The 576,716-nt window shown below is 41.1% G+C and overlaps 8 protein-coding genes and 3 long non-coding RNA genes across 12 annotated transcripts in view; 7 read left to right on the top strand and 4 right to left on the bottom strand.

Moving 5' to 3' along the window:
• Positions 1–17,882, top strand: part of atp8a1 (ATPase phospholipid transporting 8A1) — a 265,900-nt gene extending 248,018 nt beyond the window's left edge. Inside the window, exons 34-37 of the mRNA XM_034181944.1 lie at positions 11,677–11,765; positions 12,765–12,857; positions 14,870–14,961; positions 16,981–17,882. Coding sequence (XP_034037835.1) covers positions 11,677–11,765; positions 12,765–12,857; positions 14,870–14,961; positions 16,981–17,078 — 372 coding nt within the window. The 3' untranslated portion in view covers positions 17,079–17,882. The remainder of the gene's footprint in view (positions 1–11,676; positions 11,766–12,764; positions 12,858–14,869; positions 14,962–16,980) is intronic.
• Positions 17,883–23,796: 5,914 nt separating this feature from the next.
• Positions 23,797–27,249, bottom strand: shisa3 (shisa family member 3). The gene is made up of 2 exons (XM_034181943.1): positions 26,908–27,249; positions 23,797–24,815 (listed from the first exon to the last, which is right to left on the bottom strand). The coding sequence occupies exons 1-2, from the start codon at positions 27,176–27,178 to the stop codon at positions 24,235–24,237; spliced, it is 852 nt and encodes a 283-aa protein (XP_034037834.1). The 5' UTR covers positions 27,179–27,249; the 3' UTR covers positions 23,797–24,234.
• A 27,411-nt stretch (positions 27,250–54,660) lies between these two features.
• LOC117520652 (BEN domain-containing protein 4) lies at positions 54,661–69,387 on the top strand. Its single transcript, XM_034181960.1, has 6 exons — positions 54,661–55,507; positions 63,277–63,879; positions 65,664–65,755; positions 66,341–66,367; positions 67,344–67,584; positions 68,981–69,387. The coding sequence occupies exons 1-6, from the start codon at positions 55,021–55,023 to the stop codon at positions 69,217–69,219; spliced, it is 1,689 nt and encodes a 562-aa protein (XP_034037851.1). The 5' UTR covers positions 54,661–55,020; the 3' UTR covers positions 69,220–69,387.
• A 6,779-nt stretch (positions 69,388–76,166) lies between these two features.
• Positions 76,167–115,195, top strand: LOC117520634 (rab11 family-interacting protein 1-like). Of its 2 annotated transcripts, none has more exons than XM_034181941.1 (6): positions 76,167–76,652; positions 97,983–98,512; positions 100,022–100,619; positions 101,277–103,736; positions 106,455–106,560; positions 113,992–115,195. In XM_034181941.1, exons 1-6 carry the CDS (start codon positions 76,267–76,269, stop codon positions 114,250–114,252), a joined length of 4,341 nt encoding a protein of 1,446 aa, XP_034037832.1. In that variant the 5' UTR covers positions 76,167–76,266; the 3' UTR covers positions 114,253–115,195. The 2 variants fall into 2 exon arrangements, with proteins under 2 accessions (XP_034037832.1, XP_034037831.1); XM_034181940.1 differs by having other exon boundaries at positions 106,419–106,560.
• A 1,655-nt stretch (positions 115,196–116,850) lies between these two features.
• Positions 116,851–143,025, top strand: sfxn5b (sideroflexin 5b). The gene is made up of 14 exons (XM_034181938.1): positions 116,851–117,007; positions 131,088–131,156; positions 131,257–131,334; positions 135,161–135,187; positions 135,280–135,334; positions 135,439–135,464; positions 135,624–135,677; positions 135,954–136,010; positions 137,840–137,905; positions 138,020–138,110; positions 138,292–138,407; positions 138,509–138,594; positions 142,342–142,459; positions 142,620–143,025. Exons 1-14 carry the CDS (start codon positions 116,951–116,953, stop codon positions 142,695–142,697), a joined length of 978 nt encoding a protein of 325 aa, XP_034037829.1. The 5' UTR covers positions 116,851–116,950; the 3' UTR covers positions 142,698–143,025.
• A 5,130-nt stretch (positions 143,026–148,155) lies between these two features.
• Positions 148,156–176,098, top strand: smyd5 (SMYD family member 5). Its single transcript, XM_034181937.1, has 13 exons — positions 148,156–148,306; positions 150,138–150,246; positions 150,510–150,649; positions 154,526–154,647; positions 154,744–154,813; positions 163,018–163,122; positions 163,219–163,281; positions 167,247–167,317; positions 167,414–167,520; positions 167,707–167,763; positions 167,866–167,960; positions 173,832–173,902; positions 175,723–176,098. The coding sequence occupies exons 1-13, from the start codon at positions 148,214–148,216 to the stop codon at positions 175,871–175,873; spliced, it is 1,254 nt and encodes a 417-aa protein (XP_034037828.1). The 5' UTR covers positions 148,156–148,213; the 3' UTR covers positions 175,874–176,098.
• Positions 175,716–264,196, bottom strand: LOC117520630. The gene is made up of 2 exons (XR_004563711.1): positions 264,060–264,196; positions 175,716–175,790 (listed from the first exon to the last, which is right to left on the bottom strand). It is a non-coding gene; the product is annotated as an uncharacterized LOC117520630 (long non-coding RNA).
• A 40-nt stretch (positions 264,197–264,236) lies between these two features.
• Positions 264,237–381,277, top strand: gfra4b (GDNF family receptor alpha 4b). Its single transcript, XM_034181936.1, has 8 exons — positions 264,237–264,548; positions 350,281–350,556; positions 350,880–350,960; positions 356,125–356,470; positions 361,435–361,544; positions 367,849–367,983; positions 375,622–375,788; positions 380,766–381,277. The coding sequence occupies exons 1-8, from the start codon at positions 264,506–264,508 to the stop codon at positions 380,907–380,909; spliced, it is 1,302 nt and encodes a 433-aa protein (XP_034037827.1). The 5' UTR covers positions 264,237–264,505; the 3' UTR covers positions 380,910–381,277.
• On the bottom strand, positions 372,491–385,058 carry LOC117520631. The gene is made up of 3 exons (XR_004563712.1): positions 384,939–385,058; positions 377,286–377,289; positions 372,491–372,501 (listed from the first exon to the last, which is right to left on the bottom strand). It is a non-coding gene; the product is annotated as an uncharacterized LOC117520631 (long non-coding RNA).
• Positions 385,059–501,572: 116,514 nt separating this feature from the next.
• Positions 501,573–565,021, top strand: LOC117520623 (sodium bicarbonate transporter-like protein 11). The gene is made up of 20 exons (XM_034181934.1): positions 501,573–501,731; positions 510,789–510,839; positions 513,748–513,840; positions 520,967–521,010; positions 522,810–523,029; positions 523,145–523,226; positions 524,635–524,758; positions 527,265–527,474; positions 535,936–536,020; positions 536,186–536,311; positions 536,511–536,624; positions 542,260–542,392; positions 542,664–542,737; positions 544,300–544,573; positions 545,311–545,417; positions 545,605–545,770; positions 546,893–547,066; positions 547,195–547,390; positions 564,507–564,676; positions 564,945–565,021. The coding sequence occupies exons 1-20, from the start codon at positions 501,695–501,697 to the stop codon at positions 565,009–565,011; spliced, it is 2,547 nt and encodes an 848-aa protein (XP_034037825.1). The 5' UTR covers positions 501,573–501,694; the 3' UTR covers positions 565,012–565,021.
• LOC117520624 lies at positions 557,775–575,712 on the bottom strand. The gene is made up of 3 exons (XR_004563708.1): positions 575,624–575,712; positions 574,013–574,015; positions 557,775–557,787 (listed from the first exon to the last, which is right to left on the bottom strand). It is a non-coding gene; the product is annotated as an uncharacterized LOC117520624 (long non-coding RNA).
• Positions 575,713–576,716: the final 1,004 nt, after the last annotated feature.

Genomic DNA, 576,716 nt, shown 5'->3' with positions numbered 1-576,716 from the left:
GCAGGCACTGTCATGTCCTTATCAACACCTCTGCCTCACGTACAGTATATCCTTCTCTCTCATCACTTCTTAACAACACTTTCTCTATTTCTGATATCGGCCGTAAGCTGCAGTGTAACACGCCTCGCTATGGCTGCTATCCAAGCACTTGTCATCAGCACATGGGTTTTAAACTCTGTAGCTGTTCGTCAAATTTAGCCACACTTTCTGCTAAATGATAAGAAATATTTTCTCAGAGGTTTGTGCGGTAGCAGACTATGAATTCACTCTGGCAACGCCTATGTCAAGTGTTGATCAAAATTCAAGTTGGAATGTAAACATCTTTCAGAGGAATAGATTGTTACTAGTGGGTGTTTAGGGGTATCTTCAGAAAATAATTCATATTCAGGGCTAGATTTATTTAGCTTAGGTGTGTCTGAGTTTTAACAAAGGGATGGCATGGAGGTGGCACATTTTGTGTGCTCAGATAATCTTATAGACTTTTAAAAATTTTGAATGAAGAACAGACTTTAAGTAATGAACATAAAATACAAATATAAAGGAATAACTTTATACAGCTGCTGTGATTCTGTAATTTCAGCAGTTGTAAAAGTAATTTCGTTTGGCATTATCCAGTTTGTTTAAGGGATTTTAGAGAAGACCACCTTTCAGTCCACATGTTGATTTGTCACGCGTTTTATGACGGATGCTCTTCCTGATGCAGCTCCAGAGATACAAAGAGAATTGAGCATCAGTGGCGCTGAACCAGGGGACCTTCTAATTAGGAACACACTTTATCTCAACAACAAAAATATTAAATAAACAACCTGTTCCATGAATGCAAGCTGCCAAATGTATGTTCTAAAATCTGTATTTTAAGCCCTACAACCACTACAGCAAATTGCTTTAAGGTCTCAACAGCAAACAAAAACATAGTTTATTTCACAATTTTACTGCATTGTGATAAATGGGCAATGGACTGCATTTATATGGTGCTTTTCCATCTGCTTCAGACGTTCACGGCTCTTTACAATTATGCGTCACATTCACACAAACACACTCACACATACCGATGTCAGGGTGATGCCATGCAAAGCGCTCACTACACACCGGGAACAACTTGGGGATTAAGGGCCTTGCCCAAGGGCCCTTAGTGATTTTCTGGTCAGGCTGGGATTTGAACTGAGGAACCTCTGGTCTGAAGCCCAACACTTAACCACTAGACCATCACCTCCCCACTGTGATCACACTTACTCCAACTGAGAAATGACCAGATTAATGTTGAATGGTTTGGAACTACCAAATTCTTTAGAAATCCAAATATAAATTGATCACTGGTAGGTTGAATCACCAGGGTGTGGGCGTTCGGCAGTGGAATTATGGTAGTGGGAGAAACCTTGTTTGATTTGGGCTATTTTTTTGTGTATTGGAACAGATGCTGTGCCTGCAGGCCTCAAACATTAAAGGGGTAGAGTGTAGCATTCATCTGAATTGGACTGGAACAAGCACCAAGACCCTGTCACTTGGAAATGATTCAAAACATTCATAAATTTAACCTTTGAAGGATCAAGTGATTGAATTATTGACCCCAGTTCATCACGGCTGCTGATTTATTGCCTCTGTTGGATCCTTGCGGTCTTCCTTCAAGACCCGCGAGCATGTCATTCGAGAGGTTTTGTTAAACACTTTTACCCAGATCGGCGCTGCCCTTCCCAGGGTAATAATTGACACCCACCATACTGCACGGTAACGGTAATAACCAGTCACAGTGTGGAGCACGGGTGAGAAGATCCACTTTAATCCGTTGCAAATACACCGTAAATCACAGGCGTGTCACCGCAGCTGTGAGACTGCTGAGTTATAAGTGTTTATGTAGAGTTCTTTTCCTCTGTTTTCCTTTTGGAAGTCCTGCTGCGACACACAGCACAGAGAGGAAGGACTCAACTGAGAAATTCATCTTTGTTTTTTGCACTTTGTTACGAGGCTAATTCCTGCACCACAGTGATGAGATTGTTATACCTTGTAGAGTTGTCATGTTTTACAAAAGCAGGGGGTTTTTTTGTGATTGCAGCATGTTCATCCTCGGCAAACCTGAAATGTGACAGGGTTTTTTTCCTCTTCTTAAGAGCAGAGGCTGATGAGTAATGGAGCCACATTAGGCCAAACATGGAGCTTCACCTTCAATTTCCCACCTCACTTTGAAGCCAGCATGCACAGTTTGTTCTGGTCAAAGCAACTGAATCCAGCCAATTGGAAAAAAACATGATAGATTCAGACCAGACTACTGACTGAGACTGGATTTGACTTGGTCAAACCCTTTTCCTTTGACGTCTTGCACAAAGGAGCTCTGTGCTATGAAATCACAAATGTCTGAATATTAGCATCTCTGGGATGTTTTACAAGCCAACGGAGGAGCCCGGTTTTCATCATAGAAAGGGTTCAGGATTTGTCTGCATGTGTGTGGTTACAGGGTTGTCTGTTTTTGAAACGTAGACTGTACTGTAGGCCGATGATGTGAGGAGTGAAGTTGTGAATTATAATTGCAGACACTAACATAATTCAAAATGCTTAGCTGAGTACTTGCAGAGTCTGTGGCTCTGTTGGATTTGGACGGCCAATATATAGACTGGGGTTTGATTTCAGGTGTGCGGTTCAGGCAACCTGTCTACGTCCTTGGACAAGATGATTCATCTGCTCTGTCTCAGTCCACCCAACTGTAAATGGGTACCAGCCTTAGCTGTGGGAAATAACCTGCGATGGACTGGAGTACAGTCCATACAACTCGTAGACTCTCATTTGCCTTTAGGTTACCGCATCCGAGGATAAGCAGCAGCCTGTTGGGCCTGTGTAGGTTTTACTTCTCTTCTTAATGCTTGAATAAGCTTGTTTCTTTCACATTCTATTTCCTAAACCTTTATAAAATGTAGGTATATTAACTGATTGTGAGTGAGCTTTTCCTGAAGACAATGTTTTTGCAAAAGTTATGCAACAAAGATGCTTGATGGAAGTGGCAGAAGCGTCACTGCTCCGATGATCATGTTCACACTGGAACAGGAAATGAGGGGTAGCGGGGGGTTTAGTGCCTTGCTTAAGGCCACTTCTTCACCCAGTTTAATTTAACAGGATTCAGATATGCAGCTTTCTAGATGTGAGCTGGCTTCTCTAATATTTTGTCAACGAGTGACCAGCAGCGGATTAATGCATGGACTCACCCAGGCTAAAATCTAGGAGTCCCAAATCACAGGGTGCCTCAAGAAGATATAATTGGGCTGCATCGAGAAAAGTGTGATTCATGGTTACTTTAATGTGACCAAATCAAATTGCGGCGTACTTAAAAATATTGATACGATTTTGTTCCTTTTGGATTTTGTGTGCATACATAATTTGTGTGGTAAACCAGTGGACAAGACCGTGTCCAGCCAGGCGAGTTTGAGTTTGATCTAAAAATACACCCAGGCCATTCTCAGCCCATCGAGCTCCCAGGGTGCCCCTGGAGTGAGACATCAGTGGATCGGTAACTGAGCCAAAGCCAATGAAGTTAAACACTTGTTGATTGTAACCAATCACCTCTGCATTTTGAAGCATTGGTTTCAAATTTTAAGACGAACAAAGAATGTAGAATCGGTGCTGTAGCTCTGTGCTTATTTTTGAAATTGGTCTTTTGTTCACATCACGTGCGGTGGTGTATTGGACAGAGTTATGTCATGTAAATATTGTTCATGGTCAAACATCTGAAAGACTTAAATGTTTTTTTTTTTTTTTTTTTGGGTTAAACTTTGATTTAATACCCTGAGAACATGTCCCCAGTTTATTTTCTGAAGACTGTCAAGACTAATGCCCCCATTAAACTTCATGATGTGCTGGCTTAAAATGAAAATAATTAAACTGACCCATAACAAAGAAAAACGGTCAATCTTTCAATCAGGGCTGCATAATTTGTAATTTGGCATGAAAACATCTCGTGCTTGAATGCAATTTTCCCTTCTACATTTTTCAGCCTCACAGAAATGTTGCATTCATTCCTGTCTCAAACCCTCGACAGAAAAAAAAGCAGTTTTGATTTCCTGTCATTTGAGGTTTCCATTTTCACTGCTGTTTTGTCTGACATCAAAGCCAATTTGCAGGTAATGGCGAACAGATTATCTAATTTGAGAAAACTTTGATGGAATTGACACTAATCTTTCTGTGCATCCTACCGCGCCGTCCTGCGTGTCACGTTACAGGAAGACCATCATCGAGGGGCCCCGGCAGTTTAAACAAGTGGCACATTACAATGCAGGTTTTGCACTTTGACACGTAATGACGGATGGTTTCAATGCAGCAGGCCAAACTAAACACTGTCCTCAGTCCCAACGCTGAAAGGTTTTGCCCCCACCGAGACGATCCACCATCTCTCATCAACTCTGAACCCAAAGCAGTCTCCTGACATGACCATCGCTTTGTGATGCTTAATGTAAATCTCAGCAGAAGATGTGTGTAACACACAACATTAGCTGCCGACAGTTGACAAGAGATGTTTGTTGACATGGCTGACTTCAGTTGTTTTTCTTGATAAATGGGTCTCATTGAAGATCGCAGCTGTCTCACACATTTACTAATGAACATTTTATTACATATTAAATATACAAATGTTAATGGTTTAATTCAGAAGTGTTTTGATAAAAGCAAATCTCTATCTCTCTATTTATATTCGGTCTTTAGCAGTCAAACTTTCTGAACAGTACTTTGCTCAAAGTTTAAATTTGACTCAGGTTTTTATGTAGTAAATTTGTTTTTACATTTCTTAACAGTTCTTTTAGTTTTAACAAGAGTAATGTCCACAGAGCCCATAACTCCACCAAGAGCCAACAATCCATTAAACCTGGATATTGAATGACTAACCTTGACCTATTTTAAGAGGTTAAAAAGTCACATTTTGTTTCATTCTGTTCTAGGTTTTTTTTTTTTTTTTTTGGTTTTTTTTTGAGGGGTGAGGTGACAGCCAATCAGAGTGGAGCAGCGCTGTGATGTCAGTGGCTGGTCTAGCTAGCTGCAAACTCAGTTTCATTTGTTTGTAAATATAACCTCTTTGTCATATATTATGTAAAAGCAAGCAAGATAAAACACTTCTGAAACTGTTTAACACTGTTTTTGGAACTTCATAATACCTCTGAAGTGATTTACAAGACATTTCACAGATGTTAGTTAGCATGGTGATGTCACAGGATGATCTAGCTAGCTGCAAACTCTATTTCGTTTGTGTGTAAATATAACCTCTTTGTCACATATTATGTAAAAGCTGGTGAAAATAAATGAATGCTCTTTTTGGAACCTGGTAACACCTCTGGAGTGATTTTCAAGACATTTTGCGGACATCAGCGTGCATGCCAATTTCTGCTAACTCAAAGCTAACTTCCGCTCTTGTCAAAAGCTCATGTATGTGACAATAGGATCGTAATAATAATTGTAAATTACAATAAATGTATAATTAATTATATACACACTTTGCACTGGGATACCAATTAAACAACTGCACATTATAAAGACGACAATGTTCATACAGCCGATGGTATTTTAGCATTGCATTATTTTTAAAGTTTACATTTGTATTCCTGCAAACATACAAAAATCAAATGTGTTTAAAAAAAATAGCATGTCCAGAATTGTATAACTTATCCAAAACCATACTCTGAAAGTCAACAGTTTGTGTTTTTGAGGAATTCAGTCTCTGAAGGCCCTGTAAGAGGTTTTTATTATTATTATTGAAAAATAATAGATGCAACAAAATGTGTCAAATACATCCAACTCTAAACTCATATATTGTTCAAAATATGTCAATAATTGCACTGGCTAGGGATTGTAATTGACATACATTAGTTCGCAGGGATTCACAAAGCTTTGTTTGTACAGTAGTGTTCAGAATAATAGTAGTGCTATGTGACTAAAAAGATTAATCCAGGTTTTGAGTAAATTTCTTATTGCTACATGGGAAACAAGGTACCAGTAGATTCTCACAAATCCAACAAGAAAAAGCATTCATGATATGCACACTCTTAAGGCTATGAAATTGGGCTATTAGTAAAAAAAAAAAAAGTAGAAAAGGGGGCGTTCACAATAATAGTAGCACCTGCTGTTGACGCTACAAACTCAAAACTATTATGTTCAAACTGCTTTTTTAGCAATCCTGTGAATCACTAAACTAGTATTTAGTTGTATAACCACAGTTTTTCATGATTTCTTCACATCTGCGAGGCATTAATTTTGTTGGTTTGGAACCAAGATTTTGCTTGTTTACTAGTGTGCTTGGGGTCATTGTCTTGTTGAAACACATATTTCAAGGGCATGTCCTCTTCAGCATAAGGCAACCTGACCTCTTCAATTATTTTGACATATCCAAACTGATCCATGATACCTGGTATGTGATATATAGACCAAACACCATAGTAGGAGAAACATGCCCATATCATGATGCTTGCACCACCATGCTTCACTGTCTTCAGTGTGAACTGTGGCTTGAATTCAGAGTTTGGGGGTCATCTCACAAACTGTCTGCAGCCCTTGGACCCAAAAAGAACAATTTTACTCTCATCAGTCCACAAAATATTCCTCAATTTCTCTTTAGGCCAGTTGATGTGTTCTTTGGCAAATTGAAACCTCTTCTGCCCGTCTTTTATTTAACAGAGGGACTTTGCGGGGGATTCTTTCAAATAAATTAGCTTCACACAGGCGTCTTCTAATTGTCACAGAACTTACAGGTAACTCCAGACTGTCTTTGATCATCCTGGAGCTGATCAGTGGGTGAGCCTTTGCCATTCTGGTTATTCTTCTATCCATTTTGATGGTTGTTTTCCATTTTCTTCCACGTGTCTCTATTTTTTTTTTGTCCATTTTAAGGCATCAGAGATCATTGTAGATGAACAGTCTATAATTTTTTGCACCTGCGTATGTTTTCCCCTCTCAAATCAACTTTTTAATCAAACTACGCTGTTCTTCTGAACAATGTCTTGAACGTCCCATTTTCCTCAGGCTTTCAAAGAGAAAAGCATGTTCAACAGGTGCTGGCTTCATCCTTAAATAGGGGACATCTGATCCACACCTGTTTGTTCAACAAAATTGACAAACTCACTGACTGACTGCCACACTACTATTACTGTGAACACCCCCTTTTCTACTTTTTTTTTTTTTTTACTAATAGCCCAATTTCATAGCCTTAAGAGTGTGCATATCATGAATGCTTGGTCTTGTTGGATTTGTGAGAATCTACTGAATCTACTGGTACCTTGTTTCCCATGTAATAGAAATATACTCAAAACCTGGATTTATCTTTTTAGTCACATAGCACTGCTATTCTGAACACTACTGTACATTTCACACAACACTGGTTTTATCTTTGCTTATTTATAATGCACAACCTTTATTTATAGTGCTGTGCCTTTTCTTTAAAAGTATTAAATTGAATCTGAGTTAATAAATTCACTTGTCATTAGTTTATCAGAATACTAACTTATTGTCTACATACTATCCACAAGCATTTTCTTACTGAGACCAATGTATTATATTGATTTTAAAAAAAAAGTTTCATAGGGAATCGCCAGCTTTTCAGTGCAATTATGTAGTTTGTTGTAAAATAGTTTGTCTAAGTATAGCTAATGTAGTCAAGCTAACGTGGCTAATGCTAGAAACGTTTGGCGAAGAAAAAAGCAAGAAAGAAAGAAAGAAAAAAGAAGAAAAGCTGAGAAAACCTATGGCACCCTGACAGTTGTCGGGTGGTAGCGGTCTACCCAGTGCAATGTGGTGCACATGTGGATGCTGTTGTGTCTGAATATATTACAAGAACAAAACATGATCTGTCAGTTTGAGATATTGATGCTTTCTGCCACCATCAAAAAAGCATTGCATGTGGTTCCTCCAACTTGAAGGACAGACGTGGGGATCTGAACCCAAACGTGTTTGCATTTAGGCAGATGAAAACGTTATGAGTGAGGTATTTAGAGTTGTTTCTTCAATAAGTGGTGTTTGTTTTCTATTTATTTTGATGTGGCACTATATTGACATTATGTCACTCAATTACGGGCCAGGTGCTATTACAACGACACGTGCAATACATTTTTTTAGGGTGCATTATTATATCTATTGATATACAGTTTTTTTGTTGTTGTTGTTTTTGTTTTTGTTGTTTTGTTTTTGCAGGATGAATATGTTAGTTTAAATGAGTCAACACCCCCGAGTCACACTAACTGCCAGAATGCTCGTAGCACGGGCCGAGGCGGAGGATTAGCAGTAATCTTCCATTCCAGCTTATTAATTAATCAAAAACCCAGACAGAGCTTTAATTCATTTGAAAGCTTGTCTCTTAGTCTTGTCCATCCAAATTGGAAGTCCCAAAAACCAGTTTTATTTGTTGTTATCTATCATCCTCCTGGTCGTTACTGTGAGTTTCTCTGTGAATTTTCAGACCTTTTGTCTGACTTAGTGCTTAGCTCAGATAAGATAATTATAGTGGGCGATTTTAACATCCACACAGATGCTGAGAATGACAGCCTCAACACTGCATTTAATCTATTATTAGACTCAATTGGCTTTGCTCAAAAGGTAAATGAGTCCACCCACCACTTTAATCATATCTTAGATCTTGTTCTGACTTATGGTATGGAAATTGAAGACTTAACAGTATTCCCTGAAAACTCCCTTCTGTCTGATCATTTCTTAATAACATTTACATTTACTCTGATGGACTACCCAGCAGTGGGGAATAAGTTTCATTACACTAGAAGTCTTTCAGAAAGCGCTGTAACTAGGTTTAAGGATATGATTCCTTCTTTATGTTCTCTAATGCCATATACCAACACAGTGCAGAGTAGCTACCTAAACTCTGTAAGTGAGATAGAGTATCTCGTCAGTAGTTTTACATCCTCATTGAAGACAACTTTGGATCCTGTTGCTCCTCTGAAAAAGAGAGCTTTAAATCAGAAGTGCCTGACTCCATGGTATAACTCACAAACTCGCAGCTTAAAGCAGATAACCCGTAAGTTGGAGAGGAAATGGCGTCTCACTAATTTAGAAGATCTTCACTTAACCTGGAAAAAGAGTCTGTTTCTCTATAAAAAAAAAAAAAGCCCTCTGTAAAGCTAGGACATCTTACTACTCATCACTAATGGAAGAAAATAAGAACAACCCCAGGTTTCTTTTCAGCACTGTAGCCAGGCTGACAGAGTCAGAGCTCTATTGAGCCGAGTATTCCTTTAACTTTAACTAGTAATTACTTCATGACTTTTTTTGCTAATAAAATTTTAACTATTAGAGAAAAAATTACTCATAACCATCCCAAAGACGTATCGTTATCTTTGGCTGCTTTCAGTGATGCCGGTATCTGGTTAGACTCTTTCTCTGATTGTTCTGTCTGAGTTATTTTCATTAGTTACTTCATCCAAACCATCAACATGTCTGTTAGACCCCATTCCTACCAGGCTGCTCAAGGAAGCCCTACCATTATTTAATGCTTCGATCATAAATATGATCAATCTATCTTTATTAGTTGGCTATGTACCACAGGCTTTTAAGGTGGCAGTAATTAAACCATTACTTAAAAAGCCATCACTTGACCCAGCTATCTTAGCTAACTATAGGCCAATCTCCAACCTTCCTTTTCTCTCAAAAATTCTTGAAAGGGTAGTTGTAAAACAGCTAACTGATCATCTGCAGAGGAATGGTCTATTTGAAGAGTTTGTCAGGTTTTAGAATTCATCATAGTACAGAAACAGCATTAGTGAAGGTTACAAATGATCTTATGGCCTCAGACAGTGGACTCATCTCTGTGCTTGTTCTGTTAGACCTCAGTGCTGCTTTTGATACTGTTGACCATAAAATTTTATTACAGAGATTAGAGCATGCCATAGGTATTAAAGGCACTGCGCTGCGGTGGTTTGAATCATATTTATCTAATAGATTACAATTTGTTCATGTAAATGGGGAATCTTCTTCACAGACTAAGGTTAATTATGGAGTTCCACAAGGTTCTGTGCTAGGACCAATTTTGTTCACTTTATACATGCTTCCCTTAGGCAGTATTATTAGACGGCATTGCTTAAATTTTCATTGTTACGCAGATGATACCCAGCTTTATCTATCCATGAAGCCAGAGGACACACACCAATTAGCTAAACTGCAGGATTGTCTTACAGACATAAAGACATGGATGACCTCTAATTTCCTGCTTTTAAACTCAGATAAAACTGAAGTTATTGTACTTGGCCCCACAAATCTTAGAAACAGAAAAAAACTTTCTCTAGGCTGGACTATTGTAATTCATTATTATCAGGTTGTCTTAAATGTTCCCTGAAAAGCCTTCAGTTAATTCAAAATGCTGCAGCTATAGTACTAACGGGGACTAGAAGGAGAGAGCATATCTCACCCATATTGGCCTCTCTTCATTGGCTTCCTGTTAATTCTAGAATAGAATTTAAAATTCTTCTTCTTACTTATAAGGTTTTGAATAATCAGGTCCCATCTTATCTTAGGGACCTCATAGTACCATATCACCCCAATAGAGCACTTCGCTCTCAGACTGCAGGCTTACTTGTAGTTCCTAGGGTTTGTAAGAGTAGAATGGGAGGCAGAGCCTTCAGCTTTCAGGCTCCTCTCCTGTGGAACCAGCTCCCAATTCGGATCAGGGAGACAGACACCCTCTCTACTTTTAAGATTAGGCTTAAAACTTTCCTTTTTGCTAAAGCTTATAGTTAGGGCTGGATCAGGTTACCCTGAACCATCCCTTAGTTATGCTGCTATAGACTTAGACTGCTGGGGGGTTCCCATGATGCACTGAGTGTTTCTTTCTCTTTTTGCTCTGTATGCACCACTCTGCATTTAATCATTAGTGATTGATCTCTGCTCAACCCCACAGCATGTCTTTTTCCTGGTTCTCTCCCTCAGCCCCAACCAGTCCCAGCAGAAGACTGCCCCTCCCTGAGCCTGGTTCTGCTGGAGGTTTCTTCCTGTTAAAAAGGAGTTTTTCCTTCCCACTGTCGCCAAGTGCTTGCTCACAGGGGGTCCTTTTGACCGTTGGGGTTTTTACGTAATTATTGTATGGCCTTGCCTTACAATATAAAGCGCCTTGGGGCAACTGTTTGTTGTGATTTGGCGCTATATAAATAAAATTGATTGATTGATTGATTGATTATATGTATGTATATTGCACTGAGGAGAGGGCCGTACCCCCAATTTCGTTGTGCTGGTGTACACTGTATAACTGTGCAATGACAATAAAGACTTTAAACTTAAACTAAAAAAAACTTAAAAGACAATAATGCTTTTTATGGTTTCCTTCAATGAGGTTAGGGTGCATTGTGTTTTCACCCAGTCTCTTGGGGCGGGGTGTTGGTAAAAATTTCATTTCCACACAATAAAGGACACTATGTTTGATTGACATAATTACTTGAGGGTGAATTGGGGGGGGGGGGGTTGCTTGAGGGTTGTTCCTTTTGAAAATGGCTGTTTTCTATTATCCAGTTTGGATTCTGACACCAGCTTGATTGGTGTCATGTGATTTTAATTTCTGTGCAATAAGTATAGAACACACAGACTTATCACCTCTTCCACACATTAACTTAACATACGAGAGGAGGCCATATGCCCCAATTCACGTTGCTCTCGTCTTTCAGGTGTTCTTTTAAAGAGATTGTTTTTCTATCAGTCAGTGGTTAATGTGTGTGTGTGTCTCAGGCGGACATGATGTTCAAATCGGGGGTCTTCTGGATGGGCCTGTTCTTCATCCCGGTCACCTCGCTGGTCTTTGACGTGGCCTACAAAGTGTGAGTCTCTGCTTGCTCATCACTTCGCTGCACATCATATCCAGGAAATTCCCTGAGAATCTCTCCTATTTCCTGAATAAGGTTCCTTCATGGGTTTGTACAGGATTGTAAGAGATAGGCTCCAATATTTGCCACTGGAATCTGTTCGTGAAACCTTTTTACACACTAAATTGATTTTAAGGCTGACTTAACACAGTGAAAAGCTTTGTTGAACCTAAGTTTCCATTGGGTTGCATGCCCACAGTTGTGGCAGAACTCTTAACTTTGTGAAACTAGTTAACTGTCAGTTGAAACACAGGTATTGTATTACATGATGTCAACCTGCTGCTGATGCAGTATCAATCATTTCAGCAGGACATCAGGTCAACAAAATAATCATTCAAAGAACAAATAAAAACAAACAAATGATCTCTCATGGTCAAAACATTGAGAATCAATTGTATGTCAAGATAGTTTCATACTAATGTCACAAGGTGGCAACAATGGCCAGTTGCACTCATGGATCAACAACACGTCGGAATTGAGGTTATCCAATGGGAAAGCAATACAGTATGGTACAAAATAAGGTGCAAAGATGCAAATACTTACATTGATACTTCCGACTTGAAAATGGTACAAAATAAGGTGCAAAGATGCAAATACTTACATTGATACTTCCGACTTGAAATAATCTAGTGAGTAAACGATACAGGAGGTAAAAAAAAAATTACCATTCCAGCAAGCTAACTGAAATATGGTGCATGACTTTGGTATTTGCAACTGTCAAGTAGCATTGAAATTAAGTTTCATGCAACTTGTAACTTACATCTATGTAGTTGCATGAAAGTTTAACCATATGAAGCTGAGCCGAGCTCACACAAGAGCCCTGATGGGATCTGTTGTTGAAGTGAAGTGTGGTGTTTATTTCTGCCCACAGCAGCAATCTTGCAGCTGGAATTTGTATTTCATGTTGGGTTTGTTGATTCATGTCTGTTTTTCCCCATTATTTTTAACCTCCAGTGTGAAGAAGTTGTGTTTTAAGACCCTGGTGGATGAGGTGCAGGAGCTGGAGGCCTTATCCAAAGATCCTGGAGCGGTGGTACAAGGAAAGAGGTACGTTTACAAAGTGATTCACGGCACCGCTAACTTTCCCATGGTTTTAGCTCAGCATAGTTTAAGTGATCAGTGGACCAAACAACTACTTATGAAAGTGAGCTCACAGGTGTTAAGGTTCCGTCTGCTCAAGCTGTAGATGTTGAGTCCATGATGTCAAACTACACTTTGAGGACAATGATGACCTCCAGTATTTTTCTACCTTTGATCTGCTGATGTTGATGATTTGCTGATTGGGGAGGTATTGTAAAGATGTGTAGTAAGATATCCTGCACTAATTTCACTGACTTCTTCCACCGCCACATGGTCAGTCCTTGTCAGGAGGTCCACCTAGTACTTTCTGATCTGAGCTGCTCTTTGGTGAGTTTTGGTTGCAGCTATAGATACAAATTTCCTTATAGGTGTAGAACCAGTAGGATAAAGAATTCCTTTGTTCAGTGATTTATTTATTTATTATCAACTTTGTGTCATCGTGTTTAGTTCTGTGTTGTCTGCAGCACTGAGGTCAACAGACTTAATTTAGTGTAGAGTCTTAGTTATGGTAGTAGTCTTAGTTATCTTACTTATCTTTATTTCTTTGGTGTATCACAGTATTACAGCTAATTTTGTTGCCGGTGATGTATTATGTATTGTATGGCAAGAGTCGGTGTCGAGTGCAGTGCGATCTTGGTGACAACGTGGAGTTTGACTCACCTGTCCAGGAGGTATCCAGCAAAACTTTCATGTGAAATATGTCCAGATTTTATTCTGAGTTCTTTCCAGTGAGATCTGTCATCACATCACTGCGTGTGGAGCTTTCGTTCTGCTTCAATCTAACATCATCAAACATCATCCAAAATGTCACCGCAGTAAATGTGTCATGGTGTCGTGTTGCTGTAATTTAATCCCCTTGAGGTCAAAACCCTAAATTTTGTTTTATCATATTTGCAAGTAAGATTGTGAATACTTTATTTGAATACTAAGGAACAAATTATAGTCGTGAAGAAGAAGGGAAAAAAATCTATATTAAATTAAGGGGGACTGTAAATTTAAGTACACAAAGTTGGTTTGAGGTCACCAGGCTGTGTCAGAGCAGGTGGAGATGGTAGGTTAGGTGGTCCATGAGGATCACTTTCAGACCACTAGTGTCTGTGGACCTACTCTCATTAACATGATTCACACAGTAGAAGGCAGCAACTTGATACTTACACCACAGGTAGCGCTTAGAGAGTTGGAGGCCTGGTCAGGTTTTAGTGTTGTTTTTTTATGCATATATTTGCATGTTAATGATGATGAATTCATTGATTATTATTTTAACGCTGTGCTCATATACCAGCGGCCATGTTTGTGTTGCTTGACCGGGTGAAAAAAATGTTTTTGACCCAAAATCCCAAACTGCTGAAAATTTCAGAACTGCTTTTGGCTCCATTACCAAGAATATTACAATATTATCTTCCAATTGTTTTTAAATTGCTGCAGTTTGACTATAATCACGTTATAAATGTAGTTGTCCATCTTTGGAGGGAGTTGTATGTCTCATTTTGGATCAACCGTCCTCTGATATTAAATCCATATATTATAAAAACAGATGACTGTGAGCAGGATTGCCGGCTCTCTGGGGTCCTGAGGACTGCAGCAGCCATTAGCGCCGAGCAGATTAGCATGAGCTCCCCAGTCGACTGAAATGGATCCTCCTATCCTGGATGCGGTCCCAGACACAGCAGGCTGCAGAAAACACACACATGCATGCCAACGGTTGCGGATGAACACACCCAGATGACCATTTTTGCACGTAGACTGTTACAGTCGCAAATCTGAAGCTGCACTCGCACAGAGAGGACACACACATTTGTTCACGTTGTATGAAATATTCCACACACACACTTGACACAAGTGCACACACACTTCCATTCCTCCATGTTTTGTTTTGTTTGTGTGAGCAGCTCCGTTCACTCTGCAGGTGCTGCAGCACACGTGCGATGTCATTAAATGTCACTTTGAGGCTCATTGTTTGTTTGTGTGTTTGTTTGTAGTCTGACGGAGAGGGCTCAGCTCCTGAAGAACGTCTTTAAGAAGAGCACGGTCAGTCTGTACCGCTCCGACTCCATGCAGCAGAACCTGCTCCGTAAGTGTCTCAGAGAGTCCCCAAACACACACATCACGCTTTCTTCATTTCTTTCTTTCTTTCTTCACCTCTGTTTTTAATTCCATTTTCTTTGTACTTGAAAACAGCAGGATGTCTACGTGGTCTTCATGCTGTCTGCAGCGCGCATCTCTCCCGCCTCTGATGAGGACATTACACAGACTAAAACATCAGGATGCAACACAAATATGAAAATAAATCAGTATGATCTTTTTGTAAAAATCCTTACTTTCCCAGCATCTCTGCGCGCTCGCACCTGTTAGCCGTCCGGTCTTGTATATCAGCTTCTGTCAGCTTCCTCCAAACTGGATTCTTCACTTGATTGTTTCCTCGTTTAAATCCCGATTAGAAGTTTATTTGAATTTTTTTTTTTTTTTTTTAATACCGGTGTTCTATTTTAGAGCAGTCTTTTGATATTACGGAAGAGCTGCAAGATCACAAGATGAAAAGCCGTCTTTTTTTCGCATTTTAATATTTTTTTACACTACAGCATTTTAACCGCAGCACTGAATGCTCCAAATCCAGAGACTGAACAACTTTTAACATTAATCTGAATAATTTTAATGCCAACTCATCGAGGAGAGCGTTGCTTTTCTCAGGCACTGAGCTTTTTTTTTTTTTTTCTCCTCGCTGAGTTTTCAAGTGGCCCCCCAAGGAGAGAACCAGCAGGCCAGTTGACCCCAGGAAATTTGAGTTTCAAACCGCTGCGTTAAGACAACAAACACAAATGCATGTGAGACATTTGGTTGTTTTTCTTACATTTAAAAAAACATAAGTGGGGGGCATTAGTGCTGAAAAGAGCTTTTTTGTTTTTGTTTTGTTTTTTTGTTTTGGGTTTTTTTTTTTTTGTTTTTTGTTTTTTTTTTTTTTTGTTTTTTTTGTTATTTTTAGACGTTCTAGTTTTGGTGTTTTGGTGTCTAGTTTTGGTGGAACCAAAACTCTGATGTCACTTTGGACCACGTTTTAAACCAGGCAGCGGTTTGTTTTGGTGTTTTTTTCTTCTTCTTGTTTTCTTTCCTTTCTCTGATCATTTTGTGTTTTTTGTTTGTCCCACAGGTGGGGATGAGTTTGTTGTTGTGTTATCCCTTTAGTTATTCGAGATTATAGTTCCTTTACTTCCTCAAACCTCTTTTCCTGCTTTTTTTTTTTTTTTTTTTTTTTTTGGGGGGGTGGTGGTTGTTTGTGGACTGGCTCCTCCCTCAACCCCTCCCCTGTGTGCCGTGCCTTCCGCTGAGCTCTGTAGCGAGATAACGATTGATGAAATGTTGCGCTGTTATTTCCCACAATGCTCTCCTCCTAGCGGGGTCCGCAGCTGGCCTCGAGGTACTGACTGAGTCATTTGACACCTGAAGGTGAGTCAGGGGTCAAAGGTCAGAACTCTACGTTCCGGCTTCAAAAGTAGACTACGTGGTACAGATGGGTCCATAGGTATTTAGACAGAAGGTGCAGGTTGTTTGGAGTTTTTGTGTGTGTGTGTGTGTGGTGTGTGTGTGTGTGTGTGTGTGTGTGTGTGTGTGTGTGTGTGTGTGTGTGTGTGTGTGTGTGTGTGTGTGTGTGTGTGTGTGTGTGTGTGTGTGTGTGTGATTTTGGATCTTACACCACCACAGTGGAGTTGAAACCATGTGTTTAGTTATATTAAAAATAAAATCATTTATTAGTTTGTATAATTATTTATGGCCTGTGAATAAAGGAGGGACGTCGCGTGTAAAGGGTAATTGTGATTTATTTATTTATTTATTTTTTTAACCTGAAAGTCTGCACTTTATTTAATTCTGTCTATAATTAAGTCTGCACTGTTTCACTTTAACTCCATTATGGTGATTCATAGAGACAAAATTACAAAAATTGTTGTGCTGTCCAAATACATTTGGACCCAGGGCATCTTTTATGTTTTTACCCATGTTTTTCATCATGACTCATTTAAATTTTGCGCTAAATTCACCTTTTTTTTTTTTTTCTTTTTTTTTGGCAACTTTAATTGCTTTCGTCCCTTTTTCGCAGATGGCTACGCCTTCTCTCAAGATGAGAACGGAGTTGTGTCACAGTCTGAGGTCATCAGGGCGTACGACACCACCAAACAGCGGACCACCGAGTGGTGAGCCCCAGCGCTCTCGGCCCAGCTGGCCTATCCAGAGCCGCAATGAATGTTTCTGGCGGCGCAACAATTTGACGTTAAGGTGGAGAAGCCAACGTGGTGCGAGCATGTGCCTCCAGCTTGAGGAGGAACCTTGGACTCGATAACAAGATGGAAAAAGAAGGAATCATGGAACCAAACATGTTGAGAAAGTGTTGACGATGCTGTATTTATGTGTCCGGCAGACATGACGAGCACTGTGCTTTTCTTAGCCGTCTGTGGTGTGAGATTATTTTTCACTTTTCTTACTCACTTTATTGAAGTCTGCTTCTTAGCACTGAGGACACAGAAAAGAAACTCCGAAACACTGTTGCTCTAAAATGTAAAAACACTGGACAGATTAATTTAGAAAAGGAAAAAAAATGTAATCTTATTCGCTCGAGGTTGCCAAAAAGCAGAAATACAGTAAAATACAATCTCCCAAATCCGGGTGAGTTTAGAAAATCCTACCATCAGATGTAATCACACTCCTGAGAATTCCAGCACTGAACGGACATTAACATTTTTATTTTAATATTTGCACTTGACGTAAACATGCATCTGTTTTGTCAGGGTTTAAATTTGCTCATGCCTTCATCATTATGTAAAAAAAAAAAAAAAAATCATATTTTTCGTAAATGGTGTAAATTTTGTGCCTGTTTTTTGTTTAGTTGCCTCCTGCAGTGTAGTCAGTTTTCTGTCACTCAAACACCTGCACTTCTCACGTCACTCGACCACAACGGTGCCTACGTAGTACTTTTTCCTCGTAGCTTAGCCAGCTAGCTTAGAGCAGCACTCCACGCGCTTTGTGCAGACTGAATCGTTGTCTCCCCCGCGCTGACACCGTTACACTTGTGCGGTGCAGCTACGACGAGTGCCTCCTCGGCGTGCGTCAAACCTAGATTTGTTCCTGCAGAATCTGACAGGGGGCTCTTTAGATTCTGTTTAATAGATTTTCCCCACGAAAATGGAGATTTTATCCTTCAAACATAAGTGCCATTAGCGTAGGGGATAAATGTCAGCCAGGAAACTCCACCACACTATCAAAACTACTTTGTCTCTATAGTTATTTTGTGGATTTGTATTTTTATATTGGAGATGTGTATGAATTTTGCATTGAGCAGCTTTTTAACGAAATGCCTGTTAACTTTTTGTTTATTTGTTTAACATTGAGGCCGGGAAAAAATAAGCAAACCGAGCTTTCTTAAATGTCTTGTTAACGTTGTTGTAGCTGGAGTTATTATTTATAAGTGACAGCTAATACGTGTGCGGTTGCGTTCTTCTCCCTATGGGAGATCAGGTCTGTGACGGTGCGCGAGTGCGTGTGTTTTATCGACCGCATGTGCATGTGCAGCGTGAATGTGCACTTTGCGTCGTCGCCTTCTGTGTGCACTGCATGTCTCTCTCTCTCTCTCTCTCTCTCTCTGTGTGTGTGTGTGTGTGTGTGTGTGTGTGTGTGTGTGTGTGTGTGTGTGTGTGTGTGTGTGTGTGTGTGTGTGTGTGTGTGTGTGTGTGTGCGTGCGTGCGTGCGAGAGACCAGGAGGTCCCGGCATGTCTTCGGTGTACTGCCCATGTGTGCGGGACAGGGCGTGCAGCGTGGCTACGTGTTTTCGGCTAAGTAGCCGTTGTAACTTTCCAGCAGTACATCTCTGGGTTCTGATGTATGATTTGAACACGTTTGTAACTTTTTCTTTTTCGCGTGGTGTAGTTTTGTCACAGGAAAAAAAGCTTTTGTTTTCTTTTTGGCTGAGTTTCTGTGGATGTTGTTGTTGTCGTCGCTGCCATGGTGAAAGGCTTTTGGACTGTTGCTTTTTTTTCTTCAACTTTAAAGACGTCTGTGAAAGTCGTGAGCTGCATGAATGGAAACCACGAACTGTTCTCTAACATGTTAACTGTACTACTTTGATGACTTTTCAAATGAAAGCACTGCACCTTTAACTTTCAGTTGTGACGTTTGTTTCTTTTCCTTGTTTTGTTCAAGTGATTGTTCTGCATGTTGGGACTGCAAACTTGTGTCGTCTCTTACTGCCATGAAGGACTACTGAAATAAACTCTACAAACATGGAGGAATCAAGCGAACGTCCCTGCTCATTATTTTTTGTCTTTTTACACATTTGTGGTGTCCTTTACGTGCATGTGTCGTAGCACATGCTGGACTATTGTTTTCCTGATTTGGGCCAAAGTTCGCAGTTGGACAAGTGGCTAAAATGAACAGAAACTGAAGGTTCCCGGTTCAAGACCACATGCAGCCGTTTCCCATGTGATGTGGAGTTCCATCAGGAAGGTCACACCTATGGGTATTAAACACTAAAATACATCACTTTTTTTTTTATTAATGTCATGACCTTTAACCTCGGGTGACCTTGAAAGCTCAACCTCAAGGTCTTTAGCTTTTAATTTGTGTTGCAAACAATAAGGATTAAAGGCGGTGGAAGAGGAGACGGTCAAACATCGAGGCCACACAGAAGCATATGATGGTATCACTGAATCACAAAGAATTCATTTGCGTGAACGGTGTCATGTAATGCGCGGGTGTTATGCTCTCCGAGGGCCTGATTTTGTTTTGCTACATGTAATCGTTAGGCAATCTCGAGCGTGTGTGGCAACAAACAGGACGTCCAGCGCAATGAGAACCCAAACAGGAAAAGGCAGGAAAAACATGAGTCTGCACGCAGGACAAACACACCACAATAAATACAAAACTTATTTTGTTAGGATGGAGATGCTTAGCTGACTGTATGTGAGACCAAAGTGCAGCTTGAGAGTAGGACATCTACCAGCAACCAACAATCTGCCAGGTCTGGATGGAGCCAAACCAACTTTAGACACAGTGGCATGAAAACGTTAATTTTGAAGTTGGGACAAAATTAAACTACTGAAAATCACTCATATTTAAGTGGGAGCTGATCATTTAGCACAGATGAAAGTGTTACATAATTTCGACGTTTGGCGTCTGACTATACTCAACATCGTTACCTCACTGTTACCAGGGTTGACTAATACACCGGAGGCTGACATTTTTATTCCACCAACAAAGTTTGAGGAGGTTATGTTTTCACCCATTTGGTTTTGTGAACAGCCTGTAACCCACAATTTTTCATATATCATTGTGTATTTTTTTTTTTTTTTTTTAAAGAGGATTCATATCCTGATGGCATGAACAGATTCAATTTTAAGGTCAAAGTCAGGAGAAAAACTTGAGAAATTGGAAAAATCTATCAACATTTAACCGATTTTTAAAAATTCAGAAACGTCGAGATCAAATTTCTTTTTGAGAACATTTTGTAGGTTGGTACTCTTTGTCGACTGACAAAGTTTGATCAGGATCTGATCCAGATTACAGATTTTGTGGCCGTTTAAATTTTACTTTGAAAGCCCCATTTAATGTATATTTTACATTATATCTTAATCAGACATGCCCCGGTCACTCTCATATTTGACACTGAGGTGCAGACTGGCAGTCACTATCACCTGACAAAGTTTGATCCAGATCTGGTCTGGATTGTGGATTTTGTGGACATTTGAATTTAATATTGAAAAGCCCATTGGGTCTACATTTTTACATTAATTCTCAATCTAAAGTGCCTCAGTCACTGTCATTTTTCTGTTTTGGAATTGCCTACAACACCAAAATTGGATGGAGGTTCCAATTTTATGTCTGTGTCTTCCAGTTATTAGTCAAAAACCAAGTGCCAAAAAGCAATGACAAAAAACACTGTGATTCAAGTGCATGAACTAAATACAACCCCTGGCAAAAATTATGGAATCACCGGCCTCGGAGGATGTTCATTCAGTTGTTTAATTTTGTAGAAAAAAAGCAGATCACAGACATGACACAAAACTAAAGTCATTTCAAATGGCAACTTTCTGGCTTTAAGAAACACTATAAGAAATCAAGAAAAAAAGATTGTGGCAGTCAGTAACGGTTACTTTTTTAGACCAAGCAGAGGAAAAAAATATGGAATCACTCAATTCTGAGGAAAAAATTATGGAATCACCCTGTAAATTTTCATCCCCAAAACTAACACCTGCATCATATCAGATCTGCTCGTTAGTCTGCATCTAAAAAGGAGTGAACACACCTTGGAGAGCTGTTGCACCAAGTGGACTGACATGAATCATGGCTCCAACATGAGAGATGTCAATTGAAACAAAGTAGAGGATTATCAAACTCTTAAAAGAGAGTAAATCATCACGCAATGTTGCAAAAGATGTTGGTTGTTCACAGTCAGCTATGTCTAAACTCTGGACCAAATACAAACAACATGGGAAAGTTGTTAAAGGCAAACATACTGGTAGACCAAGGAAGACATCAAAGCGTCAAGACAGAAAACTTAAAGCAATATGTCTCTAAAAATCGAAAAATGTACAACAAAACAAATGAGGAACGAATGGGAGGAAACTGGAGTCAACGTCTGTGACCGAACTAAGAAACCGCCTAATGGAAATGGGATTTACATACAGAAAAGCTAAACGAAAGGCATCATTAACACCTAAATAGAAAAAAACAAGGTTACAATGGGCTAAGGAAAAGCAATTGTGGACTGTGGATGACTGGATGAAAGTCATATTCAGTGATGAATCCCGAATCTGCATTGGGCAAGGTGATGATGCTGGAACTTTTGTTTGGTGCCTTTCCAATGAGATTTATAAAGATGACTGCCTGAAGAGAACATGTAAATTTCCACAGTCATTGATGATATGGGGCTGCATGTCAGGTAAAGGCACTGGGGAGATGGCTGTCATTACATCATCAATAAATGCACAAGTTTATGTTGATATTTTGGACAATTGAAAGGATGTTTGGGGATGATGAAATCATTTTTCAAGATGATAATGCATCTTGCCATAGAGCAAAAACTGCAAAAACATTCCTTGCAAAAAGACACATAGGGTCAATGTCATGGCATAGGGTCAATGTCAATGAGCAGATCTGTTTTGATGCAGGTGTTAATTTGGGGGATGAAAATTTACAGGGTGATTCCATAATTTTTTTTCTTCAGAATTGAGTGATTCCACATTTTTTTCCTCTGCTTGGTCTAAAAAAGTAACCGTTACTGACTGCCACAATCTTTTTTTCTTGATTTCTTATAGTGTTAAAGCCAGAAAGTTGCCATTTGAAATGACTTTAGTTTTGTGTCATGTCTGTGATCTGCGTTTTTTCTACAAAATTAAACAACTGAATGAACATCCTCTGAGGCCGGTGATTCCATAATTTTTGCCAGGGGTTGTACATACTCCTGACATTTGATCACATTTAATTTATCTTATGAGAAGCCACTTCTAATAGGATTTTGACCTTTTACAATGTAAAAAGTGGAATTGGAAACTTGTGTTAGTGGAGGTTTGTGCTGTTCGAGCGCAGTGCTCCACTTTAGCATCTGTGTATTATTTGTTATAGCACACATCGGCCTCGTCACTAAACCTGGAGTCAGAGTCCCCAGTGTTTGAGTCCAAGACACTAAAGAAGAGTTGGCGTAAAGTTCTTATTGCAGTATTAAACTAACAGCCATCAATACTTTATACCAAATTTTGGCCCGTTACCATTAAAAAAAAAAAAAAAAAAAACCTGTGTCCTTGTTTCCAACTTCTAAATGTGAATACAGTCCATCCTGGAGTCCAAGTCCAAGTCATCAGTATTTCAGTCGTAATCCCAGAAATAAACGACTGGTTCACATACTGGACTTGACTGCTTCAACTCAGGCCCACATCGTTATAGGACAATAGGACTACAAATTAAATCATCCTTTGTGCTTCTTTGTACGCGTGTCAACTATTCTATTAAAGTTAAGTGTTTCTGTTGATTTGACATAATTATCTGACCGGTATGACTCAAATATCTGTTTTATAACCTTTGCAACAAGTGTATTTTACGTTTGCTGTTGGTCTTCTGTGATGTCCGTACATCCGCTGTTTTTTTAAACAGACGTTTTTTCCCGCACGTGTGACTTATACTTGTTAAACTGCATTCCGTCACGCTGAGGAGCAGCAGCAGGTGTTCCACAACGTACTTTAATCGAGATACACGTCTGTTACTTAGTTCGACGTAGCCATATTCCTTGGATACACAATTTCCACATAATAGTGATTTAAATCATCTTTCTGTCTTCCAGCTCACGCTACAGCAGTGATTTAAGTTACAGACCGGGGGGGTGTTTTACTGTTTCAGTTTGCAGAAATGTCCGACAGATAAAATGTTTAAATTATGACGAGACGTGGTAGTGCCTCGTGAGTTCTGCCAAAGGATTTCATTAATATGGAACGTTTGTCATGTTGATGAACGTTGTCTGTGAAACATAACATCTGTTGGAACCTGTTAAATGTTGGACCGAGTGTGGACACATTATTGTTTTACTCAAATTCAGTGCTTTCATTTAGTCAACAACGACATGTTTTTTCCATATTTGCTGCTGCAGCCACAACCTGGATTTCTGTGGCGAGTTGTTTTTGACACCGTGACCGCTACATGCTGGTTGAACAATGACAATGACGGATCTCAGCGCCGTATTCCTGCCGGGAAGTCTGGCACAAGAATGAGTGACAGGTAGAGAGCTGGCGTGCACGCTCGGTCGCTCCAGTTTCCTTTTTTTTTTTCTTTTTTGGTTGTCAGAGATGGAGGGGGGACTGCACTTTGGACACTTTTTATTCGGGGGGGTGTCGAATGGCACATGTCATTGATATTTTAATCAGTGTGCAGAAAGTAGTGAGACAAAGATTTATTTGTCATAATTTTGGGAATCGCTGTGACAACCTCAATTTAATGCCTGAACAACAGGCTGTAAAAGCAGTCAGGCTCACATTTAATCCCACAAAAAAAATCTGTAATATCCTCTTTTCTTCAAGAGGTCACTGAGATTGTACAAAAAAAAAACAGTCCACATGTAAGTGTCATCTGTCAGTTTAAAAAAAAAAAAAACTTGAAGGTAAAGAGGCACAGTATTTTAAAAAATTAAAAAAAAAATTCAGAAGTGCATATGATTGAATATGGCTGTGCAATGGAAGAAAACGTCTTCAGGCACACTTCCCGTTGCTCTTGATGCCGTTCAGTCCAGCCGATGCCTTCCACCTCCGGCTGTGCTGCAGCTCATTTCTTCATCCTGCCTCCCATCATCTCCAAATCTTGTAATCCCTGCGTTTCCCCGTCAGCTTTGTCCAAAGTCTGCGAAGCCCTTGGCCGGTGTGAATGCTTCAGGCTGCAGTGGGAAGAAGTACTGCTGGGGCAGCAGGAAGCCGGCGCCCTGCTGGAGGTGAGGGGGCATGGAGGGCTGGTGGAGCTGCAGCTGTGTGTGGGTGTGGCTGGAGGGAGGGGGATGCTGGATGGGTCCTGCTGCGGGCGCTGGTGGTGATGTGTAGGGGGGAGGCGGCAGTGCAGTCTGGGTGGGGGTGCCAGCGGATGAGACTGTGACAGACACCAGGCAGCCGTGCTGCTGCTGCTGCTGACCTCCGAGAGAGAACCTCCGCACGGAGCCGCCGCCTCCTGCCGAGCTGGAGCTTGTGGTGGCCGTGCTGGACTGTCTCGATGGGGCGCGCAGGCTCGGCGGTGCCGCGGTGAGGATCATGGGAATGGTTTCACCTTGGCAGCTGCGCAGGGAGAAGCGCATGGGCTGCTGAGTGGGCTGTTTGGGCCTCAGGCACGTGCAGCAGTAGACGGCAACCAGCGAGCCGACAATCACAAAGGCGATGAAGATACTGCCAACCATCAAGAAGGGCACATAGACGGGCTCTGTGGGCAGAGGAGACGCCTTTAGAGTCAACTGTGCCTTAAAGATGCACTTTGTTCCTGAAAAGACCTCAGAGTTCTGGTGCTTCTGACTCTGAATCAATTCTGCATCTTTAACAGTCTGACAGATGCATTCCTGCAAAAAGACTTTTAGTGCAGCAGATAGCAGAATATTTACAGAGGAATCCTGCAAATGGTGATAGAAGCATCAACTTCAGCACAAATACACCTTAGACATTACTCTTTTGAAAAAAAAAAAAGGTCATTTGAATTAGGCAGCCAGGTAAGGGTCAAAATTAAAAGATGCTCCAATCATAATGAAAACTATACCATATTATTTGTTTGATCGGAGATTCCAAAAAGGTAGAGTTTGGACTATCTGTGTCTGAATGTTATGAGGTAAAAGCAGCAAGAATGGTGGCAAAGGTCAATTTCAGTTTGTACAGGGGTCAAAAGTTAAAGTTTCTCTAATTTTGAAAAGTGATGCAAATTATTGGTTGAGTTATTAGGGTTCTAAAAAGGAATAGTTTGCACCATGGGTCATGCTTAGTTATCATGTTACAGAGTAACATATGTCACATGTCGTAGAAGCCATTGGACGTCGACCTTTACTTTGGAGACCAAACACTCAACACAGTCAAAACTATTCCATTTATTAATCCTATTAGCTCAACCAATAATTTGAACCACATTTTACCACAATTGGAGCAACTTTAACCTTTGACCCCTGTACAAACTGAAACTGACCTTTGTCACCATTCTTGCTGTTTCTACCCCATAACTCCAGAACATTCAGTCACAGATAGTTCAAACTATACCTTTTTAGAATCTTTATGATCAGACAAATAATGCAGTATAGTTTCAACATGATTGGAGCATCTTTTAATTTTGACCCCTGTGTAAATCTTCAATTGACCCCTACCTGGCCACCTATTGAAAATTCAAATGGCCAATTGTTTTTTTTTTCTCTCATGAGAGCAGTGTCTATGGTGTATTTGTTCTGAATTTGTTGCTTCTCTCACCATTTGCAGGATTGTTTCAGTTATCTGCTGCACTATTTATAAAAACTGTTTTAATGCAATTAGCACATCTGTGATTGTTTGTTTGTCCAGTTACAGACACACACAGCTGCTCAGGAAATTAAAAGATGGCAAAAGTCTGGAGCTGAAGATTAAATATTAATATCTGGTTCACGTGATTAATGTTGATTAAATCCATTTTTGAAATAAGAATTGCCAAAATGAGCTCACTTTTCTGCCTTTGACAGTCCAACAATGTTTTTTTGTCTGTTGTTCCTGAATATTGTGATTTATTCCAAATGTGATCTGAAATGTGTTTTGTCATCAATGTGTTTCATCCTGAATTGTTTATTTCCCCCTTTGAATTGGTGACACTCATTAAAACTCCTCTAGTTTAAGTTCTGAGGCAGAAAAAGTGAAGCGAGATCCGAACAAATGAACAAACAGGTGTCAGACACCGGATATGTCACTTAATGCGAAAAGAAATGTTAACATTAAAAACACCTGTTAGTCAAATGATGGGCAGAAAAACCGGTGCAATAACTGAGTTAAGCTGTTTCATTTCTGAAAATAAGGTGACACTCAGAACTGCTGCTTATGTTCATCTTTATTCTGTCATTAGCATGTTTTAAAGCAGACACATGGAAATGTTCTACATTTTGCATCTCATATATAATTATGTCATGTCACACTGGCTGTAAATCTAATTACACTTTTAAATGAGCACTAATCACTTTTACAGGCAGGTGGTTCATTTTAAAGCCATTGCACGCATTTTAGTGTTTAGTTAATTTGGTTATTGAGAGCATTTTTGTTTTAGATCAGTTTTCAGTGTTTGCACGTTGAGATTATATTTATTTATTTATTTGAAATAAAAACGCCTTTTTTTTAATTTAATGCCATAAAATTCAAACAGTGTTCACGTTTGTTTTTGCAGAACGCCAAATTCGGTTTCATTCCGGTCCGGTGCCATCTCTCCGGACGGCTCCGATTGACCTGCCGCAGTGCCCCTGAGCAGGGCATCACCACCACCGCCGCCGACCTTTGACCTGGGTGATGTGCGCCTGTGGACTCACGCGCTGCGTACTCGGTGCTGTCCGCCTCGCGGTCGTTGGTGCAGCCGCCCTGATCCAGCCGCGCGTCCGCGGCCGCGCAGCAGTAGCGCAGAGCGCACGAGCCGCAGCACACGGTGGCGTCGGCGGTGTCGAAGTCCTCCGGACAGTGGAAACCCTCGTGGTAGTTCCCGCTGCTGTCCAGCCAGCCGTGGCAGTACTCCCCACGCGCGTCCGATATCCGCAGGTTCCAGGTCAGGTATCCGAGCAGCACGCAGCTCAGCAGGCGCGCCATGGCCCCGCGTCAGTCCGAGTCCGAGCCGCTCATGTCAGAGTGTCAACCCCTCCAAAAGAGTGCGCCGAAAGAGTCTCATTAAAGCCGCGTCCCCAAAACCAGCGGCACGTGCTCCGTCCTCAGCCCGTCAGCAAGCACGCGGGGGTGTGTGTGTGTGTGTGTGTGTGTGTGTGTGTGTGTGTTCACCGTACGCGAGTTACGACGTGTGCGTCCCCCTGATGGAGACCCGCCGCCTTTTTGTCTGACTGACGCGCGCGCAGGCTCGCGACGTGCGCATTCACGAGAGATGTTCCGCAGACGGACAACAGCGCCCAAAAGAGGCGCAGAAGTGACGTCACAGAGCGCACTTTACCTGAAACGATCACATGATCCAAAACATGAAAGCTGCTGATTAGATGATTAAATTTACTCATATAAGGGCAGTAATGTGAGAAAAACGTGTAGAAGATTTCAAATGAGTTGAAGAGTTTAAGATTAAATCAAGTGAGTTTATGTTGTTCAAAATAATGTTTGATTTACTCAAACTGAGTTGAACGGAATCACATGAACTGTCTTTTGTGATTTTGATTGATCAATTCAGTGTTATAACTTCACTATAGCTCACAAAAACATGACTTTACTTACATCTCTTCTGACAGGGGCGGATCTCAGTTTAGGTGAAGGGGATGGGGGGTGTTTTTGGCAAACTCCTATGCTGTTAAAAAAAAGTCTGGATTTACATAATTAAAATATGTACATTGCAACATCACAACAGAATTTTCTTATGTTTCTCAATTGGACGCATAAAAATATTCTGTTATTTGGATACATTCTGATCATGTGCCAACTGAGTACATATTTAAATCATGTTAAATTTTTTCAGTATAATTGGAGGGAAAAAAAATCCATAACCTTTTTCTTGCATCCTAAAGCAATCTGGTACACTAAATACTGACACTCAAATAATAATTTTTAAAACACATTTATGTGTGTGTGTGTGTGTATATATATATATATATATATATATATATATATATATATATATATATATACACACACACACACACACACACACACACACACACACACACACACACACTAGAAGTCTTTGAACGGTGCAGTAACTAATTCTGTGTGTAGCAGCATTTATCAGTCAGCCTTTGTTTATGCAAAACATTTCCCATATTTGATCACACCTTTGACAGTTGACATCATGCATCAGTGTGATGGTCAGGTGTCCACATGCGTTTGGCTATAATATTAAATATACAATTATTCAAGTTATTTTGTTATAAAGCATATTTTTAAAAAGAGAACTGTATTTTATGACATTTATATTATAAAGCACTGTTGATTCCAGTTGCAGGATGGAGAGGTTGCAGGGCAAATACATCCCTACGTGGACGCTTCGGGATGAAAGAATCTTGAAGGCGCAGTAAATCTTCAGGGAGCGGCTACATGTTTTAGGAAAAGCTAAAGATTTTCAATTCTTAAGGTTAACAGTAACAGCAATCACGGCAAGTCCATGTGACGTGTGTGTGTTTGTTCAAATATTTTTTGCTCGCAATTTAGTATTGCAGCTGAAGGGTTACATGTGCCCAGCAGGGGGCAGATTAGAGCTGCATAATCCTCTCCTGCTACCAGAGTATTTTTTTTTTTGTCTTATTGGTGCTCTTGCAGAAGATTTTCAGATATTTTCAGAGCAGCACAGTAAAAAACCTTTCCCTACATTTGTTTAGTTACATTTTGGGTTATTAGGGCCCAAGTAGGAAAAAGTCCTACGAGGACCCTACTGTAATTGCGCTGTTTATTATTATAATTATATTTATTATTATTATTATTATTATTTGCACTTTTAAAATCCAAATTTTGGCCCTTTCCCATGCTCAAAAACTCACCAAACATTGCAAAGTCCTCTGGTCAGATCCGAAATTCGATATTTTGGGGATCGCGCACATGGTCGCAGCGAAATAGCGCCCCCGAGAAATTTTCAAAAAACCATCCGCATAGGGTTTTTTTCGTCATAGCCTCACAAAATGCGGCACACATATTTGCCATGTTACGGCGCACAAAAAAGTCTCTTAACGTCATGGTGAAATGTCGACAGGAAGTCGGCCAGAAGAAGGACTTACATTTGAACGAACTCGTCCTAGGGATTTTATCCAATCGTCTTCATATTTGGTACACATCATCATGACACCATGCTGATCAAAAGTCTTCAAAAGAATTTCTGTAGGTCAAAAGGCATGGCTGCTAGGGTTCGTCAAACTTTGGCGAACTTTTCGGAGCACGCCGTTTCACTTCGAACAGCTGTCACGCCCACATACTTAATCGTAGATCCTTCAAACTTTCTGGACATGATGAAGGCTCGGCCCTGAACGTCTGCATATATTAACTTCCCACCTTTGCCATAGCGCCCCCCGGTGGTAATAGGAAATGTCGTATTTTTACTTTAACAGGTCCTGATATCACATAGTTAATCCAGTCAACTTCATTCCACTTCTAAAACATGCAGAACAAGTTGCTGAATGTAGGCGATGATCGCCTTGAAGTTATGAGTAACGGCGCCCGTGTGGCGGTGTGCCGAATATCAACCATTTGCCATGAAATTACGTTCTTTGTTTTGACGGCTTTAATTTTGTCATATCATCATGAAAATTGATACACATGTCAAACACGACAACCTCTTACAAGGGGGGGTCACTCATGGTCGGGGCAAAATGCCTCAATAGCGCCCCCTTGAAACTTTCAAAACCCCCTCCCCATAGGGTTTTTTTTTTTTTTATGGAGTAGGGAGATGAAAATTGGTACACTTGTGAATTGCATAGACGTACAAAAAAGTCTCTTGCACCATTGGTCTACTCCAAACAGGAAGTCGACCATTTTGAATTTTCCTGTCATTTTGGTGTGATTTCCACACGTATTTGAACAAACTCCTCCTAGGGATTTTGTCCAATGCACTTCAAATTTCCCTGTATGCACATGCCCACATCTGGTCACAAGGGGACACACTGGCCTGGGTAGGTGGCCGCGCCGAACGAGGGCCCGTATATGACTGGTTGCAGTCCTAGTTTTAATTATTACTTTGCTAAACATTTCATCTGTCAGTGTACAGAATGCACAAATTGAACACATTGTAAAAAACCTGTGAATTTACTTGATTTAAAATTGTACATGTGTACAAGTACAAGTAAATACACATTCTGATCATTTACAGCCGATGTCCATCATTAAATCAAGTAAATTCACTAGCTTTTTTTTTTCTCTGCAGATAATATCCAATAACATACAGTTTCTTTTCCCGTCATGTTTAATTTAGCTGTATGGTAGGTTTTGTTCATTTGGATTGCTTGTTTTTTGTCACTCTGAAACATACTTTTTTTAAAAATCAGTTTAAAACATAAATTAAATGCTCTGCCTAGATAGTTAATTCAAAATTTTTAATAAGATTATTTGTAAAGGTTTGCAATGCCGCTTGAGTAAAATGCATAAATGTCAAAAACTGTAAATCCTCAATTAAAGTATGTGATAAATACAAAATAGCTTATGTAAATATGTGTTTTTCATGACTGTTGACATTTACGTACGGTTTGGGGTCTAGAAACAATATTGATGAAGCACTTGCATGTCTTTTTATACGTCTGGGCAGCAAAAAGTGGTCTGACTGGCCTGTTGAAAACAGGCTGAAGAGGACAGACATGGCAACCAAGCAGCTTTCCTCTGCCTACTTTGTAAGATATTGATGTGGCGCCCCCTGGTGGTAGTAGAAAACTTTGGACTTGGTTGGTTTTACACTTGCAGCTAAATTGGAGAAGTGGTTTCTGCTGCTTTGTACCCAAAATTTAGAACCGTGAATCTCGATCTGATAGCGGTAACTTCAACTCAAACTTTTAAGCACCAGCTAAAAAAATGTACTTGTTTTTGTTCCAGAGATTAGTTTGCCCAGTGACATGTTGCTGCATCCCATCATTTACATCTGCAGTGGTGTCAGGAAGGCGATAAAATTTGTAAAAACATCAACATGCAGATCCAAACTAAATCTAAGCAGCCAACAAAAACTTGAATGATGTAGCTGCAACCATATGGGGATGATATCAGCACCGCTCCATCATTTAAACCAGGTTAACGTTTCTCCTGTAGGAAGAACATAACCAGAAACCAGAAGACTCACTGCCTTTTCATCAATCCAAAGGGATTATGTGATCAGAGGGTTGTAGGTTCAATCCATCAATAGGACGGACTGGGGAAAATGTGGGTGTGGGTTCAAAGAACAGCAATAATCTTAGCCACATTACCACTGCTAAGAGGGTTAATTGCTCCTAGTGTGCAACTTTTCCTTGTAAGTCTCTTTGAATATCAGCCTTACTGGAATGTGTTCACAAAAAATCCAATCCATTTAGCATTCGTCAAGTTAATTACCACATTTGAATTGCTATGGAATACAAATGAGACTATATATTTGTCAGTAAGTCATAATTTGACATTTGGGTCCAGCCACCAACTAAACCAGAGCTTGTCCTGCTTTTGTACCCATCTGGTTCCAAATAAACTCTACTGTTGAATTGTTTTTTTTGTTGTTGTTGTTGTTGGTTGTTTGTTTTTTGGTTTGGTTCATTTAGTTTGGTGCAAAAGCTTTTACATACTTCTGTCTCTCCACACTTCCTCATACAGCACCATAGCTCTTCTAAGGGCCCTGTCCCACTGGCGTTTAGGAGGATTTGCGCATGAAATGAGGAGACAAAAGCTGAGCGTCCGCAACAAAGGTGGGCGGAAATGACAAATGTCCCAAGGTGGATCAGCGAATACATGAGGAAGAAAAGCGGATATAACAGGGAACAGAAGTGAAGGCGACCGCGGAGGCGCCCCCATGAGGGGCACAGCGGCCATGATGCACTCGCTTCATCCGTTCCCACTCTGTCTACATGCGCGACATACCGTTTGCGACCGTGATGTGGCCATGCTGGGCACGCGTCATATCTGTTTTGCACGCTGTCCCGGTCCGCCGCCAAGCCGTGCCAACCCGTCGGTTGCGGATATCAGCGGATGACAGGGGATATGCAGCGCGTTGGTTGTGTATGTCCTGCGTATGTCTTCAGTATGTGTTCAGGTAGTGATACGGATGTCATCTGCAGCAGGATTTTTGAGCCGCTCAGAAATCCTGGCTGCGGACATGCGTGCCTCTGCAGATGATCACGGACGTGTTCGGATGGCGGCCGACTCATACAGGAATGTTACACAGTTATTGCGGTTGTTTGGCGGATGTGGGCCACTTTTGTGCGCATTCCATCCGCAAATCCTCCTAAACGCCAGTGGGACAGGGCCCTAAGCTATGTCTAAATCCACAAGTACACAATGCAACTCCTTGTGACCTTCTCTGTACTTCTCCATCAGCACTCTCAGAGCAAACACTGCATCTGCAGTACTCTTTCTCAGCATGAAACCAAGTTGCTGCTCACAGATCTTTTCTATGGCCTTGTCCACACGGAAACAACACTTTCCTGATATGATCTTTTCTTTGTCATTTTCAAAAAGTGCTCCATAAACAGCACAATTTCAATAAATATCTCCATCCACACAAAACCAGGTGAAACGACCTGAAAATGCTGTTATACATATGCCAGGGCTGTATGTGATGCTGTAATTGTTCCACAAAAAAACAGAAGACGTGGAGTATATGCATAACCAGTGTAAAGAGTTTATCAATGTAGCAGCAGAAGTGAGAACTTTATACAGTGGCAAACAGAGTCTATATAAAGTCTTTTAATCTGACCTGTTGTGTCCTTTCAGTCAGATTCATCATGATGAAAACTGTTATCCACATCAGACAGCCTTAATTTGGAAGATGAGATCTGGAAATACGAGGTCTATTAGAAAAGAAACCAACCTTTTTATTTTTTCAAAAGCTATATGGATTTGAAACACGTGTGATTGCGTCAGACAAGCTTGAACCCTCTTGCGCATGCGTGAGTTTTTCCACGCCTGTCGGTTGCGTCATTCGCCTGTGAGCAGGCTTTGAGTGAGGAGTGGTCCACCCCCTCGGCGGATTTTCATTGTCAGGAAATGGCGGAATGATTTGGGCTTTTTTTCCATCAGAATTTTTTCAGAAACTGTTAGAGACTGGCAGCTGGAAACCATTAGAAAAATTTATCTGGCTTTCGGTGAAAATTTTACGGGCTTCACAGAGAATAAGGACTGTTACTACAGCTTTAAGGACGGCTTTAAGGACACTCGGCACACCGCGCTCCGTGCCGCCATCGAGAGCCACAAACCACCGGATCATTTCTAAACGGATGGCTCTGTGGATCTGAGACTGTCGTGTGCACTTTCTCTGGTTATCACAAGAGCTGGACATCAGCCATTTTCCGGCAGATTTCACTTTTAACAAGAGATTTTGTCATGGAAAGCCGAGCGGAGGCTTTGCGCATCACGACCGATTTGCTGATGGAGCGAGACAAAACCACCTCCGTTTTGGTCTCACAGGACGGCTTTGAGATGGCGTCCAGTGATTATCCGAGAAATTGTGGATGTGCCTGGACATGCCAGAACATGTCCCGTGAGGCTTCATAACGGCGTTGCTGTGCGCCATGCGGCACCGCCGCGACGCGCGAAGCCTCCGCTCCTCTTTCCATGACAAAAACTCCTGTAACAGTGGAATGTGCCGTTCATTTCCAAACTGGACGCTGTGTTTTATCCAGGACATCATCTGACTAGCACAGTAATTGTGAAAAGACGTGGACATCAGCACTTTTTCGGCACACTGAGACAGACGTGCGGAGGAATTCCGCGCATCACGGCGGTGCCGCATGGCGCAAAGCAATGCCGTGATGAAGCCTCACAGGACATGTTCTGGCATGTCCAGGCACATCCACAATTTCTCGGATAATCACTCGATGGAAAAACCACCGACAGCTGTCTGAACGCCATCTCAAAGCCATCCTGTGAGACCAAAACGGAGGTGTTCCTTTGTCTCGCTCCATCGGCAAATCTGTCGTGACGCGCGAAGCCTCCGCTCAGCTTTCCATGACAAAATCTCTTGTTAAAAGTGAAATCTGCCGGAAAATGGCTGATGTCCAGCTCTTGTGATAACCAGAGAAAATGCACACGACGGTCTCGGATCCACAGAGCCATCCGTTTAGAAATGATCCGGTGGTTTGTGGCTCTCGATGGCGGCACAGGGGCGCAGCGTGCCGAGCGTCCTTAAAGCCGTCCTTAAAGCTGTAGTAACAGTCCTTATTCTCTGTGAAGCCCGTAAAATTTTCACCGAAAGCCAAATAAATTTTTCTAATGGTTTCCAGCTGCCAGTCTCTAACAGTTTCTGAAAAAATTCTGATGGAAAAAAAGCCCAAATCATTCCGCCATTTCCTGACAATGAAAATCCGCCGAGGGGGCTGGACCACTCCTCACTCAAAGCCTGCTCACAGGCGAATGATGCAACCGACAGGCGTGGAAAAACTCACGCATGCGCACGAGGGTTCAAGCTTGTCTGACGCAATCACACATGATTCAAATCCATATGGTTTTGAAAAAAATAATAAGGTCGGATACTTTTCTAATAGACCTCGTATGTTAATTCCTTATCATGGAAATTACTTGTGAATAAATGCAGCATTTTAAAAAGAAAAGTCTCATGTTGTTTGGTCTGGGTGCATTTCTCAGCCTGAGCCAATGGAAGCCACCACTTTGTCCCTCCACCAACAACGAGAAAAAAAAAAAAAAGCTGAAAGTCTTTTCTGCAATTATTTAATTAGTCACAACAATCCCTTTATTCACAATCAGCATTCACCACAGCCATCCTTTGTCTCTTCAGCATTCTGCTAGCGATGAAAATAAATGAATGTACCACAAAGCATTAAGAAGCCACAAAGACAAAAATAAGTATGTTAAAGTACCCTGCTAACAACAACATGTCATTCATTATGAGAAGCTGAGGTTAGTGAGGTTTCAGAAAAGTTCTGTATAGCTTGTCCACATGAAGACATTTTTTAGATTTATTCACTCTGGGACCTGTTTTCAAAAACGGAGTGGCTATACGCCCAACCGTTGGGTCAATAAAGTAAATTTGACCAATGCGCATGCTTGTAAGCTTACTTCCAGTTTCAACGCGGGAGGGAAAAAAGGCGGATATTTTCTCACCGGCTGTGGGAGGGTTCACAGCCTGCGGAGGAGCTGTGATCTAAAGTGGTTCTGTTTGGCTCATCACACCCAGGTAACAGTGTCAAACTAACACTATCTTACAGCCAACATGCAGCATTTTGTTCAAAAACTGTTTCGTCGTTGTTAACAGGTTTCCATTCAAAATGCTGTCTGTTTTCATCCATTGCGGTGTTTTCGCAGTAATTAAAGACGGCGCCATTAAATGTGTCAAACATATGCCGCAGTAAAGCCTTAAAAAGTGGTGTAAAAAACGTAGTTTAGATGCACAAAACGTGTCAAATACACAATCACGGTTGGGCGAATAAGATAAGACATTATATTTATCTGCCCAACGGTTGGGTGTATAGCCTTTGTCTTTCAAAAAGCAGTGGTTTTTGTCACAGAAATGCCAGTTCTGTGTGGGTGACACTCCTATGTGATACAAAACTTTTACAGATATGCCTAAACCCGTCTCTGTGTGGATGGGACTTATGCCTAGCTTCCACAACGGTGTCCCATAACTTCATGCTGTGGCTGATCAGCTTTATGACTCTGTAGTTACTGGGTCTTTGCACACCACCCTTGTTCTTAAAAATCTGAACCAGTACACCTTTTGTCCACTCCTCAGGCATCCTGTCACTTTTCAAGATTTTATTAAACAATCTGGTTAAAAACTCCACTGCCATCTCTCTTAAACTTTTCCATGCCACCACTGGGATGGACTGGACCAACTGCTTTTCCACTCTTCATCCTTTTCATAGCTGTCCTCACTTCAAATCCTTTGCAATTCCTGATTTACGTTCTCCATTTCATCCAGCCTTTTTCCTCTCTCTTGTTTTCTTCATTCATCAGCTCCTCAGAATATTCTCTCCACTGTCTGGTACACGTCAGGACAGGTCCTTATCTCCTTCCTTAGTTTTCAACTTCATCTACACCTCATGATATGTCCTTTCACCACTTCTTTCACCTGACCTCTCCTTGTACTTCTGTCTACTTTCATAATCTCTCTGATATTACAATTCTTTTTCACTAACCTTTCTCCTTACACTTTACTGAACATCTTCATTCCACCACAAGTCTCTTTGTCTGATTTCCACTCTCTTTTTAGCTGTTTCACTCAAAATATCTGCAGTAGTTGTCCAGATGCCCAAAATCACTTCACCTCCACCTGTTGCGCGTCACACCTCCTTCCTGAATTTCACACCAGTTTTACTCCTTCTGCTTCCACCATCTGATCCTTGGTCCACCTCTGTACACCTTCTTCCAGTCTTATAAATCACCTTGTGCTCCTACTTTTCAGAATAAGCATTCATGATAGCCATTTCCATCCTTTTTTCAAAAAATACCGGCATCTGCCCTTCCACATTCCTCTAAAGGGATACCCAATGAGTTCCTCATTGCCTCCAATTCCTTCACCGGTTTATTCCCTTTTGGTTTACTCCCATTTTGTCTACACTGAAATTCCCATTTCATCCTAGACAAAATTCCCCTTTGGTCTACTTCCATTTGGTCTACACCCATTTTGTGTACACTCATTTTGAACACTATTCACATATCGTCTACTCCTAGTTTGTCTACTACCCAAGAGTGTTGAACTTATGAATAAATCAAAGTGGAGTGAGATTGCCACATGAAATTTTGTAATTACGTTATTAGAGGTGTAAAATGATTTGCTAAGGTGTGATAATTATCAGTCACACCTATGCATTTAATCTAATTATTACTCAAAGCTTAATCAAAGGATGAAAGCTTTCCTTTGTTCTGCTTAGACACCTGACTACCAAAACAGATCAAGGTGAGTTGTTAGGTGCAAAGTCTAATTGGTAATCAAAGGATTGTAGAAGTTGTGGCGTCCAGTGTAGGAGTCGATGGTGCCCGTGATGGAGCTGCATGTGTAATCGAGCCATGGCCACCAGTGTGGAAATTATGTTTGGTGAAATGAAACACATTTTCCCCAGTCTAGCAGGGTGGCGTGCGCCGTTTAATGCTCATTAACATCTATGTTTTTCGGCTGCAATGTCATAGACACAAGAGAAGGAGAGTCAACACGGGAGTGTAAGTATAGTATGTTTTATTCAAAGATTCCCAAGCATTTATACACAGTTCAGTCCTTCTGACAAAGGAAACAAAACCTGCACTTTTAGACAAAGGTCGAGGAAATGTGAAAACAGTCAAAATCAGGTGTAGACAAAATGGGAAGTTACCCCTTCACCAACATGGTCATTGACGTATTCTCCAGTCACAACTCTTTTATCTTTGTGTACACTATCACCTCATCATATTGACATTATTAAACTGTCAAAATCTGAAAGTTGTTGCACTGTGATTTTTAGCTCTGTTGAGGAGGCTATTCGGTCATTAGCTTTTTCCACAGGTTTATGCAAAAATGAGCTGTTTTCATGAAACTTAGTGAAGTGGTGGAGCCTGCTACAAAAAAGAACCTATTACATGTCTTTAAACTGCAAAAAGGGCCTTTTTCCATAATAATATTTTATTTGCTTTTAACATAATAAAACAGACAAACATTAACAACACCACTGAGCAGACCAAATGTAAACCAAAACAAAAATGTATAGTTATAAGTTATACAATAGGTTACACTGGCATGTAGTGAATCACTTAGAAAATAAATAATAATAATAAAAAAGAAAAATAGACTTTTCAACCAGTGCCCTCATAAAATGAAAATTGAAATAAAAGTAAAATTTAGCCCAAAGCACCTGAACCTCTCATAATAGTAAGTCTCACATGAGACGGCAAATAATTTTTATAAGTGGCTGCCATGTTTCAGTGAATAGCTCACTGTTACCCTTCAATTTAGCACTAATTCTATCCAAAGGCAGCACAAATTTCTCGATACCACTCTGTAACTGTAGGAGGTGTGTCTTTAATCCAATTATTTAGTATACATTTCCTAGCCAGGGAAAGAAACTTTTTAATTAATTCAAAATGTGGGTATATATTTTTTTGTTGGTAAACCTAGTACAAATTGTCCCGCATCCTTATTAATTTTGCATTTCAAAATTGTACCAATTTCTTTAGTAATATAAGACCAAAACTTAGATATTTTGGGACAATTCCAAAAGCAGTGTATATAGGTAGCGGGTGACTGTAAACACTTAAGGCAGGCTGAAGATCTGTTAGGATCCATTTTGTTAAGAACATAAGGAGTCCTATGCTGCCTATGTAAAATTTTAAAATGCATTTCTCTGTATTTATTACTCACAAACACTGCTTGAGTACTTTTGATGGATTCTTGCCAATCATCTTCTGTAAATGTGCACTGGAGATCTTCCTCCCACCTTCCGACAACTTTCTCTATTCCATCTCTCTTAGCGCATTGTAAAGTGCTGTAGCAATGTGAAATAAAACCTTTTAACAGTTTAAATGTAATCATAAAAACCTCAATTGGATTTAATAAAGGAGTTTGCAATTTGCTTGTGTTAATAAAATGACGAAGCTGGTGGTGTCCAAGTGGTTAATGCGGTTGGTTTCAGTTCAGAAGGCTCCGGGTTCAATCCCACCCCTGCTACATTTCTCCATGTAATGTGGAATTGCATCAGGAAGGGCATCTGGCGTAAAACCTGTGCGAATTCAACATGCAGATCCACCTTGGATTTGCTGTGGCGACCCCGAGTGCAAACAAGGGAGCAGCCGAAGGGACTTACTAATAAAATGACGAAGTTGAAGAAAAGCAAAAAAGTATTCTTAGAGAGGCTAAAATGACTCTGTGCCTGAGCAAAACACTGCCTCCTTCATCATAAAGATCTTGGATAACACGAATTCCCTTTTTATACCAATCTGTAAACACTTTACTTTTGACACCAGGGGGGAACAACCTATTGTCCACAGTAGGCATAACAAAGGAAAAGTTGCTCCTGTTTCCCAAATGATCAGACATGTCCTTCCACATTTTCAGATAGTTTATCAAAATTGGATTAGACCGCATCTCTGGCTGAATTTTCTTGGCCAGAATTTCCCCTAAAAGATTGTATGGGGTACACATCCAGGATTCCAAAGGGTCCAAGAGTCCATTCAGATAAAACTGAAACCATTCCCGGATGACCCTGCCTTAACAAGCCCAGTTGTACAGAAGAATGTTAGGAAAACCCAAACCTCCTCTGTCTCTTGGACATTGTAAAACACGTATCCTTAATCTGGACTTCTTATCCTTCCAGATAAACTTACTCAAGTCTCTCTCAATCTCTTTAGCTTTTGTTCTTGACGAATAAACAGGTAACATTTGCAATGGGTACAAAAGTCTTGGAATTACATTCATTTTTAACAGGCTGATTCTACCCATCCATGATATTGGCAAATCCCTCCACCTGAGAAGCTCACTTTTAATATTTTTACACACATTCGGAAGATTCACTTTAAGAGTAGTTTCTATGCATGGGGAAACAAAAATTCCCAAGTATGTAAAACCTGAAATAGACCATGTAAATGGAAAATTAGGTAAAGAGGGAAGACCTCCATCATAACCAAGAGGTAGTGCCATTGATTTATCAAAGTTTATTTTATAGCCAGATAGTGATGAAAATAACTTAATAGTAGCCATGAGCTCTGGGATAGATTTCTCTGGATCAGAGATAAACAACAGCACATCATTAGCATAAAGTGCAATTTTATATATTTTATTGTTCATCTCAAATCCAGAAATATTTTCATGACATCTAATGGCCTGAGCCAGAGGCTCTATTGCCAGAGCGAATATTAATGGTGAAATTGGATCACCCTGACGAGTAGATCTGCCCAATTGAAAGGGTGAAGATTTAACTCCATTAACCAATACACAAGCCATTGGGGAAAAGTATAAAAGTTTTACCAAATTTATAAAGTTATTACCCAATCCAAAATTTGCATGACCATGAAAAGATAAGGCCACTCGACCCGGTCGAATGCCTTCTCTGCATCAAGAGAGACAATAATACCTTTTATATTATTATGTTTTGTGTATTGGATTAAATTAAGTAAAGTTCTCATGTTTGTGAAAGATGTCCTGTGTTTTATAAAACCTGTCTGATCTTTGTTGATTAATAAGGGAAGGAGAACCTCCAACCTCTTGGCCAATATTTTAGACAGAGTTTTACTATCAACATGTATTAAACTTATAGGACGATAGGAACTACACTTATCACTAGGTTTATCTTTCTTCAATATTACAGAGATATTTGCTGAATATAAAGAGGGGGGCACAGATCCCTGTTGCAAAGAGTGCAGATACATGCCCAGCAAGAGTTGGTTAACTAAATCATGGAAGGTTTTGTAGAACTCAGTGCTATATCCATCTGGCCCTGGGGCCTTTGAATTTGGCAGTGATTTTATGGCACTAGTAATTTCTTCTTTAGTAATTGGATCTCCTAAAGACAACCTATCTTCTTCTGAAAGGATAGGGAGGTTAAGGCCACTCAGAAAATCTTCAATTTGACTTTCGGAACTTTTCAATTCCGAGGTATACGAGGTCTGTCAATAAAGTAACGGTCCTTTTTATTTTTTTCAAAAACTATATGGATTTCATTCATATGTTTTTACGTAAGACATGCTTGAACCCTCGTGCGCATGCGTGAGTTTTTCCACGCCTGTCGGTGACGTCATTCGCCTGTGAGCACGCCTTGTGGAAGGAGTGGTCCCGCCCCCTCGCCGGACAAGTTTGGACATGCCTATCTCGGCTTTCAATGCTTACCAGTCCAGTAAGTGTCAGTGAAATTGTGGAGAGCTGGACATGTCCAAACTTGTCCTCTGACACTCCAAAACGGAGGTGTTCCTTTGTCTTGCTTCCAAAGCGAATCGGTCGTGACATGCGAAGCCTCCACGCGGCTTTCCATGACAAAATCTCTTGTTAAAAGTGAAATCTGACGGAAAATGGCTGATGTCCAGCTCTTGTGATAACCAGAGAAAGAGCACACGATAGTCTGGTATCCACAGAGCCATCCGTTTAGAAATGGTCTGGTGGCTTGTGCTGCGTCGTCGCAGCTCGGAGCATGGCGCACCGAGCGTCCTTAAAGGGGTCTTTAAAGCTGTAGTAACAGACCTTATTCTCTGTGAAGCCCATAAAATTTTCACCGAAAGCCAGATAAATTTTTCAAATGGTTTCCAGGTGCCTGTCTCTAACAGCTTCTGAAAAAATTCTGATGGAAAAAAGTCCTTTTCATTCCGCCATTTCCAGACAATGAAAATCCGATGAGGGGGCGGGACCACTCCTTCCCAAGGAGTGCTCACAGGCAAATGACGTCACCGACAGGTGTGGAAAAACTCACGCATGCGCACGAGGGTTCAAGCATGTCTGACGTAAAAACATATGAATGAAATCCATATAGTTTTTGAAAAAAATAAAAAGGACCATTACTTTATTGACAGACCTCGTATAAATTTGTGTAGAATGATTTCATAATATCAATCAGCTTTTTAGACTCATAGTGATTTTTACCATTTTCATCCTGGAGAGTAGAAATTGACCGTATTTCCCATCTACCAGCTGCTAAGCGAGCTAACAGATGGCCTGGTTTGTCTCCCATTTCAAATACTCTGTGTCTTGCATATAATAAACTTGTTTCAGCTTTTTGGGATAAAAGTTGATTAAGGGCCGAACGAGTTACATCCAGCTCTTTAGACAGACTGGGGGATGGATTTGTTTTCATTAATTGATCAAGTGCCTTGAGCTGCGTTTCTAATTCAAGTTGGGCTTTCAATGCTTCCCTCTTTCTGGCAGAGCTATAAGAAATTATACCACCCCTAACAAATGCTTTCAGTGTATCCCAGAGAATAGAGGCATTAGTGTCTTCATTATTATTAAAAGCAAGAAATTCTTTAATCTGTTTAGTTAGATGTGTTACAAAATCTGGTTGTTGCAACAATGACGTATTTAGACGCCATTGACGTGATGATGGTTGAGGAGAAGGGGTAGCAACCACCAAAGAAACTTCACCGTGGTCAGAGAGTAAGCGTGCTCCTATTTTACACTCCTCACTTCTGTCAAGCACCATTCTGGTAGAAAAAAATAATCAATTCTGGAGTGACTACGATGAGGGTTAGAATAGAAACTATAATCTCTTTCTGTTGGGTTAATCACTCTCCATGTATCCAGCAGCTGAAGATCAGCACAGAGCTGTTTGGTTGCATCCCTCATTTTGGAGCTAGTTGGTTTAGCTGAGGGGAACTGGTCTACCTCTGGGACCATCGGGCAGTTAAAGTCTCCTGTTAAGATACTGAAGGTTTGTGTCATATTTGTTATGTCTCGACGCGAGTTGAGGAGCGGACCTGCGTCTGACAGAACCCAGCGCTAAAAATAACCAGAAAGCGGTTCCAAAACAAAACAATTTATTTTTTACCCTCTTTGGTGCATAACAATGTGTACAAACTAAACAGCGTCTTTCTGGTGGAGTGACTGTTGGCACGCTCTCCAGCGCCCGTAAGGATCAAAGCCCGGCGCTCCTGGACCCACTACCACCGCCAAACACCCCCCAGGTGGACACGACAAACTGACTCTCTGTGAAGCAAAGAAGAGGTGAGGTAAGTCAGCAGTTACAACCATAACTTTCAAAAGACACACGCTATCAGCAACACATTCAGGTCTGTATCTTTTTTAACTTTATGCAAATGAGCAGCTTCTCACAACAGGTGGAGGATCACTTATCCTGCACGCCACAGCAGTGAGAAGCAAGCTGCACAATTCTCATCACAATTCAAGTATACTGTGTAACAAAACACCAAGTTACTATCAACAATTAGTCAAACACTTAATCACCTTTAATGTGCGCTGACAGCATGTGTCCTCACCCTTCCTTGCTTCACGGGCTCGATGTGTCAAACCCAGGCGCAGTCCTCAGCGTCTCACAAACGAACATCACAAGGTCGAGTTCCCGGCAGTTCTGCTTGAATCACACATGACTTAAATGCAGAACGCCATCCAATTATCTGCTTCAGCTGAAAGTCTTTAAGGTTGCATGTGAGCACCAGTCACAGGTGCTACACATGATGTTGATGAGGGTGAGGACTCTTCAGCCAGCACCTTCTCCACAGACAAATCAGTTTCCATGCCACCTGAAGAGCAAAGAAAAGAAAAGAACACCAAAATATCCAGCCACACCCCCCAACACACAACAATATTAGAAGCATCTGCCAGAAGTTTAGAATAAAAGTCTTTCTCATAAACATTGGGAGCATAAACACACCCTATAAAAATGTGTTCCCCATATAAATAACCTGTTATTAGCACATATCTACCCTGATTGTCTTATATGCATTTATCCAAAGTAAACGGAGTATTTTTATTAATAAGAATAGCCACTCCTCTCTTACTAGAGGAAAATGAAGAGTAAAAAATCTGCCCAACCCATTCTCGCTTTAATTTATCATGTTCCTTATCAGTAAGGTGGGTTTCTTGCAACAAAGCAATATTTGTTTTTTCGTTTTTTAGCCAGGTTAATAATTTTTTATGTTTAATTGCATTGTTGACACCTTTTACGTTGAAAGAAATATATTTAACCATACCCATTATTCTTCACAAAAATAAGTTTTCAAAATGTAAAACCAAGGTGCAGGGTTTATATCTAGACCAATATAAACCACATTAAAATACAACATAAAGAGTCTGCTCAGTGTAAAGAAATAACTTGAGTGCCACGAACATGCACTCCCAAACACAACATGACACACACACATATAACAAAAGGGAAAATAACGTCCCCTATTTCCAAAGTCATTAGGCTCCGAGATACCAAGAGATAACAGAGCGAACAGCAAGCGCAAGTACAGAATCTGCCCTCACCTGCGCCCACTCGCTCCCAGACCGACTCATCATGTGCAACTACTCACAGGAGTCCTCCTGCTCCAGCGCGTCCATGATGACTGCAGCCGCTGCCGCGCTGTCAAAAGAGTAGTCCTTGTTATGTGAACCTCATCTGGAACCTGATGTTTTTGGCGATAAGCCTCTGGCACACGGTGTTGAACGCTCTTCTTCGCTGGACAATACTTTGAGGAAAATCCTGATGAATGGTAATTGTAGCACCTTGCCACGTCAATTTACAACCAGCGCACAGTACTGGACACATCTGTCCAGTACAAGACGGCCTTTGGGGGCTTCAAAGTTGAGCAATTTGGGCAGCCGGGTTTCAAAAAAGGACAGGGTATTCCCCCTTTCAATTCCTTCTTTTACACCATAAATTCTGAGGTTGTCTCTGCGTCCTCTTGCCTCTTGGTTGTCCAGTTGTTCAGTCATGAGCGCTAATTTCTTTTCGGCATTCGCCAATCTCGCCTCCAGCTCCTCCACGCTCTCCTCTGTGACAGAAATGCGCTGCTCGACCGCATCCAAACGTAGAGATTCAGCATCCAGCTTAGCATTAATCGTGTCGAGCTTGTTGGAGACCTCCATCATTTTAATGTCTATAATAGCCGCAATCTTGTCGGTTATATTCTTTGATAAGGCAACCAAGTCATCCTGCGTGCATGGTTTAATGCTGCTATAGACTTAGACTGCTGGGGGGTTCCCATGATGCACTGAGTGTTTCTTTCTCTTTTTGCTCTGTATGCACCACTCTGCATTTAATCATTAGTGATTGATCTCTGCTCCCCTCCACAGCATGTCTTTTTCCTGGTTCTCTCCCTCAGCCCCAACCAGTCCCAGCAGAAGACTGCCCCTCCCTGAGCCTGGTTCTGCTGGAGGTTTCTTCCTGTTAAAAGGGAGTTTTTCCTTCCCACTGTCGCCAAGTGCTTGCTCACAGGAGGTCGTTTTGACCGTTGAGGTTTTTACGTAATTATTGTATGGCCTTGCCTTACAATATAAAACGCCTTGGGGCAACTGTTTGTTGTGATTTGGCGCTATATAAATAAAACTGATTGATTGATTGATTGATCCATGCTACCTGTCTTAGCCCGTGTAGCCTCGCCACCTTTGCCATCTTTGGACTCGGCCGCTTGGGGGTTGTTTTTCTGAGTATTTCTCCACTTGTCGATGCTCTTCAATGCCCCCTCTTTCGCAGACATGATTGCGGACGTTTATCTTTCGGCTGGACGTGCATATAGCTGCGAAGACAGCTTAAATGTATAACTTTATCGGTATGTCGGCCGGGAGCTATCTGGCTCTGCTGCTCTTAGTCTGACATCATCACCGGAAGTCAAAAAGGGGCTTTTTTAATTTCTCAGAAAACATTGGGTTTTTTAAATTAACAGCTGAATCACAATCAAGTTGACCAACTTGCAAGTGTTGATGTTATAACCCAATCTACAATAAACTGTTTGTTCAAAAGTATGGAGTTTGTTGTCATTTCCACTGTTGCCAAAAGATGCCCATAACTTCCAAATTTGATATAGATCGGATGAAAACTTTTCGAGTGACAGCGAATTATGTCCTTCTAATTTGGGGAATTTTACCGTTATGCTGGTGCATGCAAAATATTCATTTCAATTGATACAGCATTACTTGATATTTCATTTTTGTAATTACTTTTTTTCAGGTTCAGGAAGGCACAGCAACCAATCTGAACCATGATGACATATCTATATGAATATAGAACAATATTTAATTTCAGACTTTGTTTTTTCAGATAAACCTGTGGTGTTACAATTTTTTGTTTTGTAAGCACTTGTAAAGGTAAAGGCCTTGAAATAATAAAATATGTTCAAATAAACTGGTTATTGTTCATTTATATTGAGGAGTTACAGTTGTATTAACAGTATGTTGAATATCATTGAATTTGGATTGTTTGTTTTCCCAGAAATTTGAGTTTTGTGACCACACCGTTTGTTCACCAAAATCCTGTAGTGTCCGTACATAGCCCTGGAGAATCCTCTACCCAAAGGATGTCAGTGGATCAAATGGTATGTAACAGTAGTCTAGCTCAATCTTTATTCATAACAGAAAAATTGTTTTTCAATTCTCATTTGAAGTGAACATTTGGGCACTAACAGTTGAAACCGTAGTGTCCGTACATAGTGTAGTGTCTGTACATAGTATCATGTATTGTGCTAGTAAACAGCAAACCATTGATATTTCAGTAAATAAATTTTAGTAATACACAAATAAAAAAATAAAGCATGATTTTGAATAATTAGATTTTTTTGTGTAGTGTCCGTACATAGATAACTTCAGTACTGTTATATGGTAGCAGAGGTCGCATTAAACAATTTTGACAGAAGTTCTTTTGATATATGTATTAATATATGTATTACTATGTGTATTCCCACTTTGGGGATGGATGTTTCAAGTTAATCAATAAAGTTTTTTTCAGAAATGATGTCGTGTTCTATTTTTGATCATATAAAAAAAATACATTTTGAGCTGTTTCCATGTGAAATCACGAATAATTCCTTATATGCTGATTGCATTCCATACCAAGAACTATGGTCACATGTATCTCTGACAATAAAAACAAAGAACACTACAATCACAACCTAAAAACTGATAATATAGTCACGTACAAGAGAGCTATTACAATAGCATGTAGTGTCCGTACATAGCCAATTTCAGAATTTAACGTTTAGTTCAATGCGCTGTAATTTTGCAGTGAAGACAGTTACTTCAAAAATATTTTCAGGCATTGAGCTCTGGATACCATAGATTGTTTTAGAAGTATTTTCATCTTCATCTGAGGAACTTCATTTTTCACTTCTTGTACACCACAGTTGGTCAACTTGATTGTGATTCAGCCGTAAGCAATCAGGCATATTTATTGTGATAATATCTGAATATGCAGTATTAGTGCAGATCCAGATAAAAGTTTCAAACCAGTTAAAAAAACATTTATGAATGGGTTTGACTTTAATCCAATCAGTGTACGGTAACAGGGCTTGAAACACATTTCATATACGAGTGGACTGTTGGTCTTAGTGGACATCTGCACTCTCGGGGTGCCTGTTTTGTTTTTGTTTTTATTTATGAATTTTACTGTAGAGGGTTTTCACATGATGTCACAAACCCAGAAGTGGCGGTACACTGCTATCCATTCTGTTTATACCTGCATCTATTTTTAATGTTCAAATGCTGTCATGGTATATTATTATCGCATTGTCGGTTGCCACAATCATCTGACAGAGAGCCGACCTGCAATACTATAGACTGCTTAAGATGGTCAGGAATCAGGGAGATGTTTGTGGAAAAAACTGTGCAAGAATGTGAAAACTGATTTTCTACAATATGACCTCTTCAGTAATTATCTTATTGGATCCAAGACCATATTATTTTTAAATCTGTCCATTTAACATTAAAATCTGGATGACAAACGATGAATCAAACATTTTAAAGCTGTTTTAAATCTGTTGGAGCGCCAAGCTGTTATACAATTAATGAATGTTTATGAGTGCAATGGTAAGAATAGTTCATTCAGTTAAAGATGGAATGTTCCATTCAACAAGGCTCCGGGATTTCACACGATCTTCATCACCGATTAACTTCATTTTCATCTCATAGCGTGAGCCTGCTTCACTGCTGAGTCCATCTCTATATGTCACGACTGTTTCACAAAGTTTTGTAATGTTTTTGCAAACTTTTACCATTGGAGAGAGTCAAACGTATGCTTTCTCTAGCTACTGTTTATTCGCCGACAGGGATGCCGCCATGGATTTTGGGCCCCATGAAGAGAAATCATAGTGGGCGTCCCCATAGCTGGCCGCTAGGCCAATGGAAAATATTGATGCCATTGTACATAAAACTATGCATAATGATATTTTTGACTATCATTCCCATATTTGTGAAAAGAAAAATGTGATTTGACCATTACTTTGTAGGGGAAGCACTGAAAATACTAGACTGATGCTCTAGACGGAGAAAAATACATATATGAAGCTAGTTGTTGCTATTTAATCTTCTGATTAGCAGAAAATGTAAACATTTATCTGATCGGATTGAGAGCAGTCACCCAGTCTTTACGCATTAGAAATATCCTCTGTTCCTATAAGCAGGGGGATGAGAGTCCCAAACTAGAGGTGGGCGGATCAAACCTAATATCGATAATATTGATACCAACGCTGGTATTGATATTGAATGATCCTCGTGTAAAAAGATCGATACTCAAGCTTTTTGTCCTCCTGCACGCACTGACTGCTGTGCACGCAGATTCATCAAAGTCTACTCTTTGTCTGTAAGAGCAGCACTGCGCTTGGTCACACAAGACGGAGCAGCGCACCCTTGTATTGTGGTTTGTCAGCCCTCTACCTCAGGAGATTTTGTTTTAAGTTGTGTTGAGTGATATTTTTTAAACAAAACTGTTGCTTGTGATAATAAAGTATTTTGTTGCCACGTACAATGTTTGGCGAAATTCTGTCCTAGGTCTTTTGGATCCTTTGGATCTATGAAGCTTAAATATGAAAAAGTGTCAGTATTGATATTGCCGATACTGGGCCTGTATTTACTTGGTATCGGATCAATACCAAAATTCCCAGTATCGCCCACCTCTATCCCAAACTACTGACCACACAATGTATTTCGCTGATAGCTGATGCTTTTTAAACCATCAAAATCATTCTGGAATAAATACAGACTACAGGCTTATTTATTTATTTATTTATTTATTTCAGAAATTATTTTTATTCTTTAATGTTTATTCTCCATAATAAACAATTAATTCAACACACAGCTCCTCACCTCATTGGTTCCTGGGCTTGTTCAGGTGGGGTAGTGGGGGGTGGGGGGTGGGGGGGAGTTATGTAGAACAGAGTCATTTTTTGAGCAAGCTTGCTCAACATTTGCCTGCACTGGTTATTTAACTAAAACAACAATGAAATACATAAATCCAGACTTTTGTTAAGAAAAATAAGTTAACATGGGGAGAAAAGTGAGCTAGTTTATGGACAAAGTTAGGAACAGACAACAGGCTAACATTCCAGAACTTGGATTGAAAGCCACTTAGTGCTGCAGTATTTACGGCGAGGATCAGCCATAACGCCGTTGGTCACGACCACGAGATACGTGTTGGTTTACGTGTTGGCATCACAATTTTGGCTCTCTGTTGGGACTGTTTACACAGAGACTGCTACCTGCTGCTTTGGACTTGAATTAACAGAACTTTTTTACTTTTTACTTTTTTTTTACTTTTTTACTGTGCTCCAACGCCTAAGGAAGACCTCTAACGGTCGAAACATCGCGACGGAGCACTTTTATCAGCTAACTTTCATCAGCGTTGGCAAGCTAACTAGCTTGCTAACGCTTTCGTTTTTATTTTTTTTATTTTTTTTATTTTATTTTTTTTTCTCTTTTAGCACTGTTGTCCTGCATTATCTGTGCTGCTCCACAGCGTGTTTAGTTGATTTTTATTTTATTTTAGCACCGTTGTCGTGCGTTCGCTGTTGTCGTGCGTTGCCTGTGCTGCTTCATGGCCTGTTTGGTGCCTTGATTGGGGCACTCCTTCTGCTGAATCACCTTTAAATTATTTACACATTATTCACTTTGTGTGTTTTTAGGAATCCGCTAGGTTGCGTAGCTACTAGCTCTTAGCCGATTTAGCATGGCGGCTTCTCCTGTCTCTCCCGTACTTTTCTGCTCTGGGTGTGAAATGTTTAGTTATTCCTCGGCCTCCTTTAGCAGTAACGGTACTTGTAATAAGTGCAGCTTATTCGTAGCTTTGGAGGCCAGGCTGGGCGAATTGGAGACTCGGCTCCGCACCGTGGAAAATTCTACAGCTAGCCAGGCCCCTGTAGTCGGTGCGGACCAAGGTAGCTTAGCCGCCGCTAGTTCCCCCCTGGCAGATCCCGGGCAGTCGGGAAAGCAGGCTGACTGGGTGACTGTGAGGAGGAAGCGTAGCCCTAAACAGAAGCCCCGTGTACACCGTCAACCCGTTCACATCTCTAACCATTTTTCCCCACTCGACGATACACTCGCCGAGGATCAAACTCTGGTTATTGGCGACTCTGTTTTGAGAAATGTGAAGTTAGCGACACCAGCAACCATTGTCAATTGTCTTCCGGGGGCCAGAGCAGGCGACATCGAAGGACATTTGAAATTGCTGGCTAAGGCTAAGCGTAAATTTGGTAAGATTGTAATTCACGTCGGCAGTAATGACACTCGGTTACGCCAATCGGAGGTCACTAAAATTAACATTAAATCGGTGTGTAACTTTGCAAAAACAATGTCGGACTCTGTTGTTTTCTCTGGGCCCCTCCTCAATCAGACCGGGAGTGACATGTTTAGCCGCATGTTCTCCTTGAATTGCTGGCTGTCTGAGTGGTGTCCAAAAAATGAGGTGGGCTTCATTGATAATTGGCAAAGCTTCTGGGGAAAACCTGGTCTTGTTAGGAGAGACGGCATCCATCCCACTTTAGATGGAGCAGCTCTCATTTCTAGAAATCTGGCCAATTTTCTTGGATCCTCCAAACTGTGACTGTCCAGCGTTGGGACCAGGAAGCAGAGCTGTAGTCTTACACACCTCTCTGCAGCTTCTCTCCCCCTGCCATCCCCTCGTTGCCCCATCCCCGTAGAGACGGTGCCTGCTCCCAGACCACCAATAACCAGCAAAAATCTATTTAAGCATAAAAATTCAAAAAGAAAAAATAATATAGCACCTTCAATTGCACCACAGACTAAAACAGTTAAATGTGGTCTATTAAACATTAGGTCTCTCTCTTCTAAGTCCCTGTTGGTAAATGATATAATAATTGATCAACGTATTGATTTATTCTGCCTAACAGAAACCTGGTTACAGCAGGATGAATATGTTAGTTTAAATGAGTCAACACCCCCGAGTCACACTAACTGTCAGAATGCTCGTAGCACGGGCCGTGGCGGAGGATTAGCAGCAATCTTCCATTCCAGCTTATTAATTAATCAAAAACCTAGACAGAGCTTTAATTCATTTGAAAGCTTGTCTCTTAGTCTTGTCCATCCAAATTGGAAGTCCCAAAAACCAGTTTTATTTGTTATTATCTATCGTCCACCTGGTCGTTACTGTGAGTTTCTCTGTGAATTTTCAGACCTTTTGTCTGACTTAGTGCTTAGCTCAGATAAGATAATTATAGTGGGCGATTTTAATATCCACACAGATGCTGAGAATGACAGCCTCAACACTGCATTTAATCTATTATTAGACTCTATCGGCTTTGCTCAAAAAGTAAATGAGTCCACCCACCACTTTAATCATATCTTAGATCTTGTTCTGACTTATGGTATGGAAATAGAAGACTTAACAGTATTCCCTGAAAACTCCCTTCTGTCTGATCATTTTTTAATATTTACATTTACCCTGATGGACTACCCTGCAGTGGGGAATAAGTTTCATTACACTAGAAGTCTTTCAGAAAGCGCTGTAACTAGGTTTAAGGATATGATTCCTTCGTTATGTTCTCTAATGTCATATACCAACACAGAGCAGAGTAGCTACCTAAACTCTGTAAGGGAGTTAGAGTATCTCGTCAATAGTTTTACATCCTCTTTGAAGACAACTTTGGATGCTGTAGCTCCTCTGAAAAAGAGAGCTTTAAATCAGAAGTGTCTGACTCCGTGGTATAACTCACAAACTCGTAGCTTAAAGCAGATAACCCGTAAGTTGGAGAGGAAATGGCGTCTCACTAATTTAGAAGATCTTCACTTAGCCTGGGAAAAGAGTTTGTTGCTCTATAAAAAAGCCCTCCGTAAAGCTAGGACATCTTTCTACTCATCACTAATTGAAGAAAATAAGAATAACCTCAGGTTTCTTTTCAGCACTGTAGCCAGGCTGACAAAGAGTCAGAGCTCTATTGAGCTGAGTATTCCATTAACTTTAACTAGTAATGACTTCATGACTTTCTTTGCTAACAAAATTTTGACTATTAGAGAAAAAATTACTCAGAACCATCCCAAAGATGTATCGTTATCTTTGGCTGCTTTCAGTGATGCCGGTATTTGGTTAGACTCTTTCTCTCCGGTTGTTCTGTCTGAGTTATTTTCATTGGTTGCTTCGTCCAAACCATCGGCATGTTTATTGGACCCCATTCCTGCCAGGCTGCTCAAGGAAGTCCTACCATTATTTAATGCTTTAATCTTAAATATGATCAATCTATCTTTGTTAGTTGGTTATGTACCACAGGCCTTTAAGGTGGCAGTAATTAAACCATTACTTAAAAAGCCATCACTTGACCCAGCTATCTTAGCTAATTATAGGCCAATTTCCAACCTTCCTTTTCTCTCAAAGATTCTTGAGAGGGTAGTTGTAAAACAGCTAACTGATCACCTGCAGAGGAATGGTCTATTTGAAGAGTTTCAGTCAGGTTTTAGAATTCATCATAGTACAGAAACAGCATTAGTGAAGGTTACAAATGATCTTCTTATGGCTTCGGACAGTGGACTTATCTCTGTGCTTGTTCTGTTGGACCTCAGTGCTGCTTTTGATACTGTTGACCATAAAATTTTATTACAGAGATTAGAGCATGTCATCGGTATTAAAGGCACTGCGCTGCGGTGGTTTGAATCATATTTGTCTAATAGATTACAGTTTGTTCATGTAAATGGGGAATCTTCTTCACAGACTAAAGTTAATTATGGAGTTCCACAAGGTTCTGTGCTAGGACCAATTTTATTCACTTTATACATGCTTCCCTTAGGCAGTATTATTAGACGGTATTGCTTAAATTTTCATTGTTACGCAGATGATACCCAGCTTTATCTATCCATGAAGCCAGAGGATACACACCAATTAGCTAAACTGCAGGATTGTCTTACAGACATAAAGACATGGATGACCTCTAATTTCCTGCTTTTAAACTCAGATAAAACTGAAGTTATTGTACTTGGCCCCACAAATCTTAGAAGCATGGTGTCTAACCAGATCATTACTCTGGATGGCATTTCCCTGATCTCTAGTAATACTGTGAGAAATCTTGGAGTCATTTTTGATCAGGATATGTCATTCAAAGCGCATATTAAACAAATATGTAGGACTGCCTTTTTGCATTTACGCAATATCTCTAAAATCACAAAGGTCTTGTCTCAGAGTGATGCTGAAAAACTAATTCATGCATTTATTTCCTCTAGGCTGGACTACTGTAATTCATTATTATCAGGTTGTCCTAAAAGTTCCCTAAAAAGCCTTCAGTTGGTTCAGAATGCTGCAGCTAGAGTACTGACGGGGACTAGCAGGAGAGAGCATATCTCACCCGTGTTGGCCTCTCTTCATTGGCTTCCTGTTAATTCTAGAATAGAATTTAAAATTCTTCTTCTTACTTATAAGGTTTTGAATAATCAGGTCCCATCTTATCTTAGGGACCTCGTAGTACCATATTACCCCATTAGAGCGCTTCGCTCTCAGACTGCAGGCTTACTTGTAGTTCCTAGGGTTTGTAAGAGTAGAATGGGAGGCAGAGCCTTCAGCTTTCAGGCTCCTCTCCTGTGGAACCAGCTCCCAATTCAGATCAGGGAGACAGATACCCTCTCTACTTTTAAGATTAGGCTTAAAACTTTCCTTTTCGCTAAGGCTTATAGTTAGGGCTGGATCGGGTGACCCTGGACCATCCCTTGGTTATGCTGCTTTAGACGTAGATTGTGGGGGGGTTCCCATGATGCACTGTTTCTTTCTCTTTTTGCTCCGTATGCATCACTCTGCATTTAATCATTAGTGATCGATCTCTGCCCCCCTTCACAGCATGTCTTTTTCCTGGTTTTTTCCCTCAGCCCCAACCAGTCTCAGCAGAAGACTGCCCCTCCCTGAGCCTGGTTCTGCTGGAGGTTTCTTCCTGTTAAAAGGGAGTTTTTCCTTCCCACTGTTGCCAAGCGCTTGCTCATAGGGGGTCGTTTTGACCGTTGGGGTTTTTCATAATTATTGTATGGCCTTGCCTTACAATATGGAGCGCCTTGGGGCAACTGTTTGTTGTGATTTGGCGCTATATAAGAAAAAAGTTGATTGATTGATTGAACTTCCCATCACAGACCCACCTCACCTCTGAAAGAACTGGGTGATATTCTGGCGACCCTTCACTTCTTTCTCCTCCTGTCTAAGCTTTTTGTTTGTTTGTTTTTGCCCTCTGAGCACTGAGCTGTCTTGCTATCTGCTCTGCACTCTCTGTGTAAAATGTTTTTGCTGCAGTCTGAGGGAGCAGCAGGTGGACTGAACCATTTTACATAAATGGGGGAGGGGGGGTGAGTGTTGAGAAATGTTTCCAAAACAAATAAACTTAGTGTTAACAATACATTGTAAGTAAAATATTGTAAGTTTATAAATGAGTGTCATTATTTTGTCAGTATGATAATTGTATTAGGGGTCTCTCTGAGCGCACGGCAATCATGGGCCCCTAGAATTCTTCTCCTTATTCTCCCCTTTTCGGTGCCCCTGCTCACTGATGCCACCAACGTGGCCAAAACAGCTGGCGCGCCTCAACTTCTGACTTCAATGAAAACACTCTATTGTGATTTGCAACATGGGTCTTTTAAAATTCCTGTGTTAAAATGATCTGTGTGGGACTCTAAAGAAGTGATGTGATGGGACATCTTTAAAAGTAATATCATTTTGGAAACATGCACAGTTTTGAAACTGTGCGCGTGCACAGGAACCCCTCTTCAGAAAATCCTGGCTGCGCCCCTGTAAAATGGCCTTAACGTTTTGATCACTTTCCTCCTGCTGTTGTGTTCTTCCACAGCTCCCCGCTGTTGTGTGCGGATGAAGGTTACAAAGAAGTGTCGTCCCTCTGGAAGAATCTCACGCTCCCGACTGGGGATTGGAGCGGCGCCTTGTCAGTAAACTGGCCCACCCTTCCACAGTGTGCATGAGGGAATCTGAGCCAGACCGTGACGGATCTGATCGATCCCCCAGTCATCCATCCGACGCGGAGCAGTGATGGACGGAGAGATGCAGCCCGCGGATGAAGGGCCGTGCGCCCCGAAGATGTGCCGACAGCAGCGCGGTCCTTACAGCAGCCTGAAGAGCTTCGTCCACCGACGCTCCGCAGGCAGATCTCGCTTTGACAGGTCTGCTATGGTGGAGCTGCCTCTGTTCGGAGACGGTGGCGGACATCCGTTCACTTTCCATCCCGGACAGCCTCATCCGTTCCCCGCGCAGCAGCCGCCGCCGCCGCCGCCACGTCTGCAGCAGCTCCACCAGAGCAGCGCGTCCATCAGCAGCAGCAGCCAGCAGCAGCAGCACCGGCTCCCGGGTGACAGCAGGCCCAGCAGCGGGGTCCCCACGTCCACCTCGGCGGCTGCAGCATCACTTGGTGCCCAGCAGCAGCAGCAGCGGCGGCGCAGCAGCGGCGGCGGAGGCGCAACGGAACCCAGATTGTGTCCCGGACGATCCACCCCAGACTGCACGTCCGGTATCAGCTCAGGTGGGTTCAAACTTGCTGAGAGTTTGGCGAGTCAGTGTGCAGGTTCCATCACGTTATACAGTAATGTTGACATGGACGGGGGGGGGGCATTTAAACCAAGCCTCTCTTCTGTTTGGTGCACAACCCCAAATAAAGCGCGTAAAAGTCCTACCATGTGTTTGTACCTGTGTAAATAAAACAGGTGATCGAATTCACCATTTTCATAGAAGTAATCATAATTACTAACATTACAATCTGATTTACTACCAGTATGATTTCTAAGAAATCACCAACTGAAAATTGTAATTCGAAGTGGTGACAGCACTAAATGCTCCAGGTGGATGGCAGCAGATGTGTCTGCTCTGCAAATCAAACCAATTTTGTTGACAAATTAGCTCGTGTTTACTGTGCATCTGGAAAGTATTCACTTTTTCCACATTTTGTTATATTACAGCCTTATTTCAAAATGGAGAAAATTCATTTCCTCCCTCAAAATTCTACTCACAACACCCCATAGTGACATGAAAAAAGTTTCTTGGAGATTTTTGCAAATTTATTAAAAAGAAAAAACTAATATCACACGTACGTAAGTATTCACACCCTTTGCTCAATACTTTGTTGATGCACATTTGGCAGCAATTACAGCCTCAAGTCCTCTTGAATATGATGCCACATGCTTGGTGCACCTATCTTTGGGCAGTTTTGTCCATTCCTGCCAGGTGATTTAGTGGTTAGCACTGTTGCCTCACAGCAAGAAGGCCGTGTGATCGAGTCCCACCTGTAGCCTTTCTGTGTGGCGTTTGCATGCTCTCCCCATGTTTGTGTGACTTTCCTCCCGGTGCTCCGGTTTCCTCCCACATTTAAAAATATGCAGGTTAGGTGAATTGGAAACTTTTATAATTGGCCAGGTCTCCCTTGCAAAAGAGATCTCAGTGAGACTAACCTGGTTAAATAAAGGTTAAATTTAAAAAATCCTCTTTGCAGCACCTCTCAAGCTCCATCAGGTTGGATGGGGAGCGTCGGTGTACAGCCATTTTCTGATCTCTCCAGAGATGTTCAATCAGATTCAGGTCTGGGCTCTGGCTGGACCACTCAAGGACATTCACAGAGTTGTCCTGAAGCCACTCCTTTGATATCTTGGCTGTGTGCTTTGGGTCATTGTCCTGCTGAAAAATGAACAGTCGCCCCAGTCTGAGGTCAAGAGTGATATGGAGCAGGTTTTCATCCAGGATGTCTCTGTACATTGCTGCATTCATCTTTCCCTCAATCCTGACTAGTCTCCCAGTTCCTGCTGCTGAAAACCATCCCCACAGCATGATGCTGCCACCACCATGCTTCACTGTAGGGATGGTGCCTGGTTTCTTCCAAACATGACACCTGGCATTCATGCCGAAAAGTTCAATCTTCATGTCATTAGAACAGACAATTTTGTTTCTTATGGTCTGAGAGTCCTTCAGGTGCCTTTTGACAAACTCCAGGTGGGCTGCCATGTGCCTTTTACTAAGGAGTGGCTTCTGTCTCGTCACTCTACCATATAAGCCTGATTGGTGGATTGCTGCAGGTTGTCCTTCTGGAAGATTCTTCTCTCTCCACAGAGGAATGCTGGAGCTCTGACAGTGACCATCTGGGTCTTGATCACCTCCCTGACTAAAGCCTGTCTCCCGTGACCGCTCAGTTTAGACGGGTGAATCCAAACTTCTTCCATTGATGATTGAGGCCACTAAATTTACCCCACGTGGACTCCAATTAAGCTGTAGAAACAGCTCAAGGATGATCAGTGAAAACAGGATGCACTTGAGCTCAGTTTTGAGCTTCATGGCAAAGGCTGTGAATACTTATGTACACGTGATTCCTTAGTTTTTTATTTTTAACAAATTTGCAAAAATCTCAAACTTTTTCACATGATTATTATGGGGTATTGTGAGTAGAATTTTGAAAAAAAAAAAAAGAATGTCATCCATTTTGAATGAGGCTGTAACATAAAATGTGGAAAAACTGAAGTGCCGAGTATGTGACACAAACACAATGTGACAAAATATAATTGTAGAAAACTTTATTAAATTGTCCAAAAGTCTTGTCTATAAGTTTCTCACACCTACTTCAGAAGAGGTGGCAACCTCTCATCTCTCTTTGATTGTGTCTGTGGAAGTTACTTCTGGAAGGTGTGAAAAAAAATGGTATTTGATTTTAACTTGGCCACTTTGATCTAGGTATGAGCTAATTTGCCAGAAAATCAGTTTCTCTTGGTTCTGCAGAGCAGATACATCTACAGTCACACATCGTGAGTATTTAGTTCTGTTATCATCATTTAGAGTTACAGTTTTCAGTTGGTGGTTTCTTAGAAATCATACTAATAGAAAATCAGTTTGCAGTGTAAGCAATCATGATGTGAATATATTCCTTCTATAAAGAACGGTTTAATAAAATATTCTAAAACAGGTGTTATTAATTAATTTGCATGTTATTAATATTCTGCCAATTTGTCCCCTCATCATCACCAAAATTCTACATAGTTTTCCACTGACCTAATGTTTTTGCCATATTAATCATATATTCAGTAAATCCTTCTCATTATCAAACAACAGGTATAGATGGCAGTACATCAAATAAGTGGTGGCCTTTAAATGTAAGGTTATGCCAGGACGTCATATTTTTTAACCAAGGGCTTAGGTTTTCACACGTTTTAGACGTGCTAAACTTGGTGAAAGTAGGTTTTAGGTGGTATAAAACACAATCTTGACATTCCCAACAGATTTTACCCTCATCCAGATATCCTCAATTGTCATTTTGACTGGTTGCAACTGGATTATAAAGATTTGAAATGATTATTGAGGACATGTGATCGTGTAGGATCTAAAATGGAGTAGTCTGGTCCGATGAGACCAATTCTGGGTACTCGAAGCATGTTTACATATATCTCAAATAATGTACATTTCTCATTAGTTTGACTGTCATAATAACATACCTTCACATTTCTCTTGTGGCTAATCAAAATGCAATTGTATCTAAAATGCGAATGAAGTGAGAGTTTAGATTTGTTAAGATGTTTTGGCCGTCAGGAGGTCGGGTCCATAGTAACCACGCTAAAGATGAAAGCAATTCATTTAATCCTTGCCATTAGAAAATTAAACATTAGAAAGCTAATCCCCTAATCAGATGTTAATGTCTTTATTGCTAAAGCAAAGGCTGGATTTGCTGCTGATTATTGTTCCTTTTCAGAAAATCAAGTGTTCAGTCGGAGCTCGTTTACCCTGAATGGGCAAATATGTTTTTTTAATTGCATATAATTTTATGTAAAAATAGATAGCATTGTAATATTATAAACCTTTTGTCCTCCATTGATTCCCTATAATTAAGAGCCAGTGATGCTCTATTGTTTGCCTTGATTCTGACTTGCACATGCTCTTGTCACACTAAATCTACACATGGTTCAAGATGTACAATCCAGTCCTGCCCAATTCTTACTGACGATGACATATCTAAGTGCTTTTATTTGCAGCGTAATGTGCTTGTCATGGTGGAGACAATAAAAAATGGGATATTCTCCATTCAACGAGAAACCCAGACACCCCAGGATTCAGCAATCACTCCAGCAGACAATAACGCAAATTGCATTGAAAATCATTCCCATAGAGGTCTGATTAAAATAAATGGGCCTCATAAATTTGTCTCTGCTGAGCGTGTTTTTTTAATGACATTTTATGAGGCTCTCAGCTCAGTGTCACAGAGCGGGGGGTGGCGGCAAAGGCGAGTGATATCAGATACATCTCGATGGGTAAACAGAGACGGCACGCATATTAATAAATGTGACACATCTGTGCCAGGCCGATAGACATGTCTGAGCGAGTGGCAATGCAGCACAAATCTGCAGACAAATAATTTGGCGTGTTTGTGAGAGAGGGTTTAAGTCCTAATCATGACACGGAGGTATGTGTGAGATCGTCTCATTGAGACGTGCCTGGACTACCAGTGGAACTGGGGTCTGTTTGGAGAACAACCCTTGGTGCTGATTGCCTTTGCTCAGGTGTTTGGTCACTGCAGATATAGTAACTTGCAAATTTATTGACTTCTGTATAAATCAACATAATCAGGCTGACATTTATGCAGCGCAGTGTAGGGGAAGCTAGTGCCCATGAAAGGGTCCGCCTCTATAGCGACGGCCAAAAATCCAATAGACTGATCTCTGAACAGATCTGGGCAAAACAGTTAAAGGAGTTACCATCTTCAATTTTTATGCATTTCCAATATGTATCATGTATTATGACATCATACATTCATTAAGAATATGTACTGGACACTTCACACTTACATCCATAAGTATACAGACAGTGACCGTTTTTGTAATTTAGACTCTCAACACCACCACAGTGGAGTTGGAATGTATGTTTGTAGTGTAGACTTTCATCTTTGAGTTAATGAGTTTAACAAAAATATTGCATGAACCATTTAGGAATTGCAGCCTTTTTTTTCTTAATACCATCCCTCCATTTTCAGAGGCCATAAGTAATTGGACAAACCAGATACAAATACCTGTAATCATGTTTGCAGACGGGCAGCATGGTGGCTTAGTGGTTAGCACTGTTGCCTCACAGCGAGAAGGTCGTGGGTTCAATTCCGTGGTCTTTCTGTGTGGAGTTTGCATGTTCTTCCCGTGTGTGCGTGGGTTTCCTCCGGGTGCTCCGGTTTCCTCCCACACCCAAAGACATGCGGGTTAGGTGGATTGGACTCTTTACAATTGTCCTTAGGTGTGTGTGTGGGTGTGTCTGTGTTTGTTTGTCTGTTTGTGGACCTGCGACAGACTGGTGTCCTGTCCTGAGTGTACCCCGCCTCGCGCCCTATGACAGCTGGGATAGGCTCCAGCCCCCCGCGACCCTTAATTGAACTAAGCAGTAGAAGATGAATGAATGAATGTTTGCAGACATTTTTCTTTTGAAAAGTCAGGTGGTGGATACATGAACATTTCCAAGTCATGGCTGTACAGTGGATTAGTAGTTAGCACTGGTGCCTTACAGCAAGAAGGTTGTGAGATCGCGTCCCGCCCTTAATGTGTGGAGTTTGTGTTGTGTGTGTTGGATGTTCTCCCCATATCTGTGTGGGTTTCTTCCGGGCACCCCGGTTTCCTCCCACAATCAAAACATGCTGATTTTGGGTCTGCTCCTTTCTCTGCCCCTGACCAAGTCAGCGTCTCTACATCTGGAGTTGGTCCCCGGGTGTCAGACTGTGGCTGCTCACTGCTCCTAGTGTTTGTGTTGTGTCTAACTGTAATTAGGATGGTTAAATGCAGAGGACAAATTTTGTTGTATATATGTACAATGACAATGAAGGCTCTTCTTCTTCTTCTTCTCTGAATATATCTCACAATTTATATCAATCATTACAAAGTAAAAACAGTATGTTACTGTGTGGTAAATGTCTCCTGTGTTGGAAGTTATCAATAACTAAATGATCATGCAAAAGGAGTCTATTGAAAGAAACCAACACTCATGGCAAGTTTAAAGGAGTTATAGGCTTCTCTGGCTGTGATTACAGAAACTGGGGATAGTGTAACATTGTCTACTCCATCATACACATGTTCATTGGAACAGCGAAGGATTTTGTTTAAAAAGTTTGCTTGAAAGGCACATGGGAGACTCAGACCTCGATTTAATTTGTTTTATTGGCCTGTCAAAGTTTGTCCTGATATTAACTTTGTATCTGATGTATTTTCCAGAGTATAAGTTATGCTTTTTAAAAGTAGTTTAGGGGGCCCTGTGACTTGTACTCCAGTGCAACGTATATACCTAAAAATCACAACTGTGTTATTGATAACAGTAATTATAATCACTATATATACTCAACAAAAATATAAACGCAACACTTTTGGTTTTGCTCCCATTTTGTATGAGATTAACTCAACGATCTAAAACTTTTTCCACATACACAATATCACCATTTCCCTCAAATACTGTGCACAAACTAGTCTAAATCTGTGATATTGAGCACTTCTCCTTTGCTGAGATAATCCATCCCACCTCACAGGTGTGCCATATCAAGATGCTGATTAGACACCATGATTAGTGCACAGGTGTGCCTTAGACTGTCCACAATAAAAGGCCACTCTGAAAGGTGCAGTTTTGTTTTATTGGGGGGGATACCAGTCAGTATCTGGTGTGACCACCATTTGCCTCATGCAGTGCAACACATCTCCTTCGCATCATCCGTGAAGAGAACACCTCTCCAACGTGCCAAACGGCAGCAAATGTGAGCATTTGCCCACTCAAATCGGTTTACAACGACGAACTGGAGTCAGGTCGAGACCCGATGAGGACGACGAGCATGCAGATGAGCTTCCCTGAGACAGTTTCTGACAGTTTGTGCAGAAATTCTTTGGTTATGCAAACCGATTGTTCCAGTAGCTGTCCGAGTGGATGGTCTCAGATGATCTTGGAGGTGAACATGCTGGATGTGGAGGTCCTGGGCTGGTGTGGTTACACGTGGTCTGCGGTTGTGAGGCTGGTTGGATGTACTGCCAAATTCTCTGAAACGCCTTTGGAGACGGCTTATGGTAGAGAAATGAACATTCAATACACGAGCAACAGTTCTGGTTGACATTCCTGCTGTCAGCATGCCAATTGCACGCTCCCTCAAATCTTGCGACATCTGTGGCATTGTGCTGTGTGATAAAACTGCACCTTTCAGAGTAAGACTTTCTCAGGAATCAAAGCACTAAACAAAATCAACTGTTAAATGTTTTTTCCTCTTCAAGAGGCATTTTTTTGCTAGGTGTGACAAACTTCGAAAAATATGGTACTTCATTTTGTGTATGCGTGTGTTTTATATTAGAGTAGTTGTCTCCCTTGAGAACTGTTCTCAAGGGAGACTGAGTTAAGGGCCTCAACTCAGATTCAAGGATTCAGCCAAAAGAAAGATGAAATGGAAGGATATAGACTGGAATAAATGGCAAAATTATGCAACAGACAGACTGAAATGGAGGAGTGCAAAACATCCTGAGAGACTACAACCCCAATTCCAGTGAAGTTGGGATGTTGTGTAAAATGTAAATAAAAACAGAAGACAATGATTTGCAAATGCTCTTCTACCTATATTCAATTGAATACACCACAAAGACAAGATATTTAATGTTCAAAATGATAAACTTTATTGTTTTTGTGCAAATATTTGCTCATTTTGAAATGGATGCCTGCAACATGTTTCAAAAAAGCTGGGACAGTGGTTTGTTTACCACTGTGTTACATCACCTTTCCTTCTAGGTTGAAGAGGATTTGTAAATCATTGTATTCTGTTTTTATTTACATTTTACACAACGTCCCAACTTCATTGGAATTGGGGTTGTACATGGAACAGTCAACATGGGCTCGACAAACTGCACAGATATCGTAATGGGTGATGGGATGGGTCAGTAGTTATAGCAATGGCCTTTCTGTGCAGACGCCTGACTGGGACTGGCACCCGATGCACCCAACAGTAAACAGGGTACCTGATTAATAGTTGGGGAGTGTATAAGGCAGCGACTGGTCAACCCTAGCTCATCATGCCATGGCCCCACACGTGCAACTCTAGCTACCACATCGTTTACATTTATACTTTAACACACTGACTGAAAGCCCTTAATAATTAAAGTTATGATTATTAGTTGTATTAGTAGTTTTTTTTTTTTCTAGTGGGTGTAGGTAATAATGATATATGGTGGGAACCCAAAGCATTCAAGATGCTCATAAATAATGTACACCTGACCTGTACATGGTGTTGCAGAACTTTTTCATCTTATTTGTTCATTTCTTTTTTTGAAGAGAATCGTCTCATCTTGGATGCCTTCGCCCAACAATGTAGCAGAGTTCTCAACCTCTTAAACAATGGCCGACTCCTGGAGCCTTCGTCATCGTCCTCCTACTCCTCCTCCTCCTCGCTGACCTCTAGCATTAAGCTGGAAGATAGTCCAGGAGAAAATCACCAGCTTCAGAGCAGGCATTGCTCCTCTGTGGGAAAGACCAAACCAGAACAGAGCGCTTCCACCACAGAGCCCAAAGAGGAGGCCCATCAAAGCCATCTGAACCAACAACAGACCTCTGCTGTCCTCCGCATCTTCACAGATTCCCTACAGAACTACCTCCTCTCAGGGCCCCAACAGCAGCAGCCACATGTGGGTGATGGTTTGGAGGATGAGAAATGTTCATCGGTGGATCCTGGTTCAGGTATGTCTCCTCAACGGCACAACCTAGGGGGGTGGGGTTCCCCGACACCATCAGAGTCCTACGGCCACCCGTCATCCACACTGCCTGAGGAGGAAGAGGAGGAGGAGAGCTGCTGCCCGCGCTGCCTGGAGCTGGAGCAGGAGGTGCTGTCTCTGCAGCAGGAGAATGAGGAGCTCCGCAATAAGCTGGAGAATATCCCAGGTGCATTCATAAAAACTAGAACCTCCCAGAGTTTTGATCATTGTATTTGGAATGAGAGTTACAAATAAAGAAAAGTTGTCACTCAAAGTAAATTCAATTTTGCAAAGCTTTAGTTGGTGGTTTTCGATGCAATAACTGGGATTTTAAAAGAAATTTATCTTCCATTTTAATGTTAAATTGTCAAAGTATCTTGGATATTTTGACTGACCACTATTTTCTAAATTGTAAAAACACTTTTACCTGCTTTTCCTGCATGTCATTGGCTTAGTTCATTGTGGTTTGTCCTAAAAAAACAACTTTCTGATTTTGTTTTTGCTATCAATCTTTAGAGGGGTAATTCAATTTATTACACAATGAGTTGTTTCTATTCACTCTTCTGCTCTCCCCAAATCAGCATCTGCGCTCTTGTGTGGCCTTCCCCCACTTTACCCTAAACTACATACTGTAACTGTTCTACATGTTTACCTAAATTATTTACATATCAATAAACTGTGCAGTGTTTCAATTTGATCTAATAACTAATACTTAGAATTCAGTTATCTTATGGGTAGGAACATAAAGCTGTATATTCATACATAACATTGTTCTAAATTATGAAAATGTGCATACCTAAAGGCAAATTACATGTTTTTTTTTACATCAACATTAAAACATACAATTAAAAAATTATTCTCAGTTCAACCAACATGACTTACATTAAATAAAAATATTGATGATAATGATGATGATGATGATGATGATGATGAAAAATACTGCCAGAATCATTCCGTTGTGGCACATTTCCATTAAGTCATGGATATTCCATAACTTGGAAATGTTCAGTACACAATTTAGATTTTTACCTCTGCCGATGAAGTTGGACGGAGGTTATGTTTTCACCCCTGTTTGTTTATTTTTTTGTGAACAGCCTGCAACCCACAATTTTCATATATTGTTATGAAATTTTTTTGAGGATTCATGTCCTGATATGAAGCAAGAACTGATTCAGTTTTCAAGGTCAAAGGTCAAAGTCAGGAAAAATCTTTCATATTGGACAGTGTTGATGGTATCCTTTATTGACTGACAAAGTTTGATCTAGATCTGATCCAGATTACAGATTTTGTGGCCATTTAAATTTAACAATGACAACAATTTAATGTACAGTATATTTTACATTATACCTTAATCAAATGTGCCCCAATCACTCTCATATTTGAACATGAGGTGCAGACTGACACTCACTGTCACCTGACAAAGTTTTATCTGGAACTGATCCACATTGTGGATTTTGTGAACATTTGAATTTAATATTGAAAAGCCCATTTGATGTACATTTTGTATTATATCTCAAAGAAAAGTGCCTCAATCACTCTCATTTGTGACAATGAGGTGCAAACTGGGACTTTCAGTGAATAGATTAAGTTTGATCCACATCAGATCCGTATTGTTGATTTTTGCGGATATTTGATTTTAAAATTGAAACATTGAAAAGCCCTTTTGATGTATATTTTGTATTATAATTTAGCTTATGAAAAGCTACTTCTAATAGGATGTTGACCTTGAGAATTTTTTCCTAAGTAAAAATTTGAGGAATTGGAAACTAGTGTTGGCAGAGGTTTGCGATCTACGAGCGAGGTGCTGTAGTTATATAATTATTATAATTAGTTTTCCTTCCAAATCAAAATTTGCTGACAAATATGAGTATGTGCAAACCTTTGCATAACTGGAATTTAACCTGTGCATTCCTCCAGGTAATTTTTACAATGTGAATATTACTGCTCACATTAGGTTGTGTTTTCTCACAGTTCCCTGCCAAAATGTTCTTGATTATTTCAAGACAGTTCTTGAGTTTCACAGCCAGCTTGTGCAGCCGCTGTCGGAGGAGCAGCTCACAGAGGTGAGTGAGCATTCTGCATTTTCTGGAAAATGCACAAAGTTTCTGTTGTCAAATGTCTTCCTGTTGAAAGCTACACTGTGTAGGATTTAGGGGCTGGAATACAGAATTCATAACCATCTGTTCGTTAGTGTATAATTACCTGCAATAAAGAATGAAAGTGTTTTCATGGGCATAGAATGAGCCTTTCTCATATCTGCATGGGGCCGGGCCCCCTCATGGGGGCCACCATGGTGCATTGCCCTGTTAATACAGTAGCCTAAAATGGACATACTTACTCAGTCTTTCACATTTTGCCAGAAGACTGAAGAAAAAATAAGAGTAATCAGTGATTGCAAGTGCAGACTAACAACTCTGACAATGCTCATTTTTGTGAAATGAAGGATTATACATATTGATTATCTCAAGAAAAGGCAAAGAGCATGAACCCCCATCACCAAAGAAACTAAGCCATAAAGGGTAACAAAATCACCATCGTTGGTGGCATAATGCAATTTGCAATCTCACCACTAGATGGCACTAAACACACTGCAGCCTTAAATCAAGTAGCATACAGACATGGCATTAAAAACACCTCTGTCTTTACAGGAAGAAGACCGGCAAACAGTCTTTGAGGTTTGTTGCTTTTATTTTTCAAAATCTGTTATGGCTGACCTACTGTGTACATACTGTAGTACTGTGCAAAAGTTTTAGACATCACAGGGCTTCTGACCACTCAATGATATGTCAGAAAAAGTCCACATTTTAGCTTGTTTTCAAATACATACATACATACATACATACATACATACATAAGATTAAATATATAAAGCAAATGCTCAATAAATTATTTAATTGAAGAAGCTTTTATATTAAATGATAAATTAATAAAAAAAGATTTATTTGTAAATTTATACATGAGTCCATGAAGACAACAAATGAGAGATAATAATCAATGAATAAAGAAGTGATTGAGCAGGTTGCTCGATCACGGTATCTGTCTGTGTCCTTGGATAGATTTTAAGTTTTGCCAATGTTTTTGATTTTACAGTGTGTATGACACTCAACACACCTGACCTTGCAATTACAAAACTCTATGACAGTGTCATTGAAGGTCATACAATAATTAACACCTGGATCTGGATCCAGATTTGTCCAAAAATACAACAGATCCGTCCTCCTAAAATAACTGATATGTTCCAAATGTTTGCAAAAAATTGTAAATTTTTAATAACCTCTTTAAATAGGCAGCATGGTGGATTAGTGGTTAGCATTGTTGCCTCACAGCAAGAAGGCCATAGGATCAATTCCCACCTGTGGAGTTTGCATGTTCTCCCCGTGTTTGCGGGTTTCCTACAAGTGCTCAGGTTTCCTCCCACATTTAAAGACATGCAGGTTAAATGAATTGGAAACTTTATAATTGTCCAAGTCTCCCTTGCAAAAGAGATCTCAATCTCCATGGGACTAACCTGTTTAAATAAAGGTTAAATTAAATTTAATTAAATAATAACCGTGTCATCACGATCAAATAAAGATTTAAACCCTGTTACTGTGTGTCTGTGGACCTAAGCAAAGTCGCTGTAAGTTTTAATGTTTTTCTCTGTACTTCCAGGGAAGTAAGCAGCTCCTGGAGAACTATCCTTTGTTCATCACTAATAAGCAGTGGGATGAAGCTGTTAACTCCTCAAAGAAAGATGGCAGACGACTGCTGCGCTACCTGATTCGTTATGTCTTCACCACAGATGAGCTGAAATTTTCCTGTGGTTTAGGCAAACGGAAGCGTTCAGTCCACTCAGGAGACTCTGGTCTAGAGAGAAGACCACTTAACCCTGTGAAAGTTAGCTGCCTCAGAGGTACGTAACTATGAAAACATCTGTTAATTTAAATGATTACACATTATTGTAAGTTAAGACCTGCAGGACTGCCAAAGTTCTCTTGCGCTGAGAGGGCTTATGAAGAAGTATATAGAAGGTCAGAAGGACTTGTGTTGTGTGTTTGTGGATTTAGAGAAGGCTTATGATAGGGTGCCAAGAGAAGAGTTGTGGTACTCTGTGGAAGTTTGGACTGGCAGAGAAGTATGTGAGGGTGGTGCAGGACATCTACAAGGACATTTGGAATGACAGATGCATTCAAGGTAAATGGTAAATGGACTGCATTTATATAGTGCTTTTCCATCTGCATCAGACGCTCAAAGCGCTTTACAAATAATGCCTCACATTCACCCTGATGTGAGGGTGCTGCCATACAAGGTGCTCACTACACACCGGGAGCAATAGGGGATTAAAGACCTTGCCCAAGGGCCCTTAGTGATTTCTCAGTCAGGCTGGGATTTGAACCAAGGATCTTCTGGTCTTAAGCTCAATGCCTTAACCACTAGACTAGACCATCACCTCCCCTAGGTGGGGGTAGGATTACATCTGAGCCCTTTCCTATTTGCATTGGCTGATGAATGAGAACAGACAGGAGTCACCACAGACTATGATGTTTGCAGATGACATTGTTATCTGTAGTGACAGTAGGCGGCAGGTTGAGACTAGCTGGGAGAGGCGGAGGTATGCTCTAGAGAGAAGGTAAATGAAAATCATTTATAGCAAAATGGAGTACATGTGTATCGATGAGGAAGATACACATGATGGAATATTGCAGTGGCAAGGAGTAGAGGTGGTGAAGGTAGATGAATTTAAATACTTGGGGGTCAGCTATCCATTGTAATGGAGAGTATGGTAGGGAGGTGAAAAAGAGAATGTAATCAGGGTTGAGTGAGGGGAAAAAGGTGGCAGGAGTGATTTGTGATAGAAGAATATGTGCAAGAGTGAAAGGGAACGTTTACGAGACCAGCTATGTTGTACAGCTTAAAGGTCTGTGGCACTAACAAAAAGACAGTAGACAGAGCTTGAGGTGACAGAGTTGAAGATGCCGTGACTTTCATTGTGATTGATAGAAATAAACATTTCAGAGAGATGGCACAACTAAGACAGTTTGGAGACAAAGTTGGAGAGGTGAGACTGAGATTGATTTAGATGCAGAGGAGAAGGAAAGAGACGAATGATCTGTGGTGGTGATGCCGAAAAGAAGTTTACATTTTTGCAGATTTTTCAAAAGTGGAATATATTTTTGGTTTCCTGCAGCCATTGGCATCCATATTTTTTTGACTCTTCAGATACAATTTGGCCAAGTATTTCTCAACAGTGAACAGAATGACATGAAAAGACATTTCCTCAAAGCACTTAGCCTGTGTTTGCTCATCAGAGTTCATCCGGATGCACTGTGCCTCAAATCCAGACTGGTGGATGCCATCGGAGGAGCAGATCAACAAAGTCTTCAGCGATGCTGTAGGACACGCTCGCCAAGGCCGAGCGGTTGGCACCTTCCTATGCAGCAGTGGCAGTGGCAGCAGCACCAGCAGCCTCTATATGGACAACTTTGATGCACAGCTGTCACAGGATGACATGTATTTAAAAAGCTGCCAGAATGGCCAATCAGATTGAATTTGAGGGAGAAATAAATGTAGCAGTACAACATACCCCAAATTACTGACCTTATCTTGTCACTGTGCACAGTGAAAAAAACATTCCAGATGTTTATCCAGGGGTAGACATTAACTCTTGTCCAATGGCGTGAGTATCTCTTTAGGCAAATTTGGACAGCCAAGATTCATAAATTCATAAAGTGTTCAACTTTCACCGTGGTCAAAATATTTTAAAGCCAGTTGCACACATCACAATGACAATATGATCGTATTATAACATACCAATGTATTAAAGCAGCAATGCTAGTGTTTGGCCACACCATAGACCCCTCCTTACACCAAGACCTGTGCAAGAGGTTGTGGACCTTATTCACTGATGGGGTGACCATCTTGAGGTGTCATGGACTGGACACTCTCATATGTGAACTGGAAGGAGAAGTAGGTACCAGGCTTCCCAGAGTTATTTAAGGGTTGCTGGCCAAGTTGACCACTGTCATTAAAACAAAGGACACATCTACATCGGCACCCATCAAGTCACATATCCAATTCACTAAAACACTGTGGCATTTGGTGAGAGCTGAGTATGTCATGCACACATGAAGTGTAAATCTTTTATCAAGTGCAAATGTGTAGCATGCACGTAGGTAAACACTGCAATTCAACATGGACTTGTGTACAATCCTGCTGCAATGTGCAGTTGCATCATATCATCATGATGTGTGTGGCCCACTTGATTAGTCTGCTGATGGGCAAGTACACATTTGCTACTTGTTTCACTGTCATGGCAAACTTAAGAAAGTGCCTGGTCCTGGTGGAGTCTGGCTTTGAAGCCAGTTTGAAGTCCAGCTAGCGTATGGGAACCCCACCATGACACCGCTTGCCCAGGAGCCATTATTTATAAATCACAATCCTGTAGTTTATATTTTCTGAAAGTTATGGTTTAATGGTTTTTCCATATGCAATGGATTCATAAGCAGAGGTGAAGATTATCTATGAACTTTATGAAGGGAAATCTAGAGGGGGGATATTACTTTTTTTTTTAGTTCCAAGTCTCCTGGGCCAGTGGACAAAACACTGTCTGCCCCTGCTGATCAAACAAAACATACAGGTCGCATTCCTTCCCAACAGTTTTGTAGCTTTTTACCATTTTTTGTACATACAGTTTTCTTTTGAAGCACAGTCTTGAAGGATGTTTTATTTTAATGCAAATTTTAAGTCTTCCATTTTCTTACTTTTTGATCAGTAATCACAGGAGGTAATTTTCTGATTAATTTTGGCACAATACACATGCAGGCCATTGAATTACTGTGGAAAATACTGCGTAACAAGGTCAATACCTCCACCACTAACACTGCACGCCATCATCACGTGAATAATAAGGACATTAAATAGTCCTGCGAATTTTACATTATTGGCTAAGTACCGTACCTTTAATTGACAGCCCCTCTACAGGTAGTAGAGCAGGTGGATCAGTGGAATAAAGAGTACGTCTACCACCTGTAGACCTGGGCTCAACTGTTGGTCACCCTACCTGTCTTTGTTCTTGGAAAAGACACTTTCTTGGCATTTTCTCAGTCCATGCAACTGAAAATGAGCACCAGCCTTGGCAGGGGAACTAACCTGCTATAGACTGGCATCTCATCCAGGAGGAGTTTCTAATTTGCTTCCCCCTGCAAAATCCGGGCATAAGCACTGGTAACAATGGGCCTCAGGGCGGAAAGGAGTTTCTTCTGCTACAGGAGTGCCTCTAACAAAAGGTTGTGTTGTGAATTCTTGTAATTGCATCTAATTTCCACTCTCCTTTTAAAACACTTCTTGTTGAGTTTCATTTGTGTAATTTTGAAGCATCTTTCTATTGCTACTTCTCTCTAAAAGTTCTTGTCTTCTCCAATACTCATTGGGAAGGTTTACAACAGCATGTTAAGCAGTCGGGATGAGAGTTGTTTCCAGATTTGAGGGTTTGGTACTGTGCTTAAAACCAATGGCTTTCTTCCTCTAAATTCACAAACTTGCTGACCCAAGTGAAGAGGGTCAAACATCTTGAGGTCTTGTTCACAAGTGAAGAAAATTTGTGGCGGGGAATCAACAGGTGGTTTGAAGCTGAATCACACGTTATCCAAGCATTGCTTCTCACTGTTGTAGTGAAGAAGGACTTGAGCCAGGAGACAAAGTTTTCATTTTACTTTTTGATTCACATTCCAACCCTCGCCTATCATCATCAACTTTGGGTACTGACTAAAATAAAAAGATGGTGGATACAATCGGCCAAAATGACTTTTCTTCACATGGGTGGTGGGTCTCAGTCTTCAGGACAGGTGAGAAGCTCTGGAGAAGCTCTTAATTTGAGCTGTGGCTTTTTTCACCATGTGGTACACTTGCACTCTTGCCTCAAAGCATGAAGGTCTGGAGCTAAATTGCCCAGTACCTTTCTATGTGGAGCATTGGTATGTTCCTCTTGTGTCCACGTGTTTCCTCCAGGGACTTTTGTTTGTGTCCTACCATCAGAAAGCATGCACATTAGGTAAAATGCTCCTTTGACTGCCATTGACCAGGGCAGTGTTTGTAACCTTGAGTTGTTCCCTGGCTGTTGGATTATAGCTACCCACTGCTCTTCATGGTTGGACTGTAATTTATTGTTGGGTTATATTTAATTTTGTTAATTTTTGCACAGAAAAGAGCCAGTTGAGGTGATTTGCTCATCTGAGTAGGATCACTCATTATTACTTTATTTTGGAAGTTTTCCAGGCATGTCCACATGGGTCTAGGACAAACCCAAAAGCTACTGGATGAATTATATGTGGACAAAGACTGGGCTTGTTGCCACACTAAGTTTAGCCTGAATGAGGAGAGAAATGGATGAATGGAAACACGATGAAAATCCTTGGAGAATTCCTTGCATCTAAAAGGAATTCCTAGTTATGAATCATGTATTTGGCGTATTTATTACAGGTACTAAAAGGAATATTTACAAGAAAACAAATGGAACAGACATGAAGAAAAACAGCTTTATGGTCACGTCTCAATTCATTCATTCATTCATTCCTTTTTTCCAAACTGGCTTAGTCCTGTTAAGGGTCACCGTAGTGGCTGGGGCCTATCTCAGTGGTCTCATGTTTCTAATATTACATCTAAACATTAGTTGTATCATAAATTCATTCAAGAGAGCCTTAAACCTGAATCAGGACCTACAACATGGGTCACACAGAATTTTTTTTCCCTAACTGGAACAATGCAGCCCCCTCCCACCCCCATTCTTGTTAATGAGACACTTCTATTCATAATCAGTTAGTACTGATTTAATTGAAAACAATCAAATTTTTTGTTCAAAAACTATTTTCTTTATGCAGTTCTTATGTGCACTTTGAAATGTGTCATTTTAGCCAAAGCAGTCCCACAGTAAGGAGAAAAAAAAAATTCTGATGAGTATCAAAACATTTATGACTTAAATTTGTTATGCACCGAATGGTTTCATAACACTATTCTCTACATTTGAATGTATCAAAGTTATTATGTCATTTTGCCAAGTTCCTTTTGGGGGACATTTGACAGTGTTGTGTTAATGTGTATTATAAAGTACAGTATTGTGTAAGGTGTTTTTGAAGTACTGTGTCTCTTCTGAAAAGCCAAGTAGTCAAGTGCCACAGAAACCTTACTTTGAATTCTGTTGTGTATTGTTCTGAATGTGAGCATTTATTTGTAATCACTCTGCATTTTGACTGTCATATTCTTTACCTTCGAAGTGGCTGTATAAACACTGTGAAACATCACTGATTTTTATAAATTAAATAGCTTTTGTTGTTTTTTAATTCATGATGAATAAAAATTGAAGCTGAACCTTTGCACTTTGCTGTACTTTTCTATATTAACTTCCCTACATGCCTGTACAGTACCTACATATCAGTTACTGCATTATAATAACTCTCACAATTGTAATAATTATTGCAACAGCAGATGGACACAAATGCACAGCTAACTTGATCACTATTGTAATAAATGTTGTTATAGTAATGTAATGCCCATCTACAGAGTCTTAGATAATCAGTTTCCTCATATGTAATACAACTGTGGGCAAAAATAACCACTATTGTAATAGTTATTGCAATACCTTAGTGTAATAATCCTGTACAATAACATTGCACAGGGTTGATATAAACCAGTTTATATAACAGCTGAGTAGATCCTTGTCATTTGACTGGTGCTTTGTATGTCACATGACATGGATTAATTGTCCCATTTGTGTTGCATTGCATTTAGAGTGCAAATTTGGTTCCATACATTTGGTACCATTGCACTCTGCACATGTGCACACGCACACACATGCACGTGCACATGCACACACATGCACGTGCACACACACTCGTGCACATGCACGCACATGTGCTCGTGCACACACATGCGCGTATGCACGCACAAACAAAACAAATCCACTGCACTGTCTGGAACTGGAAGAAAGAATGAAAAGCTGGACTAATTCTGACATGATTTTTTTTTTGCTGCACTGAGGATTTACAGTCTTTTTTTGGTAGTACATGCATGCGCACAAGTGCCGACCCAGTTGCGTGTGTGCGCGACAACGACATGATGATTTGATTGAGCTAACTGGCACTGCTAATTCTTGTAACACACACACACACAAAATCCACTCCGCTGTAAGCCATCTGGATGCATAAAGAGCTGTTCAGATGAAAAGCTGATGTGATTTTTGGCTGGACTGAGGAACTACACAGTCTTTTTTTTTCTTTTTGTTTTTTATGGAAGTCCAAAGTCAGTGCACAGCATCACTGGACTACACGTCACAATTTGGACTTTAGCACCAGTGGAACGCCAAAATGTAAGTCCCTTTTCTGTTGTTTATAAATGAATAAAATATCAAATGACAAGGATCTATTTTAGCCATTATATAAAACGAATACTGAATGTTTTACATTCTTTCAATGGAATGAATATTTAATTCAGTAAAAGCTGGAACATACCATTCAACGAGGCAAATGAAATATTCGTACCATTGAACTAACATTTTTACTCATATCTTTTATACCATTAATGTAATAAGAACAAAAAAGTAGGCCACCAGGATTGGCTCGTTGATTGCTTCTTAATTCAATTTTTTTTTTTTCATAAAAATGGGGGGATTTGTTGCAAATTAAGCAGTTGTCAAAGGTGAGCACAGCAATCACAGGCTTGATTGCTCACACTTTTTTTTTAATATGATAGGTTGTAAAAAACAAACAAACTTACCTTTTCAACAGTGTTCATCCTTATGGTAAAGTTAAATTTGCAGCATCTGTCTGTCAATTGCGACACTGCAAGTCTATTTTTCTCAAGTTGGAAAAATGCAATTGAAAATGCAAATTCACATTAAAATGCATTATAAACATACAGATTTACATAAGTAATGAAAATTCTTTGATATTTTGCACATTGATAGTAACCTAAGTGTCAAAGTGCATGCTGGCCTGAGCTAAAAGTTACAGTGTTTTGCATCTAAAGTCACATATTCACACGTGTGTGTGTGTGTGTATATATATATATATATATATATATATATATATATATATATATATATATATATATATATATGAAAACCAGCTGAATTTCTCGAATGGATATATATATATATATATATATATATATGAAAACCAGCTGAATTTCTCGAATGGTGTCCACTCAGATGTGCCTTACAGTTTCTGAAAAAATTTTGATCAAGCAAAGCGGCAGTCTCTGAGCCATTCCTAAACAATGAAAAATAGACGGGAGGAGTGGACCACTCCTCACTCAAAGCCTGCCCACAGGCGAATGACGCAGCCGACAGGCGTGACCAAACTCTCGCATGCCCACAGGGTTTAAGCTTGTCTGATGTAATCACATGTGATTCAAATCCATATAGTTTTTGAAAAAAATAAAAAGATCAGATACTTTTCTAATAGACCTCGTATATATATATATGTAGAGAGAGAGAGAGAGAGAGGCTTGTGTGTGTCCACTAGGTGGAAGTACTGCTCCATTTCAAGAACCTTGAGTATAACACACAAGGGTACACAATTAGAGGTGGGCGATACCGGGAATTTTGGTATTGATCGGATACCAAGTGAATACAGGCCCAGTATCGCTGATATCGATACTGATACTTTTTCATATTTAAGCTTCATAGAGCCAAAAGACCTAGGATAGAATTTCGCCAAACATTGTACGTGACAACAAAATACTTTATTATCACAATAAACATTTTTGTTTAAAAAAATATCACTCAACACAACTTAAAATCTCCTGAGGTAGACGGCTGACAAACCACAATACAAGGGTGCGCTGCTCCGTGTTGTGTGACACAGAGCAGCGCTGATCTTACAGAGAGTAGACTTTGATGAATCTGCGTGTGCAGCAGTCAGTGCGTGCAGGAGAGAAAAAAAGCTTGAGTATCGATCTTTTTACATGAGAATCGTTCAATATCAATACAGCGTTGGTATCGATATTAGCATCGATCCGCCCACCTCTAGATACAATGAAAAACCAATTGCTTATAGTAGTGTGTTGTTGATATACATATATATTTAAATTTGCAACCTCATTGATTACAGACATTCTTATATATGATAAAATTTTGTTCCGTCTTAATATTTGCACCATCTTTAGTCTATGAATTACAGATGTTACTGTTATTTAAATTCACATGCTGTCTTCAATATGGACGTCTGGTCTGGGGTGAAAACATTTTGTCTTCTTTGTGTGTTTCTCTTTAACTCTGCGCCACATGTCTGACTGCATGCGGCCCTGCTGCTCTCGGAAGGCGGGTCGTGAGCACAATGAGCAGATTTGGGACAGAAAACTCATGATGCAGCGTTATGATGTAGCCAGCGCGGATCGAGACTGATTTTCTCTCACTAACTCGCCTTGCATCTTACGGGATTTTGGGAATGGCGGCAGCCGCTTGCCTAAAAAGTGACCTGGGATAAACCCAGCGGGGCTCGGAGGAGTGGAGATATTCTGCACCACTGGGTTTTTGCGCAGTGGGGAGAGGGGATGACACCGGATTTTCCAGTCGACTGATTATTGTACCAGCGGCTGCAAGATGATGTCTCTGATCGACCTGGACGACGACCAGCGGTGGGTGCCCACTCACGTCAATGTCACCGTCCTCCGCGCGCGGGGGCTGCGGACCAAGGGCAAGCACGGCAACCGCTACCTGTACACCATCATCCAGGTGGGGAAGGAGAAGTACACCACCGGGCTGGTGGAGAAGGCGGAGGTGCCCGAGTGGAACGAGGAGTGCTGCTTTGAGCTGCTCCCGGGCATCCTGGAGGAGGAGGGCGGCGGGAGGAGCGCCTACCCGCCGGCCAGTGGAGACCTGGTCCTCACGGTCATGCACCGAGTCCTCATCGGACTCGACGTGTTCCTGGGTCAGACCATCATTCCTCTGAATAAAATATTCCAGGAGGGAATGTGTCCTCGAGATGAGTAAGTGTTTGGATTGTAATTGTCTCGTTTTCTGTCATATTTTTGAGATATTCTCTTCTGAGGAGGATGGCACATGGGCTATGTTCACATTTTTAGTTGAAGTGACCTGAATAAGATTTTATTTTTTAGTTTGAGCACGTTTCAGCCGTCAGATGGCATTCTGTGGAAGCGTATTGCATTCACTTCATAAATTTATTTTTTGGGTTGTTATTCGGAGTAATTATTTGTGTTTTTCTGAGTAATTTATTTTTTTGTCTGTTTTTTGGAATAATTATTTCTGTTTTTCTGAGTAATTAATTTCATGGTTGGTTTTTCAGAGTATTTTTTCCTGATTTTCTGAATTTTTTTTCTTCTGGTTTTTGGACCATTTTTTTTTCTGAGTTTAGAGAGCATTTGAAGACACATTTATTCATTGAGAGCTTGATTTGGTAACAAACATGACATTGTTCAGTTTGACCAAGTTTTACTTTGATCTGGGTTTAAGACACTGGGAGATTGTCCTGTTTTTAAGTCATATAGATGGTATTATCATTAGTTTGTCGACTCTGCGCAGGCACCTGAGGACTTTGCGGCTGTTCAGAAGGAAAGCCCATTCAGATCTGCTAGACATAGCAGCTTTTCTCCAGGATCAATTGGACAGATACGGTATGCTTTATGGATGCAGGATGATGCATTTGAAATGCATTCAGACTGGCTATGTGGTGACTCAAGAGACGGCCAGGATACTGCTGTAAATATTGGCTCCTCACAGTTTGCAGCAACAGAAAAAATAGTAAAAAAAAAACAAAAAAAAAAAAACAGAAAAAAATAGTCAAAAAACAAACCTAAAAATAAATTACTCAGAAAAACAAACCAAAAAATAAATTACTCAGAAACCAAACCAAAAAATATATTACTCAGAAAAACAAATAATTATAAAAAACCCACAAAAAAATAAATTATTCAGAAAAACAAATAATTACTCCGAAAAACAAACCAAAAAATAAATTTATCAAGTAAATGCAACACGCTTCCGTAGCATTCAGTGGTTTACTAAAAATGACATTTTTCAACCTTGTCAAGACAAAAATTAAATTAGTTGATACAGTACTGATTTAGAATGCAACAAAAGTCATGGGCTAAGTGGTTATACAATGTAATGGCATGATGCAAGATAAAAAACATTCAGTAAATAGCTTGTTGCCACTGAAAAGGCAAGAATGTCATTAGAGGTTTCTGGTGGTGATTGTTCCTACAGAGGTAAACATGCACTTGTTTAGCTCACTAAATGTAAATTTAAAAAAGCCTCATTGCTGTCCTGCAGTGCTTCTCTCTTACAGAGCCCTTATGTATTTATTATTATCATTATTATTATGTACTGGAAAATAAATTGCAAATATTTTCTAAATTATTCTGTTGATCACTAAGGAAAGAAAAATAAGTCAAACCCTAATTTTTTTAATCAAAATTTTAGAGTGCCTAAATGTACGAGGTCTGTTAGAAAACTATCCGACCTTTTTATTTTTTTAAAAACTACGAGGTCTGTGAGAAAACTATCTGACCTTTTTATTTTTTTCAAAAACTATATGGATTTGAATCATGGCTTGCATCAGACAAGCTTGAACCTTCGTGCACATGTGTGAGTTTTTTCACACCTGTCGGTTGCGTCATTCGCCTGTGGGCAGGCTTTGAGTGAGCACTGGTCCACCCCCCTCGTCGGATTTTTATTGTCAGTGAAATGGCTGAGAGGATGCTGCTTTGCTCCATGAACTTTTTTTCAGAAACTGTTAGAGACAGCCAGTTGGAAACCATTCGAAAGATTCAGATGGATTTCGGTGAAGATTCTGTCGGCGTCACGAGGATTAAGGACCATTAAAACTGGATTAAAAACGGCCCACGGGGGGACTTCCGGAAATGGCGGCCGTGTAGAAAGACGCACTCTACCTCGCTCCGCTGCAACTTACAAAATTTGAGTTGATTACACCCCTGTTCCTGCTCAATTTTTGCTCAAAAGTTTTTTTGGGATATGTCCAAACCAAACAAAACACCAGGAGGGAAGACTGAGGCTCCGAAGCAAACGAAGCTGTCTGACTACAAACTTCGCAGTGAAACTCCCAAAACTAGCAGCATGGCTACACTCGACGCTAGTAGGGAGCCTCTGGACAAAGCTAACCAGATACTGGCCGCATTGAGTAGTATGCAAGCAGAGTTTTGTACGATGAAGACAGAATTTGCTTCAATGAAAACCAACTTTACTACAAAACTCGATGATATGGCCATGACGCTACAAGACATGAAACGGGAGCTAAAGGATAGCGACGAGCGAGTATCACGTGCAGAGGAACGCATATCCAGCACTGAGGATGAGGTGACTAGCCTACAAGCTAAAGTGTGCTTGCTTCTAGCTAAAAACAAAACGATGGAGGACAAACTTGTGGACCTAGAGTCGAGATCTCGCCTAAATAACTTAAGATTGGTCAATTTGAAGGAAGGGGCAGAAGGTTCAGATGCATGTAGATTCTTGGAGAAGTGGATAACCGAATTGCTTGGTGAAAGACTGTGGGGACCTGTAGTTTTGGAGAGAGCGCACAGACTCGGACAGAGGAAGGACAACGTGTCAAGACCGAGAGTGATGATTATGAAGCTTCTCGACTATAAAGACAGACAAGAGATCCTACGGGCTACACGGGACAAGGACATATCCTATGGAGACCAGAAAGTCCGCTTCTATCCGGACTTGGCCACGGGGATCCAGTTGCAGAGGAAAAAATTTGACCCAGTGCGCGAGGAGGAGCTGCGGAAGCTGGGTCTTCGACATGGAGTAGCGTATACTGCAAAGCTCCTAGTGACTTACAAAGGTACAACCCAGGTATTTAAAACACCAGCAGAGGCTCAGGTATTTGTTAAGAAAGTCCAGAATGCTATGAATCACGAAGATCACTAAGGTTCAGTTTAATAAATGGACATGGGCTACGCGGACTTGAAATGTCTGAATATATAATGTTTAACCTGGTAATTTCGTAACGCAGATCTGTTTACAATATAATGTTATATAAGTTCAATGTATTTTTCATTTTAAGCAATTGTGATATGATGTGATTCTGAGAGCCTTTTGTGAACAGGGGTTGAACCTTAATTGCAGATTAGCAGCAGCAGCAAAATGCTTAGTTAGCAGGAGTGGTTTGACTTATCCTCATAGGTGTGGATTGGTCCTTGGCATTAACGGGAGACAAAATGAGGGTGGGTGGGGTTCCTCTAAGATGGGGCAAGGGTGAGAGGTGTTTATGGGGCAATTTATGTTGTTCTTGTTGGATGTTGGTTCAATCATCCGTTTTGGTGGTGCACATAAATATTTGTCTCATCTTATTAAGCAATCTGACAATTGTTTTAATGTACTTATGTCTCAGGGAGTAAATCTTAATTTTATTTCATGGAACTGCAGGGGCTTACAGCGCCTCCAGAAAGTCAAACAAGTTATGAACAAATTGAAAGAGCTAGACTCCAAAATCATGTTTCTGCAGGAAACTCATCTTGTTGATGATGATATTCTTAAGGTGAGGAGGAGGTGGAGGGGCAGTGTGTTTACGGCACCATTTACGTCTCAATCTAGGGGGGTGATGATATTAGTTCATGAGTCAGTCCCCTTAAAAATTAAAAATATTATCAAAGACAAAAGGGGAAGATATTTGATTGTTCAAGGCACACTTTTATCAGAAAATCTCAATTTAACTAATATTTATGGTCCTAATGTGGATGACAGTAATTTTTATAGTGATCTTTTTCTTACTCTTTCTACCTTTCAGGGCTCTCACATAATTGGAGCAGATTGGAACGTTGCATTATCCCCACATCTGGATCGGTCAACTGGTTTAGATCAATCACATAATAACTGTAGAATCACAATCCTTAGATTTATGAAAGAACTTCAGCTGGTAGATATATGGAGGGAAAGGAATTTGAATGCTAAAACATACTCTTGTTACTCTGGTACATTTAAAACTTACTCAAGAATATACTTTTTCCTAGTATCTACAACATTACAATTCAAAATTCAAGATTGCTCTTAGGACAACATTGTGATTTCAGATCACGCTCCATGCCGCTTGGTTTATAAGGATACTAAACTAAGAAGAGACCCTCCAAGGTGGCAGTTTCAGCATAAATGGTTGCAGGATAAAGATTTGTTAAAGTATTTAGAGAAACACATTGATGATTTTTTCAAATCAATACAATGCAAACATCACTGTGTATGAAATGGGAAGCATTTAAGGCATTCCTCAGAGGCCATATAATTAGCTATATAGGATCCAAATCCCCCCCCAAAAATACAGAAATTAGGTTACAGTTGGAAAATAAAAGCGCTCTATTGGGGTGATATGGTACTATGATGTCCCTAAGATAAGATGGGACCTAATTATTCAAAACCTTATACGTAAGAAGAAGAATTTTAAATTCTATTCTAGAATTAACAGGAAGCCAATGAAGAGAGGCCAATATGGGTGAGATATGCTCTCTCCTTCTAGTCCCTGTCAGTACTCTAGCTGCAGCATTTTGAATTAACTGAAGGCTTTTCAGGGAACTTTTAGGACAACCTGATAATAATGAATTACAATAGTCCAGCCTAGAGGAAATAAATGCATGAATTAGTTTTTCAGCATCACTCTGAGACAAGACCTTTCTAATTTTAGAGATATTGCGCAAATGCAAAAAAGCAGTCCTACATATTTGTTTAATATGCGCATTGAAGGACATATCCTGATCAAAAATGACTCCAAGATTTCTCACAGTATTACTAGAGGTCAGGGTAATGCCATCCAGCGTAAGGATCTGGTTAGACACCATGTTTCTAAGATTTGTGGGGCCAAGTACAATAACTTCAGTTTGATCTGAGTTTAAAAGCAGGAAATTAGAGGTCATCCATGTCTTTATGTCTGTAAGACATCCTGCAGTTTAGCTAATTGGTGTGTGTCCTCTGGCTTCATGGATAGATAAAGCTGGGTATCATCTGCGTAACAATGAAAATTTAAGCAATGCTGTCTAATAATACTGCCTAAGGGAAGCATGTATAAAGTGAATAAAATTGGTCCTAGCACAGAACCTTGTGGAACTCCATAATTAACCTTAGTCTGTGAAGAAGATTCCCCATTTACATGAACAAATTGTAATCTATTAGATAAATATGATTCAAACCACCGCAGCGCAGTGCCTTTAATACCTATGGCATGCTCTAATCTCTGTAATAAAATTTTATGGTCACAGTATCAAAGCAGCACCGAGGTCTAACAGAACAAGCACAGAGATGAGTCCACTGTCTGAGGCCATAAGAGATCATTTGTAACCTTCACTAATGCTGTTTCTGTACTATGATGAATTCTAAACCTGACTGAAACTCTTCAAATAGACCATTCCTCTGCAGATGATCAGTTAGCTGTTTTACAACTACCCTTTCAAGAATTTTGAGAGAAAAGGAAGGTTGGAGATTGGCCTATAATTAGCTAAGATAGCTGGGTCAAGTGATGGCTTTTTAAGTAATGGTTTAATTACTGCCACCTTAAAAGCCTGTGGTACATAGCCAACTAATAAAGATAGATTGATCATATTTAAGATCGAAGCATTAATTAATGGTAGGGCTTCCTTGAGCAGCCTGGTAGGAATGAGGTCTAATAGACATGTTGATGGTTTGGAGGAAGTAACTAATGAAAATAACTCAGACAGAACAATCGGAGAGAAAGAGTCTAACCAAATACTGGCATCACTGAAGGCAGCCAAAGAGAACGATATGTCTTTGGGATGGTTATGAGTAATTTTTTCTCTAATAGTTAAAATTTTATTAACAAAGAAGTCATGAAGTCATTACTAGTTAAAGTTAAAGGAATACTCAGCTCAGTAGAGCTCTGACTCTTTGGCAGCCTGGCTACAGTGCTGAAAAGAAACCTGGGGTTGTTCTTATTTTCTTCAATTAGTGATGAGTAGTAAGATGTCCTAGCTTTACGGAGGGCTTTTTTATAGAGCAACAGACTCTTTTTCCAGGCTAAGTGAAGATCTTCTAAATTAGTGAGACGCCATTTCCTCTCCAACTTACGGGTTATCTGCTTTAAAGCTGCGAGTTTTGTGAGTTATACCACGGAGTCAGGCACTTCTGATTTAAGGATCTCTTTTTCAGAGGAGCTACAGCATCCAAAGTTGTCCTCAATGAGGATATAAAACTATTGATGAGATAATGTATCTCACTCACAGAGTTTAGGTAGCTACTCTGCCCTGTGTTGGTATATGGCATTGGAGAACATAAAGAAGGAATCATATCCTTAAACCTAGTTACAGCGCTTTCTGAAAGACCTCTACTGTAATGAAACTTATTCCCCACTGCTGGGTAGTCCATCAGAGTAAATGTAAATGTTATTAAGAAATGATCAGACAGAAGGGGGTTTTCAGGGAATACTGTTAAGTCTTCAATTTCCATACCATAAGTCAGAACAAGATGTAAGGTATGATTAAAGTGGTGGGTGGACTCATTTACATTTTGAGCAAAGCCATTCGAGTCTAACAATAGATTAAATGCAGTGTTGCGGCTGTCATTCTCAGCATCTGTGTGGATGTTAAAATCGCCCACTATAATTATCTTATCTGAGCTAAGCACTAAGTCAGACAAAAGGTCCGAAAATTCACAGAGAAACTCACAGTAACGACCAGGTGGACGATAGATAACAACAAATAAAACTGTTTTTTTGGACTTCCAATTTGGATGGACAAGACTAAGAGTCAAGCTTTCAAATGAATTAAAGCTCTGTCTGGGTTTTTGATTAATTAATAAGCTGGAGTGGAAGATTGCTGCTAATCCTCCGCCTCGGCCCGTGCTACGAGCGTGCTGGCAGTTAGTGTGACTTGGGGGTGTTGAGTCATTTAAACTAACATATTCATCCTGCTGTAACCAGGTTTCTGTAAGGCAGAATAAATCAATATGTTGATCAATTATTATATCATTTACTAACAGGGACTTAGAAGAGAGAGATATAATGTTTAATAGACCACATTTAACTGTTTTAGTCTGTGGTGCAGTTGAAGGTGCTATATTATTTTTTCTTTTTGAATTTTTATGCTTAAATAGATTTTTGCTGGTTATTGGTGATCTGGGAGCAGGCACCGTCTCTACGGGGATGGGGTAATGAGGGGATGGCAGGGGGAGAGAAGCTGCAGAGAGGTGTGTAAGACTACAACTCTGCTTCCTGGTCCCAACCTTGGATAGTCACAGTTTGGAGGATTTAAGAAAATTGGCCAGATTTCTAGAAATGAGAGCTGCTCCATCCAAAGTGGGATGGATGCCGTCTCTCCTAACAAGACCAGGTTTTCCCCAGAAGCTTTGCCAATTATCTATGAAGCCCACCTCATTTTTTGGACACCACTCAGACAGCCAGCAATTCAGGGAGAACATGCGGCTAAACTTGTCACTCCCGGTCCGATTGGGGAGGGGCCCAGAGAAAACTACAGAGTCCGACATTGTTTTTGCAAAGTTACACACTGATTCAATGTTAATTTTAGTGACCTCCGATTGGCGTAACCGGGTGTCATTACTGCCGAAGTGAATTACAATCTTACCAAATTTACGCTTAGCCTTAGCCAGCAGTTTCAAATTTCCTTCAATGTCGCCTGCTCTGGCCCCCGGAAGACAATTGACCATGGTTGCTGGTGTCGCTAACTTCATATTTCTCAAAACAGAGTCGCCAATAATCAGAGTTTGTTCCTCGGCGGGTGTGTCGCCGAGTGGGGAAAAATGGTTAGAGATGTGAACGGGTTGGCGGTGTACACGGGGCTTCTTTTTAGGACTACGCTTCCTCCTCACAGTCACCCAGTCGGCCTGCTTTCCTGGCTGCTCGGGATCGGCCGGAGGGGAACTAACGGCGGCTAAGCTACCTTAGTCCGCACTGACTACAGGGGCCTGGCTAGCTGTAAGATTTTCCAAGGTGCGGAGCCGAGTCTCCAATTCGCCCAGCCTGGCCTCCAAAGCTACGAATAAGCTACACTTATTACAAGTACCATTACTGCTAAAGGAGGCCGCGGAATAACTAAACATTTCACACCCAGAGCAGAAAAGTGCGGGAGAGACAGGAGAAGCCGCCATGCTAAACCGGCTAAGAGCTAGTAGCTGCACTAAGCTAGCGGATTCCTAAAAACACACAAAGTGAATAATGTGTAAATAATTTAGAGGTGATTCAGCAGAGGGAGTGCTTTAGTTAATGCACGTGAAGATTACACTGTGAAACAAATCGTTATCTAGTTAACTAGATCAATCTAACTGCGCAGATTAAACAGCTAACAGATACAGCAAAACACTGCTGTGTGTTGTGTGGGCCGCCAGAAGAGGGGGTACTGCTGGCCCACCACCAGAGGGCGCCCTGCCTGAAATGCGGGCTTCAGGTACGAGAGGGCGCTGCCGCCACGGACACAACCGGGAGTGACAGCTGTCACACATCAACTCATGACAGCTGTCACCCATCTTCATTTCATCACTCCATAAAAGCCGGACGTCATCTCCACCTCGCTGCCGAGATATCATCTACCTGTGAAGGTACTTTTCTCTGCTGACCTAAATCATTGAATAATAACCTGAACTTCTTTGCAGCCGTATTCCTGTGGCGTTTCATTATCTGTGGATTGGCGTTTGGTGTGAACAGCGACGGCTTCGCTTCACACCCAAACCAGAAAAGTGGTTAGACAGGAGCTGCACGAGTGTGTGATTAGAGGTGGAGGTGACTTTCCACCTTCTGACTGTTTTTGTTACTGGGTGTGCACACACCCACATCTCACTGTTTGTGCTCCTCGCCAGCAGTACCAGATCCGACAGTCAGGTACGGTGATCACCTGGGAATTCGGGACTTGGCGGCTCCAGTATTCTCCGGGTTCTGTGGCGGTGGAAATCGTGTGGTTCCGGCTCTTCTCAGGACAGACGTCTTCTATCCTCGAGCCTGCCCACACGTCACCTTGGTGTATTGACTGCTATCAGATTCTGTGATTGTCTGTATAATCGTTGTGCACATTCACAACATTAAATTGTTACCTTTTGGCTCATCTATTGACCGTTCATTTGCGCCCCCTGTTGTGGGTCTGTGTCACTACACATTCCCCAACAGGATATCTCGGCCAACGTCATGGATCCCGAGGGGCGTCAACCATCTGTTGGACAACCAATGGAAGAGCAGGGTGCACAGGAGTCGGCTGGAGGCGTGATTGGTGAGTTGCAGCATATCGTCACCGCCTTTACCGCTGGGATGGACCTGATGACCGAGCAAAACATCATCCTTAATCGCAGGATGGAGGCTCTCACCGTGCAGGTGGAAGCGCGCGCTCAGGGCGCTGCTGCAGCTCCTCCTCCTGCCGACCCGGTGCCGAATACAGACATTCCACTGGTCATTCAACGACCCCCCCCACCATCTCCTGAAGCATACATAAGCCCCCCAGAGCCGTACGGAGGTTGTGTGGAGACGTGCACGGACTTTCTTATGCAGTGTTCGCTCGTCTTTGCACAGCGTCCCGTGATGTACGCATCTGACGCCAGTAAGGTGGTTTACGTGATTAATTTGCTTCGAGGTGAGGCACGCGCTTGGGCTACAGCGTTTTGGGAACAAAGTTCACGGCTCCTTGCCTCTTATACTGGGTTTGTGAGGGAGCTCAGAACTGTTTTTGATCACCCTAACAGAGGCGAAACCGCGTCTACCGTGCTGCTTTCAATGAGACATGGGCGCCGGAGGGCAGCCGAATATGCAGTCGACTTCCGCATCACGGCTGCAAGATCCGGCTGGAATATGACTGCGCTCCTCGCCGCCTTCATAAACGGACTGTCGTCGGTCCTGAAGGAGCACCTGGTGGCTAAGGAGGAACCGCGGGATTTGGCTGAGCTTATCGATTTGGTTATACGATTGGACAGTTGGTTAGAAGAACGCCGACGGGAGCGAGGCGAAGGGCGTGGTCAGGCACAATCCGTCCCTCTTCCTCCCGGGTCCGAAAGAGAGCCGTCTTCCCCACGCTCCACAGCCACAGCGCTCCGTGTGGCTACAGCTCCCCCTGCTGACGATGCTAGGGACACGAGCAAGGCCACATTCAGACAGAGGAGGCTGGTCCGCAGGGAGTGCTTTGTCTGCGGCTCGAGTGAGCATCAGCAGAGAGTCTGCCCCAAACGGTCAAAACACAAACGCCCGCCCTTAGAGACTGGGCTGAGGGGGGGTCAAAACATTCACGTGGGTCATACACATCTTTCAACACGACTCCCAGTTACAATCCTGAGCGGGGATTTAACCCTTCAAGCCCCAGCACTGGTGAACACGGGGTCAGAAGGGAATCTGCTGGATAGCAGATGGGTAGGGCTCCCTCTGGTGGCGCTTTCTTCGCCAGTGAAGGTGCGAGCACTAGATGGCACTCTTCTCCCTTTTATCACACACAAGACACTACCTGTAACCCTGGTAGTGTCTGGGAATCACCGGGAGGAGATTGAGTTTTTTGTAACTCCTTCTACCTCCCGCGTGATTTTGGGCTTCCCATGGATGATTAAACACAATCCCCGGATTGATTGGCCATCTGGGGTTGTGGCTCAGTGGAGCGAAACCTGCCACCGGAATTGTTTAGGATCCTCGGTTCCTCCCGGTGTAAATGCTAATGAGGAGGTTAAAGTCCCTCCCAATCTGACGGCGGTGCCGGTTGAGTACCACGATCTTGCTGACGTCTTCAGCAAGGATCTGGCGCTCACCCTTCCCCCGCACCGTCCGTACGATTGTGCCATTGATTTGGTCCCGGGTGTTGAGTTCCCGTCCAGCAGGCTATACAATCTCTCACGTCCTGAGCGCGAGTCAATGGAGACCTACATCCGGGACTCATTAGCTGCCGGGTTGATCCGGAATTCCACCTCCCCGATGGGTGCAGGTTTCTTTTTTGTGGGTAAGAAGGACGGCGGACTCCGTCCATGCATTGATTACTGAGGGCTGAACGACATAACGGTTCGTAATTGATACCCTTTACCCCTGTTGGATTCAGTGTTCACGCCCCTGCATGGAGCCCAAATTTTCACCAAACTGGACCTTAGGAATGAGTACCACCTGGTTCGGATCCGGAAGGGAGACGAATGGAAGACGGCATTCAACACCCCATTAGGTCATTTTGAGTACCTGGTCATGCCGTTCGGCCTCACTAACGCCCCCGCGACGTTCCAAGCATTGATAAACGACGTCTTGCGGGACTTCCTGCACCGATTCGTCTTCGTATATCTGGATGACATACTCATCTTTTCCCCGGACCCTGAGACTCATGTCCAGCATGTACGTCAGGTCCTGCAGCGGTTGTTGGAGAACCGGCTGTTTGTGAAGGGTGAGAAGTGTGAGTTTCACCGCACCTCTTTGTCCTTCCTGGGGTTCATCATCTCCTCCAACTCCGTCGCCCCTGATCCGGCCAAGGTTGCGGCGGTGAGAGATTGGCCCCAACCAACAAGCCGTAGGAAGCTGCAACAGTTCCTCGGCTTTGCAAATTTCTACAGGAGGTTCATTAAGGGCTACAGTCAGGTAGTTAGCCCCCTGACCTCTCCAAAAGTCCCCTTCACCTGGTCGGATCGGTGCGAAGCCGCGTTCAAGGAGTTGAAACGCCGGTTCTTGTCTGCACCAGTTCTGGTGCAGCCCGACCCTAGCCGCAAGTTCGTGGTTGAAGTGGACGCCTCTGACTCAGGGATAGGAGCCGTGCTATCCCAGAGCAGAGAGACCGATAAGGTTCTTCACCCGTGTGCCTACTTTTCTCGCAGGTTGACCCCAGCTGAACGGAACTATGACGTCGGCAATCGAGAACTCCTTGCGGTGAAAGAGGCTCTTGAGGAGTGGAGACACCTGTTGGAGGGAGCGTCTGTGCCATTCACGGTTTTCACTGACCATCAGAACCTGGAGTATATCAGGACCGCCAAGCGGCTGAACCCCAGGCAAGCCCGCTGGTCACTGTTCTTCGGGCGTTTTGACTTCCGAATCACCTACCGCCCCGGGACCAAGAACCAGAGATCGGATGCCTTGTCCCAGGTGCATGAAGATGAGGTCAAGACTGAGCTGTCGGATCCACCGGAGCCCATCATTCCGGAGTCCACTATCGTGGCCACCCTCACCTGGGACGTGGAGAAGACCGTCCGGGAGGCCCTGGCACGGAGCCCGGACCCCGGAACTGGACCAAAGAACCATTTATACGTCCCACCAGAGGCCAGAGCTGCAGTCTTGGACTTCTGTCACGGGTCCAAGCTCTCCTGTCATCCAGGGGTGCGTAGGACCGTGGCAGTTGTCCGGCAGCGCTTCTGGTGGGCGTCTATGGAGGCTGACGTCCGGGAGTATGTCCAGGCCTGCACCACCTGTGCCAGGGGCAAGGCAGACCACTCCAAGACACAAGGACTTCTGCAACCTCTTCCGGTGCCTCGTCGCCCCTGGTCTCACATTGGCCTGGACTTTGTCACGGGCCTCCCGCCGTCCCAGGGCATGATGACCATCTTCACGATAGTGGACCGTTTCTCCAAGGCGGCCCACTTCGTGGCCCTCCCGAAGCTCCCTACGGCCCAGGAGACAGCAGACCTCCTGGTCCACCACGTCGTACGTCTGCATGGGATACCAACTGACATTGTCTCGGACCGTGGTCCTCAGTTCTCCTCACAGGTTTGGAGGAGTTTCTGCAGAGAACTGGGGGCCAACGTGAGCCTCTCGTCCGGGTATCACCCTCAGACAAATGGACAGGCAGAGCGGTCCAACCAAGAACTTGAACAGGCCCTCCGCTGTGTTACATCCGCGCACCCGTCGGCCTGGAGTCACCATCTGGCCTGGATCGAGTACGCCCATAACAGCCAGGTGTCCTCTGCCACTGGCCTCTCCCCGTTTGAGGTGTGTCTGGGGTACCAGCCCCCATTGTTCCCCGTGGTGGAGGGAGAGGTCGGTGTGCCCTCGGTCCAGGCCCACCTGCGAAGATGCGTCGGGTGTGGCGCACCGCCCGTTCTGCCTTGTTGAAGGCCCGGACGAGGGCTAAGGCCCATGCAGACCGCCGGCGTTCCCTGGCCCCTGCTTACCAGCCCGGGCAGGAGGTATGGCTTTCAACGAAGGACATCCCCTTACAAGTGGACTCCCCAAAGTTGAAGGAACGATACATCGGGCCGTTTAGGATCCTTAAAGTGCTCAGCCCGGCCGCAGTGAAGCTACAGCTGCCGGCTTCACTGCGGATCCACCCGGTCTTTCATGTCTCCCTCATCAAGCCATACCACACCTCAACCCTCTGCACTTCTGGACCGGTGCCGCCTCCTGCCCAGATCATCGATGGGGAGCCTGCATGGACGGTTTGCAGGCTCCTGGATGTCCGTTGGAAGGGCAGGAGGCGCCCGTTGAGGGGGGGGGGTCCTGTTATGTGGGCCGCCAGAAGAGGGGGTACTGCTGGCCCACCACCAGAGGGCGCCCTGCCTGAAGTGCGGGCTTCAGGCACGGACACAACCGGGAGTGACAGCTGTCACACATCAACTCATGACAGCTGTCACCCATCTTCATTTCACCACTCCATAAAAGCCGGACGTCATCTCCACCTCGCTGCCGAGATATCATCTACCTGTGAAGGTACTTTTCTCTGCTGACCTAAATCATTGAATAATAACCTGAACTTCTTTGCAGCCGTATTCCTGTGGCTTTTCATTATCTGTGGATTGGCGTTTGGTGTGAACAGCGACGGCTTCGCTTCACACCCAAACCAGATAAGTGGTTAGACAGGAGCTGCACGAGTGTGTGATTAGAGGTGGAGGTGACTTTCCACCTTCTGACTGTTTTTGTTACTGGGTGTGCACACACCCACATCTCACTGTTTGTGCTCCTCGCCAGCAGTACCAGATCCGACAGTCGGGGACGGTGATCACCTGGGAATTCGGGACTTGGCGGCTCCAGTATTCTCCGGGTTCTGTGGCGGTGGAAATCGTGTGGTTCCGGCTCTTCTCAGGACAGACGTCTTCTATCCTCGAGCCTGCCCACACGTCACCTTCGTGTATTGACTGCTATCAGATTCTGTGATTGTCTGTATAATCGTTGTGTACATTCACAACATTAAATTGTTACCTTTTGGCTCATCTATTGACTGTTCATTTGCGCCCCCTGTTGTGGGTCCGTGTCACTACACTTTCCCCAACACTGTGCTCCGGAACAGGAAATGATACAATACCGCAGTGAGAGCCAACCACCAGCAGAGAGTATTAGATATGTTTAAGGAAGTATTCCAATCAAACTCTTTCCCTCCCTCAATGAATACAGCTATGATTACTCTTTTAAAAAAGCAGGTAAACCCCCAAATAAGTGTGGAAATTTAAGACCTATAAGCTTATTAAATTCTGATATAAAAATAATTACTAAAGTTTCCACAATGTGAGGAGATTACTGAATATACTTCACTATAACAAAGATGCAGCAGATACTGCTCTTCTATCTATTGATGCTGAAAAGGCATTCGATAGAGTGGAGTGGGTGTATCTTTTTCAAGTGCTGCAAAAATTTGGATGTGGGGATAATTTTGTAAAGTGGATCAAATTATTGTATAAAAATCCTTCTGCTGAAATAATTAGTAATAGGAATATTTCTAAACCAATAATGATCAGCAGAGGCTGTAGACAGGGGTGTCCACTTTCACCCCTGCTGTTCATTCTTGCAATTGAACCACTGGCAATTGCAATAAGATCACACACTCAAGTTGCTGGGATTTCATTGGGACCAATAGAACATAAAATCTCTTTATTCGCCGACGATGTTATCGTTTTTTTTTTTTTTTGGTAAAGTTGCAACAATCAATACCAATCCTTTTGGAAATAATTATGTCATTTAGTAATATTTCAGGTTATAAAATTAACCGAAACAAGTCTTCTATACTGTTACTGAATGCTTATGAGAGAGCCAACCCACTTCCAGAAGTATTACAATTTAATGTAACAACGCAGTTTGAGTATTTAGGAATACAAATTTTACCAGACCTAAAACATTTAGTTGAGACTAATTACAATCTTGTATTGACTGATGTAAATAAGTCAATTGAGAGATGGATGCCGTTAATAACATCTTTGATTGGAAGAATTAATGTGCTGAAAATGAATATACTCCCTAAGCTACTTTATTTATTTCAAAATCTTCCTCTACCACCTCCTCCTGACCTCTTTTCACAAATTTAAAAAATTATAATAAGGTTTATATGGAATAACAGAAAGTCCAGACTGCGTTTGTCCTTGCTATATCTTCCCTATGACCGTGGAGGCTTGAAATGCCCAAATTTTCAGTTGTATTATTGGGCCACACAGTTGAGGTGTATGATGTTCTACTACACAAACCATCACCCACATTGGGTAGATATGGAAAGTCAAGGATTAAATCTGACACTCCCCTCTTACTTATATTCAAATACAATGACACAACTATTAAAACAAATAAAAAAAAAATCCAATTCTTCGAAACACAGTTAAAGTGTGGCGAGATGTACAAATGTTTGTGAGAGAATCAACCAATTTATCTCAATTTAGTCCAATATGGGGCAATCAACTATTTATACCAGGCAGAGCAGACTCAACATTTAAATCATGGAAGGACAAAGGACTTGCAACAATTCAAGATCTCTACAAGCCAAAATCTGATACATTAATGAGCTTCATGGAACTACAATATAGATTTCATATAAGTAATAAACATTTCTTTAAATATCTCCAGCTCAGAAGCTTCATAAGATCAAGTCAAGAAAATGCAACAACCAAACCTATCAAATCCGTTTTGGAAGAAACAATAGTAAAAGACAGTCAGAAAAAATGATTAATATCTAAATTGTACACTTTGCTAATTTCTGAAGCAGATGAAAGTTCACGTGGTAGACTTGATGCTTGGAGGGAAGATCTGTCTCTACAGATATCTGAGGAAGACTGGCAATCCGCATGTGTTTTAGCACAAACCCGATCTATCAATATACGGCTGCGACTAATTCAATACAAATGGTTAATGCGAATCTATATCACGCCAGTAGATCTTAACGGGTACAGCAAAAATATTTCTGATGTGTGCTCAAAATGTGCAGACCATAGAGGAACGTTAGTCCATTACATGTGGCATTGTAGTCATATTGCACTGTTCTGGGGTGAGATAAGAGATGTCCTGGGAAAAATAATTTCTAAGCAAATAATATTAGATCCCAAATTATTTTTAATGGGTGTATATCCAGAAAAACACAAATACACTAAAAATGAACGGATATTTATAGACTTAAGTGTTTTGATTGCTAAAAAAATGCATATCACTGCTTTGGAAAAGAACTCATAGACCAACTGTCACTCAGTGGATACGACAGATGCTTTCAACCCTTCCCTTAGAAAAAATTTTATACACTCTCAAGGGCAAACAGGAGATTTTTGAAAATGTTTGGAATCCTTTCATATTGTATGTTAAAGATTTAAAACTACTGGAGGATGATTCAAAGGACTAAAAGAGACTGTAACCCTGGGATGTATAAAGTTTTGCAAAATTGTTTTGTTAAAACACATTATTGTCAGTAAATGCAATAGATTGCATAGACTTGATATATGCACCATGTTCGTTGTTTGTTTTGTGATTGTTAAAGTATGTACAAAAAAGTCCCTTCAGCTGCTCCCTTGTTTGCACTCGGGGTCGCCACAGCAAATCCAAGGTGGATCTGCATGTTGATTTGGCACAGGTTTTACGCTGGATGCCCTTCCTGACGCAACTCCACATTACTTGGAGAAATGTGGAAAATATTAATAAAAATATTTTGGCAAAAAAAAACGGCCCACGGCGGCGGAGGGCGCACCGCGCCCCGAGCGGCCATCAACAGGCTGGAACGAGCAGATCACTTCCAAATTTAAGGCTCTGTTGATGCAGGACGTCGTGTGACTAGCAGAGAAGTTTCAGAAGAGGTCGGGATCAGCACTTTATCGGCACATTCCACTGTTGGAGATTTTGTAATGAAAGACGTGCGGACAGATTCGCGCGTCGGGACGCAGCCGCTCACAGCCGCTGGACAAACAACACCTCCGTGTTGGAAGTCTCACAGGACAAGTTGGAACATGCCCAGCTGTTAAACAATTTCTCGGATACTCACTCGACTGAAAAGCCACCGAAAGCCGTCTGAATCTTCTGAATGGTTTCCAACACAGAGGTGTTGCTTTTGTTGCGCGCAATTAGCGGCTCTGTGCCGACGTGTGAAATCCTCCACACGTCTTTCATTACAAAATCTCCTGTAACAGTGGAATGTGCCGCAAAAGTGCTATGTCCAGCTCTCCTGCCATTTCTGTGGTAGTCACACGATGTCCCGGAACAACACAGCGTTCAGTTTAGAAATGATCTGGTCGTTCCAGCCTGTCGATGGCCGCTCGGTGCGCCGCTCTGGGCCGTCTTTAAAAAGGTTTTAACACTCCTTAATCCGTGTGACACCGACAGAATCTTCACCGAAATCCATCTGAATCTTTCGAATGGTTTCCAACTGGCTGTCTCTAACCGTTTCTGAAAAAAATTCATGGAGCAAAGTGGCAGTCTCTCAGCCATTTCCCTGACAATAAAAATCCGACGAGGGAGGTGGACCAGTGCTCACTCAAAGCCTGCCCACAGGCGAATGACGCAACCGACAGGCGTGAAAAAACTCACGCATGCGCACGAATGTTCAAGCTTGTCTGATGCAAGCGCACATGATTCAAATCTATATAGTTTTTGAAAAAAATAAAAAGGTCAGATAGTTTTCTCACAGACCTCGTATTTATTTATTCAGCAGCACAGTGCTTATTTTTATACAAGATGAATGTCAAATGATCTCAGTTTTTAATTTGAATAATCTGTAATCTCATATGAATAAAATTCAGTGCTTAGTCAGTTAAAGCAGTACAGCCTTTCAGATTTCACAAAATTACCCAAATTTATTTTCTACCGAAATCCAAGCATTATGATGTTGCTTTACTTTTTGTAAAATGTTGCAAAATTACAGCTCATTTTAATAAAGAGAACATATGTATCTGGAGTGAATTCCATGGCAAATATTGTTTTTTCTTTCTAACTCCACCATGCACACGAACTGCGGGAAGAAGCGCGTTTGTGCATGCTTGAGGTTTTGAGATTACCTGTGATCTGACCCACTTGCTTGATACATGTTTCTTGGTCATGCACGCTAACATCCGTAAGATATCTTATAAATCACTTCAGAGGTGTTATCTGGTTTCAAAAACAGTATCTTTAGATTTAGAAGTGTTTATTTCTCGCGACAGAATGTATGAGAAACACATTAGATTAATATACAACCCCTGGCAAAAATTATGGAATCACCGGCCTCGGAGGATGTTCATTCAGTTGTTTAATTTTGTAGAAAAAAGCAGATCACAGACATGACACAAAACTAAAGTCATTTCAAATGGCAACTTTCTGGCTTTAAGAAACACTATAAGAAATCAGGAAAACAATTGTGTCAGTCAGTAACGGTTACTTTTTTAGACCAAGCAGAGGGGAAAAAAAAATATGGAATCACTCAATTCTAAGGAAAAAATTATGGACTCATGAAAAACAAAAGAACGCTCCAACACATCACTAATATTTTGTTGCACCACCTCTGGCTTTTATAACAGCTTGCAGTCTCTGAGGCATGGACTTAATGAGTGACAAACAGTACTCTTCATCAATCTGGCTCCAACTTTCTCTGATTGCTGTTGCCAGATCAGCTTTGCAGGTTGGAGCCTTGTCATGGACCATTTTCTTCAACTTCCACCAAAGATTTTCAATTGGATTAAGATCCGGACTATTTGCAGGCCATGACATTGACCCTATGTGTCTTTTTGCAAGGAATGTTTTCACAGTTTTCGCTCTATGGCAAGATGCATTATCATCTTGAAAAATGATTTCATCATCCCCAAACATCCTTTCAATTGATGGGATAAGAAAAGCGTCCAAAATATCAATGTAACTTGTGCATTTATTGATGATGTAATGACAGCCATCTCCCCAGTGCCTTTACCTGACATGCAGCCCCATATCATCAATGACTGTGGAAATTTACATGTTCTCTTCAGGCAGTCATCTTTATAAATCTCACTGGAACGGCACCAAACAAAAGTTCCAGCATCATCACCTTGCCCAATGCAGATTCGAGATTCATCACTGAATATGACTTTCATCCAGTCATCCACAGTCCACGATTGCTTTTCCTTAGCCCATTGTAACCTTGTTTTTTTCTGTTTAGGTGTTAATGATGGCTTTCGTTTAGCTTTTCTGTATGTAAATCCCATTTCCTTTAGGCGGTTTCTTACAGTTCGGTCACAGACGTTGACTCCAGTTTCCTCCAGTTTGTTCCTCATTTGTTTTGTTGTGCATTTTCGATTTTTGAGACATATTGCTTTAAGTTTTCTGTCTTGACGCTTTGATGTCTTCCTTGGTCTACCAGTATGTTTGCCTTTAACAACCTTCCCATGTTGTTTGTATTTGGTCCAGAGTTTAGACACAGCTGACTGTGAACAACTAACATCTTTTGCAACATTGCGTGATGATTTACCCTCTTTTAAGAGTTTGATAATCCTCTCCTTTGTTTCAATTGACATCTCTCGTGTTGGAGCCATGATTCATGTCAGTCCACTTGGTGCAACAGCTCTCCAAGGTGTGATCACTCCTTTTTAGATGCAGACTAACAAGGAGATCTGATTTGATGCAGGTGTTAGTTTTGGGGATGAAAATTTACAGGGTGATTCCATAATTTATTCCTCAGAATTGAGTGAGTCCATATTTTTTTCCCTCTGCTTGGTCTAAAAAAGTAACCGTTACTGACTGCCACAATTTTTTTCTTGATTTCTTATAGTGTTTCTTAAAACCAGAAAGTTGCCATTTGAAATGACTTTAGTTTTGTGTCATGTCTGTGATCTGCTTTTTTCTACAAAATTAAACAACTGAATGAACATCCTCTGAGGCCGGTGATTCCATAAGTATTGCCAGGGGTTGTAGAAATAAGATTTTTCTGAGCATTTTCTGCCATCTGGGTTTATTTTGTTTGAGTGAGCAGCCAGCTGACATCACACTGCCTTTCTTTACTGTGATTGGTTGATTGGCTATGCCCTTCTGGCATCCTCGTGCAGATTGAGGGAAGCACCCATGTGATCTACAACATCGCTATCAAATGTAGGTAATAGCGCCTGATCGCTTGCATTTCTACCCACCAGGGGTTGAAATTGTAAATCCTTTCCAGAGAGAAAGAAATGTGATCACATTAGTAACATCATATTGTGACTCACTTTTTAAATGCTAAGGAATACAATCGTGGTGCCAAAGAAAATGCTTTTTTGTTACTTAAACTTTAAAAACACCCAAAGGCCATACAGCTTTAATGACTTCTGCCCAATAACAGGGGAGGTGCAGAGCTTTATCTGAAGACAACCTTAAAAAGTGGATGGATTTCCTTTCAATTTTGAGTGTGTATTTGTCATCAACAGAGTAGTTGATTACTTTTTTGTTTTGTTTTTTTGGCGATTTGCACATGCTTGAAGAAAATGACCTTTTATTTATTCAGCATTGTCCCTTTATGAGTTCACAAATATCTGATGGGGTTAAAAAGCGGAATTTAAGCCTTTGGTGGTTGTCAGATGGGGAAGGTAAGTGCTCTGAGTGCCCTCCTGTTTGAAACGGTATTTAATTTTACATCTTTATACAGTCGTTATAAACTGATATATTGTGAAACTTTGAGCTGCTGTTGGGGAATAATGATAAATACTCCCTTTGAGTCTAATTGTGTCTTTTGTCTTATCACATTATGTGACGTCACACGTGATGTAACAGCAGTAATTTGGAAATCGTATTTGGACAAAAGCAAAAAGTAAAGCAGTGCAGCCCATGTGGTTTGAATTGTGGGCTCTCCACCCTGCCTATTAGTTCACCGAATTCCTGCTGCTGGTTTTGCTTCTGTAACATTTTCTCAGGGCCATCTGCAAAAGACTTTGGAGGCTTCAGGAGCAGTGGGAGATTTTTATTGCCTAGTTTTTTTTTTTATGGTGTCCATGCAACATACAGTACAAAGCACCTGGTGTATTTATTTGGGTGGACCTCCAGGAATGTGTGATTTTCTGCTTGGAGGCCATAAAAGAGTTTGTAGTCAGAGTGAACAGATTTTGAACACCATCCCCCCGAACAGTTTTTCTCATTATGTAATGTGTGGGAAGGATTGCCAAAATGAGGTTTGTGGGTTTTGTTTTTGCTTGGAATTGACAGATAACACATGCAAAGCCTGTTCTGCGCTTGTGTTGAAGCAGACTGCATTATACTTCAAGTGTCCTGATAATTGGCTGGAGTTGTGTAAAGCAGTTATTCTTTTTCTTTGCATCTGCAGATGGTTCAAGCTCAACTCCAAAGTGGGACGAAAGGAGAAGGAACGCGGCGAATTGCAGGTGACAGTTCAGTTCACTCGCAACAACATGACAGCCAGCATGTTTGACCTCACCATGAAAGATAAGCCGCGCTCTGCCTTTGGCAAGCTCAAAGACCGGGTCACAGGGAGGAAGAGGGGCGATGTGGAGTCTTCCTCAGCCATTGTCCCAGGCCGCTATGCAGCCTTGTCTGGGACCCTTGGACAGCCATTTGGAGGGGAAGTTGGAGGGGTCATGGAATCACGTGATGTGGAGATATCAGAGGAGAAGAGGAGTAAGATGAAAGACCTCTTCAAAGGAAGGCTACGCAAATCGTCTGATACCAGGTCATGCTCATCACTAGCTTCAGACAGTAGTATGTCTTCTATGGCCAGTGACAATCCTTTACCTCCTCCTACTCTGGACCTGCTTTCAGACCCTCCCAGCTCCCCCATCTACACCAGCAAAGTCAGAATGGACACCCACTATGGAGAAACAGATCTGGCTAAAAAAGGTAGGTGCTGAATACCCAACCTGGTCTCACGGCAAGTCGTGATTCAGCAGCACGAAATATACATTAATCTATTGGTTCGTGATATTGTGACGAAAAGTGCCTCATTTTTGTCACGGCAGCATAAATTCATTCTAATTCATTCTGTGATGGCTGCATGAAATTAAAAGTGAAGCGGGGGGGTCGGGTGATTATGGTTAGGGTGGGGGGAAAGAGTAAGATTAGGTTAAGGTTAGGGTTGGGGGTAGGAGTAGGGTTAGGAACAGTGAGTTAAAAAACCCCGTCACGAAAATTTGACTCATTTTGTCATGGGAGCACGAAAAAAACGTGAGACTGGGCTGGAATACCTCCTTCAAAGAGATTGAGTTTTCTGCAGTTGGCTAGTTAGGCGGGTAATTAAAACTACTTCAAGACTGTTAATTCAGTTTTCTAATGATGCATTGTTTACAATTGAATGAATCATATCAAATAAATTTTCTTACATCAACATACGATCTAGGGCAGCATGGTGGCCAAGCGGTTAGTGCAATTGTTTCCAAAGCAAAACCTCCCTCTTTCTCATTTCCGCTGTCATTAAAATATACGGAAATGTGTTTTTTTGATATACAAGTCACACCAAACTGTAAGTTGAACCCCAAGGAACGCCTTGGGGTTCCCCCGGAGGAGCTGGGGGAGGTGTGTGTAGATCGGGAGGTCTGGGCGGCTTTGCTTGAGCTGCTGCCCCCGCGACCCGACTCCGGATAAAGCGGAAGAAAATGGATGGATGGATGGAAGTCACACTAAACTATAAGTGTCAGGACCTTATAGTGTCAGGACAGGTAGAAAGCCACAAATGTCAACAATGGGCATGTAGAGACAAACACCAAAACAAAAGTGAAGTTTTGGGCTACTGGAGAACCTAAGCTTCTCCTCAAGCCCATATTGAATGTTGTACAAGGCTAGAACACATTTCTGCGTATCCTGGAGCTAATTAGCAGGACCTAGGAGAGCTACAGCTGCCATCATTTGCCTCAAGTAATCAGGTACTTTGGTCTATTTATGTCTCAGTATAGGTATTGAACTGTTTTAATCCATCTGCTCAAAGTGGGTTGTACATCCGTAGCGCAACACCATGTCAGTGCAATAATAGTCCACTGGACCATGAGATCATCTGATGCTTTGTAATGTTGATCAAGCATCAAACATGACCATACAGTATTTTTTAAGTCAGATATTTTACCAAAAGTCAAAGTAAGTTTCTTAAGGTTTCTCCCTTGTTTCATTTGGGGTCACCACAGCAGACCCAAGGAGGACCTGCATGTTGATTTGATGCAACTCCATATGACATGGAGAATGGGCAGGGGGGTCTTGAACTGGGAACTTTTCTCCCTAGAAACAAGCCCTCTAACCGCATGGTCGCCACCCCCTTTACCAGCTGTTAATCAGATACCATTTTCTGATTTTTATGGACTGTACACTTTGACAAAAGGAACAGTTTGATTTTTATTTTTATTTTTTTTCTTTCCCCAACAGCTCTAACGAGCCAGCACACCACAAAGGTTCTGACACACAAGCGAGCCTTCAGCGATGAAGCAAGTAAGATCGTGACATCTGTGCCCCGACCACTGGAATCTGTCAAGGGACAGACAATGACTCAGTCCAAATCTTCTTTGTGTATAAATGGGAGCCACATCTACAACTCTGAGCCCTCAACTCCCAAGAACTCAGGAGCTTTCTCATCCAAGCTCATCCTGCTTGAGAAATGTTCCCCACTCTCCCGTTCCCTGCAGAACCTCACAAAGCGTGGCGACGACAAAGCTTGCTTTGCAGAGGGCCGACGCTGGTCCTTTGACAAGACAAAGAAAGAAGAAAAGGAGGAAAAGGAAGGTCAGGCATCATCTCCCTCAGTTGAGAGGGCTCAGGCAGCCGGTCCCCCCATGCAGGCGGCGATGCCAGCACCCTCCTCTGTTGCTCTTTCACCCGACAAAGGCAGGAAGCTAAGAAAGGGATTATTCTCTGGAGGAAGAAGTGACTCTCTCCCAGCAAAGTCAGACCTAAATCAGACAGCTTCTGCATCTGAAGGCAGGCTCAGAGGTTGGTTTGGTTCCAGTGACTCCCAGAACAAGCCAAGGTGAGTTAGGAGTCATTTGTAGACTCCTCTCAAGGCTGAGTGGTGTTTGATCAACGTTCAGTACCTTCTAGACAGGAACCTGAGCTCAGTCTTTCTTCTGCATCCTGCTCATTTTAAAATAAAATTGATTTATTCCATGCTTTGCTGCATCATCATGATCATCTGAAACAATTTTTCCACAGCACTTTACAACTTGCACATCGGTTTTTCACGGTCCATGTGTGTCTGTTTTTGTGTGTCAAACATGGTATGTACAGTGGTGTTGGAAATTTTGTTTTTGCTGTTTCTTTACATACAAAAGGCTGTGATGCAGACGTATCCATGCTGGTATGAGCTCACTTAACAGCAGCGGAGAAAGTCCTGAGTGGCAAAATCCTACAATACCATTGCTTATTTCGTTCTGCAGCTTAATTATTTTGCAACTTTGTTTATCTTTTTTAATTTAAATTGTGTTCTTGTTTCCATATTTCTTTTATTTGGCCAGTTCTCCCCACCCCTTTACTGCTATTTACAAACGGAAATTAATTACTTTATTTAACAGCAAATTATCCCACGTTGCTATGGAATATCAACTGTGGCTGTTTTATTATTTTCCTGATTTGGTCACCTGGCACATCATTAACTAAGAGGACTACTTGTGCCCTATTTCCTCCACAGGCTGGAAGTTTCTCCTAAGGTAGAAAGCAGCTCAGATGTGCCCCCTCCCATCCCTCCTCACTCCCCTGTCCTGCCTCAATGCTCCTCTCCCTCTGCCTTCCACACTGGTCATGTATCACCCCAAAACGGGAATCACACTAATCCCTTCACTCCCTCTTCCTCTCCGTCTTCAAACTCCATCTCTCCTTCCAACCCTTTCTTCCCTCATATGCAGCACAACCCCTTCTTTGAGGAACTCATAGCTGAAGAGTCACAGAGGTCTCCTCCTTTTACATCTTGTTCCCCTTCTGGTTCATCCCCCTTTTCTTACCCTACTCCGCCCTCGCACCCGTGCATGCCCAGCTCTGGTCATGATGTCAATGCAAAGAGTTTGGCTTGCATAAAGCGTGAACGCCCCAGGCCAGTAGCTCGGCAAATATCTCTTCCAGCATTATTACGCAGACAAGCCACACCAGCCCACCCGACCCACACCACTACTCGCTCTTTTTCAGAGAGTGCAGGAGAAGGGGATGACTCCTTTGTTGCCTTTGCCTCTAGCAGGCTCCACACTCCTCAAGGGACTGTTTCAAACAAACAACCTAGATCAGGCTCAGTGTCATCTCACAGACTTAGTAGCTACACAAATAGCCTACTACAGGAGCTGCAGAAATCTGAACAAGAACCTCCACCTTTACCTCCAAGGAGACTTTTAAAAAGTACGGTGAATGAGATCTATTCTGATGGTTGGCTACACAGAGGTCAGGAGCTCGCCGTCCACAAAGAAGCATGCCTTCTCTCACAGACTGGTGCAGCTTCACTGCAACATGGTAGAAACATGTGCAGTGTATCTCCAGAACTTCAATCCAGCAGCGAGACTTCAGATTCGCCCAGCATTTGCTCGGAATCTCACAAGAGCCTTACTTCACCGGAATGCATTTCTGAAGAAAAGCTGAAGAAGTTCAAATACGAACCTTTGGAAGATGTAACTGACTGCTGGGGTGGGATGTTGTTTGAAGAAGACTTATATGGACGTATTGGCAGAGTAAACTATGGACAACCCAAAGTAAAGGTGGACCTTTTATCCACAAACACTAAGGAACGTGCTGTAAATAAGAACATACATAAGAACTGTGATAGTTCTCAAAAAGCTGATATGACAGGACTGAAAATGCTTCTTAGTAGTGATATATCTGTTTCAGATCTTTTGAGCATGTCTTTTGAGACTCGACCCAAGTCTGACGGAATGACTTTAGGTGGTACTCCTGCCAAGCTAGAGCAGACAACTGAGACCAACTGCGTAAATAATAATGTGTCTTCCACACTAACTGTGGACAATCTGAACACAAACATCAGTAATTTAGACTTTAGTTTTATCGACTCCGAAGGTTCCTCTCAGTCAGAAGTTGATGACGCTCTTAAAGGTTTTAATGCTTTAGAGGGTTCACGAATCGCAGTTCTCCCGGAGGAGAAAGTGCCCACATCAGATGACATGTCCTCTTCAATGGATGGATATATACCTGAGAAGACCTCTGCTTTTAAACAAACCACTTCATCAGATAATCTGTGCAGAGACTCTTCAGTTTACCAAGACAACTGCCGAGATTGTCAACATAAAGTGAATAATGTGGAACCACTTGATAACTCTGAGGTGAACAGGAATGATGATGTTCCTTTGTTCTCACAAACACCTAATGGACCAAATATTGAAAGTGGATCTAGAGAATGTAGAACAGGAGGGGCTGTAAAGCCACAAGGTGACTTTGACAATAATAGCAATCCAGATGTTCAGCTAGCCATAGCGAACCAGACTGAGTCATTATCAAAGGTGGTTAGTGCACGTTTGAGACCAAAAGCAATGATTCGGGGAAACTGCAGTAACGGTTCAAACAAGAAGAGCAGAAGTGACAAAATTGAAGAGGCTGAATTTGATCAGTTGAGGTCCCTGGTTCAAAATACTTCAGAAGTCAGTGAAGGACCACAAATCAGTCAATCAGCGCTTTCTACCCTAATGGCATTAGATAAGCAGGAATACTCTCTGGTTGATAACATCCATGTTTTCTCATCATTAGAAGCAGATGCACATACTAAACTCACAGAAAATCTTGTAACAGAGAAACTCCCTGAGGACAATTTTGAAGGCCTCCATGCAAAAGTGGCCCCAAACGTAAGAACTCCGTCAAAGATTGAACAATCTTTGCAAGTGCCTAAACCTTCTTCCGCCATCCCATCTGTACTCTCCCTGCCAGCTGACTGTGATGCTCAGGCTAAGGTCCACCTTACCGCTGTACGTTGCCACCCTGCACATCCCTCAAGCATGGGGCTCAGTGCTGAAGCCAGCCCAACTCTGTCTGTGCTCCCCTACACCTCCTCTTCCTCCTACTCTACCACCTCCACCTCTGACCAGCTCCTGGTCGATGCACGGCACTCACTTTTGCCTGAGGAGACACAGCCAGCTAACAACCTGCCCCTTCAGGAGAGCAGGTGAGACTCCTCACACGAAAATCCTCTGTAGAATGTGGGTTTTGTAAGGTGATAATGACCTGTGTTGATTTTGTTGGTCTGATATCTTGAATGTTTGCCTGGCTTGTCTGATCTTTCTGCGTTTTTAAATTCAACCTGGACATCCAAAGTGGTTGGATGATACCTGCCGCATTGTTCTTGGCTTTGCTTCACATTTTTGTTACTCATCTCATATTTTCATTTTTATAATTTTACCTTTTTCTTAACATGTGTTCTGCCTAAATCTGTTTCATTTCTGCAGCCATTTTGGGCACATGAAAATAAAATATTTATTCCTGCCAGTAGTAGGGCCATCATAGGACTTCTACTTTTACAGGTGCAAAGCCAAAAGGGGGCATAGGTTACATTATGGTGAAAGTTCTGTTTATTTGTTTGATCACTCCATCCAAAATGCTAGAATTCCAGAATTATTCAGTTCTGTAAAGTTACGATTAGAACAAAAGTATTGTGATAGTTTGGTTGATTTGACATTTGGCCTTGACCTCTGCTGCACATGCAGAGTGGTTTGAATTTAGCTGGATTCCCATATACTATGTTTATCGTCTGTCTGCAGTCCATTGAATAGTCACCACTCAAGTCAGTGTTTTCTTAATGCGTCCCAGTTGCGGCACTGCATACCTCTATGTACCACAAAGGCAGCATGTCTATTTTTGGTGGATGTCGGAGCTGAAACGCAACTGGATGGCCAATCAGATTGTCAGTAATCACATCGTCACACCCTCTCATCATGAGTATTAACAGCACAGTGCACTTACTCATTCTAGATGTAAAAAAAAAAAAAAAAAAAAAAATCTCCAAAAATATAGCTGGGACACAGCTCAACCCAGGCTCAATCTGGTGGTTGAAAAGCTGCAACAAATGACCAAAAACGCACCAAAGACATGACAGATACATGAAGCAACGCAAATGTACTATGTGGAAATCCGGTGTCGCCGACCGAACGCTCCCCCCTAAAAATCAGTCCGCCCTGCCTTCACTGTGCATGCGTCATTACCCGTGGTTCACCGATTATCACCTTGTTTCTTCTTAACACTGCACTCCAGTCATCATCTGTCTCAGCGACAGATATCTGAAGCTTTTGTACAACAATCATTTCCACATAAATTCAGCATTATTTCATCATAAAAGACGGAGGAAGCGATCAGAGCGCCGCGGCTACATGAACTGCTAGCTGCTCCATTCACTGTGCGTCCGTCATTTCAAAACATCACAGATTATTGCCTCATTTCTGCTTAAAATGGCCTTGTTTCTGCTTAAAACTGACTTTAGAGTGATTTAAGAGGTTTTACCTTATCATCTGATGTTAATAATCCCATTAATCCATTTGATAGCTTTGGGTGACGAGACTGTCTCAGATGAGCTGCTGAGATCCGAAATGATGAATGTGGAGGCAGAGCAGACCAATTTTTTTGGCCTAATTTTGGGGGAGGAGATGGGTGTCAGGCTCGTTCCTCGGGCACTCAGAGTTGCACTGAAGAACCAGACAACTAAATAATTCAGAAAACCCACATCTGGCCTTCCCCTGCCAGGAAATATAGACAGTTAATTGCTTCAGACCTGTTCTTAGGATCTTGAAACATTTATATCCGTCTAAGCATTTTCTTCCAAGCATGCATTGGGCGAGAGGAAGGGTAGACAAAAGTTGATACGCAGTCTGAAAACCAGCCGTTATGACTGCTGCTAATTGGCAGACGAGAGTATAGTGTGTTGATCTGGCCTGTGTTTCTGGTGGAAAGTGTCCACTTGCCTTAGAGTCCACTAGTCCTAAGGTCCGCTAGCCCTAGTGTCCACTACCCTTAGGGTCCACTAGTCCTAGGGTCCACTAGTCCTAACCTCTTTATGTTATTTGATGGAGTATATTACAACCCCAATCTGATTTTAAAGTTCACAAATAAATGTAATACTTTCAAATAGCTAACAAACTGGATCCAGTTTTGTTCAGTTTACAAAAATAAAACACATGATTCTGTTGACGTAACCATTAATCACCTTTAACCCCTTCTAAGCCTGTATATCCTACTTTTCCCACTTTTTATTTGTGAGATACTGACAATCCAAAATGAGACGGGTGGTAGGGGATTAATTGTACTTTGTCTGTAAATCTGTTGAATTTAAAATCAACAAATAATGGTAATTCACCATAATGAAATGTTTTTTTTAAATTGTCACACTTCTGTAACATTTCTTAACGTACTTAAGTGCAACATATACCCTACCATACATGTAAAAACAACTTAAACATGCTCTTCTTAATACTTGGACCCACTGGAATGTTCCCGTTTCTGGTTATGCACGTCAAAGCTCAAAAGTGCTTTATGGATTATGATGACGTATTGTTGACATGTGGTCTCTGGGTAAAGGAACACAAACAAAGTTTAGTGCTAATGCAAAACTACCTCAAAGTATGTACTGGTAGTTTATGCTCTTTTTTTAAGTTTGTTTCACATGGCAGTGGAGTTTTTCTTTGATCTCATTCTATAATATTTTTCCTTACAATATTAGTGATGGCAGTAAGCCATAATTCTTAATATCCTTTGTTGGTGAGGGTTGTTATCACTGCAAAAGGTTTATACTCTTTGGCTGCATATTGCAGTAAACATGTGTCTTTATTGAAATGCTAGTGCTGAGCTGTTTGCATTGCAGAACTCATCCAGTCAAGCCATTAACCTCTGTTGGTAGCCAATCGGAGAAGAAGGAAAGTCGTTCTGTTCTGGAGAAACTCAAGTCTACAATTCACCCTGGACGCTGCACTCAGCAGCCTGCAGCTGAGCCTGACAAGAGTCAGGTAATGTGACAAAAAAACACTACATTTATGACGCCTTCATGATGAAATTTTTAATGTTTCTTAATCCCCAAAGGGCCATTTCACTAATCTTATATATGAGATGCTTTAAATCTGGTAAAACTGGTAAAAATTTAGCAAAATGTTATTTGATTTCTATATGCTTAGGGGGTAAGCGGGGTCAGCATTTTCACTGGAAGTCGGTATGGTGAGCTCCATAATGACCTAAATCATCCGTTGAGTGGCGCAGAACCTGAGTCCTACTCCCACCTCCACGTTGGTGCCCCCTGGATTCCAACCAAAAGGAGTGGACGACTGCGGGTGCTTGGCGCAGTATAACCAGGCTTGCTCCAGGCGGGTGGGGCTCGTTAGCCATGGTCAGCTGCTCACCTACAAGAGGGAAACTCCGATAATAAACCCACGGGTGGGAGGGGCTCGTCAGCCATGGTCGGCAACCCACCTAGGAGACGGACACTCTGACGTCAAACCTGCAACCTGAGAACCTCACTGTCACCGTCCCAGCCTGCTAGGCCATTGCAGATTAACCTCGTGTTTATAGGGTGGGGCCAGTTTGCACGCACTGTACTTCACCTTAAAACTCCCCAGTGCAGGCCTAAGGACCCATCTACATTCACATTCTCCGACCGACAAACCAAAAGCCCTGCAGTGATGGGAAGTGGCATCATCAGGAGGAAGATGCCACTGGAAGCCGTAGTCTCAATCCTGCATGCAGGTGGCTCAGGATTTTGGTCGCCTGGTAGTCGACGACACCACTCGGCAGCATCCTGAGTGACCAGGCAGCCTTTTTTAGGGAGAACACTGCCTGCTCCACATGGAGAGGGGCGTGGAAAAGGTCACCTAAACAAAGTTTGTCTCCTCTACACCCAGTTGGCTACCCCTGGTCAACGGGCATCTTCACAGCGGTCGAACAAACATGAAATCAAATTCTAAGAAAAACAAGCAGAACTTGAAAGTAGCCTGCTGGAATATCAGGACTATGCTTGACAAGGCTGACAGCAGCCGCCCGGAACGCCATTCTGCTCTTAAAGCACATGAACTCTTTTGCCTCAACATCGACATAGCAGCTCTCAGCGAGTTCCGCTTCACTGATGAAGGCAGCCTCAAAGAGCAGGGTGCCAGCTACACCTTCTACTGGTCCGGGAAACCATCACCTGAAAGGCGCATGTCTAGTGTAGGACTCATGGTGAGGAACTCCATCACCTCCAAATTGGAAACACTGCTGACTGGCCACTCAGACCGCATCATGTCCATGAATCTATCACTGGATAGTAAGCATCATCTTACGCTCTTCAGTGTCTGTGCCCCGACCCTTCTGACAGATCCTGCGGATATAGACAGTTTCTGTTCCGATCTGCGCAAATTAGTGAACAACACGCCACATGCGACAAGGTCGCAATCCTTGGCGACTTCAACGCATGAGTGGGTAGGGACTCCAATGCCTGGAAAGGAGTCCTCGGAAGACATGGCATTGGAAACTGTAATGACAACGGGTGCCTTCTGCTCGAGTTCTGCACAGAGTACCAACTTGTCATCACCAACACCATCTTCCAACAGAAAGACCGTCTGAAAACAACCTGGATGCACCCCCAGTCCAGACATCGGCGCCTACTTGACTATGTGCTCGTGCGCCAACGGGACGTGAGAGATGTCCTACATACGAGAGTGATGCCCAGTGCAGAATGCCACACTGACCATCGTCTCATCCGCTGCAAGCTCAAACTGCAGTTCAAGCCTAAACCCATCAAGAAGGGCAACTCTGTAAAGCAATTTGACATTGGCAAACTGTGCTGGGGGTTGGTGAAAACCAAGTTCCAAGAAGACCTGCAGCAAAAGCTCATATCTGCCTGCACTGACATCCCCATCCCAGACACTCTGTGGGAGAACCTGAAAACAGCCATACTGACAACGTCCGAAGAAGTCCTTGGGCACACAAAGAAGAAAAACCAGGACTGGTTTGGTGGAAATGACAAGGAAATCCAGGACTTACTAGCAAAGAAGAGGGCAGCTCATCAGGCACACCTCGCACAACCAACTTGTCCTGTGAAGACAGCCACTTTTTGACACGCATGTAATACCCTATAGCGCAAACCTAGAGAGTTACAGAACGAATGGTGGGATCGCCTGGCAAGGAGAACTCAGCTGTGCGCGGACTTTGGCGACTACAGAGGCTTCTACGAAGCGCTAAAAGCAGTGTATGGCCCCATCCATCGGGTTCAGAGTCCCCTGTGTAGTTCAGATGGACAGGACCTCCTCACCGAAAAGTCATGCATCCTTGCCCGCTGGTCCGAGCATTTTCAAATCCTCTTCAGCGCAAACCGCACCATCCAAGATACTGCCCTTCTTCGAATTCCTCAACTACCACTCAAAGAGGAGCTTGATGATCCACCCACCATTAAGGAGTCAACAGAAGCTATCGAACAGCTGAAGATTTGCAAAGCAGCTGGTGTCAATGGCATTCCACCTGAAATCTGGATACACGGTGGACCTGCTCTGCACAACATGCTACACAAGCTTTTTGTGTGCTGCTGGGAGCAGGGCAAGCTGCCACAAGATCTTTGTGATGCCATCATCATTACCCTGTACAAGAACAAGGGTGAAAAGTCTGACTGCTCAGATTACCGGGGAATCACCCTACTTTCCATCGCTGGCAAAGTATTTGCCAGAATCCTCCTCATCAGGCTCGTACCGTCCATTGCCAAAGAAAACCTGCCAGAGAGCCAGTGTGGCTTCAGAGCTAACAGAGGCACAACAGACATGGTGTTTGTTCTCCGTGAACTCCAGGAGAAGTGCCGTGAGCAAAATAAGGGACTTTATGCTACCTTTGTCGACCTCACAAAAGCATTTGACACAGTGAGCAGGACAGGGTTGTGGCTTATCCTGGAACGCTCCGTTGCCCCCTTGAATTTCTACAGATGATGATCCAGCTGCGTGAAAACCAGCGTGGCCAGATTCAACTCAACGGAGACCTGTTGGAGCCTTTCCCCATCTCCAACGGCATGAAGCAGGGTTGCATCTTGGCACCGACTCTCTTCAGCATCTTCTTCAGTATGATGCTCAAGCCAGCTACAGAAGACCTGGATGATGAGGATGGGATGTACGTCAGGTACTATCTGGATGGCAGCCTCTTCAACCTTCGGCGCCTCCAAGCCCACTCTAAGACACAGGAGAGACTGATCCAGGACCTCCTCTTTGCGGATGACGCTGCCCTCGTCACCCACACAGAACAAGCTCTGCAGTGCATCACGTCCTGCTTTGCGGACGCCTCGCGGCTCTTTGGCCTCGAGGTCAGCCGCAAGAAGACGGAGGTTCTTCATCAGCCCACCCCACAGGACAAATACCACCAGCCCCTACATAATTATTGGCGATACAGAGCTGATATCAACTCAGCAATTCACTTACCTGGGCTGCACCATCTCATCTGATGCAAAGATCGATAAAGAAATTGACATCAGACTCTCTAAAGCCAACAGCTCCTTTGGCAGATTGTACAAAGGAGTTTTGAACAACAAAAACTTGAAGAGTAAGACGAAGATACTGGGCTGTTGTTCTCACCACCTTTCTCTACGGCTCAGATACCTGGGTGACCTATCGCAGTCACATCTGTCTCCTTGAGCGCTTCCACCGGCGCTGTCGCCGCTCCATCCTCAACATTCACTGGAGTGACTTCATCACAAACATTGAATTTATGGAGCAGGCTGAGATCCCTAGCATCGAAGCAATGCTACTGAAATATCAGCTCCGATGAGTAGGTCATGTCTCCAGAATGGAGGACCATCACCTACTGAAGATTGTACTGTATGGCGAACTCTCCACCGGCCATAGAGAGAGGTGCCCCCAAGAAACGATACAAGGACTGCCTCAAGAAGTGCCTCACCGCATGCCATGTTGACTACCAGTGTTGGTCAAACCTGGCTGCAGACCGTGGTGCCTGGCGCCACACGATCCACCAAGCTGTCACTGAATTTGAAGAGGAGAGGAGGAATGCACTCAAGATCAAGCGTCAGAGAAGGAAGGCCCACGCCACCTCTGCCGCCACACCGGATGTGATCTTCACCTGCAGACACTGCCCGTAGATCTACCTTTCCCGTATCGGACTGGTCAGCCACGAGCGTGCCTGCAGAAGACTACGTGGACAGCCTTCATGATCGTCGTTTGCGAAGCCAAGCCTTGATGAGGGGCTTAGATGAAAAATACACAATTTTTCAAAATATAGAAATATACAGTAATGTACACAAGTATTTGGAGTGTGAGCAATTTTGGTATTTTTACCACAGTGGAGTTGAAATGAAGCAATCAAGATCTGCTTGTAGTGCACCTTGGGGCAACTGTTTGTTGTGATTTGACGCTATATAAATAAAATTGATTTGATTTTATTTGATTTAGTGTCAACATTCAGCTGTAATTCAAGGGGTTTAAAAAATGCATTTACAATTTAGGAATGATTGTAATTAGAGAAGCCATCAAGGCAACCATGATAAAGGTGCCTTGACACTTGCATGAATTTGAGTCCCGCACTACCACACAGTTTAGCGTGTCAATGAGTAAACTGTTGTAAACTGTCTGTGAACTGTGCGCAACTGCGTGTCAGTGCACAGAGAAAATTTTGAAATGTTCAAAAATTCTGGCACACGTAAAGTTTGTGCCACTTGTGTGAACTAGCCACTTGCATGCGTGAACTAACATTATGCAACTATTTGCAAGCACTGCGTGTCACTGCATGTCGATGCGTGTCATTGCACGCAGTGCTTTGCACAGTTTATGCCCAGTATACAACAGTTTACGACAGGTTCACTCATTGGCATGTAAGATTGTGTGCCGGTGCGGGGATTAAATTCATGGAAGTGTCAAGTTGGCTTTTCAAGCGTACGACCTAATGACACACACTGGCATGACGAATTGCGCAGCAGTGTGGAGCCAAAATTCGTACAAGTGTCAAGGTGGCTTAACTCTGAAAGAGTAATCAACTTTTGTGTTGGAGAAATTGGGTATTGTGCAACTTTTGTCTGTTGCATACAGTGTATGGTTGCATCACCCGTTGCAGCTTCAGAGTGGAATATCACATACACAATGGCAAAGACATGGTATTTTAGCTTGTTTGCCAGAAAGCACATGGGAGACATGAGCCTAAATTTCATAGACTTTTGATTTCAAATTTATTTAGTTTATATAGCTCCAAATCGCAGCAAAGCTGCCTCAAGGCGCTTCTCACAAGTAAGGTCTAACCTTACCAGCCCTGAGAGCAAGTGGTAAGGAAAAACGCCCTCTGATGATATTAAGGAAGAAACCTCAAGCAGACCAGAATTTTTGAATTATACTTTCTTGAATAAAAATCCTTCTCTGTTTCGCTCCATAAAACGGTAACTGGTGATGCAACAGACACAAGTTGCACTGTGAAAAAATGGTAGGCATGTGCACATCCAATATATTAGGCCAGGTGCAGGATAATCAGGAATTGTAGACAGAAAAAAGAGGGAAAATCCGCACACTGGTTTAAAGCTCCCAAAATCTTTTTATTGACTAACAAAAGCAACGTTTCGACCGCAAGGTACAGTTTCTTCAGTTACAGCCACAGAAGCCTGTAACTCTGTCAGAGTTGCCATGGGTGTCTTGGTGGCTTCCCTCACTTTTCTGATCCATTCATTCAGTTTTTGAGCCTCCTCCAGACATACTTACCACACAATACCATACTGTTCACATTTAATAATGATTTATGTAAATGGAGGTCTAATAGCCCAGTCACACGGCACTTAACGAAGGGCAACGAAGCCCTGACACAACAAGAAATCTGGACTTTCGTTGCCTTTCGTTGGCATCGCTTCATTCCTGCAGCTGGCAGTTCGTCAGGATTTTTAAACTGTTGAAACATTTGAACGAAGGGCAACGAAAACCTCAATTCGTCCGTGTTTCGTTTTGCTGTCGTTCTTGACTTTTTTTAATCCTATGTTTAGTTTTTGTAACGTTATTGTTTAATTTGACTTCGTTGGAGCAGCTGAGTGTTTTCACACAGTGTAGAAGCTGGTCTGTGAGCGCTGAGGCTGCTGCTGTGTTGGTGTACCGTCGGAAATTACAGGGCAAACTCAGCCTGTTTGCTTGGATTTTTTTTATCTGGGTGGAGAGTCAGGTTCAGTGGGCTCAGGCACCTTATATAGGGAAAAATTCATCTTTTGTGTGGATACAATTACCCTAATTAGTTTGCCACAAGCAACTGCTGAATTTGAAACAACAAAAAAGATGTGTAATTTCCGACGGTACTTGAATGCAGCATTAGCGGCAGCAGCAGCTGCTGCGTGTGCTTATTATTTTTTATTAAATATAACAATATGAATGTAGGAATGACAATCCAGCCCTTATGTACATGTGGCAATGGGTAGATAATTAAAATGACTATATAAAGAACTGTTCTGGAAGACAGAATTCACGTTGTGGATCAGCTGCAGCTGGTGGAAATAACTGCACATGTGAGTCAATGCGCGCATTCACACGCACTGATCAATTTACTGCTCTGATATATTCAATCATCTTTACACTTATGCTTATTCCCTCTTTTGACAGTTTTCTGTTCTAAATCAATATATATGGCTTAGTAACATAATATGGTGATAGATCAGCGACCATGGCACACCATTTATTTATTTTTTAAATTGGAGCCAGACAGAGCGCGCAGCGTGTCGACAGACAGTGTGGATTCTGATGATGAAGGAGATGATCCCTCTTTTATTCTGGATGAGGAACCAAAGCAGGTGGTCCACTGACGTGCACATAGATCTCCACAGCTTCTGTTTGCAGTTTCTCCAGGACTCAGGCGCTATGAGCTCCGTCCCAGCGCCGAGTTCTGGAACTCAGAGATGCAGACACACACTGCTCCAGCTGTGGCTCCAGGCGCATTTCGTTTAAAGCGTCGAGATCGTTAGCTTCGGTTTTGTTAATTTCCTCTTTTGTCCCTTTTCCGCTCTTGCTTCGCAGGCTGTTCGGTGATAAAGCTCTTTCGTCCACCTTTTCTCAACAAATAGTGACTTTTTTTACTTTTTCCCTTCGTTCAGGCATCGTCGTGTGCCGTGTGACTGGGCCATAAAACATGCGGTGACTTGAGAATGTTCATGTATCCAAACTATCTGTAAAAGTGATGATTTGTATTTACAATTATCCTCACATTTAGTTTGTCTGATTACAGTACTTATGGGCTCTAAAAATGGAGGGACGGTGTATAAAAATGGGTGTAATTCCCAAATGTTTAATGCAATATTTTTGTTAAAAACCTTGAACCTCTACACTACAACCACATCTTGTCTTGTTATCAAACGTCCCAAATTACAGGCTCATATGTGAAATAGAAAAAGGTGAACTTCTTAGAATTTAGGCTTCTACACCTTTTAATATGTACGTCTGTACTCTACATTTTGGTGATCTTGGCAGGAGGTGACAGTGGACAACTCTGAGCAGTACCAGCACCTGACCAACATGGAGCTGATCTCCCTGCTGCTGCAGCAGGAGATGGACATGCAGAAACAGCGAGCAGCCTCAGAGCGACAGGAGGCGCAGCTGGAGAAATGTGAGGCAGAGCTGAAAAAGGTCAAGTTACAGGTTCGAGACCTTGAGGACTACATTGATAATCTTTTGCTGCGGATCATGGAGCAGACGCCCACGCTGCTTCAGGTTCGCTCCAGACATAAGTGACCACAGCACCGAAGTGCAGACAGTGTATCACAGATGCTGATTAAATACACTAATGAAGACTGGAAATGAGATAGTCAGACCCTGATCTCACTGTCACTGAGGTCTCCTCACTGCTAATACTGCCCTCTTAATCAAGACACATTTATTACCCATCATGCATGCTGGTTACAATCCCAGTTAAGCATGAATACGAGCAGCACAAAGTCGTAAGAGAAAAGCTTGTATCAAAGCGGATACAGGTGGTCATTTTAGCTGTGCTTACTAGATTAAGTCAGTTATTAGACATTTAAACTGCTGATCAACTGCTTTTGCATAAAATACAGGTAAATGTAGTCTGTTTGTGGGGGTGGGAAGGGATGCAGTTAATGCATTCTTCAGGGTTTATAGGCTCCAGAATGCAGATTTTGGATATAAAGCAGTTGAATTGCAACATATAATATCAAGATTTTCTTCCAGTTGCACAAAATGTGAGGCGGACAAAAGGGGACAAAACATGACTTTGATACATGTGTTGAAATTGAATGCGTCACAAGAAATAATGCTGCTCTGCATAAGGGAACACTACAAAGTAGTTGTTTCTGCATTAACGTTGCTGTATTATAAGCTAACAGCCTTTATGACCCACAAAAAAGAAACACTTGAAGAGGAAAAAGTCTTAATTCTTCAAATAATGTGTTCTTTAAATAGATGTTTTAGATTACAGGATGATAAAGATGTGGATGGTTTAATATAATTTCTTGTGTGTGTGTGTGTCTGATGTTTATGTTAAAATGACAGTGTTATAAAGCATTACTGTGTTAAATGAGGTTTTTTGTTTTTTATAAATCATGTAACGGTTATATGTTCTCTAATGTCCTTCCACATAGCGCTGTTGGAGCTTGTTGCTATGCTTTACATGACCGCAGTACTGTACTAGGAGAAAATAAAGCGCACACAATGAAAGAGTGAACGTGTCCCGTGGGCTTGTCAGTGACCTGACCTGTGTGATCCCTCAGTCAGCTCAGGTTTTGGAGGAGTACCTCACGTTGTTGCATCCACCACACCGTAAAACCCCCATAACTCCTGGATAGAAACCCCCACAGGGAGACAACCCCCCCCTCACAAAAGTAGCATCTATCTTACAGCCACGTGATAAATGGGCATGTCATTGGGCTTCTGCAGTTGCTGGGGTTCTCAGTGCTGAGGCACCTGCAGGCCACATTGCCACAGTGTCGGAGCTGACGTTACGTTAAAATGCAAGTAGAGCACCTCATGCGAGGCTCCCCAAGCCACCGTGATACCATGCTATTCCAGGCATAGCCAAGGATCCCCTGGAAGACATAGTACTAAAGACATCCAGGTCTCACAGCCACTCACAGGAAGCATCATGACCCCAAAGATTTGAATCTTGGTTTTCCTGCAGAGGTATCGGCACAACCAAACAACCTCATGACTCCATAAGCTCTTTGCAGGCATCTCTCGATCTCCAAGGCTGCAGACACCTGAAATCTCTCAACAAGTTTGTCACTTTAACCACATGCAGATAACTCCAGGAAGTGATTGGAAGCCTGGATCTGAATGTGTTGCAGCAACATTTATTTTGTCCACTAGAGAGCACTCCTTACTCCCAGTATTCCATCAGCCCCTGTCCAAATTGGTGGAAAACCTTATCTGCACAGTTTTTGAATTTGCAGATACACTTCACAGTAATAACATTAATAATTACATGCAGAATTATTTTTGCACCAGGCATCTGCACCAAGTAAAATGACCATGTTTTAATGCAAAACGACTAAAGGCTTTTAAAATCAATCAATCAATCAATCAACTTTTTTCTTGTATAGCGCCAAATCACAACAAACAGTTGCCCCATAGCAAAAGAAATGGGGAAAAATATGTTGTGGTAAAACTGGCAGATAATTATTTTGTCCCTTTGTAGAGAATTAAGCACAACAAAAGCAATGGAAGACATAGGTATTAGATATACAAGTTAGTGTAATACTATATTGTCTATATACTATAATGATATTTGTCCCTTTTTTGGAATGCAGTTTGAAATATCTGATGTGAAAGCATTTTATGAATGTAGTTATAAATACTACCTTTTTAATGTAATAACTTATTAAGAATAATATGCTATATTTTTAACCTATATTACATTATTGCCATCTATCAACAGCTAAATGTGTAACATTTATAAATAAATATAACTAAAATGTGCAAACACTTCTCTGAAGAATGCAGTTTATTTTAGGCTTTACTGTGTTTTAGGTGGTGTCCTGGAGTTTATTACAAAGTGAAGTTTTATTGAATCAGGTTTTTACATTTTTCAACCGTCTACTCGTGGGTTTGCTTCCTTTGTCAACCAATATAGCAGTTTTTTTTTTTTTTTTTTATTAAAAATGTTAGCTTTGTTGTTATGGAGTTTTAGCCTTTCAAATATATAAGCTTTGTTGTTTTTAATTTCTCCAGGCCACACCTCTTCACTTTGTGTGCCACGCGCCGTATCTTCGCCGAGAGCAATCCGAACAGTTATGTAACAGCTTTCGCCTAATCGATTAATTGGGATGTGTAGTCATGCGCTTCAAATTCTCCAGCGTTCACGCCTGCGAGAAAACTGCACCTCCCGGCAGGCCTTGCGGCTCCTCGCTTCACGAGTTTCACGGTGACTAGTTGGCTGTAGTTGATTCACTTAATTAATAAATAAATAGTTGGTGTCATGGCGGAATCCGCAGCTTGTCCTGCTTTCCAGCTCGGAAGACCCCGATACGATCAGGTAGGCAATCTCCATTCTCCGTTAAACTCGCATTTTTTCCACATTTTGCTTCAGAAGGCTGTAAAATGCTTCATCCTCGGATCCGCTCCGGATGCTGTCACTTTTTTGTTCGTCGCCAAACTTGCCGCTGCTGTATGAACCATTTTTAATCTCACCTGTTTTCAGCTGGTAACGAACTTGTGGCTGTGATGATATGACTTTTACTGTTTTATTGACTTTTTTTTTAAACCCAGATATATAGGTTTTATTTTTAGTCTGTGTAGGGGCGTAGCCTGCAGGGGGCTTAAAGGTACCCCAGCACCACTGGGAATTAAAATCAGCGTTTCAAGCTGTCAGGTACATGCTTGAAATGAAACATTGGCATATGGCAATCAGTTGATCTAGGGGTCATATTAGGTATCTTTTAGGTAGGCTAATACGCTTTCTTAAAACGTAAGCAAGTAAACACCCCGGTGGTTAGAAATATTTCCGTGCAACTCTATTGTATTTAATGTTCCTGTGTCAGCTGTGAGTTCATGGACAGTCGGACTCAACAGATGCCTTTAAATTGTGACCATCGAGTTGTTAGATATATTTGTGTGTTTATCTATTATTTTGTTTTCTATTACTTTACTTAAATTAGTATATTCTTAATTTGATATACTTTTACTCTATTTGTTTTAATGTGCATGTCAAACTGGGTTGAACCGTTTTTTTTCACTTAGAATGAAGAGATTCAAGTTACAATATAAATCATATGTCCCGTTATTGCACAGGTTATGGGAGGAAGGGGGACCATCCCTGAATGCCCACGGGGAGCAATAAGGGAAGGATTTTGCGAAATAAGGTCCGCTTTTGTCATGCCCAAGTTTTTCTTTATAAAAACTGTTTTAGTCCATTGTTTGTGGTTCTGAATGGATAAATCTCCTCTTGCAGAAGTTTTTCAGAATCCTGGTCTGTTTTTCACTGTGACTTTGAATAAATTTAAAAGTGTGAAATACAACCCCAATTCCAATGAAGTTGGGACGTTGTGTAAAATGTAAATAAAAACAGATTACAGTGACTTGCAAATCCTCTTCAACCTATATTCAATTGGATACACCACAAAGACAAAATATTTAATGTTCAAACTGATAAACTTTGTTTTTGTGCTCATATTTGCTCATTTTGAAATAGATGCATGCAACACATTTCAGAAAAGCTGAGACAGTGGTATATTTACCACTGGGTTACATCACCTTTCCTTCTAACAACACTAAATAAGCGTTTGGGAACTGAGGACACTAATTGTTGAAGCTTTGTAGGTGGAATTTTTTCCTATTCTTGCTTGATGTACGACTTCAGTTGTTCAACAGTCCGGGGTCTCTGTTGTCGTATTTTGTGCTTCATAATGAGCCACACATTTTCAATGAGCAACAGGTTTGGACTGCAGGCAGGCCAATCTAGTACCTGCACTCTTTTACTATGAAGCCACGCTGTTGTAACACGTGCAGAATGTGGCTTGGCATTGTCTTGCTGAAATAAGCACGGACGTCCCTGAAAAAGACGTTGATTGGATGGCAGCATGTGTTGCTCCAAAACCTGGATGTACCTTTCAGCATTGATGGTGCCATCACAGATGTGTAAGTTGCCCATGCCATGGACACTAACACAGCCCTATACCATCACAGATGCTGGCTTTTGAACTTTGCACTGGTAACAGTCTGGATGGTCTTATTCCTCTTTCGTCCAGAGGACACGACGTCCATGATTTCCAAAAACAATTTGAAATGTGGACTCATCAGACTACAGCACACTTTTCCACTTTGCGTCTGTCCATTTTAAATGAGGTTGGACCCAGAGAAAGCGGGGGCGTTTTTACTGGATGTTGATGTATGGCTTTCGCTTTGCATGGTAGTTTTAACTTGCACTTGTAGATGTAGCGACGAACTGTGTTAACTGACAATGGTTTTCTGAAGTGTTCCTGAGCCCACGCAGTAAGATCCTTTACACAATGATGTTGGTTTTTAATGCAGTGCCGCCTGAGGGATCAAAGGTCACGGGCATCCAATGTTGGTTTTCGGCCTTGCCGCTTACATGCAGCAAGTTCTCCAGATGCTCTGAATCTTCTGATTATATTATGACTGTAAATGGTGGAATCCCTAAATTCCTTGCAATTGAATGTTGAGAAACATGGTTCTTAAACTGTTGGACTTTTCACGCAGTTGTTCACAAAGTGGTGATCCTCGCCCCATCTTTGCTTGTGAACAGCTGAGCCTTTTGGGGATGTTCCTTTTATACCCAATCATGACACTCACAGTTAGTGTCCTCCGTTCCCAAACGCTTTATCAGTTTGAACATTAAGTATGTTGTCTTTGTGGTGTATTCAATTGAATATAGGTTGAAGAGGATTTGCAAATCATTGTATTCTGTTTTTATTTACATTTAACACAGTGTCCCAACTTTTTGGAATTGGGGTTGTAGTTTGACTTTGTACTTTGTGAGGGACAGTATTACAGTAAGAACCGGGGAGGATTAACAACGTGCTCTCTGGAAATTGATGCAGTTGTTGCATGACAAAACATTTAAGCATTCAGGTTGCTTTGTTTTACATCGTAGGGTATTCATTTAGGGTGTTGTGCCGAGATGACATGTTGCGTTTTTGGCAACCAAAACAATGTTTTCTTATGAGATCGCCATTTGTACGTGACGGCTCTGTCAGGGTGACGATGTAGGCGCTCTCAGTTGAACAGCATCTGATGTTCAGATTAAGGACTCATTGGCTTCCCTCTGTACCTCAGAATTGATACACTAGCTTGAATGTACACTCTTGTGTTAGAGGGCGGAGTTAAAATAAGGCTGAACAATTGAGACTAGCTCCCTTCTTCCCTTACTAAGCCCCACCCACTTTCAAACTGTCTAATCAAATTAGGGCCAAGTTGAATTGTACAAAATCTCATTTGACCTGGTATTGTGTCACATCATAGAAAAAATTAAAACTGTTATTATTATTATTCTTATTATTATTATTAGTTGTAGTAGTTGTAGTGCAGTTGTTATTATTCTGTAACTACTCAGGTATAATTTTACTTTTTTTAATATTGTGGTCCAGTCCAGATCCCATGTACCACTGTGAGGTCTCTGAGGGATGCAGTCTGCAGATTTGTGACTATGATTGCAGACTGGCATCTTACACCAATTACTCAGTTTTCTATCTCTATTATAGAATTTGCGATGGTCAGCCCTGAAAGACAGCATGACTTTTGCGTTAACGCACATGAAATGGGAACCTGTTTAAAGCCCTCTTTTAAATAACTGACACATTTTCACAAGTGAAATCTGAAAATCTGTGGAGAATCATTTACCTGATGAAGGTGCCACGTTGAGCAAAGTCCACCGTCAGGTAGTGGAAATAAGTTACTAAATATTTTTATGATTTTGAACTGTCAGTGGAAACAAATTTGCAAAAGAACAAACTGTTAAAAAAACAACAACAAGAAGTTGTAGTATCTTAAAATTTAAATTTTTGAACAAATCTGTACTGAAATTGTTACAAATTGTGCTTGTTAAAACACGGTGTTGAAGTGCATTTTGGCCATGTTTACACTGCCAATACAAATTGTATTTATTGCAAATCTGCTTCAAACCAGATCTCACTGATTGACTGCCCAAATTATATATAGCAAGTCAACAGCGAACTGTGCTTGTTTCTGTCTGAAATGGTTATGTGGAGCCCACACAGTAAAATCAGCAGTGTTAAATGAACTCTGACCAGAGTAGGGCCATATCCTTGGGCCATTACTCCCGTCACATTAACTCTTGCACTGTAAATAATTTCTCTGAATTTTATTTAACAAATGACATTACCACTAGTCTTTCCACTGCACATCAGCTCCTCTCTAGTCCAGAGGAGTTGATGCTTCTTTTCAATAATTCCTGTGTTGCCATCTTAGACACTGTGGCCCCTCTTAAATTCAGACGTGCCAATTTCAAATCCCAACAGTGGCTTGATGAATCTACCCCGCCTCCTCAGGCAGGTTTGCCGTAGAGCTGAGCGGAAATGGAAGAAAGACCACCTTATGGTGTCCCTAGAAATTTTCAGAACTTCTCTGTTAGATTTTCAGTCTGCTGCTAAGAAAGCTAGAGCTAAGCATTATTCTGACATCATAGAAAAACACTCCCACCGGCCAAAAATTTTGTTTAATTGCATCAATTCCATTGTTAACCCCCAGGGGTCCCCAGAGGTCAAGGCATCCACTGATCTCTGTGACAAATTTCTGAAGTTTTTTATTGAGAAAATTAACCACATTAGGGCACAGTTTTCTCCTGCTGTATCTGAAACCCTCCCACACTTCTTCAGTGCTACACCTATCTTTGACCACTTTGAAGCAGTTTCATACACTGAATTGTGGGATATTGTTAAACACATGAAAACTTCAACAGCTCCTCATGACCCTATCCCCTCCCGAATTATCAAAGATGCATTTGATGTCATTGGTCCAGGCATTCAAATCATCTTAAATTCCTGCCTTGCTAATTCTTTTGTTCCCACCTGTTTTAAGCCTGCGGTAGTTCAGCCTCTGCTTAAAAAACATAACCTTGACCCAAAGTGTTTAAAAATTTTTAGGCCCATTTCCAAACTACCATTCATTTCCAAAATTATGGACAAAGTTGTGTTAACACAGCTGCTTTCCTTTCTTAATTCAGCAGAGATCCTGGAGCCATTTCAATCTGGCTTTAAGGCCCGCCATAGCACTGAGACAGCCTTGTTAAAAGTAACAAATGACCTGCTGCTCACTCTCGACTTTGGTGACAATGCTATCCTTATCCTGTTGGATTTGAGTGCAGCATTTGACACTGTAGACCACACAACCTTGCTGAACCGGCTTGAACAGTGGGTTGGGATTAAGTGTTCTGCACTAAAATGGTTCCATTCATACCTCCAGCAAAGAACCTTTTTTGTGTCTATAGGCCAGTACTCCTCACTCCCTGCCCCTGTGTCTTGTGGGGTCCCTCAGGGGTCCATCCTGGGTCCTGTTCTTTTCTGTTTATATATGCTTCCATTGGGGAAGATAATTAGAAAATTTAATATTTCATTCCACTTTTATGCTGACGATTCTCAGTTGTATCTTCCACTCAAATCTGGAAATTCCCTGCAGCCTCTCCTGGATTGTCTGAAAGAAATTAAAATCTGGATGGCCAATAACTTCCTCCGGTTAAATGAGGATAAAACTGAGGTTATAATTTTTTGGCCCCCCAAAATCCATTAACTCCATCTCCAGGAATGTTGGCTCCCTCACTCCATTTGTCAAAACTTATGCAAGAAATTGTAATTCTAGACTCCCAACTCAATCTTGACAAACACATCTCTTCTGTTGTTAAAACTAGCTTTTATCAATTAAGAATTATTGCAAAACTCAAATCTGTTCTGTGTTACAGTGACCTGGAAAAAGTTATCCATGCCTTTATAACGTCACGTCTAGACTATTGTAACTCTCTTTACTTTGGTCTCCCTCAAACACTGGCGTCACGGCTTCAAATGGTCCAAAATGCTGCTGCTAGGTTGCTTACAAACAGGAAAAAACATGAACATATTTCACCTGTCCTAGCCACATTACACTGGCTTCCTGTCCAGTACAGGATCCAATTTAAATTACTGTTAATGGTTTTTAAAGCTCTTCATGGCCTGGCCCCTAACTACATAGCTACTGCCATTCATCCTGCTGTTGCTCCCAGGTCTCTGAGATCTTCCAGTAAAGGTCTCCTTCATGTCCCCTGAACTCGTCTCAAGTTAAAAGGGGACAGAGCTTTTGCAGTCGCTGGTCCCCAACTGTGGAACCATCTGCCTACTGATATCAGAGATACCCCATCTATTACAGTTTTTAAATCCAAGCTCAAGACATACCTTTTACACTAGCATTCCCTACTAATTAACCGTTAACTGGCTATGCCATGTCTTGTCATGTCAATGATTGTTGTGTTTGTATCTTGCTGCTGATGTTGTAATCAGTTTTGTTTCTTTGAATATTTCTTGCTTATTTATTTATTTATTTATTTGTAACTATGTACAGCACTTTGGTCAGTGTAAACTGTGTTTAAATGTGCTTTAGAAATAAATTTTACTTACTTTTACTATATGTACACTGGCAGTGTTCATTTAACACTGTCAGTGTTAGTTTTACACTGGTGATTTTACTGTGCAAATAGCCAACAGGCACTTTATGTATTTCCTTTTGTGTCCACCGTTTATTCTTCCCCTCCATGCTTCGTAGCCATTTTTTTTTTCAACTTTTTTTGCCACTTATTCCAACACCACAGGTAAGGTGCCTCAAATCAACTTCCATCTCTCTGGAACTACGTCATTGTTGATCGTGTTGCGCTGCGAGTGATGCAGAGGACACTTTGAAATTCTGTTTGAGTGACTGAGACGTTCAGATTGAAACAGGTTTGCAAAAATGGGATTTGAATGGCATTTCAAATCACCTCCGTATTTGCAATCTGCTTTGGAAAAATCAGATTGCATGTGGTTTTTCACTGACCAGACTGCCAAAAAATAAAGAGATAAAATCTGGATATACTAAAAATCCGATTTTGAGTGGTAATTTGAACAAGGCCTTTGTCGCCCCATTTGAATTACTAATTTTTATTTTGTGTGTGTGTTTGAAGGGTTCATGCCGAAAAATGCAATTTTAAAATGGAGATTTAAAGGAAAATGCAGATTGCCGTAAATAAAATTAAAATTGTGTGTTCAAATTCTTTGCTATTTTAATATTTTGCACACTGATAGTTACCTAAGCAGCCAAGGACATTTTGACCTTAGCTAAAAATTTCCAGTTTTGGATATATACCCATACATAAACACACACACAACATGAAAAACACGATACAGTGTACACGATAGTGTGTGTTAATAGAATATTTTTATTCATTGATCAGATTTGGATAAAAATACTGTCCGTACTTCACAACATTTAAAGTAGTTATTGCTGATTTTGCATTTAAGACCTCTTTAAGATATTAAAATTAAATTGAATTGTTGGTTGGAGTAAAAATAACCCACATTAAATTTGTAGAACTGTTGTTTTTGTTCCACTTCAGCCTATGTCAATTATTTTTTTACATTTCAAAGTGGCCTGATATGTATGAAAAATACAGTTCCTGTCTTAGATACCATGAAATTGTAGGAATGGAGTAAAGAGGGGTGTCAAAAAATGGTCTCATTCTGTTCTCCCTCTCCCAAACAAAAATGCTTTTATAGTTTGTGTTTTTTCTGCAACCTGCAGTTCACTTTGGGCTGGTAAAGGTGCTGTAATTCTTTCACTTTCTTGCGTCACAATGTTTAAAATGAGGCCAGTCCTGGTATCAGCATAAATCTTCCTGTGTTTGTGTGCTTTCTGCCTCTCTGTCTCTCTGCTAGCCTTGTTGTGTCCTCTCCAGGGAGCTGAAGCTCATGAATAATTAAAGCAGGCTCCTCGCCTGGATCCTGGAAAAGCGGAACTGCAGCACATGTGGCCTGTCAGATCAAACGCATGATGGAGGAATGATGGTGGCAGAAAAGCCAAAGATGTGCTGTAGATTGGTGCGTCATCTTTTCTCCGACCAGAATGGATGACAGTTTCCTGTTCGCTCAGTTAGGGACTTGTGCAGAACCGATAATTAAAACAGAGATGTGTTGGTTCCACTCTTCTTGTTCTGCGGTGTCTGCCTTTCATAAGTGAGAACTGTCCAAGGAATCCACTCTGAATCTGATTGTCGCTGCCATGTTTGTACCAATCTGGTTTGCTGCCAGAGGGGCTCCTGGCACAAACAGGGCCTTCTCAGGATGTTGGCACACACTCTTAACCATTGATATGCTGATGGAGAAAACTGGGAACTCAAGCAGCACTTCAAAAGCCTAAAAAGCAGTGAAAAATGGTCTCATTGGAAAAACTGGATTGTAAATATAAATTAAAACTCCTTTCTGTTACGGAGGTGGTTACAATTGAACCAGCGATGATGGAGCTTGATTTCCTCAAAGGATTGCTGTATTAGTTTGCCCGTTTCAGATACGGGAACCTATTGTGACAATCTAAGGTGCACATTCTCAGGGCTGTCTCACATGACCAATTTTCTTTTTTTGTTTTTTCTTTTTTTTCTTTTCGCCTTGATCTTAAAATTGAGGAAATCACACCACATTAAAAAAAAAAAAAAATTGTAGCCAAAATTATAGATCCTTGTCATTTGATTGGTGGGTTGTATGTCATGCGACATTCATTATTTGCCCAAAATAGGGCACAAAGGAGTTGAATTCAATCACTTCACCCATTTTGCCCCACTGGCAGCAGTTGTTGCCAAAGTGTATAACTGTCATTTTGAACTCACAATAAAAAATCTCAAAGGTACAAATGCAACTTTTTCACAACTCCAAAAAAAAAAAAAATCTGGGCATAAACGGGTTAATTAGTCACGGATGGTTTTGGGAATGTCATACATCATCCCCTGTGAGAGCGGAGATGAGAGGGTTTCTAGTGAGTTAATGGATCTGCAAGTCATACAGCCACCAAAGCTCCCTGAAGTGAAGCAAGGTGACATTTTTATATATATATATATATATATATATATATATATATATATATATATATATATATATATAGTGTTTACTTTTGTTTAGTTTAATTGTTGTTTTCATTTTAGTTTTGTGGTGTATACAAGCAGAGTATATGCGTGCCTTGAGCCCACCTACAGTAGTGTTCAGAATAATAGTAGTGCTATGTGACTAAAAAGATTAATCCAGGTTTTGAGTATATTTCTTATTGTTACATGGGAAACAAGGTACCAATAGATTCAGTAGGTTCTCGCAAATCCAACAAGACCAAGCATTCATGATATGCACACTCTTAAGGCTATGAAATTGGGCTATTAGTTAAAAAAGTAGAAAAGGGGGTGTTCACAATAATAGTAGTGTGGCATTCAGTCAGTGAGTTTGTCAATTTTGTGGAACGAACAGGTGTGAAACTGGTGTCCCCTATTTAAGGATGAAGCCAGCACCTGTTGAACATGTTCATCTACAATAATCTCCAATGCTTTAAAATGGACAAAAAAAAAAAAAAAAAACAGAGCGTGGAAGAAAATGGAAAACAACCATCAAAATGGATAGAAGAATAACCAGAATGGCAAAGGCTCACCCATTGATCAGCTCCAGGATGATCAAAGACAGTCTGGAGTTACTTGTAAGTGCTGTGACAGTTAGAAGACGCCTGTATGAAGCTAATTTATTTGCAAGAATCCCCCGCAAAGTCCCTCTGTTAAATAAAAGACAAGTGCAGAAGAGGTTACAATTTGCCAAAGAACACATCAGCTGGCCTAAAGAGAAATGGAGGAATATTTTGTGGACTGATTAGAGTAAAACTATTCTTTTTAGGTCCAAGAGACAATCCCCAAACTCTGAATTCAAGCCACAGTTCACAGTGAAGCATGGTGGTGCAAGCGTCATGATATGGGCATGTTTCTCCTACTATGGTGTTGGGCCTATATATCGCATATACCAGGTATCATGGATCAGTTTGGATATGTCAAAATACTTGAAGAGGTCATGTTGCCTTATGCTGAAGAGGACATGCCCTTGAAATGGGTTCAACAAGACAATGACCCCAAGCACACTAGTATGCCTCACAGATGTGAAGAAATCATGAAAAACTGTGGTTGTACAACTAAATACTACTTTAGTGATTCACAGGATTGCTAAAAAAGCAGTTTGAACATAATAGTTTTGAGTTTGTAGCGTCAACAGCAGATGCTACTATTATTGTGAACACCCCCTTTTCTACTTTTTTTTTTTTACTAATAGCCCAATTTCATAGCCTTAAGAGTGTGCATATCATGAATGCTTGGTCTTGTTGGATTTGTGAGAATCTACTGGTACCTTGTTTCCCATGTCACAATAAGAAATATACTCAAAACCTGGATTAATCTTTTTAGTCACATAGCACTACTATTATTCTGAACACTACTGTATGTAAGGTATGTTATATCTCAATACTGTGCTGGATAAATGGCAGGAATCCTGCGAATGACTCTAGACAAGGTTTTTGGTGGTCTAAGGAACAATTTGCTTTATGTTGCCTCACAATAGCAATGCTCCAACTTGGCGCCACTCCACACCTTTCAAGTCGAATGTTCCCATGAGTGCATAATGCACTCAGTATTTAGAGAACGTGGGTGGTGAGCTTGAAAGTGACAACTATGCCATTTGGAAACTAGCAAAGATACACTGGGTGTCGGGTGGAAAATAAGGCACACAGTTTTGGAACTTGTGTGAGGTGTAAAGAAACCTGAGATGTGGAACAAACACTACTTGGTAGAAATCCTGTTGGAATTTCAAGCCTCGGTCCCACCGAATAATGAAGGCCGAAGAAGGAGCCACGCATGGGTGTGGTGTGATTATTTGAAGAATGACCCACGTTTTCATCTATCACGTATCCACTATGAAGGTGCCTCTCTGTACCCTACATGTGCCACGTAGCAGCCTCTAGTGAGCCACGACCACCTGTCATTACAGCCTCGAATGGCTCACATCAGCCACACTAAGCCACGTAGTGCCATGATAGCGTATGATAACGTTTAGGCATGAGTTTGGTCCAAACCTCCAGCCCTCCCACACCTGGTCCATTCAAAGTGTGGGTTTTCAATTCACAGATTCACAGCAGCATTTAAAGATGTCCCTTCTTTTTTTTTTTTTTAAACACAGTCCAAAAATAGACACTCCATCACAGTTCCGCAGTTGTGCGCTGTGCGCCAGGCTGCTGTCCACCTGTAATGCACCAGACCAGCTAGACCCGAACCACGGGTTCCTGAGAGCCGCCTCTGTGCTCCTCGCTGGCGCCGCGGCTCTCTGGCTTTTTTTTTTTTTTTTTTTTTTTTTTTTTTTTTTTTTTTGCGGCTTTAAACACACAAAACTTTGTCCGTTTATTTCTGCAAAATCGCTCTTTTGCGCGCGCGCGCTGCTGTTGTCCTTTCATGGACAGCCGCCTCTCTGCTCTTTCTGGCTTCCTTTCCGTCCGTGGCTTGCTGGCTTTATTTTTTCCCTGGCTTTAAGCACAATCATTTTTACAACGTGAATCCACTTTTGACTGTGTTCATCCATTTATTTCTGCAAAGCACTCTTTTGCGCACTGTGCCGTTCTGCATACAGTATGAGGTGGCCCTTTTATTATATGCACCTGTGGATCATTTTCTATATATATATATTTCTTCCACAGCTTACAAGTCACCATGATACAACTTTTAACTTTGTTATGTCTTCAAAATTGCTCTTTTGCGCGCTCTCCACCTGTGTTGCTGCACAGCTCCTGCTCTTAGCTGCTCCACTGGTGTTATCTTCCATGGCTTTAAACACGCATCCACTTTCACGCAGTCACCCAAATTTTAACATTGTGTTCGTCCAATATTGACTGAACTGTCACTCTTTTGTGAGCTGGCGTTCTGCCTAAATGCTCGTTTGAAGTGTGATGATGAGTCACTGCCTCAGTGCGCACACACAGAACGAAGGAGCTCATGTGATCCATTAATTCCAGAAGTGATTAGAGGTATTTTCGGCATCCAAGGTTTGACAGAAAATGATTAATCCGCTACAAAATAATTATTTTATATAGAGTCCAGCACAGAGCCGGTATAATTGTGTGCGCAAGAGCCGCTCCAAAAATAGCCTCTCAGGTCCTGCCTCAGTGCGCACACACAGCGGAGCTCATGTGAGGCATTAACAAGATATTAAATTAACATACTTTTACATACAACAGACATCAACATACAGACATACTTTTACAGCTAGGAACTGTTTTATCAAGCTATAAAAAACATTAAAAATAACTACCTTAAGCTGTTCAAAATACATCCCACATGGAGCAGGAAAGAGAGGAAAAAGTGTCCAGATGAAACAGTCCTCTGTGATGCCAGAAGTGATTAGAAGTGTTTTCAACATCCAAAGTTTGGCAGAAAATGATTAATCCACTACAAAATATATAGAGTCCAGCGCACAGAGCAGGTGCAATTGTGTGCGCAAGAGGAGGAGCCGCTCCAAAAATAGACTCTCAGGTCCTGCAGAGGTGCCAGGCGCACGGATAATGGAGTTTTTGCAGACTCGTAAGCACCACGCAAATGCCTCTAAGCCGTTGCAGTAACTCGAACACAAACTGCGCCACGCTGTTGTTGTTAAATTTTGAACATCTTGAAATTAGCGCCATGCTCAGAGAGGAGCCTCGTTAACTAAAGATAATGTCTCTAAGAGCCACTCTGAGCCACTAAAATGGCACGATAGCTCACGAAACAAAAAAAAAAAAAACAGGGTGCGTGGCTCCTTCTTCACTCGGTGGGACCAAGGGTTTGAGACAGGTAAATAAGATCAACTTCATTCATCCTGAAGGTAATTATTTTGCCAGAGTGCTAAAACAGTAAACAGTAGGGGAAACCGGGGCGTGGTGAATCAAGGGGCACAGTGAATCAGTAACTATAGCTGCAAAACTACATATATATTTGCAGCAGTTATGCCATATTATTTTTATGCCTAAAGACATCCCCCTTATTGTTTTTTTTTTTTTGTTTTTTTTTTTGGATACCTTAAGGGTAAAACTAAGTGGCAAGTGAAGTCCATTTTTTTCCTATCAAAAGTAAATTTTGTGGATGTCAGTGTCTTTGTATTTATTTCTCACAACAGAGGAAAGGTGGCCCAAAAATTATTAGTTAGAAGACTACCCTGTCCAACTGATGAGCATGTGTTATGTCTTCTCCAGACTCTGACTCGTGTGTCACATGTACCCGGGGCACAGTGAGTCAGTCTAAAAAGTGATTTACTAACCCCATTATCAAGTGGATGAAAAATATTACTTGTTGAAGCTTATACATTTATTTTTCCATTAATTATTTCTGTAATTTGTGTATATAAACAACTGTTTCACGTTTGAACAGAAATTCTGACAGTTGTATTTATAATAGTTTCTAAAGGACTTATATCACTATATAAGACATTCACACATTACATAGCTGGTTTGCTGGATAGTTTGTATATTCATCAGCATATATTTAATAATTTTTAAGAAATCTTTATAATTGTGTTTTTTCATTATATTCGAAGTTGATTCACTGTGCCCCATGAATTAGTGTCCGGGGCACAGTGAATCAAAAAATTTAAAATCACTTTTAAACACCTGTAAATTACACTTGGAGAAATAAATAACACAGCCTTATAAACAATAACTTGCTGTATTAAATCCTCAATAGAATTACCTAAACCTATGCATAATGTGTTTATGCTGCCACAAAACATTTCTGATCCACTGTGTCCCGGTTTCCTCTAAACGTTTTTTTTTTTTTTTTTTTTACAATAAGTACAGCAAATTTATGCCAAATGACTGGAAGATATTTGCACACGATGTCTGACAATATTGCACATAACTCATCATGTATTCATCCTGCAGAAGGGGGAGGAGTTATACAGTCTGATTGCCACAGGTAGGAAAGACCTTCTGTGGTGCACCTCGGTGGTCTCAGTCTATGGCTAAAGGTGCTCTGACAGGATGTCAGTGTGGCATGCAGGGCATGGGAGGTGTTGTCCAGGATGCTGAGCAGCTTCCTCAGCATCCTCCTCTCTGACACCTCCACCATAGACTCTACCTTATATCTGATCCAAAATGCCATAGACAACATTTGCTACAAATAGAGATGTCATGTTGGCCAGTATCCGCAATGTGAACTCTGTGCACATCTGTCCTAAACAGTTAAACAAAAAACTCTAATAACACAGATTCATAAAGAAGTGGATTACAGTTCTAATAAATACAGTTTTGTCCCATTGTTTGATTATTCTTGTGTTCATGGTAGTGTTCACAAGACTGGAATTTCCAGCTTTGGAAAATATTGATATTCAATACCATTTTTTGATATCACATGGAAAACCTAACCCAACAAATAGCGCATAAAAACTTTAGCTTGTTAACAAATCATTTGACAAGGATGTCGTATGATAAAGAGCTGTGGCTGAACAGCAGAATAACGAAACATTTTGAGCAATTAAACCTTTCACAGACACAGGGATTGCTGGACAACTGTCAAATCTCATTAACAGTGAACTTTAATGTTCTTTATTTTCTAGAGTTCATTCCTCGGGCGTCTGAGACACTTTGTAGACATCATTGACCCCAGCACTCTGTTTGTGTCTGAGGTAAATCTTTTCCAGTATAGTATGTGTGACTGAAATTTAAACCAGTCTACACACTTACTTATTAAAGTACTTTGCTTAACTAATTTTCTCCTGCATGCAGAAGCATTTAAAAGACTGCATCAAACTTCTTGATGATTACAAATGTGGCACACTTCCATCTGGAGTGTCTGATCATCAGGTGAGGTTGTATGCTGCAACAGAACATAGAAACATCCATTATCAAAAGAAAGCCGGCCATACACTATACAATCATGTGACGCAACTCCACATTGCGCCAGGATAGCAGAGAAATGCAGGCCATATTGCAGCATGCATGGAGTAACTCTATTTCAGTTGTGCGTGTTTGGAGATGTGAGTGCAGGGCAGCATCAAGTTTATTCAAAAATCATTCAGTATGCCTGATGCCATATTTCCTGTATTACATCATAACATGTATTGCATGCTGTTACATACATGTTATTACAGGCAGACGTGCACAAACCTGGTGTACGGTAGTGTTCAGAATAATAGTAATGCTATGTGACTAAAAAAATTAATCCAGGTTTTCAGTATATTTCTTATTGTTACATGGGAAACAAGATACCAGTAGATTCTCACAAATCCAACAAGACCAAGCATTCATGATATGCACACTCTTAAGGCTATGAAATTGGGCTATTAGTAAAAAAAAAAAAAGTAGAAAAGGGGGTGTTCACAATAATAGTAGTGTGGCATTTAGTCAGTGAGTTCGTCAGTTTTGTGGAACAAACAGGTGTGAATCAGGTGTCCCCCATTTAAGGATGAAGCCAGCACCTGTTGAACATGCTTTTCTCTTTGAAAGCCTGAGGAAAATGGGACGTTCAAGACATTGTTCAGAAGAACAGCGTAGTTTGATTAAAAAGTTGATTGGAGAGGGGAAAACATACGCAGGTGCAAAAAATGATAGGCTGTTCATCTACAATGATCTGCAATGCTTTAAAAAGGACAAAAAAAAAAAGACGCGTGGAAGAAAATGGAAACCAACCATCAAAATGGATAGAAGAATAACCAGAATGGCAAAGGCTCACCCATTGATCAGTTCCAGGATGATCAAAGACAGTCTGGAGTTACCTGTAAGTGCTGTGACAGTTAGAAGATGCCTGTGTGAAGCCAATTTATTTGCAAGAATCCCCCGCAAAGTGCCTCTGTTAAATAAAAGACGTGCAGAAGAGGTTACAATTTGCCAAATAACACATCAACTGGCCTAAAGAGAAATGGAGAAATATTTTGTGGACTGATGAGAGTAAAATTGTTCTTTTTGGGTCCAAGGGCCGCAGACAGTTTGTGAGACGACCCCCAAACTCTGAATTCAGTTCACAGTGAAGACAGTGAAGCATGGTGGTGCAAGCATCATGATATGGGCATGTTTCTCCTACTATGGTGTTGGGCCTATATATCGCATACCAGGTATCATGGATCAGTTTGGATATGTCAAAATACTTGAAGAGGTCATGTTGCCTTATGCTGAAGAGGACATGCCCTTGAAATGGGTGTTTCAACAAGACAGTGACCCCAAGCACACTAGTAAACAAGCAAATCTTGGTTCCAAACCAACAAAATTAATGCCTCACAGATGTGAAGAAATCATGAAAAACTGTGGTTATACAACTAAATACTAGTTTAGTGATTCACAGGATTGCTAAAAAAGCAGTTTGAACATAATAGTTTTGAGTTTGTAGCGTCAACAGCAGATGCTACTATTACTGTGACCACCCCCTTTTCTACTTTTTTTTTTTTACTAATAGCCCAATTTCATAGCCTTAAGAGTGTGCATATCATGAATGCTTGGTCTTGTTGGATTTCTGAGAATCTACTGGTACCTTGTTTCCCATGTAACAGTCAGAAATATACTCAAAACCTGGATTAATCTTTTTAGTCACATAGCACTACTATTATTCTGAAAACTACTGTACATGCATGTACATGCCCACAAGCATCCAAATGCATACACACAGACACTTCACTGTTCCATTTGAGGTCACGGTAGCACACCTATTGACACACTCACCCATCGCCAGATACTGTCTCTAGCTGTTGCTTGCTTGTGGGTCTTTCTGCCCTAAGTTTTGTCTTAAGCAAGTGAATTGTATGGTCGATCGGGTTGAGATCTGCAGAATATTCCACTTCTTTGCCTTAAAAAAACTCCTGGATTGCTCTTGCAGTATGTTTTCGGTCATTATTCCTCTGTACTGTGAAGCACTGTCCAATCATCTTTGCTGCATTTGGCTGAATCTGAGCAGAAAGTATATCCCTACATTTCAGAATTCATCCAGCTGCTTCGGTCTTCTGTCACATCATCAATAAACACTAGTGACCCGGTGCCATGCACGCCCTTGCCATCACACTGCTTCCACCATGTTTTATAGAAGATGTGGTGTGCTTTGAATCATGACCTGTTTCAAGCCGTCTCCATACTTTGTTCTTCCCATCATTCTGGTACAGATTGATCGATTCATCTATCCAAAGAATGCTGTTCCAGAACTGAGCCAGCTTCTTTAGCTTTTTTTTTTTTTTTTGTTAAAGTATAACTGGCTTTTCTATTTTTAGGTCTGATTAATGGTTTACTCCTTGTGGTGAACCCTTTGTATTTTTGCTCGTGAAGTCTTCTGTTTATGCTGGACTTACGTAGATACTGATGCACCTACTTCCTGGGGGGTGTTCTTCACTTGGCTGGATGTTGTGAAGGGATTTTTCTTCAGCATGGAAAGGATCCTGCAATCATCCATCGCTGTTATCTTCCGTGGACATCCAGGCCTTTTTTGAGTTTCCAAGCACATCAGCGCGCTCTTCTTTTCTCAGAATGGACCAAACTGTTGATTTGACCACTCCTAACATTTCCGCTATCACTCTGATGGATTTCTTCTTTTTTTCAGCCTAAGGATAGTCGGTTTCACTTCCATTGAGAGCTCCTTTGAACACATGTTGTTGGTTCACAGCAGTAGCTACTGCATGCAAATGCCATCAATTCCATTCCTTTTACCTGATTAATTGATGCTTTAATTAGGGATATACACACAGCCCATGAAATGGCTTTTAATTGTCCAGTTATCTTTGGTTCCTTGAAAAAGAGGCAGCTGCATATTAAAGAGCTGTAATTCTTAAACTCTTCCCCCAATTTGGATGTGAATACCCTCGAATTAAAGGTGAGCGCCTGAACTTTAAGCCATCTTTGATTATATAATAGCATCTTGTTTGGTAAACATCTATGTTTTTGGTAAAACAGCTAAAATGACAAAAGTTGTCAGTGTCCAAATATATATGGACCTGACTGTATGTTTTGCTTGGTGAAACCCTGAATGGGAGCTCCCAAAAGAATGAAATAAGAAAGATGGATGTGCAGCTTGGAAGGACCTGACTTTCAACATGTAGTCATGAAGCTGTCCAGGACACGGCTATGAAGCACTGGAGTGGCCATAGAGAGAGAAAAACAATGTTTTTTTTTTTATAGCGCTCAAAATGCTATTGTGCATGTCTTGTGAAACATAATTTGGTACCACAGTTGGAGTAAATCATTTTGGCAGTACATGCAGCCATGCCATTCAGACCTACAAGTGGGGAAAGGCTGTACATAACTATCAGCAAATGAAAGTCTATTTTGTGCTGTATAACCTCAATTATGTGTTACTTGCTCTTCAATCTTAGTGCACTCAGCACAGTGCACAATGGATGCCTGTGTGCATGAATAAACAAACAAAGGGAACTAATCAAATTGCAGAAACTCGTATCTTGTGCACACATATTAGCATTTTGAACGCTCAGTCACTCCGGAGCTCTGCATGGACCACAAATGGGACCAACCTGTCCTGCACTCCTAGTAAACTCAAATGCCGTAACGCTCACGATGTACTTCTGCAGTATACGTCAGCGTAATATTGATAGCATTATGATGCAGCTGTATTGCGTCATGTCATTATATAGTGCACGGCCAGCTTTCAGAATAAGTAACGTGTGCAAATTATAGCCACTGTGTTTGTTTTCTCATGCAGCTGTGGGAAGCCCAAAAGATCAGGCAGGTAAGTGATTCCAAATAAGTCATCATTCAGCCCGGTTAGCTGTACTTCCATACACATGAACGTGTCAGCTCGGTCATGCTCTCTACACGCAGGCCATCATTCACCCTGACACAGGAGAGAAGATCTTCATGCCATTTCGAATGTCAGGTATGACCTCAGATGAAGATCTTTGCTGATGAGTTTCTCCATGTTGTCATTTTTATTATTTATTTTATTTGTTTCACACTAAAAATCATTTTTCCACTGTGCAGGTTATGTACCATTTGGAACACCAATTGTAAGTTTCATTCAGAAGTCAGGCATTTTTATGCATTTCATGAAACTGACTTGCCTCTGCAGAGATGCGTTTCACACTCATGTCTGGGGGTAGATGAAATGCCAGTTTGGACTTATTTTTTCTTCTAAAAATAAGCCCTTATTCTCTGCTTTTATGTAGGTTATTGGTCTTCTTCTCCCAAATCAGACTGTGGTGTCCACCATTATATGGCAGGTATTGTAAATTACAACCATAATTTCAAATGGCTGCGTACAATCTCCATTTCAAAGTCCAACTAGCACATTAATGTTGTGTATTTGAAATACCTTTCTGTTTGGTTCGTATTTTGATTCACCATTTTCCTACAACTAACCCGCAAGGCTGAAAATAACTGCAAAATAAATATGTAAATTAGAATACAATTTACATATTATTTTGCACATTTTTGCTATATACAGCTGTCTTTATTATTTCTGTGTATTACATCCTTAATTTCTTTGGTTCCTGTAGTGGCTGAACCAGAGTCACAATGCCTGTGTGAACTATGCTAACCGCAATGCAACCAAGGTAGGAAGTGTTTTCTGTGCGGTTCCGCAGCTTGATGACCTCACATATTGAACTTAAAAGTGTATTTGTTTTTTTTTTAAATGCTGTTTTAACACGGGTACACATGAACAGTAAAAGCTGCACAGGTTTGTGGTAAAGTGTGCAGGAAGTGATGATGGGTAAAGTAAATATGTTTGGGGTAGAAAATATCCTCAAAGGGAAACTTGCCTTCAGTTAATTATTAAAATTATTCCAAAGCATCTGCCTCTTGAATAGCCACAAATGGGGAACTGTAGTCTCGTTTGAGGGTGGGCGCTAAAGGGGTTAAATGAAAGAACATAATTCTATTTCCGGGGACAGACAAGGGCTGTCCCCATCAGAAACACAGCACTTTCTCTGTGGTTTTGGGCAAATTACATGGCAAACAAAGTGAATATGCAAAGAAAACGTGACAATGCGGTGGAAAGCGGACATGTGTTGGGGTTTGTTTGACTCGGAGCTCAAACATATCGAGGCAGTTGTGCAGGTGAGAGAACGCAGCTACTCTGTCAAGGTGTGTAGGCTAAAACTTACCAACACAACCTCTCCCATTTGCCTTGTCTTTCCTTCTCCAAAAAACCCCTGCACTTTTTGTGACTGCTTTGCATCCAAAAACAAAACGGCACACCATTTTTCCGTTAGAAGTGATGCTGTGTTTGTGCAGGCTGTCCCCGGAAGTGGTCAAATCCCGCAATATCACATAGGGGTTCAAACAAGACTGGGGTTCCCTATAGCGTTTGTTTTATTGCTGTGTGGGCGTGCCATTGGCTGTGTCTCACTGATTAATCAGGAGTCCAGATTTGGACTTGTTGCGTAAGTCACAACAGTCTAACATTGGCCATTTCAGGGTCAAACTGTGCATATCACAGGAGAATTTCTGCATGCACAGTCTAAGAATATTAGAACTTAAAGGATTTGTACCATGAAACCCAAACCATATGTAACTATAAGACAGTAGATTAGACAGACTGGTCAGTGCTTCTCAGCGCTCAGTACAGCGCATATAGAGTAAACAAAACGCAGTTTATTTATTTTGCATTATTGAAGATTTTACTCTTAAGCTAGGTATATTTATTCCTTCATCTACGGCTGTAAGCAACAGATTTGTGTCCCACTGCAGCCTGTACTCAAGGTTCTTGAAATGGAGCAATATCTCCACCTGGTGGACACTTACCATTAATGCAGGTACAATTTCTTTACCTGGTTATTCCATTTGAGAGGAAGCCAGTGCACCTGAGGAGAACCACACAAACTCGGGGAGAACATGCACACTCCACACAGCAACGACCAGATGGGACGCAATCCCAAGACCTTCTCACTATGAGGCAACAGTACTAACCACTAAGCCACCATGCTGAGTGCTACCTGTATTTTTGGTGTTTTTTTTATTTGCAGTGCAAGTCCTCCAGACAGAAACCATTCTTCACGTTGCGTTGTGTTTTTGCATGTGTTGTGTAAATTTGCAGCAGACATGGTATCAAATTCTGTAAATTGTTACTTATGTTTTTAGGTCATGTTTGTGGTGTTCCCAATGTTTGTTCTGTGTTTTGTCAGTTTGTAAGAGTTTTTTTGTGAAACCTGCCATTGCAGAATTGATGCAGGTGCTTTTTGTGTTTGTCAGTGTGAAGTTTTTTTTCCCCGTATTTGCTGTTGTTGTATGTGTTGTGACCTCTATAGGCCACCGTAGGTAAAAGCCAATTTTCCACATCATGATGCCTTTAAGGCATTATAGTACAGACATTATAGTAAGCAGGAGTAGCTCACATTAAACCAATCATAAAACTAGAGATTTATTTGTTGTTCCTATCCAGCCGACGCCTACGTCAAAGTTTCTTCAAGGCTACGTTGGAGCTGTGACAAGTGCTGTATCCATTGCAGTGAGTGTGTTGTTTCAGAATCACACTGAAAAACACATATTATGAGACATAATTCACAGCTGGCCAAAGCGCCAACCTTTATTTCTGCATATTTATTTGCGTCGCATTTTTTAGGTGGGACTGAATGTGCTGATTGGGAAATCCAACAAGTTGAGTCCTGCTAGCCGAATGATAATACAGAGATTTGTCCCGTTTCCAGCTGTTGGTAAGTTTTCATGTGACTGTATAAATAGTGTAAGTGTGACGGAAAAAAGTCACTGTGTCGCCCTCTGTTGGCTGGAGACTTTTTATTGAAGTAAAGTTAGGTTTATTCAAAAATTTACTTACTGTATTGTGCCTTTAGCGTCTCTCATCTCATAAACTGCCTTTTTTTTGTCAACTCTGAGCGAGTGCAAATATCTGTAACGTGGGCTTGATGAGGCACAGCGAGTGGTCCGAGGGCATCGATGTTCTGGACGATGACGGGAATGTGGTGGGATCCTCCAAAATCGCAGCAAGACATGTGAACCAACTTACTGTGTCTCATTCAGTTTTTATTTTTAATAGTTTGAGAAAATACGTCACTTCTTTAAAAACTTCTCTTCCTATTTTGCCCCCCACCAGGCAATCATGGAGACTGCCTTTACACGTGTGGTCCTCCCGATGCCAATTTTCATCCTGCCTCCCATCATTATGTCCTACCTCGAGAGGTGTGTACACACACACAGCCTGCTGAGCGGACTGCAGCTGTAATCCAGTTTTACTAAAACCTGCACTGGTGAAATCTTCCAAAGCAGACACACACACACACACCAGAAGTTACAACCAGTCCCAATCCAGGATTGGACAGAACAAACACATTTCCGCAAACCCTTTGGGGAACTTCCCACTAGTCCTAGGGTCCATTAGTCCTAGTATTAAGGGGAGCATAGACAACAGTATAATTAAAGGTAATTAATGGTGTATGTCAATGGAATCATATGTTTTCTTTTTGTAAATTGAACAAAACTTGATTGTTAGCTATTTGAAAGAATTACATTTATTTGTGAACATTAAAATAATTTTGGGGTTGTAATATACACCATCAATAAAAACAGGTTAGGACCAGTGGACCCTCAGATTAGTGGACCCTGTCTGGTTCAGTGTTGTATAGTAACAAAGTAGAAATACTTCGCTACTGTACTTAAGTATGTTTTGGGAGACTTTTTATTTTATTTGAGTTTTTTTAATTCAACTTAATTTCACTTTTACTTCACTACATTTCCGACCTTAATTGCATACTTCTACTCTGATACTTTTTCTATTCGCCATGCCATTACTCTTTACAAAAAACACACACGAAAAAAGTTGTGTTTTCACCCAGAGACACCACTGATTACTAGTGACTGCAACGAAGTCAAGCCGATTTGTCATGAGGCATGTCCGGTAGGCTTTTTTGCAGTTGCGCACTTGGGGGGTGTTTGTCAGGAAAATGATCATTTCTCTACATTGATTACAGACCTGCAGCGGGTCTGTAATCAACTTTTCTGTAGCGCGGCTTTGCTTTGAACCTTGAACCAATCGAAGCAGTGATTCGCAGGTTGAAGCAGTGCTTCGATCTACGATTCGTGGATTGATTGTTTTATTTTGCTTTTTCTTAATTTTTCCCCACTAAAACCCTGAAGAGCATATGTCCGTGAGTAATATTTTTTATGTTAAACCGACCTGTTATGGTCTTCTGAAACAGTTGATAGATGTATTTTATAACTTAAAAACGGGACCAATGCTAACGCGTTAGCATGTCTATGGCGTTTTCAATGTTAAAGTTAGCATTAAGCTGTTTGCATCAGCATGTTTGTGTTGATTTGCTTTCTGTATAATTAATGGCACAGCGTTCGTTGATGTAAGAGTCAAATTGTTATTTTTTTAATTTCTTTCTATTCATATATTATAGCAACAACAATAATAGTTTACATAATAGACAATAATAGTCAATAATAATAATAGACTAATAATGTTACAATACAATTTTAGAGAAAGAGACAAAAAAAACCTAATGAAACAAAACACAACAGAAAAGATAAAACCATGTAACAATGAAAATAAATAAATACACATAGAAATAAATAGCTGTTTCCTGTGAACACCTAGTGAGTAGCCTACTCTCATTTAGGTTTTGAAACCTTGTTTCAGAAGTGGTTTTGTGTGATGTGCACAATTTTCAGTATTTTGACTAATACTACCAGTCATTTAGAAGCCTAGTAATATAAAAAAATCAGTCCGTTTTTGATTATTAACATTTACTTGTACTTTTACTTTCAATACTTGAGTACATTTAGTTGTACATTACTTGTCATACTTAAGTACAATAATTACTAGATACTTTAAGACTTTTACTTGAGTAGCATTTCAATCAGTGACTTGAACTTCTACCAAAGTCATTTTTTTTAATGGGTGTCTGTACGTTTACTTAAGTGTGATTTTCCGGTACTTTATACAACACTGGTCTGGTTAGCAGTTATGTTAGCTACTGACATCTTCGGGCTTGTTTACTATCTCGGCTCCAACCGTTTTTGCACAGCAGACATGTTGTTTTGTAGCAGATGCTGCAACTCCAGATGCACATGGAAAAAGAGTCACAGGTGGCCTGAACCTTCATGCGTGCTAACTTCTGTACTGTTAACACCAGGAGATAAACCATCTATTTGTTTGGGAACTTTTACTTTTTGATCCACAAACTGATGTTGGTGAAACGTGTCCATTATGTTCCTTTAGCAAAAAATTTCATTCACATTCAGAAAACAGATTTGTATCAGTGAAATGTATATTTGAGGGTGTTGTATTGCTGCATTGTAAGAAATAATTCTGTTCATGAGTATACTGTGGTGAGGCACGTGCTCTGTGTGAGTTAGAGGCGGGATGGAATGAAAACCTAAAATATTTAACAGCATTATAAATAACCATCGTCTTAAAATACCTGAAAACCTTAAAGAGAGAGAAGGGGGGGGGGGGACCCCGTTCAAAAATAACTCATGAATGTTCATTTTTTTATTAGTGTAATTTACATATAATATTAATACAAATGAGTGATAAATTAGGATTTATTATTTTGCTCCTGTGGTTCTGTTACAAAAGGAGCAAGACACAATTATCATTATATAAATAAACAGATAAAAAAGGAAAAAGGAATCAATCAGAAATTAGAATGACTTTTTCCTGTAGGAACCTTCTAGAAAACCTATATGATATCTATCGGAAATTGGAATTACTTTTTCCTATAGGAGTCTTGAAGGATATCTAACAGAAATTGGAACCACATTATCTTGTAAGAATCTTACACAAATCACATAGGCTGTCTATCAGAAATGGGAAAGACTTTTTCCTATAGGAATCCTGTAAGATATATTATAGGAATCTTATAGGAATCCTATAAGATATATTATAGGAATCCTATAAGATATGTCAGAAATTTGGAATAAGATAGAAATGATCCAAAAATATAAAAGTATCCAGTTTGGTGACCTCAGAGTTGTATCTCTGCTTCTTGCGGATGATGTGGTTCTGTTGGCTTCATCACACAGTGACCTCCGATGCACACTGAGCACGTTTGCGGCTGAGTGTGAAGCAAGTGGGATGAGAATCAGCACCTTCTAATCTGAGACCGTGGTCCTCCGTCAGAAAATTGGTGGATTTTCCCATCTGCTTTAAGGGAGAGTTATTGCCCCAAGTGGAGGAGTTTAAGTATCTAACGAGTGGGGGTAAGCTGGAATGTGAGATCAATAGATGGATTGGGGTAGCGTCTGAAACCTTACACACACGGTACTGGACTGTCGTGATGAAGAAGCTGAACCGGAAGACGAGGGTCTCGTTTACGCTCCTATATCCTTACCTATTGTCATGAACTTTGGGTAATGACTGAAAGAATAAGTTTGCGGATACAAGTGGCAGAAATGAGATTCCTCCGTCGGGTATTTAGGCTTACACTCCTGGACAGGGTGAGAAGCTTGAGGGACTCAGAGTAGAGCCAGTGCTTCTTCACAATGAAGGGAGCCAATTGAGGTGGTTTTGGCATCTGGTGAGGATGCCCACTGATCGTCTTCCAGGTCCAACTGGGAGGAGGCCCCGGGAAGACCTAGGACATGCTGGAAAGATTGTTTCCCAGGTGGCTCGGGAATGCCTTGGGATCCCCATGGAAATGTTACAGGACTTGGCCAAGGATAAGGAATTGTGATATGAGCTGCTTGCTTTGCTACCACCGTGACCTGGACCTGGATCCCAAATATTAAAAAATATCCTCATAGGGTTCCTTTAGGATTTCAAGCACAGATCTTTGACTTATTGAGAAACACAGCTCTCACAAATCAGCTTGTGCAGTGTTGTTCAGATCCAAAAATAACCCGTCACATCACAGCAGGCTTCTGGAATCGATCCAGGGAGCAGCCTCACATATTCATTTGTCGGTCTCTTGTCCTCTGCAGACTGCGATTTCTGCAGAGCAATCGCAGATTGCTGCTGCCCATCCACAGCATCATGTGCTTGGTTACCTTTGGCCTGTCATTGCCTCTGGCCATCAGCCTGTTCCCCCAGATGTCTCAGGTACGATCCTGTCGGCCTGATTGTAAGTCAGCAGCTGAGGTGGAATTCAGATGATACACTGCTTCACACTCACAGCTGCCGTGCTCGAGTTCATCTTATTTCAAATATCAAAACATGTTATACTCAGAGATATTCTTACTTCCAGTTTGTATTTTCACAGATCGAGGTGTCCCGTCTTGAACCGGAGATTGCCATGGCAACACATTGCAAGGTGGTGACCTACAATAAAGGTTTATGATGAAGGGTTCAGAGTGGGAGAGAACTCTCAGGCTCCTCCTGTTGGCAGGTTTGGGAACTTTCTGATGGATTATCAAAGCAGATGGATTATCATGTACTAACCTGGAATCTTTCCCAGCTTCAGTGAACTTCAATGAAGTTCTAAAATAGCACAGAGGCTTTGTATACAGATTAAAATGATATACTGCCTGTTTTAATCAGATGTAAAGTGTGAAACATATTTAACAAATATCATGATGTTGTTCTGACACATTTCCTGAGACTGTCGGCTTCGCTTATGTGGTTCCAAACACACCACAGAGAAATGACACTAACCAGGCTGCACTGTTAATCTTGTGTGTGTGTATAAAATGTGGACATACTGATGATCACCTGTATTTTACCATCACATGACTTCATGGGAAAAAGTGGAGACTGTACTGTAGATTTATATATGTGTTTATAATCTCTTTAAACTGCTAAGTGTCAGGTATTTTAATCCTAATAATGTGAAGCTGCATTCTGCCATTTTGGCCTTTTTGTGTGTTTTTTTTTTTTTTTTTTTTTAGGTAGCCAAGTAAATGGACTTACTCATTGTGACTTAATATTTTGTTTGTGTACAATTTAATGACTCACTAAGCTGCTAAACAATGTGAAAGATATACTGAAATTACTCATAATAATTTTTATGCACTCTATTTTGCACAGATTATTTTTTTCTGTTTCCAACAGTTAATATACAGTAATGAAACATGAACAAACAGTGTATAAAGCGTTCACATTAACAAATGTATTAATTCAATTATTTTATTTACAGTGGGTCCAAAAAGTATTTAGTCAGGCCCTGATTGTGCAAGTTCTCCTACTTAGAAAGATGAGAGAGGTCTGTAATTTTCATCATAGGTACACTTCAACATTGAGAGACAAAATGAGGAAAAAAATCCAGGAAATCACATTGTAGGATTTTTTAAAGAATTTATTTGTAAATTATGGTGGAAAATAAGTATTTGGTCACCCTCAAACAAGCAAGATTTCTGGCTCTCACAGACCTGTAACTTCTTCTTTAAGAAGCTCTTCTGTCCTCCACCTGTTAACTGTATTAATGGCACCTGTTTGAACTCCTTATCTGTATAAAAGACACCTATCCACAGCCTCAAACAGTCAGACTCCAAACTCAACCATGGCCAAGACCAAAGAGCTGTTGAAGGACACCAGAAAGGAAATTGTAGATGTGCACCAGGCTGGGAAGAGTGAATCTACAATAGTCAAGCAGGTTGGTGTGAATAAATCAACTGGGAGCAATTGTAAGAAAAATGGAAGACATACAAGACCACTGATAATCTCCCTCGATCTGGGGCTCCACGCTAGATGTCATCCCGTGGGGTCTAAATGATCATGAGAACGGTGAACAAAAATCCCAGAACTACACAGAGGGACCTGATGAATGACCTGCAGAGAGCTGGGACCAAAGTAACAAAGGCTACACACTGCTCAGAGAGGGACTCAAATCCTGCAGTGCCAGGCATGTCCCCCTGCTTAAACCAGGACATGTCCAAGCCCATCTGAAGTTTGCTAGAGAGCATATGGACAATCCAGAAGAGGATTGGGAGAATGTGGTCAGATGAAACCAAAATAGAACTTTTAAGTATAAACTCAACTAGTCATGTTTGGAGGAAGACAAATGCTGAGTTGCATTCCAAGAACACCATACCTAATGTGAAGCATGGTGGTGGAAACATCATGCTTTGGGTTTTTCTGCAAAGGTGACAGGACAACTGATCTGTGTTAAGGGAAGAATGAACGTGGCCAAGTTTCGTGAGATTTTAAGCCAAAACCTTCCTTCAGTGAGCGCGTTGAAGATGCAACGTGGCTGGGTCTCCAGCATGACAGTGATCCCAAACACACCGCTTGGACAACAAAAGTGGCTCCGTAAAAAGCATTTCAAGGTCCTGGAGTGGCTGAGCCAGTCTCCAGATGTCAACCCCATAGAAAATTTGTTGAGGGAGTTGAAAGTCCGTGTTGCCCAGCGACAGCCCCAAAACATCACTGCTCTAGAGGAGATCGGCATGGAGGAATGGGCCAAAATACCAGCTACAGTGACTGTGCAAACCTGGTGAAGACTTACAGGAAACGTTTGACCTCTGTCATTACCAACAAAGATTGTTACAAAGTATTGAGTTGAACTTTTGTTATTAACCAAATACTTATTTTCCACCATAATTTACAAATAAATTATTTAAAAATCCTACAATGTGATTTCCTGGATTTTTTTTTTTTTTTTTTTTTTTTTTTTTTCTTTTTCTCATTTGGTCTCTCATAGTTGAAGTGACGAAAATTACAGACCTCTCTCATCTTCCTAAGTAAGAGAGCTTGTACAATTAGGGGCTGTCTAAATTTTTTTTTTTTTTTTTGGCCCCACTGTATGTAGCCAAATCACAACAAAGCTGCCTCAAGGCACTTCACATGGGTGAGGTCTAATCTTACCAACCCCCCTGAGCAAGCATAGACAACAGTCGTAAGGCAAAACTACAGGTGGCTCCAGACTTCCCAGTCCCAAGTCTCAGTAGCGGTACCTCAGACAGGTGAAAAAAAGAATCATTTGGCCAGAACTAATAGCATCTAAAGCATTAGTTTCGCTAGCAGTAAATCAACAAAGAGTGAACTATTGTGGTTGCCGGCCCCTCACCCTATGTTTCATTAACAGATCCAGAATTTAGATATGAGGCTGCGCCATTTTTAATGACACATTTTTAAAAGGAGAAGAAAAATGGTTCGACACTATACTCATATGTTAGCCACATGAAAGGGAAGACAGGTGTGTCTTTAGACTTGAATGACTCCAGAGAATTAGTGTTTTATCTGAGCAAGCAGATTGTTTCATAGAACAGGTGCACGATAAGAGAAAGCTTTGTGGCTTGCTGACTTCTTTTTAACTTTAGGGACGCATAGTAAACCTGCGTCCTCAGAACACAGGACGGTACATAAGGTTTAATTAGATCGGCCAGGGTCACGAGTCTGAATGATTTTGTAAGTTAGTAATAAAACCTAAAATCAGACCTCGCAGAACGAAGAAGCCAGTGAAGGGAGGCCAAAATTGGGGTAATGAAGTCAAACTTTCTGCTTCTCGTGAAAGTTTTAGCAGCAGCATTTTGAATAAGTTGGAGACCTCTAATGCTGCACTGGGGTAAACCAGAGAATAGGACATTGCAATAATCCAGTCTGTCCACATATATGTAAAATGTCTCAGATCAGGTTTATGTTTACATAATTCTACACAGGCTGAAGGTAGTAAACATGGAAGTTTTTTTTTTAATATGTTACAGAATCAGCTGATGGGGCATCCCAAATTATAGTATTAGCTGATGTAGTACCAGGCACTGAATTTGCAAAACATGATGGGTACATCTTTATGGGTACATCTACAGAAACGGATCAGTCTCGATATGAAAAATCACCTTAGTGGTTACCTGCTCAATGGCCTGCTGTGGAAACCCAATGTTACCCTCCCTGTAGAACTCTAACCATGTTTGCAGACAAGATGGTGACGCCTTCTGCAGTAGGGTGAAATCCATTCAGCGTCAGCAAGCCAATGCAATCCCAGAATGAGGGCCAGTTATCAATAAATCTAAATCCTTGTGTAGCAGGGTGAAGCCCAGAGTGAAAAGATGCTCCTACTAGCTTGGCTAGAGGGGAATTCCCCTTAGGCTGACCTTGTCTTGGTCTTGAGTCAGAGCAATCTTGTGTTTGAATCCCACCACCACCACTGCCACAAAGATATGTCCTCCAGCTACACTTGCTGTCTACAGAACTTCCCCAGCCACCTATTTAATGGTGTTGGCCTGCTGTAAACCTCATCACCACCCAGAGAGGGGAGTGGACCGGAGAGAGTTAATCAATGCAGAGATGACTTTCTGGCAAAGTCACAAGTCCTCTGTGTCCATCTTTGTGACCTCAGACTGACACATCCTACCATCGTTGGTGCCGACATGAAAAACAACCTTGGTGTATCTGAGGTCATGTTCCTCATTTTGTCTATCCTTGTGTGATGTCAGCACCCAAGATGAGCTGTGTCGGTTGATCGGACCCATATATTTAACGTCAGCTGGCATCTGCAGTCTATCTTTGCGGCTGATGGAGTCCCCATCAATAACACATAGTGTTTGGCGGTGGAGGTTTCCCATAAACTGGGCAGACGATCAACAAGCATCGCCAAGGCAGTATAAATGACTGTGAATTGGGTGCCACAATTATACACTGAGCTTTTCAGGCATTTTTCCACCTCAGTGCAGTTTGGAAACCGTTGTCTTTTGCTGACTTCGTTAAGATAATGTGTACTTTTTATTAATGAATGTAAATAAGTGCCTTGGTTAATTTATATGTTAATTATTAAGAAATTGTAAAACTACTGAAAACTATCAATAAATGATTATTAAACACCTTAACACTTAAGGTTTGGTTCATGCTTATTATGCATTAGCTAAGATAAATACTGTTAAGTGGTTATATAACAGCTGAGTGGACCCTCGTCATTTGATTGATGGCTTGTATGTCACATGACATGGATTATTTGTACTATTTGCCCTTGTGTTTTATTTACCGTGCAACAGTTATTTTTTGGTGTGCAATTTTGGTGCTATATGAAATGTGCTATTGCACACTCCGACCACCACGTGTGCTCACACTACCGGGGCCGGCATTTATCAAAACATGGCAGAGTTTGTTTTCCTGGCAGAGGATGATTTGAAAGAGCTTTAATAATGTTTAATTAATAATGCTTTAATTAATGTTAACTAACACTAAGTGATTACTAAGTATTTATTAGTGTGGCAACTAGCACATTAATAAATGATTACTAAGTATTTATTAGCGTGTCAACTAACACATTACTAAATGATTAGTAAGTATTTATTAATGTATTTATTAAACTAATAAGTGTTATTATCACTTCCCCAGTGAACGGCACCACTGGAGGAGGTGGGAATTATTTCCTTTGCTCAGAGGCACTTCAGTAGTGGAAATGAGGGTGGGAGATCATGGTGTGCTTTCTTCTTCCTCAGTAGGTGGAGAATTCAAACCAACAACCCTCCAGTCACAGTCCCATTCCTCATAATTATACGGGTCATCAGTTCACCAAAATAGGTGACTGTTAGAGCTAAAAAAAAAATATATTAATATTAATAAATATTAAAAAATTCTTAAAGAACTGAGTGAAAAAACTTGAGTGCAGATGAAGAGTTTGTTGTCTTTATTTTATGACCCTGTCACAGAAGGATCAGTTTCTTATAAATACAAATGTTTATAATTATTTTAAATGCATTAAAATATTAGAGGTGTATATTACTGGTGTTGCAGACAGTTTTTAAACCAGTCTGGTTTATTTCTACTCATAAACAGATTTTTAATGGTCATTTTTCGTGATTGAACTTTGAGGCAGCTGCAGGCTGCTATGCCGTATTCCGCCACCAGGTGGCGGTGCTGCCTGCGCGAGGAAAAGACGTCAGCGCTTGGAGAATTGAAAGGTGAAAGGTCGTATGGAAGATGGCGGCTCTCGTGGATGACATGTTTACTCTTTGCGTGGATCGTGAAAAAGCTGCCGGCAGCGTGGAAGTCAGATTTATCGACAGTGTAAAGGTAAAGAGATGGAATTTAATCACATCATTCTGTTACCGAGAGCAGAGCGTTGAAAGAAGCAAACATGCTGCTGTCACAAAGTTTTCACAAAGTCTGAATTAAATGCCCACAAAGTTACAGCTTACACTAACATAAGTTTGTTGATAGATTATTTATCAAACAAACGTGCAGTTTTTTTTGTTCCGACTCCTCAAAAGTTGAGATTTATGTTTTTGTCAGTTTATTATTATTATTTTAGCAAAATGTCAGTTTAAAAGGTAATTTTGCTCCTGATCTCTAACATTTTAGGTTAGGTTCTTAATATTCAATACGAAAGTAAATGATAGGGGGCTGATTATTTTTTTACAATTAAATATTTAAGAAAATTTATAAAGTTGTTGGAGGAGGTCATTTTCAAAAATTCATAATGCTGCCAAAAACATCAAATTTCTTAATATTTTAAAGTATAATGTAGGATGTATCCTTTATCAACAGGCAAAGTTTGATCTGAATCTGAGAGGCAAATTTAAAAATTATTAAATCACATCAAAACATACATTGTTTATCTGATTATAGAGATTCCAGTAAGGTATAGTTTGGACTTTTAGTCCCCTTAAGTGGTGCTGAAAACTGGTGTCGCAGACCAAATGCCCCCCCCCCCCCCCCCCCCCCCCCCCTTAAAAATTGGTGCGCCCTGCCTTCACTGTGCATTTGTCATTTGGGACTGACTCTCTACACCCAAAACGATCAAAGGGAATAATGTGATTATTAACCATCAGATGACAAGGTAAAACCTCTTAAATCATTCTAAAGTCAGTTTTAAGCAGAAACGAGGTGATAATCAGTGATTCCTACTGACGCTTTGAAATTACGGAGGCACAGTGAATGCAAAAGCAGCTCGTCTGGCTGCTGCGCTCTGATCGCTTCCTCCGTCTTTTATTATGAAATAATGCTGAGTTTATGTGGAAATGATTGTTGTACCAAAGCTTCAGATATCTGTTGCTGAGATAGATGATGACTGGAGTGCAGTTTTAAGCAGAATTGAGGTGATAATTGGTGAACTGCGGATTGACATTCAGAAATGCCACATGCTCGGTGAAGGCAGGGCGGACCGATTTTTAGAGGGAGACCATTCGGTCAGTGACACCGGCTTGTCCCATGGACTGTCAACTCATTTTGACCAAACAAGCAGAAACTAAAAATATTCTTGTTCAAAGTTAAACATCCGCTTTATACAAACTCACCATTAGTTTACAGTCAAGAACATACAGTAAGCATTTGGGCTTTTTTTCTTTTTTATATATAAATAATTTTGCCTGTTCTGGACCACCGCACTCGTGTGTGTGTGGGGGGGGGGGGGGGGTGCGATTTTCGCAGCTTATTGTCTAGGTTCTTGAAAGATAAGCGAACGTAAGCAGCGCAAAATATTTTAATGTTTAGTTGAAGTTGCAATTGATAGTAATTGCTGTAGGTTTTAAAGTGAGGCCATAAATTGAGTTGTAACAAATCAGCATCTATACTCAGTTGTCAAAGAACAAAGTGATGTCTTCAAATAAACAAATACATTTGATTTATAGAGATAAAAAAAACAACTCGTCAAGCCAGGCATTTTTACTTGAGAGGTTATCAAAAAGATGATCAGGTTTAGTGTAATGCTAATAAACACAGTGTTGTGCTCGTGTAATAGACGAGCACCAACTTGATCAAATGTCAATTATCTAAAAGGAGTGATGGGAAATTGAAAGTGCCTTTTGAGTGCGTTTCCTCTGCTGTACTTCTGCCTTCACAATCCAACAGATCACTTTCAGTCAAGCTGAAGAAATTGTTTTTTAAATTCCCCCCCATGTTTCAGGGCCACGGCGTTTTTGCCAGAAAAGCCATGAAGAAAGGAGACACAATTTTCATTGAGCGTCCCCTCATCTCTGCCCAGTTCCTGTGGAACGCTTTGTACAAATATAAAGGTAACGTGATACCTCATGTGATGGCTGTCGTTTGTATTACGATTAAGAAAGAAAACTTTACTTATCAGTGTTATTGACTTTTACACAAAGAAGTTTTGAATTTCATTAGTGTCGTTGTACACCAGTTATTAAGACATGACATATTCCATCTTACTTTAACTTATCAAATAGCACGACAGCTACTACATTTCATTGATTATTTTGGTCATTTTTACTTCATCAAAAATGTGTGAAATACATTAAAAATAACGCTGTTCTCTCAGCCTGTGAATACTGTTTACGAGCTTTGGAGACTGCAGAGGAGAACGCGAGGAGACTCAGCGGCCTCCCCGGGCTCAGCCTGCCTCACCCCGAGCTGTGCCACGTTCGACCTGAATTGCACCAGCCCTGCCCTCAGTGCCAGGTGAGTCCACTCAGTTAGTCAGCTTGCCTGACCCTCCAGAGGACCCAAAACCTGCTGAGCTTTATCTCCCCACGTTGCTGCTGATAGATGTAACAAATGATCATTCAATATTTAGGGGTCAGAATTATCAGGCTCTATCTGTATAATCACTAATATAGCAGAATGCTATCATACCCTCGGGCGTATCAGTGTTGGTCGCTCATCTTCTGCATTTGTACATATTAATGAGACAAATTTAATTGCATAGAAAGTTTGCTTTGAGTTAGAGAAAGTTAACATGCAAGCTAACGTCCACAAAATGTCTTGTAAATGACACCAGAGGTGTTATTAGGTTACAAGAACAGCATTTTCAATTTTAGGAGTGTTTATTTCTCACTAGCTTTTACATAAAAAAGTAAGTCCCTTCGGCTGCTCCCTTGTTTGCATTCGGGGTCGCCACAGCAAATCCAAGGTGGATCTGCATGTTGAATTGGCACAGGTTTTACGCCGGATGCCCTTCCTGACGCAACTCCACATTACATGGAGAAATGTGGCAGGGGTCGGATTTGAACCCGGAACCTTCTGCACTGAAACCAAGTGCATTAACCACTTGGCTACCACCCTGTTAGCAAGTAGCTAAAGTAGGAAGTGATGTCACCATGCTAACCTCTGTAAAATGTCTTATAAATAAGTTCAGAGGTGTTATTAGGTTCCAAAAACAGCATTTTCAGTTTTAGAAGTACTTATTTCTCACTAGCTTTTATATAATATATGAGAAACGTATATAAACACACAAAACAAAGCACTTTTGAAGAGACCAGTGACTGACGTCACGGTGCAGCTCTACTCTGATTGGCTGTCAACCGCTTCACTCAAACACAAAACGGATCAGATTATAATAGAATGTGACTTTTTAAACCTCTTAAAATGCATCAAGGTTAGCCATCTTTGAACTTGTCCAACGTTTGTGTCCCAAGAATGTTCCCTGTGAATTTCAGTACTCTGGCGATAATAGGACTGGACGCATGCTAAGCACGGACAGACAGATGGACGAAAAGCCTTTGCAATACCCGATGGCTATATTTTTGCTTCGGCTAAAAATGGGTATACGAGGTCTATTAGGTAATAAACCAACCCTTTTATTTATTTTTTTTTTAAGTATATGGATTTGAATGACGTGAGATTACTACACCAGTCATGCTTGAACCCTTGTGCGCATGCGTGAGTTTTTTCACGCGTGTCGGTGATGTCATTTCCCTGTGGGCAGGCCTTGAGTGAGATGTGGTCCCGCCCTCTCGGCTGAATTCCTTTGTTTCACACGCTGCTCGAGACGGCACGCGTTGCTTTATCAAAAAAATTTTCTGGACCTGTGAGGAATATCCGAGTGGACACTATTCGAGAAATTAAGCTGGTTTTCGGTGAAAAGTTTAACGGCTGATGAGAGATTATGTGGTGTTTCTGTCGGTGTAAGGACTTCCCACGGACCGGGACGTCGCGCAGCGCTTCCAGGCGCTGTCGTCGGCTTGTTTCAAGCTGAAAACATCCTAATTTAAGGCTTAATTCACCCAGGACATCGTGAGAGAGCAGAGAAGATTCAGAAGAGGCCAGCATGAGGACTTTATGCGGACATTCCACTGTTTAAGGACATTTTTTAATGAAAGACGTGCGCGCAAATTCGACTCGGCGAATCTGTGTGCGCCGCGACAGGAAAAACATCTCCGTGTTGAAAAACATTTGTAAAATTCAGGCGGCTTTTGATGGCTTTCAACAAGTGAGTAACTGAGAAATTGTTTAACAGCTTGGGCATGTTCCAACTTGCCGTTAAGGTTTCCAACGGAGGTGTTTTTCCTGTCGCGACCCCCCGCGGTCGGGTCCGGCCCGACATGCGACTCTGCCCGCACGTTCTTTCATTACAAAATGTCCGTTAACAATGGAATGTCCGAATAAACTCCTCATGCCGACTTCTTTTGAAAGTTCTCTGTTCTCTGACGACTTACTGGGTCAACAGAGCCTGAAATGTGGAAGTTTTCAACTTGAAACGGCGAGACGCTGCCGCCTCGAAGCGCAGATCGCCGTCAGGCGCCGTGGGCTGTCCTTACGGCGACACTACCAGACCAAAATCTCTCATCAGCCGTTAAAATTTTTACCGAAAACCAGCTGAATTTATCGAATGGTGTCCACTCAGTTGTGCCTTACAGTTTTGAAAAAATTTTGATCAAACAAAGCAGCAGTCTCTGAGCCATTCCTAAACAATGAAAAAAACGACGAGAGGGTGGGCGACTCCTCACTCAAAGACTGCCCACAGGCGAATGACGTAACCGACAGGCGTGAAAAAACTCTCGCATGCCCACGAGGGTTCAAGCATGTCTGATGTAATCACACGTGATTCAAATCCATATGGTTTTTGAAAAAAATAATAAGGTCGGATACTTTTCTAATAGACCTCGTAGTTTAAAAAAAAGTTGTTTTTTTTTTTTTTGGTTTGGTTTTTTTTTTTTAGAAGTTTTGTCTTCTGTATTATTATTATTATTATTATTATTTTTTTTTTATTAAAAAAGTTTCTTTCAAAATAGTTTCAGGGTACTAAAGATTTATGATAATCTGGTACAAAGGCACACGCGCACAGTGAAGGCCTTACCACATGCTAACGTTAGCTCATCCGCATCACATTATGTGATACTAGCTGGTTCGAAGAGATGATGTCATTTTCAAGAGAAGAATGGTAAAATGTGTCATGAATCACTGTTTTAAGTCGCTGAGGTTTTCAGCCACAGTCTGAAACAAAACTAATTAAACCTTTCTGTTGGTCAACTGCATTAAAACCCCCAAATAAACCACATTTCATGTAATGCATTTCCACATGCAGTTTGCAAATTGTGCTGAAAACGACTTCAAGCCGCTGACATCGGATTCATCAGCGCACATTTTCATATCTGCAAATACTGATAATTAATCTTTTAAGCTTTTGTCATCTGAGACATCTGTTTTTCCAGATACAATCATACATCCCTACCAGAATGTGCCATGCAAATGTATTATTTATTCTTGTTTATTCCTTTGTTTTTGCAGAAAGTTCCCTCCTATAATGATTCGGTCAACGCGGCTTTTTTTGTAACTATGATGTAGAAAACATTCTCCTTTCATTCTTGTAAACAAAAGTACTTTTCTGGAAATGTTTGGAAGTAATTCTGTTAATTATTTAACATTTTATTTTTGTTTTGATCGTGTTTCTTGTTTGAATCTTTGCTATTAATCTTCAACTTCAGCTATTTGCTGTCAAACACTTTTTACATGTAGTGCCATCTGCATCGTATTAGAGTTTACACTTGAAGGTGTAAATGCAAAACGTGACGAGACGACGGGGACATCACTCGAGTTCAACAAAATCAAAACGGTGTCACGAGGATGTGACTGAACATTCACACCATGAAGCGTTATTAAACACCGATGCTGCTTTTTAAGACAGTAGTAAGAGCTAATTTAGTTTCTTGAGTCTTTAATTTAAAAAAGTACCAAATTTCAAACATACGTGTCCTGACATTTATTCACACAATAACGCCCATTCAGACAGTTTGGAAATGTTTTGCGTCTTCAAGAGTGATATGTTTTTCAGCCTGAGATGTGAAGTCGCCTCCTTCAGCTATCAATCATTTTAGCCTTTTGAAGCAAGAGCAAACCTTACAGTTAACTTAAATCACTGCGGCCTCACTTAGTGCCTGTTGCTAGGTAACAAAGAACACTGTTTTCCGCGAGGTGGTTATGAAAAAATGTGTTGGACGGAGACACACTCCGCACGATTTAAAGTGTATTCTTTTCCTTTGTGTGCTTGAATCCTCCTTTTTATTCCTTGTATCCTTAAATGATTTGTGATTGCTTCCAATCCGGTGCCCCCTATAGGTTATGTACTGTAGCAGCGAATGCCGACAAGCGGCAGCGGATCAGTACCATCGGGTTCTGTGTCTGGGTCCATCCCAGGAAGATCCCGATCATCCCATCAACAAGCTGAAAGATGCATGGAGGTGAGCCAACATTTCTCAGACTTGTTTTTTTTTTCGGGGGGGTTGCGTATGCGCGGACACCATATGTTCTGATCATTTCCTTTGTTTTATGTTCAGGAGTATGCACTATCCCCCAGAAACGTCCAGCGTCATGCTTTTGGCCAAAATGGTGGCTGTTGTCAAGCAGGTGATTCTCACATACAGCACTTTGTCAGCAATTTGTGTTCTTAACCACAAATTTAAAAGCTCAGTTAATTAATACCGTTGTGCACAAATCTATAAAAATCCACTACTCTGAATTAGGCCATTAGAAAGAATGCAGACATGATCCAAAGCACTGCACATGCTGCATATATCTTTGGTGATATCTTTCTTCGTAATATCTTTATTAAAACAAGCAACAGTGACCTCAGTGGCCACCAGACCGAGGCTCTGGAATTGAAAGAAACAAACAAGCTTATTTCAAGCTCTGTGTAATTTCCATCATGTATGTAATAAGATTATTCCCTGCAAAAGCCCAGACATGTCCAGCAGGTGGCAGTCAGGTCTATGGTAATGCTACATAAATAACAAAGTTACTTTTTTCTCTCTCTCTGTTGATCTGTTGCTCAAAGCTTAATTTGTCCCCATTATGTGCCATTTTAATTTGGAGATGTGCAAGATGATGGCAGTTATTATGTTATTATGGCATTGCAAACATAACCTAAACAAATATTTACCCTTCACACCTCACTTTGTCTTTTTAAAAAAGCTATATTGCAACAATAACTTTATTGTTAAATAATAATAAAAATTATCTTCACATGTAAGACATAGTAAGTCATAGATAGTCCCACCTCAGGTCAGTAGATAGTTTAAGCATACAGATAACAGTTTGTAAAAAATACAAATAAATGCCTTGGCATCTACACCTGTGAAACATTTTATTCCAATGCTTCTGCCGTCTCTGTTATGTCAGAACATGCCTAATATTTATATATATATTTTTTAATAAAATCACTAAATGGTTTCCGTATTTTCCATCCATTTTTTTCCCCTCCAGTTCATAGCAATCACTTGTTTTGTTTGCACAGTAACACTTGACAGCAATAGTGCATTCTTTCCCCTGTCAGTTTAAAAATCTCCATTAAAAAAGAGCCCCAGAGGAATATTCACTCACATAACTTCTGACATCACGCTTTCTCCCAACTGTTCCATTACTTTTAAAATCAAACTTTCAATCAATCAATCAATCAATCAACTTTTTTCTTGTATAGCGCCAAATCACAACAAACAGTTGCCCCAAGGCGCTCCACATTGCAAGGCAAGGCCATACAATAATTATGAAACACAGTCTACGTCTAAAGCAACATAACCAAGGGATGGTCCAGGGTCACCCGATCCAGCCCTAACTATAAGCCTTAGCGAAAAGGAAAGTTTTAAGCCTAATCTTAAAAGTAGAGAGGGTATCTGTCTCCCTGATCTGAATTGGGAGCTGGTTCCACAGGAGAGGAGCCTGAAAGCTGAAGGCTCTGCCTCCCATTCTACTCTTACAAACCCTAGGAACTACAAGTAAGCCCGCAGTCTGAGAGCGAAGCGCTCTAATGGGGTAATATGGTACTACGAGGTCCCTAAGATAAGATGGGACCTGATTATTCAAAACCTTATAAGTAAGAAGAAGAATTTTAAATTCTATTCTAGCATTAACAGGAAGCCAATGAAGGGAGGCCAACACGGGTGAGATATGCTCTCTCCTGCTAGTCCCCGTCAGTACTCTAGCTGCAGCATTCTGAACCAACTGAAGGCTTTTTAGGGAACTTTTAGGACAACCTGATAATAATGAATTACAATAGTCCAGCCTAGAGGAAATAAATGCATGAATTAGTTTTTCAGCATCACTCTGAGACAAGACCTTTCTGATTTTAGAGATATTGCGTAAATGCAAAAAGGCAGTCCTACATATTTGTTTAATATGCGCTTTGAATGACATATCCTGATCAAAAATAACTCCAAGATTTCTCACAGTATTACTAGAGATCAGGGAAATGCCATCCAGAGTAACGATCTGGTTAGACACCATGCTTCTAAGATTTGTGGGGCCAAGTACAATAACTTCAGTTTTATCTGAGTTTAAAAGCAGGAAATTAGAGGTCATCCATGTCTTTATGTCTGTAAGACAATCCTGCAGTTTAGCTAATTGGTGCGTATCCTCTGGCTTCATGGATAGATAAAGCTGGATATCATCTGCGTAACAATGAAAATTTAAGCAATACCGTCTAATAATACTGCCCAAGGGAAGCATGTATAAAGTGAATAAAATTGGTCCTAGCACAGAACCTTGTGGAACTCCATAATTAACTTTAGTCTGTGAAGAAGATTCCCCATTTACATGAACAAACTGTAATCTATTAGACAAATATGATTCAAACCACCGCAGCGCAATGCCTTTAATACCTATGACATGCTCTAATCTCTGTAATAAAATTTTATGGTCAACAGTATCAAAAGCAGCACTGAGGTCCAACAGAACAAGCACAGAGATAAGTCCACTGTCCGAAGCCATAAGAAGATCATTTGTAACCTTCACTAATGCTGTTTCTGTACTATGATGAATTCTAAAACCTGACTGAAACTCTTCAAATAGACCATTCCTCTGCAGGTGATCAGTTAGCTGTTTTACAACTACCCTCTCAAGAATCTTTGAGAGAAAAGGAAGGTTGGAAATTGGCCTATAATTAGCTAAGATAGCTGGGTCAAGTGATGGCTTTTTAAGTAATGGTTTAATTACTGCCACCTTAAAGGCCTGTGGTACATAACCAACTAACAAAGATAGATTGATCATATTTAAGATTGAAGCATTAAATAATGGTAGGACTTCCTTGAGCAGCCTGGCAGGAATGGGGTCTAATAAGCATGTTGATGGTTTGGATGAAGTAACTAATGAAAATAACTCAGACAGAACAATCGGAGAGAAAGAGTCTAACCAAATACCGGCATCACTGAAAGCAGCCAAAGATAACGATACATCTTTGGGATGGTTATGAGTAATTTTTTCTCTAATAGTCAAAATTTTGTTAGCAAAGAAAGTCATGAAGTCATTACTAGTTAAAGTTAATGGAATACTCAGCTCAATAGAGCTCTGACTCTTTGTCAGCCTGGCTACAGTGCTGAAAAGAAACCTGGGGTTGTTCTTATTTTCTTCAATTAGTGATGAGTAGAAAGATGTCCTAGCTTCACGAAGGGCTTTCTTATAGAGCAACAAACTCTTTTTCCAGGCTAAGTGAAGATCTTCTAAATTAGTGAGACGCCATTTCCTCTCCAACTTACGGGTTATCAGCTTTAAGCTACGAGTTTGTGAGTTATACCACGGAGTCAGACACTTCTGATTTAAAGCTCTCTTTTTCAGAGGAGCTACAGCATCCAAAGTTGTCTTCAATGAGGATGTAAAACTATTGACAAGATACTCTAACTCCCTTACAGAGTTTAGGTAGCTACTCTGCTCTGTGTTGGTATATGACATTAGAGAACATAAAGAAGGAATCATATCCTTAAACCTAGTTACAGCGCTTTCTGAAAGACTTCTAGTGTAATGAAACTTATTCCCCACTGCAGGGTAGTCCATCAGGGTAAATGTAAATGTTATTAAAAAATGATCAGACAAAAGGGAGTTTTCAGGGAATACTGTTAAGTCTTCTATTTCCATACCATAAGTCAGAACAAGATCTAAAATATGATTAAAGTGGTGGGTGGACTCATTTACTTTTTGAGCAAAGCCGATAGAGTCTAATAATAGATTAAATGCAGTGTTGAGGCTGTCATTCTCAGCATCTGTGTGGATGTTAAAATCGCCCACTATAATTATCTTATCTGAGCTAAGCACTAAGTCAGACAAAAGGTCTGAAAATTCACAGAGAAACTCACAGTAACGACCAGGTGGACGATAGATAATAACAAATAAAACTGGTTTTTGGGACTTCCAATTTGGATGGACAAGACTAAGAGACAAGCTTTCAAATGAATTAAAGCTCTGTCTAGGTTTTTGATTAATTAATAAGCTGGAATGGAAGATTGCTGCTAATCCTCCGCCCCGGCCCGTGCTACGAGCATTCTGACAGTTAGTGTGACTCGGGGGTGTTGACTCATTTAAACTAACATATTCATCCTGCTGTAACCAAGTTTCTGTTAGGCAGAATAAATCAATACGTTGATCAATTATTATATCATTTACCAACAGGGACTTAGAAGAAAGAGACCTAATGTTTAATAGACCACATTTAACTGTTTTAGTCTGTGGTGCAATTGAAGGTGCTATATTATTTTTTCTTTTTGAATTTTTATGCTTAAATAGATTTTTGCTGGTTATTGGTGGTCTGGGAGCAGGCACCGTCTCTACGGGGATGGGGTAATAGGGGGATGGCAGGGGGAGAGAAGCTGCAGAGAGGTGTATAAGACCACAGCTCTGCCTCCTGGTCCCAACGCTAGACAGTCACAGTTTGGAGGATCCCAAAAAATTGGCCAGATTTCTAGAAATGAGAGCTGCTCCCTCTAAAGTGGGATGGATGCCGTCTCTCCTAACAAGACCAGGTTTTCCCAGAAGCTTTGCCAATTATCGATGAAGCCCACCTCATTTTTTGGACACCACTCAGACAGCCAGCAATTCAAGGAGAACATGCGGCTAAACATGTCACTCCCGGTCTGATTGGGGAGGGGCCCAGAGAAAACAACAGAGTCCGACATTGTTTTTGCAAAGTTACACACCGATTCAATGTTAATTTTAGTGACCTCCGATTGGCGTAACCGAGTGTCATTACTGCCGACGTGAATTACAATCTTACCAAATTTACGCTTAGCCTTAGCCAGCAATTTCAAATGTCCTTCGATGTCGCCTGCTCTGGCCCCCGGAAGACAATTGACAATGGTTGCTGGTGTCGCTAACTTCACATTTCTCAAAACAGAGTCGCCAATAACCAGAGTTTGATCCTCGGCGAGTGTATCGTCGAGTGGGGAAAAACGGTTAGAGATGTGAACGGGTTGACGGTGTACACGGGGCTTCTGTTTAGGGCTACGCTTTCTCCTCACAGTCACCCAGTCAGCCTGCCTTCCCGACTGCACGGGGTCTGCCAGGGGGGAACTAACGGCGGCTAAGCTACTTTGGTCCGCACCGACTACAGGGGCCTGGCTAGCTGTAGAATTTTCCACGGTGCGGAGCCGAGCCTCCAATTCGCCCAGCCTGGCCTCCAAAGCTACGAATAAGCTGCACTTATTACAAGTACCGTTACTGCTAAAAGAGGCCGAGGAATAACTAAACATTTCACACCCAGAGCAGAAAAGTACGGGAGAGACAGGAGAAGCCGCCATGCTAAAACGGCTAAGAGCTAGTAGCTACGCTAAGCTAGCGGATTCCCAAACAGGGAATCCGACACTAGACAGGCTGTGGAGCAGCACAGGTAACGCACGACAACAGTGCTAAAATAAAATAAAAATCCACTAGACAGGCTGTGGAGCAGCACAGGTAACGCACAACAACAGTGCTAAAAAATAAAATAAAATAAAAATCCACAGGACAGGCTGTGGAGCAGCACAGGTAACGCACGACAACAGTGCTAAAAAATAAAATAAAAATCCACTGGACAGGCTGTGGAGCAGCACAGGCAACGCACGACAACAGTGCTAAAACAAAATAAAAATCCACTGGACAGGCTGTGGAGCAGCACAGGTAACGCACGACAACAGTGCTAAATCAAAATCCACTGGACAGGCTGTGGAGCAGCACAGGTAACGCACGACAACAGTGCTAAAACAAAATAAAAATCCACTAGACAGGCTGTGGAGCAGCACAGGTAACGCACAACAACAGTGCTAAAAAATAAAATAAAATAAAAATAAAAATCCACTGGACAGGCTGTGGAGCAGCACAGGTAACGCACAACAACAGTGCTAAAAATAAAATAAAAATAAAAATCCACTGGACAGGCTGTGGAGCAGCACAGGCAACGCACGACAACAGTGCTAAAACAAAATAAAAATCCACTAGACAGGCTGTGGAGCAGCACAGGTAACGCACGACAACAGCGCTAAATAAAAATCCACTGGACAGGCTGTGGAGCAGCACAGGTAACGCACGACAACAGCGCCAAAAAAAAAATAAAATCAAAATCCACTGGACAGGCTGTGGAGCAGCACAGGTAACGCACGACAACAGTGGTAAAAAATAAAATAAAAATCCACTGGACAGGCTGTGGAGCAGCACAGGTAACGCACGACAACAGTGCTAAAAAATAAAATAAAAATCCACTGGACAGGCTGTGGAGCAGCACAGGTAACGCACGACAACAGTGCTAAAAAAAAAAAAAAAAAAATAAAATAAAATAAAAATCCACTGGACAGGCTGCGGAGCAGCACAGGTAACACACGACAACAGTGGTAAAAAATAAAATAAAAATCCACTAGACAGGCTGTGGAGCAGCACAGGTAACACACGACAACAGTGCTAAAAAAAAAATAAAATAAAAATCAAAATCCACTGGACAGGCTGTGGAGCAGCACTTTGTGGCGTTTAATACACCTTGAAATTAAAAATTGTCCTGATGACTCACTCACTCACTCACCCACCCACGGTAAGAGCATGAGATCTGAAAATTTGTCCTACAGTGAAACAGAAGGTGAACATTTGATCGATAATCTAGATTGTCCCTTTTATAACAGCCAACATTTAACCTCCAGTGTCTGAAATTTTTTTTTTGTTTGCTCGGCTCCATCTATATGGAACATGTTGCAAAAAGACTGGAAATTAAAGAAATTTATTTCATTGATTTTCTTTAAGTCCAGACTGAGAGCACTTGAAATGACATTAAATTGCAACTGTTTTTCTTAAATGTATGTTATTTTAATTGTGTGAACATAATTTTAATTGTTGTGTATCTTTTGCTGCCTCTTGGCCAGGTCTCCCTTGCAAAAGAGGTTTTTAATCTCAGTGGGACTTTCCTCGTTAAATAAAGGTTAAAAATCTTTAATGACAGCTCTAATCTGAACCCTCGTTTGAAACATGATTGGGATTTATTAGGCAGTCAGTCCATCACAACTGTTCCACATGCAGAATGTTGCACCCATGTTGTGAATGAACACAACATCGACACGACGGGGCTGAAAACAAGGATTATAGGACGCCGTTTTTTAAATGGCAACATGTGACCTCACACAAAGGGCGACTGAGAACGACCTCAGAATATCTGATTACTGTTGGTGCAAACACTGGCAGGAAGTTAATTTGCACCAACAGATTTTATATATATATATATATATATATACACACACACACACGAGGTCTGTTAGAAACGTATTTTAACCTTTTTATTTTTTTCAAAAACCTGATGGATTTGAGACACGTGTGTTTGCATGAGCAAACCTTGAACCTTCGTGCGCATGCGTGAACTTTTTCACGCCTGTCGATTGCATCATTTCCTGGTTAGCAGCCTTTGTGTGAGGTGTGTGTCGTGCGCTCGGCGTTTTTTCATTCCAAGGAAAAAGACGGAACGACTGGAGCAGCGCCGGATCAAATTTTGCCAGAAACTGGGCGACAGCCAGGTGGAAGATTCAGATGGCTTTCGGTGACGATCATATAGGCATCACACAGATTAAGAAGTGGTACAATCAGTTTAAAGACGGCTGCACAACGGTGGAGAGCGAGCCACGCTCTGGTCGGCCATCAACATGCTGAAATGACCAGATCATTTCCAAAGTGAACGCTGTGGTGATGCGGGACCGTCGTGTGACTATCCAAGAAATTGCGGAAGAGGTGGACATCAGCACTTTTTCAGCACATCCCACTGTGACAGAAGATTTGGCCATGAAAAGAGTGGCGGTGAAAATCATGCCGATGGCTTCGGCACGAAGCTGCCGACGGGGGAGCAAAAGCGCCTTTGTGTTAAAGTCTCACAGGACATGCTGTGACATGCCCACCTCTTCCACAATTTCTCGGATAGTCACATGACTGAAAAGTCACCGAAAGCCGTCTGAATCATCCGAATGGTTTCCACCTGGCTGTTGCCCAGTTTCTGGCAAAATTTGATGCGGCGCTGCTCCAGTCGTTCCGTCTTTTTCCTTGAAACGAAAATCTGCCGAGCGCACTGCACACGTCCCACACAAAGGCTGCTTACCAGGAAATGACGCAATCGACAGGCGTGAAAATGTTCACGCATGCGCACGAAGGTTTAAGGTTTGTTCATGCAAACACGTGATTCAAATTCATCAGGTTTTTGAAAAAAATAAAAAGGTCCGATACTTTTCTAACAGACCTCGTATATATCATGAAAATACATGAAGCATTAAAACATCATCAGGCCTGTTTGTCCGATGTTTCACGTTAATGGCAGTCCTTATATTTACTGACACGGTGTGTTGCTTCACATCCAGGCTAAAGACAAAGCTCACTGGCAGAAGATGTTTTCACACTTCTGCAGCAGGACGGCCAACGAGGAAGAAGAGCTGGTCCACAAGCTTCTGGGGGAGCAGTTCAGAGTAAGTTTGCATTGCATTCGTTTAAGTGAAAACTGTGAGGGTGAACAGGACTTAATGTGTGAACCAGTAACATTCTGTTGCTTTATGTTTCTACAGGCACAGCTGGCTCTGCTGCACAGCCTTTTCACAGCAGCACTTTTTGATGATCACCTCAGTCGGGTAAGTATGACACTGTCTGCACGTTCTTCTTCAGTCTTTTGGTTTTGCTGCCATACAGCTGCCCATCATATCCTGCTGGGTACTGGAATGCACAATCAAAAATCTGTCCGGATGGCAGCTGTAGCTGGCTATGCCCAATCAACTGCAGGCGGCAAACCAGAGTCGGTACAGTGCATCTGGAAAGTATTCACAACGCTTCACTTTTTCCATCTTTTGTTATTTTACAGCCTTATTCCAAAATTTATGAAATTCATTTTTCCCCTCAAAATTCTACACACAATACCCCATAATGACAATGTGAAAAACGCTTTTTTTTGAATTTTTTTTGCAAATTTATTAAAAATAAAAAAACTAAGAAATCACATGTACATAAATATTCACAGCCTTTGCCATGAAGCTCAAAATTGAGCTCAGGTGCATCGTGTTTCTACTGATGATCCTTGAGATGTTTCTACAGTTTATTTGGAGTCCAAATAAACTGTTTATTTGGAGTAAATTTAGTTGATGGGACACGATTTGGAAGGGCACACACCTCTCCACATATAAGGTTCCACAGGTGACAGTGCATGTCAGAGCACAAACCAAATATGAAGTCAAAGGAATTATCTGTAGACCTCCAAGACAGGATTGTCTCAAGGCACAAATCTGGGGAAGGGTGCAGAAATATTTCTACTGCTTTGAAGGTCTCAATGAGCACAGTGGCCTCCATCATCCATAAAAGGAAGAATTTCGAATCCACCAGGACTCTTCCTAGAGCTGTCCACCAGTCTAAGCGTAGCAATCAGGGAGAAGGGCCTTAGTCAGGGAGGTGACCAAGAACCCGATGTTCACTCTGTCAGAGCTCCAGCATTCCTACATGGAGAGAGGAGAAGCATGGTTGGTTGTCCTTCCAGAAGGACAACCATCTTTGCAACAATGAACCAGTCAGGCCTGTATGGTAGAGTGGCCAGAAGGAAGCCACTGCTTAGTAAAAGGCACATGGCAGCCCACCTGGAGTTTGCCAAAAGGCACCTGAAGGACTCTCAGACCAGGAGAAGCAAAATTCTCTGATTGAACTCTTTGGCATCATGTTTGGAGGAACTCAGGCACCATCCCTACAGTGAAGCACGGTGGTGGCAGCATCATGCTGTGGTCATGTTTTTTAGTGGCAGGAACTGGGAGACTAGTCAGGATTGAGAGAAAAATAAATGCAGCAATGTACAGAGACATGATGGATGAAAACCTGCTCCAGAGCGCTCTTGGCCTCAGACTGGGGCAACTGTTCATCTTTCAGCAGGACAATGACCCTACGCACACAGCCAAGATATCAAAGGAGTGGCTTCAGGACAACTCTGTGAATGTCTTTGAGTGGCCCAGCCAGAGCCCAGACCTGAATCCGATTGAACATCTCTGGAGAGATCTGAAAATGGCTGTGCACCGATGCTCCCCATCCAACCTGATGGAGCATGAGGGGTGCTGCAAAGAGGAATAAGCAAAACTGCCCAAAGATAGGTGCACCAAACCTGTGGCATCATATTCAAGAAACTTGAGGCTGTAATTGCTGCCAAAGATGCATCAACAAAGAATTGAGCAAAGAGTGTGAATACTTACATACATGTGATTTTTTTTTTTTTTTTTTTTTAAACAAATTTGCAAAAATGTAAAAGAAAAAAGACATTTTTCATGTTGCCATTATGGGGTGTTGTGAGTCGAATTTTGAAGGAAAAAATGGATTTCATCCATTTTTAAATAAGGCTGTAACATAAAATGTGGAAAAAGTAAAGTGCTGTGAATACTTTGTGGTTGCACCATATGATCACAGCTTTTTCTGGGAAAATGGCTCATGTCGGCCTATCATGAGGATGTGGCATCACTGAATGTTGGCACATCTGTATAAATATTAGAAACAAATAACATTAATAAAACACTAAATCATCACATCCAGCTGGCTTTAGAAGTCACAGTTAGTGGTTGTGATATAAGACGTACAGTAAGAGATTTGATATGAGTATAAAAGTAGCTTTTTTTGAATGTTCGGCTTGTGCTGAATCAGACACAGTGACAGGAAAAAAAAACCCTGCAGACAACTCTGCAGAGTTGTGTTAAACTATATGATAGGTTTTCTTATTGTAGTGAAGTATCCTAGGTGTGGTCTGCAAGAAATCTGACACCTGGGAATTTAAATTATTTTTTTAATTCAACAATGCAACAAAATTTTATCCAAGTCTACACATGAATGGTCAAAAATCATACTTGGTTTTGAACCAAGAAAACAGTTTCTGTTGCCTGCGTCCACTGTTTCCTTTTTCCTTCAGTACTGCTGTAAGTGATACAGTCCTGCAGGGGCTGGCTGAGTCATGTCTATTGACTTGTTTGACCTGTTCTCACTGTGGACCTGAGTCGAGCAACTCTCAAACCTTTCAGCTCTGCCTCTGAGACCCAAAACAGCTGATGAACACATACGAGGTCTCTTAGATAATAAACCGACCCTTTTATTTATTTTTTTTTTTAACTATATGGATTTGAATGACATGCGATTACACCAATCATACTTGAACCCTCGTGCGCATGCGTGAGTTTTTTCACGCGTGTCGGTGACGTCATTTCCCTGTGGGCAGGCCTTGAGTGAGATGTGGTCCCGCCCTCTCGGCTGAATTCCTTTGTTTCACACCCTGCTCGAGACGGCGCGCGTTGCTTTATCAAAATTTTTTCTGGACCTGTGAGGAATATCCGAGTGGACACTATTCGAGAAATTAAGCTGGTTTTCTGTGAAAAGTTTAACGGCTGATGAGAGATTATGGGGTGTTTCTGTCGGTGTAAGGACTTCCCACGGAGCGGGACGTCCTGCAGCGCTTCCAGGCGCTGTCGTCGGCCTCTTTCGAGCTTAAAACATCCTAATTTAAGGCTTAATTCACCCAGGACATCGTGAGAGAACAGAGAAGATTTAGAAGAGGCCGGCATGAGGAATTTATGCGGACATTCCACTGTTTAAGGACATTTTTTTAATGAAAGACGTACGCGCAAATTCGCCGAGTCGTTTCCGTGACGACTCGGCAAATCTGTGTGCGCTGCGACAGGAAAAACACCTCCGTGTTGAAAACCATTTGTAGAATTCAGGCGGCTTTTAATGGCTTTCAACAAGTGAGTAACTGAGAAATTGTTTAACAGCTTGGGCATGTTCCAACTTGCCCATTAAGATTTCCAACGGAGGTATTTTTCCTGCCGCGACCCCCCGCAGTCGGGTCCAGCCCGACATGCGACTCTGCCCGCACGTTCTTTCATTACAAAATGACCGTTAACAATGGAATGTCCGAATAAACTCCTCATGCCGACTTCTTCTGAAAGTTCTCTGTTCTCTGACGACTTACTGCGTCAACAGAGCCTGAAATGTGGAAGTTTTCAACTTGAAACGGCGAGACGCTGCCGCCTCGAAGCGCAGATCGCCGTCAGGCGCCGTGGACCGTCCTTAAAGCGACACTACCAGACCAAAATCTCTCATCAGCCGTTAAAATTTTTACCGAAAACCAGCTGAATTTATCGAATGGTGTCCACTCAGTTGTGCCTTACAGTTTTGAAAAAACTTTTATCAAACAAAGCAACAGTCTCTGAGCCATTCCTAAACAATGAAAAAAATCGACGAGCGGGTGGACGACTCCTCACTCAAAGACTGCCCACAGGCGAATGACGTAACCGACAGGCGTGAAAAAACTCTCGCATGCCCACGAGGGTTCAAGCATGTCTGATGTAATCACACGTGATTCAAATCCATATGGTTTTTGAAAAAAATAATAAGGTCGGATACTTTTTCTAATAGACCTCGTATTTTGGCCATATTTTCAGTTTCCTGGGGTCCTGAACGTGTACGAGCTAGAAAACGTTTGTCTTGTAGGAAAGTCGTTGTGCTGTAAAGTGTTTTTACAAAGTTTATGTAACATCAGGTGCATCTGGATTATCGATTTCAATTAAAGAAACATGTTGGTTTGCAGTGGTTTGTTCCTGAGGGGTTTCGCTCTCTGTTCGCGCTCGTGGGGACTAACGGACAAGGCATCGGCACCAGGTAAAGACTCTCGTCTCCTTCTCACTAAGAACCCTGATCTCAGTTTGGAACACACTGTTCTGGCTCTACATGCTGTAATTTGTTCTTCAATTCCAGCTCGTTAAGTCAGTGGGTTCATGCCTGTGATGCACTAGAGCTTCCCAGCCAGCAGAGGGAGCAGTTGGACTCGTTTATTGACCAGCTGTACAAGGACATTGAGAAAGGTCTTTTTTTTTTTCCTCTCTCTCTCTTTTTTAATACATTACACTTTTTGCAGTGCTCTTATTGTGCTTTGCTCTTGTTTGTGTTCTGTAAATTTGACCCAGTGACATTGCCGGAATAATTATATAAGCGGTGCAGCACCTCTCCATAAAGGTTAGAAATTAGCATAATTTGTCTTTTCTCTGCAGAAACGGGAGACTTTCTGAACTGTGAGGGTTCTGGACTTTTTCTGCTTCAAAGCTCGTGTAAGTATGAGCGTCACGGTGTCTGTTTAAAGGCACAGTCGCCTTCCCGATGAGGCATTCATCTCTGTCTGCTTTGTCCTGTCACCTCTTGGGCCTCTGCAGGTAACCACAGCTGCATACCCAACGCAGAGGCATCTTTCCCCAACAACAACTTCCTGCTTCACCTCAGTGCCCTTAGTGACATCAGCCCCGGACAGGTGAGCTGACGTATTTGGACTGACCAATTCTGGTCTCTGATAGAGATGGAACACTGTGATGTCAGTGTTAGAAGGCGGCAGCTTTGGTTCGCTGAGCTGGATCTGGACTGAGACAGTCAGATCCATGTTTGGTCTGGATTAGGACTGTCTTTGAAGTCCTAAGTCTACTTGTCCAGATGTTTAACACTTCAGTTTATTTGAACGAATTTCCCTTAGTTCTGATCATGTGGTGTCCTTGGCGGACGTATTAAAATCAGCGGCGTCAAAACTACTTGACGGATTCTCACCAAATTTGCAACACAGATAGATATTAGTGCAGGGAAGACTCTACTGAATTTTGGAGGTGATCCGGTTTGCACGCTCCCTCAAAACTTGCAGCATCTGTGGAATTGTGCTGTGTGATAAACCTGAACATTTCAGAATGACCTTTTATTGTGGCCAGCCTGAGGCATACCTGTGCAATAATCATGCTGTCTAATCAGCATCTTGATATGCCACACCTGTGAGGTGGGATGGATTATCTCAGCAAAGAAGTGCTCACTAACACAGATTTAGACAGATTTGTGAACAATATTTGAGAGAAATAGGTCTTATGTGTATATAGACAATGTTTTACATCTTTGAGTTCAGCTCATGAAAAATGAGAGCAAAAACAAAAGTGTTGTTTATATTTTAGTTCAGTGCATAATGGACCAGTTGTCTGCCTGGGAGGTTGCCGTCCAGTACCCAAGACAGTTTACCTGTTGTCATGGATGTGGTGATGTGCAGCACCAGTGCACATTCCAAGACTTGACTTGACACTAATTAACTCGAAGTGCACTCAAGCAAGCACATGTCTCCAACCAAAGTCCAACAGTTGATTCCTTGGCCTCTGATGACCTTTGATCCTGATTGCACATCTTTGATTTTGATGTGTAATCCCTTTTGCTGAACATTGAACTTGATCTTTGAACATTTCCGATCATGCTTTCCTCTCCATTTTGTCTGTAGCAGGATGGTGGTAATCAGGATCATGGTCAAACATCAAAAGCAGGATTAGCGTCAAAGGAATCAAGATTTTTTCATACATTTCAGAGGGCTCTCTATTGTTAAAAATATTGAAATATCTCAGTAAAAAGAAATTTAAAACATAAGTCAAAGTTCAATCAGCAAATTTAAAAACACACAAAACCTATAAATATAAATAGCTTGAGATAAAATTGTTAGAAACAGGAAATTTTTTAAAGATGAACTTTAAAAGATTTGACAGGAGTGGACCTTCTGATATCAGTCAGTGTATGATGGGCAAAGGCTTTACAATATGCTGGCCTCTTCTTTACCCTGGTTGCTCAAAGAAAGCTTGCATCCTGAGAGCGCGAGAGACAGGTAGGCACAAGATCATTTAGGGCCTTAAAGGTCAGCAACAGAAGCCTAAAGTCTGCTCTTAAAGCCTTAGAATGCCATTGAAAGGAAGAAAAGCAGGTGCCATATGACCACATTTCCTGGTTTTAGTCTAACTTTAACAGCAGTATTTGATACTTAGCAAGATAAAATGAGTAATTTTAACCTCCTCTGTAATATGCAGGTCAAAAGACAGGGCCGGATCAAAGGTCACACCAAGATCTTAACCATTTCACTGATGTATCACACAGTCAGCCAGCGAGAATGTCAACTGCTAGTAGAGATGTCTCTGTTTAGCAGAACCAAAAATGAACATCGCAGTCTAACGCCACAAAATAAGAGGGCCGACCCCTCCACCAAATCTCACTAAAACCTGTTCTTGTCCTTTGGAGGTATCCTGCTGACAGACAAACTGCAGCAAAACCAATACCTCCTTCAGGGCAGTAATAATCAAAAATCACAGTTTAACTGTAACATCTGTCATCCACACATCGAACGTCAGCCGCTGCTGCAAAAAACTGAAGGACCGTACGCACCTCTAGAAGAACCTTTCTGTTTGGTGACAAAGTGAACCTGTTGTGGTACTTTTTGCTATTACAGCACAACAGCGGTATTACTAAACTGACTCTGCTCTCACACCCCCACCCACACATAGCGTCATGGCCAAAATAAATCGCTAAAATGTAAAAGCTCTTTTCAAATGCAGCAGGACTTTGGACACGGTGCAACTGAGAAATTAAGCTCTAATAGATGCCACCTGTGGTTCTGCCACACACTGATCTTTTAACTGCTGCTGTGATTGACTGATCATTTCCAAGACTCTGAGAAGAATTTTGAAACTGCACAGTGAACCGCGGTAACTGGATTACATGGAATAAATGAGGCATTTCAAAATCGGTCCTTTGTATAATGTCCAGATTGGCTCAATGTGCATGGAGTATTTTAGTTGTGTGCATACAGATCTTGAGCAACGTGACCATGATTAGAAATGTCATTTACATGGTGGGAAAAGAAGAAGACTGAAAGGAATGATTTCTTTGTCAATTAAAAATATAAATATGTCTCGTTGGCTGCCAAGACAGCGAATTATTCTGATTTTAATTAATATCAATCAACACAATCCTAGATTCTTGTTCAGGACTGTGACAAATAACCCGGGACTACTAGTCTGCAAGATGAGTTATTCTGGTATTTGATTTATTTGTTTGTAAATGGGATAAAATGGAGGATACTGGGAACAAAATACTCCATCCTTCCTTAGTTAATCTCTGAACTGCTGTAGGAATATCAAATCAGTTTGATTCAAGACCAGTTCTGACTGGCTATTAAATATACTACTTGAATTGTTGATCCATTGACAATCTATTTCTGCCATTTATTGGGACTTTCTGTATTGAATATTATGAGGTTTTTCCTTAACATTGCAGTTTGTCCTTCTTTCTTTAAAATGACCATGATCAAATCAAAATCAAATCAATTTTATTTATATAGCGCCATATCACAACAAACAGCTGCCCCAAGGCGCTTTATATTGTAAGGCAAGGCCATACAATAATTACGGAAAAACCCCAACGGTCAAAACGACCACCTGTGAGCAAGCACTTGGCGACAGTGGGAAGGAAAAACTCCCTTTTAACAGGAAGAAACCTCCAGCAGAACCAGGCTCAGGGAGGGGCAGTCTTCGGCTGGGACTGGTTGGGGCTGAGGGAGAGAACCAGGAAAAAGACATGCTGTGGAAGAGAGCAGAGATCAATCACTAATGATTAAATGCAGAGTGTTGCATACAGAGCAAAATGAGAAAGAAACACTCAGTGCATCATGGGAACCCCCCAGCAGTCTAAGTCTATAGCAGCATAACTAAGGGATGGTTCAGGGTCACCTGATCCAGCCCTAACTATAAGCTTTAGCAAAAAGGAAAGTTTTAAGCCTAATCTTAAAAGTAGAGAGGGTGTCTGTCTCCCTGATCTGAATTGGGAGCTGGTTCCACAGGAGAGGAGCCTGAAAGCTGAAGGCTCTGCCTCCCATTCTACTCTTACAAACCCTAGGAACTACAAGTAAGCCTGCAGTCTGAGAGCGAAGCGCTCTATCGGGGTGAAATGGTACTATGAGGTCCCTAAGATAAGATGGGACCTGATTATTCAAAACCTTATAAGTAAGAAGAAGAATTTTAAATTCTATTCTAGAATTAACAGGAAGCCAATGAAGAGAGGCCAATATGGGTGAGATATGCTCTCTCCTTCTAGTCCCTGTCAGTACTCTAGCTGCAGCATTTTGAATTAACTGAAGGCTTTTCAGGGAACTTTTAGGACAACCTGATAATAATGAATTACAGTAGTCCAGCCTAGAGGAAATAAATGCATGAATTAGTTTTTCAGCATCACTCTGAGACAAGACCTTTCTAATTTTAGAGATATTGCGCAAATGCAAAAAAGCAGTCCTACATATTTGTTTAATATGCGCATTGAATGACATATCCTGATCAAAAATGACTCCAAGATTTCTCACAGTATTACTAGAGGTCAGGGTAATGCCATCCAGAGTAAGGATCTGGTTAGACACCATGTTTCTACGATTTGTGGGGCCAAGTACAATAACTTCAGTTTTATCTGAATTTAAAAGCAGGAAATTAGAGGTCATCCATGTCTTTATGTCTGTAAGACAATCCTGCAGTTTAGCTAATTGGTGTGTGTCCTCTGGCTTCATGGATAGATAAAGCTGGGTATCATCTGCGTAACAATGAAAATTTAAGCAGTGCTGTCTAATAATACTGCCTAAGGGAAACATGTATAAAGTGAATAAAATTGGTCCTAGCACAGAACAATTAACCTTAGTCTGTGAAGAAGATTCCCCATTTACATAAACAAATTGTAATCTATTAGATAAATATGATTCAAACCACTGCAGCGCAGTGCCTTTAATACCTATGGCATGCTCTAATCTCTGTAATAAAATTTTATGGTCAACAGTATCAAAAGCAGCACTGAGGATGATAACACGTATTCTTGAGAAACCTAGGTTTGGATTTGTGAATTACAAACCTATTTAATTTCTCATGTGGTGTCCATTACATATTACATATTTGTCAGCCAAAAATCTTTTTCAACCTCTACAGTCAGCATTTAGGCAACACCATTCCATGGAAACTGTACTTGTTGAACAATCTGTTGACTATGCTTGGAGACGCCACTTCACTGCTAATGCTAATCAAGCCAACTGCTGCATTTGTTACAGTTAATTTTTCTATAATGTTGGACAAAACTGAAAATTATTTTGGCAGTTTTCCTGAAGTATTATCATGAGTTAGTTCTTACCTGTCAGGTTGACCACAGCATATTTTTTGTAATGCTGAACTTTCCATAGTTAGGTATAGGGTGCCTCAAGAGTTGGTTCCAGTTCCTGTGTTAGTCTTTTCTGTAGCACCTCATAGTTGGATTGTATTTAGCTTTGGGATTAATGGTCAATGTTGTGGTGATATGTGGCTGTACATTGATTAAAGGTAATATTTCTTTTCTTCTAGCAAAGTAAAAAGTTGGATGTCAGCTCATGTTCTACTTCTGAAGTCAGAGATTAATGAAATAATTGTTGGCTTTGCTAGAAAGAGGTGCAGTGAAATAATTAAATGTGAAATAATTAAAAATCCTGAAACTATTTTTTTTTTATCAGTCTCTGTCTACTGACATGCACAGTAGAGAAATGACAAGAAATCTATATCTTCACTATCAGTTTGCAATAAGACCAGTCTTGTTGATGCTGGCTCATGCAGAGACTCCAATTGAGGCTTTTATGTCTTCCAGAATTGATTACAGTAATGTTTTCTTTTCTGCCATTCCACAAAGTTGTACAAGCAGCAGCCTTGGCAGCCATCACATGTTGGCTCTGGAAATGAAAGAATCTGAAAAGCTCATTTCAAGTTCCATGTAATTTCAAAACTACACGTTGTCAGAGACAGACAGAAAAGTAAAAAGTATCCGCTTTGGCTACATTTTTACAAAAATCCTCTTCCTGCATTTGTGGCAGGTATGATTGAGTTTTAGAATGGAACACTTTGAGACAATAGGAAAATAACATTTTATCTCTCACTGACAACCACACCTGCTCCTAATCCATCATCCATCCATTGTGGTGTGTGAAAGATCACCAACTTTGAAAGAATTTTTAAACACTCTTAACATGGAGACAGTGTGTGTGTGTGTGTGTGTGTGTGTGTGTGTGTGTGTGTGTGTGTGTGTGTGTGTGTGTGTGTGTGTGTGTGTGTGTGTGTGTGTGTGTGCTGTAAATTATTCTTAATTTTTCTATGAGACTGAATTATCAATGACACTTTGTATGAGAGTTAATGAGGAAAACACATTGAAATATTTCCTTCATCTGGTGGAAAAAAAGCGAGTTTGTAAGGTGTTTTTTATGGTTAATATTCAAACTTATCAGCTCAGTACTTTCATTTGTGGATCATGAAGTTCTGCAGACTGTTTTATTTGTGTGTTCAATCTTCAGGAGATCTGCATCAGTTATTTGGACTGCTGTCAGCGTGACCGAAGTCGCCACAGCAGACACAAAATTCTGAGGTAAACACCTGTGAGCCTCTGGATAAATCCCTCAGTTGAGGAATGTCATACAGTGAAAACTTCCATCTAGATCAATAAAAACCCTTCCAAGCAGTAATGGGCGGTCTTGGCACTGGAGGTCTTATGGTTACTGATGCACTGAGTGTCACACTGATATCACTGCTGTCGACCCATCATTGATTAACAGCACAGCTTTTGAAAGTCTGAGGTGCAGAACAATTCTACATCCTGTGCTGATGCCAGCTTCCTGAAGGTTTGGCCCCCATGCTGATGTACGTACAGTTTTAATGTCAGTATTAAATGTTTGTTCTGGAGTGCAGGATGCCTTAAATAGCAAAGTCTAACATACAGTAGTGCTATATGACTAAAAAGATAAATCCAGGTTTTGAGTATATTTCTTATTGTTACATGGGAAACAAGGTACCAGTAGATTCTCACAAATCCAACAAGACCAAGCATTCATGATATGCACACTCTTAAGGCTATGAAATTGGGCTATTAGTAAAAAAAAGTAGAAAAGGGGGTGTTCACAATAATAGTAGCATCTGCTGTTGACGCTACATACTCAAAACTCTTATGTTCAAACTGCTTTTTTAGCAATCTTGTGAATCACTAAACTAGTATTTAGTTGTATAACCACAGTTTTTCATGATTTCTTGACATCTGCGAGGCATTAATTTTGTTGGTTTGGAACCAAGATTTTGCTCGTTTACTAGTGTGCTTGGGGTCATTGTCTTGTTGAAACGCCCATTTCAAAGGCATGTCCTCTTCAGCATAAGGCAACATGACCTCTTCAAGTATTCTGACATATACAAACTGATTCATGATACCTGGTATGCGATATATAGGCCCAACACCATAGTAGGAGAAACAGGCCCATATCATGATGCTTGCACCACCATGCTTCACTGTCTTCACTGTGAACTGTGGCTTGAATTTAGAGTTTGGGGGTCATCTCACAAACTGTCTGTGGCCCTTGGACCCAAAAAGAACAATTTTACTCTCATCAGTCCACAAAATATTCCTCCATTTCTCTTTAGGCCAGTTGATGTGTTCTTTGGCAAATTGTAACATCTTCTGCACGTCTTTTATTTAACAGAGGGACTTTGCGGGGGATTCTTGCAAACAAATTAGCTTCACACAGGCGTCTTCTAACTGTCACAGCACTTACAGGTAACTCCAGACTGTCTTTGATCATCCTGGAGTTGATCAGTGGGTGAGCCTTTGCCATTCTGGTTATTCTTCTCTCCATTTTGATGGTTGTTTTCCGTTTTCTTCCATGCGTCTGTTTTTTTTTTTTTTGTCCATTTTAAAGCATTGCAGATCATTGTAGATGAACAGCCTATAATTTTTTGCACCTGCATATAAGTTTTCCCCTCTCCAATCAACTTTTTAATCAAATCACACTGTTCTTCTGAACAATGTCTTGAACATCTCATTTTCCTCAGGCTTTCAAAGAGAAAAGCATGTTCAACAGGTGCTGGCTTCATCCTTACATAGGGGACACCTTATTCACACCTGTTTGTTCCACAAAATTGACAAACTCCACACTAATGCCACACTACTATTATTGTGAACACCTCCTTTTCTACGTTTTTTTTTACTAATAGCCCAATTTCATAGCCTTAAGAGTGTGCATATCATGAATGCTTGGTCTTGTTGGATTTGTGAGAATCTACTGGTACCTTGTTTCCCACGTAACAATAAGAAATATACTCAAAACCTGGATTAATCTTTTTAGTCACATAGCATTACTATTATTCTGAACACTACTGTACTTGTCTGAAGTGCAGCAGTGAGACTTAGTGTTTTCTTTCCAGGGAGAACTACCTGTTTGTCTGCTCGTGTCCAAAGTGCAACTCCCAGATGGACGATCCGGACGTGACGTCTGAGGAGGAAGAGGAAGAAGAGTGTGAGGCAGAAGGTGAAACTGAGGGAGACGAGATGGAAGATGAGATGACGGATGTCTGATGAGAGACTTACCACATAACTCGCATTACTGGCTTATTCAGGAGCTATGTGGAAAAAAGAAAACCTTCAGTTATTCTTTGGGTAGAAACCTTTCCTTCAGTGTTATAGATTTAAGTTTGCACTGCGGTCAGAAGATATTAAATGGTGAGTTTTGTCATCATTTCAGCTCGACTTCAGTGCTGCAGATTTTTCACTGAAATAATGACAAACTGAAGCACAGACCGTCACTTTTGTGTGAATTATTGGGTGAAGAACAGAAGACGTATCGGCGTTTTTAACCGGAAAAAAAAAAAAACTAGAAAAAAGGGCTAGTCAGGTCCATATGTATTTGGACAGGTAACCTTTTTTTTTTTTTTTTTTCTCCCCCATTTTGCCTCTGTGTCAACATAATGGGGTTAAAATGGAACAGTCAAGATGTGTGTGTCAGCTTTGATTCAATAAGTCCTGTACATGCTCTGGCGCTCTTCTTGCTGGTGCTTAGACCTGAATTTAATGCCGGGTTACTCCACTAGTCAAGGCCAGTTACCACAGGGTGGACAGGGACAATGCAGATAAAATGTCTTGTGCAGTGACACAGGCCGACGGCAACCAGGAATCAAACCCAGGTCTCCATTGTTGGTAGTCCAGTTCCTTACCCAACTTACCTACCTACGCTAAGTTGTTTAATTAATGCAGTTCTTCAGTGTCCATAACTAATTGGACAAACTAAATATTGTATTTTGTTTAGAAAGAAAAATCTCTTTTTTTCCCCCCTTTAGTTTTCTTTACACAAGTTAGGGGATGGATACTGAATGGGTCTTGGACTTCACTGGCATTAATCTTTAAGAAACAAAGTTTGGGATTGTATGGTAGAGGTGTCTGGAGTGGACAATTCTCAGAAACCATTGGTGCAAGAAGGAGACAAAGGAAAGCCATCAAGATACCAGCGAAGGACATATAGGTTTCTGTGGCTGTAGGTGGAGAGACAGCATAGTGCAACCTTTATGTGTTGCATCACCAGTTATGCAACATGATGGTATGTTGCTGTTGACATTTAAACATTTCTGTGCACTCCACCACGTTCTTTGTAGCACTGCTCTGATGGAAGCACAGAAGATGACTTACTATATTTTCTGCACTAATGTGTATATGTTGCGGACATGAATGAGCAAAGCTCTTCAGCATCTCACCATGTCATTTAGGTTCTTCAGACTTTTTATGAGTAAATGCTTCAGGGGAGCATTAGCATGGCTAAAACTTTACAGTTTGTGGGGGGGGGGGGGCTCTGCATTTTTCTTTTTTCTTTTTTTTTTGCCTTTCAGCTTCTGGGAGGGGCTCCACCCCACAGACACCCTTAATTATAGCCCTCTCAACCCCCTGCCACTTTAAGCATTTTTTAAAAATGTAGATGTAAATTAATATTCAGAGTTTTCAGGTAGCAAATCTCTAAAACCCCTTTCACACCGGGGGTGCTCCCGGTTGCTCCCAGTTGCGCCGTGCGTCATTATTTTTTTGGCGTCCTGTGCCCCACGCAGAAAGGAAGTGGTTCCAGCGCAAGTCGGGGCAAAGAGGTGTAACTCGGGGCAAAGAGGCGTTACCTGGAGTGACTCAAAGCAAGTTTATGATTCCTGCTGTGTTCCGTTGTTCCCGTGGTATCACGCAGGATTGTTGTTATACCGTGTACTTGCAGTAAAAACCACATGCTGAAGAAAAAAAAAATGCAGAATGATTGCCAGAAATATCCAGTAAAAAGTCCGGACATCTCTAGTCCACTCATGGATGTTTGTTCATGCGCGCACATGTGAACAATTAAAAGAAAAAAAAAAAGTCTGGCTGCAGGCATTAGTTCCTTGTTCTCTGCTCAAACTCTCACATCACAGTTAAAAAAAGGACAAAAAGGACATAAGTCCTGAGACAGGGCATGTCAACATCAAGTAGAACTCCAGACATCTCCACATTTGCTTGACAGTTCGCGCGTGCGCACGCATCTCATGGTCAAAGGAGGAAAGAAAAGAAAAAAATTGTCTGCAGGCAGTTAGTTTCTTTCTCTCCTCAAACTCTCTTATCACAGTTAAAAAAGGACAAAAAAGGACATAAGTCCTGAGACAGGACATGTCAACATCAAGTAGAACTCCAGACATCTCCACATTTGGTTAAGGACGGCACACGCGCATCTTGCGGTCAAGGGAGGAGAGATAAACTATAACAGAACTCAGAGCGCAGCCCTGCAGCTCTGCACAACAAGTAGAAGAGAAGTCAGAGTGCACAGTCTGCAGCCAAACTGTGCACTCTGACTTCTCTGTGCAGAGAACCTGCAGACTGTGTTCTCACCTCCTCTCTGCCCCCTGCTGCGCGCACCTGACGCAGAAATTCCTGCGTCGTCATGACGCCACAGGGAGCAACTGGGAGCAGCCCCGGTGTGAAAGGGGCTTAAAACATGATAATACCTGTAAATAATAATCAGTTTTACTGCCAGTTTTCTTAAGAGAATTTGGGATGGAAACATTAATATTTAAGTCACTGAATATGTCTTGGACTTCATTAATTATTAAGAAATACAAAAGTTCCATCCATCCATTTTCTTCCGCTTTATCCGGAGTCGGGTCGCGGGGGCAGCAGCTCAAGCAAAGCTGCCCAGACCTCCTGATCCACACACACCTCCTCCAGCTCCTCCGGGGGAACCCCAAGGCGTTCCCAAGCCAGCCGAGAGATGTAGTCCCTCCAGCGTGTCCTGGGTCTTCCCCGGGGCCTCCTTCCAATGGGACGTGCCCGGAACACCTCTCCAGCGAGGCGTCCAGGGGGTGTCCGGAAAAGATGCCCGAGCCGCCTCAACTGACTCCTTTTGACGTGGAGGAGCAGCGGTTCGACTCCGAGCTCCTCCCGAGTGACCGAGCTCCTCACCCTATCTCTAAGGGAGCGCCCAGCCACCCTGCGGAGGAAACTCATCTCGGCCGCTTGTACTCACGATCTCATTCTTTCGGTCATGAGCCAAATCTCATGACCATAGGTGAGGATCGGAACGTAGATCGATCGATAAATCGAGAGCTTTGCCCCCCTAACTCAGCTCTCTCTTCACCACGACGGTCCGATACAGCGACCGCATCACTGCAGATGCTGCACCGATCCGTCTATCGATCTAAAGCTCCATCCGTCCCTCACTCGTGAACAAGACCCCGAGATACTTAAACTCCTCCACTTGAGGCAAGGACACTCCACTGACCTGAAGAGGGCAAAGCACCTTTTCCCGGTCGAGAACCATGGCCTCGGATTTGGAGGCGCTGATTTTCATCCTGGACACTTCACACTTGGCTGCAAACCGCCCCAGTGCACGCTGAAGGTCCTGATTTGACGAAGCCGACAGAACCACATCATCTGCAAACAGCAGAGACGAGATTCTGTGGTTCCCAGACCAAACTCCCTCTACACCCTGGCTGCACCTAGAAATTCTGTCCATAAAAATAATGAACAGAACCGGTGACAAAGGGCAGCCCTGGCGGAGGCCAACGTGCACTGGAAACAGGTTTGATTTACTACCGGCAATGCGAACCAAGCTCCTGCTGCAGTCGTACAGGGACCGAATAGCCCTTAACAAAGGACCCCAGACCCCGTACTCCCGGAGCACTCCCCACAGGGTGCCCCGAGGGACACGGTCGAACGCGTTCTCCAGATCCATAGAACACATGTGGACTGGTTGGGTGAACTCCCATGAATCCTCGAGCACCTGATGGAGCATGTAGAGCTGGTCCAGTGTGCCGCGACCAGGACGAAAACCACACTGCTCCTCCTGAATCTGAGGTTCGACCATTGGTCGAATTCTCCTCTCCAGTACTCTGGAATAGACCTTACCGGGGAGGCTGAGGAGTGTGATCCCCCTATAGTTGGAACACGCCCTCCAGTCCCCCTTCTTAAACAGAGGGACCACCACCCCGGTCTGCCAATCCAGAGGCACTGTCCCCGATCGCCACGTGATGTTGCAGAGGCGTGTCAGCCAAGACAGTCCCACAACATCCAGAGACTTAAGGTACTCAGGACAGATTTCATCCACCCCAGGAGCCTTGCCACCGAGGAGCTTTCTAACCACCTCGGTGACTTCGGCCTGGGGAATGGATGAGTAATGGAATACAAAATACATGAAATACAAAAGTTGCTTTCACCAAAACATCAAATCTAGGCTTGCATCACAGATTTACTTTCTGACAAATTGTAGCTAAACATTCAGGTATTTTTTTAAAGAAAATCCTCCTCTACACTACTTCATCGGAAAGCGGAATTTTATATTTTTAATTAATTTATATCAAGTTGTAGACATTTGCTTTCACTTTGAGTTTAAGGAAGATAACTTTAGATTTATTTATTTATTTGTATTTGAAATGGCATAAACAAATTAAAATGTGTGAAATACCAGTGTACAGTTCAGAAACACTCCATAGCATGTGCATTTTTAAGTGAAATGCATCATCCTGGTGTCACTCAGAGAGCAAAATTGAGAGGTTATTCAAGTCCCTTCAGACAGCAAAGTTAGAGGTTATTTAATCAACAGCTGCCTGCTCGTTTAAAACTGGAGACACGCATATGTAAGGCAACCCGAATTAAAGGAGAAATGCAGCTTTAACAACCTGAACCTCATTTCTGGCATAAAATATGGTTGTTTACTTACCAATAAAAAAACTTTGGTGTCATTATTAGTCCATGGTTCAAAGGACATGTTCAGTTCAAATCTGAGACAAATATTTTTCTTTTACTACTTGGAACTTTTTCTGATTAGAACTTTTGATGGTACACAGCACCAACTACTGGACAGGAGGAACCTAGCAGTCAGTATAACTCACTGATTTCAAAATGCAGCTCTTTTCAACCAGACCTGAGGTGCCGTGACATGTCAATCATCTGTGTCCAAACAGATTTCAGGGGAGTCCAGCGCAACCCTGCCCTCCACTCTAGCTCCACCCAGGCCAGGAAGTGTTCAACATTTGACATTTCCTGTTTCACTGTGCACTCAAAATTTGGCACTTCCTGTTTCAGTGTGAACTTGCCACTGAGTTCCTGCGAGAAGTCCTGTTACTTAAAACAAAAAACAAAAAAACGGCATTATCATCCATGGCCACAAGATCGCACCATGTACATGTGTGACAAGCTGCTCCTATATGCTGAATAAAGCTGGGCAGACACTGTACGATATTTTCAATCATTGTACTTGGCTCCAGCTCAAACTGTGCAACAAAACCACAGGGTGTAAAAGTTCAGAGCTCACGATTTATGTTCTCACAATGTACGGCCCGATGCTCTGATGCGATCTGACTGCTCACATTGTACGTTCAAAAACCACACGTCGGACTTGTGTTTCCAGAAGCAAAATTTAAACAGAAGCTTTTTTTTTTTCTTTTTCTTTCAAACTTTATTTACATTTCTTATTTTTACAAAAACTCGATGGGAGACATCAAAGTTTTAACAAAAAAAATAAACAGAAAATACAAGACTTTAAATGAGTTGAAGAATAATGGGGAAAAAAGAAACAAGCTGCTCTCCAAAAGTGATGATCACTGTTTATGCTCTCTCCAGTGTTTGCACAGGCACAGCGCAAGAGACGCTTGTAGCACTGCTTCAGCAGCACGGAACCCTCACGACGGCTGACCAGAATATCAGACATGTTTGATTTTCATCCGACCATACGATTGTCGATCGGGAGGTGGTCGTGAGATGTTAAACCCAGCTTGTTACCCCATGTATACTACACAATGCAGGACGCGCGATTAAGCTGAAACTCAGTGCGATCCCAAAAAATTCTCGCACGAGTGAAAAGTTGGCTGAAAAAGGGCCAAAACTCAGCCAGTTTAAGGTACTATGAGTCACAGACCAGAGCGGAAGGCGGCGGGGGGGCAGTGGCTTATTGGGTATCATTATTGCCTCCCAGCAAGAAGGTTGTGGGATTACTTCGTGCCTGGGCCTTACTGTGTGGGAATTTGCATGTTCTCCCTGTGTTCTTATGGGTTCCCTCTAGGTGCTCTGGCATCCTCCCACTTCCAAAAACATGCAGGTTAGGTGAATTGGTAACTTTAAAATGATCCAAGGTGTGCCTATGGTTGTGAATGTGTGTCTGTGTGGTCCTGTGATGGATTGGCATCCTGTCCATGGTGTATGCTGCCTCTCTGTGATTGCTGGGATAGGCTCCAGTGCCCCATGACTCTTAATAGAAGGAAGTGGGCATGGAAAATGAATGAATGAGAGGGTTGTTTTCGAGCACAGGTAACATCATGCTGTCATACTAAAAGCTGACACTGAAATAACGAGGGAATATAACCTTCACAATAGTTGGAACCACACTTGCAAAGGCAGGGCAGCGAGGCGAAGCTATGGTGAGGCAATTAGCATTTGCAAATGTTTTTACACAAGTTTTCAAACTGATGTTTTCATTTGTTTAGTGGCCAAAAGAAGCAGTTCACCCTGACTTCTTTGTGCCTCATACAGTAACGCTAGTTAGCCCATTAACTTCTGCACGCTAATGCAGTATTTACAGTATAAATAAATAATGTACCAACTTTTCAAATGTTTAACTACATTGCACGTGTACCTCATCTGTAGTTGTGTTCAGTGACTTAAGCAGCTCTGGTTTCTTGTCTCGTATACTAACATTAATTAGCCCATAAGTGTCTGTTCACTGACAGTGTTTACATTCTAAATAAATAATGCGGTAAGCTTTCAAATGCTTAATTACATTGCATGTTTACGTCACATACGATCATCTGTTAAATAACGACAAGAAGCAGTTGACTTGAGTTTTGTGCCCATTAGCTTCTACACACACACACACAGACACAGAGTGCTTACATTATAAATTAATAATAATGTGCCAGTTAAATTGAAATGAAGCATTTCCACCTTTTAAAAATAACTGCAAGTTATATATAGTGGAGCAGATATGCGCAATATTTGATGTGAATTGTGACTTTGATTATAAAAGCATGAATTTTGGCACACAAAGCATACCAAACAGATCATTTTTGGCTATACACACACTCACGAGCGCCACTAGCTTAGCTTATGACAAGCTAAAAGTGGATGCTCTCCTTATGGTCAAACAACTTTCCAGTTTCTGGGTATTCTGTGTTAGTACGTGCCCACAGCCGATGTGCTTGATGAATTCCTGCTCAAAAAGTAGTTCCCAGATAATTGTAATATATTCCTGTGAGATAATGAGTATATCTCATCTAAATCAATTCTAAAATTTACCAGTAATAAAATTATAAAGATAACTTAAGTTTTAAGAGTGGCTGTAATAAATATTTAAGAGTTTATGAGCAACTTCATCTGTTATTGCTCAAGCACATCGTAAATACTGACACAGTGGAGTATGATGCAGAAGAGATCAGAAAGATACAGTTGGAATGGCTTGATTACCATTTGCAGTTGGTGATGGAAGATTTGGGTGTTAACTTCGTGTTAAAGTCAGAACAAGAAGCTGAACTGCTCGTCAGAGTGTGGCGAAACTAGTCTGGCGAGTTCAGTCTGTGGGCGCAAGCTATCCCACAATTCCAAAATAGCAGAGATGTTGGTCCAATGAGAGCGGCACCCTGAGCAGAGTGTTGACTATAGGGGCATCGCAGAGCCATTTTCCAAGATGGCTGCCACAGGTTGTTTTATCAGTTGCTCAGGCTCTAGACCATCAAAGCTCTTGATTTCAGTGACTAATCCTACATATTCAAGGATGATGAATGCAGTAGTACTATTTACTACATGCTAGCACCTATGTAACAACATATGGCGGGCATTCAGGTAATTAAATAATTGTAAACCCATTAAAACATAATATTGGTGATATTATACATGTTTTCAAAGTGTGCCTGAGAGTACAACACAGTACTCTGTGTTCTCAATGTTTCATTATTATGTCAGTGTTTCAGTAATTGCTATTTACAAGAATTATCCAGTAGAGGGAGCTCTAAAAATAGTCTGACCTGCAGCAGCTTTTGTCATCCACTATTTTCTGCAGCAAGACTTGTTGGCACAGATTTGATTGCTGCAAGAAAAGTATGAGCAGTTTTTCTCAATACTCAATAATGAACATGTGAACGTTTTTAATTAAATGCATTTATATGAGCACTGTTTATTATTCCTCATTATTAAGCAAGCTAGCTAGCTAACATCAGCAATCTAGCTGGGTAGCAAGCATTTATGAAGGGGCTGTGAGTACGTACGCACCATATTTAAAACTGATTTGAACATGTTATTTCATTGGTCAAAACATCGGTATGGGTTGCCACGGACTTGACACAGAGTGCCTTCTGGTGGCCATTTTTGGCCGATGAAAACATTGCCGAACTCAATACAAATACATGTAATTTGGTCACTTTTCAAAGGGGTCAGACTCGTCATTAAAGTCAATTTAATGTACAATGGTTCATTTCAGGTCAGCTTGGTATATCAGTCTCATCCTTCCAGGCAATGAGAGCTGTTAGCTGGCTGTTAGAAGCAAGCTAGTGTATATTTAACTCTTTTGACTGGAACCAAATGTTATACTGGCAGAGTATATTTTACTCTGCAAAATTTAATGTGTACCTTCCTGGCAGTTTCAACTGATGCTGGATTGGTGGTGCTAAAGCTAGTACATACTGTTCTTTAAGTAGGCTAGTGAATTGTGAGACAATGGCCAAACTATTCAATTCCATAAATGTGTTCTGTCAGGAAGATAGAGATGAGATACTGAAATGTCCAGTTAGTTCAACACGTGGCAGAGATGGAGCAGGATACAAGACCATAGCTGAACTTCTTGTATCACCAGATGCTACCAGGGCCTGCGGGGAACTCCTCTGCTGTGGATACAAGAAGGGATGCAGTGGAAAGTGCAAATGTTTCAAGGCAGAGCTTAAGTGCATTGTGCTTTCCCGCTGTGGTGCCTTGTGTTTTCAGAACTAACATTGCATTTAACTATAACTATAACCTCTTTTTTTGTTGTCACTCTGCCACTGCAGTTATTTTCAGAGCTAGCTTTGCATTTCAGCATTCACTGTAACTGTGTGACCTCTTTTTTGTTGTCATTAATAACAAACAAAAAAACCTATTACATTTCATTTATTTAGATTAAAGCTTTTAAAGATACACTAATCCTAATTCAAACGTTTGACCTAATGGTGGCGCTAGAGGGAAGGTCTTAGGGTCTCCAAAATTAATAGACTTCATCCTCAGGGGGCCATGAATGTTTCCAGAAAATTTGAAAAGAATTGGATGAAAGCTCTTGCAGTTAAGAAAAACTGTAACATCAGATGGTGTTCCATTTCTCTGTGACAGGCCTATTGCATTTTGGCTGGAGCTCTCGTGTCTGAAAGAGGTTGGTTATTACAACCCCAATTCCAATAAAGTTGGGACGTTGTGTGAAATGTAAATAAAAACAATACAATGTTTTGCAAATCCTCTTCAACCTATATTCAATTGAATGCACCACAAAGACAAGATATTTAATGTTCAAACTGACAAACTTTATTGTTTTTGTGCAAATATTTGCTCATTTTGAAATGGATGCCTGCAACATGTTTCAAAAAAGCTGGGACAGTGGTATGTTTACCACTGTGCTACATCACCTTTCCTTCTAACAACACTCAATAAGCATTTGGGAACTGAGGACACTAATTGTTGAAGCTTTGTAGATGGAATTCTTTCCCATTCTTGCTTGATGTACGACTTCAGCCTGAAGTCGTACATCAAGCGAGGCTAAAGGTGTCTAAATGCTTCACCTACTGTAGTTAATGAAATCATGTGATTCAGGTCCACTGGCTCTTGTTCTCTGTTATTAATTAATCTGGGCTATTTGTTGATGCTTTTTTTATGTGCAGACAGACATCAATTATATCTGAAAGTCAGATTTACATGAGTTAATCTGCAAAGGTCTCTCTCACCTCAGATCATTTATAGCCATTAATGGTTTTGACATTAAGTACGCAGGCTTTCACAGAATTTTATCCAACATGGGTGTTTGGGCGCATTGCTGTTTTTGATAAAAGAAAAAGACTAATTTGGCCTTAAGTGGTCATAGTGTTCCATCGGCATGTTAACCAGGATTTTAAGTCAAATTGGAAGATCAGTAATTTACACTCGCTGGCTTTGCTTTATGCTGAGATGTTCCGTGATATCTTTACTGAAAAAGAAATTCTTGCTTGCTGAGTTGGAGACACAGCTGTAGATTATTTTGTGGAAACAATAGTGACCATAGTGTCCAAAAGGACCCTACAATTAGCACGGTTGCTGACAAAGACCTGTGCTGATATACGTACAACTGCATGCAAATTAAAGGCCAGCTTTACATGCACCAGCCTGAACATATCCAGCCACTGTGCTGACATTCATAAAATAAAAGAATAACTACAAATTATGTCAAAACATGCAACTTTACCAAAAGTAGGTGGTTCATGCGTCCTAATCTGTGAGCAGCTGTTCTACTTTGTGTGCACCTGATCCCATTAGATCTGAGAGGCAAAGCAGAGTAGGTCCTGATTAGTACTTGGCTCGGAAGACCAGGGGCTGTGAACTGGACTTGTGTCAAGAACGGCATCTGCTGTAAAACCTGTGCCAAATCATGACGCAAATCTGCCCTGGATCCTGCTGTGGTGACCCTAAAGAACTGGTGGCAGTCCTCAACTGTATTTCCCCAAATCCAAAATTTCAAAGCTGACTATGCTGTAGCTTTTAAGGCATTACTGAAGGAAATGTGCAGTTACTCCCTGACTTACTGACTGCATTATTGTTGCCTTGCAAATGGCACAATGGGGTAAAACCCATACAGAATGATTTGATTTTAAAGTAGCTGGACGTATCATACGCGGTGGAACTTGGAAGCAAATTTCACGTGGCAGTCAAAGATGAGGGGAGTTTTCTATAAAATAGTGCATTCTAATGTTTTATTTCTGTGTCTCATATATGTTTAATCATTCATGTAGAATTTATCAACTGCATCAGCATTTACGTATTTGTAACAAGAAAGACACAAAAATGTGATTTACTGTAAGTTGGTTTGAGGAAGCCCAGGGCCCCCGTCTGAAGCCAGGCCTGGATGGAGGGCCCATCAGCATGTGCCTGGTGGCCATTCTTGCCACGGAGCCTGGCCAGGCACAGTGAAGGCAAAGTGGACTTTCCATCTCCACCTTGTGGGCTCACCACTTGCAAGAGGGGCTGCTGGGGTCGGGTGCACTGTCCCACAGGTGGCAGTGAAAGTCGAGGGCCTTGACGGACCAGACCCAGGCAGCAGAGGCTAGCTCTGGGGGGTGTGGAACATTACCTCGCTGTGGGGGAAGGAGCCGGAGCTTGTGCAGGAGATGGCACACTACCAGTTAGATCTGGTGGGTCCTGCCTCCATGCACAGCCTTGGCTGCGGAACCACTTTCCTTTATAGGGGTTGGACCTTATTCTTCTCTGGAGTTGCCCAGGGTGTGAGGTGCCAGGCGGGTGTGGAGATGCTCACTAGTCCACAGCTGAACACTGCTACGTTGGGGTTTAGCCCAGGAGATGAGAGAGTCTCCTTCCTGTGCCTTCGGGACACCGGGGGGGCTCAGACTCCGAACATCAGTTTGGAGAATTTGGCCTTCTTGGAGTCCCTGACTGGAGAGTTCGGAGTGACCATGGATAAGGATTTTCCGTCAGCACCAGGGTGCTTCTGGCAGACTGTGAGACACCTCATGAGATGAAAACAGGGAACCATCTGAGCTGTCTGCAGTAAGGATGGGACTCTGTTGACCTCAACCCAGGAGGTAATCTGGCACTGGAAGGAATGCTATGAGGAAGTCCTGCATCAGACTGGAGCACCCTCTGCAGTAGAGGCAGAGCTGGAAGATGATGGGGGGACTCATCAGCAATTTACCTGGTGGAAGTCACTGAAGTAGTCAAACAACTCCACAGGGGCAAAGCTGAACCCAATTACAATTACCAATAATTGCACCAGTTACAGGGGCATCATACTACTCAACGGGTGCTGGAAAGGAGGGTTCAGCTGATTGACAAATCTCAGACTGAAGAGACACAATGTGGGTTCCATCCTGGCTGTGGAACAACAGACCAGGTCTTCGCTCTCACAAGGATCCTGGAGGGGGCCTGGGAGTATGTCCATCCAGTCTACATGTGTTTTGTGGACTTGGAGAAGGCGTTTGGCCGGGTAACCCAGGAGATTCTGTGGAAGGTGCTGCGGGAGTATGGAGTGAGGGGGTCCCTTTCTCAGGGCCATCCAATCTCTGTACACACAAAGTGAGAGCTGTGTTTGGGGTCTTGGACTCGTTTGTGTAGGGGTTGGCCTCTGCCAGGGCTGCGCCTTGTCACCTTGTTTGTGATATTCATTGACAGGATATTGAGGTGTAGTTGGGGGGAGGAGGGTCTCCTCACTGCTTTTTGCAGATAATGTGGTCCCGTTAGCATCATCAGACTGTGACCTCCAGCCCTCACTGGGTCGGTTTGCAGCCACGTGTGAAGCAGCTGGGATGAGGATCAGCACCTCTAAATCTGAGGCCATGGTCCTCACAGGAAACTGATGGATTGCCTACTCCGGGTAGGGAATGATATCATGCCCAAAATTAAGGAGTTCAGGTACCTCTGGATTCTCTCTATTGTACTGACGAAAAGGGAGCTGTGCCAAAAGGCAAAGCTCTCAATCTACTGGTCAGTCTTTATTCCTCTTCTCACCTATGGTCATGAGGGTTGGGTCATGATTGAAAGAACTAGATCACGGGTACCAGCAGCCGAAATAGGTGTCTTCAGGACGGTAGCTGGTGTCTCCCTTAGAGATATGGTGAGGAGCTTGATCATCCATGATGGGCTCGATTAGAGCAGCTGCTCCTTAGTGTTAAAAGGAGACATCTCCTTACGGAGGTGTTCCAGGCACATCCAGCTGGAAGGAGATCCTGGGGAAGACCCACAACTACGTGGATAGATTATATCCACAATGGCCTGGGAATCCCTCGGTATCCCCCAGTCAGAGGTGCTTAATGTGGCTCGGGAAAGGGGAGTTTGGGGTCCCCTGCTAGAGATGTTGCCCCTGTGACCTGATCCTGGATAAGCAATTGAAGATATATGTATCTATAAGTTGGGTTCTTTGCATTAATATTAAAATGTATAATCACCATTTAGTCCATTTAGTCATTTGTTACATATTCATATAGCATTATGACATTTTTAAAGATGATTTATATCCTGATAGGCAAGAACTGATTTAATTTTCACAGTCAAAGTCTGGAAAAATTGGAAAGATCTCTATCCTTTGCATTGAACCAATTTTCAAAAATTCATAACTCTGCCAAAAAAGATGGAATTGCTTTCATATTTAAGAGTGTTACGTAGGATGGTATCCTTTATCGACTGACATTGACACTGACATTTGATTCAGCTCTGATCCGGATTACCGATTTTGTGGCCATTTAAATTTAACATTGAAAACCCAATTTAATGTAAATTTTACATTATATTTTAATCAAACATGCCCACATCACTCTCGTATTTGAAAGTGAGGTGCAGATTGGCACTTATTGCCTGACAAAGTTTGATCCAGATATGATTCGGATTGTGGATTTTGTGGACATTTGAATACAACATTAAAAAGCCCATTTGGTGAACATTTTGCATTTTATCTCAGTCAAAAGTGCCTCAGTCTTCTAATATGTAAAGCTGACTGTGTGTGTCTGTGTTTGTGTGTTTGCTATGCACAGCCACAGTAATTAAGCAATCGACACCAAACTTGCTATGATGAATGGGAGCACCAAAGGGGAGGTCACTGGGGCACTTAGGTTGAAAGCGTAGGTACACAAACACACGCACACACACACAGCCTTATATATTAGATCACGACCGGCTCACTGTTTCGCAGTTCACGTGGTACTCAGGTCAGGTAGCAAGCATCACACGTTACTTATTACATAGTAATAAATTAATAAAATATCAAATGACAAGGATTTATTTTTGCCGTTATGTAAAACAAATAATGAATGAATAATAATAATGAATTTATCAGTTTATCTTTATCAAAGATAACTTTTCAGTTATCTGATTATCTGTTATCGAAGTAAATTTTTTGGTTATCTGTGCCCACCACTGTTGGGGACCCGTCTCCTCGAAGTTTCACTTCACAGTTATTGCTTTCACCACTTGTCTTTCGTTTTTGTCCGTCTTCGTGTTGTTTTGGTGGTCGGTCCCTCCTGATAGAAGTTGTCAGTCGGCTTTGAGTAGCATGTTGTAGGCTGATCGAGATAAATAAATGGTAGATAAATGATAAATGGTTCTGCCAGTGTGGCATTTAGCATTACTGTATATGCAGACAGGGGAAAAATAAAAAAATAAATATATATATATATATATATATATATATATATACACTCAACAAAAATATAAACGCAACACTTGGTTTTGCTCCCATTTTGTATGAGATGAACTCAAAGATCTAAAACTTTTTCCACATACACAATATCGCCATTTCCCTCAAATATTGTTCACAAACCAGTCTAAATCTGTGATAGTGAGCACTTCTCCTTTGCTGAGATAATCCATCCCACCTCACAGGTGTGCCATATCAAGATGCTGATTAGACACCATGATTAGTGCACAGGTGTGCCTTAGACTGCCCACAATAAAAGGCCACTCTGAAAGGTGCAGTCTTATCACACAGCACAATGCCACAGATGTCGCAAGATTTGAGGGAGTGTGCAGTTGGCATGCTGACAGCAGGAATGTCAACCAGAGCTGTTGCTCGTGTATTGAATGTTCATTTCTCTACCATAAGCCATCTCCAAAGGCATTTCAGAGAATTTGGCAGTACATCCAACCAGCCTCACAACCGCAGACCACATGTAACCACACCAGCCCAGGACCTCCACATCCAGCATGTTCACTTCCAAGATCGTCTGAGACCAGCCACTCGGACAGCTGCTGAAACAATCGGTTTGCATAACCAAAGAATTTCTGCACAAACTGTCAGAAACCGTCTCAGGGAAGCTCATTTACATGCTCGGTGTCCTCATCGGGGTCTCGACCTGACTCCAGTTCGTCGTCACAACTTCGCACAGCCATTGAAGAGGAGTGGACCAACATTCCACAGGCTACAATTGACAACCTGATCAACTCTATGCGAAGGAGATGTGTTGCACTGCATGAGGCAAATGGTGGTCACACCAGATACTGACTGGGATCCCCCCCCCCCCCCAGTAAAACAAAACTGTACCTTTCAGAGTGGCCTTTTATTGTGGGCAGTCTAAGACACACCTGTGCACCAATCATGGTGTCTAATCAGCATCTTGATATGGCACACCTGTGAGGTGGGATGAATTATCTCAGCAAAGGAGAAGTGCTCACTATCACAGATTTAGACTGGTTTGTGAACAATATTTGAGGGAAATGGTGATATTGTGTATGTGGAAAAAGTTTTAGATCTTTGAGTTCATCTCATACAAAATGGGAGCAAAACCAAAAGTGTTGAGTATATAAAAATGTGATTTTTTTCCTGACTTTGCCCTTTGCCCTATGACCTTGACGATTGAAACACTTATTGTCTATCAGGATGTGAATCTTCAATAAAAGGTTTCTTAACAATATATGAAAAATTGTGGACTCCAGGTTGTTCACAAACAGACAACCAAACAAACAAACAGGGGTGAAAACAGAACCTCCTCCAACTTCATTGGTGGAGGTAATAACAACAGATATCCACACATTTGTAAATCATTCGTTATTCTGTTATAGCCACAGAACCCGCATGTTTATGGCTGTAATTTAGTCTCAAAAGACACACACACCAAAATGTGCTTGGAACATTTGACTGGTGCTGGTTTGTATATGTGAAGGGGGAAACTGGTGTACAATACTGTTTCAAAATCAGCTCCTGTGTCGTGATTCTGATCTAAAAACAAACTTCACAGGAGGTTTTGTGAATAAATACTTGAAAGATATATTATAAATAAAAGATAAAAAATAAATAGATTAGATAAGATTAAGGAGATAATTAGTTAAAACATTAATAGAAGATTCAAGAGTCCAAAGTGTTTATTGTCGTATTCATTAAGAAGAAAGAAGTTTCTCTGAGCAATGAAATTCTCACTTTGCTGTCCACACTGTTGCCGAGTTATACAGTTGTATGCAAAAGTTTGGGCACCCCTGATAATTTTCATGATTTGCCTTTATAAATCATTGGTTGTCTGGATCAGAAATTTCAGTTAAATATATCATATAGCAGACGAACACACTGATATTTGAGAAGTGAAATGAAGTTTCTAGTATTTAGAGAAAGTGTGCAATAATTATTTGAACAAAATTAGGCAGGTGCATAAATTTTGGCACCCTAGTCATTTTACTGATTAGAATACGAGTACATTTAGCACTAATTACTGGAAGACAAAATTGGTTTGGTAAGCTCACTGTCCCTTGACCACCTTACGTAGTGCAATAGATAACAGAATATTTGCAGAGGAATCCTTCAAATCCGGTTACAAGCACCAACGTTTGACTGTGTATACCTTTTGGTAGATATTTTAGAAAAATAACGTTAGCCATTTGAATTTTCAATAGGGAACCAAGTAGGGGTCAATTGAAGAACTGCATATGGGTAAAAAAAAATGTTCCAATCATATTGAAAACTATACCACATTATGTATCCGATGACAAAGATTCCAAAAAGGTATAGTTTGGACTATCTGTGACTAATGTTCTGGAGTTATGGGGTAAAAACAGCAAGAATGGTGATAAAGGTCACTTTCAGTTTGTACAGCGGTCAAAAGTTAAAGTTTCTCCAATTATGGTAAAACATGATGCAAATTATTGGTTGAGTTAGTAGGATTTTAAAAAGGAAAAGTTTGCACCATGTGTCATGCTTAGTTAGCATGTTACGGGGTAACATATGTCACATGTCATAGAATCCAATGGATGTCGACGTTGTTTGACCTTTACTTTGGAGACCAAACATTCAACACAGTAAGAACTTTTCCATTTGTTAATCCTATTAGTTCAACCAATAATTTGCACCAGGTTTTACCAAAACTGGAGCAACTTTAACTTTTGACCCCTGTACAAACTGAAACTGACCTTTATCACCATTCTTGCTGTTTTCACCCCATAACTCCAGAAGATTCAGTTATAGATAGTCCAAACTATACCTTTTTGGAATCATTGTCATCAGATGTGGTATCACTTTCAATATGATTGGAACATTTTTAATTTTGACCCTGTGCAATTCTTCAATTGACCCCTACTTAGCCCCCTATTGAAAATGCAAATGGGTAAAGTTATTTTTCTACAATATGTACCAAAAGGTATACACAGTCAAATTTTGGTGCTTGTAACCGGCAGTGGTGGGCACAGATAACCAAAAAATTAACTTTGATAACAGATAATCACATAACTGAAAAGTTATCTTTGATAAAGATAAACCGATAAACCACCCAAAAATGTATTGGAAGTTACAGATAACAATAAATTCCAGTATTGTTTCTGGTATATTTGCAACTACTAATAAACTAAATTTGAGTATTAACACCACGGTCGCTTCTGGAAACATGCACACGTTTTATGATGTTGTAAAACGTGCACTCAGTAATGTCTTGACACATAAATGTTGGCTTTACACTGTGAGAGTTTTGGCCCGTTTTCAGATGATTTTTCATTCATGTGAGAATTTTTTGGACCGAGTTTCAGGTTAATCGTGCGTCCTGCATCGTGTAGTATACATGGAGTAACAAGCTGCGTTTAACATCTCACGACCACCTCCTGATTGCCGTTCGTATGGTCGAATGAAAATCAAACCTGTTTGATATTATTCTGGTTGGCCGTCGTGAGGTTATCCTGCTGCTGAGGGGCTACAAGTGTCCAACCGCTCGCACTGTGCCTGTGCAAACACCGCAAAGCTGTCTTGTAATGTTTGTTTTTTTTTGTCATTTTGTTTTTAAACTTTGATGTCTCCCATCGAGAGTTTTTGTAAATTAAGTTTGAAAAAACTTAAGTTGTGATTAAAAATATCATACAGTGTCTGCTCATCTTCAGGACGAATACTGCCATGAACTGGTAACCGGATATGAACGATTCTTACAGTTATCTGCTGTACTATAAGGCATTCATGTAGAGGAACAAGTACAACATTCTGGAATGGCCATCTCAGTCCCCAGACTTGAATATTATTGAAAATCTGTGGTGTGATTTTAAGCGGGCTGTCCATGCTCGGAAACCAACAAACATGAGATGTTTTGTAAAGAAGAATGACCCAGAATACCTTCAACCAGAATCCAGACTCTCATTGGAAACTATAGGAAGAATTTAGAGGCTTTTATTTCTGCAAAAGGAAGATCTAATAAATATTGATGTTTTTTCTGTTGGGGTGCCCAAATTTATGCACTTCCCTAATTTTGTTTAAAGAATTATTCCACACTTTCTGTAAATCCTATAAACTTCATTTCACTTCTCAAATATCAGTGTGTTCATCTGCTATATGATATATTTAACTGAAATTGCTGATCAAACAACCAGTGATTTATAAAGGAAAATCACGGACATCATCAGGGGGGCCCAGACTTTTACATACAACTGTATATAAATAGAAAGAAACAGAATGGAAAAAATACATTAAGTAAAAAATACAATGGCAAAAATATCTGATACCTATATAAAAGTGTCTGATACCTACAATGGAATGTGTAACAGTTGTGCGAAATGCAAGTGTGTACAAAGTGTGCAGTGATCAGGTAGTCCACGGTTGTGACTCCTATCAGCTGTTCAGGAATCTGATGGCAGAGGGGAAGAAAGAGTTTTTTCAGTCTTGGCGTTCTGTATTTCACACTTCTGTACCTCCAGCCTGAGGGTAGGAGTGTGAACAGGCCGTGTTGTAGGTGGGTGGGGTCTTTGAGCATGGAGGCAGCTCTTCTGTGGACTCTGCAGTGGTAGATGTTCTGCTGAGAGGGCAGTGGAGTCCTGGTGATCCTCTCAGCAGTCTTAACTACTCTCTGCAGGCGACTATGTTCTGCAACAATAGTGCTGCTGCACCACGCTGTGATGCAGTTGGTTAAGATGCTCTCAACAACGCAGCTGTAGAAGTTGCTGAGGATCTTGGGCAACATGCCATACTTCCTTAGCTTCCACAGAAAATACAACCGTTGTTGGACCTTCTTAACCAGCTGTGAGGTGTTCAGTGTCCAGATGACGTCCTCACTGATCTGGACACCCAGGTATTTAAAGCTGACCACTCACTCCACTTCAAGCTCCTGGATAAACAGTGGTTGATGAGGTCTTCTCTCCTTCCTCATGTCCACTATCATCTTCTTCATCTTGCATGTGCTGAGGGTAAGGTTGTTGTCCTCACACCATGACACTAAACCAGCGACCTCCCTCCTGTAGGCCGCTTCGTCACCTCCAGTGATGCGACCAGTCACTGCAGTGTCATCCACGAACTTCAGGATGATGTTGTCCTTGTGGGAGGTAACAGAAATGAGTGAACAGGGTGTCAAGGATGGGGCTGAAGACACATCCCTGAGGGGTGCCCGTGTTGGTGATGATGCTGGCTGAAGTCCTATTGCCAACCCTGGCAGACTGGGGCATGCCAGTCAAAAAGTCTAGGAGTTAGTCACAGAGGATGGCGTCCAGGCCAAGTGTGAGCAGTTTCTGGGGGATGATCGTATCGAAGCCTGAGTTGTAGTCAGCAAAGAGTATCCTGATGTACTACCCCAATTCTAATGAAATTGGGACGTTGTGTGAAATGTAAATAAAAACAGAATACAATGATTTGCAAATCCTCTTCAACCTATATTCAATTGAATGCACCACAAAGACAAGATATTTAATGTACAAACTGATAGACTTTTTTGTTTTTGTGAGTCCACATTTCAAATTGTTTTTGGAAATCATGGACATCGTGTCCTCCGGACAAAAGTGGAAAAACACCATCCAGATTGTTACCAGCGCAAAGTTCAAAAGCATCTGTGATGGTATGGGGGTGTATTAATGCCCAAGGCATGGGCAACTTACATCTGTGATGGCACCATCAATGCTGAAAGGTACATCCAGATTTTGGAGGAACACGTGCTGCCATCCAAGCAACATCTTTTTCAGGAGCGTCCCTGCTTATTTCAGCAAGACACTGCCAAGCCACATTCTGCACGTGTTACAACAGCGTGGCTTCATAGTAAAAGAGTGCAAGTATTAGACTGGCCTGCCTGCAGTCCAGACCTCTCACCCATTGAAAATGTGTGGCACATTATGAAGCGCAAAATACGACAACGGAGATCCCGGATTGTTGAACAATTGAAGTCGTACAGCAAGCAAAAATGGGAAAGAATTCCACCTACAAAGGTTCAACAATTAGTGTCCTCAATTCCCAAACGCTTATTGAGTGTTGTTAGAAGGAAAGGTGATGTAACACAGTGGTAAACATACCACTGTCCCAGCTTTTTTGGAACGTGTTGCAGGCATCCATTTCAAAATGAGCAAATATTTGCACAAAAACAATAAAGTTTATCAGTTCGAACCTTAAATATCTTGTCTTTGTGGTGCATTCAATTGAATATAGGTTGAAGAGGATTTGCAAATCATTGTATTCTGTTTTTATTTACATTTCACACAACGTCCCAACTTCATTGGAATTGGGGTTGTAGAAGTGTTTGCTTTCCAGGTGAGAGAGGGAATAGAGCAGTGCAGCAATAATGGCATCTGAGGTGTACCTGTTGGGCTGGTATGCATATTGCAGAGGGTCCAGTATGTCTGCTATGTGGCTCTGAATGTGAGCCAGCACCATTCTCAAAACACTTTGCGATGATTGGAGTGAGTGCTACTGACCCTACTGACCTGTGACCCTATGCAACTTTGATCAAAGTGATCAAACCAACACTAATCAACTTGAATACCATGGCACAATGTGTCAGAAAGAGCATCTGGCGTAAAAAAAAAAGAAAAAAGTCAACACAACCATGCAGAGTGCAAATTGAATCTTCATATCGGCTCAGTCAAGGTCAAAATTAATGACCACCACTGTATGGCCCAACAGGGTGCCGGCAGAAACTGGGCTACTGTTGGCCAAAGAAGAGGAAGAGAAGAACGTATCCAGAGAGAGCAGGAGAGGAGAATAACTACATAGAAGGGTAGAAGTGACAGTTGGGACTTTGAATGTTGGAATGTTTGTGCATGTAGACCTCTGTGTTCCACAGCACAATCACTTCAAGCAGTAGTTTTACACTGATTTGAACTGCTCGAGAACTTTCCCACCCCACCATTGACTATCAACTTCTGGAACTGTGCCAGAACGGCTGCAGGAGCTTTGCATCAGGAGTGTGAACTTCAGTGTCAGGGCTCCCTGTAGGGGTCGAGCATAGACCTCCATGTCCCCCAGCACAATCACCTCAAGTAGGAGGTCAAAGTTGACCAGAGACTGGTTTGAGAGCCAAGGGAGCTGGATGTCATGTGAGCATTTGAGAAAGTACGGGAGGGCTGTATGAGGGACAGTTATTGATATGCAGAGAAAGAGTCTTTTATTCTTGAAAACCAAGTAAAATGGTTCGTATGATTTCAAAGACTGCAGTGATGTGAAAGTGGCTGCATGACTGCATTTTCTGTATTCTGTAGATAGAGGAGGATTTAAGATCAAAGAGTTAAAAAGAATCAGATGCACTGCAATATTTGTTTGTTTGTTCCCCTCCTCGCTGTTTGATTTCCACCAAATTTGGTGTATGGATGAAGGTTGACTCCAGATTTGCGCTTAAAGGATGTATTTCAGCAAAAGTCGTGTCAAAGGACAACATTTTGATTTAGGCTAATTTAGGCAAACATAACGTATGGAGGCTGGCTCTCGAACTGCCAACACAAAGTCAAATTTGCCAAAAGTCAGTTATTGGGGTCAGGGTGATGAAGGTAAATGGTCAAAATTTTGAATTTCACCAACTGTGAACATACAGTAGTGTTCAGAATAATAGTAGTGCTATGTGACTAAAAAGATTAATCCAGGTTTTGAGTATATTTCTTATTGTTACATGGGAAACAAGGTACCAGTAGATTCTCACAAATCCAACAAGACCAAGCATTCATGATATGCACACTCTTAAGGCTATGAAATTGGGCTATTAGTAAAAAAAATAAGTAGAAAAGGGGGTGTTCACAATAATAGTAGCATCTGCTGTTGACGCCACAAACTCAAAACTACTATGTTCAAACTGCTTTTTTAGCAATCCTGTGAATCACTAAACTAGTATTTAGTTGTATAACCACAGTTTTTCATGATTTCTTGACATCTGCGAGGCATTAATTTTGTTGGTTTGGAACCAAGATTTTGCTCCTTTACTAGTGTGCTTGGGGTCATTGTCTTGTTGAAATGCCCATTTCAAGGGCATGTCCTCTTCAGCATAAGGCAACATGACCTCTTCAAGTATTTTGACATATCCAAACTGATCCATGATACCTGGTATGCGATATATAGGCCAAACACCATAGTAGGAGAAACATACCCATATCATGATGCTTGCACTGCCATGCTTCACTGTCTTCACTGTGAACTGTGGCTTGAATTCAGAGTTTGGGGGTTGTCTCACAAACTGTCTGCGGCCCTTGGACCCAAAAAGAACAATTTTACTCTCATCAGTCCACAAAATATTCCTCCATTTCTCTTTAGGGCAGTTGATGTGTTCTTTGGCAAATTGTATCCTCTTCTGCACATGTCTTTTATTTAACAGAGGGATTTTGCGGGGGATTCTTGCAAATAAATTAGCTTCACACAGGTGTCTTCTGTCACAGCACTTACAGATAACTCCAGACTGTCTTTGATCATCCTGGAGCTGATCAATGGGTGAGCCTTTGCCATTCTGGTTATTCTTCTATCCATTTTGATGGTTGTTTTCCATTTTCTTCCACGCGTCTGTTTTTTTTTTTTTTTTTTGTCCATGTTAAAGCATTGGAGATCATTGGAGATGAACAGCCTATAATTTTTTGCACCTGCGTATAAGTTTTCCCCCCTCGAATCAACTTTTTAATCAAACTACGCTGCTCTTCTGAACAATGTCTTGAACGTCCCATTTTCCTGAGGCTTTCAAAGAGAAAAGCATGTTCAACAGGTGCTGGCTTCATCCTTAAATAGGGGACACCTGATTCACACCTGTTTGTTCCACAAAATTGACGAACTCACTGAGTGAATGCCACACTACTATTATTGTGAACACCCCCTTTTCTACTTTTTTTTTTTTACTAACAGCCCAATTTCATAGCCTTAAGAGTGTGCATATCATGAATGCTTGGTCTTGTTGGATTTGTGAGAATCTACTGAATATACTGGTACCTTGTTTCCCATGTAACAATAAGAAATATACTCAAAACCTGGATTAATCTTTTTAGTCACATAGCACTACTATTATTCTGAACACTACTGTATATAGGTGGAAGTCTGAATTGCTTAGGCAGATCAAATTAGCCAAGATTCAGTCATTGGGGTCCAGGACATGTCAGTGTATTTGTTGACCTACTTATTCCAGGTACTTTGCTCAGTTTCAACCAAACGTTGTATATGGCTGAGGGCAATTTATCCATCAGGGATTAAATGTGGACAGTTTTTGTTGATGACTGCTTATGCCAAAGTTGTTAACTCTCACATTTCTTGATTATTGTTGGAAAACTATGAAACAGAGACTGGTTTTTATAACCGAGCAGTGTGGCTGGGTTTGAAATGGGCCCATATGGAAACAATCCGCAGCCTATCAGTCCTGTCGAGATTGGTTACCACGATGAATACCACTGGTGCCTTGGAGGGCTGCTTCAGACCCCATGTGATGAATGACAGCTTCATGTGAAGGCAGCCAATCTCAAGTAATGCGGTTGCACTTGAGCTCACCCTGCGTTTAAATAAACCCCAAAGAAACACAATTTGAGGATATAAACGTGGCAGCAGAGTGACCCTCAGCTCTCAGCCACTTTTGGGATTTCTTATGAAAATTTTTCTGAAATTATCTTCAAATCTCTTCTATCTGCTGGGAGAATGACTGAAGACCCCTTTTTAGCAAAATATAAATCTTTCAGCATGGGCTGAGTCTATGGAACAGAACATGAAAAATTGAGTTGTGAATCATCCAAACTGAGGATTGAGCATCACAAATGTTACAGTAAAACCAACAGAAATATGCCACATTCAATTGCAGCAGTGGTGTGTGAATACAGTAAAACTTGCCTAAATTGTCTTCATATAAACCAGATAATCAACTTTACAACACAGAGTCTAAAAACTACGAAGACGCTTAAATGACCTGCAATTCTTGGAGAGAAATTGCATGTACCATATCGTTGGTTTGAAGACTGTATAAAGAAGTGGAGCTCGTTGAGGGACAAATTAATCCAGAAAAAGCTACTGTTCCTGCTATATATTGCATTAAGACGCCCATCAGCGTGGCAGAGAACTTCAAAAGGGTCACATGCATGTCAACATGGCCACAGAGTTGTAGAAGCATAAGTCAGGCTTTATGATTTTAAGGTACCGACTTCACCAAATGTAATCCTTTTAATGCACATAATGCCCGGTGCTTATTTAAGGTGGGCCTTCATTATTTTCAGACAGTGTTATTACCCAGTCATTAAATGAGGCAGGTCCCGATTCAAGATCAGGCATTTAATCAAGGAAATATGTAAGCCTAATGGGTGCTGGGGACTCTCTGTAGATTGTTTGGTGCCTCCTGACTGTAACTAACCCATGACATACATATAACAGATTTTGTCCATTTTATACATATAGCAGATTTCAATTTTAATGGACAAAAATTCGCTAGGCCACCTGAATCCATTATATGTGAGTTTTACTGTAGTTAGTTTTTCTATGCTATTAATAGCCATGTTTGAAGGTTAAAACTGACATATGGATAAGTATTTTCTTGCGGCAAACTCAGAATTGTGCAAAAATTGATGAATTGTCTGTGAACCATCAACATATTTGTCACATAATTTTGTTTTCAAAGTATTACTACCTCAAGGTTTCTGGTCACAAGTTAAAACATCCAGCTTTTGAAAATTTGAGGTCAAAATGAGCCATTCTGAGACCTTCAAGAAGCCTCAAATGGGCAAGTTATCACAGACACCTAACATTACAGAACTCTGTAACATATGAGACTACACGTTTCGCAATCAGAATGGTGACATGAAATACCAAAGTGGAGCAGAAAAACAACAGAGCGTGGTATCTGCGTGAAATAGGACATGATACATGCATTGTTACTGCCATTTTGTCACTTTTTAGTATTTTGGAAAAAAATGCGCTGTTTATTACAAACCGGCTTGCTATTCCCTGGCATCAATGTTTACGTATTCCGGAAGAATCGATTGCCAAAGGGAAGGCTGTATGCTAGGAATAACGCTTAAAAAAACAAAAATCTGCATTTCGGCAAGGGGGCGCAGCGCCCTTATTTCCCGGTTTAGAGAAACCCCTTGACCTGTGGCTGACCCCATCAAGGCAGTTGTGGAATCCATCATAGTGTGTGCCACATTTGGTCCAAATGAGTCTGGACATCACGTACCTTGACCTTTGCAAAAAGGAATCTTTAAGGTTAATTTTGGTGTAAACTTTTTTTTTGAAAACAATGCCATCAAGTGGGCTCAGAAAAAAACAGCAAATGCGTCATGGACCTTATGTGGCCATCACTAGCCAAGGGCCCAAGGGAAATGCCACAAAAATGTCATTTCCTCCTTTTCAGTTTTATTCTTGAGATAACAGTTACAAGCAACCCAACATGAATGTAAGTGCATTCGGCTTCAACCTAGTTTTACTTGGTGTCGCCACAGCAGATCCACATGTTGATTTGGCACAGATTTTACACTGGATACCCTTCCTGATGCAACTCCACATTGCTTGGAGAATGGGCGAGGGTACTCGGTGGCCTTGAACTTTAACCGCTGGGCCACCACCTCTAATTGCAACACAATATGCATGCTAATTGTAAATTTTAGGGTAAAACCTACAGTTAACATGGCACTGTGGTCCTTTGAGATGGCTTTATGTGGTTCTTTATCTTCTAAGAGATCTCCATGATTTGTGCTTCTCAAACCTCAGGGAAGAATAAAAAAATGAAATCACTGTGCTACACAAAGAGGTCAACTGTGATCAACTAAACTCTGAACTGAACTGAAGGTCAACAGCGACGTTCTCGCTGAAACTGAACACGCTGTGACTCTGCTACAAATGAGGCATTTGAAACACTTCAGTTGTTCAGCTTTGTCCCTTTTCTATCTTACTTTCCCATCTCCTACAGGGAATTCAGCACATCCTTGTTGGATGACTCTCACACTTTCGTCTGCTCCAGATGCAGAGCAGTAACAATACCCAATTATATGGCGGTTATTCCAGCTAGTCAGAATTTTAACCATGCTAGCAACAGAGCACAGCTCAATAAGACACATTTCAGTGTCAAGAGCATCTCTTACATCTTATGGGCAGCAGCTTAACCCTTGTCATCGTGCAAAAGGTCACATTCATGATGCAATTACAAGAGACGGCTCCCACATGGATGGATGAGACAATTCTGTTATTCATTTGTTCCCTGCTGCTTTCACAACTGATGACTGAGATCAAAACATCTCAGATCATATACAGAGAAATTTAAGATTCCCCCTGTGACTGGGAGACCCATGAAGAACACCTGTCCAGAACATGATGGCCTTTCCACAGAATGTGACGGAACAACCGTATCACCAACATATATGATGAGTTGACCTCCAAAATCCTCAAACACAAAAAAATGTCTTCAACGATGCAGAGAGAGACTACACAGACCTTAAACCCAACCTAACCTATAACCCTAAATATAACCTTTTAAGGTTAGAATTTTCACCTTAGTGTAACTCTCATCAACCTTTTACCCTAAATATAACCTTAATGCTACCTCCAACGTTACCCTTCATCTAACCGTCATCTTCACCTAATCCCAATGTCAACCTACAATCCTAAATATAACCTTAATTTAAAACTACCTCCTATTGTTACCCTGAACCTAATCCTCATTTCCACCCAATTCTAACCTCAACCTGTAACCCTCAATATAACCTTAATCTAACCTTCATCTTCACCTAACCCTAACCTCAACCTGTAACCCTAAATATAACCTTAACTTAATACTACCCCCGTCTTTACCCTGAATACAACCCTCATCTCTGCCCAATTCTAACTTCAACCTGTAACCCTCAATATAACAATCTAACCTTCATCTTCACCTAACCCTAACCTCAACCGGTAACCCTAAATATAACCTTAACTTAATACTACCCCCGTCTTTATCTTTAATACAACCTTAATCTCTACCCAATTCTAACTTCAACCTGTAACCCTCAATATAACCTTAAGCTAACCTTCATCTTCACCTAACCCTAACATCAATCTGTAACCCTAAATATAACCTGAATTTAACCCTCATGTCCACATAACCCTAATCTCAACCTGAAATGAGGTTACAGACTAGAGTTTGATCTGCTTTCTTGTAAGAAAATCTTTTTCTGTAACAATCCCACAACCATAACCTAAATTTCACCTCACTATCTATGCAGTATCCTGTGTGTATGTATATATATATATATATATATATATATATATATATATATATATATATATATATATATTTGAATTTTAAATTTTTAAATTTTTGCTTTTTTGGCCATTTTTAAGGGAATATGAATGACAACACAAAAGCTTTTTTTTCACTCATGGTTAGTGGTTGGGTGAAGCCATTTATTGTCAAACAACTGTGTTTCCTCTTTTTAAATCAAACTGGGATGGAGTTCGGCGAGTGATTATCTGAGATCTTCCAAAATTTCCACTGATTACACATAAAAGAACCACACACACACACACAAATCTTTTGTTTATCCACAGAAGCTTTCATCCGTCTTGTGCTGTTACATTCACAAATATCCTCATTTATGATTCCTGACTAAACCAGTTGATTAGTAAACACCTTAATCAATACTAAAACATTTACTCTGACCTTTTCAGTATTTTTTCCACTGGTGTTTGCCATCTAATAATTTGGTGTTATCAGACTTCCACTGCAGATCATTAATCCCCGTGTGGAAGCAGGGCTTCTTTTATTGGACAACACATAGCCACAGTTGTCGATATCGTCTAAATCACTCAGAAACACGGCCTTGTTTATGCTGTTGTTTTCCAGACATCAACAGTGCCACCGTCTCAGACTCCAAAAAGTTTCACGATTAGAGGTGTGAAATCCAGGCGGACAGAACATTGGATGCACTGCAAGTTAGAAATGTGATGAGGGCCTCTGTGACGAGGAATCTGCTCATCGATTCCCAAACCTAACAGCACCATTCCAGCGCGGCTCCTTCGGAGACATACAGCGTTTTGTTAAGCCTGTTCAGGGTGACGTAGGCTGATAAAGATAAAAAATACAGAAGTTAAATGTACAAAAAAAGAGAGCTCTTGTTTGTAGATTTAACAGTTCTTTTAATGTGAGTCAGCCGTGGTTCATTCACTGTAAATCCATATACATATTATGTCTGTAATGTTATCTACTGTGCTGCTGTATGTTTTACAGGAATTCCCTGGTAACCACAGCTGCCAGCGTTTTCCTGTAAAAACAAGTCATTTTTTACAGTGTAGCAATGCCCCGACGATCGAGCAGATAATGTGCCTTGTGCCTATTTTGCCAGTGGACAATTTATGTATTCCATCGGTGATGCTGAACATCTGAGCAAGAATACTGTATGTCGTATGATTCACAAGGTAGTACTTGCTCTATCTAAACTGTTGGATGCATTTGTCATTTTCCCTGGCCATTTATCCGCAATGCAAATCAAAGAAGGGTTTTATGCAATCGCGGGTAATTACTAATATCAAAATAGGTCTAATGCATGTCCATTAATTAGGTGAAGTGGGGCTTATCAACCTATGAATATAAACCTACCGTTCTGAAGGATGTTTTTATATTTCATCTTCACCTGCTGCCAGGTGCGTTTGGCACTGCTATTGCATTTGAAATATTGACAGGATTAGGAATAGCAATCATACAGTCAAGGTAGCCTATTTAGGAAACATTAAATTAACCTAACATTTATTAGTAGGCCTATGCCCACTTCTGAATCGTGTTGCATCTGGACGTAATTCATGAAAGAAGGTCATTCTTTTACACATATTAGACATTCCACAGGTTAATCATCTGTAACAAATTTGGGGAACAATTGAGTTGTACGTACGCATTTACCCAATCAGCAATACGTTGCCCACAAGCCTGTCTTGCTTTATTGGCAGACGATGTGTTCGATTTCCCCCTTAACATTAATTTAAATTCCTCGTAGCTCCGCATAATAATCGTGCATTCTTCTTCGGTAAAGTAAGGTGACCGCGCCATCATTGAAAAATGGTGATGTGTGCTACAACCTGCCCCTTTTATGTGAACGCGCACAAACTCCAATTAGGTTAACACAGGTTCAACAAATTAACATCTTATTCAGCATTGTAGTACCGATTAACACCACTTGAGAAAACCAGGTTTTGTAAACCCCGGTTTAAGAGGTTGACCCTGGGTTACATCTGAGTAAGTTAACCCCGCTTCGTAGTACAGGCCCCAGTTGTTTTCACTGTGTTTTTTACAATAACACTACCTCTAACCTTAGTGACATGAAATTTGGGGTTCCACAGGGGTCCGTCTTAGGCCCCCTGCTTTTCTCCCTTTATAGCACCCCTTGGGCACATATTGTGGCATTTTGGGACTACCTTTCATTGCTATGCTGATGATACTCAGTTATACATGGTAGTCTCATCTACATAAAATCCTTAAAAGATTGCCTTGCATCAGTGAAAAGCTGGATGTCTAGAAACTTCCTACTTTTAAACTCTGATAAGACTGAAATGATGGTTCTTGGTCCAGTGAAACATTGGCATCAATTGACTTAGTAACACTTAGCCTAGGCTCCTTTGTCATACATCACACTGACAAAGTGAGGAACCTTGAGGTAATTTTTAATCCTATGTTGTCCTTTGACCTCCACATTAGAGATATTACAAGGACTGCTTTCGTCCACTTGCAAAATACAGTGAAGATTCATCCCATCCTTTCTATAATCCACTGGCTGACGGGGTCTCCGTGGCCATAAGATGTCCCCTAAATTTGTCTTCATATCTTTAAACTAGACCATTAGACATATCAAAAACAGCTGGTTAGACTTTTGCTATCCTGGCAGCAAGCGAGAAAATTACGTAATTAGCCATGCCCACTTTCGGCTTCTGTAGCTGTATTATTCAGGGGTAAGGGAAACATAAATTGGAATATCTTGAGATTTACACTCAACAAAAATATAAACACAACACTTTTGGTTTAAACCCATTTTGTATGAGATGAACTCAAAAGATCTAAAACTTTTTCCACATACACAATATCACCATTTCCCTCAAATATTGTTCACAAACCAGTCTAAATCTGTAATAGTGAGCACTTCTCCTTTGCTGAGATAATCATCCCACCTTACAGGTGTGCCATATCAAGATGCTGATTAGACACCATGATTAGTGCACAGGTGTGCCTTAGACTGCCCACAATAAAAGGCCACTCTGAAAGGTGCAGTTTTATCACACAGCACAATGCCACAGATGTTGCAAGATTTGAGGGAGCGTGCAATTGGCATGCTGACAGCAGGAATGTCAACCAGAGCTGTTGCTCGTGTATTGAATGTTCATTTCTCTACCATAAGCCGTCTCCAAAGGCGTTTCAGAGAATTTGGCAGTACATCCAACCAGCCTCACAACCGCAGACCACGTGTAACCACACCAGCCCAGGACCTCCACATCCAGCATGTTCACCTCCAAGATTCTCTGAGACCAGCCACTCGGACAGCTGTTGAAACAATCGGTTTGCATAACCAAAGAATTTCTGCACAAACTGTCAGAAACCGTCTCAGGGAAGCTCATCTGCATGCTCGTCGTCCTCATCGGGGTCTCCACCTGACTCGTAACCGACTTGAGTGGGCAAATGCTCACATTCGCTGGCGTTTGGCACGTTGGAGAGGTGTTCTCTTCACGGATGAATCCCGGTTCACACTGTTCAGGGCAGATGGCAGACAGCGTGTGTGGCATCGTGTGGGTGAGCGGTTTTCTGATGTCAATGTTGTGGATCAACTGGCCCATGGTGGCGGTGGGGTTATGGTATGGGCAGGCGTCTGTTATGGACGAAGAACACAGGTGCATTTTATTGATGGCATTTTGAATGCACAGAGATACCGTGACGAGATCCTGAGGCCCATTGTTGTGCCATACATCCAAGAACATCACCTCATGTTGCAGCAGGATAATGCACGGCCCCATGTTGCAAGGATCTGTACACAATTCTTGGAAGCTGAAAATGTCCCAGTTCTTGCATGGCCGGCATACTCACCGGACATGTCACCCATTGAGCATGTTTGGGATGCTCTGGACCGGCGTATACGACAGCGTGTACCAGTTCCTGCCAATATCCAGCAACTTCGCACAGCCATTGAAGAGGAGTGGACCAACATTCCACAGGCCACAATTGACAACCTGATGCACTGCATGAGGCAAATGGTGGTCACACCAGATACTGACTGGTATCCCCCCCCAATAAAACAAAACTGCACCTTTCAGAGTGGCCTTTTATTGTGGGCAGTCTAAGGCACACCTGTGCACTAATCATGGTGTCTAATCAGCATCTTGGTATGGCACACCTGTGAGATGGGATGGATTATCTCAGCAAAGGAGAAGTGCTCACTATCACAGATTTAGACTGGTTTGTGAACAATATTTGAGGGAAATGGTGATATTGTGTATGTGGAAAAAGTTTTAGATCTTTGAGTTCATCTCATACAAAATGGGAGCAAAACCAAAAGTGTTGCGTTTATATTTGTTGAGTGTACAAATCACATAACAACCAAATGTACCTCAAAGTGTTTGTATTTGAGTCCTCTTATAATTGTGCTGTTTATTATGCAAATATATATGCAAATTAGGCCACCTAGGGTCAAAAGGTCACAAGAAAGTGGCACAATGTAAGTATCGGTAGTGATACAAAGGGAAAAGTGTTGCTTTACTCCGTGTACTTGGAGAAGTTACCTCCTAACTGTTTATGTTTGATTTTAGAAAAAGCGTGTTAAAAGCTTTTAGGCTCATTTGTGTTATATAACACAAAGTGAACAATAATCTAAATGTTAACACACCCAAGGTGTGATCCATATGGCCTCAGTAAAATAGGTATATGATTTTATGCTAGTTTCTTCAGCATATTTTTTAATTAATTCAAGAATGTAACTGTTGCGCTTGTTCATCTAAGTTGTCAGTTTAACAAGAGATGAACAGATTTAAGTTGCCAGTCTTACATCTGCTCATGAACATTAACTCTTTAACCCCTTGCGCCTCTTTCCATGTTGCCAACAATCAAAAGCATACATGTAATAATAACGTTTCATAGATTTCTCCTGATTGATGATCATGTTTCATGAATGGCTTGATATAGAGCAAGTGTAGACAAGAACGCGGTAAAGCTCAGCAATATACAGTACCCAAGCTGTTCATCAGATTGTACCAGAGGGGTTTCGACATTGCTCAGGTTCATCAACTGGCTAGGCGCTTTTGCATTTGCAGAAGCCGAAAGTGGGCGTGGCTGATCATGTAATTTTCTCACTTGCTGCCGGGGTAGCAAAAGTCTAACCAGCTGTTTTTGATATGTCTAATGGTCTAGTTTACAGATATGAAGAAAATATGGGATCCCCCTCAGCCAATGGGCTACTATGGCTGATGCTGAGACCCTGATTCATGCATTTGTTTCTTCTAGACTGAACTACTGCAATGTTCTATTTTCTGGTTTACCGCAGTCCAGCATTAGGGGTATCCAATTGGTTCAAAATACTGCTGCCAGACTTTTGACAGGAAGCAGAAAGTTTGAGCACATTAAGCCTGGTTCACACTGCAGGATCTTAAAATTATCTTTAGGTTTCCAAAACCTGAGAGACAACACACGTGAAGATAAAAAATCATGGATCTAACAGGTTTGGTTGTACAGTGTGTGGTGTTCAGCCACACGGTAAGGACAACACCACACACAAACAGATTTCACACATGAACATTCACAGCTCAGACAGGAAATTCTGCAAAATCTCTCGAGAATAAACGTGACTTCAGAGTAAACTAACGTAGGTACTTTGTGGACTATTTAAAACAGGGAAAAAAAACGATACAAAAAGAAAAAGAAAAGGTGTTCTTTAAAGGAGTGGATACAGCGCGACCACCGGACTTTTTGGTAAGTCAGAACAGCTGTTTTGATTTTATTTTTCGCTCCGTACATCTGTCACCTCGCTTTCTGATTGGCTGCACGTCACATTCAGCAGGCTGCGTGCTTGTTTTGGTCGGAGGACACAACACACGCTGCGATATCAGGCCAAAAAAAATCCAACATGTTGAATATCCTCAATTTGCGATCAGAGCACTCCTGACGGCCTTCCGAGCAGATCAGAGTGCTCTTAACACACCACACACCAGAGGAATATCTGATAAGATTATCTTTAGCATCATCACGATTGTCGTGCGTCCTTAAGATTGTCGGAAGGGGAAGATCGGGTCCGATATCGGCCTAATTATCCTGCCGTGTGAACCCGGCCTTACACCCATTTTGGCTTCTCTTCACTGGCTTCCTGTCCCTGTGAGATCAGATTTAAGGTTCTGTTACTAACCTTTAAAATTATTAACGGACCACCATAATTGACCCTATGTACCGGCCTGGGCTCTGTGTTCTCAGGGTGCAGGACTACTTTGTGTCCCTAGGGTGAATAAAAAGTCTGCGGGTCATAGAGCTTTCTCTTATTGTGCACCTGTTCTGTGGAATGATCTCCCTGCATCAATAAAACAGTCAAATTCTGTAGAGACTTTGAAGTCCAGACTTAAGATGCACTTATTTTCCCTTTCGTATGGCTACCATACTGGCATAGTATGTTACTATGCTTTTTTACCCTTTTAAATTCATTTTATTAGGAAACAGTGTGAGCCACAGCCTCAATTTTATCTAAATTCTGGGTCTTTTAGTGAAGCTTATGGCTAGTGGCCGGCGATAACCTTAGTATTTCTTTGGTCAAAGAAGGGTTACACAGAGGTCAAAATTTAAAAATGCTCCCATCATGTTGAAAAATATACCACATTATTTGTCTGATCATAACAATTCCAAAAAGATATAGTTTGGAGTAACTGAATGATACGGAGTTACGGGGGTAAAAACTGCAAAAATTATGACAAAGTTCAGCTTCAGTTTGTACAGGGGTCAAAAGTTAAAGTTGCTCCAATTTCAGTAAAAAAATTATAAAATTATTGGTTGAAATTAAAGGATTAACTGACTGTGTTGAATGTTTGGTCTCCAAAGTAAAAGTCAAATATGGTCGATGTACATTGGATTCTATAACGTGAAACATGTTACTCCATAATGTGATAACTAAGCATGACACATGGTGAAAACCATTTCTTTTTACAACCCTATTAACTCAACCAATAATGTGCATCATTTCTTACAAAAATTGAAGGCCATGGTGCACTGAGGCTAGATTCTAAGTGTCACTTAGTCCCCTTGAGTGGCACAGAAAACCTGCTTGGCCCATGGACTAATACATTTAGGTTATCATCAGAGAATTAGACATGCAGACATATATCTTGCTAGCTAGTAAGATGACAGTTTTCTAAATCCAGATGTTATATGTATGTTTTTTAAACATCACATTACAGGACATTTTACCGATGAACATTTTATTGAAGCAGTTAAAATGTTGATTCTGTTATAAAATGCAGTAGATACTGTTATTGTTTGAAGATGCAAAAAGTGGCGGAGCACAGAAATGATCTAAATGCAAAATGGGGTATTTTAGTCTGAATTGTTTTTAAAAAATTGCTGAAAATGATCAGAATGAAGAATCAGACTTTATTTTTAACACTACAAACTTTTCTTTGGGGGGGGCAATCTGCGGAGGCATGCACTTCTAATTTGCTATTAAATGGCGATGAACAGAAAAACCTTGAAGCACGTCTGTGATGACGGTCCCTCTTTATCAAGAAATTGGAAGAACTGTGTCACAGATTTCACAACACTGCAGCATTTGTTCGCTCGTAACGGGATGCGTTTTGTAGTGTAGAAGAAAATGGGCTAAAACAAAGGCTTCTCTCATAATACTGGTGGTGTGTTGGTGTGGCTGGGAGAGTCTTCAGACACCAGAGGGAAACACAGCAGACCTTCAAAGAGCCGGTGTGGTGGGGAGAGCTGGCACACAGTTGGTCTGAACAGCTTGCAGTTGCAGTTAAAAAGGCCGACACACATAAATGCAACATCGCCAGCCATTATCCAGGAGCTTGCAACAGACTAGCGGATACCATGCGTAGCGACATAAAATGCTATATAGGTGGCTCCAGCTTTGAGTTTGATGGGGTTGTAACCTCCCCCTGCCAATCTTCTACAAGAAATTCAAGAGCGACGCCACAAACCCAACACAAAACCTGAAAATTGTCATTATAAATCCTGTTTTCAGCCTCAAGTTGTAACATGTTCTGACTGATGTAGTTCTATAGACTCCCCCCACCCCCAGTTACCATAGTGCCTACCATAAAATGTTTACATGCTGCACATGGAACTGAGCAAATTCACACTTCTCACTCAACAGATGCATTCATGCTGGCATGATAAAGAACAGATCAATTCATTAAAAAAACTGTTCTGCATGTAATTTTTTTTTTTTTTTACAAATTTTACACATTTTCATTGATGTCATAAAGTTGTTATTGGTTGCTGTTGGTTTATTGTTGTTAGTTGTGTCCGTGGTGTGTTTGTTGTATGTGTGAACTGACTACATACAACCCCTGGCAATAATTATGGAATCACCGGCCTCGGAGGATGTTCATTCCGTTGTTTAATTTTGTAGAAAAAAAAGCAGATCACAGACATGACACAAAACTAAAGTCATTTCAAATGGCAACTTTCTGGCTTTAAGAAACACTATAAGAAATCAGGAAAAAAAAATTGTGTCAGTCAGTAACGGTTACTTTTTAGACCAAGCAGAGGGAAAAAAATATGGAATCACTCAATTCTGAGGAAAAAATTATGGAATCATGAAAAACAAAAGAACGCTCCAACACATCACTAGTATTTTGTTGCACCACTTCTGGCTTTTATAACAGCTTGCAGTCTCTGAGGCATGGACTTAATGAGTGACAAACAGTACTCTTCATCAATCTGGCTCCAACTTTCTCTGATTGCTGTTGCCACATCAGCTTTGCAGGTTGGAGCCTTGTCATGGACCATTTTCTTCAACTTCCACCAAAGATTTTCAATTGGATTAAGATCCGGACTATTTGCAGGCCATGACATTGACCCTATGTGTCTTTTTGCAAGGAATGTTTTCACAGTTTTTGCTCTATGGCAAGATGCATTATCATCTTGAAAAATGATTTCATCATCCCCAAACATCCTTTCAATTGATGGGATAAGAAAAGTGTACAAAATATCAACGTAAACTTTTATTGATGATGTAATGACAGCCATCTCCCCAGTGCCTTTAACTGACATGCAGCCCCATATCATCCTCCTTTTTAGATGCAGACTAACGAGCAGATCTGATTTGATGCACGTGTTAGTTTTGAGGATGAAAATTTACAGGGTGATTCCATAATTTATTCCTCAGAATTGAGTGAGTCCATATTTTTTTCCTCTGCTTGGTCTAAAAAAGTAACCGTTACTGACTGCCACAATTTTTTTTCCTGATTTCTTATAGTGTTTCTTAAAGCCAGAAAGTTGCCATTTGAAATGACTTTAGTTTTGTGTCATGTCTGTGATCTGCTTTTTTTCTACAAAATTAAACAACTGAATGAACATCCTCCGAGGCCGGTGATTCCATAATTTTTGCCAGGGGTTGTACATGCACTTGTTCGTTAGTTTACATGAATCCTTTACAACCGCTGGCTGCTTTTGAGTGAATTCCCCCTAAATGACATAACGACAGATTACTCCTGCCTGCGCACATTATAATGGAATACTTTGCACCAACTGACAGAAAAATGTGTTGACATCAAGTTTAGGCATTCTGAGATTCAACAATTATGACAAAAACATGAAGTTTTATTTCAAGTTATACATTCAAAGTGTTTTTTTTTTTTTTTAAAACATGGGATTAACTTTTTATGTTAAAGTCTGCAGAAAGATTTGGAATTATTCAACAAGTCAAGTTTGGGAGCATGGCACCACGGAACCATGTTGGGACCTGGATTTTAAAAAATACACGTGCCATCATTGTTCCATTTTTTCCCAACATGACATACATGAGAAACACTTTTTTCCCCACACACTGCAAAATAAAATAAATAGATAAAATATATTTGTCTTCAGCTTCACGTTTTCCTCATTCCACACAGCTGTTCATCTCATGAAAAGACCAATCATTTTCCATATATATATTTTACATGCTCTGCTAATAGACTCTTAAATTACACTAAATCAAATCAAATCAATTTTATTTATATAGTGCCAAATCACAACAACAGTTGCCCCAAGGCGCTTTATATTGCAAGGCAAAAGCAATACAATAATCACAGAAAAACCCCAACGGTCAAAACGACCCCCTATGAGCAAGCACTTGGCGACAGTGGGAAGGAAAAGCTCCCTTTTAACAGGAAGAAACCTCCAGCAGAACCAGGCTCAGGGAGGGGCAGTCTTCTGCTGGGACTGGTTGGGGCTGAGGGGAGAGAATCAGGAAAAAGACATGCTGTGGAAGACAGCAGAGATCAATCACTAATGATTAAATGCAGAGTGGTGCATAAAGAGCAAAAAGAGAAAGAAACACTCAGTGCATCATGGGAACCCCCCAGCAGTCTTAAGTCTATAGCAGCATAACTAAGGGATGGTTCAGGGTCACCTGATCCAGCCCTAATTTTTTAATTTTAAAGTTTTAAGCCTAATCTTAAAAGTAGAGAGGGTGTCTGTCTCCCTGATCCGAATTGGGAGCTGGTTCCACAGGAGAGGAGCCTGAAAGCTGAAGGCTCTGCCTCCCATTCTACTCTTAAAAACCCTAGGAACTACAAGTAAGCCTGCAGTCTGAGAGCGAAGCGCTCTATTGGGGTGATATGGTACTAAGAGGTCCCTAAGATAAGATGGGACCTGATTATTCAAAACCTTATAAGTAAGAAGAAGAATTTTAAATTCTATTCTAGAATTAACAGGAAAGGACTTTACAGGAAAGGACACTAAAGGACTTTAAAATTTAAAGCACTTGAAGAAGTGGTTTTCAGGAAGTGAGGGAGCTGGAGTCTGGAGGCTATTTTGTGCTTGCATTTGATTTATTTTTTTTTTTTCTGGAGAAGACAAGTTTAATATAAATGGCCATATATTGCCATTTTATTGAGACATACATCCATAGTTAAAATGTTTGCAGATGACACCAAGATATATCATAGAATTCGGACCCCATGAGATTGTATTTTATTACAAGATGATCTAAACGAGTTGACTTGCTGGTCTAACCAATGGTTACTGAAGTTCAATGCTGCTATGTTCGTGGTTCTTAAGATTAAACATAGTTTAGAATATATTTATATGTTAAATGGTGTAGTCCTTGAACAGAAAAGATTTAGGCATCTTAGTGTCAGATTCCTTAAAACCAGAAAAACACATTATGGAAATCGTAAAAAGGCAAACCAGAGAAATGGCCTTATTCACAGATGTTTCACAAACATTATTACAGAAAAAGTCTGTATATTGTATAAAAGTTGAGTCAAACCAATTTAAGAATACAGGTCTCCAGCATGGAACCCATGGCAAATCAAAGATATATTTTCACTAGAATCAGTACAGAGAATGTGCTTCAAATATTGTATGGATAAACCTGAACTGGTATCAGTTAGAGAATGTAGAAGGACACAGGATCTATTAGAGACATACAAGTTCACTCACGGTTTATATAAACCAGACACCAGTCAATTTTTTGGCTCAGCCAGAGAGGCAACTTAGAGGAAATACATATAAGTTAGCAAAGCAATGCTCTAGGATAAATATTAGGAAAAATGTTTTTCTAATAGAGTAACTAATGACTGGAATAGCCTGACTGATGACATAGTATGCGCACCGACTCTCTCTACCTTCAAAGAGCATCTGAGATCCCTACCATCCTGGCGAGAGGGATAACCCAACCAAGTATACCAAGTACGTAGTGATTATACAACACAAACACATCTTAGAGAGTCCCCCGCCCCTCAGTCACTTTGATTTTAAAGGTCTAAAATGGCATGTTTGCGACAGCTTCTGTCGCCATACACACACCCCGCCCCAACCAGCACCATGAATGTCACCACCTAGTCTCACCAAGAACAAAAACCCCTCTGAGAGCGACACTGCTGTGTGATGTTACACACATGCACACAAGAAGCCACTGAATTATAGATGCAGAAACAGGAAATTCCTCTCTTCACCCTCTGTCAGTCAGGCTTCGACCTTGCGCTAAATCAATTAGTAGTGCTCGAGGCAAACAGCAGACCTACCCGGAGAATGTGTGAATGCAACCTTAATTCATGAGGGCCTCTTGGACCTCTCTCTGCAGGCTCTACCTGACCGGTGGCCACAGCTCCTGTTCATGCAGAAAGAACACAAGGTCCAAGATGTAGACCTAGACAGAGTTACATTGTTTTGGGTCCTCCGCCGTGCGGCTCCACAAAGATTCCCCTCCTGTGTGGTCACAGTCCACCGGCTGACAACTGACATAATTTCTACATGAGTTACATACTGTGTGCCCTTTGACTATAACGGCTTTTTGTCCTCTATAGTGATGCTTGGCAAATTCTGATGTGAAAATTGTGTTTATACTCCGATAGCTGTCGCTGTGTATTCATGGCTATTGTTAAATCTTACAATGCAATCACAGTGTTTTGCATTATTATTACTTATTATAGCTTATTTTGCAGTATATTCAGATATTGGTGGGTGGGGTGAATTAGAAAATGTGTGTTTGAAGATATTTCATTACTTTTTTATACACATGATAAAAAAAGGTCTTTTGGTTTTTATTTTTAATCCTGAAAGTTTAAGAATAAAAAGTGGATCGGTGGCGTCACACTTGTCAAAAATGTCACAGTGACACTATGCCATGTCATGATATAACACAGTTATATGGACTCAGTGTTTATCACTATTATTACCTACCATCAAGCCAATCATGTTTAAGATGTAATAACTGGTGCAGTGTGACATCAGATGAAATTAATATTCCATGCAAGGGATCACAGAGGTCTACTCAGTAATTTAGAGTATGATGGTGCTGTACCTTTGTGGAGAGTACGGTGATACATGGGAGGAAGGCAGGGGGAAGCTCTAGCATTTTGCTGATGCTTAAAATGTAGCAACTGGGGCAGTGTGACATCAAATGAAATCAACAGTCTATTTAATTGATCTTGTCATCTGGACTATCCAATCTTTGGTTCTGCACAGGACAACGGGCCATCACGATACAAATACCAAACTGTGGGATGTGTATCATTTAAAAAACCTTGAGGTGTGAAACACTGACTATGAATTACAGTATATGTTCCATGCCTATATATGTTTTTAATGAGATTAAACAAAATACATTGTAGAAATGTCAGGCAAAATATTCAGCATGTGTAAACTATAACTCATCAAGCCAGTTGTTTCACATTTAAAGTGTCATGGTTCACGTTTTGGCTCCTGTCATGTTTCTCTATCTTTATTTTATTTCATTGTCTCTTTGAGTTTATTCCAATATAGTTTTTCTTCCATGTTATTTATTTATTTATTTTTTAAATACAGTACAGTAGGGCTCTTATTTTGATGATCTCCCTGTCTTAGTTTTGACTTCCAGGTTGTTGACTTCCACGTTCACACGTTTGCATCTTCTGGATTAACATGATTTGCATCCTTCATGAACTCTGGAAAAAAGGCTCCTAGTTGCCAGATTATATTATGTTCCACTCTGCTTACTCACGTTTCAACTCTCTGCATTTTCTGCTTTTGCTGTCATATGGGACTTCTGTTTTTGCCTCATGTCTTGTAGGGGAAACCGGGGCATGGTGAATCAAAGGGCACAGTGAACCAGTAGCTATAGCTGTAAAACTACACATATATTTGCAGCAGTTATGCCATATAGTTTTTATGCATAAAGACATCCATCCTCTTTATAAATTAGTGTTTTGTTTCTGGATACATTAAGGGTAAAACTAAGTGGCAAGTGAAGTCAGTTTTTTCCTATCAAAAGTAAATTTTGTGGATGTCAGTAGAGGTGGGCGATAACGGGAATTTTGGTATTGATCCGATACCAAGTAAATACAGGCCCAGTATCAACGATATTGATACCGATACTTTTTCATATTTATGCTTCATAATTCCAAAGGATTCAAAAGACCTAGGATAGAATTTCGCCAAACATTGTACGTGACAACAAAATACTTTATTATCACAATCAACATTTTTGTTTAAAAAATATCACTCAACACAACTTAAAACAAAATCTCCTGAGGTAGAGGGCTGACTCGAGGACAGCGCTGAGTGGGCAGGCCAGGCTGAGCCTACCTGCATGGCTGTTGGCTGGTGCCACAGAGCAACGTGACGGCGCAACAACAAAAGACCAGAGGGGGGAGGGTGCGCTGCTCCTTGTTGTGTGACACAGTGCAGCACTGCTTTTACAGACAGAGAATAGACTTTGATGAATCTACGTGTGCAGCAGTCAGTGTGTGTGGGAAAGAAAAAAGCTTGAGTATCGATCTTTTTACACAAGGATCGTTCAATATTAATACCAGCGTTGGTATCGATATTATCGATATTAGGATCGATCCGCCCACCTCTAGATGTCGGTGTCATTTTGCTTATTTCTCACAACAGAGGAAAGGTGGCCCAAAAATTATTATTAATTAGAAGACTACCCTGTCCAGCTGATGAGAATGTGTTATGTCTTCTCCAGACTATCAGCTATTTGATAACATGACTCATGTGTGTCACATGCACCCGGGGCACAGTGAATCAGTTTAAAAAGTGATTTACTAAGCCCCAGTATCAAGTGGATGACAAATATTACTTGTTGAAGCTTATACATTTATTTTTCCATGAATTATTTCTATAATTTGTGTATATAAACAAATGTTTTCATGTCTGAACAGAAATTATGACAGTTGTATTTATAATAGTTTCTAAAGGACTTATATCACTATATAAGACACTCACACATTACATAGCTGGTTTGCCGGATTATAGTTTGTATATGCATCAGCATACATTTAATAATTTTGAAGAAATCTTTATAATCCTGTGTTTTTTCATTATATTCTAAGTTGATTCACTGTGCCCCATGAATTAGTGTACACTGAATCAAAATTTTTAAAATCAATCTTAAACACCTGTAAATTACACTTGGGGAGAAATAAATAACACAGCCTTATAAACAATAACTTGCTGTATTAAATCCACAACAGAATGACCTAAACCTATGCATAATGTGTTTATGCTGCCACAAAACACATTTCTGATCCACTGTGCCCCGGCTTCCCCTAATCTAGTTGCAGTATTTTTGAACTCCACATTATTATACCTTGTAGCTAGGGTGTCACGGATTGCAAAACCCACAGTTCAGATAGTTTTCGGATCAGCAAAAAAACAAACAAACAAACAACAACAAAAACAACAAAAAACAAAACAAACAAATGTGAAACAAAAAAAAACAAAACAAAAACACTGACAAATTCTACTTTGCTTTCCACTTAAAAAAAGAATTTGAACTTCTGCATATGATCCTGAAAGAAAAATGAAATGAAAATGAAAATAATAACAATATTTAAAAATAAAATACTTAATTTCCGTCTTAAACTGTAATATGAATGTTATCCCTGACAAAAAATAGTTGGTCAAAAACATGAAAAGTAAAAAAAAGAAAAAAGAAACGGAACAAAGAAGATCTAGGTTTCTAACATGAAATACTTTTTTTAAAAAAAGATGATGCCTCCATTGTCTGGTGAGAGGGGAACAATAATACTTTTATTTATAACCCTTTCAGGATAAATGCATTAGTCCTTCCCTCTGATCCAAATTCATTTAGGCCAGTGGGCCTGCAGAGCAGATGCTTGAAAAAAGTTGGGAATACTTGTTATTTTCTGGAGCTGTGGACTTTCAGCAAGCTCGGCTGTGCACCTGCTTCAGTAGGCTCACTGCACAGGGAAGAGATGGCAAACACTATATCCTTAACCCCTTTCATTTTTGAAAGTGCTGCGCGTGCAGCAAGCAGAGCATGTGGCTGTTTGTAACAGGCTGCATTCATGTAGTTGCTTTCACCTCCACTCACAACAATTTTACTGTGACAATTATCACTTTAAAAACAAGTCATCATGACAGAAAATCACACTTATGTAAACTTTGCAATTATTCCACGGTTCACATGCATTCCAAACCGTGGGGGGCGGTCCGTACGGATCAGCTATGATGCGTTACACCACTACTCCCAGCCATTCTGGATTCCTGGTTACTCATGCTGTATGAACTCTGTGATATGAGATTTTCTGGTTGCTGAAATTATACAGAATGTTTTTTGGACAAGTCTCCAGCTCAACCCTTTGAAAGGCTGCTATCACTAACTGAACTTTGGTTACTAAACATTGCCTGACTCAAGATTAGATTTTTTTTGTCTCTCCTGGAGATAAGATGAAGATAATTTGGGACTGATTATTCGTGCACTGAACCTGAGCCTTCCCCTCAGAGGAGCTGAGATTTATTTGGACTGATTAAATGTGCACCAAACCTGAGCCTGAGTTTTTGACCATCGCTTCCTGTCTGTCACATATCCTGCAGTTGCTGCTACTTTTTTGTTTTTGTTTTGTTCGAACCATCAGAAGGTGGGGTTCAGTGCATTGGGACCCTTGCCGTGATTCATTACACAAGTGATATTATTGCATCATTTTAATTTTGTTTCAGCTTTTCATTCTTTACCAGCATGAGGGGAGCTGTCAGGATTATATCATTTGATTCGTACCACGGCTATCAAACCCTGATTCATCCCAAACCATGAGGGAGGTGTACCGTTACACCTCGAGTATTTGCCAAACAGTGGGATACTCTGTGCACCACACTGTCAGCACGTGTACCAGCAGATAGAAGAAGAAACGTTATGCTTCCCATATGAAATCCATCCATCCATGCTGCTACGATTAAAAATTTATGCCAAAAAAAAAAAAAAGAGGCAAAACAGCGCACTTTAGTTCCGCTTATTTCATCGACTTATCTGCAGATCTTTCATACACTTTCTTGGCGTTTCCGTTTGGGGAACCTAACACTTCTTGGAGGTTTCAGCTCTTCAGTGTTAACAGCAGGATCAATGCAGCATCTGTGCGTTTCTCCCCACGAGGCAGTGGGATGTAATCCTCCTCCAGCAGAGAGGATTCTGAATCCTCCCATTCACTCTCGCTCCCCAGAGGACACGGGGGCACATTTCCCATGGACCTGAATAACTCTGCATACTATTTGTGCAACGCATCGCCGGACAGACTGTACCATAAGCCATCCCGCTGCATACGGTTCAGATTACCCTGTCATGTCGTGCACGGTGGATGCATTTCTTGAAATAGTGATACTGAAATATTCACATCTTATGACCCTCGGTGAAAAACAAATCGAGACACAGAAGCGCTTCCTCCCTGTAGCTTTTCACGCAAGGACATTTGTGTCATTCACATTGGGGAAATAGACTCCAGCTCGTAGGAGCTCAGACAAACTGCTGTGCTTTTCGGTATTAAAGCGGGAACGCCGACGCCTTCGCGCTGATTTCCCTTGGTCATATTTCACTGAATAACATCAATATGAATCCGAGATGAGCGAGTCATCTGAGATTTAACTTTGTACCTGGAATAAACAGAGAGGTGTCGGGGTAAATAAACCCAAACCCTTTTTAGTTTAATGCTTCATCAAAAAAGCAAAGATGCCAGACACATTTCATCCACACTCAAACATTAACCCATGTTAAATGTACCTTGAATTTAATCTGCATTTGAAATTAGCCCATACTTTAATTTCTCTTGCAGCATTTCTTCTGACCTGGTACAGTCAGCAAGCTTCTTTTAATTCTCAACAGCATAATGAGAGCAATTTCCACACAAGTTAATGGTTATTACATAATTATCTCAATCAGCTTTGATTGTACCTCCACTTTATCACCACTTCCACTAAGCAGCTCTACGGCTCGCTGCAGTGAAGGTGAAAAGAACTCCACAAATCTTTTAAATCTGTGCATTTGCTAATTTGGAATATTTTATGGCAGGATCGTGACAATTTGCCTCCACAATAATCAACTCAGTGATGTCAGAGTTGGTCAAATTTAGCAGCACAAAAGAGGCCCGCTCATGAGAGCACGACACCCAGTGGCAGCACACTGACCTCCAGACATACGCAAGCTTCAAGCCGACCAAAAACACTTAAGTGTTGTTAAATACAGACAATTGGGTAGCGCAGTCTCATTTGAGGGCGAGCGCTAAAGGGTTTTAAAAAAAGGGTTTAGGGGAGGTGATAGTCTAGTGGTTAAGCGTTGGGCTTTGGACCAGAGGATCCTGGGTTCAAATCCCAGCCTGACCTGGAAAATCACTTAGGACGCTTGGGCAAGGTCGTTAATCGCCTAGTTGCTCTCGGTGTGTCGTGGGCGCCTTGTGTGGCAGCAGCCTCACATCAGGGTGAATGTGAGCCATTGATGTGTAAAGCGCTTTGAGCATCTGATGCAGATGGAAAAACGCTATATAAATGCAGTCCATTTACCATTTCCATTTAACAACAAAAAAACCCTGCATTTTTCATGACTGCTTTGATGATTGCAGCCAAAATCAAAACAGTACACCATTTTTCCCGTGTGAAGTGATGCTGTGTTTATGTTGCGCAAAGGCAGGCTGTCGCCGGAAGTGGTCAAATCCCGCGATACCACACAGGGGTTCAAATGAGACTGCACTGCCCTACTCATGCAATGCAGGTGTCACTTCTTACATAACTAGCTGTCCCAGAAGGAACTTAGAAGTGAAGAAAAATGGACCCTGATGCTCACTGGCCCTGGTGATTATTCCTGGATTTCATAGAGTGAAGTGGATGTCTCCCACTACCGCTGGACAGTATGCCAGTTCATCGCAAGTTACTTTCCCATCTAAGGCTGGTACCCATTTACAGCTTTCAGGAGGAGGAGGTCCTCTGGGTGGTCCATGTCATGTGGACTTTGGCATGGATGTGCATTTTCTGCATCCTTGTCCATTTGAGTCTCACTGTCTTTGGTTTGGTGGTCCTTGCCCAGCACAGAGTATAGGCACAGGGGTACTTTACGCTCAGACGTGTGACACCTGTAGCATGTGGGCCCATACAGTTGTAGCACTGGGGTCTCTCCTAGACCTGCTGGCGCCTCTTGTAAGTCTGGAGTTGGGTGGGGGTCTGAGGGGCTTGTGTGCCTTTTGACCCTAGTAGTGGGCCATAGGGTCTTGGTGTCACACATAGATTCCTTTCCTGTAGCAAATGTTTGGTGTTTCTGGGATTCTGGGGCTCCTTCAGGTCTATGAGGTATCATACCCTGCATGTTGTTGCAGTTTTCGGGGTGTCTACTTGGCCACTCTATGACAAGATGGCTTTCTTCTTCTTTGTTTCACTACAGGCACTGTTTTGTGATCTGACCTTAACATTCAGCACTAACCATGCTTATCTGTTTCCAGTTGCCAGATAATTGCATAAGGACATACATCCAAATCAGAAAAAAGTTGGGACAGTATGAAAAATAATAATAAAAAATTGTTATGTTTAGTTTGATGTCTAATTCATTGCAGGCAGCATAACCAAAGATATTTAATCCTGCAAATTCCTGCATTTCAGACTTGCAAAACATTGCAAAAAAACTTGTGATGGGGCAATTTAGGAGCTAGTAATGAGGTTAAACAATTAAATAATGTTATTTCAAACAGGTGATTGTAATTATGATTGGGCTCAAAAGCAGTGTCCACAAAAGTCTGAGTATTTGAGGGTCAAAGATGGGCAGACGATCTCCAGTTTGTCAACAAATGTGTGAATAAATTATTGAAATGTTCAAAAACAAACCAGCACTGCATCAAGAACCATCATTCATCAATAGCTGATATAACCAGATAGGCAAGGGATTAGTTTAGGAAACCACTGTCAAGCCCCACAGTGTGAAGTTACATTCACAAATTCCACTTCACTGTGCAAAAAGAAGCCTTACGTTCAACTTGTACAGAAGAGGTGTTCGCTTCTCTGGGCTTGGAGACATCTGGATTGGACCATCACAAAAAGAAATGGATACTGTGTGCTCTGGACAAAAGATGAAAAGGACCATCCGACTTTTATCTGCAATACGTCCAATAGTCAGGGTCTGCCATGATATGGCATTGTGTCAGTGCCCTTGGGAAAAGTAATTTACACTTCTGTGATGACAACATTAATGCAGACAAATATAATGAGATTTAAGAGCTACAAATGCTGCCTTCAAGGTGACACCTTTTTCGGGGATGTTTATGCATTTTTCAACAAGACACCGCAAAGCCAGATTTTACACACATTACAAATGTATGCTGCGGGAGAAGAAAACAGGGTTACTAGAAATGAAAAAAGAAAAGAGAGTGTCCCCAATCGAGAATGTGGGGAGAACAATGAACCTGTACTGTTTCACACCTTAAGACTCGCTTGCAGGAGGAATGGGACAAAATAACACCTGAAACACTTCATTGCTTGGTGTCCTCAATCCCAAAACATTTTTCAACGTTGTGAGAAAGAATTGCAACATTACAAATTAATCTATGCTTAAGCATCCCAACTTTTCTTTGGAATGTGTTTCATACTGTCTGCAATGAAATAAAAATGTAATGTAAGGATGTCTGCATTTTTCAAAAATTTCCATTTTAAGTATGCCCCAACTTTTTTCTGATTTAGCGTTATATACAGTTGTCAAAGCGCAGTGGCGCAGTGGTAGGGCCACTGATGAGCAGCAAGGAGGTTCCTGGTTCAAGACCACTTGTGCCCAAATCTCTGTTTATATCTGGATTTACATCAGGAAGTGAATTTGGTGTAAAAAGTGCACAAAGACAACATGTATATCCATGCAGGATCCACTGTGGAGACACTAAGCATAAATAAAGTTCAAGTTGTATGTGACTGTTGAGAAAGATGCAGCTCTGGCTGACTGCATGGAATCTACACCACTTTAGGTTGCTTAGTTAAGTCACTGTTTGTGGTTTTGGTTTTTCTGTCTCACCACTGATTACATGGGCTTGAAACAATATTGTATGTCAGAGATTAAAAAAAAAAACTTTTTGTTTAAGTTTTGTAACTGTGACTAAAAAGCTATGAATAAAAGGTGAAACATTTTATAAAGCCAATGTGAAGGTCATTGATATGGGAATGGACCCAAGTTACAACACTTTTTTTTTTTGTTCAAAATTCCCTGCACTAACCTTTACAGTAGCTGTATACTAATCAATAATAATAATGAAAAAAATAGTGAATAAGCATATAACTGCACAGTAACAATAAATAGTCTGGAGGTAACAGGAATCCCATAAAAGTGCTTGATGGGAAACTAAAAAAAATGAACAAATTCAGATGATAAATAAGGTTCTGAATTCAGAGCCAAGAGTATTGTACTGCAGTGATTCTGGGTTTAAGCACTAAAAGCAACAAGCACGAGAATGGAGGAACAGTGTTCGAAGCAGTTATTTATTAAAGTAGGACGGGATGACACAGTCAGCATTATGTGCATGTTATGTGAGAGGTTTTTACAATGACATAAATGCTCCAAAAAGTGTAAAGTTCAAACTACTCAGTGGCAGAATGATTCTCGAGATAATGATAAATTTGAAGACTGCGTTATATTACAGTCACGATGCAATGTTAATACATGCAGTAAAAGTGACATTTAAACAATAAATTTACATGGAACTTAATGCAGAAAGGGCAGGTTTATACAATGAAATTATGAAAGATTAATCTCATTTATACATGGAAACCAGGGGTGCATTAATGCCACTGGAGGCCCCTGAGCTACGGAGATTCAGAAGCCCCCCCCAACCCAAACCTGCCACAGCATGTATTTTGAAACAAACATTTCAAAAAGTCTACTTATCTTTATGTGGAATAAAATGGAATCAGACAAGGAAAAAGTATTGAACACCGCTTACTGAAATTTATTGAGTACTTTGTACAAAAGCCTTTTGGTAATGACAGCTTCAAGATGGAGAAACTAGTCACATGCATCGCTTAGGTGTGATTTTTGGTCCATTCTTCCACACAAACATTCTTAAACCTTAAAGGCTCCACATGCTTCTTCTATGAACTCTGATCTTTAGTTCTTTCCAAAGATTTTAGTGGATTCAAGTGGTCTTTGGCTCTTCAACAAATGTTCTGATAATTCTTCTCAGTCCTCTATCAGAAATCTTGCAAGGAGCACCTTGCCGTGGTCAGTTTATGGTGAAATAATGTGTTTTACTCTGGATTATGGCCCCTGACAGTGGTCACTGGAACATTCAGAAGTGTAGAAATCCTCCTGTAACCAATACTATTAGTATTGCAACATAATGTTGCAAGATCTTGAGAGAACTTTTGCTTTAACCATCATGAGATGTTTCTTGTGTGACACCTTGGTAATGAGAAACCTTTATATAGGCCATATATATATATATATATATATATATATATATATATATATATATATATATATATATGTATGTATGTATGTATGTATGTATGTGTGTGTGTGTGTGTTTGTGGCCTATATAGGATTGGACAGCTGATATTAATTTGCACTGACAAAGGACATGAGTGCTTTCTAATTACTGAGATTTCAGCTGATGTCTTGACTTTTTATGCCGTTGTGATCCTCCCTTCCTTCAGGTGTTCAACACGTTATCCCTGTATCATTTCACATTATTGCAAATTACTTAATTATGAACTCTATGGTTTGATTTCGTAGTATGTGTGGATTATGTGGGTTGTTACTGACATCTGGTGAAAATTTCACATAAACAGCACCTTTAGAAATATATTCAGTGAGAAATATGGTGACGTATTCAGTACCTATTTTACCCTCTATATTTGAGAAACACAGTTAAGTTAGAATATAATCTTAATTAAAATGGGATCTTTTGTCAATATACACATGGACTACTAGGGATCAATCAAAGATCACTCTTTGAGAAAGGATGGGTAAAAAAGGGTTAAAAAAAAGGCATTCATGGACTACTAGGGATCGATCAAGGACCACTCTTTGAAAAAGGATGGGTTAAATAAAGGCATTCATGGACTACTAGGGGTCGATCAAGGACCACTCTTTGAAAAAGGATGGGTTAAATAAAGGCATTCATGGACTACTAGGGGTCTATCAAGGACCACTCTTTGAGAAAGGATGGGTTAAATAAAGGCATTCATGGACTACTAGGGGTCGATCAAGGACCACTCTTTGAGAAAGGATGGGTTAAATAAAGGCATTCATGGACTACTAGGGGTCGATCAGGACCACTCTTTGAGAAAGGATGGGTTAAATAAAGGCATTCATGGACTACTAGGGGTCGATCAAGGACCACTCATTGAGAAAGGATGGGTTAAATAAAGGCATTCATGGACTACTAGGGGTCGATCAAGGACCACTCTTTGAAAAAGGATGGGTTAAATAAAGGCATTCATGGACTACTAGGGGTCTATCAAGGACCACTCTTTGAGAAAGGATGGGTTAAATGAAGACATTCATGGACTACTAGGGGTCGATCAAGGACCACTCTTTGAAAAAGGATGGTTAAAATAAAGGCATTCATGGACTACTAGGAATCGATCAAGGACCACTCTTTGAAAAAGGATGGGTTAAATAAAGGCATTCATGGACTACTAGGGGTCTATCAAGGACCACTCTTTGAGAAAGGATGGGTTAAATAAGGCATTCATGGACTACTAGGGGTCGATCAAGGACCACTCTTTGAAAAAGGATGGGTTAAATAAAGGCATTCATGGACTACTAGGGGTCGATCAAGGACCACTCTTTGAGAAAGGATGGGTTAAATAAAGGCATTCATGGACTACTAGGGGTCGATCAAGGACCACTCTTTGAAAAAGGATGGGTTAAATAAAGGCATTCATGGACTACTAGGGGTCGATCAAGGACCACTCTTTGAGAAAGATGGGTTTAAATAAAGGCATTCATGGACTACTAGGGGTCGATCAACGACCACTCTTTGAGAAAGTATGGGTTAAAAATGGTGACAAAGATCAATTTCAGTTTGTACAGGGATTATAAATTACAGTAACTCTTCTGAATGCTTCGTCAGCGTAACAGGCAAACAAGGTCAAAGTCCATTGGATTCCATAAGATATAACAGAAATGGCCGCATGATGTTGTTGTTGTTGTTGTTGTTGTTGTCCTTTCGGCTGCTCCCGTTTTTTGTTCAGTGTCGCCACAGCAGATACAGCCAGGTCCGCATTGGTATTTGGCTCAAGTTTTACGCCGGATGCCCTTCCTGACGCAACTCCAGTGTAACCTGGAGAAACACACAGCTGCTGGTGTTCCAAAGAGGTCTCCCATCCAAGTACTAACCAGGCCCCACACTGCTTAGCTTCTGAGATCTGACGGGATCAGGCTAATACAGAGCAGACCGGCTGCGGCCACATGACGTGACAACTAAGAATAACAGGTGATGTAAACTATTCCTTTTTAAATTACTCAAACAATAATTTGCAATACTTTTTAACACTGTAGAACAGTGCAATATTCATAGAAACCTCAGGCCAGTATACCGAGGAAAGTGTAAATTCTACGCTTGCTGAAGTTGCTGTCATGAACCAAAAACAGCGTACAAATATGTGCATATGTTTGGTGCTTCTCTGCCAAAAAGGTACACATTTTAGTGTCTTCAAACTGTGTTTTTTAAATCAGACATCTTTAAACAACATTTTCAAAAAGATGCTCCTGCATTTTTTCATATTACATTACTACATTCAAGCAACATAAATGCTGGTGCACGTACAGAACTTGAACCTTTTGAAACACGTGACGCAATGAAGCTGCAACAAGTGTTGCAAAGGTGTCTAAATATTCCAAAACAGTGTTTTGAGTTTGCTGTCCCTAATTTGCAATCCACAACAACATGCTCTATCCATTCTTTAATTCTGATTTCACTTTCGTGTTCTGTTGTATATTTCATCCCATATTTGCTCAGGTTGTAGGCATCATGTTTCTCTTTGCGGGTTCTAGCTTAATTTAGCAGATGCTCACGGCTTGCACAGTGTTCATATATTTTCAACCACAGCTGTTCCTATCCGTTATCCACTAACATCCAGCTGTGGCAGACACATCTACTGGATGTTACACATGCGAAACAAAGTTACTTTTTTGCTTGAGCTGTTGCATCAAAGTTCACCACCATTGCATCACTCCATCCTCATTCTGTGTGCTTTTAATTTGGTGAGTTACAAGATAATAGCATTTATTGTTTTGACTTTTTGTTGACACAAACTGTCTAGGAAGGATTAATTGTATTTAATTATTTAATGATGTAAAATATTACAACCATAGATACAGATTCTCAATGCAGAAAGAGAAACTAAAACGGCAAGCTTCTTACATTAACGACAAAGAAATCCCTTTAAGACACATTCAGCTTGCACTCAGTTCCTGAGATATCAGGTTTATTGCACTAAAAGAAAAATAAAACTATTTTTCAAAGACAGCTGGCACATCTCCCTGTGATTTTTTGCTGTCACGGTCTACATGCACGACCAAGCAGATGATTTTATGAGGAAACTCCTCAGACAGACGCAGGCCTCATTACAACTGCAAATTAATTTGCTGCTGAAGACAGACACCCCGACTCCAACTGCTTACTTTCAAGTCTATTAAATGAAGAGACAAGGTAAATGCTACTTCAGCTTCTTTGAGGACAAATGAAAATTGCGATGACTTCAAAGTGTTTGGGATGGAATACATTTGGGAAATTGTGTGAAATGTTCCATGAAAACAATAATCAAAGAAATGTGCACGTGTGCACATCTGTATTCTGGTACACGTTTATGCATTCACATTTATGTAAGTCATTATACGCAAAAAGTTTGAGTGAAAATAAAACAACGCTTCTATTGAAGCAAAAAGAAGTATGTTCTACTATATAGGCCCTGAGGCCCATTGGTAACAGTGTTACTGCTGGATTCCTTAGTGTGAAGAGCATGAGGGTCTACAATCCTCTCTTCCTAATGGAGGGATCCTACTTCCCCACCAAGTAAGTAAGCAAGCTCTATATAGGCCCCAATTGTTGTGGGTGGTCCCCGAGTCTGAGTTTTGGGTACCATTTTGTGTATATCCTTTATTTGTGTTCTGTTGGTGTGTAGTTCTGTCTGTGTTCTTTAGTTTGTATTCTGTTGTATTCACTCCCCTGTCCTTGTCGGCCATTGTTAGTCTTGTTTGTGGTCTGTCTCCTGTCAGTGTATGTGGTCTGTTAGTGTTGGTTCTCGTCATCTGTCCTCTGTCCTTGTTTTTGTGGGTTTTGTCAGTATGTCTTCTATATATGTTCTTTGGTTTATCTTGGTCAGTCTTCCTGGTTGGCACTGTGTTCACTTTTGAGATCCATATTACTTTTCTGCATTTGTCTTCTTGGTTTGTTATTTGATTATTGTTTGAGTTGTGTATCATTTATCGTTTTATCTTTTAGTTCAACTAACTCCTGGACTTTGGTTAAGTTTTGTATCACTTTGTGTTTGTTAGTTTCGGTATTTTATCCACGTGTATCCTTAGTTCCGGTTTTCCTCATTTTGCACCTGTCACATGTTTGTCTAACTACTATCTGTGTATTTAATCCTGCACCCTGTCCTTGGTTTTTGTTGGTTCTTACATTTCTGTATCTTGTTCGTTTTGGGTCCTGGCCACACTATTGTTGTTCCCTCATCATTGCTTGGACAATGTTTTCACATGGGTGTTCTGCTGTATCTGTTAGCTGTTTGAACTGAGCTGTTTGAGTTCTTTGAATTAACAGTCTTTTTCAAGACTTTTTTACTTTTTTTTTTTTTTACTTTTTCACCGTGCTCCAACGCCTAAAGAAGACCTCTAATCGGTCGAAACATCGCGACGGAGCACTTTTATCAGCTAACTTTCATCAGCGTTGGCAAGCTAACTAGCTTGCTAACGCTTTCGTTTTTATTTTTATTTCATTTTTTAGCACTGTTGTCGTGCTGCTCCACAGCCTGCCTAGTGGATTTTTATTTTATTTTAGCACTGTTGTCGTGTGTTACTTGTGCTGCTCCACAGCCTGCCTAGTGGATTTTTATTTTATTTTAGCACTGTTGTCGTGCGTTACCTGTGCTGCTCCACAGCCTGTCCAGTGGATTTTATTTTATTTTAGCACTGTTGTCGTGTGTTACTTGTGCTGCTCCACAGCCTGCCTAGTGGATTTTTATTTTATTTTAGCACTGTTGTCGTGCGTTACCTGTGCTGCTCCACAGCCTGTCTAGTGGATTTTTATTTTATTTTTTACCACCGTTGTCGTGCGTTACCTGTGCTGCTCCACAGCCTGTCTAGTGGATTTTTATTTTATTTTTTACCACCGTTGTCGTGCGTTACCTGTGCTGCTCCAGAGCCTGTCTAGTGGATTTTTATTTTATTTTTTACCACCGTTGTCGTGCGTTACCTGTTGCTGCTCCACAGCCTGTCTAGTGGATTTTTATTTTATTTTTTACCACCGTTGTCGTGCGTTACCTGTGCTGCTCCACAGCCTGTCTAGTGGATTTTTATTTTATTTTTTACCACCGTTGTCGTGCGTTACCTGTGCTGCTCCACAGCCTGTCTAGTGGATTTTTATTTTATTTTTTACCACCGTTGTCGTGCGTTACCTGTGCTGCTCCACAGCCTGTCTAGTGGATTTTTATTGTTTTTTGCCACCGTTGTCGTGCGTTGCCTGTGCTGCTCCGCAGCCTGTCTAGTGGATTTTATTTTATTTTTGACCGCCGTTGTCGTGCGTTACCTGTGCTGCTCCACAGCCTGTCTAGTGGATTTTTATTTTATTTTTTACCACCGTTGTCGTGCGTTACCTGTGCTGTTCCACGGCCTGTCTAGTGGATTTTTATTTTATTTTTATTTTTTTTTTTACCACCATTGTCGTGCGTTACCTGTGCTGCTCCGCAGCCTGTCTAGTGGATTTTTATTTTATTTTTTACCACCGTTGTCGTGCGTTGACCTGTGCTGTTCCACCGGCCTATCTACGTGGATTTTTATTTTATTTTTATTTATTTATTTTTTTTTACCACCATTGTCGTGCGTTACCTGTGTGCTCCGCAGCTGTCATAGTGGATTTTCTATTTTATTTTTTGCCGCCGTTGTCGTGCGTTACCTGTGCTGCTCCACAGCCTGTCTAGTGGATTTTTATTTTATTTTTTACCCCGTTTGTCGTGCGTTACCTGTGCTGTTCCACGGCCTGTCTAGTGGATTTTTATTTTATTTTTTTTTTTTTTTTACCAACCGTTGCGTGTGTTACCTGTGCTGCTCCGCAGCCTGTCTAGTGGATTTTTATTTTATTTTCTACCACTGTTGTCGTGCGTTACCTGTGCTGTTCCACGGCCTGTCTAGTGGATTTTATTTTATTTATTTTTTTTTTTTACCACTGTTGTCGTGTGTTACCTGTGCTGCTCCACAGCCTGTCTAGTGGATTTTTATTTTATTTTTTTTTTTTTTTTACCACCGTGTCGTGTGTTGCCTGTGCTGCTCCGCAGCTGTCTAGTGGATTTTTATTTTATTTTCTACCACTGTTGTCGTGTGTTACCTGTGCTGCTCCACAGCCTGTCTAGTGGATTTTATTTTATTTTTGCACCGTTGTCGTGCGTTCGCTGTTGCCGTGCGTTACTTGTGCTGCTTCATGGCCTGTCTGGTTGCCTTAAACTAAAGCACTACTTCTGCTGAATCACCTCTAAATTATTTACACATTATTCACTTTGAGTGTTTTAGAAATCCACTAGGTTGCGTAGCTACTAGCTTGTTAGCCGACTTTAGCATGGCGGCTTCTCCTGTCTCTCCCGCACTTTTCGCTCTGGTTGTGAACTGTTTAGCTGTCCTTCGGCCTCCTTTAGCAGTAACGGTACTTGTAATAAGTGCAGCTTATTCGTAGCTTTGGAGGCCAGGCTGGGCGAATTGGAGACTCGGCTCCGCACCGTGGGGAAATTCTACAGCTAGACAGGCCCCTGTGGTCGGTTGCGGACCAAGGTGGCTAGCCACCGTTAGTTCCCCCCTGGCGGCCCGGGCAGTCGGGAAAGCAGGCGACTGGGTGACTGTGAGGAGGAAGCGTATAGCCCTAAACAGAAGCCCGTGTACACCGTCAACCCGTGCACATCTCTAACGTTTTTCCCCCACTCGACGATCCACTCGCGAGGATCAAACTTGGTTATTGGCGACTCTGTTTTGAGAACATGTGAAGTTAGCGGACACCAGCAACCATTGTCAATTGTCTTCCGGGGGGCCAGAGCAGGCGACATTGAAGGAAATTTGAAATTGCTGGCTAAGCTAAGCGTAAATTTGGTAAGATGTAATCACGTCGGCAGTAATGACACTCGTTACGCCAATCGGAGGTCACCTAAAATTAACAGTTAAATCGGTGTGTAACTTTGCAAAAAACAATGTCGGACTCTGTTGTTTTCTATGGGCCCCTCCCCCAATCAGACCGGGAGTGACATGTTAGCCGCATGTTCTCCTTGAATTGCTGGCTGTCTGACGTGGTGTCCAAAAATGAGGTGGGCTCATTGCTAATTGGCAAAGCTTCTGGGGAAAACCTGGTCTTGTTAGGAGAGACGGCATCCATCCCACTTTAGATGGAGCAGCTCTCATTTCTAGAAATCTGGCAATTTTCTTGGATCCTCCAAACTGTGACTGTCTTAGCGTTGGGACCCAGGAGGCAGAAGCTGTGGTCTTATTCACCTCTCTGCAGCTTCTCTCCCCCGCCATCCCTCATTACCCCCATCCCTGTAGAGAGGGTGCCCTGCTTACAGACCACCAATAACCAGCAAAATCTATTAAGCAAAAAAATTCAAAAAGAAAAAATAATATAGCACCTTCAACTGCACACAGACTAAAACAGTTAAATGTGGTCTATTAAACATTAGGTCTCTCTCTTCTAAGTCCCTGTTGGTAAATGATATAATAATTGATCAACGTATTGATTTATTCTGCCTAACAGAAACCTGGTTACAGCAGGATGAATATGTTAGTTTAAATGAGTCAACACCCCCGAGTCACACTAACTGTCAGAATGCTCGTAGTACGGGCCGGGGCGGAGGATAGCAGCAATCTTCCATTCCAGCTTATTAATTAATCAAAAAACCTAGACAGAGCTTTAATTCATTTGAAAGCTTGTCTCTTAGTCTTTTCCATCCAAATTGGAAGTCCAAAAAACCAGTTTTATTTGTTATTATCTATCGTCCACCTGGTCGTTACTGTGAGTTTCTCTGTGAATTTTCAGACCTTCTGTCTGACTTAGTGCTTAGCTCAGATAAGATACTTATAGTGGGCGATTTTAACATCCAAACAGATGCTGAGATGACAGCCTCAACACTGAATTTAATCTATTATCTGACTCTATTGGCTTGCTCAAAAGTAAAGAGTCCAACCACCACTTTAATCATATCTTAGATCTTGTTTTGACTTATGGTATGGAAATAGAAGACTTAACAGTATTCCCTGAAAACTCCCTTCTGTCTGATCACTTTTTTTAATAACATTTACCATTTTACCTGATGGACTACCCTGCAGTGGGGAATAAGTTTCATACACTAGAAGTCTTTCAGAAAGCGCTGTAACTAGGTTAAGGATATGATTCCCTTCTTTATGTTCTCTATTGTTCATATACCAACACAGAGCAGAGTAGCTACCTAACTCTGTAAGGGAGTTAGAGTATCTCGTCAATAGTTTTACATCCTCATTGAAGAAAACTTTGGATGCTGTAGCTCTCTGAAAAAGAGAGCTTTTAAATCAAGAAGTCGTCTGACTCCGTGGTATAAACTCACAAACTCGTCGCTTAAAGCAGATACCCGTAAGTTGGAGAGGAAATGGCGTCTCACTAATTTAGAAGCTCTCATTAGCCTGGAAAAAGAGTTTGTTGCTCTATAAAAACGCCCTCCGTAAAGCTAGGACATCTTCTACTTCATCACTAATTGAAAGAAAATAAGAACAACCCCAGGTTTCTCTTTCAGCACTGTAGCCAGGGCTGACAACGAGTCAGAGCTCTATTGAGCTGAGTATCCATTAACTTTAAATAGTAATGACTTCAGACCTTTCTTTGCTAACAAAATTTTGACTATTAGAGAAAAAAATACTCATCACCATCCCAACGATGTATAGTTATCTTTGGCTGCTTTCAGTGATGCCGGTATTTGGTTGAGACATGTTTCTCTTCGATTGTTCTGTCTGAGTTATTTCATTAGTACTTCATCCAAAACCATCAACATGTTTGTTAGGACCCCATTCCTGCCAGGCTGCTCAAGGAAGTCCTACCATATTTAATGCTTCAATCTTAAATATGATCAACTTATCTTTGTTAGTTGGCTATGTACCACAGGCTTTTAAGGTGGCCAGTAATTAAACATTACTTAAAAAGCCATCTTCTTGACCCAGTATTTTAGCTAATTATAGGCCAATCTCCAACCTTCCTTTTCTCTCAAAGATTCTTGAGGGGTAGTTGTAAAACAGCTAACTGATCACCTGCAGAGGAATGGTCTATTTGAAGAGGTTCAGTCAGGTTTTAGAATTCATCATAGTACAGAAACAGCATTAGTGAAGGTTACAAATGATCTTCTTATGGCTTCGGACAGTGGACTTATCTCTGTGCTTGTTCTGTTGGACTCAGTGCTGCTTTTGATACTGTTGACCATAAAATTTTATACAGAGATTAGAGCATGTCATAGGTATTAAAGGCACTGCGCTGCGGTGGTTTGAATCATATTTGTCTAATAGATTACAGTTTGTTCATGTAAATGGGGAATCTCTTCACAGACTAAAGTTAATTATGGAGTTCCACAAGGTTCTGTGCTAGGACCAATTTTATTCACTTTATACATGCTTCCCTTAGGCAGTATATTAGACGGTATTGCTTAAATTTTCATTGTTACGCAGATGATACCCAGCTTTATCTATCCATGAAGCCAGAGGACACACACCAATTAGCTAAACTGCAGGATTGTCTTACAGACATAAAGACATGGATGACCTCTAATTTCCTGCTTTTAAACTCAGATAAAACTGAAGTTATTGTACTTGGCCCCACAAATCTAGAAGCATGGTGGTCTAACCAGATCTTTACTCTGGATGGCATTTCCCTGACCTCTAGTAATACTGTGAGAAATCTTGGAGTCATTTTTGATCAGGATATGTCATTCAAAGCGCATATTAAACAAATATGTAGGACTGCTTTTTGCATTTACGCAATATCTCTAAAATCAGAAAGGTCTTGTCTCAGAGTGATGCTGAAAAACTAATTCATGCATTTTATTCCTCTAGGCTGGACTATTGTAATTCTTTTATTATCGGTTGTCCTAAAAGTTCCCTAAAAAGCCTTCAGTTAATTCAAAATGCTGCAGCATAGAGTACTGACGGGGACTAGCAGGAGAGAGCATATCCACCCGTGTTGGCCTCTCTTCATTGGCTTCCTGTTAATTCTAGAATAGAATTTAAAATTCTTCTTCTTACTTATAAGGTTTTGAATAATCAGGTCCCATCTTATCTCAGGGACCTCGTAGTACCATATCACCCTAATAGAGCGCTTCGCTCTCAGACTGCAGGCTTACTTGTAGTTCCTAGGGTTTGTAAGAGTAGAATGGGAGGCAGAGCCTTCAGCTTTCAGGCTCCTCTCCTGTGGAACCAGCTCCCAATTCAGATCAGGGAGACAGATACCCTCTCTACTTTTAAGATTAGGCTTAAAACTTTCCTTTTCGCTAAGGCTTATAGTTAGGGCTGGATCGGGTGACCCTGGACTATCCCTTGTTATGCTGCTTTAGACGTAGACTGTGGGGGGGTTCCCATGATGCACTGTTTCTTTCTCTTTTTGCTCTGTATGCATCACTCCGCATTTAATCATTAGTGATCGATCTCTGCCCCCCTCCACAGCATGTCTTTTTCCTGGTTCTTTCCCTCAGCCCCAACCAGTCTCAGCAGAAGACTGCCCCTCCCTGAGCCTGGTTCTGCTGGAGGTTTCTTCCTGTTAAGAGGGAGTTTTTCCTTCCCACTGTTGCCAAGTGCTTGCTCACAGGGGGTCGTTTTGACCGTTGGGGTTTTTCATGATTGTTGTATGGCCTTGCCTTACAATATAAAGCGCCTTGGGGCAACTGTTTGTTGTGATTTGGCGCTATATAAAAAAAAAGTTGATTGATTGATATTTGGATTTTTCATACTCACATGATTGCTGGTGTGGTGCTTGTGAACTTGTACAATAAATCACCTATTGCTTCACCTTACTTCCTGTTTTTGGCTGCCTGTGTATTGGGTTCACTTCATAACTTTGACAGCTAACGTAACACAGAGGCCCATTGGTGCCAGTGTTATTACTGGATTGGATCTTCAGAGTCCGTAGTGTGAAGTGGATTATGGTCTATGACTCCCTCCGGCCAGAACACCAGTCCATCACAGGTTACTTCCCCAACCAAGGGCAGTACCCATTTACAGCTGGGTGAACTGGGATAATTCTGATGAAGTTTCTTGTGCAAGGACACTGGGAATCAAACTCAGTTTTCCATACCATAGAAAATCCCTTCTCTGGTGCTGAGCTACCTGCTCTTCACATTGAATGTAAATGTGAGATAAATGTCCAAGTAAACTTTCAACTTTGCTCCTCCTACACTAACACCTAAGCACCTAAGCTAAGCATCAAATAGGTTTGGAAAACAGAAGTGCTTCTCTCTTTCCTAACCTTTGCCCTCTGCAGATTTTGCCTTGTTATTTGGATAATTGTTATCCTCATGGGAATCGTGCACACCGCCGGTGTGGACTACATCAATAAATATGTCAGGGTCAGGTCAGTCTTTAACACGCCTCATAAAAACGACATGCCACATCACTCAACAACCTGCGCTTGTGTCACTGTGACCATTCTGTGCAGAACAGTCCAACATAAATCAAAAGTCAGCTGTTAATATTTTAATCTGTACTTTTAGCTTTTATCAGCAACACTGCTACCTAATGAGGTTTTTGTTCTTGCAAATACAATATTTAGTGTACTTTTGATCTACACTATTGCATAAAATTGTGTTAATTGACAGAAGCCATTGCAGATGCGTGACTCAACATGAGTTGGATGCAAAAAGATTCTGCTGCTTCAACAAAGTAGTGTGTGCAACATTTGGTTCAAATCAAGTTGAAAATTCCATTTCTTTATCTTTACCTTGGCCAAAATGAAATTTTTAAAGGCAATATCAAGGCCAACCTTAACTGACATGGCATGTCAGACATGATCTCAAACCTAATGATTGACCTTTGATAAATTTGATCTTGCCTCAGAGTGAAAAACTTAAATTTTGACATTTGACCCCAATTGCCTTGGTTTCTGCCACATCTCTTTTCATTCAATTCTTCATATTAGGTTTGGTGGAAATGTGTATGTAAAAATGATTTTGATGTTTGACCCCATTGACCTTACATTTAAGGACAATTCTGAGGTTGTCTGTCATCTTTACGAGGTCTATTAGAAAATTATCCGACCTTATTATTTTTTTCAAAAACCATATGGATTTGAATCACGTGTGATTGCGTCAGACAAGCTTGAACCCTCGTGTGCATGCGTGAGTTTTTCCATGCCTGTCAGTTGCGTCATTCGCCTGTGAGCAGGCTTTGAGTCAGGAGTGGTCCACCCCCTCGGCGGATTTTCATTGTCAGGAAATGGCGATGATTTGGGCTTTTTTTCCATCAGAATTTTTTCAGAAACTGTTAGAGACTGGCAGCTGGAAACCATTCGAAAAATTTATCTGGCTTTCGGTGAAAATTTTACAGGCTTCACAGAGAATAAGGACTGTTACTACAGCTTTAAGGACGACTTTAAGGACGCTCAGCACGCCGCACTCTGTGCTGCCATCGAGAGCCACAAGCCACCGGATCATTTCTAAACGGATGGCTCTGTGGAGCCGGGACCATCGTGTGCACTTTCTCTGGTTATCACAAGAGCTGGACATCAACCATTTTCCGGCAGATTTCACTTTTAACAAGAGATTTTGTCATGGAAAGCCGAGCGGAGGCTTCGCTTTGCTGATGGAGCGAGACAAAGGAACACCTCCGTTTTGGTCTCACAGGACGGCTTTGAGATGGCGGTCAGACAGCTGTCGGTGGTTTTTCCATCGAGTGATTATCCGAGAAATTGTGGATGTGTCTGGACATGCCAGAACATGTCCCGTGAGGCTTCATCACGGCGTTGCTGTGCGCCATGCGGCACCGCCACAACGTGCGAAGCCTCCGCTCCTCTTTCCATGACAAAAACTCCTGTAACAGTGGAATGTGCCGTTCATTTCCAAACTGGACGGTGTGTTTTATCCGGGACGTCGTCTGACTAGCACAGGAATTGTGAAAAGACGTGGACATCAGCACTTTTTCGGCACACTGAGACAGACGTGCGGAGGAATTCCGTGCGTAAAATTTTCACCGAAAGCCAGATAAATTTTTCTAATGGTTTCCAGCTGCCAGTCTCTAACAGTTTCTGAAAAAATTCTGATGGAAAAAAAGCCCAGATCATTCCACCATTTCCTGACAATGAAAATCCGCCAAGGGGCTGGACCACTCCTCACACAAAGCCTGCTCACAGGCGAATGACGCAACCGACATGCGTGGAAAAACTCATGCATGCGCACGAGGGTTCAAGCTTGTCTGACGCAATCACACGTGATTCAAATCCATATGGTTTTTGAAAAAAATAATAAGGTCGGATACTTTTCTAATAGACCTCGTATATCAAGTTTGGTGGAAATCGGCCAAAGAACCTGGAAGGAGTAGGCAAACAGGACATTTTGACCCTAATGATCTTGACTTTTGCCAAAACAAACCCATTTGGGGGACATTCTGGGGTCAACCTACATGCAGATGGTAAGTTTGGTGGAAAATGGCTCAAGGACCTCAGAGGAGTAGTGGAATACACAAACATTTCTTGAATTACAGTATGATTTATTGCAGTTTTGTTACTGTATGTGTCTGGTTCTTTCATTTCTTATTCTATCTAGTAATTTGAAAAGACCATTCCTGCATTTACTCAAAACAGATTCTTCTTTTGCACTCCCTTCACTGCCCAGGTCGTGACCCCATTCATCATTGGTGGCCTAACCACACTCTTCTAAAATTGACCTTTAATCCTTGCATTCATTCTTCAGTCACACAACACATGTTGCTCTGCCAATCATCCATTCAAGTCAATTTCAAATTTATTTTATAGTGCCAAATAGTGCCAATAGTGTCAAATCACAACAAAGCTGCCTCAAGGCGCTTCATATGAGTAAGGTCTAACCTTACCAACCCCCCTGAGCAAGCACACAGATGACAGTGGTAAGGAAAAACTCCCTCTGGTGATAATGGCGAAGAAACCTCAAGCGGACCAGACCCTGAGGGGTGACCACTGCTTAGGACATTCTAACAGTTACAAGGTTTTTACAGATTGTACAAGAGTTTATTTACAAACAGGAGAAACAGAAGAGCAACAAAAACAAAGTCCTTAATTGAAAATAAAGTTGAGTCCATTGGGGATCTCTAATACATAGGCTTCCATGTCCAGTACTGGTAGGCTACAGGACATGACCTCAGGTCAGTGGTGCCACAGGCGTGACATTCCGAGGTCAGTTCAGTGCCATGCGTTGCGGGGCCAGGATCAGTCATTGTGTTATCAGTACCCTGGACAGACAGAAAAAGAGCGGACTCAGTTGCCCAGACGTAACTGCACCTGAGGCATTAATTCACCAGCAGTAAATCAACAGGGAAGCAAAGAGTTTGCTCAGGTGATCGCTGGCAGCTAGCCCTGTGCTTCACTAACAGACCCAGAATTTAGATGTAGTGAGGCAGAGACCTGTTCTGTTGCTAATAATATGAATTAAAAGGAGAGGCAGCACAGTTCCATACTACACTGGTACACTAGCCATACGAGAGGGAGAATAGATGCGTCTTGAGTTTGGACTTGAATGTCTCTATGGAATCGGACTGTTTTTATCTCTGCTGGGAGATCATTCCACAAGGCAGGCATACAATAAGAGAAGGCTTGGTGGCTTGCTGATTTTTTTTTAACCCTGCACCTTGAGAACACAGAGAATGAGCTGGTATGTAGAGTGTAATTAGGTCAGATAGGGAGGTGCTAATCCATGAATAATTTAATAAGTTAATAGCAGAACCTCATAATCAGACCTCACAGAGACAGGAAGAAAATAAAGGGAGGCCAAAATCAGTGTAATGTGGTCAAACTTTCTGTTTCTAGTCAAAATTGTGGCAGCAGCATTTTGAAGGTTTGTGACAGGTTAATAATTTTCAATATAAGTAGGCCCAAGTGTAGGCCACAGGTCCTTAAACAGTTTTGTTGGTATAGGGTCAAAAGGACGTGCATTTAGTAGAAATGACAAGTTTCATCAGTGCACCCAGTGAGATAATATCAAATTCAGTAAATCTAGGTGAGGTGTCAGCGATGGGTGGCACCCACATCAGTAACAGGGTGCAATTGTGAGACTAAGGCATGCTGGGAAATATTATACCTAATGCCATCTATTTTCTTTTTGAAGTAATCTAAGAAATCTTGAGAAATAAATGGAGAGCGACTTATAGGTGGTTGTCCTTGAATGTGTTGGCACTGTGTCCTCATACTAGAGTAGTAGGCCTGTTTTGTAGCCAGTACTGCATGCTTATAGTCCAGAATAGCATTGTGCCATGAAAGGTGGAATGCTTCTAGTTTTGAGCTACGCCATTTTTGTAATAGACATCTAGACTTATGCTTGAGGCCACACAATGAACCATGGAGAGTATGTTTTGGGGGAGCGTGGTTTTAGTGTTGGTGAAGCGATCATGTCCGATATGCTCGTGAATACTAAGCTGTCCACAACACTCTCTACTGAATGATCATATTCCAAAACTGATGCTAAGATATCAGGCACTCTAGCTCCAAGTTCATTTGGAGTTGAGAAATTGATGCATCGCTGTGATGATAAATAAATGTCTCACCCCAGTGGACGAGGCAATGAGACTGTAAACTTAATAAGTGAGTGATCGGAAACCACCGACACAAGAGACACAATGTCAATATTTGAGACAGTAATATCATGCGCTAGACCCAAATCCAATGTGTTTCAACTAATGTGAGTTGAACCCTGAATGCATTGCTGGAATCCTAATGCATCTATCATGTCCATGAATGATTTGCAGAGGGGGTGAGAAGACTTTATTATATGAGTGTTGAAGTCACCAACAATCAGAATGTTATCTATATGGGTTGCCAAATGAGAGATGAACTCAACAAATTCATCTAAGAATTCAGATTTATGAATAACACCTCCACCTTGCTTTGTATCGCGAGTGATGTGACTACATGTGTACGCCGGTGGGCAGGCATCATTTAAGAGGAGGACAACGGTAGGTTTCAGCCAGGTTTCACATCAATCGATCATATCTAGGCGGTGTTCCATAATTAGATCATTTATCAACAGTGATTTTGAGGACAGTGACCTTATGTTAATGAGACCAAAACTAAGGACTTCACTAGGGTTGGCATTTTGACTGTTTGGATTCAGGGATGGTCCAACAGTAATATATGTAAGATGCATTAGAATAGGTTTCGTTTTGTGAAGTTCCACACAGCTGACATCTGCCACAGCCACTGAAACAAAGCTGAGTATTTTAAAAATGCAAATGAAAACGTGCTGACCCTACACACATATTTGCATCAGTGAATATGACATAACGCGGTCGACCAGTCATGGGAGTAAATTAAATGAGCTCGACTGAAATATTCAGAGAATCACGTCTGAGAAATTTAATCTTTGAACAGAATGTACACAGAGAGGTTTTCAAAGTCTGCACCACTTCCCACGAACATCTGGTCACAGCTTCTAGTTGAAGTAGAGGTGTGTGGTGAACGCGGCATAAATTCACGAGTGTGCACACACCCACGCACACTTTGGTGTGTCCTCTTGCTCACAGAATCCCAGGAGATGACTTATGGATCCTAAAACATTGAGCTGTTGATCCAGGTGCCATCTGATTATTTTGGCCACTAGGAGTGTCAGGAAATCAGTGATAGATGATCTGGGATAACCTTATCACCTCCTCAAGCCTACCGCTGAGACAGATAACCCCTGCTGAAAAGCAAAAAAAAAAAAAGACTTTATGAATTTAACATCTGCCACAGCCAAAGAAACATGAGCTTCCTGCTCCTTTTCTCTGTCATTACTAATGTTTGATTACATGAGCATTAAAGGCTGAACACTGAAGTATGGTTTGAATTACCATGGAAAGGAGAGGGGCACAAGGGGGTCTGATCCCTCAAATGACAACTTGGACCTCCCCAAAAGAGGTAAAAACACTGTTTTTTGGGGGGGAGGGGGCGGGGGTGTGAAAACAACTGCATATCTTTCTTACCTGTAATTAGAAATATTCAACTATATTTCCCATATTCATGCCGAGAAGAACGTTGGAGCATACCATTTCTTGTCTGCCTGTCTGATTCCCACCTCCAGTCAACAGACAGTTCATGTAAGTAGCCATCTTGTTTGCTTAATACACTGTAGTTGCTTACGTCCACAGGTTTTGAATTAGATTGTGTCAAGTGTCTATGGATGAATGGTAAAGTTACCTACTTTGTAACTTTTGCCTTAAAGCTACAATGTGTAGGATTTAGTGTCATCTAATGGTCAGGTTGTAGATTGTATTATGCCATCACTGGTACAATATCGTTTCCTTTCACGTTTTCGCTTTTTTTGTTTGGCAACAGAGATTCATCATCAGTGCCTTCGCCTGTGATAAGCAATATGTATGAACCCAGTTTCAAACAAACAAGGGTTCTAAAACTTGTTAGCCTGTACAAGAAACCAGTACACAGTGTACAGAGGACCAACCACTGAAGGTTTTTTTTCTTCTTCAGTCTTCCGGACATACAGGGTGGAGAAGGGTGTCAGCAGTGATTTGTGACTGAATCCCCCCCCAGTCATTTCCCCCCTGGACATTTCCCCCTAGGTAACCCCCCCCAGCCCTTTTCCCAGCTATGTTGTACATCTTAGACTGAGGCACTAACAAAAAGACAGGAGACAGAACTGAAGACGGTGCAAATTGCTTTGACAACAAGGATGGACAGGATTAGGAATTAACATATCAGAGGGACAGCGCAGGTGGGACGGTTTGGAGACAAAGCCAGAGAGGTGAGATTGAGATGATTTGGACATGTGCAGAGGAGGGACCCAGGGTATATAGGGGAGAAGGATGCTGAGGATGGAGCCACCAGGCAGGAGAAGACAGAGGCTTAAGAGGAGGTTTATGGATGTGCTGAGGGACAACATGCAGGTGGTTGGTGTGACAGAGGAAGATATAGAAGACAGGGTGAGATGGAAAGGATTGATCTGCTGTGGCGACACCTAACGGGAGCAGCCAAAAGAAAAAGAAGTTGTCTTGTGGCCATACAGCAAAATGCAAAAGATGGATTAAGTATGTCCTTTATGGACTATCAACATTGCTGTGCAACATGGCAGCCACACTAAGGGGAGCCCACTCCCATGAAAGACACATTTTAACCTCATGAAGACAGATTGATTCATTGTCCCAGGGAATTATACACCAATGAACAGATGGTTAGGAATGCTATATAGTATTTCTGCTAATAAACACCCCTAAATCATGTGGCTTTAACTTAGTTTATACCATGGTCAGTGAGAATTCCATGTCTAACTGGCGTGCATTATTTTCGTGTATACGCACACGTAGCTTGGTGAGATAAGTCACTGTAATATCACTCCACTCTGGTCGTCAACACAGCAACACTCAGTTGGTGCAGATCAGCTGTGTTTTGACAGGTGAATGACAGAAATGCAATAAAACATGGATTCCCAAGTGAATTTTAATATTTTTGGCCAAAATAAAATGTTTGAGGAATGGAAAAAGGAGGAGAGCAAAGGAGAAGAACAGTAAAAGGAACGGCGTAAAGATTTAACATCAGACGAACTGGACAAGATTAAAGATGGGAAAGAAGAAGAGAACACAAAACAAGTTAACTTAAATAAATATTTATGTTAGCTCACTGTGTGGGACCATGGTATAAGTGGATTAAACAACTCGAAGCCGTGCATTATACGGTTTGAATGCACTTCGCAGTGTTTTAGACTCCGCGTCGTGCATTCAAACCGTGTAATGCACGGCTTCGAGTTGTTTAATCCTTACTTAACCAACCAACTTTAGCTAGCTAAAGCTAATGTTTGCCTTACCTTAGCCAAGTAATGTTGCCAAGGTAGGGTTCACATTCTACCTTGAGGTGTCATGAAGTGTTTAAAAGAGTATTTTGTGCTTGTAAAACAAGTCAGGGTTATTTATGTTTAGCCATGAAAGTTCAAGTGAGGGGAGTTAAAACAAAAGCCCCAACCACCTTTGCACCTGTGCTGGTGTTGCAGCATGTGGTGCCATCTCTTCAGCACTTGCTCTGTGATTAAATCAGCAATGTCCGCCCTGCCTTTCCCTCTCAGTGTTTGTGTCTGTGCAGTCCAAATTGGGTTTAAGACACAAACAGTAGCATAACCTTCCACGCAGTATGTATGAGACACCATCTGTTGTAGTGAGAAATAACCAAGTCACCGTCTGTGTGATTGCCCGCCACGCAGTCTGGCACTGTGTGAGCGCCACTTTATTTACATGGCTGTGAAATACGCCTCTTAGTTCACTGCAGCTCCGTCAATCCAAACTTCCACAGATATCTGACCCAAACAGCTTCTTTGTCAAATACTGCACATAACGAGGTTGATTTTGATATTTTAGAGAACGACATCTGTTAATACTGGCACCCGTGAAGCAATAAAGTCTTATTGAACAGCAATGATACTGCTGTGACATCGGTGATTGGCAGCACAAACAGCATCACTGTGACCTCATGAAATGGGAGGCGCTGGAAGTTTGGTGGCAGATCAACTGCGATGTCACTTAGCCAAATCGGACATCCAGGTCAAAGTCATGTTACTGAGCACTGCAACACAGCTGCTACACTTGTGTTGAGCGGTAACACAATGGATCCTGCTGGTCATTGTCGTGTGAGTAAAACATTTTAAGCTTATTGAGAAGAAATAAACGTGCACAAATGTTGCTGTATCCCTAGTTGTACCGTAAAGGAAGAGAGAAACTTGGATCCGGAGGTCTGTTTGCTATCAGTTCGTAGAAATCACAGAAGTGGTTGTATATCATAGCAAAGTCTGGTTGGCAAAAACGAACCAGATCTAGGTCTGTGGAAGGTATTCTGTCAGATGTAATGTTTTTAGAAAATATTCAATATTTTGGAGTGATAATCTTGCGTATGCAAATGTTTTTCAAGGGTTTTTAACTACGTGTTTGGCTTTGTGTCCAACGGCATAAAGTCATACGGCTCGCTTTTCCAAAAAAGGGAGAGACAGGCGTTAATATTTCCAGCCGCCCCGCCCAATGTACAAAATTCAAGTCATAAATTTGCAAAAAAAAACAAAACAAAACAGAAAAATAGTGGAGTTTAAAGAGGGGGTCACATTGGCAAAAAACTACATTGTTTCACTTGACAACACCACAAACATTTTCTGATGTATGGCTGAAAAACCTATACACATACAATCCTTTCCCATGCACGTCTCACTTACAATTTTGAAATTTATTACTATACAAATAATGAATGTTTATGAGTTCAATGGTATGAATATTTCATGAGGTGAAAGTACGTTCCATCTTTCACCTCATGCAATATTCGTTCCATTGAAAGAATGGAAAAACATTAATTATTTGTTTTATATAATATATTTTATATATAACAGAAAATAGATCCTTGCCATTTGATATTTTATTAATTTATAAACAACAGAAAAGGGACTTACGTTTTGGTGTGCGTCACTGGTGCTTGACAGTCCAACACAAACTTTAAATAGGATTCCAAAATTGTTCTCAGTCAACTTGCAAAAATCAATTCTGACGATGTAACCCGTGATGCCGTGCACTGACTTTGTGTACAGACTGCTGTCTGCTTTCCTCACTCCAGTGAAAAATAGCATAAGAAATTTGTCCAGCTCTTCATCCTAATAGCTCTTCATGCCTCCAGACAACTTACGGCGTAGTGGATTTGTTTTTTTTTTTGTGTTAGAAGAATTAGCACGGTCAATTAGCTCCTTCAAATTGTCGCCAGTCAACAAAACAAACGCCACCATGTTTAGCTAAACACCGCCCCCACTAGTGTGGCCGGTGGTCGCAGTATGCAATGGTACAAAACGTATGGAACCAAATTTGCAGGGTAAATGGAACCAATTTGCAACCAAATGCAATGCAAAACAAATGGGACAAATAATGACATACAAACACATGACATACAAACCACCAATCAAATGACAAGGATCCACTCAGCTGTTATATAAAGATGAATAGATCTTGGCAGTCTGAATTCCTGCCCATTCTTTTGGGCTGTTATCCGCATATTCCGCAAAAAATGAGGTGGACTTCATAGATAATTGGCAAAGCTTCTGGGGAAAACCTGGTCTTGTTAGGAGAGACGGCATCCATCCCACTTTGGATGGAGCAGCTCTCATTTCTAGAAATCTGGCCAATTTTATTAAACCCTCCAAACCGTGACTATCCAGGGTTGGGACCAGGAAGCAGAGTTGTAGTCTTACACACCTCTCTGCAGCTTCTCTCCCCCTGCCATCCCCCCAATACCCCATCCCCGTAGAGATGGTGCCTGCTCCCAGACCACCAACAACCAGTAAAAATCTATTTAAGCATGAAAAATTCAAAAAGAAAAAATAATATAGCACCTTCAACTGCACCACAGACTAAAACAGTTAAATGTGGTCTATTAAACATTAGGTCTCTCTCTTCTAAGTCCCTGTTAGTAAATGATATAATAATTGATCAACATATTGATTTATTCTGCCTTACAGAAACCTGCTTACAGCAGGATGAATATGTTATTTTAAATGAGTCAACACCCCCGAGTCACACTAACTGTCAGAATGCTCGTAGCACGGGCCGAGGGAGAGGATTAGCAGCAATCTTCCACTCCAGCTTATTAATTAATCAAAACCCAGACAGAGCTTTAATTAATTTGAAAGCTTGACTCTTAGTCTTGTCCATCCAAATTGGAAGTCCCAAAAACCAGTTTTATTTGTTGTTATCTATCATCCACCTGGTTGTTACTGTGAGTTTCTCTGTGAATTTTCAGACCTTTTGTCTGACTTAGTGCTTAGCTCAGATAAGATAATTATAGTGGGCGATTTTAACATCCACATAGATGCTGACAATGACAGCCTCAACACTGCATTTAATCTATTATTAGACTCAAATGGCTTTGCTCAAAATGTATATGAGTCCACCCACCTTTAACCATACTTTAGATCTTGTTCTGACTTATGGTATGGAAATTGAAGACTTAACAGTATTCCCTGAAAACCCCCTTCTGTCTGATCATTTCTTAATAACATTTACATTTACTTTAATGGACTACCCAGCAGTGGGGAATAAGTGTCATTACAGTAGATGTCTTTCGGAAAGCGCTGTAACTAGGTTTAAGGATATGATTCCTTCTTTGTTATGTTCTCCAATGCCATATACCAACACAGTGCAGAGTAGCTACCTAAACTCTGTGAGTGAGATAGATTATCTCGTCAATAGTTTTACATCCTCATTGACCACAACTTTGGATGCTGTAGCTCCTCTGAAAAAGAGAGCCTTAAATCAGAAGTGCCTGACTCCGTGGTATAACTCACAAACATGCAGCTTAAAGCAGATAACCTGTAAGATGGAGAGGAAATGGCGTCTCACTAATTTAGAAGATCTTCACTTAGCCTGGAAAAAGAGTCTGTTGCTCTATAAAAAAAGTCCTCCGTAAAGCTAGGACATCTTACTACTCATCACTAATTGAAGAAAATAAGAACAACCCCAGGTTTCTTTTCAGCACTGTAGCCAGGCTGACAAAGAGTCAGAGCTCTATTGAGCCAAGTATTCCTTTAACTTTAACTAGTAATGACTTCATGACTTTCTTTGCTAATAAAATTTTAACTATTAGAGAAAAAATGACTCATAACCATCCCAAAGACATATCGTTATCTTTGGCTGCTTTCAGTAATGCTGGTATTTGGTTAGACTCTTTCTCTCTGATTGTTCTGTCTGAGTTATTTTCATTAGTTACTTCCTCCAAACCGTCAACATGTCTATTAGACCCCATTCCTACAAGGCTGCTCAAGGAAGCCCTACCATTAATTAATGCTTCGATCTTAAATATGATCAATCTGTCTTTATTATTTGGCTATGTACCACAGGCTTTTAAGGTGGCAGTAATTAAACCATTACTTAAAAAGCCATCACTTGACCCAGCTATCTTAGCTAATTATAGGTCAATCTCCAACCTTCCTTTTCTCTCAAAAATTCTTGAAAGGGTAGTTGTAAAACAGCTAACTGATAATCTGCAGAGGAATGGTCTATTTGAAGAGTTTCAGTCAGGTTTTAGAATTCATCATAGTACAGAAACAGCATTCGTGAAGGTTACAAATGATCTTCTTATGGCCTCAGACAGTGGACTCATCTCTGTGCTTGTCCTGTTAGACCTCAGTGCTGCTTTTGATACTGTTGACCATAAAATTTTATTACAGAGATTAGAGCATGCCATAGGTATTAAAGGCACTGCGCTGCGGTGGTTTGAATCATATTTATCTAATAGATTACAATTTGTTCATGTAAATGGGGAGTCTTCTTCACAGACTAAGGTTAATTATGGAGTTCCACAAGGTTCTGTGCTAGGACCAATTTTATTCACTTTATACATGCTTCCCTTAGGCAGTATTATTAGAAAGCATTGCTTAAATTTTCATTGTTACGCAGATGATACCCAGCTTTATCTATCCATGAAGCCAGAGGACACACACCATTTAGTTAAACTGCAGGAATGTCTTACAGACATAAAGACATGGATGACCTCTAATTTCCTGCTTTTAAATTCAGATAAAACTGAAGTTATTGTACTTGGCCCCACAAATCTTAGAAACATGGTGTCTAACCAGATCCTTACTCTGGATGGCATTACCCTGACCTCTAGTAATACTGTGAGAAATCTTGGAGTCATTTTTGATCAGGATAGGTCCTTCAATGCGCATATTAAGCAAATATGTAGGACTGCTTTTTTGCATTTGCGCAATATCTCTAAAATTAGAAAGGTCTTGTCTCAGGGTGATGCTGAAAAACTAATTCATGCATTTATTTCCTCTAGGCTGGACTAATGTAATTCATTATCAGGTTGTCCTAAAAGTTCCCTGAAAAGCCTTCAGTTAATTCAAAATGCTGCAGCTAGAGTACTGACGGGGACTAGAAGGAGAGAGCATATTTCACCCATACTGGCCTCTCTTCATTGGCTTCCTGTTAATTCTAGAACAGAATTTAAAATTCTTCTTCTTACTTATAAGGTTTTGAATAATCAGGTCCCATCTTATCTTAGGGACCTCATAGTACCATATCACCTCAACAGAGCGCTTCGCTCTCAGACTGCAGGCTTACTTGTAGTTCCTAGGGTTTGTAAGAGTAGAATGGGACGCAGAGCCTTCAGCTTTCAGGCTCCTCTCCTGTGGAACCAGCTCCCAATTCGGATCAGGGAGACAGACACCCTCTCTACTTTTAAGATTAGGCTTAAAAGCTTCCTTTTTGCTAAAGCTTATAGTTAGGGCTGGATCAGGTGACCCTGAACCATTCCTTAGTTATGCTGCTATAGACTTAGACTGCTGGGAGGTTCCCATGATGCACTGACTGTTTCTTTCTCTTTTCGCTCTGTATGCACCACTCTGCATTTAATCATTAGTGATTGATCTCTGCTCTCTTCCACAGCATGTCTTTTTCCTGGTTCTCTCCCTCAGCCCCAACCAGTCCCAGCAGAAGACTGCCCCTCCCTGAGCCTGGTTCTGCTGGAGGTTTCTTCCTGTTAAGTGCTTGCTCACAGGGGGTCGTTTTGACCATTGCGGTTTTTCTGTAATTACTGTATGGCTTTTGCCTTACAATATAAAGCGCCTTGGGGCAACTGTTTGTTGTGATTTGGCGCTATATAAATAAAATTGATTTGATTTGATATTGGCAGGTGTCTTGTCATGTCCAGCCCAGTTATTTCCAGTTTTGCTTTGTACCACACAAGACTCTCTGATTGTCTCACCATACTCAAAACCAAAAATCACAATGCTTCAATGTCCAATGTTACGATTGTAAATGTTTATAGGACCCTGATGTTATAGAATGACAAAACATTAGTAAAATGTAAGTATGCTTGGCAATACATGCAACAGCATGTTTTTAGACAAGTTAAATGCTAAAAAAACAAATCTAGCATCGAGAGTCATTGTAGTGACTAGGATGGGCTAGCTAGCTAGTTAGCTACTACAGTCACTCTACAAAAAAAAAAAAAACAAACAAAAAAACTGCTAAAATCATGTGAAGATGTTTCTTATCTTACAGTTAACTGTAAATTATATAAATCTGTTTGGGAAGAATTTATACTTTGATCAGGCTTGTTTGTTTTCATTTTTAAATAAAATTCTTGTGTGATACCGAGTTCATATGAGAGTCACTGCCATTTTTAACATTGTCTACTGTCACCTCAAAGTTAAGCAGTAGTTAACCTGTTTTTCATTACTTGCAAAGAAAAATTGTGTGATAATGTTCACCGTAGTTTAACTCACAGCCAGTAATTTGCACCGATTATTTGAGGAAATATGTCCCCTCCGTGTGGAACTCTGGTTACACCAAATTGCAATGAGATTAATTGCTGTTTGTCCAAACATGCTGTAATCAGTGCACAAGGGTGATCAGATTTAAAAACACTTTAAAGATTCAAGATTATATCAATGATACAGGTGTAGAAAAGTACTTTTTGTAAGTTGTTTCCATCTGAGTCATAGGAACCCACTCACATGCTGGGGGTTCCAAAGGGTTCACAGAACAACTAAGACTCTGTTTGCAATCAAGCACAGGCATGACATCACTATCCTGGGAGCAGGATATACGACCTCCTTCTTGCAAACGTTTGGAAGTGCAGAATGAAATCCCAAAGCATATGTCACAAGACTACTTATTGCTCTGCTGCAATGCAAAATCTCACTGCTTACACGTCTCATGGCAACGGAAAAGTTCAAACTAAAAGTAGCATTTCCAAATTTGTTACAGACATATAAATTGTGTGTCTTTAAATTAACTGTTGCGTTCATGAACAGATGTCTCAGTGTGATGGTACCGCTGCAAATAATGCATTTAAAAACTGTCTTTGCAGGGATTAGTTGTCATAGTCGCTCTGTGGGTGTCAGATGATTGACAGTAAGCAGGACGCACTATAATCGCCTGATACAAACTTTCTGAAGTTGAGGAAATGCAATAATATTAAAATTAAGGCTGCATGTTGTCTTTGTAGAAATATCTAGCGTTTTCCATCCTGCACAGGAATTAATGACAAGTAATTGCTTCTTTTGAAGGAAGGAGAGCAAGTGGCTGTATCTTAATATACCAATAAGTAAATAAAAGGAACAATTAAGCAAACTGGCAACATATTGAAAACAGATGTTTAAAAAAATGGAAAAGTCATTACATAAAGAAGTCATATACCCATCATTCTTCCATCCTATTAGTCTTCTTATTAGATGCCATGTTTATTTATGCAAAGTACAACTGAATCAGTTGATAGTCTATTCATTTTACTCATCTCTGTTGCATATGTGTGTCAGTTTATAATGTGAGCTGGGAAGTAGACACCTGGAGTCAGGAAGATTTGTTCATATGCTCGACGTGACTAGTAGATTAAATGTATCTATTAATTTTTTTGTACTGATATTCCAACTATCCATTTTCCATTGTTTATCTGAAGCTATGCTGTATTGGCCCTTCCCCCAGTGACAACCTTCACCTCCTCCTGGGGGTAATTCCAATGTGTTGATTGCCAAATGGGGTATTTATAATCAATTCAGTGTGTTCTGGGTCTACCCCGGGGGTTCCTTCCTAGTTCGCCAAGCCTGTAAAAGGGGGAATCCATCCAGCACTGCTCTCTAAGCAGATGCCTCAACTTATCTGTGAACTGCAATGCAACTCAGATGGGAACAATGGGCCTTATGGTAAAAAATACTTAATACGTATGTAGCTACGTACAAGTGATGCACCAATGTTTATATATATATATATATATATATATATATATATATATATATATATATATATATATATATATATATATATATTTGTCATTGGTATGAACACAATTTACAAGTAGTCCAGACCTGTCCTGAGAGTTGTGTATGTTTAGTCTGCTGTCATCTAAACCTAGTTTTTTTTCAGTAACTGATTGTATATTTTATTGCTTTGAAGCAATTTTAGTTTGAAATGCCAACATAAATTACCCCTCATAATTATGTTGATATTACCTTCTTTAATTCTACAATTTGAATTGTAATTTAACGCTGAATTTAATTAGTAGCCAAAATCATTGATTTAAATTTTATCTTCATGCTATTGTATAACAATACAAAATCAATGAGTATCTCAAACTGCAAAACAGCTTGTGGCACTTGTTCTTTCGTCCATCTATGTGATGGAGACTTGCACTTCACTCTGTCCTGTTGCCATCATCGATGACCTTGGCGTGGCAAGACATTTTTATAAGTGTTTTTCATGCAAAGAATATGTCAGTTTGTCTGGTGGGCCAAAAGAAAGAGACTGTGGACCAAACACGACCCGTGGGCCCACACTGGGAAGCAGCGGCTGAAGTAAAGATAAATATTCTTCAGCTATAAAAACCTTCCCACTGCACAATGTTGTATGGATTTTCCAATAAGCAATTAAGCAATAATAGTTTATTTCATTATGTAGTAAATTTGTATGTATTATCACAGACTCTTTCTCCCACGCAGCACATTCATTGTGTACTTTGCTCAGTCATCTCCCTCAGAAAAAGTGGTTTCATTCTCTGATTTAGTCCACTTATGTACAGAAGCTGTCTGTTTCACTGACTGATGAGCACAGCTGCAACTAATCCATCATCAAGGCAGCATCCGCTAACCATCCAACAGGTGGCAGACATGTCTATGAGTTATTACATAGTTGTTTTTGTTTTGTTTTTTTGGTTAATCCAGTGCATCAATGCTCACAATATGCAAAAGTATTTGTTCTTTTTATATGTACTTTTAATTCAGTGAGTTTCAAGATGAAATTATTTATTATTTTTGAGTTATTGTGTTAAAGTGTAGGATAACTGACTGCTCAGTGTCACAACCCAGTCTCACAAGTTTTTTTGTGCTTTCGTCACGAAATGAGTCAAATTTTCTTGACTTTTTTTAATCTTACTGTTACTAACCCTACCCGTCCCCCTAACTATCACCTAACCCTTCCCTTAACCCTAACCATAACTCCACCAGACCCCCCGCATCGCTTTTAATTTTGTGCACTCCTCACGGAATGTATTAGAATAAATTTGTGCTGCCGTTAGGAAAATTTGGCACTTTTTGTGACAATATCATGAACCTATAGATTAATGTATATTCTGAGATGCTGAATCAAGACATGCTGTGAGATATAATAGCATCATCACCACAGTGAATCTGGTGTGGATGGTGAATTTATGGTGAATGACCGCCCTGACACAACTCCAGAGGCAAATGAAGAAAGAACCTATGTGCCATGTTTTGATGGTGGGAAACAAATCAACATGATGAGAACAAGCAAACACCACACAGAAAGGAACTGAGCTTTTGTGAGCCTGAACCGAGGACCTTCTTACAGTTAATACATTCACTATGCAGGGCAGGATTCATGGGGAATACGGACCTTTTTTGCCTTCCAAAGGTAGTCCAGAAGGAATATATTTGGGAACCACTGAAAAAATTATTGTGAGCTCATATAATTCCCAACTATTTTTCATCCAAGAGATCTAATCAAGCATACTACTGTATACAGGAACACCTGTGTACCTGTACCATGGATGTGTCCAGCTATGCAAACCTACCAAAACCAAACCAAACTTTCCTCAATTAACAAAAGTTGAGATAAATTAATATGCAACAATCTACTTCAAAATATTTGAGGCCAACATGCTTTGATTTGTCATGCAGACACTGGAAGTCAACATTTGGCAGTAATTGTAGCTGTTAAATGATTCCAGCAAATATTTATAGAGCTACTTTTCATCGGCCAGAACTGCTGCAGTGACATTGCAATGATTATGGTCACAATGACAAATCCTTCATTAATGGCGTGTCCATACCACTTGAGCTGACATAGATAGGAAATCAATGTATTTTTGCCTGCAGCCAGAACTGATAGCTGCCCATCATCTGTCCTTAATCACAACCTCCGTGTTAGTTAAAAAAAAAAAAGACACAAGATACTTGGATCTATTGACAGGACGGTCACACTCAGAGTGAAAACACACTTTATGAGGGAGGATATGAGCTCAGTAAAAAGACTGAACTATAGCATGTTATTTACAACAGGATCCACAGCTGATTTGGAACATGTGCTCGGCAGTAAGTCGGACTCATTTCCGGTGGGGGTTGGCCTCCGCCAGGGCTGCGCCTTGTCACCAATCCTGTTTGTGACATTCATGGACAGGATATCGAGGAGTAGTCAGGGGGAGGAGGGTTTCTGGTTTGGTGGGCTCAGGGTCTCATCACTGCTTTTTGCAGATGATGTGGTCCTGTTGGCTTCATCGACCGGTGACCTCCAACACTCACTGGTTCGGTTCGCAGCCGAGTGTGAAGCAGCTGGGATGAGGATCAGCACATCTAAATCTGACTTCATGGTTCTCAGCAGGAACCCGATGGACTGCCTACTCCGAGTAGGGAATGGGGTTTTGCCCCAAGTGAAGGTGTTCAAGTACCTCGGGGTCTTGTTCACAAGTGAGAGGACAATGGAGCGTGAGATTGGCCGGAGAATCGGCGCAGCAGGGGCAGTATTGCATTCACTCTGCCATACTGTTGTGACAAAAAGGGAGCTGAACAAAAAGGCGAAGCTCTCAATCTACTGGTCAATCTTTGTTCCTACTCTCACCTATTGTCATGAGGGTTGGGTCATGAACAAAGATCGCGGGTACAAGTGGGTGAAATGGACATAGGGTGAGAAGTTCGGTCATCCATGGGGAGCTCGGAGAAGAGCCACTGCTCCTTTGCATTGAAATGGGCCAACAGAGGTGGTTCGGACATCTGGAAAGGATGCCCCCTGGGTGCCTCCCTAGGGAGGTGTTCCTGGCACGTCCATCTGGAAGGAGATCCCGGGGAAGACCCAGGACTAGGTGGAGAGATTATATCTCCACAATGGCCTGGGAACACCTTGGGATCCCCCAGTCAGAGGTGGTCAATGTGGCCTGGGAAAGGGAAGTCTGGGTTCCCCTGCTAGAGCTGTTGCCCCCGCTACCCAATCCTGGATAAGTGGTTGATTATGAGATGAGATGGAAAGACAAAACATTTGAAACCCTCTATCCTTTTGGACTTTTAAATGGCTTCGGAGAAAATAAGAATTTTCCGTCTTGTGCATACTAAACCATGAACTGCACTTGTTTGTTTTTGCCAAATTTAATGTGATTTGATTTACACATGCATCTACATGCTGCAAAAATGTATCTTAGTGAAAGATCCCAACGGCACTGAGAATCTTTTTAAAGATTCATAAAGCATTTTCCAAGCTCATCTCCCCAAATTTAAGTACTCTGAGTCCCAAAAGAGATGGTAATGTATGACTTCAAACATTCTCACTGCAAGCTTGTTAGGAAGTTAAAATGATAATTGCCGAGGCATAAACTGTTCATCTTATAGTTACAGAATTTCAAGGTCTGAGAAAAATTAAAAAGTTATAGAAGCTTGACACAGCTTTGGTGCTGCAAACCTTTGTATCGATGTTGCCAGCAAATGTAAGTCTCGTGGAACACTGTATTGAGGCAGCTGTGAAAGGCAGGAAAGATAATACCAGCAGGCAGAAACAGCTCATCAGAGGTCTTCATTACGTCTTTAGTACACAGCTGGATCATCCTTTTGGACCCCTGGGTTGCTTCAAGCTTGATCTAACATGGTGACCCTTTGTTATCTGCTCCTCGCCAGCTTTGTTTGTGTGGATCATCTAGAAACTCCATTTACTGTTGCTGTTTTTCAGACACACTAAAGTCAACGTGCTCCAAATGCACATTGAGGGCCACTGATGTCCTCTTTGAACAAGAGGGGGGTCGTGAACCATAAAGTGAACAGATGGTGTGAAAGCTGAATACTTAACACTGTAGAATCAATAACTGTTTCAAAACAGTGAACAGCTCCGAAAATAGAGCTGTGCAGCTCCAGCAGTCAGTAAAAACCAGGACCTGGATTCACCTCGCTGTGAAAGACAAATGCTTTGTTTTCATATGGGACAAAATAAAAACCACTAATCGTCGTGGTTGAATACAACAGTGTAGTTTTGTATGCCAAATATTTTTCAAAGCCTTTCCAATCAACAGGCACAACATGTACTCTGGTCAATTCAGAAAAGAAAAAATAAGTTGTTAAAATGACATGGTGTAGTTCTGGTTTACCACCTAAAGCTATGTGGCTTTGGAAGGAATCAAAAAATGGTGTTTGAGCTTTATACTATAATCAGTAAGAGTTGTTTCTTCTCTGTGAGTTTGTAAAATGAGGTCTCAGAAAACTCAAATTAAAATATGTTTGCCGTGAAGTGCTACAGGACATCCTGTCCCCACGTCAGCCTAAAACTGCAAGACGTAACATACAATTTCCGCACATCGCCACACAAACCACACTACAGAATGGAACCACCTTGAGTACTGAATGGCACAACCCAATCTCACGGCAAATTCATGATGTCGTCAAGAAAAATGCTTTTCTATTAGTTCATGAAACTGTCATGAAATTGACGAGGTTTCTGTGATGGTATCATGATATTTGGTGTGACACGGGGAGAGGGGCCATTGGGGTTATGGTTAGGGTTCAGGATAGAATTAAACAATCAATCAATCAATCAATCAATTTTTTTATATAGCGCCAAATCACAACAAACAGTTGCCCCAAGGCGCTTTATATTGTAAGGCAAGGCCATACAATAATTATGTAAAACCCCAACGGTCAAAACGACCCCCTGTGAGCAAGCACTTGGCTACAGTGGGAAGGAAAAACTCCCTTTTAACAGGAAGAAACCTCCAGCAGAACCAGGCTCAGGGAGGGGCAGTCTTCTGCTGGGACTGAAATTAATGACCGAAAGGTGACTACATCACAAAAATTTAATACATTTTGTGACAGTATCCCAAAAAAAAGTGAGACTGGGCTGGAATGACAACCGATCATGCAGCCAACTAGTCCATCCCCCACCTCTTGAAAGTAGCCATCTATTGGCCTCACCCAGGTGGACCATAGGCATCCACTTGGCCTACTGCAGCTGCCGGGGTCTTCAACACTGAGGTGGCTGCGTGCTGGATCATGCTCAGAGAAATGTGCCACAAGACAAAAACTTCATAACTGGCATTCCCTCACAATGCAAGTGATAGTCCTCACCTAAGCCTCCCTATGTTTCCCTTCCTTTGACACAAAGTCAGTCCAGCAGTATCCAAGGATCCTCTGCAGATACCCAATACAAAGGCAATGACATCCAGTCATCACCTTAGGTCACTGGTTAGCGTCCAAGTCTCACAATTATACAGGAAGAGAGGAAGCACCAGGACCCTAATGATTAAGAATGATACCTTTGTTCTCCTGCAAAGGTATCAGCATTGCCAGAGACCACTTTCTGTCCAGTAACTTCCTGACTCCATGTGTTACACAGATGAAAGAGCAGGACCCCAAAATACAGACAACCACACACAGACTAAGTGAAAGAAGTGATTTTATTAACTAAACAAGAAAAATCAAAGTCCAAAAACTAGGGATTTGTCCAAAAAGTCTAAAGTTTATCACAGGTGTGGGCAGAAGGCTGGGTGCTGCCGGCACAGGAGGTGTGCCAATGAATTACCAAGGACTGTATGAATGAGACGGCCTTTTAAACTGTACTGGAGGAGATGATTGATTACAGGTGCGAGAGGCAAGCAGGTTAGCCACACCCAGCCTAAGACTCACAAGACAAAGACAAAAAGCTGACACCATACCATGAGCTCTTCCTCTGTGTTTCTCAAGCTCAAAAGCTTAGGACCCAGACAGTAAAAAGTACTTCAAATATACCCTCTCTTTTAGCAAGGATGACTTTCTTCCTTTGCTGCCACAGGAAAACTCCACATAACAAGCAACAGTTAAGTCTGAGGTCAGCTAACTTAAAATGTATGTATATATGCTCCTAAAAGCAATAACATACAAAAGAATACAACCCCAATTCCAATGAAGTTGGGACATTGTGTGAAATGTAAATAAAAACAGAATACAATGATTTGCAAATCCTCTTCAGCCTATATTCAATTGAATACACCACAAAGACAAGATATTGAATGTTCAAACGGATAAACTTTATTGTTTTTGTGCAAATATTTGCTCATTTTGAAATGGATGCCTGTAACACGTTTCAAAAAAGCTGGGACAGTGGTATGTTTATCACTGTGTTACATCACCTTTCCTTCTAACAACACTCAATAAGCATTTGGGAACTGAGGACACTAATTGTGAGTGTGGATTCACAAACAAAGCTGGGGTGAGGATCACCACTTTGTGAAGAACTGCATGAAAAAATAGTCCAACATTTTAAGAACAATGTTTCTCAACAATGAATTGCAAGGAATTTAGGGATTCTATCATCTACAGTCCATAATATAATCAGAAGATTCAGAGAATCTGGAGAACTTTCTACACATAAGCGGCAAGGCCGAAAACCAACATTGAATGTCCGTGATCTTCGATCCCTCAGGTGGCACTGCATTAAAAACCTGACATCATTGTGTAAAGGATCTAACCACGTGGGCTCAGGAACACTTCAGAAAACCACTGTCAGTTAACACAGTTTGTCGCTACATGTACAAGTGCAAGTTAAAATTCTACCATGCAAAGCGAAAGCCATACATCAACAACATCCAGAAACTCCGCCGCCTTCTCTGGGCCCGAGTTCATTTGGAATGGACAGACGCAAAGTGGAAAAGTGTGCTGTGGTCTGATAAGTCCACATTTCAAATTGTTTTTGGAAATCATGGACGTCGTGTCCTCCAGATAAAAGAGAAGAAAGTCCATCCAGATTGTTACCAGTGCAAAGCCAGCATCTGTGATGGTATGGGGGGTGCGTTAGTGCCCATGGCATGGGCAACTTACACATCTGTGATGGCACCATCAATGCTGAAAGGTACATCCAGGTTTTGGAGCAACACATGCAGCCATCCAAGCAACGTCTTTTTCAGGGATGTCCCTGCTTATTTCAGCAAGACAATGCCAAGCCACATTCTGCACGTGTTAAAACAGCGTGGCTTCGTAGTAAAAAAGTGTGGGTACTAGACTGGCCTGCCTGCAGTCCAGACCTGTCACCCATTGAAAATGTGTGGTGCATTATGAAGCGCAAAATACGACAACGGAGACCCCGGACTGTTGAACAACTGAAGTCGTACATCAAGCAAGAATGGGAAAGAATTCCACCTAGAAAGCTTCAACAATTAGTGTTCTCAGTTCCCAAACGCTTATTGAGTGTTGTTAGAAGGAAAGGTGATGTAACACAGTGGTAAACATACCACTGTCCCAGCTTTTATGAAACGTGTTGCAGGCATCCATTTCAAAATGTGCAAATATTTGCACAGAAACAATCACGTTTATCAGTTTGAACATTAAATATCTTGTCTTTGTGGTATATTCAGTTGAATATAGGTTGAAGAGGATTTGCAAATCATTGTTTTCTGTTTTTTTTTTACACAAAGTCCCAACTTCATTGGAATTGGGGTTGTAGGATAGAATAACTTTAACTATAGCAGCTGACATACTGCACATTTGCTGAACTGCAGTGGCCCAAAGTACCAGTAGTAGTAATAGAAAGTATGTAGAGAGTATGTACATACACAGGTGTAGTTGAGATCCAACCATCTTCAAATGTCTTATATTACTGATCATCAGCAATCAGTGTCAGTGTTTAGAAGAGTTCAGTCCTCACATGTCCCAGGGGTACAAGCTGTGCTTAAATCTGTAATACGATGGACCTGAAGTGTCTACTAGAGGGTTGTGGGTCAAACCTATGATGTCCAGACTGTGACAGGTCTTTCAAGATGTTAGTTGCTGTACTGTGGCAGCCAGAGCTGAGCAGGTCCTCCAAAGAGCACCATAAGTAGATAATGATTTTCTTGAAGGTATTGACGACAGTCTGAAGGGCTCTCCTGTTCGGTGTCATACCACACCAACACACAGAACATCAGTACATGATCAATGAAGCAGTAGGAGAAAAACACCAGCAGCTTCTCTGTGCAACAAACCATATAACAAGTAGAACAGTGTATGGACATCAACCTTCATTCTATTTAAGGCTATCAAATGTTTTTTTTTTTTTTTTGATGTAGTGACAGTGCATCCAGAACGTATTCACAGCACTTCACTTTTTCCACATTTTGTTATGTGACTTATTCCAAAATGGAGTAAATTATTTTTTTCCCTCAAAAATCTACATGCAATACCCCATAATGACAATATGAAAAAAGTTGTTTTTCTGATTTTTTTGCAAATTTATTAAAATTAAAATAAAATAAAAAAAAACAAGGAATTGCATGTACATAAGTGTTCACAGCCTTTGCCATGAAGCTCAAAATTGAGCTCAGGTGCATCCTGTTTCTACTGATCATTCTTGAGATGTTTTAACAGCTTAAATGGAGTCCACCTTGGATAAATTCAGTTGATTGGACATGATTTGGAAAGACACACAGCTGTCTACATATAAGGTCCCACAGTTGACAGTGCATGTCAGAGCACAAACCAATCATGAAGTCAAAGGAATTGTCTGTAGACGTCTGAGACAGAACTGTCTTGAGGTACAAATCTGGGGAAGGGTACAGAAATATTTTTGCTGCTTTGAAGGTCCCAATGAGCACAGTGGCCTCCATCATCTGTAAAAGGAAGAAGTCTGGATCCACCAGAACTCTTCCCAGAGCTGGCCGCCCGTCTAAACTGAGTAATCAGGATAGAAAGACCTTAGTCAGGGAGGTGACCAAGAACTCTGTCAGAGCTCCAGCATTCCTCTATGGAGAGAGGAGAACCTTCCAGAAGGACAACCATCTCTGCAGAAATCCACCAATCAGGCCTATATGGTAGAGTGGCCAGATATAAGCCACTCCTTAGTTAAAGGCACATGGCTGCCCACCTGGAGTTTGCCAAAAGGCACCTGAAGGACTCTCAGACCATGAACAACAAAATTCTCTGGTCTGATGAGATATGCCAGATGTCATGTTTGGAGGAAACCAGGCACCATCCCTATAGTGAAGCATGGTGGTGACAGCATCATGCTGTGGGGATGTTTTTCAGTAACAGGAACTGGGAGACTCGTCAGGATTGAGGGAAAGATGGATGCAGCAATGTACAGAGACATCCTGGATGAAAACCTGCTCCAGAGCACTCTTGATCTCAGACGGGTGAGACGGTTCATCTTTCAGCAGGACAATGACCCTAAGCACACAGTCAAGATATCAAAGGAGTGGCTTCAGGATGACTCTGAGAATGTCCTTGAGTGGTCCAGCCAGAGCCCAGACCTGAATCAGATTGAACATCTCTGGAGAGATCTGAAAATGGCTGTGCACCGATGCTCCCCATCCAAAGGTGCTGCAAAGACGAATGGGCAAAACTGCTCAATGACAGGTGCGCCAAGCTTGTGGCATTGTATTCAAGAAGACTTGAGGCTGTAATTGCTGTCAAAGGTGCATCAAAAAAGTACTGAGCAAACAGTGTGAATACTTATGTACGTGTGATTTCTTAGTTTTTATTTTTAATGAATTTGCAAAAGTAAAAAAAACAAACAAACAACTTTTTACATGTTGTCATTATGGCCATTGTGAGTAGAATTTTGAAGGAAAAAGAATTTTAACCATTTTGGAATAAGGCTGTAACATAACAAAAATATAAAAAAACAGAAGCGTGGTGAAAACTTTCCAGATTCACTGTATTCTGCAGAGCAGTTACCCAGCGTCCAGACAATTTGTGATCAGTTCTTGGAAGAACCTTAACTTGCTAGTTTCAAATAAAACACCCACATCCCATTCTGTCTAATGATACCCAAAATATTTGTTTGGACAGAGTCAAATGACTGGAAGAGAAAATTACCCACAACATTTGGTATTCAAAATGTGGTCGTGTCCCACCGGTGGGACTTTAAGCCTCCTCTGGTGGTAATCTGGCAGCAGTCAAATCTAACTTCTTATAATTATTCAAACAATAGATTTTTATTTTGAAATGGCTCAACATTTCTGAACAGGTGCTTTTAACTATAACTTAAAAAGAACAATGAAAACAAACGTGCATCTTGTGTCACACCCACAGGAACAATCGCGCTGATATGCTCCCAAATTCCAGCTCAGAACTGAATGTAATGGGGAAAAAATAAAAAAATTGCATCTTCTTTTTGTTCTTAATGCCAGTGGGTACACTGATCGTTTGGCTTGATCAACGGTGGTATTTAGTAAAAACAAACAAACAAACAAACAAAAAATTAAGACTAACTTTTCGCGAGGCCCGTCCATAAAACAAGGCCTTCAACTCATCACTTGCCAACAAAAGGTTGCCTTCTTTTTTTTTTAGTTTTAGCTCCTGTTTTTCTTTGTTCTCTGCTACAGAAACTCACTTCATGATAAAAGAAAACTCATGACCAGAATTTGACATAGAGCCAACAACTGAGGACATAAGGACAAAGAGCAAGTCATATGAATAGACAACTCTTTACCTCACAAACCATTCCTGTATATATTAAATAAAAAAAAAACCTAAAACCTTCTGAAGCAAAAAGTGTCTAATACAGCAGTGGCTTCAATCTCTTGGCCCTTTCCAATCTCCTCTTCACTGTAATAAAGCTGCTCCTCTCATCCGTTTCTCCAACTGTTTTTCAGTCAGCATCTCTATCCAGTGTCTCACCCCCCCCCCCCCCCCCCACACACCCATCAAACAAACAAACAAACAAACAAACAAACAAACATGGTCACTTGAAATTTAGAGTATAAATGAAAGCTACACTGCAGCCACAGGCTCGGGTAAAAGCAATATTACGGGAGCAGCATTAAAAATGTGACTTATTACCGTAATATTTGGAAAAGTCTGCCTGGGGACTTCACAGGAAAGACAATGGTTTAGTGTAATGTCTCGTATATCAGTGAACACCTTTTATAGTTGCCTCTCCCAACTTCCACATGATCCCTGGCTCAGTAAAGACGTAGTTACATTTTTTTTTTTTAATTTTGATTGCCAAGCTTTATCTTTTTACTATTCTTCTTTTATGACATCACAAAGATCTGATGCACTATTCATTGTTTTAGCCATGATGTTTGGCCCTTATTATCACAGGGTTGTGTTCTTTGAGTGTTCAGGTACTTTAAACTGTAATGGCTGGAAGAAATTTAAGGGACATGGGAAAAATGTGTGAAGTCAAACCAAACCCACATCCATGCATATGTGAAAGAAGTATGACAAAAACATGTTTCTATGCACATTATAGAAAGTTAAATATTGCTAATAGCACGTCCTGTCCAAGTTGTTTAATCAAATCTAATGTGATTGATTCACAGAGTCCCACATGTATAGAAACTGCATAATAAAATCAGTCCAGACACTGAAATCAGTTTAAGAGGGAACTGACAGAACTCTGCAAAAGTTTTATACACCATGGAATTTTGACTATATAATGTGTGACTTGCTTTGTATTAATCACTGTTTCAACAGAAAATTAAATCTGAAATGTCCAAACATTTCTTTTCCAGTATATTTATCTAGTTCCAAAGCCACCTTCTCTACTTGTTTTTTTTTTTCTGTATTTTCCATGTTTTTGCCTAAATCTTGCACACAGCACTGTACAACAGGACAGAAGCTACAAATGCTGATGCTGCACAGTCTATGAATATGCTGTGCAGGACTTCATCGGCCCCCCAGCCACCACTTTGAGACCACTGCTTTAGCACAGCACTGATAATGTTTAATAAGAAGGAAAACCCGTCCATGCAGTGAATATTCTCACAGTGAACAACTTGATCACACCTGCAGAATCCAGCCGGTGCCATTACTTTATTGGTGCGCACAGACTCCGGTGCCTTCCTGCACTTACTGCCTCCACTCTTCCTCCCTCAGCGCTTCTTCCCGACAGCACTCAGCATCTCTCCTCCAGCGATCTTCTTACCCCCACCGCCAGTACTGGAGCGCACTGGGCAACTTTTCCAGTCTCCCGCATGGCTCTGGCTTTGCGCTGACATATCACCTTGAAGATAAAAGATGGAATTCTAAGAATTATATAAATGCATTGATTTAGTTTAATTACAGCAGCCACATCACGTGCACAGACGGATTTTTCGGACTTGCCAGAGCTTCTTGTCCTTGTAAATAATGATCTCCCCGTGCGTAACAGGACAACCGCTCGGCGCGTAAGTGAACAGCTGTAGTTGCGCCGTTTTTGCAGACGTCCTCATTTCGTGCAGAAATGGATCTGTGGGGAATTTGGCTGTTTCATCTCATAACTTTGGGTGAGTAACGACTTTTGTTGTTGTTTGTTTAAATGAATATGTCAAATTATAGAACGCCTATCTTCGTTCAGCACATGGAGCAAAACCCCCAAATTGTCCCAAGATTGACTTTAACCCCCCCCCCCCCCAACCTTTTAGTGCGTGAGGAGTGGCAATGTGCTACATTACAAATTGACAAAATTATGCACTCGTTGCTTCAACGAGGGTTTCTGTGCGTTTTTGACAGCGATTCTGCAGCGCCATATGGTGCGCTGTGCTCTTGAGGATGTGTGCGTGTGCGCGCGTGCTTCTGCACAATCTCGTGATTACATTTTGTTCTGTGCAACATACTGTGCACAGAAAAAAATTGTGTGATGTGTGTTGTACTGCAGCATGTAGAAAGGTCCAAGTTTCTTTTTTTTAACAGTAATTTTAATCAAACACCTTTCACACAGTCATTTTGTCTTTAAATTTGGCGCACCGGCGCTGCGCGTTATCAGCCGCCGACTGACTTTTTCTTCGGAAACGCGTTGCTGCTGCAACCTTTCCAAAAGTGACAGGTCTCAGCAGTCCATCAGTCACCGCAGTGAGCCTCACTCCATCTACCTGATCTCCATGTAATTCAATGATGCTGGATTATTGATTCTTGCGGCCGCACAGAGAGGAGAGAGCGCTGCGCACCGTGCGCGTGCTCTGCTCGCCGTGTTCGCCACTATTCAAACGTGTCAGGCTTGTTGGCACAGTGTTATTGACTCTTGACTCTTAGTCTTGTCCATCCAAATTGGAAGTCCCAAAAAACAGTTTTATTTGTTATTATCTATCGTCCACCTGGTCGTTACTGTGAGTTTCTCTGTGAATTTTCAGACCTTTTGTCTGACTTAGTGCTTAGCTCAGATAAGATCATTATAGTGGGCGATTTTAACATCCACACAGATGCTGAGAATGACAGCATCAACACTGCATTTAATCTATTATTAGAGTCAATTGGCTTTGCTCAAAATGTAAATGATCACAATCTTATCTTAGATCTTGTTCTGACTTATGGTATAGTTGTAAGGGTAGTTGTAAAACAGCTAACTGATCATCTGCAGAGGAATGGTCTATTTGAAGAGTTTCAGTCAGATTTTAGAATTCTTCATAGTACAGAAACAGCATTAGTGAAGGTTACAAATGATCTTCTTATGGCCTCAGACAGTGGACTCATCTCGGTGCTTGTTCTGTTAGACCTCAGTGCTGCTTTTGATACTGTTGACCATAAAATTTTATTACAGAGATTAGAGCATGCCAGGTATGCTAGGTATTAAAGGCACTGCGCTGCGGTGGTTTGAATCATATTTATCTAATAGATTACAATTTGTTCATGTAAATGGGGAATCTTCTTCACAGACTAAGGTTAATTATGGCGTTCCACAAGGTTCTGTGCTAGGACCAATTTTATTCACTTTATACATGCTTCCCTTAGGCAGTATTATTAGACGGCATTGCTTAAATTTTCATTGTTACGCAGATGATACCCAGCTTTATCTATCCATGAAGCCAGAGGACACACACCAATTAGTTAAACTGCAGGATTGTCTCACAGACATAAAGACATGGATGACCTCTAATTTCCTGCTTTTAAACTCAGATAAAACTGAAGTTATTGTACTTGGCCCCACAAATCTTAGAAACATGGTGTCTAACCAGATCCTTACTCTGGATGGCATTACCCTGACCTCTAGTAATACTGTGAGAAATCTTGGAGTCATTTTTGATCAGGATATGTCATTCAATGTGCATATTAAACAAATATGTAGGACTGCTTTTTTGCTTTTACGCAATATCTCTAAAATTAGAAAGGTCTTGTCTCAGAGTGATGCTGAAAAACTAATTCATGCATTTATTTCCTCTAGGCTGGACTATTGTAATTCATTATTATCAGGTTGTCCTAAAAGTTCCCTGAAAAGCCTTCAGTTAATTCAAAATGCTGCAGCTAGAGTACTAACGGGGACTAGAAGGAGAGAGCATATCTCACCCATATTGGCCTCTCTTCATTGGCTTCCTGTTAATCCAAGTACTTGCTCACAGGGGGTCGTTTTGACCATTGGGGTTTTTACGTAATTATTGTATGGCCTTGCCTTACAATATAAAGTGCCTTGGGGCAACTGTTTGTTGTGATTTGGCGCTATATAAATAAAATTGATTGATTGATTGATTGATTATTATGCTTACTGGTGGCCTTTTGATTGGCAGCTTTCAGTGTTAACAGCAGCCAGCAATAGGAACAGTCTGCTGAATTCTGTGTTCATCTTTGGAGGTTTTTATGAAAGAGCTGAGAGGAGATGAGTTATAAAACGTTTTGCTTCATAAATCAGCCTGTCTAGATGAAACAACCCTTCATGGTCACATTCATTTGGTGTGATATGCTTGGAGATGGATGGAGGTGTCTCAGTGCCACACGGGTTCAAGTCAGTGCAGAGGTTTTGCATTTATCTTTGGATTTATGTCACAAAAGCACGGATGCATTTATGTTAAAATCCACCAATAAGATTTTCTCTTAAGACAGAAATGATGTTTTTTGGAGAGTTTAGATATCTGAGGTTCACCATTATCCAAGTCAAAACTCACAAAGGTCAAACTACAGGTTATTTGGATGATTCAACCTAATTATGTGGCGTTGCCAAACCTGATACCTGTGAGCCAACACAAAGTGAGATCGAAAATATGCTGCTCCTCTTTAAACAAACTCAAACAGGGTTTTCATCCACCATAGAAACAAAAAAGCTCCTTCAGCTGACGTTGACCAAGACAGTATCTCAGTGTCTCTCAACCTGGAGTTTGTCCTGGACGCTGGGTGGTGCAGGGTTGCTGAAGTTGGTTAGTGAGATGAGATGGTATTACTTTGAGTCCCACTGCGCTGTAAGGTGTATTTGAAGATTAACTGTAATTACATTACAGTAAATACATTGTAAATACATTAATTTTGTTGTATGTAATGTGCAAAGACAATAGAGGCATTGCTGTGCTTAGAATGAGTTCCTTGGTGCTTGGCAACAGTTTCAGGCAGATTTTGTTCATTCTTTGCCGTAGAACAGGATGTTGGAAATGGAAAATGGGTGACCAATATCAAGACCTGGACAGCACCAGCACTAATGGGCCAGTGATAATTTCTGTAATTTTGTCCCTGTGCACCACCACAAGATGTAATTGTAATGTAAACTTTCATCTTTAATTCAACAAAAATATGCCATTAACCATTGAGGAATTCCAGCCATTTTTATACACGGTCCCAAACATTTACAGAAGCCTTAAGTATTTAATACATGAACCTTATAAGGTTTTGAATAATCAGGTCCCATCTTATCTTAGGGACCTCATAGTACCATATCACCCCAATAGAGCGCTTCGCTCTCAGACTGCAGGCTTACTTGTAGTTCCTAGGGTTTGTAAGAGTAGAATGGGAGGCAGAGCCTTCAGCTTTCAGGCTCCTCTCCTGTGGAACCAGCTTCCAATTCGGATCAGGGAGACAGACACCCTCTCTACTTTTAAGATTAGGCTTAAAACTTTCCTTTTTGCTAAAGCTTATAGTTAGGGCTGGATCAGGTGACTCTGAACCATCCCTTAGTTATGTTGCTATAGACTTAGACTGCTGGGGGGTTCCCATGATGCACTGAGTGTTTCTTTCTCTTTTTGCTCTGTATGCACCACTCTGCATTTAATCATTAGTGATTGATCTCTGCTCTCTTCCACAGCATGTCTTTTTCCTGGTTCTCTCCCTCAGCCCCAACCAGTCCCAGCAGAAGACTGCCCCTCCCTGAGCCTGGTTCTGCTGGCGGTTTCTTCCTGTTAAAAGGGAGTTTTTCCTTCCCACTGTCGCCAAGTGCTTGTTCACAGGGGGTCGTTTTGACCGTTGGGGTTTTTCTGTAATTACTGTATGGCTTTTGCCTTACAATATAAAGCGCCTTGGGGCAACTGTTTGTTGTGATTTGGCGCTATATAAATAAAATTGATTTGATTTGATTCACAAGTCTCTGTATGTTTTGAGCTTCATTTACATCAGTCATGAAGAAATACAAACAATATAGCAAGTAAACTTGTCTGGAGTAGACAGTTGTCAAAAACTGAGTGAGTGCAAGAAAGACAGATGAGGGAAGCCACCAAGACACAGAGGCAACGCTGAAGGAGTTACGGGCTTCTGTGGCTGTGTGGAATAGAACATAGAACAAATAGACGAGAACAAATATGGTAAAACTAAATCTTTATTTACAGGACAGTGGTGTAAATAGAGAACTACCAAATCTTTATTTGCATATGGTGCAAATAAGGGGATATTAAAGTTTAATTTGCAGCACGGTAGTAGATGAGTCTCATACAAATTAAATTTTGTGTAGATGAGGGTGGGGTAGCACAGTGGCTCAGTGGTTAGCACTGTTGCTTCAAAGCGAGAAGGTCATGGGTTCCATTCCCGCCTGTGGCCTTTCTGTGTGGAGTTTGCGTATTCTCCACGTGTTTGCGTGGGTTTCCTTCGGGTGCTCCGGTGTCCTCCCACATCCAAAGACATGCGGGTTAGGTGTATTGGAATCTTTAAATTGTCTGTAGGTGAGCGAGTGGGTGTGAATGTGTTTGTTTGTCTGTTTGTGGCCCTGTGACAGACTGGCGTCCTGTCCTGGGTGTACCCCACCTCGCGCTGTATGACTGCTGGGATAGACTCCAGCCCCCCGCGACCCTTGATTGGACTAAGCGGTTGAAGATGAGTGAGTGTGTGTGTGTGTGTGTGTGTAGATAAGGGTGGTGCAAATAGGAGTGTACTAAATCCTAATTTACACCTCAGTGGTGCAAATAGCCTTTTCCGTCTGCACGTCTGCTCCAGCTGCACATGGAATAAATAGCCCAGTCTCACGTTTTTTATTCATCCTCCCATCATGAAATGATTCAAATTTTCGTGATGGGGTTTTTGTTTCTTTAATTTACCATTACTAACCCTACTCCTACCCCCAACCCTAACCTTAACCATAACCTAACCCTACTCCTTCCCCTAACCCTAACCACCCCGACGCCCCGCTGCACTTTTAATTACGTGCACCCGTCACGGAATTACAATAAATTCGTGCTCCCATCATGAAAATTTTACACTTTTCGTGACAATATGACGAACCAATGGATTAATGTATATTTTGTGCTGCTGAGACTGGGTTGGAATAAACGCTTCTGCAGACTCCTGGCCCAAACAGAACACACAGTCTTGTTCGCCTCATCCATCACCCTTCTATACCGTTTTGCTGCTTGTCGACCTTTCATTTCCTGGACTTTCCGTGCGTGCAGAGCTGATTTAGCCGGGAAGTTTGTAGCTTGTTTTGAAATGCTGCTCCAAATTCCCTTTCGTCCATAAAGCCACATTTGCGCTGCAGAAAAGACAGATTTCTGAATGAAAATAAGGTCAATTTTTTAGCATTGCCTCACTCTTGTTCTTCTATGGCATTTCTTCTTCTTTGGTGTTTAACGGCAGTTGGCATCCTTATTGTTGCATTGCTGCCACCTTCTGCATCAGTCTGTTATAGCAGCACTAAATCTTCTCAATGAGTCCAGATTTTTTTTATGTAATTCAACCTTATTTTTATGTATTTCTATTTATATTGTAGTACGATACTTGCAAACAAAATAAACCAAATCAAATCAAATATTCAGCAACTTGGAAATCTTCATGTATCCATCCCCTGACTTGTCTAAGGAAAACCGGCTATAAAAGTGATGATTTATTCTATTTAATCTTCACATTTTGTTTGCCCAATTATGGCTAATGTGATATTTTTGTCCAACCCCTTGAGTTAAAGATGAAAATTTACACTACAAGAACATCTTAACTGTTCCATTTCAACTCCATTGTGGTGGTGTAAAGAGGCATGGTACATGGTACATGGATGATTGTATCATCCATGTACCACTTAACAGTTGTGAGAATCCGCACGGTAGCTCTACAAAAACGTGACATTTGAACGCTCGCTGGTTTGATGACTGCATCCTCATTGTGTTGCTCTGAGCCGGCACAGTGATGGAGTTCAGTCCAGGGCCGGAGGTCCCGAGGAGTATATTATTTTTGCAGACGGTCATTTTAACCGTATGGAGCTTTCATTCAAAGTGCCTCAACTGTTCTGAAAAATTAAACGAATCTCAGGATAGCAGTGTGCTGTCCAAGCTTTGATCTTATCTGCATGACAAATGTGCACACATGCTCACGGTGACAGAACAACACAGACACAAAAGTGCACAAACCTAAACACAACTCAGGAATATTTTTGTTCACAATGCAATGAATGTTGTCCAAATTTGTGTCTTGTATCCATGTCTGACACACACACACACACACACACACACACACACACACACACACACACACACACACACACACACACACACACACACACACACACACACACACACACACACACACACAGAGCTGATTTTATGTGAAATATTTGTCAAGACAGTTATTTTTTTTTCAGATACATTTTAATATTCTCAGCATCCAAAATTGGTAAAATATTTTACTTCCATCCATCCATCCATTTTCTTCCGCTTTATCCGGAGTCGGGTCACGGGGGCAGCAGCTCAAGCAAAGCCGCCCAGACCTCCCGATCCACACACACCTCCCCCAGCTCCTCCGGGGGAACCCCAAGGCGTTCCCAAGCCAGCCAAGAGACGTAGTCCCTCCAGCGTGTCCTGGGTCTTCCCGGGGGCCTCCTCCCAATGAGACGTGCCCGGAACACCTCTCCAGCGAGGCGTCCAGGGCGCATACAGAAAAGATGCCCGAGCCACCTCAACTGACTCCTTTCGACGTGGAGGAGCAGTGGCTCGACTCCGAGCTCCTCCCGAGTGACCGAGCTCCTCACCCTATCTCTAAGGGAGCACCCAGCCACCCTGCAGAGGAAACTCATCTCGGCCGCTTGTACTCGCGATCTCGTTCTTTCGGTCATGAGCTAAATCTCATGACCATAGGTGAGGATCGGAACGTAGATCGATCGGTAAATTGAGAGCTTTGCCCCCCTACTCAGCTCTCTCTTCACCACGACGGTCTGATACAGCGACCGCATCACTGCAGATGCTGCACCGATCCGTCTATCGATCTCACGCTCCATCCGTCCCAGAGACGAGATTCTGTGGTTCCCAAACCAGACCCCCTCTACACCCTGGCTGCGCCTAGAAATTCTGTCCATAAAAATAATGAACAGAACCGGTGACAAAGGGCAGCCCTGGCGGAGGCCAACGTGCACTGGAAACAGGTTTGACTTACTACCAGCAATGCGAACCAAGCTCCTGCTGCGGTCGTACAGGGACCGGATAGCCCTTAGCAAAGGACCCCGGACCCCGTACTCCTGGAGCACTCCCCACAGGGTGCCCCGAGGGACACAGTCGAACGCCTTCTCCAGATCCACAAAACACATGTGGACTGGTTGGGCGAACTCCCTTGAACCCTCGAGCACACGATGGAGCGTGTTGAGCTGGTCCAGTGTGCCGCGACCAGGACGAAAACCACACTGCTCCTCCTGAATCCGAGGTTTGACCATTGGTCGAATTCTCCTCTCCAGTACTCTGGAATAGACCTTACCGGGTAGGCTGAGGAGTGTGATCCCCCTATTTTAGTTGGTGTGTTCCAACTAAAATATTTTACTTGATTACTGAAATTCTATTTATTGATCAAATTAAGTGTCATCTGATGATCAGGTAATCTGCTTTGTTTCCTTAAATTGTGTATCTGTCGATGATGTCAGTTGGTAACAGATCACTGAGCTTGTAATAACGACCAGTTATTTTCCATTTCCCAAAGTACTGTGGATTAATTCTGGTTTTTAATTTCGCACTGATGATCCATCTCACAAACAACTCTGACCACATCCATGTTCCTGGGTACTAATTACATCAGTCTGCAGTTGTGTATGATGGGAATTTTTTCAGTGTTGTGTGTCCATCAATAAGGCCAGGTGTGAAGAGTTTTGATCTGATTTGGGCCAGACCTGGTGGAATGAATCAGGGTCAGCACAGGCCAAAGTGATTTCATTCTGAGAACAGTTGACTTAAGTCAAGGTTACAGGCCAAGTTCAAAATCTGACACCTGCTAATAATGTATGGGTGATATTTAGAATGGCTATTTTGAAGAAATGGTAAAGATACATTCGTGGTTATTATTAAAATACAAATATGAAGTGATAAATCACCTTTCTACTGATCATATAACCTTTGACCTAGAGTGACCTTGAAAGGTCGAACTCATTTAGAATTGCCATTTTGAGAAATTGGTTTAAGACTGACTTATGGACACAAAGAAATACTCATGTTAAGCCGTATATTGCCTACTTGTCGCATGACCTTTGACATTAGGTGACCTTGAGAAGTCAAACAAAGTCATAGCTGTTTAAAATGGCCTTCACATCGAACACACAAATGCGGCACACATCGCTCTAACAAACAGTATTTTCAATGAGAAGCGGCACACACATTCCTGTTCCTAGTGGTTGGATTGTGTCTAACTGTAATTAGGATGGGTTAAATGCAGTGGACAGCTTACATTATATATATGTACAATGACAATAAAGGCTCTTCTTTTTCTTATTCTAATCCAACTTTCACTGCTGCACGCTGTGACGTGGCTTTGCACGTCCAATACAAATGTGGCAGAAAACAGTGCAGAAATGTGTGCCAGAGGGACATCACAGCTGCTAATTTATACACAGCAGTTTTCTAATACCCTGTCATACGAATTACATGAATGCTGGATGAATTGACATTCAAACGACATTTGTGTGATTTGTGCTGCATTCAAATTGCACTCCTGACTTGACCTATATTATATTCCACATTATGGCATTTTATCAAATTCTTATGAAGGAATCCACCAAATGGCTGCTGAGAACTTCGATCAAAGATTTAATAAATGTATGGATTTATGTCATTAAATGGCCAATTCAGGTTTGAGTTTTGACAGGGATCAGACCAGGATTTGGTACTAATATGAATATGAAGCTAGTCCACTGAGCAGTCATTGACTGGACATCACAAATTTCCCCCCCTATGGTGTTTTACCCCAATGGGGCATAGCGTCAAGTACAGTCAGAAAACACACAGAGTGATAATTGGCAACAACATTATTACTGCTGCCAACATACTGTCAGAATTGTGACTTCTCTCAGAATATAGCCTGTATGCACTTGTGTGGGGAATGTAAAGAGAGATAAAAAGCAAAACAATCATTAAACATTAAAGAAAGGCTTGAAGGTAAGTCGGAAGTAATAATGATCGTCAGTCCAGTGACGGACAGAGGAAGACTGTTAGTATTCAAACTTTTATCCCCATCAGTAACAGCGTAAAGCAAGCATGCTTAAAGAAAAGTGAGAAAAAGGAAGACTCACAAAGTTAAAGAACTTGAAGAAAGAAAATATTTGCATTTCGATTTGGATCACTACTAAAAACTGAACTGAAGTGCTATAAATTTAAAATATAAGATGTGATCTCTGATGGTACCAACATTCTTAATTATCTATTGCTTTATTCATTTGTTTTTTTTTTTTTTTTTTGCGCTTGTGTAATATTTGAAGCTCTGTTCCTGAGTGAGAAGCTTGTTGTAACTGCAGCAGTGCCCGGCTTCAGGCTATGAACACGCTATATTTTTTTATTTAATGGTTTTGACATTGTGGGATATGACCTGTGTCTTTAATGGAGACAGATAAGTACTGCCAAGCGTTCTATTACTGAGCATATTGGCTGGGCTCTTGTAAGGGATTTGTCATGAATCCCATTTGAAGCAGGTATTAGCCATGGTCAATAGATAGTCTGTCAGAGGCTCATATAGGACGTGGAAGTAAGCCCTTCCAGTACCACTAAAACATCATTATCATTGGTGAAAGGGTGGATTATGGGAGTTTTAATCGAATACAAATAATATTTTAGCATGCATGATGCACTATAATGAAAATGTATTCAACCCACGTTTGACACTTCATACTCAGTGTGATAAACATACATTCTAATGCACGTTCAGACCCTGTGCTCTACACTTGTTTTTACAGGAAAACACTGGCAGCTGTGGTTACCAGGGAATTCCTGTAAAAAATACAGCAGCACAGTAGATAACTTTACAGACATAATATGTAAATGGATTTACAGTGAATGAACCACGGCTGACTCACATTAAAAAACTGTTAAATCTACAAAAAAGAGAGCCTGAGTATCATATCACATTAAAATTAAAAGAAACAAAGCATGCAAGGATTATGACCCGAATTTGCACCGTTTCATCACTCATGTTAAAGTTAGGCTACAGCATAAACTTGTAAAGTGACTTACATATAATTCTTGTATTTTTAAAATCAACTGACTAAAACTATAGGTTTTACAATGTTTGCATGTCAATTTACCACAATTGTTTTGTAATGAGTATTACAGTATTTCTCAATTGTTGTACATCAAAGAAAACCATTCTGTTTAATAGTTTACAAAAGTCCACTGTGATTGAAACAAAAAATATGTGTTTTTGGGTTTCCAATACTTTTCTGTAGTGATTTTACATTGTTTTTATGTAAATTTCAGACCATTTTTTTTTTTACAGTGTAGCCTTTCAATATGAAATTCAAAAACAGTGCAATCCCAGTTCATTCGCTTGTGTTTTAATATGATTCAATACCAGAGGGGGCAAAATTCTTTTTGAAGCATTTTGAATCAGTTGATGATGTACTGAGGTCCAAATTAGCACAATACATGATGTCTTCCTTTTGATACACACTCTAGAACAATGTTCAGAACAGGGTTCATAACATTTCGTAGCAGTGTTTCAAGTTAGGAACAATTCAGTTAAATTCTATTTACTGATATAGCTCCATATCACAACAAAGCTGCCTCAAGGTGGTTCACATGGGTAAGGTCTACCCTTTTCACCCAAACACCACCAAAAAAAAAAAAGAAGCAGCAAAAACAGGGTTCAAAACATTCTGGAGCAGTGTTTCGAGTAAGCTTCACTAATTTACAGTACTGATGAAAAGTTTCAGGACCATCCCCAGCCGTACATTCTATCTATTGTTATTTCAAATTTTACTTTCCCATTCTGTTGTATAGTTGGTCTTGTTTTGACCCATGTAGTGAGTATCTCATTTATCTCCATGGTTGCTACCTTGTCAGCTGAGCAGAGCAGAACGACAAGCACTAGATGTGCACAGTGTTCAGGAGACAGATTAACTATCGGACTTTCGACCATAGCTGTGGGGAATTTCTGATGATTTATCAAACATCCAACATGTGGCAGATCCTGCATAGGCAAAACGAAGCTGGTCTTGAGATCAATTTGGTGGATCAAAGTTCATAAGCTAGAACAGATAAAACTGCCTGTTCTCATTATATGTTCTTTTAATTTGGTGAGTAAGAACATTTATTGTTTTTGAGTTCTTGTCCACAATCTGGCTGAGATGAACTCGCTCGCTTGCTCACTAACTCACCTACATTTTTACTGGCTAAACCATTTTACAGCAGTTGACTCAAAATGTGGCATGAACTTGTCTAGATTCATTGTTTCGTCTATATTAAAGTACAGCAACAGCAAACTAGGGTGTGTTATGTTGCATAACACACAAATGTGCTGCTGGTGATGCCTGCTTGCGTCGTGCCCACGCATCTCAGTTTGATGACATGTATCAACCATTTCTGGACAATCATGAACGTCCTGAGTGGTGGATATGAGGCTGCCTCCACTTGTGCACATTCCCAGGCTGACTGTGTAAAACAGCTTTTGGCCAGTTTGAGTATCTCTGATCCAAATCTAGTAAATGCTGCTGTATAGGAACTGAGATAAAGAACCAAACAGTTGAAAGTATTTCAAATGTGAAGCTGTGGCTTATGCAGCAATAATACTATCATCACTGAACACATTTTACACAGAACCATGATGATGTGTGAGTATCATCTACCTTTGACTGCTTCTTATATTAAAATGTAGTGTAGCCAGCTGCTATATTATCGGCATGACCCACCCTGCTCAGAGTGCCGCTCTCACTGGACCGACATCTCTGCTATTATGGAATTGTGGGATAGCTCACGCCCACAGATTGAGCTCACCGGACTACTTTCGCCACCCTGCTCAGCGTGCCGCTCTCGTTGGAGCAACAACACACAGAATGTGTCTCTTCTCAGATAGATCTCTTTCAGTGCAGCTTCTTGTTCTGACTTTAACACGAAGTTAACACCCAAGTTTTTCATCACCAACTGTAAATGGTAATCAAGCCTTTCCAATCGTATCTTTCTGAACTCTTCTGCATCAAACTACATTGTGTCAGTGTTTACAATGTGCTTGAGCAATAACAGGTGAAGTTGCTCATAAACTTTAAGTTTCAAAATATTTATTACAGCCACTCTGAAAACTTCAGTAATCTTTATAATTTTATTACTGGTATCTTTTGAATTCATGTAGATGAGATATACTCATTATCAATTATCTGGGAATTACTTTTTGCACAGGAATTCATAAAGCACATCGGCCGCGAGCATGTACTAACACAGAATACTCAGAAACTGGACAGTTGTTCGGCCAGTTGTTCGGCCATAACGAGAACATCCACTTTTAGCTTGTCATAAGCTAAGCTAGTGGCGCTCGTGAGAGTGTGGGCATGACCAGAGACAGTGGCTGCAAAATAACTTTTACAAGATGGCAGACACAGTAAAGTTTTCAAAATAAAACCAACTCTGTAATGAGTACATGTGGGCCCCTTCAAATATTATTAAATCAACTCTCTCATAGTATTAAATCATGTCTATCATCGTGTCAAATCAAGATGATCAAATCTAATACTGCTCACTCTACCACTGAGCTGATTTAACACTATATCAGATTTAACACCATTCAGAATGAGACCATATGTGCTCACCACAGGGTCTATTTTACTCAGATTTACTGTGTGCATCTATGACGTGTACTTTGTCAACTTGTAATGTTAAAAGCACAATTCCCAATGAATACATCTATTATAGACAGAAAGGGAGGTGATGGTCTTGTGGTTAAGCAATAGGCTTGAGACAGAGGATCCTCCGTTCAAACCCTGGGCAGGATAGGAAAATCACTGAGGGACCTTGGGCGAGCTCCTTAATCCCCAAGTTGCTCCTGGTGTGTAGTGAGCGCCTTGCATCGCAGCACTCTGAATGGGTGAATGCAAGGCATTGTTGTAAAGAGCTTTGAGCTTCTGATTCAGTTGGAAAAGCACTAAGCACATAAATGTAATCCATTTATTAAAAAGTATGTTAAATTTATTTTTTACGATTAAAATTAAATTATTTTTTAATTATTAAATGGAATTTCCACTTAGGAGATACGGTGTAAGGTGAAAAGAGAAGTGGCAAAAGTGAAGGAAAAGGCATATTGCAAACTGTACAAGAAGTTGTAGTAAGGAAGGAGAAAAAGACTTGTACCGATTGGCCAGATAAAGGGACAGAGCTGGAAAGGATGTGTAACAGTTTAGGGTGGTAAAAGATGCACATGGTAATGTGCTGACAAGTGAGGCGTGTGTGTTGAATATTTTGAGGAGCTGATGAATGAAGAAAATGAGAGAGAGAAAAGGCTGGATGATGTGGTGAGAGTAAATCAGGAAGTACAAGAGATTAGGAAGGAAGAAGTGAGGGCAGATATGAAGAGGATGAAGAGTGGAAAGGCAGCTGTTCCAGATGACATTCAAGTGGAGGCATGGAAATGTCTAGGAAAGATGGCAGTGGAGTTTCTAACCAGATTTTTTTAATAAAATCTTGGAAAGTGAAAGGATGCCCGAGGAGTGGAGACGAAGTGTGTTGGTTCCTATTTTTAAGAACAAGGGTGATGTGCAGAGCTGCAGTAACTATAAAGGCATAAAGTTGATCAGCCACAGCATGAAGTGAGGGGAAAGAGTAGTAGAAGCTAGGCTTAGAAAACAGGTGAAGATCTGTGAGCAGCAACATGGTTTCGTGCCAAGAAAGAGCACTACAGATGCAGTGTTTGCTCTGAGAATACTGTTGGAGAAGTACAGAGAAGGCCAGAAAGAGTTACATTGTGTGTTTGCGGACTTAGAAAAAGCTTATGACAGGGTGCCAAGAGAAGAGCTGTGGTACTGTATGAGGAAGTTGGAGTGGCAGAAAAGTATGTTAGGGTAGTGCAGGACATGTACAAGAATAGTGTGACAGCGGTGAGATGCGCAGTAGGAATGACAGGGTCATTCAAGGTGGAGGTGGGATTACACCAAGGATCAGCTCTGAGTCCTTTCTTGTTCACAGTGGTGGTGGACAGATTGACGGATGAGATCAGACAGGAGTCTCCATGGACTATGATGTTTGCAGATGACATTGTGATCTGTAGTGAGAGTAGAGAGCAAGTTGAGTCTAGACTGGAGAGGTGGAGATATGCTTTGGAGAGAAGGGGAATGAAAGTCAGTAGCAGCAAGACTGAATGAGAGGGAGCCCAGTGGAATAGTGTGGTTACAAGGAGTAGAAGTGGTGAAAGTACCTGAGTTTAAATACTTGGGGTCAACTGTCCAAAGTAATGGAGAGTGTGGTAGAGAGCTGAAGAAGAGAGTGCAGGCAGGGTGGAGTGGGTGGAGAAAGGTGGCAGGAGTGATTTGTGACTGAATAATATCAGCAAGAGTGAAGAGGAAATTTTACAAGACAGTAGTGAGACCAGCTATGTTGTGCGGCTTAGAGACGGTGGCACAAACAAAAAGACAGGAGGCGGAGCTGGAGGTGGCAGAGCTAAAGATGTTGCAATTTTCTTTGGGAGTGACGAGAATGGACACGAATAGGAATGAACATATCAGTAGGACAGCTCAGGTGGGACAGTTTAGAGACAAAGTCAGAGAGGCGAGATTGAGATGGTTTGGACATGTGCAGAGGAGGGACCCAGGGTATATAGAGAGAAGGACGCTGAGGATGGAGCCACCAGGCAGGAGAAGAGGGAGGCCAAAGAGGTGGTTTATGGATGTGCTGAGGGAGAACATGCAGGTGGTTGGTGTGACAGAGGAAGATACAGAAGACAGGGTGAGATGGAAATGATTGATCCACTATGGCGACCCCTAATGGGAACAGCCGAAGGAGAAAGACATGGAATTTTCACTTCCATTTGATGCATATCCCCAAAGTGCTTTAAAATCCCCTTCAAACTGTTTAATTTGAAGTGGCAAATTGAAAATATGCGTAAAGAAAATGCTTGTATGTATTTTTAAAAAACTCTCAAATACCTCAAAAATGTTTTTATGGTTGAATGAGGTAATTTTTCAGGTGATTCGAAAAAGCCATATTTCTAAAAACTGGAATAGAAACACTTTTGTCACTATTACAGATCACATGATGTATAGAAAGAGTCACACAATGTTCTCAAATACGTGACATGGTTCATGTGGATAAAGGAGGAGATGAGACCCTGTTAAACATTATAAGAGATGTTGTCATGGCAATATTGGATTAAAAACAAAGAAATGCATATATTTAGTGGGACATACCCTTCTGTCACCATGACTATGGGAAATACAGTTCTCGCAAAACCCTCACTAGAATGATCGTTATTGCAAGAGGACAAAACCCAGCAGTCGCATTCCGTCACTCAATGAAAACACTGTCTTTCCACTATTGCTTTTTGTCACTATTTTGAATTAATGAATGAATTTATTTGGCATACACACATATTTAACAATAAAATCTCGTAAAACAAAAACAAAAAACTCAAGCAGTTTCCCAGTTTGTGCAGCCGAAAGGATGTAGGCAGAAGCAAAAGCTTATAAAACAACCACCCCTATTACCATTTACTACACACACACACACACACACACACACACACACACACACACACACACACACACACACACACACACACACACACACACACACACACACACACACACACACACACACACACACACACACACACATATGATATGATATGATATATACTCATAACAACAAATACCAAAAAGGAAAGTATGGTATTAGAGGATTGGGACATGATTGGATACATCTGTAATTTATCCAATAGTAAAGTGTGATCTACAGTATCAAATTCTTTCTGTAAATCGAAGAAAACCCCCGCAGTGTATTGCTTGTTCTCAATTGCATTTGTATTTTGTTCAACAAAATCAGTTAAAGTCAGTGAAGTAGTCTAAATCCATATTGCTGTTCACTGAGTATATGATGTTTAGTTATGAAATTGTTTTGAAAATGAAAAGAGAGCCAGCGACGTGCCCATTGATTAGGGCCTAATGAATGTGGTTGAAAAATAAATGAGTCTGGGTTTAAAGCCCTTAATCCATTACTGTAGTCGAATTCCGGTTATATCTCTGTTCCCTTGTGAGTGAAAGTGTTTGCATTGTGAGATTTATGAGATTAAGAGAATTCTGTTCGGGAAGAAAAAAAAAATGACTCAAACGGACTGCCATCTGTGTTATTTATGTTCAGGTTGTAGGAGACTGAGTGGGTTTTTTTTTTTTTTGTTTTAACCACCTGTGTGTGGAGTGTCGAAGCTTTTGCCTGCTTTTGTTTTCCTGGATACAAGCTTGGAGATCAAATTTTCTGCCAGGGCAACTAAAAAAATGGCTGCACGTATGTATCCTCAGATTTGATAGATGGGTAGATATGAATGTCTTGAGAAATGGAGGTTGCAGGTCAACGATGAGGCATTCAGATTTCACAGCGGAACAGGAGGCTGAGATTTCTGTCTGAGATCGAGAATCATATTTCCATAAAAGAAGCTACGTGTATTTGGATGGAGCAATCTTTCCACCGTATTTTGAATGTTTATAGGGCTGTTACATTTTAGGTAGAAAAATAGAGATGTAACAGCATGAACATTTTACATCATATTATGACCAAAATTAGTTACCGTATTATTGCAGTGTCATTAAAATGCGTTCAAATGTTTAAACAGGACTGACACACAAACTGAAATCGTCTTACCGAGTTTTAAAGAATATATGAGGTATCTATGTGTTAACAGCCAAGTGGCTTCTGTGTGCATGTGTGCATGCGTGTGTAAGGCTTCGATCATGGAGAAAGTGGGGAGAGCTGACGTTTTCAGTTTGGTATGCTTATGAATTTTGGATCAAGGATGAACACCGCAAAAACGGAAAGTTGATAGGACAAATATTTTTGAAGAAATTAGGGATATTACGTAACAACAGTGAACAATGGAAATTGATAATTAAATTCTGGACTCAGACATCATTCCAGCAGGGGGCAGTAAATCATCTGTATATTCTAATCCAATTACATTTTTTTCTGCAAATCTGATTGGTTAATTGCATGAGATTTCAGACCATATAATATTGGGGTAATGGTGGCAAAATATTCAACTGTTTCACAGTTTGGGACTCCGGCGAGGGCGGTCGCATCTCCTCCTCTCTCCTCTATCTCTGCTCCAACCTTCAAGTCCCCTACTTCACCAGACTGTGAATTCTTCAAACTATATTGGATTAACCATGGAATTGATCAGCTGGTCTCTGGTCACCATTTTTTCAACAAGGAAATCAGGGCCGGGGGACCCTGCATGGCCAGATGGAACCTACCCTGCGGGCTATGTTCTTGACTCTTGGGAGACAAGGCGTGTCGCATGCTTTGTGCCACTCACTGTGGAGGACGTCAAGGATTTATTTATATTTGGTTTCATTGTAGGAGGACTGGTACTTATTGGTTTATGTGCTGCCCTGACCTACCGGAGAATTGGCAAGACGGTTGCCACCAGAACCACGACCCCTCACCTGTCCGTCATGATTAATGAGTTGGGCAAGGCGATACATTCTCAGATTGCTCTGGAACTCAGATGCAAATTGGATAACATCTCGGAGTAAATGCACGCCTTGCAAATGAAGATGTCGGAGACCAGGGAATATTCATAATTGGATCTGGTTGTTCATGTGAAGCTGTAAAGGTGTTTTTCACTGCTCAACCATAAACATGGCAGGCTTATCAGCCTCTGAAGGACAAAATGCCCCATTGTTTTCCTCCAGAAGAATTTCTATGGCCTTGGTGAACTATTCGTTTGCCTTCTTTCTGATCTTCTAAAACTCCAGCACACACGCACAGCTGAGAGTGAGAGAAAGTTGCGTACCAACACCGCCACCTAAATGGGTGAATTTAAACTGCCATGCAAAAGTATTGATGTGGATTCTGATTGTCGGGGCGCGGAACTGTCGATTTATGTGAGGACATTCTGGACTTACATGCTATTCCAACAGGGGGGCGGTAAATCATCTATATATTAAAAGCAAAGTGGTGTCTGTGTACATGTATGTGTGTGTTCTTGATTTTATTTATTAAGTTCAATGTAAGTACATAATATAATTGTAAATACATTAAAAATACATGGATGACACAAGAAAGTGAAAACACTTATTTCCATTGTGGTCCATTTAAAAATCAAATTACAAAATAGAAGTAATAATAATAATAATAATAATAATATAATAATGGAGATAATAATGTATAATAATAATAGTGTGTGTATGATAACAAGAACCTAAATGTATAAATATGTTAAGACAGTAAATTAATATAAAAATATGTAATTAACAAGAAATAAAAGGGTTCTGTTCTTCCTCTAAAAACTTGAGGTTGAGGTCTAAGGTTCTAAAAACATTCTGGACTCGCACGCCATTCCAACTCATTATAGAAACTTTGCATATTTTATTACCACCCTTGAAAAATGTCATGTTCCCAGGACTCTATGTTCCCAGAGTCCACTTTAACCCTGCTATTATGTTCAGGTCAGGACACGTTTTAAATTTTAATATTTTCCGAACCTAACCCTACCTTTTCCAGGTACCCATCATATGCCTGGTATCATAGGAACCTGGTGCCATAGAACCCTAGAACCGATGGCCAAAGGAGCCTAGGAACATAGGAACTTTTGTCACGTCCCATTACCTACCATATTAATGTGAGGAACATAGGTTCCTTCTGGTTGACTCCACAGCAACTAGCAGTCTCTGCTAGAAGCCTCTGAAAGAGTGCTAGCAGGGTGCTCGACCCACAGGCACACTAACTGTTACCCACAATGACCACACCCCTAATTATTCATAACTTTATGGCTTAAAATAGATTTAACAGATTAGATACACAAATTCACCTCTGTATAGTTGTTATACCCAACTCCACCTGCAGGTGGATCACAGACTTCCTGACGGACCGGAGTCAGTGTGTGAGGCTGGGAAAAAATGTCTTGAACACTCGGGCTCTCAGCACAGGATCTCCACAGGGCTGTGTCCTTTCCCCTCTGCTCTTCTCCCTCTACACTAACTGCTGCAACTCCAGCCACGACTCTGTAAAGCTCATCAAGTTTGCGGACAACACCACCCTCATCGGACTGATTTCGGATGGGGATGAGTCTGCCTACAGGAGGGAGGTGGACCGGCTGGTGACCTGGTGCAGCAGCAACAACTTGGAGCTCAACGCCCAGAAAACAGTGGAGATGATCGTGGACTTCAGGAAAGCCACAGCCCCCCCGCCCTCCCTCGCCCTCACCAACAGCCCCATCACCACTGTGGTCTGTCACCGCTTCCTCGGCACCACCATCACCCAGGACCTCAAGTGGGAGTCAACCATCAGCTCCCTCATCAAGAAGGCCCAGCAGAGGATGTACTTCCTGTGGCAGCTGAAGAAGGCCAAGCTGCCTGTCCAGCTGATGGTGCAGTTCTACACGGCCATCATCGAGTCCATCCTCTGCTCCTCCATCACAGTGTGGTACGTCGGGGCCACAGCCAGGGACAGACACAGATTGCAGCGCATTGTGGCCTCTGCTGAGAAGGTGATCGGCTGTAGCCTTCCATCTCTCCGTGACCTGCACGTCTCCAGGACTCTGGGCCGAGCAGGTCGGATCACAGCCGACCCTTCTCACCCTCCACACGGTCTGTTCAAACCACTTCCCTCGGGCAGGAGGCTACGGTCCATCCGGACCAGAACCTCCCGCCATAAGAACAGTTTCTTCCCCTCTGCCGTTAGACTCATGAACACCTCATAACTCAGTCACCTTAAGCTTAACTCTGTCACTTTATCATTTTATCACGGGTCACTTTAGACAGTGTACTTTGGTTTTTAATTGCACTCCTCCCACTGCACTGTTTTTTTCTGTTTCTCTGTTTTTCTGTTGCACACAGCCTTTCATATTTCATATTTCTTTTTTTATCTTATATTTTATCTTATTTTGACATATGTTATATTTTATCTTAGCATTTTATCTCTTCTTAATGTTGCACCATTGTATCGAAGCAAATTCCTAGTCTGTGAATCTTGTTCACTGGCAATGGCAATAAACTTCTTCTGATTCTGATTCTGATTCTTATACACGACTGAACTAGGCATACAGACCCAAAGTTTTTTTTTCGTACCTGGTTGTAAACATGATTATTTACACTGTAAAGTTGTGCATTTTAACATGGAGATCAGTGGAGAGGAAATTTCTTTTGGAGCCAGCCTCAAGTGGACATTTATGGAACTGTAGGTTTTGGCACTTCTGTTGTAACTTCATTTTTCAGTGCTGGACGTTGCTGCTTTGTAAAAGCCCAAAAACTGCCCAAACATTTTCACGTCAAGATATGTAATTACTCCTCTAAGAACAAAAATACTAAAAGTGTTTTTCATGCTTCAGTAACATACATATTCAAAGAAACACTTTCTTTTTGAAGAAAAACCAAAACTGATCTTAACGTTTACAAGCAGAGCGTCTAAATGTTACAGTATTTCTGCATAGTTTGGGCTTAGGATCAAACTACAAGTGGTGACTGTGTTTATAATAAGCCAGTTAGGTGAATCAGTGAAAGGCCCTGAGGATGAAGCCATACAGAGGCCTCTAAGGGCCAAACAGAGACTCATTAGCATAGAGCCTGTCGGTGGTTATCCAGAAAGCATGTTCCAGACAAGCAGGCACAGCCTCATTGTGACACCATTTGTAACTGAGAGCTTAAGCTCCACTTCTGCCCTTTTTATAATATTTCTGGGACACTGCTGAATCTATCTGGGATGAGTAAAGTTTTATGAAGATGGATAGAAGCGAATCTTGAAGGAGTCCATGCGACATGCAGGTCCAAGGACATTTTTTTCCAGTCTCCCGCCTCTAGTTATCTGAGTGTGAAATGAGTATTTTCACTGCATGTAAGGCCTCCAATGTGGTCTTTGAGAGAGTTTAGGTCATTTTTCAAAAAGTTTAAGTCTGCATACTCGATGACTTCTGGAGAGAAATAATTCTTTAAAAAATAATAACTCCAGCAGATGTGGAATCCTTTATTTAAAATGTGTAAATAGCATCACTCCGTTCATTTTCAGTTAATGAACTTCTTTTTGATTAATGCATATTGATTTATTCTCTGCTTTCTCATTACGTTAATTGTAAAGAGTGCAGACAGTGGAGTGACTTTTTAATGAAGCATTCATCTGTTTGGGTTCTCTTCCAAATGCAAATTACAACCACTGATTTTCATCCTCTTTTTAGCTTCCAGTTTCCATTTAGACAAAGTGCTCCAGCTTTTAGGGGCTTATTATGGCACACATAAAAGTATTGTCCAAGAAAGCCATATTATTTGTGTGTAATGTTTTGCTCTATTAAGTTTTCACACAGTTTTTTAAGCTCAATGATGAAAACCCCTCCAAAAAAACAGAGCTGAAAATGTGCAAAAGTGACGTGATGGATGCGGCTGCATTTTATTATTGTGTTGCAAACTTTATAGGAGGCAGGATGAATGAATGAGCAGGTGAATTATTTGACATCTTTGCATTTGCTACATACAGTATTACTATTATATAATTTACATGGCAGATGGGCCAGAACTTTGTAGTATTTAATTACCGTTTTATTGTTTGTTTACACGCACAGGCAAGTGAATTACGCTGCAGCTCGGCCAGCAAATGGAACAGTTTCTTATCAGCATTCCCAGATGAGGCCATATACCAGCTGAACAATAGCATCAAACAGTTTTTCACTGAAATTAATTTGACTTCTTTTATGCCCTGAAGAGCTCTTCAGTTAATCAAATCAGTGGAATCAGTTTGAGGCCTTGACATGACTTACATATAAAAGAAAGGCTGGTGAATACAGTACTTGTGCAGGGAATCAATTGAATTATTGTCTCGAATGAGAAATATGAAATGTAGCAAATCACACAGTGGCACTATGATCGCATCTTACCGGCATCCGTGGATACTCGCGGGATGTGAGTCATCCCGTACCATGTGTACGTGTTGACTACAGCCTACTGGGGATGACAGACATTTGAGCCAAGGTCAGTGGAAACAATGCAGTGTTTACTTAAAGGACATGGCTACAATGACATTTATGTATGCATTGCAACATTACTCTTTTGTAAGAGGTTTTGTTTAATAAACAAAAAAATCTCATGCTGCATTCACATGTTGGTGGTAGCAAAACCATCACACTGGCCATGATAGCAGAATTCCTGTCATCTGCCCTGACAGACTGTAGGTGACGACATGAGGCAGCATCATTTTCAATGCTAAGAAAACAGATAATAAGAGAGACTCAATAGGTTAGTCAGAAGGGCTGGCTCTGTCCTGGAATGCACTCTGGGCCTCATAGAGGTGGTGGGTGAGAGGAGGATGTTAGCTAAGTTGACATCAATTATGGACAACCCCTCTCACCCCTTGTATGAGACTGTGGGAGCCTTAAGCATCTCCTTCAGTAATAGATTGTTGCACCGTTGGTGCAAAACAGAATGCCTCCACTGGTCCTTTATTCCAACTTTTTTTAGTCAGACTGTATAATACATCAAAATGTTTCTAGCACCATAATCACCTGCTGATTTTGCAGTATCAACTGCGTCTACGGTCACTTTTTTGTGCTTTATTACATGCACAACTGCAATTTATCCTGTGCAATAATTTTACCATATCTATGCATATTTTTACTCATTATATTCTATTTTTCACGTAATCTGTTCACATCAGTTTTTATGCACCCACCAGCAAATATCACAATTAGGGAATAACCCTGTTGTGTCTGATGATTTGCAGATGTTAATGCTGGATTTTACGGTTGCAAATTGAGTAAAACGGATAGTTAGGGCCCTGTCCCACTGGTGTTTAGGAGGATCTGCGCATGAAATGAGGAGACAAAAGCCGAGCGTCCGCAACAAAGGTGGGCGGAAATGACAAATGTCCCGGGGTGGATCAGCGAATACATGAGGAAGATAGCGGATATAACAGGGAACAGAAGCGAAGGCGACCGCGGAGGCGCCCCCATGAGGGGCACAGCGGCTGTGATGCACTCACTCCATCCGTGCCCACTCTGTCTGCATGCGCAACATACCATTTGCGACCGTGATGTGGCCGTGCTGGGCACGCGTCGTATCTGTTTTGCACACTGTCCCAGTCCGCCGCCAAGCCTCGCCAACCCGTCGGTTACGGATATCAACGGATGACAGGGGATATGCGGCACGCATGGTTGTGTATGTCTTGCGTATGTCTTCAGTATGTGTTCAGGCAGTGATGCGGATCTCATCCGCAGCTGGATTTTTGAGCCGCTCAAAAATCCTGGCTGCGGACATGCGTGCCTCTGCAGATGATCACGGACATGTTCGGATGGTGGCCGACTCATACAGGAATGTTACACGGTTATTGCGGTTGTTTGGCGGATGTGGGCCGCTTTTGTGCACATTCCATCCGCAAATCCTCCTAAACTCCAGTGGGACAGGGCCCTTACTTACTGTTATCATTGTAATCCAGTTCCATCGTTTGCATGGTTTATTTTTCTGTAAAAAAAAAAACACTTTCCAAATCGTTGTGAAAGGGTGAGGTCGGCTCGTCAAAGCTTACTGTAGCAACAGCGTCTTCATGCCAAACTGGAAATTCTGTGAGCAGACCCACAAATTTCTCCATCTCCTCAGCTGCATTGAGTAATTCTGTATCAGAAGCCACATCAATACTTTTGTATGATAGATTGAATTCACCCATTTTGGCATCATCGTCGCTCTGTCAGTTCTTCTCACTCTCAACTGACCACGCCGTTATTGACATCTGTGCAGCAACACAGTCAGGGCTCTGAGTAATACATCAAATGTGAAACGGTCGAATATTCTGCCACCATTTTATGGTCTGAAATCTCACATGATTAACCAAACAGATTTGTGGAACAAATGTAATTGGATTAGAATACTCTTTAGTCACCTTTCTTTAATGGAAATATTTTTCTTTTTCTTTACTAACGTATGACTCTTGCTGTTGCAACAAGTGATTTTCCCTGCTGTGGATCAGTAAAGTTGATCAGATCTTTCTTAATAATCTCCTTAATTGAAAGATACAACAGAATTTTAGTGTTTTCCACAGAGTCATATTAAAACAGGAAGGTTTGGCTTTGATGGCAGCTTAAAAAGTTCACTTTTTTATGAGTTTACAGATGAATTCCTCTCTGTAACATCACACAAATTATTCAGGTTTACTATATTTAAACCAGGTGACTGTATTTAAACAGTCCATCTCTCGCTTTCTGTCTTTTCACCTTGTTTCTGTGTAGGCTCTCAGTTGTCCAGGTGGTTTCCATAGTAGAGAAGCTTGAATCTTCGACTGGACTGGGTTGCTTGACGCGAGGACGTTTTGCTTCAAATCGCAGAAGCTTCCTCAGCTAAAATTCTTGCTCTGGTAGTCTGACTTCTGTCTTGACTCTTGTAGAGAAGAATGAAGAAGAATGAGAAGAATGAGAATTTCTTCTCTACAAGAGTCAAGACAGAAGTCAGACTACCAGAGCAAGAATTTTAGCTGAGGAAGCTTCTGCGATTTGAAGCGAAACGTCCTCACGTCAAGCAACCCAGTCCAGTCGAAGATTCAAGCTTCTCTACTATGTCTTTTCACCTTGTTAAAGATAAAACAACATTCAATTTGTCCTTGACATTGCGGCAAGCGGAAATAGTAGAAAATTTGTAACTTTTGATGGTTTGTACTCTAATGGTGCATAGTTGACGCACTCACAGCCAAAAGTGGTGGAATGTTTCTGTTAACCTCTCATTGAAAGAAATGGGCCATGCGGTTATCACGTGCCACTTACAGCCAACATGTGAATGCAGCATAACAATGTAAAATTGTTGATCTTGTTGTAGAAATTGTGTTGAAATTTTGAATATTGGAGGAAATCATGTATTGTAGCCACAGAACATAAAACCAAAGATAACAGAGCTGTGTGGATATGAACACAGATAATCACTACATGGTGTTACTGGGTTAGAAGTAGTACTGCAGTACATTGTTAATACTACTGGGTTATATCATAGTTGCTCAGCATGTCCACTAGAAAGACTGCTGTGTTTCCTTCGACCCAGAGGGGATAATCCAGGGCTTTAGGTTTGGAGGTGCTGATCCTCATCCCACATGCCTGCCCAGTACACATCGGAGTTCCCTGTTCGATGAAGCCGGTATAACCAAATCGTCCAAGAAGAGCAGAGATGTAGCTCTGAGGTCACCAAACTGGACACCCTCCAAACTGTAAGTGTGCTGGCTTCCTTTTGTAGGCAAAGGCATCCGGGAGCATGCATGCCTAATGCATATGCAAAAATATGTTTGTTTGTTTTTTTTCTGGGGTGACCTGCGCTGCGCCCTTTTTGAAAACAGATACACAGGGTATTGGATGGGTTGTGATCTGAAGCCTGATGGCTAGAAATTCTGTCAAGCTGCTTTAAAATACAATGAAAAGCAAACCAATAAAAAAAGCAGATCACATAAAACATGACCATTAAAAACAAGACAGAACACTGAACAACAAAACATTTCCATGAAAAAAACACAACTCAGTTTAGAAAACTGAAATTAAAGTTTCCCCACCATCACAGGTTGGAAGAGGACAAATATTCTGAATACACAACAGTGGTTCATTTGCATGTATTTCTAAACATACTTTTAAATCCAGACCTAAAAATAGTGGACTCAATATTTCTGAAGAAGACTGTTTGCACCTGAGACTCTTCAATGCTGTTTGTTTTTTTGTTGCTTTGACACAGGCCAGTCTTTGTGTCATTTGAGCAATTTGACCTCATGCTTCGGTTTTTGCTCTGACAGAAACTGCCAACTGTGTGACTTAAAATACACCAGCATTGTGTCCCTTCAACTAATTATGATAAATTAACTGACTTCCACAGAAGGTGTGAAAACAGGAAGTGTAAAACTCTCAATGTGACATTTCAGTTTGGTACTTAATGAAATTGAGGGAATAATGGAGCATTCTACTTTTGTCACTGTGGGGTATTAAAGGTTGCATAGTAAGAACAAGAATATTTATTTAAATCATCAGACTGCAAGATGAAAAGTGCCAAAGTGAAATAAATCTAACTGTAAAAAAAAGAGACTTCGTAAGGCTCGGTAGAACTTTCATTTAAAGTATGAATTCTGAACTAAATTGGTGTTGGATTAAATTGATGAAATCTTCCTGTTAATCGAGGCCACTGTTTTAGCCACCATCTCCTTATCAATGCTGGGGAAGATTGAGTCCCCAGCATAGATTTGATACAATATCCATTTTCCACCATCCAAAACATTCTTTTCTTTCTTTTTTTTGCTAAAATGTATTTGTGAGTACAGTGTGCTGACTCATTAGCCTTGAACCTCCAACTTCTTTTACACGTGACACGTAACACAAAATGAAAGGTCTTGAATCCAAGCTTTTCTTCTGTGTATGTATCTTTACTAAAACTTAAAATCATACAAAACAAACGAATTGCTGAGTAAGTAGCGTGACGGTCAAAAGACTGTGATGCTCGTAGGCTCGAGGCTTCTGCCGTCTCTCATGCGTCGTCACGCTTTTACTAAACTCGGCAGCCAATCAAATTCCATCACATTAGAGCAATTATGTTTCTAAGTTCTTACATAAATTTTCCCAAATTAACAAAAAATTCTATTACAAATATTAATGGAGTATTAAATCTAAATATACAAATATGCATTTTCAATTAAACATATCTATACTTATGGTGAGTAGCTGTGGTCTCTTTGTATTTCTGACAATAACGGGAATGTGAAATCTCAAAAAATTCCATAGCTCAGATCAGATCTGTGGACCTCACCGCCTTTGGTCCTGGATAGCAACTACCGAGGTGAACAAGTGGTCCATCCCAACTCTCGAAAGCATCTGTCACAGCAATATGAAGCCTGGGTGTCTCCTTGGACTTTTTTTTTGCTGGGGTTCTCAACACTGAGGTACCTGCTTGCTACACACCGCATGTCCAAAATAATGCAGGTGATGCTCCCTAACAATGTAAGTGATGCTCCTCATGAGTCTCTCTAAGTAACTGTTCACTTGACACAAAGTCATTCCAGCAGTACCTAAGAATTCTCCAAAGGCACCCAGTACCAAAGACCTCCAGTCGTATTCTTTGGCCACTGGTTAATGTCCAAATCTCACAACAATACAGTGAGACAGGAGGCACCAGTACCCTCAAGAGTTATTGGACCTTCGTTCTCTTTCAAAGGTATTGACATTGCCAAACTTCAACTGTCCAGTGATCTCAGGCCTCCATAAGATCTTCCCAGGTGTTTCTCAATCACAAAGGATGAAGACTTAAAATATGAAGGTCACTGCAAGATAAGGAACTACACCTAAATTTGTTGTTCTGTAGGCTACCAATGAAGTATAGTCATGTTGTGGGTCCATGAAGTAACAGAAGATAAAAATGTACAAAATCAACACATTCTCACACAGTGACCCCAAGTGCATACTTGGCTGGATATGTATTATACAGGATACATACTGCTGATCTCACATGAAGATATCAGCATCTATAGCATTATTAAATATTTACAGATCATACTGTATTTCTGTAAATGGAATGAACCAATATTTACACTGGGTAATGGTACATAAAAATGGCAAGTTTGACTACTGTGTGGCTGTTTTAAAGAAAACTAGGATGACCAAACATTGTGTTTTCACGTCCTGTCCTGGCCGTCCTGGGTTTTTTTTTTTTTTTTTTTAGAAAGTGATGAAAATGTCCTGGTTTTCATTTTTTGTCATCTTTGAGTAAACTTCGACTATCATTTGAGTATCTCATTACTGGGCCAAGTGTTCTGGTTTTCGGTCAAAATATAGTCACCCTACAGAAAATGCTAACCCATTATTCTATATGGTAACACTAACTGCGGTTTGTGTGTACCCTATATGTGAGTAACACAGTTATCAAGTGTTACCATCATCCATGGATAGCGTGATCACATATGACAACCTTAACTGTGGTTAGAACATACAGTTAATGCAGTTAACGCTAAGTGTTATAGTCAACAGTTACCATCGTCCATGGAGTGATTACATAGGGTAACTGTGGTTAGCATACAGGGTTAACACTAAAAGAGTTTAGGGTTTTCTTTAACGGGCCCCACACTGTTCATCATCATGTTAATTTAGTTATTGTTGATTTACAGAAATCTTTGAGTACATCTAAGTTGCTACTACTGACTAACCAGGAGCTGAACAGGAACAATGTGTATCCATCCATTTAAGACTCATAAGTGTTAACTGGTTAATGTACTTTGGTTAAAATCTGATAAATGAAACGGACTCTACAGAATCAGTGTTCATTCAGCATTCAATACATTTTAGTGTTCTGGACATGTTGTTCCACCAAAGGCTCTCCTGAAGTGATTAGTTGAGTTACGTTGTATTGTATAACCTTGTAATGTGGAGATGATAGAGGTCTGAGTGAGTGCTGCCCAACTCCTCCAGTGTTCCAGAAAAGGAAACACACCATTACCAAAGCAGTAGACAGGAACTGGCTGGAGGGCACCTGTCTCTGTGAGCGGCGGTAGATTTACAACATCTGCTCTGTGCAGCAGAGGATGCCACCTCTGCTCCCCTGCTGCTTGATTAATAATTTTAGACATATTGGCAATGATGCAGCCCACAAATTAGAAAATTATGTGCAGCGTGCATACAACACCATGATTTCACTTTGAACTCTGAGGATGTTAAACTGCAGAATAGCACTTCAAAATCTTTTTTTTTTTTTGCACCCACATTTTTATTTTTATTTATAATTTGCCATAGGAATAAATAGGAATATACCCCTACCATAGTAGTATCAAAGTAATAAACCGCATTATGTTGAAGCTATCACAGCTATCTATTATAAACAATCTCTTTTAATATATCTGTTTATCTATCCATTGATATCTGTAGTTCACATCTGAACATGGTCCATGTTACTGATATGAAGCCTCTCTATCAGTTTAAAAGTAAAATAGTCCAACAAATTAAAGTTGACTCATGGCCTCTGCTAACCATGCCAAAATGGAAAACTGTTTCTTTCCTTCTTTTATGCATGGTAAAATAACAATAGTAATATGCTAGTGACAACAATAACAACAACAATAGTAGTAATAACAAAAATAAAACTTAAAATTTCTTGCTCAAGGATATTTGGCCTGTGTGAGTCAACAGTTTTTCTCATGAAATATGTGATTATAACAGTCTCGCAGGCACACTTCTGTATCTAAATTTGGACATGTGATTCTGATAGTCTTAGAATAGAATGAGTTCATTTTGCAAGGTCATAGCTCAAGTTTCAAGGTTAAGATCACGCAAAAAATGAAAATCGACTAATCAGCCATAATTTCGGAACTACTCACCATAAAACGTCCAATTTTAGCTCATATTGTTCCTCTTAAGGAGACGCTTTCTCACTACCTTGGCCTTTTAACCTTCAAAAGTTCAGCCAAGGTCAAGGTTGACCCAAAAAATTAATATTCTGTATTTAAATCAGATGGGTGGAAGTGATGGGTGGAAGTGGTGTATTTGGTCTTAGAATACAGTGAGTTCACTTTTCCAGGTCACATTTCAAATTTCAAGGTCAAGGTGAATGAATGAATGAATTTATTCGGCCCACACAAGTCCAGAACATAAAATGTATACATATGTATATAAAATATACATATATCCACCATAACTAATAAAAGTATACATTGATCTATGAATTAGAATAAAAAACACAAATATGCAAGCAGCAGTGCACCAAAAAACAAACAAACAAACAAACAAAAAAACAAAATCAATAAACCTAATTTGACATGCTATAGCAAGTAATCAAATAATTTTTATAGAGCCTTTTAAAAATCAACCAAAGTACAAATTATTAAATTATCATAATCAGTTGATTTTTCCCCTTTAGAATGTAAATAATTTCATATTCATCAGTTTCTCTGATGAATATTGAAACTGAAAGTTTATTCCTTGTTGTCCTGATATCCCAAGTACTCATGTTAGAAGGTACAATTGAATTTGCTAAATTTTTCCCCACATTGGCAAAATAATCATTAAAACGATCTACTATAGTTTTCTTTTCCTTAACAACTCTATCAGAATTTGAGTAAAAATATGCTGGGTAATCTTTGATGACTTTTTTTTGATGATTTCATTTAAGGGCTTCTATAAGGTCACACAAAACATAAAAAAATGCAAAATTGATTTGGATGACTTGAATATCACCATTCTGAAGTGACATTTTGGTTAATGTTTAGTTGGAATTTTCAAGTGGAACCACTTGTAGGAGATTATTGGCTTAATGCCCAAATTTATTCAGAAATGTTTGATCCAACTTGAATTTAGCATTCTGAAGTGCCATTTTGGTCAATAATCACTTAGAATTTTCAAGTAAAACCACTTGCAGGAGATTGCTGGCATCATGCCAAAACTATTCAGAAAATGTTTGCTAAGACTTGAATTTTAGAATTCCAAAGCCCCATTTTGGTCAATGTTTAGTTGGAATTTGTAAGTGGAACCACTTGCAGTACATTGTTGGCTTCACGACAGAACTCAGAAATGTTTGAACTGACTTGAATTTTACCATTTTGAAGTTCCAGTTCGGCCAACGCTTATTTCATAGTGTGACATCAAAAGTAAGTACTCTGTTGGCAGAGGTACTTGCATTCTCTGAGTGCATCTCTAGTTATCACTGTTATTGAAATACAGACTTCTTGAAGGACACTGACATACAGAGGTAGTCAGAGATTAACAACCTTTTGGTTTAAGGACTTCAAGGACAACCTATTCTCAGGACCCTGGTCATAGTTGCCAAAACCGGACTTCTACTCTTTGTATTTATTTGATGCAATTTTGCTTATTCAATTAATGGGTTTGCAGTTTAAATTTTATCTGTAAGCCTGCAATAGGATCTACTCCCACCATCAACCTTAAGCAGTAGGAAATGGACAACAGTGATGAGAACTGCCACCGCTGTTATTTAGCATATAATTATGAGAAACCACTTTAATATTTTTAAACTGCCCATAATGGATGTCACCTAACCTGGTGTTGCTGCTTCATTATGGAGACTGTCTCACTTTGCAGCACATTCATGTCTATTTAGCGCTCTAAATGAGCATGTTCGAAGCTTACACACTTGTTAAATCCACACCACGTCTCATGTCTCACTAATGGTTGAGGTTGGCCTAATTTTTGGAGACCTTTTGACTCTGCAAGATCAAATCTATTCCTTTTGCCGTGCCCTGTTCATCTCTAATTAATTGGATCAACAGAGTGCCACTAACTATTTGACAACCGCTGTGTGAGTGATAATCCTAAACTAGAATCACAAGATCGTGGATTTGTCCTCAGAGAGAAACGCTCCATAATAAGCCAATGCATCCTGGGAGATTCAGCACAGGTTCTGCGAATAAGAAGGAGGACTCTTTGGAGTGAGTTTTGCACTGATGCAAACATTAGTCTCCAATGAGATGGTGAGATCTGAATCTTCTTTCCAAAGGCGGGCAGCAATCATTTCTGCAGTGTATTTTTTTTAAGTCATGTTCACCACTTGCCTAAAGCTAATGTAGCACTTCCAGTGGGCGTTTATGTGTCTGGCCTGGACAGTCTCCTGCTGTCTGCAGCTACATGTGTAAAAGGTTTAATTCTGAGCAATTCTGAACTGGTTTCTCTGGATATTGTTCAGAGTTCATGTGAGAACAACAGCTCATGATACTTCATCATTTCAGCCATGGTCCCTCCAGGGGAAACACACAGAGTACCTCTGGTGTAGATCTGGTACTACTCCCTAAGTACGGCGCCAGTCCCTGCGATGGTAAAGGACCTGAGTGTCCGGTGACACCTGGGTAGTATCTTTTTCCAAATGACCCTGCTTATTATCATTAAAAATGTTCAGTGAAGACCACTGGGAACGCTCAGCAGCATTGCTGTTGCAGTGCTGAGCAATCACAACCCAAACTCTGCCTCTACTGGTGGTTGGCTCTCACTGCGGTATTGTTATCACTTCCTGTTCCGGAGCACAGCGGTTGTTTTTCTGTATCTGTTAGCTGTTTAATCTGCACAGTTAGATTGATCTAGTTATCTAGATTACGATTTGTTCCCAGTGTAATCTTACGTGCCTTAACCTAAGCACCTCCTTCTGCTGAATCACCTCTATAATCTTTACACATTATTCACTTTGCGTGTTTTTAGGAATCGCTAGCTTAGCGTTCGCTACTAGCTCTTAGCCGATTTTAGCATGGCGGCTTCCCCTGTCTCTCCCGCACCTTTTCTGCTCCTGGGTGTGAACTGTTTAGTTATTCCTCGGCCTCCTTTAGCAGTAATGGTACTTGTAATAAGGTGTAGCTTATTGTAGCTTTGGAGGCCAGGCTGGTGCGAATTGGAGACTCGGCTCCGCACGGTGGAAAATTCTACAGCTAGCCAGGCCCCTGTAGTCGGTGCGGACCCAAGGTAGCTTAGCCGCCGTTAGTTACCCCCTGGCAGATCCGAGCAGCCGGGGAAAGCAGGCCGACTGGGTGACTGTGAGGAGGAAGCGTAGCCCTAACAGAAGCCCGTGTACACCGCCAACCCGTTCACATCTCTAACCGTTTTTTCCCCACTCGACGACACACCCGCCGAGGATCAAACTCTGGTTATTGGCGACTCTGTTTTGAGAAATGTGAAGTTAGCGACACCAGCACCATAGTCAATTGTCTTCCGGGGGCCAGAGCAGGCGACATTGAAGGAAATTTGAAACTGCTGGCTAAGGCTAAGCGTAAATTTGGTAAGATTGTAATTCACGTCGGCAGTAATGACACCCGGTTACGCCAATCGGAGGTCACTAAATTAACATTAAATCGGTGTGTAACTTTGCAAAAACAATGTCAGACTCTGTAGTTTTTCTCTGGGCCCCTCCCCAATCGGACCGGGAGTGACATGTTTAGCCGCATGTTCTCCTTGAATTGCTGGCTGTCTGAGTGGTGTCCAAAAAATGAGGTGGGCTTCATAGATAATTGGCAAAGCTTCTGGGGAAAACCTGGTCTTGTTAGGAGAGACGGCATCCATCCCACTTTGGATGGAGCAGCTCTCATTTCTAGAAATCCGGCCAATTTTCTTAACTCCTCCAAACCGGACTATCCAGGGTTGGGACCAGGAAGCAGAGTTGTAGTCTTACACACCTCTCTGCAGCTTCTCTCCCCCTGCCATCCCCTCATTACCCCCCATCCCCCGTAGAGACGGTGCCTGCTCCCAGACTACCAATAACCAGCAAAAATCTATTTAAGCATAAAAATTAAAAAAGAAAAATAATATAGCACCTTCAACTGCACCACAGACTAAAACAGTTAAATGTGGTCTGTTAAACATTAGGTCTCTCTCTTCTAAGTCCCTGTTAGTAAATGATATAATAATTGAACAACATATTGATTTATTCTGCCTTACAGAAACCTGGTTACAGCAGGATGAATATGTTAGTTTAAATGAGTCAACACCCCCGAGTCACACTAACTGTCAGAATGCTCATAGCACGGGCCGGGCGGAGGATTAGCAGCAATCTTCCATTCCAGCTTATTAATTAATCAAAAACCAGACAGAGCTTTAATTCATTTGAAAGCTGTCTCTTAGTCTTGTCCATCCAAATGGAAGTCCCAAAAACCAGTTTTATTTGTTATTATCTATCGTCCACCTGGTCGTTACTGTGAGTTTCTCTGTGAATTTTCAGACCTTTTGTCTGACTTAGTGCTTAGCTCAGATAAGATAATTATAGTGGGCGATTTTAACATCCACACAGATGCTGAGAATGACAGCCTCAACACTGCATTTAATCTATTATTAGACTCTATTGGCTTTGCTCAAAAGTAAATGAGTCCACCCACCACTTTAATCATATCTTAGATCTTGTTCTGACTTATGGTATGGAAATAGAAGACTTAACAGTATTCCCTGAAAACTCCCTTCTGTCTGATCATTTCTTAATAACATTTACATTTACTCTGATGGACTACCCAGCAGTGGGGAATAAGTTTCATTACACTAGAAGTCTTTCAGAAAGCGCTTGTAACTAGGTTTAAGGATATGATTCCTTCTTTATGTTCTCTAATGCCATATACCAACACAGTGCAGAGTAGCTACCTAAACTCTGTAAGGGAGATAGAGTATCTCGTCAATAGTTTTACATCCTCATTGAAGACACTTTGGATGCTGTAGCTCCTCTGAAAAAGAGAGCTTTAAATCAGAAGTGTCTGACTCCGTGGTATAACTCACAAACTCGTAGCTTAAAGCAGATAACCCGTAAGTTGAGAGGGAAATGGCGTCTCACTAATTTAGAAGATCTTCACTTAGCCTGGAAAAAGAGTCTGTTGCTCTATAAAAAAGCCCTCTGTAAAGCTAGGACATCTTTCTACTCATCACTAATTGAAGAAAATAAGAACAACCCCAGGTTTCTTTTCAGCACTGTAGCCAGGCTGACAAAGAGTCAGAGCTCTATTGAGCTGAGTATTCCATTAACTTTAACTAGTAATGACTTCATGACTTTCTTTGCTAACAAAATTTTAACTATTAGAGAAAAAATTACTCATAACCATCCCAAAGACGTATCGTTATCTTTGGCTGCTTTCAGTGATGCCGGTATTTGGTTAGACTCTTTCTCTCCGATTGTTCTGTCTGAGTTATTTTCATTAGTTACTTCATCCAAACCATCAACATGTTTATTAGACCCCATTCCTACCAGGCTGCTCAAGGAAGCCCTTCGATCTTAAATATGATCAATCTATCTTTGTTAGTTGGCTATGTCACCACAGGCTTTTAAGGTGGCAGTAATTAAACCATTACTTAAAAAGCCATCACTTGACCCAGCTATCTTAGCTAATTATAGGCCAATCTCCAACCTTCCTTTTCTCTCAAAAATTCTTGAAAGGGTAGTTGTAAAACAGCTAACTGATCATCTGCAGAGGAATGGTCTATTTGAAGAGTTTCAGTCAGGTTTTAGAATTCATCATAGTACAGAAACAGCATTAGTGAAGGTTACAAATGATCTTCTTATGGCCTCGGACAGTGGACTCATCTCTGTGCTTGTTTCTGTTAGACCTCAGTGCTGCTTTTGATACTGTTGACCATAAAATTTTATTACAGAGATTAGAGCATGCCATAGGTATTAAAGGCACTGCGCTGCGGGTGGTTTGAATCATATTTGTCTAATAGATTACAATTTGTTCATGTAAATGGGGAATCTTCTTCACAGACTAAAGTTAATTATGGAGTTCCACAAGGTTCTGTGCTAGGACAATTTTATTCACTTTATACATGCTTCCCTTAGGCAGTATTATTAGACGGTATTTGCTTAAATTTTCATTGTTACGCAGATGATACCCAGCTTATCTATCCATGAAGCCAGAGGACACACACCAATTAGCTAAACTGCAGGATTGTCTTACAGACATAAAGACATGGATGACCTCTAATTTCCTGCTTTTAAACTCAGATAAAACTGAAGTTATTGTACTTGGCCCCACAAATCTTAGAAACATGGTGTCTAACCAGATCCTTACTCTGGATGGCATTACCCTGACCTCTAGTAATACTGTGAGAAATCTTGGAGTCATTTTTGATCAGGATATGTCATTCAAAGCGCATATTAAACAAATATGTAGGACTGCTTTTTTGCATTACGCAATATCTCTAAAATCAGAAAGGTCTTGTCTCAGAGTGATGCTGAAAAACTAATTCATGCATGTATTCCTCTAGGCTGGACTATTGTAATTCATTATTATCAGGTTGTCCTAAAAGTTCCCTAAAAGCCTTCAGTTAATTCAAAATGCTGCAGCTAGAGTACTGACGGGGACTAGAAGGAGAGAGCATATCTCACCCATATTGGCCTCTCTTCATTGGCTTCCTGTTAATTCTAGAATAGAATTTAAAATTCTTCTTCTACTTATAAGGTTTTGAATAATCAGGTCCCATCTTATCTTAGGGACCTCGTAGTACCATATCACCCCAATAGAGCGCTTCGCTCTCAGACTGCAGGCTTACTTGTAGTTCCTAGGGTTTGTAAGAGTAGAATGGGAGGCAGAGCCTTCAGCTTTCAGGCTCCTCTCCTGTGGAACCAGCTCCCAGTTCAGATCAGGGAGACAGACACCCTCTCTACTTTTAAGATTAGGCTTAAAACTTTCCTTTTTGCTAAAGCTTATAGTTAGGGCTGGATCAGGTGACCCTGAACCATCCCTTAGTTATGCTGCTATAGACGTAGACTGCTGGGGGGTTCCCATGATGCACTGTTTCTTTCTCTTTTTGCTCTGTATGCACCACTCTGCATTTAATCATTAGTGATCGATCTCTGCTCCCCTCCACAGCATGTCTTTTTCCTGGTTCTCTCCCTCAGCCCCAACCAGTCCCAGCAGAAGACTGCCCCTCCCTGAGCCTGGTTCTGCTGGCGGTTTCTTCCTGTTAAAAGGGAGTTTTTCCTTCCCACTGTAGCCAAGTGCTTGCTCACAGGGGGTCGTTTTGACCGTTGGGGTTTTACATAATTATTGTATGGCCTTGCCTTACACTATAAAGCGCCTTGGGGCAACTGTTTGTTGTGATTTGGCGCTATATAAAAAAATTGATTGATTGATTGATTGAATTGATTGATCCATTGCCCCTGCAGGTCTCACGGTCTGCATTATGATGAGCCTCAGCTTGATATCTCTTACAACATCACACATTCAGCCTGTGAAAGAGAAATCAAGCCTTTGAGCTGTGGTGAGGGGTCGAGGAGGGCACTTTCATGGCAGGCTCCTGGAACAAACTGCTGCTTAATGTTCCCTGCCTCAGTAATTTTGTGTATGATCTTTGAACTTGGGTCCGACACCTGTCTGAGGGTACAGAAACAACATATGGCGATGACATGCCAAACTAATGTGTGTATAAAAGCTGATGCTGCCCTTGTCTGAACACTGCACAACTTTATGCCTACCTGAGAAAACAGGTCTTTACACAGCACAGTATATTCAAGGATTCAAGGATTCTTTATTGCCATACCATATATGATTCCACATGACATGATACAAAATTAGGTTTCAAAAGCTCCCAGGGGGTTAAATAAACTAAAACGAGACTAGGGGATATAACTAAATTAGAGCAAGAAAACAAAACAAAATGAAAAGCAACACAGCTGCAAGGAGCAGCGTGACAGAATTATTGTCCAAAAAAAAAAAAAAAAAAAAAAAAAAAAATACAGTTGTGCAAATCAGTTGTTGTGTGCAGAAGTCCAGTTCTTGTGCAAAGTACTGATGTGCAAAAGACCAAGGTGTTGTGCAACCAGTGGTGGGTACAGCTAACCAAAAAGTTAGCTTCGATAACCGTTAATCTGCTAACTGAAAAGTTAACTTTTATAAAGCTAAACCAATAAACCCTCAAAAAATTTAGCGGAAGTTACAGCTAAAAGTGAAACCGATAACTTTTAGTATTGATTCCAGTACACTGGCAGCTACTGATACTTCTGAGTAAATTCAAAGGCAATCACAAACAACAAGCCAGCGCTTCTGTCTAAGAACAACCTTCTCTCAGCAAAAGAGACCTGGTGACCAGAGAGGAAAAAAAAGGGAGAGAAAAAAGAACATTTATTTTCACAGCCATACAGTCTTGCAGACATGTCACAGGACATGCACAGCAAGGCAGTATTGACTTATGGTTAAAATTTTAAACAAAGTAATTCCGGACAAGTTATCGAAATTAATGTCACCTCTGTCGTTTTTACAAAGTTAAAATATCAACTATATGTTTTAGTTTTAAAGTAATGCACTAACTTTGAAGGTTTGAGCATTTACAGACACACATGCCAAAAGGCATTATGTGAAAATGAGCTTCCTGTCCTCAGTGGTTGGTCAGTTATATATACGGTATATGTAAAACAAAAACACACAAGTTACTGTAACGAGTGTTGGTTTTTACAAATAAAACTGTATCTGTAAATGTCATTTTTTTCAATTGTAAAAAAAAGGCAATTTGAAAACTGAAAATTCTGTTTGTTAAGTGTGATTAAGCACATTAGTGAATGTGTGACAATTGGTATTCACACTTCCATCCAGTAGGCAGTGTTCATGGCAGTGTGAATACCAATTGCCATACATTCACTTTGCCAAATCTGTAAATGCTCAAACCTTTAAAATTAGTGTGTGTGTTTGTGTGTGTATGGAGAATGTCTCAAAACTGCATTGCACAGCTCAAGTGTGGGAATATTTTGGTTGAAGCCTAATGAGAGAGGAATGCCAATTAAATCAAAGGAAGCAGTGAGTCAACATTGTTTATTGTGAAAAAAAAAAATAGAACCTGAGAATAGAAGTAAGTCATGTTCAGGCCCTGATGCCCATTGGTGCCATTGCTTATCCATGGATTCTGCAGTGGAAAGCGGATAAGAGTCTACAAATCCCCCTGGACAGGATGCCAGTCCATCATGGGTTACTTTGCCAGCTATGGCCAGTACCCATTTACAGGTGTGTGAACCAAGACAATGTAGATGACGTGTCTTGTCCAAGGAGACAGACAGGCAGCGCAATCAGGAATGAAACACAGACAGCACTAGATATTTTTTTTTTAGTTACTTTGTTTATTTAAGTTCATTTTTTTAAGCAGACCCCAAATGCATATTTCATTTGTTGTTTTTCATTGTGTGGCTTTATTTTACTCAATTTATTTATTTTGGATTGTTAATTTCTTCTTTTTTTTTGCTGTTTATCTGGGCCCGGGTTGCAGTGGCAGTCGGCCAAGCAGCTCATTCAACACTTCCCTTTCCTCAGCCAAATCCTCCAACTATTGCTGAGGAATCCTGAGGTATTCCCAAGCCAAATGGGAAATATTCCTCCAGCATGTCCTGGGTTTTCCCAGGTCCTCCTCCCAGTTTGACATGCCTGGAAGACATCCCTAGTGAGGCGACTAGAGGGCATCCTCACCAAATGCTCGAACCACCTCAGCTGGCTCCTTTCAATGCGAAGAAGCAGCAGCTCTACTCCAAGTAACATTTGGATGGTAATTTTTTTTATTTGATTTTATTTTGTAAACCTTCAAATTCTCATGTGTGACTACTTTCAAAAAATTTAGAATTGGTTCCAGCTGAAACCAATTCCAAATTTTTTAATCTATATGAACAGGAATCCTATGTCTTAGACGTTATTCAATCAATTCAATCAATTTTTTTATATAGCGCCAAATCACAACAAACAGTTGCCCCAAGGCGCTTTATATTGTAAGGCAAGGCCATACAATAATTATGTAAAACCCCAACGGTCAAAACGACCCCCTGTGAGCAAGCACTTGGCTACAGTGGGAAGGAAAAACTCCCTTTTAACAGGAAGAAACCTCCAGCAGAACCAGGCTCAGGGAGGGGCAGTCTTCTGCTGGGACTGGTTGGGGCTGAGGGAGAGAACCAGGAAAAAGACATGCTGTGGAGGGGAGCAGAGATCGATCACTAATGATTAAATGCAGAGTGGTGCATACAGAGCAAAAAGAGAAAGAAACAGTGCATCATGGGAACCCCCCAGCAGTCTACGTCTATAGCAGCATAACTAAGGGATGGTTCAGGGTCACCTGATCCAGCCCTAACTATAAGCTTTAGCAAAAAGGAAAGTTTTAAGCCTAATCTTAAAAGTAGAGAGGGTGTCTGTCTCCCTGATCTGAATTGGGAGCTGGTTCCACAGGAGAGGAGCCTGGAAAGCTGAAGGCTCTGCCTCCCATTCTACTCTTACAAACCCTAGGAACTACAAGTAAGCCTGCAGTCTGAGAGCGAAGCGCTCTATTGGGGTGATATGGTACTACGAGGTCCCTAAGATAAGATGGGACCTGATTATTCAAAACCTTATAAGTAAGAAGAAGAATTTTAAATTCTATTCTAGAATTAACAGGAAGCCAATGAAGAGAGGCCAATATGGGTGAGATATGCTCTCTCCTTCTAGTCCCCGTCAGTACTCTAGCTGCAGCATTTTGAATTAACTGAAGGCTTTTTAGGGAACTTTTAGGACAACCTGATAATAATGAATTACAATAGTCCAGCCTAGAGGAAATAAATGCATGAATTAGTTTTTCAGCATCACTCTGAGACAAGACCTTTCTGATTTGAGAGATATTGCGTAAATGCAAAAAAGCAGTCCTACATATTTGTTTAATATACGCTTTGAATGACATATCCTGATCAAAAATGACTCCAAGATTTCTCACAGTATTACTAGAGGTCAGGGTAATGCCATCCAGAGTAAGGATCTGGTTAGACACCATGTTTCTAAGATTTGTGGGGCCAAGTACAATAACTTCAGTTTATCTGAGTTTAAAAGCAGGAAATTAGAGGTCATCCATGTCTTTATGTCTGTAAGACAATCCTGCAGTTTAGCTAATTGGTGTGTGTCCTCTGGCTTCATGGATAGATAAAACTGGGTATCATCTGCGTAACAATGAAAATTTAAGCAATACCGTCTAATAATACTGCCTAAGGGAAGCATGTATAAAGTGAATAAATTGGTCCTAGCACAGAACCTTGTGGAACTCCATAATTAACTTTAGTCTGTGAAGAAGATTCCCCATTTACATGAACAAATTGTAATCTATTAGACAAATATGATTCAAACCACCGCAGCGCAGTGCCTTTAATACCTATGGCATGCTCTAATCTCTGTAATAAAATGTTATGGTCAACAGTATCAAAAGCAGCACTGAGGTCTAACAGAACAAGCACAGAGATGAGTCCACTGTCCGAGGCCATAAGAAGATCATTTGTAACCTTCACTAATGCTGTTTCTGTACTATGATGAATTCTAAAACCTGACTGAAACTCTTCAAATAGACCATTCCTCTGCAGATGATCAGTTAGCTGTTTTACAACTACCCTTTCAAGAATTTTTGAGAGAAAAGGAAGGTTGGAGATTGGCCTATAATTAGCTAAGATAGCTGGGTCAAGTGATGGCTTTTTAAGTAATGGTTTAATTACTGCCACCTTAAAAGCCTGTGGTACATAGCCAAATAATAAGATAGATTGATCATATTTAAGATCGAAGCATTAAATAATGGTAGGGCTTCCTTGAGCAGCCTGGTAGGAATGGGGTCTAATAAACATGTTGATGGTTTGGATGAAGTAACTAATGAAAATAACTCAGACAGAACAATCGGAGAGAAAGAGTCTAACCAATACCGGCATCACTGAAAGCAGCCAAGATAACGATACGTCTTTGGGATGGTTATGAGTAATTTTTTCTCTAATAGTTAAAATTTTGTTAGCAAAGAAAGTCATGAAGTCATTACTAGTTAAAGTTAATGGAATACTGAGCTCAATAGAGCTCTGACTCTTTGTCAGCCTGGCTACAGTGCTGAAAAGAAACCTGGGATTGTTCTTATTTTCTTCAATTAGTGATGAGTAGAAAGATGTCCTACCTTTACGGAGGGCTTTTTTATAGAGCAACAGACTCTTTTTCCAGGCTAAGTGAAGATCTTCTAAATTAGTGAGACGCCATTTCCTCTCCAACTTACGGGTTATCTGCTTTAAGCTACGAGTTTGTGAGTTATACCACGGAGTCAGGCACTTCTGATTTAAAGCTCTCTTTTTTAGAGGAGCTACAGCATCCAAAGTTGTCTTCAATGAGGATGTAAAACTACTGATGTAAAACTATATGTAAAACTACTCTATCTCACTTACAGAGTTTAGGTAGCTACTCTGCACTGTGTTGGTATATGGCATTAGGGAACATAAAGAAGGAATCATATCCTTAAACCTAGTTACAGCGCTTTCTGAAAGACTTCTAGTGTAATGAAACTTATTCCCCACTGCTGGGTAGTCCATCAGAGTAAATGTAAATGTTATTAAGAAATGATCAGACAGAAGGGAGTTTTCAGGGAATACTGTTAAGTCTTCTATTTCCATACCATAAGTCAGAACAAGATCTAAGATATGATTAAAGTGGTGGGTGGACTCATTTACTTTTTGAGCAAAGCCAATAGAGTCTAATAATAGATTAAATGCAGTGTTGAGGCTGTCATTCTCAGCATCTGTGTGGATGTTAAAATCGCCCACTATAATTATCTTATCTGAGCTAAGCACTAAGTCAGACAAAAGGTCTGAAAATTCACAGAGAAACTCACAGTAACGACCAGGTGGACGATAGATAATAACAAATAAAACTGGTTTTTGGGACTTCCAATTTGGATGGACAAGACTAAGAGTCAAGCTTTCAAATGAATTAAAGCTCTGTCTGGGTTTTGATTAATTAATAAGCTGGAATGGAAGATTGCTGCTAATCCTCCGCCCCGGCCCGTGCTACGAGCATTCTGACAGTTAGTGTGACTCGGGGGTGTTGACTCATTTAAACTAACATATTCATCCTGCTGTAACCAGGTTTCTGTAAGGCAGAATAAATCAATATGTTGATCAATTATTATATCATTTACCAACAGGGACTTAGAAAAGAGAGACCTAATGTTTAATAGACCACATTTAACTGTTTTAGTCTGTGGTGCAGTTGAAGGTGCTATATTATTTTTTCTTTTTGAATTTTTATGCTTAAATAGATTTTTGCTGGTTATTGGTAGTCTGGGAGCAGGCACCGTCTCTACGGGGATGGGGTAATGAGGGGATGGCAGGGGGAGAGAAGCTGCAGAGAGGTGTGTAAGACTACAACTCTGCTTCCTGGTCCCAACCCTGGATAGTCACGGTTTGGAGGATTTAAGAAAATTGGCCAGATTTCTAGAAATGAGAGCTGCTCCATCCAAAGTGGGATGGATGCCGTCTCTCCTAACAAGACCAGGTTTTCCCCAGAAGCTTTGCCAATTATCTATGAAGCCCACCTCATTTTTTGGACACCACTCAGACAGCCAGCAATTCAAGGAGAACATGCGGCTAAACATGTCACTCCCGGTCCGATTGGGGAGGGGCCCAGAGAAAACTACAGAGTCTGACATTGTTTTTGCAAAGTTACACACCGATTTAATGTTAATTTTAGTGACCTCCGATTGACGTAACCGGGTGTCATTACTGCCGACGTGAATTACAATCTTACCAAATTTACGCTTAGCCTTAGCCAGCAGTTTCAAATTTCCTTCAATGTCACCTGCTCTGGCCCCCAGAAGACAATTGACTATGGTTGCTGGTGTCGCTAAGTTCACATTTCGCAAAACAGAGTCGCCAATAACCAGAGTTTGATCCTCGGCAGGTGTGTCGCCAAGTGGGGAAAACGGTTAGAGATGTGAACGGGTTGGCGGTGTACACGGGGCTTCTGTTTAGAACTATGCTTCCTTCCTGCTCGGGATCTGCCAGGGGGTAACTAACGGCGGCTAAGCTACCTTGGTCCGCACCGACTACAGGGGCCTGGCTAGCTGTAGAATTTTCCACGGTGCGGAGCCGAGTCTCCAATTCGCCCAGCCTGGCCTCCAAAGCTATGAATAAGCTACACTTATTACAAGTACCATTACTGCTAAAGGAGGCCGAGGAATAACTAAACATTTCACACCCAGAGCAGAAAAGTGCGGGAGAGACAGGAGAAGCCGCCATGCTAAATCGGCTAAGAGCTAGTAGCTACGCTAAGCTAGCGGATTCCTAAAAACACGCAAAGTGAATAATGTGTAAATAATTTAGAGGTGATTCAGCAGAAGGAGTGCTTTAGTTAAGGCACGTAAAGATTACACTGGGAAACAAATCGTAATCTAGATAACTAGATCAATCTAACTGCACAGATTAAACAGCTAACAGATACAGAAAAACACCGCTGTGCTCCGGAACAGGAAGTGATACAATACCGCAGTGAGAGCCAACCACCAGTAGAGGCAAGCAAAGTAACAGGCTCTGTTCCTCTTATCAGTAGCCAGTATGTTTTTCTGACAGTTTCACATCGAATAAACTCATGTGGCCTGAAGTCAGATGTGAAGTCATGTGGTCAAACTCTGTTGAGCAACAAGGATCACAGCTATACTGGCACCTATATTTTTGCCCAAACACATATTTGATCAGGAATTGAGAATCAATCAAAAACAAAAACAAAAAAACAAAACAAAAACAAACAAACAAAAAACAAACACTTGGACAAGATCAGGACTACGAGACTCAATAATGGCATCAATATCAATAAAATCTTATCAATTCCCATCTGTACTAATGGGTCATTGCTTTTTCAAAGGGGGCACTTGGATTATCATTGGCATAAACAATAACATGGTTTATTGCATATTTGTTGGGAGCTATCACTGCTGCTCTATCAACAAATGAAGTAATTTGGCTGAGAAACCCCATCTCAAGATTTCTGTGTCATTGTCGATGTGCACCATAACGCTACAGAGGCATTCTGGGAGTCTGAGTAAGACAGGGACTGTGCAGTCAGTCTGATCAGAAAAAGTGTCCATCAATCATTGTTGTGAAAGACAGTGCACCTCCCCCCACCTATAATGAATTTCTGACTGACAGCCACAGCTGGTGGGTGTTATGGTGTTTCTATGACATCACACAGCTGACAGAAGGTTACCCCCATCAATATGTTAAGGCGACACTACCTGCAGCTCTACCTCTAGAAAGAAAGAAAGAAAGAATGTTACTATTTCCTGACTCACCAAATTAATTGGACATATAGTGGAGACAAACCCTTCCACATATGGTGAAGTTTAATGCACCAGATTAATCGAAAAGGTAACCTTGTTTTGCTTATGTACATACTATCCCATAGAGATGTCTACCAGCTGCTGGAACGTCACTCCTTGATGACTGTATTATAGAAAACTACAAACACCTGAGGTCAAATTTACGTCATTTACGTCAAATTCATGTCATTTGGCTCATTGGTGTGTTCCGTCCTCTGGTGCCCGCCTTCACATCAGTGTTAGCCAACAACTTAAGTTAGCAACCGCTATTATGATCAACACTCGTCATCTGTCACTTATGGAGGGTTGGTGTAATTTCTCGCTCAAGACGTTTTCTCCTAAGGCTATATTCCCTTGTGGAGACACACTTTTTAATTCTATGTGGCTTTGCAGTGGAACCGTGAGCAGCACAAATGTCTCTCCTAAAAGAGAATTGTCATAAATGGACAATCTCTGCTTCTTCAAGCACAGCACTGCAATGCATCATCAAGGGATACCGTCGGATTGCATGAAATACTGAGTTATCATTATGTGGTAGAACTGCAACGGCAAAGAATTAACTTGAATGTCAAACCATCAGAACATTCTCACATCAACCATCTGCCCAGATTGATATTTGGAATATAAAAGTACTGAAATTGTGATGGTTGTTCACACAGATTAATTTAGCTATGCCAATTCACCTCTGCTGCTAAATCAACCAAAAGCACATCCAAAATGTCTGACTTATGGCAGCGACATGGCTCTTGTGGACTCCATAGAGTGGCATGAGTTACAGATACACCACTAACTGCTGATCCAGATCAGATTATTTACAGTCACTGTCTTCTTATAAAATTAGAAAAGCATATTCTTTAGAAAATGAATGCTAGCAACATATTGTGTATGACAGGTCTCCATATTAGGGTCAAATATTAATAAGGCATTCAGATGATTCACCACTGGAAGTTCATTTTTGACTTTGGTTGTCATCATCATCATCATGTGATACGATTGACATCAGAGGACTGATGCATTTGTTAGCCCTAAAGCCCCGTTTACACAGTGCCGGTAAGAGCTCCCAGAAGCGTCCCGGAAGAGTTTTTGGCTCCTCCAGGCCGTCTTAGGGATCACATGCCGTTGTTAACGCCGGTGCTAGGGGGCGTGGGTTAGTTCCGGCTTTACCGGGAATCGTCAAAAAAATTATTCAACATGTTGAATAATTCTGGGAGCGCTCCCAGAGAAGACCGGAGAATTCGCGTGACGACGGAGACAACGCGAACAACGCCGTTTGATAATTTTTAATCGCCGTTTCATCCTTTCTCTTCCTGTAGTGCCACAGTTTACACTGCCGTTATTCGGCAGCCGGCGTTGTATCCATAATCAACAGCGTATAGAACGGCGACAGAGGCAGTCAAAACGGCAGCGCTAGCGGACAGTACGCCGTTCTCTACGCCACCTCCCGGTTAAAACGGCGTTCCAGTATAAAAAGTATAAAAAGAAGAAACAGAAGAAGAAGAAGAAGAAGAAACAGAAGAAGAAGAAACAGATAATAATAATAATAAAAAAAATATGATCCTGGAGTAACGCAGGATTTACCCTGTTTGCCTGGGTAAAAACCTGGGTATTAACCAGCGGTAAAAAGTATAAAAAGAAGAAGAAGAAGAAACAGAAGAAGAAGAAGAAACAGAAGAAGAAACAGATAATAATAATAATAAAAAATATGATCCTGGAGTAACGCAGGATTTATCCTGTTTGCCTGGTTAAAAACCTGGGTATTAACCAGTGGTATACAGGGCTTTATCAGCGTCAGCAGAACACCGCCGTTCTCACCTGCGTCTTAACCTGCGATTGTAAGGGATAGAACTGGGTATTAACCCCCGTTGCCTGACATGTGCCGGATGCTACAGCGTCAAAACATCGCTTTATTTGGCGGATTTAGCGGCATTTTATCCACCTATTTGCAGATAGTACAGCGGTCAAAACGCCAGCAAAGTGCTCCACCCCTTTCCACCGCGAAAACAGCCGGAACTACCGCAAACTTCGGTCTATGTACTACCCGCCGACTAAACCGTCTATGTATAAACGGGGCTTAAGACAGCATAGGTCCATAAAGAAAACCACATTTCAAGATCTTTACTTGTTCCTCAGATATGGCCATTAATTGGAGAATATCCCCCTTGTGTCTGATGAATTGCGGGCGTTCATGCTGGTTATACGGTCGGAAATTGAGCGAGCCTGTAAACCGGATATTTGCAACCGTAATCCAGCATGAACATCTGCAAATCATCAGACACAAGGGGGTTATTCACATTCTAATCCAATTCCATCATTTGCATGGTTTATTTTTCTGTAGGTAATTTGGTCGGCGAGGCTTACCGTCGAGGCAGCGCCGTTCCAACAGCGGCCAGGGTGCGGAGTAATCCATCAAATGTGAAACGGAAATTCTGTATCAGAATCCACATTAGTACTTTTGTATGGTAGCTTAAATTCACACATTTCAGCAGCGTCGTCAGTACGCGACTTTCTCTCGCTCTCAGCTAACAGCGACATTACTGACATCTGCGTAGCAGCGCGCACAGCTGGTCAGAGCACAGAGTAATACATTAAATGTGAAATGGTCAAATATTTTGCGATCTTACACCTGATATTATACGGTCTGAAATCTCACACAATTAACCAATCAGATTTGCGGAAAAAATGTAATTAGATTAGAATGTGTTTTACACAGTGACTTATGATCTGATCTTAACCTCATACTTATGACTGCCATTACCTGTGTTGGGAGAGGACAGTCCATTGACTTTCTAAAGTTTGATTGAAATTGCTCGTTGCATTTTGAAGATATCATTGTGGACAGATTACGATGACTTCTGGTTTGACCTTGACGTGACCCATGTGAGGTGACAGCCCACTGAGTTTATGCACCAAGTTTGATTGAAGTTAATCTTTGGGTTTTGAAGAGATCACCATGGACAGTTCACTAAGCCACCGGACAGCACGGTGGATTAGTGGTTAGCACCGTTGCCTCACAGCAAGAAAGTCATGGGTTCGATTCCCACCCGTTGCCTTTCTGTGTGGAGTTTGCATGATCTCACCGTGTTTGCATGGGTTTCCTCTGGGCGCTCTGGTTTCCTCACACATTTAAAGACATACAGGTTAGGTGATTTAGAAACTTTATAACTGTCAAGGTCTCCCTTGCAAAAGAGATCTTGATCTCAATGGGACTAACCTGGTTAAATGAAGGTTAAATTAAAACCGCTAGATACAGTGCATCAGGAAAGTAATCACAATGAACTCTGATTTGATGTACAACTTTAATATCACCTGTGTTGCAGTAAGATGCTTCACTGTGTTTATTCACCAAGTTTGACTAAAAGTGCTCATTACCTCCACCAAGGACGTTGGAGGAGGTTCTGTTTGTTTGTGAACAGCCTAGAGCCCACATATTACTATGAAATTTTTACTGAAGATTCAGTAAAGAAGTGATTCAGTTTTCAAGGTCATAGGTCACATGGCAAAGTCAGAAAAAATCTCGGGAAATTGGAAAAATCCCTATCTTTAACACTGAAGGAATTTTCAAAAATTTCTAACTCTGTCAAAAAAAAAAAAGATCAAATTTATTTCATATTTGAAAGTGTTATGTAGGATGGTATCCTTTATCAGCTGACAAAGATTGATCCAGATCTGATCCAGATTACAGATTTTGAGCCATTTAAATTTAATGCTGAAAACCCTATTTAATGTATATTTTACATTATGTCCTAACCAAACATGCCCCAATCACTCTCATATTTGAATGTGAGGTGCAGGTTGGCACTCACTATCACCTGACAAAGTTTGATCCGGATCTGATCTGTATTATGGATTTTGTGAACATTTGAATTTAATATTGAAAAGCCCATTTGGTGCACATTTTGTATTATATCTCAATCAAAAGTGCCTCAATCACTCTCATTTGTGATAATGAGGTGCAAACTGGCACTCTCAATGAATAGACTAAGTTTGATCCACATCTGATCTGTACTGCAGATTTAGCAGGGTTTTTTTTTAACATGAAAAGCCCTTTTGATCTATATTTTGGTATTATATTTTATCTTCTGAAAAGGTACTTCTGAAAAGGAACTTTGACCTTAAAAATTTCTTCCAAGGTAAAAATTTGTGGAATTGTAATATACTGTTGGCGGAGGTTTGCGCTCTATAAGCGTGGTGCTCTATTTGCATTTTGAAGATCTTGCCGCGGACAGTCAACGATGACCTCTAATTTGACCTTGAACATGTCTTGACCTCTTGTTGATGGTCTACTAACTGTCCAGTGAGCTTTATTGAGATTGCTCTTTGTGTTTTGAAGATATCCCCACAGACAGGCATGAATATTGCAATACTTTCTTTCCACTGAAAATATTTAATCTTGCCACTAAACAAAATATTTTCAGACCCTGGCATACTACCTCAGACAGCCTGTTAGCTTGTCCTGGCAGAAAGGATCACGTTATAGAAATATTGGACGATATATTCAGCATTCTCCTCATCTTTGTGATCCATTTGTCATTGTTACTTATGAGTTGTGCCCATCAAGAGAAGAAATTATGTTATTAAAATTCAGCATGGGCCTGCAATGAAAAACACAGCAAACATGCAAATGACACTTCACACCGCAACACGGCACTCACTAGAGCGTAGGAGAGAACCAGAGTCAGAAATGTACAAAATTTTATTGGGCGCACGCCTCCACTTTTGGCTGTTCAAAGTTTATTTGACACACTCTCATTAAGTACACAGCAGCCATTAAGGTGAGTTTTTGTAACATTCACAATAATATGACAAGAATTTTTTCCAACTTGTAAAGTCAAGTTAACTGTGTCATATTTGTATGCAGCATTTCTTCACTGTGCACAATGACAGCCAAGGCACTCCTACTATTAGCTGTCTGGGTAATAGGTCTGCAGCATTCCAAAAAGGACACTTTCACCGAATACTGCAATATTCTAAAAAGTGGCACAGATATGAACAAAACCTTTTTTAAAATGAAAACTTTTATTTGAATTTTTTTTTTTTTTGCCTTAGTTATCCATCTTTTGTTTTGTTACTCTTTATAAGATAAATTTGTGTGTTTGTTTCAAGCGTGTTTTGTCATTGTCTTTTCATTCTCCGTCTTGATAGAATGCTTAAAGCAGATAGCCACCCCACTCACTCTGGCTTGCTTGAGGTTTCTGGTTGTTAAAGGTGCTTTAATTTGTCATTGTAATCTGGACCTCACTCTGTAGACCAGGGGTGGGCAATGAGGGCCAAGACACTGCAGGTTTTCCTTGCAACCAGTCACCTCAGCAGGTGTGTTTGCTGATGAGCTTCTCCCCTAAATGTAAACACCTGATTATCAATGAAATCCCTGCTGAGGTGACTGGTAGAAAGGGAAACCTGTGGTGTCTTGGCCCTCGTTGCCCACCCCTGGTCTATAGAGTGAGGTCCAGATTACAATGGCAAATTAAAGCACCTTTAACAACCAGAAACCTCAAGTAAAGCTGGGCAGACACTGTACAATATTTTCAATCATTGTACTTGGCTCCAGCTCAAACTGTGCGACAAAAAGTTCAGAGCGCACGATTTATGTTCTCACACTGTATGGCCCGACGCTCTCATGCGATCTGACTGCTCACATTGTAAGTTCAAAAAACCACACGTCAGTCTCGTGTTTCCAGAAGCAAAACGTACACAGAAGCTTTTTTTTCTTTTTCTTTTTTCAAACTTTATTTACATTTCTTATTTTTACAAAAACTCTTGATGGGAGACATAAAAGTAAAAAAAAAATACAAAACTTTAAATGAGTTGAAGAATAATGGGGGGAAAAAGAAACAGAAGCTGCTGTCCCAAAGAGATGATCACTGTTTATGCTCTCTCCGGTGTTTGCACATGCACAGTGCAAGAGACGCTTGTAGCGCTGCTTCAACCATGGCTTCAACAGTGCGGAACCCTCACGATGGCTGACCAGAATATCAAACAGGTTTGATTTTCATCCGACCATACGATTGCCGATCGGGAGGTGGTTGTGAGAGGTTAAATGCAGCTTGTTACTTCATGTACGAGGTCTGTTAGAACAGTATCCGACATTTTAATTTTTTTCAAAAGCCATATGGACTTGAATCACATGTGACTGCATCAGCAGGCTTTATGTGAGCAGTGGTCCACCCCTCTCATCGTTTTTTTATTGCGAATAAATGTCTGAACGATTTGGAGCTTTGCTGCATCAATTTTTTTCCAGAAACTGTGAGAGACCTCCAGGTGGACACCGTTCGGAAAATTAATATGGCTTTCAGGGACGATTTTGTGGGGATTACACAGATTAAGGAGTGTTACTGCCGCTTTAAGGACGGCCCACAGCATCTGAGAGTGCGCCACGCTCCGAGCGCCGATTGACAGGCTGACACCCCGCTGAAACAACCAGATCATTTCCAGCGTGAAGGCTTTGTTGATCCGGGACGTCGTCTGACTTTCACAAAAAGGCAGGAGACGTGGACATCAGCACTTTGGCACATTCCACTGTTACAGGAGTTTTTTTCATGGAAAGAGAAGCGGAGGGATGTGCCAACGTGCCGCTCATGGCGCGGCACAAAACCACCTCCGTGTTGGTCTCACAGGACGGCTTTCAGATGGCTCAGACGGTTTTCGGTGGCTTTTCAGTCGTGTGAATATCCGAGAAATTGTGGATGAGCCTGGACATGCCAGGACATGTCCTGTGAGGCTTCATCACGGCGTTGCTTTGCACCATGCGGCTCCACCGCGACACAAGGAACTCCTCCGCACGTCTGTCTCAATGTGCCGAAAAAGTGCTGAAGTCCACGTCTTCCACAATTCCTGTGCTAGTCAGATGACATACCGGATCAAGACAGCGTCCAGTTTAGAAATGAACGGCACATTCCACTGTTACAGGAGTTTTTTTTAATGGAAAGAAAAGCGGAGGAGTTCCACGCGTCGCGGTAGAGCCGCAGGGCACAAAGCAACGCCGTAATGAAGCCTCACAGGACATGTTCTGGCATGTCCAGCTCATGCTCAATTTCTCGAATAATCACACAACTGAAAAGCAACCAGAAGCCGTCTGAAAGCCACCTGAAAGCCGTCCTGTGAGACCAACATGGAGGTGGTTTTGTCCCGCGCCATGAACGGCACGGTGGCGCAATCCTCCGCTTTTCTTTCCATGAAAAAAAACTCCTGTAACAGTGGAATGTGCCGAAAAAGTGCTGATGTCCACGTCTCCTGCCTTTTTGTGAAAGTCAGACGATGTCCCGGATCAACAAAGCCTTCACGTTGGAAATGATCTGGTTGTTTCAGCGGGGTGTGAGCCTGTCGATCAGCGCTCGGAGCGTGGCGCGCTCTCAGACGCTGTGGGCGGTCTTTAAACTGGCCGGAGCACTCCTTAATCTGTGTAATCCCCATAAAATCGTCCCTCAAAGCCATTTGAATTTTCCGAATGGTGTCTACCTGGAGGTCTCTCACAGTTTCTGGAAAAAATTGATGCAGCAAAGCTCCAAATCGTTCAGACATTTATTCGCAATAAAAAAATGACGAGAGGGTGGACCACTGCTCACACAAAGCCTGCTCACAGGCGAATGATGCAACCGACAGGCGTGAAAAAACTCACGCATGTGCACGAAGGTTCAAGCTTGGCTCATGCAATCACACGTGATTCAAATCCATATGGTTTTTGAAAAAAATAAAAAGGTCGGATACTTTTCTAACAGACCTCGTATACTACATGATGCAGGACGCGCGATTAAGCTGAAACTCAGCGCGATCCAAAAAATTCTCGCACGAGTGAAAAATCAGCTGAAAAAGGGCCAAAGCTTACACAGTGTAAGCCCAACTTAAGCCAGAATGAGTGGGATGGTCATCTGCTTTGACCAACTTCATGGCACATGATTGCCCACCCCTTCTATAGACTCTTACTACATGATGTCATAAATCAAGAAATGGTCATATTGGAGACACCCATTATTCATAGTAAATAAAACAATAGTGTGGGGGAAAAAAAGAAGTGTGGATCAGTGATGGACACTAGTGCCACACTTTCACTGGTATGGTCCGACATGATCGTGGCTGGAGGAGCGGTGCTCAGTACCAGTGTAACTGAGATGGCAGAGGCCAGACGAGTGGCAATGGCTGGCGGTGAAGCGGAGATGATTGCAGCCAGTGAAGAGGCACTGGCTAGCAGTGGACCCAAGACATTCGAGGCTAGAGGAGCAGTGCTGGCAAGCGGTGGAGTCAAAATGGTTGAGACTGGTTAGCAGAGACTGGTCTGGCTCAGTCTATCTGGCTTCAGCCCCATCGATTGGTCTCCTTCATTACTGAAGCAATGATAGAAGTAATTTTAGAAGATTTAAATAATGGTTTGAAGTTGTCCATTCGGCTGCTCTCGTTTTGTTTGGGTTGCCACAGTGGATAGAGCCAGAGCCGCATTGGTATTTGGCACAAGTTTGACACAGGATGCCCTTCGTGACGCAACTCCAGTGTTACCTGGAAAAACACACATAGCCGCTGGTGTTCCAAAGAGGTCTCTCATCCAAATGCTAACCAGATGCCGCACTGCTTAGCTTCAGAGATCTGATGGGATCAGCTTTACATGGAGCAGACCTGCTGAATTTAAATAATGCTTTAATCAATAAAAATATGTAAATATATTGTACTTGCATTGACCTATACATTGTATATACATTGCTGGAGACAGCCAGTGGGATGCCCACGCTTGACCTGTCTGCAACAGATAGATGATTACTTCAAGAGGTGGAGACATACTGGTTGTTTGCCTGGATGGTTGCCATGCAGGACCCAAGGTGGTTCCATGTTGTTGTGAATGCGATGAAGTGCTGCCCCAACACATGCTCCAAGACTTAACACATTGTGGGTGTTTCCAGTTATGGCGGACCTCCGGGTTTGCCGGTCAGAGTGTAAACAGTCTACAGTAAATGTACAGCGCTTTGAGGTGACTTTGTAATTTGGCACTGCAATAAATTTAATTATCTTCTCCTAGGAGGTTATGTTTATGCAAATAATGTCCTTCTGGTTTAGCATTGCTACAACAGCCGGCAGCTGCATTGATTTATGCCAGTGCTTTGCCCCGCTGTGTTAGAATGATGTCTTACATTTTCTTCAGACGTGAGACAGGAAACCTGCCAGTTTGGAGATCTACTGTCTGTGAGCTCTGACAGAATGTCTGACTGCCTCTGATCACTGTTCAAGGCACTTTTTGCTTGCTACTAATTATATATTACAAGTGGAGTGTGGTTTTATTCCACTACATCATTTATCTACAACCTTTATGGATCAATGGAAATACAACATCTTGCAGATTTGAGTACACGTGTGCATATCTCAGTGTTCAGCTGGTTTGAATTTTGGCACACGGACCAAACCATCAAAATGTGGTCAGCCAGTGACATGAGCATCTACTGATTAAAAAGTCTTTGGAAACAAAATGTTGGGGGAAATCATTGAGTTGTGCAGTAAAACTCTCAACGCAGGAGTACTGCCACTATTTTCATATTTATGTAACATTTCCATTCAGACCAAGTGAGGATCTAAAAGAAATGCTGCATTGTTCCATGTAAGTTTGTCAGTATCTGAGAACAATTCAGGGAAACATCCCACAGAATCTGTGCCAGACCAAAACGCCAAGTCAGATTTTCAGGTTTAAGTAATAAAAATCATAGAGGGCACAACCCACATACACACACTTCTTCAGCTATGATTCCAGCACTTGAGAAGCGGAGTGAGCAATCAGAGTCTGGGTTTGCAATTGTCATGCATCATGACTAAGATCCAGACTTCCTGGACTCAACCATCAGAAGTGCATATGTACAGTATGTGGTGAAAGCGTTGAAATTGTAAAGACAGTCATTTATCTCGACTATGGAATTCATGTCTGTCAGTTCTGGCCCAAGCAGAGGGTCACCCCTTTGGGTCTGGTCTGCTTGAGGTTTCTTCCTCAGAGGGAGTTTTTCCTTTCCTTTACCACTGTTGCTCTGGGGGTTAGTAAGGTTAGATCTTACTTGTGTGAAGCATGTCGAGGCAACTCTGTTGTGATTTGGCACGATATAAATGAAAATAAATTGAAACTGAAATTGAAAATGTCTCTGGGTTAGCCTTTGAGATCAGGAGATGCTAAGAAAGAGCTTATGGAATCATGAGGTTACTGGACATAGATGTTTGGTGATCCTGATATCTTTGCAGGAGCCAAGGGGTCCATGTTTTACAGTCCTGGTGCTACCTGGGTTCCTTCATGGTTGTGATACTTGGATACTAACCAGTGACTGAATGCAATGATTAGATTCTTTGGTACTAAGGATCCTTAGGCACCACTGGAATGACTTTGTGTCAAATGAATGGTAACTTAAAGTGTAGGTGACACGATATTTAATTTTTTTTTTGAGTATTTAAGACAAAAATTAAACAACAGTTTGAAATTTATCCTTTCCTGGTGCACAGTTACTGAAGAGAGAAATATTCTGATTTTGAACTGTGCGCCACTAAAAACCAGCAACTTCCTGGTGAGTTCCCACATTGGAGAAGAAAGAGGAAGTGATCACAGTGTCAGAACCATTACCTTAATAGCCCCATTAATTTATGGATTAATTTATGGGTTTTACCAGGCTACTGACAGCCCGTTTCCACAGAGTGGTTTGGGTTGGAGCTGCACCGTGTTTTTCGGTGTCAGAACAGTTAATTCTCCCAGCAGAATCCTTTTGATTAGCAAGTGGAACACTAATATTGATGAGCGCGCATGCACAGTGTCGTGCGGATTCTCCACTCCACACGGAGGAAAAACTGACTGTTTTCACAATTTTTTTTTTTATTGTTTTGTGGCTCATGGGAATTTCATCGCATGCAGACTGAGACGTTAGGAGCAGATGAGGGACTGTGAGTCTTTTAACTTGCAGCACAAAGCAGCTTGTGATGGAACAAGAGGATCCATTCACAGCAGAGACTCTAACCATCAGCTTCAGATGCAATGAACAGATTACACCTGTAGTTGACCATGCCGGTCGCGGATCAGTGCAGCAGAGACTCGAACCATCATGGACTTTTCTTCAGCCAAGACAACAATTAAATTATTTTCAGACGTTTTATCAGACTGAAGATGATCTCACTGAAACGGACAGGTAAGACTATATTATTTTCTCCTTGTGTGAATGGTTTTAATATTTAATAATAACATGTTATGCTACTAACATACAGTACACTAACTGTATTCAAGAAGGAAACATTTATTTAAAAAAACAGTTGATATTTTCAGTCCCTCGTGACATTTTTCAGATTTGAATGTACCTTTTGCTCAGAAAAAGAAATCAAATAAAAAAATCCACACCATCACTTTTTTCTGATGTCACAGATAGTAAAACAAGTTTTTTTTTTGTTTTCTAATCAGTTGATTAGACCAAACAGCTGGCAAAAAAAGATATCATCTCCACCGGCATGCTGAAATGGCCTGCATTATTTATTTATTTATTTTTAATAATCACCATTCTGTTTTCTGAACTCTGCCAATATCGTCACTGTTGTCAGACTGAATGTTTTCCTCCAAGGTTTCTTCTCCCCCATTGTCAGCTAAATAAGGCACAAAACCATAAGGCTGTGTCCTCCACAGCCTCTTCAGACACACGTTCATACTGGACTTAAAAAAAGCTCCACACTAGAAAAAAAATCATCCAAAACCAGCTCGACCTCCACTGTGATTACAGTTGATTTGCGCTTGAATCAGTAGGGCCCGTTCTTGTGATGACGTACCAACAATATGGCTGTGGCTGAGGGCTGAAATAGAGTGCAGGCTTCAGACAGCTGTTGTTTAGTGTTCAGGATTTTTTAAAATATCAACATTTCATCATTTTTAGTGATTATTTGTGCACATTTTTTGGTGTCACCTACAATTTAAGGAGCCTCAGAAGAAGAGGATCACTTGAATTGAATTGTGAGGGAACCATAGCTACGACATTCTGACCATGTGGCACATTTCGCTGAGCATGATCCAGCATATAGATGCCTCAGTGTTAAGAACCCCAATGACTATAGAAGGGTGAGGGGATGCCCATGTTTCACCAGGCCGCAGCAGACAGATGGTTACTTTTGAGAGATGCAGATAGACCAGTTGCGGACCCAGCGCCACGAGGGGGCGTTTGGGGGCGCGCCCCCTCACGTCATCAACCTCGCCCCCTCGGATGTAAGAGTTATCAAAAATAAAAATAAAAAAGGAAGAAAAAGAAATACTGGAAAATATAGTGTCTTGCAGTTTCGCAGATTTTTTTAGTCCAATTTTGCATGCTTTTTTTTTTTCAGCGCATTGTGCGCTGCGTCCTCATCAAGCAGGCCGGTGTTCTGTCGAGATGACGGGACACCTGTTGTGGCACCGCGAAGGGAGAGTATGCGCATTGTGTTCTGCGTGTCTGTTTATAAGAATCTTCTCACCCAGAAGAAAAAAAAGCAGCAACAACTACCCATAACTGTGTTCTTCACTCGGAAAAAGTATCATTAGCATAGCAGTGAAAGATAACCCCAAAACGCCACAATATGTGCCCAAGGGGTGCTATATAAAGGGAGAAAAGCAGGGGGCCTAAGACGGACCCCTGTGGAACCCCAAATTTCATGTCACTATGGTTAGAGGTAGTGTTATTGTACAAAACAGTGAGAACGACTGGTCAGGTATGACGTCAACCATGCAAGGGCACTCCCAGTAATCCCAAAATGATTCTCCAGCCTATTGAGTACAATATGATGATCCATGGTATCAAACGCACCACAAAGATCTAGCAGCAGCAGAACCGTAGTGGTGTCCGAATCCATTACAAGCAGAAGATTATTCATCACTTTAGTGAGAGCTGTCTCTGCAGAATGATATTTTCTAAAAGCAGACTGCAGTGGCTCAAAAATATTATTCTCAGTACGGTGGTCCATAAGTTGCCGTGAAGCCATCTTTTACAGAATTTTAGAGAAGAATGATAGATTTTCATATAGTTCATATAGTATTTCTATAGTTTTTCAATAAACTAGGGTCAAGATTAGATTTCTTAAGTAATGGTTTAATCACTGCAGATTTTAAACATTTAGGAACTGATCCAGAAGTTAATGAGAGATTAATAATTTCCAGCACAGTTGGCCCAAGAGTGGGCTACAGGTCCTTAGACAGTTTTGTTGGTATAGGATCAAATAAGCAGTATCCACGTTTTGTCAGCATGCCTAATGAGATACTATCAAATTCTGTAAAACTAGATAATACCTCAGTGATGGCACCCACCTCAATAGCAGGGTGTAGTGCCTGGGTTAAGGCATGCTGGGATATGTTTAACCTAATGCCTTCTATTTTCTTCTCAAAGTAATCCAAGAAATCTTGTGCTGTAAAAAGAAAGCAACTTACAGGTAGTTGTCCATGAATAAGTGTTGCCACCATGTCAAATAAGAACTTTGAGTTATGCTTGTTTTTGCTGATCAAATCAAAGTAATCAAATCAAAGGTCCGCTTTGTAGCCAATAATGCATGCTTATAGTCTAAGACAGCATCGCGCCACACAAGGTGGAATACTTCTAATTTTTAACTACGCCATTTCCGTTCTAGATCTCTAGTCTTATGCTTGAGGTCATGCAAGTAAACATTTAACCAAGATGACTGTGTTTTGGGGGGCGTGGTTTTAATGAAGGTGGCGCAGTCATGTTGAGTGTAGTTTTGAGAGCTAAGTTTAAACTGTCCACATGACTGTCTACTGACTGGGCATCTTCCAAATGTGAAGCTAAGATATCAGGCAGTCTGGCTTCGTTCAGCCGTAGTTGAGGAGTCGATGTGTCGCTGCAGTGATAAATAAGGTTGTTGTTCCACTAAACACGGCAGCGAAACTGTAAACCAAATAAGTGAATGATCAGAGATCACTGATGCAAGAGGAATGATATTCATGACAGAAATACCACGTGCGAGAACCAAATCCAGGGTATTTCCTTTCATGTGCGCTGAATCCTGAATGCATTGCTGAAATCCTAATGCATCCACAATTTATATAAATGATTTGCAGAGGGTATCAGAAGGCTTATTTATATGAATGTTGAAGTCACCAATAATCAGAATGTTTTCTGCACTACTTGACAAGTTAGAAAGGAACTCACCAAATTCCTCTAAGAATTCAGGGTATGGGCCAGGGGGCCTATATACAGCGACAAAGTAATACGGCTGAATTTTATTCTTCTCACCTTGGCAATATATAGCAGCGTGGGCAGAGCGGAGAATCAGATGTTCAAATGAGTTATATTTGTGACACCCAACAGCTAAATAGCTAAACCTAGATTTATACATAAGAGCAACACACCGCCTTGCTTTGCATCACGAGGGACGTGACTAAATATGTATGCTGTGGGCAGGCCTCATTTAAGGGAAGGATAGGTGTAGGTTTAAGCCAGGTTTCACATAACCCAATCATATCTAAGTGATGATCCATAATTAGATCATTAATCAACAATGCTTTTGAGGAAAGTGGTCTTATGTTAATGAGACCCAGACTAAGGACCTCAGTGGGGCTGACAGCTGGACTCTTTGGATTTAGGGGTGGGTCCAGATGAGCATATATAAAATGCCTGGAAGTAGGTTTAGGTTTGATTCCACGTAGGATGTAGGTAGCAGACACAAAATATTTGATATTGCAGGAACAGCCAACTGGCCATCCTCAATTTCAATGTGAACCAATGGTGTAATGGGTATTAAGTTTGCAAACCATATCCCTCTATGATTTTTCTGGACACATCTCAACATGATGAATTTTCCTCCCTGGCACATCAACTGCACTAACTTCACCATTAAGGTAATGGATTCCACATCCACATTTGTCATAAGCCTTGCAGAGTCTCTAATCACCTGCTCTGTGGCCTGCTGTAAAGTCCTAATGTTACCCTCCCTGTAGAGCCCTATCTATGTTCGCAGACAAGATGGCAGTGCCTTCGCCAGTCGGATGAAGGCTGTCCAGCATCAGCAAGCCACAGTGGCCCCAGAACGAAGGCCATTTATCAATAAAACTAAACCCATGATAATAACACTTAAATTTAACTAAGGACAAGTTAAGCATTAGTTTGTCAGCCACACAGAAAAATAAATAAATAAATAAATCTGTTGTGCAAAATATGAAATAAATTAAATCTTCAGACATTTCAGTGTACTATCTTTTGTCAAATAAAACCTCAGAAATTTGGATTTAAAACTAATGCCATGCCAGGCCTTGCGTTAAAATTAACAAATATAATGCTTCTGAAGACTTTTTAGGAACCTGAAGACACTGAGGAATGCAGAGGATACTTTGAGGTCAACAGACACCTGGGAAGAGCTCAAGGAGCCACCATGTTCTTGGCAATGCCAACACTTTTGCAAGACTATGAAGGTCCAAGTCTTTTCAGGTCTTGTTGCTTCCTATTTTACTAGTTGTGAGATTTGGCCATTAACCAGTGACCTAAGGCAAAGGCTAGATGTCTTTGGTACTTTGTGTCATAGAACTTTGGGTACCACTGAAATGACTTTGTGTCAAGTGACACAAACATGAGAAGCATCAAGAGGAGCTGTGACAGTTTGGTCATTTGGCACATTTCTTTGAGTATGATCCAGCACGTAGGTGTCTCAGTCCTGAGGACCCCATCATCTGGAGAAGGTCAGGCAGATGTGGTGATGGACCGGTTGTCTGCCTGGGTGGTTGGTTTCCAGGACTCGGGGTAGTTCATGGTGTGCTGGATGTGGTGACGCTCAAAGGCCTGAACTGCGGAGACTCAGCGTACAGACTCAAGCCTTTATTTACAACACTGGCACAAACTAAAATGCAACTAGAGTGACATGTTATCAATCAGTCAGTTCTTGGATCAGGATCACATAAGTTGCCACTGAAAGCTCCAGTAAAGAATATGGTTTCCAACAGAGTCCCTGTATGTAATGGCCAATAAATAATGGGATTAAGTTTTGCTGTTATTAAACTCCTTCACTTACTGTCCTAAGTAGAGAAGTGGAAGTATCTCAGGGGTTTGCTTGCAAGTGGGGGTGAGATGGAGCAGGTGATCGACAGATGGACTGGGGCTGCGTCTGAGATCCTGGAGACACTGTACTGAACTGTCATGGTGAATAAATAGTAGAACCAGATGGCGAGGCTCTTGATTTACTAGTCGATTTATGCTCCTGTCCTCACCTATGGCCATGAGCTTTATGTATTGACTAAAAGAACAATGTCTCCAATACAAGCAAGGGCAATAAGGTTCATCAGGGATCTAGGCTTACACTCTGGGACAAGGTGAGAAGCTTGAATATCCAGGAGAAGCTTAGTAGGCTTAGTAGGTTCGGGCATCTGGCAAGGATGCCCTCGGTTGTTTCCCAAGGTATGTCTTCTAGGCAGGTTCCACTGGGAAAAGTCCACAGGGAAGACCCAGGATATGCTCAAGGAATTATATTTCAAAGCTGGTTTGGGAATGCCACAGAATCCACCAGGAAATGTTAGAGGACTTGGCCATGGATAGGGCAGTGTGGGATCAGCTGCTTGGTCGACTGTCACCACGATCCATTCCCCAAAACACTTTGGTGAAAATGAAAGAAGAAATTAATTGTAATTGCTCACGTGCGTAATACGCATGTACAAAATAACTCTGAAACAGATAATCAGATTTTCACCAGATTTGGTAGGAATATTTCTTGGGTGAGAGTTTCCAGATGGTTCTGAAGGAGATTGGTCAAAAGTCAGATCCATCAAAAATTTTGTCCAAAAACATGTTTTTCAGGTTATCACTGCAACCAATAGGGCTATAGTATGTCAAGCTTATATGAGAAAATTATTCAGCATCAAAGAGCATGAGTGAAGTTATATCATCAATAATATGTCATGAAATAGCATTATAATTGTCTTGGGTAATGGCACAACAAATAAGGGTACAGAGTTGATCCAAAGCATATTTAAATATGCCAATATTTGTCATTATGCAATATTAAGTGATGTTGTGATGACATCATTATAAAGTCACATGTCATTATGTTCTGCAAATCATTTACTATGTTCAGGTGCAGAGTACACACAGTCCCTCGAGTGACTTTCACATGTTTACAGGGAACATGACATGAAAGCACACAAATAAAATCCATCTGTGAAAAACTGAAAAATAGTGATGCAGAGGGGAGGGTCCACTGGTCCTAACATCTTTATATTATTTGATGGTGTATATTACAACCTGAAACTGATTTTAAAGTTGACCCTAACCCTAACTAGGACTAGTGGACCCTAGTACTAGGACTAGTGGACTCTAGGAGTAGTGGGAAGTTCCCAATGTGGCGAACAAGCTTCTGTGTGTATAGCACATCAGGTTAACTACAACATGAGAACGTGGCAGTGTGAATCCAGTGCCTTCTGTGCACAGGCACAAATTAGTCAGAATTAAAGATATAACAGATATACGAGGTCTATTAGAAAAGAAACCGACAGTTTTATAAAAAAAAACTATATGGATTTGAATCACGTGCGATTACACCAGACATGCTTGAACCCTCGTGCGCATGCGTGAGTTTTTTCACGCGTGTCGGTGATGTCATTCGCCTGTGGGCAGGCTTTGAGTGAGCACTGGTCCAGCCCTCTCAGCTGAAATCCTTTGAGACGCTGCTGGAGACGGCGCGCGTTGCTTTATCAAACTTTTTGCAGGGCCTGTGAGGGATATCCGAGTGGACACTATTCAAGAAATTCTGCTGGTTTTCGGTGAAAAGTTTAACGGCTGATGAGAGGTTGTGGAGTTTCTTTCGCTTTAAGGACAGCTCACAAAGCGGATCGGCGCTGCGCGGTCGGAGGTGGCGTCCGTCTGGCTGTTTCAAGCTGAAAACTTCCTAATTTAAGGCTCTGTTCACCCAGGACATCGTCAGAGAACAGAGAAGTTTCAGAAGAAGTCGGCATGAGGAGTTTATGCGGACATTCCACTGTTAAAGGAGATTTTGTAATGAAAGAACGTGCGGGCAAATTCGCCGAGTCGGTTCCGTGATGACGCCGCGACAGGAAAAACACCTCCGTGTTGAAAACCATTTGTAAAATTCAGGCGGCTTTTGATGGCTTTCAACAAGTGAGTATCTGAGAAATTGTTTAACAGCTTGGGCATGTTCCAACTTGCCCGTTAAGGTTTCCAATGGAGGTGTTTTTCCTGTCGCGACCCCCCGCAGTCAGGTCCGGCCCGACATGCGAATCTGCCTTCATGTTCTTTCATTACGAAATCTCCTTTAACAGTGGAATGTCCGCATAAACTCCTCATGCCGACTTCTTCTGAAACTTCTCTGTTCTCTGACGATGACCTGGGTGAATAGAGCCTGAAATGTGGAAGTTTTCAGCTTGAAACAGCGAGACAACGCCGCCTCGGAGCGCAGATCGCCGTCAGGCGCCGTGGGCCGTCCTTAAAGCGACACTTACAGACTAAAATCTCTCATTAGCCGTTAAAATTTTTACCGAAAAAACCAGCTGAATTTATCGAATGGTGTCCACTCAGTTGTGCCTTACAGTTTTTGAAAAAATTTTTATCAAACAAAGCAGCAGTCTCTGAGCCATTCCTAAACAATGAAAAAATCGACGAGAGGGTGGGCCACTCCTCACTCAAAGACTGCCCACAGGCGAATGACGTAACCGACAGGCGTGAAAAAACTCTCGCATGCCCACGAGGGTTCAAGCATGTCTGATGTAATCACACGTGATTCAAATCCATATGGTTTTTGAAAAAAATAATAAGGTCGGATACTTTTCTAACAGACCTCGTAAAACCATGATTTAATTATGGCTTATAAATGCCATGTGCTAATTTCTAATAAGTGCAGATTTCTTTTATCAAAAGCTGAAAATACCACTGCTAAATTATGAATATATGACAGAATGGAAGAGTTTTTGAAGAGGCTTACAAAATGTAGTTGCTCATAATTATACAGTAGATTTCTTGGCATATTGTCCTGAATGACTAAGTGGTTCTTTGTTCAAAACTTTGAGATTAAATTACTGTGCCTTTTTCTAGGTCTCTATAGAGTATTTGTTTGATGTCTGGAATAAAGTACGAGTAGAGCTGACACTGCTTTATTTTAAATATAGTTGGATATACTGCCAAATGCAATCTACTCCTGCTTTGATGTTTATAATTGCAAACTGTGTTCCATTAAAAGCAAATAGTGTTTTATGCACTTGCAGCCTGACGAACTGTAACAAGAAAATGTGGTTTGCAGCCTTACAAAGAAGCATTAAACACTCATTCAGAATGTTATATTCACGAATGTCAACAACTTAAATGATTAGCTTCGAGGCACTGCCAGTGGTAAGAATTTTTCTCTCAAAGAGAACAATTTTAAATAAAGGAGAATAAATATAGTTAAAGCTACAGTGTGTAGGATTTAGTGCCATCTAGTGGCGAGGTTGCAGATTGAATTATCAATCAATCAATCAATCAATTTTTTTATATAGCGCCAAATCACAACAAACAGTTGCCCCAAGGCGCTTTATATTGTAAGGCAAGGCCATACAATAATTATGTAAAACCCCAACGGTCAAAACGACCCCCTGTGAGCAAGCACTTGGCTACAGTGGGAAGGAAAAACTCCCTTTTAACAGGAAGAAACCTCCAGCAGAACCAGGCTCAGGGAGGGGCAGTCTTCTGCTGGGACTGGTTGGGGCTGAGGGAGAGAACCAGGAAAAAGACATGCTGTGGAGGGGAGCAGAGATCGATCACTAATGATTAAATGCAGAGTGGTGCATACAGAGCAAAAAGAGAAAGAAATTAAATAAATTAAATTAAATAATTATGCAAAGTTTCTATAATGATTTGGAATGCCATGTGAGTCTAGAATGCAATTATTAATGGCCATTGTTCACTGTTGTTAGCCAATATCTGCAGTTACTCCAAAAATATTAGTCCTAGCAACGTTTTAGCAGTGTTCATCCTTGACGCAAAATACATAAACATACCAAACAGCAAATGTCCACTCTCCCCAGTTTATCCGTGATCAAAGCCATACACATACACTCATGTACACAGAGGCAACTTGACTTTTAATATATAGATCATTAATGTTTAATACAATATATAAGAAACTTTTGTCCCTCATTACAGTTGGAGCTGTGTGAAGATTGGGTGGATGAACAGAGGATTCAGTTCAGTTTAAACACGGTTTGAATAATAATTAGAATAACAATAATAAAAACAAACAAACAAGAAAACCATGACTAGTAAATAATTCACACACTCCCTCTATGTGCATATAATGCAGAGCACACAACAGTATAAAAGGCAACAGTTTTTACCTTATTGTTAATAGTGTTGCAAAGTGAGGCGTTTCAGTGTGGATCTGACCCTCACTTTAATTTCCATGAATAAATGCTGGTCAGTGAACATTCTTCACACACTGCAGTGGAAGCAGCTGGTGATATGCATCGACTGGTGTCATACCAGTTGATACACTTCTATCTTTTTGCTTGCTGCATGAGTCATACAGTAGTGTTCAGAATAATAGTAGTGCTATGTGACTAAAAAAAATTAATTAAAAAGATTAATCCAGGTTTTGAGTATATTTCTTATTGTTACATGGGAAACAAGGTACCAGTAGATTCAGTAGATTCTCACAAATCCGACAAGACCAAGCATTCATGATATGCACACTCTTAAGGCTATGAAATTGGTCTATTAGTAAAAAAAAAAGTAGAAAAGGGGGTGTTCACAATAATAGTAGCATCTGCTGTTGACGCTACAAACTCAAAACTATTATGTTCAAACTGCTTTTTTTTTAGCAATCCTGTGAATCACTAAACTAGTATTTAGTTGTATAACCACAGTTTTTCATGATTTCTTCACATCTGCGAGGCATTAATTTTGTTGGTTTGGAACCAAGATTTTGCTCGTGTACTAGTGTGCTTGGGGTCATTGTCTTGTTGAAACACCCATTTCAAGGGCATGTCCTCTTCAGCATAAGGCAACATGACCTCTTCAAGTATTTTGACATAACCAAACTCATCCATGATACAGTAGTGTTCAGAATAATAGTAGTGCTATGTGACTAAGAATAGTAATCCAGGTTTTGAGTATATTTCTTATTGTTACATGGGAAACAAGGTACCAGTAGATTCAGTAGATTCTCACAAATCCAACAAGATCAAGCATTCATGATATGCACACTCTTAAGGCTGTGAAATTGGGCTATTAGTAAAAAAAAAAGTAGAAAAGGAGGTGTTCACAATAATAGTAGTGTGGCATTCAGTCAGTGAGTTCGTCAATTCAGGTTCTGTTGTCTTTGATCATCCTGGAGGTGATCAATGGGTGAGCCTTTGCCATTCTGGTTATTCTTCTATCCATTTTGATGGTTGTTTTCCATTTTCTTCCACGCGTCTCTAGTTTTTTTTGTCCATTTTAAAGCATTGGAGATCATTGTAGATGAACAGCCTATAATTTTTTGCACCTGCGTATAAGTTTTCCCCTCTCCAATCAACTTTTTAATCAAACTACGCTGTTCTTCTGAACAATGTCTTGAATGTCCCATTTTCCTCAGGCTTTCAAAGAGAAAGCATGTTCAACAGGTGCTGGCTTCATCCTTAAATAGGGGACACCTGATTCACACCTGTTTGTTCCACAAAATTGACGAACTCACTGACTGAATGCCACACTACTATTATTGTGAACACCCCTTTTTCTACTTTTTTTTACTAATAGCCCAATTTCATAGCCTTAAGAGTGTGCATATCATGAATGCTTGGTCTTGTTGGATTTGTGAGAATCTATTGAATCTACTGGTACCTTGTTTCCCATGTAACAATAAGAAATATACTCTAAACCTGGATTAATCTTTTTAGTCACATAGCATTACTATTATTCTGAACACTACTGTATGAGGTCTGTTAGAAAAGTAACGGACCTTTTTATTTTTTGCAAAAACTTTATGGATTTGAATCACGTGTGATTCCATCAGCCAAGCTTGAACCTTCGTGCGCATGCGTGAGTTTTTTCACACCTGTCGGCTGCGTCATTCACCTGTGAGCACGCTTTGTGGGGGGAGTGGTCCAGCCCCCCCTGCGGTTGTAATGCTCCTTAATTTCTGTGATGCCCATAAGATCTTCACCAAAAACCATCTGAATTTTCCGAATGGTTTCCACCTGGCTGTCTCTCACAGTTTCTGGAAAGATTTGATGCATTGCTGCTCCAGCTGTTCAGACATTTTCCTCACAATGAAAATCCGTGGAGGGGGGTGGACCAGTGCTCACACAAAGCCTGCTCACAGGCGAATGACGCAACCGACAGGCGTGAAAAAACTCACGCATACGCATGAAGGCTTTTCTAACAGACCTCGTATATGCAAAATTGTTCCTTTGCCACAAAACCTGTCACTTCTCAGTGTGCCCTCTGAATCACTAGAACTCGGCACACTGTGCCTTTAGGCAATGACAGATTCCACTCTCATTGGTTGAATTTACTGTTTGTCCACAACACGCCCCTGAATAATGTACGGTAGAGACGTAACCTGTGTCCTTTGAGCACAGCGCCCTAGTATGCAGAGGAATTTCACTCTGTGTAAATAACAATGCGACGGATACTGCTCACAAGCATTTGTACCATATGTTTTTCACCATGTGTATAATGCCGTCAAGATAGGGCCCAATCTCCACAACCCAGTGGAATAAACAATGGATGGAGCAAAGAGAAAGTCAGGGGGGAAATATCAATACAGTAAGACAGAAATGTTAAAGAATTAAATCCAGGACAAAGAGCGATAAGGAAAAGAATAGAACAGGAAGGATAGAACAAAAAAGAACACCACACTGTGAGCTTCATCTGTTCTGTGCTTGTTCAACTACACAAACAGCATCCCACATGAAAGGAAGCAAAAGACTGCGACATTATGTTTAACGGTTGTCATTGTACTGTCCGCCCCTGTAGAAAGTCAAACTGATTTCTTCATGGAAAAAAAAAGTGCTGAAAATGTTCACATCTTGCTGTGGAAGGTAAACATTAGTGAAAAATAACAGTTGGTGCCAACCTTGGTGCCAGATACAATCTATTTCCTGTTGCTGCTTCAGACTTAAAAGGAGAGCAATAAGTGACCAATCTGAAAAGTGGTGAACTGAAACTGCAGAAGGAGATCTGTTAAGGCTATAAGAGAGTGAATTAGGAAGCAATCAAGATTATGTGCATCTTTTAAAATTCTCTTTTGGACAATCCAGAATAAATAAAAGCATCCAAATCCAATCACAAAGAGCTGTTGTCAAACAGATCTGTCGCCAGTGTACATTAGGCTTAAGCATACTTTGATTTTAAGAGTCATCAGCTGCAGAGTCACAGTGGGTTTGTTTTAGCTCTCAGAGAAGAAATGCTGCAGATAAATATTCACCTCCACAAAGGAGGTTATGTTTTCACACATCTTTGTTTGGTAGTGTGATTACTGGCATAAGCATGAAGGTGCTAAGTGAGGCGGCAGATAGGTAGGAATAACACTGATAAGGATGCAGTTGCCTTGTTTAGGTGAGTATTTCCAGGTAAACAACACAATTTGTTGGCTGGTGGAAACCTGACCTTTGACACCAATGACCTTGACTCTCCCCTAATTTCTGATCTTGGGCTGACTGAAATCCACCTCTGTCTGGTTTCGCCCAAAATGGGTTGGAAATGCAAGGTTCTTAATCCTCAAATTGGGGGATTATGTGAGTGTGTGCATATGTGTGTGAATGTGAGTTATTGTTAAGCAGTTTTTGAGCACCTGATTCAGATGGAAAAGCAGTCCTCTTTCCATTTATTTTGAAAATCAAATTCCTTTACCTCAGTTATATATAAATGATCTCATATGTAATAAATGAAGCAAGGCATCTCTGGTAAATTATAGACCTGTGAGCCTCACACAGATTGTATCTAAGACCCTGGAGACCATAAAAAGAGATGATTAAGAATGATGATGATTAAAAATGATTGAGATGATGATTAAGATGATGATTAAGAATTTAAAGAAACATAAACTTATCAATGGATCACAACATGGGTTTACTAAAGGGAGTTCATGCCTAAAATTTACCTTTTTAGAAGATTTTACTAAATCAATTCCATTCCATATACCTCGATTTTGCAAAGGCATTTTTAGTCTAGGCCATAGCTTAGACATGTATGCACACCATTTAGGAGAGGATAACTCAGCTGTTTGTAGACAATTATGACCCCAATGAACTACTTGGGATTTGTGCCAAAATCTCTAACCACGACAAACAGGCCAAAAATGACCATGCCCCTTTTGTCCCGAGTGCTACTTCAAAATATGCTATTTTTTCTAAACTGCAGCAGCTACAGATTTTCCAAGATACTAAATATGTTCAGAATGACGAGTACATGTTTAGAAGGACCACACAAAGGAGTCAAATGCCACTCGTGATAAATCGGAGCCACCTCAAAAGCCTCATGCAACTTTCGCGACACCTATTTGCGCACATCAGTGGCCAAAAAAAAGCGAGTGCCCTGTGAGTGCTTATTCGACTCCTCTCTCGGCAGGTGTCAGCAAACCTCCAGGTGTTGCACACGAACATCCAACACCGCTCGCTGGACACTTAGAAAAGGCGGGGCTATTCACGCTCTCAGCACGACAGCAGGCAACCACATTCGACCTGTCTGTGAAAAGTGTCTAAGTACCTCACGAGTGTGGCTTAACCTAGCAATACACATGGGCGTAACTGTGCCAAACACTCCCCCCCCCCCCCCCCCCCCACACACACACACATACGGCTTGTGGAGTGCGTCCCCCTCTTTCCCCCACAGACTGTTGTGTGGGCCGCCAGAAGAGGTACTGCTGGCCCACCACCAAAGGGCGCCCTGCCTGAAGTGCGGGCTTCAGGCACAAGAGGGCGCTGCCGCCACGGACACAGCCGGGAGTGATAGCTGTCACTCATTAATTCCTGACAGCTGTCACACATTCTTCATCATCACACTCCATAAAGACCAGACGTCATCTCCACCTCGTTGCCGGGATATCGTACTTCATTGTAGGTAATATCCTCAGCCTTTTTGTGTTTATCTGTACATTGTGAGTGTTTGCAGGCGTACCGGTTCCTTGTTTTGTGGAAGCTGAGTGAGTGCAGGACGGCACTCTTTTTCTCTGAGGGATCACTGCAAACACATGAGCATATTGAGTGAGAGGTGGAGGTGGCATTCCCACCGTTATTGTTACTGGGTGTACACACACCCACACTTGACTGTCTTTGTTCTCGCCAGCAGTACCAGATCCGACAGTCGGGGACGGTGATCACCTGGGAATTCGGGACTTGGCGGCTCCAGTATTCTCTGGGTTCGGTGGCGGAGGAAATCGTGTGGTTCCGGTTCATCTCAGGACAGACGTCTTCTATCCTCGAGCCTGCCCACACGTCACCTTTGTGATTTGACTGTAATTATATTCTGAGGTTGTCTGTATATTCGTTGTGCACGTTTCACAACATTAAATTGTTACTTTTTGGCTCATCTATTGGCCGTTCATTTGCGCCCCCTGTTGTGGGTCCGTGTCACTACACTTTCACAACAGGATATCTCGGCCAGCGTCATGGACTCCGAGGGGCGTCACCCGGTTGTTGAACGACCAATGGGAGAGCAGGGAGCGCAGGCGTCTGCAGGAGACGTGATTGGTGAGCTGCAGCACATTCTCACCGCCTTTACGGCTCGGTTGGATCAAATGACCGAGCAAAACATCCTCCTGAACCGCAGAGTGGAGGCTCTCTCCGCACAGATGGCGGCGAGCGCTCAGGGCGCTGCTGCAGCTCGTCCTCCTGCCGACCCTGTGCAGGATATAAATGTTCCAGTGGTGGTTCAACAACCCCTCCCACCATCCCCTGAAGCATACATAAGCCCTCCTGAGCTGTACGGAGGTTGTGTGGAGACGTGCGCGGACTTTCTTATGCAGTGTTCGCTCGTCTTCGCACAACGTCCCGTCATGTACGCGTCAGATGCTAGTAAAATAGCTTATGTGATTGCTCTGCTTCGGGGTAAAGCACGCGCCTGGGCTACGGCGCTCTGGGAACAGAACTCACGGTTGTTATCAGCATACACTGGGTTTGTGGGGGAGTTCAGAACTGTGTTTGATCACCCTAACAGAGGAGAGACCGCTTCAACAGTGCTGCTATCAATGAGACAGGGACGCGAGAGCGCAGCCGCTTATGCAGTCGACTTCCGCATCGTGGCTGCGAGGTCCAGCTGGAATAACGTTGCACTTCGCGCCGCCTTCATAAACGGACTGTCGTTGATTCTGAAGGAGCAGCTGGTAGCTAAGGAGGAACCGCGGGATTTAGATGGGCTTATCGATCTCGTTATACGGTTAGACAATCGGTTGGAGGAACGCCGTCGGGAGCGAGGCGAAGGACGTGACCGGATACGCGCCGCCCCTCTCCCTTCCGGGTTCGAAAAGGTGCCACCCTCCCCACGCTCCACAGCCACAGCGCTCCGTGGGGCAACAGCTCCCCCTGCTGACGTTGTTAGAGAAACGCACAGGGCCAAAATGAGGAGGCTGATCCGTGGAGAGTGTTTTCTCTGCAGCTCAACTGAGCACACACAGAAAAACTGCCCCAAACGGCCAAAACAACAACACTCGCCCTTAGAGACTGGGCTAAGGGGGGGTCATAACATTCAAGTGAGACACACACAGATTGCCACACGACTCCCAGTTACAATCCTGAGCAGGGATTTAACCCTTCAAGCCCCAGCACTGGTGGACACGGGGTCAGAAGGGAGTCTGCTAGACAGCAGATGGGCAAGGGAGGTAGGGCTCCCTCTGGTGGCGCTTCCTTCGCCAGTGCAGGTGCGAGCACTAGATGGCACCCTCCTCCCTTTAATCACACACAAGACACAACCAGTAACTCTGGTGGTGTCTGGAAACCATCGGGAGGAGATTGAGTTTTTTGTAACTCCTTCTACCTCCCGTGTGATTTTGGGCTTCCCATGGATGTTGAAGCACAATCCCCGGATTGATTGGCCGTCTGGGGTGGTGGTTCAGTGGAGCGAAACCTGCCATCGGGTGTGTTTAGGATCCTCGGTTCCCCCCGGTTTACAGGCTAAGGAGGAGGTCAAAGTCCCTCCCAATCTGACGGCAGTGCCGGTTGAGTACCACGATCTTGCTGACATCTTCAGCAAGGATCTGGCACTCACCCTTCCCCCGCACCGTCCGTACGATTGTGCCATTGATTTGGTTCCAGGCGCTGAGTTTCCGTCCAGCAGGCTGTACAACCTCTCACGAGCTGAGCGCGAATCAATGGAGACCTACATCCGGGACTCATTAGCTGCCGGGCTGATCCGGAACTCCACCTCCCCGATGGGGGCAGGTTTCTTTTTTGTGGGCAAGAAAGATGGCGGACTCCGTCCATGCATTGATTTCAGGGGGCTGAATGAGATTACGGTTCGCAACCGATACCCGATGCCATTGTTGGATTCCGTGTTCACCCCCCTGCATGGAGCCAAAATCTTTACTAAGCTGGATCTTAGAAATGCGTATCACCTGGTTCGGATCCGGAAGGGAGACGAATGGAAGACGGCATTTAACACCCCATTAGGTCACTTTGAGTACCTGGTCATGCCGTTCGGCCTCACCAACGCCCCCGCGACGTTCCAAGCCTTGGTTAACGACGTCTTGCGGGACTTCCTGCACCGATTCGTCTTCGTATATCTGGACGATATTCTCATCTTTTCTCCGGACCCTGAGACCCATGTCCAGCATGTACATCACATCCTGCAGCGGTTATTAGAGAACTGACTGTTTGTGAAGGGCGAGAAGTGCGAGTTTCACCGCACGTCTTTGTCCTTCCTGGGGTTTATCATCTCCTCTAACTCCGTCGCCCCTGATCCGGCCAAGGTTGCGGCGGTGAGAGATTGGCCCCAACCAACAAGCCGTAGGAAGCTGCAACAGTTCCTCGGCTTCGCTAATTTCTATAGGAGGTTCATTAAGGGCTACAGTCAGGTAGTTAGCCCCCTGACCTCTCCAAAAGTCCCCTTCACCTGGTCGGATCGGTGCGAAGCCGCGTTCAAGGAGTTGAAACGACGGTTCTCTACTGCGCCAGTTTTGGTGCAGCCCGACCCTAGCCGCCAGTTCGTGGTTGAAGTGGACGCCTCTGACTCAGGGATAGGAGCCGTGCTATCCCAGAGCGGAGAGACCGATAAGGTTCTTCACCCGTGTGCCTACTTTTCTCGCAGGTTGACCCCAGCTGAACGGAACTATGACGTCGGCAATCGAGAACTCCTTGCAGTGAAAGAGGCTCTTGAGGAGTGGAGACACCTGTTGGAGGGAGCGTCTGTGCCATTCATGGTTTTCACTGACCATCGGAACCTGGAGTATATCAGGACCGCCAAGCGGCTGAACCCCAGGCAAGCCCGCTGGTCACTGTTCTTCGGACGTTTTGACTTCCGGATCACCTATCGCCCCGGGACCAAGAACCAGAGATCGGATGCCTTGTCCCGGGTACACGAAGACGAAGTCAAAACGGTGCTGTCGGATCCACCGGTGCCCATCATCCCGGAGTCCACTATCGTGGCCACCCTCACCTGGGACGTGGAGAAGACTGTCCGGGAGGCCCTGGCATGGAGCCCGGACCCCGGAACCGGTCCGAAGAACCGTTTGTACGTCCCACCAGAGGCCAGAGCTGCAGTCTTGGACTTCTGTCATGGTTCCAAGCTCTCCTGTCATCCAGGGGTGCGAAGGACCGTGGCAGTTGTCCGGCAGCGCTTCTGGTGGGCGTCTATGGAGGCCGACGTCCGGGAATATATCCAGGCCTGCACCACCTGTGCCAGGGGCAAGGCAGACCATAAAAGGTCCCAAGGACTTCTTCAGCCATTACCCGTGCCTCATCGCCCCTGGTCCCACATCGGCCTGGATTTTGTCACGGGCCTCCCGCCGTCCCAGGGCAACACCACCATCTTCACGATAGTGGACCGATTCTCCAAGGCGGCCCACTTCGTGGCCCTCCCGAAGCTCCCAACAGCCCAGGAGACAGCAGACCTCCTGGTCCACCACGTCGTCCGTCTGCATGGGATACCCACCGACATCGTCTCAGATCGTGGTCCCCAGTTCTCCTCACACGTCTGGAGGAGCTTCTGCAGGGAACTGGGGGCCACCGTGAGCCTCTCGTCCGGGTACCATCCACAGACGAACGGACAGGCAGAGCGGGCCAACCAAGAACTGGAACAGACCCTCCGCTGCGTAACATCCGCGCACCCGACGGCCTGGAGTAACCATCTGGCCTGGATCGAGTATGCGCATAACAGCCAGGTGTCTTCTGCCACCGGCCTCTCCCCATTTGAGGTGTGTTTGGGGTACCAGCCCCCATTATTTCCCGTGGTGGAGGGAGAGGTCGGTGTGCCCTCGGTCCGGGCCCACCTTCGGAGGTGCCGTCAGCTGTGGCGCACCGCCCGTTCTGCCTTGTTGAAGGCCCGGACGAGGGCCAAGACCCATGCAGACCGCCGGCGGTCCCCGGCCCCTGCATACCAGCCCGGGCAGGAGGTGTGGTTGTCGACGAAGGACATCCCTCTACAAGTACAGTCACCAAAACTGATGGACAGGTTCATTGGACCCTTCAAAATCCTCAAGGTCCTCAGCCCTGCTGCAGTGAAGCTCCAGCTCCCGGCTTCACTGCGGATCCACCCGGTGTTCCATGTTTCCAGGATCAAGCCTCACCACACCTCACCCCTCTGTGCTCCCGGTCCGGCGCCGCCTCCTGCCCGGATCATTGACGGGGAGCCGGCTTGGACTGTGCGCCGGCTCCTGGACGTCCGTCGAATGGGCCGGGGGTTCCAATATCTGGTGGACTGGGAAGGGTATGGACCCGAAGAACGCTCCTGGGTGAAGAGGAGCTTCATCCTGGATCCAGCCCTCCTGGCCGACTTCTACCGCCAACACCCCGACAAACCTGGTCGGGCGCCAGGAGGCGCCCGTTGAGGGGGGGGTCCTGTTGTGTGGGCCGCCAGAAGAGGTACTGCTGGCCCACCACCAAAGGGCGCCCTGCCTGAAGTGTGGGCTTCAGGCACGAGAGGGCGCTGCCGCCATGGACACAGCCGGGAGTGACAGCTGTCACTCATTAATTCCTGACAGCTGTCACACATTCTTCATCATCACACTCCATAAAGACCAGACGTCATCTCCACCTCGTTGCCGAGATATCGTACTTCATTGTAGGTAATATCCTCAGCCTTTTTGTGTTTATCTGTAATCTGTACATTGTGAGTGTTTGCAGGCGTACCGGTTCCTTGTTTTGTGGAAGCTGAGTGAGTGCAGGACGGCACTCTTTTTCTCTGAGGGATCACTGCAAACACATCAGCATATTGAGTGAGAGGTGGAGGTGGCATTCCCACCGTTATTGTTACTGGGTGTACACACACCCACACTTGACTGTCTTTGTTCTCACCAGCAGTACCAGATCCGACAGTCGGGGACGGTGATCACCTGGGAATTCGGGACTTGGCGGCTCCAGTATTCTCTGGGTTTGGTGGTGGAGGAAATCGTGTGGTTCCGGTTCATCTCAGGACAGACGTCTTCTATCCTCGAGCCTGCCCACACGTCACCTTTGTGATTTGACTGTAATTATATTCTGAGGTTGTCTGTATATTCGTTGTGCACGTTTCACAACATTAAATTGTTACTTTTTGGCTCATCTATTGGCCGTTCATTTGCGCCCCCTGTTCTGGGTCCGTGTCACTACACTTTCACAACACACACACCGTGAATCCAACATTGTCAGCTGTGGCTGAGAGACCCGGAGTCCGGTCGCTGTCCAGCGCAGTGTACTGCTGGAACAGCTGACGGCTGTGTACTGCAGTTCATCTGGTGAGCATGCAATGCACATGTGTGCGGCCGCTCACGCCCTCATCACATGATGCTAATTACTTACCGACATGATCTTATGAGGCCAGCGTTTAAGCGTGTGGCACAGTGTGAAATTAAGGAACCAGCTGAGCAGGCTGATGTCACTTCCACCACGTAAATTGTAGTTTACATGACAGACAGAAAGAGTGGAGATTAAATAATACAAATAAGGGTGAAGGTGTGAACTCATTCATTGGTGATCGCTTTGCTCTTACTCTTTGCTGTGGACATACAGTGCATGTCAGCTGACCACAGACTGTCAGCTGGGCGTGACCATGCACGCAAGGTGTTACATTACAAACGCAGACATCAGACAGATGCAGGACAAACACATAATAATACACACATTAAATTAAAATCACAGAACAAAGCAACAGAGAGTGAGTCTTTTTTTCTGTGAGCTGTTGAGGTCCGCAGACAGAAGTGGGCATGTCCCCCTGCGACATGCAGCTGGCCAGATGTCTGTGCTCGCAAGTCATAACTCAGGAACACCTGTACTGGCTTGTAGGATATGAAGACACATAACTACAGCCTGAAGCGTGGACGTCGGCATGCTGTCCTCGTGTGGAAATAAATTAAAACACATATTGCTTTAGCTGACCGCTGCGTCAGCGCACCACAATGCTGGTGAATGTTGTGCCATGCAGAAAATCACCCCACAGGACACCCCAGTGAGGTGCGTGTCACTGTGGCATTTCCCCATATTGTAATAATTAAAACACATATTACATTTGCAGCGGATCACCGCACGCTGGGCACACCATGCCGGCTGATGTGTTTACGACGTGAGAGCCCGACTCCTCATGAGACGGAAGCCCGGCTGATGTCTTCATGAGACGAGCATGTCAGGTAATTCATGTAAAACATAAAAGGGAGAGCAGTAATCCACGTCATGTCATTACTTCCTGGTGTACGTCTCGGCGGATGCTAAATCTGCTTTTTATAACAGGAATTAAGTATTAAAAATTGTGGTGTGTTTTTATTATTTTTTTTCTCCCCTGCTGTTTGCGCAACTTTCCACGTGCTCGCACTGTGTTCGCGAGCGTGAACATGAGCGTGCACAAAATCGTTTCCGTGGTATCGTGCATGCCTGTCCGACCGTGTGTCCCTCCCGACAGCAGGTGGAATATTTCACGGTTCCCCATTTTGTTTTTGGTTTGCTGATTTTCTTCCGGTTTCTGCGTCATTCATGTTATGTGTGAAGGGGCTCTAAGAAAACATTACGTTAAATGACCTACTTGCAGTCTGGAATCGCCACATATTTAGTAACTTAAAGTTCCTATTGGCTATTGGGAAATTTCCCTGATAATTTTTACAACATTTAAGATCTCTAGATCCTGCTGTCTGCTAAAGAAACAAGTTTTGTTTGTGTTTTTCACTTTAAATCAATATTCCATTGATAACAGCATGACTAAAAATAACGTTGACATGACTGAAAGATTTCAGAGAAGGTTAGCAAAATGATTCATGGATTGTATCACCTTCCATACAAAGTGTGATGAAAAAGTACTGGATTATCCACTTCACAAGCAAGGAGGCAACGAGCATATCTTTTAAGATTAAAACAAAAGGCAGAGCAGGTAGATCTAGAGCATGTCTTTAAGTTGTCAGACATTAACTATCAGACGAGAGTTCATCATATGTAATTCAATAAGGATAGAACCCACTTGGACATAGGAAGTACTTTTTTCCACAGACAGTAGCTAATTTGTGGAACAACTTTCCAGCCCATGCATCCTGTGCAGATACAGTAGGACAGTTCAAGAAGGCTGTTGATGCAAACGCCGTCATCAACGGAGGGGCTGATATGGACCACTGAGGTCTCTTACCTCCTCAAACTAGTCTCATAGTTCAGGTGAATTGAGGTGAAAATCTTGACCTTTGCTACAATTAACCTTCTCATGGAAATGCCAGAGTCGTCCTTCCACAGACCAAGTTTGGTAGAAACAGACCTAGGAGGAGAAGACAAACAAACAGACCTTGACTCCAGTGATTGACTTTTGATACATTTGTGCTTGCTTTGGCAATTCCAGAACCTGTTTACATTTGTGTGTCAAGTTTGGTGTACATCTGAACAAAAGTCACAATTTTGACCCTTGATGCAATTAACTAGGCTACACAGTACAAGGATTGACCTTTGGTCAGTTTGACTCTGTTTGATTCTGGAACGGGCTAACATTTGTGTGGCAATTTTGTTGCAAATAAGAGTGAAAGTCATAATTTGACCATTGGCCCTAAGGATTTTAAGCTTTGTCAAAATTAACCCTTTAAGGGCAGTTCTGCATTTGACCTTCATCCAAACACCATGTTTGGTGGAAATCGGCGGAAGGATCTGGGAAGAGTATGGGAACAAACTTTGCACAAATTATGCAGTGATTTAAATAAAATACATAATTTCACAAACATTGAGGTGTGTGATTCCAGAGTAGAATAGATGCTGTTATATTTTGGAGTGGAGCTGCAAAAAAGGTTCACAAACAGGACATGCTTTAAAATGTCTCGACGAAGAGGCGGGGCCTATCACTGCATTGACCTTTTACACATTTAGGGTTTTTATATGGATAAAAGGAAGAAATTAGCACTTTTTAAAACTGTTTTGTTTGTTAGGTTGTTGGTAATGAACAGAGTTTTAAAAAGTTGTATTAAAATGTTAAACATTCCAGGAAGTACATAACATTGCATTCTGAAGCGACCCTACAGAAGCGGGCAGCATCAGGAGAAGGAAAAAGTAAATAAAATAATAATAAACAAATAAATAAAAAAGCAAACAACAACACTAAAATAATAACTGTATATGACTGCAATGCTACAATATTTCTGGAGATACAGTGTTTTCCAGGAGTTACAGTTTTCCTTTTCTGTTTAGATTTTTACATTTTTAATTTATGTAAATGTAGCCAAAAGAAATTGAAGAACTAAATGAAACTGAGGTTTCTCATTTTAAAAAGACCTCAGCAACTACCTCCAAAGAAATGAATGAAATCTTAAATAAATAAACAACAACTAAGTAATACACCCCATCAAAAAGCTGTATAAAGGGCCCCAAAGCTGAACTAACATTCAAATGGCAAAAGATGGTGATTTGTGAAAGGTCTAAGAAGTTTCAAGCTGAATTATTTGTGTTAAGTGGGAAGGAAAAAAGCAGTTTAACTTCTCAATAACCACCCCCCTCCCCCGGGAAAAAAACAAAACAAAACAAAGCAAACAATACTGCCTTAAATTAACTGCAGTTAATTAAGTCGAATAATTTTACTCAAAAAGAGTATGTTCAGGAAGTCAAATACTGAACCGAATATTGTCACAGGAACAACACAGAGCAACACAAAGGGAGGCAAGCAAACAGAAAACCACTTAGCTGTTCTGATTGGAGTAAATGACAGAAACAGAAAGGCACCCTGATCACACGCATGATAAGTCATACAGGTCAAAAACCATTTGGCTGTTCTGAGTGCAGTCAAAGATTTGGATGAAAGTGCAATCTGGCAACCTCCTTGATAGTCATCAGACCAAGGCTTTGCAAAGGAAACTCATAAACAAGCTAATTTCAAGCGACATGTGACCTGAAATCCACACGTCAACAGAGAGAGAGGGAAGAAGTGTCTGCTTCGACGATATTCATATTGTTGCAGTTGTGCGGTCTGCCGATCAGTTTGAGTTTTACAATGTAACAGCTAAGAAACAAACAGAAGGCAACAGTTTTATTTAGTGTATTTCTGTGTGGAAACAGTCTGTCTGTCTCACTGACAACTACACCTGCTCCTAATCCATCATCCATCCAGTTGCTACAAACCATCCAGTCAGTGGCAGACATGTCTCTGAGATATTACATATGCAAAACTAAGTTGCTTACTAAGTTGATCTGTTTAACCAGATTTTAATGAGTTTATTCTTTTAATTTGGTGAGTTACAAGACAATAGCATTTTCTGTTTATCAATCAATCAATCAATCAATCAATCAATCAAATCAATTTTTTTTATATAGCGCCAAATCACAACAGTTGCCCCAAGGCGCTTTATATTGTAAGGCAAGGCCATACAATAATTATGTAAAACCCCAACGGTCAAAACGACCCCCTGTGAGCAAGCACTTGGCTACAGTGGGAAGGAAAAACTCCCTTTTAACAGGAAGAAACCTCCAGCAGAACCAGGCTCAGGGAGGGGCAGTCTTCTGCTGGGACTGGTTGGGGCTGAGGGAGAGAACCAGGAAAAAGACATGCTGTGGAAGGGAGCAGAGATCGATCACTAATGATTAAATGCAGAGTGGTGCATACAGAGCAAAAAGAGAAAGAAACAGTGCATCATGGGAACCCCCCAGCAGTCTACGTCTATAGCAGCATAACTAAGGGATGGTTCAGGGTCACCTGATCCAGCCCTAACTATAAGCTTTAGCAAAAAGGAAAGTTTTAAGCCTAATCTTAAAAGTAGAGAGGGTAGTAGTAGTAGTAGAGAGTTTATGAGTTATTGTGTTAAAAATATGGCAGGAATGGACTCATCTATCTATCTGTTCCCTCACGACATTTTACAGGGAACATTCCTAGCTTTGGAAAAGCTTTGGGCAACCCTGCAGAAGAACCAAACTAAAAGTGTATTAGCATGATGTTGGGCATTTCCACTGGGCTCATATTTTATTTTCTGAGGCTGCTCATTTGAACTCAACTGTTAAGATAATTTAACAAATCTAAAGTGCAGTGAAACAAAGATGATAGCCGTTAAGTGCTCCAATACATTACATTTTCCCCACAGCCTCACTGCTTTATAGGTATATAGGAGCAAAGGAAACATTTTAGCTGACTTCATTAAGTTTCATTTTCCATTTTATCTCTGCTGAAGTGGACCATTAAGCCAGCGTGCAAGGGTAACTGATCAGCTAATCTGTCTGTGATTTATGTGGCAGAGAAGCTGAAGACTTAACCGAGGCTCAGAACACATTGATTACTGACATGGTTAATTGGCTAAACCCACTGGTACACTGAGACAGGCTTATTGTAAATGTCAAATCAAGCGGCTCATTTGCATTCATGATGTATGGTGTCAATTCCAGCTTCTGCTCAGGCAGCACAAACTGACACACATTGCCGTGGAGGAAAGGCCTGGGACTGTTGCCTCAAATTTGGAACTGACCATCTGGTCTTCCCGAATGTTGGCTTTTGTTGGAACTTTTGTGTGACACAAACTGTATTTGGGGGACATTTCTGACATGTGCAGAACAGAGGAAAAGACAATGTCTAAGAGTTTGGACAACAATATAGTCCCTGAGCCTGCAGAAACTTTTGACCTAGTCGGAACTATAAATGATGAATACGCCACACTGGCAGTCCAGTCTCAGTGTGCCAGGGCCAGGAAATGTATGGTAACCTGCACAGAGTGGTAGTTATAGTAAGGTAATGAATAATAACACAGAGGTCATAATTTAAAAGTGCTCTAATTGTGTTGAAAGGTATGCTATTATTTGTCTGATTATAAAGATTACAAAAAAAACAAAAAAAACAAACAGTTTGGACTGTCTTATTACTGAGCATTATGGTTTTCTGTATGGGGTAAAAACAGGAAAAATTAAGATAAAGGCAGATTTCAGTCAGTTAAAAAAGATAATAACAAAACATGCTCCAGCTTTGGTGAAAGGTGATGGAAATTATTGGTTTAACTAATAGGATTAAAATTTCAATTTAATTTCAATTTACTTTCATTTATATAGCGCCACATCACAACAAGGTTGCCCCAAGGTGCTTCACACAAGTAAGGTGTAACCTTACCAAAATGGAATCGATTCCAAAAATCTATTTCATGGTTTTGAATGCTTGGTTTCCAAAGTAACAAGTTAACAAGGCCACCATCAATTGGATTCAATGACATGATTACTAAGTATAATAGGCAGTGCAAACTATTCTTTTTTTTGTTTGTTTTTTAAAATTCTATCCTATCCTATCTCAAACAATAATTTGCATGAATTTTTGGACAAACTGAACTCATTTTTGTTGTTTCTACTCCATAACTTATGGTCATAGATAGTCCAAAGTATACCTTTTTGATTTTTTGATCAAATAAATAACAAATAATGTGGCATATGTTTCAATATGACTGGAGCATTTTAAAATTTTGAGCTTTGTGTAATCATTCACTGACTCCCTACCTGGCTGTAGCTGCCACTCTGGGAAGGTTGTCATATATTTTTGTGTAGGCTGTGGTAAGACAGGATTGTAAGTGTTGTGTAGTCACCTGAGGTGGTGCCAAAAACCTGCATGGCTCATGGACTAATATGGGTAGCAGATGAAATAGATTGAAGTGTTGGCAAAAAGGAAATATAGCTTTTCAACAATTTTGTTTCTGTTTCATGAGAACAAAATAATCATCCTGGAAATTTTGCCAGGATTTTCTACAATATAAGCACAAGTCAAGTCAAGTCTGGGAGCATGCACTGCTGCTGCAATTTGATGAATTTGTGACACCACGGAACTGCCTTGGGACCTGGATGGCAACAACCCAAGCAGTCAATGGGTACATCCCCATATCCCCAAAATAGCCATCTAACTGCTGCTGCCAGGTGAAGTGTGAACTTCCCCACTTCTCCAGCCACTGGGGTCCTCAATACTCAGGTACCTTTGTGCTGGATCATGCATAGAGAAATGTGCCACATGGCCAAAATATGGAAGCTGACTCTCCCTCACAATGCACAACTCAGTCTCACGAGATTTTTCGTGCTCCCATCATGAAATGAGTCACATTTTTGTGACAAGGTTTTTTTTTTAATCTTACTATTATAAAACCTACCCTTCCCCCTAACCATAACCATAGCCTAAACCCTACCCCTTCCCCTAATCCCTCCAGACCCCGCTGCATCACTTTTCATTTCGTGCTCCTATCACGGAATATATTTGAATGAATTTGTGCTCCCGTTACGAAAATGCAACCCTTTTCATGATAACATCACAAACCAGTAGATTAATGTATATTTCATGATGCTGAATCACGAAATGGTGTGAGATATGGTAGCAATGCAAGTGATACTCCTCACCTAGTCTCCCTAAGTAACTTTTCGTTTGACACCAAGTCATTCCAGTGGTACCCAAGGATCCTCCAAAGAGACCTGGGGCCAAAGACATCCAGTCATCACTTTAGGTCACTGGTGAGCATCCAAGTCTCACAAACCATATAGTACAACCCCAATTCAAATGAAGTTGGGACATTGTGTAAAATGTAAATGTAATGGCACCATAAATGCTGAAAGGTACATCCAGGTTTTGGAACACATGCTGCCATCCAAGCGTCTTTTTCAAAGATGTCCCTGCTTATTTCAGCAAGACAATGCCAAGCCACATTCTGCATGTGTGACAACAGCATGGCTTCGTAGTAAAAGAGTGCGGGTACTATACTGGTCTGCCTGCAGTCCAGACCTGTTGCCCATTGAAAATGTGTGGCACATTATGAAGCGCAAAATATGACAACGGAGACCCCGGACTGTTGAATAATTTAAGTCATACATCAAGCAAGAATGGGAAAGAATTCCACCTACAAAGCTTTAACAATTAGTGTCCTCAGTTCCCAAATGCTTATTGAGTGTTGTTAGAAGGAAAGGTGATGTAACACAGTGGTAAACATACCACTGTCCCAGCTTTTTTGAAACATGTTGCAGACATCCATTTGAAAATGAGCAAATATTTGCACAAAAACAACAGTTTATCAGTTTGAACATTAAATAGCTTGTCTATGTGGTGTATTCAATTGAATATAGGTTGAAGAGGATTTACAAATCATTGTATTCTGTTTTTATTTACATTTTACACAATGTCCCAACTTCATTGGAATTGGGGTTGTAAGACAGGGAGCACCAGGACCCTAAAGACATAGACCGCAATGCTCCTGTAAATATATCAGCATTGGCAAACACCTATGTCCAGTGAGATCATGACTCCATAAACTCTTCCCAGGGTTTGCTGTCTAATCTCTTTCCCTTGAGGTTCAGTCTGAACCAATTAGCTGTTTTGGGGGCTGCGTGATGCACAATTGCACAGAAAATACTGTCATAGGGACATGCTTCAATTTGTTGTATACTGATGAAGAAACCCCCCCCCAAAAAAAAAAAAAAAAAAAGACACGGTGCCAAAAAGGATTGGACTCACTGTACATCTAGGATCAATATATGGATAGTTAGCATTACATTTTAGAAAGATCTCCAACTTCTGTACAAGCAAGGTTCTGTAATAATTTTTCAGAGCATTATATGTTCATGACATTTGATGTGACATTTACTCACTGAGAGAGATCATCGCATGATCCATTTCTACTGTCACGGGATTCTATTTGTGGGTTTTCTAACAGCACAACTTTAATTACAACATGTCATTCAATGTGTTTTTATTTACTCAACTATTCAACACATCATCCAACTCATCATCCTAACAAGTGGGCATAAAAAAGACTACTCAGAAAAAAGAAGAAAATTAATAAAACTATTCCCAGATGAACCTAAATCAACCTCAAAGCATTTCCATGGACTCTCATTTTGTCATCAAGATGTTGGACATTTACAAACTTTTCAAAAATAAAGAATTCAAGGAAACGTGCTGTGTCATTTGGCCTGGGGTGGTGCAGAACAACCACAACAATTTATCCAAATGTCTTTTTGGATTTTCTGAAAGATTAAAAAGCATTTGAATGATGAAAGATACAGTTTCTCCAATATTCTGTATATATTTATATGGAAGCAAAGACAAAATAGTAATATTCCTCCATCACAGGTGAAGGCTCTGAAGGCTTGACCGAATTACGTATAGAAATAATCATACTCACGTGTTGGTAATAGAGGGTTTTTATATGATGTATTGGTCATGTGACTTTGCACCCCATGGCCATTCTGGATTACGACACGGTGGCTGTTGTGATACGCTATGTGCATTTGGCGAACAATTGCAGAAGCTTCAAGAATGGTCAACGTTTGTGCTGTCGTCAGTTGTTCAAACAGAGGTGATAAAAATGAGGCAGGTTGCTCATTTTACAGGCTACCAACAGTTATTGGGCATCAAGCAGTGAAGTGTTATGAGCCTTTTAAGCGAAACAGAGACCTGGCTCAGCAGAAGAGGCAGAGCAGATCTGAAGGAAGCTTTAATATGGCCAGAACCAAGCAGACTGCCCGTAAATCCAAAGCTAAAGCCGCCCGGAAGAGGGCGGTGTGAAGAAGCCTCACCGTTACAGGCCCGGCACCGTGGCACTGAGAGAGATCCGCTGCTACCAGAAATCCACAGAGTTGCTGATCTGCAAGCTGCCCTTCCAGTGCCTGGTGAGAGAAATCGCTCAGGACTTCAAACATGCTGTATGATGGTAAAATGGCTAGCATGGTTGCCTCAGCTTCTGCTTGTATTAGCCATTTAATGATTCAGTAAATTGTCTAGCATACCCCCCACAATGTGACCTGCAGATATTAGAACACTTTGGAAATGAGTGGATTTCCGGGTTTCGAGTACACAGCTCCTGCACATTGTTGACACAGAGAACTGGATTGCTGGCAGGCGCCACATTAAAGTAAACACTAATGAAAGATATGACACAAATGCTAGCATTATAGTCAATGGCTAGATTATCGGTTGCATTTTCAGGTACCATAATCTGTGGTTAAGTCAACTGTGGCTTGTATTATCCATGTTTAACCCCTTAACGCCCATCGTCACATATATGCTACAATCTCTGACTCAAATATGCAACTTACCAAATTGACCTGTATGCCTGTTGTCGCAAATTTACAACATACCATCATTATTATTATAACATTATAACATAAAGTCATTACCAGAATACCCAATATTACTATCTAGTTTTTGTGCAAAAGTGAAATTAATAATCTCAACATTATTTACCATCTACTTAAAGGCAAAAACACACACAAAACTTTTTTTTATATACAGCTATATAAATTTGGGCGTTAAGGGGTTAACTTCAACTCTGTTCAGCATGATCAGCTAAACCCGTCCTCAACAGTCAAAAATGGGTTTAGACAATAGGACACAGCTGCCACCCCCCATCCCTGCCAAATGTTCTCCTTCTTTACTTGTACTTTCATGCTGTTTTCATATCTTAAGCTTGACATCTGGATTAAACTTTCCTCCTTGTTACTTGCCTCTTAATTTCCTATCTCAATTCATAACCCTGCACCTCAACTGTTCCCAAATTCCCTCACCAAATCCCTTTTGTTTTCCTTTCTGACAGCTCTGTTAGAAGTTATAATGGCCGGCAGAGACTGCTTGGAGGCTGGAGACTCATGCTCGAGTGATGAGACCTGCAGTCCACGTCTGCGGACTTTGCGTCAATGTGTGGCGGGTAATGGCAACATAAAGCTGGGTCCCAGTGCCAGAAGCCAATGTGCAAATGCAGTGTCAGCTCTGCTCTCCAGTCCCTTACATGGCTGTCAGTGCAAACGGGGCATGAAAAAGGAGAAGAACTGCCTAAGCATTTACTGGAGCCTTCATCAGTCCATTATACATGGTTAGCGGCCACTGCTGCAAATCTTAGCTTTTTTTTTTTTGCCAGAAAAGTTTGCAAACCTGAATGTAATATTTTGCATGCACTAGCTAATGAGCAATGTTTCATTAAAGATAATATTATGTTTGATGAATGAGTAATGAGCAGATTTTATCTAGGTATAGGCAGATTTTATCTAGGTATAATTATAATTATAATTTATGATTTGGCTGATTGTTTCATCAAAATGACAGCCTGTAAGCATTATTTATGTTTCATACAGTTTAGATGGATTATGTCATTATAACATTCCAGTAGACTTTTCTACTTGTGCCTTTATTCTTCAGGACTAAACCTGGTGGAGAGTTACCCCTATGAGACCATAGAGCGGGATCATGACTACGTCCGCTTGGCTTCTATCACAGCTGGCAAGTTTACTGACCTTGATGAATTCTCACTTGGTTTTTACCATTTTGTCCTTTGAAGAGGTTTTGTTGTTTGCAAAAATATATCTCTCCTGAATTCTTTTTGGAAGCATGCCCAAGGCAATCAGACATCCTAGTGTTCTTCAGTTGAACATGTTCTAGTATCCAAAATATCTTTAGCACAAGCTGTTAATGGCAACCCCATTCATGTCAGTGTGATATGAAACAAGCAGGACCAGAGGGGACACAATGCTCTCACCATCACATGGAAAAATCTACACATGATGCCAAAATAATCCAACATATTCCCTCCCCATAGAGAATATATTAATTTTGGTTTGCCATCAATTTTGCAATTTTTGCAAGCTATAAGTAACCATTTTAAAGTCCTGAATCCAAGTCATTTGAAAGTCAAGACCGTAACGAAATGTCTGTCAGAAAGCTACAAATCCATCCATGTTCTATGATAACACCAGAATATTTTTGTGTCTCTTGTAGCCTTTGAGGACACGCATTAATAAAATGCCATCCCTTACCCTTCAAAATCATACTTGAATGTTCTAAATCAATCATTTTGAAGGTCAAAATCAAAACAAAATACGAAGCACAAAACTACACACCACTATCCATGCACTGTAGCTCGCAAGATGCATTGCAGTGGTAGCAAAAAATAAAGAAAATTAAAAAATAAAATGAAAATAAAGTAAATCAATAATCAGAGTGATAATGCATGAATTTATCAAATGTTATTATACTGAAAAAATGCATTATGCTTCACCATCAAAGAAAGCAATAATTAAACTCAATACTTTCAAGTTTTCTTCATGTTAAAGGTTATGCAATTTCAAACTTTTTAGCATATAACTTCAAAATACCACCACAAATTTGAAAAAGTTGGAATGACATGGAAAATTAAGAAAAGAAAAATTAAAACAAACAAAAAAATAAGTAAAGCGGGGATCCTTACTTTTACTTTGACTTCTGTTCCAGTTGACAGTATGAACCTAAGACATTTCATGTTTTGTTAATAAACATCCACTCCTGCATTTAATGCCTGTAACACATTCCAGAAAAAGTTGGGATGGAGCAATCTAGTCTAAATATAAGATTTGATTACCAGTTATCTTGAGACAACACAGAGGATGATACATGAACATTTCCAAGTCAGTGAATATGTCTTGGACTTCATTTACATCAATTACTAAGAAATACAAACAATATGGTACTGTATGGTAAAGCTGTGTCAAGTAGGCAATTCAAATATTTTTTTTATTTTATTTGCATTTTCCGTATTGTCCTAACTTTTTCCTAGTTTGGAGTTGTAGTAAACAATACAGCACGCAGCATCACGAATGTGACAATTCATAAATACGCTACAACAGATGGAAAAATGGCTCATCTGGATAACACTGGTGCAGATGACTGAGCGTGAACAAAGGCTGCAGTTCAGCTTCTCAGTCATTGTGATTTTTTCAGAAGTGTAATTTCATTTTATATATTTTGGCCAGTTCCTACACCTCATTTAAATCTGTGCCTGTATTGCTTTTGCTGAAGTCACTTTGACAAGTATAATGAAGCACTGTAATGTTGCCTGGTGAAAGCTGGTACACAAATGTCCCCCAAGTACCCTACTAAACCATGGACTCAAGAGAGGGAGCAGTCATGAAAGTTACTTGCACACATCACTCTGAAACTTTCTGTCAACAGGCTGTTTTTAATCACACTGTTGCTGTTCACCTGCAATGGACTGGCGGCCTGTCCAGGGTGTACCCCGCCTTTCGCCCAGTGACTGCTGGGATAGACTCCAGCACTCCTGTGACCCTTAACTGGAAGAAGTGGGTTTCAAAAATGAATGACTGAATGTTGCTGTTCAGTCTGTCATGTCAGCTCTGGGAGCATGTGCTGCTGCCTTGTGTTGCTACCTACATGACACAACGTGTCCCAACCAGAAAAACATCTGCTCCATCCCCGCCTCTCAAAAGTCACCATCTATCTGTCACAGCCAGATGATATGTGAGCATCTCCATGGCCTCGCCCACCCACTGAGGTCCTCAAAACTCTGTGCTGGTTCATGATATTAGAAACGTGCCACATAGCAAAAAACTCACAGCTGATGTTTCCTCACAATGCAAGTAACATGCCTCATCGGATTCTCCAAAGTAACCATCTATTTGACACAAAGCTGTTCTTGGGGTACGTAGTACCAAAGACTTCTAGTCATCACCTGAGGTTACTGGTTAGCATCCAAGACTCACAACTGTACAACAAGGCAGGAAGCACAAAGACTGCAAAGACTTGATTTTCTTGTGAAGGTATTTGCATCTCCAGACACCTCTGTCCAGCAATCTCATGACTCCAAATCACTGTCGGGATAAGTGAATGTCTCTACACACCCTTTTTTAACATCAAAGAGAAAAGTCAATTGTATCTAATTCAGAATTAAGTCAGGTGACTTCAGTTTGTCTCTCTCATTAATGCCTCTGTTTGTGGCATGTTTTGTGTTTCTTTTGTAGCACTGAACTAAATGAAGACAATATCCAGCGTTAAACAGCAGCAAGAACATTATTATTTTAACACAGCAGCTCTGAGAGTTTCTCTTTCACATAAATGTCTAATATCACAAAAAAAGAGCTTGTGAATGGTCACAAAACCAGAGCTAAACAACCAGAGCTAAACATTACTTGTTAGCTCCTCTGTCTGTGGCATCATTCTTTGTTTCAGTAAATGAAACAGAGACGGCGTGCAGCATTAACCAGCAGTGTGCAGCGCTGATCAGTTGCCATGTTCAGTAAAATTTACTCACTAAAGAGCATATCTGAAAAGAACTTAAGTCTCTTTCATTAAATTAATTTGTAACAAGGACAGAAGATAATTTTATAATATAGGCACAATATAGGGTGGCAAAATACAGGGTAATACAAACTATCCCACATAAATCAGCATAAGTTCAGTCCTATTGCTGCCAAAGTCTTCAAATTCACAGGGGACATTCTTGGGACACAGACCTTGGACAAGTTCAAAAATGGCTAACTTTGACCTATTTTAAGCTGCGTTTACACATAATGACGGCAAGTCACAAATGCCACGAAGTATACATTCTTGGCTGCTGATCACGAATGTGATGATTTGGGGCAGAGGTGTCAGGTGTCCTCAGGAACTGCTGCAACCTGTTACCACGTGCTACGATTAATGGCACGTGTTGCTGGAGAATTATTAGGAACCATTACGCACGGTCAAGAATAATGTTCCGCGTTGTTGCACACTGTTGCACACTATCGCGCGTAACAGCGCATCGTTAAGTTCTGTCACATTGACACACACCCATATTCATCCATCAGCTGCTGAACAATTCAGATCGCTCCACTTTGCTCCTCAAAATCCACAGCAGAACAACTTTGTGATTGCATGCTTAGTTGGGCTCTGTGCCATGGAGTGGCGCAGAGAGGAGGAGGAGATGGAGAGAGCCAGATGTGTGGCTCCACGCGGCTCTCATCTCACTCGTTTTCCCAAACATCAGGCACATACAGCAGGTGGAACACCTACAGGAGCATGCTGATGAGCATTGGAACGAAACTTTTAGCCAACTTTGCGTCACTATCCTTCTTCAGCATACTGCAGCAATGGAACTGAATGCAGTGCAGCAGGGTTTAATTGTGCGCACATCAGAGAAGAACGCTGTCACGCTCTATTAAGGATCAACACTAATCAAGATGGATCAACATGCTCATTCGTGGAAGATTTTTTGACAGCCAAAAACATTCTCCACGAATATCACGCACCAACACGCACTATTAAGAACTTATTCAGATGCGTTAAGTCACGTTAAGAATGTCAGGAATGTGCCAAGAATGACGCAAATATGACATTTGTAACACGTCCTGCCTTTGTGTAAACGCAGCATTCTGTTTCCTATTTTTATGCTAGGAGCCATGCATATACGTTTTTTTTTGGGGGGGTGGTGGCCAATCAGAGTAGAGAGGCACCGTGACATCACTGGCTGGCCACTGTGTTTCTGGGTAAATCTAACATCTTTCTCATATATTATGTAAAAGCTAGCGACAAATAAACACTTCTAAACCTGAAACCACTGTTTTTGTAACCTGACAACACCTCATGAGTGATTTACAAAACATCTCGCAGATGTCAGCGCGCACTCGCATTATATGCAGTCAAAGGTAACTTCCTCTCTTCTCAAAATCTCATGTATGCGTACACGTATGCCCTCCTGCAGACGCTGTTAAAATGTAAATAAAATATTGTTTATGACTGATTGAGTTTATTCTACAACATCAGTACAAACATACAGAGCTGAATGTATCAACACTGATAACAGCGTAAAAGGCTTATTTCCATTGTGCTACTTGTGAAATTGTCACGTGACAAAATAGTGGGGCTTGACTGAACATGTGCAAATTGTAAATTGTAAACAAGACATTAAGATCTGAATATTTAATGGAAATAACAATAAATGTGTGTGTGTATGTGTATAAATATATATATGGTGAAGTTAAGCCATGATGATGACGATATTTTTAAATTGAAGAGGAACATGAATAATACATATGAGTGAGGCAAATTCTGCTTGTTTGATAATGTAACAGAGCATGCTCTTGTCTAAGTGTGCATTTTGTTATTCTGGTCCTCAGGAAATGAGTGTCCATAGCTTATTTACACACACATACACTTACAGCCTGAGGGTGAACTTCATTTCCAGAGTACTTATCCCAACATAAGATCCAAACAAGACAAAAACACTTCACACAATGTTGACTAGGTGAACTGAACATCCAGTCAGGTCCATAATTATTCAGACAGTTACACAATTCTTATAATTTTTGCAGATCACCACAGTGGGATTGAAAAATGTATCAGCAGCAATGCCTTCTTTGTTTGTCTAACCATTTACAGGCTCTGTAAATGGAGGGTCTGTGTATGAAAGTGGCTGTAATTACTACTGAAACACAAAAGAATATTTTTGTTAAACTCTGTGAAATAAAGCTTCATTTCAACTCTACTGTTGTGGTCTACACACAGGCAAAATTACAGTAAGTGTGCCACTGTCCAAATACTTATGGGCTGGATTGTACGACACCACTCACATGTGTGTATATGCATTGTTCTGGCACGGATTTGTACATTTTCCCTTTGACCTTACTTCCATCCACAGACTCGGATGTTGGCATGACAACAGTGAATCGCTGCTTGGATGCAGCCAAAGCTTGCAACGTGGACGACCTGTGCCAGAAGCTTCGCACAGAATACGTCTCAGCTTGCATCAAACCCACCGCCAAGTCCGGCCTGTGCAACCGAGCTAAATGCAATAAGGCTCTGCGCAGGTTCTTTGACCGCGTCCCCGCTGACTACACACACGGGCTGCTCTTCTGCCCGTGCACGGACACGGCATGTGCAGAGCGGCGGCGGCAGACTATAGTTCCCAGTTGCTCTTACGAAAGCACGGAAAGGCCCAGCTGTCTCACACAGATGCGGATCTGCAAAGCCGACTATGTGTGCAGGTGAGAACACAACTACACGGAAGCCTGCGATGAGCTTCTGTTTGCTCCAGTCTCAAGTCAATAAAAGATGTTCAAGCTCCACCTCAATACAATAAAACATTGTGATAATATGATTGTAATATCCAGCTGTATTTTGCTTAATAATATGCTCATCTCTTTTTCATGGTTTCCCAAATCAGCAAAGGCCGTTTATTTGAGTATTCCTTGGATATCGGTTTTTGGATGTACTCACAATATTAGGGCCAGTGCTGTTTGGCACCACGGCTCTTCGAAACCAAATAAACAGCCATTCAATCACCAAAATGGCCCACTGTTTTACCCTCAAGCTTTCTACCACCACTGCTTAGAACACCCCAGAGAGCCAGTTGGAATAACACATTAAATATTTAGTGCAGATAAAGAGCCAGATGGATCAGAGTTATCGCTCATTGCTATCTCTGGTCATGACCATTATTTTTCACAGCCCCATTAAACTCAAAGGGCTTTACTAATGATGCCAGGTCTGGGGATGAAACATATTACTCTATCACTTTCACATCATAGTCCAGTAACTTCAGTCTTCACCATTAAATCACATTTCTTAATGTCAGAAATCCACACATTTAATCAAATATCCAAGTAATGGTAGAAAAAAGTGGAATAAAAATGGCCAGCTTTATTTCCACACGCAGAATACAGCAGAAATTAATGTCATCCATCTGAATGCCATAATATTTCTTAATTTCTCATTTATAACCATTATGAGCCAAAAAATGTTCCATTTTTTACACTTATATACAAGATGTACGCCATCAATAACTGTGAAATAATTACATTACGCAGTGAAAGAACGAGTAGATGTTCTACACATGTGATATTCATGGACAGGCATTCCCAAACTTGTCATGACCAACTTTGAAATATGAAAATCTCCTGCAGCCCACTCAAACCTTTAATCATGATTTTGATTGACACATAACACAATGCTGACATATTTCCATATATTATGTTCAAGGGCAGATAAGTGAAGAACAACACATACAGTATTTTCCGGCGTATAAGTTGCACGGGCGTATAAGTCTGTATTGTCAGCATTTTAATTTGGGATTTTTGTGCATTGTTGTTGTGCAGATTTTATTTTTGGCATTATCATTGGTCTTTAGTCTTTATCATTGGAGCTTATTTTGTTTAGTGCTTTGATTCCTGGGAAATCCCTACATAAACAGTCACTGTAATAACTATAATTAATAACAAATGTGTACCGTAATTTTGAGGTGTAATTTTATTTACACCTCATTCCCAAACTAGTTAAAAAAAAAAAATGCAACTTACAGTGTAGTTCAGAAAAAAATAAGAATTGAATTCCCTTGGCTTTGTGTTACTACTTCTGAATACATTTTAAAAATAAACCTGAATACTTTTGGGTACTTTTAAAATTTAATACGAAATTAAAAATAAATCTTTCTGTTAACCTCTCATGGACCACTGGCAGCACTTTCATGGCCCACCAGGGAACCATAAGTCTTCTAGTTCTTACCAATTACTGAACTCGTCCTTTGTTACATTCGATATACAAGTTCACATCTATTGTACTGCACTTGAAGAATTACCAGAGTACCTTACTGTTACATAATAAGTACTTCACAACTTCCATCTTCAAAATGCTCTTGAAAGGTTCAATAGGGTTACAGTCGAGTGGCATTATGAAGCACAGGAATACTTTGTTCTGTAAGAAATCACCTGTGGCCTTGCAAGAATCTTTGACGTGACTGTCATTGTTCAGGTACTTGACAGCCCAGTAATTCAGCATTTTGCTGTACATCTGAATTCACGAGGTCACACCAAGTAAGAGCTTTCCCACTTTACTGTTTCAATGTGTGGGAAACACATTTCTCCACTTTGTGAAGCACACATTCTGGCTACCATGTGAAACAAAACTGGTTTACGTTAACCTTATCCCTGATTATGTGTATAAACCTGTGAATTATTAATGGCCTCACAGGCCACACCCATCTGCACTGGTCCCTTCGCTTTTGTCTCTTTTGCAGCAGACATATTATTACAGCCATTGCCATGTTCAATGTTGAGCCTGTGCAGCGCCTCTATTCAATGCATTTCTTAACATCCCAACATAAAATAAAGGACATATAAAGGAAGTATGTGGGCAGTGACACCTACATTGTTTTACATTACCCATGTAGATTTACATATGTAAATTGGACACAAATGAACCTGAAGTCTGAAAGTAATTCACTCGGACAAATGCAACACTGTATTGAAGGTGTAGTGATTGACTTGACAACTGATAATCTGCAGATCAATAACTAGGCTCAGAAAAAAAAAAGTCAGCTTTTAATTATACTCATTGCCTTCAACAGCTTTCTTATATGTTCAGTATTTAGGGTCCATCCAGAAAGTATTCACAGCACTTCACTTTTAACACATTTTGTTAAGTTACATCCTTATTCCAAAATGAAATGAATTCATTTCTCCCCTCAAAATTCTACTCACAACACCCCATAATGGCAACAAAAAAGTGTTGTTTTTTTTATTTAAAATTTGTTAAAAAAAAAAAAAAATCACAAGAACATAAGCATTCACGCCGTTTGCTCAATATTTTGTTGATGCACCTTTGGCAGCAATTACAGCCTCAGTTCTTCTTGAATATGATGCCACAAGCATGTTACACCTATCTTTGGGCAGTTTTGACCATTCCTCTTTGCAGCACCTCTCAAGCTCCATCAGGTTGAATGGGGAGTGTCGGCGCACAGCCATTTTCAGATCTCTCCAGAGATGTTCAATCAGATTCAGGTCTGGGCTCTGGCTGGATCACTCAAGGACATTCACAGAGTTGTCCTGAAGCCACTCCTTTGATATCTTGGCTGTGTGCTTAGGATCATTGTCCTATTGAAAATGAACCGTCGCCCCAGTCTGAGGTCAAGAGCGCTCTGGAGCAGGTTTTCATCCAGGATGTCTCTGTACATTGCTGCATTCATCTTTCCCTCAATCCTAACTAGTCTCCCAGTTCCTGCCGCTGAAAAACATCCCCAGAGTATGATGCTGCCACCACCATGCTTCACTGTAGGGATGATGCCTGGTTTCCTTCAAACATGACTCCTGGCATTCATGCCAAAGAGTGAAATCTTTGTCTCATTAGATCAGAAAATTTTGTTTCTCATGGTCTGAGAGTCCTTGAGGTGCCTTTTGGCAAACTCCAGGCAGGCTGCCACATGCCTTTTACTAAGGAGTGGATTCCGTCTGGCCACTCTACCATACAGGCCTGATTGCTACAGAGATGGCTGACCTTCTGGAAGGTTCTCCTCTCTCCACAGAGGAATGCTGGAACTCTGACAGAGTGAACATCGGGCTCTTGGTCACGCCCCTAACTAAGGCCCTTCTCCCATGATCGCTCAGTTTAGATGGGCGACCAGCTCGAGGATGAGTCCTGGTGGATCTGAACTTCTTCCATTTATGGATGATGGAGACCATTATGCTCACTGGGACCTTCAAAGCAGCAGAAATGTTTCTATAGACGTCCTGAGATTTGTGCCTCAAGATAACCTTGTCTCGGAGGTCTAGTGGCAATTCCTTTGACTTCATGCTTGGTTTGTGCTCTGGCATGCATCAACTGTGGGACCTCATATGTAGACAGGTGTGTACCTTTCCAAATCATGTTCAATCAACTGAATTTACCCCAGGTGGACTCCAGTTAAGCTGTAGAAACATCTCAAGGATGATCAGTGGAAACAGGATGCACCTGAGCTCAATTTTGAGCTTCATGGCAAAGGTTGTGAATACTTATGTGATAAATTATAAATTTGCAAAAATCTCAAAAGTAGTTTTTCACATTGTCATTATGGGGTATTGTGTGTAGACGTTTGAGTAAAAAAAATGAATTTCATCTATTTTGGAGTAAGGCTGTGACAAAAAATGTGGAATAAGTGAAGCGCTGTGAATACGTTCCAGATGTACCACACATGGCTCACAATATGCTAAACTGTAACACAAAGGTCAATTTTTCAAGATACATGTTTTTATTGCAAACTAGTTTGAAATTGTAGTACACATATATTTCTTTCATGAACCACAAAGCTCAAGATAACTCATTAACTATTAACTTTAAAAATTTCACTTTTCCATAATGGAAAAGTGAAATTAATAAGAGTATGGACCCTTGCAGATGTTATTTTTGACAGACAATTCTGAGGTTGTTTTCAACTTGTTATAATTTCTTAATACGCGGATCTTTTATACAAACTGACGATGTATATTGGAGAATACATATTTCAAAGTAGAATGCCCATCTAAGTGTAAATGTTAGCTATAGTTTATGTGACTTTTAACCATCTATATCTCCCACTTGGTTTTGACAGATGGCGTAACATCCGCAAGGGTCATTTTTTTATTAAATTTTTTTGTACTTAAAATTGACTCGAGGGCCTTTTATTTACTTTACATTTTTCATTTCATGGGTTTTCTATTGACTAACGCACAATGCAATTGCCTTGAGGTTGGTTTGAAAAAAATATGACCTGGTTGAAAAAGTGAGGTCCAATCGTGTTATAATATGTGATGAAAAAAGTGGATTTTCCAAACTTCTTTTCAATTTTTCTTTATTTTATGAGCAACGAAATACACTCAAATTATGCATACTATATATACATTAGTTACATTAGTGTTAACAATAACAAACATTTCTATTCAACAATCCATATTTAATAAACACATTCATGAAGTACCTCAGGTGTAATATAACGGTTTAGCATATTGTGAGCCATATACATAATTGGTAAATTGTAAACCGATAAACACCACTGCATTGTAGAAAAATGAAACATTCACACATTCTTATTTATCAAGTGTGACTGTGTGATTTATTTGCTTTCAGAGTATGTGTACTCGTTCATGCGATGTGCTGCACAGCAATACACAGAAGTTCAAGGATAAATCATGTTCATGCTGAACAATGCACTTCACTTCTGTAGGTCTCGCCTGGCACAGTTTCAGTACGACTGTGAACCATCCAATATGGATTCCACTGGCTGCAAGCAAGCGAACTATGGAGCCTGTCTCCTCGCCTACACAGGACTTATCGGTGGGTATAAACCCGAGAGGTGAAAGACACACTGAAGGAAAAAAATGGAAGAAGAAAATGAAGTGAACAGTAGAAGGAGCACAAAAAGTGAAGAGATCACTGAATAAATGCAATACGTAATTGAAGACTTGTAACATGTAATATCTGAAAGGAGGAAAAATAAAAACAAGCAGGATTTGTAGAGGAAGACGTGACTAAAAAATTGTGAAGGGAAATAGAAACAATAAATCAGTGCAACAGTGATGGAAGAGAAGTGTGTAACCAAAATTCACAGTTAAATGATTAAGATGGAACTGCACAGCATATTCAGACTACTACAGTTTACCTAAGCTACATTATCAGTTACACAAAAAGCTACTGAGATTTGAATGTCGTTAACCTAATTGGGCTACACATAATTAATTATTCCCCAACACTGACTGTTATATTCATGATTTGCTTTAACACCTTTTCTCATCTCTGTGCTACACATTCAATACACTGCCATAATCGCTGTGACGTTATTGTCTCCGGTTATCAATGCTCAGCACACTTTAGTGCAAAAGGAACTGGAGAGTAAGCTTGAACTGCAGTGACGGGTCTGTATAAATTATTATACATTAAACCACCAGTAACACCGTGTAATCGTGGGAATACAATAGTGGCTGATGAATGGGGACGAGTGAAGCCCATTGTTAGATATTTTGCAGTGCCATTGTTCCAAGTGAGGTGTACTGTGCTGCAACATCAAAAGCATCTGTACAAGCATCAAAACCCATCCTCCTGCATTAGTCATTCAGGTAATACTTTACTTGAACATCATGTCATAATTGTGACATGACACTGTCATAACTGTTACGTGACAGTCATGAATGTGTCATAAACATTATGTCAATGTCATAAATGTTTATGACTGCTGTCACACCATGCTCAGACTTGGACCCGCAGTCTGGACGTGCAAAGTAACAGAGGTACAAATTAAAGTTCAGTTCTGACACTCGCCGATTTGAGTAAAGTGGAACCGGAGTCATCCATCCATCCATCCATCCATCCATCCATTTTCTTCCGCTTTATCCGGAGTCGGGTCGCGGGGGCAGCAGCTCAAGCAAAGCCACCCAGACCTCCCGATCTACACACACCTCCCCCAGCTCCTCCGGGGGAACCCTGAGGCGTTCCCAAGCCAGCCGAGAGATGTAGTCCCTCCAGCGTGTCCTGGGTCTTCTCCGGGGCCTCCTCCCGATGGGACGTGCCCGGAACACCTCACCAGCGAGGCGTCTAGGGGGCATCCGGAAAAGATGCTGAGGAGCTCGACTCTGAGCTCCTCACCCTATCTCTAAGGGAGCGCCCAGCCACCCTGTGGAGGAAACTCATCTTGGCCGCTTATACTCGCGATCTCGTTCTTTCGGTCATGAGCCAAATCTCATGACCATAGGTGAGGGTTGGAACGTAGATCGATCGGTAAATCGAGAGCTTTGCCCCCTGCTCAGCTCTCTCTTCACCACGATGGTCCACACATTTACAGCATACCTTTGATTTGGAGGTGATGATTGTAGAAAGAAAAGCTTGTTGAGGTTCAAATGAGTCTATAATAAAGCATAATCCAGAGATGGAGAACTTTAAATATGTCACATACGTCAGTGCCTGACACGGGGTTACAGAGCTGCAGAAGCATAAATCAGGCTTTAAATTAATTAACTAAATCATCATAAATACTCAATTTATGTGAATTTGATAGCTTAACTATTTATTTATTTTGATAGCACCTATACCTGGATGTGTTCCTGTATGTGGTTAACTGATTTTAAAAAAAATGTTGAAAATATAAAAGGTTCATTCAGTAGTTCAGTGCAGTTGGAACCAAAATGGTGCCATGTTCTGAGTTGACACCATTCTCTCAATTAAGGCACACTAGTCTGAACTGGGCATCACATTACTGTCATTCTCTTATAGATGGAATGTTAACCATCAAGGGTTGAATACAAATGTCTGCCATATTCATGATCATTCGTTGCATGGCATGATGCTCCAACGGAGTGTTCAAATAATAGCTCTGCTGGTTGCATCACGTCAAAATATCAGTCAGCCTTCTCGAGACCAGTTCAGTTCTTGTTCTGTCATCAAGAGTCTCTGAATTGTGTGCATTTCACGTAAGACTATATGTCCTGCATAAACTCTCATAACATCAGTCACAGGTTTTCTGAAGAGTGGGTTTAAAGCTCAAGTCTGCCGGTGTTCCGTTGAGATGAGGTGAACGCCGAGATGAGGTGCATTGCGCTACTGCGCATGTGGAGATGATGTAACTTGCTCAACGTGCAACTGCGCATGCGCATTTTTTTTTTTTTTGTTTGTTTGTTTTTTCCAAGTCAGAGTTTTTATAGTAAGTAAAACATTTTCTGTATTTTACGTTAGGAGCATAAATCTATGTATATGTATATTTTGCCTGTCAAAATAAGCTAACTCCAGGTTAAAAATACTTATTTTATAGTGAGTAGATTTTATACATTACTACGTTCAGATGAACAATTTATACATTTACTTGCCCGTCAAAATAAGCGAACTTCGTCAAGTAATTTTTTCAGTGCATACATGTGCAGTTACGCGAGGAACCTCATCTCAACGACTCACCTCATCTCGACAGAACACTGGTTCCAGATGTCACCATCTTGGCAATGCCTGGCTCTGCCAAACTCCTGGCCAATCCATAAATGGATGAAGAAATGGAGTGTGGGCAAGACCGGCTTGATGTGGGCAAGAAGAACGAAGGCCCATCTTGCAGTTACCAAACAAGCGAATGCTAACAAGTTAGCCATGGTTTGGGTGATTGGTCAATGCATATTTTTATGGACTGGGTGGTGGCTTTCATCGTGGATGACTTTAGTCTGGGTATTAAAAACTAAAATCTACAGACAGCCTCATTACTTGTGGTACCATTAATGTAGCTAATGTCAGCAAGATATCAATACCTGCTAATTCATACTAACAGTGCTAACATAAAAAATGAAATAATACTAAAATTTCCCTCAGTGGAAAAACTGAAGCACTGGCTGCTCACAGCTAGCTATATTTTCTTGGATATTTGCAACAAAATGGTGTAAAAGGACAAACACAATTGAGCCCACAGCAGCTAGCAGTCACTGCTAGTGGGGCCTAGCACATGAGGTGTCACTCAAACTGACCACATCCCTAATTATTCATCACTTTATGGCTTAAAATCTTTTAAACTGATGAGTTATATAAAACATTTCCCCCCTGTACTAGCTATAAAGACCAAAACCATTTTTTTCTGTACTCAAGTGTAAACATGTTCATTTCTGCTGTAAAGTTGCAGATTTTTAGCAGGGGGGTTCTATGGGGAGTGACTCACTTTTGGAGCCAGTCCAAAGGGGCCATTCAAAGAACTGCAAGGTTTGGCACTTTGCAATTATTTTATTTTTCAGTACTGGAGATTCCAGTGGGCGTTTAATTGATTGCAGGGATCAGAGTGTGCAGCCTATTAGCAATGGTCATGTGTGCAAAAAAGAAGAGAGAAGATGAATTAAAAAGCGCTCAGGGGGAAATATGAAGAAGTGTGTCAATAATCAAAGACTTGGTTGACAGCAGAAAACATTGGATGAGCTGCTTGAACGATGCACAGTGTCACCATGCTCTTTCACTCCCTCTCAGACTTTCTTCGTCTTTGTTTGGAAAGTTTGTCCAATTTGTCAAATGTTACAGCGTAAATTATCTGATATGAAGTTATTATTTTTATGTACAGTACACTAGTCTGTCTTTCCCGTCACACACTCATGCGTAAAATTGTCACAAACCTGGAGTTCCTTCAGCTTGAATAAAATGGTGCAGAAAAGGAGGAAAATGACTACCTGAGTAACACATTTAATGAGTTGCATCAATTAATGAACAAAGCGTCACAGCGGCCTCTCTCTTGAAACAGTTCATCGGATTTGTCAAACACTGCAAAGTAAGACCAAATGATTGCATATTAAGATGTTTTTTTAAATGCAACTTAGTGACTCTGCACACTTCTCCATCCTATCCAGCAGAAACAACACATTCAACAAGCAGCATCAATTATACACAATAAATCACAGTAGTCTCTGTTTCACATTCTACAGAGAAACAGTTGATTGCATCTGTCAAATGTAACAAAGTAAGAACACATTCTGAATGGATCCGTGAGGACTTCTAGTTCAAACATGCATGTTGGAGACATGGCTGTTCTCAGTGGTGCTGTCAACACGAGCCCTCTCAGGACACCCAGCCAAGCGTGTAGCACACTGAACATATTAGCTACAACCTTGTGATCTTTGTTTTGCTATGTAACCTTCCATCCATACAACAGCACGGCTGAAACCATTCATGCATGCATCCCCATATCATATGACTTCAATCTGTCACAGCCGTCCACGTGCAAAAGAACACTACAGTCTTTATTCTTGTACTGCCAGAGACTAAGAATCTTCACCATTGAAAGATCAACACCTTGAGGGTCAGTTGATTTGGCAATCGGTCACATTGTGTCCTGCTGAAACACAAATTCCATTTGAAGCAACTGTATGTACCACCACACCCTAATCAATATGTTGATTTCTTCTGAATAAGTCAAATGCAAAAAATTCTCTTCAAAGGATGCTAAAATAAGTATTTCCTTGTTGCTAAATCTGGTGCAGCAGAAATCAGAATATTTACAAAGATCTTTCAAATGGTGATACCAGCACCACGTTTGACACAAAAACTCCTTAAGCCCTGGTCAGACAGAATAATAAAGCCATGAAAAATGAGCCACGTATGGATTTGTCAGAAATTTCAGTGATTATTCGAATAATGAGCTCTTCTGAAGGAATTGCAAGAGAGTGGAACTCAGAGTGGAACCTGCCCACATTGTCACAGAACACATTTCTTGCACAAGAGTCTTTCACAACAAGAGCACAAGACAAACGGATGATGTCATCACAAGTCTGACACTGAAAAGGAGGAAAAACATCATGAAACTTATTTTTTGCTTTTTCAATATGCTGGAGTCAAAGAACTAATTTCATTTCGGGTGGCCATTTAACCAACTTTCTTACAAAGGTGGGGGTGGGCGGATGGTCAGCCCTGGGCCCTCAGATGCGCGAATATGGTATATAATATTTATAAGTATACTACATAGAAAGACATGGTAAATGTCACATTTGATTTTATCTAGACAGCGGATGTTTTGTTTTATTAAAAACAGGCCACTATAAATTAATGTTTAACTGTGGTGTTTTCTGTGCTAAAGAAGATTATTGAATGAAAATAAAGAAATGCACGCCCAAACAGTGTATGGTCACACCATCCCTGGTTCTCAAGACCAAGCACCTAAGTGGCTCTACTCTACTCTGTTTTACTCTTCTATTCTACTCTTTTTTCTTTTTTTTTACATATTTAGATATACCTTAGTATATACTAGTAGAGTTCTACTTTAGAATTGGAATATATTATAGAAGACATACCTTACTGAATTTTCATTGAGAATTACTGTGAATTAAATTTATGAGTGGGTGCACTGATTACACAAAACTGGGTACGGCAGCACCAAGGTTTCAAAAGTGTACAATTGGATACAATCTCAGCCCTTAAAATTGCTTTTGCCTTTGATAAATCATGCAAACCTTACCCACTTGCATCATTAACGCCCACCTATTTAAGCATTCAGGTGGACACACCCCAAAATCCATATTTGAGACTAAATCCTCAGCGTGCACCATTAATAAATCAACATGCACTTTTTTCCCCAGGAGGTATTGTGTTTGTGCGTGTTTTTACATTTGTCAGAAAATAACCCCACTCTGCCAGCTACATAACATTTCTTTAACCCAACACTAAGCCTAATACTCCATTTTACCTCATACTGTGGATGGGTTTAGTTTGTCCGGTCAGTAAAAGTCCAGCCATTTGTTTTCCCACACAGTGGAAAGAGAAGCAAACAAACCAAATGCATTTCAACAACAGAAAATAATGCCCCTTAGCACAAACTTACACTTGCCATTTTCATTCCTACCTTGTATTTTTTAAAAGCACTTGAATCCCACCTCTGCTGTGTTTCCACACACAAAAGTAGCTTCTCCGACATAAAGAGAGTAAACTGGCATTTCTATGAATCCACCAAAGCCCACAAATAATATACAAGGCAGTTCACAAAGAGTCAGTCAGTAGCACTAGAATATTATTGCTTCCTAGCATCTGGTCAGTGCATAGGAAATGCATTAATGTTTCAGTGCATGAAGCGTTACGATTATCAGGGCTTTATCAAAGAAGAATGAATAAATAATATGGACTGAAGCGTGGTTTGGTTTCTCTGCAGGAAGTTCAATAACTCCCAACTATGTTGACAACTCCACGACGAGTGTGGCTCCGTGGTGCTCCTGCTCGGCCGCTGGCAACCAGAAAGAAGAGTGCTATGATTTCCTGGGATTCTTTACTGACAATATCTGTCTCCGTGAGTGTCCCTCTATCCACAATATCTACTGTAATAGAATTTACTGGCTCAGGGCTTATGTGGTGAAGGTCGATTCTTGGGACGGGTTTGCTCTCATTTGACACTGGAGTACAAATTTTAACTGCTATTTTCGGGCAGCGGTTTCCTGTTATACTGTTGAGGAGAGTGGCTGATCTGTTTTTACAGCATTTTGTTTAACGCTAGATTTTTTTTCCACGTTTAATGACTCCATTGCAGACAGTTTTGAACTGTGTCTTTTTATAGTAAAACACGATTCACAGCAATGAGACTATGACAGAATGTGCTGCAAAACACAGCTTCCATCACATTTACCATCAAGGACACAAACTGCGTGACTGGCTTGAAAACATGAATAGATTTGTTGAAAGATTCCCATAATTTAAAAAGCTCCTTGGCTCAAAAGTGACATGTTTGGCAATTTTATCAAGTTTGTTCCAGTGTGTAGCTGAGCTTTGCGTGGCAGGACCTTCCTTGACCTGAGTGTGTGTGAATGGGTGAATGTGACGCATCACTGTAAAGCACTTTACATCTTTTGTTGCACTATTACATCCAGTGCAAATGCTCAGTCCACAGTTTTCAATATCATCAAATATCTAGGTGTGTGAAGGCAGCTGAACAGGTTTCAGTTTCAGCAATCAGACCTAAATCACGTCCAGCTGACACAACTCAAAAGTGGTGCCCTTTTTTTCAGATTTCATCCTTTACATACCCTAAACTCAAAATTTTTATCTCATCCTGTATGGGTTCTGTAAACTGCAGCGACTGCTACAAATGTTGACATCTGATGATGATACAGTATCGCTACTGAAGTGTTACCCATCCATGCATGATGAAAGAATGACACCACAGCTGCTATAAATATCTGCAGATGGCAGTAACGCTCTGCTTCCGTTAAGACCTCACCGTTGTGATTCCTTGAAATCATATTTTGTCTCTGTCAAGCTTTTCATTGACAGACTGGCAAAGAAGTCAAAGGAATTCAAATCCTAATAACTGACAGTGTCTTCTTCCATCAATCACAAACTGCAAAAAATCAAACCAACTTGTGCACATGTGAACACCTGATTGTCACTTCAACCACAGCAGTGCTGACCTTAACTTACATTGTTGAGTCTGACCTCAGACTTACAAAGTATAATCTAAAGTAGCACGTTTCATCACACGTAATGTATGCATAATCACATGCACGAGGTTTCAGAACTGGAGACCTGGTGGCCTTGTCTGAGGTCTTTAGAGGGTGTGTACCAAGTTTCACCTTGACACAGTGAAACGTGCACAAACTTGTCCTGTCCTGTGCACCAACAGCATTTCCTGTGTATTCGTTTTGTGAATTGTTCTGTAATTTGTGTCTGTAGCATGGCCCAAGCAGAGGGTCACCCCTTTAAGTCTGGTCTGCTTGAGGTTTCTTCCTCAGAGGGAGTTTTTCCTTACCACTGCTGCTCTGGGGGTTAGTAAGGTTAGACCTTACTTATGTGAAGCACCTTGAGGCAATTCTGTTGTGATTTGGCACTATATAAATTAAAATAAATTGAAATTGAAAATTGACACAAGCAGTCTTTTTCAAGACATTCAGTCTGTCTCAAAAATCTTCATGGTAATTAGACTCAGAATTGTCTTTATTCGCCAAGTGTCTTCAAAGAATACAAGGAATTTGACTCCCGTTTGAACTGTACTCTCTCTGTACAAGCATGTATAAATAAACACTAAACACTAAATAATTCACAATAAAAATGTGCAAATAATTTGTGAAACAGAAAAAAATGTGCAAAGGAGAAGCAGACAGACAAATTGAAGTTGTACATGAGGTATATGAATTTGTGAGTTTTATATCAGGTTCATCAGTGTGGAAAGAAACTGTTCCTGTGTCTGGTTGTTTTGACGTGCAGAGCTCCAGAGGGAAGGAGTTTAACCGACCAAACGGTCAAACCTAAAAATCAGTCTGCCCTTCCTTCACTGTGCATGTGTCATTTGGGACCACAGCAGCTCGTCTAAGTCTGTCTCTCTACACCCAAAGCGATCAAAGGGAACAATGTGATTATTAACCATCAGATTACAAAGTAGAAGCTCTTAAATCATTCTAAATTCAGTTTTAAACAGAAACAAGGCTGTCTGAAGCAGAAAAGAGGCAATAATCAGTGAGTCACTACTCACGCTCTGAAATGACATAGGCGCAGCAGCACATCAGAGTCAGACGTGCTGCAGCTGCGCTCTGATCGCTTTCCCCATCTTTTATTATGAAATAATGCTGAATTTATGTGGAAATAATTGTTGTACAAAAGCTTCAGATGTCTGTCGCTGAGATAGATGATGACTGGAGCCCAGTTTTAAGAAGAACCAAGGTGATAATCGGTGCATGGCGGCTGATGCTCAGAAATGACGCTGCTGAGCTCCAAAATGACGCATGCGCAGTGAAGACTGATTTTTAGGGGGAACCATTCATTCGGCAACACCGGTATAAGTCCTGGATGGAGGGCAGACAGGTTACGATGATTTTTTTCCACAGACCTGACAGTTTGTTGAAGTCTGTGCTTATGTTTGGAGGCAGAGGGAAACCAAATGGAGATGGAGATGCACAGGACACACTGGATGATGGATGTGTAAAAGATGAAGAGCTGAGACAGGTTGAACTTCCTGAGCTGTCTGAGGAAGTGCATCCTCTGCTGTGCAGTTTTCCTGATGGAGTCTATGTGGGAGGTCTGCTTCAGATCCCGGGAGATGGTGGATCCCAGGAAGTGAAAAGTGTCCACAGTAGACACAGTGTTGCTGAGGATGGGGGGGGGGGGGGGGGGGGGGGGGCTGTCGGTGTGATGGGTAGTTTCTCCTGAAGTCCACTATCATCTCCAAAATCTTGAGCGGGTTCCTCCTCCTGTTTGTATGCAGCCTCACCACCATCCTGGATGAGACCAATGATGGTAGTATGGGGTATTGTGTGGGGAATTTTGAAGAAAAAAAAAAATTAATCCATTTTTGAATAAGGCTGTAACATACTAATATTGAAAATGTGAAGCGTTGTGAATAGTTTACGGATGCACTGTAGGTCTATATATTACATACTATCACATGCAGATTGGTTTCAGTGCAGAAGGTTCTGGGTTCAAATCCCACCCCTTCCACATTTCTCCATGTAATGTGGAGTTGCATCAGGAAGGGCATCCGGCATAAAACTTGTGCCAATTCAACATGCAGATCCACCTTGGATTTTTCTGTGGCGGGAGCAGCCGAAGGGACCTACTTACAGCATCATGTGTTACTAATGTAATCTTTGTGACTGTGGTTCCAGCTCTCTTCAGGTCATTGACCAGGTCCTCCTTTGTAGTTCTGAGTTTTCTCAGAATCATACTTACCCCACAAAGTGAGATCTTGCATTTTATCCCATTCCGAGGGAGATTGACAGTCATCTTGTGTTTCTTCCACTTTCTAATAAATAATCATAACAGTTATTGTCTTCTATCAAGCTGCTTGCCTATTGTCCTGTAGTCCATCCCAGCCTTGTGCAGGTCTACAGTTTTGTCCCTGGTGTCCTTAGACAGCTCTTTGGTCTTGGCTATGGTGGACAGGTTGGAGTGTGATTGATTGAGTGTATGAACAGGTGTCTTTTATACAGGTAACAAGTTCAAACAGGTGCAATTAATACAGGTCAAGAGTGCAGAATAAGAGGGCTTCTTAAAGAAAAATTAACAGGTGAATAATGCACTAATTCTGAAGTTTTATAACAAACACAGACAGATGGCATTCTGGGTAAAATGTGCCTCTGCTAACACTGATTCGACGACTCATTCATTCTATGTAAACCAACACGTTCATGTGAGGTGTGTTGGTGTTTACAGATAAATGTGCTTTTGTAAAATATGCCATTTTTTATTTGTGTATGTATATATATATATATATATATATATATATATATATAGTAGTGACACAGATAACCAAAAAAATTAACTTCGATAACAGATAATCAGATAACTGAAAAGTTATCTTTGAAAAAGTTAAAACGATAAACCACCCAAAAATTTATCGGAAGATACAGATAACCGATAAATTCCAGTATTGTCTCCAGTACACTTGCAACTACTAACAAGCTGATTTTGAGTTTAACACCACAATCGCTTCTGAAAGCATCAAAGGCGACGACAGACCCAAACGAGTCAGCACTTCTGTCTTTGAGCGTCCTGCCCCCTGCTGGAAGCTCCAGTTTTACTACATGGCTTCCAGCACAAACACAGCTGAGAGGAGCCACAAAGCTCAACTCTGTACTCAATCACAATGCTGCCGTCAGGTGGAGGTCTTGGAAAATAAAGCAATGCTGACTTATGGTTTGGAGTAAATAAAATAAATACTGATAGAATAACTCCATTAATGTCAATTCTGTCATTTGTGCAAAGATAAGATATAACATATATCTTTTAATGTTGAATAATGCACTAATTCTGAAGTTTTGTAACAAACACAGACAGATGGCATTCTGGGTAAAATGTGCCTCCGCTAACACTGATTGGTTGACTCATTCATTCTATGTAAACAATACGTTCATGTGAGGTGTGTCGTGTGTTGGTGTTTACAGATAAATGTGCTTTTGTAAAATATCCCATTTTTATTTGTAAAAAAAAACAAAAAAACAAAAAACAAAAAGCCAAGTTGTAATTAGATAACCGTCTGATATAACCGGTGTCAAAATAAATAGAACACTGCCATGATCTACTGGTGCCAGTGTAAGTTTTGGCCCTTTTTCAGCTGATTTTTCATTCATGCGTGAATTTTTTGGATTGCACCGAGTTTCAGGTTAATTGCGCGTCCTGCATCGTGTAATATACATGGAGTAATGAGCTACGTTTAACATCTCACGATCACCTCCTGATCGCCGATCGTATGGTCAGAAAATCAAACCTGTTTGATATTCTGGTCGGCCGTTGTGAGGGTATCCCGCTGCAGAAGCGCTACAAGCGTCCAACCTTTCGCACTGTGCCTGTGCAAACACCAAAGACCTGTCTTGTAATTTTTTTTGTTTTGTTTTGTTTTTTTAAACATTGATGTCTCCCATTGAGAGTTTTTGTAAATTAAGTTTGAAAAAAAAAGCTTCGGTTTATGTTTTGTTTCTGGCATTACGAGTCCGACGTGTGGTTTTTGAATGTACAATGTGTGTGAGAACTTAAATCGTGCGCTCTGAGCTTTTACACCGTGCGGTTCTGTGGTACAGCTTGAGCTGGAACCGAGTACAGTGATTGAAAATTTCAGCCCAGCTTCAGGGCGTATACTGCCATGTACACTACTGGCCAGTAGATGGCAGTAGAGACTTTGAAAAGTTTCCAAAACAAAATTCCAAATAATCTGTGTCTGCTACATTTAAGATGCGTGGAATTTAATAAATGCAAACACAATAACAACGTCTATAAACCCAGAGAATAGACGAGGTCTGTTAGAAAAGTATCGGACCTTTTTTATTTTTTGCAAAAACCTGATGGATTTGAATCAGTTGTGCTTGCATTAGCCAACCTTGAACCTTTGTGCGCATGCGTGAACTTTTTCACGCCTGTCAATTGTGTAATTTACTGTAAGCAGCCTTTGTGTGAGGATTGTGTAGCGCGCTTGGCGGATTTTCATTTCAAGGAAAAAGACGGAACGACTGGAGCAGCACCGCATCAAATTTTGCCAGAAATTGGGTGATAGCCAGGTGGTAATTATTCGGATGATTCAGACGGCTTTCGATGACAATGCTCTGGGCATCACACAGATTAAGGAGCGGTACAACTGGTTTAAAGACGTCCGTACAATGGTGGAGAGCGAGCCACGCTCCAGTCGGCCATCAACATGCTGAAATGACCAGATCATTCCTAAGTGAACGCTGTGGTGATGCGGGACCGTTGTGTGACTATCCGAAAATTGCGGAAGAGGTGGACATCAGCACTTTTTCGGCACATTCCATTGTGACAGAAGATTTGACCATGAAAAGAGTGGCGGTGAAATTGCTGATGGCAGAGCAAAAGCACCTCCGTGTTGAAGTCTCACAGGACATGCTGTGACATGCCCACCTCTGCCACAATTTTTCGGATAGTCACACAACTGAAAAGTCACTGAAAGCCGTCTGAATCATCCGAATGGTTTGCACCTGGCTGTCGCCCAGTTTCTGGCAAAATTTGATGCAGCCCTGCTCCAGTCGTTCCGTCTTTTTCCTTGAAATGAAAATCCGCCGAGCGCGCTGCACAATCCTCACACAAAGGCTGCTTACCAGCAAATGACACAATCGACAGGCATGAAAAAGTTCACGCATGCGCACGAAGGTTCAAGGTTGGCTCATGCAAGCACATGCGAGTCAAATCCATCAGGTTTTTGCAAAAAATAAAAAGGGCTGATACTTTTCTAACAGACCTTGTATTCACAAGAGTTTTAGGCACTAGAATTTAATTCTGTTGTCCGTGGAGCCTGATCAGAGTGTCTCAAATGCATTTCTCATGTCGTGAACGTACTGAAATTACCTTATCATACCAATAATGCACCTGGACACAGCATGTCCACACTGAAACCTTAAAAATTAGCGCATTACATTAAAACTAAAACATATATCTGATATTTTCACTTTATAAAACTTGAGATATGATGTTAATTTAAATAACTTTGAACCATAAGTTAATGACTTGGGTGATATTGCCCGTGTATCAGTATGGGGTTAAAAGAAATGAGGGTTTTTTTGGTGACCAGTACTCCTTTGTCTGCAGAGGATAGAGCGGTTTCTTCTAGAAGCAGCTCTCCTCTGTTTGCAGAGGGGAGAACTGCACATCTGCTACAAAACATTTAACAGGTAGGTGCTCAACTGATTTTAAATTTTATAAGTGTTTGTAGCTGTTCAGCTTTGTTTACCATGTTAACGGTCTAAAAATTATCGGGCAAAAATTTAGCAGAAGATAATTAGTCCAATAATGGTTTTCAAAGTTATCTGAAAAGATAATCTGATAATGAAAACATTATCTTCTATAATTATCGGTTATCAGATTATCGGAACTATGCCCACCACTGTATATATATTTGGAGGAATATCATTTATTCAACTTTAACTACTGCCACTATTTATGTTTGCTGTGCCTTCTGTTTCCTGGACGTTTCTTTAAATTTCTCTGTTATACCCTTGTGTCACCTCTTTTATGACCTCTGTTTTTGCACTGTGAATAATTAATGGTCCTTATTACTTAACTCAGTGTGCATGGGCGGTGGTGCAGCCGTACACAACACAAGTTCACACCCTGCACAACTCTCTTTCCTTGGTATGTGCGGCGAGGTGAATCTTTGGCCAGTCTTTCCTCGGGCCCCCTGCCTGGAAAAGACACAGAAAGAGGTTGTTTGGCCAGTGCACGTGGTTCATGAGTTAATGAGGTCGATGCGGAGAGGCAGGTGCAGTTTGGGTACTTGAAGAGAATACTGAGTATTTTCCTTCTCTCCTTGTTTTTGCCTTTGCTTTTCTATTCTGCTCTTACTTTAGCCCTGCAAAGGTTTTAATGAAAAATTCACCCTACTGGACACAAAGGCATCTTCTATGGTTGCAGAAGACGTGTGTAGGACTTGATGAAAAACGTCACAAATATGAAGTTGAAGGCTAATAACCTTTTTTCACTGTTGCGTCTTATGTATCAGGAAATGCCCTTGTGAAATTTGAAAGTGAATCAGACCAGCAGCTTCCTCCCAGCCAGTCCAGTGCACCCAACCCAGGATATGACAGCAGAGAAAACAGAACCACCACATCTCCACCAGATATCCTACAAACAATGCGGAATATTCTGGATACAATAATACCAACACAGGTATGCACCCCCCCCCCCCACACACACACAACATCTATCAGTTAGAACCATAATATTCCACTTTGTGTTTTATTGAGCATTTCATGTTTCCACAAGTCAAGAACATTTTGCTATAAACCATGTTAAACTTTTCAAAATAAGGCAAAAAAACTGGTCCAGTTACCGTCTGTTTGATATGACAATCACAGATGCACAGAAACATAAGCAGCTGCTGCGCTACACGTCAAGTCTCTGCAGAGAAATATTAAAATAAAAAAACATTAAGGGATTCCAGACTATCATCCCTGCTGATCACACGACTGTTTCTCCAAAGGGCTGTCTAATTCCATTTGATGCCTTAACAGTATGGCATTGATGAGAAGACATATTTCTCTGTCCCTGGATCCACATTGATCATTCAATTAGCTTAACTTCATTCACATCGGTGATTTGATTTTGCCTCATGTTAAAGCATATTCCTGGATAAAATGCTTGAAATAGTCTTATTTGTCATTGATAAATGATGACATAAAACATGATAGAATCGAGATGGAGAAAAAAAAAAACACCATGCGGCATATGTAAGACCCCTGGCAAGATCAAAGTTAAATGTGAAGGTTGAGGTATAACACAAGGGGCGATTGAGAAGTTTTGAGCCTGAGCCAGATAAAGTAGGGTGCAGTTCTCCATCTTTTGCATTCTGAGAAACCAACATTTCTCAACATTGCACCCAGTGAGTCAACACTTCACACATACTAATACTGGTTTCTCAGAATGCAAAAGATGGAGAACCATGACATACTTTTTTGGGTCAGGTTCAAAATTTCTCAATCGGCCCTCCTGTCAGATCAGGTCAGGGTGCATGTGCTGGTTCCACATGTTCCTGCATCCACCACAGTACACAGTCTTCTTGAGTTGTAGATGGCAACCATTAAAGCAGACAGCAGCTTAATTTTCCCCCTCTTGAAATTAAGCATGTATCTGAGGGCATCCCCTTGGTGTTCTCCAGTTGCATAAGTCCTCAACACTGCATGCCCCTAAAGGTTTATATTTAGGGCAACAGATTACAGCACAACACTGAGACATCTGCATGTTGAGCTGTAATGTGTTATTGAAGATACAACTAATGTCCTGCAAGTAGTAGTGCTTAGTGTCATCAAGGTATTCATAGTCAGCAAACACTGGGATTCAAATGATGTAACCATTGCAAAAAACCTGTCAAGCTGAAATGCAAGTGGTCATAAGACTTGACTCAGTTCCACAGGTCAGAGCAAAGTCCAGGTCAAAATCATGGAGGATGATAGGGATAATGTCCCCACAGTTTGGCTCACTCGATGAGCCTGTGTTGCAGAAGGTGTGATGGACCAGGGTCGGACTGGGAACAAATTTCGGCCCTGGCATTTTTCCTCTGGACCAGTCCACTATTGGCCCGACGAATCCACCCCCAAACACGCACACCCACCCGTCCATACCGAACCCCCAATGAACAAATACTATACACCTAAACACCATGAACACACACCTAAACACACACTTTCACTGTCATTTCACCTTGATCATAGTACAAAACGCAGACCCGGTGCCACGAGGGGGCGTCCTGATAACATTAAAGGCAATTACATATTTTGACGAAATTACAAGTTTAAATGACTATATATATATATATATATATATATATATATATATAAAACATCATGAGGTTTATGTCACAGAAATCCTACTTTACAATCACACTGCAGTCATTGTTAAATTATTTCCTTTTGCATTTATAATAAACACTTTGTATTTATTTAGTGTTTGTTTTTCTGGTTGAAATAAGATATAAATAATCTACCAGACTTCAAAAAATATACAAGTTTCCATGTTATTTTATTTGTCTAAAAATAAATGTCTGAGGTTCCTTATGTTAAACAAGAAATTATCTAATCTGAAATAACAGGTGGTTTTAATACAGATGAAAGGTTTCTAAAGAACCATTTATTGATTTATTTACCTATTTTAATTACAAGTGTTCTAAACTTTTTTTAACAGTAATCAGAAATTTTGAGGTAACAACAACAAAAAAACATTTCCAGTGATTTTTCTTCAGAAAACTGCTCTATAAATGAGCAGTCCTGTCACAGATCAGTGGTTTCTGCACCAATCAGATTGGTCCAATCCATTTTGTAGAGATCAGTGGTTTCTGCCACGAGTCTTCCGTGTTTTGGCCCGACGTGTCGTTCCTATTGGACAATGCCAAGGTACATCACAGCTCAGTGTCGAAAGTTGGCGCACCTCATCTCAACAGAAAACCGGCTCTGTGGTATGCAGAAGATCACTTGACCGAGGGTCTATACGTTCAAATAATAATTTAAAAAAATACTGTCATCACTCTTCACTCTTAGTCTCTTACAACGGTGCAGCATAAATACACGAGCTTTCCAGGAGCACACGTCTCCTCCGGTGTGCACTATTTTTTTTTGGGGGGGGGGGTGACCCCGCCCCCTGTGATAAACTCATCGCCCCCTTAAAAAAATTTTTTCCTGGCGCCGGGTCTGACAAAACGGAAGCAAATGCACACAAGCGGAAAAAAGTTTTTGTGTCTCCAAAGTGTGTGTGTGAGTGAGAGAGAGAGAGAGAGAGAGAGAGAGAGAGAGAGAGATAGCCATCATGTCTGAGGGGTGACAAGAAAAAGACATAACCCTGAGGCCCATTGAAGTCGGGGCTTGTCCCCAGATTCCGTAACGTGAAGTGGATGAGTCTGTAACAGTCAAGACCAGTACACATTTACAGCTGGGCGGCCTGACTGACACTTTACTGACTGTGTGGGTGCCATCCAAGACACAAGGTGGTTCCTGTGATGTTGTGGATGCAGAGAAGCACAACACCAGTGCATGCTCCCAGACTTAACTTAATTGGGCTGAGATAATGCAAATAAAGTGTTTTGCACAAGCGAGCTTGGAATCAAACCCAGGTCCTACTCCGACCGCACTGAGCAACCAGTTCTGCACAAGAAAAAAGTCAGACTCTGAACAGATCACTGAGCCGCTGGCATGCCATACACTGGCAAAATATTCAAGCCATCTGACTCAACTTTGTTTTTTTGTTCTTTTTTTAACTCAGACGCACTGGACACACACATTTGTTTTCCTGCCTTTATGTCCAGGATGAGAGCAAAGCATGTTTCTCTTAGAGATGGAGCTCTTTTTGAGGGTTTTGTCGAGTAAAAATAAAAAAAATAAAAAAAAAACAGAAAATGTAGACCATTATGACAGATTTAAGATGGACAAATTCATATGAAATACATTTTCTTAATGCTTGACATGTCACAGCAAAATTATGAAATCAGCCTCTAAGGTGACTAGAATTGAGCAAATGTGGCTCAGTCATACAGTAGTGTTCAGAATAATAGTAGTGCTATGTGACTAAAAAGATTAATCCAGGTTTTGAGTATATTTCTTATTGTTACATGGGAAACAAGGTACCAGTAGATTCAGTAGATTCTCACAAATTCAACAAGACCAAACATTCATGATATGCACACTCTTAAGGCTATAAAATTGGGCTATTAGTAAAAAAAAGTAGAAAAGGGGGTGTTCACAATAATAGTAGCATCTGCTGTTGATGCTACAAACTCAAAACAATTATTTTCAAACTGCTTTTTTAGCAATCCTGTGAATCACTAAACTAGTATTTAGTTGTATAACCACAGTTTTTCATGATTTCTTCACATCTGCGAGGCATTAATTTTGTTGGTTTAGAACCAAGATTTTGCTCATTTACTAGTGTGCTTGGGGTCATTGTCTTGTTGAAACACCCATTTCAAGGGCATGTCCTCTTCAGCATAAGGCAACATGACCTCTTCAAGTATTTTGACATATCCAAACTGATCCATGATACCTGGTATGCGATATATAGGCTCAACACCATAGTAGGAGAAACATGCCCATATCATGATGCTTGCACCACCATGCTTCACTGTCTTCACTGTGAACTGTGGTTTGAATTCAGAGTTTGGGGGTCGTCTCACAAACTGTCTGCGGCCCTTGGACCCAAAAAGAACAATTTTACTCTCATCAGTCCACAAAATATTCCTCCATTTCTCTTTAGGCCAGTTGATGTGTTCTTTGGCAAATTGTAACCTCTTCTGCACATGTCTTTTATTTAACAGAGGGACTTTGCGGGGGATTCTCGCAAATAAATTAGCTTCACACAGGCATCTTCTAACTGTCACAGCACTTACAGGTAACTCCAGACTGTCTTTGATCATCCTGGAGCTGATCAATGGGTGAGCCTTTGCCATTCTGGTTATTCTTCTATCCATTTTGATGGTTGTTTTCCATTTTCTTCCACGCATCTGTTTTTTTTTTTGTACATTTTAAAGCATTGGAGATCACTGTAAATGTAGCCTATAATTTTTTGCACCTGCGTATAAGTTTTCCCCTCTCCAATCAACTTTTTAATCAAACTACGCTGTTCTTCTGAACAATGTCTTGAATGTCCCATTTTCCTCAGGCTTTCAAAGAGAAAAGCATGTTCAACAGGTGCTGGCTTCATCCTTACATAGGGGACACCTGATTCACATCTGTTTGTTCCACAGAATTGAAAAAAATTCACTGACTGAATGCCACACTACTATTATTGTGAACACCCCCTTTCCTACTTTTTTTTTTTTTTTTTTACTAATAGCCCAATTTCATAGCCTTAAGAGTGTGCATATCATGAATGTTTGGTCTTGTTGGATTTGTGAGAATCTACTGAATCTACTGGTACCTTGTTTCCCATGTAACAATAAGAAATATACTCAAAACCTGGATTAATCTTTTTAGTCACATAGCACTACTATTATTCTGAACACTACTGTATGACTGAGCCACATTTGCTCAATTCTAGTCACCTTACCTTTCACTCAATCTGCCCGCCCCCCTCCCCCACAGGATTATGAATCCAGAGACTTCATTAACAGTGAAGTATCCAGATGAAAGCTGGTGATAAGGTTTTCTGTTTGTGTGCTTCCAGGTCATGGGAAATGAGCTGCTTGTGGGTCAGTCCACGCTGCCCTCCAACAGCCTCCCAAACTCTGCTGCACCTCCGTGCTTAATAATTCAAGCTGCCTACAGCCTTCTGGTGTTGCTTCTTCATGTGCTCCACAATGGAAACTAAAGACTGCAGAAAGGAGCGCTGAGGACCTTCCTCATGAAGAGCGGATGGGAGTGCAAGTGAGGAAAATGGACCTCGTCGGTGTATCCTCCCTCTTCATATGTACAGCAATTCTGCTTTTTTATTTTCGTGTCTGAATGTTTTCGTGGTCCAGCTACACCTATCAGAGTTCAAGACATGGAGACGGAAGCCAGTCTGTACATTTGTATACTGTTGTTTCAAATAAGTTGAGTTGAAAAAGTACTGAATTTATGCACTAACCCTTCAACTGTCCAATGTAACAGTTTAAATTTTCAAGGGTTCTTCTGAAAATATAATGCAGATTATGTACAATACAAAGACACAAAGTGTGATTTGTGTTATCAACAGCAGTTCTGACTTTCAAGTATTGTGTGAAACAGGTTGGAGTACACACGATAGCTTTGTGCCCAATTTGTACTCGGAACACAAAATGAATGGAACTTTCATGTTGCTCTCCTAAAATGACTAAAGGAGCATAATTTCTGAGGAGTAATGGTGAAATGAAGAGACAGTCAGGCTGCCCTGATCCTACGCTGTCCAGCAGCATTATTCAGAAAAGATGTGGTACACCAGAGTACATGAGGTACAATCGCCATTAATTACACTCACCATCAAGACTGTGTCACACCACTTTGAACCTGAGAACAGAAAACAGAAAACAGCCATTAATCTTGAAAAAAACAAGTTCTTGGACAGAAAAAGAAATACCGTATTTTCCGGACTATAAGTTGTGTGTGTTTTTTAAACTAGTTTGGGAGGTTTATAACATGTGCTACTTACACACACACACACACACACAATGAACAACAGATTTAAATAAAGTGGATCGGTTGTCTACCTACCTAGGTGGTTGCCATCCAGGACCCAAGGTGGTTCTGTGGCGTTGTGCAACAGCACATGCTACCGGACATGACTTGACTTATATATACCAAAATAAATAAATAAATAAAAATGTGTGTTCGTGATTAATGGTAGTAATCATAATAAGAATTTACACAGGGTTTAAACAGGAATCAAAGCACTAAACAAAATTAAATCGAATAATAAAAGAATAAATGTCAGTAATAAAACATACACCACAACAATTCACACAAACTCCAAATTAAAGACTGGATAATACATAACACGTTATATATGTTTTTTTTTCGTCTTCAAGAGGCATTTTTGATGGGTGTAATTTATAATCTGGAAAATACAGTCTTCAAAATTCACCAATTCTATGTATTTGTGATCAAATGAGCTTTTCCCCCTTATTGCATTAAAGAATCATTGACTTGTGGCGCTCTGAGGCTTTTATGCCAGGTGGAAAACAAATGGGTTTCATTTATGTGTCTCGAATGGAGGTCTTCGCTGGGATTGGGTCCAAAACAGACCTGCGAAAAGCTTACCCCAACCAATGCACATAAATAAAGAGATCAAACTCAAAAGGAAATGGAAATATTGTACCCAACCCAAAATACAGCAGAGGATAATCAGACCAATGCCAAAATGCACTCAACCTAAAATGGCCCAAAGTGACGACACCAGCATAATAAACCTTGTAGCACAAATTTCTCACATTGATTATAACAGTACACCCTATGATCACGGCCAACAGTGAGTTGCTTTGATCACTTCAGATTGACTTGTGATTCAAGATGTGATGCAATAGAACATGAACCAACAACTAACTAACTAAAATGAATAAAGTTGGACCCGTCCCAATGCGGGTCATGGGTTGGATGTCTATTTCTAGAAGTCAAATGGACCCATGAATAACATCTCAAATACCAGCGAGGGGGTCCATTTGAGATTAGACACTCATGAATGGTTCAGTATTTTCTGAAAATGTGTCTGAGTTCTGAACAGGACTACAAGTTCTGAAAATAAAAGCTGTATATTCTCACTATGTGTACATATTCACACTTTTTTCCTCCTGTGTTGCAGCTGAAGTGAATTCTGTGCACTAAAACCTGAATGCATTCACCCAGCAAACATGAGGGTTGAAGGAGAGCTCAATTACATATCAATAATTATGAGTTTTATGGTAAAAGCACCACATTTTGCACAGACATTGTTTGATATTTAATAATAAAAACTTTTGGATGATACAAAGAGATGCCAAGATCAGTTTCCTCCTGGAGGATAATAAATAGTAAAATCCAAGATGGCCGTCACACCCTTCTGAAATCATGTCAAAATTTTCTGTCTTTATTACTATAGGTTATACAAACACTTGCAAAGTGTCGTTTTCTATGTTTTCTTGGATGCTGAATCAACTGGAACCACAATTACATAGATTAAAATGCACAACAAATGGCGTAATTGTCTCATGCAAAATAGCTTGAAGCCAACTATCCCATGGTATGGTGTACAAAAACTAAATATGCAAATCAAAGAAACATTCACATGTTAGAAACATATATGTTTGGCAATGAAATCTTGGAGGTTCTTGAGACAATATTTGGAAAGAAAATTTTATGTCAAAATACCACCAACAATCACCATACGTGCCATCTTGGATTGTGCTATTTACTGTCTTCATAGGGAAAATTGAGTTTGGCATGATATCTGTTACTATATGTCAAATGATGTCTCTGCAAAATGTAATGCTTTTCCCATAAAAAAACATGACATTATATAGCAGGATTCACAGTGTCACATAATCACAATCAGTGTTTTTAATCAAGCATTATCTTTCAAAAGTCTGGGATTCCACCAGACCACAGATTGCACTGACTGACTTAAATGAACTCCAGGAGATGCTCAGTGCATACTGGTAGAGTAACTTGTCACTTTTAAAAGTTGGGGTCTGTGTTTTCAATTCAAACTTTCTAAAAGTTTTTTTTTAATATTATTATTCATAATAGTAAATATTTTACTTGTCAGCTTAGTCATAATGTAATGATTGGCAGGCGATACAATTTTCAATCACTTAGAGTAACTTGTCACTTTTAAAAGTTGGGGTCTGTGTTTTCAATTCAAACTTTCTAAAAGTTTTTTTTTTAAATATTATTATTCATAATAGTAAATATTTTACTTGTCAGCTTAGTCATAATGTAATGATTGACAGGCGATACAATTTTCAATCACTTGACATTTAAGTGATATTGCCCAGAAAAGAACTAAAATTAATCTCTCGTTGGGACAACTAATTAAAATCAGTCGACTAGTTAACAACTAATCTTGACAATAAACTAATGATATCAAATCTAAGCAGTGAAATTTCAAACTATGTTTAATTTTAATGACTTCATGGAAACAATGTTTGTAGCTCTGCTACCCTTCAAAACCCTGAGGTGAAGGAAGTGGTGGCTGCTGGTGGATGTGAACCTATTGGCTCTGTCCTTGGTGAAACAATATCAACAAGGGTACCGTATCTATGTTTTGAATATCCCTGGGTTGAAAAATCTGAATTACCTGGGTAGTCAGCAAGAACAATCATCCCAACAGTCATCCCAACCTTAATTTATACCTCACTACAGTGGATTCATGGTTTCCGTGGAGACAAGAAGATCATGCCCATAATAGATCTCTTTTTTTTTTTTTAAAGTGTGTAATTGAAGTGATGGACACAAACACCAGCGCAAAGTGTACCGTGCCAATTAGTAAAGAAGTATGAAACTGAAATTTTTTTTTAAGTATGGTTGGTTGTTCAGGGGGATTAAAAAAATCGTCAGATGAATCAGAAGTGTATGAAAATTAGGTTTATAATTCCTAGTGAGTCCTTCATCAGCAAGGAAACAAGGGTGAGGACTGCATCTACAAGTAGGTAAGCCAGCAGTGTTCTTTGTTTGCATCACAGTAACACTGAGGTACTGATATTGAAATTCCTCAGAGCAGCGATTCCACAAAGCAGCACAGGGAGGAACTTTGGATATTATAATGCATCAGGTGCTAATGAGAGACATATTGCTGTGATGCATCTGAATGTTCACATGGTAACAGACATGGATTTTCATTTATACTGTGCAGTGTTCTTGGGGGGGCTCTTAGAAGATCAGCACAGTCAGGTGTGTTCAGATAATTAACACCTGACTGAGCTGATCTGGTCTGATTACATCAGGGACAAATGGAAAATAGGCAGTACTTTGGGTCCCAAGGACCAAGATTGGGAAACACTGCATTAGATCATCCATTATGCATCTTGGCTGTTGATGAATCAAAAAATAAATAAAATAAAATAATACAAAATTCCTTAACCTTTGACCAAACTGCTCCAACATCTAATCACATATCTACCCAAGTAATATCCCCACCAGTTTTGAAGGAAATCCATCTTGCCATGTTTGAGTTATCTTGTCCACATGCCAGTGAAAACAAAACCCTCCACTTCACCGATGTACAGGGTGAATATTCATTCTAAAGAGAAGCACTGTCGATGGCATTTAAAGAAGACAAAAATAACAGAAGTCTGTGCAGAGTGTATGAAATGCCCTTTCTTAGACATTATTTCTTTCACTCCTTGCCAAAACAAATATAAAATAAACTCTTATTTGAAAAGAGTAATTTTTTAAGCCTATAAAAAGATGAATAATTAAAACATTCTTTCACATTTTACAGATAATATTTCCAACATTTCACAAATACCAAAGTAATAACTTCCAGAGATGAAAGAGAAGAAATAGCACAGACCGGAGTATAACTGTAACCAGAAGAGAATGTTTACCCCAAGCACAGCCAACACCACTATTACCTTCATCAACTGACAGAAAGATCAGTCAGAATTATTATTTTTTCCAATCTAGACTTTATACTTTTGGGTTATCCAATCATGGAATTTAGATCATTCCCAGATTAAATCAACTGCATGTGAACAGGTGTGTGTGTGTGAGTAAAGACCATTGATCTTTGAGACAACATAAGGTCAGATAGACGTATAAGGAAATGCATTGCTGGGGGTTGGTAAGGTTCGACCTTACTTGTGTGAAGCACTTTGAGGCAACTTTGTTGTGATTTGGTGCTAAATAATAATAAAAGGAAGGTTTAATTACCATTAAAACAATTATTCCATGGGCCAAGCAGGTTTTCAGCACCATTTAAGGGGATTAAACAACACTTTCAATCCAGCCTCAGTGTACCATGACCTCCACAAAAATTCCCAGAGTGGCAGCAAAAGCCAGGTAGGGGTTAATTAAGGATTACTCACACACACCTCAAAAGGCTTGAAACCTCTGTGTAGGTTCTTTGTGGGGACACTTTCAATAAGGATCCCAGTGGTCACTGGGTGAGAGACAAGGCTACATCGTGGTCAGGCTGCCACTCTATCACAGGTCATATTAATGAATGCATTTTATCTGAAGTTTTAACTGCGGAACTTTGTATGTTTGGGGCAGCACAGTAGCTTAAGGTGTAGCCACAGTGTGATAGATTGAGTAAACTGCTTGTTGTCAAAAATCCTAATCCGTCGGTCTTCGGCGGATTTGGGGCTCCATAGGAATGAGTAGACAAATCCAAATGCAGGTGAGAAGCATTTCTGGATGCAAACAAAAGACAAACAGAAAATGCACGGATAAAACGTGTGACTGATACAAACTGAAACAAACATGCAACCACAAATATGGAAAACACCAAAATAGTAAACAAACTGGCAACCACCAAGCTCGCCATCTGATGTCCACTCAAAATTTTGAGCATGCTCAAAACTTTCTGACGGACTTTCCAGACAATAGATAATACAGCTGATAAGGAACAAATTTAAGGAATGAGAAAAGGCTTGGCACAGGACAAAATCAGACACAAACGGATATTAAAATTTCATATCCATTACTCATACATTTCCTCAACCCGTCACAGTGTGACTTAGACTTTAGTGATTAGCATTGTTGCCGCCTCAAAGTGAGAAGGTTATAGGATCGTGTCCCACCTAGTCCTTTCTGTGTGAAGCTTGCATGTTCTCCCCCTGTTCATATAGGTTCCCACCGTGTGCTCCAGCTTCCTCCTACAGTAGTGTTCAGAATAATAGTAGTGCTATGTGACTAAAAAGAGTAATCCAGGTTTTGAGTATATTTCTTATTGTTACATGGGAAACAAGGTACCAGTAGATTCAGTAAATTCTCACAAATCCAACAAGACCAAGCATTCATGATATGCACACTCTTAAGGCTATGAAATTGGGCTATTAGTAAAAAAAAGTAGAAAAGGGGGTGTTCACAATAATAGTAGCATCTGCTGTTGACGCTACAAACTCAAAACTATTATGTTGAAACTGCTTTTTTAGCAATCCTGTGAATCACTAAACTAGTATTTAGTTGTATAACCACAGTTTTTCATGATTTCTTCACATCTGCGAGGCATTAATTTTGTTGGTTTAGAACCAAGATTTTGCTCATTTACTAGTGTGCTTGGGGTCATTGTCTTGTTGAAACACCCATTTCAAGGGCATGTCCTCTTCAGCATAAGGCAACATGACCTCTTCAAGTATTTTGACATATCCAAACTGATCCATGATACCTGGTATGCGATATATAGGCCAAACACCATAGTAGGAGAAACATACCCATATCATGATGCTTGCACTACCATGCTTCACTGTCTTCACTGTGAACTGTGGTTTGAATTCAGAGTTTGGGGGTCGTCTCACAAACTGTCTGCGGCCCTGGGACCCAAAAAGAACAATTTTACTCTCATCAGTCCACAAAATATTCCTCCATTTCTCTTTAGGCCAGTTGATGTGTTCTTTGGCAAATTGTAACCTCGTCTGCGCATGTCTTTTATTTAACAGAGGGACTTTGTGAGGGATTCTTGCAAATAAATTAGCTTCACACAGGCGTCTAACTGTCACAGCACTTACAGGTAACTCCAGACTGTCTTTGATCATCCTGGAGCTGATCAATGGGTGAGCTTTTGCCATTCTGGTTATTCTTCTATCCATTTTGATGGTTGTTTTCCGGTTTCTTCCATGCGTCTCTGGTTTTTTGTCCATTTTAAAGCATTGGAGATCATTGTAGATGAACAGCCTATAATTTTTTGCACCTGCGTATAGGTTTTCCCCTCTCCAATCAACTTTTTAATCAACGTATGCTGTTTTTCTGAACAATGTCTTGAACGTCCCATTTTCCTCAGGCTTTCAAAGAGAAAAGCATGTTCAACAGGTGCTGGCTTCATCCTTACATAGGGGACACCTGATTCACACCTGTATGTTCCACAAAATTGACGAACTCACTGACTGAATGCCACACTACTATTATTGTGAACACCCCCTTTTCTACTTTTTTTTTTTTTTTACTAATAGCCCAGTTTCATAGCCTTAAGAGTGTGCATATCATGAATGCTTGGTCTTGTTGGATTTGTGAGAATCTACTGAATCTACTGGTACCTTGTTTCCCATATAACAATAAGAAATATACTCAAAACCTGGACTAATCTTTTTAGTCACATAGCACTACTATTATTCTGAACACTACTGTATATCTAAAGACATGCAGGTTAGCTGAAGTAGAAACTTTAAATTAACAGCAGGAGTATGCTTGTATATCTGTATCTGGTGATAGACCAGCATCTTGTCCAGGCTGCCTCTTGCCCAGTGACCACTGGGATAGGCTCCAGCTCCCCCTTGACCCTTAATTGGAATAAGCAGGTGTAGAAAATGCATGTGTTTGAATCCAGAGTGTAACCTGGTATGACGTGACTTTGTGTTGTTGGAATCCTGAATATTTATTTCAACAGCACATGCTGGCTTTGATGTGTTTTTCAGAGGTGTCCTTGAAATTTTATGATTTTAGTGTCAAGATGTCCCAAACTCCACCCCCACCCCCCACTCCCCACAAACACACACCCAAATCACCCACCCCAAGGTACAACTGATGCAATATAATGAAGACGCACTGCTTATTTAGGTTCTCAGCAATAGCTGGATGAACTGCCTATTCAATTGGACAGGTAAATCATCCTCAAATACAAAAGAAGATATATGACGCCAATCGCAACTATTTTCTTTGTTTTCACCCTCTTCTAATATGCCTGAATTGCCTTTTATTTTTCTACAACTTTCATCTATCACTTGGCTTCATTCAGCCCCATCACCCTTGTGCTGCTGTTGACTGCAGTTTCTACCAGGGGTGGCTCTGAATCCAACAAGAATCAATAGCAACAATCTAATGTTGCTCTGGGTGGTGAATGCTAGTGCCATTTACCACAGGATTATTTCACCTGAAAAACACATCTACACACTTTCACTGCACACATTTTCTTACTGCAAACCTCTAATATCCTCCAGTGGCAAAGTAATGAGATGTTTGGAGCTGTGACTTGATTTTCCTTCAAGTGATGAGTGTGATTACAATCACCGTAATCACAAGCAAAACGAATAATGAACGCTCTCTCAGATTACTGCATGAGCCATAAAGTAAATCCAGTGATAATGACTACATGACAAGGTGGAAGCAGGCTTTGGATCCTACATCAAAGTTTTGTTGTCCTTTTCAAGTAAAAGAATTTGATGTCATTTATTTATAGATATATTTTTTCTTCTCTCTATTGAGGTGAGTTCTGATATGTCTTCGTTTGATTCTTGAAAAGATTAGCCCAAAATAACAAATTGCCACAAAATATGGTGAAAAACTTATTAGAAAATCAGTTTTTCTTTGCTCTGTGTGATTGCAAATTTCCCCAAGGCGAAAAGAGCAAATGTTCAGAATTTTTATTTAATAACTGAAATAGATATGAGTTAATTTCTAACTGACTAATCATTTTGACAAACTGCCTCATTTCCAGCATTTTCCATAAAAACTGACAAGCAGCATGATGGAAACTGCTGGTGAGACACACATTGGCACAAAAATGTTCTTCAGCCAATTTCAGACATGCAAAACCAGATGACATTAATAGGAATGCCAATCCGCATTATAATAAATGCATGTAAAAGGCCCAAATTAACAGGTGGAAAAGAAATAAGTCAGAATGGTCTATCCATATTATCACACTGAGAACAAAACTCATGCCAATTAAAAGAAAGAGAAAATAAATATGTCTTAATATTAACCTTAAAAGATTCAATAGTAGTGATATCTGTTGGCAGACTGTTCCACAGTTGGTGCACAATGTGAAAAATGAATGACTCAGTAAAAGGTACAATACTCTATAGTGTGCTAATAATGTTTGTGTAAGTGCTTGTTCCTTCCAATATCACATCCTTACAGTCGACAACATTATTAATAGCACTGGTAGTAGTAATACTGGCAGCAGTAGTAGTAGTAATAATAATAATAATAATTTTATTTATATAGTACTTCAACAACTTGCAAATAAACAATGGTTCACAGAATAAAACATTAACATGAGAACACCAGTGATTAAAATACAATAATTAAAAATAAGAAAAACAAAACAAAACAGATTACAGTTTATTTCAATTTCAATTTATTTTCCTTTATATAGCGCCAAATCACAACAGAGTTGCCTCAAGGCGCTTCACACAGGTAAGGTCTAACCTTACCAACCCCAAGAGCAACAGTGGTAAGGAAAAACTCCCTCTGAAGAAGAAACCTCAAGCAGATCAGACTCAAAGGGGTGACCCTCTGCTTGGGCCATGCTACAAACATAAATTACAGAAATAATTCACAGAACAATTCACGGACGAATATACAAGAATTGCTGTTGGTGCATAGGACAGGAGGGTCGCCAACACAAACACAACTCCCATCTCTGGATGGAGCTGCACCTTAAACAGAGAAAAAACAGAATCAGGCATCAGAAAGACAAAAAATATTGTATAATTTGCCAGCATTAATCAACAAGAAAAACAGAAGAAATACTAAGGTGATCGCCAGCCGCTAGCCCTAAGCTTCACTAAAAGACCCAGAATTTAGGTAAAGTTGAGGCCGCGGCCCGCTCCAATTACTAATAAATGAATTAAAAGAGTAAAAAATGTAAACCAAAACTGTACCAGTATGCTAGCCATATGAAAGGGAAAATAAGTGCATCTTAAGTCTGGACTTGAAAGTCTCCACAGAATCTGACTATTTTATTGATGCAGGGAGCCCATTCCACAGAACAGGGGCACAATAAGAGAAAGCTCTGTGACCCGCACACTTCTTATTCACCCTAGTAACACAAAGTAGTCCTGCACCCTGAGAACGTAAAGCCCGGGCTGGTACGTAAAGTTTAATTAGTTCAACTAGGTAGGGAGGTGCCAGTCCATGAATAATTTTATAGGTTAGTAGCAGAACCTTAAAATCTGATCTCACTCGGACAGGAAGCAAGCCAGTGAAGAGACGCCAAAATGGGTGTAATGTGGTCGAACTTTCTGCTTCGTGTGAAAAGTCTGGCTGCAGCATTTTGAACCAATTGGAGAGCCCTAATGCTAGACTGCGGTAAACCAGAAAATAGAACATTGCAGTAGTCCAGTCTAGAAGAGATGAACGCATGGATCAGGGTCTCAGCATCAGCCATAGACAGGATGAGACGAATCTTCGCTATATTTCGCGGGTGGAAGAAAGCAGTCCTAGTAATATTTCTAATAGGGAGGCCAAAGGACAATGAAGAATCAAAAATTACCCCAAGGTTCCTCACTTTGCCAGTTGATGTATGACACACAAGCCTAGGCTGAGTGTTAACTGGTCAAATTGATGCCGATGTCTCACTGGACCAAAAACCATCATTTCAGTCTTTTCAGAGTTTAAAAGTAGGAAGTTTCTAGACATTCAACTTCTCACTGCTGCAAGGCTATCTTCTAAGGATTTTATGTGAACGGGATTACCAGCAGTTATCGGCATATATAACTGAGTATCATCTGCATAGCAGTGAAAGGTAATCCCAAAACACCGCAATATGTGCCCAAGGGGTGCTATATAAAGGGAGAAAAGCAGGGGGCCTAAGACAGACCCCTGAGGAACCCCAAATTTCATGTCACTAAGGTTAGAGGTGGTGTTATTGTACAAAACACAGTGCGAACGACTGGTCAAATATGACGTCAGCCATGCAAGGGCACTCTCAGTAATCCCAAAATGATTCTCCAGCCTATCAAGTAGAATATGATGATCCACTGTATCAAATGCAGCACTGAGATCTAACAGCAGCAGAACCGTAATGGTGTCCCAATCCATTGTAAGCAGAAGATCATTCACCACTTTAGTGAGAGCCATCTCAGTGGAATGATATTTTCTAAAAGCAGACTGCAGTGGCTCAAACAGATTATTCTCAGTAAGATAGTCTACGAGCTGTCGTGACACCACTTTTTCCAGAATTTTAGAGCAAAATGATAGATTTGATATCGGCCGATAGTTTTTCAATACACTAGGGTCAAGATTAGGTTTCTTAAGTAATTGTTTAATCACTGCAGATTTGAAAGGTTTAGGAACAGATCCAGAAATTAAAGAAAGATTAATAATTTCCAGCACAATCGGCCCAAGGGTGAGCCACAGGTCCTTAAACAGTTTTGTTGGTATAGGATCAAATAAACAGGTTGTGCTTTTTGTTGATGTTACAAGTTTCGTCAGCATGTCTAGAGAGATACTATCAAATTCTGTAAATCTAGGTAATACCTCAGTAGTGGCGCCCACCTCAATAGTAGGGTGTAGTGGCTGGGTTAAGGCATGCTGGGATATGTTCAACCTAATGTCATCTATTTTCCTCTCAAAGTAATCTAGGAAATCTTGTGCTGTAAGAGGAGCGCGAGCTACAGGTGGTTGTCCATGAATAAGTGTTGCCACCGTGTCGAACAAGAACTTTGAGTTATGCTTGTTTTTGTTGATCAAATCAGAGTAATACGAGGTCTGTGAGAAAACTATCCGACCTTTTTATTTTTTTCAAAAACTATATGGATTTGAATCATGTGCGCTTGCATCAGACAAGCTTGAACCTTCGTGCGCATGCATGAGTTTTTTCACGCCTGTTGGTTGCGTCATTTGCCTGTGGGCAGGCTTTGAGTGAGCACTGGTCCACCCCCCTCGTCGGATTTTTATTGTCAGGGAAATGGCTGAGAGGCTGCCACTTTGCTCCATGAAATTTTTTTCAGAAACTGTTAGAGAAAGCCAGTTGGAAACCATTCAAAAGATTCAGATGGATTTCGGTGGAGATTCTGCTGGCGTCACACGGATTAAGGAGGGTAAAAACTTTTTAAAGACGGCTCATAGTGGCGGAGGGTGCGCGGCGCACTGAGCGGCCATCGACAGGCTGGAACGACCAGATCATTTCTAAACTGAACGCTGTGTTGATCCGGGACATCGTGTGACTACCACAGAAATGACAAGAGAGCTGGACATAGCACTTTAGCGGCACATTCCACTGTTACAGGAGATTTTGTAATGAAAGACGTGCAGAGGATTTCGCGCGTCGTCATGGAGCCGACGCGCTCAACAACAAAAAAAAACGCTCAACAAAAAAACACCTCCGTGTTGGAAACCATTCGTAAGATTCAGACGGCTTTCAGTGGCTTTTCAGTCGAGTAAGTATCCGAGAAATTGTTTAACAGCTGGGCATGTTCCAACTTGTCCTGTGAGACTTCCAACACGGAGGTGTTGTTTGTCCCGCGCCATGAGCGGCTGCGTTGCGACGCGCGAATCCGTCCGCACGTCTTTCATTATAAAATCTCCTTTAACAGTGGAATTTGCCAATAAAGTGCTGATCCCGACCTCTTCTGAAACTTCTCTGTTAGTCACACGATGTCCTGCATCAACAGAGCCTTAAATTTGGAAGTGATCTGCTCGTTCCAGCCTGTCGATGGCCGCTCGGGGCGTGGTGCACCCTCCGCTGCCGTGGGCCGTTTTTAATCCAGTTTTAATGGTCCTTAATCCGTGTGATACTGATAGAATCTTCACTGAAAGCCATCTGAATTTTCCAAATGGTTTCCATCTGGCTGTATGGCAGAGTTTCTGAAAAAATTTTCATGGAACAAAGCGGCAGTCGCTCCACCATTCCTAAACAATAAAAATCCGACGAGGGGGGTGGACCAGTGCTCACTCAAAGCCTGCCCACAGGCGAAGGTTCAAGCTTGTCTGATGCAAGTGCACATGATTCAAATCCATATAGTTTTTGAAAAAAATAAAAAGGTCGGATACTTTTCTCACAGACCTCATAGGTCCGCTTTGTAGCCAATAATGCATGCTTATAGTCTAACATAGCATCACGCCACGCAAGGTGGAATACTTCTAATTTTGAATGACGCCATTTCCATTCTAGACCTCTTGCTTTATGCTTGAGGTCACGCAGGTAATCATTGAACCAAGGTGACTGCGATTTGGGGGAGCGCGGTTTCAACACAGGTGGTGCAATCATGTCGAGTGTCGTTTTGAGCACTGAGTTTAAACTATCCACAAGTCTGTCTCCTGACTGGGTATTTGTTAAACGTGAGGCTAAGACATCAGGCAGTCTAGCTTCTAGTTCAGTCTTAGCTGAGGAGTTGATGCATCACTGCAGTGATAAATAAGGTTGTTGTTCCACTAAACACGGCAGCGAAACTGTAAACTTAATAAGTGAGTGATCAGAGACCATTGATGTAAGAGGCATGATGTCAATATTCGTGACAGCAATACCACATGCGAGAACCAGATCCAGGGTATTTCCACTAATGTGCGTCAAATCCCGAATGCACTGTCAAAATGCTAATGCATCCACAATTTCCATAAATGATTTGCAGAGGGGATCAGAAGGCTTATTTATATGAACGTTAAAGTCACCAATGATCAGAATGTTATCTGCACTAGTTGACAAGTTAGAGATGAACGCACCAAATTCATCTAAGAATTCAGAATATGGGCCAGGAGGCCTATATACAGTGACAAAGTAATATGGCTGATTTTTATTCTTCCGACCTTGGCAATGCGTAATATCCTGAGCGGAGCGGAGAATCAGATCCTCAAACGAGTTATATTTGTGACCCCCAACAGCTAATAAGCTAAACCTAGATTTATAAATAAGAGCAACACGCCCGCCTTGCTTTGCATCATGAGGGACGTGACTAAATGTATATGCTGGTGGGCAGGCTTCATTTAAGGGGAGGACAGCTGTAGGTTTAAGCCAGGTTTCACATAACCCAATCATATCTAAGTGATGATCAATAATTAAATAATTAATCAACAATGATTTTGAGGACAGTGATCTTATGTTAATGAGACCCAGTCTAAGGACCTCAGTGGGGTTGACAGTTGAACTGTTTGGGTTTCGGGGTGGTTCCAGAGTAGCATATATAAGATGCCTAGAAGTAGGTTTAGGTTTGAGACATTCCACGCGCGTTGTAGGTAGCAGACACAAAATCTTTGCTATTACTGGAACAACCACTGAGCCATCCTCAATTTCAACATGATCAACAGTAATGGGTATTAAGTTTGCAAAGCATATCCCTCTATGATTTTTGTGGACACGTCTACGGGAGCAGGCCACAGTCTCAACTTGTTGAATTTTCCTCCCTGGCAGATAAACTGCACTATCACCATAGTGGATTTTCTGCACTAATTTCCCCGCTAAGCTAATGGATTCCACACCCACATTTGTCATAAGCCTTGCAGGGTCGCTAATCACCTGCTCCGTGGCCTGCTGTAGATTCCTAATTAGAGGTGCACTGATCAGGATTTTTTAGGCCGATCATCGATCACTGAAATTTTGATCTGCCGATACCAATCAAGGCCGATACCGATCAAGTACATATTTGGATCATGCCCAAAATAAGAATATATGTCTAATGTATAGGAATATTTTTGCATTAAAACCTAATGATGAAAACAAAAAACATGCATTCAAATAAAGACACTAAAATAAACTGCCAACTTTTGTTTTATTACACTGACTTTGTTCTACCAGCAAGCTTTTTTATTCCATGTTTCATGTTGCTCAGGTTACAGCCTACAGAGAATACGTTGAGAATGTAAAATACAGCCCTCATTCTATGGGGTTAAAATTGTCTCATTAATATTTGTAAATGCACACAGGGTGATCTACAAATAATCATTGATTTGCAAATGTATTCAGATATCCACAAATGCAAATTTCATATTTGTAACTTGTAAATTGGTCTTTGCAAATAATGTTTTATTTGCAAATATAAAACTTTATTTGTAAAAAAAAAAAAAAAAAAAAAAAAAAAAAATTTACATTTGTAAAACTGGAAATTGTATTTGTGAATTGACTTTCAGCATTTGTGGATCACCAATTACATGCATTCATCGCTTTCCTCGTGATGTAATTTTGAGACATTCTTTTTGCGAAATCCACAGATCCACAAACAAATGCCTACTGATTCACAAATACACACTCACGCACACTGGATATCCACTAGATGGCAGTGTGGTTCCATTCATTACACAGCAGTCTATTTAGATCTCTCAGAGCGATTTGACTCGTTTTGACTTCTGATATGAGCTGGACGGACATGGACTACATTAGATGATGGTGACTGCTCTTCTTGTCCGTCCAGCTCATATCAGAAGTCAAAATGAGTTTATGTCACAGAGGAAAGCGTGTCATGACAGGACCAAGCGCTCCCTGCACTACTGCCTGCACTGTTGTGATCGGTCCTTTTGATCGGCGCATTTTGCCGATCACCGATCAAACCGATCAAGGCATGATCGGCCGATAATGATCGGTGCACCTCTATTCCTAATGTTACCCTCCCTGTAGAGCTCTATCTATGTTCACAGACAAGATTGCGGCACCTTCCCCAGTAGGGTGGAGGCCATCCGGCATCAGCAGGCCACGGCAGCCCCAGAACGAAGGCCAGTTATCAATAAAGCTAAAGCCTTGCTGTCTACAAAACTGCGCCAGCCACCTATTTAATGATGTCAGCCTGCTAAATGCTTCATCAGTACCCCGGGAGGGGAGGGGACCAGAGACTATTAATCAATGCCGACACATCTTTCTGGCAAGGTCACAAGTCCTCTCTATGTACATTTTTGTGATCTCTGAATGCTTCATCCTGATATCACTGGTGCCGACGTAAATAACTATGTGACTATATCTCATGTCATGTTCCTTCATCTGTCTTCCCTTCTGCAGCATCAGCACCCTAAGATGGGATGCAATGTTGGGCGCTCTGGCCCCAGGAATACATTTAACATCAGCCGGCATCTGTAACCTGACTTTGTGGGTGATAGAATCCCCTATCACTAAAGTCCGGTGTTTCGGTCTAGAGATAGGAGTGGAAGACACTTGTAGGCATGGAGAATTCACATCAGGTACATCCAAGGGGGAGAACCGATTCACAGTTTGCAGTGGTGAGTGTGATCGGGGTGCTACAACCGGGCACCAAGCCCTACGGGGCTTCCTCCGCCTCGCCACAGTCTGAAAACCATCCTCCACAGCCGGCGTTTCTAGGCTGATGCTAATGGGCTCACTAGCCGGCCCAACACTAACCTCATCTGGAGTGCCCGTAACATCTAACTCCACTGCGCTAAGAAGCTGCTCTAACGTACGGACACGGCTCTCTAAGAGAGCCACCCTATCTTCCAACATCATGTTGGATTTATGGAGGGTGTAAAGTAGTGTACTTTGCGCACTAAGAAATTCAAGAGTATAGCCAAGCAAGCACAAGCTAGCCAATAATGGATAAGCTAACCACTCCTAAGGCTCACACAGATGCAAATAAATGAATTAAAGTTCACAGCAGTTACAGTGTAAGAGTAGCAGAAGTATTAGAAATGTAGGAACAGTAAATATATATACCACTCCTAAGATTAACACAAGAGTAAAGTACTAAGCTAAAGTTCACAACAGTTACACTAACAGTTAACTAACAGAAGTATATAAAAAAATGGAAAAATTAAAACGAGGGTCCGAAGTTGCTAACGCAAGCTAACCGCTAGTGAAAATGCTAGCGGATTTACACAGGAGTAAAATAATTACTTAAAATTCACAGCAGTTTGACTGAAAAACTAACAGAAGTATTAACCAGGTAAAAAGAACAAGCTATAAAAATAACGACAGGTGGGAAGGGAGGAGTTGACCTAGCTAGCGAAAGCTAAATGCTAGCAAATGCTAACTGCTAGCAAATGCTAACTGCTAGCGAATTACAACAGGACTATAGTTAAATAACATTCAGAGTAGATACAATTAATAACCAGAAGAGTGCTAAACAGAAATAAAAGAAACGTATACAACCGTGTGATGTTCAGAATAGCATCACAATAACAAACAATCCGTCGGAAACAAGTTGCCACTTGTACTTGTACTTTTACTGTCAGTACTTGAGTACATGGAACAGAGAACATAAAAACAGAAATAAATTGGCAGCAACAAAAAAATCCCCACCATCAATTGCGCACCGCTTGGTTCAGTGAGTTCTGTGCAGGGAGAAGACAGCGGACACTTTGCCCTTAACTCTTTTAATTTTATTAAGACAGTCTGTCGGATTGTGCATCCAGATGCGTGCGGAGTCTGCTCTTTGTACCAGAGGACAATGATGTTTTAACCCCATTATAACTGAAACATGACTAAGGAGCTGGAACTCTCTACAATGCTGGTGCAACCCGGCTGCCTGAACATGCAGCAGTATTTCTTACACTCACACTTTTCACTGTTACTGCATTGATGATGGACAGTTATAAGCGCGCACAAAGCTGGCTTGATCCATAACTGTTTTAAGAGGCTACGTTCATGAGTGATCAACATGCATGCACCACCACTCTTCTCAAAATGAAGAGCAGCTGCTGCTATTACCACACATCAAAATTAACACAGTTATCACTTTAAAAAGAAATCATGAAACAAAAGCACACTTATGTAATTAATCTATGGCTCCGTTCTTCCTTTTAGCGGCAGTTTGTCTACATTCCATTCAACAGCACGTGCTATGACGTTTGCTCAGAGTGATGCAAACACTGTCATAAACACTCAGAAACATTTAGAAAAACAAGTACTTTGTTTTCGTCAGTCTCCATAATTGTTTGCTTTGACTGGCGCATGTTTACAGACCGTTCACAGCAGTGCACAAATTAATACAGGTGTATCATCACATGGCCTCTAATAGCCAAAATCTGAGTTGTTATGAATTCTGTGAGACATGTCCTTTAAAAGTCACATGACAAGTGATCAACATAGATATGGAAGAAGTAAACTGTACTGTTTCCATTGTGCAGAGGAAAGCTGTGTTGCTCACATTGTTCTTTCAACACAAGTAAAGAAACTGATGGAGAGTCATGCAAACTTTGTGTGCACACATTCCCATATCATGGCAGTGAAATCGGTCGGCATCGAGAACATGTGATCACCATGTGAGGTAACATTTCAAATTGTTTAATCTAAGATGTAGTACGCAGAGTCTTTCACATTAGTGGGACCGTGAGTTCTTTGCACTGCACTAGGTCTGTACTGAACATCCAGACCTGTACATTAGTGCACTTATTTTAGACTAAAACTTCTTTTCTAACAAACTGGGCAGATGTATTTGATAGTGTACATTTGCCCCAAACCACTCCCCCAACACAATACCAGAGATGCATGTAAAATATGTTTTGCAGCAACTGTGTGATGCAGGAATGTCTGCGTCAGGTGTGCGCAGCAGGGGGGGCAGAGAGAAGGTGAGAACGCAGCCTGCAGGTCCTCCGCACAGAGGCATCAGTGCACAGTTTGGCTGCAGCCAGACTGTGCACTGATTTCTCTTCTAGTTTATATTTGTTCTTGTGCTGAGCTACAGGTCTGCGCTCTGAGTTATGTTATAGTTATAGTTTATCTTTCTTCTTTCGACCGCAAGCTGCATGCGTGCGCGCGAACAAACTGTCCGTGAGTAAATGTGGAGATGTCTAGAGTTATACTTGATATGGACATGTCCTGTCTCTGGCAATCAGTCTGTGAGCAGGACATATGTCCTTTTTTGTCCTTTATTTAGCACAGTGATGAGAGAGTTTGAGGGGACAGCGAGGAACTGCCTGCAGCCAGCCAATTAATTTTTTTCTTTCTTTTAATTGTTCATATGTGCGCACGCGAACGAATCATCCATGAATGGACCGGAGATGTGCGGACTTTTTACTGGATGTGGACATGTCCTGTCTCTGGCAATCAGTCTGTGAGCAGAACTTTTATGGACTTTATTTAAACACAGTTGTGAGAGAATTTAAGAGTGAGGAGCTGCAGCTGAAAGGCTGCAATCAGCATTTTTTTTTCTGTGCAATTCCAACAAAGTTGGGATATTGTGTAAAATGTAAATAAAAACATTATACAATGATTTGCAAATCCTCTTCAACCTATATTCAATTGAATACACCACAAAGACAAGATATTTAATGTTCAAACTGATTGTGCAAATATTTGCTCATTTTGAAATGGATTCCTGCAACACATTTCAAAAAAGTTGGGACGGGGCAACAAAAGACTGGGAAAGCTGATGAATGCTCAAAGAACACTGAATTGGAAACAGGTGGGTGTTATGATTGGGTATAAAAGGAGCATCCCCAAAAGGCTCAGCCGTTCACAAGCAAAGATGAGGTGAGGATCACCACTTCTGTGTGAAAAAATAGTCCAACAGTTTAAGAACAATGTTTCTCAACCTTCAATTGCAAGGAATTTAGGGATTCCATCATCTACAGTCCATAATATAATCAGAAGATTCAGAGAATCTGGAGAACTTTCTACACGTAAGCAGCAAGGCCGAAAACCAACATTGAATGCCCGTGACCTTCAATCCCTCAGGCGGCACTGCATTGAAAATCATTGTGTAAAGGATCTTACTGCATGGACTCAGGAACACTTCAGAAAACTGTCAGTTAACACAGTTCGTCGCTACATCTACGAGTGCAAGTTAAAACTCTACCATGCAAAGTGAAATCCATATATCAACAACATCCAGAAATGCCACTGCCTTCTCTGGGCCTGAGCTCATTTGAAATGGACAGACACAAAGTGGAAAGGTGTGCTGTGGTCTGATGAGTCCACATTTCAAATTGTTTTTGGAAATCATGGACGTTGTGTCCTCTGGACAAAAGAGAAAAAAAGACCATCCGGATTGTTACCAGCGCAAAGTTCAAAAGTCAGCATCTATGATGGTATGGGGGTGTGTTAGTGCCCATGGCATGGACAAATTACACATCTGCGATGGCACCATCAATGCTGAAAGGTACATCCAGGTTTTGGAGCAACACATGCTGCCATCCATGCAACGTCTTTTTCAGGGACGTCCCTGCTTATTTCAGCAAGACAATGCCAAGCCACATTCTGCACGTGTTACAACAGTGTGGCTTCGTAGTAAAAGAGTGGGGGTACTAGACTGGCCTGCCTGCAGTCCACACCTGTCACCCATTGAAAATGTGTGGCGCATTATGAAGCACAAAATACAACAACGGTGACCCCAGACTGTTGAAAAACTGAAGTTGTACATCAAGCAAGATGGGAAAGAATTCCACCTACAAAGCTTCAACAATTAGTGTCCTCAGTTCCCAAATGCTTATTGAGTGTTGTTAGAAGGAAAGGTGATGTAACACAGTGGTAAACATACCACTGTCCCAGCTTTTTTGAAACATGTTGCAGGCATCCATTTCAAAATGAGCAAATATTTGCAAAAAACAAAGTTTTTCAGTTTGAACATGAAATATCTTGTCTTTGTGAAGTATTCAATTGAATATACATTGAAGAGGATTTGCAAATCAATGTATTCTGTTTTTATTTACATTTTATACAACATCCCAACTTCATTGGAATTGGGATTGTAGTTTTACTGCATTGTGTACATGGTATAAAAACAATCCTGGCTGATTTATACTTTGGGAAAAACAGAACACAGCAGGAATCATAAATTAGCGTCAGGTAACGTTGCATTGTGAGGGTGTGGCTTCGAGTCACATCGAGTACCGTCGTGTTGCCCTGACTTGCACTGAAACCACTTCCTTTCTGCATTTAATTTTTGGTGTCCGATTCACTTCATCCTTTGCATCCCTCGCGCTGTTCTGGTGTTGAGCTACATCGTCTCGGCACTGGGTTGCTTCTACATGGCATCATCATGCACGACACAAATCGAAGTGGGCCCAGTGTGAAAGGGGCTTTAGTGGTTAGCAATGTCGCCTCACAGCAAGATGGTTTTGGATTGTAATTTGTACTGGTCCTTTCTGTGTGGATTTGCATGTTTGCTCCGTGTTTGAATGGGTTCCCTCCAAGTGCTTTGGCTTCCTCTCACTTCCAAAGACATACAGATTAGGTGAATTGGTGACTCTGAAAATAACCAAGTGGGTGAGAGTGTGAATGTTTGTCTGTCTTGCAATAGACTGGCAGCCTGTTCAGGGTCTTCTCCGTAATGAGAAAATGAATGAATGAATGAATGTTAGAACTGCCGCAATTATCAAATTATTAGAGAGGCACAAGGTTTGTGCACATCTGCCTTTCATTTCATCACTGAATCCAGGGGTTTGTGCAACTTTTCAACAACTCAACACTGTTGATTAAAGAATGGCTGTGCAATGGTTTCATTGAAGACCGAGAGAATAAATACTGTATGTTGTGTGTAATGCAGAAGGAAATTTCAGAGGTAAGGAGGAATAACATTTTTGGCGGTTGATAAGGAAAATGGACATGTTCATAACTATCAACAACTAACGCCTGTGTTGCAGACTGAATGGTCCGTCCCTAAAAATTGGTCTTCCCTGACTCCACTGCACGTGTCATTTTGGAATTCAGCAGCTCGTCTGAGACTGAGTCTCTTCACCCAAAGCGATCAAATAGATTAATGGGATTGTTAACCAAGAGATGACAAGGTAAAACATAAATAATTCTAAAATCAGTTCTAAGCAGAAACGAGGTCGCTTTAAGCAGAAACGAGGCGATACTCTGTGAAGCTTTGAAATGACGACACGCAGCGAACGCATCAGCTAGCAGTTCGTGTGGCTGTGGTGCTCTGTTCGCTTCCTCTGTCTTTTATGATGAAATAATGCTGAATTCATGTGGAAATGATTGTTGTACAAAAGCTTCAGATATCTGACGCTGAGACAGATGATGACTGGAGTGCAGTTTGAAGCAGAAATGACGTGATAATCTGTGAACCGCGGCTAATGACGCATGTGCAGTGAAGGCAGGGCAGACTGATTTTTAGGGAGGACTGTTCGGTCGGCGACACCGGCCTTACACCTAATGGGTTTTCACGCTGGAGCTGCTGCGCGTTCTCGTGATTCCCATCATTTGGTGTAAGGTGGGCTTACAACTCGATTCCAGGCAGTTTTTTCCGTGTCTTGACGCTAAGAGAATATCAAACATGTTTGATATTCTCGCAAGTCTTGTCGTATGAGAAACATGACATCACCATTACAGATAACAAATGGATATGCTCTCCTACATTGTCCTTTGACCTCCACATTAGAAATATTACTAGGACTGCTTTCTTCCACCTGCGAAATATAGCGAAGATTCGTCCCATCCTGTCTATGGCGGACGCTGAGACTGTGATCCATGTGTTTATCTCTTCAAAATTGGACTACTGCAATGTTCTATTTTCTGGTTTACGGCAGACTAGCATTAGCGATCTCCAATTGGTTCAAAATGCTGCAGCCAGACTTTTGACATGAAGCAGAAAGGTTGACCACATTACACCCATTTTGGCATCCCTTCACTGGCTGAGATCAGATTTTAAGGTTCTGTTACTATTCTATAAAATTGTTCACGGACTGGCACCTCCCTACCTAGCTGACCTAATTAAACCTTACGTACTGGCCCGGGCTTTGCGTTCTCAGGGTGCAGGACTACTTTGTGTCCCTAGGGTGAATAAGAAGTCTGCAGGTCATAGAGCTTTCTCTTATCATGCCCCTGTTCTGTGGAATGATCTCCCTGCTTCAATAAAACAGTCAGATTCTGTGGAGACTTTCAAGTCCAGACTTAAGACGCGCTTATTTTCCCTTTCGTATGGCTAGCATACTGGTATAGTGTTGTTTTACGCTTTTTACTCTTTTAATTCATTTTATTAGGAATCAGAGCGTGCTGTGGCCTCAACTTTACCTAAATTCTGGGTCTTTTTGTGAAGCTTAGGGCTAGTGGCCGATGATCACCTTAGTATTTCTTCTGTTTTACTTGTTGATTAATGCTGGCAAATTATACTGTATTTCTTGTCTTTCTGATGCCTGATTCTGTTTTTTCTCTCTGTTTAAGGTGCAGTTCCATCCAGAGATGGGAGTTGTATTTGTGCTGGAGACCCTCCTGTCCTATGCACCAACAGCATTTCCTGTATATTTGTTTTGTGAATTGTTCTGTGAATTGTTTTGTAATTTGTCTGTAGCATGGCCCAAGCAGAGGGTCACCCCTTTGAGTCTGGTCTGCTTGAGGTTTCTTCCTCAGAGGGAGTTTTATAAATGAAAATATAAATGAAAATTGAACCTGAATTGAAATTAAATACAAATACACAAATATAAATACCAGAAATACTGCTCGCTACTGGTTTACTGCCTACTACTGTTCCTCTCCTTCCCTTCCCCTGTCTTCCTGTTACTCCTCCTCCCCCCGTGTGAGGAGCTGTACAGTCTAATGGCCTGAGGGACAAAGTTTTTCAAATGTAGAGTCACATGTCACCATTGCAGAAAAAATATGGGACCTAAGATACAGTATATCACACTGATGCACATGCTAAATGTAGTTTTCCTACTATGTAACTTGACCTTGTGGTGAGACAAAATATTTGTTCATAGGGTCTCTTCGTTCTCTGCTCAAAAGTGGTTGTTGAAAATTTCCACAAGGTGCATGATGGGAAATACTCTCAAAAGACTATAGTTGTAGTCTTGGAATTAGTGACCATGTAAGATCTCCAGTCTTTGCAGAGTTTCATCTGTGACTAATCTGTGACTGAAAACTCTGACTCAAAGTCTTAAGATGTGAGTGGGTGTCTGATGACATTCTTTTAAAAATGTATCAAAGTCTTCTAGTGTATGGGAGGCTTAAGACCTGGGAAACCTTTTTGTGCTAGGCAGAGAAATAGTCAAGTAATTTGTATTAAAGAGAAAAAGAGACGCTTGTTTATGATGTTTTACTAATCTGAAGGTTTATTGTTCAGGTGCCAAGTGAGGAGGTTTGACGGTCCATGACAGGGAAAAGAAGACCAGAGAATGACAGTAGCTATGTGAAGCAAGTTTTAAAGGTATTATGGAAAAGACGGGAAGCAATAATGCATGGGGTTTAGACAGGGGCAGTGAAGGGACTGAAGGAGAAGACAATGGATGTGGTAGAAAGGAGAATGTGTAGATGCATGCGTGTAAAAGACAGATGTGCAGAGGTGGAGTCCAAGAGTATTAGCTAAAAAATGGCTAAATAATGGAAATTTGTGGAATTAACATGCAGAAAAAATGTATAGTCATACGGTGCATCCAGAAAATATTCACAACACTTCACCTATTCCACATTTTATCAGCCTTATTCTAAGGTAAATTCATTTTTGTCCTTCAAACTTCTACTCACAACACCCCGTACTAACAACATGAAAAAAGCTTTTTTTAAATTTACAGATTTATTAAAAATAAAAAAATAAGAAATTGCATGTACTTAAGTATTAACACTAGGACTGCCACAAACGACTATTTTGATAATCGACTAGTCACCGATTATTTTTGCGATTAATCGACTAATTCGGTGTAAATTGTGGCTCATAGCACCAGCATGCAGCTGTTATTTGTCTTTGAATGTTGTAATTGTTTATTATATAATTTCATTATTTATTTATTTTACTATGTGTTATTGTTGGAAATATTGCTTTAATACATTCATGCCAATAAAGCAAATTGAAACTGAGAGAGAGTGATGGTGAACCAATTCAGATTGGACACTCACATTGCTCACGTCATCACACAGCTTCTATGAGGACTACAAAGATGGTGGACGGTGGCTCGAAAGTCCGCAGTTAACTTTTCAGCAAAAACAGAGTAAGTTTCTATCTCATATCATTAAAAAGTTATTTATAATTTAGTAAAGCTTGGTCTCAGCCATTGTATACGACGGCGTCGGCCCCAGAGAGTTAATGTTAAAGTTTACAGCTGTCAGTGTAAGTAAGTAGCTCACTATAGAGGATTTTCATGTGACGCATTGGTCACGTCATTTTGTGCCCCGCGGCCATTCTTGATTACGACGCGGTGACCGCTGTGTTACGATACGTGCATTTGGCGAACAATTGCAGAAGCTTTAACGTCGGTGTGAAGAAGCCTCACGGCACCGTGGTGCTGAGAGAGATCCGCCACTACCAGAAATCCACTGCTCCCAGAATTTTATTTTATTCGGCAATAAAATTATATAAGAATACATAAAAATACTGCCTAGGAAAACACAAGAACGCTTCCAATATGGATGCTTATTTACATTGTGGTCCTCCAGCACCGAGCTGCTGATCCGCAAGCTGCCCTTCCAGCGCCTGGTAAGAGAAATCGCTCAGGACTTGAAGACGACCTCCGCTTTCAGAGCTCCGCTGTGATGCTCTGCAGGAAACCGGCGAGGCTGCCCTGGTCGGCAGCTTCCTAGTTCACAATAAAGCAGTGTGACACTGTCGGCCAGTTTGTTACATCACCACTAAATTCACTATCTGGTACAAGATACGGATCCACTAAACTAACTGCTACACATCTATCACGATAAATAGCTTTATCTCGAGGATTTAAAGCATCGTAATAACCGGACATTCTCTCCATTTTTCTATCACGCGCCAGCCTCCTTGTAATCCAGAATGGAGACAGCACCTGTCCTGCAGCAAATCAGTCACGTGATTGGAAACCCTCTATATATGTTAATGTTAGCGGCTAACTAGCCAATCAGCTTACCAAGTTGACTGTCCCTCTTCGTCAGCATTTGACTCAGCCACAACGTGTTTCCTTTTCACATGCTCCTGCATCGCTGTTGTACTGCCATGGAAGGCAAGTTCTGCCTTGCAGATTTTGCATTATTTTTCGCTTTAATTTGGTTAAAATGCTCCCAATCCTTTGAGCTCCATTGCCGGCTAGCTATGATATTGTTTGGGCATAACTTTTCCTGTGACATCATGGCTGACTCCGATTACCACTATTGAGCATGTGCATCAAGGACAGAAAGGCAGCGGAAGGTACAGCAGCAGTTTTGAGAGAAAACAAATCTTAAAAAATATTAACAATGACGTTGATTATTAAATTTGATAGTCGACGTAATCCTGACTAGTCGACTAATCGTGGCAGCGCTGATTCACACCCTTTGCTCAATACTTTGTTGATGCACCTTTGGCAGCAATTGTGGAGTTCAGATGTAAAACCCAGTAAGGATTTTTTTTTTTTTAAATGGAGAAAAATGCAGTTGAAAATAGAGATTTAAAGGAAACCATATTCGGAAATGCAGACTTTCATCAATAAAATGAAAACAGTTTGTTCAAATTCTTTCATAATTTGCACACTGATGGTCCCCTTGACAGCCAAGTACATGTTGGCCTCAACTAAAAATTTATGGTTTTGGAGATACTGGGTGTTGCATTTGAACCCTTCAATTACAGCCGTCTTGTTGAATATGATGCAACAAGCTTGGAGCATCTATGTATGTTTAAAAGTCCCCCAAATTTCCTTTTTGACTTTTTTTTTTTTAAATCAAAGCTGACGTCCAAAATAGCCAATTCATTTATTTATATTTTTTCTTCACAATTTAAATGTCTAAATATGTTTTCTGACAGCAGAAAGTCTACAGTCTTATTATCTAGAAGTTTTACATGTGAACAAATTAGATAACATTCAGATTTTAACATTTTATCTCGAGATGCCGTGGATAGTGCTGTGAATTCTTATACTACACTCAACAAAAATATAAACGCAACACTTTTGGTTTTGCTCCCATTTTGTATGAGATGAACTCAAAGATCTAAAACTTTTTCCACATACACAATATCACCATTTCCCTCAAATATTGTTCACAAACCAGTCTAAATCTGTGATAGTGAGCACTTCTCCTTTGCTGAGATAATCCATCCCACCTCACAGGTGTGCCATATCAAGATGCTGATTAGACACCATGATTAGTGCACAGGTGTGCCTTAGACTGTCCACAATAAAAGGCCACTCTGAAAGGTGCAGAATTTGTTTTATTGGGGGGGATACCAGTCAATATCTGGTGTGACCACCATTTGCCTCATGCAGTGCAACACATCTCCTTCGCATAGAGTTGATCAGGTTGTCAATTGTGGCCTGTGGAATGTTGGTCCACTCCTCTTCAATGGCTGTGCGAAGTTGCTGGATATTGGCAGGAACTGGTACACGCTGTCGTATACGCCGGTCCAGAGCATCCCAAACATGCTCAATGGGTGACATGTCCGGTGAGTATGCCGGCCATGCAAGAACTGGGACATTTTCAGCTTCCAAGAATTGTGTACAGATCCTTGCAACATGGGGCCGTGCATTATCCTGCTGCAACATGAGGTGATGTTCTTGGATGTATGGCACAACAATGGGCCTCAGGATCTCGTCACGGTATCTCTGTGCATTCAAAATGCCATCAATAAAATGCACCTGTGTTCTTCGTCCATAACAGACGCCTGCCCATACCATAACCCCACCGCCACCATGGGCCACTCGATCCACACACGCTGTCTGCCATCTGACCTGGACAGTGTGAACCCGGATTCATCCGTGAAGAGAACACCTCTCCAACGTGCCAAACACCAGCAAATGTGAGCATTTGCCCACTCAAGTCGGTTACAACGACGAACTGGAGTCAGGTCGAGACCCCGATGAGGACGACGAGCATGCAGATGAGCTTCCCTGAGATGGTTTCTGACAGCTTGTGCAGAAATTCTTTGGTTATGCAAACCGATTGTTTCAGCAGCTGTCCGAGCGGCTGGTCTCAGACGATCTTGGAGGTGAACATGCTGGATGTGGAGGTCCTGGGCTGGTGTGGTTACACGTGGTCTGCGGTTGTGAGGCTGGTTGGATGTACTGCCAAATTCTTTGAAACGCCTTGGAGACGGCTTATGGTAGAGAAATGAACATTCAATACACGAGCACCAGCTCTGGTTGACATTCCTGCTGTCAGCATGCCAATTGCATGCTCCCTCAAATCTTGCGACATCTGTGGCATTGTGCTGTGTGATAAAACTGCACCTTTCAGAGTGGCCTTTTATTGTGGGCAGTCTAAGGCACACCTGTGCACTAATCATGGTGTCTAATCAGCATCTTGGTATGGCACACCTGTGAGGTGGGATGGATTATCTCAGCAAAGGAGAAGTGCTCACTATCACAGATTTAGACTGGTTTGTGAACAATATGTGAGGGAAATGGTGATATTGTGTATGTGGAAAAAGTTTTAGATCTTTGAGTTCATCTCATACAAAATGGGAGCAAAACCAAAAGTGTTGCGTTTATATTTTTGTTGAGTGTAATATTATTTTATGCATAATTGTTATCAGAGACCAAAGCATTTGCATGGATATAAGATAAAGAAAGGGCCTTCAATAAACCTTCTCAGCTATTCTCCTAAACTTTACAATTTTTTTGTGTCAAAAACAATGTGAAGTCTAACTTGAAAGAAAAATATCTAAAGGGGAAATTATATACATATGAAATTCAGTTCAAAAATGGTGGTGGCGGCAGGGGCTTTTTGAGGATTTTACACATTCTTCTGGATTTATCCTGAAATTTTCAGATTGTTTTGTAAAATGTCAATCAATCAATCAATCAATCAATCAATTTTTTTATATTGCGCCAAATCACGACAAACAGTTGCCCCAAGGCGCTTTATATTGTAAGGCAAGGCCATACAATAATTATGTAAAACCCCAACGGTCAAAACGACCCCCTGTGAGCAAGCACTTGGCTACAGTGGGAAGGAAAAACTCCCTTTTAACAGGAAGAAACCTCCAGCAGAACCAGGCTCAGGGAGGGGCAGTCTTCTGCTGGGACTGGTTGGGGCTGAGGGAGAGAACCAGGAAAAAGACATGCTGTGGAGGGGAGCAGAGATCGATCACTAATGATTAAATGCAGAGTGGTGCATACAGAGCAAAAAGAGAAAGAAACAGTGCATCATGGGAACCCCCCAGCAGTCTACGTCTATAGCAGCATAACTAAGGGATGGTTCAGGGTCACCTGATCCAGCCCTAACTATAAGCTTTAGCAAAAAGGAAAGTTTTAAGCCTAATCTTAAAAGTAGAGAGGGTGTCTGTCTCCCTGATCTGAATTGGGAGCTGGTTCCACAGGAGAGGAGCCTGAAAGCTGAAGGCTCTGCCTCCCATTCTACTCTTACAAACCCTAGGAACTACAAGTAAGCCTGCAGTCTGAGAGCGAAGCGCTCTATTGGGGTGATATGGTACTACGAGGACCCTAAGATAAGATGGGACCTGATTATTCAAAACCTTATAAGTAAGAAGAAGAATTTTAAATTCTATTCTAGAATTAACAGGAAGCCAATGAAGAGAGGCCAATATGGGTGAGATATGCTCTCTCCTTATAGTCCCCGTCAATACTCTAGCTGCAGCATTTTGAATTAACTGAAGGCTTTTTAGGGAACTTTTAGGACAACCTGATAATAATGAATTACAATAGTCCAGCCTACAGGAAATAAATGCATGAATTAGTTTTTCAGCATCACTCTGAGACAAGACCTTTCTGATTTTAGAGATATTGCGTAAATGCAAAAAAGCAGTCCTACATATTTGTTTAATATGCGCTTTGAATGACATATCCTGATCAAAAATGACTCCAAGATTTCTCACAGTATTACTAGAGGTCAGGGTAATGCCATCCAGAGTAAGGATCTGGTTAGACACCATGTTTCTAAGATTTGTGGGGCCAAGTACAATAACTTCAGTTTTATCTGAGTTTAAAAGCAGGAAATTAGAGGTCATCCATGTCTTTATGTCTGTAAGACAATCCTGCAGTTTAGCTAATTGGTGTGTGTCCTCTGGCTTCATGGATAGATAAAGCTGGGTATCATCTGCGTAACAATGAAAATTTAAGCAATACCGTCTAATAATACTGCCCAAGGGAAGCATGTATAAAGTGAATAAAATTGGTCCTAGCACAGAACCTTGTGGAACTCCATAATTAACTTTAGTCTGTGAAGAAGATTCCCCATTTACATGAACAAATTGTAATCTACTAGACAAATATGATTCAAACCACCGCAGCGCAGTGCCTTTAATACCTATGGCATGCTCTAATCTCTGTAATAAAATTTTAATGGTCAACAGTATCAAAAGCAGCACTGAGGTCTAACAGAACAAGCACAGAGATGAGTCCACTGTCCGAGGCCATAAGAAGATCATTTGTAACCTTCACTAATGCTGTTTCTGTACTATGATGAATTCTAAAACCTGACTGAAACTCTTCAAATAGACCATTCCTCTGCAGATGATCAGTTAGCTGTTTTACAACTACCCTTTCAAGAATTTTTGAGAGAAAAGGAAGGTTGGAGATTGGCCTATAATTAGCTAAGATAGCTGGGTCAAGTGATGGCTTTTTAAGTAATGGTTTAATTACTGCCACCTTAAAAGCCTGTGGTACATAGCCAACTAACAAAGATAGATTGATCATATTTAAGATCGAAGCATTAAATAATGGTAGGGCTTCCTTGAGCAGCCTGGTAGGAATGGGGTCTAATAAACATGTTGATGGTTTGGATGAAGTAACTAATGAAAATAACTCAGACAGAAAGTCATGAAGTCATTACTAGTTAAAGTTAATGGAATACTCAGCTCAATAGAGCTCTGACTCTTTGTCAGCCTGGCTACAGTGCTGAAAAGAAACCTGGGGTTGTTCTTATTTTCTTCAATTAGTGATGAGTAGAAAGATGTCCTAGCTTTACGGAGGGCTTTTTTATAGAGCAACAGACTCTTTTTCCAGGCTAAGTTAAGATCTTCTAAATTAGTGAGACGCCATTTCCTCTCCAACTTACGGGTTATCTGCTTTAAGCTACGAGTTTGTGAGTTATACCACGGAGTCAGGCACTTCTGATTTAAAGCTCTCTTTTTTAGAGGAGCTACAGCATCCAAAGTTGTCTTCAATGAGGATGTAAAACTATTGACGAGATACTCTATCTCACTTACAGAGTTTAGGTAGCTACTCTGCACTGTGTTGGTATATGGCATTAGAGAACATAAAGAAGGAATCATATCCTTAAACCTAGTTACAGCGCTTTCTGAAAGACTTCTAGTGTAATGAAACTTATTCCCCACTGCTGGGTAGTCCATCAGAGTAAATGTAAATGTTATTAAGAAATGATCAGACAGAAGGGAGTTTTCAGGGAATACTGTTAAGTCTTCTATTTCCATACCATAAGTCAGAACAAGATCTAAGATATGATTAAAGTGGTGGGTGGACTCATTTACTTTTTGAGCAAAGCCAATAGAGTCTAATAATAGATTAAATGCAGTGTTGAGGCTGTCATTCTCAGCATCTGTGTGGATGTTAAAATCGCCCACTATAATTATCTTATCTGAGCTAAGCACTAAGTCAGACAAAAGGTCTGAAAATTCACAGAGAAACTCACAGTAACGACCAGGTGGACGATAGATAATAACAAATAAAACTGGTTTTTGGGACTTCCAATTTGGATGGACAAGACTAAGAGTCAAGCTTTCAAATGAATTAAAGCTCTGTCTGGGTTTTTGATTAATTAATAAGCTGGAATGGAAGATTGCTGCTAATCCTCCGCCCCGGCCCGTGCTACGAGCATTCTGACAGTTAGTGTGACTCGGGGGTGTTGACTCATTTAAACTAACATATTCATCCTGCTGTAACCAGGTTTCTGTAAGGCAGAATAAATCAATATGTTGATCAATTATTATATCATTTACCAACAGGGACTTAGAAGAGAGAGACCTAATGTTTAATAGACCACATTTAACTGTTTTAGTCTGTGGTGCAGTTGAAGGTGCTATATTATTTTTTCTTTTTGAATTTTTATGCTTAAATAGATTTTTGCTGGTTATTGGTAGTCTGGGAGCAGGCACCGTCTCTACGGGGATGGGGTAATGAGGGGATGGCAGGGGGAGAGAAGCTGCAGAGAGGTGTGTAAGACTACAACTCTGCTTCCTGGTCCCAACCCTGGATAGTCACGGTTTGGAGGATTTAAGAAAATTGGCCAGATTTCTAGAAATGAGAGCTGCTCCATCCAAAGTGGGATGGATGCCGTCTCTCCTAACAAGACCAGGTTTTCCCCAGAAGCTTTGCCAATTATCTATGAAGCCCACCTCATTTTTTGGACACCACTCAGACAGCCAGCAATTCAAGTAGAACATGCGGCTAAACATGTCACTCCCGGTCCGATTGGGGAGGGGCCCAGAGAAAACTACAGAGTCCGACATTGTTTTTGCAAAGTTACACACCGATTTAATGTTAATTTTAGTGACCTCCGATTGGCGTAACCGGGTGTCATTACTGCCGACGTGAATTACAATCTTACCAAATTTACACTTAACCTTAGCCAGCAGTTTCAAATTTCCTTCAATGTCGCCTGCTCTGGCCCCCGGAAGACAATTGACTATGGTTGCTGGTGTCGCTAACTTCACATTTCGCAAAACAGAGTCGCCAATAACCAGAGTTTGATCCTCGGCGGGTGTGCCGCCGAGTGGGGAAAAACGGTTAGAGATGTGAACGGGTTGGTGATGTACACGGGGCTTCTGTTTAGGGCTACGCTTCCTCCTCACAGTCACCCAGTCGGCCTGCTTTCCTGGCTGCTCGGGATCTGCCAGGGGGTAACTAACGGCGGCTAAGCTACCTTGGTCCGCACCAACTACAGGGGCCTGGCTAGCTGTAGAATTTTCCACGGTGCGGAGCCGAGTCTCCAATTCGCCCAGCCTGGCCTCCAAAGCTACGAATAAGCTACACTTATTACAAGTACCGTTACTGCTAAAGGAGGCCGAGGAATAACTAAACATTTCACACCCAGAGCAGAAAAGTGCGGGAGAGACAGGAAAAGCCGCCATGCTAAATCGGCTAAGAGCTAGTAGCTACGCTAAGCTAGCGGATTCCTAAAAACACGCAAAGTGAATAATGTGTAAATAATTTAGAGGTGATTCAGCAGAAGGAGTGCTTTAGTTAAGGCACGTAAAGATTACACTGGGAAACAAATCGTAATCTAGATAACTAGATCAATCTAACTGCGCAGATTAAACAGCTAACAGATACAGAAAAACACCGCTGTGCTCCGGAACAGGAAGTGATACAAATGTCCATGTAAAAACATGTTACGCTAAATCCTTAGGAGTAGTGTGGCAAAAGCAGGAGATATATCTAACAAAGTGAAAGACAGTGTGTTCAGATGGCCTGGAACATGTGATGAGAACAAATATAGTAGTTCAGACGGAGAAAGAAAGATCATGTAGGTGTAAAGCTGAGCTATATGGAGAAAGCACACATTAAAACCACACACAAGCGGAAAAGGAACAGAAGCAGCAGCAGAAACAGCCTTTGAATCTTTGACAACACACAAATTTAAGCCTTGAAAGCATTCTTGCATTCAGTCATCCATACGTACCTCCAGATTCAGTGTGCGCGTGTTCATGTCTTCTCAAATCTGTGTTTATGCCCATCTTATTCTTACGGGGGAGGCGGGCGTGTAGGCGTGTGTCTGCTGACATCTGTTCTTGTGTCAGTAATTCTGTGCATGTCCGTGCATATCTGCATCTTTGAGTATGTGTATGACCACATCTGCCTTATAAAATCAGGTGTCTGACAAAAGTGATTGTGGCACACATACATTAGTTGTACAAAACTAATATGTTTGAGTTTGCATGTATTTTTAAAGTACACATGCATGCTTGCAATTAAGTGTAACGAAACATGCCTTGGAGCAAGTCTTTCATTGTGCTTCCATATTGGTACAGTTGCTAGCAGCTGTGGTGAAGAAGCTCTTCAGTCCTCAGGAGGACAGTGTCAGAGGAGGAGTTGCAGCTGGATGGTAAAGACTATTCACTATTCATCAGTCCTTCACTGACCTTTACTCATAAGCCCCAAACTTGGGGCTTGTTGCAGGCTGGCTGGATTGGATGATGCTTGAGTTTATTCCTGCAGATGTTTGTTTTTTTTTGAGCAAATATACAAAGCCATTTTTCTATAGATTTGTTTAAAATTTGATCAGAATGAATCACTAATCAGGCTGAAGAGATTCTCTGCAGTATTCAAGTATTATTTTTCTTTATGTTTCCCCATTGCTGGGTATTAAATTTGTGTTGATCATCAACGGCACAGTGCACATCAATGCATTTGTGGTTTGTCCAATTCCAAATTGTCCAAATTGTTATTTATGTATGTGGATTCAAATCAGAGCACAAAATAGGGTTCAGTGCATAAAAGGAGCTGCACTTTGTCAACTAATTAGTCATGGGTGTGTTTTTGGAATAACATAAAATAAACCAATCAGAATGTCACCTGTGTTTATCTTTAAGGTTAGGGGCACCAGTATTTGGCACATTGCTATTCAGAGGCCAAGGTTATTGTGAAGTAAAACACTACTAATGTTTTGAATATCTGTTTGTGATTCCTAGCTTTTGCAAAAAAGGCAAGGCAAGCACTCTTTAAATGCAATGATTGAGTGAACAGTTTTGATGACATGATAAGTCAAAAACAATCAATGCAATCATCTTTGTATGTCTCCAAATTCAAAGGATTGGTAATATAAGTAAGTTCTATGAGATATATGCCCCCTGGATGAAATGCAAGTGTGTGGCAGGTAACTTTGAGCACTCAGTTACAGCTGGGGGCACTGGGAAAATGCAGATGAACTGTCTTGTCCAAGGACACAGAAATGTACCTTGACTAGTATATATATATATATATATATATATATATATATATATATATATATATATATATATACACATATATATATATATATATACACACAGTGAGGAAAATGAGTATTTGAACACCCTGTGATTTTACAAGTTCTCTCACTTAGAAATCATGGAGGGGTCTGAAATTTTCATCTTAGGTGCATGTCCACTGTGAGAGACATAATCTTTTTTTTTTTCCACGTTTATTTATAACTTTTCCAGCTTTACAAAACATACCAAACAAAACAATAACCAACAACAAAAAACAGCTCTTATCAAATTAACTATATCACTCCACCTAAACAAAGATATTAAGATACACACAGACACCCAAAAGCAAAAAAAAAAAAAAAATACACCAAATCAAATCAAAAGAGAGAATATATACATATCTACAAATATTCTACATTCATACCTCCTCCCTTCAAATGTGAGCAACCCTGATCATAGTACACATACAAAAACAAAACAAAAAAAAAAATACACAGAAAAAAAAAAAGGTAAAATAAATAGAAAATGTTGATAAATCATATGGAGCACTACATTACATTACACAGGAGTCCACTGATATATCATACGACAAAAAAAAACTTTATTAATGGGGTTAGCTATATCTTTAAATACTCCAAGACTGGTTTCCATACATTATAAAACTTTTGAGGACAACCTAATACATCATATCTCATTCTTTCTATGTGCAACACTCCTATTAATTCTCTGAGCCAAGATTCAAACTGAGGCAGTACGTCAGATTTCCATAATTTTAAAATACATCTTTTTGCTATCACCATGCCGTAAGTGACCACTGACGTCACAATATGACCCAATGATTGAAGAGTGTCAGAGAAACCAAAAAGAGCAATTTCGGGATCAGGAACAATCTTTTTTTTTTTGAGTACACAGGAATACCAATTACATATTGAGCACCAGAAACCTTGGATCTTTGGACAAAGCCAAAATTGGTGTGCCAATGTACCATCAGTGATCTTACATCTATCACATTGCGGAGAGGTTTGTGAGAAGATTTTATTCAACTTAACTTTTGAATAGTGTAACCTGTGAACTACTTTATACTGTATTACCTGAAGTCTAGAATTGATAGAACAGTGATGAATTTCCCTCAAGATCTTTTTCCAATTATCATCCTTGATTCCAATATTGAGATCATCTTCCCATTTTTGTTTAATTAACATGGTAGGGCAAACAGAATTACTCTGGAGAAATTTTATCAGTAATGAAATTAAACTCTTAGACTCAGGAGGCCCCAGTAAAATCTTAAATAGAGCGTTTTCAGAAGGGAGGGAGTTGAATGTTGGAATATTTTGTTTGACATAATTCCTTAGCTGTAAGTACCTAAAAAAGTGACTTTTTGGTAAATTGTATTTGGCTTGTAATTGTTCAAATGAACAAAATTTTTTATTAATATACAAGTCCTTAATTGATACTATGCCTCTACAACTCCATTCCTTGAAAACAGCATCAGTAAATGAGGGGGAGAATGCATGGTTATGCCATATTGGAGCATGTATAGACATGTTTGGAAGTTTACAAAATTTTCGGATCTGTGACCACATTTTCTGAATATGTAATATAATAAAATGTTCTTCCTTATAAGATGATTTTGGTCTAGGCGTTGAAAACAAAATTGCCCGAAGAGACGTTTTAGGAACTAAATTATGTTCTATGGATAACCACAAGGGAATATTATCCGATGGCTCTAAATCAGGGGTGAGCAACCTGTTCCAGAAAGAGCCAAGAGGGTGCAGGTTTTCTTTGCAGCCACTGACTCCACCAGGTGATTTTACTGATTAATATCACTTTGAGCAGATGGAATCAGTTAATCAGTAAAATCACCTGGTGGAGTCAGTGGCTGCAAAGAAAACCTGCACCCTCTTGGCTCTTTCTGGAACAGGTTGCCCACCCCTGCTCTAAATCATGATTCATCTGCCAGTATACCATCACTCTCATATTTGCGGCCCAATAATAATGATGGAAACATGGTAGGCCTAAACCCCCGCTTTCCTTAGGCAATTGGAGATGTCGTTTTGATATTCTATGCTGTTTGTATCCCCAAATAAAAGGCATAATAACAGAGTCAATTAATTTAAAATAAGACTTTGGAATATAAACTGGAATATTATGAAATAAGTAAAGGAATCTTGGCAAGGAGACCATTTTGATTGTATTTATCCGACCAATCAATGACAAAGGTAATGTTCTCCATTTTTCTATAATCTCTTTTAAAGAACTTAGTCTTTCATCAAAATTACGTTTAAAGAGAGATTTTGGATTTTTTGTAACAGTAATTCCTAAATATTTAACAGAATCTGATATTTTAAATTGAGTAGAAGCCACAAATAAAGGATCCAAGTCTACTGTAAGTATCATGAGTTCACTTTTCTGCCAATTTATGGTATATCCAGATACTGCTCCAAAACTATTTATTAAGTCTAATAATTTGGGTATAGAATGCTCAGGATCTGATATGAAAATAGCTATGTCATCAGCATAGAGCGATATTTTATGATCAATTCCACCAATTGTTATGGGTCTGATGTCTAGGTTTTCTCTGATACTAATGGCCAGAGGCTCAATGGCCAAAGCAAATAATAAGGGTGAAAGTGGGCACCCCTGACACGTACCTCTTTCCAATAAAAACACTTTTGATCTATCTTGATTAGTGATAACTGACGCAGCGGGGTGTAGATAAATTAATTGAACCCAGGAAACAAAAGATTCCCCCAGCCCAAATCTCTCAAGTACCCTAAACAGATATCCCCACTCCACCTGGTCATATGCCTTTTCCGCATCCAAATATAAAATTGCTTGTTTTGATTTAGGTGGGTACTTATAATATGTAATATTTAAAACCCTTCTGGTATTAAAAAATGAATATCTATTAGGGATGAACCCAGTTTGATCCTTATGTACGAGAGATTCTATACATAATTTTAATCTACTAGCAAGTATTTTAGTGAAAATCTTACAATCCAAGTTGAGCATTGATATCGGACGGTAAGAGGCTAAATTAGTCTCATCTCTATCAGGCTTGAGTATAAGGGCTATATTTGCGTTATATAAAGTAGGAGGAAGTGCCCTTGTCTGCACAGAATGAGAGAACATTCTAAGCAGGAGTGGTGATATCTGTTCAGTTAATTTTTTATAAAAGTAAAATGCCTTTACTGTAGAAAATGATTTTATGGAGTCAGAAACCTCCCCTATAGACAGTGGTTGGTTTAAAGCCTCACGCGAAACGTCATCCAGTTTTGGAATGGGATTCCTCATTCCCACATGATTTTGATCTATACAGCTCCTTGTAAAAATCTGCAAAACATTTATTTATTGACTTTGGAAGTGTAATATTATCTCCCTTGGTCAATTTAATCCTATGTATTGCTCTACTATTTTGTTGGCCTCGAAGTTGACGAGCTAATAAAGTGTGAGGCTTATCACCAAGCTCAAAATAGCGCACCCGTAGACGAGACATCTGGTCACTTACTTGTCTTGTTAAAATTGTATTATATTCATATTTAAGATTAAGGATTTCTTGTAATGTATGATTGTTATTATTTTGTCTATAAAATATTTCCAATGCTGATATTTTTTCATCAATTTCCCTCAATCGTAAATTTCTCATTTTCCTTTGCAAGCACTCATATGAAATTATATATCCCCTCAAAACCACCTTAAAGGTCTCCCATAGAATAGAATCTGGTGTGTCCAGAGTATCATTAGTGAGCAAAAATTCATCAATTTTACCTGACAGATATTTACAAAAATTTGCATCATTGAGTAAATATGGTTGTAACCTCCATGTTAAGCCTTGTTCCGGTATGTTAAAATCAAAAACAATACTAGTAGGTGCGTAGTCTGAAATCAGAATATTTTGATATTTACTGTCAATAACATTCGGTAGGAGTTTAGAATCAAGTAAAAACAGGTCGATACGGGAGTAAGAATTATGTAATTTAGAAAAAAAAGAGTAGTCCCGGTCTGTGGGGTGCTGTAAACGCCAGATATCCACTAAGTTAGTTGAGGAGATCAAACTCTTTAAAGCTTTTGAAGCATTTGATGGTGTGGATTGTTTTCTAGAGGATCGGTCTAGGTGCCAGTCAAGAACCACATTATAATTCCCTGCCATTATCAAATTAGCATTTGCAAAATCAGGAATTTTGTTAAAGATTCTCTGAAAAAAACCCCGCATCATCCATGTTTGGGCCATAAATGTTCACTAAAGTGACATGCATGGAATAAAGTCTACCGATTACAATCAAAAATCTACCATTAACATCACTAATTGTACTAATATGTTCAAAAGGAATGTTTTTCTTTATTATAATAGCTACTCCTCGTGCCTTACTAGAAAAAATTGACTGAAATATTTGTCCTGCCCAACTGCATCTTAAACGTGCCTGATCACATGGTCTGATATGGGTTTCCTGTAGAAAGGAGACATCAGAACACAGAGATTTTAAGTGTGCAAAAACCTTAGCCCTCTTAATACAATTACCCAAACCTCTCACATTCCAACTGACCATATTAACCCCTCTATCCTTCCTGTGAGAGACATAATCTAAAAAAAAAAAAAAAAAAAAATCCGGAAATCACAATGTATGATTTTTTAATAATTTATTTGTATGTTACTGCTGCAAATAAGCATTTCAACACCTGTGAAAATCAATGTTAATATTTGGTACAGTAGCCTTTGTTTACAATTACACAGGTCAAACGTTTCCTGTAGTTTTTCACCTGGTTTGCACACACTGCAGCAGGGATTTTGGTCCACTCCTCCATACAGATCTTCTTTGAGTTTCAGCTCCCTCCAAAGATTTTCTATTGAGTTCAGGTCTGGAGACTGGCCAGGCCACTCCAGGACCTTGAAATGCTTGAAATGCTTCTTACGGAGCCCCTCCTTAGTTGCCCTGGCTGTGTGTTTGGGGTCATTGTCATGCTGGAAGACCCAGCCATGACCCATCTTCAATGCTCTTACTGAGGGAAGGAGGTTGTTTGCCAAAAATCTCGCAATACATGACCCCATCCATCCTCCCTTCAATACGGTGCAGTTGGCCTGTCCCCTTTGCGGAAGAGCACCCCATGCTTCACGTTTGGGATGGTTTTCTTGGGGTTGTTCTCATCCTCTAAACATGGTAAGTGGAGATGATTCCAAAAAGCTCTATTCTGGTCTCATCTGACCACATGACCTTCTCCCATGCATCATCTGGATCATCCAAATGGTCACTGGTGAACTTCAAATGGGCCTGGACATGTGCTGGCTTGAGCAGGGGGACATTGCTGCCCTGCAGGATTTTATACCACGACAGCATCATGTGTTACTAATGTAATCTTTGTGACTATGGTCCCAGCTCTCTTCAGGTCATTAACCAGGTCCTCCTGTGTAGTTCTGAGCTTTCTCAGAATCATCCTTACCCCACAAAGTGAGATCTTGCATGGAATCCCAGAACGGGGGAGATTGACAGTCATCTTGTGAGCCAGAATTCTTGCTGGTTGGTAGGGGATCAAATACTTATTTGCAGCAGTAACATACAAATAAATTATTAAAAAAATCATACATTGTGATTTCCGTTTTTTTTTTTTTTTAGATTATGTCTCTCACAGTGGACATACACCTAAGATGAAAATTTCAGACCCCTCCATAATTTCTAAGTGGGAGAACTTGCAAAATCGCAGGGTGTTCAAATACTTATTTTCCTCACTGTGTGCGTGTGTGTGTGTATATATATATATATATATATATATATATATACACACACAGTGGCTAGCAAAAGTATTCAGCCCCTTGGTATTTCACACATTTTAATTGGTTGACGGCATTTAAATCAGGCTTCTCAATATAAAAATGTCTAAAATTATTTTCCTTAGACTCAAACTGAAAGTAAATCTCTACAACTTGATATAAATTCATTAAAAATATAAAAGCCAAGATGATGGGTTGCATAAGTAATCTGTGCAAGAAGGAGAAGAGTGAGGAAGAAAGCCATGTGCATAATGCATGTTTTGCAATTTTTTATCCCCAGTTATACAGATTCCTTCAAGTGGCATAGAGGAGGGTTTTATTTAAAAAGAAGACCTGAAAGTTCAGCTACAATTTTCCAGAAGGTACATCTGAGATGAAACCTAGATTTAATGTTTTGGTGAAAGAAAATCCTCCTCTGTACCACTTCATCATGAAGCTGTATAATTGGGGATACCAAATGCAAAACATGCACTATGCACAATTTCTCCAATTACAGCCACAGAAGTCTGTAACTTCTTCTGGGTTGTCTGGCTGTCAGGTGGCTTTCCTCAATCCTCTCCTTCTTGAACAGTCAGTTTTTGAGAACTGTTTACTCCACACAGATTTACCATAGAGTGCCATACTGTTTGTATTTCTTTATAACTGATTTACAACCCCAATTCCAATGAAGTTTGGACGTTGTGTAAAATGTAAATAAAAACAGAATAAAATGATTTGCAAACCCTCTTCAACCTATATTCAACTGAATACACCACAAAGACAAGATATTTAATGTTCAAACTAATAAACGTTATTGTTTTTGTGCAAATATTTGCTCATTTTGAAGTGCATGCCTGCAACACGTTTCAATAAAGTTTTGACGGCGCAACAAAAGACTGGGAAAGTTGATGAATGCTCAAAGAACACCTAATGGGAAACAGGTGAGTGTCATGATTGGGTATAAAAGGAGCATCCCCAAAAGGCTCAGCCATTCACAAGCAAAGATGGGGCAAGGATCACCATTTTGTGAACAACTGTGTGAAAAAATAGTCCAACAGTTTAGGAACAATGTTTCTGAACATTCAGTTGGGATTTAGGGATTCCATCTTCTATAGTCCATAATGTAATCAGAAGATTCAGAGAATCTGGAGAACTTTCTAAACATAAGCGGCAAGGCCGAAAACCAAGATTGAATGCCCGTGACCTTCAATTCCTCAGGCATCGTGTCAAGGATCTTACTGCGTGGGCTCCGGAACACTTCAGAAAACCATTGTCAGTTAACACAGTTCGTCGCTACATCTACAAGTGCAAGTTAAAAATCTACCATGCAAAGCAAAAGCCATACATCAACAACATCCAGAAACACTGCCAGCTTCTCTGGGCCTGAGCTCATTTGAAATGGACAGACGCAAAGTGGAAAAGTGTGCTGTGGTCTGATGATTCCACGTCAGATTGTTTTTGGAAATCATGGACATCGTGTCCTCCAGACAAAAGAGGAAAAAGACCATCCAGATTGTTACCAGAGCAAAGTTCAAAAGCCAGCATCTGTGATGGTATGGGGGTGTGTTAGTGCCCATGGCATGGGCAACTTACATATCTGTAATGACACCATCAATGCTGAAAGGTACATCCAGGTTTGGGAGCAACACATGCTGCCATCCAAGCAACGTTTTTTCAGGGACGTCCCTGCTTATTTCAGCAAGACAATGCCAAGCCACATTTTGCACGTGTTACAACAGCGTGGCTTCGTAGTAAAAGAGTGCGGGTACTAGACTGGCCTGCCTGCAGTCCAGACCTGTCGTCCATTGAAAATGTGTGGCACATTATGAAGCTCAAAATACGACAACAGAGACCCCGGACTGTTGAACAACTGAAGTCGTACATCAAGCAAGAATGGGAAAGAATTCCACCTACAAAGCTTCAACAATTAGTGTTCTCAGTTCACAAACACTTATTGAGTGTTGTTAGAAGGAAAGGTGATGTAACACAGTGGTAAACATACCACTGTCCCAGCTTTTTTGAAACGTGTTGCAGCATCCATTTCAAAATAAGCAAATATTTGCACAAAAACAATAAAGTTTATCAGTTTGAACATTAAATATCTTGTCTTTGTGGTGTATTCAATTGAATATAGGTTGAAGAGGATTTGCAAATCATTGTATTATGTTTTTATTTCCATTTTACACAACATCCCAACTTCACTGGAACTGGGGCTGTAAATAAAGTTCAAGACATATTCAGTGACGTGGAAATGTTCAAGTATCCAACCCCTGACTTGCCTGAAGAAAACTGGCAATAAAACCGATTATTTACAGGTATTATACCAAAGGGGCTGATTACTTATGCAGCCCATCATCGTGGCTTTTATATTTTTAATTAATTTATATCATGTAGTAGAGATTTACTTTCAGTTTGAGTCTAAAGAAGATATTTTTAGACATTTCTATATTAAGAAGCATGATTTACCTTTTGTAATTTGAAATGCCATAAACAAATTAAAATGCGTGAAGTACCAAGGGGTTGAATACTTTTGCAAGCCACTGTGTGTGTGTGTGTATGTCTATATTTGGTTTTGCTCCCATTTTGTATGAGATGAACTCAAAGATCTAAAACTTTTTCCACATACACAATATCACCATTTCCTTCAAATATTGTTCACAAACCAGTTGAAATCTGTGATAGTGAGCACTTCTCCTTTGCTGAGATAATCCATCCCACCTCACAGGTGTGCCATATCAAGATACTGATTAGACACCATGATTAGTGCACAGGTGTGCCTTAGACTGCCCACAATAAAAGGCCACTCTGAAAGGTGCAGTTTTGTTTTATTGGGGGGGGATACCAGTCAGTATCTGGTGTGACCACCATATGCCTCATGCAGTGCAACACATCTCCTTCGCATCATCCGAGAAGAGAACACCTCTCCAACGTGCCAAACACCAGCGAATGTGAGCATTTTCCCACTCAAGTCGGTTACGACGACGAACTGGAGTCAGGTCGAGACCCTGATGAGGACGACGAGCATGCAGATGAGCTTCCCTGAGACGGTTTCTGACAGTTTTTGCAGAAATTCTTTGGTTATGCAAACCGATTGTTCCAGCAGCTGTCCGAGTGGCTGGTCTCAGATGATGTTGGAGGTGAACATGCTGGATGTGGAGGTCCTGGGCTGGTGTGGTTACAGGTGGTCTGCGGTTGTAAGGCTGGTTGGATGTACTGCCAAATTCTCTGAAACGCCTTTGGAGACGGCTTATGGTAGAGACATGAACTTTCAATACACGAGCAACAGCTCTGGTTGACATTCCTGCTGTCAGCATGCCAATTGCACGCTCCCTCAAATCTTGCAACATCTGTGGCATTGTGCTGTGTGATAAAACTGCACCTTTCAGGGTGGCCTTTTATTGTGGGCAGTCTAAGGCACACCTGTGCACTAATCATGGTGTCTAATCAGCATCTTGATATGGCACACCTGTGAGGTGGGATGGATTATCTCAGCAAAGGAGAAGTGCTCACTATCACAGATTTAGACTGGTTTGTGAACAATATTTGAGGGAAATGGTGATATTGTGTATGTGGAAAAAGTTTTAGATCTTTGAGTTCATCTCATACAAAATGGGAGCAAAACCAAAAGTGTTGCGTTTATATTTTGTTGAGTGTATATATATATATATATATATATATACGTATATAATGAAGATTAACTGATGCACCAGATCAATACAAAAACAACTTTGTTCTGCTTTGTAATATCCCATAAACATGCCAGCAACCTACTTGCTAGATATGACTTGGTTTTTTGAATGGAAATAATCTTATCACATGCATGATGAAAATTAGGAGCAGGAGTGCTTGATGTTCCATGAGCCTGCTTTCAGATGCTTTCATTTCAGAAGCATGGGTCTGTTGGCCACCAAGGTCACTGCTGCTTGTCTGTCTTGGCAAATATTGTGGATGTTATTGAGTATTGATATTTGATTGGAGGCTTACATATTTATATGATCAGGAGTAACATGGCTTTTCAGTCTGAATGGTATAACTTTGCAGAACTCCTAAAATACTTTCTGTCTGAAACATGCAGCTTGCCTTTGTCCTGTAGGGATTTAAAAACCCAGGACAGACTTGACTCCTGACAGCACTTTAAGAAATACAGCATTTATTATTAAACTTGCAAGTAGCAGTGGATGATTTTAAAATAGACGCCTTAACATTTGGGCGACAGATCTTCAGAAAGGAATCTCTTACTTTAGTATTGCATGGCGGCTGCTTTCTTCAACCTCAGCACAAATACTGTAAGCATTCCATCAACTGCCTTTCTGGCTACTTATATTTTGTTCGAAATTTAATTTCTGCATTTTGGTATGTGTCCTGATATTTTCCTTAAATTCAAAAATTACCTAAAGAAGCCCTAATCTTCTGAAACTGTCTAGAAAAGACACAAATCCAGTGACTTCAATATGTAACAGGTTTGTTTTACATTAGTCTGTAGCTGCCGGAAGTATGCCAGGCTCTTAATGACAAAGGGTCCCAAATTAAGCCCAGGGCATCACGTATCACATTATGCAGTACAAGTGTCATTCCAACTAATGCAGCTGATACTTTTACACCCAGAGCCCGTGTTGTTTAAATAGCAAGTCTACCACGCCTCAGGGTGTGTTGGGCTGAAAATGAGGTGCAGACAGACACGGTGCTATCATGAGGCAACAGAAAGTACACCACCAAAACCATGGCTTCAAGTCAACTGCAGTTTTTCTATTTGTACGGCCCATTATTCAGACACGCCCAGGGCTGGATTTATATATACCTCAGTGTCTATTCCCCCCCACCCCAACACACCTTACCCACCCCGGTGATCGCAAAGTTGCTGTCATCTTTGCGTGTGTTTCTACATTAACGCATTGTAATAAAGATGCAAAATTTCAACATACCAGGGCTTGAGACCTTAACAGATGCACAGAGATAACTGTTCAATAAAGAGAACTGATACGAACTCCGGCTCCACAGGAGGTTATTGAATGATTCAATATAGTCTTGTGTGTGCTGACTGCAACCTTGAAATAAAGTAAGCATGTAACCTACATGAGTACACAAACACCATCACAAGACTCTTAACTTCCAATCAAGCTGGCAATTATTTGCTAGTTATGGAGTATAGAATGTAATCCAAAGGCTACACTGCAAACTTCAAAGAACATGCTTTATTACATCCACCAAGGACATAATAAAATCATCAGCATTTATTTATTTATTTGTCTCTCTGTTATCAGGATTACATCAAAACTACTGCACGGATTTTAACGAAAGTTTCACTGCAGATAGATATTAGGCCATTGAAGACTTCATAAAATTTTGGAGGTGATCCAGATCCGGATTCTGGATCACGAATTCACTTTATATAGACTTTTAAGGATTCCATCAAAACTACTTCACGGATTCTTACCAAATTTGCACCACAGATAAATATTAGGCCAGTGGTGTCAAAAGTATTTTTATGGCTAGAGGTCCGGATAGGACCGGACCGGTACTTGGTGTTGAACTGAAATGCTGGGAGCAAGGAACAGAACTAGTTGTGAACAAAAAGATATTTATTTACAATAGTGGACAAATAATAATGCTGCGCTGGGGGTGCCTGCAGAGTGGAGAGTCATCCCGCTCATAGGGAGCTGCAGGTTCCCGAGCCAGTCTTGTGACAGAACTGAAATTCTGGAGTATATGGTACTGGAGCCGGGACCAGATTGGGCGCACAGAGCCAAGAACAGGAACTAGGAGAACGGAGGAGAGAGGAGGTGAGTGATTGCACAAGTAACACTGAAGCCTTTAACAACAGACAATCCACTGATGGCTTAAAACAGGAATGTTCACAGTCTGGGAAATAAGGTTTGTTGTTCAGGAATCATTCACAGTTATCTTCAGAGGTCAGGTGCGTCTTGTGACACAGTTCCAATTAAGCAGGACTTGACTTTAGAAATGACTTGCAGTTCTAGGAAAACAGTTCTTGGAACTAGTTCTAGGAATAGTTCTTGGAAACAGTTCTTAGTCAAACACAGTCACTGAAAGGAACAGTGTGAGAGCGGAATCTCACAGAACATGAAGGAACTTAACTGAAGCGTGGCAGAGCTATGCGCTCTGTAGCTGAGAGCCGGAGACTTCCAATGTGTCGTGGTGCAGATAGTCGTGGAGCCAGGAGCATAATTGACAAGGAAGCTGTGCAGGAGAGTGTCTAGAAACACCAGAAAAACCAACAAGCTCTAATATGGAAATTATAGTTGGCCAGGTTACCTTGGAATGAGCTGTGGAGGGCTCAGATGTCAGAGCGCATGGAAGTGGCAGGAAAGATGAGATCAAGGTCATGGAAGCTTTGGCAAGAATCTGTCTTGGCTCTTGGATCATGGAAGAATCTGGAAGTGAATGAGCTGAAAGCCTGGGTTTAAGTAAACTGCTGCTGATGAGCCTCTCATGAATGTCACGTGTGCGTCGCTGATAAGCAGCAGGTGTTCCTCGGCTCTGAGTGTGCCATCTGGGGGAAAACTCACAAACTACACAAGGTTAAAAACAGACAGGAAAGGGAAGCAGACAAAGACAGCCCTTGGTATTCCAGAAAGGGCCACGGGGGAGCCACTGACTCCAGCAGGTGATTTCACTTATGAACTCATCCCATCTGCTCAAAGTAATTTTAATCATACTCACTTATACTTTTATCCACTGGCTTGCTCGGTCTTACATTTGTAAACTGATGCACAATATTCTCATATTAACTATTCATTCTTAAATTCATTTCATTGTTTTTACAATTTTTTTGATATTCTGGCCTTCTTATATAATGTATGTAAACTGATGCATACACTTCATTGTCTATATATTATTAGCCAACTAATGCACAGCTGAACTCTTGAAGGTGACATGTTTTTAATGTCACATAGCTGCACTTTCATTTTCCTTCTGCTTTCTGCATTAACAGCCCTCTTGTGTCACAGTAATTCCAACAGGAACAAGTGTGATCATAAGGAAACTTTGTTGCACTACCAATTTGCTGTTGTCATGTGTTTTTATTTCCAATGGGACAAACTGCGTGCGCGTTAACACAATGAGAAAAAAAATAGTTGTGGAGACCATTTTAGGTGATCAGCTATAAATGACAGCGATAATACTCAATACATAAACTGTCTGGATTGTTTCTTTATCAGAAAGACAAGTCTGCTTCCACTGGAGCTCAGCTGAGCCTTTGTCACGTACTGAGATTACCCTTGTGCCAGATTTGTATCATCACTATCCATGTCATGTGACATGGCTGACCAATACCAGAAGGCTTCATCTTGCCTTCTCTGGGGCTGTGTTTTAGGTTACAAAATGCAGCACTCAACCAGGGAAAATATTTTACGGCGGCTAGAGATGTAGAAGAAGGAGGTGTTGCAGAAAAGACACCTGAAATTGCTTCACCTCAGGGAGCAGTGGTGGATACTGATCCCGTAATGGATCAGTTTGTGTTTTGATGCATTTGCACATGTCCATTTCTTTGCCAGGAAAACTTTCAAATTTGTTACTGAGAGAATCATTTTAACAAATGAGGCAGAATCAAATGCACGCTTCTCTTAAAGGAAATGAGCAACGGCAGCCCAGCCAAAACACACCCATGATTAACTAAGGATTAAACACAGCCCCTTTGCATCCTGCACCTGACTTTACATTGAAGGAGGACATGCTCCAAATGCACTTACATGGTCAGCTATATTTTGTCAATATAGGCACCACAGACATTCTGTAGTATAAATTCAGGTGGAAGAGCAGCATTTAAGAATATCATGTGGCAGGAGCACTGAACTCTCGATACGTCACCTCTAGTCCATCCTCTGTGGTCATTTCTGCTTTAGATTAAACATTTTTCAATGAAATTGATTACCTCTATTTGTTTCCTTACTGTGCAGTTATGTAAGCCCACGGCTTGATGTCATTGCATCCCCAAGTGTTCCAGCAGAATGCCCTCCCCACTCCCCCAAACCCAACACAATCCCCTGAAATGAAATCTATACCCCCAGATGCTGTGATACTACTGTGCAGGAACAAACTGCAAATAAACCAACTAGCGGGTCTGCAGTTCTCCCCACTACTGACATTTCAAAAATGTCACCCCAACCATCCCTCATCTTAAACCATGTCTCAACACCAAGAGAGAATTGCTTCTCAGTAATCTCCAGAGGGCAGCTGTTTGTTATGGGATTATATTTGGATTTCTGTTAGTTTTTTTTTTTTTCGCTTCTCCCTTTTTCACTCCGGGTCGCTGTAGTAGATCTGTTATGGATCTGGATGTTGATTTGGCACAGGTTTGACATCGCATGGCTTTCCTGACACAGCTGCACGTTACAAGGAGAATGGACAGGGGTGGTCTGGAACCGGTTTCCTGACGAGATGATCTACCCTTCGAGAGGATCTTCACCGCACAACTGTGTATGCATGCACATTTCTCTCTACCCCGGACTTTAACACCTCCCCCCTTCGACTTTATCTGCCTCACTAAAAGTGCAACTGCACATGCACAACTCCCCACTGAGAAGATCTCCCCGTCATCTAACGACAACATTCTACTTTAAAGACAGCGTGTGTACATGCAAGTCTTTACTTTTTCAAAATGAAAAGACACATTACTGTATTTTTATGTAAAAACAAAACTTACACGGGCTTTCTACTTTTCTTAGGTGGGTGAGCTCAACTCAATAGGTGAGGTGCATATGTGTAGTTGTGCGGTGGAGTTCATCTCGACAGGACACACTGACCCATTGAGGTGAGTTCCACTAACCAAAAAAAAAACCCGTGTAAGTTTTGTATTGACATAAAAATGTGTTTTTTTAATTTAAAAAGTAAAGACTTGCAAGTACACGCTGTCTTTACCCTCTTACGCCCTAGGGCTTATTTCACCAAAATCACATACCCATACAATATCAAAAATGTAAAACTTTGGATCAGCTAAAAGACAGGTCCAAGGGGATGTTATGGATGCCAAAAATTTAAAGTAAATAATACTTGGTAGGAGTATATGAGGTTTTATTGCCCAAAAAATAAATTCTGATTTATGTTTTATTTGCTTGGCGTTTCAGCTGTGGTTAGATGATATGTGATTGAAGGGGATACTTTTGTAGAGGCGATTTCACTTGAGATTTTGATGTTTAATAAGTGTATGTTGGTGTCAGCATTGGTTAGTTGTGAGTGTTCAAAAGTTCCAAAACAGGGCAAGTCCCCAAATTTGGGGGCTCTCGGGGTTAAGCAAAATATTGTTGTTAGATGATATTAGAGCTCAGCTCAACGGAGAGATCAGCTCAACACACGTAACTGTCAATTTGTGCTACGGGTAGATCAACGCGACAGGGGAGCTCATCTCGACAGAATACCTTGAACCTTCCATCCTGGAAACAAGCGCATTAACCACTTGGCCACTATGCTTCCCATTAGGAATTATGTTCCTCCGTCTCTTTATATAGATTTGTATAAAACGCATTTACAAATCAACAAAATCAACCGTGGGGTGGGGTGTTACCCCATTCTCGCTTAGGCGGTTTCCCGTTCTTGGGCTTGGTGTCCAGGGTGGGATCTGGGGTGGGGGCGGATTGGGGTCTGGGGGGTCCTGCAGGATGCTTGGGGGGGGTCTTGAGTGTTGGGGGGCCTCGTGTTCTTCCTGGCCTGGGGGGTGGGTCTCGCGTCTTTTCTGGGGGCCGGGCCCCGCCCTCGTCTGCCGGTGGTCCCTGCCTGCGCTCTTGTTTCAGTTGCGGTGGATCCTTTGCCCCCCGTCCCTGCCGTCACTCGCTCCTCCCTCTTGGGGCCTTGGGCGGGGTGGTGCGGTTCTGGGCCCCCTCTCTTGGTGGGAACTGCCGACACCCTGCGTGCTTCCCTCGGGTATGGTGTTACTTCCTGTGCCTCCGTTGGGGGGGTGGTGTCGGGGGTGCGTTGTTGGTCCCTTGTTGATCCGTTGTGCTGCCCCGGTGGCTCTCGTGGCTGCCCTTCTTGGCCCCTGTGCCCTTCTGCTTCCCTTTTTCGCCTGGTTCCTCCTGGGGCCCTGCGTCCTGGGCCCGTTTCCGTCGTTGCTTGCAGTCGGCCGTATGGCTTCTGACGCGCCAGAGTGGTCCATGTCTTATGGTAGGGTTCTGTACTTTTATCTTGGCCCAACACACCAGCTACAGTAGTGATCAGATATATAGTTGTGATCTGGGTCTCTGTGTGTGGCTGGTCACGTGTTCGTGGCCGACACCACAATTCGGTTTTGGGTGCTCTCAAGTGGATCAAGACTCCGGTGTCCTAGATGAGGGAATGAATGCTCACTAACTAGACAACAGACTGTCGCTGTCACTGCTGTTCATGTGTGTTGGTTTGTCCTGGCATGTTTTAAGTTGGGGACCAGTCTCCTCGGTGTCTCACTTCACAGTTATTGTTTTCACCACTTGTCTTTTGTTTTTGTCTGTCTTCATGTTGTTTTGGTGGTCGGTCCCTTCCTGATAGAAGTTGTCAGTCAGCTTTGAGTAGGATGTTGTAGGCTGATTTGGAAGGGCGGATGGGGGTCACACACGCACACCACATTCACTCACGCACTATATACCTTCTGTCCTGCAAGAATAAATTGCATATGTGTATTAAGGGTCATAAATGGTTCTGCCAGTGTGGCATTTACCATTACTATATATGCAGACAGGGGAAAGAGAAAAAAATACAAACACAAAAACTTATTACAAGATCACAGAACCACTACAAGATACTGGGTTTTTTTTTTTAAACTTATTAGGCTGGTCCTGCAATTTCCATATGGAAGTGACTTATCCTGTCTGTCCTCATTAATCCTGTCCTCGCCCTATTTATCACATGGAAACTCAATGCCTTTGACTGATTTGATCAATTTTACCAACATAACACTTTTCCCTTTTTTATTTTAAGATTAATGCGACATTCAAGAATCAAGCAACCAAGCAAGGTCTTGAGAGTTCCACCAGTGGCATTAAAGTTGTATGTAGTTCCAGCTCTGTCATATCTCAGCAGCTGATTCAAATCTGGAGGAGATACCACCGGTCTGGTGCTGAAGCAGCCAGATATTGCAGTTTAGTTCTCATTAAACCCCCCTCCCACAGCACCCTCTCTATAGCTCCTTTCACACTCTGGTGACTGAATGTTCCCACATATGTGCAGGACTCAAGTATCTATGAATATCCACGCAAAGGTTAGGAGTTACAAGAGAATAGCCCTTACTGAATTACCATGCTCACAGATGGGAGGTCATGGGCTCTGTTTATTCACTGTATTTTACAGGGTACATGCTCAGCCTTTTCCAAAGCTGAGGAAAAAATATGTAAACGTGGACATGCGAATACATTTTCACCCGATTTTACATTACTTCAAAACAGTGAGTAGGAGCTGCACCGTGGGTGTACAAGTGCTAATCTTAAGTACTTGTTTTTTTTTGTTTGTTTTAAAGAACTCAGACAGTGTTGTCTGGAGTTGATGAAGAACATGCACATTTTCATCAAGCTGCAGATTTGTTCACACTCATTTTTTTCTATGAAGTTTGAAAAACAACTTGCTTTTTTGTGTGTTTCGCATTTGGTTGCAGATGTCAGCCTGGTTTCATGTTTAATGAATCAACAATTGCTCAGTTTTGTACGTTCCACCCAATCATTTCTGTACCATCAGATAGCACAGCAAATAAAAAAATAAATAAAAAGCTAAATTAGAAATGTTGGATCTTCTTGGATGTGGGAGGGAAAATGTACCTGAAAACAGTGAAATGTATGAAACTGGGAAAGATTTCTTCCACAGTAATTTACCTGAGTGGTAAACTACTACATTTTTCGGACTATATATCGCACCAGAGCAATAGTCACATCTGTCCAAAAATGTGCCAAGAAAATAAAAAAAACAAAAAAAAACAACAACATATATATGTAAGACCAGCCTCTGCGTGAGTGTCGCTGACTGCACTCTCATGGCCGTCACTGCGCCTCTCTTGCCAAAATGCCCTTAAGTTATTGTACACTTGTGTTCCAGTTACTTTTGTCTTTGTATTTTTGCAACTGTAACATGACATCACATAATTTAAAGCAAATCTTGTCGCATGAAGCATTGTTAAATTTTCAAAGAACACTTCAACACTTTGAATTAACACTTTATGGACTAAGTAAGCTACAATACCTAGGTATCAGCTGATAATAATACAATAACATGCTTTTGGAGGGTGGTATGCATTTTCAGAGGCCCGACGTCCATGCCCAGTCACCCAAAATGACAGCTATTCGCCCGAGTTAGACGAGGGCGAATATCTGTCATTGCGGGTGACAGGATGGACGGAGGGACTCAGAAAAATGCATACAGCATGACAATAGCATGTTATTTGCATTATTATCACTTTTTACTGAGATACACAACACGTAACGCGTACATAAAAAGTTGGCTCACTTAACTTCTGCCTTGTCGCCTGCTGCGCGTGTTGCTGTTCAAATTCAGCAGTGCATCCTCATCAAGCTGGCTGCTTTAGCTGCTGTTCATTGTCATACTATCCATGAGAAAATCATCCGGAATATCCATATTGGGACCAAAACACACTTCTCGCCTTTTCATCTTTTCCTCTGCGGACAGTTTGTTTTTTTTTCCCCCTCTGCGGACAGTTCTTGGGCTGCACGCGCTATGACATAATTTGTTTATGCACAGCAGGCGGGTATAGCCAGATACCGTCGACTTAAATCTATGATACCAGCCTAGCAACGCCCCGGTAAAGTGATAATAATGTTAGATATCAAAGTACTATGATGTGTATTCCATTGTGTTAGCAGATGTCTGAGCTTTCAGCTGTGCTGCTCACCTGTCGTTTTCTATGTGATCGCAGTGTGAAGCACTCTTAGAAGCTTTGTTTTGAAGGGACTCACAGGCAAACTAAGCTACTGAGTTACTGATTGATAACATTCGCTATCAAGGTAATGTTAAATAATCCATTGTGTTCGTGAACATTTATGCTTTAAACTGTGCTGCTAACCAGATAACAGCTGTTGATGTGGCTGGACAACTTCATTCAAAAGATGAGTTTTAAAGCTTTCCATAGTTTAACTATATTAGCCCAACAGATGAATAATAATGCCGAAGGGCAGCCTGAACATCTTACAGTGATTATATCCCTGTGATCATTAAGTACATTGATTATTAGTCTCATCCGACAAATGAGGTTCACATCAACTCTACATCTCTGTAGGACTACATTCTACCCAGATATGAATACATGACACAAAACTACACCTTAAAACAACTGCATCTGTTGACCTTGTAGCAAGACGATGATGGTAATCTTCCAAGGCATTCCTCTCTTTGTTTCTGGTCTGCTGCAAAATCAGACATTCTGAAAACAACAAGCTTGTGGGTTGAGAGCAGGAGGATGTCAGTCCAAATCCGCCCTCGTACCAGCTGTGCCCTTACTCAGTCACTGTAGTATCACCATGTAGAACCAGAACAAGCACAAATATGCCCAAAAGGCAAAAAATATGGATTAGAGGATGTTATTATCATCGTGCCTCTTTCCTTTTTACAAACATCCATCAGCTGCTGAGGGAGTTTTCTCTCACTTTAACTGCAGATGTAAATGAAGCTAATAGTTTAATTTGATAAAATGTACAATGATGCCTCATATTTACATCCCAAGCCATTAAGTGTAGATTAAGTGTCCTGTTCAAGGACACAGACAGGTATCACGTGTAGGACTCAAACCCAGGTGTACATACTGGCAGACCAGCTCCTTCTCCCGAGCCAAAATAATCAACAAAGCAATTTGCAACCAAAGCATAGGCATGGCAATCCAAGGATACAATAGGGCAGCACAGTCTTGTTTGAACCCATGCGTGACATTGCAGGATTTGACCACTTCCGGGGACAGCCTGCCAGTGCTCAATACAAACACAGCATCACTTCACACGGAAAAATTGTGGACCGTTTTGCTTTTGACTCCAGTCACCGAAGCAGTTGCGAAAAGTGCAGGTTTTTCGGTTGCCAGTGGAGAACGGAAGACCAGGCAAATGGGAGAGGTTGTGCTGGTAAGTTTGAGGCTACACACTTTGACAGAGTAGCTGCGTTCTTTCACCTGTACAACTGCCTCAACGTGTTTGAGCTCTGGGTCATAAACAAACTGCAACACATGTCCACTTCACACCGCATCACCACTTTTTCTTTGCATTTTCACTTTGTTTGCTGTGTAATTTGCCCAAAAATCTCAGAGAAACTACCGTGTTTCTAATGGGGACATACGAAAGCTGTCCCCAGATGTAGGAGTATTGCATCATATGCGTCATATTTCAACCCTTTAGCGCCCACCCTCAAACGAGGCTGCACTGCCCAGTTAGCTACACTCGCCCACGGTAGGGTAGGTTTTTATTGAAATCCTTGTGGATGTTCTGGGGACCTTTGTGCAACGTTTCCCAAAGATGACAATGGTCTCAACATTGGTGGTGCTTCTAAAAATAGTTTCTTTTGGTCATGAAAGTGCAGTTCAAAGTTCTCTACATGACCTCAGGAACATATGAAACTTGCATGGTCACAAAGCAACATAACAAAGAGGACATTTGTGACATAAACATAATCCTCACTCAGTTCAAATCCTGGTCAGACTCACTCAGAGCCCTGCAGTGCAACAGCCAATCCACAGAGCTGCTCCCGGTGTGTAGAGAGCGTCTTTGCATGGAAGTGCCCTAACATCGGTATGTGTGTGTGTGTGTGTGTGTGTGTGTGTGTGTGTGTGTGTGTGTGTGTGTGTGTGTGTGTGTGTGTGAATGTAAAGCACTTTGACCACAAAAGGGTTGTAGAAATGCAGTCCATATTATTGCATTATGGTTGGAAATCTTTCGTAATGGTGTGTCAGATACTTGTGGTTGAAGGTTTTCAGAAGCCAACCCAAAATATGAAGCATCAGCAGGAGTTGATGGCATCTTGCCCAGGCCACTCACTTTATCACTGCCATTGTTGGTCCAAATTCCATCCAGAAAATCTGTGTTTTAAGTGCCAAAAACTGCCAAATCTGTGGCACCCACAAAAAGACTAAAACCCACATAAAGTCATCCTTAAACATTCTCGTCTCCACCAATTTGGTTTAGAACACACACTATTGGCTGCCTAATACCGACTGACCAATAGGCAGAAGCATCATAACGCCCTACAAAAGAGAACGGCTAGGATTCAAATAAAGGGGCCTACAAATTTTTTCTTATATATTGTCAGGATTGTAGAAATTTTTGTAAAGTCATAATCTGTATATATAATGATGATAAAATCATGATTGTTGGCCCTCTGGAAATGAAAGTTCACCTACTGCTTTAAATGCAAGATAACTCAACTTGAAGTTGATAAAGCTCATTTAACTGCCATGTCCTTAGCTGCATAGTCGTATGTGCTTTATAAAATGTTCATTTGACACTTCTGGCCAAAGCTTTTTATTGACAGCACAATAAATTTTATTTCCATATCATTTCTCACTCTTATCCTAAGCTCATTCCTCTCATGTCATGAAAAGTTGGGAAAATAAAAGCAGGAGTTTTACTTTCATCTTTTTGAAAAACAAGCTGGAGGAAGGCGTTTATGAGCTGGGACTATACTGCCCTCTAATGGTTTGGGGGGAACAGTGCACGACTTCAGCAGCTTTGAAAATATAAAACCAGTTTGAACGATTATTTCAGGTTTCCACCATCAAAAAATGAACTTTTGAATAAAGTGCACCCATTTTGATTAAGCGTAAAACTCACTAATCAATCCAAAATGTGGAACATTTACTGGTTCCAGTTTCCTAAATGGGACCATCTGCTGTATTTGTTTGGCTTTTATATTCCTGAAAATTCATAATGTTCATGTTGATTACACAAATAAAACTATTAGCTCCTGGAAATTCTGAACTACATTTATTTCATTAGGGTTTGTTTGTTTGTTTAAATTTATAAAAACTTACTGCAGGTTGATTTTGATTACTCAAACATCTCTTCATTGAAAACTCAGAAGCAGAGAATAATTAGTGTTTTTTGTTTGACAGATGTCTCAAAAAGATGAAATAATAACCAAAAGCAGCTCCAAATCAACAATAATCCAATAATAGTTTCAACTGCAAAAGAAATAATTGCAAAATTTGAAATGTGCATGTTTACTGTAATGTCGGATCGCACTCAGTCAAAACTTTATTTCCAGTCAGAGAAGTCTGACATGAAATTTGAAAAAGTTTTAAGATGAAGACAACTCTTATTTTAGGAATCTGGCAAGGAAACTTGAGAGCACGTGCACAGTCAAGGCACATTGATCCAAGTCCCTGTCATCTTATTAGTGCTGCCCGAGTGCCCGCGGGCCGCTCAACCAGAAGATATGTCACCTATCTGTGTCATTATGTGCTCATTTCTGTGAGGCTCATAGTTCACGTTTCAGTCTCACTGTCGTCCACTATCCTGTTTAAACTAGACGCCAGTTGACAGAAACACATCATCTGTGGCAGGGTCAACAAAATCCAGGTCCACTCATTAGCTAATTGTTGCTCATTAACTCCAAAACTCCTGACCTCTTCAAAATATCTTTCCTTATCAGGACACCATCACACAAAGCCAACAAATGCCTGTAGATGCAGTTTGACTCAAATCCGGCTAATCCTAACATTAAAATATTTTTAGCAATCAAGCCCTTGAGTAACAAACTCAGCTTTGACAAAGTTGTCTGAGAGAAATTCTGTAAAATAATAATAATAAAAAAAGCTACAAATAAAATACACAGCTGTCAATATGGCACCGGTAGTAGACATTTTCCTGGAACAGTGAAATTGCATAGTGTAGGTAGTGTGTTCTTGTCTTTTCTAATTATGTAAAAAGAAATAAAGATTCATTGGAGCATCCGAAGGTGTAATTAATGTAGTAACGAATGAAACATTCAGAGGAACCATATTTTCCGGAGTATAAGTTGTACCGGGGTATAAATTAAAATAGTTTAAAAAATGTTTCTTGATGTGGAAAAAACATATTTGAATGAATGATTGATTGAATGAATGAATGATTTGAATGATTTATTTATTCAGCACGCACAAACAAAATCTCTCATTTACAAAACAAGTTAAGAGAAAACAAAAATTAAAACATATAGAACAAAACTCAAACAATTTACCAATTTAGTGCGGCTGAAAGGGTGTGGGCAGAAGTAAAAGCTTATAGACGCCCACCCCGTACATCAGTTTCTGTGTACAAACAAAAATAAACACGAAAAACAATTACCAGTCAGCAATGTAACGCAGTGAAACAAAGTAATACAACAGACAAACAAACAAAAAATAGCCACACAGGCAATTTACTTAATTACGCAAACTATAACAAGTTAATATATTTTGAAGTTTAGAAGTTTTTTTTTTTTGAAGTTTATTGAGCAGATTAAACAATACATTCATATACATTTATAGGGAAAAAGAAAACATAGAACTCAAAAGGAGTAGGCTGAAGCTATTGCTTATGTGAGCCTACCCCTCTACAGTATCATCGTTTATAAGCTGCTTCTTTTGCACAAAGCTCTTGCAATAATTTTCATTATTGATTTTATACTTACATTTTTGAGTGATTAGCAACACTACTGTAACAAACTTCAGTCAATAAACCAATAAGGTCCATCCCAGCCACATGCACTCCACAGTGTGCAGGTGTCTGTCCATAGACCCTTTAGTAAGTTTCACACAAATAGATCATTGATCTTTAGCATACTCTTTAAATACATACATTTTATATAGTCTTTTAAATTGTAATATACTTGTAGCATTTTTCAAATTATCCTGTAGTGCATTCCATAGGTTCACCCCCCTTCTGGTAATACATTGGCTTTTGAGAGTTATACGCGCACACTGAACTTTAAGGTTGAGTTTCTCTCATAACTGATATCCTCCTTCTCTTTTCAAAAACATATTTTGGATGTTACTGGGAAGTACGCAGTAAACTGCTTTGTATATAATAAGTAGAGTTTTCAACTTTATTATGTCATCAAGTTTTAGGATTTGGGATGTTAGGAACAGTGTGTTAGTATGGTCCCTAAAGCCAATGTTATGCACAATCCTAATAGCTTTTTTTAGTGGCATCAAGTGGCTAGCATAGGCATTTCCCCAGATCTCAGCACAGTAGTTTATGTAGGGCAGGATGAGAGAGCAATACAGAATGACAAGAGCTTTTTGATCAAGTAGATATCTGCATTTTCCCATTATTACTATGTTTCTTGCAACCTTCTGGCAAATACTGGTAATCTGCGGTCTCCAGCTAATATCATGACTCACAATCACACCAAGAAATTTAAATTCTTTTACACAATCAATGTTTACATCATCAATGTGGATTTCGGGTTGAGTTTCCTTTCTACTTTTCCCAAATAACATCATTTTTGTTTTTGATACATTTAATGATAATTTGTTTCTATGAAACCATTCTTTAATTTTGTACATCTCTGCTGTGATTTCGGTCACCAGAAGCTGTAGATCTTTGCCAGAACCTAGTATTGTTGTGTCGTCTGCGAATAGTATAAATTTTAATTTTGTGGTTACATTACAAAGGTCATTTATATATAACAGAAACAGTTTAGGCCCTAAAACAGAGCCCTGTGGGACTCCACACGATATAATTCTACATCCAGATGTATGCTCACCCACCTGTACATACTGCTGTCTATTGCTAAGATATGATTCTACCCACTTTAGCGCGACCCCTCTAATCCCATATTTATATAGTTTTTTAAATAATATTTTGTGGTTGATAGTATCGAATGCTTTCTGGACATCTATGAAAATGCCTATGGAATTCATCCTGTTGTCAATTTGATTAGTTACTTCCTCGATAAGATCAATAAGAGCAAGTGAGGTTGACATGTTTTTACGGAAGCCATATAGACTATCGTTGATTAAGTTATTGTTGTTTATGAAACTGTCTAGTCGAGCAACAAAGATTTTTTTCTAAGATTTTTGATAGTTGTGGAAGTATTGATACAGGATGATAATTTGTAAATTGCTGACTGTCACCACCTTTATGAATTGGAGTGACCTTGGCAATTTTCATGAGGTCTGGGAATACACCAGTTCTTAAAGATAAGTTAAAAATATAAGATAATGGGGTAGGAATCTGATTTACTACTTGTTTAATTACTATCATGTCAAGGTCATTCCAATCTGTAGATGTTTTATTTTGACTTCCGTTTACAATTCTGATTATTTCATTTTCATTTGTTGGTGTGAGAAAGAGATTTTACATTATTTATGATGTTGTTTGCGACATCGCTGTTGTCCATTGTGTCAATCTTTGCAGCCAGCTGAGGTCCAATGTCGACAAAGAAGTCATTAAAAGCATTTACAATAGTATCTTTATTGGTTATTTTTTCTTGGTTTATAATCATATGATCTGGAAAAATTACAGATTTTAGTTTTCTATTCATTGCATGGTTTAAAGTATTCCATAATCCTTTCATATTATTTTTATCAATCAAACCTCTATAATAATCTTTCTGACAACTCCTTAATATTTTAGTTAATTTATTTTTATACATCTTATACTTAGTCTCTGCTTCTGTCGTTCTTTTCCTTAAAAATTTCCTGTACAATAGATTTTTTCTTAAATGCAATTAATAAACCCTTTGTCAACCATGGACTCTCTTTTGTTTTCAGATCATATTTATGTTCAGTTTCAGGGCAACATTTATCATACAAGTGCTTGAATGTGTTAATAAAGTATAAATATGCTTTATTAGCATCATTTTCTTCCATTACATTTTCTCATTTTAATTCAAACTTTGCTGTAAAGCAATAACAGACAGTTCTGATCTTATTCTTACCTTTCTTAACAATTCCTTTTTTTGTTTGTTTCTATGTTCAGTTCTTTATGTGAAAATACGAAGATTGGCAAGTGGTCACTGATGTCTTTAACTAAAATACCACTTGTTATGTTGTTACATAAGGCATTTGTAAATATATTGTCGATTAGGGTAGCACAGTGTGCAGTGATACGTGTTGGATGTGTAATTACAGGGTATAGAGATAGACTGAACATGGTATCTAAAAATTTTCCTGTGGGTCTGTGTGTATTTGCTTTCAATAAATCGATATTATAATCCCCACATATATGTATCTTTATGAATGCTATTTGTATATATTCCTTCCATATATTCTGTAAATATTTCCATATCTGCACCCGGTGCTCTGTAAATACCCAAGATTAATATGTTTTTCCCTTTTCCCACCTTAATTTCCACTGTAACACATTCAAACACTTGATCTGCTTCCATTGTCATTTTATCAACCAACTGTGCCTCTAGATTTTTATGTGCATAAAATGCTACTCCTCCCCCAGGCTTGTAAGTTCTATTTTGAGTGAACATATAATAGTCATCAAATTCAAAGTTTTCAATTTTATTTTCTTTTATCCATGTTTCTAAGAGTGCAATTACTTAAAATTTTATTCTAAGCTTATTTAAATACTCTTTGATTTGCTCCAAGTTTGCATACAAACTCCTACAATTTAGGTGGATAATAGACATGCATTTTGATTTGTCAAGTTTAATCAGGTCGTCATCGTGATAATACTTACACTTGTAATCAATATCTTTATAGTAATGTAAATCCGGATCTACTTCATTTAAAGTGTTAACTATTTTGTATTCGTCAACTAAGAATGTCTCCAGTTCTGATCTTTGGTCATTTTCACCCTCATTATCTGATGAAGATGAATCAGTAGATAGTTTGTCATTATAGTTCATTTTTGTATCGCATTACCTTAAAATGTTGTGTACTGTTCCAGTTCATTTACTTCTTTGATCCAGATGACTTTAGCCTGTTCAGGAGTCCCATTAAGCTTTATGAACACCCTGCAGTTGGATGTCCATGTTGCCTAGATGTTATTGTCTCTCCTCAGTTGTTGAGCTAGCTTTGCAATGTCCGCATTTTTTTCGTCAAGTGCTCATTAATGTAAACATTAGTTCCCTTCAAGTTTTGTCCTTGCCTTAGCAGAGCTTGTTTTTGCTTCCTGTTCACGAATCTCAAAATGGTGGCTGGCCTGAGCTGCCTGTCCCTGCGGGGCAGCAGGTGACAAGCCTCGATGTCTCTGCTATCCACAGAAATCCCTTTGCTTTCCATGAAATGGACCACCTGTTGCTCCACAGAATCCAAGTCTTTTTCATTTGGTTCTCCTTCCGACCCCACAGCCCTTGCGTAGGTGCGCGGTCGTACATGCAATCCAGTTATAATCACGTCATTCATTCGAGTGTATTGTTCCAGGTCTGCCAGACGGTTTTCCAACAGAATAGTTTTTTTGTCCTTTTCTTCATTTTGTTTCTTTAGTTCTTTGATTTCAAGTATAAAGTCCAATAGAGTCTGTTGTTGGGTGGAGATTTTCCCCACCTCCGAAGTAAGCGAATTCAGCACCTTCTTTATCTCCTCCAGTTCCTCCTCCATCACAGCACTGCCTTTCTTTGGCCCCATAGCCGCTCATAAATGTGCCAGATGATCCAAGCTCAGCGTCTGTCTCTCGCTGTGTTGTCTCTCGCTGTATAGTCTCTCGCTGTGTTGTCTCTTGCTGTGTTGTTAGCAGCTCGGCTAATGCCTTGCCAGCCAACTAGATGGTAGAAAGTAGCGAGGACTCCGTTAGCCGATAGCTCAGTTAGCTCACTGTCTTGTCGATATGAGCAGTGGGCAGCTAAAAGTTTGCCTTCTCCCACGAGGCGAATTGCAGTATGCACAGGAGAGGATAGTCCACCAAGTTCGAGCAAGAGACAAACTTTTGGTATAGTCTTTTATTTTTATGTATATTCCAAGTTTGTTAAAGCAGCGGTGCAGCGCTGCAGCAGCTCACCCGGAACCGGAATCTTCTTCAAGGTGTGTTCTTTATACAGTCTTTTAAAACAAGCCATTGTACTTGATACTTTAATACAATCTAAACAATCATTCCACACTCTAACACCCTTTACGGAAATGGAAATGACTTTTAGCAGTAGTTTGAATCTTTCTTCTATCAAACACCAAAGTTCCACACAAATTATAACTGGACTCTCTCATTTGAAACAGCTCCTGGACATGTTGAGACAAGAGTCCATTTTTAACTTTATACATTATGTGTATTGTAAAATAATCAACCAAGTCATAAAATTTCAAAAACTGAAGACGAACAAACAGTGAATTTCTTGGTTCACGATATGTTTTCTTACTTATCACTCTTATAGCTTTTTTTTGTAACAGAAATATTGGATTAGTATTTATTTTATATGTATTTCCCCAAACTTCAATGCAGTAAGTCATATAATGGACAAGTAATGAATAATACAATGAAACCAACAAATGCTGGGGGAGAAAGTATTGTACTTTGTACAAGATAGCAATAACTTTTGATATTTTGGACTCATTATGTTTTATATGAGTTTTCCAACTGAGCTTGTCATCAACAAAACCTCCAAGAAATTTAGTTTGAGACACAATTTCAATTTCAATGCCATTCAACAATAATTTACTACTTAAATTTCTGGGCTTATTTCCAAATATAATGCACTTAGTTTTACCAAAATGAAGTGATAATTTATTAGAGTCAAACCAGTATTTAAATTTTTGCAGTTCCCTCTCCACCAAGTCCAAGAGCTATCTCAAATTATCTCCACTACCAATCACAGTTGTATCATCAGCAAACAAAATACAACTCAAAGACTTAGAAACCAAACCTATATCATTAATATACAGCAAAAACAATAATGGCCCAAGAACTGACCCCTGGGGCACTCCACATGTAATCCTCAAAAATTCTGATTTTATCCCACCAAGGTGAACACACTGATATCTATTACGTAAATAACTAGCTATCCAGTTAAAGGCCAGTCCTCTAATACCATACATCTGTAATTTTTTCCAATCATACGGTATGATCAATAGTATCAAATGCTTTCTGTAAGTAAACAAAAAACAAACAAACAAACACAAAAACAAAAACAGTCTATTGCTTCTTCTCTATTGCATTTGTAACTTGTTCCACAAAGTCTATTAAAGCCAAAGAAGTTGTTTGATTTTTTCTGAAACCATACTGCTGTTCGTTAAGTATATGATGTTTTTCGATAAAACCTCTTTACAAATATTTTTTCCAGAATTTTAGAAAACTGTGGTAACAAAGAGATTGGCCTATAATTTGAAAAACGTGTTTATCACCAGATTTAAACAATGGTATCACTTTAGCAATTTTCATTCTGGAGGGAAATTTCCCAGTCATGAGTGACAGGTTACAAATATATGTTAAGGGTTTGATAATACAGTCAATAATGTTCTTAATCAAAACCATATCAAAGCTATCAATGTCAGTGGATTTTTTTCCCTTAATTTTGTGAACTACATTAAAAATATCTTTTTCATCCGTTTCTCTAATAAACACTGAATCCTGAATTTTATGAATTAATTTACAATTGTCCATAGAACACTTTGCCGTAGTTACAGTTGAGTTTGAGAAGGTTTTACCAACATTAACAAAATAATCATTAAAATAATCAGTAATAATTTTATTTCCTTTTACAGTTTTATCAGAGTCCATATAAAAGTAAGATGGATAATCTTTAACAACTTTTTTCTTTTTAATGATTTTGCCCAAGAGCTTCCAGGTTCCCCTGTTAGTTTTATTTTTCTCCAACAAATCGCAGTAATACTGCTTCTTACACAATCGCATAATGTTTGTTAATTTATTTTTATATGTCTTATATTTCCTATCGGCTTCATTAGTTTTAAATTTTAAAAACTGCTTATACAATAATTTTTTCTTTTTACATGCATTCAGGAGTCCCTTTGTTACCCAAGGTTTATCAGTCCTTTGTGTATCTCCGGTTTTAGGCATCCACAGACAATGTTTATCATACAGATTAGATACAATAGAAAGAAATGATTCATATGATTCATCAACATCATCACAATAAATTTCACACTAATTCTGGCGCAGTATCAGAATCAGAATCCACCTCACAGGTGTGCCATATCAAGATGCTGATTAGACACCATGATTAGTGCACAGGTGTGCCTTAGACTGCCCACAATAAAAGGCCACTCTGAAAGGTGCAGTTTTGTTTTATTGGGGGGGGATACCAGTCAGTATCTGGTGTGACCACCATTTGCCTCATGCAGTGCAACACATCTCCTTCGCATAGAGTTGATCAGGTTGTCAATTGTGGCCTGTGGAATGTTGGTCCACTCCTCTTCAATGGCTGTGCGAAGTTGCTGGATATTGGCAGGAACTGGTACACGCTGTCGTATACGCCGGTCCAGAGCATCCCAAACATGCTCAATGGGTGACATGTCCGGTGAGTATGCCGGCCATGCAAGAACTGGGACATTTTCAGCTTCCAAGAATTGTGTACAGATCCTTGCAACATGGGGCCGTGCATTATCCTGCTGCAACATGAGGTGATGTTCTTGGATGTATGGCACAACAATGGACCTCAGGATCTCGTCACGGTATCTCTGTGCATTCAAAATGCCATCAATAAAATGCACCTGTGTTCTTCGTCCATAACAGACGCCTGCCCATACCATAACCCCACCGCCACCATGGGCCACTCGATCCACAACAATGACATCAGAAAACCGCTTACCCACACGACGCCACACACGCTGTCTGCCATCTGCCCTGAACAGTGTGAACCGGGATTCATCCATGAAGAGAACACCTCTCCAACGTGCCAAACGCCAGCGAATGTGAGCATTTACCCACTCAAGTCAGTTATGACGACGAACTGGAGTCAGGTCGAGACCCCGATGAGGACGAGGAGCATGCAGATGAGCTTCCCTGAGACGGTTTCTGACAGTTTGTACAGAAATTCTTTGGTTATGCAAACCGATTGTTTCAGCAGCTGTCCGAGTGGCTGGTCTCAGACGATCTTAGAGGTGAACATGCTGGATGTGGAGGTCCTGGGCTGGTGTGGTTACACGTGGTCTGCGGTTGTGAGGCTGGTTGGATGTACTGCCAAATTCTCTGAAACGACTTTGGAGACGGCTTATGGTAGAGAAATGAACATTCAATACATGAGCAACAGCTCTGGTTGACATTCCTGCTGTCAGCATGCCAACTGCACGCTCCCTCAAATCTTGCGACATCTGTGGCATTGTGCTGTGTGATAAAACTGCACCTTTCAGAGTGGCCTTTTATTGTGGGCAGTCTAAGGCACACCTGTGCACTAATCATGGTGTCTAATCAGCATCTTGATATGGCACACCTGTGAGGTGGGATGGATTATCTCAGCAAAGGAGAAGTGCTCACTATCACAGATTTAGACTGGTTTGTGAACAATATTTGAGGGAAATGGTGATATTGTGTATGTGGAAAAAGTTTTAGATCTTTGAGTTCATCTCATACAAAATGGGAGCAAAACCAAAAGTGTTGCGTTTATATTTTTGTTGAGTGTATATATATATATATATATATATATATATATATATATATATATATATATATATATGTGGTCTATTAGATAATAAACCGACCCTTTTATTTTTTTTTAACTATATGGATTTGAATGACGTGCGATTACACAAATCATGCTTGAACCCTCGTGCGCATGCGTGAGTTTTTTCACACGTGTCGGTGACGTCATTTCCCTGTGGGCAGGCCTGACATTATATATATATATATATATATATATATATATATATATATATATATATATACGTGGTCTATTAGATAATAAACCGACCCTTTTATTTTTTAACTATATGGATTTGAATGACGTGCGATTACACAAATCATGCTTGAACCCTCGTGCGCATGCGTGAGTTTTTTCACACGTGTCGGTGACGTCATTTCCCTGTGGGCAGGCCTTGAGTGAGATGTGGTCCCGCCCTCTCGGCTGAATTCCTTTGTTTCACACGCTGCTTGAGACGGCGCGTGTTACTTTATCAACATTTTTTCTGGACCTGTGAGGAATATCCGAGTGGACACTATTCGGGAAATTAAGCTGGTTTTCGGTGAAAAGTTTAACGGCTGATGAGAGATTATGGGGTGTTTCTATCGGTGTAAGGACTTCCCACAGAGCAGGACGTCGTGCAGCGCTTCCAGGCACCGTCGTCGGCCTGTTTCGACCTGAAAACATCCTAATTTAAGGCTTAATTCACCCAGGATGTTGTGAGAGAACAGAGAAGATTCAGAAGAGGCCGGCATGAGGACTTTATGCGGGCATTCCACTGTTTAAGGACATTTTTTAATGAAAGACGTGCGTGCAAATTCGCCGAGTCATTTCCGTGACGACTCTGCGAATCTGTGTGCGCCGCGACAGGAAATACACCTCCGTGTTGAAAAACATTTGTAAAATTCAGGCAGCTTTTGATGGCTTTCAACAAGTGAGTAACTGAGAAACTGTTTAACAGCTTGGGCATGTTCCAACTTGCCCGTTAAGGTTTCCAACGGAGGTGTTTTTCCTGTTGCGACCCCCCGCGGTCGGGTCCGGCCCGACACACGACTCTGCCCGCACGTTCTTTCATTACAAAATGTCCGTTAACAATGGAATGTCCGAATAAACTCCTCATGCCGACTTCTTCTGAAAGTTCTCTGTTCTCTGACAACTTCCTGGATCAACGGAGCCTGAAATGTGGACGTTTTCAACTTGAAACGGTGAGACACTGCCGCCTCGAAGCGCAGATCGCCATCAGGTGCCATGGGCCGTCCTTACAGCGACAGTTACAGACCAAAATCTCTCATCAGCCGTTAAAATTTTTACCGAAAACTAGCTGAATTTATCGAATGGTGTCCACTCAGTTGTGCCTTACAGTTTTGAAAAATTTTTTATCAAACAAAGCAGCAGTCTCTGAGCCATTCCTAAACAATGAAAAAACGATGAGAGGGTGGGCCACTCCTCACTCAAAGACTGCCCAAAGGCGAATGACGTAACCGACAGGCGTGAAGAAACTCTCGCATGCCCACGAGGGTTCAAGCAAGTCTGATGTAATCACACGTGATTCAAATCCATATGGTTTTTGAAAAAAATAATAAGGTCGGATACTTTTCTAATAGACCTCGTATATATACGTGGTGTGTCCATAAAGTAACGGTCCTTTTTATTTTTTTTTAAAACTATATGGATTTCATTCATATGTTTTTACGTCAGACATGCTTGAACCCTGGTGCGCATGCGTGAGTTTTTCCACGCCTGTCGGTGACGTCATTCGCCTGTGAGCACGCCTTGTGGAAGGAGTGGTCCCGCCCCCTCGTCGGATTTTCATTGTCTGGAATTGGCGGAATGAAAAGGACTTTTTTTCCATCAGAATTTTTTCAGAAGCTGTTAGAGATTGGCACCTGGAAACCATTCAAAAAAGTTATCTGGCTTTTGGTGAAAATTTTACGGGCTTCACAGAGAATAAGGACTTTAACTACAGCTTTAAGGACCCCTTTAAGGACGGTCGGTGCGCCGCGCTCCGAGCTGCGACGTCGCGGCACAAACCACTGGATCATTTCTAAGCTGATGGCTCTGTGGATACGAGACCGTCGTGTGCTCTTTCTCTGGTTATCACAAGAGCTGGACATCAGCCATTTTCCGGCAGATTTCACTTTTAACGAGATTTTGTCATGGAAAGCCGCGCGGAGGCTTCACGCGTCACGACCGATTCGCTGATGAGCGAGACAAAGGAAAACCTCCGTTTCGGAGTGTTAGAGGACAAGTTTGGACATGTCCAGCTCTCCACAACTTCTCTTATACTCACTTGACTGGTAAGCACTGAAAGCCGAGATAGGCATGTCCAAACTTGTCCTCTAACACTCCGAAATGGAGGTGTTCCTTTGTCTCGCTTCATCAGCGACTCATGCGCACGAGGGTTCAAGCATGTCTGACGTAAAAACATATGAATGAAATCCATATAGTTTAAAAAAAAAATAAAAAGGACCGTTACTTTATGGACACACCACAAGTATATATATATATATATATATATATATATACACACACACACACACACACACACACAACACCATTTTTCAGTGCTTTTGTGTGATATTTCTTGAAACTGTGCAATGCTTACTGAACAGCTCTTGAAAACAACAAAGAAAAAGATCATAACTGATTCCGTGTGGGCAAGGCCTCGGTTCTTTTGGCTTCTCCTGTTTTCACTATATGTCACCACAGCAAATTCGCTATGGACTTGCATGTTGATATGGCACACGTTTTACACCAGAAACTTCCTGACTCAATTCTACATGACATGGAGAATGGTCAGGGCCGAGGCTGATCTTGAATTGGGGACCTTCCACATGCTTCCCAATAAATACTGGAATTTAACATATTAATATTCATCAAATTTTCTAATTTTTATAACTTACTATTTGTTAAACTATCATACCTATTGGTGCGCCACAAAATATCAACGACTGTTCAGTGTGCTTTGAAATCAATAACCGTGCAGGTCCAGCTTTGACCCCATAATGTGATAACTCCTAGTTTCCCGCAAAACTGCAGCAGCATTGTTGCTCCAAATCACTCTTTTTAGTCACACATACAGTGCACCCAGAAAGTGTTCACCGCGCTTCACTTTTTCCACATTTTGTTATGTTACAACTTCATTCCAAAATAGAGTAAGGTCATTTTCCCCTCAAAATTCTACTCACCACATCCCATAATGACAACATGAAAAAAGTTTTTATTTTATTTTTTATTTTTGCAAATTTATTAAAAATTTAAAAACTAAGAAAACACATGGTGATAAGTATTCACACCCTTTGTTACTTTGTTGATGCACCTTTGGCAACAATTACAGCTTCAAGTCTTCTTGAATATGATGCCACAAGCTTGGTGCACCTGTCTTTGGGCAGTTTTGCTCATTCCTCTTTGCAGCACCTCTCAAGCTCCATCAGGTTGGATGGGGAGCGTTGGTGCACAGCTATTTTCAGATCTCTCCAGAGATGTTCAGTCAGATTCAGGTGTGGGCTCTGGCTGGACCACTCAAAGACATTCACAGAGTTGTCCTGAAGCCACTCCTTTGACATCTTGGCTGTGTGCTTTGTCCTGCTGAAGGATGAACCGTCGCCCCAGTCTGAGGTCCAGCACATTGGAGCAGGTTTTCATCCAGGATGTCTGTGTACATTGCTGCATTCAACTTTCCCTCAATCCTGACTAGTCTCCCAGTTCCTGCCACTGAAAAACATCCCCACAGCATGATGCTGCCACCACCATGCTTCACTGTGGGATGATGCCTCTAAACATGATGCCTGACATTCACACCCAGGACTTCAATCTTTGTCTCATCAGAGCAGAGAATTTTGTTTCTCATAGTCTGAGAGTCCTTCAGGTGCCTTTTGGCAAACTCCAGGTGGGCTGCCATGTGCCTTTTACCAAGTAGTGGCTTCTGTCTGGCCACTCTACTATACAGGCCTGATTGGTGGATTGCTGCAGAGATGGTTGTCCTTCTGGAAGGTTCTGCTCTCTCCACAGAGGAATGTTCGAGCTTTGAAAGACTGACTATTGTGTTCTTGGTCACCTCCCTGACTAAGGCCCTTTTCACCGATCGCTCAGTTTAGATGGTTGGCCAGCTCTAGGAAAAGTCCCGGTGGATCAGAACTTCTTCCATTTACGGATGTTGGAGGCCACTGTGCTCATTGGGACCTTCAAAGCAGCAGAAATGTTTCTGTACCCTTCCCCAGATTTGTGGCTTGAGAAAATCCTGTCTCAGAGGTCTAAAGACAATTCTTTTGACTTTGTGCTTGGTTTGTGCTCTGACATGCACTGTCAACTGTGAGACCTTATATGTAGACAGATGTGTGTCTTTCCATATCATGTCCAATCAACTTAATTGACCCCAGGTGGACTCTAATTAAGCTGTAGAAACATCTCAAAGATGATCAGTGGAAACAGGATGCACCTGAGCTCAGTTTTGAGTCTCCCATAAGCCTCCTGGCAAACTGTCATTGATATTTCACATCTTCTTAAAAAAATAAAACATTTCTCTCTTCCACTTGCAATTTCACAATTAACTTAAAACATGTTTTTACATTGTCATCTTTAAAGTCTACAATGGTCACAACACTATGCTGTAGTTAATGTTAACTCATTTACTGTAGTCTTTTTGTGTGTGTTTTTAATTGGACAAAGCGGTGGAAAGTGGACATGTGCTGCGGTTTGTTTATGACTCTGACCTCAAACATGTCAAGGCAGTTATGCAGGTGAGAGAACGCAACTACTCTGTCAAAGTGTGTAGGCTAAACCGTACTGCCACAAACTCTCCCATTTGCTTTGTCTTCCCTTCTTCACTGGGAACCAAACAAAACTGCACAAAAAAAGCAGTACACCATTTTTCTGTGTGAAGTGATGCTGTGTTTGTGCAGGCTGTCCCCCGGAGGTGGTCAAATCCTGTGATATCACGCAGGGGTTCAAATAAGACTGCGGTTCCCTATCTCTCATTTTTTTTACCTCCACCCATCATGTTGGAGGAGGTATTGTTTTCACCCCTGTTTGTTTGTGAACAGCCTGGAGCCCATCATTTTCCAAGGTCATAGGTCAAAGTCAGGAAAAATCTTGGAAAAAAAAATCCCTATCTTTAACATTGAATGAATTTTCAAAAATTCATAACTCTGTCAAAAAAGATCACATCTTTCATATTTTAGATCGTTATGTAGGATGGTATCCTTTATCTAATGACAAAATTTGATCCGGATCTGATCCAGATTACAGATTTTGTGGCCATTTCAATTTAACATTGAAAACCCCACTTAATGTATATTTTACATCATATCTTAATCAAACGTATTCCAATCACTCTCATATTTGTATGTGAGGTGCAGACTGGCACTCACAATCACCTCACAAAGTTGGATCTGGATTTGATTTGGTGTACATTTTGCATTATACGTCAATCAAAAGTTCCTCAGTCACTCACATTTCTCTGTTATGATTTTACCCACAAGACTAAAATTAGATGGAGGTTCCAATTTTATTCCTTTTTGTCCATCTTCCAGTTATCAGCCGCAAACCAAGTGCCAAAAAGCAATGACAAATTGTGCATAGCAGAGATAACCGATGTTCTGTGAAAATTATCTGAAAAAGAATTCAGAAACCGAAAAAGTTAAATAAAAAACCTGACAACACCATGAAAAAAAAAACTGATTAAAGTGCATGAACTAAATACATACTCCGGACATCACATCAAATTTAGCTTATGAAAAGTCACTTCTAACAGGACTTTGACCTTGAAAATGTGTTCCATGGTAAAATTTTGTGGAACTGGAAACTAGTGTTGGCGGAGGTTTACACTCTATGAGCATGGTGTTCTACTTCCTTTTTATATTTCTGTGTATTCACTGCAAAAATAATTTTCCATCTCCATGTTGATGAAGTTAGGTGTTAAAGGTTACAGGTGAAAATGAACATCAGCTTAACTCACCTGTTCCAAACTTTCTTGGTCATGTTCAAGCAGGATATTAACTAGGTGCTAATAAACTTGGTAACACAAACCTCCTGAAAACAATGTGTAGTGCTGAAAACAACATTTGCTTTAACAAACTGCACATAAGGGTGATTCTTAGACTACGGGCACTTATTATGTCCTTTGATCATATTGTATGAAAAACAGAAAAAAGGGGAAATTTCACACTTTTATAGTTATCTTTACAATGAAAGTGTGTTAAGAAATTTGTTCTAGTAGTCTATGATGACTCTTTCACCTTTTTCAGCATCATTATATGCAAATATTGCTGTTTTGTGCTTGTCCCACACCCAGACTTTTGATCTTCAATGATAAAAATGAATGGTAAAGAAACATTTTTTCTAATGTTTTAAAATATCTCTGAATAAAATATCAGTAAAATAATCAAAACATAATTGGGGTATTCAATGTCATACAACTGTTGTTTTTTTAAACAAAACATAGTTGTCCCACACTATTGCCGTAATTTCCACCACAACACTGTAATGTCCCTTTAAACAGTTTGTATGAAAGATTGTTTGGGTAGTTTCTATGGAGATAAACAGTGACATCAGAGCACATGTATATAGCGCCAAATCACAACAAACAGTTGCCCCAAGGCGCTTTATATTGTAAGGCAATGGTGTGGTGGAAATTACATTTACAAGGCCAATAGTGCCCGTAGTTAAAGAATCACCCATAAATGAAAAAAAAAAACAAATGCAAAATCCAACAAGGCCCAAATCTGTTCTTCCTCTACTTTGTAACAGTGTCTGCACTATTGCCACCAAGTGGACAGGAGGATCCACAAAAGGAAAATTATTTAAAAAGTTCCAAATTACTTTTTTTTTTTTTTTTTGCAGCATTAGATATTATTATTCTTATTTCTTCTCCAGTTTTTATTCAGGATTACCGCTGCAGATACAAAGTGGATGCACATGTTGATTTGGCACAAATTTGACAAGAGATGCACTTTCTGATGCAACTCTACATACGTGCACAGGATGAGAGGGGTGGGTCAGCATGAGTGGCCACTAGTGGTTTACGATACTGCAAGATTTGGTATTGATCCAATACTGAGTAAATACAGGGTCAGCATCGCTGATATCAATACTAATACTTTTTAATAATTCGGGTGGATGCATCATCAAATTGCAAAATGTGGAAAAAAAGAATAAAAAAATAAAAAAATCATGACCTTTAAGTGTTTTTGTGATTTTTACTTTGGATTGCTAATTAGTTAAAACCCAGAACTGAATTTTTGTTCAGAGTTTTTGTTCAGAAACAATAGAACAGTAACAAAACTATTTTCCCCATACACAGTCATGTCTGGATTTTTTTCTGAAACAAACAAAATGCACACAATTATCACCTGATTACAAATTAAAACAAATTCTGTTTTTCAGGTACAGTGTTCAGAAACTACAATATACATTTTTAAATAAATTCTTTCTCTTCGTTGCACTTTTCTGGATTTTTTTTCTTAAATAAACAAAGTGTACCAAATTATCACTCCACAACAAATTTTATAAAGCAAGTAAAATTTCAAGTAGAATGTGTGTTCAGGAAATACAAAATTTCTCACCTTCAGTGCACTTCTTTTTTGAATGCCGCAGTGCATACAGGAGAGAAACAGAAACTAAAGTATTGATCTCATTACACTTGTATTGATCAATACCATCGTTGGTATCGATATTACCGATGTTGGGATAGATCCGCCCACCATTAGTGGCCACAAATCATGGATTTTCTGATATTCAGTGTTTTGCAGTTGTGAATCTTGCGCTGTCTGGTGGTCCGCAACTCACGCGAAAGGACGGTTTCACCAGAGTTCTGTGTCAGGAGCTCAGCACTCACAGTGTAAACACATCTTGTGAAGTATAGACAATAAGACAACATCAGGGCACAGCAGAAGTCCATCACAGGCGCTACACCTCCTCTAGATAACCCTCTCAACTTGGGAGAGTGTATAATCATCATAATCATCCGTGAACTTGCTAAATTAACGCCATCCACATCCTCGTTTGCCATTGTTTACATGCACTGTGAGACAGCGGAATTCTGCTGGCACCGCAGTGCATTCTGGGGAGCACAGGCAGCTGCCAGGGGCATTATGGGAAACGCTGAAACACCGAATGGAGGTAAATGTACTAACTGCTTACACCACGTGCACATGCCCAATGCCCACATTAGATTTTTATTTCAAAAAAATTTGAATTCTGTTCTTTGTCATATACATTGTGGAAAATCTGACACTGCAATAACTCTGCAAAGTGCTGTTCTCACTTTCATGTATACACATCCTGGAACCTCATGGTTTATACCTCCAACAAACCGGTGTGTGAACATTATATAGTTACCCATGAATGTGATTTAGGGGTTTCATGATATAATGCACTGGACTTGTGGTGTGCTGATGTAACACACCAGGTTTGTACCACGCAAATGTAACCAAGTGACATATATCTGTGGCTCCTGGTGGGAATCGAACACCAGACTCCGCGCTCATGAGGCCGGCATTGTACAACCCCAATTCCAATGAAGTTGGGACGTTGTGTAAAATGTAAATAAAAACAGAATACAATGATTTGCAAATCCTCTTCAACCTATATTAGATTGAATACACCACAAAGACAATATATTTCATCTTCAAACTGATAAACTTTATTGTTTTTGTGCAAATATTTGTTCATTTTGAAATGGATGCCTGCAACACATTTCAAAAAAGCTGGGACAGTGGTATGTTTACCACTGTGTTACATCACCTTTCCTTCTAACAACACTCAATAAGCCTTTGGGAACTGAGGACACTAACTGTTGAAGCTTTGTAGGTGGAATTCTTTCCCATTCTTGCTTGATGTACGACTTCAGTTGTTCAACAGTCCTGGGTCTCCGTTGTCGTATTTTGTGCTTCATAATGTGCCACACATTTTCAATGGGCGACAAGTCTGGACTGCAGGCAGGCCAGTCTAGTACCCACCCTCTTTTACTACGAAACCACACTGTTGCAACACGTGCAGAATGTGGCTTGGCATTGTCTTGCTGAAGTAAGCAGGGACGTCCCTGAAAAAGACGTTGCTTGGAAGGCAGCATGTGTTGCTCCAAAACCTGGATGTACCTTTCAGCATTGATGGTGCCATCACAGATGTGTAAGTTGCCCATGCCATGGGCACTAACACACCCCCATACCATCACAGATGCTGGCTTTTGAACTTTGCGCTGGTAACAATCTGGATGGTCTTTTTCATCATTTGTCCGGGGGACACGACGTCCATGATTTCCAAAAACAATTTAAAACGTGGACTCATCAGACCACAGCACACTTTTCTACTTTGCTTCTGTCCATTTCAAATGAGCTCGGGCCCAGAGAAGGTAGTGGCGTTTCTGGATATTGTTGATGTATGGCTTTCGCTTTGCATGGTAGAGTTTTAACTTGCACTTGTAGATGTAGCGACAAACTGTGTTAACTGACAATGGTTTTCTGAAGTGTTCCTGAGCCCACGCGGTAAGATCCTTTAAACAATAATGTTGGTTTTTAATGCAGTGCCGCCTGAGGGATCGAAGGTCACGGGCATTCAATGTTGGTTTCCGGCCTTGCTGCTTACGTGTAGAAAGTTCTCCAGATTCTCTGAATCTTCTGCTTATATTATGGACTGTACATGATGGAATCCATAAATTCCTGGTAAATGAACATTGAGAAACATTGTTCTTAAACTGTTGGACCATTTTTTTCACCCAGTTGTTCACAAAGTGGTGATCCTCGCCCCATCTTTGCTTGTGAACAGCTGAGCCTTTTGGGGATGGTCCTTTTATACCCAATCATGACACTCACCTGTTTCCAATTAGGTGGTCTTTGAGCATTCATCAACTTTCCCAGTCTTTTGTTGCCCGTCCCAACTTTTTTGAAATGTGTTGGAGGTATCTATTTCAAAATGAGCAAATATTTGCACACAAACAACAAAGTCTGTCAGTTTGAACATTAAATATTTTGTCTTTGTGGTGTATTCAATTGAATATAGGTTGAAGAGGATTTTCAAATCATTGTATTGTGTTTTTATTTACATTTTACACTTTACACAACATCCCATCTTCATTGGAATTGGGGTTGTATCAGGTTACCCAAAGCGGAATCTTCACTAAGCAAGATAGTAGAAACATATTTCAATCTGGATTTCACTTTGCTACAAATCTCCTACCAATTTAAGAACCTTCACCTGAGACTATTTGGTCAACTGTCACATCCTGCCAACAATGCCAACGTGGGCTTCACATTCTTTTCCAACTGTTGGGGTCCTCAACAATGAGGCACCTGCATGCTGGATCATGACCAGGGAAATGGCCAAAATTTCATAGATGACCATCTGAATCAACCAACCACTCATTTGACACAAAGTCATTCCAGGTGAGGTTGAAATGGGGGAATTTCAAACAAGTGTAAAATTCATTCACAGTGAACACAAGACCATTAATGACGGGATATCCCAATTCAGTATTCCAGCAGCTCAGAGCTTCTTTTTTTTTTTTGTGGTATGTAGAAGGTTTCAAAGTTAGTTTAACTTGGAAATGAAAGTTCACCTACTGCCTTAAAAATGCAAGATAACTCAACTTGAAGTTGATAAAGCTGATTTAACTGCCATGTCCTAGCTGTCTCTGTGTTTCTATTTAATTTCATTTGATTAAACTCTTCCTTCTTTGTTTTAAATTAATCAATTAACTGCAATTTTTTAAATAAATGTTTGCTTCCACAGCGAGAGGTGAGAGGGAGAGGTACTGTTAACAGGCAAAAGTGAGAATAAAGGTGATAATTGGAAAAAGTAAATTGTCGCAGAAGTAGTTTTAACACAAACTTCCAAATCGAACAGATCTGAGTTCATTGGGAATGAAATGTTGCACGGTGGAAATTTCTCTCCAATGCATGTGAGATTTGTCTCAGATAACTCGCACAATAAGTGAGAGATTACACTTGAAGGTAGATGATTGCTGTGAATTCCTGTATGTAGAACATAAGTGAATATCTTTCTGACTGTATATCACTTCAGCTCATTAACAGACAGGTACTGCGGTGTGTCTGCACAGCAAACTGTGTTATCTTGTTATGAGGCAGATGTACGTCCAAGGCAGGGACGTACATCTGGAGCTGGTCCCCGGGCGCCTAATGGCGACTTCTGCTCCTACTAGCAATTAGGATGGGTTAAATGCAGTAGACACATTTCATTGTGCAGGGAACATGTTCTTTTGTGCATATGACAGTAAAATTCTTTTGAATCCTTGAATCCTTGAATGAATTTATTAAGTATAAACACATCCAAGGTGATCTGTTGTCTAATAACACGTCTTCAGAAAATATATCATGCGTGTGTGACATCAGCTCTCAGGAGGTTGTATTATCTGTGATCTCCAGAAATAAACTGCTCAGATGTGTGTCACCATGTTTTACTGCTCCGAAAACAGATTAGTGTAAAGGCCCACACACACACAAATCTTAATGTGAAACACACCTTGCTGTTAAATGGTTGTGGGCTGTCTGTCTTTCTTATTCAAGCAGTTTGTGATTGAGTCCCGGCTGACCTCTTTTGTCCAACCTGTCTGCTTTATAGCTGCTGTCAGATGACACACTTCTCAGCCAAGGAATGGCTGACCTGAAAATCCTCCAAAAAAAAAAAAAAAAAAAAAAAAAAAGAAGAAGGTGAAGGTGATGATGAGGTGAAGGAGCAATGAGGGCAAGGTCACAAGCACGCACAATTCTCCCATTACCAGTGGTGGTCCTAACTAACCTACTTTTTTATCTTTTTTTTTTCTTTTAGACTGAAGCTGGAAAGTACACATTCATTTTAATGACTATCTGTAACTGGTCAGTGTGGGTCTCAAGCAGGTTTTCGGTACCATTTAAGGGGACAAAACTATTGAGGACCAAAATTGTCAAAAATAAATAAATAAATAAATAAAAAATTAAATAAAATAAAAGTGAAAATAAAAACAAACTGTCAAAAAGAAAATAATAAATAAATGAAAAAATATAAAAATAAATAAATAAAAGTGAAAATAAAAAAACTGTCAAAAAGAAATTAATAAATAAATGAAAAAAAAGTGAAAATAAAAACAAAGTTATAAAAATAAAAGACAAAAATAAAATAAAAATATATATTAATGGAAATAAAAGCATTAATAATTAAATATGTACAAAAAGAAAGATTTTAAAAAGTTTAAATGAATTAAAAATAAATAAATAAAAACATTAAAAAATAAAAAATGAATAGAAAAGGAAATAGGGAAATAAAAAATATATAGAAATGGAATTAAATATAAATAAATCAATAAAAGGACTTGGTTCTTATATTTCTTTTTTTCATGCGATCAGCATGAAATTCATGAAGAAAAGCAATTCAAATGAGGGGGCGGTCCTAAGTGTGTCTTGGGTTGGACTATTCGCCTATTGGTCAATCACATACTAGTGCAGAAGTTGACTAGTCTCCTGCCAAACAACCGGAAAGAGGAAGAAGAGCGGGACAGTGAATCATGGCGGAGTTCACGAGGAGGTCAGTGTCCGAGCTTCTCCGGGATGCTGCCAATCGTCTCGATGACTTGGAAAGTCAAGGTACGGCTTAGATAACAGATGCGTTTTGATTTTATTTACGTCCAGTCGAGATGTGTTGACTCCGTCTTTACTTTCTGTTCCACTAGCTTCCACTGTGGGACAGGCTCAGGGAGCTGATGGAAGGCAGGGAACAGGTAAGTTTGCTAACAAAACGTTTATCGCCCTGGGGTTTCGTTTCCTCAAGGCCCATTAAGTGTGGGGCTTTCATGTATAATGTTGGTGCAATATATAATATGCAATATCGTAAAGTTCAAACTCAAAACAATACGTCATTTGGGTAGTCTTGACTAGTTACGCAGAGTCATGGTTAGCTACGTGACACTAAATTGTAGCTAATCTTGTACATTTTTACCCTGGCGCTCTGTACCCATCCACAGTGCACGTTGAAGGTTGAACCCTTATATTAAAGCTTAAGGAAGACGGCTGTATTGATTACTTTTATCTGTCAAAATTGCAAATAAGAGAAAATAATTGGGACAGTAAGAAGTTTACATTTTGTTTGACATACTACATTGTAAAATACATCCAGATTTATAGTAATGCACAGATTATACATTTATACAGGTAGTTGAGGCTGTTGAGCATGTTGGCCAAAATTAGTAACCTAATTCAGGCGGTGTATTAACTGCGTGGTCCGCTAAGCAGCTGGGTCTTTGCGCGACAACACATCGGAACATAAATTTTACTATGTATTGAATTAGCCAACAACGCATGTGCTTGAACATAAAAGTACAGTATATTTGCCCCTATTGCCATAGAAACTTTAGTGAAAGTAATATAAACTCACGGTAGCTTCAGCATGGCCCAGCTTAAGTCAGCTGGAGGGGTTATTGAAGTTATGGATGTATTGTAGAGATTGGAAAACGGCAGTGCAGAGTTAATCTACACTACATCCACTCACACAAGTGTGCAGGCAGTACGGATGGCAGTCATATGATTTTGTGTGTAACAATTGTCCCTGAAAGGTTGGGCGCACTGGTGCAATAAAGTGTTTAAGTGAATGAGTAAAGCACTGTCATGTATTTCATTGGCACAAATCTGCTTAATTTTCCGCAGAGATGTAGTTGTAGATATGAACAGCATGGTCAACGAGCTGTACTCAAGGTCAATATACCAATTTTTTCTGTACTTTTTCTAATTATTCACAGCCATTGCCATACCGGGAACTCAGCCCATCGGCCAACACCACCCTGTTGATGGTAAGCTAAGACAGGTTTGGAATACAGGAATTTTAATATCTGATGGCCATATCCAATTATACAGAATTTAAGGCTGTCTTGATGTTAGACATAACTTCAAATCGTTTTAATTAATTGTTTTATTGCTGCCTCACTGTATTTTTGGAGCTGAAGTTTCAAGGCTGTTTTCATACAACCGTGCGAGGCCAAGGCAGCCAGCTAGGCCACAACCAAGGCAGCCAAGATTGACCTTCACTAGGTATTCTCATCAGTTTTGCTGCCTGGCAAAAAAAGACTCCCTGCTTGTACCAACTCGCTACGAGAAGGACTGCCTCCAGCGAGCAGGGCTGGGTGCAGCTCGCCCGAGCTTCCATTGTAAGTTATGTAATTTTGTGTCATTTTTAGACTGGTCTTATCGACAGAATTAATATATACTTAAGTTTTTACAAGATTTACCAGATCTCTACAGTATACAGGGATTTTTTTATAAGAACTTTGGTCTTTATTTCTTAGGTGACCCATCCAGCTCGGCTCACTTCCAGGAAGTACTTCTCTCAACCTACCCCAAGTTAAGGGATGCGGGGGGGGGTTGAGCTGCTAAAGATAAGGGGAAGTACAAGAAACCGCCAGTTGACTCCTCTACCTTGTCCCAACACGGAGTACACAGTCAACTATCTCAGAGATCCAAGCCTGGGAATCAACACAACAACCATCTATACTCGCCCTCTCCAGCGCAACTTGAACATGGAGCAGGTAATGCATACATTTTCCATAAAATCTGGTTTCTCTCTGCATCGTCACATTTTTAATTTTATGCTGTTTATATTCAATTTTGGCTATAAAAGGCTTTGCAGCTTTGGAATTCACAGGCTGTTGATAACAGGAAATATGTTTTATGGAAACAATTTTCCATAAAATCTGTGTTTTTACACTCTGGGGTGTTTTATTTCTTTGTGCACAGGAAGCAAGTGATGTGAGGGCTGACAATGGACCTCAGACTAGATGTATTTTCTGTGGAGAGGAGTTTCCATTTACAGAAATACGGCAGCACAATGTGGCTTGTGCAAGGTATTGACAAAAGACTTTTATATAGTCTTAATGATGATTCTTTGTCAGCTGTCATGTTTTAACCCTGGTGGTGTATTTATTATGTGCATGTAAGTTTGCACAATAACTTGAGGCTCTAAATATCTAATTTTTTCCAATGCAAAAAAGAATGTATACCAATGCAGTTCATAAAGGTAACTGGATAAAGTGTCTGCGTTAGCGTGCTACCTCACTAACCACCAAACCTTATTTGCATGCTTTGAAGTCAGTCACAGGGTGTGAATGAGGCTAGACCTGGACCTAGCAGGACAGATGCCTTGACCTCAGATGAGGTTGTGCTTTTGCCTGAGGACAGTGTAGATGCAGGTTCAGCTCAGGGTTTGTATTTGGTGTTCTTTCCACATAATGTTTGAATGACAAGTTCCACCTATAGCAACACCTCTAATAACCAACATATGGCCAGGTCTCTCTTGGAAAAGTTATGTCAATCTCATTGAGTGTTTTACCTGATTAAATAAAGGAAATGAATAAATATGAAATAATATCCTATTGTATGGATAAAAAAAATAGATTTTGTGGACATAATGCAATACCCCTTTTTCAGGTAATGTTCAATATGCTCAAGTATTTATCTAGTATTCTAATATTTTTTCTATGATCCCATCAGAAGCAGGCGTATCACATCAGGAGGTCCCATCAAGTGGTCCTGTTCATCCAGTAGATGGTAAGCCCAACAAAACTGATTTCATGATTTGCTTAAATTATCAATTTTTGCACCTATTGTCCATCACAAATCAAGCCACCAATATCACAATAATCATTGACATTTTCTCTAGAGAAGCAATGAAGTATGAATATTTAAGGGGCATAAGCCAAACACCATTATTTTATTGGTAATGACGCAGCATTAATCCTGGAAATATGTCTTATCATCTGCAGTCTAGACTAAATAGCCCAAACTGACAAACAAAACATAAAAGTTATTTAGTGGAGTTAGTTAAGCAACATTGACATTAATGTCCTGACACTTAAATGTGTTCTTTAGCTTGGATTACAGAGCTGGATCCCATCAAGGCAGCACAACTGTTTACCCATGTCACTCGTTTACCCAATAGAGCGCTTCGCTCTCAGACTGCAGGCTTACTTGTAGTTCCTAGGGTTTGTAAGAGTAGAATGGGAGGCAGAGCCTTCAGCTTTCAGGCTCCTCTCCTGTGGAACCAGCTCCCAATTCAGATCAGGGAGACAGACACCCTCTCTACTTTTAAGATTAGGCTTAAAACTTTCCTTTTTGCTAAAGCTTATAGTTAGGGCTGGATCAGGTGACCCTGAACCATCCCTTAGTTATGCTGCTATAGATGTAGACTGCCTGGGGGTTCCCATGATGCACTGTTTCTTTCTCTTTTTGCTCTGTATGCACCACTCTGCATTTAATCATTAGTGATCGATCTCTGCTCCCCTCCACAGCATGTCTTTTTCCTGGTTCTCTCCCTCAGCCCCAACCAGTCCCAGCAGAAGACTGCCCCTCCCTGAGCCTGGTTCTGCTGGAGGTTTCTTCCTGTTAAAAGGGAGTTTTTCCTTCCCACTGTAGCCAAGTGCTTGCTCACAGGGGGTCGTTTTGACCGTTGGGGTTTTACATAATTATTGTATGGCCTTGCCTTACAATATAAAGCGCCTTGGGGCAACTGTTTGTTGTGATTTGGCGCTATATAAAAAAATTGATTGATTGATTGACTCGTGAGGCCCACAGAGATGGCGACCCCTTGTCGTTGAATCTTAATCTGCAGGATTCAGTGGAGGACAGGAACAGGGCTATTATATCTTTTTATAAGAGGCCGCATGTGCAGTGGGCGAATCAACTGCAATGTAAACTCACAGGTACAAGTCAAGTGTGTTCATATAATGTGTTCACAAGTAACCACAGCTAACCTAATAGCTGTACATGCATGATCAGAAAAAACACCAATTTGGTTATGATGAGAATTACTCCTCAGATTGTGGACCAGCATTATCCAACTGTCTTTGTATACTTTCTTTATTCTTCTCATTTCTGAGTGTTTGTATTCAGACTATTCTAGAAATTGAAACGTTCTATGACCCCTGTAATTATGGCCTGTCTCATCTCACTGTGCAAGGTGATGCTGCCATTGGTGAGGGGGTCAGCAGGTACGTCCTGTCTACTGTCATGGGCCACCTGCAGTCTGGATTTATGCTAGATGAAGCAAAGGGTAAGAGACAGATTTTCTTTCAAGTTATCCTATAAAATCGTATGAAGCCTTTTTACATGGCTGGATTTCTGTTTTTTTTTTTTTCTTTCTATATCTCAGGAGTGAAGACTTTGTTCTTTGAAGGTGAACAGGACCACCTGTTACCATCCACCTCCCGGGAACCCCAGGAGAGCGAAATGTTTGTGGTGGCAGGCCGTATTTTGGGTCATTGTTTTTTAAACGATGGCCCACGTCTATACGGCTTAAGCCCCGCTATAATTCATGTCCTCTTTGGTGGGTTGCCAGAGATGACAACCCTAACAACCCAGGACTGTGTGGATCAGGATGTCCGTGAAGTTGTCACCTTGGTTTGTACATTTTCTATTTGTGTTTAGATAACCATGGGTCAATTTTTTTTTCTCAAGTTCTTACGAATAATAATTATTCAATGTGATCAGTGTTTTCGGGGGGGGGGGGGGGGGGGGGGGAGAGTAGTTCAAGTTGTTACAGGGATTTTTATGCATACTGTCCTCTCTCTCACTCACACTCATCTCAGCCCAGAGCAGCAGCAAAAGACACCACTGGTTTTTAACGGTCAAGTTTACACAACTCAATTCGGAGGTTGTGGTAGGATACGGTCAGCTTGGTTAGTTTTTTGAGGAGTATTTGTTTGGTCCAGTAATGTGTAGGAATAGTTGAATTTGAATAGTTGAATTCCAATTGCTGAATAGGTTTTTAACTAAAATTATGACCATTAGTTTAAATTTAAGTTGACTTATCTGACAATAACTGACTTATAATGAATTTCCTGATAATCAAATTAAAAAAATTTAGCCACTACATTATTTGACTAAAGGTGAAGAATATCCTTTCTCCATTTAAACCTTTCAATTTAGATTATATGAGAGCATAACTTGGATATACATTTTCATAGATCATTTTAATAAGCAAATTTTACAAAGGTTTTAAATGAAATAAATTTAGATTTTAGCAACACATTTTACTGCGTAATGCCTTTAAAAAAAACTAGATATCTTTCTAACCAGATATTAAGATTTTTTTTTTACCTTTTTAAACTCCATTCTATTTAAATGGAAAAGTAAATATTTAGACTAGAATCTTAACTTTTAGTAAGCTTTTAACATAAGTTAGAAACTATTCAAATCAGATCTTTAACTTTTATCTTAGATTGGTAAACCTCTACTTAGTTTGTAAGTTTATACCTTAAAGTTTACAAAAGCAGTACTTTTAACATAAACCAACCTATGAAATGGTCAATTTTTGTCCTACCAGTGGTGTCTTTTGCTGCTGCTCTGGGCTGGGATGTGTGTGATTGGAAGTGACCAGGTGTGCTGTATTTGAGTGTGTGTGTGAGAGAGTGAAGGAGGGGAGGAAGGTAAGAGAGAGGGAGAGAGGAGGAAATGGAGAGAGGGAGAGAGAGGAGGAAATGGAGAGACGGAGAGAGAGGAGGAAGGTGAGAGAGAGTGAAGGAGGGGAGGAAGGTAAGAGAGAGGGAGAGAGAGGAGGAAATGGAGAGAGGGAGAGAGAGGAGGAAGGTGAGAGAGAGTGAAGGAGGGGAGGAAGGTAAGAGAGAGGGAGAGGGGAGGAAGGTGAGAGGGAGAGAGGAGGAAGGTGAGTGCTTAAGTCAGAGGTTCAGTCCAGTCTCCAGTAGGTGTCAGTCTAAACTTGTCACATACAATTGTTTGTACACCTAGTTCTCATATTAGTCTATGTTTAAGAAGGCTATATAATCTAATGATGTAGCTTTGTGAAATTAATTTTTAAAACTTTTCATGACAATATAATTTGTTTTAAATGTATTTGTATGCACTTCCTAGTTTCCAAACAGCCTTACCTTATGAGTTTATGGTTGCCTTCGATATGCCACAGACTGTTAGGACCTGGAACAGAATATCTTCTACGCCTGACAGTGCAGTTGAAGTGTGCGGACTATAATTCCTTGTGGATCTATGCGATGCATGGAAAAAAAAAAAATTAAGAAATCATTTCTAGTGGTGAATCAAGCCTCAACTTATTAAAATGGATCAACACTGATGGCCAAGTCATGATTACTCTAAGACTACATAGATTGACAATTGATAAAAAATAAATTAACTTTAGTTGAGTGGTGTCATTAGCAACAAAATTGTGCATTTAGGTGTTTAATGTCAAACTAATTTGCCTGATATTTGTGACAATAAATTGCAGGGTTTTGTTTTTTTTTTTGCAACACTGTCCTTTGTGATCAAACATTTGTTGATGACACTTCATTTAAATCAAAGAAGAGTTTCCTGGATTTACCACATCTATTCTGACTGGATGAAAGCTTTAGTCCAAGTACATCAACTTCAATATTGCTTCCACCCGGTACAGGAGGTAATCTGTGGAAACATTATCACTTTCAGCCAACAAACAGAGGTCCCTCGAGATAGTAGTGATATTCACCGCCATTGAAAGCTGTGGTGACTTCCTCTTTCCGGTTGTTTGGCAGGAGTACTAGTCGATTTCTGCACTAGTATGTGATTGACCAATAGGCGAATAGTCCAACCCAAGACACACTTAGGACCGCCCCCTCATTTGAATTGTTTTTCTTCACGAATTTCATGCTGATCGCATGAAAAAAAGAAATATAAGAACCAAGTCCTTTTATTGATTTATTTATATTTAATTCCATTTCTATATAGTTTTTATTTCCATATTTCCTTTTCTATTCATTTTTTTTATTTTTTAATGTTTTTATTTATTTTTATTCATTTAAACTTTTAAAAATCTATATTTTTGTACATATTTAATTATTAATGCTTTTATTTCCATTTATATATATATATATATATATATATATATACACTCAACAAAAATATAAACGCAACACTTTTGGTTTTGCTCCCATTTTGTATGAGATGAACTCAAAGATCTAAAACTTTTTCCACATACACAATATCACCATTTCCCTCAAATATTGTTCACAAACCAGTCTAAATCTGTGATAGTGAGCACTTCTCCTTTGCTGGAATAATCCATCCCACCTCACAGGTGTGCCATATCAAGATGTTGATTAGACACCATGATTAGTGCACAGGTGTGCCTTAGACTGTCCACAATAAAAGGCCACTCTGAAAGGTGCAGTTTTGTTTTATTGGGGGGGGGGGGATACCAGTCAGTATCTGGTGTGACCACCATTTGCCTCATGCAGTGCAACACATCTCCTTCGCATAGAGTTGATCAGGTTGTCAATTGTGGCCTGTGGAATGTTGGCCCACTCCTCTTCAATGGCTGTGCGAAGTTGCTGGATATTGGCAGGAACTGGTACACGCTGTCGTATATGCTGGTCCAGAGCATCCCAAACATGCTCAATGGGTGACATGTAAGAACTGGGACATTTTCAGCTTCCAAGAATTGTGTACAGATCCTTGCAACATGGGGCCGTGCATTATCCTGCTGCAACATGAGGTGATGTTCTTGGATGTATGGCACAACAATGGGCCTCAGGATCTCGTCACGGTATCTCTGTGCATTCAAAATGCCATCAATAAAATGCACCTGTGTTCTTCATCCATAACAGACGCCTGCCCATACCATAACCCCATCGCCACCATGGGCCACTCGATCCACAACATTGACATCAGAAAACCTCTCACCCACATGACGCCACACACGCTGTCTGCCATCTGCCCTGGACAGTGTGAACCGGGATTCATCCGTGAAGAGAACACCTCTCCAACGTGCCAAACACCAGCGAATGTGAGCATTTGCCCACTCAAGTCAGTTACGACAACGAACTGGAGTCAGGTCGAGACCCCGATGAGGACGACGAGCATGCAGATGAGCTTCCCTTAGACGGTTTCTGACAGTTTGTGCAGAAAATCTTTGGTTATGCAAACCGATTGTTTCAGCAGCTGTCCGAGTGGCTGGTCTCAGACGATCTTGGAGGTGAACATGCTGGATGTGGAGGTCCTGGGCTGGTGTGGTTACACGTGGTCTGCGGTTGTGAGGCTGGTTGGATGTACTGCCAAATTCTCTGAAACACCTTTGGAGACGGCTTATGGTAGAGAAATGAACATTCAATACACGAGCAACAGCTCTGGTTGACATTCCTGCTGTCAGCATGCCAATTGCACGCTCACTCAAATCTTGCGACATCTGTGGCATTGTGCTGTGTGATAAAACTGCACCTTTCAGAGTGGCCTTTTATTGTGGGCAGTCTAAGGCACACCTGTGCACTAATCATGGTGTCTAATCAGCATCTTGATATGGCACACCTGTGAGGTGGGATGGATTATCTCAGCAAAGGAGAAGTGCTCACTGTCACAGATTTAGACTGGTTTGTGAACAATATTTGAGGGAAATGGTGATATTGTGTATGTGGAAAAAGTTTTAGATCTTTGAGTTCATCTCATACAAAATGGGAGCAAAACCAAAAGTGTTGCGTTTATATTTTTGTTGAGTGTATATATATATATATAATTTTATTTTTTTCTTTTATTTTATGACTTTGTTTTTATTTTCACTTTTTTTTTTCATTTATTTATTAATTTCTTTTTGACAGTTTTTTTAATTTTCACTTTTATTTAATTTTTTTTAAATATTTTTTTCATTTATTTATTTAATTTTGGTCCTCCATACAAAACAACATTTAGAATGCAGTCTTAGTATATCATGGCCTACAATAAAATGTATGGTGGCCATCCCAGGGTGGTAGGTAAGAAGTCAGGATTACACAGGAGTAAACATTTAATTTTTTTTTATGTTATTTTTACTTTTTTTGTTGTGTCTGTGTGTGTGCCAAATAAATTCATTCAAATATGCTTCAATCACTTTGAAAACAAGAGTAAATGGACTGCATTTATATAGCGCTTTTCCATCTGCATCAGACTCTCAAAGCACTTTACAATAATGCCTCACATTCACCCCGATGTCAGGCTGCTGACATATAAGGCGCTCACTATACACCAGGAGCAACTAGGGGATAAGAGACCTTGCTCAAGGGCCCTTAGTGATTTTCTGGTGAGGCTGTGATTTGAACCGAAGATCTTATGGTCTCAAGCCCAACACTTAACCACTAGACCATCACCTCCCATCTATTAGTTTATTTTATAATATCCTTACGGGATATAGTACTACAAATACCTATTATCTGAAAGGGTTATGGGAAAAACAATTCAATGTTAAAATAGCAGATGATGGAGGGAGTGATGTTTGGAAGAGTGTCAAAACGTTGAGTGTTTGTAATGAAGTAAGAGCCATGCAATTAAAAACTACTACACCGGGCCCATATATCTCCCTCACAACGACATAAATTCAACGCTTATTCATCTCCATTATCCCCCAAGTGCAAAATAGTAACTGGCAGTCTTACACGTTGTCTGTGGTATTGTAGAAAGGTACAACAGTTTTGGCAGGTCATTGGGCAGGAAATTAATAAGATCCTATGTATAAATAGAAATAATGACTCCTTACATCTACTACTTGGCATATCTGATTTGTCCATCACTGACAAATTTTAAAGAAAACCATCAAATACTTACTTTCTGTGCTAGAAAATGTATTCTTTTAAATTGGATAATGGATAGAGCTCCATTCAAATTTCAATGGCAAAAGGTGATACTTGAGTATGTTCCTTTGGACCACCTGACATGTAAGATACATAGTAAAATATGGGAACCTTTTTTGGGAACCTTTTTTGTCATACATTGGTCTGAATATTGCCACCATTTTTGCAAGTGGGTTATCCTAGCTGTGAATGCTTTGCCTTGTAAATAACACCCTGTCATGCATGGCAGTGAATATTTGATTTATGTTGTTATTTTTTTCAGAATAGAATGAATATCAAATCTTGTTCTATTTTTTTTGTTTTGAAAACTTAATAAATATATTAAGAGAATATATCAAGAGTAATCAGAGACTTCTGATGTCTGCCAATCCAGATCCGGATCACCTCCAAAATTCGGTGGAGTCTTCCATGTCCTAATATCTATCTCTGGTGCAAATTTGGTGAGAATGTGTGAAGTAGTTTTGACGTAATCTTGCTAACAGACAGACAAATAAATAAATAAATGCCAGTGATTTTATCACATCCTTGGTGGATGTAAATATACCACATTATTTGTCTTACTATAAATATTCCAAACAGATATAGTTTGTACTGTCCGTGACTGAATACTGTTGTGTCAGGGCCGGCCCAAACCTTTATGGGGCCTTAAGCAGAATTTCATTTGGGGGCCCCCCTACCATCACCTCAGCCCCAGATGCCTCATTATTCCATAGGCTACACTGTTATGTGTGTAACGTACCCACAATCATTAGTATTATTTGTAATTATCTTACATCATACAGGTGTCATTCTTGTTTTTAACTTTAAAGGGGTAGCAAACTCATAAATATGTTTTAATTAACTTCTACATACAGAGTGATGTATAAGTATCGCTCATTAATTTAACTTTTCGAAAGTAACGTCCGCAGGCAGGAGACTGCATTTATAGTAAACATGTTAAATAGTTTAATTTATTTCAGATGTGCAATGGTGTGCAAAATGTTCAATATCCAAATAAAAAATAGAATCAAATGACATTCACATTATCTTACAGAAAAATAAAGTTGTAATCAAAATTAAATACTTAAATAATAAATACAATACTTAAATAATCTCCAAAATGAACATAGAAATCCACAACATAACAGCAATGTGTGTGCATAGCAATGCACAAACATTGCACTGGGGGCTGTTGCTTTAACTTTGGCCTGCAAACCATAGAGAGCTGAGCTACTTTTCCCCACCTTTTGCAACAAATTAATCTGAGGAGTTGATCTGCCCTGCTGTTTAACTCCAAGTTTTTCTTCGTAAGGAAGACTATCAAATAGCTTCGCCAAAATCCGGTCCACAACATTCAAATTGTCTGCCATTATGTGCAGCTTGCTATCTAGCTAACTCGCTAGCTGGGACTGGCGCGAGGCTAGTGTGAAGTTTGTCCGCCTGTGAGTGCTTTGTGACGGTGGAGGAGCTCAGCAGCAACCGCTGCTCGGTAGGGACAGAAACTGCGACAGAAGTCAGAAAGAGTGATAGAAGTCTGCCTCCAAACACAAGCCACTACAAAAAAAACCACACCAGAAATAGAAGCTCGATTTGTCGCTAGTCGTTTTTAACAAAGAAAATGCCGCTAAGAGGATTAGGAAAGTCTCCGGTTCAACTCAGAACAGAATGAAAACGCTCCCATGGATGTTTACACCAAAAGATCGCTGATTCGCTCATTTCGCTGTCAATCAAAAAGGGATTCAGCCTCAGACAGATCATCCAATCATCATGCAGAAGCTGAGCGTCCGGGCCAGCCGAGGCCAGCCCACTGCCCCATAGACCCCCAGACACGGTGAGTGTCCGATGGGCGGGACAAAGCCCAGCATTTATCCAATGACTCGTCTCGTTTCGCGGCAGTCTTTGTGTCGCTATTGAAGTCTGAGATCAGCGTCCACACTGTTTAAAGCACTGTGAAGCTGCGGGTTTGAGTGAGAGGAAAGCCGCGTCATTACCAGTGATAAGATGATTCTGAACAAAAGTTAAGCGCGTTGTAGCGCATATTTAATCAATGACATGTACACACAACAGTATATATTTGATCACTTATTTTTTGACATTTTAGGGGAAGCTGAGCTTCCCTTGCAGTCTTAGAGCAATCGCCTCTGACTGTAAGACACCTAAAGCACTTTACACTAAACGAACAGATCATTTTGCAAATAATGACAACAAAAATTGTAATATTGCAAACCTACCTTTGTCGTTTTTTCTCGTCTTCCAACTTCTTTTTTCTTTTCTCGGCTCCAGAGGGATCATTTCTTTTCTGAGACATGACTTACACTCACTTCTTTCCTCACGATTAGTCATCGACCACCTGACCCAAGCGGTGCATCTAAATTTGCACAACGGTGGCAGCGGCCAACAGCAGGCATCAATTAACCTAGTATTGGTATTTTGTCAAAATGAATTTTTTTTTTTCGGGTGTAATACAATTTCGTTTAAATTATTCAATATTATTTTAACTTCATGTATATATTTACTTTTTTATCACAACGTCTCGGTGCTCTCGGGGCCCCCTGGTGGCGTGGAGGCCCTAAGCGACCGCGTAGTTTTGTTTCATTCCTAGCTCAGCCATTTTTGTATAGCCCATGGAATAGTGGATTGTAAGTGGAATTTTGGCACTTCATGTGATACTGAAGAGTTGCTCAACTTGTGGACTAATATTGAAATTGCAGGAGTGGAGCAGTAATTAATCTGCAGGGTCAAATAAAATATCAAAAATACTCCCGATAAGGTCTAAAAGTTGCTCCCTCTGGCCTGTCTCCTCCATTTTGCATTTACGCAATATCTCTAAAATCAGAATGGTCTTGTCTCAGAGTGATGCTGAAAAACTAATTCATGCATTTATTTCCTCTAGGCTGGACTATTGTAATTCATTATTATCAGGTTGTCCTAAAAGTTCCCTAAAAAGCCTTCAGTTAATTCAAAATGCTGCAGCTAGAGTACTGACGGGGACTAGAAGGAGAGAGCATATCTCACCCATATTGGCCTCTCTTCATTGGCTTCCTGTTAATTCTAGAATAGAATTTAAAATTCTTCTTCTTACTTATAAGGTTTTGAATAATCAGGTCCCATCTTATCTTAGGGACCTCGTAGTACCATATCACCCCAATAGAGCGCTTCGCTCTCAGACTGCAGGCTTACTTGTAGTTCCTAGGGTTTGTAAGAGTAGAATGGGAGGCAGAGCCTTCAGCTTTCAGGCTCCTCTCCTGTGGAACCAGCTCCCAATTCAGATCAGGGAGACAGACACCCTCTCTACTTTTAAGATTAGGTTTAAAACTTTCCTTTTTGCTAAAGCTTATAGTTAGGGCTGGATCAGGTGACCCTGAACCATCCCTTAGTTATGCTGCTATAGACGTAGACTGCTGGGGGGTTCCCATGATGCATTGTTTCTTTCTCTTTTTGCTCTGTATGCACCACTCTGCATTTAATCATTAGTGATCGATCTCTGCTCCCCTCCACAGCATGTCTTTTTCCTGGTTCTCTCCCTCAGCCCCAACCAGTCCCAGCAGAAGACTGCCCCTCCCTGAGCCTGATTCTGCTGGAGGTTTCTTCCTGTTAAAAGGGAGTTTTTCCTTCCCACTGTAGCCAAGTGCTTGCTCACAGGGGGTCGTTTTGACCGTTGGGGTTTTACATAATTATTGTATGGCCTTGCCTTACAATATAAAGCGCCTTGGGGCAACTGTTTGTTGTGATTTGGCGCTATATAAAAAAATTGATTGAAAATTGATTGATTGATTTTCGTATGAAAACAGTCATTAAAGCCCAACTTCCTTGCTACCCGTTGTCTTTAAAATCTGCAGGACTCTGACTGGTAGAAAGAACATTAAGGTGTTCAGGTGGACGTGCCTGCATGGCTCCTGGGTTTATGCACTCTTATCCACCCTCAGCCTCCTGCCGACTGATTCACTCTGTCGCCATGTTCAATCTGTATTTTTACTGACCAAAACAAGCCAGTGCGATGAAAACCAAAAAGGAAGCCAACGAGATGTCAAAAGTTGTGGTGAACCATTTTGCTGCAGGTAAGCCTGAGAAAACTGTCTCACATATAATCCTCAAAGAAATATTTGCAATTTATTAATGTTGGGATGTTTAATGTTTAGAGCTTTATTTGGTGGAAGCACCAGTGGTATAATAAAAATACTTTTTCCACTCCTGAAATTATACTGAGGTGATTTACCTGATACATATTTGTGTATATGACTTGACCTTGCAGGTGCAAAATAAAATATTGCGTATTTTTGCATGCGACTTTACGCTGTTTTGCAGCGATATGCAATACCTGTTGTTTGATGTGATGACTTTCACTGGCAAAACTCACACCTCAGAGTTAATGGAATGTATGCAATCAGAGTGCCACAGAGTCAGACTCAGAGTTTAATGTTCAATTGCAATCGTGCTTTAAATTTGTGAGGAGAAATGTGCATTTTGTCACATAACTGACTGCGGTTTTGTCAAGTGCACTTGTAAGTAAGCTTGATTAAAGTGGCTCTTCAAACCTATTTTTTGTTTTTTAATTTTTTTGTTTGTTTTTCAAATTCATATTTATCAGTTTTCTGAACAAGTGGACATAAACTGAGTTTTATTTCAAGAAAGCTCAATTTCTTGAAGTACTTAGTAAGGAAAAACACCATCATTTGTCCTGCTTCATCAGTAAGAGCACTAATCTCAGCGCAGTCTGTCTGCACACATTTTAATGTTTGACTCCCAATAAAAACATTTCAGCGCACTCTGTTACACATTCATAGCTGTCAGTCAGTTAAATATTTTCAGTATATTCATTCAGTAGCTCTGATATGTAATCCAGCAACCCTGAAAACCCTTGAAAGTAAATATTTTTATTTGAACATTTGCGTGCAGGAACCATGAGGTTTTTACAAGGTCTATTAGAAAAGTATCCGACCTTATTATTTTTTTCAAAAACCATATGGATTTGAATCACGTGTGATTGCGTCAGACAAGCTTGAACCCTCGTGCGCATGCGTGAGTTTTTCCACGCCTGTCGGTTGCGTCATTCGCCTCTGAGCAGGATTTGAGTGAGGACTGGTCCACCCCCTCGGCGGATTTTCATTGTCAGGAAATGGCGGAATGATTTGGGCTTTTTTTCCATCAGAATTTTTTCAGAAACTGTTAGAGACAAGCAGCTGGAAACCATTCGAAAAATTTATCTGGCTTTCGGTGAAAATTTTACGGGCTTCACAGAGAATAAGGACTGTTACTACAGCTTTAAGGATGGCTTTATGGACGCTCGGCACGCCGCGCTCCGTGCCGCCATCGCGAGCCACAAACCACCGGATCATTTCTAAACGGATGGCTCTGTGGATCCGTGACCATCTTGTGCAATTTCTCTGGTTATCACAAGAGCTGGACATCAACCATTTTCTGGCAGATTTCACTTTTAACAAGAGATTTTGTCATGGAAAGCTGAGCGGAGGCTTCGCGCGTCACGACCGATTTGCTGATGGAGCGAGACAAAGGAACACCTCCGTTTTGGTCTCACAGGACGGCTTTGAGATGGCGTTCAGACAGCTGTCAGTGGTTTTTCCATCGAGTGATTATCCGAGAAACTGTGGATGTGCCTGGACATGCCAGAACATATCCCGTGAGGCTTCATCACGGCGTTGCTGTGCGCCATGCGGCACCGCCGCAATGCGCGGAATTCCTCCGCACCTCTGTCTCAATGTGCCGAAAAAGTGCTGATGTCCACGTCTTTTCACAATTCCTGTGCTAGTCAGACGACGTCCCGGATAAAACACAGCGTCCAGTTTGGAAATGAACGGCACATTCCACTGTTACAGGAGTTTTTGTCATGGAAAGAGGAGTGGAGGCTTCGCGCGTCGCGGCGGTGCCACATGGCGCACAGCAACGCCGTGATGAAGCCTCACGGGACATGTTCTGGCATGTCCAGGCACATCCACAATTTCTCGGATAATCACTTGATGGAAAAACCACCGACAGCTGTCTGAACGCCATCTCAAAGCCGTCCTGTGAGACCAAAACAGAGGTGTTCCTTTGTCTCCCTCCATCAGCAAATCGGTCGTGACGCGCGAAGCCTCCGCTCGGCTTTCCATGACAAAATCTCTTGTTAAAAGTGAAATCTGCCGGAAAATGGTTGATGTCCAGCTCTTGTCATAACCAGAGAAAGTGCACACGACGGTCTCGGATCCACAGAGCCATCCGTTTAGAAATGATCCGGTGGTTTGTGGCTCTCGATGGCGGCAAGGAGTGCGGCGCGCCGAGCGTCCTTAAAGCTGTAGTAACAGTCCTTATTCTCTGTGAAGCCAGATAAATTTTTCCGAATGGTTTCCAGCTGCCAGTCTCTAACAGTTTCTGAAAAAATTCTGATGGAAAAAAAGCCCAAATCATTCCGCCATTTCCTGACAATGAAAATCCGCCGTGTGGGTGGACCACTCCTCACTCAAAGCCTGCTCACAGGCGAATGACGCAACCGACAGGCGTGGAAAAACTCACGCATGCGCACGAGGGTTCAAGCTTGTCTGACGCAATCACACGTGATTCAAATCCATATGGTTTTTGAAAAAAAATAATAAGGTCGGATACTTTTCTAATAGACCTCGTCTGTGATGTTTGTGCCTTGATTAGAACCTTCAGGTTTTGTTGTGTGTGTGTGTGTTTTTCTGCAGCCACGGTCCTCAGGTGCTATAAGAGTTTGATTAATGTTTGACTTTGACTGATGCCAAATTGCAATAAACTCCATGAGCACAGAACATTAGTTTATTATTTCAGCATTTTTTGCCTTCCTGGCTTCTGTGTGTTACGTCACTCATCATTTAGTGATGAATTATCTGAATCTCTCTGCATGATGATGAGGTCGGGGTTAATGTGAAATTAATTTTGTCTTCTTGCATATAATGTGTGACTGCGGTATTACATTTTATTTTATAAGTTAAAGTAGATAAAAGTAACTTTAAATTTTTGGGTTCTGCGCTGGTGTCTATTTTAAATGACAGACATTTTGAGTCAACAGTATACAAGAAGGCACATACAAACTGCACCGGTAATATGTGATAAATGTGGATATAGAAGACTTTAATTTGTTTCTTTCATCTGTGTTCAAAATGCACACTACAAAAATGATTATTTCCACTCAAGCTGCTGTTATTGAACAAAGTCTGCACTGCCATCTAATGGCAGACAGGATAATTCCTGCTCAGCTTTCTTTTGCCCGAGGCCAGGAGAAGGCAACAGTCTGCAGGTTTTCGCTCTTATTTGTTTGCCCCAGCAGGTGAGTTCAGTGAACTGACCGACTGGAGCAGAAACCTGCAGACTGTTGGGTCTTTATGGCAGATAGTCATCCATACCTGCTTTAATTAGGCCACATACTGATTGCGGATAAATTGTCCGCCCTGTAATAAACTCTCCACCTGCTTTGAATGAAACAAATATTGACTGAACACCAACAGCAGTGGTGCTGAACTGGCGGCCCGGGGGAGGGTTTAAACTCACGGACCACTAGATTATCTGCTTTATCGTGTATCATAAAAAGAATGCAATTCATTTTTCAAACATTATGACAAAGTCAAGTCAAGTCTGGAAGCATGTGCTGGTGCTGCGCTTTGTTGCATCCGTAACACCATGGAACTGCCTTGGGTCCTGGATGACAATCAGCCAGTCAAACAACTGGTTCATTCCTACATCTCTAAAATAACCATCTATATGTTGCAGTCAGGTGATGCATGGGCATCTTCTTGGCCTTCTCCAGGTACTGGGGTGCTCAACACTCAGGTGCGTGCATGCTGGATCATGCACAGAGAAACGGGCCACATGGCTAAAATGTCATGGCTGACACTCCCTCACAACACAAGTGATACTCCTCATACTAGTCTCTCTCTTTGATATATAGTCATTCCAGCGGTACCTAAGGATCTTTCAGAGATACCTGGTACCAAAGACATCCCGTCATCACCTTAGGTCACTGGTTAGCATCCAAATCTCACAACCATACAGCAAGACAGGCAACTCCAGGACCCTAAAGACCTGGGCTTTCGTTTGCCTGCAAATAAATTAGCATCATCAAACATCTCTGTCCAGTGACCTCATGACTCCACAAGCTCTTCCCAGGTGCCCCATGGTCTCCAAAGCCGAGGAGCCAGAGACATGTATGTCACTGTCAATAAGTGTATTAATAATATATCTTAAGACCGTTTTTGGATGTGGATAGAAATAAATCATAGAAGAGTTCTTTCCAGAACATCAACTCAAGACAAGTCTGGGAGGAAGCACAGGTGCAGTGTTGCCGCAGTTACTTTATTAGCAGATGCTGACAACTTGTCGGCAGCTTTTGAATGTAACTGGTTACTCTTAAGATTGAGTAATCAGCAAAGTAACTAATAGTTACTTTGCTGAGTACTCAATCTTAAAAATAACCAAGTTAGATTACTTACTTTATTAGTTAAGCTGCTAATGAAGTAATGGTATAAAGTAACCGTTTAAAGTAACTAATAAAGTACCTTTTCAAAGTAACTGTGGTAATACTGCACTGGTGCCATGCTTCACCGCATCCATAACACCATGGTCCTGGGGTCCCAGATGGCAATGACCCAGGCAGACAACCGGTCCATCCCCACCCCTCTAAAGCAACCATACATATGTCTTCCACAGCCAAGTAAAGAGTGGGTGTTCCATTTCTTACTACATATTTTTTATTTATATTTATTTATTTATTTCACACACACACTCATCACTCATCTTCAACCTCTTTTCTGGGTTCAGATTACAGGGGCAACAGCTCCAGCAGGGCACCCCAGACTTCCCTTTCCTGTGCCACACTGACCACCTCTGACTGGGGGATCCTGAGGCGTTCCCAGGCCAATGTGGAGATATAACCTCTCCATCTAGTCCTGGGTCTTCCCCGGGGTCTCCTCCCAGATGGACGTGCCTGGAACACCTCATTTGGGAGGCACCCAGGCGGCATCTTTACCAGATGCCGGAACCACCTCAGCTGGCTCCTTTCAATGTGAAGGAACAGTGACACTACTCTGAGCCTCCCACGGATGACCAAACTTCTCACCATATCAGCCACCCTCCTGAGGATGCCCATTTCGGCCGCTTGTACCCGCAATCTAGTTATTTCGGTCATGACCCAACACTCATGACCATAGGTGAGAGTAGGAACGAAGATTGACCAGTAGATCGAGAGCTTGGCCTTTTGGGTCAGCTCCCTTTTTGTCACAACAGTACAGTAGAGTGAATGCAACACCGCCCCTGCTGCGCCGATTCTCCACTTATTTATTTCAAACATGTTCAAATACATTAAACAAAAATATAAACGCAACACTTTTGGTTTTGCTCTCATTTTGTATGAGATGAACTCAAAGATCTAAAACTTTTTCCACATACACAATATTACCATTTCCCTCAAATATTGTTCACAAACCAGTCTAAATCTGTGATAGTGAGCACTTCTCCTTTGCTGAGATAATCCATCCCACCTCACAGGTGTGCCATATCAAGATGCTGATTAGACTCCATGATTAGTGCACACGTGTGCCTTAGACTGCCCACAATAAAAGGCCACTCTGAAAGGTGCAGTTTTGTTTTATTGGGGGGGGGGGGGATACCAGTCAGTATCTGGTGTGACCACCATTTGCCTCATGCAGTGCAACACATCTCCTTCGCTTAGAGTTGATCAGGTTGTTAATTGTGGCCTGTGGAATGTTGGTCCACTCCTCTTCAATGGCTGTGCGAAGTTGCTGGATATTGGCAGGAACTGGTACACGCTGTCGTATACGCCGGTCCAGAGCATCCCAAACATGCTCAATGGGTGACATGTCCGGTGAGTATGCCGGCCATGCAAGAACTGGGACATTTTCAGCTTCCAAGAATTGTGTACAGATCCTTGCAACATGGGGCCATGCATTATCCTGCTGCAACATGAGGTGATGTTCTTGGATGTATGGCACAACAATGGGCCTCGGGATCTCGTCACGGTATCTCTGTGCATTCAAAATGCAATCAATACAATGCACCTGTGTTCTTCATCCATAACAGACTCCTGCCCATACCATAACCCCACCGCCACCATGGGCCACTCGATCCACAACATTGACATCAGAAAACCGCTCACCCACACGACGCCACACACGCTGTCTGCCATCTGCCCTGGACAGTGTGAACCGGGATTCATCCGTGAAGAGAACACCTCTCCAGCGTGGCAAACGCCAGCGAATGTGAGCATTTGCCCACTCAAGTTGGTTACGACGACGAACTAGAGTCAGGTTGAGACCCCGATGAGGACGACGAGCATGCAGATGAGCTTCTGACAGTTTGTGCAGAAATTCTTTGGTTATGCAAACCGATTGTTTCAGCAGCTGTCCGAGTGGCTGGTCTCAGACGATCTTGGAGGTGAACATGCTGGATGTGGAGGTCCTGGGCTGGTGTGGTTACACGTGGTCTGCAGTTGTGAGGCTGGTTGGATGTACTGCCAAATTCTCTAAAATGCCTTTGGAGACGGCTTATGGTAGAGAAATGAACATTCAATACACAAGCAACAGCTCTGGTTGACATTCCTGCTGTCAGCATGCCAATTGCACGCTCCCTCAAATCTTGCGACATCTGTGGCATTGTGCTGTGTGATAAAACTGCACCTTTCAGAGTGGCCTTTTATTGTGGGCAGTCTAAGGCACACCTGTGCACTAATCATGGTGTCTAATCAGCATCTTGATATGGCACACCTGTGAGGTGGGATGGATTATCTCAGCAAAGGAGAAGTGCTCACTATCACAGATTTAGACTGGTTTGTGAACAATATTTGAGGGAAATGGTGATATTGTGTATGTGGAAAAAGTTTTAGATCTTTGAGTTCATCTCATACAAAATGGGAGAAAAACCAAAAGTGTTGCGTTTATATTTTTGTTGAGTATATTTACATTTCTCATTTTTGTCAGGACCTGCCCCAGCCTGGGGTTCATGTCTGGGTTTTCCCATTATTTGGTCTAGGCTTCCACTGAGGGTTTTATAGTTTTACTTTTCATATTATTATATGTGGTCATGTGTAAGTCTTGGTTTGGTTCTGTTCATTTCTGTACTTTGTGTAATGCTTCTGTTACCAGTTTTATTCCATGCATCATTTATTCATGGTTTAGTCATTCATTGTATTACCTAGTCCCTGGTTTTGATTTGTTCATCATTTATTTCCTATTTTGTCAATAGTTTGTTTTGTCAAGTTTAGTGTATTCACTTCCTGTGTCACGTCCTCTCTTTTTAGTTATCACTGGTCTGTCACTCCTCGACTTGCCACCTTAGTTTTAGTTTTGCCCCTCTGTTTTGTTCGTGTTTATTATGGTTAATCAAGCACAACACATTTTGCACCGTTGGTTTTTCTGTCATTTAATTATCTTGCCCCAGTTCATGTTGCTTTTGCCTTACTGCACTCTCTTGCACTTACCTTTGTCTTCCCTGGTCACGCCCCCTTCCAGCACTCTCTGCACACCTGTTCCTCATTTCACACTCTGATTCTTCCACTAGTATTTAAGCCCTCACAGTCTCACAGTCCCTCGCCAGATTGTTGCATGTTGCACTTTCCAGCCTCACGCCTTTGTCCTGTTTTGCCTTGTAATATTTCCGACCTTGTCTGTGTTACCGACTTCCGCCTCGTTTTATCCCTGAACTCTGCTCGTTTTTTGACTTTGCCTCTGCCTCAGCCCTGTGAACTCCTGTTGCTGTGTATTTGGAACTGTGCTTGTTTTTTGGACTCCGCCTCAGCTTGCTGCCTGCCTGTACCTCCACTACGTTGACTGATTTCCTGTGTACCGAACCAATTGCCAGTTTACCAGATAAAGTTACTTTTTCCTTACTCCAACACCTCTGTCTGTGAGTCTGCATTTGCCTCCTACAACTTTCAGGGTCAAGCCACCACGAACCATGACAATTTTACATTTGCTTCTCCTGATATGTTCAAAATGGAGTAGGTGGAAGTATAAACTTATACGTTACTACTTTTTTTTTTTTTAATATAAAGCCCTGCCGAATAAAAAAGCCATGAATAATGAGCCACATATGGATTTGTCAGAAATTTCAGTGATCATCCAATACAAAATTCTTCATAGAACACAATATAAGATATAAAATGGGCTTCTCAGACTCTGCTGTTTGCTCTCAGTGTAAGCTAAACACCACTGATACCTATTTTCATGCCCTTTGGCTCTGCTCACCTGTCCAGTGTTTTTGGTCAAAAGTCACTGAAAAATTGTCCTCCATCTCGGGATATAGAATTTCCTTGTCTCCTAATTTATGTTTACCTGGAGACACTACAATTATTGAACTGCCAACTAAACAATCTAAAACTATACTTGTAGCACTGACTATTGCAAAAAAAAAAAAAAACAATTTTGCTGAATTGTAAAAATAAACAATCAATCAATATTAACCACTGGTCAAACCTCCTTCTCGAATATGCATCAATGGAAAAAATAGCCGCTTCAATAAAAAACCAATTACCACAATTTAATGAAACATGGTCCTTATTTATCAATTCATTAAATTTTAATTAGGAGGTCTAAAAAATATATATATTTTCTTTTCTTTTTGCCTGTTATGGAATGCCACTCTTGCACCTGCACTGTATTAATATTAGATTATGATTTGTTCCTATTATTGTTGACCTACTGACTTTTCTCTCTCTTGTGCCACAGATCCAGGTTGCAGTTCTTTGGTGTACTCTTGTTGTCAGAGACTGATACTGTGTGTGTGTGTGTGTGTGTTTTCTTTTCTCTTGAAAATGTTGAATTGGTGGAGGAGAGAGATTGTGTCTTTTAGAGTGGTTGGCCCCTCGGGTGTGGTGGGGCTGTGCGGGGATGGTCTGGTGTCCGGGTGTGGGGTCCTGGACTTGCTGGGGGATTTGGAGTTGGGGGTGGGACTTCAGGGGTCCAGGGGGTTCGCTTTCCGGTGTTCAATCAGTTCAATCAATTTTATTTATATAGCGCCAAATCACAACAAACAGTTGCCCCAAGGCGCCTTATATTGTAAGGCAAGGCCATACAATAATTATGTAAAAACCCCAACGGTCAAAACGACCCCCTGTGAGCAAGCACTTGGCGACAGTGGGAAGGAAAAACTCCCTTTTAACAGGAAGAAACCTCCAGCAGAACCAGGCTCAGGGAGGGGCAGTCTTCTGCTGGGACTGGTTGGGGCTGAGGGAGAGAACCAGGAAAAAGACATGCTGTGGAGGGGAGCAGAGATCAATCACTAATGATTAAATGCAGAGTGGTGCATACAGAGCAAAAAGAGAAAGAAACACTCAGTGCATCATGGGAACCCCCCAGCAGTCTAAGTGTATAGCAGCATAACTAAGGGATGGTTCAGGGTCACCTGATCACCTGCCTTTAATACCTATCTATCAACAATTGAAGAAATTGCTATAAAACACCAGAAAGGGAAAGGTCTATTATCAAAATTTTACAACCTGCTCATGGTCCATTCTAAAGATTCAACACTAGATAAATTGAATGCTTGGAGGAATGACTTGCATGAAGATATAAGTGAAACTGAATGGAACGAAGCATGTTTAAGAGCACAGAAACAAACAATAAATACAAGACTTAAACTACTTCAATACAAATGGCTAACAAGGACATATATAACTCCTGAAATACTTCACCATATCTCTAATAATATTCCCGACACTTGTAATAAATGTGGTAACTTTAAAGGAACTCTTGTACACTGTCTTTGGGAATGCGCGACAATTCAACTTTTTTGGAAAAATGTAATTCAATGCTTAATGGAAATATTTAATATAAACATTCCACTTTGTGCAAAATTATGTATATTGGGAATATATCCTGATGGCCTATTGAAAAAAAAACAAGTGAAACTATTGGATTTTGGACTTTTACAAGCTAGAAGAGTTATTGCTCTGAATTGGAAGAATATTGAAGCCCCTTCCCCAAGACAGTGGATTAAGGAACTTTCAGAATGTATAGGTCTTGAAAGACTGACATATATAGTCAAGGGTAAACGAAAAGATTTTGTTAAATTGTGGGAACCATATTTGAATATTATATCTATGAAATAGGAAATACAGAAGTCATCTCTACATTATTATTATTATGCATTTTCCTTTTTGTTACTGCTGAATAGTGATATTTGAGTGGATTGTGATAAATTGCGCAATGTAAGGTTTATATGTGCACAAGTATGGATGTGTATGTGTGTGTGTGAAATGAATTGTTCTTCTTGTATATTGACATGTTCATATTGTCAATTATTCATATTGTTATATCTTTGCAAGAAAATTTAATAAAAATACTGGAAAAAAAAACTATAAGCTTTAGCAAAAAGGAAAGTTTTAAGCCTAATCTTAAAAGTAGAGAGGGTGTCTGTCTTCCTGATCTGAATTGGGAGCTGGTTCCACAGGAGAGGAGCCTGAAAGCTGAAGGCTCTGCCTCCCATTCTACTCTTACAAACCCTAGGAACTACAAGTAAGCCTGCAGTCTGAGAGCGAAGCGCTCTATTGGGATGATATGGTACTATGAGGTCCCTAAGATAAGATGGGACCTGATTATTCAAAACCTTATAAGTAAGAAGAAGAATTTTAAATTCTATTCTAGAATAAACAGGAAGCCAATGAAGAGAGGCCAATATGGGTGAGATATGCTCTCTCCTTCTAGTCCCCGTTAGTACTCTAGCTGCAGCATTTTGAATTAACTGAAGGCTTTTCAGGGAACTTTTAGGACAACCTGATAATAATGAATTACAATAGTCAAGCCTAGAGGAAATAAATGCATGAATTAGTTTTTCAGCATCACTCTGAGACAAGACCTTTCCATAATTAACCTTAGTCTGTGAAGAAGATTCCCCATTTACATGAACAAATTGTAATCTATTAGATAAATATGATTCAAACCACCGCAGCGCAGTGCCTTTAATACCTATGGCATGCTCTAATCTCTGTAATAAAATTTTATGGTCAACAGTATCAAAAGCAGCACTGAGGTCTAACAGAACAAGCACAGAGATGAGTCTACTGAGGCCATAAGAAGATCATTTGTAACCTTCACTAATGCTGTTTCTGTACTATGATGAATTCTAAAACCTGACTGAAACTCTTCAAATAGACCATTCCTCTGCAGATGATCAGTTAGCTGTTTTACAACTACCCTTTCAAGAATTTTTGAGAGAAAAGGAAGGTTGGAGATTGGTCTATAATTAGCTAAGATAGCTGGGTCAAGTGATGGCTTTTTAAGTAATGGTTTAATTACTGCCACCTTAAAAGCCTGTGGTACATAGCCAACTAATAAAGATAGATTGATCATATTTAAGATCGAAGCATTAAATAATGGTAGGGCTTCCTTGAGCAGCCTGGTAGGAATGGGGTCTAATAGACATGTTGATGGTTTGGATGAAGTAACTAATGAAAATAACTCAGACAGAACAATCTGAGAGAAAGAGTCTAACCAAATACCGGCATCACTGAAAGCAGCCAAAGATAACGATACATCTATGGGATGGTTATGAGTAATTTGTTTCTCTAATAGTTAAAATGTTATTAGCAAAGAAAGTCATGAAGTCATTACTAGTTAAAGTTAAAGGAATACTCGGCTCAATAGAGCTCTGACTCTTTGTCAGCCTGGCTACAGTGCTGAAAAGACACCTGGGGTTGTTCTTATTTTCTTCAATTAGTGATGAGTAGTAAGATGTCCTAGCTTTACGGAGGGCTTTTTTATAGAGCAACAGACTCTTTTTCCAGGCTAAGTGAAGATCTTCTAAATTAGTGAGACGCCATTTCCTCTCCAACTTACGGGTTATCTGCTTTAAGCTGCGAGTTTGTGAGTTATACCACGGAGTCAGGCACTTCTGATTTAAAGCTCTCTTTTTCAGAGGAGCTACAGCATCCAAAGTTGTCTTCAATGAGGATGTAAAACTATTGACGAGATACTCTATCTCACTTATAGAGTTTAGGTAGCTACTCTGCACTGTGTTGGTATATGGCATTAGAGAACATAAAGAAGGAATCATATCCTTAAACCTAGTTACAGCGCTTTCTGAAAGACTTCTAGTGTAATGAAACTTATTCCCCACTGCTGGGTAGTCCATCAGAGTAAATGTAAATGTTATTAAGAAATGATCAGACAGAAGGGAGTTTTCAGGGAATACTGTTAAGTCTTCAATTTCCATACCATAAGTCAGAACAAGATCTAAGATATGATTAAAGTGGTGGGTGGACTCATTTACATTTTGAGCAAAGCCAGTTGAGTCTAATAATAGATTAAATGCAGTGTTGAGGCTGTCATTCTCAGCATCTGTGTGGATGTTAAAATCGGCCACTATAATTATCTTATCTGAGCTAAGCACTAAGTCAGACAAAAGGTCTGAAAATTCACAGAGAAACTCACAGTAACGACCAGGTGGATGATAGATAATAACAAATAAAACTGGTTTTTGGGACTTCCAATTTGGATGGACAAGAATAAGAGTCAAGCTTTCAAATGAATTAAAGCTCTGTCTGGGTTTTTGATTAATTAATAAGCTGGAATGGAAGATTGCTGCTAATCCTCTGCCTCGGCCCGTGCTACGAGCATTCTGGCAGTTAGTGTGACTCGGGGGTGTTGACTCAATTTAAACTAACATATTCATCCTGCTGTAACCAGGTTTCTGTAAGGCAGAATAAATCAATATGTTGATCAATTATTATATCATTTACTAACAGGGACTTAGAAGAGAGAGACCTAATGTTTAATAGACCACATTTAACTGTTTTAGTCTGTGGTGCAGTTGAAGGTGCTATATTATTTTTTCTTTTTGAATTTTTATGCTTAAATAGATTTTTACTGGTTATTGGTGGTCTGGGAGCAGGCACCGTCTCTACGGGGATGGGGTAATGAGGGGATGGCAGGGGGTGAGAAGCTGCAGAGAGGTGTGTAAGACTACAACTCTGCTTCCTGGTCCCAACCCTGGATAGTCACGGTTTGGAGGATTTAAGAAAATTGGCCAGATTTCTAGAAATGAGAGCTGCTCCATCCAAAGTGGGATGGATGCCATCTCTCCTAACAAGACCAGGTTTTCCCCAGAAGCTTTGCCAATTATCTATGAAGCCCACCTCATTTTTTGGACACCACTCAGACAGCCAGCAATTCAAGGAGAACATGCGGCTAAACATGTCACTCCCGGTCCGATTGGGGAGGGGCCCAGAGAAAACTACAGAGTCCGACATTGTTTTTGCAAAGTTACACACCGATTCAATGTTAATTTTAGTGACCTCCGATTGGCGTAACCGGGTGTCATTACTGCCAACGTGAATTACAATCTTACCAAATTTACGCTTAGCCTTAGCCAGCAGTTTCAAATTTCCTTCAATGTCGCCTGCTCTGGCCCCCGGAAGACAATTGACTATGGTTGCTGGTGTCGCTAACTTCACATTTCTCAAAACAGAGTCGCCAATAACCAGAGTTTGATCCTTGGCGGGTGTGTCGTCGAGTGGGGAAAAACGGTTAGAAATGTGAACGGGTTGGCGGTGTACACAGGGCTTCTGTTTAGGGCTACGCTTCCTCCTCACAGTCACCCAGTCGGCCTGCTTTCCTGGCTGCTCGGGATCTGCCAGAGGGAAACTAACGGTGGCTAAGCTACCTTGGTCCGCACCGACTACAGGGGCCTGGCTAGCTGTAGAATTTTCCACGGAGCGGAGCCGAGTCTCCAATTCGCCCAGCCTGGCCTCCAAAGCTACAAATAAGCTACACTTATTACAAGTACCATTACTGCTAAAGGAGGCCGAGGAATAACTAAACATTTCACACCCAGAGCAGAAAAGTGCGGGAGAGACAGGAGAAGCCGCCATGCTAAACCGGCTAAGAGCTAGTAGCTGCGCTAAGCTAGCGGATTCCTACAAACACAAAGTGAATAATGTGTAAATAATTTAGAGGTGATTCAGCAGAGGGAGTGCTTTAGTTAAGGCACGTGAAGATTACACTGTGAAACAAATCGTTATCTAGGTAACTAGATCAATCTAACTGCACAGATTAAACAGCTAACAGATACAGCAAAACACCGCTGTGGAACAGGAAGTGATACAATACCACAGTGAGAGCCAACCACCAGTAGAGGCAAGCAAGAGTCAAAACCACAAGGCTCAAGAAAACAAAGAACACAAGGCTCGGTGTTGGGGGGAATGGGGCGGCCATCGTTCCTTTTCAGTTGGGTCTGTCTGCTCTGCTGTTGGTGGGTTGGGGTCCAGTACCTTGGCGTGGGATGGTGCGTATCCACGGGGCTCGGGTGTATGTGGCCCCCTGTGCCCTGGCCTCTCCCTCCGAGTTTGTGGGGCCCGCCTGTCTCTCTTTGGCTCCTCGGCTGTACCTGCCGCTCCGGGGTCCCATCTCACGCCTTACCTGGTTCGGGGACCTCCGGGTGGGGTGGCCCATCCATCTGCGGCTCCCTGGCCTCCTGTCCCCCCTGTTGATTTATTCCTCCCTGGGCCTCCGGTGCTCCTCCGGGCTGCCCACCTCCCCCCGTCTCGTGGTTTCCCTGGTGCCTCTGCCAGATCTGGGGTTGGGCTAGGGGCCCGGTGGGGGCGGTATATATGGCCCGCTCCCTGTGTTGCGCCTCTCCTTCCGCCTGCTGCTTGGGGTTGGGCCTCACATGTCACACCCTTTTAATGCACTTCACCAGGTTAGTACCTGCACGCACATCATATTGGGTTGTAAGTAGCACATTATAGGGTTCATAGAGTTTTGCGGTCGGGTGTTGGGGATGGGTTTTTGCAGGGCAGTCTGTGGCGCAGCTGTGTGCTGCAGCCTTCCACTGCGATCTCCATCTGCCACTCCTGCCCTGCAATTTTAATACACACACTTTATTTCTACACATTTAGTAAACACCTTCACTAATTTAGAGTCGGGGTCACTAGACCGTGGTGGGTTTGCAGGGCTGGCTGTGGTGCAGCAGCGTGTCACGGCCTCCCACGGCAGTCTGCCACCTGCCGTCTCCTGCCCTGCTTTTAATGCAACACTTTATCTTTGCTCACTTAGGGGGTCGCACACAACAAGGGAAATTAATTATAACAACTATGGTGGGGTTGGTAGGTAGGGCGAGTGTGGCCTGTGGGGTTGGCCCCAAATGGCTGTGGATATCTGGGGCTCTGGGGTGAGGGTCTGCCTCGCTGGTTCTGCTGTGGTCCCCAGGTCTTGCTATGGGGCTGTGGGACCCGGGGGCCCGCGGCCCATTGGGGGGGGTGGCGTTGGGGCACGGGGATGCGCTGAGGGGCGACGGCTGCTTGGGGGTTGGAGGCCGTGGTCTCCGTGGGATGGTGCCCCGCTCTCGCTCGGGCGGTCTCCTGGTCTTGGGCTTTGGTGTTTGGGGTGGGGCCCAGGGTGGGGGTGGGTTGGAGGCTGGGGGTTTTTGGAGGAGTCCTGCTGGCTGCGCTGAGGGTGCTTGGGTGTCGGGGGGGCCTTGTGCTTCCTGGCCCCGGGGGTTGGACCTCACCTGGGCCCCACCCTCGTATGGGTCAGTGGTCCTTGCCCGTGTTTTGGATTCAGTTGCAGTGGCTCCTTTGCCCCCCGTCCTTGCCGCCGCTCGCTCCAGCCTTCGGGGCCCGTGGCCCTGGTGGTGTTGTTCTGGGGTCCCCACCTATTGGTGGGCTTTGCCAGCACCCTGTGTGCTTCCCCTGGGTATGGGGCTGCTCCCCGTGCCTCCGTGGGGTGGGGTGGGGGGGTGTCAGGGGTGCGTTCCGGCGCCACCGGGCCGCTCCCCTGTTGGTTCGTCGTCTGCCCCGGTGGCTCTGGGGCTGCCCTTCCTGGCCCCTGTACCCTTTTCTCCTGGTTTCTCCTGGGGCCCCGCGTCCTGGGCCCATTGCTGTAGTTGCTCATGGCCGGCCATGTGGCTTCGACATGCCAGAGTGGTCCATGTCATAAGGTAAGGTTCTGTACTTTAGTCTTGGTCCAACACACCAGCCACAGTAGTGATCAGATATTTAGCTGTGATCTGGGTCTCTGTTTGTGGATGGTTGTGTTTCCAATCCAATCCAATCCAGTTTATTTATAGAGCACATTTAAAAACAACAAAGTTGACCAAAGCGCTGTACAATGACATAAAATAAATCAATCAATCAATAAATAAATAGACTGTCAACAATAAAAGTTTTTAAAAACAATAAAATCATCAACCCTCTAGTCAAAAGCCAAAGAAAACAAGTATGTTTTAAGACGAGATTTAAAAACTAGAGGTGATTCCGCCTGCCTGATACAGAGAGGCAGGTCATTCCACAATCTGGGACCAACAACAGAAAAGCTCTATCACCTCTGTGTTTGAGCTTTGTCTGAGGAACTACAAGCAAAGCTTGATCTGGTGACCTAAGAGAACGTGATGAGGAATAAGACATGAGCGGGTCAGACAGATACCGTGGAGCAAGATTATTAAGACATTTAAAAACAAACAATAAAATTTTAAAATCAATACGATAGCGAACAGGCAGCCAGTGAAAGGAAAAAAGAATGGGCGAAACATGGTCATACCTCCGGGATCCAGTCAAAAGACAGGATGCAGCATTCTGGACCAGCTGCAGCCGTGCAAGTGAGGCCTGGCTAATACCAGCGTACAGTGCATTACAATAATCCAGCCGAGTCATAACAAAAGCATGGATTAAAATCTCCAAGTGATGCCTTGAAAGTGAGGACTTAATCTTAGCTAGCTGCTTCAGATGAAAGAAACTTGCCTTCACAACAGCACTGATTTGTTTATCAAACTTAAAATTTTTATCCATTCTCACACCAAGGTTGCAAACCGTAGATTTAATACATTGTGTCAATGGTCCAAGGTTTATTGAACCACAACTACCTGATTTACTTGGCCCGACCAGAAGAACTTCAGTTTTCTTTTCATTAAAGAGTAGGAAGTTTGCAGACATCCAGTCTTTAATGTTCTCAATGCACTCCAGAAGATGATTGGCACCAAAAGCATTCTCACGCTTTAGGGGCACATAGATTTGACTGTCACCAGCATAAAGGTGAAATGACACCCCAGCGGAAGCAAATACAATGACAAAAGAAGTGGCCCAAGAATGGACCCTTGTGATACACCACATGACAGAGGAGCTGTGGAGGAAATAAAATCTCCAAGTCTTACACAAAAATTCCTATCCGTTAAGTAGGATCTGAACCATTCTAGAGCATAGCCCTGAATGCCGACCACATTTTTAAGGCGATCCAGGAGGATCTCATGATCCACTGTGTCAAATGCAGCGGTCAGATCCAACAACACCAAAACAACAGTGTGACCAGAATCAGTGGACACCAACATGTCATTAAAAACCTTCATCAAAGCTTACTCAGTACTATGAAAATTCTTAAAACCAGATTGAAAGACCTCAGGGATCTCATGTTCATCTAAAAAAGCTTTCAACTGATTAAAAACAATTTTCTCCAACACCTTTGACAAAAATGGTAATTTAGAAATAGGGCTAAATTGGATAGATCACTAGGATCAAGACCAGACTTCTTTATCAACGGTTGAACAACCGCATGCTTCAGGCAAGCAGGCACTACCCCATTTATCAAGCTTCCATTGATGCAGTGTAGGACAGAGGAAGCCATTGTGGGAAACACTTCTTTAAACAGATGTGGAGGAACATGATCATTGGGTGAGCCAGCAGTGTTTGTGGCCGTCACCACAATTCGGTTTTGGGTGCTCTCAAGGGGATTAACATTCTGGTGTCCTAGATTAGGGTATGGACACTCACTAATTAGACAACAGACTGTTGATGTCACTGTTTGTTAATGTGTGGTTTTTTGCCCTGGTAGGTTGAGGCCCTGTCTCCTCGGTGTCTCACTTCACAGTTATTGCCTTCACCACTTGTCGTTCGTTCTTGTCTGTCTTCATGTTGTTTTGGTGGTTGGCCCTTCCTGATAGAAGTTGTTGGTTGGCTTTGAGTAGGATGTTGAAGGCTGATCGGGAAAGGCGGATTGGGGTCTCTCATTCACACACACACACACACACACACACACACACACACACACACACACACACACACACACACACACACACACACACACACACACACACACACACACACACACACCACGTTCACTCACGCACTACATACCTTCTGTCCTGCAAGAATAAATTGCATATATGTGTATTAATGTTCATAAATGGTTCTGCCAGTGTGGCACTTACCATTACTATATATGCAGACAGGGGGAGAAAAAAAAATAAATTTCATTGATTATTTAAATAATGAGCCATGTATATGATCTTCTGAAGGAACTGCAGGAAACAGATGTTAAAAAAGGCTCCAAGGGCTTTCTCAGAGCTGCTCTGTTGCAGGTAGCCTGTCCTGTCTTCATAGCTGCCAGGTACTCGGATAATGGGTCTCTAACAGCCTCTTACCAGTAACATGCCTCTAACATTCTTGTTTGTCCTCCTAGTGCCTCGTACACAAATCACCTGAGCTATTTTTGTTAAATTTTGATCTTCACAAAATTAGCGCCACTCTCAGAGATGAGCCTCGTTAGCCATATAATCTGCATGTAAGAGCCTCTAAGAGCCAATATTCTTCCACGTTTCTTGAATAACTCGACTGACACGAAAAAAAATTCATGCTAAGTGGCTCATTATTCATCGCTCATTATTCGGTCTGACCAGGGCTTAACACCTAACTAGATCCTTGTCATGTGATTGGTGGAATGTATGTCACATGATATTAATTATTTCTCCCATTGATAGAAAAACAGTCCATTGTGTGAGTGATATGTATCATTTTTCATGCAATTTGGTTACATTTACCGTTCATTTTGTTTCCAAACGTTTCACTCCACTGAACGACTCTACAGCCTTTTCATAAAATTGCATCCATGATACAAGGAAACTAAATCCAGTACGCCATAAGCTGATGACAAGCTTACGCAGTGCTTTTGGGGACCACTGTAGCAGCCATTGAAGCGCTGTCAGATGAATAATTGGACAGGTTCCTATCATAATTTTTTTTGCTGATTGAGGAAAGCACGCACATTTTTCACCCAATTTTAAGTAAAAAGAACTGCTTAATCCAATTAAGGGTCACGAGGGTGCTGGAGCCTATCCCAGCAGTCATGGGGCATGAGGCAGGGTACACTCTGGACAGGATGCCAGTCTATCACAGGGCCACATATGGACAGACAAACACATTCACACCCGCACTCACACCTACGGTCAAGTTAAAGTTACTAATTCACCTAATCTGTGTGTCTTTGGATGTGGGAGGAAACCGGAAGACCCGAAGAGAACCCACGTAAAAATGGGAAGAACATGCAAACTCCACAGAGAAAGGTTCCAGGTGGGAATCAAACCCACAACCTTCTTACTGTGAGGCAACGTTGCTAACCACAAAGCCACCATGCTGCCTTATATACAACCCCAATTCCAATGAAGTTGGGACATTGTTTAAAATGTAAATAAAATGCCTGTAACATGTTTCCAAAAAGCTGGGACAGTGGTATGTTTACCACTGTGTTACATCACCTTTCCTTCTAACAACACTCAATAAGTGTTTGGGAACTGAGGACTCTAATTGTTGAAGCTTTGTAGGTGGAATTCTTTCCCATTCTTGCTTGATGGACGACTTCAGTTGTTCAACAGTCCGGGGTCTCCGTTGTCGTATTTTGCGCTTCATAATGTGCCACATATTTTCAGTGGGTGACAGGTCTGGACTGCAGGCAGGCCAGTCTAGTACCCGCACTCTTTTACTGCGAAGCCACGCTGTTGTAACACATGCAGCATGTGGCTTGGCATTGTCTTACTGAAATAAGCAGGGACGTCCCTGAAAAAGACATTGCTTGGATGACAGCATGTGTTGCTCCAAAACCTGGATGTATCGTTCAGCATTGATGGTGCATCACAGATGTGTAAGTTGCCCATGCCATGGGCACTAACACACCCCCATACCATCACAAATGCTGACTTTTGAACTTTGCACTGGTAACAATCTGGATGGTCTTTTTCCTCTTTTGTCCGGAGGGCATGGCGTCCATGATTTCCAAAAACAATTTGAAATGTGGACTCATCAGACCACAGCACACTTTTCCCACTTTGGGTCTGTCCATTTCAGATGAGCTCAGGCCCAGAGAAGGCGGCGGCGTTTCTGGATGTTGTTGATGTATGGCTTTTGCTTTGCATGGTAGAGTTTTAACTTGCACTTGTAGATGCACTGACAAACTGTGTTAACTGACAATGGTTTTCTGAAGTGTTCCTGATCCCACGCGGTAAGATCCTTTACACAATGATGTCAGGATCGAAGGTCATGGGCATTCAATGTTGGTTTTCAGCCTTGCTGCTTACGTGTAGAAAGTTCTCCAGATTCTGTGAATCTTCTGATTATATTATGGACTGTAGATGATGGAATCCCTAAATTCCTTGCAATTGAACATTGAGAAACACTGTTCTTAAACTGTTGGACTATTTTTTCACGCAGTTGTTCACAAAGTGGTGATCCTCGCCCCATCTTTGCTTGTGAACAGCTGAGCCTTTTGGGGATGCTTCTTTTATGTTTCCAATTAACCTGTTCACCTGTGGAATGTTCCAAACATTCAGCTTGGGACTCCGGTGAGGGCAGTCATCCCGGCCCCCACTCACGCCACTCCCCCCAATCTGGCGGCAGCACGACTCATGTTGCTGCGGCCCTCACCCACTTTGCCTCAATTCGGATGACGGACTGCTTCAAGTTTAGATCACATAAACAATGTCAAATGTATATGTGCTGTCTTATATTAACTCCGTGATGAAGCTTACAGGACATGTTGGGGCATGTCCAGCTCATGCACAATCACAATCGGATATTCACATGACTGGAAAGCAACCGGAATCCGTCTGAAATCCACCTGAAAGCCGTCCTGTGAGACCAACACCGAGGTGGTTTTGTCCTGCGTAATGAATGACTCCGTGGCGCGTCCCTCCGCTTTTCTTTCCATGAAAAAAACTCCTGTAACGGTGGAATGTGCCGAAAAAGTGCTGATGTCCACATCTTCTGCCTTTTTGTGAAAGTCAGACGAGGTCCCGGATCAACAAAGCCTTCGCGTTGTTTCAGCGGGGTGTCAGCCTGTCGATGGGGGCTGGGAGCGCGCCGCGCTCTCAGAAGTTGTGGGCCGTCCTTAAAGCGGCAGTAACACTCCTTAATCTGTTTAATCCCCATAAAATCGTCCCTGAAAGCCATATTAATTTTCTGAACGGTGTCCACCTGGAGGTCTCTCACAGTTTCTGGAAAAAAATTGATGCAGCAAAGCTCCAAATCGTTCAGACATTTATTCGCAATAAAAATCCGCCGAGAGGGGTGGACCACACCTCACTCAAAGCCTGCTCACAGGCGAATGACGCAACCGACAGGCATGAAAAAACTCACGCATGTGCACGAGGGTTCAAGCTTGTCTGACGCAATCACACGTGATTCAAATCCATATGGTTTTTTTAAAAAAATAATAAGGTCGGATACTTTTCTAATAGACCACATATTTCAAAATTAGCAAATATTTGCACAAAAACAAAAAAAGTCTATCAGTTTGAACATTAAATATCTTGTCTTTGTGGTGTATTCAATTGAATATAGGTTGAAGAGGATTTGCAAATCATTGTATTTTGTTTTTATTTACATTTCACACAACGTCCCAACTTCATTGGAATTGGGGTTGTAGCTGGTTAGCACAAACAAACAAACAAAGTAACTAACAAACAAAAACAGCTGCAGGAGAACCCTGGAATGGAAACCTGTTTCACCCTGCTAGCTTGGCATAACATAGCATGTTATCTTGCCATTTGTCAGTATAGACTGTTGTGTGATTATCTATAATTTGCTTTTCTACTTTGGTCCACAGGCCACACTGATTTTGACCAGCACAGAAATAAAAGCTGACCTTTAGCAGACATATTGGATAATGTACCAGTTTCAGCCCTGATACACTGCGTATCTGGATTTTTTATTTTTCATTTCTTGATCACTTGGCCTCCTCGGGAGGGGCAGAACCTGGTTAGCGGTCCTGAGACCACAGATTGATGCTATGGTGTGCTTTCTGCTTTAATATCAACTAAAAATAACCTGTCATGTTTTACAATGTTTGCACATGCTAATAAAATATCACACAGATATAATGCGTGTAATTACAGTGGAAAAGATTACACAAGGAGGCCGACACTGTTGCATACTGTGCAAGCACAAAAAAAACATTTTTAACAGAAGCGCATATTTATTCTCCCCCATATATATATATATATATATATATATATATATATATATATGTAATATATGTATGTGTGTGTGTGTGTGTGTGTGTGTGTGTGTGTGTGAGATTTTCCCATGTCAAAATGGGGACTGGCATTTGTAAGCTTGCAGGAACCTATTTGCTATACAATTTTTTTGGATCAGAAAAATGAGTTCACTTTGAGTTTTTCTATAAGTGAACTCTTGTTTCCTATATTTCCTTTTCAAGTATTTTTTTTAAATCAGTTTCTCTCATATCAAGCATGAGTCTAATCTTCAGAGGCTTAAAGTTTTAATATGACTAACTTTGCAAACAGACAAGTGAACTTGTCCTTTAATATTTTACCCAAACAACTACATTTGTCTCCAGATTGCAAGACAAAGACATCACAATCCATCCTATGCAAAGAAAAAACTGAAAAAAAAGTGGACTTTGGTGCCTCAGGGCTAAATGGAACATTTTTGTGGAGTCAAAACAGAGTTTGTGAAAACAAGTGAGAGTTGCGCCACATTGCCTTCATCATTTCAGCTTTATTCTGTCAAATCAGCTGATGGAGAAGTTCAGGAAAAGCACTTAATGTGATCTTTGTATTGACTTTTTTATGTGGCTCTTTGGAGGCATTTAATTTTGAGATTTGTCTCTTTCTTGGCTGCTTTTTCGTTCTTCTTGTGCCTTTGTCTGGCCATTTTGAAAAAAACATTCCGTGCTTCTCAGTTAAAAACATCTATGCAGTTAAAATTTTTAGTCTAAATTATTGTGGCAACACTTTAGGACAAACAGTGGCGGCCTTGGTGCTCGCTAGACCTTGGCTTTGAAAACGAAAGACAAACATGTTTATTTCAAGCTATATTTCAAGTTGCTTCAAACTCAGCTATATGTTGAGAGAGAGAGAGAGAGAGAGAGAGAGAGAGAGAGAGAGAGAGAGAGAGAGAGAGAGAGAGAGAGAGAGAGTGTGTCTGCTTTGCTTAAATTCATGCAAAATCTTTTCTGTCTGTGACAGTGAACAGTGAGTGAACCACACTCCCCAACACCAAAAGATGTTCCAGAGACAGACACTTGTGTCTTTGAGTTTTAGTCTTCTTGTCAGAGCCTCCACTTCCCATGTCCAGTGCGGGGCAGCACAGTGTCAGATGCAGTGCAGGTTAATGCAGTGCAGGTTACACTGGTACCATGACATGGATGGGAGGGAGGTTTTGGGGGTTTGAGTACAACGGTGCCAAGCCAGTGCTGTGCAGTGTGAGTAAACTTCACTCCTCTACACAAAAAGCCCTCCTACGGCCAAACAGTAGCTGCGTTGAGTTTTGACGACTGATTATTAGGTTCATCTCTCATTAAAACCAGTATAGTTCAACAACACCTCAAATTACAACCTCTCCCAAAATCGCTTTAAAATAATTCAACATGTCAAACAGATTCAGTAAAAATTGGATATTGCAATTCTCATGAAGGCATAATTTATTGCAGGACTGTTTTATATTGCTAGCAACATAAACATATATAGGTTTATTTCATGCGACAGACTGGCGTCCTGCCCAGGGTGTACCCGGCCTCACGCCCTATAACTGCTGGGATAGACTCCAGCCTCTCGTGACCCTTAATAGGAGTAAGTGGTTGAAGATGAGTGAGTGAGGTTTACTTCAGTGTTCCTCAGAAATTGGCAGGTGTGTCCGTGTGTGTGTATAAACAAGCTGTGCATTTGAAGCGTTCATTTGTGCATAGAATGTGCAAAATTCCTGTACATGAGTGAGAAAGTTTTGGTATCATTCTTAGCCGTATGTTCAGTTGTTTTTTAATGTTTATATATCTGTATTTATCTGTTTTACACACTACATCATGCAGATTTATTAGTAGTTTTTGGATTCTTATCTAACTGCACATTAATTTAATTGACATATTTTTATGACATAGTTTGACAACTCAGGCAGCACGGTGACTTAGTGGTTAGCACTGTTACCTCACAGTGAGAAGGTCATGGGGTTGATTCCCATCTGTGGTCTTTCTGTATGGATGTATCTTTCTGCCTGTTCTCCCTGTGTTTGCGTGGGTTCCCTCCATGTGCTCCAGCTTTCACATCCAAAGACATGCAGGTTAGGTGGATTGGAAACTTTAAATTGTCCATAGGTGTGCGTGCGGTGCACCATGCCTCATGCCCTATGACTGCTGGGATAGGCTCCAGCCCCGGCATGACCCTTAATTGGAGTAAGCGGTCGAAGATGAGTGTGTGTGAGTTTGACAACTCAAATCCTGCATCACTTTCAGGGTAACTTTCATATTTGTGTTTACTCAAATTCACAGTCTGAGTGAGATAAATACTGGACTCTGTCTCTTACGGTCATGGCCACCAATGTTGTATTATTCAGAAGTGTATTTTCTTCATTGTTTCATTCTTATTTTGCAGAGCAGAAGGTCAGAGAGTTGAGTCTAACTGCTGGAGTGGTGTGGTCTTTTTTTCTGGTGTTTTTTAATGTTGTGAAGGACGACTTGACAGTAAATCTCCTTCACATTTACAACCTAAAACCAATTAGCAATATATCAGGCCAGAACAGTGAGAAGGTAGTGAAGTGTCACAAATTGAAACAACACATCAAACCACAAATATAGAAATATTGTATTTTAATATATATATATATATATATATATATATATATATATATATATATATATATATATATATATATATAATACAAATAATGGATGGTAAGGAGTCCAACATTCAGAAAAGTTATATTGGATTCGGCTACGCCTCGTCCAATATAACTTTTCTTCATCCAGTATTTCTCTATGTTGGACGACTTGCCATCCATCAAATATTATGTTCTCCACCCCCCTCCCAAATTAAGCAAACAACAAAGAGTCAAGTAAATTAGATCAATTTATTTTGTTATGAACAGCATATGAATGCTTCTAAAACGTCAGTAGCGTGCTTGTCTATCTTCTTAGTGTTTTTGGCATCCTTGGAGTTCAATATTTCCACCAGTTCCTCCTCTGTGAACTCAGCAAACCTCACTGGCAGATGATTTTCTGCTGTCGTTGACGGTTTGTTGCCATTTTTTCAACCAGCGTCTGTCAGCAAGTTCCTGACCTCCGCCACGTCACTAGTGATGTCATCTCATGAATAATTGTATGCTGCGCTCTGATTGGCTAGCTGTTGGCAGTAAGCTCTAACGGTATTGGTCAGTAGGAACCGATCTAATATAACTTTTGGTCCTAGCCTTTTTGGATCCCTTTGGATTCAACATACGTTTCTGGCACCAAGCGTACCAAAATACAGGTAAATGATGGACAGAAAGGCTAATCTGTGATTGGCTATTGCAATCTGAGTGGAGAACGCACACACACACACATATATATATATATGTGTGTGTGTGTGTGTGTGAGAAATTGTTTTATGACCCTACTGACCCAGACATTTTACAGTCAAAATCATCTGCACTTTATACTGATTATTACGTTTTCAGTATCTAAGCACATTTTTCTTTCAGGAAGGTTGTTGAAGGTGTTTAATTAAAAGTATGACTCACATTAAAACATTTTAGGGGGTGGTGGCCAAATGGTTACAGTGCTTGGTTTTGGTGTAGAAGCTTTCCCTGTTCAAAACCCCCGCCACGTTTCTCCATATAATGTGGAGTTGTGTCAGAAAGGGCATCCGGTGTAAAACTTGTGCCAACTCAACATGCAGATGCTCCTCAGATCTGCTGTGGTGACCCTGAGTGAAAACAAGGAAGCAGCTGAAGGGACTTACTCACATTTATACATTTTAGGTTCAGACGAGCTTTAAGAAGTAGCTTTTCTTTTCTTTTTTGTTATACCCTAGGGTCGTGAACTGATCATATGAAAGAAAAATTCGATTTGCATTCCAATGAAAGTAGAAATTATGAGTTTAGTTTTGTGGCAGTTTTCAAAGACACATTGAGCTTGATGACATCATGAAGGGAGCCTGAAGTGCAACAGTGCAATCGTCTGGATTAATTATTTATTTATGTTCAGCTTTTCAACATCATTACAGTACTGCTGAACCTCAAAATTTTACAGGTTCTTGATCACAACATGTGAATGCAACAACTGTGATGTACTATATATCCAGATAATTCACTCTTTTATAACTGTATAAATCATTATCGTATGTATGTGGGTCAACATGGTCACCTGACTCAGCAACAAATAATTTGCTACAATAACACAAAAACACAATAAAATAATTATATTGTACATTTATAAGCATCCGTCCTGTCCAGGGTGTACCCCACCTCACACCCTATGACTGTTGGGATAGGCTTCAGCCCTGCTGTGACCCTTAATTAGAGTAAGCGGGTGTAGAAAATGAATGGATTTATAAGCATCCTTTCTGTCTGCGGAGAGTTCCACTCTTTATATTTGTATCTTGCCATTTTTTTAAAACAGTTACAGTAATATTATAGAAATTTATGAGTGACTGACATAATGATTTCTGCATATTGGCAGATGTTTATTAAAGTTGTACCTTGATTATGATTAAGTAATGATTATTTATTTGACTGCTTTTTTGTGTTGTCTTCATAGTTCTCTTGCTATTAAAGCTGGGAAATTTTCCAAAGAGGTTGAGAGACAGCTAAAAATAGAACATCCTTGGAACGTAATCAGTTGAATTAATCAACATGTAGGTTCAGTTGATTAGTTAACTTTAACAGTGCGTCAGAAAGTGTATGAAAACGTCACTCATCCCTGTGCTGGTAACAGTTAAGTTTTTGCACAGGAAAAAATGTAGACGAGTGGGTGAGTAAGTGAGTGAGAGGATTCATCCATCTCACACAGACTGTGGAGATAACTCAAAACCAACACGTGCTATCATCTTTTAAGTCTCCAAATTAAAACAGCATATAATGAGTATAAACCAGTAAGAACATTATTGACTTTGATGCACTTGAATAATAAAAAGGTAAGTTTGTTTTGCTTCTTTTATAAACCATATAAACATGTCTACCACCATGACTTCACTAATTGCAGGAAATAATCTCATCATGACACGTATGATGGAAATTAGGAGGAGGTGGTTTTGAAGCTACATGCAGTTTGAAATGAGTTTGTCAGTTTATATAATTTCCAAAGCTGACTGGTGGTCACCAAAGCCATGGCTGCTTGTTAAGCAACAATCAGAGCCAAAGGTTCTTGTTTTAAAGTAAAATTTGGCAAAAGACTAAAACATATTTTCAAAGAAGTGAATTATTTGCCATCTCATTAATACTGAAAGAATGCCGTGGCCACCTGCTGCTGCAGATGAAGATAATTCTTTTATAACAACGGCATGACGGTTTTTCTACCATCAACATCTGAAAGCAGCATGAGCCTTCAACATAAAACTAAATCATGAAATAAAGCAAGAAGATATCTTTGCTAAAAACAAACTTCAATTTCCTGTACTAAATAATAGCACCTGTGAGTGGGAAGATAGTAAAGCCACCTTGACACTTGCACAACGTTGATCCCACATTGGCATGGAATTTGACGAGCCAATGAGTAAACTCACCGTAAACTGAACGTAAAGTGTGCAAGGCTGCGTGCCAGTGTGCAAAGGAAATTTTGAAATGTTCAAAGTTTATGGCAGATAGAAATTTCATGCCACTTGCGTGAACTAGTCGCAAACATTGCACAACCTATTTGCAAACACTGTGTGTCAATGCGTGTCATTGTGCGCAGAACCTTACACAGTTTACTCATTGGTACACAAGATTGCGTGCCAATGCCAATTGCATGTAAACTGTGCAAGATTGCATGCCAATGCAGGGTTGAAATTAATGCAAGTGTCAAGGTGGCTTAATGGCTACAGCAACTTGACAGGTGACCCCATTTATCTTGACCTCTGCCCAAGCAAGGCATTTTGTGGCAGTTCTGGAACTGATTATTATCCACATATCCAATTTGGTGGAAATCAGCCAAAGGACCTGGGAGGAGGAGGGGAAAACACAGAGAGAGAACCAAAAAAATTTAACTTTTGACCCCAGTGACATCTGCCAAAGCAAATCCCTTAAATTCTGAAATTCTGGTGTCAACCTATGTGCACATGGAAAGTATGATGAAAACTGGCCTGAGCACCTGGGAGGAGCAGTGGAACAAACAGACATTATCGATTCAAAATATGATGCTCTCTGAACTACAGCTTCTGGATGCAAAAACAAATATGGCGCCTCATGCCAACTCCTCCCACTCCCCCTTTTCCACATGCTGCTGGAGGAGGTGCCAGGAGGTCACATCCCCTCAGCAGCGTGCATGTGCCTGATATCACAGAAGGCCATCCCAGTGACTGCACGATTTTAGAGAGCAGGGGACCGTTGATGATGGGTTGACCTTTGAGATTCACCTGAAAACCTAGAGAAGATGGAAACCAGAAAAGTGCTCCATTTTGTGCCATCTGGTGAGTTTTACACGGGTGGTGTGAGGGTGGGATAACACTGAAGTGAGTGCCGGGTGTAGCGTTAAAATGCAGCAGTGCTGTTTTATTTTGCCCACCTGCGCCTGTTTTCCATCTTCAGTGGTTTCAGTGTTGACTTTAAAATCTTAGAAGAAAAGGAAATGTTTGTTTCGACCTGTGAAAGTTAAATAAACTGTGTCTGTGTCAATATTTACTGTTTGGGTGCAAATGTGCATAAGAGGTTTTTCTTTTTTCTTTGCAGCATCAAACACATGGAGTAAAAAAAAAACACACACACAAAAAAGGCTGCACATTATATTTGTTCTCAAATATTTATTTGTATTATGCATGAAATCAAATGATGAAACCAGTTTGATTTTGCCTTATTCTCTTTCTTTTCTAACATTAGCTAATCAAAAAGCATCAAGTGCACATCTATTTGCATTTCAACAACATTGGTTAAATAGTCTTAGTTGAAAGGTTTTCAGAGGCAGAATTAAGGAGATTATCCTGCAGAAAAATCTAAATTATTCTATGTGAATGCTTTCCACTCTTGTTAAAAACCTGCTGTGGTTGGACTTGATGATAAGAGTGATTTCATTTGAATATATATCATATAATTTGTAAGAATCTGTCACTGGATTTGTGCCATATGTATGTCACACGAAATCTCTGTCATGGAGGATCACTTCTTTCATGTGTTCTCAGTGGGGAGGGGGAAAATCTCTTTAAAATCTGCATGACTGGAATTACTGCTCGGTCAGTGCTTTTGTGCACTTGGGTAAAAAGTTTTTTTTTTTTTTTTAATTCATTGGCTTTTCAGGTGTTGAAGTGGAATGAGGTGAACTTCCTCCTTCCTGTATGCTTTATTTCCATGTGTGCAAAGTAGGGAAGACCAGGAGAGAAGTAACACAGGGTCAGGCATCACAGCAAACTCTTCCATGAACAGCAGATAAGTCATGCGATTATGACTATAAATCAGAATTAATCAATCAAAAATTCATGGCAGAAACAGGGCCTTTGCAGCCAGTAGGTATTTGGGATCCCTTCCCACCTGGTCTTTTCCATGTGGAGTTTGCGTGTTTCCCCGTGTTTGGGAACAAACTCATGACCTTCCCGCTGTGAGGCAACAGTGGTAACCACCGTGCTGCCATCATAACTTCATAATGAAATTAATTAAGGATCAGACTAGTATCTTGTGTCGTGGCAGACATAATGTGTTTATATATGTTTCTGTTTGACAAACTGATGGTATTATTTTCTATCTTAATAATGAGTTCAGTGGTTGGAATAGTATAAACAAAATTTATAACTCCAGGTGAACTCTTCACAACATCTGGACTGGGCTGGGCCTAAGAAATTCATTCAAGTCTATTATATATATATATATATATATATATATATATATATATATATATATATATATATATGAAAAATTTTATAAATAGTTTGATGCTCTTCTGTATATGTTTTGAGAAATATTGGCAGTACAAATGTGGGACTGAGTTTGAATAAATGTAACAGCACAGTAATAGCACAGAAGATGCGGATTTATCTTGAAACTCTCTTGAAAACATTTATCATGCCCATCAAATTCTTTTTATGCCTTGTTGTTAGACGCTAACCAAGATGGATTTTTTGGGGGGGGTTAAAAATCCCAGTGAGGGAAACAATCACCATAGCAACGGTAACGTGATTTCAATATCAGTGAAGTCATGAGGTCAATGAGTTCAATGTCATTTCTTGGCTCATACAGAATATAGGTACACAAAAAGGCAACTGCTATACATATTTGTAATGTTTTTATTCTACTTATTATATTACTTATTGGTATTATTATTTGAAAATTTTGGACAACATGTAAAGCCTATACACATTACTGTGCAGATTATACTTTGAAACTATTAGCATTTTTGGGACTTTTCTCCTTTTTTTGCATTATGAGGCTGGCATGTCTATACCAGGTTGGTACAACATCAAACTCCTAATTTTTTGATGGTGGGGGAAAAACACCCCAGTAACAAAAATAATAAGAGTTTTTCATGTTTTCAGTGGTACACAATCATAGTAACTGATGGACAAATGGTCACAGTCAGAGTTTGTATTGTTAGGCTGCTAAACTTGTGTTTTGAAGAGAGTCTTTATCAAGCAGATAAATTATTGTCCACCAGCAGGCAGGTGGCTGGATGAGACGTGGGAACACCTTCTTTGAGATAACATGTTTGCCCATCACAAGCACCAGGAGCCAAACTGGGTCAGAGGAAAGGAAATGTTCCTGTGTAACACTGACACACAACCACACACTAAAACAACACACACTGCCGGCATCACGTTACACTTCGAGCTGAGAGGGAAGGAGCATGTATTCAGTTAATCAGCACATAGCTGCTATTGTCCACATTAGGCATTTGTTATTCATTATCTACATAATCTTTTAAAGTGTGCATTTTAACCCCTTAGGCCCATCGTCGCATATATGCTACAATCTCTGACTCAAATATGCAACTTACCAAACTGACCTGTATGCCTGTTGTCGCAAATTTGCAACATACCATTATTATTATTATAACATCATAACATAAAGTCATTACCAGAATACCCAATATTACTATCTAGTTTTTGTGCAAAAGTGAAATTAATAATCTCAACATTATTTACCATCTACGTAAAGGCAAAAACACACACAAAACATTTTTTTTATCTACAACTATATAAATTCGGGCGTTAAGGGGTTAAAAACAAATGGGGTCATACATATATTCTTGTGGATGCACAAGAAATATTAATGTCAGTCAGGCAGCTGTAGTTTGCTGGTAGGTTTCAAGGTCTCAGGTTTTAAGTAAATATGGATGATTGCACCCACTCACTCGCATGGGGTTATAGGGCACTGGAGTCCATCCCGGCAGTCATAGGACGTGAGGCAGGGTGCACCCTGGACAGGATGCCAGTCTGTCGCAGGGCCACATATAGACAATAGACAAACAAACACATTCAAACACACACACACACTTATGATCAATTTAGAGTCACCTATTCACCTAGCCTATCATTTTTTGGAAGTTGGAGGAAGCCGGAACACCTCGAAGAAAACCGACGTGAACACAGGGAGAACTTGCAAACTCCACACAGAATGGCCCAGGTGGGAAGTGACCCCCATTCCTCTTTGCAGCACCTCTCAAGCTCCATCAGGTTGGATGGGGAGCATTGGTGCACAGCCATTTTCAGATCTCTCCATCCAGAGATGTTCAACCAGGTTCAGGTCTGGGCTCTGGCTGGGTCACTTAAGGACATTCACAGAGTTGTCCTGAAGCCACTCCTTTGATATCTTGGCTGTCACTGTCACTCTCCTGCTGAAATATATGAACCGTGACCCCAGTCTGAGGTCAAGAGTGCTCTGGAGCAGGTTTTCTTCCTGGATGTCTCTGTACATTGCTGCATTCATCTTTCCCTCAATCCTGACTAGTCTCCCAGTTCCTGTTGCTGAAAAACATCCCCACAGCATGATGCTGCCACCACTATGAAGAGTGGTATAGGAGGAGGATTTTTACCTCCGCCAAGGAGGTTATGTTTTCGGTCGAGTTTGTTTGTTTGTCTGTCTGTCTGTTTGTCAGCAGGATAACTCAAAAAGTTTTGAACGGATTTTGATGAAATTTTGTGGAGTGGTTGTAAATGACAAGAGGAACAAGTGATTAAATTTTAGTGGTGATCTGGATCACGATCCGGATCCAGGAATTTTTTAAAGGATTCTTCACCATTGCAGGATAGGGGGAATTTTGACATTCTAGTTTCTAACTCCGCAAAAACAAGGCAGAAAGGCTTGAAAAAAATTAGGGTGTAACATAGTCAAATGTTCTATCAAACAACAAAGTTTGGTGATGATCGGATCTGGATTTCGGATCTGGTGATCCAGAAAATGCAAAAATATATGGAAAATAGAAAATGTGTCAGTGTGAGGTGACAAGTGAAGCTAGAGATGCACAACTAACACCAAAATTGTAGCTGAATCTGTACTGATTCAGTAAGGTGTCATCAGATTTGATGTAGTTTCAAATGTTATGGAGCTAGATCCAGAAGAAAACCGCCATTACCGAAAAATTGTTTTTATACAATAACGTCTGAACTAATAAAGACATACGAGGTCTATTAGAAAAGTATCCGACCTTATTATTTTTTTCAAAAACCATATGGATTTGAATCACGTGTGATTGCGTCAGACACGCTTGAACCCTCGTGCGCATGCGTGAGTTTTTCCACGCCTGTCGGTTGCGTCATTCGCCTGTGAGCAGGCTTTGAGTGAGGAGTGGTCCAGCCCCCTCGGCGGATTTTCATTGTCAGGAAATGGCGGAATGATTTGGGCTTTTTTTCCATCAGAATTTTTTCAGAAACCGTTAGAGACTGGCAGCTGGAAACCATTAGAAAAATTTATCTGGCTTTCGGTGAAAATGTTACGGGCTTGGTAAAGAATAAGGACTGTTACTGTCGCTTTAAGGAGGGCCCCCAGCGGCTGTGGGGCGCGCCGCCCTCCGAAGCCGCCATTGACAGGCTGAACGACCATTTCATTTCTAAACAGATGGCTGTCTGGATCCGTGACCATCGTGTGCCATTTCTCTGGTTATCACAAGAGCTGGACATCAACCATTTTCCAGCAGATTTCACTTTTAACAAGAGATTTTGTCATGGAAAGCCGAGTGGAGGCTTCACGCGTCACGATGGATTCGCTACTGGAGCGAGACAAAACCACCTCCGTTTTGGTCTCACAGGATGTGCCTGGACATGCGAGAACATGTCCCGTGAGGCTTCATCACGGCATTGCTTTGCGCCATGCGGCACTGCCGCAACGCGCGGAATTCCTCCGCACGTCTGTCTCACTGTGCCGAAAAAGTGCTGATGTCCACGTCTTTTCACAATTCCTATGCTAGTCAGATGACGTCCCGGATAAAACACAGCGTCCAGTTTGGAAATGAACGGCACATTCCACTGTTACAGGAGTTTTTTGTCATGGAAAGAGGAGTGGAGGCTTCGCGTGTCACGGCGGTGCTGCATGGCGCACAGCAACGCCGTGATGAAGCCTCACGGGACATGTTCTGACATGTCCAGGCACATCCACAATTTCTCGTATAATCACTCGATTGAAAAACCACTGACAGCTGTCTGAACGCCATCTCAAAGCCGTCCTGTGAGACCAAAACGGAGGTGTTCCTTTGTCTCACTCCATCAGCAAATCGGTCGTGACGCGCGAAGCCTCCGCTCAGCTTTCCATGACAAAATCTCTTGTTAGAAGTGAAATCTGCCGGAAAATGGTTGATGTCCAGCTCTTGTGATAACCAGAGAAAGTGCACACGACGGTCTCGGATCCACAGAGCCATCCGTTTAGAAATGATCTGGTGGTTTGTAGCTCTCGATGGCGGCACGGAGCGCGGCGCGCCGAGCGTCCTTAAAGCCGTCCTTAAAACTGTAGTAACTGTGAAGCCCGTAAAATTCACCGAAAGCCAGATAAATTTCTCAAGTGGTTTCCAGCTGCCAGTCTAACAGTTTCTGAAAAAATTTTGATGGAAAAAACCCCCAAATCATTCCGCCATTTCCTGACAATGAAAATCTGCCGAGGGGATGGACCACTCCTCACTCAAAGCCTGCTCACAGGCGAATGACGCAACCGACAGGCGTGGAAAAACTCACACATGCGCACGAGGGTTCAAGCTTGTCTGACGCAATCACACGTGATTCAAATCCATATGGTTTTTGAAAAAAATAATAAGGTCGGATACTTTTTTAATAGACCTCGTAAAAGTGATTCCAAGTTCTAGTGGTATGTTTTCATGGTCAAGGATGTCAAATATAAAGGAGAGAAAAGTGTATGTATCATAGGTTTGGTTGTAACACTGAATTGTTGAATAGATCACTGTGCCAAGGAGGGAATCTCTTTAGGGTCAGTGACCCTATGGCCTTGTTAGTAAATGATGTCAAATACAACACACTGCAAAGAGGAAATCCCTCATGACAAACTATACAGGGCTGGGGAGCACAATGAATTTATTAGATGAAGGACTATCATTTGGCATTATTATATTTTAGTGGCAATGAATATCACTATCCAGATTACTTCACTTAGCAAAAGCAAAGTGATGAGTCAGTATACTCATCAGTGGTTAAGTTCTGGTTCAGTGCACATCACTGAACAAAATACACAAGGTGCAAAACCCACTCCAAGGTGTTGATGAATCACACCTAGGATCCAGAAAACCCAGAGGCTGACATCAGCACCTTACTGTCGCATATATTCTGCTTCACTGAATATATAGAAGGTGCACTTCATTATGTAGCACATGCAACACTTAAAAAATAGTTCTATTTCAGAATTTACTGTTATTTATTTAGAGAAGTGTTTCATAAATGTTAAAAAAAATCATATATTTGCAGTTTAGTTGAATAATAAATTTAATTTTGTCTCTTATTTGTTTTTGTCTATAAGCACATGCAATATCAATATCAGTGCTCAGATGACAGTAGCTTCTGGGAAAGGTGCAAGTTGCAATAAACTGTGATGCCAAGCGCTAAGGATACATGCTATCCAGTCACAGCAGATGAAACTTTTTTACTACTGAGCAAACATCATTGTTAGACTTTTTTAGGTTCAGTGTTTCCACAGCGTGTAGATGTTAGAGCGTCAGTGACCCCATGGCCTTGGCTGAGGTTTGCACTCTCTGAGTGCTTCTAGTCTTCAAAAAGAGACCTGAAAGTTCAGCTACAATTTGCAAGAAGGTACATCTGAGATGCAAGTCTAGATTTGATGTTTTGGTGAAAGAAAATCCTCCTCTGGACCACTTCATCATGAAGCGGTATAACGGGGGATACAAAATGTAAAACCATGCACTATGCATAATTTCTCCAATCACAGCCACAGAAGCCTATAACGTCTTGTGGGTTGTCTGGGTGTCTTGGTGGCTTTCCTCACTCTTCTCCTTCTTGCACAGCCACTCAGTTTTTGAGAACTGTCTACTCCACACAGATTTACCATAGAGTGCCATACTGTTTGTATTTCTTTATAATTGATGTAAGTTCAAGACATATTCAGGGACTTGGAAATGTTCATGTTCCATCCCCTGACTTGTTTGAAGAAAGTGTTCCATTACTTATGCAACCCATCTTCCTGGCTTTTATATTTGTAATTAATTTATATCAAGTTGTAGAGACTTGCTTTCAGATTGAGTTTAAGGAAGATAATTTTAGATTTTTTTATTTTTTTGTGTTTTTTGGATTTGAAATGGCATCAACAAATTAAAATGGGTGAAATACCAAGAGTTTCTATACTGTTGCAGGGCACTGTGATTTCTTAGTTTTTAATAAATTTGTAAATATCTCAAAAAAGCTTCATATATATATATATATATATATATATATATATATATATATATATATATATATATATATATACACACACACACACAAGGTTGGGTAGGATTACTTTGAAATGTAATCCAAAAGTAATCAGATTACAAGTAATCCAAATGTATGTACATATACTCAACAAAAATATAAATGCAAGACTTTTGGTTTTGCTCCCATTTTGTATGAGATGAACTCAAAGATCTAAAACTTTTTCCACATACACAATATCACCATTTCCCTCAAATATTGTTCACAAACCAGTCTAAATCTGTGATAGTGAGCACTTCTCCTTTGCTGAGATAATCCATCCCACCTCACAGGTGTGCCATATCAAGATGCTGATTAGACACCATGATTAGTGCACAGGTGTGCCTTAGACTGTCCACAATAAAAGGCCACTCTGAAAGGTGCAGTTTTATCACACAGCACAATGCAACAGATGTCGCAAGATTTGAGGGAGCGTGCAATTGGCATGCTGACAGCAGGAATGTCAACCAGAGCTGTTGCTCGTGTATTGAATGTTCATGTCTCTACCATAAGCCGTCTCCAAAGGCGTTTCAGAGAATTTGGCAGTACATCCAACCAGCCTCACAACCGCAGACCACGTGTAACCACACCAGCCCAGGACCTCCACATCCAGCATGTTCACCTCCAAGATCGTCTGAGACCAGCCACTCGGACAGCTGCTGAAACAATCGGTTTGCATAACCAAAGAATTTCTGCACAAATTGTCAGAAACCGTCTCAGGGAAGCTCATCTGCATGCTCGTCGTCCTCATCGGGGTCTCGACCTGACTCCAGTTCGTCGTCGTAACCGACTTGAGTGGGCAAATGCTCACATTCGCTGGCGTTTGGGACGTTGGAGAGGTGTTCTCTTCACGGATGATGCAAAGGAGATTTGTTGCACTGCATGAGGCAAATGGTGGTCACACCAGATACTGACTGGTATCCCCCCCATGAAACAAAACTGCACCTTTCAGAGTGGCCTTTTATTGTGGGCAGTCTAAGGCACACCTGTGCACTAATCATGGTGTCTAATCAGCATCTTGATATGGCACACCTGTGAGGTGGGATGGATTATCTCAGCAAAGGAGAAGTGCTCACTATCACAGATTTAGACTGGTTTGTGAACAATATTTGAGGGAAATGGTGATATTGTGTATGTGGAAAAAGTTTTAGATCTTTGAGTTCATCTCATACAAAATGGGAGCAAAACCAAAAGTGTTGCGTTTATATTTTTGTTGAGTGTACATACTGTACATGTATACCACATGTATTCTTTCAAAGTAATCCTACCCAACCTTGTGTGTATATATATATATATATATATATATATATATATATATATATGGCAGAAGGAGCGAAGAGCAGGCCAGTGATTGGTAAGCGTGGCCGTGCACAGAGACATGACTTCAGCAGGAGGTTGAAGGCCTGTATATTAGCATGCAGATATGGTGCAGAAAGTGTCACTGTTTAATATGACATTTGACATTGCATGTTATGCGACTCCACTTCACTTTTTTCCATAATTGACTTCCACCTTCAGGCTGAACAGCTGCTTGATGCCTTTTTTAAGTGAATCTGAGATCCTTTTAAACTAATAAGAACAACAATAATAATAATAATAATAATAAAACGAATACTGGGAATATTTTTGCTTTTTTCTCCCCCACAGATGTTCCACCTACTGGGATGTCCAAGAATGGATATGTTTTCCAAGAGATGGGTGCATCACTGCAGTAACAGATACCTATGTTTACTTTGACTTTTTCTGGCAGTTTTCTTCTCTTTTGAGTACTTGACACTTTGTTGAGGTTTTACAATCACAAAAGGCACAGCTTGCTTTTCCCCCTTTCAGAATACAAGAGTGATATTAAATAGTTTTTCAGTGAAAATTATGGGTATAATTCTGTTTATGCTAATGTTGAGGCTGCTCACAGACGACCCCATTACATGTGCTCATGAGCGCAGCCTTTGCTGATGTATTGAGAGGTGAATAAATGAGTAAATAATGAAGCAGATGATCTTGGAGTCAATGATGGGAAGAAAGAATAATCACAGCTGAAAAGATTTGCTTATGAACAAATGAAGTTTCTTCTCCCCTCATAAAAGCTGCAGTGGAAATGTCATATTTATACTCTATGCAATGAAAAATTTTATGACACGTTTGTGTGTCTGTTATAAAGGGGACTTTTTTTATTTAAATTTTTTATTGGCTCTTGCATTGCTGTTGCTGCTTATTTGTCAACAGATGGCACCGTGCTGGAAAAGTCCAAGATGGATTGGAGACAAAGGCGACGTGGCTCACATAATACCTTAATCTTGACATAAAAAGAAATTTTATCTCACATTGGGTTGTTTCAGTATAGAAGCAGGGCTATTAGCATTTTTATTACTTTTTAATTTTTTTTTACAAAAATTGTCTTGGAAGGTGACAATTCACACTAATAGAGGTATAGCCTTCAGAAACCCACAGCACTCTGAGCAAATGTTAATTAGCTTACTCCTAAGTAATGCTTTTCTGCAGAAGTCCTTTATAAACTACAGTCCAGTGATTTTGACTTTTTGATCCCAAGTTATTGTACTCAAGATTTTTTACAATGTTCACTCCTTTAACCTTTTAACCACAATGTCAGTAAGCTTCTTGTGGTCAACATACTGAACACACATAACATGTTTGGTGACAATCAGGCAATTTAAAAAAGATATTGCTCTCACAAGAATTTTACAAAGTATGCTCTAGTGACCTTAACCTTTTGACCCCCAAATCAATAGTTTTTTTGGGTCACTATGAGTAATGCATATACCAAGTTTGGTGACAATCTGGCCAGTACAACTGAAGTAATCTCACTCACAAGTGAAATATGGCAGACTGACTGACTGACTGACTGACTCCGGCACATTGTGGCATCTAGACCACTGGGTGCACTGTCGGAAAAATTCATTTGTTTTGGTTCAGGTTTAAACAGCAGTTATGGTATCCATAATTTGATTTGGCACCACTGGATGTCCCTCCTGATGTACTTGGATAGTGAGGCATGGGTTGCTTTGAATGAGAAACCTTCTTGTTTGGAGACAAGCATGCAAATCACCTTGCCCACAACTCAGCTTATTGCCATTCAATGTGGTAATACTGCAAAAAAACAAAACAAAAACATTATTCTACTGAAGATTGAGTCCATCAAGTCATTATATCCCATTATAACAGCTGGTTGCACATTTGACTAATTTTGCTCACCCAGAAAGTAATTTTGGACCCAATCTTCAATTTAGCACAGTGGACCTCACAGTGTAAATCAATACTCACATTCTTGAAAACGTAATAGAAATACACCTGTTTCTACATCGATTGCTAAACTGGTCTAAAAATGGTGCATTGATACTGTCTGCCAGCTGAACATGGATGCACCTTAGACCAGCAAAAACCTGGTGTATAAATGGTATTTAGAGGATGCAGCACTCAGACTTGTCTTACATAAGTGGGTTCACATACATAATATAACATATAATTTTCAATTTCAAATTGTTTTCATTTATATAGCACCAAATCACAACAAAGTTGCCTCAAGGTGCTTTACACAAGTAAGGTCTAACCTTACCAACCCCAAGAGCAAGCACACAGGTGACAGTGGTAAGGAAAAACTTCCTCTGATGATTTGAGGAAGAAACCTCAAGCAGACCAGACTCAAAGGGGTGACCCTCTGCTTGGGTCATGCTACAGACACAATAGACAATACAGGAAATTTTGGGAGATTTTGGAAGTCCATGCCAGTGCACAGGACAGAAGGCCTGCAGAAGAAAACACTATACCCATCTCTGGATGGAGCCACACCTTAAATAGAGAGAAAATAAAGAATGAGGCGGCAGAAAGACAACAAATGCAATATAATTTATCAGCATTTAGCAACAAGAAAAACAGAAGAAATAATAATAATAATTCACTAAAAGACCCAGACCTTAGATAAAGTTGAGGCCATGGCCCGCTATCTTTACTAATAAAATGAATTTAACAGGGTAGAAAGCATAGTACCATACTATGCCAGTATGCTATCATACAAAAGGGAAAATAAGTGCTTCTTAAGTCTGGACTTGAAAGTCTCTTCAGAATCTGACTGTATATACCTTGTTTGTATACACAACAAAACTGAACTGAAACACTCATGGAAAAATACAAAACTTGACTTTACTGCTTCACATCAGGGAGCTTTGGTGGCCTCTGTCCAGTGGTGCACTCTGACAATTTGACACTGATCCATTTACTCCGGAGAAATCATCTCCGTTGAATCTAGTTTCTCAATACCAGAATGTTGTGTATCTCAAAGACAATGACAAAATGGTTTGTTTCATGTTTTGCCCACAACACACCCATGAGATGATTTTATTTGCACCCAGCTTTGCATCATGAAGACAGCAATATTGAGTTGGATATGCCTCAAATTCACCTTCACTTTGCATTTTAGACCATCCTTCATCATTTCAGATGAGGTTTATTTCTCATTAACTGTAACCAATTATATTAAATATGTAAGCAAATAATCGTAGTGTGGCATTGGAAGTTTCACTCACTGTATATACGTATTGTGTAAAGTTAGAATTGGCAACTATTTGACAAAGACATTGTGTTATATCCACAGAGCTGCAAGCTGGAAAACAAGAGGAAGATGAGAATTTCACAGATTCATCTGCCCCTCACATCTATCAGCAAACAATCCCAACTGGGATTTCAGGTGAATATGTGTGCTTTGTTTCTTGCCAGACAACTATACATACTGTCTGTAGCCTGATTTTAGTGATGGTCTTTGTGCCGAATTGCCACTGATCTGGTCATTTTCAAAAATTATATACAGCAACATGTGAAGTGTATCAGCCTGCTGATACAATAACATGCTCAGAAATGGAACAGTGTTGGGGTTATACCACATGAGTGCAGTCTTTATTAAACTCTGCCTCTACAGTGTTGGAGCTATAGAAATAAGCTCCATCCTTGTTAGTGAGTGATTGTGCCCATGACCTTTGCTGCCCAATTACTCAAAACCATATCACTGCAGAACTTCGAAATTACAGAAGTAACTTCCTCTTATAATACTCTCTCATGACGTCAGAGGGCACTGACCTTGTCTTACTTTTTCTGGGTCAGATCCAGGTCATTGCCTAAAAATAGGCCATCTGTGCTGGTGGCATTCACTACTCTGCCTTTTATACCAAAGATATGTGAGATATACTGTAAATTCAAAACCTCAAGTTCACAACAGTCTCATGTGAGTTCAGAGTGGTGACCTTTACTGACTGTTTCTGGATAAAATCAGGGAGGATTCATGTGTCAGCTACTCTACAGTATCAGTTTGATAGACTGCGCTACCAGTCCTTACATCTCCATCATAGTCATAAATATCCTTGTGAGACGGCTTTGAGAAAGTCAGGCAGAAGTTGGGTTCAGGGTTCAAGATGATGGTTAGGGCTGATGTTAGAGTTAAGATTATGGTTTAATTTATTTTGGCCTCAGTGATGTTCTTCAATAAGGAGCAGAGTATAAATGCACTGCACTACTATTGATATCTTTTTTTGGTTCAAAGTGCTTTACAATGATGCCCGACATTCATCCAATCACACACACACACACACACACACACACTGATGTCAACATGCTACCATGCAAAATATTCAACTGCACATCGATCGCAATTCTTTAATTTTGGGCAACAATTCAGAAAACCATTCCAGAAATTTACCTCTGCTGTGTGCAGCAGATCTGTGTGCTCTGCACCCGTCTCCTCCAGCTGCACACTGAATAATTGCCTCTGTCTTGGCCCAAACCGAACATACAATCTTATTAGCGACATCCATCATGTCTTCCATATTTACTGACTGTTGTGCTACTAGGGATGGGTATCGAGAACCGGTTCCTTTCGGGTATTGTTAAGAAATGATTCGATCCACCGACATCAATAAGCTTTTTGCTTAACGATTCTGTTATCAGTCCTTCAGAGTCGCCGTTATTTTGGGGGGTGTTTGTCAGGAAAATGATCATTTCTCTACACTGATTACAGACCCTGCAGCAGGTCCGTAATCAACTTTTCTGCAGTGCGGCTTTGCTTTGAACCTTGAACCAATCGAAGCAGTGGTTCACAGATTGAAACAGTGCTTCGATTGCTTCATTTATTCTTTCTTTCTTTCGCTTAATTTTCCCCCGCTAAAACCCTAAAGAGAATACGTCTGTGAGTATTATTTACCTTTTTTATGTTAAACCGACCTGTTATGGTCTTCTGAAACAGTTGATAGATGTATTTTATAACTTAAAAACGGGAGCGATGCTAACGCATTAGCATGTCTATAGCATTTTCAATGTTAAAAGTTAGCATTAAGCAGTTGCAGGTGTCATCACGCTCGGGTGCATTTGTTTTCAAATTGTAATATTTTTTAAATTTATTTTTGTTTATATATTAATAATCTAATGATTATTATATACAATATATACTTATTATATACAGTTTTAGAGAAAGAGACAAAAAGAACCTGAATAGAAACACAACAGAAAATATAAAACCAACTAACAATGAACATACATAAATAAATACATACATATATACAGAAATAAATAAGTGTTTCCTGTGAACACCTAGTGACTCTTTCACCTCCATTTCATCCCTGTTTTATTTAAGTTTAATGACAATTTGTTTCGGTCAAACCATATTTTCAATGTGTTAATTTCTTCAGTGATTTCCTCCAGAACTATCTGCCAAACTAGAAAACTGCTGCATCCTAGTAAGAGCAGAATACTACTGGAATGAATTTGAATAAGGAAAGTTGGGTTTTTTTCTCACTAAATGGATGCTGCACTCACTGCAGTTTATTGTCTGGAATAGTCCCAGATTGCATTTCAGAGCTTCTAGAATTCATTTTCGTGCAGGTGGTGTTGGGGGTTAATTTCAGCTTTTTTTGTTTTTCGTCACTTTCATCCCTGAGTATGTCAATTGTGAGTCACTTTTGTGCGGAATAAAGTTACTAACTGGGACTCTTGTTGCGAGAAAGAAACGAGAATCGTCCTCCGTTCTGTTCACACAGCTCCAAACGCTGCGCGGCTCTCTGCCAAGTCAAGTTAGAACGATAGAGTCCAGTCTGAATTAATAACTTCAAAGTGAAACACCGTTTTATTTTTATTTATGTCCAGAGATCAAGGATACAGTGACCAATTTCATATTTATTTACTTTAAGACTCAATGAAATACATAGAAAACCTGTACAGCCTACTTTTAGTACAAAATTCACGAGGTATCGATAAGGGAATCGATAAGGAATCTGATCAATAAGCAGAATCGATATCGATAAAATCTTATCAATACCCATCCCTATGTGCTACTAGCCGACTTTTCAATTCCTGGACTTTTCGGGTGCACAGAGCTGATTTAGCCGGGAAGTTTGCATCGCAGCTCTTGTGAATTGTCTTGAAATACCGCTTCAAATTCCCTTTCTTCGGTAAAGCCACATTTGTATTGTAGATAAGACAGATAAATTTGTCTTTTGAATGAATAAAAAATAATCACCTTCCCATTCTGAATGAAAATAAGTTTTCATTTTTTCTCATACTCGACCATAGAAGAAGAAGAAGAAGAAGAGCTATCTTCTTCTATGGTGTTTCATGGCAGCCGGCATTCTTATTGGTGTATTGCCGCCACCTTCTGCACCAGTCCGTTACAGCAGCACTGTCCATTACAGCAACAGTGTCATGCAATCGACTGGTTGAACACACCAGACTTAAATACATCCCAATGACAACATCAAACAAGGTGTGGCTGCTCCTGACGAAATGCCCCACCATGACACTGATGCTCGGACAAATGCAGTCTCATGTTGATTGGTCAGTTCTGGACTGGGATCAGTCAGCTGGCTGCATTTTCTTCTTTTATCCTCCTAGTCTCATTTTAAATCCGGAAGTGAAACATCAGAAAAATCAGAATCAGAAGAAGTTTATTGCCATTGCCAGTGAACAGGATTCACAGACTAGGAATTTGCTTCGGTACAATGGTGCAACATTAAGAAGAGATAAAATGCTAAGATAAAATATAACATATGTGTCAAAATATGATAAAATATAAGATAAAAAAAAGAAATATGAAATATGAAAGGCTGTGTGCAACAGAAAAACAGAGAAACAGAAAAAACAGTGCAGTGAGAGGAGTGCAATTAAAAACCAAAGTACATTGTCTAAAGTGACCCATGATAAAATGATAAAGTGACAGAGTTAAGCTTAAGGTGACTGAGTTATGAGGAGTTCATGAGTCTAACGGCAGAGGGGAAGAAACTGTTCTTATGGCGGGAGGTTCTGGTCCGGATGGACCGTAGCCTCCTGCCCGAGGGGAGTGGTTTGAATAGACCGTGTGCAGGGTGAGAAGGGTCAGCTGTGATCCGACCTGCTCGGCCCAGAGTCCTGGAGACGTGCAGGTCATGGAGAGATGGAAGGCTACAGCCGATCACCTTCTCAGCAGAGGCCACAATGCGCTGCAGTCTGTGTCTGTCCCTGGCTGTGGCCCCGGCGTACCACACCGTGATGGAGGAGCAGAGGATGGACTCGATGATGGCCGTGTAGAACTGCACCATCAGCTGGACAGGCAGCTTGGCCTTCTTCAGCTGCCGCAGGAAGTACATCCTCTGCTGGGCCTTCTTGATGAGGGAGCTGATGGTTGACTCCCACTTGAGGTCCTGGGTGATGGTGGTGCCGAGGAAGCGGTGACAGACCACAGTGGTGATGGGGCTGTTGGTGAGGGCGAGGGAGGGCGGGGGGGCTGTGGCTTTCCTGAAGTCCACGATCATCTCCACTGTTTTCTGGGCATTGAGCTCCAAGTTGCTGCTGCTGCACCAGGTCACCAGCCGGTCCACCTCCCTCCTGTAGGCAGACTCATCCCCATCCGAAATGAGTCCGATGAGGGTGGTGTCGTCCGCAAACTTGATGAGCTTTACAGAGTCGTGGCTGGAGGTGCAGCAGTTAGTGTAGAGGGAGAAGAGCAGAGGGGAAAGGACACAGCCCTGTGGAAATCCTGTGCTGAGAGCCCGAGTGTTCGAGACATTTTTACCCAGCCTCACACACTGACTCCGGTCCGTCAGGAAGTCTGTGATCCACCTGCAGGTGGAGCTGGGCATGTGGAGCAGAGAAAGCTTGTCCTGGAGCAAAGCTGGAAGGATGGTGTTATGAAATGTTGTTATGAAAATGATAAATGAATCACAAATGATAAATGAATCACAAGACCGAGCAAATATTCTGAACTTGTCTGACTGTTTCCCATGTCATTTGACCCTGCTTGTCTTATTTTGACCTTTGCATGAAAATAAATCACCCCTTGTTATCTTGCAAAAAGAAAGCCACACAACATTTAAGCTCTAGGATGAGCATAATTTCTCTTCACTTTGAGCAATGTTTCCCTGGTTTCCATAGCAACCAATTGATATCATATGTGATAAATTACATTAATTCTGCTTTATAACTGAGAACCTTTTGTTAGCTTTGCCATACCACAACTGCACCTTGACAGATATTTAAGTGATGATATAAGCCACCCTTACAGTAGTGTTCAGAATAATAGTAGTGCTATGCGACTAAAAACATTAATCCAGGTTTTGAGTATATTTCTTATTGTTACATGGGAAACAAGGTACCAGTAGATTCAGTAGATTCTCACAAATCCAACAAGACCAAGCATTCATGATATGCACACTCTTAAGGCTATGAAATTGGGCTATTAGTAAAAAAAAAAAAAAAAAGTAGAAAAGGAGGTGTTCACAATAATAGTAGTGTGGCATTCAGTCAGTGAGTTCGTCACTTTTGTGGAACAAACAGATGTGAATCAGGTGTCCCCTATTTAAGGATGAAGCCAGCACCTGTTGAACATGCTTTTCTCTTTGAAAGCCTGAGGAAAATGGGACGTTCAAGACATTGTTCAGAAGAACAGCGTAGTTTGATTAAAAAGTTGATTGGAGAGGGGAAAACCTATACACAGGTGCAAAAAATTATAGGCTGTTCATCTACAATGATCTCCAGTGTTTTAAAATGGACAAAAAAACAGAGAGGCGTGGAAGAAAATGGAAAACAACCATCAAAATGGATAGAAGAATAACCAGAATGGCAAAGGCTCACCCATTGATCAGCTCCAGGATGATCAAAGACAGTCTGGAGTTACCTGTAAGTGCTGTGACAGTTAGAAGACGCCTGTGTGAAGCTAATTTATTTGCAAGAATCCCCCGCAAAGTCCCTCTGTTAAATAAAAGACATGTGCAGAAGAGGTTACAATTTGCCAAAGAACACATCAACTGGCCTAAAGAGAAATGGAGGAATATTTTGTGGACTGATGAGAGTAAAATTGTTCTTTTTGGGTCCAAGGGCCGCAGACAGTTTGTGAGACGACCCCCAAACTCTGAATTCAAGCCACAGTTCACAGTGAGAACAGTGAAGCATGGTGGTGCAAGCATCATGATATGGGCATGTTTCTCCTACTATGGTGTTGGGCCTATATATCGCATACCAGATATCATGGATCAGTTTGGATATGTCAAAATACTTGAAGAGGTCATGTTGCCTTATGCTGAAGAGGACATGCCGTTGAAATGGGTGTTTCAACAAGACAATGACCCCAAGGCCACTATTAAACAAGCAAAATCTTGGTTCCAAACCAACAAAATGAATGTTTTGGAGTGGCCTGCCCAATCCCCGGACCTAAATCCAATTGAGAACTTGTGGGGTGACATCAAAAAAGCTGTTTCTGAAGCAAAAACAAGAAATGTGAATGAATTGTGGAATGTTGTTAAAGAATCTTGGAGTGGAATCTTGGTGCCACAAGTTGGTTGACTCCATGCCTCGCAGATGTGAATAAATCATGAAAAACTGTGGTTAAAGAACATAATAGTTTTGAGTTTGTAGCGTCAACAGCAGATGTTACTATTATTGTGAACACCTCCTTTTCTACTTTTTTTTACTAATAGCCCAAGTTTAGCAGAAATCAGTAATGGAGGAGTTATTGACCTTTGGCAAATTTGACTTTTACTGGGTAACTCCACTAGTTTAGTGATTCACAGGATTGCTAAAAAAGCAGTTTGAACATAATAGTTTTGAGTTTGTAGCGTCAACAGCAGATGCTACTATTATTGTGAACACCTCCTTTTCTACTTTTTTTTTTACTATTAGCCCAATTTCATAGCCTTAAGAGTGTGCATATCATGAATGCTTGGTCTTGTTGGATTTGTGAGAATCTACTGAATCTACTGGTACCTTGTTTCCCATGTAACAATAAGAAATATACTCAAAACCTGGATTAATGTTTTTAGTCACATAGCACTACTATTATTCTGAACACTACTGTATATCCCTTATAGATGGTTAATTCATTGAAGTGAATGAAAACATTGTCTTGGTGCAACAAAATCAAGAACAGAAACAGATAACCTTGGCTCTTTTTATTTCCAAACACCTACAGAGGTACTACTAGTGATTTGCAAGTGGATATGATTAGTGTTGGTACACATTCAGCCCAATGTACTAATTAAACTGGCATTCAATTCAGTGTTTCATTTTTGTTATGTGAATTTGTATACGTATACATGCTCATTAATTTGAAAGTCTTTACTAATGAAGAGTTGAATGTATGTAACCATTTGTTGCATTTGCTTCACTCATCCATTATTTTGCACATCTGTGTTAACAAAATTTGATTTCTTTACCCAAGAAAAACTGCAACATTTGATTAAAACTCATAAATTGTAAGTGACCTTGTCTGCTTTCAGATATCAACACACATAAGAGTCAGAGAACATTTCTTGTATGTCCTATTACAATTAAAAAAGAGACACGTTTGTGTATTTTAATTGCAGATCCGGATGGTGAAGGGTTTGGGCTTTTAAATACAACAAGAAAAGTAAGAGCCTACATTTTCTAATTTATATTTCCTTACACAATGCTGACTATTTTGGCCCATCTTTAATTTTGGTAACACAAGGGAATAGTACCTGTGGATATGAAGACAGTAAGCTACGACCATCTGACCATTGACTCCAGTGACTTTGAACCTGAACCAAATGATTGACCTCTGGCTGACCTTGCCAGGATAATTGCAAAATCCAACTCAATGTGTGCCACTTTGGATCCAAATTAGGTTGAAAATAAAATTCCTTGACAATTTGGCAGTTACTTGACAAAAGCAATTCTTTAAGGGTAATTTGGGGGCCAGGCTTCACTGACTTACAAAGTTTAGTAGAAATCAGTAATGGAGGAGTTACTGACCTTTGGCAAATTTGACTTTTACTGGGTAATTCCAGAAACCACGTCTATACGTGTGCCAACTTTATTACAAATGACAGTGTAAAAATAAAATTTTGACCTTTTACCCCAATTAGCTGGACCCATAATGATTAAGCTGTGGTTAATTTGATCTCAATGCCAGAACTGTCTTCCACATCTGCCATGTGTGAGTGAAAGAAAGAAAAAAAAAAAATCCAAATATTTATCTTTGACTCCATTAACCTTTACTTTGTCAAAACAAACCCTTTAAGGGTAATTCTGGGGTGGACCATCATGAACAGATCAAGTGTGGTGGAAATTTGAAGGCGTAAAGCGCCAGTCACACGGTTCTAATGAAGGACAACGAAGCCCAAACGAAACAAGAAATCTGGACTTCGTTTAACCTTTTTTCACCTTCATTCCTGCAGCTGACGCTTTGTTAGAATTTTTAAACTGTTGACAAATTTGAACAAATACTGATGACAACCTCAGTTCATCCATATTTCCTTTTGCTTTTGTTCTTGACGGTTTCTTATCGTTTGCTTAGTTTTCATAACTTTAGCATTTCGTTTGACTTTTGTCCAACTTCATTCAACCTCCCAAATCTGACGTACTGAACGAAGGTTGACGAACGCAACGATATGTGAACGAATCAATAACTAAAGCTTTGACAAGCTGAAGGAAACATCCTTGTTTTGCTAATGAATTGTTTATTTTTGGGATGAAAAAGCAACATTTTCCTACAGAAACAATAGCATTAAGAATGTTTTATCAACTACTTTAACTATTTACACGTTTCAACCATTTGTGGCTGACCTGCGTGTGCCTGTGTTCGGGAGTAGCCTTGGTCTGACACGGACAGTTCCCCATGTCTGATGCCATGGACTTGTCAAAGGTACTCATCATAATTATTATCACAGATAAAGTGTAGTTGAACAACAAGATACAGACACACTGCAAGAACTCAGAATGTGAAGACAAACAAAACTTGCTGTTGTGAAGACGAACAAAATCTCGCACCTGCAAATACTGCAGACTCGAGGACAAGGCTGGCTGTTCTCGGTTTTATACACGCTTTCGGTCACATGATCGTGAATGTTTCTTTCTGATTTCGTTTAAAGCATCGAGGTCGTCGTTCACTTCATTTTTCTTTTTGTTCGTTTTGTTTGAGTTCGCTTGATTTGCAGGCTTTTCAGTGATGGGGTGTAGGCTCTTTCGTCCACCTTTTCTCAACGATTTTTGAATTTTTTACTCTTCATCCTTCGTCCAGCTATCACCATGTGTCATGTGACCGGGGCTTGAGGAAGAGTTAGAAAAAACAAACATTTCTCAAATTATAATGTGATGACTACTATTTTCCTTAAATCCCACAATGTTGGTTTTTTAAATCACCTATCATTCTTGTACGTCTGCTTCTGTGTTGTTTCCTTGCATTAGTATGTAAAGCCAATGGACTTCCACGAAGAAGTGCGCGCCCACAGAGACCTGGACAGCTTTCTGGCTCAGGCCAGCATCCTATTGGATGAGAAAGCTGCCACTCTGGATGAGGTCTTGAAGCGAATGTTAACCCACGTGGTGGAGGACAGTCAAGGGAACTGGAATGTGGACAAGGTCATGAACTTGCTGTTCACAGACGCAGGAGGGAAAGAGTTCACTGGTGAGCAACAGAGAACAAATAAATGTGTGGACAGGTCATGCAGGTCAGGCTGAGTTCCACAGAGGTATGTTCACATCCGTCCTGATTATGTTCATAATGTTTTATGCTCTTGCAGTTCACCTTCTGTCCGAGACCATTCAGGGTGTCAGTGCGACTTCCACCGGGATTCATTACCAGCAGTCCTGGCTTTGTATTCTGTAAGTTCACCTGCAGCAATATTTCTGTGCAAAAACACAACCACTAATCTGATATTACTACAAAATAAAAGATTATCATCAAGACAGCCTTGTAATCAAACCTGTTTGTGATATTCATGCACAGGATATCAAGGTGTAGTCTGGGGAGGAGGGTTTCTAGTTTGGTGGGCTCAGGGTCTCATCACTGCTTTTTGCAGATGATGTGGTCCTGTTGGCTTCATCAGCCTGTGACCTCCAGCCCTCACTGGATCAGTTCATAGCTGAGTGTGAAGCAGCTGGGATGAGGATCAGCACCTCTAAATCTGAGGCCATGGTTCTCAGCAGGAAACCGATGAATTATCTACTCCATGTAGGGAATGAGGTCTTGCCCCAAGTGAAGGAGTTCAAGTACCTCGGGGTCTTGTTCATGAGTGAGGGGACAATGGAGAGTGAGACTGGCTGGAGAATTGGCCCAGCAGGGACGGTGTTGCATTCGCTCTACCATACTGTGATGAAAAGAGAGCTGGGCCAAAAGGCGAAGCTCTCGATCTACCGGTCAATCTTTGTTCCTACTCTTACCTATGGTCAAGAGACCATAGGTAAGAGTAGGACCATTAGGACTATTCATGACCGATGAACTAGATTGTAGGTACAAGCGGCTGAAATGGGCTTCCTTAGGAGGGTGGCTGGTGTCTTCCTTATAGATAAAGTGAGAAGTTTGGTCATCTGTGAGGAGCTCGAAGTAGAGCCACTGCTCCTTCGCGTTGAAAGGAGCCAGTTGAGGTGGTTCAGGCATCTGGAAAGGATGCCCCCTGGGCGCCTCCCTAGGGGGGTGTTCCAGGCATGTCCTTCTGGGAGGAGACCCCGGGGAAGACCCAGGCCTAGGTGGAGAGATTATATCTCCACACTGGCCTGGGATGCCCCAGTCAGAGATGGTTAATGTGGTGTCCCCTGCTGGAGCTGTTGCACCCGCGACCTGATCCCAGATAAGCAGTTGAAGATGAGTGATGAGAGATTATCATAATACTCTGAGACCCCAAATTTCTTTTTTTTCCCCTGAAATTGACCAGAAACAGCCTTTTTGACCCTTTATCCTGATGAAATGGATGCTTGGTGCATTGCACTAACCAGTAAGAAAAGCAGAATTTGGGTTCAATTACTCTGGGACCCCAAGTTTCTGAAAATTATGCACTTAACATCTCTTTAAATGCTGATTACTAATTAACTTATGTTTGGAAAGTTATTTGTCTGCTGCTAGGTGCGGCACTTACTGCCTGCACAGGGGGGAATACAGACCACAGTTCTCAAAATGGTCAAAAAAGTAATCCTCTTTCAAATTTGATGGATCTAAATAACACCTGCCAAGACACAATTCCACAAAGGTTCAGTTTCAAGTCAACTGATGCACACAATTTCTCCATCAATTCAGCTCCAATGTGAGGAACCTCCAGAGACGTCATGTTTGCATTGCCCGTCTGGACAGGCCACAAAACTGGGGCGTGAACTGCTGTGAGGCTCGTTATGTCATTCTCATCCTCGCCCCTCATAAAACGGTAAATGCTACCAATTTATTTTTCTCATCTTTACCCTGTGCTGGCTGTAAGTCCAGAAGGCAGGTATACTTGTAGAAATGCATCTGAGCATCAAGCACAACAACCCATGATAACTTGAAAAAAAAATCTATTTTAATGGGATTTGAACCAACATCCTACACTGAAAAATGAGAATAGTTGAGCCAACTTAAATAAAAAATGTTACAATTGGTAAAATCTGAATGAATTAAGTTGTTTGAACTTAAGTTTGTAAGTTAGATCAACTCGAGATCAACTCTAATTTCCAAAGTTAAGTTCAACAACTTCATTCATTCAGGTTTTACCAATTGTAATGCTTTTTTAAGTTGGTTCTTTTTTCAGTGTAAATGAGTGCATCCAAGACCAGTTCACATTTGAACATGATCAAATTTCACCAAGCCCCATTTCAATGAACAGATGATTGGTTCTTGTCATTTGTTATCTTTCTTTGTTTTAGGTTTTTTTTTGGTCAGTATTGGCTGGCCATTTTTTTCATATCTCTACTCCCACCCTACTCCGCAACAACATATAAGCTTTTAGTGTAAATAAATCATAAATCTTCCAGCTTTAACTTTTAAAAGCAGAACTGCTACAACCCCTGGCAAAAATTATGGAATCACCGGCCTCAGAGGATGTTCATTCAGTTGTTTAATTTTGTAGGAAAAAAAGCAGATCACAGACATGACACAAAACTAAAGTAATTTCAAATGGCAACTTTCTGGCTTTAAGAAACACTATAAGAAATCAAGAAAAAAAGATTGTGGCAGTCAGTAACGGTTACTTTTTTAGACCAAGCAGAGGAAAAAAATATGGAATCACTCAATTCTGAGGAAAAAATTATGGAATCACCCTGTAAATTTTCATCCCCCAAATTAACACCTGCATCAAATCAGATCTGCTCATTGACATTGACCCTATGCCATGACATTGACCCTATGTGTCTTTTTGCAAGGAATGTTTTTGCAGTTTTTGCTCTATGGCAAGATGCTTGAAAAATGATTTCATCATCCCCAAACATCCTTTCAATTGTCCAAAATATCAACATAAACTTGTGCATTTATTGATGATGTAATGACAGCCATCTCCCCAATGCCTTTACCTGACATGCAGCCCCATATCATCAATGACTGTGGAAATTTACATGTTCTCTTCAGGCAGTCATCTTTATAAATCTCATTGGAACGGCACCAAACAAAAGTTCCAGCATCATCACCTTGCCCAATGCAGATTCGAGATTCATCACTGAATATGACTTTCATCCTTATCCCATTGTAACCTTGTTTTTTTCTGTTTAGGTGTTAATGATGGCTTTCATTTAGCTTTTCTGTATGTAAATCCCATTTCCTTTAGGTGGTTTCTTACAGTTCGGTCACAGACGTTGACTCCAGGTCCCTCCCATTCGTTCCTCATTTGTTTTGTTGTACATTTTTCGATTTTTGAGACATATTGCTTTAAGTTTTCTGTCTTGACGCTTTGATGTCTTCCTTGGTCTACCAGTATGTTTGCCTTTAACAACCTTCCCATGTTGTTTGTATTTGGTCCAGAGTTTAGACACAGCTGACTGTGAACAACCAACATCTTTTGCAACATTGCGTGATGATTTACTCTCTTTTAAGAGTTTGATAATCCTCTCCTTTGTTTCAATTGACATCTCTCGTGTTGGAGCCATGATTCATGTCAGTCCACTTGGTGCAACAGCTCTCCAAGGTGTGTTCACTCCTTTTTAGATGCAGACTAACGAGCAGATCTGATATGATGCAGGTGTTAGTTTTGGGGATGAAAATTTACAGGGTGATTCCATAATTTTTTCCTCAGAATTGAGTGATTCCATATTTTTTTTCCTCTGCTTGGTCTAAAAAAGTAACCGTTACTGACTGCCACAATCTTTTTTTCTTGATTTCTTATAGTGTTTCTTAAAGCCAGAAAGTTGCCATTTGAAATGACTTTAGTTTTGTGTCATGTCTGTGATCTGCTTTTTTTCTACAAAATTAAACAACTGAATGAACATCCTCCGAGGCCGGTGATTCCATAATTTTTGCCAGGGGTTGTAGTATTCTCTTTACCCAAATCCCAATAAGGTAGCATGGTTTGGTTAGCAACAGACTTAGTGGTTTTTATTTCCAAGTACAGTATCTGAAGACAAAAGACAAGCTTCTGTGAATATCTACTAATTTATCTGCCAAAGTAACTGAGCCAAAACAAAGCCACCTGAGATCCACCGTGATACAAATTGACAGTGGAGGATGTTTGATGTGTGAGTGTATCTTCATGTTTAAATAAAAATTTAAATTTTAAAATTTTTAATTCTCCCAATTGCTTTAGAAGAGACTTGACTTTGTGGATCAGCTGGCTGATGCTCAGTCTTTCGAAACCCTAAAAATATTAACTAAATAACATAAAACATAAAAATCTGAATTCAGAAACTGTTTTATAAGTGTCAAAAGCGACTTTATTATATATGCAAATATATTTTCACCATCCTTTTCAGAAAAGCACCAAGACGGCCATTGAACTCGGCAGAACATTTTCCACGTTGTTCTCCGACATTTCCTTCAGGCAGAAGCTTCTGGAGACCAGGACCCAGGAAGAGTTCAAACAGGAGCTAATTTTCCATCGACAGCAGCTCTCTGTAGCCACTGAGAAGCCAGTTGTAGAAGAAACGGAAGATTCAGACCCACGTCGGGGAAAACCGCTTCAGGTGTAATGATAGAAATATTCTTTAGAACAGATTATTCGACGGTTGCGTCAGCACCGTTACTGTACTCAAATCAGATGTTGCACTCTTTTTTCTTCATCTTTTCCACCGTCTATGCGAGGTTGATGTGTCTGATCAACATTTTGCTCCTTCTTTCCACTCAACTCCTATTCCTTTCTGTACTCCATCTGTCCACCTTCATTTAACCTTCCATCTTTCTTTTCCCCAATATTTCCATTTTCATTTCTGTTTGACTGATATACAGTTGTATGCAAAAGTTTGGGCACCCCTGATAATTTTCATGATTTTCTTTTATAAATCTTTGGTTGTCTGGATCAGAAATTTCAGTCAAATATACAGTATCATATAGCAGACAAACACACTGATATTTGAGAAGTGAAATGAAGTTTCTAGTATTTACAGAAAGTGTGCAATAATTATTTACACTAAATTAGGCAGGTGCTTAAATTTGGGCACTCTTGCCATTTCATTGATTTTAATATATTTAGCACTAATTATTGGAACACAAAATTGGTTTGGTAAGCTCATTGACCCTTGACCTCCTTACACAAGTGAATCCAATCATGAGAAAGGGTATTTAAGGTGGCCTATTTGCGAATGTTTCCCCTCTTTGCATCTCTTGTAATGAGTGGCAACATGGGAGCCTCTAAACAACTCTCAAATGACCTGAAAACAAAGATTGTTCAACATCATGGTTTATGGGAAGGATACCACAAGCTATCTCAGAGATTTCAGCTGTTAGTTTCCACTGTGAGGAACATAGTGAGGAAATGGAAGACCACAGGCACAGTACTAGTTAAGGCCCGAAGTGGCAGGCCAAGAAAAATCTCAGATAAACAGAAGCGAAGGATGGTGAGAACAGTCATAGTCAACCCACAGACCTGCTCCAAAGACCTACAAGATGATCTTGCTGCAGATAGTGTCTCTGTGCGTCTTTCAACTATACAGTGCACGTCGCACGAGGAGATGCTGTATGATGCGGTAATGCAGAGGAAGCCTTTTCTGCATACATGCCACAAACAGAGCTTGAGGTATGCTAAAGCACATTTGGCCAAGCCAGCTTTTTGGAATAAGGTGCTGTGGACTGAAGAAACTAAAATTGAGTTATATGGACATAACAAGGGGCAGTATGTATGGCTGAAAAAGAACACAGCATTCCAAGAAAAGCACTTGCTACCTACAGTAAAATTTGGAGGTGGTTCCAACATGCTGTGGGGCTGTGTGGCCAGTGCAGGTACTGGGAATCTTGTTAAAGTTGAGGGTCACATGGATTCCAGTTAATATCAGCAGATTCTTGAGAACAATGTTCATGAATCACTGACAAAGCTGAAGTTGCGCCAGGGCTAGATCTTTCAACAAGACAATGACCCTAAACACTGCTCAAAATCTACTAAGGCATCATGCAGAGGAACAAGTACAACATTCTGGAATGGCCATCTCAGTCCCCAGACCTGAATATTATTGAAAATCTGTGGTGTGATTTTAAGCGGGCTGTCCATGCTCGGAAACCAAAAAACCTGAGATGTTTTGTAAAGAAGAATGGTCCAAAATACCTTCAACCAGAATCCAGACTCTCACTGGAAGCTATAAGAAGCATTTAGAGGGTGTTATTTCTGCAGAAGGAGGATAAATATTTATATATCTTTTTTCTGTTGGGGTGCCCAAATTTATGCACCTGCCTAATTTTTGGTAAAAGAATTATTGCACACTTTCTGTAAATACTAGAAACTTCATTTCAAATATCAGTGTGTTCAACTGCCCTATGATATATTTTACTGAAATTTCTGATCCAGACACCCAATGATTTATAAAGGAAAATTATCAGGGGTGCCCAAACTTTTGGATACAACTGTATTCAGTGTTTCTTCACATCACATGTCCAAATGACTTTGGTGTACTCTCTGAGACATTTCTGCTCCCTTTGATTAGATTAGATTAGATAGAACTTTACTGATCCCTTGGGAAGACTCTCTCAGGGAAACTGAGGTTCCAGCAGCATTCTATAGCAGCACAGAGGGTAAGAAGCACACAGAGCATCAAAAGTGAAAGTACAAAAATAATTTGCAAAATGTAAATACAAATATAAATACTGCTTGCTACTGGTTTAGTCTACTACTGCTCCTCTCCTTACCGTTCTCTGTCTTCCTGTTACTCCTCCTCCCCCTGAGTGAGTTGTACAGTCTGATGGCCCGAGGGCCAAAGGAGTTTTTCAGTCTGTTGGTCCTGCACTTGAAAAGGAGCAGTCTGTGGCTGAAGAGGCAGGCCCGGCACCAGAAAAAAAATATTAAGGGGGCGATGAATTTATCACAGGAGGCGAGGGTCGCCCCCCCCCCCCAAAAAAAGAGTGCGCACCGGAGGGGACGTGCCTCTGAGCAGGGCCGGCCCAAGCCTTTATGGGGCCTTAAGCAGAATTTCATTTGGGGGGCCCCCCTACCATCACCTCAGCACCAGATGCTTCATTATTCCATAGGCTACACTGTTATGTGTGTAACGTACCCACAATCATTAGCATTATTTGTAATTATCTTACATCATAGAGGTATCATTCTTGTTTTTAACTTTAAAAGGGGTAGCAAACTCATAAATATGTTTTAATTAACTTCTACATACAGAGTGATGTATAAGTATGGCTCATTAATTTAACTATTTGAAAGTAACAGCAGCAGGCAGGAGACTGCATTTATAGTAAACATGTTAAATAGTTTATTTCAGATGTGCAATGGTGTGCAAAATGTTCAATATCCAAATACAAAATAGAATCAAATGACATTCACATTATCTTACAGAAAAATAAAGTTGTAATCAAAATTAAATACTTAAATAATAAATACAATACTTAAATCATCTCCAAAACGAACATAGAAATCCACAACATAACAGCAATGTGTGTGCATAACAATGCACAAACATTGCACTGGGGGCTGTTGCTTTAACTTTTGCCTGCAAACCATTGAGAGCTGAGCTACTTTTCCCCACCTTTTGCAACAAATTAATCTGAGGAGTTGATCTGCCCTGCTGTTTAACTCTAAGTTTTTCTTCATAAGGAAGACTATCAAATGGCTTCGCCAAAATCCGGTCCACAACATTCAAATTGTCTGCCATTATGTGCAGCTTGCTCGCGGATTTTGGCTAGCTCGCTAGCTAGCTGGGACTGGCGCGAGGCTAGTGTAAAGTTTGTCCACCTGTGAGTGCTTTGTGACGGTTGCTGCTCAGTAGGGACAGAAACTGCGACAGAAGTCAGAAAGAGTGATAGAAGTCAGCCTCCAAACACAAGCAACTACAAAAAAACACACACACACACCAGAAATAGAAGCTCGATTTGTCGCTAGTCTTCGTTCAACTCAGAACAGAATGAAAATGCTCCCACGGGTGTTTACACCAAAAGATCGCTGATTCGCTCATTTCACTGTCAATCAAAAAGGGATTCAGCCTCAGACAGATCATCCAATCATCATGCAGAAGCTGAGCGTCCGGGCCGGCCGAGGCCAGCCCACTACCCCATAGACCCCAGACACGCTGAGCGTCCTATGGGCGGGACAAAGCCCAGCATTTATCCAATGACTCGTCTTGTTTCGCGGCAGTCTTTGTGTCGCTATTGAAGTCTGAGATCAGCGTCCACACTGTTTAAAGCACTGTGAAGCTGCGGGTTTGAGTGAGAGGAAAGCCGCGTCATTACCAGTGATAAGATGATTCTGAACAAAAGTTAAGCGCGTTGTAGCGCATATTTAATCCATGACATGTACACACAACAGTATATATTTGATCACTTATTTTTTGACATTTTAGGGGAAGCTGAGCTTCCCTTGCAGTCTTAGAGCAATCGCCTCTGACTGTAAGACACCTAAAGCACTTTACACTAAACGAACAGATCATTTCGCAAATAATGACAACAAAAATTGTAATATTGCAAACCTACCTTTGTCTTGTTTTTTTCTCGTCTTCCAACTTTTTTCTTTTCTCCGCTCCAGAGGGATCATTTCTTTTCTGAGACGACTTGTACTCACTTCTTTCATCATGATTAGTCATCGACCACCTGACCCAGTGGTGCATCTAAATTTGCCCAACGGTAGCAGCAGCCAACAGGAGGCATCAATTAACCTAGTATTGGTATTTTGTCAAAATGAATTTTTTTTTTTTCGGGTGTAATACAATTTCGTTTAAATTATTCAATATTATTTTAATTTCATGTATATATTTACTTTTTTATCACAACGCCTCGGTGCTCTCGGGGCCCCCTGGTGGCGTGGAGGCCCTAAGCGACTGCGTAGTTGGCGTAAGCCTTGGGCCGGCTCTGCCTCTGAGCGTGCGTAATGAATTGGGTACGCTCCTGGAAAGCTCGTGTATTTAGGCTACACCTTTGTAAAAGACTGACTGAGTAAAAGAGTGATGACAGTATTTTTTAATTATTATTTGAAGATATAGACCCTTGGTCAAGTGATCTCCCGCATACCACAAAAAAGAGAGAAACGACACAAGACAGTAGATTAACCCCACATACAGCCCTCCATCACAAGCGCAAACAGCGCAATTGGGCATGACAGTCACACAACGGGTCAAAGATAAACCTTTCATGTAGATATATTTACAGCAATACATAAGTTTTATGTTACCATAAAAGTCCATATCTTAACATCAAATTCTGTGTGGAAACTGGATGCTAGCCTACCTCAGAAGAGTTGAAGCCTTCGGTTGCATGCCGCGTTGAATCTTCTGAGAAGGACATCTCGCCACTCTCCATTGAATTTCCTGGTTAGGTCATTCTCAGATGCCAGCCTTATTAACGGCCGTCGGCCGTCGTGGCTCGTGAGGGTTCCGCGCTGCTGATGCAGCGCTACAAACGTCTACGCGCTGATTACCTCGCACACTGTCGATGAGCAAACACCGGAGAGAGCAAACAGTTCTCTCATGTAAACTCTTATGTATTTTTGTGTGTTCCCTCGCAATAACCTAATATCATATTAAAATTCATGCCAATCAGATTTATTTATTTATTTATTTATTTATTTATTCAGCACCAATTCTAAACATAACTCACTCCAAGCCTCTACCCATGTTGAAGTTTGAAACAATTAGCTGGTAACAAATCAAAGAGACAAGTAGTATTTTTAACATTACCCATACCTTGCAACATACCAAGCGATATAGTGACAAATGACGGTTGTCGGTCCTACACTCCCTTCACTGCCATCGCTACTGTTTTATCATTATTTTACTGACCTGACCTTGAAGACTTGCCTAATTTGTTCAGTCACACAAAGCTTCTGATACCTTCTTCCAGTTGTCCCACCCAGTCTGCATTCTGTAGGTTGTTTTGGCACCAATGTCTCCATCTTCAGGTAACACAATCCTCTATATTTAAACTTAATCCTGCTCTTTTCAGTATGCTAACTTCTAAATCTGAATTGTCATCAGATCTGTATTCTTTCTGAAGCAGAAAGTTTGACCACATTACACCCATTTTGGCATCTCTTCATTGGCTTCCTGTCCCTGTGAGATCACCTGACTCCAGCGGGTGATTTCACTGATTAACATCACTTTGAGCAGATGGAATCAGATCAGTGAACTCACCCGCTGGAGTCAGTGGCTGCAAAGAAAACCTGCACCCTCTCGGCCCTTTCTGCAATAGTTTGGACACCACTGTTCTTGAATCACCTTCTTTCTTTTGTCTTATCCTGCACAACACAATGTCTTTTGCAAAAAGTATGCACCAGGGAGATTGTTCTGCAGTTCCGAGGTCACCATTTTCATTTCCTTCAAAAAGCAAAATGGCTTAAAGTAGATCCCTGGTGCAGCTCGTATGTTTAACTAGAATCTTGTGTGCTCCTCTAATACTATTTTTTACCTTGAATCATTGCTTCATATCCATGTTTTGAATAGTAAAGTCATCATTTATGGCTTTGCTAGAGGTTTTAGCTTGGTGACCTTGCAGGTACAAGCACTTTCTCTTTATGTTTTTTTTTTTCGTAAGCGCCAACTTGAGCCGATATGCTCCACTGGTAGCTGGATTACCATCATTCTTTAGTTGATGAAATATAAAAGAGCAGCCACAACATTCAATTATGTCGTATAATCTGTGGAACAATGGAACTCTGAAAAAGCATATTTAATGTTGCAGAAAATACAACTCTACTCAACAGATAAAACTCATGTAGCTGTTCCACCTGTGTTGTTTTAACACCCCATAAAGCCACATAAAGATGTGGTACATTTAAGTAGTCATTGATCTAGATTTTGTGATTACACTAATTTGGCACTCTTGAGGATCAGCTGGGAAGCGGACAAAAAAGAAAAGGCTGCCAAGTCTGTCAGGATCCTGGCAGCAGAATTTGTACCCTGATATATTGTTTCATTATGTTCACTTTTTAAGTTAAGAGCAAATGTGTGAACTCAGCAAAGCGCTGGAGAGGACGAGAAACACTGCCTCAAGAGAAAGCACATATTTGTGTTAGAAAAGACTTAAAATGTGATCTAACAGCCACACAAAGCGATTTAGTTTGTGAATCCATAAGCATAAGCATGGAAACAGGCACTGATAGCACAAAGTCTTATTTGTGGCCAATTTTACAGAAAGTGTTTTTTGTCTGTATGGTGAGGTGGAAATGATAAATAAGGCAGACAAAATTTAACAGAAAACAAAGCAGACAATGTCAGAGTTGCAGTTCTGTCTACGCATACATGCCTGTAACTGAGTGTGTACTAAACTTTATCAGCCCTTTTTAATATTATTTATTTATTAGTTTGTTTTGTTCATTGCATTTGCTTGTTGCAGCTTGCTGTGCACAAGTTGGTTTCCTCTGCTGCTTTTTTCCATTTATTGGTTTTGGGTTGTTGGTGTTTTTTGTTTGTCTGTTTTTTTACATTTTGACATTCCCAAAGAAGACCCCCCACCAAATAAAACTTATTTTATTTTCCCCCAGCGCTATGATGACTACCTCACTTTCACATTTGGTAAAGTTGAAGTTCTTTAGCGTCAGATTTTTGTTTGTTTGTTTTTTGCCATTGCCGCAGAAGTTGTGACAAACGTATTACAACCGCCAAGGGCGTGATAAAATCATTGGTGTTTATTTCTCTGTCTATTAGCGGGATTACATCAAAACTACTGTACGGATTCTCACCAAATTTGCAATTAAGGTGCCCTGACACTTGCAGGGCTTTGATCCGTGCACTTGCACAAACATCATCGTGATGATCCCACCCGCTGTGTTCCCAGCTGGACGGTGTGCTTTGTTCCACTGGTTGCAACGTGCTGTGCGTTGGACGCTGCGTATATAAAATAATTATTTTGTAGTGGATTAATCATTTTCTGTCCAAGTTAGCTGTTGAAAATGCCTCTAATCACTTCCGGAATCACAGAGAAGTGTTCCAGCTGCTGCTTTCCGTGCTCGCGCATGCTGAACGAGGTGGAGAAAGCATTTTGAGCCATCTAAAAAGGTCATTATTTGTCATGTTTATATTGTAATGGCTTGGTAAAACAGTTGCATGTTCTTTCCTTCTTGTGTGCTGCTGTAAAAGTATGTTTATGACAGATTTAACATCTCATTATAATCGTTCAGACGAGCTGCGCTTTGGTGCGCTGACACAGTCACTCATACTGTTCACTTCTTTACTCGACTTGACGAGCTGCACGTTGTGTTGGCGAGTAGCTCTCGCAATGTTGACTACCACTTCATGTTTGTTGCATGACATTTATGTGTGAAAGATTTTTTTGAACATTTCAAAATTCTCTTTGCACAGTTGCACGCGCTGGCGCCCCTCTCACGTTCAGTTTACACCCGTTAACGACAAGTTTACTCTCCTGCACGACACAGTGCGTGCAAATGCGTGCATCAAAGTCGTGCAAGTGTCAGTGGCCTTTACTCTAATATTTGAAGGAGCATCTACATCTATTCATGTTAACAATGGGAGTGGAAAGCAGGCTCATTGATTTATAAAGGAGAACCACCTGGCCTAATAGCTCTTGTGAAAAGCCTGCATGTGGGCATTTCTGCCTTTGTGCAGACACACACAGTTTTAGTTATGGTTTTACACTTTTATCAGTGAGGAAACGAGGCCCCTGGTGTTTTAATGAGCAGTTTATTATCTCATCTGTCTTTCTTTAGTCATAGGAAAGAATGCTGACAAAGTTCATCCTCAGACGTTTTTGTTATTTTTTTCCCCTCTTTAGCAGAATTACCCCAACAGCAACAAAGCAGTTTTCATTAAGTATGGTGCAAAGGCTGGTTGGGACCTGAAGTGGAATCCATTGCATTTTGGTGTTGATCTGCTGAAAACAGTGGAGTTAGGATGTATTATTTCATCATTTTAAGGTATTTTGGACATTAATGAAGGTATACTGAGCTGCCTGGCTTCAAGCACAAATGTGTTTTAATTTCAGTCAAAGTGATTAAGGCCTTTAAATGCCTTTGTGACCACCCTGGTTCTGTAACTCTACTTTTCTTTGCAGTGCAAAGACTTTTTCAAAGCTGGAAAAGGAGTTTATGATGACCTCCGTCGTCGACTCCCCCTCTACCCCTCAGATTTCACCGATGGTATTAGTATGACCTTCTCATGCTTCCTGAGTTGTCATACCTCATTTAACTTGTTACTTCAGAAAAATCACATTTAATGTTTTGCCATCTATAACCAAAACTCCGAGGCATGGATGATTTACGCTTCAAGTTACTGTACGTTAACTTTTCAATCAATCCATTTAGGAATAATCGGGAAGGACCGCTGTCTGCTGAAGTACACCACAACAGCCATTTTCCTCTACATTGCCATTTTACTGCCGGCTATTGCCTTCGGTTCACTGAACGATGAAAGCACAAGAGGAGAAATAGGTATGTTAAGAGTGAGAGAGAAATGCGACTTCTGTATGTCAACATACTCTTCTGCATGTGATCACATGATGTAAAGGGGGTACCCAAGTAGTCACATATTGATGCTAAGGGGTACGGACCAAACGTTGAGCAAATTACTTGGAACTCATATGGATTGGATAATAATGCAGCTTTTGTCCTTTTGTTTTTATCATTGTAGATGTTCAAAAGACTATTGTTGGACAGAGCATCGGAGGAGTGATCTATGCTCTGTTTGCTGGCTCACCACTTGTTATTCCGCTGACCACTGCACCACTGGCCATCTTCATAAGTGGTCTGTTTCACTATTTTAAGCACTGGAATCAACATCATGTAAATGTGAAAGTAATACTTTGAACAGTCTGTTTAATACAGGATGTAAAAACACTGTACATACTGTATTTACTTCATTAAATACGGTAGTTACTTGGTTACAGTAGTTATGACAGCCAGTCTCACAAAGCTTTGTTGTGTAAATGGGATACATATTATACAAGGAAAGAAATCAGAAGGCTGATGCAAACTGTGCGCTCTGAACAAACATGACCTCTTTTTACGACTTCATCACAACATCACTTATACCAATCAATCACAAATATTTTACTGATCGATATAAACTTTAGATCATCTCTCTAGCACTACTGGTTGAGGAGATGCAAAAGAAAATATGTTTGTTAGACTGTAGTCCCACCAAATTTGGTGAAAATCCATTCCATCGGTTTTTTTAAGTTGTACACACACACACACACACACACACACACACATGTGCACACACACACACAGGAACAATTACAATACTCTGCTTCGCCACTTTGCCAGCGCACAGGGTAATTAGTAGTAGCAGTTTGTTACAATTACCTTTTCACATTTAAACAACCTACTATTGTAGAAGTAGAAGTAACTATAGCATTTAATTTGTAAGATTGCGGATGAATATATACTTTAAATTACCAACGGTTTGTCAAAGACCCTTTGTGTAACTGTATACACAAAGAAAAAAACATACTGCAAATTGGACATCATTACTTCAGGCTAATGACAGAAAGGCTATACGAGGTCTGTCAATAAAGTATAGGTCCTTTTTATTTTTTTCAAAAACTATATGGATTTCATTCATATGTTTTTACGTCAGACATGCTTGAACCCTCGTGCGCATGCGTGAGTTTTTCCACGCCTGTCGGTGACGTCATTCGCCTGTGAGCACTCCTTGTGGGAGGAGTCGTCCAGCCCCTCGTCGGAATTCCTTTGTCTGAGAAGCTGCTGAGAGACTGGCGCTTTGTTTGATCAAAATTTTTTCTAAACCTGTGAGACACATTGAAGTGGACATGGTTCGAAAAATTCAGCTGGTTTTCCATGAAAATTTTAACGGCTGATGAGATATTTTGAGGTGATACTGTCGCTTTAAGGACTTCCCACGGTGCGAGACGTCGCACAGCGCTCTCAGGCGCCGTCATCAGCCTGTTTCAAGCTGAAAACCTCCACATTTCAGGCTCTATTGATCCAGGACGTCGTGAGAGAACAGAGAAGTTTCAGAAGAAGTCAGTTTCAGCATTTTATCCGGATATTCCACTGTTAAAGGAGATTTTTTTAATGAAAGACGTGCGGACGGATTGCAGCGTCGGCTCGCAGCCGCCGCAACGCTCCGCCACAGGAAAAACACCTCCGTTGGAAGCCTTAAGGACAACCTGGAACATGTCCAGCTGTTAAACAATTTCTCATATACTCACTCCACTTAAAGCCATCAAAAGCCGCCTGGATTTTACAAATGGTTATCAACACGGAGGTGTTTTTCCTGTGCCGCCACACCGCGCCGGCTGCGTCCCGACGCGCGGACCTGTCCGCGACGTCTCGCACCGTGGGAAGTCCTTAAAGCGACAGTATCACCTCAAAATCTCTCATCAGCCGTTAAAATTTTCACTGAAAACCAGCTTAATTTTTCGAACCGTGTCCACTTCGATGTGTCTCACAGGTTTAGAAAAAATTTTGATCAAACAAAGCGCCAGTCTCTCAGCAACTTCTCAGACAAAGGAATTCCGACGAGGGGCTGGACGACTCCTCCCACAAGCAGTGCTCACAGGCAAATGACGTCACCGACAGGCGTGGAAAAACTCACGCATGCGCACGAGGGTTCAAGCATGTCTGACGTAAAAACATATGAATGAAATCCATATAGTTTTTGAAAAAAATAAAAAGGACCTATACTTTATTGACAGCCCTCGTATTCCCTGTATTTCAGATGCAGAAGTGCACCTTCTGCAAACAGCTTATTTGACAGCTCAGTTTTCTAAATAACTCCAGTGATTAAGTTGCACACAGTTGCAAAATGATCTAAAGGACATCATTATCAAACCAGCATCTGAATGAAAATACTCACCTTGTAGAAATGCTCTATTCAAAAACAGCTGTTTTAATGGAAGTACATGGGTGTCAAGAGGGCAACTACAGTAGAGTTCAAAATTAACTCAAATCATGTGTTCTTGAACTGTTATGTGTCGGACGCAGTTCAGAGAACCTGTCCAGCGTTTGAAGGACCCAGTATGAAATAAGCAGAGCACGGTACAAAGGCTAACTGAATTTAATACATAACAGTGATACAAAAAATACAAAAGAAAGTGCGGTCTGGCGTGGTGCGCTCCCAGCAGCGCTAACGGTCCGGAGCCAGAAGCTGTTCGGACCCAAGGACCCCGCCGACACCCCCCAGGTGGCCGCAACAAACCGAGTCTGTGAAAGAAGGAACCATTATGTGAGTCCACACTCTACACACAGAGAGAACACTTAAAGGTGTACAAACAGCAAACACTTCCTGGCTTAATTACTAATCAGCTTCCCAACCTGCAGGCATGGAACATCCAGTTCACAAAACTCCACTGCAGTGGAAGCCGATACATGACTAACATACAGCTCAATATAATAAAGGTGTGAGGGACACCACATTTACTGACTGTATAAACGTTAGTCACAAAATCTAACGTACCTCAGGAAGTGTGCTGACGAGCGTGAGACCTCACCCCCTCCTCTTTCACAGACCGTGCATCAAACCCTGGACGTTCTCTGCATCCACTGATGATGAGATGGCTCCCGAGACGACGATCTCACCCGTCTGGTCACAAGGTCGAGTCTCTGCCAAATACACACTGTATACTCCAGTCTTAAATGCCACCATGTTCCAATCCATATAGATGCACCTCAGCTGTGAGTCCTGACGAGCCGCAAGTGATCAGGGTGAGGTCCTGATAACCTCAGCAACACAGCCACTCAGTCCCAAATGCAAGCCACCTGGAAGGAAAAACAAAAGACAGAAACAAAAAGGCAGCCAGGCCCCCCAGCCATACAACATGAACCTTATATTTGCATAATTTAGCTACTATTGCAATGTACTTGTGCAATTTAGGATTATTTGCAACAGACAGTATACTGTTGGTGACATTAGGTTAATATCTAGGGACAGTTTAACTTCTTAGACTGATGCTGGCTCGACACAAACTGGTATATTAAAAATAATACACCAAATTGGGACTGTTTCGTCTGATGTACTGTACCATGAGCGTGTCAATGATTGAAAAAGTAGACTGTTGATTAATTGATTAATTGTTGATTGATAACATTATTTTGTTTCAATGTTTGAGTGGAATTGTAACTCTTGGCATAGTTGCCCTGTACACTCTGTTGTTGTTGTTTTTTTGTTTTTTTTTAAGATTTCTCACAATGAATCATCGCAAAAGCTTAAATACTGATGGCATTTTAATATGACTGAGGTTGTAAAGAAGAGAAGTGAATATTTAACGATGAAGATTCCTGAGCACTGCTGGAATGACTGTGTGAAATGAGTGGTTACTTAGGGACACTCAAAAGTATTAATTGCATTGTGAGGAAGCATCCACTATGACATGTGGCGCACTTCTCTGGGCATGATCCAGTGCACAGGTGACAGTGTTGAGGACCTCAGCAACTGGTAAAATCCAACTGAATGCCCATTATCACGTGGCTGTGGTAGACAGAAGCTTACTTTCTGGATGGGAGGATGATTAGTTGTTTGTCTGGGTGGTTACTATCACTACAGTGTACCTCTGTAGTGATAATAATATAAGTAAATTGCCCATAAGGGCAAGGGACACAACTGTCAGTTGATTTTTGGCTGTCAGTCCATCTTATTTTCACCAAAATGTAACTTCTCAAATGAATAAACAGTCAAGACTTTCTGCACATTTGAGGAGGTATTCTCACCATCTAGTGAGCAATGTGAGCATTACAGGCTTATGGTATTGCACGTTTGCTACTTGAAAACCAAAATTCAGCAAAAAAGGCATTTATAAATTTCAGAAATGCATGATTTTTTGGCAGGCAGAGCTGTGACCTCCCAGTATTAAGGTATTAAAAAGTTTGATTTTCAGAGTTTCACAGTACTTGATTACTTGATACACTTAAGATGTGGAAGGTTTTGCTGTACAGAAGGACAGGTGGAGAGGCAGCAATTTCTCTTGACAAGTACAAGTTACAGTTGTGAATAATAAATTATTATATGGCTATGACGCTACGCACGTTCTGATCGGTTGATTTCTGGTCTGATATTTTCCCATATCAGACCGTTAGCATGACAATTGGTCCGGATCGCGTATCACATTTGTTACAAACCAGAAAGCTAAAAATATGATTAGAAGACCAAGTTGGATATGAACATACTCCATAAATATCTAAACAGCATAAAAAAACCCCACACAGATTGAAAACTTACTGGCTAACGACTGGCTCATCTGTTAGCAAATTCTTCATGAAGGTCAAGAAAGCAAACGGCTGACTACAAGCCCGCTCTTCTTTCCATGACAAAAACTCCTGTAACAGTGGAATGTGCCATTCATTTCCAAACTGGACGCTGTGTTTTATCCGGGACGTCGACTGACTAGCACAGGAATTGTGAAAAGACGTGGACATCAGCATTTTTTCGGCACATTGAGACAGACGTGCGGAGGAATTCCGTGCGTCGCGGCGGTGCCGCATGGCGCAAAGCAACGCCGTGATGAAGCCTCATGGGACATGTTCTGGCATGTCCAGGCACACTCGATGGAAAAACCACCGACAGCTGTCTGAACACCATCTCAAAGCCGTCCTGTGAGATCAAAACAGAGGTGGTTTTGTCTCGCTCCAGTAGCGAATCCATCGTGACGTGCGAAGCCTCCGCTCAGCTTTCCATGACATAATCTCTTGTTAAAAGTGAAATCTGACGGAAAAATAGTTGATGTCCAGCTCTTGTGATAACCAGAGAAATGGCACACGACGGTCACGGATCCAGACAGCCATCTGTTTAGAAATGAAATGGTCGTTCAGCTTGCCGATGGCGGCTTCAGAGCGCGGCGCGCCCCACAGCCGCTGGGGGCCGTCCTTAAAGTGACTGTAACACTCCTTATTCTCTACCAAGCCTGTAACATTTTCACCAAAAGCCAGATAAATTTTTCTAGTGGTTTCCAGCTGCCAGTCTCTAACAGTTTCTGAAAAAATTCTCATGGAAAAAAAGCCCAAATCATTCCGCCATTTCCTGGCAATGAAAATCCGACGAGGGGGCTGGACCACTCCTCACTCAAAGCCTGCTCACAGGCGAATGACGCAATCGACAGGCATGAAAAAACTCACGCATGCGCACGAGGGTTCAAGCTTGTCTGACGCAATCACACGTGATTCAAATCCATATGGTTTTTGAAAAAAATAATAAGGTCGGATACTTTTCTAATAGACCTCGTATATATATATATATATATATATATATATAAATAGGCATATAATAAGCCATCACTTTCTCGGTCTGTACAGGAATATCAGACCCCGGTGCTCAGTCCGTACCATCAGCATTTCGATCTGATATTTTCTCGTACAGACCTCTCACTCAGTTAATAATCTTTTAATATAATACAGTTATATGTATAATCTGCATTGTGCAGTGATCAGGGGGATCTGTGATGACTACAACCTCGACTTCGCCACCTTCTACGCTTGTATCGGCTTATGGAACAGTTTCTTCCTCATCCTTGGAGGTCTGTTCAATGTCAGTCTGCTGATGAAACTTTTCAAACGGTGAGTACACGACACCTGTTTCACAATAAATTTTAATCCAGCACTCTGCGGACCTTGTTGTATTTGTAACAACACCAGTTTAAACACTGAAGGTTGTGGTTTTGTACTGATAAGAACAGACACATCTGTTTTGACTCGACATTTTCAGCCATAATTACTGGTGTTGTAATGTGCAACTCTCATTTCACCTTGAATGGACTGTTATGTCTGATAACTGTTTTGATATATATGACTGATCCCGCCACGGGGCCTTTATTTCTGTATTCCCCAGCTCAACAGAAGAAGTCATTGCGCTATTCATTTCAGTTGCATTTGTTGGAGATGCAGTGAAAGGCACCGTCAAAAGTAAGTGAAGCCAAATCCAGACTGCTTTAACATGTGTCTGAGGAGTTTTGCAGCAGAAATATTGTGCGACACTGAAGGGGAATGTCTTATGTCATCCAGCAAATATCCGTATCCATCATCGAGTCTATGAGTATAAAGCAGATACAGGAGTAAAACAAAACCATGCTGCTGTGGAATACTCACAACCTGCATATTTGTTCTTCATTTTTATATAGCAAAGATCAGATGTATTTGTATGTACACTTTTTTTTGTATAATTTTACCTCTGTCCACCACCTCAACGGGGGTTAAAATGAGACAATCAATATGACCTTGTAGTACAACTTAAATTAATACAGCTATCAAAAATATCACCTTGCAGTCCCTGCATTTTTAGAGGTCAGAAGTAATTGAACAAATGAAATATAAGGATTATTGTTCATACTTATTGTGCATCACTTTTCAAGTCATCACACTTTTCCTTAGACAAGCCAGCCGATGGCTACATGAACATTTCCAAGTTACTTGAATATGTCTTGGACTTCATTTACATCAGTCGTTAAGAAATACAAACAGTATTTGCTTGTTTGCAGCAGGCAGTTCTCAAAGACTAAGTAACTGTGTAAAAAGGTGACTAGTGAGGGAAGCCACCAAGACATCCATGACAACTCTGAAGGAGGTACATACAGGCTCCTGTGGCTGTGATTGGAAAAACTGTGCATCATTCAACTTTTGCCTGTTACGTCACAAGTGATAGAGCTTCACGGTAGACCGGAACAGAGTAGGATTTTTGTACATCAAATAATATCTTGGCTTGAGTCTTTCATGTGCTTTCTGGCAAAGGATAGCTGAAATATCATATCAAGAAAATCCTTCTTGGTTCCACTCCACCACAAAATTTTATAACTGGTGATGTAACAGACAAAAGCTGCACATGAACCTGAAGGTATAGGATTAGATGCTCTACCTGAACCTATAATATTTTTGGGACTTGAATGGGTAGTATTATTCACATTGTAAGCAGGTTTATACAAATAACCATTAAATAAGTGAATAAAATCAATAAAAAATAAGAGTTATAACCAAAAATATTGAGTGGGCACTGCCTGTTTATGATCCTGTTGTGGTAAATTGAAAGAAGGAGCTCCAGAGAGGGTATTCTTCTATGGCACAGAAGCAACATAAGAATCATTTCAAGCCTATTGTTTATTAAAATAATATTAGCATTATAAATGTGGGACTTTGAGGGTCATTGATTAAAAAGCTATTTTGCAGAATATGATTATTTAAAGAAATAAATCCCTTAGTGCAGTGGTGTCCAAACTATTCCAGAAAGGGCTGAGAGGGCGCAGCTTTCTTTGCAGCCACTGACTCCAGCAGGTTTCCATCAGATTTCACTGATCAACTCATCCCACCTGTTCAAAGGGATGTTAATCAGTGAAATCACCTGCTGAAGTCAGTGGCTGCAAAGAAAACCTTCACCCTCTCTGCCCTTTCTGGAATACGTAGTTTGGACACCACTGCCTTAGTGCCATTTCTAACCTTTCCTCCATGTATTCAACACTTTCCTCCATGTTTTCTAGTTTTTGAACACTTCTACCACGGGCCCGTATTGGCGACCACAAACAGGACAGTGGTGCTTCAGCAGATTAATGACATTCTGGACAAGGCGAACGTGACCCTCTCAGTCCTTGAAAACCAGAATAAAACCACACCCTTGGTGACAGACACAGGACACTTTTCTGCTTTCCTACCTGAGTCTCTAGTGTTGTGCACAAGGGAAAGGCCCATCCTCTGTCTGCTGCTCATGCTGGGGACTTTGTGGCTGGGTTACACTCTCTTCCTGATCAAGAGGAGGTAATGTGATCGTTTTTAAACAACATAAACAAAATAATACTGATATATTTAATTCATTTTCCATACCTGTATACATTGCAGGCATCCATTTCAAAATGAGCAAATATTTGCACAAAAACAATAACGTTCATCAGTTTGAACATTAAATATCTTGTCTTTGTGGTGTATTCAACTGAATATAGGTTGAAGAGGATTTGCAAATCATTGTATTCTGTTTTTATTTACATTTCACACAACGTCCCAACTTCATTGGAATTGGGGTTGTACTTTAAAGTTGTTGACATCTGAAAATGTTCAATTAAAAACAAAGCATCGTGAGATGATACTTTTTTTTTTTTGCATTTTTCACTGAAGTGCTAAGCTTGCCTGACAGTCAGTGTTTGTTTTCTGCTCTTTTCTTGGTCGTTTAAATGTTTGAGTGATTGAAACTGTCAGCTGCACTTAGCGTGTATTGCTGTGCCAACATGACGTTTCCCCCCACAGGGATGATAAAAAATATTTTATATATAAGACAAATGTGACTTTGCTATTTTCATGACCACATCATTAATTCACATCTCTCTGAGGCAAACTTACAGAACCTGGCAGGATTCATTTTTCAGACTGAAAAAAAAAAAAAAACCCAGCAGTAAAACTACCTGCAGAATATATTACCTGAGAGTCGCATTTTAACTCTGTCTGATGAATATGACAGTGAATGGATAATATGGAAATTTGTGTGGCTTCTTTTCCCACAGCCCATATCTGAATGATAAAATCAGAGAGGTGGTGTCAGACTGCGCTTTGCCCATCTCTGTGGTGATTTTCTCCTTCATTGGATCTTATCTTTTCATTGACATACAGCGTGAGTACAGATCTCTCAGACAAATTTACCCTTTAGATTTAAAGTCAAAGCATATTACTCTTCTTAAATCCTGTTGGAAGCGATAAGGGGATAACAGAGCTTTAAACCCAGTGCACCTACTGAAGCATGTGGAACAAATGCATTTGTTTTATAATGTTTGCCCGCTTAATTAATTTTTCTCCATTAGTTCCACAGTTCAGTGTGCACGATGGGCCTGTCTTCAACTACCCCCCATTTGACAAGCTGACAGGCTTGAGCACCCTCAGTGCTGTGGGGCTCGGTTTCCTCCTCGCATTGCTCATCTTCATAGACCAGAACATCGTCATTTCGCTCACACACGTGCCAGAGCACAAGTAAGACTCACTTGTCTATTTGTTAACATAAAAAAAAAATCTAGTGAGTTTAAACTCACAAATTTACAAGAAAAACTTTGATATTCTCTGATATTGTAAAGTCATAAATTAAAAATAAAACAGTGAGGGAGTTTTATTCCATCATGGAACCAGAACACTTTATTTTGCAAGGTAAATCACGTGCCACACATTAGTGAGGAGCTTGAACATTACATGGCTGCATATTAATCTTTTCATGTTCATTTTTATGTTATCTGAAGGAGAAGATGTTTTGTGTTGATGTGTGTGTGTGAGAAAGAGAGGGTGGGAGAGGAAAAGAACAAAAGACCTCATTCCCTCTGCTGTGCAGTACGTATGTGATCCACCTGCAAAGTAAAATGTGATTCAGTGACAAAACAAAACCAAAACAAACAACCACATATTTAATCATAAATGTGTGACGTTAATTTCAGAGAATGTCTGAGGTTTTTTCCTTTTTAATGTATAACTTTGTGATCGGGTTTTTCTCTGAATATAAAGTAAATTGAAAAGCTAATTCAGGTTAAAATGATCTGAAAATAATGTTTGTAAAGTTAACTGAACATGAAAACTAACGCAAACCAAAACTAACACAAGAGTTATCATTACTTAGTTAAACTGAATATAATAGCTGTCTGTAAACAAAACAAGAAGTGAAATAAAAGATTAACAGAATATAAAGATAACTGTCTCTTGAACTCAAATTTAATTAATTTAACTGACTCTGAACAGAAGAAATCTAAAATGAACTAAATTAAAATATAAATTGATGAATTCTACTAATGTTCTTCATGATAAAATTCTGAAATATTGACTAGTGAAAATGGCAGCCATATTGAATTTTTCATTTGGTAATGGGATTAAATAACATTTTATAGTTCCACTGGAATGTCTCCAATGTTTGGTGCTTGTATCTCCAACTAAATCACTCACCTAAAATTTCAGGTTTTTGCTGCACTATGGGACACCTATTATTTGTCTATTAATTGTTCATTTCTTTTATTTAACCGCAAATGTCTGCTTTCTTGTATTCATAAATAATAAAAGATTTGTCCATTCTCTGAAAAACCACTTGAAAAGAGTTCATCTGAATGTCTGCACCAGGTTGCTCAAAGGCACAGCGTTCCATTGGGACTTGATGCTGACTGGCTTCATCAACATCCTCATGTCCTGTCTGGGGTTGCCATGGATGCACGCTGCTTTTCCACATTCTTCACTACATGCCCGTCAGCTTGCTAAAGTGGAGACACATGTAGAAAACGGACACCTTTATACTACGTAAGTATAACAAAGTGATAATGTCCCCCTTTCTAAAAATCTGTGGTAAATACTTTTCATTGGGCTGCCGTCACAACTTGTTAACTTTAAGAATGCCTATAAAGAAGTGGCTTTCTTTGTCCTAACAGCATAGTAAGTGTGAAGGAGACACGTCTGACCTCGCTGGTGGCCTACATCCTGATCGGTTTGTCAGCATTCATGTTGCCCATTCCTCTACAGTGGATCCCCAAACCCATCCTCTATGGCCTCTTCCTCTACATCGCTGCCACCTCACTTGATGGCAACCAGATGGTGGACCGCATGGCACTTCTACTTAAAGAACAGGTGTGACAGAACCAGATAATGTGTTGAAAATACAACCCCTAATATACACTATTTAGAGGTTTAGGCAAAATTTTAAATATGTCTTGATTCATTTTCAAGATGTTTTGTTACTTGGTTGAGGGGCTTCTTCAAGTCAAGTCAACAGCACTGTAACAGTAAAACTTGCAATTTCGAGCCTACATTGTTTATAAAGGTAACTATTAAATTCTAACATTTTTCTAACATTTAAATTCTCTCTAAACATTTTACTTGTCGAAATTATTATTATTTTAAGCAATATTAGTTGTAGTAAAAAACGGCTTCAAAATTGCACCTTTAATCTAGGGGTGTTGTGAGGGGGGCACATCCCTCCCTCACGCCCCCATTCCATCTGGATTCGCCCCTGCTTTGGCGTTTGAGCACAAAGAATGGATAACATTTATTTATGCAGAAAACATGACCAGATTTACAGGTAAGAAAGTTTTATTGCGTTTTCACATCATGTGGTCCTCAGAAAGAGTGTTTAGGTGCATTTGAGTGGAAAATAGTGTTAGTTGTTGACGCGTCGCGGAGGATCCGCTGTTTTTAACGACCAGATACAGAGCGGCTCAGCTCAGAATTCAAAATAAAGGAGGAAAAAAAGTATAAAAATGCCTTTGTAAAGCTCAGTGCAGGTGTGCTGATCACCGCGCTTTAAGAGGTGAGGACGAGTCGAGCAGCTGCAAAAAACCGCGGATGAAAAGCTCACAGCTCACTGAAAGTGGGCAGTTCAGTCGAACCCCGACCTCCTGCCCACAGACCAAGTTTAATGCTGCTATCGACCCACAATGAAAAATAATAGTAACGCACAGTGACATGGAGAAGTAACTTTAATCTGATTACAGATTTGGAAAGATTAACGCGTTAGATTACTCGTTACTAAAAAAAGTGGTCAGATTAGAGTAACGCATTACTAAGTAACGCGTTACCGGCATCACTGCAAGTGATGCTCCTGAGTAAATTGAACCACAGAGGATTATACTAGTTCCATGACAACATGATATAAACTTTGCAATGTAGACATAATTAAGATGCAGTACGTCACCACTTTAACTACCATTTAATGTCAACACCACTGAGACGATAAAAGAGGGAGGAAGCTTCAGAACACAAAATTGGCTTTGCCAAGGAAGATGTTGAAAGAAGAGACATCAACATAAAAAATAGTATGTTTTAAACCAGCTGCTTATGTGTCTTTGTTGGCGAGGAAAGGTTTACTAATCTTAACTTCGTGAAATCAGCAAATTCCCTGATTGCAGAGGGTGAGCAAGGAGTTGGAGTGTCTGGGTTTGTGATTGTTCTGGATCAAGACTAAGATCAGGCTTTCAATGAATTACTGGCTATCGGAAGCATATTTGTATGCAGTGGAACCCTTAAACTTGTAGGAAAATTAATTAATCTTGGCAGTAACATTTGTGTCTCTGGGTCCTCTGCCTTTGAGATTGGAGGATGCCTGGGAAGATCTTAGTTATGAGGTCGCAGAGGACAGAGGTGTTTGACTGTGTTGACATTGCAACAGAGAAAAGGTTCAAGTTCTCAGAATCCTGTGGCTTCATGACTTAATGTATGATTGTGAGCCTTGCATGCTAATCAGTGACCAAAAGGGAATACTGGATGTCTGTGGTACCAGGTTTCTCTGAAGTATTCTTAGGTATTGGTGGAATTACTTTGTGTCACGTGAACAGTTACTTAGAGAGACTCAGGTGAGGAGTATCACTTGCCTTGTGAGGGAGCGTCTGCTTCAACATTTTGGACCTGTGGCACGTTTCTCTGTACATCAACCAGCAAGCAGGTGCCTCAGTGCTTTCCAGTGTCACGGCAGCCTGAAAAGGCCACAAGGAATCCCATGCTTCACCTGGCTGCAGCAGGTAGATGGTTAATTTCAAGGCGGAGAGATGCATTATTGTCTACCTGGGTGATTGCCATGCTGTAGTGGATGCAGTGATGAGAGGCACCAGTGCATGTTCCCAGATTAGACTGGACTTTATTTGCCTTCATATTTGGAAATGTGGGTGTGGCCTGAATGTCTCAGCAATATTTACTGGAGCAAGCCAGACTAAAGGGCCTTTCAACCGAACATGTCAGTTGATCTTTTTGATGCTTCGTTTGCGTTGGATGCGGCAACAACATGTCTAGCTAGACACGCAAAGGGGGTGGAGATTTCTACGTCACTATCTGGCTTTTCGAGGGCCGGTGCACAACTCCAACTATCGCCATCATGGATTTGGGACAGGAAAAAGCGAAACACTGCTATAACTGCAACATTAAGAGAAAAAAGCAGAAGAATGAGTGACAGACATCATCCTGCTGAGAGAAGGTTTTTTCATTGACTGTTAGGAGTGAGGCCAGGCAGAGTTGAAGTAGCCAGCAGTACCTAAAGTGGCCAGACTGAGCTGAAGTGGCCGGTGTTCAGGCCAGAGACAACAGCCGGTGTGATCGATTTCAATCCGAAATTCTTCACTTTTGGATATATATACACACACCCAGTTTCAGCAACAGAGCTTCTGCAGATTTGTCCGAGGTGAATGAATAATCTGAAAATAAAGTGTGACATACAACAGTTAAGATTTATCGGCTAATAGTTAGCTTAGCCTTTAGCTGCAGAATCACTCAGTCGAGCTGAGTGAACGTTTTGTAAATTGTTTGATCCATTTTTACTTTCACCAAATAAATCTACACTTTTTTTAACTGTTACTGCCGTGACTATAAGGACAGTGTTGATGTAACTTATACTCAACAAAAATATAAACGCAACACTTTTGGTTTTGCTCACATTTTGTATGAGATGAACTCAAAGATCTAAAACTTTTTCCACATACACAATAACACAATTTCCCTCAAATATTGTTCACAAACCAGTCTAAATCTGTGATAGTGAGCACTTCTCATGATTAGTGCACAGGTGTGCCTTAGACTGCCCACAATAAAAGGCCACTCTGAAAGGTGCAGTTTTATCACACAGCACAATGCCACAGATGTCGCAAGATTTGAGGGAGCGTGCAATTGGCATGCTGACAGCAGGAATGTCAACCAGAGCTGTTGCTCGTGTATTGAATGTTCATTTCTCTACCATAAGCCGTCTCCAAAGGCGTTTTAGAGAATTTGGCAGTACATCCAACCAGCCTCACAACCGCAGACCACGTGTAACCACACCAGCCCAGGACCTCCACATCCAGCATGTTCACCTCCAAGATTGTCTGAGACTAGCCACTTGGACAGCTGCTGAAACAATCGGTTTGCATAACCAAAGAATTTCTGCACAAACTGTCCGAAACCGTCTCAGGGAAGCTCATCTGCATGCTCGTCGTCCTCATCGGGGTCTCGACCTGACTCCAGTTCGTCGTCGTAACCGACTTGAGTGGGCAAATGCTCACATTCACTGGCGTTTGGCACATTGGAGAGGTGTTCTCTTCACGGATGAATCCCGGTTCACACTGTCCAGGGCAGATGGCAGACAGCGTGTGTGGTGTCGTGTGGGTGAGCGGTTTTCTGATGTCAATGTTGTGGATCGAGTGGCCCATGGTGGCGGTGGGGTTATGGTATGGCCAGGCGTCTGTTATGGACGAAGAACACAGGTGCATTTTATTGATGGCATTTTGAATGCACAGAGTTACCGTGACGAGATCCTGAGGCCCATTGTTGTGCCATACATCCAAGAACATCACCTCATGTTGCAGCAGGTTAATGCATGGCCCCATGTTGCAAGGATCTGTACACAATTCTTGGAAGCTGAAAATGTCCCAGTTCTTGCATGGCCGGCATACTCACCGGACATGTCACCCATTGAGCATGTTTGGGATGCTCTGGACCGGCGTATACGACAGCGTGTACCAGTTCCTGCCAATATCCAGCAACTTCGCACAGCCATTGAAGAGGAGTGGACCAACATTCCACAGGCCACAATTGACAACCTGATCATGAGGCAAATGGTAGTCACACCAGATACTGACTGGTATCCCCCCCCAATAAAACAAAACTGCACCTTTCAGAGTGGCCTTTTATTGTAGACAGTCTAAGACACACCTGTGCACTAATCATGGTGTTTAATCAGCATCTTGATATGGCACACCTGTGAGGTGGGATGGATTATCTCAGCAAAGAAGTGCTCACTATCACAGATTTAGACTGGTTTGTGAACAATATTTGAGGGAAATGGTGATATTGTGTATGTGGAAAAAGTTTTAGATCTTTGAGTTCATCTCATACAAAATGGGAGCAAAACCAAAAGTGTTGCGTTTATATTTTTGTTGAGTGTACTTAAATTAATTAAAATGAAAAAATCTATGTTGTAATCAGACCTTAAAGAAAATGGCACAACTGTTTCATGTTTCTTTATATTTTAAGAAATATATTTCTTTATTTATCCCACATCAAGAGCATTTCAGCATTTGCTGTGCAGAGAACCTTGTAAATCCAGATTCACTTTAAAACATCCAGTGATGGCATTGAACACTAAAACCTGAAGTCCAGAAGGAAGTACAGACCATCTCTGCTCTTCAAAATGTGAGGGAAGTCTCTTCAAAAACTCCACCGAGAGGTTAAAGCTGCAGAGGAGACCTTCATCTGGTTAAATGTCCTGAGGGTCCAGCTCACCTGTTTTCTCTGAAAACTCACACCTGCTGCTATACCTCTAAATAAAACAAAGGCTCTTTAAGGAGCAACTATTTTATTATTTACAAAAGCTGTTTCCTTTTATATTTTAACACTAAATGAATGAATCTTTAAACATGTCCATGAAGTCAAAGTTCAGTCAAAAAGGCACTTGCACAGGTAGAAGCCCCACCCCTATTATGCACAATTTCAAAGCATTCACAATCACTTGAATAGTCAAATTCATATTTCAGTAGTTACTCTGTCCTTATTACTACATTAAAAGCAATCACGGTGTTGTGTGGGCCGCCAGAAGAGGAGGTACTGCTGGCCCACCACCAGAGGGCGCCCTGCCTGAAGTGCGGGCTTCAGGCACGAGAGGGCGCTGCCGCCTCCAGGAACAAGCCGTGGTGACAGCTGTCACTCATCATCCATGACAGCTGTCACTAATCATCTACTCACATCTGGAATAAAAGCAGGAAGACACCTCCACCACATTGCCGAGATATCATCTTCTACAAGAGGTAATATCCTCAGCCGTTTTGTGTTACAATATTATTTGTATATTGTGAGTGTTGGCAGGAGTACCGGTACCTCTGTCGGTGGAAGCTGAGAGAGCGCTAGAAGGCACTCTTTTCCCCTGAGGAATCACTACAGTACTCTGCAAGTTATAGACTGAGAGGTGGAGGTGGAATTCCCACCAGGATTGTTACTGGGTGTTCACACACCCACCCTTGACTGTCTTTGCTTTCTGCCAGCAGTACCAGATCCGACACGCCGTGACGGTGGCCACCTGGGGACTTCGGGACTTGGCGGCTCCAGTATCCCTCGGGTTCGGTGGCAGTGGAAATCGTGTGGTTCCGGTTCGTCTCCAGACGGGCGTCTCCTATCGTCGAGCCTGCCCACACGACACCTTTATTGATTGACTTGTGTACATTCTGTAATCTGCTGTGTTTGGTTGTGACATTCACAACAGTAAAGTGTTCTAATTTAACTCCTTCCATTGTCCGTTCATTTACGCCCCCTGTTGTGGGTCCGTGTCACTACACTTTCCCAACAGGATATCTCGGCCAGCGTCATGGACTCCGAGGGGCGTCACCCAGCTGTTGAACGACCAATGGGAGAGCAGGGAGCGCAGGCGTCTGCAGGAGGCGTGATTGGTGAGCTACAGCACATTCTCACCGCATTTACGGCTCGGATGGATCAAATAGCCGAGCAAAACATCCTCCTGAACCGCAGGGTGGAGGCTCTCTCCGCGCAAGTGGCGGCGAACGCGCAGGGCGCTGCTGCAGCTCCTCCTCCTGCCGACCCTGTGCAGGATATGAGTGTTCCAGTGGTGGTTCAACAACCCCTCCCACCATCCCCTGAAGCATACATAAGCCCTCCTGAGCCGTACGGAGGTTGTGTGGAGACGTGCGTGGACTTTCTCATGCAGTGTTCGCTCGTCTTCGCACAACGTCCCGTCATGTACGCATCAGACGCTAGCAAAATAGCTTATGTGATCACTCTGCTTCGGGGAGAGGCACGCGCTTGGGCTACGGCGCTTTGGGAGCAAAATTCACGGCTCCTTCCACGGCTCCTTCCGGCTGGAATAACGCTGCGCTCCGCGCCACCTTCGTAAACGGACTGTCATCAGTCCTGAAGGAGCACCTGGTGGCCAAGGATGAACCGCGGGAATTAGATGGGTTTATTGATCTTGTTAAACGGTTAGACAATCGGTTGGAGGAACGCCGTCGGGAACGAGATGAAGGGCATGGCCGGGCGCGCGCCGTCCATCTTCCTTCCGGGTCCGAGAAAGGTCCGCCCTTCCCAAGCTCCCTGGCCTCTACGTCCCGTGGGGCGACAGCTCCCCCTGCTGACGAAGCTATGGACACGAGCAGGGCCACATTTAGACCACCAAATAGACAGAGGAGGCTTCCCCGCGGGGCGTGTTTTGTTTGTGGCTCAATGGAGCATCAATTGAGCAATTGCCCCGAACGGTTAAACACCAATGCCCGCCCCTAGAAACTGGGCTTAGGGTGGGCCAAGAAATTCATGTGGGACACACACACATTTCCACACGGCTCCCAGTTACAATCCTTAGTGGGGATTTAACCCTTCAGGCCCCAGCACTGGTAGACACAGGGTCAGAAGGGAATCTGCTAGACAGCAGATGGGCCAGGGAGGTAGGGCTCCCTCTGGTGGCGCTACCTTCACCATTGCAGGTGCGAGCACTAGATGGCACCCTACTCCCTTTAATCACACACAGGACACTACCAGTAACTCTGGTAGTGTCAGGGAATCATAGGGAGGAGATTGAGTTTTTTGTGACTCCTTCTACCTCCCGTGTGATTCTGGGGTTCCCCTGGCTGTTGAAACACAATCCCCGGATTGATTGGCCGTCCGGGGTGGTGGTACAGTGGAGCGAGACCTGCCATCGGGTGTGTTTGGGATCCTCGGTTCCTCCCGGTTCCCAGGCTAAGGAGCAGGTCAAAGTTCACCCCAATCTGTCGGCGATGCCGGTTGAGTACCACGATCTTGCTGACGTTTTTAGCAAGGATCGGGTACTCACTCTTCCCCCGCACCGTCCGTACGATTGTGCCATCGATTTGTTGCCAGGCGTGGAGTTCCCGTCCAGCAGGCTGTACAACCTCTCCCGACCTGAGCGCGAATCGATGGAGACCTACATCCGGGACTCCTTAGCTGCCGGGCTGATCCGTAACTCCACCTCTCCGATGGGAGCAGGTTTCTTTTTTGTGGGCAAAAAAGATGGAGGTCTTCGTCCATGCATTGATTACCGGGGGCTGAACGAGATCACGGTTCGCAACCGATACCCGTTGCCTTTGTTGGATTCGGTGTTCACCCCCCTGCATGGAGCAAAAATCTTCACAAAGTTGGATCTTAGGAACGCATACCACCTAGTTCGGATCCGGAAGGGAGACGAATGGAAGACGGCATTCAACACCCCGTTAGGTCATTTTGAGTACCTGGTCATGCCGTTCGGCCTCACTAACGCCCCCGCGACGTTCCAAGCTTTGATTAATGACGTCTTGCGGGACTTCCTGCACCGATTCGTCTTCGTATACCTGGATGATATACTCATCTTTTCTCCAGACCCTGAGACCCATGTACGGCATGTACGTCAGGTCCTGCAGCGGTTGTTGGAGAACTGGCTGTTTGTGAAGGGCGAGAAGTGTGAGTTTCACCGCACCTCTTTGTCCTTCCTGTGGTTTATCATCTCCTCCAACTCCGTCGCCCGGATCCGGCCAAGGTCGCAGCGGTGAGAGACTGGCCCCAACCTACGAGCCGTAGGAAGCTGCAACAGTTCCTCGGCTTCGCAAATTTTTACAGGAGGTTCATTAAGGGGTATAGTCAGGTAGTTAGCCCCCTGACAGCCCTGACCTCACCAAAAGTTCCCTTCACCTGGTCGGATCGGTGCGATGCCGCGTTCAGGCAGTTGAAACAGCGCTTCTCGACTGCACCTGTCCTGGTGCAGCCCGATCCTAGTCGCCAGTTTGTGGTTGAAGTGGAGGCCTCTGACTCAGGGATAGGAGCCGTGCTATCGCAGAGCGGGGAGACCGATAAGGTTCTTCACCCGTGTGCCTATTTTTCCCGCAGGTTGACCCCAGCAGAGCGGAACTATGACGTGGGCAATCGAGAGCTCCTTGCGGTGAAAGAGGCTCTTGAGGAGTGGAGACACCTGCTGGAGGGAGTGTCAGTGCCTTTCACGGTTTTTACTGACCACCGGAACCTGGAGTATATCAGGACCGCCAAGCGACTGAACCCCAGGCAAGCCCGCTGGTCACTGTTTTTCGGCCGTTTTGACTTCCGGATCACCTACCGCCCCGGGACCAAGAACTAGAGATCGGATGCCCTGTCCTGGGTGCACGAACGGGAAGTCAAGACCGAGCTGTCGGATCCACCGGAACCCATCGTACCGGAGTCCACTATCGTGGCTACCCTAACCTGGGACGTGGAGAAGACCGTCCGGGAGGCCCTGGCACGGAGCCCGGATCCCGGAACAGGACCGAAGAACAGACTATACGTCCCACCAGAGGCCAGGGCTGCCATCCTGGACTTCTGTCACGGATCCAAGCTCTCCTGCCACCCAGGGGTGCATAGGACCGTGGCAGTGGTCCGGCAGTGCTTCTGGTGGGCGTCCCTGGAGACTGATGTCCGGGCTTACATCCAGGCCTGCACCACCTGCGCCAGGGGCAAGGCAGACCACCAGAAGGCACAGGGACTCCTACAGTCACTTCCTGTGCCTCATCGCCCCTGGTCCCACATCGGTCTGGATTTTGTCACGGGCCTCCCGCCGTCCCGGGGACACACCACCATTCTCACGATAGTGGACCGATTCTCCAAGGCGGCCCACTTCGTGGCCCTCCCGAAGCTCCCGTCGGCCCAGGAGACGGCGGATCTCCTGGTCCACCATGTCGTCCGGCGGCATGGGATACCTACAGACATCGTTTCGGATCGCGGTCCCCAGTTCTCCTCGCAGGTATGGAGAAGTTTCTGCCGGGAACTGGGGGCCACCGTAAGCCTCTCGGCTGGGTATCACCCACAGACTAACGGACAGGCCGAACGGGCCAACCAAGAGTTGGAGCAAGCCCTTAGGTGTACTACCTCCGCACACCCGACGGCTTGGAGTGAACATCTGGCCTGGATCGAGTACGCTCATAACAGCCAAGTGTCCTCTGCCACCGGCCTCTCCCCGTTCGAGGTGTGTCTGGGGTACCAACCCCCTTTGTTTCCTTTGGTGGAGGGAGAGGTCGGTGTGCCCTCGGTCCAGGCCCACCTGCGGAGATGCCGTCGGGTGTGGCGCACCGCCCGTTCGGCCTTGTTGAGGGCCCGGACGAGGGCGAAAGCCCATGCAGACCGTCGACGGTCCCCGGCCCCCGCATACCAGCCCGGGCAGGAGGTATGGCTTTCCACCAAGGACATTCCACTTCAGGTCGAGTCCCCCAAGCTGAAAGACCGCTTCATTGGACCCTTCACCATCCTTAAGGTCCTCAGTCCTACCGCAGTGAGGCTCCAACTCCCGGCCTCACTGCGGATCCATCCGGTCTTCCATGTCTCCAGGATTAAACTGCATCACACCTCACCCCTCTGTGCACCCGGTCCGGCGCCGCCTCCTGCCCGTATTATCGACGGGGAGTCGGCTTGGACAGTACGCCGGCTCTTGGATGTCCGTCGAATGGGCCGGTGCTTTCAGTATTTGGTGGACTGGGAGGGGTATGGACCCGAAGAACGCTCCTGGGTGAAGAGGAGCTTCATCCTGGACCCAGCCCTCCTGGACGATTTCTACCGTCGCCACCCGAACAAGCCTGGTCGGGCGCCAGGAGGCGCCTGTTGAGGGGGGGGTCCTGTTGTGTGGGCCGCCAGAAGAGGAGGTACTGCTGGCCCACCACCAGAGGGCGCCCTGCCTGAAGTGCGGGCTTCAGGCACGAGAGGGCGCTGCCGCCTCCAGGAACAAGCCGTGGTGACAGCTGTCACTCATCATCCATGACAGCTGTCACTAATCATCTACTCACATCTGGAATAAAAGCAGGAAGACACCTCCACCACATTGGCGAGATATCATCTTCTACTAGAGGTAATATCCTCAGCCGTTTTGTGTTACAATATTATTTGTATATTGTGAGTGTTTGCAGGAGTACCGGTACCTCTGTCGGTGGAAGCTGAGAGAGCGCTAGAAGGCACTCTTTTCCCCTGAGGAATCACTACAGTACTCTGCAAGTTATAGAGTGAGAGGTGGAGGTGGAATTCCCACCAGGATTGTTACTGGGTGTTCACACACCCACCCTTGACTGTCTTTGCTTTCTGCCAGCAGTACCAGATCCGACACGCCGTGACGGTGGCCACCTGGGGACTTCGGGACTTGGCGGCTCCAGTATCCCTCGGGTTCGGTGGCAGTGGAAATCGTGTGGTTCCGGTTCGTCTCCAGACGGGCGTCTCCTATCGTCGAGCCTGCCCACACGACACCTTTATTGATTGACTTGTGTACATTCTGTAATCTGCTGTGTTTGGTTGTGACATTCACAACAGTAAAGTGTTCTAATTTAACTCCTTCCATTGTCCGTTCATTTACGCCCCCCTGTTGTGGGTCCGTGTCACTACACTTTCCCAACACACGGTCAACAAAGACATACTTAAATGTTGAGAATGACTAAATTAAAAAATTATTTCATCATAAGGTTTATGTCACATTTAGAAATCCTAATTAACAGACACACTGCAGTTATTGCTACATCATCACCTGTTATGTTTATAATAAATATTTATATTTATTTGCAGTGTCTTTTTTCCTGGTTGAAATGCAGATATGAATGAATTAATCTACCAGCCTTAAAAATGTACACATTAATTTTCATGCTATTTTATTTGGCAAAAAAAAAAAGAAATGTCCAAGGTTCATTATAATGTTAATTAACCCTCTGGAGTCGACTGACGTGCCTCCGCGTCAAAAGACATATGACCCAATTAAGCGGATGTAGCACACAATCCGCTCCACTCTGAGTCTCTGTTTGAATGTGTCTTGAATGTGTGGAGTACAACCTGTACACACCTTTTTAAATTTTGTTAATAGGCCAAAAATAACTTGAATTATGATTAATAATTTACCCAAGTTTTTTTTTTTTGGGGGGGGGGGGGGGGGGGGGATAATATGCTCATATTTTGCACACAGCTGCAGCAAAAACGACTTATTTCCTCATTCAGCTGCAGGAGCAAGAGGGCTGGAATAAAACAGGACTACCTCAACTGCAGCAGGAGAAAGGGGTGTTTATCATTGGTGAAACACTCAGGCACTAACCATGAAATTAAAAAATTAACTATTTTAATTACAAGTTTTCTAATGTAAGAAATGTTTTTTTTTTTTACTTCAAAATGCACAGTAATCAGAAATTAACCTTGAGGTAAAAACAAAACACATTTGTAAGGATTTTCAGCAGAAAACTTTATAATTACGTTTGATGTTGGGTCTTCGCCGTTTGTATATTTTTGTACCATTGTTGCAACCACTGGACTCTGTCTGTGTATGTATGTGTATATATATATATATATACGAGGTCTGTCAATAAAGCAACGGTCCTTTTTATTTTTTTCAAAAACTATATGGATTTCATTCATATGTTTTTACGTCAGACATGCTTGAACCCTCGTGCGCATGTGTGAGTTTTTCCACGCCTGTCGGTGACGTCATTCGCCTGTGAGCACTCCTTGTGGGAGGAGTCGTCCAGCCCCTCGTCGGAATTCCTTTGTCTGAGAAGTTGCTGAGAGACTGGCGCGTTGTTTGATCAAAATTTTTTCTAAACCTGTGAGACACATCGAAGCGGACACGGTTCGAAAAATTAAGCTGGTTTTCAGTGAAAATTTTAACGGCTGATGAGAGATTTTGAGGTGATACTGTCGCTTTAAGGACTTCCCACGGTGCGAGACGTCGCTCAGCGCTCTCAGGCAGCGTCATCAGCCTGTTTCAAGCTGAAAACCTCCACATTTCAGGCTCTATTGATCCAGGACGTTGTGAGAGAACAGAGAAGTTTCAGAAGAAGTCGGTTTCAGCATTTTATCCGGATATTCCACTGTTAAAGGAGATTTTTTTAATGAAAGACGTGCGGACGGGTCCGCGCGTCGGGACGCAGCCGACGCGGTGCGGCGGCACAGGAAAAACACCTCCGTGTTGATAGCCATTTGTAAAATCCAGGCGGCTTTTGATGGCTTTCAGTGGAGTGAGTATATGAGAAATTGTTTAACAGCAGGACATGTTCCAACTTGTCCTTAAGGCTTTCAACAGAGGTGTTTTTCCTGTGACAGCTCTCGTATATATATATATATATATATATATATATATATATATATATACAAGGTCTGTCAATAAAGTATAGGTCCTTTTTATTTTTTCAAAAACTATATGGATTTCATTCATATGTTTTTACGTCAGACATGCTTGAACCCTCATGCGCATGCGTGAGTTTTTCCACGCCTGTCGGTGACGTCATTCACCTGTGAGCACGCCTTGTGGGAGGTGTGGTCCAGCCCCCTCGTCGGAATTCCTTTGTCTGAGAAGTTGCTGAGAGACTGGCGCTTTGTTTGATCAAAATTTTTTCAAAACCTGTGAGGCACAGCGAAGTGGACACGGTTCGAAAAATTCAGGAAAAACACCTCCGTGTTGATAACCATTTGTAAAATCCAGGCGGCTTTTGATGGCTTTCAGTGGAGTGAGTATCTGAGAAATTGTTTAACAGCTGGGCATGGTCCAGCTTGTCCTTAAGGCTTCCAACAGAGGTGTTTTTCCAGTGGCGGCGCATCGCGGCGGCTGCGAGCCAATGCTGCAATCCGTCCGCACGTCTTTCATTAAAAAAATCACCTTTAACAGTGGAATATCCGGATAAAATGCTGAAACCGACTTCTTCTGAAACTTCTCTGTTCTCTCACGACGTCCTGGATCAATACAGCCTGAAATGTGGAGGTTTTCAGCTTGAAACAGGCTGATGACGGCGCGTGGGAGCGCCGCGGGAAGTTCTTAAAGCGACAGTATCACCTCAAAATCTCTCATCAGCCATTAAAATTTTCACCGAAAACCAGATTTTCCGAACCGTGTCCACTTCGATGTGCCTCACAGGTTTCGAAAAAATTTTGATCAAACAAAGCGCCAGTCTCTCAGCAACTTCTCAGACAAAGGAATTCCGACGAGGGGCTGGACGACTCCTCCCACAAGGAGTGCTCACAGGCGAATGACGTCACCGACAGACATGGAAAAACTCACGCATTGCACGAGGGTTCAAGCATGTCTGACGTAAAAACATATGAATGAAATCCATATAGTTTTTGAAAAAAATAAAAAGGACCTATACTTTATTGACAGACCTTGTGTGTATATATATATATATATATACACAGTTTTCATTATCGGATTATCTTTTTAGATAACTTTAAAAACCATTATCAGACCAATTATCTTCCAATAAATTTTTGTCCGATAATGTTTAGACCAATAAACAAAGTAAACAATGCTAAACAGCAACAAACATTTTTAAAACTTAAAATTAGTTCAGCACCTACCTGTTAAAAGTTTCCTAGTAGATGCATAATTCCACCCTCTGCAAACAAAAGAGAGCTGTTTTCAGGAAAAATCACTCTATTCTCTGCAGGCAAAGGCGAACTAGTCTCTCTCACACTCACACCACACACACACACACACACACACACACACACACACACACACACACACACACACACACACACACACACACACACACACACACACACACACACACACACACACACACACACACACACACACACACACACACACACACACACACACACACACACACACACACACACACACACACACACACACAAAAAAATCATTTTCTTTAACACCCTATTGATACATTGGCAATATCACCCAAGTCATCCAGAGGCATACTTTTTTAACTTATGGTTCAAATTTTAACCAAAGTAATTTTAGACAAGTTATTTAAAATTACTGTCATGTCTGAAGTTTTATAAAGTGAAAATATCAGATATATGTTTTAGTTTTAAAGTAATGTGCTAATCTTTAAGGTTTTGTGAGCAAATCTTTAAGGTTTTGTGCTGTGCCCAGCAGTGCATTATGGGTAGGATAGAGTAATCTCAGTACGTTCATGACAGGACAAATGCATTTCAGACACTCTGTTCAGGCTCCACAGACAACAGCATCAAACTCTAGTGCCTAAAACGCTCGTGAATATATTCTCTGGGTTTATAGACGTTATTGTATTTGTGTTTGTTCAATTCCACGCATTTTAAATGTAGCAGACACAGATTATCTGGAATTTTGTTTTGGCAGTTTTCAAGGCCTCTACTGCCATCTACTGGCCAGTAGTGTTCATGGCAGTATTCGCCCTAAGTACTAAGCGTCTGGGCACCAGTAGATGGCAGTGTTATTTAGCAGTGTTATTTATTTTGACCCCGGTTATCTCAGATGGTTGTCAAATCAACTTTTTGGCTTTGCAGATGGCGTTTTTTTTTTTTTTTTTTTTGCAAATTAAGTTTAAAAACAAAACAAAACAACAACAACAAAAACATTACAAAACAGCTCTGTGGTGTTTGCACAGGCACAGTGCGAGCAGTTGGATGCTTGTTGCTCTTTAGCAGCAGGATACCCTCACGACGGCCGACCAGAATAATATCAAACAGGTTTGATTTTCATTCGACCATATGATCGGCGATCAGGAGGTGGTCGTGAGCTTGTTACTCCATGTACACTACACGATGCAGGATGCGTGATTAACCTGAAACTCGGTCCAAAAAATTCTCGCACGAATGAAAAATCATCTGAAAAAGGGCCAAAACTCGCACAGTGTAAAGCCAACATTTATGTGTCAAGACAATATCGAGTGCACATTTTACAATATAATAAAACGTGTTCACGGCACTAATAAAATTAGCACACATTCTCTCCACATGCAAAATATTTTGCGATGACACTTCCAGGGCTACATAAAAATTTCTGTTTTTACAAATAAAAAAATGGAATATTTTACAAAAGCACATTTATCTGTAAACACCAACACATGACACACGTCATATTAACGTGTTGGTTTACATAATGAATGACTGAACCAATCAGTGTTTAGCAGATGCACTTTTACCCAGAATCCTTTGCGATCTGTCTGTGTTTATTACAAAACCTCAGAATTAGTGCATTATTCAACATTAAAAGATATATGTTATATTTTAACATATATATATATATATATATATATACATATGTACGGGAACCGCTGCAAAACAACAAGTAGGAGCTGTGTCCGCACTCTTGTCTTTGCATCGGACCTGTTTCCGATGGGTGTTTGACGCCGCTAGGGCTACCCCTTGTCAAGAATCCTGTTTGTGGTGTTCATGAACAAGATTTTTTTTTTTTTTTGTAAATTTATTAAAAATACAACACTATTAAAAATTTATTAAAAATACAACACTAAGAAATCACTCTGCACAATACTTTGTGGATGCTCTTGACCTCAGACTGGGTCGACAGTTCATCTTTCAGCAGGACATTGACCCTAAGCACACAGTCAAGATATCAAAGGAGTGGCTTCAGGACAAATCAGTGAATGTCCTTGAGTGGCCCAGCCAGAGCCCAGACCTGAATCTGATTGAACATCTCTGGAGAGATCTGAAAATGGCTGCGCACCGATGCTCCCCATCCCATCCTGATGGAGCATGAGAGGTGCTGCAAAGAGCAATGGGCAAAACTGCCCAAAGATAAGTGTGCCAAGCTTGTGGCATCTTCAAGAAGACTTGAGGCTGTAATTGCTGTCAAAGATGCATCAACAAAGTATTGAGCAGAGGGTGTGAATACTAAGTACATGTAATTTAATAGTGTTTTATTTTTAATAAATTTACAAAAATAAAAAAAAAACTTTTGATGTTGTCATTATGGGGTTTTGTGAGTAGAATCTTGAGGGAGAGCAAGAGAGTCTCTCTCTTTGCCTGTCCTTCGTTGCTGAAGATGACTGTCTTATGTTTGAGTTGAGGCATATCTCAAACAGGCTCTTGTGTGGGTTGTCATTTGGTTCAGAATCAGATCAGATCAGAAGGGCTAACAGTACACAGTTCAATTAAATTTTCATTGAGGCGGAAGTTATGTTTTCACTCCTGTTTCTTTGTTTGTTTGTGACCAGCCTGTAACCCACAAATTTTCATATATTGCTATGAATTTTTTTTTACAGTGGATTCATATCCTAGGCAAGAACTGATTCAATGTGGATATTGTGCCCTTGAGAGTTGTTAAAGTCATAATACTCCCTCGTGAGTCATTGGCTTTGTTCCCCAGAAAGGACACCTCAAGTGTCCTTTGTCTTTCCTGGGCTGCAGGGGGGTATGAAAAGAAATGACTGCACATTGCACAGAGATGGTAACAAATTACAGTGCCATCTTTCTGTCCCTCTCTATGTAGATAAATGAACGACCCTCCACATTTGAATCAAGGGGAACACAACTGATGACCTGCTTGATGATTTTTAATAACTCTTCAGGGAAACATGACATTTACAGGCACACTTAGCAGGTGCTTTTATCGATTTTGTGCACAATCACATTCACACACAGATGGCAGCGGCTTTATTAAATGGTGCTGACCCGAGTGCTGTGAGCAATTTGGGGTTCAGTGTCTCCCTCAAGGACACTTGGACACATTTTGATCCCCTAACCTTCCTGTTAATAGACAGTTTGCTCGACCCACTGATCTTTATCCACCCTGACATTAATACCACACATTACCAGCCACAGCATTCTGACTCTAAAGGGGATAACTAAGGGTCAGCCCATCTTAAGAGGCTCCTTACCTGAAATGTGAAATATCGCCAAGAGGAACGAAGTCCGAGTGTTTTTGACTAAACTTATAGATCTCATCTACAGTACCTCGGTCAAGTGTTCTTGTTCTTAATTTAAAAAAATTGTAGCACTGCTTTGCCTCCTCAGTTGAAATAGTTTCAGGTTGATATCCATGAAAGTAGCTAACTTCCTCTTCTCTTTCTAGACGTCCTATCCTCCTACCCACTATATTCGCCGTGTACCTCAGAGGAAGGTCCACTACTTCACAGGAATGCAGATGATCCAGCTGATCATCCTGTGTGCCTTTGGGATGTATCCTCTGCCCTACATGAAGATGGTCTTCCCTCTTCTGATGATTTTACTTGTGCCTATCAGGTAAACTCCGGTCAACAGAGGGCAGACTGACAAACATTTGTTTTCATTTTGATCCAGATAGTCGAGCTCATACGTATTTGGACAGTGACGATTTTGTAGTGTAGACTTTCAGCTTTAATACACAAGCAGAAGTCTAAAAAATGCCATATTTTGGCCTCCGGTAAAAAAATAGCCTCATTCATGTTTGTTTTGCTGTCTAAAGGATGCACCCTATTTGTTTCCATGGAAATAATACAATTCTTAATACAATTTCTGTGTTATATCTCAGGATCAGTTTTCTTCCTCGAGTGATTGAAGCAAAGTACCTGGACATCATGGATGCCCACCACATGTAGAAACAGCAGCAACACCACAAAAAATTTTTTAATCTTCAGCACATGGGAAACAGATATGCAATGAATTGTGCTAATGGTGGACAGATAGGCATTTGGACTGCCAGATTTCAACAAGAGCACTCTGCCAGTGGCCATCTGAAGTGAGACTTCTTGGTTAGATGACCATTTTTTGCTGCTCATATGCTCTTTCAATGTTAGACATGTTTAGTTCCCCGAAAAATGTAACTTTTCTACATCATTTATGATATTTAATAATATAGTCTTTAAGGTTTTTCCTCCTGTTTTGCACCTTTTTATGTCACGCATGCATTTATTGAGCTTCTGCTGACTGAATGCACATTACTGCTGCGCAAACGTTCTAGTCATTTTAATGTGAAAAACTGCTGTTTTGTTGTAAAACAGTCTTGATTTTTTTTTTTTAACTTGTAATATTGGAAGTAAATCAATCTTGCAAAATCAGTAAAGCTGTTTTTAAAGCAAATCAATGTCAATTTCCCCCAATACAAACATGCACATTTGCAGACATGGTAACAGCTCAGGGAGCTGTAACAGTCCAATAGATGGCAGTAGATGCACATCATGAAGGCACTTTGGGAACATGCTGAGTGACAGATGTGCACTCATCAGTTTATTAAAATTGAGTCAAAATCACATCATTTTGTAGATCCAGTCTTGATAATCCAGTCACATTAAAAAAAAAGAAAAAAAAAAGCAAACAGAATAAGATTTCACCTCTCTCTAAAGGTTTGTCTGGTAATTTAGTTTTGTCTGTTACATCCTGTGAGAGCCACTTTAGTAATTTGAGTTTTAGATTCATTTTGCTGCATTTTTAATTTCATGAGAAGCTGTGCTTAAAATGACTGGGCTAATTCATCACGGTGTGGAATACACATCAGAAGAACATATCAGTCACTGAGTTGTCCTTTTTCAGTCCACTTAAACACAGTAACAAAAAGCTCTTTTTCACATGTCACTCCACGCGAAAGGCTACATCAGAGGAAACATAACACTTTTTTCATTCGAGGAGAAGAAGTCCTATATTGGGCCTGTATTTGTTTCCAGATTCTGTAGCGTGAAGTAGATGAGAGTCTGCAACTCCCCTCTGGGAGTTGTAACCCAGTTCAGGTTACTTACTTAGCCAAGTCGAGTTCGTGAGGATGTGCTGGTGCTGCACCTCGGTACATTCACACCACCATACAACTGCCTTGGGTACTAGATGGCAACCATCCAGGCAGACTACCAGTCCATTGTCACATCTCTAAATTAACCATCTATCTGCTGCAGCCAGGTGAAAGCCAAGGATGTTGATGCAGATGAAATATAAAAAGGAATGCAGTGCTCAGCTTAAAAAAAAAAAGGTAACAATTTGCATGGATCTTTTTAAAGTAATTCTAACTCAGCCTGATCATCTGCAACTCAAGATTCAAGATTACTTTATTTGCCATTTGTAGTTAAAAAACCACATAGGAAATGGTTGTGCAAAAAGCTCAGTGCATCACACACAAGAAAACAACATTAGACAGACATGGAACAAATTATCACATAAAGACACATTGACACTGTGAAATATAAGGTACAGAGATCAAGTTAAAAAGTTAAGATCAATAAATTAAATAAAATAAAATAAGGTGCTGTCAGGCTTAAAGTGCACTATTCAGGCTGATCACAACTTGTGGGAAAAAGCTCCTTGCATAACGAGACGTCTAGGTGAAGACAAACGAGATTACAGTGGACTTCAGGAAGAACAAGATCCTTCTCCAGTCTGCATCATTGGGAGTGATGTGAATATCTTAAAGCCAGGGTATACAACAGGACGACAAGCTGGAGTGGTCTACCAACACAGAGGCCATCTACAAGAAGTTCGCAGACGATATGACACTCATTGGACTCATCTCTGATGGGGACGAGCCTGCCTACAGACGGGAGATCGACCACCTGTGTCCTGGTGCAGACAGAACAATTTGGAGCTCAAAGCTCTGAATACAGTGGATATGATTGTTCACTTCAGAAAGAACCTAGTCCTGGCCACCCCATCACCTTGTGTGACTCCCCAGTAACCATTGTAGACTCCTTCCATTACATGGGGATCACCATCACCTAAGACCTCAAGTGGCAGTTAAGTTCAACCTGCCAAAAACAATGATAGTGAACTTCTACACTGTAATCACAGAGTCCATCACTTCCTCTTTCATCACCGTCTAGTACGCTGCTGCCACTGCTAATGACAGGAGCAGACTGCAGCGTATCATTCATGCAGCGGAGAAGGTGATCGAGTACAGTCTGCCATCCCTACAGGACCTGGATGTCTCTAGGGCACAAACTTTTTGTCACTCTTCTCTCTGGCAAGAGGCTGAGGTCCATCAGGATCAAAACCTCAAGACACAAAAACAGCTTCTTTCCATCTGCAGCTAGACAAATAATGCCAGAGGCACCCACTTACCCTGCCCTCCCCCCCACTACCATAAAGTACAGGATGGTCATCTCTGCACTGAAAGGTATTGTACATCTGTACTTCAGTCACCTGTTTTTACACAGTCCCATTTCATTACATTATATTTATTTAACGGTGAATATGCACCGATAACACCAGATCAAATTCCCTGTATGTGCAAATGTACTTGGCAATAAATTCAATTCCAAATTCTGATTCTGAAGAAGGGCCTGAGATGGCATTACTTCCCAAAGGAGGGTCAGGTCAATCAATGTCTGCAACACAATGCTCCAGATGTTTAATCAGTCTGTTGGTGGGACCATCATCTTCTATACCGTGGTGTGCCGGGATATCAAATAAAAGGACATCAATCGAATAAATAAGCTTGTTACAAGAGCACAGTCTGTTGTTGGTTCTAAACTGACCAAATTAGAGAAGGTAGCTGAGTACGGAATCATGGACAATGCCTCACACCCCAACACAAAACATTGGACAAACTCAAGAGCACTTTCAGCAGGAGACTGAGTTAATGGCACCACACTCGTAAAAGAAAAATGTATTGAAATTACTTCCATTTGTAGCACTTAATAAAGTTTGACTAAATTAAGTTAAGCAGTTGCAGCGAATACTATTTAAGTTACTTTGAAACTACCTAATTAATTTGAGTGTTACAAATTTAAGTTGGTTCAAACTGTCTCCTTTTTCAGCAAAAGAGGGAACTGGCAGAAGAGCCAGAAACAAAGAAAAGAAAAGAAAAAAAAACAGGTAAAATTACTAAATATATATATAAATAGTGTCATGCAATTAAGCTTTATAGAATAGCCTAATTTCAATGAAAGGCATCACAGGAATGATTCAAACTCTGCAACTTGTGAACAAACATGACTACCATTTATGACTTACTTGTGACTTCAACACAAGTCTTATACTGATCAATCACAAATATTTTACTGATCAATACAAACTTAACATTAACTCTCTAGTCTTATAGTCTTATTGGTTGTAGATATATAGCAGAAAATATGCTTTTGAACACTATGTTTTTGTAGACCTTGACCTTGACCACACTTACAATGCTGTTCTTGGTTGCCTTGCCAGTGTGCAGGGTAAAGAAATACTGTGAAAGTTTTGTACTTGCTTCAAAAAAGATTTGATTCAAGTTTGAGGTGGATCCAGATTGGCAAGTGCCCGGAACACAAAAACAAATAAGTAATCAAACGCCAATGACGACAGAACAACTTCCAGTCCACTAAACACTGGGACAAAGTGGTATTTATGTAAAGTTCTTGATGGATGAATGCACACCGTGTGTGGCTGATTGTGCATGCAAGTCCAATGATGAGCAAATAGCGACCTTCTGGTTTTGCATGGGAACTTGAAGCCAAAAGCATAAGCCTGAAAATTTGTCTTTTGACTGAAGCCACTGTTTTCAGTGTGCAGTTTTGTAGAAAGTCAGATGATTGGGGTGATTAGATTTCAGAACTGCGGATAATAGTGTAACAAAAACTGTCTTCATGATAGAAAATCAGACTCCCGTCCCAGAAATGGAAGTTCCGCTGGAACAGGAGTCACATGTGTCTACATGCTGATGTGTCTTACTGTATATGTAATTTGGATGAGAGGAAATTAAATCATCCTTTCATGTGAGGAGTCACTTTCTGCTCATTCTCTCGTATCCAGGGGGGCTTTTCAAGAATGAAGCCCAGAAGAGGTGATGTTTCGATTTTTGGGTTGGAAAAACATAATTTTCCTACTTACCTGATGAAAACCTTCTCAGATTCGCCCTATTGAGGTTTCAAATCTCACAAAATCTCAGAGGTGACCGCACAGTAAGATGTCAACAACAATGAGAACTGGTATAAGACGCTCAGATAACGCTGCAATTTAACCGCTCCATACGGACAATGGCATCAACATGGCAAGGTAAAACTCTTTGTATATTGTGCCTAAAACTCTCCTGAATATATTATCTAAGTTTTTAGATGTTGTTATTGTGTGTTTTATGTAAACACGAGAATCTCAAGTGATTTCACAGTTATATACAATGCAAATTTCCGTGAGTTGCGATTGCTTCCCATTGTCATTGTGCTAGAAAGTGTAGTTTGCTCTCTTTAATGCCCTGCTTACTGTCCTGTATGACACTGTTTGTTCCAAAGTAAAATATATAAAATGTCTGAAATTCCGTTTGTGTTTATTAAATTCCACGCAGGTTGAAGGTAGCGCACACAGAATATTTGTTTTAGCAAGTTTTCAGGGGTCTCATGCATGCAGTTTCTTAAAAATGTTATGAAAGGCATAAAAATTTACATTTTGGAAGCATAATGTTCATTTCTAATTGTCGTCATGTGGTTTCTCCATGTTTTGATTGTAGCGCCTCTCTGGTGCGCAAGGGATTGTGGGATATCTCAATAGGGCGAATTAAGGATCAGGGTTAGACAATGGCAGAGCCCAAGTTAATTAAAAAAGTTAAGTATCAGCTTTATTTTGCTGTAAATTACATTGCAAACATTTAGGGGTGGTGGCCAAGTGATTCGTGTGCTTAGTTTCAATGCAAGAGATTCCCAGTTCAAACCCCACCCCGCCACATTTCTCCATGTAATGTGGGGTTGCATAAGGAAGGGTATCCAGTGTTAAACTCGTGCCAAAATCAACAACATGTAGATCCACCTTGGCTGTGCTGTGGCGACCCCACATAGAGAAACAAGGGAGCAGGTGAAGGGACTTACTTACACAACTGCAAACATTTATGTGCTCTTCATGTTTTTCATTGCAGAATTTTAGGGGCTTGTTCTGTTTGGGTTTGATGGCTGTGTTCACTGTCTGTTGTTCATTTGAGAACCAGCGGTGCAATCAGGATGCACTAATTAGAACCATTCTTCAAGATTGACAAATACAAAACACTTCTTGTGTGGAACACAAATGAAATCAGTCTGAATAAGCTTCAATTTTCTCTGCACTGCCACCAGTAACATTCACAGAAAGTTGAAAAGGAAACCATCAACACACACATGACAACTCTGAAGGAGGTCTAGGCATCTGTGGATGTGACTGTAAAACTGTGCATTTTGTAACTTCTGTTTGTTGCATCACCAGTCACACCTTCGTGGAGTAGTGGAGCACAAAAAGATTCAAATCATTGTGCAACTTTGTCTTTTAGTGGAGTACAGCAATCCAGACTTTTGTTTTTGAACTGCTTGATATAGCATAGCTGGTTATTGCACCAGTATCAAACTATAGACCCCCTACAGCTGATAAAGTAAGTCCCTTCAGCTGCTCCCTTGTTTGCACTTGGGGTCGCCACAGCAAATCCAAGGTGGATCTGCATGTTGAATTGGCACAAGTTTTACGCCGGATGCCCTTCCTGACGCAACTCCGCATTACATGGAGAAATGTGGCAGGGGTAGGATTTGAACCCGGAACCTTCTGAACTGAAACCAAGCGCATTAACCACTTGGCCACCACCCCTGCTCTAGACCCCCTACAGCTGACATCATTTTAAAATGTCATCCAACATCTTGGTTTGCAACAAAACTTCACTCTGGGTCACCAGTCCTCTCAATTTATGAATCTAATTCTTCCATATTTTCTCATTTTGAAAATTCTATCTTGAAGGACACGTGGTGATTTTAGATTTGGCAAATGGCTGCCAACAATGGTATTTTTTGTTCTCCACATTTCCATAAGTCCCCCCCCCCCCCCCCCCCCCCCCCAAAAAAAAAGACAAACAAAACTGGTAGAAGTGTTGAAGAAGATCTAAAAGCTGCCTTTAGTGAGAACAAAGAAGAAGAATGAAGTCCTTTCCCTGGATTCTCTATCATCAAATGGAGGAAACTATGCTATCCTTCTATCATGCTGTGCCCTGCTCCATTCATTGCATCACGGAACCACCCTGGGTCTTAGATTGCAACCACCCAGACAAACAAGCACTCCATCCAGTAACATTTGCAGTCCTTGAATATGAGATGTAGGACTATTATGTAGATTTTGGCAACTTTCATAATGCCAGTCAGAAAGGTTGCACAAAATTTGCACCGAACTTGTTGAACAAAAAGTTCCTTCAATTGTTACATTGTCTTGCTTGCGACTTTTCCGGTTCAGGCCTGCAACATAACGAGAAGAAGTAAATTTAATAAATCATCTTCTTTTCATGTTTGGCGGAAACAATGGTGATACCCCAATTTGGGAGGGCTGCACACCCATGTGTCTATAAGCCTCTGCTTACTTCAATTACCCATAACTCTGTATTGGCCCCAAACCATGTAGACATGCAGTAGCGCAGAAGTAAAAACTAGTCTTGAAATCCACACTGGTGTGGGTATCCCATGGAGTGTTACATTAACCAGGTTGCTTGAGCTCTGTGTTCATTTCAGAATGCATTATGGTCCATCATGCAGAGAGAACTGTTGTGTTATTATAAACAATGGAGCCGTGTGTGCAGCCACAAGATAAGCAGAGAGGATTGGGCTCTTTCATGTAGTGTCGAGTCAGCGCTGTTGACAAAACTTTGTTGAAACAGATTCACCGGGCAAATTCAAACCGACCTACTCATGCACATAGTGACAAAAAGAACAATACTGTATATATTCACATACACACAGTGAGCATGTCAGCTTCTTTAGTTGCCAATTTAATTCCTCAGCAAGGTGATTAATATGATTGCATATTAGCATTTAATTGTGACCATTGTGATCTTGTAAAATTTCCACCAGGCTGTCATCACTGTTGAGATCACTGGGGCTTTGAAACACGAACGATGAATGGTAAATCCATGACTTCAATCTACAGAAACCTTGTTTCCTCAAGATTCATCTAGCTCTTGTTGGACCATTTAGGATGGGTCCACCTGCATATGTATTGTGATTGATTTGCAATAACTTCATGAGTGTAGTTTGTGTACTGGATCTAGTCAAGGACCCCAGTGCAGAGAACCACAATGAAGGACAGATAGAACAAATAAAATTGTTCTAAATAATAACGATAGCACAGCTAGAGCAGCACATGACAGGCAGGAGGTATGGTTAAAAGCATAGGCTTGGGTCAGTCGCATGGTAATCAGTCCAAAAAACAACCTCAGCTTATCTGGGGGGATAAACAAAAGAGTACTCTAAAAACCAGCAAGATTTCAGTAACCACAGTTCTTGATGGCAACAGTCTTTGAAGGGGTTAGGGAGTAGAGTTATCAAAAATATAGACTGAGTTCAACAACTAGAGAGTCTCATACCACAGAATGCAAAACGACAAACAAAACACAGGAATCCGGAATGGCAGCAGAGATATGTAACGTGGAGCCAAAACATTGTAACCAGAGCAAAAACAGTAGGCCAAAACAGTAGCAAAGGTCTACAACATAGAAAGCAGGGTGGAACCTAGTACAATCTGGCGACTAGGAAATGTCCTAATGGTGGTTATAAAAAAATGACATTCAGTTAAACCCAGAAGTGTGAGGACACACAAATGCAGAGGTCCACAAGCTAGATATCAAACAAACACAATAACAGCACAACTGATAAACATCACTAAATAACATGGAGGAAAAATAACTAGAAATAACACAAAATGACTTATAATATTTGGCTCAAACACCAAAACAGGAATGTAGCATAGCATAACTTCTGTCAGGAAGACTCAGATTTCAAAGCTTTTGTTCAGATTTACCTAATCAGTAACAGCTGTAAACAGGAAGCCCTTTTAGTCATCAACTCACACCCGATAGGTAAGGTGCACATTATTTAAAAATATTTGTTCAAACTCACGTTTCTACTGCTTGCAGTTGCTGGCCTGAAACACTACTTCCCCCACCCCACTGGTCAATCCCTGTTGCCTGTGATCGGCACCACTCTTGTCATCTTCCAATGGCAGGATTCAAGATCTACGAGCCCCTACACCGATGTGACTGGGACCTATGCTAAAGACTGTTCTATCATTCTATACAATATCATTTTGGACTAAATCTTTAAGTTGGTCTTGTCTCCTGAGTCTTTATGGTAGAACCAGAGCTCAAAAATGTGACCCATAACAGTTTGGAGCCTTTAGTCCTCCTTGCAATTTAGATTTCTGAAATGCAGGCCGACTAATTCTTGGTGTGTTATTTTCCGAAAGAATAACAGCCCCTTCCACAGTTGTAGCTTTATCCAGTTCTTTGAAATAGCCATTTTAAACATCCCCTATCATTAGGTGCAAATTTTGATATTGGTCCAAATCTTTGAGTTATTTTGTTCAACACACAGAACAGGGCTGTAAACAAATACCCCTACATGTGGTACCGCTGGTTTCAACTATGTGTTCTTAAGGAACAAATTATTTATTACACTAAAATAATTTTTTAGATATCTCTATGCACTCTACAGTTATGAGCCAGTGAGCCAGACTTCACAAACTCTTTTAGAGCTTGTTTATTTAAATACAAAAATTTAACAAGTTAGATCAATTTAGTGTTTCTAGTAGGTATCAGAAGCCAAGGGAACTCTGCAGATTCATCATTTTCTTTTGGTGGCGTGCCTTCTAAAAAAGTAATGTCCTTATCAAAAAGAAGATAAAATGCATCTTTTAACAACACAATGCTGACTGAACGATCTGTTCATAGAGCTGTCAGTTACTCCAAACCTCCAACAAGAGATGGCCCGTAGGCAGTAATAAACACACATGAAGAACTAAAGAAAGGTCTCAGAGGGATGGAGATGCTGAAGGCAATGAAGTTTAACTTATATAACCGAAAAGCTGCTCCAACAGAGAAATCATTCTTACAAATAAGCTAAAATGCTAATGATAGGGATTAAGTGAAGGACTCTGAGCTTGAATAAGTTGTGCATACGGGGATATGTGGTAAAATTAGAAAATGGTAACTGCAGAGGGATGGATGCAGTAAGGTATTAATGGCGATTAACAACAACTTGCTGTGTATAATCTCTTGTTGTCCTGGATCAAGCATGAAAAACCTGGTGGGTCTGCCGCTGTGGATTTGCTCAGTTGCAGACAGCGGCAGCTCTCAGTGTAAATCTACATAATCACAGGTATCAGTGTAACTAATGCTAAAAACTGATGTGCAAATTCTGCTACTTTGGCTCAGATTGAATTAAAAAACAGATTAAAAACCTTGCAGTAATTTACGACTCTTGTCTTTATTCAGGCTTGTTTATGTGGTGCGAGTCTAAAATGTTACAGCAGGATCATGGCACACAAGAGACCCATATGTCGGCCCTGCAGGGAGATCGAGTCTGCACCGCCATGCGCGAGTATCTGTCTGTTAGCGTGATGTCTAAACACTGCAGGTCGGAACAGATATAGGCCATGTTGTTCTGAACGGGTGGATGTGCATGAACACTGACGTTATTACTCAGACACAGCAAATGAGCTGTGCAGAGATTTAAATCAACCATCATGTTTTTTTGTCATTAGACAAACGTGATTTAGAAGAAATCAGCTTGTTTCAGTCCTCTGCATTATTTTAGAGAACTCACAGGACAACTGAAGATACCTAAACCTACAGATACCTAAACCTACAGCAGCAACACCTCCAGCACCATCATGCTGAACACAGGAGCCCCCCCAAGGATGTGTGTTGAGCCCCCTCCTCTTCACTCTGCTGACCCACGACTGCACACCTACATCCAGTTCCAACCGCTTCATTAAGTTTGCAGACGCCATAACTGTGGTGGGTCTCATCAACAACAACGAGACAAGCTACAGGAGTGAGGTGAGCCACCTGGCCACGTATTGCACGGACAACACTCTCCACCTGAACGTGGAGAAGATGAAGGAGATTGTCGTGGACTTCAGGAGATAGCCTGCTCAGCATGCTCCACTAACCATCAATGGCGCTGAAGTGGAGCGGGTGAGCAGTACAAAGTTCCTGGGTGTACACATCTCCCAAGACCTGTCCTGAAACATCAACATCACATCTCTGGCCAAAAAAGCCCAACAGCGACTCTACTTTCTGCGGAAACTGAGGAAAGCAAGAGCCCCGACCCCCATCATGTACGCCTTCTACAAGGGGTACCATTGAGAGCATCCTGACCAGCAGTATCACTGTGTGGTAGGTACGGTGCCTGCACCGTATCCTTCTGCAAGACCCTGCAGCACACTGTGAAAGCAGCTGGGAAGATCATCGGTGTTCCTCTCCCCTCTCTGCTGGACATCTACTACACCTGCCTCACCTGCAAAGCCACCAGGATTGCAGGTGACCCCACCCACCCAACTCACAGTCTTTTCAGCCTGCTGCCATCAGGGAGGAGACTGCAGAGTCTCCGGGCTAAAACCAGCAGGCTCAAAGACAGTTTCCTCCACCAGGCAGTCAGTATCTGCAATCCATGTCATAAGCAACGCATCAAGGAAGCTGATAGACACCACCTCATTCAGCGCTTCCTTCATTGAGTGGTATGGTTTTGTGGCTTCTGATGGGATTCCAACACAGACGTTTTGCTCATGACAAGCTCTGACAAGAGCATCGTTCAGTCTGGGTTTGATCCTGCTATGCTTGCTGGCCCACCTGCGGAGTCATGTTCTGAAGGTTTCAAAATGTAGAGCTTCAGGATGTCTTCTGAACAAAACAACAAATAACCATTTAAGGTGAATGTCCTTTTCTGAAGCATCAAACAATTTGAAGAAGCATGACGATACAACAAAGCAACATCCACTATCCAACCACCTGCAAACCAGTCACACTTATTTTGGGGACTGGAAGACATTCATCCTCCAACAAGAAGGACAGACAGCAGCTGTGTTTTGACATGTTATTTTAGCTACTTAATAAGGCAGGATGTGTGTTATCTTTCATGGAATGGGTCAAAGGAAAATCAATATTTTGAATGCTATGCTCCATATCTGCATAGTGTTAGAAAGTAAGCAGCAAAACAGGACGAGGTCTTGCTTACGTGTGTAAATAATGCAGGTTATCACTCCCATGGGGAATGCTACTGCTCATAACGTCCATTATCATAAAGTCACATTTTGTTATGCAATTTAATAAGTCAAGTGGCTTTCTTTCTTCATATGCTCATTTTGTCTCACTATAATACAACCCACATTCCAATGAAGTTGGGACGTTGTGTAAAATGTAAATAAAAACAGAAATGCTTATTGAGTGTTGTTAGAAGGAAAGGTGATGTAACAGTGGTAAACATACCACTGTCCCAGCTTTTATAAAATGTGTTGCAGGGATCCATTTCAAAATGAGCAAATATTTGCACAAAAACAATAAAGTTTATCAGTTTGAACATTAAATATCTTGTCTTTGTGGTGTATTCAATTGAATATAGGTTGAAGAGAATTTGCAAAT

The sequence above is a fragment of the Thalassophryne amazonica genome, chromosome 11 (assembly GCF_902500255.1).
Source record: "Thalassophryne amazonica chromosome 11, fThaAma1.1, whole genome shotgun sequence".
Classification (NCBI taxonomy): domain Eukaryota; kingdom Metazoa; phylum Chordata; class Actinopteri; order Batrachoidiformes; family Batrachoididae; genus Thalassophryne; species Thalassophryne amazonica.
The sequence above is the reverse complement of the archived record's forward strand: the minus strand, read 5'-3'. Positions and strand labels throughout refer to the sequence as shown.

Excerpts from the sequence above, each read along its gene's own strand:
- sfxn5b (XM_034181938.1), top strand. The coding sequence starts at position 116,951 with ATGGCGGAATCCGCAGCTTGTCCTGCTTTCCAGCTCGGAAGACCCCGA. Across the intron at positions 131,335-135,160 it reads CTGGAGTGTCTGATCATCAG|CTGTGGGAAGCCCAAAAGAT; the intron begins GTGAGGTTGTAT and ends TTTCTCATGCAG. Across the intron at positions 138,111-138,291 it reads TGTCCCGTTTCCAGCTGTTG|CGAGTGCAAATATCTGTAAC; the intron begins GTAAGTTTTCAT and ends GTCAACTCTGAG.
- shisa3 (XM_034181943.1), bottom strand. The coding sequence starts at position 27,178 with ATGGCGCGCCTGCTGAGCTGCGTGCTGCTCGGATACCTGACCTGGAAC. Across the intron at positions 24,816-26,907 it reads CAGCACCGAGTACGCAGCGC|AGCCCGTCTATGTGCCCTTC; the intron begins GTGAGTCCACAG and ends CTCTGCCCACAG.
- smyd5 (XM_034181937.1), top strand. The coding sequence starts at position 148,214 with ATGGCGGCTCTCGTGGATGACATGTTTACTCTTTGCGTGGATCGTGAA. Across the intron at positions 150,650-154,525 it reads AGCCCTGCCCTCAGTGCCAG|GTTATGTACTGTAGCAGCGA; the intron begins GTGAGTCCACTC and ends TGCCCCCTATAG. Across the intron at positions 167,764-167,865 it reads TTTTCTGCTTCAAAGCTCGT|GTAACCACAGCTGCATACCC; the intron begins GTAAGTATGAGC and ends GGGCCTCTGCAG.
- LOC117520634 (XM_034181940.1), top strand. The coding sequence starts at position 76,267 with ATGATGTCTCTGATCGACCTGGACGACGACCAGCGGTGGGTGCCCACT. Across the intron at positions 98,513-100,021 it reads AACAGATCTGGCTAAAAAAG|CTCTAACGAGCCAGCACACC; the intron begins GTAGGTGCTGAA and ends TTTCCCCAACAG. Across the intron at positions 100,620-101,276 it reads GACTCCCAGAACAAGCCAAG|GCTGGAAGTTTCTCCTAAGG; the intron begins GTGAGTTAGGAG and ends TTTCCTCCACAG.
- LOC117520652 (XM_034181960.1), top strand. The coding sequence starts at position 55,021 with ATGGACGGAGAGATGCAGCCCGCGGATGAAGGGCCGTGCGCCCCGAAG. Across the intron at positions 63,880-65,663 it reads TAAGCTGGAGAATATCCCAG|TTCCCTGCCAAAATGTTCTT; the intron begins GTGCATTCATAA and ends GTTTTCTCACAG. Across the intron at positions 65,756-66,340 it reads CGGAGGAGCAGCTCACAGAG|GAAGAAGACCGGCAAACAGT; the intron begins GTGAGTGAGCAT and ends CTGTCTTTACAG.
- gfra4b (XM_034181936.1), top strand. The coding sequence starts at position 264,506 with ATGGATCTGTGGGGAATTTGGCTGTTTCATCTCATAACTTTGG. Across the intron at positions 350,961-356,124 it reads CTTGGCTTCTATCACAGCTG|ACTCGGATGTTGGCATGACA; the intron begins GCAAGTTTACTG and ends TTCCATCCACAG. Across the intron at positions 375,789-380,765 it reads ATACAATAATACCAACACAG|GTCATGGGAAATGAGCTGCT; the intron begins GTATGCACCCCC and ends GTGTGCTTCCAG.
- LOC117520623 (XM_034181934.1), top strand. The coding sequence starts at position 501,695 with ATGGAAACCAGAAAAGTGCTCCATTTTGTGCCATCTG. Across the intron at positions 527,475-535,935 it reads GTCGGGGAAAACCGCTTCAG|TGCAAAGACTTTTTCAAAGC; the intron begins GTGTAATGATAG and ends TTTTCTTTGCAG. Across the intron at positions 547,067-547,194 it reads AACGGACACCTTTATACTAC|CATAGTAAGTGTGAAGGAGA; the intron begins GTAAGTATAACA and ends TTGTCCTAACAG.